The 576,716-nt window shown below is 43.8% G+C and overlaps 5 protein-coding genes, 1 long non-coding RNA gene and 1 other non-coding gene across 12 annotated transcripts; 3 read left to right on the top strand and 4 right to left on the bottom strand.

The window, feature by feature from the left end:
* Window positions 1-144,389: 144,389 nt before the first annotated feature.
* On the top strand, window positions 144,390-182,721 carry ST8SIA3 (ST8 alpha-N-acetyl-neuraminide alpha-2,8-sialyltransferase 3). The gene is given in 7 exon segments (XM_060121766.1): window positions 144,390-144,498; window positions 174,699-174,720; window positions 174,722-174,876; window positions 174,879-175,200; window positions 176,598-176,717; window positions 179,359-179,916; window positions 182,439-182,721. Coding segments are annotated over 7 exon segments (1,569 nt in total).
* A 61,062-nt stretch (window positions 182,722-243,783) lies between these two features.
* On the top strand, window positions 243,784-283,462 carry ONECUT2 (one cut homeobox 2). Its single transcript, XM_060121478.1, has 2 exons — window positions 243,784-245,023; window positions 283,176-283,462. The coding sequence occupies exons 1-2, from the start codon at window positions 243,784-243,786 to the stop codon at window positions 283,460-283,462; spliced, it is 1,527 nt and encodes a 508-aa protein (XP_059977461.1).
* Window positions 283,463-328,545: 45,083 nt separating this feature from the next.
* FECH (ferrochelatase) lies at window positions 328,546-363,692 on the bottom strand. Its single transcript, XM_060121173.1, has 11 exons — window positions 363,561-363,692; window positions 358,623-358,749; window positions 352,531-352,650; window positions 350,626-350,774; window positions 344,183-344,317; window positions 341,474-341,580; window positions 337,945-338,043; window positions 334,416-334,523; window positions 333,840-334,004; window positions 329,635-329,694; window positions 328,546-329,191 (listed from the first exon to the last, which is right to left on the bottom strand). Exons 1-11 carry the CDS (start codon window positions 363,625-363,627, stop codon window positions 329,057-329,059), a joined length of 1,272 nt encoding a protein of 423 aa, XP_059977156.1. The 5' UTR covers window positions 363,628-363,692; the 3' UTR covers window positions 328,546-329,056.
* A 10,400-nt stretch (window positions 363,693-374,092) lies between these two features.
* Window positions 374,093-389,780, bottom strand: NARS1 (asparaginyl-tRNA synthetase 1). 4 transcript variants are annotated; one of them, XM_060121191.1, is made up of 15 exons: window positions 389,568-389,767; window positions 388,442-388,524; window positions 385,980-386,045; window positions 385,787-385,879; window positions 385,612-385,701; window positions 384,613-384,691; window positions 383,689-383,759; window positions 382,205-382,291; window positions 380,587-380,808; window positions 380,281-380,480; window positions 379,714-379,849; window positions 379,014-379,127; window positions 376,798-376,929; window positions 376,356-376,487; window positions 374,093-375,547 (listed from the first exon to the last, which is right to left on the bottom strand). In XM_060121191.1, the coding sequence occupies exons 1-15, from the start codon at window positions 389,608-389,610 to the stop codon at window positions 375,416-375,418; spliced, it is 1,680 nt and encodes a 559-aa protein (XP_059977174.1). In that variant the 5' UTR covers window positions 389,611-389,767; the 3' UTR covers window positions 374,093-375,415. The 4 variants fall into 4 exon arrangements, with proteins under 4 accessions (XP_059977174.1, XP_059977175.1, XP_059977176.1 ...); XM_060121192.1 differs by having other exon boundaries at window positions 388,442-388,521; XM_060121193.1 differs by lacking the exon at window positions 388,442-388,524 and having other exon boundaries at window positions 389,568-389,710.
* Window positions 389,781-389,823: 43 nt separating this feature from the next.
* Window positions 389,824-444,118, top strand: LOC132504129 (uncharacterized). The gene is made up of 3 exons (XR_009534748.1): window positions 389,824-390,149; window positions 437,520-437,785; window positions 440,680-444,118. It is a non-coding gene; the product is annotated as an uncharacterized LOC132504129 (long non-coding RNA).
* Window positions 391,244-391,347, bottom strand: LOC132504597 (U6 spliceosomal RNA). Its single transcript, XR_009534982.1, has one exon. It is a non-coding gene; the product is annotated as a U6 spliceosomal RNA (small nuclear RNA).
* Window positions 436,054-549,456, bottom strand: ATP8B1 (ATPase phospholipid transporting 8B1). Of its 3 annotated transcripts, XM_060121187.1 has the most exons (29): window positions 549,299-549,456; window positions 497,823-498,025; window positions 478,978-479,075; window positions 477,139-477,252; window positions 475,454-475,552; window positions 475,279-475,340; window positions 472,292-472,364; window positions 472,107-472,177; window positions 470,390-470,472; window positions 470,111-470,269; window positions 469,853-469,941; window positions 467,579-467,769; window positions 464,770-464,978; window positions 463,272-463,315; window positions 462,468-462,624; window positions 456,401-456,589; window positions 454,567-454,679; window positions 454,359-454,449; window positions 452,776-452,930; window positions 451,917-452,028; window positions 450,850-450,925; window positions 448,652-448,784; window positions 447,553-447,841; window positions 443,425-443,648; window positions 442,167-442,250; window positions 441,154-441,399; window positions 440,691-440,829; window positions 438,853-438,983; window positions 436,054-437,763 (listed from the first exon to the last, which is right to left on the bottom strand). In XM_060121187.1, exons 2-29 carry the CDS (start codon window positions 498,001-498,003, stop codon window positions 437,539-437,541), a joined length of 3,837 nt encoding a protein of 1,278 aa, XP_059977170.1. In that variant the 5' UTR covers window positions 498,004-498,025; window positions 549,299-549,456; the 3' UTR covers window positions 436,054-437,538. The 3 variants fall into 3 exon arrangements, with proteins under 3 accessions (XP_059977170.1, XP_059977172.1, XP_059977173.1); XM_060121189.1 differs by lacking the exon at window positions 454,359-454,449 and having other exon boundaries at window positions 452,776-452,940; XM_060121190.1 differs by lacking the exons at window positions 497,823-498,025; window positions 549,299-549,456 and adding an exon at window positions 480,187-480,216.
* Between the last annotated feature and the right edge of the window lie 27,260 nt (window positions 549,457-576,716).

Here is a 576,716-nt window from a genome sequence, read left to right as displayed (position 1 = left end):
GTAGAGAAATAGGAGAGAGAGAAAGAGAGAGAGAGGGAGAGGGGGAGGGAGAGAGAGAGGTGCATTCCCTTTGTAAACCACAAGATGCTCCCTCCACCCCTCCCTCCTCCCTCTCCCCCTCCAGATCCAGGGCTGGGGTGCGTCTGGGGGTCTGGGCGGAGTCACTGTCTGTCACAGGCACGCCCCCTGGGGCACTATTTGGCCCTGAGTCTGAAATTGATTCTTTCTGGGTTTCAGGGTAGCAGCAGCAGGCAAGAGCTCCTGCTGTCACTTCCAAGACTTTTATAGACTCTGACAGCAGCAAAGGCTCCCTGTCTTTTGTCTTTTGTATTCTGTTTGCGTTCAGCCTCTAATGCACGTGGGGAATAACATGAAGGGGCCGGAAGGGGGGGGCCTGCTCCACAGGCTGTGCTCACTGGGAGGACGGTCCTAGGAGGAAACGGGTGAGGTCCCCCTGCCCCCAGGCCATCCTTTTTGATTTACACACTTGCTCTGGGATCTCTTTTGGAGGAAAAGCTTGCTGGGCCCACCACTTGGGATCACCCAGGGTGTGCAGGGGGTCATGGGGCGGGAGACGCAGGGAATTCCAGGGCAAGGGTGCCGTTCCCGAAGACACTTCTCTCCTGTTTGGGGAAATGGGTATTAAATAGACAGGCAGGTGCAGAACGAGAGGTGGAGATATTAGTGCATGTGGATTCCGAGCAGGGAGCAGTTCCCAAGGCTGAAATGGCGCAGGGGCCTTTGGAGGAAGAGACTTGAGTAAGCCTTTGAAAGAGAGCTGGGAAACACACAAGCTGGTATGATGCCCCGGTAGGCAGGGCAGGGAATGAACAGGCAGACGGGTGGGGATGGGCAAGAACATCTGGGGGCAGGGAGTGGATGTTTGGAGAGTCTTCCACTCCCATTTGAATGGCCCCCAATGCAGGAAACTGGGGTGGGGCTGTAGCTGAGAGCTTCTCAAACTTGAGCAGACGTCAGCATCACCTGGAGGGTGGATACTGTTGAAATATACATGACTGGGCCACCCCCAGAGTCTCTGACGCAGTGGGTCTGGGGTGGGGCCTGAGCATCTGCATTTCTAACAAGACCCCAGGGCTGCTGGGACTGCTGGTCTGCAGAACATCCTTTGAGATCTACAGTGTAGCTGGCTCTGCCCTGGAGGACCAGAACTGCTTCCCTTACTAATTCATTTTGTCTCTACTTCCTGAAAATGGCTAGTCTCTAAACTATTAAACATAAAAGATGATATTGGCTATTTGCCTATTTTTGTTTTGTTATGATTGGCAGGAGAGGCGGAGGAAGAAAGTTTTCCCAAGTTTCTTTTTTCCATTTACTCAATTTTTGTTTTTGCTTTTGTTTTTTTTTCTGCGGTACGCGGGCCTCTCACTGTTGTGGCCTCTCCCGTTGCGGAGCACAGGCTCCGGACGCGCAGGCTCAGCAGCCATGGCTCACGGGCCCAGCCGCTCCGCGGCATGTGGGATCTTCCCGGACCGGAGCACGAACCCGTGTGCCCCGCATCGGCAGGCGGACTCTCAACCACTGCGCCACCAGGGAAGCCCCATCTACTCAATTTTTGGAACTTCAGCTGTCATTTCTGGGGTGCTATTCCCACCCCACCCCAATTCACAGATGATTCCAAATATCCAGCAAGTCTGAAGTATTCACGCTAGCCTTTCCCCATCTTTGTGCCTCCAGCTAAGGTACCATTGGCAGGTGGGGATGCCAGATTTGGGCAGTGTTCTTAACGAAGCCTGAGGGTTAAACACATCCTTTGTGTCCTCCACCCTTAGAGCGCTAAAATCACCGGACTCCAGATAGAAAGAGCAAGAAAGTGGTTCAATGGGGTTTGGCGTTTTAGACCTGTCATCAGTTGTCCCGATGCAACAGGCAGATTCCAAGACTGAGAAAATGAAACTCATCCAATGGGGATCTTAACAAGTAGCAGGGGCCGTGGAGGGTGGTCCAGCTCGAAGCCATGGGAGGAGCCATGTCATTGCTGAGCACACAGTAAAGTGGGGCTTCTCACTGATGTTTCCAGTGCACGTTTCTCGCTGCTTCCTCTAATGTGTTTGTTTTTTTTTTCCCCTTTCTTTGTCGTGGTTGTTAAAACTATCATATCAAGTTATTACCTTGAAAACATTGAAAAAGGTACGAAGAGTGGGGAAAGAGATGCTGAATGGTCACATCTGTTCTGTTCTGGACAACATGGGAGAGGGATTTCCCCCACCTTCCAAAGCAAAACTTTTGAGCTAGAGCAACATCGCATGGTCTGGAAACCACACGCTGGGGCTGCGTATGGTCGTGGCTGATCTGGTGTCAGTAAGAAGAGACCGAAGAGAGGAAAGCAGTGTCATTTGTAGCAGTACTAGAAGAGAGGAAGCTCTCTGAGAGGTGTCAGGAGTGCCATCAGCCGAGGTGGCCCAGGCTACTTGGAAGGATTGGCAACCCATGGAGTCTAGACATGGGGGTCAATGAACTCATTCTCTCTACACTCAGGCCATTCACAGCCCTCCCCAGGGAAGACAGCTAAGCTGATCCCAGCCCCTCGACCCCGTCTACTGGGGAGAGAGAACCCCCTCCCACGAGGAGGTCCAGCCGTCCTCCCCCTCAGCTTCCACCAAGACTTTTCTCTTGCTTGTCCCCTCTTCTTCCTTGTTTTTCCCTTGCCCTTGATCTCGAAACGCAGGCAGCCTCCTGTCGTCCGGCTGCAAGGGAGTCCATGAGCGCACTCTTCGCTTTAGGACTAAAACTGATTATTTCTCGGTGTCTGGTCCGTGCTGCTACTGCACACTCTCTTTTTATATTCCCTTCATGGATTGTAGATGAAACATGGACTGAAAGCAAATGGCAGGGAGCCACTGCCTTTCTCAAAGTGGGAAGAGCCTTGGGTGGGGATTGGTGACCTGAGCTCAGTCAAGGCATCTACACAATCCCCTGTGTGACCTTAGGCAACCCATGTGGTCTCCCGGGGCCTCAGTTCCCTCATCTTCCTGAAATGCTCACCGGTGGCTCCACAGCCAACATGGAAGCTACATCAGGAAGGCTGCTTCTGAAATACTCCTTAGTGATCTGGAAGGGTTAGGTCAGGCCCTCTCTCAGGAGTACACATTGATTTTCTAAGTCAGTTCATTGTATCCCTGTACGGAAGAGATAAGATCATTGAAACCGATGGTTGGGTTTGAATGGCTGAGTTTTAAATCCAAGATTCCAGTGGTTGAGTCTGAATGGCTGGATATCCTTCTGGGAGAGCTGAGGGTGGAGGTCTGGGGTTGCGGGGAGCTGACGGGGCCAGGAAGCCCTGAGGCCAGGTTGGGGAAGTCCATGCTGAACGGTCAGTGGACTCAGGGCCCCTCCCTCTTCCCAATTCCCCCCCACCGCAGCACCCCACATGTGAAGTACGTTGTCTCCTCCACGAAATGCATCAATTCAGAAATATTTTATGTTCCTAGGTTTTTGTTTTTTGTTTTTTTGGGGTTTTTTTTGTGGTACGCGGGCCTCTCACTGCTGTGGCCTCTCCCGTCGCGGAGCACAGGCTCCGGACGCACAGCCTCAGTGGCCATGGCTCACGGGCCCAGCCGCTCTGCGGCATGTGGGATCTTCCCGGACCGGGGCACGAACCCGTGTTCCCTGCATTGGCAGGCGGACTCTCAACCACTGCGCCACCAGGGAAGCCCATGTTCCTAGTTTTTGTTAGTCAGCACTGAACAAAATTGGTAACTGAGTGTCTAGGCAACCATACTGAGTGGACAAATAATTCCAGGCAAAATTTTAAAATACTAATAACTATATATGTATATATAGATATATATATATGTATATATGTATGTATATATAGATACACACACACACACACACACACACACATACCTGTACAGCTTACTGTGCATAAGTGCATGCATGATTTCTTTTTCTCTCTTCAACAAGTGAAAATAGGTCATGAACTCTGGCTTTTGAGCACTTCCGGGATCTGGGAGACTCAGGCTGGGAGAATGAGTTTCTAGATTAGGGTCAGGAAGAGGGCTCCAGAGCAGAGGGTGGCAGACCCCTGTTTGGGCTGCATGGAGCCGGAGGTCCTGCACCCTCGAACCCCCTGCGTCCCCTCGGAGCCCCAGCTCCATCGTCAGCGCAGGGACCGACCCGGCCTCCCGTGCAGGGTCCGCTCGGCAGCCCGCTTCCAGGCGGCCCTCATGCTCTTGTACCCCAGCCTGTGTCTTGGCTCCCAGCTCGTCTCCCCAGATCGCTGACACAGGCTAATTGCTTGTAACAAAACTTGGCCTTAGAAATGTCAGGCATAATGGGAAGGTGGGGGAGGAAGAAGGGAATCAAAAACAACAAGAGAAATTCGGCAGAAGCCACCACGGAGGGTGCAGCCTCCGGGGCCCCCGGGGCCGGCCAGGTTCATTAACTGATCCAGATTTAGAAGGTCACCACCTTGCTCAGCAGTTGCTCCAGCCCCGCAGCCCCCAGGTAGCAGCTGTCATGAGAACACCTTGGAAAGGGCAGGGAAGTGTCAGCGGGCCCACAGCACTTCAGAGTGCTCTGACGCCTGGCCCGGCTCTGCCCTCCTCCAAATGCCAAAGTGAAAACATTTATTAAGTGCATTCCCTCCAGTCCGCTGGGCCCATCGCTGACAGGAGGCAGGCTCCTCTGAAGGCCCGGTCTTGACTCTTGGAGGCCACAGGGCACCTTCCTGACCACCCACCTCCTCCTGCAGCTGCTCTGGGTGGGGCAGAGCTGGAAGTGCATGCATGATTTTAGCTGATGATCCTAGCTGGAAGCTAAGAAATGGCAAGCATGACCTTGGGATTTCCCCCGCAGGAAACCCTGATTGCAGTCCATTACTGATCTCTGCTTTTAGAGCTCTTGATTTCACAGTCATTCAAAAACTGGTAACAATGAGGTTTGGCTTCTGGACTATTGCAGTTCTCAGCAGAAAGGTCTAGCCAAGGGTACTGCCCCCGGCAGAGAGGCTGGGATTCCCCTCCAGGCTGTGCGGCCTTCCTTGGCTTTTCTGCCCCATTACCCCAACCCCCTGAATCCCAGACCAATGCCACCCATGCACTGCGTGGGTCCCCAAGTGCCCGTGGGCGGGGAGGGCTCTGCTCCTCCCCAAATCCAAATGTCAAAATTAAACATTCATGAGGTCAGCTTCTCGCCTCTCCGCTGAGGTCCCCTTGCGTGTTCAGAGGCAGCTCTTGGGCACACAGCTAAACCCAGACAGCTGGTATTCTGGCGTCCCAAGCAGACAGTGTGGGTGTTAAAAGCCAGATTCCCTGGGTTCCCTTTCTCTGCACCTTCTAGCTGTGTGACCTTGGGCAATTCACTTCACTCAAATTCCCCACCTGTAAAACAGAGTATGATATCTCCGTCCATGGGGTTGTCGTGTGGATTAAATGAGTTAGTATGTGTAAAGTGCTCAGAACCATGCCTGGCACGTGGTAATTTGATATGAGTTTATTAGTGTCACACTTTGTTCATTTGCTGTTTGCAATCTTTGCACTCCTGTTATTAAGGGTGGCTCTCCTTTCCCTAAAACCCACTGTTAGGAGAGGATCTGACTGAACAGCGTCATCCAGCGGGAACTGATCACCTACTCTACTCCATAGTGTTAGGTGCTATGCAGACAAATACGGACGAGGCAGATGCCAGGCGGATGCCCGTCATTTACATCTCCCCAATGGAAGCAGTTTTTCGCACTTAGGATGTCAGCAAACCTGGGTAGAAAGGTCCGTGCCTGGCAGATGGTGCCAAGGGCCACAGGGCAGGAGTGGTGAAGGGCTCAGTCACTCCAGTCGGCCCGGGGGGCTGGAACCAAGCCCTCCTGACCACAAAGGTGGGTATTCGGTTGCTAATTCTTAAAAGAGTGAAAGAGACTTAATAGACATATCAATTAAATCTGATATGTGGACCTGGTTTGGATCTTGCTTTGAAAAACCGACTGTAAAACCACATTTTTGAGACAATCGGGAAAATTTGATCACGGACTGGTTGTTAGGAGTGATCGTGGTATGCGGTTATGTTTCAAAAAGTCTTTCTTGATTAGAAATATACACAGGTGTTTATAGATGAAATGTTACAATGTCTGGAACTTGCTTTATTCCCAGCTTTATTGAGGTACAATTTACAAATAAAAATTACATATATTTAGGTTTTACAACATGATTTCTTAAAGGTGTACAATGTGGTGATTTAATATATGCATGCATTGTGAAATGATTACCATAGTCAAATTAATTAACACGTCAATTACTTCACCTCTTGTGTACATGTGTATGTGTGGTGAGAACACTTCGTATCTACCCTTTAGCAACTTACAATGCAATATTATTAACTATAATAATCATGCTGTACGTTAGATCCCGAGAACTTATTCATCTTATAACTGGAAGTTTGGACCCTTTGACCAACATCTCCCCATTTCCCCATCTCCCCTCAGCCCCTGGTAACCAGCATTCTACTCTCTGCTTCTATGAGTTTGACTTTTTCAGATTTCCACACAGAAGTGAGATGATACAATATTTGTCTTTCTGTGACGGCTTGTTTTAGTTAGCATAATGTCCTCCAGGTTCATCTATATTCTACAAATGGCAGACTTTCCATCTTTTTATGGTTCAAATAATATTCCAGGGTGTATATATGCCACATTTTCTTTATCCATTCATCCATTGACAGACACTTTTGTTGTTTCCATATCTTGACTACTGTGAATAACGCTGCCATGAACATGGGAATGCAGGAAACTCTTCAAGATACTGATTTAATTTCCTCTGGGTATTTACCCAGGTAGGATAGTTGGATCATATGGTAGTTCTATTTTAAATTTTTAGAACTTCTGTACTGTTTTCACAGTGAGTGCACCAATTTACATTCCCACCAACAGTGCACGAAGGTTCCCTTTTCTCCACACCCTCTCCATTTGTTCTCTCGTTTCTTTTTTTGATAAGAGCTAGTCTAACAGTGTGAGGTGATGTCTTATTGTGGTTCTGATTTGTACTTCTTTGATGATGAGTGATGAGCACCTTTTCGTTAACTTGTTGGCTATTTATACGTCCTCTTTGGAGAAATGCCTGTTGAGGTCCGTTGCCCATATTTTAATCAGGTTATTTGGTTTTTTGCTATTGAGTTGTAGATGTTTCATCAGGAATTTTCTGTACAGTGTGGGGTGACAGGGAAAAGAATGAAGATAAAACAAGACTGACCAAATGGGATAATTGTTGAAGCTGGGTGACAGCTACAGGGGAACTTGTTTCACTATTCTCTCTATTTTTGCATATGTTTGAGAATGTCTGTAATAAAATGTTAAAATGAAAACACAGAGGACCCCATAAATATAGTTAACTGATCTTTGACAAAGGAGCAAAGGCAATACAATTAAATGAAAATTGTGTCTTCAACAAATGGTGCTGGATCAACTGGGTAGCCACATGAAATAAAGTTAATCTAGACACAGACCTTATACCCTCTACAAAAATTAACTCAAAATGGATCAGAGACCAAAATGGAAAATGCAAAAGTATAAAACTCCTGGAAGATAATATAGGAGAAAACCTAGAGGACCTTGGGTACGATGATGCTTTTTTAGATAGAACGTCAAAGACATGATCCATGAAAGAAATAATTGATAAGCTGGACTTCATTAAAATTAAAAATTTCTGCACTGTGAAAGACAATATCAAGAGAATTAGAAGACAAGCCATAGACTGGGAAAAAATATTTGCAAAAGACATACCTGATAGAGGACGGTTATCCAAAATATACTAAGAACTCTGAAAATTCTACAAGAAAATCTGATTTTAAAAGTGAGCCAAAGACCTTCACAGACACCTCGCCAAAGAAGATATACAGATGACAAATAAGCATATGAAAAGATGCTCCACATCCTACGCCATCAGGTAAACGCAAATTAAAACAACAACGAGATACCACTACACACCTATTAGAATGGCCAAAATCCGGAACACTAATAACACCAAATACTGGTGAGAATGTGGAGCAATAGGAACTCTCATACATTATTGGCCGGGAATGCAACATGGTACAGCCACTTTGGAAGACTGTCACTTTGTTATAAAACTAAACATACTCTTACCATATGATCCAGGAATCATTCCCCTTGGTATTTGCCCAAAGGAGTTGAAAACTTATGTCCACAAATATGTTTATAGCAGCTTTAATTATAACTGCCAAAACGTGGAAGCAACCAAGACGTCCTTCAGTAAGTCAATGGATAAACAGTGGTACATACAGACAATGGAATATTATTCAGCACTAAAAAGAAACAAACTATCAAGCCCTGAAAAAACACAGAGGAAACTTAAATGCATATTACTAAGTGAAAGAAGCCAACCTGAAAAGGCTGCATGCTTTATGATTCTAACTATATGACATTCTGAAAAGGGCAAAACAATGAAGACAGTAAGAAAGATCAGTGGCTGTCAGGGGTGAGTAGAAAGGGAGAGATGAATAGGCAGAGCATGGAGGACTTTTAGGGCAGTGAAAATACGCTATATAATACCATAATGATGGATACGTGCCATCACATACTTATCCAAACCCATAGAATGTACAACACCAAGAGCGAACCCTAAGGTAAACTATAGATTTGGATTATTATGATGCTAACAACTGTACCGATCTGGTGAGTGATGTTGGTAATGGGGGAGGCTGTGTGTGTGATGGGGCAGGGGGTATATGGGAAATCTCTACCTCCCTCTCAATTTTGTTGTAAATCTAAAACTGCTCAAAAAAAAAAAAAAAGAAAAAGAAAAATACCACACACAATGGAGAGGCAGCTGCTTTGGCTGGGACAAAACCTCCCACGACCTTACTCTTCACAGATGGGCATGGTCACCTGTTCCTTGTCCCAGTGGCCCCAGTCTGACCACATCCCCTGTGTCCTTACCGTGGGGTGAGCATACTTCGACAGTGAAACCAGTGGTTATATGGACCAAGAATTCATATTTTTGAAGGAGCCCTACAGATAAAACGTGGAAACCAAGAGAGTCCATTCCTTGGGTCGCAGTGCACCTGCTAAGCAGCCTGCCCTCTCCCCGCTCCGATCCGAGGGCTGCCAATGAATTGCTTTGCCCACCCTCAGGCATGCAAGAGGAAGAGATTTCCACTGCCTTAAAAGGCCCCTGTGTCCCGGGGCTCCTTTGCTCTGCCATTTCCAGAAAAGCCTATTTGTGGGAGAAAGCGGGCTGGTTGCAGCCCCATCAGTGTCTGAGCCTAGTGCTTGAAGGATCCATCCCTGAATGTCTGCGAGATCTCTGTCCCTTTCCAATTGTTTACATGCAGGTCCTAGATGCTCCATCACTCTCCCAAAACATCTCCGGAAAGTCACCAGAGGTTCCTTTCTTCTCTCTCCCTCCTTCGATGAGTCCACTCAGCACCCCCATTTTGGAGCTTGGGAGGGTGGGGTGTGCGCAGGGGACGAGGGGACTGCTCACCGTTGTGGAAAAGCAACACGGCCCCCACTGGACTGTGGGGAAGGTCCCAGATTAGAGGTCAGGAGCCCTGGGCTTCCCTCTTCTGTTATCTTGTCTGGGTCATAGAGGACAATGCCTTTTATCTTTTTTCAGTCCAACTGTTCTCCTTTAGAGGACTGGATTGAAAGGCGAGTCTAGCTCCAAAAGTCAAATATTTCCTTTTTTTTTAAAAGAACAACTGGCACATTTCCATTTTAGGGAGAGTCCCACAAGCCCATACGGATCCTATCTCTCCGTGCCGCGCCCCAGCGATGGTGGGAACGGGCTCCGTGCCTCCTGATGGTGCCAACTGGGCACTCACACAGGATCCTGCTCCGCTGCCCTGAGTGCTCACCATGCAGTCCTCCGGGAGGAGAGCTGAGTGGTACCCAGGTCAAAACTATCCCTTGTGCCTGTGATGGGAGGGGACGTGGTTTTGTCAGATCTGCCTGGGTCTGCATTCTAGAATCTTCTGAGCAATCCTGGGGGTGTCAGCACAATCAGCAAGGTTCTGTTAGCCTGTTGCTTTCTGATCGGCTAGATTTCTTGCCGTTTGGTAGCTTTTCCCAGCTGTCTATAATTCTGGTCTCTCAGGTCACACCAGCCCCACCTGGAGGAGCGGGTGGGATAGAATGCCCTCGAATGTTGTCTGGTTGGAGTCCTTCCTAAGTAGCTGCTTGCACTCTGCCCCAGGTCCCTCTGACCTTGGGTGTGGTGTCCCCCAGGTATAAAGCACCCAGAGCCAGTTCAGCGTGGCAGTTAAGAGGAAGGTTCAGGACCCTCCGGAGTCAGATGCCCGAGGCCCACTCCCAGCCCAGCCACGGACCAGTTCTATGTGCTAGGGCCGGTTATTTAACTTCTGTGGGCTTTAGTTTCCCCATTTGTGAAGCGGGGATAATGAGACTCCCTACCTCAAAGTATTTTTGGTGAGAGTTAAACGAGTCAAGCTCTCAGAAAAGCACCTGACACAAAAAAGGGCTCAATAACTATCAGTTACGTTATGATTATTCCACTTGCTGCCGCCCGTCACCACGTGATTTCCGGAGAGCCAGCTCTGGCAGGTGGGAGTGGGTGTGGAGTCACTGTGTAGTGGGAGCTGGGGAGAGACGAGAGTGTCAGTTATTTTATCGTCTCACAAGTGGGGGTCTATGCAGTTCCCTGGGAAGCAGCTCAGACCTTATTTATGTCTTTGGGGCTCACCCTGCAGCTCTTCTGGGCCAGGAGTCTTGGGGCTGAGTGACGGGAAGGTCAGCTCTTCCAGGACCTCAGGTCCCACACCCAGCAGCGGCCACCAGACTTTCCCTTAGAGAGAAACCTGGGAGACAAACCTGTTTCACCTGGGAGGTGAGTTAGTTCCCTTGGACGCCTTATTTCTTGAGTGCCTACTATGTGCTCCCACTTGACCAGGTGCTGCGGACCCCAGACTGCATAAGACAGGGGCTCAAATCTTTTCAACCTCAAGCCTCCTTCTCAACCTCCCACTGAATGAGCTCCACCCCAGGTCCACGCCCAGTGCCCTCTTGTCTCAGACCCTTCACCTTGCTGACCCCTTAGCTTGTGTGTATATATTGGGGAATGATATACACACATGACTCTCCCTGGCTTCCTGCAGGTCTGTGCTCAAATGACACCTTCTCAGGGAAGCCTTCTCTGATTTCACTGTTTAAATCAACCCACCACTCGCTATGCCTTTCCCCGGCCTTTTGGTCTTCAATGAGCCTATTACTACCTGACATTATCTTACATACTCATGTAATTTGTTTTGGGCCCGTCTCTCCCAGACTTGGATATATATCAGGTGTTCTTAAGCTTTTTCTTTGTGTCCCATGACCCCATGAGCAATCTGGTGAAGACTACAGATCCCATTTCAGAATAAAGTGTTATAAATGCAGACGATCCGATACAGCGGGCCCTCTGTATCTGCTGGATTGATTGAATCCACAGATGGGAAAACCCGCAGATACTGAGGGCTGTCTGTACGTAGTTTTACAAAGGCAACCAACCATATTGAAATACGGTTATCGAAATAAAGAAGAACCCACAAATTTATGACACTGGGATATATGCGCTTCTTTAATAACACATAAAATAATACTTTAATGATCTAAGGTGGTTTGCCAAATCCCGAGTTTTGAAGTAACGCTAATTCTAATAAATATTCCCAGGTATCTGCAAGAGCTCGTAGTGTGATATGGAAACATTTATTGCTTCTGGTGACAAGCCACAGGTACTGCTAACACTGTGATTTGTTGATCTGCAATAACTGTAGTGTGATATATATGAAAATATTTATTGCTTTTGGTGACAAACTACAGGTACTGCTAATATTGTGGTTTGTGGTCTATATTCATAATCGAAGGAATGCTAAAGTTTAGTTATTTTAGTGAAAATAAAGATATCTTTTTTTCCCCATCTGAGTTCACAGATTCCTTGAGTGCCTAACTTCTGCTCAAGCTCTTCAGGCCTACTAGGCCCGAATCCATGCCTGGCCTATCACAGGCACTCAGTAAATATTTCTTGAATAAATAAAAGCTTATGTTACAGTCTAATAGTTAAAGGGTTAAAGTTTTTCCCTACTCTTTCACATCCATTTTAATAATAAAATGACAGCAATAGGTAGTGTTCAATGATCATTTGCTACGTGCCAGGCATTGTTTTATAAGTATTATGTCATTTATTCCTTCCAACAACTCTGAGGAAGGTACTATTAATACTCCCTTTCTGCGGTGATGGAAACTGAGCCAGACAGAGTTTAAGCAGTCTGTTCAAGGCCACACAGCTGGTGTTCTAACAGCTGTGAGTCCAGAGCCTGTGTTCCTAGACTCTGAAGGTAAGCTTCCTCAGATGTCTCGGCCTTGGGAACTGGCCCTCAGTTCCAAAGGTGCAGCCCTGGTCTCCTCCTCTGGCTAAGGCTCAGACCAGCTCTCTCTCACCCTCATCTTCTGAGGTGCCACCTGAAGGGTCTCAGCCACATCCCAGCATCACACAACCACCTCAAAGCTAATGACCACCATCAGAACGGCCGTCATTAAAAAGTCTACAAGTAACAAATTCTGGAGAGGGTGTGGAGAAAAGGGAGCCCTCCTATTCTGTTGGTGGGAACGTAAGTTGGTGCAGCCACTGTGGAAAACAGTATGGAGGTTCCTCAGAAAACTAAAACTAGAATTACCATATGATCCAGCAATCCTACTCCTGGCCATATATCCGGACAAAACTATAATTCAAAAAGATACATATGCCCCTATGTTCATAGCAGCACTATTCACAATAGCCAAGACATGGAAACAACCTAAATGTCCATTGACAGATGAATGGATAAAGAAGATGTGGTGTATATATATATTCAATGGAATATTACCCAGCCATAAAAAAGAACAAAGTAATGCCATCTGCAGCAACATGATGCAACTAGAGATTATCATACTAAGTGAAGTCAGTCAGAAAGAGAAAGACAAATACCATATGCTACCACTTACATGTGAAATCTAAAATATGACACCTATCTACAAAACAGAAACAAACTCACGGACATAGAGAACAAACTTGTGGTTGCCAAGGGGGAGGGGGTTGGGGGAGGGATGGAGTGGGAGGCTGGGGTTAGCAGACGGAAGCTGTAATATATAGAATGGAGAAACAACAAGGTCCTACTGTCTAAGCACAGGGAACTACAGTCAATATATTGTAATAACTTATAACGGAAAAGAGTATGAAAAATAATATACATACATAACATTCACAGCGGCTTGTATTGGTTTGTTATATATGTACGTAGAGCTGAATCACCTTGCTGTACAACAGAAACTAGCACAACATTGTAAATCAACTATACTTCAATTTAAAAGAATAAAAAGCTAACGACCCCCGGGTCGGTATCTCCAGAACAGACTTTTCTTCTACTCTCCAAATATCAATGTCCACCTGCCCCCTGGACATCTTCCCCTGATGTTCTTCAAGCCCTGCTGTGCCAATGTAAGGGTCATCTTCTCTGTGAGGACTTTCCTGACCTTTCCCGGACAGATCTGCCCACCTGATATCTCCACTGTTCTCTGTACACAACTTATCACAAGCCCAGTGATATGGTGCTACCCAATTTGCTTACATGCCTGCCTCTCCTTACCATTCCGGCAGCTCCTTGGAGACAGGGACTGTTTCTAGTGTGTTTCTAAGTCCCTAGGACGCTGAGCAATGTCTGACACAGTAGGTGCCCTGTGGGTGCTTATTGAATGGGTGAACAGATGAATCAATGAATAACTGAGTAAATATATGGTCCAACTTTACTTACCACTTTGGCTATTGTGTTTATTATAATTCACAACCAAGCATCTAGTACCATTACATGACCCAAGGGAAATGAATTCCGAAAGTGCGAGGACAGCGTTCCTCTTTATTTCCAAGCTTGAAGTCAGTCTGAGCAGTAAAAATACAAAGAACTAGATCACAACAGGGTATGATAGTTATTTGTTTCAGTTCCTCGAATCAATTCAAACCCTGTTAATACTTAATTTAATTCCTTGGCTTCCCCCCCCCCCCCGACCAGAACATTAACAGATACGTTATTAAGCTGTGGGGTCATCTATAATTAGTCATCTCTCTGTGAATTAAATTTTAAAAAGGAAAAGTAAGATCAAAGAATAATCAGATTTCCTATTTATACAGGACAACTGAGTTAAATTATATTTACTTTCTAAAAATAGATGATTTTCTTAAGAATCAAACATTTATTTGTATCTCAAGCAATCTCCATACATCTTATGTAGAGTTAACAAATACATTCCAGGTAATAGTATTACACATTTAATAAATGTAGCATGTACTGGATGGTGTTTGAGTGCAAAGCATCGAGCAAGCTCTTGAAGGCAAACAAAGATGGATTGAACGGTCTCTTCCCTAAAAGGGAGCTTGTGAACCATAGAAGGGTGTGAGCCTTGAGGGAAAGGCTGAGCAAAGCTGGCCACAGAACTTATATTTCAAAACACCAAACTGAAGCTTTGAGGCATTTTGAAGTCTTGGTCTAGTGGCATGGTTAATGGTGGAGAGGTCTGTTGAGTCTGAAGATAAAGGAGCATGTGGGATAAAAGGCATCTTTACACCACACTTGCCTTATTAATTCCCCTCAGGCACCTGGAGTGTGTCCTTATTACCAGCGGCCACAAGCAACACTGTGCTGAGCATCCTTGCACCTGTTACTCTATGTGACATCACTGGCATATGTACCCAGGATTGCTAGATCACTAGAATGGCACTATCCACCCAGATAGCACAAAATGTATGAGATAGGACAATGGTTCTCAACAAGTTTTGCCCCCCAGGGAACATTTGGCAATGTCAGAAGACATTCTGATTGTCGTGCCTGGGAGGGGTGCTACCGGCCTCTAATGAGTAGAGGCCAAGGATGTTGCTAAACATCTTACAATGCACAAGACAGCCCTCACAACAGAGAATTATCCAGCCCAAAACGTCCATGTGCTGAGGTTGATACCCTAGTCAACGTATCTTAATCTTTGGTCCATATTCCTTTCTGATGATCTATTGATAGACTTGAGTGATTCCGTGAACCTCCTGAAAATGTATGCCCAATTTTATGCACGTGTGTTTATGAGGTATGGAGTGGTGTCAATCGTATCTTCCCTACCTCCTCAATTCATATCCACCCAGAACCTCAGAATGTGATCTTATTCAGAAATAGGGTCTTTGCAGATGAAATTAGTTAAGGATCTCGAGATAAAATCTTCCTGGATTTAGGGTGGGATCCAATGACGGGTGTCCTTAGAAGAAGCAGAGATGACACACAGATACACAGGTATGAAGGCCACACGAAGATGGAGACAGACAGAGACTGGAGTTACGCTGCCCCCATCAAGGAATGCCAGGAGCTGCCAAAAGCTGGAAGAGGCAAGAAAGGATTCTCCCCCAGAGCCTCCAGAGGGGGTGTAACCCTGCTGGCCCCTTGAGTTCACATTTCTGGCTGCCAGAACTCTGAGAGGAAAAATTTCTCCTGTTTTAAGCCACGAAGTTTGTGGGAATTTGTTGCAGCACTGCTAGGAAACGAACACAAAGTATGTGCATTTTTACTGGGCAAAGAGTTTATTTTTTGCTTGCCCAACACTCTTTTTCTTTTCTTTTGTAACAGTACCCCAGTTTTCCTCCGACTCGTTTCGTCCGAGAGGTTTGGGGTGGGGTTGACCCCATCCCCGGTCACGTGACCCAGTGATGTTTCAGGATTAGACGTGGGGCTCCTCCTTTCAGCTCAAACTGCCACGCAGCTACATAAGGCTGACTTTGTTGGTGGCCCTCTTACCACCGTGTAGAGAAAGCCTGCCGAGAATAAAGTCAACACACAGGACAACACAGCCAACAGAGAAAGACGATATCTATTGATTTCATTGGAGACCCTGGGTCAGTCTGTTCTTGAAGATTTCATCTCTTAAACTTTCCTGTAACTACCCTCAGTCCCATACTTTTTTGGTTTAATCCAGGATAAATTGGGTATTGGTCAACTGAAAGTAACTAAAAGGGTTCTGACAAATAGAATTCCCAGCTTTCATTGAAATTGCCATAGAGAGTCCCCTCAGATGTTTAGGAACCCCTAACCTTTTTTTATTATTGTTAGCAAAGTTTGTAATTCTGTGCTTAAAAGGACACTGTATGACCATAATATTAACTGGACATTCTCAAACCCAGGAATAGGGCCTCTTTGAATTATTGAATTTGGGATTCTAAAAAGTTTTCACAAGTTCCTAGGATCATGGAATATTAGAACTGAAAATGATATCAAAGATATCCTGATTTTTTCTAAAGATAAAAGCATGGGGGAAGAGATATTATACACCAACATTCCAGATCATTAGAAATATAATTTATCTCAGAGGTCCTTTAAATAAGCAATTTTCATTGCACATCTAAAATAAAATTTATTTAGAATGATATTTCTCCTTAGAACTTCTTTGGAATGCATCTATTATGTAAAGAAAGATGAGCTTGTAAATGGCACAATCAGATATTCAAATGAGAAGTGAAGAGGAATATTAAACACCTGCTTATTTTGGTCAACGTTCCCTTTCTGAGATGTCTGTCTGACTTCCCTGTGGTTTGTGACTCCGCCAGTGCGCTCAGAAGTTCCTTAATAAACAAGGTCAACACGTCTCCATTGCTTGCCCTTCCTCTCTCCCCTGAGCACCCCTCTCTGGAGGAGTGCCCTGAAAACATTCATTGGAAAAAATGAAAATGACGGTGCTTCGGTCTTTACCGCAGTTATGCACAGAACCAGTCTTGTGGATTCGGGAAGCACATCTCCAGGTTGAGCCACTTGTTCTTGGTGGCTTGGAAGGTGCAGCATTTCCACCCCTCACTCGCACACCTACATGAGGTCTTGGTAAGGGTCCCCATCGTGTGTTCCAGGTATTGGCATGATGGCGTGACCTCACTGATCCCCCTGACCCCTTTAACATTGTGAGGCGGAAGCAGCAGCATCTTCCTCTTCTGCTGGAATGAGGAAATAAGATGGTATTGGCTAAACCCATCCACCCCTTCTCCCCGACATTTCCCTAACTTGGGGGATATTTGATGCTCTCTTGAGCAGACCTCAGAGTTGACACTAAAGTAACACTGAAGCAGCTGTTCTTTTGTTCTGCTTTCTTCTGAAGAATGACCTTTAGATTCCGAGCAAGCTGCTGCACAATTGTGTCCTCATGTTGGGCAGGTCTGAGGGAGGAAATGGCGGGATAACTAGGCCTGTATCCCAATAGTTGAGTTCACCTCCACAGCCTTCTTAGGAACTCAGGGGGATTTCTGAAATTGACCTAAAACTGCAGCCAAGCTAAATAAGCCCCACAAGGACATGGATTTCAGGCGTGTGTGAAGGAATCTCAATACAATATTAACCATTGAAGAACTAAGATAAATCCTACAGAGGAGTTTCCCTGCACACACATTCTCTACCACTCCTACTGGTGATGTGTAGACATAGAATCAGAGGTCCTTAGATAGTAATAGTACCCAACCTATTCATCTTGCTTAAGACTGGACAAGTAAAGGGATCCTCCAATACGACAGAACTAATTGCAAAGGCGGGTTCATGCCAGGCATCCTGACTGTGATGGTTTTAAAACACGTCCCCCAAATTCTTTGACATTCCTACCATTGAGAGAGTGTCTATGTCCCCTCTCCTTGAATCTGGGCCCCGTGACTGACTGACTAATAGAACAGTGGCAGAAGTAAGTGATGCTGTAGTAGTTTTCCCAGCACAGGAATTTAAGAAACTGGCAGCGTCTGCCTTCTGTCTCTTGGAACTTGCATTCTTGGAATCTAGCCACCATGTTGTGAGGAAGCCCAAGCAGCCTGTGGAGAGGCCCATGTGGAGAGGAATGAGGTCCCTGGCTGTTAGCCCCAGCTGAGCTCCCAGCCGACAGAAATATTGACTTACCAGCCTTGTGAGTACGGTAACCTGGAAGTAGATTCTTCAGCCGCCCATCACAGATGGTGCCACATGGAGCAGAGATGGGCCTTCCCTGTAGATTGGTGGGTTAAATAAAGGTTTGTTTCTAGCATTTAATGGTTTTAAGCCACTATGTTCTGAGTGGTTTGTTATACGGCAATAAATGACACGAACACTCCCTGTCTGATACAGTCCCTATGACCCCATCAACCAGCATCTTTTCGGGCTTGGGAGCTGGGGCAAATGGGAAGGTGCTACATCGGTGGTTGTCACACTTAACCAGAGAGCAGAATGGCATGGGGAGCTTGTTCAAAATGCAAATCGCCTATTTCGGGAGCTCTGGTTTGGGTCCGAGTACCTGCATTTTGAACACACACCCCAGCTGTCCAAGAATATCGTACAGTCATCAGTTAATTAGATTATAGTTACTCTAACGAAAGAGCAAGCTGGCTGGACAAAAATGCTTTGGGAAAATTACAGCTGTCCTTCTGATCTACCCTCTCTCCCGCCTTCATTATCTTTCAGCTTGAAGAAGACTGGTAGTTGGCATTCTAGAAAGAGGGATAAGATATTACTTTAACCCACCTATTCACACTTGGTGAGGATTCATGGATTCGAATTCTTTCATTCAAACCCTGTATGTTCAGAGCTGCCAGCCCCCAGCTCTGCCCTGTGTCCTCCCAGCTGCCCATCCCTTACTTGGGGCAGGGTATTCTAGTGGTTAGAACACATGCCCTCAAATCAGACAAACCCAGCTTCAAAGCCTGGGGGGCTTATTAGGCACGTGACCTTTAGCCAATGACTTCCCCTTCTTACATCTCCAATCACTCATCTGTAAAATGATCATAATCATGTTGCCCGTCTCACAGGACCTCTGTGAGGAGCAAACGACTAATGCATGTTAGATGCTCAACACAATGCCTGGCTCAATACGTATTTGTCCTATGACTGGTGTGAACCAGGGTCAAATCCCTTGGGCACATCTTTAAAAACACAGATTCCCAGGCCCCAGTCTCACAGATTCTGATTCAGTGGATGTGCATGGGCCTCAGAATCTGTGCAAGTAATTCTGGGGTGCTGTCAGGTTTGGGATCCAGTGGAACACTCAGGGCCCATTGCTCTTGAACATGATGACTACCTTATACACTAAAATAATATGCAAGATGCTGTTCCATGCCAGGAGATTTGCGTGCATTTTATGCACCCTCTGCGAGAACGAGGCTACCGGGCTCCTTAACCAACCTGAAGGACACAGGCCTCTGTGGACCACTCCTGTTTCTGTCCTCCAAAGAGGCTGGACCTCCAGCATGTCCAGGGCGCAACCTCAGGGTGATAGATGTCCCTGGGCACCTCTGCTTCCCTAACCTTCCGGAAGCTTCACAGTAGCCACCTGCACACCTGACCCAGTTCTCGCCCACAGGATGGAAGTAAATGTCACTGCTGGAGATCTTAATTAATCATCTTTCTGTTTTTTTTTTTTTTTCCTTTTGGGTCAGACTCTTAAGTGTCTATCAAGTTGATGGTGCTCTAGGGAGTCTTTTGTTCTGAATAGGTGAAAAATTGTACCCACAAAAAGAGTTCCTCATCCAATCAATTCTCTCTAACAACTTTATTGATTAGCTGCAGGAACATTTTTCATTTATTAATTATGAAGAAGATGTCTCAGAGATTTTTTTAAAGTTAACTATTGTAAGATTTTTTTTAATACTGAGTTAACATTGACTTGCCTCAAACTGCTTACCAGGGCACAGAGTCCTAAAGCAGGTATTTGGGGGTCCTGGCAAAGGAAGATATTAAAGTGCCTGTGAGCGTACATAGTGGTCTGAATCTTCATTTGGGGCTGATTAATTGATTCCTTGAAAAAAAAAAAAACAAACACGGCTTGTCCTTTTCAATAATGTGTTAGCATCAAAATATCATCCCATTATGATGTCCAGGCTAGTGATGGTTAATTAATTAACTGCCGCCAGTTAAAAACACTGTTCAACCCAGGTAAATCTTTCATTTATTAAAATCAATTTTGATAATGGCTTTGCAGAGGGATTCAGGGGCAGAGTCAGGAGTCTTGACTGGCCCCTCCTTCCCTCCCTGCCGCTTCCCTTCCTTTCCCCTCTTCCTCCTCCCCCCATCCCTCCCCCTTCTTCCTCCAGGCCCCGCCCCCGCCGACCCGCCTGAGGCAGGTGTCTGTTACAGCCCCATTCCGCAGTGCAGTGCAGCGGCTCCCTGGGCTGTGAATACTCTGAAGTCTGCAAGCTGGCTTCCTCCCGCTGAGTTGTTCAGCTGAAAGCGTCTGATGGTGGGCAACCTTGCCAGCTCGATTCCCCAGGCTTCCTGAGGGGCCCGGCTGGGCTGCTAGGAAGTGAGGGAATTTGTACCTGGAAATAAAATTCTTGCTGCCCAGCAACCAGTAGCATCCCCAGCCCTTTCCCTCAACACACCAGTGCTGGACAAGGTTCATGTAAGTAACCCTCATCCTGGATGCAGGAAGGAAAGCATCCAGTTATCCAGTTTCATTCCACAGAGATCCTGCGTACATCAGGCTGGATGAACCAAGCGTTGTGGTGGCACAAACATGAATACAGGTCCACCCCTGCCCTCAGGGTGACTGCAGTCTACAGAGGGAGACTGAAACCTTCTCACAGTTCTAGCACAATGGAAGAACCCTCAAAGAATATATGTATGTATTGGGTTGGCCAAAAAGTTCGTTCGGGTTTTCCATACGAGGCTACCAAAAACCCAAACAAACTTTTTGGCCAACCTAAAAATATATATTTATATATATGAAGATATATGTATAGCTGAATCCCTTTGCTGTGCACCTGAAACTAACACAACATTGTAAATCAACTATATTTCAATAAAAATTTTTAAAAAATAAATGAAGGACCCTGAAGAAGATAGCTGGTGGCTGGTGGGCAAGATCAAAGACAGGAAGAGATGCCCACCTCACCTCAAGTACTTCGGAGGGAAAATGGGTTTGATCCCAAGGTAAAAGATTATAAAAGGTAGTATTTCTCATGGGGAATAGGAGTGGGTAAAAATGAATCGTATTCTTGAATGTGAATGATCCCAGCGAAAATGAAAAGAGAGTGAGAGGCGCCATAAAATAAAACAAAAAGCAGAACCCCGGGTGCTGATCAGGGAGCTCAAAGTGGAGTGTGAGGTTAGGGAGATCTGGTGAGAGTAGGTTGATCCACCATGGGATGGGGTGGGGTGGGGACTGAGGCAGAAGGAGCCTGGGTTCCCATAGGGCTAAAGAGAATCTCAAAAGCTCTAAACCATGTGTCTGGTGTAAGAAGAAAACTGGGGAAGGGAGGGAGCCAGGTTTGAGAAGGGTGATGGGGGATTATGGGGCTCTGGGGCCCCTCTGTGCTCTCAGGCAGGAACCAGCCTCCCTAGTGATGGGAAGCTCAGCAGTAAGGAGACAGTGAAGGATGTCGGGAGCGTGTGACCATTTGAAATGGATTGATGTCGCCAGATAAATCGCATGACAGGCTCCAAAAAGTACTTACGAATGTGACCTTAGTACTACTTTCCGTTGCTGAGAAATTAAGGAAGGAGGATAGGAAAATAGGGATTGGTAAAAGTCCTCATTTTCAAATAAAAAAGAAAGGGTAGATTCTAGAAACCTTAAACTTGAACCCTGGTAAAATTCCAGAACGGATTATTAAAAGGAAGATTGGGGGCTTTTAGAAATAAAGCCAGGGGTTCTCAGTAGTTAACATGAATTTGTGAGTAACAAGTCAAACTAACCGCATTTCCTTTTTGATAGGGTTCTAGACTTGTGTATCACAAGTACAGCATAACTGTGGACCATCTTGATTCTAGCAAGACAACCAAGCCGTTCATGCTCCACATTCTTATGGGCAAATCTGTACATTCTGGGTTCAATTCGGGCAGTTAGTTTGAATCACTATCAGCAGGGATTCTTAGGAAAAAGATCTTGATTATTCAACCCAAGGAGGAATTTAGTTTAGAATTCTGTTCCTAACCCTACCTTGTTCAACATTTTTCTAAAAGAAGTCAATGAAGGCACAAAAGACGTGCTTATCAGATTTACAAATATGACTCATGTCTGGGAGGGATAGTTAACACAGCCAAAGAACAAATCAATATTCAGAGTTATTCTGTGAGGTTGGAATATGGAAATAAACCAAGAGTATAACAGGACTGAACACAAAGTCTGAGTTTAGGTTAAAAAAATCAATAGGAAAAAAGGCACAGCATTAGGTAAGTATGACTTGGCAGCAGCCGACGTGAATACAAGGTTGGAGATTTATCCGACTGTAAAATCAGGACAAATCAGCAGCGCAATGTGGCTGCTAAGAGAGCTGATGCAGTATTAGGCGCTGCCTTAGTCTGGGGACCCCCAGAAGCAGAGCCCAAGGTAAGGATTCCAGTACAAGTAATTAACTGGGGAGGTGACCCCACGACACCTCGTCCTGTAGGGGGTGGACAGGGAAGGAGCCAATAAAGAGTGAGTATCAAGCCAGTAGCTATGCAGGTGACAGGGGCTTGACGCTGCTGGGACACTCGGTGAAGCATGGGGAACGTGCATCTCAGGGCCACCCCGGCTGAGAGGTGAGAGAGCTGTGGCATTTATACTCCAACTCCCATCGGTCGTTGATGGAAGGCCCCTGTGGGGAGTGCTCATTCCTTGGCACTTCCAGATGGGCACAGTCCAAGTGGACTCTGGTAGCCAGAGAAAGCCCTCAGGTGAAGACATACAGGTGCTGGCAGTGAGAAGTCAGACGGGCATGTACCAGCATGGTAAGACTCAAGGGGATGCGAGCTGTGCACCGGGAATACCTGCTACAGTCCCTAAGACTCATACAACAAACAAGTGTCTTCTTGTTGGTCAACCATTACCTGGAGCACTGTGTTTAATTCTGGTGCCGCATTAAAGAGGAATCTTGAAAAATGGAGTATTTCTCAGAGTAGGGTCCCAAGACAACAAGGGGTTTGAGGACCATGACATCTGAAATGGAGCTATGGAGTCCCAGTTTGGACTTGGGGGTGGAGGATATATGCTTGACAGCTCCTGTTGGCTGTCAAACAGACACGTCCAACTCCACATGTCCACGTGGGAATTCAATTCCTCCCCTGTCTCCCAAAAATCTAGAACACCATGTTTGAAATAATTGTGCACAAATACAGAAAATACAATATGACCTGTACTTCCCACCAAAAAAAGGTGGTGATACTCTTGCTCTAAAGGGGTGTTGAGGAAGGGGAACTGAATAGATATGGAAGGCCGAAAACCAAATACCAAAATGTCATATATATATATATATATATGTATGTATAATTTTAAAGAAGCACCACATTTTGATATTGAAGCAATTAGTTGAAAGAATATACAGAACTTGGACAAATTCTTAACCTGAGACCATAAAAGAACATGGGAATTCATTTACAAAAACTAAAACACCCCTATGGATGAACAAATAAAAGATTATTTACTATTTATGTGAGCAGACAGTATATGAATAAAGATCCCCACATACATACATATAGACGTACGTATAGATACAGTTAACTGTTAACTATTCACTCACACGTATACACATACAGTAAATTATAGCTGGGTATGACACTATGGTGGTTTTGATTTTAATACCAGTTTTCACCTGATTGGTGAAAATAAATTATGACACACCCATAAATGGAATATGAAGCTGGGGAAGTCTCTAGGTATTGATGGAGAATAATCTCCAAGATACAGTTTGCTCTGAACAAGCAGTCTCCCTGCCATGAACACTGGTCCCGTGTTTTATTTGGTTTCAGTCCTGAAGGGATCCTTCCCTTCCTTTCATTGCTCCTGGATCCTGGTCAGACTACTTACTAAGCATGTGGCCTTGAAAAACATCCTTTAACTTCTCAGGATTCTAGTTTCCCCAAAATACCTTTGTCATAGGCTTACCGTGGAGAACATTGGGAATAAGAATGAGCTTTTGGGATTGAGAATTTGATTTTTTTTTTTTTTTGAGTTGACCTGGGGAATAGAGAATCCAAAGCTGCCCCTAAAGCTTTTGTGGAAAGGAGCATTTATTCCTCTTTTCATTTACTGTTACTCTAGCCAAGGGACAAAATGTTTGTTCCTGGAATCCTTGCTTCCCCTGAGGAGGTTGTCAGGGATACAGTGACCTGGGCCAGTAGCAATGGACACGTAAAAATCAGAACAAAGGCAGGAGAACGGTACAGAGAAACAAAGAAAGCATCCAAGTCACCTGGGTTGGTACAGTTCAGGTCAGAAGCTGTGATAATAGCACTTTGGGAATCCCAAGGCAGCGTCAGGCGGGGAAGCTGTCAGCTCTCATCTAGGCTTGTTCCAAGACCTCCTGTGACAGTCAGGATGCCACTGCAAATTGAATGAACAGAAAGACACAGCGTGAAGACCAGACCCAGGAAACGTCTTCCAAGAACGAGGGAGAACTGAGCCCATGCCAAAAAGCACACTTAAATGTCTAGGATTCACAAGGACAAACTCAAGGAGACCATCTCCCTATAACCAGGAAGAATTTGTTACTGTGCAAATCTAAGAAATTGAAGTCAATGTCTGAGGCAAGATGAAAAAATTAGAGTTGACCCTGATGATGGAAAGATTTTCACAAGGCTTTCATTGTTTAATCTGTTGCTGTCTGTACTTTCTAGAGAATGAGGTGGAAACAATATAGAGCAATTTGGTCCTCCTTTCTTGCCAAGTGGCTGCCTCGCACAGGGCTGGCGTTCCTGGCGGCTCAGCACTCTGGACTTTGGGGGATGCTGGTGAAAGGGTAACAGTACCTTGTACCTTACAAAGTACTTCCACGTCAGTTATGTTAGTTGACCTCAACACCACTAAGAGAAATGTAATATGAGGAAACTTGGGCTCTGCAAAGTGACGTACATCACACAGTTCGAAATGGACCACACCATGGACCATGCTACCTCTACCAGCCACCCCTCCATTCCTCAAATCCTCCTTGACCTACTCCCGTCCTTGTAGTGCCATTCATTCAGCAAAGGGATCTCGGGAAGCCCCATCCCAAGATGAAAATACCTCTAGGAGGATTATCACATGGATGACATTATCTGCCAATGGGGATGAGTTTATCCAATAGGACCCTTAGGAGACGAAAGACAAGACAGACACGTTCTGAAATAAGGCTGGAGAGAGTAGAAGAAATCTGGAGCACACAGCGCTGTTAAATACAGTCAGCGAATCCAGGCAAGAAACCCAGAGGAAACTCTGGGCAGCTGGAGAGCATTTTGAAGGCATGGAGGGACCCAGAGAAAATGGACAGAAAGGTCCCAAGACAAGTGTCACCTACGCTGAGGTTATATCTGGAGATGGTCCAGATCCTGTGACTTGTGGTAGGTCTTCAGTTTCAACACGGCCGGCCAGCTAGAAGGAATGAAGAGTTGGGTTTGATTGAAGCAGACAAAAGGGAACCTGGATGCACAGAGATGACTACGGAAGAGGTCAGTTAGCACTGGAAAGAGCTCTCGGGAACTTTAAATCTAAACAGAGGCCATAATCCCAGGGTCTGGGGAACAAGCCCAGGCAGAGAGGAAGATGTCTGCAACCTTCTGTAATGTGGAAACCTGAGTCTCAGAGGCTCAGCTGGGTGCCTAGCAGGGAGCACACTGGGCAGGTGAGGGTGAGTGGGCCACCCAGACCCATTGAAATGCCCCTGGAAATCAGGGCCCCAGCGTAGAGACTTGGGACGTAAATGAGCAGAGGCCTGGGCTCTGTTACCCAGAGTGCCAGGGATTAGAAGCCTGACTCAAAGTGGATAGGAAACTGGAGTTAAGATGGACAATATACCCTCTGACTTACAATTCCACTCCCATGAATTTTACTCTACAGATATTCTCATACATGTGGGAAATGGCATACATACGAAAATATTCACTGTGGCGTTGTTAGTAATAGCCGGAGGTTGGAAACAACCTAAACATTGTCTATGCCATCAATAGAGGATGGCTAGAACAAACTATGGCCTACTCTTGTGAAGGAATTAAGCTGCAGAACTTCTATGCATGGATCTGGAATAATCTTCAAGGCACAGTTTCCTCAAAATTAGCAGAGCAAACCACAGCAGGCATACAGCGCTGTATTTCTTTTTTGTAAGGCATGACTGGGGGAACCCTCTGGGCGCGAGACCTGGATGCCTGGGTTATAGGGTAGGAAGGAGATATTTATCAATACGTCCTTTTGTAAATCAGGGGATTTGTACTGTGTGTATGTATTACCTATTAAGAAAATACAGGCTTGGAAGGATTCGATGACAGGGAGTAGAATATCAGAGCCAGAGAAAAGAGTTAGCAAAGATGGGAGCTCAGGCAGAGGCAGGGCCAGTGTGTTTGCTGTGGTGTGTTCCTAGCCAGGGTCAGAGGGAGCCAGAGAGGGCGAGGGTGAGGCAGCTCAGCCCAGGAAAGGGACACCTGACAGTAAGGAGTAAGGAGAGGGCCAGGTGACGAGGCAGCTCTCCAAATGCCCTCCTGCCCTGGAGATTTAGTTCTGGAAGGGAATTTTCAGATCACTCAGTCTAGTGGTTCCAAAATGTTAGTCTGCTATTTGACTGTGTCAGAACCAACCAAAGCCCTTGTTAACAAAATTCAGACAGGTGGCCCCATCACAGACCCCTGAGTCTAAAAGTTTTAGTTGTGAGTGGGAGCTGGGCCTTGGCATTCCTGCAGATTGTAAGTTCAGCCAGGTTGGGAACCACTGACTTTGACCATCCACCTCTCTCATAGCTCAAGGGGATTTCCAAGCAAGATAATGCTGGTGTAGTGACCACAGATCAGTCAGGAGGCTTCAGGTTAGTACCCACAAGCAGTGTAGTTCATCATCCATTGCAAAGAACACAGGTTCATGGTCACACAGACTATGTGGGAATCCCAGGCTTGCCACTTGATAGCTATGTCCTTGGAGATGACTTAATATTGTTATGCTTCAATCTCTTCTTCTCTACATGGATTTAATAATACTTAGCCCATAGGCTTAAAATTTAAATAGGATTGTATATAAATATACACGTATAACACCCACTTGTTATTACTATTGCTGTTATATTACTGCTGTTGCAACCTCACAGGAAGATAATAATGACCTTGCCGAAAGACAAAGGACTGTCATCACAGGAAGAGTCAGAAATGGACCAACCAACTTCTGCAGCATCATTGAAGCCCAGCATCAAACCATCAGAGGAACCAGAGTGAAAAGTGGGCCCGACATGACATCAGTTTTCTGTGAGGCTCATAATCCCATGACTGCCTGAGCCATTTACAACTCCATCCTGGCTAAAATTTAGTGCTTAATCACCCTCAAAATATACCATTCTATGCTGGTAGTGGGATTGTCTTGGGCTTATGCAGTGAGCCACACTAGAGGGAAAAACAGACGGGTTCTGGATCTCCAGAGTACTTAGAGCGCTCTGCACTTTTTGTTGTATTTAACTGGGCTCCTGATCAGATCACTTTCCTAGGATTACAGAACGGAAGCCTGAGGTATTCATCTGATCTCTTTCTCTCCGAGCACCTAATTCCATTAATGAGCACAGAAGCACCTTCCCGGAGCGTTTAATGGGTTTGGGCTCAGAGTCACTTCAATTTCGCATCACGCCTGGCTGGCAGAGGCCCCGACGTGCAGGGAACTTGGCAGTGTAGGGCTTTGAGAAGCTCATCTTGACCCCTCTTTCTCAGGCAGAACTAAATTTTACCCAGAGGCCAGGCTACGAGCAAATATTTCTTCAGATTTGGAACTTTCAGGAGAGACTTTATGTGAAGTGTGGTAGTTTGGTTGCAGTTGGGTTTTTTAAACTAATTCCTATTTTTTTAGGTACTGAAGAGGATGGAGAAATGGCTGAGGGGCTCCCTGAATCTGGCTCCGAGTGTAACTGGTGCATCGGGACGCCCTGTCAGGGTCCTCCTCAGGGCTCCTGTATTTTCACTTCATTTCTTTTCTCCAGAATCTGCACTTCATAAATATTGGAGCCTTTATATCTGAAGTGAGGGGAGAGAGAAAAATGAAGACTAAATGCAAGGAGACGAGGTGAAGAGCTCACCCCTGAGAGGTACAGAGAAGAGGTCCCTGGGAGCAAGTCTCTGGGGATTGTACCCCACCCCGTCTTCACAAAGGGGAGGCAACAGACGCCTAGAGAGGTAGGGGATTCTGTGGCCAAGCAGGGACCAGGACCCAGATGTTTGAGACTGACTAGTTTGGCAAAGTCAGGAAGAAAGCCCTGGGCTGGGGAAAGGGGAACCGAAGCTGAGGAGTTAGAGCTAAATTTGTTGGCAAACCTGTCCCTAGGACTTTTTACATACTTTTTACATATATCATTACATCAGTGTCTCACTTTCTATTGCTGTGTAACAAATTAACACAAAGCTAAACAGCTATAAATAACACACAGTTATTATCTCCCAGTTTTTGTGAGTCAGGAATCCTGGCACAGCTGAGCTAGATGCCTCGGGCTTAAGGTATCTCAGAAGACTGCAGTCAGGACTTCAGCTGGGGCCATGGTCTCATCTGCAAGTCCGCCTAGGGGAGGACCCACTTGCGTGTTCACTCATGTTCCTGGCGAGACTCAGTTCCTTGTGGATTATTGGACTGAGGGCCTTAGTTCCTTGCTGGCTGTTGGTCAGAGGCCCCCCACAGTTCCTTGCCGTGGGGACCTCTTCATAGGGCAACTCATAACATGGCAGCTGGCTTCCATTGAAGCAAGTGAGGAAACAAGAGAGCATGGGAGAGTGCCTAAGACAGACGCCTGTCTTCTTACACCCTATTTTGGAAATCACATCCCATCAACTCTACTGCATCCTATTGTCTAGAAGCAAGTCACTAAATCCAGCCCACATGCAAAAAGGAAGCAGTGGTTCAAGGACATGAATAACAGGAGATGGGGATCATTGGGGGCCATCTTGGAGACTACCTGCCAGTAACTTGTGTTTTTGGTAAAAAACCAGAAAATGCAGACATGCTATACTTCATAGGCAATTTTATCATGAAGATTTTAACTACTTACATATTCTTTCATGATGTTTTATCTACACATATATGCAGTTTAAAACATGTATCCAACAATATAGACTCTTTGGGAACATATTCTGTTAACTCAGGAATATATCATTAAATCTGTATCAATAAATATTGTTCTACGTCATTTTCAATGGTTGAACTTCTTTCATCACATATTCCATCATATGAGCTGTGATGGTTAATTTTCTGTGTCAGCCTGACTGGCCCATGGAGTGTGCAGATATTTGGTGAAGCATTCTTCTGCGTGTGTCTGTGATGGCATCTCTGGATGAGGTTAACATTTGAATTCACAGACTGAATAAAGCAGATTGCCTTCCTTGGTGTGGGTGGTCCTCATCCAATCCTTTGGAGGCCTGAATAGAACAAATGGCAGGGTAACAGAGAATGCCCTCTCTCTGCCTATTTTTGAGCTGGGGACCAGTCTTCTCCAACATATGGACTTGGACTGGAATTTACACTATTGGCCCTCCTGGTTCTCAGGTCTTTGGAATTGCAGACAGTTGATCATGGGACATCTCAGCCTCCGTAATTATCTGGGCCAATTCCTTATAATAAATCTTGAAAAACAATTCTAAAATTTGTATAGAACCACAGAAGACCCTAAATAGCCAAAGCCATCTTGAGAAAGAAGAACAAATCTGGAGATATAACACTTCCTGCTTTCAAATTATATTATAAAGTTATAGTAATCAAAATAGTATAATATTGACATAAACCATACCCAAAGATTGGCTACACAGACACACGGATAAATGGAACAGAATAGAGAGCCCGGAAAGAAACCTTGCATTTATGGTCAATTAATTTACGACAAAAGGAGCTGAGAATATGCAGTGGGGAAATGATAGTCTCTTCAATAAATGATATTGGGAAAACTGGACAGTGACATGCAAAAGAATGAAACTGGAGGCTTATACCATACACAAAAATCAACTCAAAATGGAGTAAAACGTTAAATATAAGACCTGAAACCATAAAACTCCTAGAAGAAAGCACAGCGGATAAGCTCTCTGACATCAGTCTTGGCAACGGAAGAAGGAAACCATGAACAAATTGAAAAGGCAACCTACGGAATGGGAGAAAATATTTGCAAATCTGATCAGGGGTTAATATTTTAAAAAATAGTCATTTCTTGGTATCTCCAGGGGAGTGGTTCCAGGACCCACAGCAGATACGAAAATCCACAGTTATTCAAGTCCCATGGTTAGGTCTCCATATCTGTGGGTTCTGCATCTGTGGAGTCAACCAACCACAGATTGTAAACACAGTACACAATGTTTACATCATGTAAACCTGATGTAACGCAGATATGAAGTGTTGACTACATATATAAAGAACTCACACAACTCAATAGAAAAAAAAATCTGATTTTAAAATGGACAGAAGAACTGAGTAGACATTTTTTCAAAGAAGACATACAAATGGCAGACAGGTACATGAAAAAGTGCTCAACATCACTGATCATCAGGGAATGCGAACCAAAACCGCAGTGAGATAGCACCTCTCATTGTTAGAATGGCTATCATCAAAAACTCAAGAGATAAGAAGGGTTGGTGAGGATGTGGAGAAAAGGGAACCTTTGTGCCCTGTTGGTGGGAATGTAAATTCATGCAGCCACTATGGAAAGCAATTTAGAGGTTCCTCAAGAAATTAAAAATAGAACTACCATATGGTCCAGCAATTCCACTTCTGAGTATATATCCTAAGGAAACTAAATCAGTATCAAAGACATCAGTATCAAAACTAAATCAAAGACATATCTACACCCCCATGTTCATTGAAGTATTGTTTACAATAGCCAAGACATGGAAACAGCCTAAGTGTCAATCAGTGGACAAATGGACAAAGAAATTGTAATATATATATACAATGAAATATTATTCAGCTATAGAAATAAGGAAATCCTACCATTTGCAACCACATGGATAGACTTTGAGGGCATTATGCTAAGTGAAATAAGCCAAACAGAGAAAGACAAATACTTCATGGTAACACTTATATGCAGAATCTAAAAAAAAGTCAAACTTATAGAAACAGAGAGGAAAGTGGTCGCCAGGGTCTGGGGGTTGGGGGAAATAGGGAGAGGTTGGTAAAAGGGTACAAATTTCCATTTATAAGAATAAGGATCTAATGTCTAACATGGTGACTATAGTTGATAACACTGTATTGTATAATTAAGAGAGTAAAACTTAAATGTTCTCACCAAAAAATAAAATAAAAATAAAACCATCAGTTGAATGGTAGAAAAATAGGAAGAAAGAGAGACAGACAATGAGATGGCTGGTTTTGCGGAGATTGTCCCCATTTGGGGCTTTGTAGGAATTCCCAGTTCACATGAGAAGTATCTATTGCAAATACGCACAATTAACTTCATGGCACACCCTGGAAAGTGCCACCTAAAGGCAATGGACCAAAGTCAGCAATTTCAGTTCAATTCCTGGTTCTGTTAACTAGTCTTGTGACTTCAGGCAAGTCACCTCATCTCTCTGGAAATGAAATTGTGGAACCAGATCAGAGTGAGTAAATATACAGCCCATAATTCCATCCTTGCATCTACAGAAGACACTGATAATTAATTGTTGCATTCTTGATGACCAGTCTACACAGCAGCCTCATGAACCTTAACCCAGGTCTCCAGGCAGACACTACCAGTGGCTAGAGTTGGCCTTCCAGAATGCCATCTTGGAACAAAATGATCCAGTGCCAATACTCCATGATCGGGGCTTCACCTCATTCACCTTCTCCACAAGAAGCTGGGATGATTTCATCTGCAGGGGAGGTAGCGGAGGCTAAGAGTGGAGAGGGCTCTTACATAGGACACAGGGTAGCTGTTCTCCTTCCCTCCTCAAAAGCCAAGCTGTTTTGGCCAAAATACTCTGACAAGGCACCAAACAGACCTGTGAAAAAGGAACCAAGAGTACTTTCAGGGGGCTAACTTCCTTCATGGGTTCCTGTCACATCCCAGGGGAACATGCTTTTGTTCTCTTTGCTTTTTGGGGTCTGAAGGAGCCATCAAGAGGAATAAATGATTGCCTCTTGGTCAACCATGTGGACCCATGACTAGGTGCTGGTCTCAGGGGGAATGGCTGAATCCCTTCAGTCTTGGGGTCTCCAAAATGGGACCCCTTTGAAGGTAGAACTTGGATTTGGATCTAGGTCAGAAGGACAAACATGACTACCTCGCTGGACAGATGGTAGAGAAAAGCAAAGTTCTGAGGTTGACCATGGGCTGAAGATAGCTCTTCCACACCAGGCATCTGAAGGTGGTGGCAGGCACTCAGGAAGCTGACCAGACAGCCAGGTTAGGAGACTCAAGGTGGAGCCAAGGGAGGCAGGCAGGACCCAGGCCCAGGGAAAGGAGGGGCTGGGATCTGAGGGCTTGTGGACAGGGTAGGAGTGGTGAACAGGGAGAGAAACCAGGCAGGAAGGTGGGGGGATGTGAGGCCAGGAAGTCAGAAACCAGGCCCAAGGGCAGGAGAGCAGGGAGGAGACCTCAGTGACAAGGACAGCGGCTCCACAGAGGGGCAGTTTCCCACTCAGACAGAAAACTTACTACATGCTTCCTCCCGGGATGGGACAGCTCCTGGTAGAGGGAGCCCTGAGCATGCGGTAGGCAGGGGCTGGGCAGGTAAGTGCCTGCCTTGCCTAAGTGGGGGAGCCAGGCTGGGGATGGGGGAGATTCTGACTGCAGTGATTAGGGGTGGTGATCACAACTGCTCTGCTGCTGCTCCTTTTTCAAACCTCTTCACAGGAGTACACTCAGTTTCAATCAGTGTGTATGACATAATTTTCGTGCCATTAACTAATGCTTCCTGGGTGTCTTTCAGATGGAAGCTGAGTGGCTCTAACACTATGGGGTACAACTGGGTAGAACTTGAGAGAAATGGGTTACTGGCATAGCCTAATGCCAGGTTGACGCTGGAAGAAGAAGGTGTGTTCACTGGAGCAAGTAAGAACTTGGCCTTGAGAGTATCTAAGAGGGTTCAGGCCAGGCCCAGGTTTTCTAACCCAGTGGAAAATGGCGACTCACGCAATAGCATATACAGCCGTTTATAGAGACACCGAAACAATCTGTCCTGTGCTAAGTACCAGCTGGTCGGTGTAACTTCAAGTCTTTGAATCACCACAGGTGGACTGCCAAAAATCTCAGAGTTGAGTGTGACACGAACACAGAAAGCTTGACAACCACTGAAGTGAAGTGACAGAGCCAGTGAGGGAAAGAAAAAGACCCAACAGGGGTCTTGACCCCACCAAGTTGGGTTGCTGGAAAATACAGATCAGCAAACGCAGCAGTTCTCAACTTGGCTGCACGCTGGAATGACCTGAGCAGTCTTATAACTTTTGCTGCGTGGGTCCCACCCTCAGAGGCTCTGCATTTAATTGGTCTGGGTGGGAGTTTTCAAAGCTCCCCAGATGATTATAATGCGCAGCCCAAGTTGAAAGCCAATGAGCCAGCTGCACAGCACTGACTTAATCAGGGGTGGGAGGAAGGAAGGGGAACAGCAATCAGTTTTACCTTAATTTCCCTTTGCAAACTACTAAAACTGAGCAGCATCGCTGAAAACCCCACTGCTCTGGGAAGAAGTCATTACCGACTGGAAACAAGCATAGGAGGATTTCAGCTAAGTGGAAGAACTGATTTTCCCATGCTGGTACCTCCAGGAAAGGCCTTCTATCTGCCCAGTTAGGGAGCAGGCATCCCATCACTTCATAATTTAAACTTAAAGCCATCCCAGGAAGATGTGTACCATTTGCCCTATGTTGGTGGGGCTTGGCTCAAGTCACCAAATGGGTCTTCCCCATCTCACTTTTATATTTTTTATGGAGAAACTCAGCATTATCCTCCAGCCAAATGGTACCAATGGAGCATGTCCATGCCCGTACCCTCTTAATTTCTCACCCTTCTGTCTCCTTCGCAGAGCTTCAAAGACCACTAACTGGCCCCCTCTGATGCCTCTCCCCATCCTGACCTCACCTTCCCAGGTGACATAGCAGACGGCAGTTTCCTTCTTGAGTCATCAAAGATTACTTGTCCCATTTCCCATTTCTTCAGAGTCCTGATAAATGATTTCAAGTTGATGGGCTGGGAAGTGATAGTAGCTTACTGAGTAAGATATGGCACAGAACCTTCTGGACCAGGTGTTTCCCAAGAGGTTGGTACTAATTGAGAGAGACCAGGCAGTGGGATGGGACAGGGTAGGGAGTGATGGGGGACAAACAAGACTTTTTAACATGCCTCAGATGTCACAAGTGGTTTAACCTGTCCATGAGCTGCAGGAAGAAACTAAAGAAGGAGAAATGGGGAAAAGTTGTATGCATGGGGAGGGGGTGGGCAAGGGAGAATATGGGAAAGAAAGAAAACTAGAAGGCCATTTTAGGCAGTGGTTGGAGCTTCTTGGTTTCTTCATGGAAAGAGAGTGAAACCATTTCCTCTAATGAGTGAGAATTATCCAATTAATCTACAAATCTAAGGGCTGCTGTGGGAAACAAAATCTGCAAAGAAATGCCAGGTTGGCATCTTGGGTGATGGGTGTAAATGTGTATGATGAAGCAGAAAATCTCTTCTACACTAAAATATCTGCAGAATAAATCAGGACAAGAATTGCCAAATTCTAATGGTACATTAGGAGCAATTTACTTTATCTTGATTCATTTCTTTGGAGGAAGAAAATTTAGATTTGGGGTTGAGTGCGAAAGTCTATGATCCTTAGTAGGCGTTGTTAATGAAGAAGAGAGAGGCTTTGAAAAGCAGATTTCTATACCTGAAGGAATTTATAAGAAGTTTCTTACTACGTCATGGAGGAAAAGGCTCAAGGAGATAAAGAACTATGGGGGAAAACAAGTGCCCTTTAAATAATCAGCTCAGGGGACTCAGGAAAAACACTGGAACGCAGAAAGGACAGGAAGCGTAGCAAAAACGGTGCTGTGTTCTGGGACCTAACAAGGGGGCAGGTGGGAGCCGATGGAGTGAGGAGAGGAGGAAAAGAGCAAGTCACTGAGGAACAAAAAAGTGGCCTAAGCACTAAGGCACAGAAGCAGAAAGGTTAGACAGGCTTCCATGAAATTTTACCAGAAGTAGTCTTCATTTACATTGCACAGAAGAAAACCCCAGGAAAATACCATTCCTGATGGGCAAAGAGGGCAAGCAGGTAACCGGAGGACTCAAAATAGCAGAGGTTTTAATGTGTATATTTACTTCTGTCTGTACCAAAAGATGCTACATTTTGATGTAAGGTCTGCGGGTTACACTCAGAAAGCAACAACAACCAGACATTTTGTCTCATGTGGAAACTGTTCCCAATAATTCTCAAGATTTCTGATCTCCTGTCAGCCCCACCGTGGCTGCTGAGTACAGTGGGTTTCTTCTTTGAGTCTTCCTTCTTTAACCCTGGGTTTGTTTTCCAGGCATGGAGTCCCACCCTACATGACATGGCTGGGACCAGTGTACCTGAAATAGAGTGGAGCATCCTTTGCAAAAAGCTATCTGAAACTAAAACCACAGAGACTCACAACACTCAATTGAATGGATATGGGGAATTGGCAGGGACCATTGGGGAGGGACCAGCAATTACTCTGAGTGTTTCCCAGGGAAGGGGCGTTACCTTGGGAGCTTCACAAAGAACAAACACGATGCCCATCATTTAGGAAGCAGAAAAAGATGACCACATTCCTTACAGCCTGATAAGCTTAACCTGGTTTCCAGGGAAGATGCTAGAACAAATCATCAAGCAATCAATGTGCAGTCAGCCAGAAGGGGGCAAGGCCTGGGGAGCTTATGGACACAGCCGTGTGAAGAGTAAATCAAGTCGGACCAATTTAATTTCCTTCTATGATAGAGTGACAGGCCATGTAGATAAGGTGAAGCAATAGATGTAATCGACCTGAGACCTCAGCAAGGCATTTGCTTCTGCCCCACGTGACAGGCTCAGTGACAAGCCCTCTTGCTACGGTTCAGGCCAGGGGTCAAGAACCCCAGAGCTCTCATACACGACGGTGGGAGAGCCAGCTCCTGCCAGGCTCGCCTGCTCTTCGCTCCGTTGCCTGAGTGGGTTGAGGTTCATTGTCACACAATTTTATTTGACGAGCATTTGTTTTGTGCCTCCTGGGTTTGCATACTCTGGCATTTAATAAACGTTTGTTGAATAAATGAATGAATGCATTCTTAGGCACATGAGCTACGACCTTAGGAGACTGGCACCAGGGAGCCTAACCGCAGTCCACCTCCTCCATGGCAAACAGACAAGCAGAAAATACTCAGCTAATTGCTCCTCCATCCATTCAAAATACCAGAACCCATTTTTATATTTATACCATATTGACATTGGGTGTGTGCAGAGTAGAAAGCAGGATCTTTCCTGCTGCCAATGGTTGCCATTTTTTTCAGAATTGAGAGAGATAGAGAAAGAGTTAGTTCCAGAATGGATTAGATGATCTTCAGATTACCCACCTTTGCCTGTAGGCGAGATGACAGAATTTTAATAATGCAAACTATCCATGGGTCATAACAAATCAGTCTAAGTTGAAAAGTTGAAGCAGGCACAGAAAACAGCCTACTGCAATGGGGGCCCATGAGACAAAATTCGGGAATGAAACTGAACACGGTTGGTCTTTGTCAAGATTGTAGGTCAGGCTAGAGCTAAATGGGACCTAAATGTAGTTTTCAACAGACCCCCGGATGGCAGGAGAAGCCATATGGCTTCAACCAATGGCATAAGGTGAATGCCATCCAGCCAGGAAGCAAACCTTCAGTGCCCCACAGAGCAGATCTCATGTGATTTCCAGCCCCATTTCTTTGGAGTGAGTGCAGAAAAAAATGGCTGAAAGAACTAAATGGTTGGGGAGATACCTGAGATACGAGAGAAAGGGCTAAAGCAGTTAACTAAAGAGAAGGCTATCAGGTTGTCAAGGGTCTAAAAGTGGTAAGTGAGGCACAAATAATTATTCTCTCCCTCCTCGTTGGGTTACGAAAAAGGAAATGGAATATTTTATTTTTAAAATTTATTATTTTAAAAAATATTTTATTTTTATACAATTTTAAAGGTTACACTCTATTTACAGTTATTAGTAAATATTGGCTATATTCCTCAGGTTGAATATAGATCCTTGTAGCCTATTTTACACCCAACAGTTTGTATCTCCCTTATATTGCCCCTCCTCCACCACTGGCAACCACTAGTTTGTTCTCTATATCTATGAGTTTGCTTCTTTTCTGTTATATTCACTAGTTTGTTGTATTTTTTAGATTCCACATCAAGTAATATCATACAGCATTTGTCTTTCTCTGTCTGACCTATTTCACTTAGCATAATGCCTTCCAAGTCCATCCCTGTTGTTGCAAATGGCAACATTTCACTCTTTTTATGGTTGAGTCGTATTCCATCGTGTGTGTGTGTGTGTGTGTGTGTGTGTGTGTGTGTGTGTGTATGCCACATCTTCTTTATCCATTCATCTGTTGATGGACACTTAGGTTGCTTCCATATCTTGGCAATTGTAAATGATGCTGCTGTGAACATTGGGATGCACATATCTTTTCAAATTAGTGGTTAAAAAAAAAATCTAACACCATAAACAAAGTAAACTCAAAATGACTTAAAGACCTAATTGTTAAGACCAGATACTATAAAACTCCTAGAGGAAAACATAGGCGGAACACTCTTTGACATAAATTGCAGCAATATTTTTGTGGATGTGTCTCTTAAAGTAAAGGAAATAAAAGAAAAAATAAACAAATGGGACCTAATTAAATTTAAAAGCTTTTGCACAGCAAAGGACACCATCAACAAAATGAAAAGACAACATATGGGAGAAAAGATATGACTGATAAGGGATTAATATCCAACAAATATAAACAGATATATAAACAGTTCTTCGAACTCAACATCAAAAAATAAACAACCTGATTACAAAATGGGCATAAAACTGAATAGACATTTTTCCAAAGAGGAAAGGCAGATGGCCAAGAGGCCCATGAAAAGATGCTCAACATCACTAATTATCAAGGAAATGCAAATCAAAACCACAGTGAGATATCGCCTCACACCTGTCAGAATGGCTATCATCAAAAATACAAGTAACAAGTGTTGGTGAGGAAAAGGGAAACCTTGTGCACTGTTGGTGGGATTGTAAATTGGTGCAGCCACCATGGAAAACAGTATAGAGCTTCCTCAAAAAATTAAAAATAGAATTGCCATATGATCAAGCAATTTTACTCTCCTCAAAAAACAAAAACACTAATTTGAAAACATATATGCACTCCAATGTTTACTGAGGCACTGTTTACAATAGCCAAAATATGGAAGTTAGCTAAGTGTCCATCAGTAGATGAATAGATAAACATGTGGTATATATATATATATATATATATATATATATATATATATACAGTGGAATATTACTCAACCATAAAAAAGAAAACTTGCCATGTGTGACAATATGGATAGATCTAGAAGATATTATGATAAGTGAAATAAGTCAGACACAGAGAGATACATACCACATGATTTCATTTATATGGGGAATCAAAAAAACAAACAAACAAAACAAAATGAAAAGAGACTCATAGATACAGAGAACAAATGGGAGGTTGCCAGAAGTGAGGGGGTAGGAGGTAGGTGAAATAAGTGAAGGGGATTAAGAGGTACAAACCTCCAGCTATATAATAAATAAGTCATGGGGATGTAATATACAACATAAGGAATAGGGTCAATAATATTGCAATAATTTTGCATGAGGACAGATGATTATTAAACTTATCAATGTGATTATTTCATAATGTATACAAGCGTAAAATTATGTAGTACCTGAAACTAACATAATATTGTATATCAACTATATTTCAATTCAAAAAATTAAAGAAAAAAACAAAGAAAGGAGAAAACTACTGACTCCAAAATACACACAAAAAGGAAATACGGTTATAGCACACTACTCGGCTTGGCAGTAATCATAATCATAACAATGTACACTTTGAATGTTGACTTAATCAAAAGTTGTGATGTAACTATACTGGGAGGATGGAAGAGGGGAAAGGGGGAGCAAATGAGAGCTAAACTGTCTTATCCCAAAATAAAAATCAACAGACAATATAAAAATCAGTCAAATCAAGAAGTGTAGTATAAGCATTTCATTTGAAGGTAAATAACTGAAAACAGCTAAAAGACTTTTAAAAAATGGTTGCCCGGGGAGCAGGACTTGAGGATAAGAAGGATCAGGGTCAGGGGCCTGCTGTTTTTTGGTACCAGTTTTTTAGCACTCTTTAAAGTGTATGCATGTCTTATTTTTAAATGTTAACTCTATTTTTAGTGTTTTGAGAAAACTCCATACCGTTTTCCACAGTGGCTGCACAAATTGACATTCCCACCAATAGTGTATGAGGGTTCCCTTTTCTCTGCATTCTCACCAACTCTTGCTATCTCTTGAGTTTTTTTGTTTTTGTTTTTTCTCTTGAGTTTTTGATGATAGCCATTCTGACACTCACTTCCAACACTCACTCACTTCCCACAAAGCTGGAGACATACCCTGGGAGAGGGCTGCTGTTAGAAACTTCCATAACCTGCTCGCCAGCAGGAAAACATCCCAAAGTATCAGGAAGATGACCTCTACCCACCTTCCATCTTCCCAAATTGTCCAAGTGCTTCTTATTGGTGGGACCAAATCTCTTCTCATACCCTAGCTACAAGGGAGTCTGGGAAATACAGGTTTTGACTTGCTGGGTTCCAGACAACACGAGGCAGAGACGGAGCTGAGTGCTGACCCATCACATCCAAGACTCTGGTGATCTTTGAAAGTGTGGCAGGAATAACAGATTATGTGGGAACCTTGCCTTTTTATTTGGGGGTAGCTCCCCAAATGTTATTAAAGATGGTCTTTTCTCTGGGCCTTTCAGTTTCTCCATAGAAGAAGCCCTCAATCTCCATCCTGGAAGGATAAGCCAGTTCCCAGCATCCTGGGGGCTGGAGGGGTCAATGCTCGGCGTGCCTCACCCCGTTCTCCCTCTACCTGAAGTCCCTGAGTTCAGAGTTTCAGTTTTTAACCTAAAAATTCATGTGGATGAATCTACTCCATAATAAATCTTAGTTTGTTTTAGTAAAAAATAATAATATTTGTTTTAATACAAAAATATTCTCTGCTGAATCTTTGGGTGAAATAATGCTCCAGAAAGCTATTCCATGTTTAACTTGTATTTTAAGAACTACTCCCTGATACATGGCCACATATCCCCCAGAGATACACATCACCCAGTTTGAGAAATACGGGCCTGGATTATTTCTCTAAGATTCGATGACTATTTTTCTCTTCTTAGTAGGTAAGTAAAAATGAAAAACAACAATAGAAAGGAAGGGAAGCTTGAGAAGGAATGACCTCCCTCCTGTTTTACAAATAAATCATAGAAGGACAAAGCTGGAATGGAAAATTCAGAACAGTGATCAATATTTGGAGAAAAGAAACCAAAAGGCCATGGTTTATTGCACGATCCATGCACGACGTGCAAGAAAGAAGCTAACTGTGAACACAGGTTTCCAGGGCTGGGAGGAGGTAGAGACAAATCCTTTTTTCAATGAAAGGAGCCAGTGAGAGCCTGCTGGAAGTAAATTCACTGCTTCTGGAAAAAGCCATAGATCTGCTTTGGGAAGCTCCCAGCATGCCTTTTTTTTTTTAACTTCCGGGGCACTGAACAGAGCAAATCATACATTGTTTTCTTCCAACCCTTAGACTGGCTGATGGGGACATGTCCAAGACACTACTCACTACCTTCTTTGGGTGTCAAGCTGGGCAAGATCAGTTGGTATAATTGGGTGAAAGAAAATGAAAATCAGAGCAGTGTGTAGTAAAGTGAAAAGAGAAAGATGTACAGTAACTCCTTTGAGTAGGAGAGAAAAGGACGGAAATGTGAACGACGATGCTTAGGTTTGTGGTACCCTCTGGGGGCAGAGCACTTGGACAGACATGAACTCATCCAATCCTTTCAATGCTGTCTGATAGTCCCATTTTATAGATGAGCAAATGAAATCCGAGCAAGGTCCAGAGATTTGCTCAACATTACAAAGATAGAAAATAGTAGACCCTGGATTCAAACCCAGGACTATGGGCTTCCCTGATGATGATCATTTAACTACACTCCTATGTCTGAAAGGGAGGGGCTAGGAGGCTGGGATACTGTCCCAGCTCTACCACTAACTGGCTGTGTAACACTGAGCATGTTACTTAAATGCTTAGTTTCTTCATCTGCACAATAGAGATAATTATAGCATCTGCCTCACTGGAGAGTCAAGGGGATTAGATGATATAACATATGTAAAGTACTTAGCACAGGGCTTGGTGCCTATCAAGCGCTCAGGAAATGCTAGCTACTGTTGCTGTGCAAACACCTGGGAACTGTACAAGAAAGGAGCATTCCAGGAAAGTACCAAGCAGAAGAATTCAGAATGTCACTCCAGGCAAGAGACTGCGCTAATCACATTTCCCTGCTTTGCATGGAATCACAGGGAGCTACATTTCTCAACCCAGCTGGCTTCTGTGTAGTTTGGGCCAATGCTATCAGTCAGAATCTCTAGAAAAACAGAACCAGTAGGAGGTAGATATATAGTAGATAGATAGATAGATAGATAGATAGATGATTGATAGATTTATCTCAAGGAACTAGTTCATGCAATTGTGGGGCGGGGCTGGAAGGTCTAAAACTTGTAAAGCGGGCTGGCAAGGCTGGCAACTCAGACTGGAGTTGATGCTGCAGTCTTAAGGCAGAATTTCTTCTCCTAGAAGTCTCAGGTTTTGCTTTTAAGGCCTTCAACTGATTGGATCAGGCCCACCCAATTAGTGAAAGATAATCTCCTTTACTGAAAGTCAACTGACTGTTAGCCACCGTTACTAGATGCTAGCCATGTCTACAAAATATTACCATAGCAACACCTAGATTAGTGTTTGATTAAATACCTGAGTACTCTAGCCCAGCAGTCCCCAACATTTTTGTCACCAGGGACCGGTTTCATGGAAGACAATTTTTCCACGGACCGGGGATGGTTGGGGGGAGGGGGTGGATGGTTCCAAGATGATTCAAGTGCATTTCCTTTATTGAGCACTTTACTTCTATTATTGTTACATTGTGATACATAATGAAATAATTGTACAACTCACCATAATGCAGAATAAGTGGGAGCCCTGAGCTTGTTTTCCTGCAACTAGACGGTCCCATCTGGGGGTGACGGGAGACAGTGACACCTGAAGCTCCACCTCAGATCATCAGCATTAGATTCTCATAAGGAGGGCGCAACCTAGGTCCCTCGCATGCGCAGTTCACAGTAGTGTCCCCACTCCTATGAGAATCGAATGTCTCCGCTGATCTGACAGGAGGCGGAGCTCAGGCTGTAATGTGAGTGACAGGGAGTGGCTGTAAATACAGATGAAGCTTCGCCCACCGCCCACCTCCTGCTGTGCGGCCCAGTTCCTAACAGGCCACAGGCCGGTACCGGTCCATGGCCTGGGGGGTTGGGGACCCCTGCTCTAGCCTAGCCAATGTGACCTAAAATTAACCATCATAGAGGCACAGCCAGTGTTGGGAGGTAGAGGAGGGGAGAAGCCAGGGCATGCCTCCCCATCTCCCCGTCTTGCTCTGTCTCGGGAGTGACTCCAGCAGCGATGGTGGGCTCAGCAGGCAGCCTTTCCATCTTGGACCCAGGTCCCTCTAAGCAGCCCCAGACAATGGTTCTAGCTCCCACCAGATGGCCTGGCTTCTGGTGACAAGTCTTCCTCCATTGCCTCCGTGGCCCTTGGTGGTAATGGCTTCCTGCTCTTACCACCCTCTGGGCTGTCTCCTTGTCTCTGCTTGGCTTACTTAGCCTCTCGTGTGTCACTGATGCCCTGTGTGGGATCTAGAGTGGCTTCTGCCTTGACCCTGACCGCATCAGAGGCCCTTCTTGTTAGTTGGGATGCTTGCCCAGCCTTTCAAGTTGCACTGGTTTCTTAGGACTCTGTAGATGAGTTGTGGGGATGAATTTAGAGAAGTGAAGAAGACAGAGACAAAAGAACTTGTCCCATGACCTCACTCACAGCTGCTCAGTCAGAGCAACGCCAGATGGTGAGAGAGGATAAAACCATGGCGCCAACTTCCTGAGGGCAGAGGGGGGGAGATGGCCCTGGTCCAAGGGATTCCACTTACTCGTGAGTGTTGGCATCTGCTTCTCTCACATCAAGAGGGTCATCACCAAAGCCCTGCATGTCTCAGAGGGCAGCCCCACATTGCGCGAGCACCGCCCCTCCACTGCTCAAGACCTGGGTTATTTTGGGAGTAGTCTCTAAATGGCTGAGGCAAGTAAGCAGCTGCTGATCATGGCGTCTCTGGGCACCTGGCTGTTTCATTCTAGAAGCATCTGTCTGAAGACGTTGGGGCTGCCAGTGAGGAAAGTCCAAGAGCCTATGTCCCCCCCACACAAACCCTGGCCCCTTTCCGTGCTTCAATGTTCTCCCAAACACTTAGCAATATCTGACGCATTGCACGTTATGATTATTTATTTGCTTATCATCTCTCTGCCTGCTCAAATATAAGCTCCACCAAGGCAGGCAGTTTTGTCCCTGTGCTCTCGGCTTTATTTCTAGCGCAAAGAGCAGTGCCCAGCTCAGAGCAGGCACTCAGTGGGTGCCAGATGGAGCGACATCATTGCCCTTTGATCCAAAGGACAGGACCCAGAGACCTGCATCCTCTATTAACCCTTAGCAGACATCCTGATAGAGTCCAGGGCACGGCCGTTCTTCCAGCGCGCCCCCCAAACACAGCAGCGCAGAATGGTAGGAAGTTGGGAAAACATCCCCAATTCCATGCTGGGCAGAGACAAGGAGTGCGTGGAGAGAAGGACAAGGAAGAAAAGTTGTTTCTGTGGCAAGAAACACATAAGTCAGGGACCAAAGGAGGTGGCTGTAGACTCCAAGTCCCCTGCCCAGTTCACACGCCTACAAAGGGCTCGTGACACCCCTTACCCCCCTTCCCACCAGATAGAGCTGAAGGATGTCTGATGGCAAATACCCATCGCCTCCCCTCCCTCCTTTCCCTCCCCTTCCCCCTTCCTTTCCCTCCCTTCCCTTCTCCCAGCTTTAACGCCATCTGAGCTCTGTTCCCTTTCTCCTCATGTCATCTCTCTCGTCATCTCTCTCTCTCAGGCACTGTCCTTTCTTCAGAGTTAGTAGAGAGCAGGGTGGAGGGAGGGACCGAAGCCAGTGGGGTGACCCACCCTTCCAAGCCCCTTGCTTCCCATACGTAGCAGGGCATTGCCCCTTGTGAACCACCAAGCCCGGAGATTTTCTAGTGACAGTTCCAGCAGTCACCGTGACCCCAGGAGCTCCGCCACTTCCAGCTGAATGGAGTCCTCTTTCCCCTCTCCAGTCCAGCACACCCCAGCTCCCCTGTTCAAGCCCATATCAGTGGCTCCAGGTCAGAGTGCTCGACTTTTCATGGCAATCTTTCCACTCTCCAAGGTCTAGATCAAGTCCCACTTCTCCACTGACTCCAGCCCCCGCAGATGGATCCCTTCTCTGAAAGGGTGAATGCCACACCACCATAGCTCTGGGGGTTTTGTTTGTTCGTTTGTCCTTGAAATATATTTGACCTATAACATTGTGTAACTTTAAAGTGTACATGTTGATATGCTACATTTATGTATTGTAATATGATTGCTAGTGTAGTGATAGCACCTCTGTCACCTCACATAATTATTTCTTTGTTCTGGTGGAAATAATAAAGATCTAGTCTCTTAGCAAGTTTGATGATTAAAATACAATATTGTATTCACTTTGTATTTATTGTATTTATACTCACTAGACTGGGCATGAGATCTCCAGGACTTGTCTATTAGTTGCAAGTTTGTACCTTAAACAGCATCTATTCCCCCTCCCTCAAGCCCCTGGTAACCACCAGTCTGCTCTCTGTTTTTACCCGTTCAGTTTTTTCGATTACACAGATAAGTGAGACCCTACAGTCCTTGTCTTTCTCTCTCTGATTTATCTCATTTAGCATAATGTTTTCGAGGTCCAGCCACGTTATCATAAAGGGCAGGATTTCCTTCTTTCTCATGGCTGAGGCTCTGTTTTTTTTCTTAGCTGCTTCTCCCTCTCTCCAGCCAACCCTAAAACCCTTTGCACACTGCCCGTCTGCCCCCAACCCATCACCTCACCCAGAGGAGGAAGCGCATTGGGCGCTCAACACATCATTGCTTCGTGCACCTCACCTCGGAGGAAAGAATTTCCTCCCGGTTCCCAGAGAGAAGGACAACAGAATAAAAGGCATGATAATACCAATAATATAGCCAAGGCTACCAGCCATCTGTACTCCTTTTAATCATTGTAAAAGTAACACATGTTTGTTTTAGAAAATTTGGAACATACAGAAAAGAATTTTTAAAAGCCACATCTATCCTGGTGTGTTTCCTGCCAGTGCAAATATGCACATGTTTTCAAGGAAATTGGAATCATAACACAGTTTTTTTTTAAATTGGAATATGAATATATTTCTATATTAGAATGCTCACAAGTGTAACATTATTTTTGATCCTTCTTTCCCTTTATTATCTTAGGGGGAAATTTTCCATGTTGTTAAATAGTTTTTATGTTGTTAAATATCTTTCAAAAATGTGATTTTTCACAGCTGCAAAATGTACCACCATATGGATGTGCCCTGCCCTATGGCCCTGTTGTTGGGTATCCCAGACATTGCCCGTTCCCTGTCGCCTCCAGGCCTGTGCTCCACCGTTCAGCCCCATGATGTGCCCACACAAAACAGACCCTTCCTGACGCTGACTAGCCCTTCCACCAGGCTCCCAAGCTCTCCCTCTTCCTCATTTATTCTGTCTTCCAAAAGAAGCAGCTAATCCTTAGGACGTCCTCTGTCACCACTCACCACCTGCCACTCTCCCCCCACCATGGTCAGACTCACCCATGATGCTTTAATCAGTCAGCCTTCTGGAAGGTTCCAAGTGCCCTAACACCCAGAACCGGGGCACATTTCTCAGTCTTGTCTTCCTGGCCCTCTTTGCCTCTCTGGGACCTTTGATCCCACCCTCCTTCCTGAATCCCTCCCCTCCCTGGGCCTCCAGGATGGGGCACTGCCTTTCTCCCATCTTTCTTTCTCTCCTGCGCTGCCATCTCCATGTCCCCCTCCAAATGCGGATGGACCCCAGGCCTTGTCCTCAACCCTCTTTTCTCACTCTCTTTTTTTTTTCTTCTTTTTTTTGGCTGCACTGAAATGCTTGAGGGATCTTAGTTTCCCAAACAGAAATCGAACCGGCCTCGATCACCCCATTGGTACGTGATAATGAGAGCCATTAAGCTGGGGGAATGGGAATTGCCTACTTGTCTATATGTGGCCCAGACTCAGCACCTGGGCGCTGTCCTCTCTAAGAGGCCTGAGCGGAGGCCCTCAGAGCGCCCTCTTCTGTTTTGGGAGGACTCACTCTGGACCTTGGCCGAGCTTGCTTTCGTTTATGGGAACTCTCTCATACATGAGTTCAGCTCTCTCCCTCGAGGGCTTTTAGGGGCTGAGCAGAACGAGCTGGCACAAGAGCAGACAGCCAGAGCACTGATTTCCACAAGGAGATGGTGTCTGGGCTCACCTGCTAGCTGGGTGACCTTGGCACTCGGCCAAGTCACTTATCTCTTGTGCCTCAGTTTTGTCGCCTGGAAAATGGAGACGGGATAAGGGTTACATGAGTCATGCACATACATGTTCTAACATGCTTAGAACAGAACCTCGTGTGTAGTAAGCATTTACTAAATGTTAGCTATTATCAGTGTTCAGATCCTTCTCTCAGGGAGATAAGGAGGTGAAAAAGGATCCTTGCCCCCTCTACTTCACCTCTGCCTCCAGAGTGGGGGACCTGGGGATCAGAGAGGGATGTTATAGTCCAGATACATCAGGGAAGAGGGGGTCGGGAAGGTTTCTTTCCAAATCTTAGTTATTATCCTCCTCTCTTACGTGCATATCTGGAGTTACAGATATACAACTATGTCCCTGGTTCAACTCTCTGGGCTTGTAGACCAGAACTTGCTATGCTCGTCTCTGTGTCTCCATGGCAACCTGCATACAATAGGTGCTCAACTTATGTGACAAATGGAATAAGTTAAGGAAGGTATTAGAAGAAAGAAAACTAAGGCCATAGAGGCTGAGGCTGAAGTCATCAATATTTGAAATTATTGACCAATCTAGGAAGTTAGCTTCTGGGTAATTATGAAGCTACAGCTGCTCAGACTGAAGAGAACAAAGAACTGTGCATTCTCAAACAATAGGCATTTTGGCTATTACCCCCCAGTGTTGATTATGAAGGAAGTAGAGAAAAAAAGAAAATAAAAGGGGAACATTTTGGTGGACATGATTTTAAGATGGTAAAAAGTGGGCACCACTGGCTACTCTTAAATTAAGAACAAGGTTCAAGGACTCATCGGGCAGTGAGTCGAATATTAGCTGGACAGAAAGCATCCGAACATGGTAACAGGCGAGATGGCGTTTGTGGAAACTCGTGTCCTGACTCAGGATTAGTGAGGTGGGAAAGAAGATATACCTTGTTATGGGCATCAGAGCAGGTGGCCGTCAGTGAGAGTCACCTCAGGGTCTTCTGGGGGGGGTGTCCCTTCCTTTGTGGGTCCCTCTCGCTTGAAGTTACCCCATCCCTCCAGTCCACTGGGGCCCTCGTGTTAAGCAAGCTTCCTACGTGGGGCTTCAGCTGGACAGTTAACTGTGCTGCAGATTCCCCCTCAACCTCCCTCACCCCATTCCTCAGCAACCTGGCCAAAAGATATATTGCCAGTGTAGTGGGTTAAAGCGTGCCCTTCCCTCAAAATTCATGCTCACCCAGAAACTCAGAATGTGACCTAATTTAGAAATGGGTTCTTTATAGATGTAATTAGCTAAGGACCTTAAGATAAAATCTTCCTGAATTTAGGGTGGGTCCTAAATCCTATGACTGGTACCCTTTTTAGAAGAGGAGAGGATACACAGACAGACACAAAGAAGAAGGCCATGTGAAGATGGAGGTAGGCAGAGATTGGAGTGATGCTCCCACAGCCAAGGAATGCCTGGGACTATCAGAGCTAGAAGAGCCAAGGGAGGATTCTTTCCTAGAACCTTCAGAGGGAGCACGGTCCTGCTGCTACCTTGATTTCAGACTTCTAACCTCCGGAACTAAAGAAAATAAATTCCTGTTGTTCTAAGCCATGAAGTTGGTGGTACTTTTTTATGACTGCCCTAGGAAACTAATACAGCCAGTGGGATGCTAGTGACTGAAAATGGGTAAATCTATTACCCCAGGAGTATTTACATTTTAAATCTAATTTAACTGGACAGCAGATGACTTTAAACACAAAGGAATGAATCTCAGCTGGTATAGTGTCCAGCAGTATGGTGGGCCATAGGGCTTTTAGGTAGAGGTCCTTTCCAAGTTCATCATAAATTACCCCATGAAAGTAACCAATGCTCCCATCTCTATGGCCCGAGCAAGTGGATGTGAACCCATTCAAAAGGTGGTAAAAAGTTAATGGACAATAATATTCTAGTTTCCCAAGTCATTGACTCATGTTTGCTTCAGATGAAAATTTAATTTCAAAGTGGAACAATTAAGGAAGTACGTAGAAATTGTACTAAAAATGGTTAGAATGATGTTAGGCAAGAAATCCGCTCTGTGATCTGCAAATATTGACTGATCTATTTTCAAAGCATTGAGGAGTAAGATATGAATACAAATGTGATGCAAAGCAGAGAGTTAACTCTACTTATGAAGTGTTCTTCCTCCCTTCCCCCCAAAATCAGCCCTAACTCTGATCAAACCTTTAGATCTAACTATGAATTACATTAACTATAGAGAAGAGAGGACCATATTCAGGGATATCTTGAGAATGCGATCAGCAATGCTTTTTCAACTTTAGCTGCATGGAAATCACCTGGAGGGCCTCGGGGGTGGGGTGGACAATTCTGATTCAGTAGGTTTTGGGGGGTGCCTGAGATTTTGTATTTCTAAAATCTCCCATGTAATTGATTGAGACCACACTTTGAGAACTACTGCTATGGAAGGTAGTTTTTCCTTCTTTTTTCTTTCCTTTCTTTTTTACTTGAGATATAATTGACCTATAACATTGTTTATTAGTTTTAAGTATACAACATAATGATATACATAAATATGGCTAACTGGTCACCACAATAAGTTTAGTTAACATCCATCACCACAGAGTTACAAATTTTTTTCCTCATTGAGAACTTTTAAGATCTACTCTCTTAGCATCCTTCAAGTATACCATACAGCATTATTAACTATAGTCACCATGCTGTAAATTAAATCCTAAGGGCATATTTACCTTATAACTGGAAGTTTGTACCCTTTGACCCCCTTAACACATTACACACACACATACACACACACACACCCCGCCCGCCGCCTGCCTCTGGCAACCACCAATCTGTTCTCTTATCTATGAGTTTGGTGTTTTGGTTTGTTTAGATTTCACATATAAGTTACATCATATAGTGTTTGATGCTGCTCTCTCGCTCTTTTAAAGAATTCTTACCTTTTAAAGATACTGCAATATTTATGGATGAAATAATAAGATGGCTGGGATATATTTAAGTACAACTCAGGGAGGGGGTAGGCAGAGGGTATAAATGACACAAAATCTATGACAAAGGAGGCAAGAATATACAGTGGAGAAAAGACAGTCTCTTCAATAAGTGGTGCTGGGAAAACTGGACAGCTACATGTAAAAGAATGAAATTAGGACACTCCCTGACACCATACACAAAAATAAACTCAAAATGGATTAAAGACCTAAATGTAAGCCCGCACACTATAAAACTCTGAGAGGAAAATATAGGCAGAACACTGTTTGACATAAATCGCAGCAAGATCTTTTTGACCCACCTCCTAGAGAAATGGAAATAAAAACAAAAATAAACAAATGGGACCTAATGAAACTTCAAAGCTTTTGCACAGCAAAGGGAACGATAAACAAGATGAAGAGACAACCCTCAGAATGGGAGAAAATATTTGCAAAGGAAGCAACTGACAAGGGATTAATCTCCAAAACATACAAATAGCTCATGCAGCTCAATATCAAAAAAAAAAAAAAACCACAACAAACCTCCCAATCAAAAAATGGGTGGAAGACCTAAACAGACATTTCTCCAAAGAAGACATACAGATGGCCAAGAGGCACATGAAAAGACGCTCAACTTCAGTAATTATTAGAGAAATACAAATCAAAACTACAATGAGGTATCACCTCACACTGGCCAGAATGACTATCATCAAAAAATCTACAAACAGTAAATGTTGGAGAAGGTATGAAGAAAAGGAAACCCTCTTACACTGTTGGTGGGAATGTAAATTGATACAGCCACTATGGAGAACAGTATGGAGCTTCCTCAGAAAACTAAAAATAGAACTACCATAAGACCCAGCAATCCCACTCCTGAGCATATACCTGGAGAAAACCATGATTCCAAAAGACACATGCACCCCAATGTTCATTGCAGCACTATTTACAGTAGCCAGGACAGTGGAAGCAGCCTAAATGTCCATCAGCAGAGGAATGGATAAAGAAGATGTGGCACATGTATACAATGGAATATTACTCAGCCATGAAAAGGAACGAAATTGTGCCACCTGCAGAGAGGTGGATGGACCTAGAGACTGTCACACAGAGTGAAGTAAGTCAGACAGAGAAAAAGAAATCATATATTAACGCATATATGTAGAATCTAGAAAAATGGTACAGATGAACCTATTTGCAAAGCAGAAATAGAGACACAGATGTAGAGAACAAACATATGGACACCAAGGGGGAAGGGTGGGTGAGATGTATTGGGAAATTAGGATTGACATACGTACACTACTATGTATAAAATAGATAACTAATGAGAACCTACTGTATAGCACAAAGAATTCTACTCAGTGCTCAGTGGTGACCTAAATGGGAAGGAAATCCAAAAAGGAGGGGGTATATGTATACATGTAACTGATTCACTTTGCTGTGCAACAGAGACTAACACAACATTGTAAAGCAACTGTACTCCAATTTTTAAAAAAATGGCCAAGAGTGGATCATTACTGAAACTGAGTAATGGGGACATAGGAATTCCTTATGCTATCCTCTCCACTTTTGTATATATTTGAGACTTTGCAAAATAAAAGGTTGAGAATAAATAAATCTAGCAGAGGGTCATCTTTAGATTCATCTATATGTATGCAGGGCCCATTGTGTGCAGCAGTTTTACACGTATTTTATTTAACTGTCGCAACACAGTTAGCCCCTTATTATGGAGGTTCAGATGGACAAAACAACTGGCTGGATGTCAGGCCGCTAGTGAGTGGCAGAGTCGGGAACTCACATTCAGGCTTTCGACTCCAAGTACGGTGCTCATTCCATTGCGTCAGTGGTCATCACCTAAGAAGGCAAAAGAATCACCTTGGGAGCTTATTTAGAATGCAGATTGCAGTACTCCCCTGAAAGTGTCTCCTATCCAGAAGATTTGGGGTGAGGCTCAAAAATTAGTGTTTTCATAACTCTTCCGGGTGACTGTAATGCAGGTGTTTTCATAACTCTTCCGGGTGACTGTAATGCAGGTGACTTAGAGGCTGCATCTAGAGAACACAGTCTTCAGGGTCGAGCCAAATGGAATGAAAGATGATAGGAGATGCGGCCTTCCCAGAAAGACAGCTGAGTTCTGAAGCCCCAAGAGAGGATTCTACCCATCCTTGCCTCCTGTAGGTATTGGGGTGATGAATCCCACTTTGGCTGGGTTTCTAGGCCCTTCCATAAGGGCTAAATGATTAAGGCTGTACTAAGGTAGAAAAGGCAGGATTCGAATCACCTAGAATAGTCTCCTCAAGGATGTAGAGCAGAAAGGCACGTTTAACTCAGAAACAAGCACCAAGTACCAGGCATCTCTTAAAGGAGCAGCTTCCCAAGGTGGTAAATACCAGCTGCTTTCCTCCTTTGCCACACAGAGGGATGAGTTCTTGCCTAATTCTAATCTTGTCCGCTGATGCCTGCCAAAGCCTCGAATGAACATTCTGGAGTTCTCTGTCTTCTCTTGGAAATGCTGATAGAGCATCTGGTGGGGCGAGTGCTGGGGGAGGATGTCACGAAGTTTCTTTTGAGACTTGGGGAGGCAAAGTTGACTCCCCTTCCAATACCCCACGTCCCAGTCAGAGAAGGCTCCTGGGACCCAGTCTCATTTTTGCTAATGAGAGGGGTTTAGAAGGCCCAATTACACCTTCTACCTCAGTGGTTCTGCCCGTTAGCTACATATTCGAACGATCTGGGGAAATCTAAAAAGCTCTGAAATAGATAACCAGCAAGGACCTATTGTATAACACAGGGAACTCTACTTGATACTCTGTAATAACCTGTATGGGTAAAGAATCTGAAAAAGAATAGATACATGTATATGTATAACTGGATCACTTTGCTGTACACCTGAAACTAACACAACATTGTAAATCAACCATACTGCAATATAAAATAGAAATTAAAAAAATAAATGCACTGGGAAACCAAAAAATAAAAATAAATAAAAAGGGGCATCCCTGGTGGCACAGTGGTTGAGAGTCCGCCTGCCGATGCAGGGGACACGGGTTCGTGCCCCGGTCTGGGAAGATCCCACATGCCGCGGAGCGGCTGGGCCCGTGAGCCATGGCCGCTGAGCCTGCGCGTCCGGAGCCTGTGCTCCGCAACGGGAGAGGCCACAACAGTGAGAGGCCCGCGTACCGCAAAAAACAAAAAACAGAAAACAAACAAACAAAAAAAGCTCTGAATGCCTAGACCCCGTCCCCACTCCAGACCACCATATCAGGATAGAGACAGGGGGACCCAGGTGTCTGTATTGTTTAGGACTTCCCAGGTGATTCCTACGTGCAGCCAAGGTTGAGAACCACTTCCAGTAATTTTAACGATGCCACTCGCTTTGAGACATGGCTTCCAGACTCTTGGTACCTAAGTTCCTTGAGGATGAGGACTACACATCCCTCCACTCCTGTATTTTCCTCAGCATCCAGAACCACTGGGTGTAGATGCTATCCTCAACAAACACTTCATTGATTCAAGAAGCATTCATTGGACCTACTGTGTGCCCAGATGTAGGGAATATAAAACCATTCATAATACACAGTCCTGGCTGAGCAGAAACTGGCAATAAAGTTGGGAAACAAGATATGCCAACATAAAAGTTAAAATAATAATGAAAGAATTAAAGAGCAATTCAAGATATTTTGCTGCAGTTGTTTGTGCCCTGGCTGAGGGGTTTCAGAAGAGAGAGCAGTTACTGGGGTGATCCCAGGAAGCTTTATCTACGAGGATATGAAAGGTTTGGGCAGTGGAAGGAGAGAAGAGAGGGAGAGAAGGCTTGAAGATAAAACTTCTCCAGGTAGGTGGAAAGGCCCACACTCAAGACTCCATGCCGAGCTTCATGAGGCCAAGTCCTCCACTTCTAGAACACACTGGCATTTTAGGAAATCTTGTTTTTACTTCCTAACTGAGAACCTAGAGCACGTATTGGAAAGTACACTGTACTGTGAGTCACGAAACCAAAGGTAGATGGTCACATGTCAACCTCTCTTGTCCTCCGTCTCTATTAAACAAGAGGTGGAAACTAAGAGAAGTTTAATGCCCTCTTTCCATCTGAAATTCTGTAATTCAGTTCCCAAGACCGTGAGGAATAGATTCTATTTTTATAATAAACCTTATTAAGATATAACTTATACACAGCAACTGCACCTAATTTGAGTGTATATTTTGATGAGTTTTCAAACATATATACCCAGGCAATCACCACCATAATCAAGATGGAGGACGTTTCCATCACTGCCAAAATTTCCTCTATGTCCCCTCCCAGTCAATTGCCACTCCACCCACTCCAGCCCCAAGTAACCACTGATCCACTTTCTGTCACTGTAGATTAGATTTGTTTTTTCCAAAGTTAAATGTAATCACATAGTCTTTTGCGTCTGGCTTCTTGAATTCAGCATAATGTTTTGAAATTCATCCATCAGTATGTATCAGTAGTTTCTTCCCTTTTAATGCTAAAGAGCATTCCATTGAATGGATATACCACAATTTGTTCACACATTCATCTATTAACAAAAATTTGACTTGCTCCCAGGTTTTGGCTGTTATAAATAAAACTGCTATGAACTTTCATGTATAGTTGAACCTTGAATAATGTGGGAGTTAGGGGCACTGACCCTCCATGGGGTCAAAAATCTGTGTATAACTTTATAGTTGGTCTCCCGTATCCACAGTTCTGCCTCCATGGAGTAAACCAACTGCAGACTGTATAGTACCATAGTACATATTTGTTGAAAAAAAGCTGTATACAAGTGGACCCATGCAGCTCAAACCCATGTTGTTCAGGGGTCAACTGTATAAGTCTGTGTGTGAACATATATTTTCATTTCTCTTGGGCAAATACCTAAGACTAGGATTGTTTGCATGGCTGCATGGTGAGTATATACTTAACTTTAAACTTTTCCAAAGTGGTTACACCATTTTGCATTCTCACCATTTATGTATGAGTGATCTACATGCTCTGCATTCTTGCCAAATTTGGTATTGTCAGTCTTTTTAATTTAGCTATACAGGATGTGCTTTTTTTTTTAACATCTTTATTGGAGAATAATTGCTTTACAGTGTTGTGTTAGTTTCTGCTTATAACAAAGTGTATCAGCTATATGCATATGTATATCCCCATAACCCCTCCTTCTTACATCTCCCTCCCACACCCCTGATCTCACCCCTCTAGGTAGTCGCAAAGCACTGACCTGATCTCTCTGTGATATGCAGCTTCTTCCCACTAGCTATCTATTTTACATTCGGTAGTGTATGCATGTCCATGCCACTCTCTCACTTCGTCCCAGCTTACCCTTCCCACTCCCCATGTCCTCAAGTCCATTCTCTACATCTGCGTCTTTATTTCTGTCCTGCCCCTAGGTCCATCAGAGCCTTTTTTTTTTTTTTAGATTCCATATATATGTGTTAATATACGGTATTTGTTTTGCTCTTCCTGACTTACTTCACTTTGCATGACAGTCTCTAGGTCCATCCACCTCACTATAAATAACTCAATTTTGTTTCTTTTTGTGGCTGAGTAATATTCCATTGTATATATGTGCCACATCTTCTTTATCCATTCATCTGTTGATGGACACATGTCCTGGCTATTGTAAATAGAGCTGCTATGAACATTGTGGTACATGACTCCTTTTGAATTATGTTTTTCTCAGGGTATATGCCCAGTAGTGGGATTGCTGGGTGGTATGGTAGTTCTATTTTTAGATTTTTAAGGAACCTCCATAGTGGCTGTATCAATTTACATTCCCACCAACAGTGCAAGAGGGTTCCCTTTTCTCCACACCCTCTCCAGCATTTATCGTTTGTAGATTTTTTGATGATGCCATTCTGACTGGTGTGAGGTGATACCTCATTGTATTTTTGATTTGCATTTCTCTGATGATTAGTGATGTTGAGCATCCTTTCATGTGTTTGTTGGCTGTCTGTGTATCTTCTTTGGAGAAATGTCTATTTAGGTCTTCTGCCCATTTTTGGATTGGGTTGTTTGTTTTTTTGATATTGAGCTGCATGAGCTGTTTTTATATTTTGGAGATTAATCCTTTGCCCATTGCTTCATTTGCAAATATTTTCACCCATTCTGAGGGCTGTCTTTTCATCTTGTTTATGGTTTCCTTTGCTGTGCAAAAGCTTTCAAGTTTCATTAGGTCCCATTTGTTTATTTTTATTTCCGTTTCTCTAGGAAGTGGGTCAAAAAGGATCTTGCTGTGATTTATGTCATGGAGTGTTCTGCCTATGTTTTCCTCTAAGAGTTTTATAGTGTCTGGCCTTATATTTAGGTCTTTAATTCATTTTGAGTTTATTTTTGTGTATGGTGTTAGGGAGTGTTCTAATTCCATTCTTTTCCATGTAGCTGTCCAGTTTTCCCAGTACCACTTATCGAAGAGGTCTCTTCTCCATTGTATACTCTTGCCTCCTTTATCAAAGATAAGGTGACCATATATGCGTGGGTTTACCTCTGGGCTTTCTATGCTGTTCCATTGATCTATATTTCTGTTTTGTGCCAGTACCTTACTGTCTTGATTTCTGTAGCTTCGTAGTATAGTCTGTAGTCAGGGAGCCTGATTCCTCCAGTTCCATTTTTCTTTCTCAAGATTGCTTTGGCTATTCAGGGCCTTTTGTGTTTCCATATAAGTTGTGCAAGTTTTTGTTCTAGTTCTGTGGAAAATGCCATTGGTAGATTGATAGTGATTGCATTGAATCTGTAGATTGCTTTTGGGTAGTACAGTCATTTTCACAATGTTGATTCTTCCAATCCAAGAACATGCTATATCTCTCCATCTGTTTGTATCATCTTTAATTTCTTTCTTCAGTGTCTTATAGTTTTCTGCATACAGGTCTTTTGTCTCCTTAGGTAGGTTTATTCCTATGTGTTTTATTCTTTTTGTTGCAATGGTAAATGGGAGTGTTTCCTTAATTTCTCTTCCAGATTTTTCATCATTAGTGTATAGGAATTCAAGAGATTTCTGTGCATTAATTTTGTATCCTGCTACTCGACCAAATTGATTGATTAGCTCTAGTAGTTTTCTGGAAGCATCTTTAGGATTCTCTATGTATAGTATCATGTCATTTGCAACCAACGACAGCTTTACTTCTTCTTTTCCAATTTGGATTCCTTTTATTTCTTTTTCATCTCTGATTGCTGTGGCTAAAACTTCCAAAACTATATTGAATAATAGTGGTGAGAGTGGGCAACATTGTCTTGTTCCTAATCTTAGAGGAAATGGTTTCAGTTTTTCACCATTCAGAACGATGTTGGCTATGGGTTTGTCATATTATTATGTTAACCCCTTTATTATGTTGATGTAGTTTCTCTCGATGCCTACTTTCTGGATAGTTTTTTATCATAAATGGGTGTTGAATTTTGTCAAAAGCTTTTTATGCATCTATTGAGATGATCATATAATTTTTCTCCTTCAATTTGTTATTATGGTGTATCACATTGATTGATTTGTGTATGTTGAAGAATCCTTGCATTCCTGGGATAAACCCCACTTGATCATGGTGTATGATCCTTTTAGTGTGCTGTTGGATTCCGTTTGCTAGTATTTTATTGAGGATTTTTGCATCTATGTTCATCAGAGATATTGGCCTGTAGTTTTCTTTTTTAGTGGCATCTTTGTCTGGTTTTGGTATCAGGGTGATGGTGACCTCGTAGAATGAGCTTGGGTGTGTTCCTCCCTCTGCTATATTTTGGATGAGTTTGAGAAGGATAGGTGTTAGCTCTTCTCTAAATGTTTGAAAGAATTCACCTGTGCAGCCATCTGGTCCTGGGCTTTTGTTTGTTGGAAGATTTTTAATCACAGTCTCAATTTCAGTGCTTGTGATTGGTCTGTTTATATTTTCGATTTCTTCCTGGTTCAGTCTTGGAAGGTTGTGCTTTTCTAAGAATTTGTCCATTTCTTCCAGGTTGTCCATTTTATTGGCATAGAGTTGCTTGTGCAATCTCTCATGATCCTTTGTATTTCTGCAGTGTCAGTTGTTACTTCTCCTATCTCATTTCTAATTCTGTTGATTTGAGTCTTCTTCCTTTTTTTCTTGATAAGTCTGACTAATGGTTTGTCAATTTTGTTTATCTTCTCAAAGAACCAGCTTTTAGTTTGATTGTTCTTTGCTATCGTTTCCTTCATTTCTTTTTCATTTATTTCCCATCTGATCTTTATGATTTCTTTCCTTCTACTCACTTTGGGGATTTTTTGTTCTTCTTTCTCTAATGCTTAGGTGTAAGGTTAGATTGTTTGTTTTAGATGTTTCTTGTTTCTTGAGGTAGGATTGTATTGCTATAAACTTCCCTCTTAGAACTGTTTTTGCTGCATCCCATAGGTTTTTGGCCACCCTGTTTTCACTGTCATTTGTTTCTAGGTATTTTTTGATTTCCTCTTTGATTTCTTCAGTGATCTCTTGGTTATTTAGTAGTGTATTGTTTAGCCTCCATGTGTTTGTATTTTTTACAGTTTTTTCCCTGTAATTGATATCTAGTCTCATAATGTTGTGGTCGGAAAAGATGCTTGATACGATTTCAGTTTTCTTAAATTTACCATCTTCATCTTCATTTATTTGGTCTTGTAGGTTTTTACCTTGCTCCTTCGTCTGTAACATATTTTTTTGGTCATTTCTTTTTTGTTGTTGTTTTTTTTTATGGGTGGTGCTATATTCCTTTCTTACTGGTTGTTTGGCCTGAGACGTCCAGCACTGGAGTTCGCAGGCAGTTGGACAGAGCCAGGAATTGGTACTGAGATGAGGACCTCCAGGAGGCCTCACTCTGATTAATATTCCCTGGGGTGTGAGGTTCTCTGTTAGTCCAGTGATTTGGACTCGGAACCCCCACCACAGGAGCTTGGGCCCGACCTCTGGTCTGGAACCATGATCTCGCAAGCTTTGTGGCATGGTAAAAAAGAAAAAAAAAAAGAAAGAAAGAAAGAAAGAAAAGAAAAAAGGAGCAGTACAATATCAAAGAATAAAAAACAAAATAAAATTAGGAAGATAAAAAATATATTAGGAAAAATAAAATTTTAATTGAAACAACCTGTTGCTGGGGGTTCCTCCCGTTCCCTTAGGGGTCCGTGGTCCCCCACCAGTGTCTGGTGTGTGTCCTAGTTGTGCAGAGACGCGAATTCCCTCTCCTCTTAGTACACCGTCTTGACTCCGTCCCCTCCAGGATGTGCTTTGATCTTAGATTTTAGGTTATCCCTACATAGCAAGGGACAGAAAGGCTTTTCAGCAGGAACCCTGTATTATGTTGCTTGGTCCTAGGATTAGTTTAGCCTTGCAAAATATAGGTGTCTCAGTGTTCTTCCGGGATCAGAGACACTGGTCAGTTTCACTGGAAGTTAAAGTGATCCTGTTGAGTTGACTCAATCTTCACCATCCATAGTGGATAATGCTTTAAGTTCCTCTGCATTCTGATTTCAGAGGCCCAGCACCCCAGCCAGGGCTTCCCTGGTCTCTCCCAGAGGGCTCCTGACACATTTTTAAGGAAGAGAGGCTGCCTTTAGCTACCAGGATGCTTTTCTTCCCATTTGTGCCAACATCTTCATTTTATGACATGTTTTAATGAGGGAGGATAAAGGGAGAAAATGACTGCCAAATGTTTCTGAAATGGGTCTGAACAATAATTACATTCTGCAGTGAAATGACAGAAATTCTCCACCCAATATGCTTTGGAAAGGCCTGGCAGGAGAAAAATATGTGTTCCAGAAAGCACAATTGAACGAGCACATTTTAAAGTTCTAACATAAAAAAAGATGTCTAAAACACCTAAAGAAAACCAAAGTTTAACACTCTGCTTCCACTTTTTAAAAGGCATGAATGTGGATTGAACCTCAGTAAAGAGTGTGAACAACCAGCCCTGTCGAGAAGTGGATTCCTCCCATGCTGGATTCTAAAACAGTAAGGGAAGATGACGTGGTCTATCCAACCTCCTCAACCCTGGGGGAATTTGACTGAGGGACTGTGGGTTGGATACTGTGGAACCCAAAGATAATGGTGCTCCATAGGGCAGCCCACTCCCCCACAGCCAGACCACAGCTTGTCTGCAACTAAAGGCAAGTGCTGGAGGAAATATGAGCTGTATCTCTGGTCTTGGAGAGTGGTCCCCAGGAGGGACAGTGCTGCTGACACTTTCATGGAGAGCTACTGCACACATCCAGGGGTCCAGATGCTCCCCTGAGAAGGCATGGCACCTGCCTTAAAAGTCCAGCATTGGGCTTCCCTGGTGGCGCAGTGGTTGAGAGTCCGCCTGCAAGTCCAGCATTTTCTCTTAAAAGTCCAGTATTTGAGTCCCCACCCCTTTGAGCCTTATGCAATTTGAAGCCAAGGCCTAGAAAGCACAGCCACCCACAGAGCCCATCTCATTTTGCTGACAGTAGCCATTCTCCCTTCATTTACTTATTTACCACCACACACACACCCCCAGTAAGATAAGGTAGTTCATGGAAAACACGCATTTTAAAATATAAACATCAGATATAGGCAAACCATTTTGTAATGGGAGGCCAAGTGTGAATGTGTTCACAACTACAGGTTGAACTTTCGTACCTTTCACTGAAGTTCAATTCATATTTTTTCTTTTGAAAAACTATAGAGGGTACATGGGATCCCTCTATAATATTTCATACAACTGCATTAGAATCTACAATTATCTTCAGATACAAAGTTTCATTTAAAAAATACCAAAAACAAATGGAAGGGGCAGGATCCTAAAGAGATTAGATGATGTACGGATTTGGTTTGAGATTCGGGAATGGCGAAGTGAAAAAGGAAATGGGATTATTATAAAGTCTTTGCTCACATGATTACGGAGGCCAAGAAGTCCCAAGAATTGAGAATCAGGAGAATTCATGGTGTAGGTCCCAGTCTGAGTCCTAAGGTAGGAGAAGGCCCCAGCTGAAAGTCAGGCAGAGAGCAAATTCTCTCTTGTTCAGCTTTTTGTTAGACTAAGGCCTTCAACGCATTGGATGAGACCCACTCACAATAGGGAGGGCAATCTGTTTTACTCCCTCTACTGATTCAATCTCATCCAGAAACACCCTCACGGACACACCCAGAATAATGTTTAGCCAAATATCTGGGCACCCCATGGCCCAGTCGAGTCGACACAAAAAATCAGTCATCGAAGTTACTTCACATCTCCGTGCCTCGGTTCCTCGTCTGTAACGTGGGCACGATGAGAGCACCTTCCTCACCTAGTTGGAGAGAAGTTCAAGAGAGAGAATATTCAAAGTCCTTAGTAGAATGCTTGGAATATAGTATGTGCCCCAGCTCCCAAGAGGGGAGAAGTTGGCAAGGAGCAAGGAGAAATTGGACACAGGCTTCCTGAGCTGACTCACCTCTAACTTGCCTCCAGGGCCCCTTCTCTCCTTCTTTCTCTTCCTCTTTTTGCAGCAGTTCTAATACCAACATTTGAAAAGGTTCTGATTGCTCAGAGTGACACTTCCTTTGCATCCCTTTGCCGGCAGCCTCTCTTCATAGAAAGTCTAATTGTTCCACCAAGGACTTCTGATCGAGACTCAGGCAGAGTGAGGGCTGGGCGGGTCTCAGGGACTTTATCAAATGTCTGCTACCCTGACATTTGATATTGTGGAAACGGATTAGCTGCCTCCCTCACCGTAATTGCTGTTGACAAAACACAAGAAGCCCGAAGGCATTCCCCCCATGCTGACCCAGCTCCCCGCACTGCTGCGCTTATTCAAATGACCACGGCATAAAATATCTCCGTGGAGACAGCGAGGCAGCAGCATTACAAGGGGGGATTACACCTTACAGCGCAAACGCAAGGAGGCAGAAGGCGGTGGCAATGGTTTATGTGAAAGAAGCCTCCCCTTTACACACAAATATCTAAAAACTATTAATTTGGGGGCAGCAGCAAGGAAGAAATACATGAAAGGAAAATTGATTTCTATTTAAATGGTATGTTTTCGTCACCTTTCTTCAGAGCCTAAGCATCCGTCTTTGAGGACCTGTGCTAATTGATTTCAAATGCAGTTCAACGCTATCGCTGTAGAATAATAAATCTCAGGGCAAAGAGGCTAAGGGGGAACTTGAGCGGAAGGGGAGGGGGATGTAACCTGTGGCCTTTAATAGGCATGTCTCTGTCATCCTGGGTGAGCTCGAAGCAGTCCCCTGACGGGTGCCGGCAGCAGGGGTTGCTCAGTTGTTTGTGTAATGGACAATCCCTCGAACTTGAAATCCTCCTACTGATCCAGGGAGTGTCCATTTCTGGGTTACACCTGGGGCCCGGGTGGCCACACCCAGGCACATGCCATCCCTCTTCTGAAGGACTGAGGCATTCTTGAAGCCACTATTCCACTCCTCCTTGCAATGCCTGATGCCTTCTTTCCCTGGGGCCCCCTCATGGGCCTGTTCTTCCTGGCAAGCCTCTTTCTTATGACCCTCTCCTTCCTAAACTGGTGTCCCTTCCTCCCCAGGGGGCTGTCACTTTGAGATGCAAGCAGCTGAGCTGGTCCCTGGAAGGTACAGAGACTTGCTAGAGACCCAGACGTCTACCCCGGGTGGAGGGATGAACCTCAGAAAGAGGTGGGTCCAGGCTCCATGGCTGGTCATAGAGGGCAAGTGGAGCGTTTGGGTTTCATCCTGGTGATTCCCTCCCTGCCTGTGCTGGAGCCTTGCCGTTGCTCATCCCTGGGAGAGGTGAGGACCGAGGGCACGAGGGCTGGGATGCAAGCCTGGATAGGAAGGACCAACAAGGGCTCTTGCTTACTCAGTGGCCACGCGGCAGCTTTAATGTTGTTTTCCTGAGCAAGAATCTAGCCAATAAGGAAGAGAACCACTAGTCTGTCAAAACGCCCTATACAAAGGAGCTGAACAATCACAAGAAAGTGATGCACCCATTCCAGAAAATAATTCATGGGGGACAGGCCAATCCCCAAGCCCTGTGTCAGCAGGTACCCTTACTAGGAAGGAAGGAGCAGGTAGTCTAGCGAATCTGCAGGGGCCAGAGAGGAGCTGGGGCTACAGACCTATGCCCACCTGTACAACGGTTGTGACCTGGTGGGGTTGTATAGGGGAGAGCAGTTAGATTTGTGCAGGGCATGATCCAACCTGCATCAGCATCAAATCCTTGTAACTCCCCACTTTGCATTCCAGGAACTCTGCTGGGGCAGAACTACTCCCAGGAAGAACTGAACTCTCTCCAAGGGTTTTTCTCCAAATGACTGAGATCAGGAGTTGATTTCTGAAAATGGACAGCCCTAGCCAGGATCTATGCACATAAACCAGAAGCAACATCTATGTAAGATCAAAATACAGCATCATTTCATTCAGTTTGGGCACAAAGGCAATTAATCCAAATTTCCACTGCATAGACAAATGATCCCAAGACAGACTAAATTATTGATGGACTTAATGGTATCTTTTTTGTACAGATATGACTTCATTCTTTATGATAAGCATTTCAGTAGTTATATAAGTACATTTAATCTGCCATGTTTTCATCCCACTGAATTCTCAGCCCACATAAATCACTTTTAAAATTTTTACATTTTTTTCTTCCAGTTTAATTGAGATATAATTGACACATAGCACATAGTAAAAGTGCAAGGGGCACAGCAAAATGATTTGACTTGCATACATCATGAAATGATTGTCACAAAAAGTTTAGTGATCATCCATTATCTCATAGAGAGACAAAATTAAAGAAATAGAAAAAAACTTGTTCTCCTTGTGGTGAGAACTTAGGTTTCCCTCTCTGAACAACTTTTATATGTAACATACAGCCTGCTCATTATATTTGTCATGTTGTACATTACATCCCTGGTACTTCTTTATCTTATAAGTAGAAGCTTGTATCTTTTGACTGCTTTCGTCCAACTCCCACAGTTGCTTCTGTTTACGGCATCAAACGAGCTAGGTCCTCATGTCCCACGTCTCTGTCTCTCCCCATTACTTTCACATTCATTCATTCATTCACTCATTCATTCAGTCTCAACCCTCACTTAGCTAGCTCACTGTTTGGTGGGTGAAGCCAGACATGAAACAGATGAACGTTTCTTCCTGTGTTGTGAGGATATGATAAGGGGGATTTAAAGCAAAAAGCCCTGGCGACTGGCTAAGCCGAGTCAAGCTCTCATTTCCCCTCAGTTTGCCCATCTCCCACCTGCCAACCCCCCATGGGGCCTATTGATTTCTGACACGCCTTGATGTAAAATTACACGTCGTGATATCATTCAGGATAATGCTGACAAAGGCAAAAGGGGCCCCTCTGGCTCCCACTGAGAGTTCCTTCCCTCAAACCCACCGCCAACCAGAGCCAGTTCCTGAATTACATTTACAGCTGGGAGGATGCAGCAGCAGCAAAGACACCCCACGGAGGGAGGAAGATAAATAAAATTGCAATCGGGCCCATTGATCTCCCCTCTGATGAATTTAATAGGGAAGTGGAGAAACGGCAGGAAAAGCCCTGCCATGCTGCTGTTTAACTCACTTCTGAGGGCAGGGGACGTCCCTAAGTAAATTGGCCACACTCCCGCTAACAGTCCCTGGGTGAGAAACTCCTGACTCTGCAGCCCCAAAACAGAAGAAAAGGAGGCGGGAAGTAATCTGGAAGAGGAAAGAGCAGGCATTAACAAGCCGGACTTAAAATACCCACTAGGTGATTAAGGGGCTTAGGCTGGTATTATTTGTGTGCTCTTCCTCTGAAAGCTACGAGGGAGGCTGAGACCCGGCAAGGCGCACTCCCTGCTGCCTGGGTAGAAATGCACAATGACTCATCTTTCTCCAGGCAAGAACTAGCTGGCACCGAGGGAAGGTCTGTCTGCCTTTCCTCTGTACTGGGTAAAGTACAGCTTCTCATCATGAGGACCAACCTTTTCCCGGCAGAGCACAAGCCCTGTTGCCTTTCTGCTCCCAGTTCTGTGCTATGACGGGGTGGCTGAAACTCTGGGTCTGTCTCAGGTGTCCCCAGTTCCAAATTCTATCCCACTATTGTCCTGGTGGGAAAATCCTCCATCTTGGTGTAGGCACCCCATGATAGACTAAACATGACAGCAAGTCTGGGGGTTCTCCATGATGAACTGAGGCAGGAAGGAACTTGGACCAGATGTCGCTGAGTTCATCAGAGGCAGCTCTTGGTCCCCACCCAGGACGACTCAGAGGAAGAGCCCACGGGTGTCTCCCGGTTGAGCAGCGTCCGCGAGTGGACAGGACTGGGCCTCGCAGAGAGAGAAGGAGAGGGCTTTGACCTTGCTTCCTAGGGTCTGCTGCTCCCCTAGCCTGGCCACCTGCACTCCTCACTCCCCCTGGCTGAGGCCCCCAGCGTCTTCCTGCAGTTTCCTGACACACGCTCCTGGAGCCCCACCTTGGACCGCTCACTCGCCCTCTACCAGGCACCCATCCAAAGGGCAGTCAGCATCGTAACCACAATCCAAGCCTTGAGCTAAAGGGAGGGAGCTCTAACCAAGGTGGACGGGGTGGGGCTTTCAGACATAAGAGGACATTTTTGGAGGCCTGGGCCTGCTGGTGCTGCAGAAACCACACCGCATGGCTAATCCCCTGTGTGAGGCCTGCCTGGGGGGACCTGATGTGCCCGGAGCTGCGCTGCGGTTGGACTCTGCCCAGTCGCCTAACCCTTGACCCCAGTGTGGCAAGGTGGCACTGACAGTACAGGCAGCCAATGGACACAAAACTCCAGAATGGTACAGCATTATAGGAGGCCCCCTCCTGGGTGCCCCGAACTTGTTTTGGGTTCAGGAAATCCCACACTGAACTGTCCCCAGTAGGTAAAACTGTAAATATCTGCACACAGCTCTCCTGCCACCCCTGGGCTCAGGCCCTCAGTCCTTCCACTGTCTTCATGGGCTCCAGACCTTTTTCACCCCAGACCTCAGGTTTGCTTCAGGTTGTCACATTCAGAGCCAAGTGTCCCTCCCCAACATGCTAGAGAGAGAGTTCTTTGGGATGAGAGTTAAGAGACTTATGGCGCTGGTCTCTGCAATTTGTTCATCTGGAGAGGAGATGCTTCCTATTTTTCAGGGATGGGCAGCCATCCAGGTGAGTGTTTTTTTCTGTATCTTCAATGTAATCCAACTCGATTATATCAACAGGTATTTACTGGGCATAATTAGATGCCAGGCGCTGGGATGACAGTAATAAACAAGCTGAATTAGTCTCCACCCTCACAGAACAAATAGTCCAGAGGATGAAAGGGGATACAGACAGGGTAACAGAACACTCTAGGACAGTGTGATAAGGACATTAGCAAGAGAAGCAGAGGCTGCAGCCAAGCTCCTGAGCTCTTGATGGAAGTCAGGAATGGAGATGAGCGGGAAAGAAGCAACGTCTGAGCTAAAACTTAGAGGATGAGCTGGGGTTAGCAGGCAAAGGGGATGGGGGTGGAGAGGGCCACAGGAGGGAGGAAGAACACGTGCAAACATGGATGCAAGGGGTTACTGGGCATAGTGGGGGCTTGGATGATGGATGATGGGGGAAATGGGGAGAGATGAGGCTGGAGGAATCAGGAAGGTACAATTCACAAGGGACTTAGCAGACTGACTAGGGGTTTGGGCTTCATCTCTCCTATGGGCACTGAGACGCCAGTGGGAAGTTTTAAAATGAGGAAGTGACAGACTCAGATCTGCGCTTGAGAAAGATCTTTCTGACCTGAGGGCGTGAGCAGAGGGTGGAATTGGAAGCAGGGAGATCAGGTTGAAGGCAACTGCAGAGCCCAGGCAAGAGAGGCGCCAGAGAGCATCGGTGGGAACAGAGACAAGGAGGGACACGGGAAAGTGACTGGGAAGGACAACTGATGCTCTGATTGAGAGCTGTGCTGCCATTCGCTGGAAGAGGGGACCCAAGAGCTGAGAAAGTCTCTCAACTGTAAGCCCAGATGCTGGCGTACCCGTGTGCCCTGTGCCACACCAGGCCCTAAGGGGAGTACACAGACCCTGAACTCCTCGTCACTGGTTGGCGCATCATGCTCTCCTTTGGGTCCCCAACATCTGGCACACAATTGGTGGTGAAAAGCATTTATTAAATGCATGCACGAATGAATGCATTGATACATGAATATAAGACAGAATCTCTAACTTCAAAGTTCTTTGAGTCTTATTGCAAGACAAGGTGATCCTACATCAAACAATTAAAGAACAGCACAAGATAGGACATAATTAAGTTCTAAATCATCTGGTTCAGGCTGTAAGTGCTGGAGTTTCAGAGAAGAGAAAGATCCATGTGGGCTGGAGGAGTTAAGGATGGCTTAAATATAATTCCCCAACATTACAGTACCCTGGAAACAGCAGTGCCGGTCTTAAAACTGAAGAGAGATGAAAGCCAACACAGACAGCCTTATTTACCCAGTGTTGTACAGCAGACCACCATGATATTGGGGGACTGAATTAATATCACTGGCCTTGGGAGGTTAACACTGTTCAAGTGGACTTATTCCTGCACGATTAATAATGGGCTCTGACGTAGTCCGTTCTCATTGTATTCTTTTTTTAAAGATGCTTTTTAATTGAGGTAAAATCCATGTGACATAAAATTAACCATTTGAAAGTGTACAATTCCGTGGCATTTAGTACATTCACATTATTACGCAACTACCTCCTCTCTCTGGATCCAAAATATTTTCATCACCCCCCAGAAACCCTGCTCATTTATACCTGAACCAGCAAAGCAATATGGCAGACTGGAAGGAGCCCTGACATGCAGGGCCTTGAGTTCCCACTGGGGTCTATGATTAAGTTACTCAAATCTGACCCAGGGCAAGTCACCAGTGATTTCTTTCTTTCTGACCCAGGGCAAGTCACCAGTGATTTCTTTCTTTCTTTTTTTGTAAAAAAATAAATTTATTTATTTTATTTATTATTCTTGGCTGCATTGGGTCTTCGTTGCTGCATGCAGGCTTTCTCTAGTTGTGGCGAGCGGGGGCTATTCTTCGTTGCAGTGAGCAGCCTTCTCATTTCAGTGGCTTCTCTCGTTGTGGAGCACGGGCTTTAGGCAGGAGGGCTTCAGTAGTTGTGGCTCGCAGGCTCTAGAGCGCAGGCTCAGTAGTTGTGCTGCAGGGGCTTAGTTGCAGCACGTGGGATCTTCCCGGACCAGGGCTTGAACCCATGTCCCCTGCATTGGCAAGCACATTCTTAACTACTGTGCCACCAAGGAAGCCCACCAGTGATTTCCGGACCTCAGTTCCATCATCTCTAAAATGGGGATATTTGATTAAGATGATATCCAAGGCCTCTTCTAAATTTACAGCACAGTTATTTTAAGTACAGTTGTCTTTCACATTTGAAGATAGTTGGCATAAAAACAGATTTGTTGGTTGACTGTATTATGCAAAAAAAAAAAAGAGAAGCATGGTGAATGTCTGTAAGTATGTGTGCATATTTTAAAGGGCAGAGATGGGAGGAGGGTGCACTAGCTGAGGCTAAGATGGAACCAGAGCCACGCATTGGTAAAGAGAGTGGAGTTTGGGGAGATTATCTAGCTGGCTCTTGCATTTTTTGTTCACTTGGGTACTTTAGTGTTTAACTCCTTGGTCGACTCTGAATTGAATTCAGCAATTGGGTTTGTTCTAGAGTTGCATTAGGTGCTACCACTGAGCTGTGTTTGTATCCTGAATAATTTTATATCTAATCCCAAGGCTAAAAATGTTTTTCTCTTTCTTCCTGCCCCAAACCTTTGATTACCACTTTTCTTTACCAGCCTCTCTGTGCACGCCTCATGGAAAGAACATGTTTCCAGTTTTCTAAGTCATTTCAAACTTATGCAGAGTCCAAGAAAATGCACAGAATCTCAAAACTAATGGCGCGAGAAAAGAATGATTATATGCTGAGTCTCCTGGGTTCATGGGGAGTCTTCTAAAATTCAGTAGCTATCTGGAGGTACTAGACCATTGCCAACATTTGAAGTTCAAGAATGGAGAGGTTCCCTGAGCATGGGATTGCTTCCACACGCTGCTTTGGGTAAAGATACTAAAGGTAAGTCTAATAAAGTGAGCCTAGAAGCCACAGGGTTGTTATTGCGAGGGTCCTCCAAATCATAAGAGCAGTAAGTACAGTCAAAGGCAGAAGAAATAAATACATCGGTGGTTAATAGGACAGATTTTGGTGCAAGGCTGACTGGGTTTGAATTCCACTTTATCTACTTACTAGCTGGGTGATTGGCAACTTACTTAACCTCTTTGGTGTCAGTCAGCCTATGCTAAATTATGCTGCAGTAACAAACAATTCCCAGATCCTAGTAGCATAAATAAACAAAAAAGTTTTACTTCTTTTTTCTTTCTTTTGGGTTCTTTTGGCTGCGCTGGGTCTTAGTTGCAGCATGTGGGGTCTTTGTTGAGGTGTGCGGGATCTTCACTGCAGTGCGTGGGCTTCTCTCTAGTTGTGGGGTGCAGGTTCTCTCTCTCTAGTTGAGGCATGTGAGCTCAGTAGTTGTGGTGCATGGGCTTAGTTGCCCCGCAGTATGTGGGATCTTAGTTCCCTGACCAGGGATTGAACCTGCGTCCCCTTCATTGCAAGGCAGATTCTTTACCACTGGACCACCAAGGAAGTCCCAAAAGTTTTATTTCTCATTCACTATGCCACTTCTCTACTCTGGTACCCAAGCTGAGGAACAAGCCTCTATCTGGGTGGGACATGCTAACTTTGCAGCAGAATGAAAAGGGAAATGGCGGAATCATGTAATGACTCAAAAGTTTCTCGTCAGAAGTGGTTTACATCACTCCTATCATATTTATTGGCCCAAGCAAATCACACACCAAACCAGCCTTCAACAAGGCAGGGAAGAGCAGCAAATACTTGAGAATCATACAATCTACTGTGAAGTTATCCTGTTTTCCCATGTGTAAAATTGGAATAATAATAGTATTTACTTCTTAAGTTTGTAATAAGATTCAATGGGATAATAGTTTTAAAGTGCCTAGCATGTCGTAAGTGCTAAGAAAATGTTAGCTATTGGTATGGCCTTGCTGATACATATCTGCAAGTGGTTTTCATTAAAAAAATTTTCTTATGAAAAAATAATCAGAGAAAAATACGGCATATCACACAAGCAAAGAGAAAAAGAATTAGAATCACTTTTAACCTGACTGTCGGTCAGGTAAGGAAAATATCATAAGTATTTTGGAGTATATCTTTAAGACTCTATACGCACAATCACATCACATCACACACACACACACACACACACACAGATGTATGTGACAAAAATGAATTATAACAAGTTGTATTATAATCTTTTTTTCCATCTAACTCTAATGTAACCACCTCCATGATAATAAAAATATATTCAATCCGTGATTTTAATCAGTTTCATAGTATTACATTCTTTGTATATAACATTTTCCTTCAAAAATACCATCCACTTACTATTCAGGATATGTAGATTTTTAAAATACTGTTTCCAAGTATTTGGAACTCACTCTGGTTAACAGTGGTTTGCTGCTCACTCTGTCCCATCTTTTCACAGTTCGGTCTTCTCCGGTTACATTTTTAGAAGTGGAATTACAGGTATCTTCCCAAGGCTTTTGACATGGATGGCCAAAAGGTCCTCCAGGAAAGCTCCAATTTGTAAATTTCACTAGCAGTGCAGCTCTCACTAAATAAGATTCCTTTTTTTTTTTTTTACACTTTTTGCTATCTTAGAATCTAAGGGTGGCAAATGTCATCCCAGTTGCTACTTTAATTTACATTCCTTTGATAACAAATAAGGAAGAAATTTTCCTACAGTTATTGGCTACTTATATTTCTTCTCATGTGAGTATAACTGTCTTTCAAATATACTCAAGAACTATTGTGATTTTCTTTTAAAAATTGCACTAAGTCAAAATGATCACAAATATTAAATTACACCTAGTAATTATTGTACATTTTGTCAGATTCAATAGTGGTATCGTAGTTCTGTAAGAAGTTGTCCATATTGTTAGAGATTCTTACTGAGGGACCAGCAGTGTATGGGTGTTCTCATTTTCCCACTACCTCACCAATGCTTGATACGGTCAGTCTTCAAGTTTTGCTTTCCTGGTTGGTGCATAGTGTATTACATATTACATTGTGGTTTTAATTTGCATTTCCCTTTTGGCTACTGAGTTTGAACACATTTTTATATATTTATTGACCATTTAATCTTTTGTGAAGTATCTGTTCAAGTATCTTGTTCATTTTACTATTGGAATATCTGCCTTTTTCTTGTTTTGTGAGAATATCTATATGTTTTCTACATATAAGCCCTTTGTCATTTATAAGTGTTGCATATATTGCAACGGTGGCTTGCCTTGCCACTCTGAAAACCGTCTTTTGATAAGTAGAACTTCTAAATTTTAACCCAGTCCAATTTATTAATCTTTTGTTTCACGGTATAGTACTCTGTGTATCCTGTTTAAGAAATCTTTGCCTACCGTAAAATCATGAAGTTATTTTTCTACGTTATCTTTTGGAAGGTTTTGGTTTCCCATTTAGGTCCCTGATCCATCTGGAATTGATTTTTTTGCTTAGTTGTCAAGGTTTCCTGCACCAGGTATTTAAAAAAACAAACAAACAAACAAACATCCTTTCCCCTGGTCTGCAGTGCCATCTTTGTAAAAACTGCAGTGTCGGCATATATGTGTTTGTTTCTAAGCTTCCTATCTTGTTGCTTGGCCTATTTGTCTGTCCTTTTGCCAATTCCACACTGTCTTAATTAGCCTAGCTTTATACATCTGGATATCCAGGAATAAAAGTTTCTCTGCCTCATTTTTCTTCTTTAAGTGTCCAATCCCTACAAGGGACTGTATATATATTACTTCTGGGGTTTAGCCCTTTGGGTCCTCACTGTAACATGTGGTGGTGTTTAGGAGCCCCGCCTCCTTGCTGTGCCCCCAAATTTTATCTCGCAGTCATACATGCTCTACTCAGCTTCGTGGCCGCTCTCTCTTGAAACAAGCAGGTGCTTCTGTGGACAAACTAGCCCTCCCAGTGCCAGGCTCAACACTCTAGGCTTCCTTCTTCTGCTGGTTCTTGGCATCATGATTCTTCAGTCATGTCCTGTGAGCCCTCCAATACCTCAAACTGGTATAGTTTAGGTTATGTCCGGCTTCTCTAAGTGAGAAGTTTAGTCTGAATTATCTAGTCTGCCATTACTGAAGACAAAACTTCTAACCCTTTTAACATTTAAGTATATTTGGAAATGTTCACAATACAATAATTTTTTAATGCAAAAAAAGAAAGGAATCTCAAATCCACAGGACTTTGGGTCATTACATAATTCCTGCGTCATTAGCTACCAGACATGACCGCACACCATTGAAGTGCTAACACAATGTCCTGATGCTGGCCGAGGTCCTCAGATCGGAAATGCCCGAGGCTCACAGATGCCACTGGAACAGAGGCAGGGTCTGCAGCCACACCTGGAGACGGCGCCACCTGCACCAGCACTTCTGACATTTGACCAGCCCAGAAGGTTAGGCAACTCGGTGCCAAGTACCTAGAACTAAGAGGGAAAAAACGCTTAACTGACTGAAGTTTTTCATTTTCAAAGGACTTCTCTGGGCTGTGTCAGAAGCACCTCATATAGATACCCATGTCACTGTGCGAGGTCTTTTGATATTCTCATAGGTGGATTTTTGTATGCAGAAAAGACTGTTTCAAGTTTTGTTTTAGAAATGAGATTTCCAATTTGTTACTAATGGATGCTAACATTTAATGGGTTCTTATCATATAGCAGGGACTATTCTAAGAGCTTACATCTACTATCTTATTTAATGCTCTATTAATATTCTGCTATTAATGTCAGCATGTCCATTTTATAGGTGAGAATACCGAGGCACAGTCAGGTGAATCTACCAGCCCAGGATCACACAGCAATTCAATGGCAGTGCCGGTTTTAAACCCTGGCAGCTTGGCTCCAGCAACAGTAGAGCTATGCTCTACTGTTTCTCCTTAAAGAGCCAAATTTGAAAACCTGCTTCTAAGTTATGCTTCTACAATTAGCTTATAAATCTCATTATTCTATGTGTAAGTCTAACACATTTTAACAACCACTTTAAGGGAGACTTTGATGCATGGTTGATTCAATTTATAAACTTGGTTAATTAAATTCCCTTAAACATTTTAAACTGCAGTTATAAATTTACTATGTTCTCTTTCCTTTTTAAGTACCTCATCTGACTGATTTAACAAACAAAACCCTCCCAGCTACTTACATTCTTATAAATCTAATAAATTAAACTTCTGAGTGTGGTGAACCCTAAGCTCTCCTAAATGTTTTAACCCTGTATGTTAATTTTATACAATTTCCATTTAAGAGCATAAGCCTCATGAATCGCTCAGTTCCCATTTTAAACTAAGATTACAAGGCTGAACTGTTTCTACAGAAGACAAATTCTCTTCAACTTTAGAAAATTAAAATACCAAATATGCAAAGAATTCCCTGATATGAAAATATCAATGCTACCAATTTGATTCTTTTAAACATTCCTATTTTTAATTTTAAAAACTTCTGAGTTAAAACATGCCTGTACTCTAAGGAAACAATTTTGTCCTAAACAAATTTGGGGGTTACCTTCCCTGGCTTTTTTTTTTTTTTCTCTTTCTCTCTACTGCAGAGGATTCTTAAGGGTGTTAACCAGAATTTGACCAGACTCTTGTTTGCAACTCCAATGTCCAGGATAAAGCCATGTTTGCAGGCACCACTCCTGGCTTTCAAAAGTCCAAGAATGGAGTGGGCATGTGGTCCCGATTCTCCCAGGGTTATGATTTTAGCTAATTTTTAAGCCATGCAGTGTCTATAACCTCTCCTCAGGTAACCTCATATTTGATTGGGTTCAATAATCTATTTGCTACTCCATTCCATTCTGATCCATTTTTTTTTCTTCTTCTCTGTTAGAACTATGCAACTTGTATGGATATTAATATAATAACTGATTGAATTCTGTGTGTCTCCAATGGCTATGTCTGACTCAAATTATAACTTCTGCAATATTCACGCATATATACGCAACACTCACCCACACGCCCCAAGATATTTTCAGGCCCACCTAGTATCCTAGACAAACTATTGACCAGTTTTGAATATCCAAAGAATCATAAGTCTAAGCATTTGCTTAGGTGAGTTCTAAGAGAAATGAATAAGAACATTTGCATAAATTAAATGTGAAGATACTTGCTAAAGAAACATGGGTTTGACTGAAGATTTGAAATGAAATTTCTCACTTAGCTTGGGAATTGCAAATCAGTTGGTCTCACAATCTCCACCCATACCCACACTCGACCAGGAAAATATTCCCTTTTTGCTTTAAGACTTTTGAAGACAATGTGAAGGATTCAGAAGTTCATTTTCTCTCCTCCAGACTCAACGCAGAAGCCCCCTGTACTTGCATTATCGTAAAGCCATGGTAATTGCTTGAACACGTTCATTTATCCTGCAACGTGCTGGTTTTATCTGCCTGTATTTAAAGGATTGAAGGGGTGACAGGGAACAGCTAGAGAGAGCAGTTTGGTCTGCGAATGCAGAGAGCCTGAGCTCAGAGATGGATGTGTTAGGACTCAAGTTTTCTTGAAATGGAGCAGCTCACTGCCTGGCTGGTACTGAGTCTACTCTGCCCTCTCCTTTCTCTCCTCCCTCCTGCTGGGGCTTCCCTCACTACTAGCTCTCACACACTCTCTCTCCCTTCCTCCTTACCTGCTCTCTGCTCTCTCACCTACCCTCCCTCAGTCCAGAGACTGTAACCCTGCAGAGAGTGGTAGATAGACAACCCCCGCTCCATCAAAAAAAAAAAATCTTATTACAATTGCTACAATCAGAGCCAGGAGCCGTTGGAACGCCCGTATTGATAATCACAGCTGGGACTGCATAAGCAAAATAAGAGCTAGTGGACAGTCAGAGACCATGGAAAACCCATCGATTGTTGCTGTGGCTTCTTTCCATAGCACAGAATGAGCGTGGAAGAGCTGAACTCTGGGTAATTTCGAGCAAACAATATGCTGTAGAGCATTATTTGTAGGCCCTGAAAATCGAAGTGGAACCCCCAGCTCCCCGTAGAACATGCTTCGTTAGTGTGGAACAAAGGGCTGGTGCTGGCTGGGGACTGCAGTGCAGTGGGGAGGGGGAATGCAGCAGGTACAATGGAAGCTCAGGGAGGCTGTGTGGACCAGTCCCTGCACCAGAGAGGACTCGGAGATACAGGAGAGCCACCCTCCTTTCTCAGTGTAGGGGCTGCCATTCATGAGGTCACAGATGGCAGCCCTGATGCTCACTAGCTGGGTGAGCTTCTGCGGCCTTCCATCCAAGGGTCCTGGGTTTCCCTTCTGCCTCCAATGCAGGGTTCTTATGAGGACCAAGTATGACTCAGCGAGGTAAAAGCATCTATTTCATATGCATTGATATGATTTTAGAGATCTGCCTAGCACCATGATGGGGCCTAAGTGTGCACCTGGGACCAGCATGGTCAGGCCCCAGAGGAAACAGATGGCACCGTCAGTCAGGGTATCTGGGGGAGAGCTGAGGAAGGGACTCTCGCAAAGAATGGACAGGGTTAAGGGAAAGCAGCAAAGGAGGGCAAAACACCAGGGGTTAAGCCCAGCAGAGGGAAGTTCCAGCCCTAGGTCCAGAGGAGGAGACAGGTTCCCGAGCTTGGAGAGAGCTGCAGTTGTAGCTGCAGGAGAGGGCTGCCCCACAGAAGCTGTCGCCTGTGTTAGGTGAACTCAGCTACTCCAAAGGATGACCCATGCAAGGAGGAAGTTGGGGTGGAGGGGTGAGTACCCTGACTTCACTCTCATCTCAGCCTCTGATCTCCCGGTAGAGACTTGTATTGGCCTGGCCCAGCCCAGCCGGAAGCCAGAGGACAAGGAAGACCATCAATGCAGACCTCCTGGGCCCGCCTCCCAGGACCAGAGCAGGTACAGAAGGGTGGAAGGTAGTTCTGGAAATGGCCGGTACAGCAGCCCTGTTCCATGTCCCTAGCCAACCCTAAGCATTACTCTGATACTTATCCACTCACAGGTCATTTGTCCACATTAGACTCCTTGGAAACAGGGCCTATACTGACTGCAGTGGATTCAACAAGTAAGAAGTAGTTGGAAGGTTCGGGGCTGCTGGAGTAGGTCCCACAGGAACAATGTCAGAGCAGGCTTCTCTGTGAGTCTCTTGGGCTTTCTTTTATGTTGTCACCTCATGGTGACGTGATCCAGGCATCTCAACATTCTAACCTCAGTACCTAACATGGTCCCTGGAACACAGAGGATGCTCAGTAAATTAGGAGTGAATGAAGGAACGATGGCCCGACCACCAGCTGGAGATGGTCAAGGGCAGAATGCTTCCTTGGCCTGTGAGCACAGTCCTCTTAGGAGACTTTCTGAGCAGAGTCTACACACTAGTAGAGCTCAGAGACCTTCAGGAGACTCAACCTGTGTTGGCGAAAGTCACCGCACCAGAGGCTCCCCTGCTGCTCCCCTTCTATCCTGAGCATACCGGCACCAGGACAGCTGAACTCCACGCGGTCTGCTCCCACTGTGTCCCCACTGTTACCCTGAGCTCCTGAGAGCAGACCCCACTCTCATCCATCCTTGTCACTCTCATGCTCAGCTGAGTAACAAGTAAGTCCAACCCCCGTTTTACAGGCGAGAAACTGTCTCAAGATCCTTGTTTTCTAGTGCAGCAGATTCTCCACAATCCTCCTACAGAGAAAACAACCATAGGCTTCAGGCCTCGGGGAGAAAGGAAAAAACAGTCTGCTCCCATGGTCTCCCCGCTCCCAACCTTTCCCACCATCCCACAGCCAGCTGCTTGGAAATACAGGCCTTTCCATGGGCTCTTGATTCTTAAAAGAAGAGGAAGAAGAAGGGATGGGTGAAGGAGAAGAACTAGAAGAAGAAATCATGCCCCAAACTCCTAGGTTGATTTAGAGGAGCCCAAATATGTGCCTCACATACCAGTTCCTTCAGCCACGGGCCACACTGACCAGATCACTCCTCGGGGCAGGAGGCAGGGTCAGAGGGGGACCAATGCCCCAACCCCTCTTCCAAGTTTTTCCAGGAAAATGTTAGTTCCAAAGAGTGGATACTGGACCTTCTCTTCAAACCATCAATTCACAGGATTCTCCCAGAGAGGAGAGCAATAGGGTAGAGCCAAATGCAACAAAATGACATTTGTCTTGAAGAACAAACCTGCTTCATTTGGACTGCAAAGCATTTTAAGCAATGAACTGGGTTACTATATTGATTAACTACAAGATCACCCATAAACAACAAACCCAACATAGAAATGCATTTCTATATCACATCAAATCTAGGCTGGTGCAGGGCCCCCATCTCCTGCGGTCCTGTTGGCTTGTCATTTCCAGGGTGTTTATTTTGTCCATATACTTCCGAGTGATTACCAGCATGTCTGTACAACTGCCAGCAGGAATGCTGGGGAGGGGAAGGCAAGGGCACACCCCTCCCTTTAAGGGCAAGACTTGGAAACGTACACACTGTTATTTCCACTCTCATTCTATTGGCCACATTTTAGTCACATGGCAACCCTTAGCTGCAGGGGAGGCTGGGAAATGTAGTCTTTATTCTCAGTGGCCTTGTTTCCCAACTAAAAATTATTTCACTCTTTAAGAAGAAGAAAAAATATTTTTAGGGACAATTACAGTCCCTACTGTAGTTGCAAACATAAAAACATGTATGTTTCACATACAAATATGGATTTTAAATTTCTCTTTAAAAAGTTGAAGGATCTGACAATATTGGGAGATACTGCTATGGGGTAAGAATCAGCAGGACTAAGTAAAAGCTGAGCCAATGGGGCAAGGTCTACACCAGTTCCTACCTGGAACTAAGGAGAGTCTGGAACTGAATGATGCCCTTAGGGGCAGGGTAAAGTAACAGTTTGGATTAATCCAGCTCCAAGAGATTAACCCTTTTCTAGTAGAGGGTTCTACTACACACCTCACTCTCACCACCATCTGCACATCAGTGCTGTAAGAACAACAGTGCTTCGAATCAATGTTAAACCAAAGAATTCATTCATTCATTTTCTTCAACAAACATTATGTGTGTACCTACTTTGTGCTAGTCCTGGTACTAGGCCCAGGGACACAAAGAAGAATATGACACAGACTTTGTCTTCCAAAGAGCTCTTATTTTTTTTGAAACATTTATTTTGGGGACCCTCAAGGTAATTTTAAAATTAAATGAGTTCCTATATTAAAATATGTGAATCAATCCTCCACTGTGAGCTCATCATAATAGGAGGTATCAGGGACATAGTTATGTAGTTTAAGATAAGACCCAGTACCTGATGACAAACTAGAGAATAAATAAATAGTCCTGAAGGGTTTCACTGTGGGGAGTTTTGAGGCATTTCCTCCTACCGTCCTTCTTCCCACTTTCCCAAGTGTATATTTTCAGTACGGAGGACGACATGTTTTATGGATTAAGAAACCATGTTTCCCTCCCAAACATGCAGCACATTTCTTCTCTTAAAGGTTAGCTGCTTCAAGACAGAAGACATTTCTCTGGCAGTTCCATTAGTTTCCACTGGTGGTTGAATCATCGCCATTGGGGTTGGGATGGTCATAGCACATCATTCTGTAGATCATCACATGACAAGTCTTTTGGGCTAGAACTTCAATTTTGACTGTATCATCAGGTAATCTACTTCTGACCCATAAGTGAACTTGGAGCAAGTATAAGAGGAATGACACAGGACCAGATTTGTTCTGATTCCCTTGGCACGGACTTGGCGAGATAGAAAAATGGCAGACTTCTTTGTCTCACCCCCTACCCCTACCTGGAGATCCTCCACAAGTTCTCTACTGTTCAGTCACTCTGAGGACTAGTTACAAGCACTGCTTTGGGATCACATAGCTCTGAGTTCAAATCTCAGCTTTACAGCAAACACGCTGGGAGATTTTGGAAACATTACTTAATCTTTCTAAAGTACAGCTGGCTTCTGTCTAAAATGAAGATAATTATGGTAACAATACAAGATTGTTGATAGGAATCATTCATTCATTCAACATATTTTGAACTCCTACTATGTTCTAAGGACAATGTTCTAGCACTGACAAATTCCTACTTTCATATAACTTATATACTAGAGAAATAAATGAGTTAATGCCTGAAAAGGGTTAAGTCTGGTGCCTGAAATGTGGTCAGAGCATTATTATAAGGGAAGTTAGCAAAAGTGTCCACTGTGTTCCAGGAGTTTGAATACCCCCAGGGTCCAGGGAAGAGACAAAAGAGAAAGTTCTACTGCCGGAGCCCTCAGAGGGAAAAACTTCTGCCCACTCATTCACGCTTAGAGTCTACGGACTCAATGTGTTGCCCACAAGAGGTCTTGCATCTTACAAGAAGATGCCTAGAAATTCTGAAGAACAGAGACCCCCGATATATATATATATATTTATATATATATATAAATATATATATTTTTTAAAGCAAACAAGGAATGCTTAACCTTATGCATAAAATACCATGGTTAAGCTTCAGACACTGAGATGTTTTGGTAAGTAAGATATTTGGTGGCAGGAGCTTCCTAGTGCCCTCGGATCACAGTCATAAAGGTAACGACCCCTCTGCTTCCACATAAAACTAAACCCTCCTTGACGCCTTATCCCAAACAGGATACAAGGCAGCTTCCCTCCCTCGGCCTTCAGGGAAGTTGGCCCAAACGTGGAAGCAAGCCTACTGGCATTGCAGCTTTTCAGTGCATTGGGGGCATCTGCATGCCAAGCTGGCTCAGAAGCTATTAAAAATGGAGAAGTACCGAGAAGCAATTCTTGGTGGGCGCAGGTGGGAGAGGGTAGGCAGAGGCTCGTTCCCAGCCCTCCTCTCTGCCATGGGAATCACAAGCACATGAATAAACAACATGGGCCTGGAACAGCAATGCAGGGAAAGGATGAACCCGCTTTTGCCTGAGGCCCCATGTACCAGCGGCCAAAGATTTCCAGGAACATCAAACCTGCCTGGCTGGCTTCCCTGGAAAAGAAGGGAGTCCCGAGAAGTGGGCAGAGGTGTCCTGGCCCCCAGCCCCTCGGTAATAATCAAGATCAACCCCAAGCAGAGGGTGTCAAGTGGGTCTCGTATTTATGACGATACCAGCAGGGGAAGAGCCGGGAGCAACTGGCCCTGTGGTTTATTAGTAGATCAGCCGCCCAGGTTGGCCAGAAAGAGGGTCCAGAAAATTAAATGACCAACACAACAGACCTAAGAAAGGGGAACAGAGTAGACCACAGCACCTCCCCTCAGAGCCTTGGGGTTCCTTCAAAGACCTCTCGCATTTTTGCTTGAAAAGAAAAGAAAAGAAAAGAAAAGAAAACTTAAATGTTTTCTTTAATACATTAGTTTAAACGGGTTTCATTGATTATCATAAGATAAATGATGTCACTTTGAAAAACATTTTCTCTCTTTCATCATTTTAAATAAAGGGGACAATACATCAAACGGCAAAAACTCTCCTCAGGTTGGGGTTCTTTCTGGGCCTATATATTTTGCAACATAAATTTTTCAACTCACTGGAAAGAGACACAGAATGGGAAAGAAAAATGTAAGGGGGGCTTCACTGATGGCGCAGTGGTTGAGAGTGCGCCTGCTGATGCAAGGGGACGCGGGTTCGTGCCCCGGTCCGGGAGGATTCCACGTGCCGCGGAGCGGCTGGGCCCGTGAGCCATGGCCGCTAAGCCTGCGCGTCCGGAGCCTGTGCTCCGCAACAAGAGAGGCCACAACAGTGAGAGGCCCGTGTACGGCAAAAAAAAAAAAAAAAAAAAAAAAGTAAGGGTTCCCTCTGCTCTTCTTGTCAATCTCCTTGAAGTTGAAAATCCATCTTGCCTGGCCTGATGCAGGCTGATTGCCAAATTGGGTTGCTGTCGCCTCACTTTCCTACTTATTTAGCTTCTTGAAGGGTCTCCAGGCCTGGCTCGAAAAGGGCCACAGAGGGGTTGAAATGGGCTTTTTCTTGGGTCGATGCAGGTGGGCCCGAGGTTACCTTGCCCACTGTATCCATGGCAATCATTTGCTCCCAGCAATGAACCCCGTCTCTGCCATCGGGCCCACTGGACAGGGGTGCTCCCGTCAGGGGTTGAATGGCCAACTGTCTGCTGGACTCTTGCACACCAGTCACCAGTCCCTCAGCCATCGGGGTTGGGGAGGAGTTGAAGCAACTTTTTCTTAGGTGCCTTGACTACCTTATCTTATATGAGTCATTTCCCAGATGCCTGTCAGCTATTCTGAAGACAAAATTGGGGAAATGGCTTCTATTCTGATGACATAAAATGCCCTTAAAGGCAAAGACTTCAGTTCATACCAGATTTTTGTATCCAACCTTCAGGAGCAGCTGTGGCTCCTGGAGCAGCTGTGCAGTAGGACGCAGTGCCCTGAACTTGGACCCAGGAAGCTGGAGTGTGAGTCCAGGAGCGCCCAGACCTGCCACTAACTTATCACATAAACCAGGCTAGTCACTCACACTGCTCACTCTGCAGGGAGCTGTTGTGAAGACCAAATGAAACCATGATTCTTTCTGGCCACAAAAGATTTGAGGAAACAGCTCCTGAGAAAACAGGACTTTGGGTTGAGGGAGCAGCAACCAGGCCCTAATGGTCTTGGAGGTACAGGAAGAGCCTCCAGGCTGGGACGCCCAGCTTCCTCCGAGTGTGGGTCTCACATTCACAGTACAAGTGTGAACACTCAGGAAAGTCTTCCGTAGAAGTTCTAGAAATGTCATACACGTGGAGTCACTTCCCTGCTCAAAAGCTACCCATGGTTCCAAATACACGCCAACCTGCCTGCCCAGGCCTCCTGCCTCCTTTCCAGTCAGACTGGTCTCCTCACCGCCCCCAGAAGACGACTTCCACTCCCCCACAGCTCCCCCAGAACACCTTCCTTCTTGGGGCCCAGATTCCCCTCAGCCTCTGTCTGGGGAGCCCGCTCTCAGCAGCCCACTCACCTGGACCCCTGCTTTGGAGCTGACACTCACCATCATGCTCACCAGGCAAAACTCATGTGCTGCCCTCATGGGAGGGTTTTTTGAGCTGTGATTTCAACTCTTGGATTAAGATTTAACTTTTTCTGAGTTTTTACCTTGTAGGTAAAAGCCAAGTAGGTTGGAAGCTTTTCAGGGGGGCGAGAACTGTATCTAATTCATCTTTGTATCCCCTGGCAGACAGTACGCATTTAATCAATGTGCCTGGAGAGATCAATATGGAAATCTTTCCATCTCTAGAACTTTGTTCAGACCCCAAAGAACAGAAGAGAGCAGAAGACAGTCTCCCTCAGTGACCTGGTGGACAGCTCTCATGGGCTGTGACTACAGGCCTGGAAAACAACCCTGTACCTCAATTTACACCCTCCTCCCCAAGGCCTGAAATGACTCTAAGTGATGTCCCACAGGTCACATAGCAGGTTTCACAGAACCAGTGAGGTAAAGCCCGGCCGAGAGCCTTAGCTCCCTCCCCCTCCTCCTTCTCTCTCTCTCTCTCTCTCTCTCTCTCCACTCCCCACCCCCATTTTCATCTACCCTGACACAGGCTGTTTACCTATACCTTGATGTAGCTTAGGAATATCGCTAATGTTTACGGAGCGCCAACCGTATGCTCGGCACTGTGCTCACGACTTCCCACGTGCTATTTCACGGAATCCTGACACCAGCCCTTTGAGACGGCTTCTAGTTCCCACTTTAAAGGTACTGCAAACAGCAGTGAAATCGTTGCCCAGAGTCACTTAGGTAGGAGATGCAGGACTTGGCCCCCTTCGGCCTTATTCTAAAAGCCTCTGTATTTAGATTCTTCCTCTTGGTGGGGGAGGGAGGCAAGGTGGGATGCGTGAACCTGCACTGTCTTCATCTTCATAAAGTCCAGGAGGCAGGATGCAACACTCCATTGTGGTTATCCCAGAGAAGACCAGGAAACCAAAGCCAACCCCGGCCGCTCAGGAATCGGGAGCACAGCGTATCCTTATCCACACCCGAAGGGATGAGTGACAAGAGCATGCAGTCTTATAGAAACTCTCTCTACTACTAACCCACAGAGCATGTACCACATCCATTCACTCACTCGTCTATACAGCAAGTGTTTCCTGAGCATCTACTATATTCCAGGCCCTGTGCTAGGATCAAGGGGTAAAAAGTAATCAATGCACGGCCTTGAGGAGCTCACTACCTAGTGAGAAAACAGATACGCAGACACACAATTACAGAGGCGAATCCAGGACTGAGTGGTGTTTGTGGGAGCCCGGAGTGGGGAGAGACCAGCTGGGCGGGGAGGTCGGGGGCCGGCGGGGGGGCTCCCGCACGGCCGCCGGGGTTCTGCTTTCTGTCCTCACAGAGCTTTATGCATGTTCACATCTGATCCCCCCTGCCTCTGCCCATTTCCCCACCCTCTTCCCTGACCCTGACAGATTCCACCCTGCTCTCCAAAGAAGGGAAGTGTGACTCACAGCTCAGATGAAGAGCTCTGGAAACCCCCACAGAGAGCAGCTCCGAGTCTCCTGGAGCAGCAGAGGTGTGGGAGGGATAAGATGAAAGGGAGAAGGGAAGAGTGGGGAGGGGAGAGATCCTGCAGCCAACCACGTACCTGGCTCTCTCTGGCTTTCTCTCTCTCTCTCTGTGAATCTCCAGAATGTGTAATCTCTGACCACTGCTGGAAACAAACAAAAACAACTGAATGCATTAAATATATATACACAAATATATGCACATATGTATATATACATACACACACATACACATATATGCACATACACATATCAGAGCCTCCGGCTTCCCCACCAAGCTCAGTGCCCCTTATTCTGTCCTCTCTATGCACACCCCAAAATGTTCAAAACCCCAGCTGGAGGTGGTTTGGGATCTTATTTGGCTTTAAGCCACCGGGAGCCCATCAGCAGGCTTGCCCAGTCCCTTGTCTGAGAAGCCATTATGGGAGAAGTTAATTCAGCACAGCCAAGTTCAGGATGATGGAGACAGATGAATCAATCAAAATATTCATTTATATTTGATGAACAAGAACTTTAAATGAATGAATGAATAAATGAAACTTTACCAAGGCCCTCCTATGTACCAGGGCCTGTGCCAGAAATGTTTGAGTACAACTTATTTTAATCCCCACACTAACTTTATGAGGTAAGGATTATTACCTTCATTTCAATGGCCAAGATTCTGAGGGTCAGAGTGGGTAAGTTTCTTTTCCAAGATAACATAAAAATGCTATTAAGTGGCCAAACTGGAATTTAGCGGATTCTCCATTGTTCCACAGCTGAAACCAAAATTGTGTGCTCTGTCAGATGGTAGGCACATGGTGGAAGTGTAAAAAATAGAAGATACAGACTTACATTTGAAGAGCTCACAGATTGGCAGAGAAGGAGAAAATGCCCTTCAGGTACAATGGGAATTGGAGGGCAAGCACAGAGCATATGATGATGCATGTCACGGGGATTCAGGAGGAGTGCTTACTTCCTGCCCAGGGTCTAGCAAATGCTATGTGGAAGCACAGAGCTCTGAGCTTAGAACTTGGTGGGTTCTTAACGAGTGCCAGGTTGGTTTGGTAGAGGTCTAGGTGGATCAGTGTAGGAGCAAAAGACAGCCCAGAAACAGGCCCATGGGTAAAAATAGTTTACATTAGCATTTCAAGTTAGTGGGCATAGGATGACTTTTAGTCAATAACTAGTTTGGGGACAACTGGCTAGCAATTTGCTAAAAAGAAAAGCTTTGTACAGTACCTAAAAATAAATTCCAAAAGAATTAAGGATTTACCCTGAAAGAACTAGGAGAAAATATAGGTGAATATCTCATCTTAGAGGAGAGAATTTTCTAATTATGTTTGCAAAGGAAGTTTTACAAGTAAAAGAACAGATAGTTTCAACTCCATAAAAATTTTAAACTCCAATGTAACAAATCAAGTACTGTTGAGGTTTAAATGATACACAACAAACTGGGAAAAACATGAAACAAATGTGAGAGATAGAGGTTAGTATTCTTAAGCTAGAGGATGCAATTATAATCAATAAGAAAAGAAACTTCAATTTTTTAAAAAAATCATCAAAGTATACCAACGGCATAATTCCCAAAGAAGAAATGCAAATGACCAATAGGTTTATGAAAAAATGTTCAAATTCACTAAATATTTAAAGGCAAATTAAAATTTTAAATTGTAAAAGTGAGTGGGTTTTACATTTTTTCATTTTATTTTTTTTTGTTAAAAAAAGTAAGTATATTTACATGGTCCCCAAATCAAAAAGCAAAGAATACAGTGAACCATTTTCCTCCCACCCTGTCCCCCCATCTGCCTGGGGCTCACCACACCCCAAACAGGCAACCACTGTTTGCAAACAAAAAGCAAAGAATACAGTGAACCGTCTTCCTCCCACCGTCCCCCCATCTGCCTGGGACTCACCACACCCCAAAAAGGCAAACACTGCTATGAATATTTGTGTACCCTTCCAGAGTTTATATACATATACACAAGCAAATATGCATTAGTATTTATTTTCCTCCCTTTTAAATAAAATACAGCATTATATATATACACATACATCCACAGTTTCACACCTAGCTTCTCCCTCTTAACAATATATGCTAGACAACGATTAATATGGGTATATTAAGGACTTCTCTATATAGCATTACATAGTTTTTTATTGTATAGATGTACAATAATTTATTTAGATGGTTTCCAGTCTCTTACTCTTGCAAACAATGCTGTAATGAATAACCTTGAACATATGTCATTTCCCAAATATGCCAGGGTGTCTGGAGAATGAATTCCAAGAAGTGAAATTACTGGGACCAAGGGTATATGTATTTTTAATTCAGGAAATGTTGCCAAATTGCCTTCTATAAGAGTTTTACCAATTTACCAATTCCTCCTGTTGTAAGTGAGTCTGGGCATCATCCCATATATTAAATAACCATTTTATCTCCTTTCCTATGAAATGTATGTTTATGTTCTTCAAATTGTTCCCAATATTTTTTTTATAGGATAATATCTAGGGAGTATCAGAGCACAAGGACTCAGACACAGACTATAAATAAGGGTCAAAATTGATTTTAAAAAAGTCTTATTCAGGGGTCATTTGGCACATATATCAAAATCCCTAAAATGTAAATATTCTTTGACATAAACTCCATTTGCAGAAAGTTATCATAAATAATCAGGGACTTCCCTGGTGACGCAGTGGTTAAGAATCCACCTGCCAAAAAAAAAAAGAATCCACCTGCTAATGCAAGGGACAGGGGTTTGAGCCCTGGTCCAGGAAGATCCCACATGCTGTGGAGCAACTAAGCCCGTGTGCCACAACTACTGAGCCCACGTGCCACAACTACTGAAGTCTGCGCACCTAGAGCCCGTGCTCTGCAACAAAGACAAGCCACCTCAATGAGAAGCCTGCGTACTGCAACAAAGAGTGGCCCCCGCTCGCTGCAACTAGAGAAAGCCATGCTCAGCAACAAAGACCCAACACACACAAAAATAAATAAATTTATTAAACAAAACAAAAAAAATAATCATAGGTGTGGAAAGATGTGCACGTGATCCTCCAAGCATTGTTTATGTCAGAAAACTATATAGAATCTGCCTCTCTCTGGATTCCCTTGGGGGCTCACTTATGTTTCTCTCTGCATCTTTCTGCTTTTTTCTTTAACCTGGTTTTTCTGATGCCTGTCAATGTCAATCACTGATGGTTGCCTCAAAATGGTTGCCCCTATATGGCAACCTCAATAGTCAAGACAATCTGCATTGGCTAACAGTGTTACATCAGGGCCAGTGCTGGCAACTAAGTGAGCCAGCCTCTCTGAATCTCAACTCCAAGTTCCTGGGAGAGGGAATATCATTGTTTCGGGAGGAGTCTGGGGCCAACTGTGGGTCTAGAAAATTGCAGTCTCTGGGGGAAGGGCTGCCATACTTCAATGGTGATGTTTGATGAAGAGATACTTGCCTAGCAGCTCTGAAAATAGAGCAGCGCCCTGGCAAGTAGAGCTTTGGGGCATCAGAAGCATGCATCCATTTACCACTTCCACCTGAACACGTGCCAGAAGCACGTGGACCCTTCTTACCCAGAGCAGGTAAGAAGGGTCCAGACCACAGATGTCTGAGGAAGCAAGATTGGTTCAGTGAGCAACAGTCGTTATTTAACTTATTATAATAATTATTTCTTCAGGGCTTCCCTGGTGGCGCAGTGGTTGAGAGTCCGCCTGCTGATGCAGGCGACACGGGTTCGTGCCCCGGTCCGGGAAGATCCCACATGCCGCGGAGCGGCTGGGCCCGTGAGCCATGGCCGCTGAGCCTGCGCATCCTCCGGAGCCTGTGCTCCGCAGCGGGAGGGGCCACAGCAGTGAGAGGCCCGCGTACCGCAAAAAAAAAAAAAAAAAAATTCTTCAATTGGTTGGCATTTCAAAAACAAAGTTCATCAAACTAAGCCACAGTTCCTGTGATTTCGTGACTGAACCAGCAGCCACTTCTTATGAAGAAGGAAGAACACATCTCAGCCACTGTATGCATACTTGTAGTGAAAACATACTCTTTCCAATGTCCCGAGAGCATTCTGAACATGCAAAACCTTCATGCCGCTTTCGTTTTGTGAATGCCAAGAGGAGGCTTGCACAATTTCTTTGTTGGAGGAGAAAGAGCCCCTGGTGAATTGATGATTTTCCCCCAATTTCTCCTCAGCCCGGGGGACAAATTTGAGAGACATTTCAAAGTTATAAGACTTGGTGAGTAATCCGATGTAGTAGACAAAATAAAAGAGAAAATTACTCTCTGGGATTTCTAGCTTGGGAACTTGAGTAGATCACGCTAACACGGAATAATCCAGAGTGCAGAGAGTATCAGAGGCAGAAATCAATGTAGGGACAGGAGCAGAAGTCAATGGAATGGGCTCAGTTTGGGTCATGCTGATCTTGAGATAGTATCCGTCTACAGATGCTACAGGTCTGGAGATCTGTAGTGAGTCTTGAACTGAAATTTCAGCCATGGAGTATTCTAGTTTGGGTCCCTCCCAAAGGAGAACCTGAGACACAGACTCGGGTGCAGGTAGTTTAGTTGGGAGGTGATGCCACAGAGCAAAGAAAAGTGCAGAGTGAGACGGGGCATGAAGAAAAGCCAGTAAAGTGTGCTATTGAGTGGCTTATGTCAGTGGGCAACTGGAGCTCAGTCTCACCGGAGATTCTCTGCAGTCACATGGTAGTAACCACTACAGAGCTATCCCTCTAAAGATGGGAAGCTGGAGGATTTACCCACTTACCACATACCCATTGGGTGAGGGCTGCACCCAGGAAGTGTTAACTCTTCCATGCTTCCTGCACTCAAATTTGGCCCTCTGCAGCTTCAGAAAAAGCCCTGAGGCAGGAGAGTAAAGTGACACCCAGAGCATTCTTATGTGTGCATGAGCTGTTCAGCACAGGTGCACTAAGATCCAGTGGGCTGAGGAGATGTGGTGCGTGTACATAGAGCATAGGCTACAGGAACCAAGAGGATGTGGGTCGTATTTGGCATCATAGAGTGGATAAGATTGGTGAGTCTAGAGAGAAGAGAAAAGGCACACAGACAGAACCTCAGGACCCAGAGGAAAGGAAAAGGAGTGCTCGGAAAAGGAGGGTGATCAGGACAGTGTCACATCAACCAAAGGAGACTCAGGAGGGAGAGATCAACAGCACCAAATGAGGGCTCGTTGAGATGGGTTGAGGTCATCGCTGATTTTGGTGGTAAGAGTGGAGACAAAAGCTTCATTTCCTCTGGAGACTAGATGTAATTTGAGGAAAGGGAGGTAGAGAGGTAAAAATGGTACAGATGAACCTATTTGTAGGGCAGGAATAGAGACGTAGACGTTGAGAACAGACATGTGGACACCGCGGGGGAAGGGGAGGGTGAGACAAATTGGGAGATTAGGTTTGACATAAATACACTAGCATATGTAAAATAGATAGCTAGTGGGAACCTGCTGTTTAGCACAGGGAGCTCATCTCAGTGCTCTGTGATGACCTAGATTGGGGTGGGGGGGAAGCAGGGAAGGAGGTCCAAGAGGGAGGAGATATATGTATACATATAGCTGATTCACTTCGTTGTACAGCAGAAACTAACACAACATTGTAAAGCAATTTTACTCCAATAAAAAAAAAGAAAAAAAAAAGAACTTTGGTTTTAAAGAGAAGGGGAGATATGCTGGTAGCTGGGAACGGGTGGGTGGGAGTAGTGACATGCTAGTAAGCTTTAACAACCAGTTCTCAGGACACCAAAAATAAAGCCCTGATTTGTAGCATTTGCTGATGTCCACAGTGTAAATGCTCATGGCTGATTTCAAGCTACCAACATGATGTCAACTGTCTTGCAAAATTCCTGGTATTTTAACAATCAGGTCTTGTGAGCTGGTAGGAGTTATCTCCAGCCCACCAATGCATGGGAGTTAAAAAGTGTTGTTGATCAGCATTGTTGTTAATAGAAGAAGAGCCCATGGAGCAAGCCATGGAGAGGGAGCTATGGAAGATACAGGAGCAAGAGTACAGTGAAAATTTTTGGAGCCAAGTTCTGAAGGGGATGAAATAAGCACAGTGACCTTGGAATGGAGTAGAAATATGATTGAAGGCCATGAAGAGTTTGGAGGTACAATGTAAAGTGCACGCCTTGCCTGGGGTCGGGGGGCGCTTCCATTTTTAATAAAATAAATAAATATTTTTATAAATTAAAAAAGATACACCTGGGAAACCACAGACCTGGGTGTGATTACCAGCTCCACAGCTTACCCCTGGGGAAATTGGGGTAAGTCACATAACCTCTCAAGCCTTAATTTCTTCACCAATGAAAATCAGACAAAATGCCTACTTCAGAGGATTCTCATAAGGGTTAAAGTGGTAAGTATGTGATCGTGAGTAGCTGAAAATAACAGCAGCTAGAGTTGGTTGAGCACTTAACCTCATGCCAGGCACAGACTTCCTGATAGTCTCATTACATCTCCCCAGTAACCCCATGAGAGATACTCTTTAATAGCCCAACTTAACAGGTGACAAAATGAGCTCAGAGAGGTCAAGGAACTTTTCTGAGTGCAGAGAGCTAGTACTTGATAGAGTCAGAATTTGAACTTGAGCAATTTGACAACTATATCAACCACGACGCAAACCTGCCTCCCCCAGTATCTGGCACACAGAAGCCAGAAAGTGACAATGTTGTCCCTTTCATGAGAAGGGAGAACAGGGCTTGGAAGAGCTCACAAGTGGCCAGGAACAGTGTTCAATTAGAGAGGAATGGAAGAATTGTTGCACAGTTTTCACAAGTGAGGTCAGAAATCACAAACTAGTCATGGTGCCGATCAACATGGCCCATAAATGCTTGTTGAACTGAATGAGAAGCTGGCTTCTTTCCCATGAGTCAGTTCTAACTGAGGTGCTGGAGGGATTAGGAGACCCTGAGACCCTAAGTTGGGGAGAGCAGGGGAGACACAGAGAGGCATCGTTGGCCAGAATGACAAGCAGAGGTGTACATGGAGATCCAGTGGGTGCAGCCCAACAGTGATTTTAACAACATTCACAATCAAACCTATTCCCACATCCATGTCAGTGTAGCCAAATTGTATTTCCAAAGACCCAATGGTCTCAGCACCTTTCCCCCAAAGTTTGGGATGAGAAAAGAAAGGCAATTCCTTGAGTGTTCTGGAAACTTGAAGCCAAGACACTGACCCTAGATGGCTGTCACCTGGTGTCAGAGAGATAACAATGGTGGCTGGGTTCTGGACACCTGGCTGTGCTTATCTCTAAGTCGACCCTGGTAACCTGACCAGATTGGCCACTCTGGGCAGCTTCTTGTAAGACTTGAAAATCAGAGAGATCCACAGCACAGAGTGTATGGCCTGGACTCTGTGCTTCCTGGAGAAGTTGTCTGCTTCCCACATGAGAGGACAGTCGAGGACTCAGAAAGCCATCTGGTTTTCTGTGCAGCTGTAGATGGTGTGAAGGCTGCAGTTTTATTTACTGCTCAGGCATCTGGTAAACCAAGGCCAGGTTTTCACCTAAGAGCAGCCATCAGGAAAAAATGTCAATAGGCCTCATCTTTGCCTCCTGGCAACAAAACCCTTCGCTGGCTCATCTTCCACGGGGAGTGGTTCAGGAGAGCTTCCAGCCCATGGGCTTTGAGTGGTAGGAGTCACCTCTCACATCCTGTAACAAGGAGATTGCAGGCAGGCCCAGCAGCTGTGAGTATGACAAACTGTCTCATATTTTTTAATGAAAAAATGATGCTTCATCTTTATAATGACAGAGAACGTGGAGGTGGCTTACAGTAATATATGCCCTTTTTAATACATGGATCGTCATCTCAGGGCAATGGCAGCATGAAGGATGGAGCCGCAGACAAAAGGTTAATAGAGCACTGGGCCTTTTTTAATTGAAAAAAATGACTGAGGGACCCCACAGCAGACCGAGTGGTAATAGTATTACAGACTGTAAGTACCGTTCCGGAAACTTACTATTCATCCGGGGGGAGAGCAACGGACACCAGCACATGTCACCAAGCCTCAGCATGAGGGGGAGTCCATTCCCCAGGAGGTTAATAAGCAACACAGTGTTTCTCAAAAAGATATATACTTTTAAAAATACACCTCTCCCTTTTTTATTGTTCTTAATTTACTATTACTTCTAAGAAATAAACACACCATGTGTTGGCACAATTTGAATCAATTCTTCTCTGTCAATGTATCTGACCCAGATTTAGTCAGGTTTTCCAAGGCTAGTCTCACTCTGGGCAAAATTTTATTTTGTCAAATATTTTAACTTCAAAGAGCACTTTATAAGAAGGATCCAGCGTGGAAGAGAAAACGAGTCATTTGTGATGGGCTAAGGAGGCACAGATGAGATAATGAGCGAGGAAGTGCTTTGAGGGCGTAAACACATAAACATGAACTTCTCTTTCAGCTTGATCTTCATGTAACTGCATTTGTTCACATTAAGATTTTCAAACTCTCCCAGGGTGACTGGAAATCTGCAGCCTTTTAAGTCATGTGGTACGTGGGGCTGAGTCCAGGAATGGGTCATGGGAATGACTCGGCCCAAAATAAACAAGGGGTTTCCAATTAACCTTGAGCTTCTCAAGTGCTTCACAACGAAACATGTCGAGCCTATTCAGCGGAGGACCTGGGATCTGACCAGGCAATGGAAGGGTTAGCCATGGAGCTGATGATGGGACACAAAGGGGCCTGTCACAAAACTGCCGCAACTCTGGAAGGACTGATCCCTTCAAGCCTACTATGCTTCTGCACCCCTCCTGGCTGACACCCTGTTATCCTTTACCCCCCTGAAGAGGAATGAAGTGATTAGATCAGCAAACATCAGGAATCTCCCCCCTGCATGAAATCCAGGCAAAGGCGTCACTGTAGCCGATGTAAGGTGGGAAACAGAGGTCTTCCCAGCAAAGAGCTTCCAATCCACACACAATCACTGTGACTCTTCTGGGTCTTCCCAAGCCCCAAAGAAGCAGTTTCCTGCCCTGAGTTACCAGAGCATGTACGCTCAACAATTCTCTTGCTCACAAACAGAAATGTTTCTAAGGGACAATCCTGCCTCTTAGCAGCTGAGTGAGAATTCATTTACACCCATGATAACTCAAAACGTGTCTGCTAAATACCAGCCTAGAAAGGTGACTTTCTCAAAGGTCTTTACCTTTCTGAAAGTGACGTGGGGCATCTAGTAAAGATCATTGCCACCAAGCGTAACCTTGCACAAGGCTCCTTTGCCATGGTCCAGCAGGTGTCATAGGACACACAGCTGCTCTGTGGCTGTCTCACCTTTATTTAATAGAAATATTAGGATTTTCAAAGGCAAAGTAAAATAAGTTTGCCTGTCTACGTTCAAACAATGATGCGTCTTTAAACTCCAGTCTTCTCTGGCTTTGTGTATCTCCAAAAGATAAATGGATGTGGGAGAAAGGCAGTTTAGTTCTTTAAGAGATTAAAATATCATGTTGTCCCCTGAAGCCCCCCACTGTCTGGAGCAGACAGGAATGGGGAACAGAAGGTTTGACAACATCTGCATGGACATTTTGGGGCTGGTTGATGAGGGGTTAATTGGGGCTAATTTGAAATGCACAAGCCAGAAACATTTTCCCTGGAGAACCTATGACAGCATCTTAGCTTCCCTGGCTGAGAGATGACGGCTCCCAGCTCCCTGTCAGTTCCTCCGGGGAGCTCAGAGAAATGATATGTACATGAACCCAACAGAAAACATAAAAATAATAAATGAAACTAATAATGCAAAAAGGGTTGGGGAAATAAGTAGTCCCTTCTGACACGAGCTGTGCCGGAAGCCTTGGGGAAAGAAGGCTGGAATATTAAATGAAAGATGTAAATTGTAAAAATTGGAGCTGTAAATTTTCCTTTAGAAGAAGAGGGAGCCAACAGTTCTGTTCAGAGTTAACTGAGCTCACAGGAGCTGGTTTCCAGTTCAGGTTCAATCCAAGGAGGTTCAGTCCCTTCCCTCCCCCAAAGAGGCAGGGGCTCGGGAGCAGGGAGGTGTGGGGAAGGAAATGAAGGGCGGCCAAACAGGATTTGCAACGTGCCCTTCTAGTTAAACAGAATGTGCTCTTTCCATGGGGGCTTCAGGGGCAGCAACTCCTTGTTAAACCCCTCCTTTCTCAGCAGAGGTCTCCTCGCCATTGCCCCCTGAGACGGCCAACCAAGGAAATAATGCCACAGTGGCCAGGTGGGAGATCTTGACAAGGATGAACAGAAAAACCTAATGAGGCGAACCAGCTCGAATCTGATCGAAATGTATTTCCAAGTGATTGCAGCGCCACAGGATGGAAACATGAAGATGCTCGGTTTTGCTCTAAAAAGAAGGAAAGAAGAGAGGGGGAATGCAAGGACCCACTCATAAAGAGAGGAGACTGTTCTCGCTATTTATTTGTTTGTGTTATGATTGTCTGATCTCAGTCACAGGGCTGACAATTTCAGCTGGTTGGTCATTTCCAGCTCAAAGCTCATTGGGAACACTCAGACATTCTCCACTCTGCAGCAATCCAGAGAAGCCAAATCCTACCTAATTCCATCCTTTCTTTGAGGCAACTTTGCCACACCACCTGCTTCTGAACCCAGCCTGGACTCGCCTCCCCCTTACCCACCATCCTTTCTCTTATTCTGAGTAGATGGAAAATGTAGGCCTTGGAGCTGTGGGGTCAATGACAGAGACGCATGGTCCCCTGGAGGCCTGGTCCCTCAGTACTGCTCCTTTGGCGTTGGTCCGAGATACAAAGGATGAAAGCAATCCAGAAGTGACAACACTCTGGTACATTATACCTTCCCGCACCTCCAAAGTGAGCATCAGTACGATGTGAGGGAGAGACCTGGGCACCACCAACTCAGTACAGGATCTTCATTTATGACTGTATTATTCATTCAGTAAATATCTACTGAGCCCCAGGCACTGGGTCTACAGCAGTAAGTGGAGCAGATGTGACTGACGATCTCAGGGTGCTTTGCGCCATCAACATCCAGTACCCCCTGAGCACCTTGAAGCGGAGGAGGAGATATGATTCCTGCCCTCCAAAGGTCTCCATCCAGCTGGGGAGATACACCCGGGACACACGAGTGAGGGGAAAATTCTGAGACAATGCATCCCCATTTTGCAGAGGAGAGGAGCAGGGCTTGACCAACATAAGTGGTGGTGCTGGGGCCAGAGCTCTGTCTCTGTTCCAACACCTTGGCGTCTGCAGAACCAGAGCAAGATCCCGCTAATGCTTTAGGGGCTGGTGGCTGCAGTGACTCCACCTTGGCCTGCACCTCCTCTGTGCACCCTGCCCCCCAGTCATAGTGCAGCCCAGTGAATCCTCACTGACCCACCGGTAGAGTCCCTGTGGGTATCACTACAACCATCCTGGCATAAACCAACCGTCTTAGTGTCCTAGGGCTGTTGTAACAAAGTACCACAAACTGCATGGGCTAAAACAACAGAAATTTATTCTCTCATAGTTATGGAGGCTGGAAGTTCAAAATTAAAGTGTTGGCAGGGGCTTCCCTGGTGGCGCAGTGGTTGAGAGTCCGCCTGCCGATGCAGGGGACGTGGGTTTGTGCCCCGGTCCGGGAAGATCCCACATGCAGCAGAGCGGCTGGGCCCGTGGGCCATGGCTGCTGAGCCTACGCGTCCGGAGCCTGTGCTCCGCAATGGGAGAGGCCACAACAGTGAGAGGCCCGCGTACCGCAAAAAAAAAAAAGTGTCGGCAGGGCTGTGCTCCCTCTGAGACTGGGGAGAAGAAGCCTTCCTGGCCTCTTCCTTGCTCCTGGTGGCCGTCAGTCCTCGACCTTCCTTGGCTTGTAGACGCAACACTCCTATCTCTGCCTCGTGGCATTTTCCCTGTGTGTCTCTGCCTCTGTGCCCAAATTCCCCTCTTCTTAGAAGGACACCAGTCCTACTGGATTAAGGGTGGATTAAGGGGCCACTCTACTCCAATACGCCTCATCTTAACTAATTATACTTGCAATGATCATACTTCCAAATAGGTCACATTCTGAGGTACTTGGGGTTAGGACTTCAACTGTTGGTGGGGGGGGACGCAATTCAATCCATAACACCAGACCATACCAATAAGCTTGTCAAAGTTCCCTCAAGGAAGCTTCCAGAACCACCGTGCTGTAAGGGAGAAAAGAAACAGCCCTCATGTTCCCTTTTCTACCATAATCACTGTGTACCAGAAGGTGCCCTCAATCAATATTTACTGAATGATTCTTTTCAGTCTCCTGATATCCTCACCCCAAACATCAACTGCGTCTCGTTTTTTGTTGCTTGTTTGTTTTGGCTGCATTGGGTCTTGGTTGTTGTGCACGGGCTTTCTCTAGTTGCAGCAAGCGGGAGCTACTCTTCGTTCTGGTGTGTTGGCTTCTCACTGCAGTGGTTTCTCTTGTTGCGGAGCACGGGCTCTAGGTGCGCAGGCTTCAGTAGTTGCAGCACGTGGGCTCAGTAGTTGTGGCTCACGGGCTTAGTTGCTCTGTGGCATGTGGGATCTTCCCGGACCAAGGCTCAAACCCGTGTCCCCTGCATTGGCAGACTTCTTTCCCACCAGGGAAGTCCCTGTATCTGTTTTTAAAAGCAGAGAATAACAGTGGCTGCTAGTCTTTCAAAAGCATAAAGTCCCCACTCATTTTCCCCTCCAATATTTATTATACACACACTCTTTGAAAGGCACTGTGTGGGCTACAGAAATTTGTTAATGTGCTTCCCTGAAGTAAGGATGGCGGAGATAAAACAAGAAAACGCTTCGTCTTTGGCATGCCAAGATTTTTAACTCCTGCTATCTCCTCCCTGAGAGATAAGTGGAAACTTAGCATGTTTTTGAATCATGCACTCTTCAAGGACCTGAGTGCAAAAGCGAGTTCCTTAACCAGCGAGCGAGCCCAGCCACCTACCTGTGTGATTCTCTTCCTGTCAGTTTCTATGACTGTACTGTCCCCAATGGGAACAACTAGCCCCATGTTTAATGTGGCTATTTAAATTTAGCATTAAATTAATTAAAATTAAATAAAATTACAAATTCAGTTCTTCAGTTGCACTAGCCACATTCCAAGCGCTCAATAACATAGGTCACTACCCTATTGGATGGTGTAGATATAGATTTCCATCACTGCAGAAAGTTCTATCGAACAGCACCAGTCAATGCAGTCACTGGAGCGAAGGGGTGAAAACATTGATGCTTTGTAAAAACAAAACAGCTTCCATAGGAAAGTAAGTGCTTGAAGAGATGGGGAAAGGGAAAAGGAAGTGAAGATAGCTCTTGAATAGAAAATCCAAGTTCTGTGGAAGCAATTATCCATAGTGATGAGTGGAAGTTATGATCTGGGCACCTGTGAAGGTCCCGGGCACATCCTTTGTGAATGTCACTGGCCCACTATGTATGCATTGGGCCCTGCAGAAAGTGGCAAGTACCACAAGAAAGGGAACCTCCAGCTGCAGCGGGCACGCCAAGCAGAGAGGCACCCTCTGGCTGTAAGAGCAGGGAAAAATTGATGGAGAAGTGGCATCCAAGATGGACCTGGAAGGTTCGGTGGGGTTCAGACCTGCAGAGATGAAGGAAGAGCATTGCAAGCAGAGGGAACTTGTGATGGGAGAGACCCTTGCTGTGTTCCCTAGACTCAGAGCAACAGGGAGAATAGTGTTTCCTTCCTTGGGCTTCCAGGAGGTACTCGAGCAGGTACATTTACATTAAAAAAGAAACTCATAAGACAAATGATTGATACTGACACATATGTAAGACACAAAAAGCCTACAAATGGTTAATAAGATGAGATAAGATGAAAGTTTGGACTCGGATCCCTGTCTCAGTGGCCCAGCCTTTTTTTTTTTTTTTTTTGTGGGGCCTCTCACTGTTGTGGCCTCTCCCGTTGTGGAGCACAGGCTCCGGACGCGCAGGCTCAGCGGCCATGGCTCACGGGCCCAGCCACTCCGCGGCATGTGGGATCCTCCAGGACCGGGGCACGAACCCGTGACCCCTGCATTGGCAGGCGGACTCTCAACCACTGCGCCACCAGGGAAGCCCGGCCCAGCCTTTTAATGCTCTTCACAGCCCTCAGTTCTCCAAGTTCCTTCTCAAAGGCTGTAGGAGTCTGAAAGCAGAAGTGGCTGCTTCTCCAGCCCTGGTCCACCTCGGGGATGGACTTGACATGTCAGCTCCTCCGGGCTAACAGGAAAATACTAACATTGACCAAAGCAAATGCTTACTGTGCATTTTACCAGAAGCCATGCTCTGTGCTAAGCTTGTCTGCTGGGGGACCCTGGCCCAGCCACACTCTGTGCTAAGCCTGTCTGCTGGGGGGCCCTGGCCCTTGCATTAAAGGTGACATTTCCTTGACACCCAGCCCCTTCTTTCAAAGCCCAAGTCCTGAGGATTTCTGTGACTTCCCTCTGCCCCTCACTGTCCCATCTCTGGGCCCTGGGCCACCTGGTCCCAAGGCTGCTACCCCTTCACCAACGTCCACTAGGGATCAGCCTCACCAATATATCTAGAATGTTCCCCAGAAGAGGCGGCTTCCCAGTCCTCTCCCTCTACTTTGCAGGACAGTTTCTGCCTCCTCTGAAATGTGACTGTCAGTATCCAGGCTCTGGCTGTTCAACCCCAAGTGAGCTAATCAGGGGATTCTTTCCACATCAGAGGGTTTCCCTGTACCAGCTCTGAAGAAAATAAAATGTTCTCCATCTCAATTCATATTCATCATACATAATCTTCCCCAGGGCACTCTGGAGAGAAATAATTATTGCTGTTATTTTGCAAATGAGTAAACTGAGATTCAGAGAAGTTAAGTGACACGATAAAGGTTACGGAGCAGAGAAGTGGTGGGACCCATTCATAAACACAGGTCTGCCTGGTCCCAAAGCCCCGAGCCTGACCCTCTCCCCCACTGCCTGAACTGACTCCATCAGAACCTTATCCCCTGGCTGCCTCAAGGGGAATGGAGACAAACCAATCAAAAGACAGTGGGGTTTACAAAAGCTCTTTCCAAGCCGTTTACAATGACTGGGAAAATAGAATTCTCTAGAAGACATATAAGATGCCGATTGGCAAGAATTCTAATGAGCCTACAGGCTCTGCCGTGCATATCTGGGCTGTATCTATTGCAGGTCAGGAATGAGGGAGTTATTCTATCCGTGAATCAGAGAATAATTATTGTTATTATTTAGCATTGATTAATTGTTCCTCCAGCCCTCTAGGCCTCTCCACACAGTTCTCAGAATATAATTAAGCTTCCAGGCTTGCCCAGGCCTTGACATTCTGGGTAAAGAGCTGCACTGAGAGCCCTGCAAGGATGAGGCAGATCTCAGAGCGGCTGGGAGAGGGACCACAGAAGGAGATGGCCCAGCCCACAGCGGCACGCTCATCACCCCTCACCCCTCCTGGCCGGTCTCACAGCAGCTCCAGGGGTCACGGCGGTGACTCAAGCACAAGGGCAGAAATCAAAGACCTCCCCTTCCTTACAGAGAAAACCAAGCAGGCTCTGAGAGTTTTCCACATTGAGAACTTCGGGAAATGCATAAATATTGCATAACTGCTAATAAGGAAGGGCTCGCTCTTCAGGGGTAAATACAGCAGCCAACATCGCAGCTTCACTCGCAAGGGCCTGATTAAATGTAACATTGTAAAGGGCTCCGAGCAGTGAATTTTCATCCTGATATCCAATAACACTCCCTGACCCTTTGGATATTGTCCTCCCCGGAGGTCAAAAATATGAATAAATTATGGTTCTGACAACCTTGACACTGAGTAGAGGTGGGATGAAAAGCTCTCTGGGAGAAAAAATCTGACATTACATTTGTGATCACAGAGAATAAAGGAAAATCCATATCCTAATTTTGCTAAATTTAGGCTTGTCGGGAAGAACAGAGACTAACCTTTGACGTGATGCTAATTCAGGAGGCAAGGGGCTCTCAGAGCTCACAGCCAAGATACATCCTCCGTCATTCGATGTGAGGTGGGAGTTACTCGTTCCCACGGACAATTTTTATCGATTAGAAATGATCAACCCAGGGAGAATGCCATCCAAAGGAGTTGGCTGCAAAGCAGTCTTGTTAAATAGTTAGAAGTGCCGCTTCCTGTTAGGTCAAATGTACGTCCAGAGCACGGGGCCATCCGTTACCTGTGAGGAGCCTCATTTACAGACAGCAGAGCCAGGACAATCAGCCTGAGATCTGCTAAGACAGGAATTTATAACAGTTGGGCAAAGGAAGGTTGTCTCCTATTTTAGCTTCTGTCAGTGGGTGGGAGAGGAGTGGAAATCAAGGCCTGAAAGGAGAGGAGTGAACTACTCAGGTGGCCTTGGGGAGATGGCCTTTGGGATGAAGGGTAGAGGTCAATGTATAAGACCCATCCATCCATTCCTCTGAGCCTAAAACCTACCTACCGGATTTGTCATTAAAGCAGCAGGGAATGTGCCAGGCAGAAGCCCTGCATCACTCCAAAGGCTCGATTGATGGCAAGAGAGGGATAAGCAGACGCCCTTGTCCTTGCACATCAAGACCTTGATTTGACCGTGTCGGCCGTGGCACGGTAACCTGTCCAGCAGCCGAGGTGGGCTCCCTTCTCTACTGAATCCAGAAGGGTCCAAGTGCTCATAGATGGAGAGCCCAGAGCACCGTAACCCAGCTATTCATGGCCCCGTTGGCATTTCCATTTCACAGAACAATGAATTGATTTGATTTTGTAACACAACGTACTTTACAACTTTATGGCTTCTATCATTCCTCTTGCTTGCTATACTTCCTCTAGATGCTTCTAAGCAGTAGAGGGCAGTGATTAAGCATCCAGGCTATGGAGTCTGACTACCTAGGACCTAAACCTGGCCTTACTTCCTGGGCGCAGTGGGCATTGTGGTTTGCCATCCAGAGGTCCCTTTCAGGACCAAGGCACTCTTTTCTGTAGCTGCAGGGAGCAGTGCCATGCCAAGCCATTCCGCAGCCCACGGCAAGAGGAAAAATCAATGCTACTGATTTAAAATTTAAACTTAAATTTTTGAGAGGTGTTTTTTCATCATGCATGGTTTCACTCATTGTAATTTTTGTATAATTTTGCATTAAAATATTGTTTATCTTGGTTGCTGAGGCGTGGCAGCCCCTGACATTTTGCACCCTGGGTGAAGGCGCCTCTCTTCTCTCCCCCGCGTCCTGGCTCTGGCAGGAGTGCTGGCTGCAGATGCCTCAGAGCTGAGCACCTCTGCAGGAATAACCCTGACTAGACGGAGCTGCCTCACCCAGTTTACACCCCTTGGATATGGGGAGCAAGCAGCCCACACCCAGGGCGTGGCTGATGAACAGCTTCGAACGCATGACCCCCAGAACCAGCTGTGACGACCCCGAAGAGCCGTGGGATCAGCTCTATTGGTTTCCTAGAGCTGTCGTTGCAAAATACCACAAACTGTGCAGGTTAGAACAACAGAAATGCACTGTCTCACAGGTCTGGAGGCCAGAAGGCAAAAACCAAGATGTCAGAAGGGCCAGCCTCCCTCTCAAGGTAACAGAGGCGGCTCTGTTCCAGGCTGCTCTCCTCGCTTCTGGTAGTTCCTTGCCCTGTGGCAGCATAACTCCAAGCTTCACATGGTGTCCTTTTTCTAAGAACACCGCTCACATTGCCACCAAGGGGCAGGCTACAGGCCACCCGCAGGGTTCTCCGAGTGTCAGTGCATGTGAGTAGGCCCGGCAAAGGGTGCCCTTTGGGTGTGAGGGATCGTTTTGTCATACATGTAAATTTCGGGGCACTGCTTGGATGTGCATACCTACTCTCACCTTTCATGAACCTGAAGAGTGGAAAGAAGGAAGAGAAAAACCAGAGACTGGATTAATATTTTTATCTCATTTATTCCTTAGGAACACCTTCCACAGAGATCAGGAAAATGAAGTTGCCCTTGAATTCAGCATCGAAACTCTTTCCACCTGATAGGTCCCAAAGTTGCCATCCTCCTACCCTGTGGCTTAATTCCTGTTGCCTGTTCCGGGTTTGGTGTGGGTTTTGTCATACCTTCTCCTCTACCACTTCCCCCTCTGCCTCGACTTCAAGCTAAGTTCTTGGTCCGCGGCTTTCCCTCCTTTGCACCATTCTGACAGCCCAAGATTAGAAATGTTGGGTTTTGTACGAACTTAGTCCTGGAGCTGATCTCTGGAGAAAATATTGCTCCCCAGAGCCCTTCACATAGGTGCCGTCTCTGCCTGTGGGAAGGGTGGTTCTCCCTGCCTTTCCTGCTAACTCTAAACCCTAAGACAGAAGGAAGCCAGGTATCAGTCCCAGGTTGGGCCTCAAGACACCCAGTTCTCTCTGGGAACAAAGCGAATTTGCATAAAGAACAAACATTCTCCCTTCTAGGGGAAAACGGATTCCTCCAAATCCCACCCCAGCCTCAACCCAGACCCCAGGAGCTCAGTCCTCGAGTTCGGGATAGGAGGGGACACACAGTCACTCCCTTGGTCCAGCTGTGCCACGTACTAGCTGAGTGACCTTGAGGAAGGAACTTAATCCCTCTGTGTTTCTGGGGCGCCATTTCTACCATGGAAACAATGCAGTGGTGTTTACAATTTTATCAGGGCTGGATTCTAAAGTCAGTGCCTAAGGAAGGACTCACTATTCATCGGAGCTTCCCTTGAAAACCCCTTAAATTGGCCACAGTTCAACAACAGAGTCTCCTTTCTCCTGGTGGAGATCAACACAGCATGTCTCACTACACAGATCGGGTTTCTTCAGGTCATCAAGAGAGTCTAGCTGGTTTGTCTTCAGAGGTCAGGTTATGTGGAAAATGGCTCTCCTAAAATATTATAATTACATTCTTGACAGCTCACACTTTGGAAGGCACTTAGGAACTTAATCTGATGGGGGAGAGAAGGAGGTTTATGTCTCCTGTCTCACCCTTGTTCCACACAGGCCATCTGCCAGTGGAAATATGATGGAATTAGTCAGCCCTCGGTACTTAGTATCTCTCTCTCTCTCTCCAATTTGTTATGGATGAAATTCTGTCCCTCCTAAAAATACATTGAAGTGCTAACCCCCAGCACCGCAGAATGTGGCCTTACTTTGTGCCACAATCTTTACAGAGGCGATCAAGGGAAATGAGGTCATTAAATGGGCCCTAACCCAGCATGACCATTGCCCTTATAAAATGGGGAGATTTGGATGCAAAGACACATACGCAGGGAAGGTGACGTGAAGACACAGGGCAAAGAGAGCCATCTACAAGCCACGGGATGCCTGAAGCGACAAGAAGCTAGGAGAGAAGGCTGGACCAGATTCTCCTTCACAGCTCTCAGGAGGAGACCAATCCTGCCAACACCTTGATTTCAGACTTCTAGCCTCCAGACTGAAGACAATAAATGTCTACTGTTTCAGCTACTCATTTTGTGGTACTTTGCTATGGCAGCTCCTAGGAAACTAATACACAGTTGGATCTGCCCCAGTTAAATGTGCCTTTGATGAGACTCCCCTGAAATACCTTCTTCAGAGGGTTTTTGTGAGAATCACATGAGCTAAGCTCTGAGTGCAAGGATTAGTTCTGCACCTAGAATCCTCAATGTTAGCTCTCGCTATATTACTCCTTTAATTCAGGTAAAGATACGGGACTAGGAACCCTGAGACCTCTGGTCTTAGTCCTAAGTAGGTGAGGAAGAAAGGCACGTCTGCCCGGGCCTCAGTTCTTGGCAAAATGAGGGCTTGAATGGATACATTTCCTTCCAGCCCTGACACTCTGGAGTTCCGTGACACTACAGGACACAAGTCAAGTTGCCATATTAGAACGTCAAGGTCTGCTTTGACCCTGAATGAGACAGCAGGCAAGCATGCCTGTAAATATTTCAGGGTCATTGTGTGCTGGTCCAGAGGCTGACACACATTGACCTCTTTGGGTTTGCTGTGCAGAAACCAAAAAATCAAAAGAACAACATTCTGTGTCTTGAAATTGAAACCTAATACCTACCCTTTCCCTTCTGGTAACTGCAATTGCTTTGCTTCTCTGGTTTGTGATGTTTGTAGGGAAATGTTGCTTTTCCTACTGACTTACATCTTTTTCTAAATAGAAAATGTAGAGCCTATTATATTCCCAGAAGTGTTCAGCTGGGTAAGGCCAAGGCATTGGAACCCCTTCTCCTGAGGTAGCCCTCACCCCATAGCCCCAAATCACCACCATGTTCTATTCATAATACTGCTGCTTCCATACACCTAAGGACCTCAGCAGAGCCAGCTACATCATCAGCTGGGCTAAGGCAAGAGGGAAATGCAGCATCCTGGCCAGGGGCAAGGCAGTCGGTCTCCCTGCCCCTGCGCAGATGGGCAACCCCCAAAGGTTTGCAACTTCCGCACTGGGATGTGCTCAGGACCTGGATCGGGGGTGAATGAGAGGCCCTGCCAGCCCAGCCCAGGGTGGGGATGGCCACCACCAACCCCAAGGTGCTGAAGGGCACACGCCTGACCCCCACCCTCCCTGCGTCCATACTCAGGCCCTGCCCGAGGGCAGCAGGAGTACCTGGGCCTCCCCTGTCAACACCCAGGCAGAGAGTGGCAGTGTTGGAGAGGGAGAGAGAGGAAGAGGGCTTGCTGAGCAGGGCCTTGGGTGCCAGGGTACCAGGAAACAGGCAGCTGAGAACCTTTTTGGGGCACAGAGAGGCCCCAGAGGTGTGTGGCGCTTACCTGAAGCTCCAAGTGCCCTGGCACATGTGCCACTGTCCCATCGGACTTCACTTATGAAACACAAATTCAAAGACAGAATGAGTAAGAATTTCAAGACTCAGCATCCAGAGATCATCAACCCCCAAGTGCAAGGCCTTTCTGGGCGTAGGGCCCTGGGTGGCTGTACAGCTACGTGCCCGAGAAGCCAACCCTAGACCTAAGGTGCCTGTTGTTCAAAATAAAAGTCAGGGGCTTCCCTGGCGGCGCAGTGGTTGAGAGTCCGCCTGCCGATGCAGGGGACACGGGTTCGTGCCCCGGTCCAGGAAGATCCCACATGCCGCGGAGCAGCTGGGCCCGTGAGCCATGGCCGCTGAGCCTGCGCGTCCGGAGCCTGTGCTCCGCAATGGGAGAAGCCACAGCGGTGAGAGGTCCTCGGACCACAAAAAATAATAATAGTAATAATAATTAAAAAATAAAGGTCATTCGAGCTCATCCCTTGTGAGCTTCAGAGCAGTGGCAGAAAGAGAGGAGTGGGCTTTGGAGGTGGGCCCGGCCGCAGTGCCCACTCTGGTTCTCCAACTGGTCCTCTCGTGCCCCGAGGGATCTGCAGATGGAGATCCAGTGCATCCGCGACGGCTGTCCTCAGCGAGGGCTGAGTAAGTGGTAGCCGTCCCTGACAGAGTGGGGGGTTTCCAGCAATAATGCTTTAAAGAGGCTGGATTCTACCTTATAAGGTGCCCCTGTGAACCCAGTAGGAATCCAAGAAAAGGAGAGGGGAGGAATCTAGACAGACACAGAGGAGAGACTGCCTGAGGTCAGCTTATAAGGGGCCGGGGTGGAGCAAGAGAATGCCATGTTTCTATTTAGGGAGTGGTGAAACCTTAAGGCAGGGCTTATCACATTGCTCTGGTCTCTAAAAATGAAAAAAGCTGGCATCCTGGTGGGGGTGGAGGGCGGGCCTGGGGGCTGGGACAGTGACCAAAACCCATCAGTCATGTGGGGAAAAGTTAAGCTTGTTGTCTGTGAGTTTAAATATCCATTTGAATATAGCCAAAATGCTTTGGAATCTCATGCTTGGAAGTAATTATGGTGATGGACTTTGCATTTTGTCGTACAATGCAATGTCGTACAATTAAGAGATAGGGTTTCGCCAACATCTTAAGTCTATTTAGAGCTCCGTATGGAAGCTGGCCATGTTTTCCATGACTCTGATGAGACTGCATCTCATTCGTGGTGCCCTCCTGCACCCGGCACACTGGCTCTGGCCACACACTCCAGGAAGCAGGTAAGAGCCGAGGGGCCAGAGGACCTGCCCAGCCCGCTCTCCCGTGACCCTGCAGCACTTTAATACATCACCATTGTGGCCCCTGTCACCTCTGACAGCAAATATGATTTTAGCTGTCAGGCAGCTGACAGAAAACAAAACATAATTTACAGCCAAATTCAGCCTGCAGAAGCACACACCTGGCTCTCAGAGGCTGGAGCTCAGGAAACACACCCGGGGGCAGGATTTTGCTGGCTTGGCTGAGTGGGTGAGACCCCCCGCCCGCCCCAGGCTCCTCAGTGTTGCTGTGAGAGGAAGGGGAGAACAGAGATGTAGTTACTGTTTCTGACAACTCTAAGTCTTACCAATAAAATACACTGAGAATTTTATGACTAATAACCATTCTGCCATAATTACACTGTTAGCAATAAATTCCCTACTGAAACAAGATCCCCCCAGCCTTCTTTTTTTTTTTTTTTGGTAATTCCAAAGGGAAATGATACTTTGTTTCTTTCACTACCTGCTCTGCAGACTGAGTCCTCTAAAATGACACTGGGGAATGTCCTTGTGCCCTTGGAGAAGGACACAATTTGAAAGTCCCAAATTCTCAGGCTGGTTGCTCGGGGTTGGCGGGGATGAGAAGGGGCTGGGACAAAAGATCTGGGAGATGATAGAAACCCAGAAATGTCGAGATCTGTTTTCAGGCTTGGCAATGAGCTCTCGGAACTGAACAGATGAATGTATGTACGTAGGAACACGTAGGCGTCCCAAAGGAGGCAAATTGAATCAGAAATACGTAGGATGAGCCAAACCGAGATTAGACAATAGGAAATCTAAGCTGTCTGTGAAAATGGAAGATGTTGCGCTGCGGATTATTTGAAAGGCTGCTCATCAGCTGTGCTGGGGCTCTGGACACTGATGCCCCAAGAGAGGGCTTCTAGTCTGGTTTGTCCTTAACTCCCTGTGCGACCACCATTCAGTGCAGAGCAGTGATAAAGCACAGCAGCCGGACCCGTCAAGTGTACCCAGGTTCAGATCCTGCTTTCATCACTTACTAGCTCCGTGACCTTGGCCAAATCATCTAACCTTGCTAAGCCTCAGCTTTCCCCTCTGTTAAACGGGGATGAAGATACACCTACTGCAGAGGGCTGCAGAATTCAATAAGATGGAGTACGTTAAGATGCAAAGCAGGACAGGATATAGTAGCTGCTCAAGAGATGGTACTAAGTATGCTACATAACAAGCAATGACTGAGCATCTACTGTGTGCGGGCACATAGAATCACGTAGGGGTTAAAGGTTTGAGCCCTACTTTCAGGAAGCTTGACAGAGGAACAGATAATGCAAGGTGAGAAGAAGTTAAGATCCATGCCAGTGACATCTGGACAAGTCACCCTGGAGTTGAGCAGAGGAAGGAAAACTTTAAGTCAGGGAAGTTGTGCATATCACATAATCGATCTGTTCATTCCTCTCCCCATCTAGAAAAGGGAATCGTCATCCTTTTTTCTCTTACCTCTCAGAGGTGGTATGAGGCCCCAAACAAATTATAGACATAAACCCATGTTGGAAAGTACAGCACACTCTATAAACACCAAATGAGGATGAGAAGGGTGGTGATGTAGGGACTTGGTAAGAGTGAGAAGGATTCTTGGAGACTTTGCAGCTTGGTGGTTTATGAAAACTATGATCAGCTCTCAGGGGCTCCAAAGGCACAGAAGACAGCCTGGGCCATAAGAACCGTACCAGGATTTCAAATTCCCCACTCCACTCTAGTTCAGACTTCTAACAGACACACATTCAACTGCTTAAACACTTTCAAAGGGGAAGGTGAAAAGTCATGCGGACGAAGTGGTACAAAACAAAAACTTGTCTTTCTGTGGAATCTTCTGCTATGGAACCTCCCAGGAACTCAAGAATGTAGGAAAATAAGAAACCCAAGTACCGTCTGTAGCAACCAAACCTTGTGATGGCTCTGGTCGGATCACAAGTTTGATCACCAGTAGCCTCAATTTTATTAAAAATATGTCCTCCTGTTTGTGTATTGCCCAGTAAAACGTCCACGCTTATTTATGTGTGTCTGGAAGAGGTAAGGAAGGAGAGTGTCCATTTGTAAAGACAGCATAGACACAGAGAGTTAATTCATTTACTCCTTGACAAACATTGAGGTGTTCCCGGCTTGTGACCCCCAAAATTCATACATTCAAGTCTTAAGCCCTAGTACTTTAGAATGTGACTGCATTTGGAAGTTAAAGTAAGGCCATTAGGGTGGGCTTTTATCCAATACCACTGTGTTCTTATAAGAAGAGGAAATTTGGACACAGACACACTCAGAGGGAAGATGATGTGAAGACACAGGGAGAAGATGGTCATCTATAAGCCAAGGAAAGGCCTCGGGAGAAAGCAAACCTTGATCTCAGACTTCCAGCCTTCAGAACTAAGAGACAGTGAATCTCTGTAAGTCACCCAATCTGTGGTCCTCTGTAGTCACAGGCCTTGGAGATGCAAGGAAGAAGACCGTGCCCACCTCGGAAGAGCTCACCATCTCGTCAGGGAAGCAAAGTCTTACAAACACAGCATGACTGAGGCTGGGCTAGATGACATAAAGAAGAACACGACTGCTTGGTACTGGGGGGTATCGGGGTGTGCACAAGGGCGGACTCACGCAGACGGCCTCTGCCAAGATGACACAGATTGAAAACCACAGTGTGACCTGGCTCATTCCTCAGTCCCAGTCTTGTGCTGGTCAATCTTTAATTAATGAATCACATATCTTGGTGTAGCAGGTAAGTTATTGACTTACTGGACTTGTCCTTTTGGGAAGTAAAGAGGCATAAATTCTTGGGGCTGCAAGGTCTCTTGGAGTTTTCTAATTCCATCAGGCAGCCTGGTGAGAGGTAAAGTCAGCTGCCATTCTAGACAGCCAGTCCAGGAGATCAGGAATATCCATATAGAGACAGCAGCGAGGCAAATGGAGGAAGGGAAGGAGGGAGGGAGGGAGAAGGAGGAGGGGGAGGGAGAAAGAAAGAACCTTTGCTCAAATTTCACACCGCTCTAGAAATAAAAGGCTACATCCATAGCTGCATCATGTGGATAAAGGTGATTCTTAGACCATCTTGGTCTACAAGGAGCCAAACAAACAGGGAGAGGGTGGCCTGGGGTCTCTGCAATCCTCCTGGACAGCAGCCTCACCCAGACTCACCCAGTAGGAGAAGGTGGTGTGTCTCAGGGAAGTGAAAATGGACGCAACCAGAGCTTTGAGTCCCACCCCTCCCTGACCACAGGCCAGGAGACTGTCCCCCTCTCTCCTGAAACTAACATCTGGTCCAGCTACCTGCTATCAGCCAAGGCCAGCCCCAGCCATCATACGTACACTTGTTTCAGCCACCCATACCTGTCCCAGCCAGCAGCACAGACTGCAAGCTCACAGGGAGCCTCACGGCTCATGTAGCCAGTGGTCCTAGATGGAGTGTGTGAGCAGCACGCGTGGGCTAGTTAAACACACAGATTCTCAGGCCCCATCCCAGCCATCAGAGGCTCTGCAGCAAGGGCCAGAAGCCACATTTTCATCAAGACTGAGCGATGCTGATGGGCCACACTTGGAGCAAGACCCATGCGCAGCATCCTTTGAAATACAGATGAGAAAGCTAAGGCTTCAAGAGGTGCTGTGACTTAACCCAAGACCACAGAGCCAGCCAGTGGTAAAATCCATCAGAACTCTCATTCTGACCTGTAGTAACAAGAATATCAACTCAAGACTGTTAATTCAATGTCCATGGGGCCGGCCTGTTCCCCACGCCCACTGCCTCTCCTCACTTCCCAAAGTCTTCTTTACAAAGACGGAACAAAACCAGAGATTAGAACTCAGGGCAAGAATTCTCTGAATGAACGTTGCAAGCACTCTAAACCTGAAAATATCTATGTCCATGTCCTTTCTCTGGCCCCCTCCCTTTCCATCTCCTGTCTGAGACAGTGAAAGACGTTCTCTAAGTGGTTGTTGGAAAGAGCAAAAGGCTGGTACAAGACAAATAGTCAGATAGCTAAATAAACTTTGAAATTCAAATGGAGACTTTTAGCTCAAATTAATACACTGTGTAATTAACACTTGTGCTTCTATCAACCTGTATTTATGACCGGGTAGTGCCATAAGCCTTACCTCACAAAAGACCATTTTATGCACATCCGTTTAGGGCTGAAAAAATAATCTTTCAAGATTATCAGAGGAATCCAAGGGGGAGGTGATTTCTCCCCTGGTGTGCTTGAACTTGGGAAGACTTTCAACATAATGGTTGACATATAAAAGACATTTGTAATAATTACTTAGGCACTAATGACAGTTTGGACAATAAGAAGCCTGGTTCCAAAGTTCTTTGACCAGCAGTGTTTGCTGTGACTAAGGCCCATGTAGACGGCAGGCGTCAACTTTGTCTAACCTTTGCACTTGTAATAAAAATGCAATAAAGTAATTGGTTAAAATAGAGACATGTCTGATAAAGAGTATTTGCTTTTTTTAATAACTGGTTAAAATAAGAACATATCTGATAAATGAGTTTATGGGGGGGCGGAAGGCCAGGCCTTACTAATTAGTTGAGATTCTGTTTCCTACATAGATTCCTTCTTTACCTCTTTGAAGAGAAATGGAGCAATGAAACAATGAAAATGCTCTACAGCCCTGACCAATAGCATGTGTGCTCCTCAACTAATAGAGAATTGTTTACATGCTGTAACACTTGTTTTAAAATTCCCTTGCTTCACAGCACTAGAAAATACAGACTTTGATGGCATATTTAATCACAAAACTGTGGTTCCCATCAGGACACCGATATACTTTGACCTTATTTGCCATAAAGAGGACACAGAAATGCAGGAAGGAGACTCTCTGTGTCCTCCGGTCTCTTAGTTCATTGCCATCTATACTTGAGTTGAAAATCCATGAATGTCTTGATCTTATTTCCCTTGAGAGTTTGCTCTCTATTAGGTCCCTATTTAAAATTTCCAACTTTTAAGTAAAATTTTATTTCTTAACAATTAAATATATAAAGGATGACATTTGGTATAATTATGAGCAGACCAGAATACAGTATACACAGCGATAGTAATAAGAATGACAAGGACAAGGGTACCATAAATAAGCATGCATTGACTGTGCACCCTTTTGTGCCCCCCTAATAACAGTTAATGAACCTGGAAGGCAGCCATACTGGCTCTGGGCACTATAACATGGAGGCCCCCGTTCCCAGGAATTGATGCTCCCTGAGCTGCTCTGGGCTTGGCCCTAATAACTGACTTTCATGGAAGTATTTGAGGTTAACATCTTTTCCTGCTGGCATAAACTATCTCTTCCTGAGAGGCTCCCAACCTTTGGCCAATTTGCGCGGAGCTACAGACAGTGAAACAATTTGGGAGGACTTGCTCTTTTGGTAAAGGACCCAGCAAAGGGAGAGAGAGAATTCCTGAGTTGTGGCACCACGTGCCCTGGCTCCCAAGCCTGGGAGCGTAAAATAAGGGCTGCAGACAAGATCAGGCCTCACCTTTGTAACCAACTGGTACTTACAGGGTGTCTGCATAGATAGAACGCTCTCCTGGGAGGAAGCATATCACCTAGGTATGCCTGATACTTCCTAATCCAACTGTATCATGCTCTACCTTCCCCTCACAGAAACAAAGACTTATTTTTTAAGACTTCCCTACCTACAGAGGAATATCAATTAACCAGAACCCACCTAATTTGAATCTTTGGTTAAGTGCATATTCCCCTGGAAAAAAAAATTTTAATAATTATAGTAGCAAACATTTGCATAGTACTTACCATGTGCCAGGCACTGTACTAAGCACTTTACATTTAAACTATTTGAAACAGGTCCTATTATGATCCCAAGGTTACAGATGACAAGTCCGGTCTCAGAGAAGTCACCACATCTAGGTCTGCAAGACCGCAGAGTGAGCACTGATGCTCAAAACAGAGTGCCTTAAGCCAGCACAACCCTCAGTTAGTAAAGATTTGATTCTGGCCACAAGACTGGACTTTTCAAAGCCCAAAGAAGACTTAAAGCCTTGGGAAAAATCTGAAAATCACGTGTTAAAACAATGTGAACTGAATGATGAAACTTCAATTGTCTCAGAAGTTAAATGAATTTGTGTCCTCCATGAATTCCCCAGTTCTCTCCATTCCCTCTACATCACCCTCCCTGGCCCTGTGATTCATCCCTCTGGGGATTAAAGTGTCCCCAGCATCCAAGGTGATTTCTACCAGAAACGCTCCCATTTTCAGGGACTGGAGGATTCAGGATACAGGTGTCAAAACAGAGCACCGCAGACCTCCACTCCGGCCGCTGGAGCTGTTTGAGCACCACCCTGCTGCCGAGCTGGCCTGAAAGGGGGGCTCAACGATTACTTTAGTTGACTCCCAAACGACTGGGTTCTATTGTCTCCACTGCTAAGTGTTAAAAGAAGTGGTCTGAGCACTGTGGGGCTTTTCAAGGCATTACCTGGCCCTGAAAGAGGTAATGGAACTGTTTTAGAACCAAGGAGAATAACTAGGGCTGTGAGGAGAGTTGGTGGTGTTGTGTTAAAAGAAGCACAGTCATTCTCTATTCCTTCCTCAGTGAACACAGAAACACACTAACGGTGTCCATCAATATTGGGTTATGTAATATTAAGGCACATTTACTGAGCATTTACCATGTTCCAGGCCCTATTCTAAGTCCTTTACCTGTATTATATCATTTGAGACAACAATCCCATGAGGTAAATTCTATTATTTCCCATTTTATAGACAGAGAAACTGAGGTACAAAGAGGTTAGGTAACTCACCTACAAATAGTAGTTGTTGGAGTCTTCAACCTCAGGCAGGCTGACTCCAGAGCCTAGGATGAAATTAGGGGCTTCTTTTTAACTGAGGGACAATTGTGCTGTGGTTAGTCACTCTTGTGTTAAAAGTAAATGTTAAGTCCATAAGAGACAAACATTCGACCAGCTTTCTGATAAGGCTGGAATGTCCAGTTGCAAATACACGAGGCCAGCCTCTTCTGGGGAAATGCAGGAAAATAAGAGGAAGGAGTTGCTGGAAGCTGGAGGGTAGAACGCAGATCCGTGATGATCTGGTCCGGGTGTCGCCCGTGGGTTGCCCAAAGCCCTCCTGAAATGCCTCTTCCTCCTACAGCATGGTGTGTGCCAACTCCTGAAGTTTCGGGCTCTATGGAACTAATCTAGGAATTTCCCTAGCTGATGTTCAGTGTTAACCACATTTTTCTGGTCTATAAATCTGACAGTGGAGGGAAGGGCTGCCCGGGGTCACTATCCCAGACTCAGGCCCTTGTGTTGGGCCTTCAAACTCTCCTTTCAATCCCAGTGCTTGGGGTGGGGTTCTGTGGCATAGCTCAGCAATGGCAGCTTGCTTGTGCTGCTAGGACTTTTTCACTTTTCTTGATTTGAGTCGTGATCAATCAAGGTAAGTTTTGGAGTCAACATCTTAAACCATTCAAGTCCATCTTAATCCATCTTAAGTCCATTTCCCAAACTGTAAGTTTGCACAAATGGTTAAAATCCAAAGGCAACACCTACATTAAAGATTGGCATACTCTACCCAAAGAATTAATTCCATGGGGGTTCCTTAAGAAAATGTTACTTCTAACAGCTGATGGAGCAAAAAGGACAGGGAATATATATCCTGGGTGACACACCCAATTCAACCATTTTCAACAGAGATTTCTCAGTCTCTGAACCCCAGACAATGCACACACCTCTATTGTACTTTTCTCTGTAGCCCTTGTTCCCCATTATGCCAATTCTCTGACTTCTGCGTCCGAGCATACCGTTAATAACTGCAGATAAAGATACAAAGGATAACAGGTGACCTCTACACAATTCTAACTCAACTTGGGGAAAAGCCAAGAATTGAGTCAGCCAGGTTCCTGATCTGCCCCCGGACGGAATTACCAATTTGGCTAATACTATTTCCTAAATTAAATTGTCCTCACACTGAATTGACCAGCTCCGGCATCAAGCAGGGCATGAAGAGTATATTAGGAGGAGTTCTTGTCAGCAACTGGGTTAGGTTCACATATAAATGTTCAGGCCTTCGAATGAAACAGTCCCAGCTGTAAAATGTTTAACTCAACCACTCAGAACCATGTCCCTCTGTGAATGCTCTGAGTTTGTGAGCCTTTCAACAGCACAACTGTTCCACTGACCTATTTATTTCCAGTGTTGGGCCCCTTCTGCAGCTAGGGAAGGAGGAGGCTGTTCTAGCCACAGTAGCCTCGTGATCCTAAATCCTCTTTTAGGAAATGGCAATAATCAAAACGCAGTTTCACTCATGTTAATCCGTTCACAGAAACAGGAATCAGCTCATTAGGGAGTCAGTGGCGAGCCACAAAGAAAGAAACGGCAGATCCTTCTTCCCTAGGCCTCTGCGTTTCTGGCTGGCCTCTCTGGGATTCTCCAGGATCTAAATGAGCCGCATGAGGGCTCCCAGAGGTTTCCTGGAATGCTGAAGCAGGTGGAGAATCGCAATTAGGTTCAGCTCAAGGCACAGACACAAAGACAGTTTAAGTTCAAAGTGCTTCCCCACCCAGGCAGTTGCTCAGGTGGCAGTAATTGAGGACAGGGAGAAAAGTGACAGGTGCTGGGGACACCAGCCTAACAAGAACAAGCTCACACTTTGGAGATCTGCAGGGCAGGTGAGCACTGCTCATCCTCTTTTCAGCAAAGTGCAAGGAGCTGCTGTAAAGTGAGCCGGTGACAAACCTGGATGTGGGGCTTCAGAGCGGAAAGGTGTAGGTCCAGACTCCTCTCCTCTGACCGGTCCGGGGCCCCTCACAAACTCTACGGGCTGGTTTGGATGAACAATTCCCTTCCTCCGTACCCAGCATCCCTAGACATCAAAGGACATCACCATGCCTTTGCATTTAGACAAGGTTGGGAGAGTAACACCAAGGCCATCCCTTTACACCTATAACCCATGTGGCCTGGGAATTTGCCTCTTAGGAATTGTGATCCTAATTTAACTGAGTCATGGAGAGGCCATGAAATTACCCTTTGCTCATCAAGGCAAAGCCAAAGCTGATTCGAGACCCAGAGCATGTGGGGCTGCAAAGCTACTCTTCACCTTCTTTTTTAAGGAGGAAAATAATTGCACTGCTCACATGGTTCCCACTCATCTCGAGCCGACAGAAGACCTTGAAGAGGAAGAGCCACAGAGCTCAGAACAATGGCGTGATCCCCTCCCTCCCTAACCTCTGCTCCCTGCCACCCCTTCCTTCACATTCTTTCCAACTAAGCAGATAGCGCTTTTGAACTATTAGGAGTCCTTGACTGGTTGATTCAGAAAAGTTAACTTCACTGAAATAAACTTTCCATCTAGAATCCAAACTGTTAGCAGACTTTTGTGAGATTTGATCCTTGGAAGCCAGTATCTGCTCTATCCCACGGAATCTCCATTGACATGCTATACGCAGACTGTCAGATATTCCCCTTCTATGTTGGGTAGACGATCGAATCAGATAATTATCTGTACCTTCCTTGATTTTCACAGCTTTAAAGCTCCCTGAAAGGGAGAAGAATCCAGAGAGTTCGTGGATAGGAGCTGGGCCTGTGGACATTGAATGGAAAGAGCCTATAAAGGAGGAAGGAACAAGAGGGATGATTTATAAAGCCCTTCCCTGTTCAGTGTTCCCTAATTCCACGATGTTTTTGAAAGGAATGGCCATCTGAAGTCTCCCAAGGATTTAGGATTTGGGCATTCAGATGCTTCTTAGGAACTGGATTTAGAACCAAGAACTAGGCTTCAAAAGCTGACCGGTGAGCAGAAGAATGAAGGTGAATTGACAGACAGCAACATCTTTAGAGTAATTGGAGGCAATTATCATGTAACTTCTGATTCATCAAGGACCCAGCCACCAGCATTAAGACTTTTAAAAGGAATTTTAGACTTTTTCTGTTTAACATGAAATTGTAGACAGAAATTGGTGTCATGGTCTACGTCCCTCTACTACAAATTAGCAGGTATCCTTTGCTCAAAATAGCCAAGGCTTTTGTTGTGGAACCAAAATTGATCAAAGGTTACTGCAATCTAAAAACAAAAGAAAGAAAGGGGGAGAGAATTCTCCAGTTGCCTGGTTGCTAAGCAACCAGTCTGTTCTGGTAACTGGGTCCGGGGGTCTTTGCTTTCATTTGCTGCTGACTTTCGCTCCGTATATAATATATACCAGCATGTTTATTCTCCTGTAAATGCCCAGCAAATAAAAAGCGATAAAGCCCTTTCACTGAAATTATTTCATGTGATAAAAGCTTTTATCCACATCACTGGTGTGACTGACAATACCATACCAGCAAGCTTCCCGAATTAGTTCTTGTTCCGCTATTGTACTCCTGGGCTTGCGTTCTTTAATAACAGAAAAAGAGCTACAGTTTTATGTAAGCGTTCTACAGTCAGGCATTACAGCTCCTCAGTACCAGTGATTAAGATGTCATGTCTATTCGAGGCACATCTTCCTTCTAGTTGCTGTCAACTTTCTAGAGAAACTACCTTTCACATGATTTTTCCCCCCTTAAAAACTTAGGTTTGCCTTTAGAATTAATCCACAGGAGAGAATTTGAATGAGTTATTTGTCCATTCTGAGTGCGTTTAAGGAAATCCAAATGGTATTCGATACCCTTAAGACTTTCTCAAAATGTGTACCAAAGATCACTTACATCAAAATCAAAATCCAGAGGCCAGGTCTGGGAATCTGCATTTTATCGAACACCATGCCCCTCTCCCCACCAGGTAACTTGGATGCACACTGAAATTTGAGCACCACTGCCTGAAAGGTTTTGAATGTTTTCATCTGTACAAATTAATCAATCCTGGGCAAACCTGCATTTTGAAATCAGAGCTGGGAGGTCTCTATTTGGGCAAAGGCTTAAAGAATCCTTCAGAAATGTCCGGTTCCTATAATTAGTGTCTGTGGGCTCTGGCAATCAGGCTGGTCAATCCCTCGCCTGGAATGGATGGCAGCTCACTAGACAGAAGCCTTAACAGCAAAGATGGTCATGCAAGCAGGGCTGGCCACGGTCCACAAGCACAGTAGGGGGTTGCTTGTTGGTGAGCTGTGCTGCTGGTCAACCCCATACGCCCTTTAATTAAAGATGTTACCTTTACCAAATCTTTACTGAATCTTTACTAAAGATTAGTACCCCAGAGTGTATGTAACAGGTACAAATTTCCTAAATCATAAACTCAAGGGTTCTTCCTCTAATAGGATTTATTTCTCAATGACTCATTTCCACCTGATGGTCAGAAACTCAGTCTTACTAATTTCAGGAGAATTCTCAAACTCAGTGATGTCACAACCATTTCAGGTCTAAGTCACATTCAGGATTTCCCACCCTCCCTCATGCCTTCTGCAGCCGTTCCTAAGCTTCAGGGGAGGGAGGCAACAGGGCTGTGCAATGTCGCTGCAGCCCAGTAGAGGTGGGAATGACTACCTCTCAGCCTTGACCCATCTCCATCCCCGTTCCTCTGTAGCCAAGTCATGGGTGGTCTGCTCATCCTTCCTGGTTCTGGCCACAAGAAGGCCCCTTACAGACTGGCCCACTCTCTCCCTCCCAAGGAAACCCAGGGATTGCTGGCCCTCTCCTGCCTGCACACACCTCATCTCACCATCAACTCCATTCCACCGCGACCCCACCCTGACAGCTGGGAGGACGAGTCTATCAGCCTTGCTGAGACCCTGGGCTTCTCCTAGAAGTGAGTCACACAAGTCCTCTCCACCCTCAGATTTCCAGATTTAAAAGGGAATTCCAAGCAAAAGGAAGGGTCATTTCCCTACTCTGAACCTAACACCCTGTCTTCTTTCTCATCAATTTCTCCAACCCTCCTCCTCCAACCTAGAAGGTTCTGCCTCCTTTAAGTGAAGATGGAAAACAGGGATGAAGATGAGTGAGGAGTAAGCAGAGGAACTGCAGGAATACAACAACCCACAGAAGATAATACTTCCTGTCTCATCACACCACATCTACGCTGGGTCCCTGGCACTATGTGGGTTTATGGGGCAAAAATAAAACATACACACAGTGTGAACGAAAACACCTCTGAGTTTACTATGACTTTTGGTTAAGACAGAGCCCCTTGGTTAAATATCCGGTAAAGTGCCTCTGCAGTAGATCTCAATCTTTCTTATTTTGCTTTCGAATTGTAGTAGTTGTTGAGACTTTGGAAATAGTCTCCTAATTGATTGTACTAGTCAGGACCACCATGGTTACAAGGGACAAAGCTCTACCTCCAAGTGAATTAAGCTAAAAAGGGGGACTATTGACTTGAATAATGTAGACTTGTGGAGGTTTCAGGCACAACTGGAACTGGAACCACAAATGATGTTGTCAGGGCTCAATTTCTCCATCTCTCGGCTCCGAGTATTGCCGCCTGACTGCAGTCTGCCTACTGTGCTAGGCAAGACAGTTGCTGGCAGCCCCAAATTCATATCCCCCTGGTTTAGCAATCCCAGTGGAAACAGACAGGAGTTGACATAGCTCTGGCAAGAAAAGTTCCGGAAAAGGTTCTCACTAGCTTCGCTTGAGGCATATTCCCCACTGTGAACTAATCACTGGGCCACTGGACAAGGAGGAACAGGTTCTGCTCAAGGAGGAGGAGCTCTGTGGCCAGCTGGGAAGGAGCCTTCTGGTAACTAATGACAAATGTCCACCACCCTGGAGACCTCGCCATGATTCTTTCATCCCTTTGCACCAACAGAATCACTGTCCTAAAGCATGAATAAATGCTCGTAATGCCTCACCTCAATAGTCACGCACCCCAGTGTTCACTGCAGCTCTATTTACAATAGCCAGGACATGGAAGCAACCTAAATGTCCATCAACAGATGAATGGATAAAGAAGATGTGGCACATATGTACAATGGAATATTACTCAGCCATTAAAAAGAACGAAATAATGCCATTTGCAGCAACATGGATGGACCTAGAGATTGTCATACTGAGTGAAGTAAGTCAGGTAGAGAAAGACAAATATCATATGATATCACCTATATGTAGAATCTAAAATAAAGGCTAACAATGTAGCTAATAAAGGCTAATTCGTACAAAGGCTAACTTGTAGCTAATAAAGGCTACAAATGAACTTATTTACAAGACAGAAATAGAGTTACAGATATAGAAAATAAACTTATGGTTACCAGGAGATAAGGGGGGTGGGAGGGATAAATTGGAAGATTGGGATTGACACATACACACTACTGCATATGAAATAGATAACTGATAAGGACCGCACAGGGAACTCTACTCAGTACTCTGTAGTGGCCTCTATGGGAAAAGAATCTAAAAAAAGAGTGGATACATGTATCTGTATAACTGATTCACTTTGCTGTACACCTGAAACTTACACAATGTTGTAAATCAACTATACCCCAATAAAAATTATAAAAAATAAATAGTCATTCCTACATTTAATAAAGTTTTTATTGAACACCAGCCATGTGCCAGTTGCTGGCTAGGTCTTAAAAATAGAGATGAACAAACAGACAAGGTCCTCCTTGGAGGGAGCTTACTTTTCTCGGGATGCCCTCACAAGCCTTGCCTCCTGCTGTCCCTCCAGCCCCATTTCCTCCTCCATCCCTCCAATCCTGCCACAGGTGGCTGGGCTCCTGTATCTGTCTCCAGGCCGGTTGTGTTACACCGTCAGTCTGGACCAGGTTTGCTCATCCATATATACATCTAAACATTTCTACCACCTGCTCTACCTTTCACATCTGACTCACCTGCAAGGCCAGCTCAAATGTCTCGTCTTCCTGAAGCCACCTCTGATCGCCCCACCTGAATTAACTGTTCCTCCCTCTGCACTTCCACATCACCGGCGTTCTTACCCAACTTTCGCACATCTTCCATCTTGTCCAGCATTCTGACTGTTTGCATGTCTGTTTTCTCCAATCAATTGCAATCACCAGCTCAGTGCTGCTGTCCACTAAATGCTACGTAAATGGGATAGCAGTGGCTAAGCAGAAAGATATTTCAGTGCTCTCTGCCCTTCAGTCTGCCCTCACCTTGGCGATTTTGCTGGTATCGAGCCAGGCCATTGTGCGACACACACATAATTACAATACACCCCTGAGGGTCTCTGGTTAAATAAATGTGAATGCCATCATCAGACTCCCCACTACTAAATATACTATCCCATACTTTGGTGGCAAAGCGACGTGATGACCCAATGTGAAGTCAGGTTTTCCCTGTTGTTTGGAATTCCTGCTAACATCCATGGCTGAGAAGGATGTTCTTAGTCTAGAAAACACACAGCAGTTGGGTCCTTCTTCCACAGGTCACTGAGGGGTACCATTTTAAAACCTGCCCTATCACCCCCATCACTGAAGAAAGGGTACTGCAGTATAAGAAGAGGTCAGAAAGGGGTGAAGGGGATCAAAGGAATAAACTTTCAGTTATAAAATAAGTCACGGGGATTAGGGTACTGCATGGCAACCACAGCTAATAATACTGTCTTGCATATGTGAAAGTTGCTAAAAGACTAGACCTTGAACGTTCTCATCACAATAAAAAAAAATCTGTAACTATGTATGGTGACAGATGTTAACTAGACTTATTGTGGTGATTATTTCTCAGTATATACAAATATTGAATGAGTATGTCGTATACCTGAAAGTAATATAATGTTGTATGTCGATTATACCTCAGTTTTTTAAAAAGGGTCAGCATTTGGGCAAGGGCATCCTTTCTAAGCTACTCATTGGGAAAGGAAAATGAAATGCTTCCCCTCCCTGATCCAAGGGAGGCAACTGCATGACACTTCCTTATGAAAACGGAGGTGTCTGTAGGAAGAAGAGAATGTCTTTACATAAGTCAGGTCTGAGAAACAATCTCTGCAAAACCTCCTGAAAATAAGGTCCCCCTGTCTCTCCAGACAATCCATGCGGTCCTCCCTCTCCTCTACTTCCTTGGCTGTGAACTTGAGTGCATTTGACCATGACCTGGCCTCCCTCAAGACTCTGTGAAGCCAAACTGGCAGTGATATTCTTCATAGCCAACACTTACATGGCATTTCACACTTTTCAAAGGCTTCCACGTACAGTTGCTCATTGAATTCTCAGAGGAAATGCAACTCACCCTAGACCAGACGGCCAGTTTGAGGTGGAACCAACTAGAAGCCAGTCATCCTGGCTCCTGGATCAGTGAGGGCTCTTCCATTGGAACACAGGCCTGGTACTCTCTTTGCCCAGGCAGCCAGCATGAACACACGACTGACACGTGGGCTTGCACACGACTGGTTGGTGCAGAACCACCATTTCCCATCATTACTCTTCCTTCAACCAAATCAGGAGAATTTTTATTTAAAAAATGGCATTTCCATAGGCAGGGTCAGGGGCCTACACAATCACAACAACTTACACTAACAGGCATCAACCTTGTTCCAGGCACTGGGCTGAGCCCATGATATCCGTTATCTCTAATCTTCTTCAACCCTGAGTAGTAGATATCACCATCTGTCCTTCATAAACAAAGAAACTGAGGCTCAGAGAGGTTAAGCCACAAGCCTGAGTACTCCCAGCTAGGATGCGGTAGGACCTCCCACCTGGAATCAAGATAGCTCTACTTTGAGGTCAACACACTTCCCCTAACACTGGATGTGCTGTGATTACACGGGACATACTTGTCAGGTGGTCTAAAACCTCTCCCTGCAGGCCACTCCTTCAGGCCACACCGTTACCTTCGGGAGGCTACTGTTCAAGTAAAACCTAGTTTACCTAGTTTACGGTAACATGACACAGACAAGTAGGGGTGAGGAAGGCCTTGAGGAGCTGGAACGTTGGGCAGATGCATCGTGACAGAGGAAGAGGGCTGCTGGAAGGTGTCGGGGTTTGGCCAGGTATACTAAGATTCCACTATGGGACCAGGATCCCAGGGGTTAGCGAGAGACATCTGGAAACAGAACATAGTATGGGCACTGGGAAGGAACAGATGCAGGCAGCTTCCACAGCTTCAGGTTTGCCTTCAGTCAGCCTTCTTTCTCAGTATCAACCTTTGGACAATTTCAAATCTATGGCTACAACATTGCTCCTCCCACTTCTAACAGGCTCTAAGAGCCGCTGGCTCAGAAGTAAAAGGAATCCTCTTCCTCAGTGGATCCATGACCAGCGTCCCAGAAGAATGTCCTGGATGCGTTGCAAGAAGCGAGTGGTTTAAACAGTCTTTGCATTCGTACACAGCCCTCTTCCATCATCATTTTTATGTGGCATTAATTATTTTTCCTTTTCTTTCATTGAAAAAGCTTTCAACCAGGGAGGATCCTAATTAATTTGAGGCAAGAATAATTTTTCCTACATCTTGTTGCTTCCAGTCCATGATTAAAAGGAGCAATTTCAAAGTGGGCATCTTCAAACCTCGCATGTGATATTGAGTGGTTCTGCTAAATAGCTTTTAGATGTACTGTTCATGTGTTATTTTGATGAGAGCTGGTGATGGTGTTAATTTCTGATAGAACACTATAGAATGCTGGCTTCTCTTTCTGACTAATAGATGTCTTTGTGCGGAGGGAAGAACTCCAGCACCTCATTCAGTCAGATTCAGTTATTTTTTTCCATAATATCGCTCATGGCCTCTCCTCTTCTGTAAATTCCTTCACAGCTTGCCTTGGGATGTATTGTTTCACATACACATAATTGATCTTTCCAACTGAATTGTAGCCTTCTTCAGAGTGAGGCCAAGCTTTTCCCTAACATTATACGTTGCATTATCTTGATCAAAAGTACCAAGTATTCTGCTTGCTTGAATAGAAAAAAGAGATGATTTGATTTTAAGCAGAATCATGTATGTTTCACAGCCTTCGTAGGGCCCTGGCACCCGAAATGGAAAGCCAGTCTGACCCCGAGGTGAGCATGCAGGATCGTGCCGTGATTCAAATTTGGGTATCAGTTGGCACTTAGAGGGTTATGAGAGCCGAGGGTATAAATGAAATTGCCTAGGGAGGGAACATAATGTGAGACAGGAAAGACAGCCTTGGATGGTTCTTGAACAATACCATTTAGTGGCTCGATGAGCGCCCGAAAGGACAAGGAGAAAGGCTAAGACAAGGAGGAAGAACACAATAGCCCACTGCATTGGAGAAAGTGTGATCCAGAACAACTCAACTCTGTTAAATGCTGCTGAGGAGCTAAGCGAAGGAGAGATGTCTGTTAGACCTAGCTGCACAGAGACCTTAGTGAGAAACGTTTCTGTGCAGTGATGGGGGTGGAAGCCAGGAGTGGGTGAGGTACGAGCACCAGGTGAAGAACCAAAGATAGCAAATATGATCGAGGAGAAGTTTGTCTGTGAAAGGGAGGAAAGAACAGGGTGACAGATGAAGGGGACACAGGATCTGGAGAGGTGTCTCTCCCAGTTTTAAAATGATTCCATCATAGAAATGGGAAAGTTCAAGACGTATGATTACAGAGAACATCCTCTTTAAATATGTACACTCCTCTCCCCAACCCCCCTACACACACACATACACGAGCAATAATGTAGCCATCAGTGTACGGTTTATCCGGCAGGAAAATTCTCCAGATGAAAAAGTAAAGTCCAAAGCTATTCCTTGACATTGATATACCACCCAGCTATCAAGGTTGGCCAACCAATCACATAATGATGTTTGAATCCCCTCTTCTATGAAGCATAGGGGTCTCCTTTCATGGGAAATGACGGCCCCAATCCCTGATGCAAGGATTCCTAGTGTTTATATGGCCTTTGCCCTATGAAATCTCAGAGGGCTAAGTTCCACCCGGCTTCTAAGCCATGTGCTTTTTGTCTCTTACAAAAGGACCACAGTATCCCTGTGCATTTTTAAACAGTAGTTTGCACCATCTATTCTAAGTCAGACAGACAGGCCTGGGGGCAGGGAATTGTGACTTGCCATTGACAATGGCAGAATTGGGCCTGGACCCCATATTCCCCCAAGCAGGCCAGGGCCTTTCCGCAAAACAGATGGGCTGCTCCATTCTCCCCCTCCCTAGGTGACACTGGCTTCCTCCTGGACTCACAGAGAACTTTAGCTCGCAAAATAGCTCAATAGGTTACTTTTCCATGCCGCTGCCAGGCCCACCATTTTACAGGTGAGGAAACCAAGGCCCAGAGAGGGTGAATGACTAAGCCAAGTGCGCCCAGTTACATCTAAAACCAAGTCCTCCCAACCTCAGGCCAGCGTGCTTGTGTCTGCAACATGAGTGCACATGTGTGACAGAGAGACCTGGGTGCATCCCAGCAATGCAGCAGGAGAAGCAAAGACCTCCTTTTCTTAGAAATCTGACCGACTCCCTTCAGACCCCTCCCTGCACCAAGGACTTGACGTCGCCCCACTCAGTCCCTCTGGGAAGACCCCTAGGTTTCCTGAGCCATAAATATTTAATCCTGAGAGATTTCCTCTCACACTGAGGTGCAGCTAATAACGTCTAACATCTGTGCTAAGTATGACCTGAAAGGAAAGAGTATGAACTTTCAGGCCCATCAGAGTGCAGAGCTTTTTCTTGCCCCCCACCTTAATGAGCCAGCAGGGCCTTTCATGACAGCAATCTCCACAAGTGGAAGATCTTGGGGCGTGAGTGGTGACTTCTGATCACCACGGAAACCCCCAAATCACCACACTTATTGCTGCCACAGTGGGGAGGGCTGCCTCCCCTTCTCAACCCGTTTCTCCAAAGGCGAGGCGGTCCCTGAGTCCACCAGCTTCTACCGGCCGCCCAGCGTGCAGAGTCTAGGCCCGCCACACTGGCCCCAGCTTGCTCCCTTCATCACCTTCCCTACTGCCCCTGAGACCCACTTTTCACCAGCCTAGAAGCTTCCAGTGGATTAATTTCTCCTTTAACCTCAACTTTGCAATGGCCCACAGCCCTCTGTTCCCTGCTGTGATCCCAGTGACCTCCAAATCTTGGAAGTCATTCTTGGTTTCCGTGGCACCCGGCAGGCTTACCTCCTAGCCTCTTCCAGCTCCTCGCTCCCCAGTGGCGCCCCGTTCCTCGGGTCTTTGTCTAAAGCTGTGGGCGAAATGAAAGGGAGCAGGTGGTTAGACAAGGTAACGTTACTTGTGCCCTTTAGGGCCATGGCCTCTCCTGCTTTGCTGCCTATTCTCCCTTCGTTTTGCCACTTGACTGTCACCACCACATTAGCTGAAACTGTATTCTTTAAGGCCAAACCTCAGGTGCTTCACCTCACCACCTTGCCCTCATTTCTCTACAGCATCTGACACTTTTGACAGCCCCTCCCACCTCCAGACACACTTCCTTGAAATTCCCTCTTCTGGTTTCTGTGGCTTTCTCTGCAGCCTTTCTACCACCTCTTTCTTCTACAGTCTGATGACTTCTGAACCTTTCCTCTTGGATGTTCTCAGCCTCAACATATCTATAGCTGAACTCATGGTCCCCCTTTCAAACCTACTTTCCTGTGTCTTGAACATCACTACCATCTCTAAGCTTGCCAGGCTGGGTACCAAGGTATCATCTTCGACTCTTCTCTATACTCAGCCTGCACATTCAATTAGAACCCAACTGCTATTGATTCTTCCTTCAGAACGTCTCCCAGGCTCACGCTACCCCTCATGCCCACCCCATTCTCGCCTTACTAACTCATGCTGCTCATCACTGAGGGATTTGCCACCTTAAACACTCCCTGAGCCTTTCCAACAGCGATTCCCACCTCCCATGTGAAACTACCGTCCTTGTTCTAAACTTAAAATCCCTAAACATGCCAGCCCTATCCTTCTTAATCACGTAGAGTTCCCATTACTCTAAAGCACGAATTATTTGCTGCAGTCAAACTCTACTTGTTATATTTCTACCTTCATGCAAATGAACATGATTGTTTGCTCTCAGGTTGCTCTCATCAACCTGCCTACAGGTTGATGGTGCTTCTTTCCACCTTAGAAACACTCTCCCTTCCCTTCCACTTGGCCTCATCTTAATCATCCCACAGGGCCTGTTCTAGCCTCACTTCCTCCTTCGTGCACCCGGTGACACCTGGTCACCCTGAACTCTAGTTCTTCTTGCTCTCACTGCTGATACTTCTTCTATTAGTATATAATGTTAATTATTTTATGATGGGTGTAACTATTCAATTCAACGATGTATTCTGACCAAGTCCCCAAGCTAGAGAATACAATAGGTGAGGAGGGGATACAAAGACAATTAAGTCTGTATCACTGGCAGGCTTGAGGGCAAGGAGAAGGATTTCGTCTTCCTATAATCTCCCTCAGCCACCCCCCTCCATTCTTTAGCTTGGATAATTTATGTTTCCTCAATTTTAGGTAAAATCTATGGAGCCTATGCAGATAGAGCTTTCTCTTCCACCCAGATGGAAATTCTGGAACCTCCCTTTTTCTATTATAGACCAAAAAGGAAAAACTGTCATCAAGTAGAGTATTTTCACTGACCACAATGCAACACAGTTAGAAATCAACAACAAAAAGTTAACTACAAAAAATATCTATACTTGCGTTAAAACAAAATAAGATAGAGACTAGACTTAACAATCCTCCAAGCACACAAAGCCATTTAAGCCATGTTAGTAAAACTAAATCTAGCTTATTTTTTATTAAATGAGTGAAACTTAACTTACATTATTTCTTGTAAATGTCTCTGATAAGCATAATAGAAATTTAAGTCATCTTCAAAAAAATGGCATAAGATAATCACTTTTAATCAATCCCCTGCCACCTGGAAATCCCCACTGTAATAAGCAATCATTGTAAAAGTTTAACTGCTTCCTCATTTACTTATACTTTATAAGCTGTCCTGTAATGTCATGCCCCTGAGTTTCACATCAATTTTGAATTTGGAAACTCCCAGTTCAAGAACTATTCTTTTATGCACAATAAACTCTTACTAAATACTATTTTACTGATCTGGTGGTTTCAATTTTGCTATTTCTGGATTTCTGACACTTAAAAATGTTAAAACATATTTTTAAGTAACTCCCAAGCTAGAGAGGAAATACAAGCAAATTACAAGCTATTTACAATTTGAAAACAAAAGCACTACTTGGCAAAATTTATGGGATGCAGCCAAAGCGGTACTGAGAAGCCAATGAATAGTAATAAACAAGTTTATCAATACAAAATATAGATTGAAGATAAAGGGACTTGACTTTCAAATCAGGAAGAAATAACAACAAAACAACAAAATAATCCAAGGGAAGTAGAAGGAAGGAAGTATAAAAGAAAAAAAGAAATTATAAATTAATCAATAAAATAAAACTGGTACATTGATGAGACCAACCTTTGGCAAGTTTGACTAAGAAAGAGAAAGTACTTGAACACATGGTAACTGAGGAAGGCACGAAGCTAAATTTCAGCCTGAATTTCAGACACAGAGCAAGGACTGTGCAGTCTCAGGAGAGTTCCTTAACTTCCTTCAGTACAGGCCCACCATCTATTAAGTGCAGATAACAAAAAATCCTGCCCCGGCAGTTGCTATCAGAAATAGATGAGACAGCATTTGCAAAGACTCAGCACATTGCCTGGCTCAGCGAAACCGAAAATAAACACTAGCTATTATGATGTCATTTTAACGTCATGGACTTAAACATATAGAGCAGTAACTCTCAGTCCTGGCTTTACATAAGGATTACTTGTGGTAATTTTAAAAAACTCTTGTTGAGTGACTATTTCTATTATTAGGGGCAATCTGATTTTCTCATTGAAGAAATAATTTTTATAATTCTCCAAAGTATATTGTCAACACAACTGTGCTTCGTGTCCTCAAACTTGGGGATGTCTGATTTTGTATTCTTTTATTCTTTTTTTCCCTGGATAGTCCTTTCCATGAAAAGCTTCAAGATTGGGAAAGTCTGAAACTGAAAATTTTTTCAACTTTTCCTTTCTTTTCCTTTTCCACTTCCAAGAGTCCATATTCAATGGTTAGTTTGAGCAACAAAAATTTTAAAAAGGAGAAGCTGTCTTAATTTGGGTTCCCCCAGAAGCAGACCCTGAGACAAGGATTTGAGTGCAAGTGGCTTATTTGGAAGGTGATCCCAAGAAGCATCAGTGGGAGTGCAGAAAACTGAGTGAAGGAAGGGAAGGAAGCCAATCAGGTAATGTTGCCACTGTGGCATGTATTTAGAAGTCAAACTCCTTTTCACTATTTGCAAGTCAGGGTAACTGTAATGTCCCCACCCATCTTTTTTTTTAAAGCTATTATTTTCTATTTATGACAATATACTAACCAAGAAGAGAGAGTCAATCAATCACAAAACCAGCAGAATACAAACTCCTAATGAGCATCTTGGGGTTGAGACTCTCACTTTCATTGAATAGAGCATCTCCTTGGATTCAGATAGGGGTTATCTCTGTTTTCTGAAATATAATAAGAAATGAAAGTAATAGTAATACTGTGATTTGTAGGATCCCTTTAACTTTCCAAAGGGTTGTCATATTCACTTATGCATTCATTCAACATGCTTTTACAGTGGCGTTACATTTCATAAGGAGCAGTAATCTCTAAGAGTGTGTAAGATAAATGTGAACCTTAAAAATTTCTTAAATAAGCTAGAAAGTACCATATACATGGTCTGTGCATTCACCAAGGAGTTGGTTTGCATTTGGACACTATATTGTGTTAAAAACATGCATCTTTGGGCTTCCTTGGCGGCGCAGTGGTTGAGAGTCCGCCTGCCGATACAGGGCACACGGGTTCGTGCCCCATTCTGGGAAAATCCCACATGCCACGGAGCGGCTGGGCCCGTGAGCCATGGATGCTGAGCCTGCGCGTCCGGAGCCTGTGCTCTGCAACGGGAGAGGCCACAGCAGTGAGAGGCCCACGTACCGCAAAAAAAAAAAAAAAAAACAAGAAAAAAAACATGCATCTTTAAACACTTGGCTGATAATCACATTTGGCACAATGAGATGCTCATTCTCATGTGCTCAAGGGGATGAAAACTAACAAGAGAACAGCAGGTTCAAGTCTGTCATCTCATACTCTCTCTCTAGAGCAGGAGTCCACAAACTTTTTCTGAAGAGGGCCAGATAGTAAATTTTTTAGGCTTGGCAGTCACTGTTACAAGTACCCAACCAACTCTGCCATTGTAGCAGGAAAGCAGCCACAGACAATATGTAAATGAATGACTGTGTTCCCATAAAATTTCATTTACAAGGACAGACAGCAAGCAGGGTATGACCCACAATCTGTAGTTGGCAGACCCATCTTCTAGTTGTCCACCCACTGCCTGGGATTGGTAAACAAAACCACAGGCACTATTTTGATGGTTTTCTCCCTCCCTTTCTGTGTGGCTAAATTTACAAAAATTAAATAAACAGATGATGCAAGTCTACTGGACTGAACATCTTGTCAGGAATGATGCAGGGTGCTAAGACTAGGAAAGACAGCCTCCTACCCTCACAGAGATCTCAGGTGTGGAAGAGACAGTTAACTGCCCACCAAAGACTAAGACTCACCCTTTCATTGAACAGAGTTGTCTCTGGTGCAGCTGCCCAGCCAAGGACTGTGGTTCCCAGCTTCCTTTGCATCTCGGTGGAACCATGTGATGATTCTCACCAATGAGATGTAAGCAGAAGTAACACGAGTCACTCATAAGCCAAAAGAGTTAAGAAGCAAGTATGCATTCTCCATACATTCATCCCATGTTTTCTGGCTGGGTGTACAAGACTCCAAGGATCCAGGGGATAACAGAGCCACAAGATAGAAGGAACCTGGGTCCCTGAATTCTTACATGAAAGTGCTCATCAATCAAGTAATTGATAAATATACAACTATTGGGCTAAGGCTCTCAAACTTGAGGGTTTTATTCATCATGGTCACTAACTTTACCCTAATTCACACAACAGTCCGGCAAAGAACAGAAACTATGAAAATTGTCATTACTCAGTGTGATAAGAGCTACATTAACAGTGTGCTACAAGAGTACCAAAGAGGGAATGACGGGAGGGAAAACTTCCATTAGAAATTCAAGGGATATTTTTATCACAGAGTCAGTGGGCACAGAAGGATTAGCCCATCTGATCTTCACCAACAACCCTGTCATCACAGTTTGACATATTAAGACTGAGATTCAGAGCTATTGGCTTGGGCAAAGTCACCGCACCAGACTCCTGGCTCAACTCCAGTTCTCTTCCAGTGTCTCTTTGTGACACTGTCTCAAACCTCTTTTTGGAGAAGCACAAACCCATAATCTGGACAACTGACTGGACCTCCCAGAATAGGGTTTAACCAGAGCTACTTTGCCGGCTCCTCTCCACACGACAGTTCATGCCCCACTTCCAGAAGTGATCCTGCCCAGGGATTCATTAATAAGCCAACTCCTTTCCTTCCTCAGGGGCCAAGCTAATCAGAACAAGTGACCTTGGGCAGTGTGAAGGGTCTTGTCCCCGGGCAGAGGTGCTCCCTGCTGCAAAGCCCACCACAGACACTAAGTGACCCTCTCACCATCCGACAGCAGCCTGGCAGCATGGGAGTCAAAAGGCAGACAACAGAAGGGAGCATGGCAGGGAAGAGAGAGGGGGAGATATTAACTGCTTCTATTTTTTACTTTGACATATTAAGTAAAAGAATTTTAATACATCTGCACACACTAAAAAGCCAGTTCCCAAATGCAGCTCTTCCCCGCACCTACATTCTTCCTGCCAAGATAAAACAGCTCACACATCACCTTGCTTTTTCTTTTCCTTGAGCATCTCAAAATAAGATTTCTTTTTTTTTTTTTTCCTTTTGAAGCAAACACCCCTTGACTTAGGGGCCGGAGGGGTGGTGCACTGTGAACTACAAGATGAATTCACACACCTTCCCACACAGTGCTCTCCAGATCACAGGGCTTGTGCCCATTTGAATTACGCTGAAAACAAACCCATCTCCTTTATACTCATGCAAAGGGATGATTTCAGATGTTTGGCATCAGACAAACCTAGAATCAGACAAAAACTGGATCTAAACCCATAAGTCTGTTCTAAAGAGCAGCAGAATTCAACCAGAGCAGATTGAATTAAGATAAACAGCTTTAAAAATACATTAACTTTAAATTCTTTCTCCCCATCCTACTTCTCCCCTGTTTGTATCCACATACACAAACCTATTTGACTGAATAAACTTAAAACTAGCTAGAATGCTGGCAGGAGGGTACATTGGTGTGACCTTTATGGCTACAGGTGTCAAACACCTTTAAAATCTACATTCCCTTTGACCTAGTAATTTCCACTTCTATGAATTTATCCTAAGCTTGCATGCTTACGAGAATGTCCATCAAAGAATTTATAATAGCAAAACAAAACAAACAAACAGAAAAACACTTAAACAATAGATAACAATAGTTTTCTGGACTACAGTGCATTTCTATAAAATGGAATAATATGAAGTCCTTTAAAATGGTACTGTTTGTGATAGAAAAATGTTAAGTAAAAACCAACTTATAAAACAGTATGTGTAGAGTATGTATATTAGAAATGTATATTTCCAGACCTTTTGGAAGGTCTGGAAAAGATGCACACCAAAATATTCAGAGTAAGTTATCTTTGACTCAGAGAAATTCACATGACATGAAAAACAATGTTTGTTTGCTTATCCATATTCTCTCATTTTTCATTAAACAAATATTACTTCTTCTACAAAAAGTAATGGAAAAAATAAATATATGAATGAAACTAAGTGTAGTGGCTCTAAAATATTTTTGATCACCATAATTCCAACTACCTGGGATGGCTGAATTCTCACTAACCTGTCAGCGGCTATAGCATTAGAGCAGAAATGGCTGGTGCGAGCTATGCTGCTAACCAGTATTCAAGCCCCTTGTTCTGGGTCTGAGCTTCCAAGACCCCTCATCATGACACTTCCATGAGACCTTATAACATAAATATATATTTTAAAATACAGGTACAGTAATTGGAAGATACTTCTAGTCCATTCTTCCCCAGATAGGTGGAGAAAGAGAAACAAGAGCCCTCGAGAGAGGGGTCTACTGTGGGTTGTTTGTTTTGCAGGAGGGTCAAAGAGAACAAAGAATAACCTTCACTCGACAGGTCACTGATGGATGCCCTGGCCATCTGAGAAAGGCCCGGAGTGCCTTGGATCCTGGGAAGTCAGCCAGGACCTGGCTGACAAGGAGGGCTCTGCAGCCTAGAGGCTCAGACATGGGGCTCCCCTGCAGCAAAGGCTGGGCTGGTGGCGTTAAAGAAAGGCTGCAAGATTCATCTGTTTAATCAGCGAGCTCCCAGATGATGCCTGGAGTTTGATATGGATCATTCCAGCCTCTCTCAGATCGATCAACAAGTATTGATTGAGTGCCTACTGTTTGCTGGGCTTGACGCTGGGCATTTTGGGAGATGCAGAATGAGTAGAGGACAAGATCTCTGTCCTCTTCAATTAGCGCTACAAGCCCATGTGTAACAAAGTGGGAACAGCCTGAGTGTGACAATGTAAGGTACAGAAATGCAGAGGACGGGGCCCACTGAGATCAGGGGGCCAGGAGGACCTGAAACAGAGGTGGACTTGAGCTGGAGTTAGGGATGGGAAACATCACAGGTTGAGGGAATATGAATATGTATTAGGGGAACACTAGCTACAGTAACAAAAGACTCTGAAATATCAGTGCCTTAACACAATAGGAGTTAATTTCTTGCTAACATAAAGGCCATTGGGCAGTGGGGATGGATATGGGACTCTTCTCCATACAGTCATTCAGGGTTCCAGGCTGTGAGGGGTTCCATTATCCCCAATACATGCCTTTCAAGGCTACTCAGAGCTTCAACATCCACCCAGCAAATGGGGAGAAGGTGGGCAAGGGTCACGTGGAAGGTTTATATAGTCCAGGGTCGAGAGGGGCTCACATCAATTCTCCCACATCCCATTGGCTTAAAGTCAGTTTACTGCCCCATCTAGACGGCAAGCGGATGAGAACTATGATGTCTGGTGGGTCAGCCACTTTCCAGCAACAACTCTCTGAAAAGGGAAACACAAAACATTAGTGGAAAGTTAGCCAAGGAGGACAAAGGTCAGAGGTCTGCCCAGCACAGCAGCATGTAAAACTCAGGAGACAGTCACAGTGGAAGAGCTAGAGTCTAATATGGACTACTGAGACCCAGGTCAGGAGGAAAGAAAGAGCAAGGTGCTTTAGGGCTATTTACACGGTGATGACAGATCGTAAGCCTGGAAATCTCCATCCAGGCAGAGACCAGCCTTGGTGACCAGCACTGTGGGGTTTGGGGACTGGAATGACTTCAGAGAGGGCCTGCACTCCTCTGATGCCACAGTGACAATCTCTTAAAGTATCTCAAACAGACCCAACACCCATCTTAGTTATATGCTTGGCCAGGAGGGCCAAGGAGTTAGCAACCCCTTCCTTAAACATTGTTTAGATCTTAGAGAATGTTCATATTCCTGAAGGAAATCAAAGAGAGGCCAGGAGGAGCTCAGCTGGAAGAGGGGGTTCTAGGGAGTCCTTAGCTAACCTGTGAGAACCTCGTGAGTGGATTTTCAGGAAAGCCCAGAGCACCCTACCCTGAGGCTGTTGGGGGTCTCTGCTCTAAAGGCTCACAGGGATTGAAGTCCCACCCCATCCCAGGGCAAGAGAGGGGATGAGGTGCTATCCTAAAACTCCATGAATTCATATAGTTACATTGTTTTCCAATGATGGCACCGTGGACAGTGGCCTTAGACAAGTCATGAACCTCTTCAGGCCTCAGCTCTCCAAGAGACAGATGAGTCTGACACCATGATCTCTATTTAAAGCCCTTCCAGCTATAACGTCCTGTGCACGTGAGTTCTTTCCACACAGGAAGTGACATATGCATTAAGATCTTAGGAAGTTTAGAATTCAAAATTAGAAATCAAAACAGGGGGAAAGGAAAAGAAGAGGACCTTAGAGATTGATAGACTAACATTTCCCAAAACATGTTTCAGGAATGTTAGCTCTTCAGACTCACAATAGGATGTGTGTATACATGTGTGTTTGTGTGTATATATTTATCTATCTATCTATCTATATCTATATATTACATATAGATTATATATTAAAATTATATATAACTTTTTATATAAATTATATATTAAGATATTTTAAATGATATATAAAATTTATACATAAATATATAATTATATATAATATACAGATACAGACCTATATAAAGATACATATATCTATATATATAGCACATAGATATCTTTACAGTATATATTCCTATCTCTTCACCTGTCCATCTATCTGTACGTCTATCTATCTATCTATAGTAAAGGCTGACAGCCATAAAATAAGCCAAGCACTCTGCAAAGAATTTTTCATGCATTGGTTTCTTTAATCCGCTCAGCAACCCTGTTATCAACATCATCCCCATGTTATAGATTTAATGATGTTTTGAAAGGCTGAGCACTGTCCAAGGTCACAACAGTTGTATAAGTGGAAGAGAAAGATGTAAACCCAGCCATGTCCGACTCTTGACTTTGCGCTTTCAGCCACCGCACTCTGATGCTTCCTGAGGGCTCTTTGGTCAAATCAGTTTGGGAATTGCTGGGTTAAACGAAGTTAAACTGGTTTGTTGCTGCAAAAGTTCTCAGAGCCCTGCCTCACTATTGCAGTGTGCATGGAGGGGGCATGATGGTGATGAGCACAGATTCGGAAGCTAGAGCCCAGCTTTGCCCCTTACCGGCTGTGTGACCTTGGGTACATCACTTAACCTCTCTGTACCTCATCTGTAAGATAAGAATAACAACAGCAGCTGCTTCACAAGGATTGAATGAGTTAATACGTTTTGATACCAAGCCAAGCACTATTTAAGTGTTGGCTATTGCTAGAATGAGCTGTGCTGTCAGCCACATTGATCCTGGAGCCCCATTTTCACAGAGCATCTCTCAGGACAGTGGCTCGGTCTGGACCATCCTCATCACTTAATGATAAGGAAGCTGAGGCGATAGGTCTGGCTTAAGGTTTGAGAGCTGGTGGGGTCAGAAGTCCAGTCCCCAGACTCAAAGCCCAGGCCAAGCTCCACAGATCCACCCAGCCTCTCTCTGGCAGACTGAGACATTTTCTGCAACTCTAGTTATAACACTGGAACTAAAGAGAAAATCACACAGCTCCAGCCTGCTTTCCCCGCTGTGGTGTCCATCCAATGCCCAGGGCAGGGACTTGTTATCACTCAGAATGAAAGGGGCCTCGCACTAAGTTTTCTGCAGCTCCTGCCTCCCAGGGGGCTGTCTCTCTTGCAGCCCCACTACTCTGGCCTTTGAGCGACCTGAGGCAGAATGGGACTGTCCACCAGGAGTGCTGGGTACTTGCAGCCAGCAGCACTGACATCGCATCAGCAGCTGGGGCCACTAGGGCAGCCCGCTCCTGTCCTAGCACCGCCCAGAGCACCCCTGGGAACTGGGAAAGGAGGATGGAGAGAAGTAATCCCTCTTGGGCTCTCAGAGGGAAGCATTTTAGAAAATAGAAAGGATTAAATGTGACAATGACCATAAATCGCAAATAAACTCAGACAGGGGTTAGGAGGAAAACCATCCTGTTTGGATGACGCCCCTTCCATTTGTGTGATTTCTTTGCGCATCTCCATGTGTGTGTATCTCACTGCTCTGGTCTGGCAAGTCTTCAGAGCGGTTGGGCTGTGTGTGTGTGTAAAGAGAGAGAGAGAGATTCAGAAGAGCAAGCAAGCAAGAAGGAGGGTGGGAGGGAGAGCCAGAGAGAAATCTAGGAGCTTCGGGGCCCCATCCTGTAGTTCTTCCTCAGCCCAAGGCCCTGTTTCATCTGCTCCCTGCTGTTGAGCTATGCCTGCCTGGTTTCAAGGTCTGAGATCAGCACCCAACCTGCTATCCTCTCCCATCCTGACTGTCCAGGAGACAGCTCATAATTTCAGGCACAGGGCCCTCTTTTTTGTGCTGAGAACACTGAGCAATTTCCTGGACCAAATGCTCAAGTGAGCACCATTTCCACTTAAAGAGGAGGATCCCATGGGCTCCCCGTCCACCGAGTGGCCTTGGGAAGGCTCTGCAGGCATTGGCTTGGTCAAGGGATGAGAGTTAATGGACTTCACGGAGTCTGTGGGTCCCCTCAGCTACTCTTGCCCACCTTCAGGGGCACACACGTTGAGAGGGGTCTGCGAGGTGCTGAGAAGGAAATCTCTCTCTCAGTTCCGCCAACCAAATTCAGCCTTCACGTGAGATGCTCCGTATATACAAACTGACACAATTCATTAGGCACTTGCTGGCTCCTTCTCTTGATTCCAAATCAGAGAGCATTTTTTATATACTAAACCAAAAAGTAACTAAATATGTACAGCTTGTCCATTGTCTTCAATACACTCAGGAGGTTTTGACTGAAGTAAATAGCTTTACTATTATCCCTCCTTTTACTATTTTATGCTCTGTGCAGATTCAGGCAGAGCATGAACATAGCATATGGACAAGAAAGATGAAAAATGGTAAGAACCGCTCAGCTTGCCCAAAGCGTCTCGTATATCTGTTAAGTCCCCTTATTACTCATCTCTCCCAAGAAATGTTTACGGATCAGCAGCGTCTACTGATGGCCACAGCTGCAACTGCTGAGGGTCATTTATTAAACAAGCACTTACTGAGTACTTACTAAATGCCAGATACTATGTGAGGCACGAGGGACCCAGCTACAAACAGAAGGATACCGTCAGTCTCTGCCTCTGGAGTCGCCATCAAGGGGCTCAGGAGCTGAGACCATAAGACCCAAACAGGACACCGAGACCCACAGAGGAAAAGAGATTTGCCCAAAGCCATCTTGCACCTGAGTGCAGGATCCAGAGCGGAGATCCAGGTCCGCTAGCCCTAGGCCGGGCTCCCCCTCAGCGTGTGCTGTAATGGAAGGAAGTGTCCTCGGTCAGCTCCTCTGTGTCTGTGACACATGGCTGCTCATAGGACCATGACAATGGAGAGCCAGAAGAAAGTCACATTTGACGTGGCTTCTGCCCTCTGTTTGCGACCTGCACATGCAAAGCAGGTCACCAGTTTCCAAAGGGCAGCTGCCCAGGCTCGCTAATTATACATAGATATTTAAAAGAAAGAAAAGTCCTCAAAATATTCATAGATAGAATTGCTTAAGAAAAAAATATCTTTCTAGACCAACAGATTGGCTCTCTTTAGATCTCAAGGAGTTTACAAGTGAATTGGCCTGAGGTGGAGGTCACAGTGGACCTCAGCACAGAAGTCACTCCTTTCGAATCCCTGGTCCCTGGTCCCCCAGGCCATCAGTCTCGCCCCCTCCTCCAGCAACTCAGAGCAGGAAATTAGAGAGGGAACCAGAGGTGAGCCAAGATGCAAAAGGGAAGAGATATGGGAACATAGGTATATGTATAACTGATTCACTTTGTTATAAAGCAGAAACTAACACACCATTGTAAAGCAATTATACCCCAATAAAGATGTTAAAAAAAAAAGAAAAGAACAAATAATGACACTAGCTAATACTTATTAGGACCTTCCCTATGCCTGCAGTTTTGTTACTTTCAACATGTCATTAGGATCCCGTTACAGCCTGGGAGGTGGGTGTTAGTTCCCCCTATCTTACAAGGGAGGAAACTAACTGGGATTTTCCTTCCACTTACTCAGCCAGTAAGTAGCAGGACTTGGCTCCAAACCTGAGTCCATCTGACTCTAACGAACATCCTTTGTCCATCACACAGCAATAAAGAGGAGGAGTTTTCCTGGGAAGAGGTGATAGGAACAAGGAAGGAGCATCATTAAAGTGAGGGGTAAGGGAGAAGGCTCAGGTGGTGAATCAACAAATGTTTAATGAGCACATGCTACACACAGGCGTTCTGCCAGGTGTCTGCTGGGAGGACACCAAGGAAATCGGTCCCTCCTGGCATCTCCCACCCCGGCACGGGTCCAACGTTCTCCTACTAGTCAAGCCAGGAACTGGGGCAACACTCATGACTACTCTCTGTCCCTTACCCCCCACTTCTTGTAACTTCCACCGTCTTGATCCTTCTGTGTGCCATCTGTTTACTCTGCTCATTTGCAAAATGGGGATAGTCAGGTGCCTACTTCATTAACGCAAAAGTAGGTAAAGTAATTAGTACAGCCCAAGGCACACAGCAAGTTCTCAGTGATAGAACATAGCCAGAATAGTCATAGAAGTTCCCAGCTCGATCATGTTAGCTGTCACTATCGTGCTTTCTTTCCCTGCACATTGAAATGATCGTGAAACTGACACTTGAGTCCTCAGAAAACAAGATCAAATACAGAGAAAACTAGGGGTGGGTTTGTGGCCAACAGGGCTATTCTCTTTTGCTAAATACACCTTGTGGTGTCAGGTATCTGCATTTTTCCCGTGCAAGATCTTATTTTCCTCTTATCTATTCAGAGTTTATAATTTCTTCCAGACCTAAATGAAATACAAGCTTTCTAGGAATGGGCTCCCTGACAAAGTATCTTTTAAAGCAGCAATGTACAATAGAAATATAATGTGAGCACATATTTAGAAATTTTTAATTTTATGTGGCCACATTTAAAAGATAATAATAGGGCTTCCCTGGTGGCACAGTGGTTGAGGGTCCACCTGCCGATGCAGGGGACATAGGTTCGTGCCCCGGTCTGGGAGGATCCCACATGCCGCAGAGCGGCTGGGCCCGTGAGCCATGGCTGCTGAGCCTGCGCGTCCGGAGCCTGTGCTCCGGGAGAGGCCACAGCAGTGAGAGGCCCGTGTACCGCAAAAAAAAATAATAAAATAAAATAAATAAAAGATAATAATAATTATTGTAATATAAAATTTTTATTTAATGCAGCATACTCAAAATATTATCATTTCATTGTCTACTCAATATAAAAATTACTAATGAGGGATTTTACACTCTTTTGTTTGTACTAAGCCTTAAATACCTGGTGGCTATTTTAAACTCACAGCACATCTAAATTTGGACTAGCCACATTTCCAGTGTTAATAGCCACATGTGGCTAGAGGTTACCATTTTGGACATTGCACCTTTGGAGCAAGCTAAGACTGTTGCTTTAAAGACCAAAACATCTCCTGCATTAATTGCAGACGTGTGTGTGTGTGTGTGTGTGTGTGTGTGTGTGTGTGTGTGTGTGTGTGTGTATCAGTAGAGTAGCAGGTGGTCTGGCTAGTCTCTCTGCCCCCAGGGATTGTGTGAAGAAGTAGCCTGCTTCTAGCCAAAGCAAATCACACAACCCATCTAAGGCCCTGGTGATAGTGCATTCATAGAGTTTCACACCCCAGCACACAAACAGGCTCTGGGTAAATAGGCTTTTAAAACTATCTTCAGGTGTGTAACCACCCCTGCCCAAAACCAGATTCATAGAGACAACACTTCTGCATCCCAATACTCCCTTTTAAATAAGCACTCAGATCTCTCACTTTCTCTAGCTCCCTGGCAAAGACACAGTTCTGAATAATTTATTCATCTTCTACAGGTTTCCTGAGCACCTACTGTATGCTGGGCACCATGCTAGATGAATAAGGTATGGCTCCTGGTCTCAAAACTGTCAATGAGGGACACAAGTAATATTAGGACCAGCCTCTTTTTCCTGATCTTTTTTGGAATTCCAATAGGAATTATCATGAATAGGTCCCAGAATGGGAACTTTCCTGACTGCCTGGCCTGGGAGCTGGCCTCTGTTCTTGGCTTGGGTTTCATTTGTTCATTTGCTATACATTCTCTCCCCTCAGGAGCACCTAAATTAGCTGCCTTGAACTACCTCCATTGCTTAGTTCAAGGTCACAGTATGTGTCAGTTCCCCAGGGCCATCCAGGTAACCTGGAGAAGGGATGCTTATCTAACTGTGTCTCTGACCCAGGCTGGTCTGGACCCTTGGAAGATGCAACTGCCCTGTGGAAGCTGAGATGGGGAAGCCTGTGAGAGGAGCAAGTTTGGAGGTGAAGGTCAGTAGTTCAGTTTCGAAGATGACAAGTGGAGGCGTTGAGATGGCTACGGAATATATGAGTCTGAAGTTCAGGGATGAGAACCTGGCTAGAAATAGAAATTTATGAGACATCAGCATATAGATGATATTTAAGCCCAGGAACTTAGATAAGATGACTGAGGGAGAGAGAAGACAGAAAAGATTAGAGGTCCAAGGACTGAGCCTTGGGGCATGCGAACATTTGGGGGCTGGAGGAATGATGAGACCAGCAAAGGACTGTGAGGAAGTGTAGTTCACAAAGTAAGAAGGAAGTCAGAAGAGTGAAGTGACAAAGACCCAAGTGAAGAAAACGTGCCACAGAGGAGAGAGGGATACACTGAGCAAAGGGGATACACTTTAGTTCTGTGGCAAATAAAATGAGGACTGAGAATTGCTCAATGGTTTTAGCAACATGGAAATCATCAGCAAACCTGATGAGAGCAATACCTTTGGATTGTTGGAGGCAAAAGCCATATTATAGTGGATTCAAGGCAGAATGGAGGATAGCTATTGAATACAGCAAGTATAGACAACCTTTCAGAGATATTGCCATGGATGGAAGCAAAAAGATGAGGCAATGGCTAGAGACGGACAAGAGTTTTGTGTTTTAGTAAGAATGTAAGAAATTACAGCTTGTTTACATGATGATGGGAATGACCCAGTAAGGAGGGGGAATTTTAATAATGCAGGAGAGAGAAGGCTAATTTCAGGAACTATGTCCTTGAATAGAAGAGAGACGATGGGATCTAGTGTAAAAGTTGAGATTTGGGACTAAAAGGAACACAGATTGCTCATCCATAGCAAAAGGAGGGAAAGCAGAACTTTCTGGTGTCAAAAATCAAGAAACAGCAAAATTAAAAGCACCAAATAAATAAAATAGTACTAAGAGTTTATTGTGCACGTAAGAACAGGGAGTTTCGCAACTCCCATTGTGAACTGGGAGTTTTCAAGTTCAAAACTGATATGAGGGACTTCCCTTGTGGCGCAGTGGTTGAGAATCTGCCTGCCAATGCCGGGGACACAGGTTCGAGCCCTGGTCCGGGAAGATCCCACATGCCGCGGAGCAACTAAGCCCGTGCACCACAACTACTGAGCCTGCGCTCTAGAGCCTGCAAGCAACAACTACTGAGTCCACGTGCCACAACTACTGAAGCTTGCGTGCCTAGAGCCCATGCTCCGCAACAAGAGAAGCCACGGCAATGAGAAACCCGCGCAGCGCAACAGAGAGTAGCCCCCCGCTCACTGCAACTAGAGAAAGCCCACGTGCAGCAACAAAGACCCAACACAGCCAGAAGTAAATAAATAAAATAAATAAATTTAAAATAAAAAAATAAATAAAAATATATAATGAGATGTCTTTAAAAAAAACTGATATGAAACTCAGTGGCATGATGTTAGAGGTTGAGGAAGTGGTTTCAGCTTTGCAATAATTGGTTATTACAACAGAGGTTTCAAGATGACAGGGGACTGGTTAAAAGTGATTACCTTATATCACTTTAGGAAGATGACTAAAGTTTCTCTTATGATCATCAGAGACATTTACAAAAATAATCTAAGTTATGTTCCACTTTTGTTCATTAAATAAGCTTGATTTAGTTTTGCTTAGGTGGCTTAAATGGTTTTGCATGCTAGGGAATTTTCAAGTCTGGTCTCCATTTTGTATTTAAATTTAATAATTCCCCCCTTTTGGCCATTCTCTGAGCAGGCTGAAAGTATGACCAACTAGCAGGGCATTACTCTCAGTTACCACTTCCAATATAGTCAGGCCGAAGAAAAACATAATCACTGTTTCCACTAGCTGAGTCATCTGGACAGAGGGTCACGTCATCACTGTTACCATCATTGGTACGGTCATTGTTGAGTTCTTCCAGTTGTCTGATCCTGGTGTGTGAGTGGCTGCCTAAAAAGGCATTTAAGACCCTTGAAAGAATACAACGTACTAGAGAGGTTAATATGACAACTATAAAGAGAATAATAGCCAGGGATTGAAAAGTTCCCTGGAACAGAGATTCCCAGGGGCCGGTATTTAACCAATTAAATAAACCAAATAGGTTACAATCAGATTCAGGCTTTATCTTTCTAAGTCAACCTACATTTTTTTGGGTAACGTGTAACTGGGTTTCTTTTTTTTTTCTGAGTTATTTAGAGAAGAACACATGATATACGAGTAGTCACTTGTCCTCATGATTACTTGGGACAGGATAAACATGAGGGGATATTTTATTTTAGGAGGTGATCTTACAGGTGAGCTTCCACATAAATAAGGCCACTATATGGTGTGGTCAATCAGGTAATTTAATAAAGGCATTTCTATGGAAATGAAAGAAAAACAAAGCTTAGTAGTTGGAACAAATTATAAACTCAGTTTCTGAGTTTGGAGAGCAGTCAGTTGAGAACATTCCTAGATTTGAGCTCGAAGCATCTTTAGATGGTGGAATGAGGAAAGCAGTTTCAATCTGATGGATTTTCCTTCTTTGCAGTTTGACTGTCTTTGATGTGTGTGCTGGTGAACTCTCTTGAGTGGCCCACACAGCAGCAGGCATGAAGCTTGTCCATATACGATCCATATACGATACCTGGTTTCTCTGAGGTTTACAGGTAGATGACAAAACCTCAAAGACAATGGACAGGACTAGAATCTGATAACAGGTACACTATAGTTTTTCTATTAAAACATAAATTTTTTCTATAGTCATCCCGTTTTTATCAAAGATAATTACAGTGAAACTAATTTGTCTGTAAAATAAGTCTCGATCTATTAAATGTGGCTTGATTATTTACATAAATTTAGCAATCATAATGATTCTACTCATATTCTCAAATATGACATTCCGGTCAAAGCTTTGGTACTATCCAAGGGGCTTTGTTGGTATAAAGTCAACCTCAGTCCCCTAAAATTGTCTGGTAATAGGGAATCTCAGATTAGATCTTAAAAAGTCTCTGTAGACTAAGAAGCCAAGTTAAGGATTTGTCTAATTGTGTCTTGTTACAAAGAGAACAGATTCTTATTGAACTTATATAAATACATATATTGCTCTTTTATAAGAAGAGAGAGCAAATCTTTTGAAATCTTCTGGAAAACCCAAGTTAGTTTGAAGTCAAAAAGAATTCAGAATTTGATTTGGGGAAGTTCGTCAAAAATGTCAAAAGATTTAAAACACTTGTTCAAATAGGATCACAGATAACTGAACTAATACTCAGTTATACATTCAACCAAAGTGACAAAAGATTCCAAAGGCAAATACAGAAAGTTACATAGTCGTAAAAAACAAAGAAACAAACAAACAAAAACACCTAGATGGTGTAAACTTGAAAAACATTTGGGTTAGTTTCTACATTTCTAAGAGTTTTAGGAATACTTAATTTATATAAGTACTTATTTGTATTCAAGCCAATTTAGTAGTGCTCTTTTAAAAACATCCCATATATGTAATATACATACATAAATATATATACACAAACATATAAACAGACACCTTATAACTTTCATTTAAAATTTTTTGCCATGTCTCAAGTACAATAATACGAAACTCAGAAGAATCACTGGATCCAAATCGTGTTTCTGGCAGAAGGACTAAGTTAAGATTAGCTGCTCAGATGCCAAAGATTTTTACTACAGATTTTTTACTTGTATGCTGTAAGGATTTTTTTTTTTTAATTAGAGAAGCTGTTTTTGGAGTCATTTTGTCTTTTAGAAGCTTCTGCACACCGATCCAAGAATGCATTTTCCAAAAAGCCAAAGGACCCTGTCCGTATTCAGTGTACAAACAGGAAGCAGGAGTTTTTAAGCGAGAAAGAGTTTGGATCCGGAGGAACCCATCTTTGTCTTTAGATTCCCTAAGATGTTTTAACTGTGAGAGACCCTATTTTTCAACAGCCACTCCAAAACACAGGGAATCAGTGTTTCTTGCCTTTTGAACAGAATAGGATGACTTACCAAGAAGCTACAGCAAACAAAACATAAGTACGCACAATAAAGTCGGGGCACTCAAAACGCAAAGGGAGCAGAGCTCGGATCCAAGAGAGACCTGCCCCCAACTTCAGGTCGGTGAGAAAGCAGTGACCTCAGGGGCTCCGTGGGAACCAGCACCTGGTGGCCCAACGGCCTTGGAGTCATTGGTGACATTTTTTGACTCCTACTTCTGATGTCAGAAATTGTCAAAAATCCAGAAGTAGCAAAATTAAAAACGCCAGTTCAAGAAAACCGTATGAGTAAGAGTTTATTATGCATATAAGAACAGTTCATGAACTAGGAGCTGTCAAATTCAAAACTGGCATGAAACTCAGGGCGTGATGTTACAGGGTGGCTTATAAAGTGAAAATGAGAGAGTTGCTTAACCTTTACAATATTTGGTTATTACAGTGGGGGTTTCCAGACAGCAGGGAATTGGTTAAAAGTGATTGTCTCATACCATTTTAGGAAAATGGCAAGTTTCTTTACAGCACGACTTATAAAGTAAAAATGAGGAAGTTGTTTAACCTTTACAATGATAGGCTATTACAACTGGGGTTGGGGACAGCAGGGAATTATTTAGAAGTGAGTATCTCATACCATTTTAAGAAAATGATCAGGTTTCTTTTATGATGATCAGAGGCATTTAAAGAAAGAACCTAAGTTAAGTTTTGCTTGTGTCCATAAGCTAGATTTAGTTTTGCTTCTGTGGCTGAAATGGTTTTGTTTGCTCAGGAAGTTTTCAAGTCTGGTCTCCATGTTGCATCTGATTTTCACGCTGGGCACAGATGCGTGTTGGTGGATGGATCTGATAGTGAGAATGCACGCAAGCTCTATTCTGATGGCTTCCACCTTCTCAGTGAAATAGCGAGCCAAGATCATCAACTGTAGTGTACATGGGGAAGGTTTGAGGAGAGAGAAAGTAGAAATTCATCAAATGTGAAAGTGTTAAGTGGACCCAAGAGATGTAGTAGAACTGCCCACTGGAAGTTAGTGGGCGTGAGTTCAAGGCCAGGGGCTTGTATCTCTCCCGTCCTGTTCAGCTGCATGAGTGCAATTACAGGGCAAGGGGACCGTCGGATTTAACCAGGGTTGGAATTTTGAGAGAGAAGCTAGCAAGGGGAGCACATACGTAAGGGTGTAAATATAATTATGGGGCCACAGAACTGAAGGTGGGTAAGGAGGGAGTGCGGCCATGATGGGAGGAGATGAGGGCCAGAGAGAGGATGGGAGAAGCTCAGTCAACTGCAGGGTCTGAGTCAGGGTTACTTCTTAGATTTGGGGAACAGACGGAGTGAAATGAGTAGATGAGATGTGAGGTCACAGAGTAAGATGACTGGAGACGAGGGGCTGGTGACTGGTAATGACAGTCAAGGGTATGACTTGGGAGGATGGTAGGGTGGGGTGAGATGGATTGGAAGCGGAGAGGTCAAGGAGCAGGTGGGCTAAGGTAGAAAGGATCCTCTACCAAGAATTATGGCAGGAAGATCGGCTAGGGTGATGGCCAGCAGGAGGTAAGGGCTTCAAGAACAAGGGGATGTGTGCAGGGTTGGTGAATGTCAGCAACGTGGAGGGGAAGCGGGTGGTAGAGGAAGACGGCGCAAGATCAATGCCAGGACTTTAGGGGGCAACAAGCCTAACAGCCAAGCACACAGGCCAGAGCCAGCCTGCTGGGGTTTGCATCCCAGCCCGGACGGTGATTCTCTGTGTGACTTGCCATAAGTCATGTGACGTCTCTGAGCTTCAGTCTCCTGGTCTGTAAATTGAGGATAGTAACCAAGCTGAAACACAACGGGGTTGTGAGGACTGAACAGACCCCAGTCCATGGCGAGTGCCACCCAGGTGTTTGTCATTGTCACTATGAGGGAGGCTGTGGATATGGACGCCAAAGCACAGAGCAGCATTTATGAAGCAGTACAAGGTCATTCAGCTTGTAAGTTGTTCCAGGACCGCAAACCCAGTCTGTCCAGCTCTGAAGCACTGGAGACACTACTCAGATGATAATGGAAGATAGTTACAGTCAGCACAGGTGACAGACGTGACGCTCCCCTGGCCCAACCAACTGTGAGCTGAGAGTCCTTTGCCCCCTTCTCCCCTCTCTGTGATCAGACACCCTTTCCACGCAGCAGACCTTCCCCTCAAGGCCCTGGTGCTCTCGGGAAAGCACCTGACGTTTACCCCTGCTGAGATGGGAAGGACTTGAAATAGGAAGCCTCGTTCCCTCAGACCTTGGCTTTGACACAAAAGGAATCAAGTACCAATGATGGATTTCCCTGATGAGAAGGGGGTCCACTGGGGATGCTGCCAGGCCTTCTATAGTCCCCTTAAATCCCCGCCCTGCCTTTCCTCACGGCTTCCTCTCATGGCCAACACTGGCCTTGCTGAGCAGCCTCGGTGGACAGCTGTGAAGCCCCTGATCCCAGGGTGGGTGGCAGCAGTGGGCAGTAGCCCCAGAAGGTCAAGAAATGGGGGTCGGCCATTGGAACAGAGATCCAGTGGCCTTACAGGAAGTCATATGGACCCAGAGACGTGAAGCCACTAGCCTGAGGTCACACAGCTGCTTGCTGGTAGGCAAGGGCTGTGACCAGGTCATCTGCTGCCCAGCCCTGAGGTCTTTCCACAGCCCCACACTCAGGGACAGACTCGGGAACTGACAGCCAGACAAGGACTAGGGGTGTCATTAACCATATTTAAAACACCTTTTTTAATGAAAAGTCGTGGCGATGAGCCTTCCCCCTCACTTTGCTACACTGAGAGTTTTGTCATTGCACCATATGCCGCAAGCACCAAGTATAGATTTTTGTGACAAAATTAGCAAGGCTACTAAAGACTGTTAAAGGAAATCATCAAAAAGCCAGAGTTAGAGGCAGGGCAGCTAAATTGTCCTCCTGTGCTCTGCAGCACGTCCAGACCACCCATCCAGGCCACCCATCCACCATCACTTTCCCACGCCATGCTCCCAGGTGGATGTGGCCTGGGACAGAAGAGCAGACAGAAGAGCATGATGGAGAAGGTGGGGGGAGAGGGGGAGGGATGATAACAAGCACGTGTCATATCCTGCTAACTATGTGCCAGGCGCACTCTGCTCTCCACAGCCCTTTGAAGCAGCTATTGTTATTATCCCCATTTCACAGATATGGAAACTGAGGCACAGACAAGTAACAAGATTGAAAATAAACCAGATCCTGGCCTAGGAAGATTGAAGAAGCTTTGTCCATCACTTTCCCATTTTTCCCTCCTAGCTGGTGCCGACTTCAGCGCATAAACATGCTCAAGTGCTCCATTTTAATAGAAAGAGTTCCTTCACCTTGTCCACAGCATGCTACTGCTTCAAGAATTTTCTCCTTCTGCCACCAACTTGCTTGAAAGAGAAACAAATCCTCCCCATTCCTGCTTTCTTGGCTCCTGATACCGTGTCACTTCACGCAGGCTTCCATCCCCCCATCACACCCTTACGATGACTCCAGTTGAACTCCTAAGGGTTGGAACCAGCGCTCCCTCCTCCCCAGTCGCCCTCGCTCTCTCCGTCTCTCTCCTGAGACATCACTGACCACCCCTGACCTTGGCACACCCTCCTCCATCATCGATCACACCTACATCCCCTTCTACCTCTCGGAAACTTAGCCTCAGTCGCCTTCACTAGCTCCTCTTCCTATGCCCACCTCCTAACTAGCTCTTCCCCAAAATCCCAAGAAGGTTTTTGGGCACAAACATTTGGGCAGTGGTTCTCAGCCCTGGTGAGACATTAGAATCATCCACCCCAATGCCAAAGGCTCTGAATTCATTGGTCTGGGATGCGCCCATCATATATATATATATATTTTTAAAGTCCTCCACACAATTCTAATGTGTAGCTGGGGTGGCAATTCACTGATGTAAGACACTCTCCACATCTTGGAGGAGGGGGTACTGGGGACACACTCAGGTAAGAGGAAAGGGCAGAGGAAGTCCCAAGAGGAAGGCAGAAGAGGCTGGGGAAACTTTACCCCCACTCGAAGGGGGTGCCTGATATCTGTCCTGCTTCTGGTTCCTTTAGCCACTTCTAAATCTTTCCACTTCTAACTCTTCCCTAGTAAATCCTAGGGAAGCACCAAGCTCAAAGCAGGCTGCTAGGAAGGAAACAGGGAGTAGAATAGCCCAATTTCTCCTTGTTAAGACAGCACCATAAGAATTGTTTTATTGCTTTATTTGGAGCTTGATTTTTTTATATAAGATCAGGCAAAAATGGTCGTTAGTATTCCACACAACCTCAGAGGTGACCCTTGGTATTCAAGGAAAAATAACATAAAGCAACAGACCGTTCACATTAGAATCATGTTCGATGCTACTTTTTTTCCTAACAGTCTTTTCATGATTCAAATCATTAAATGGGGAATTCCATTCCATGAGGAATCAGTGAGGCTTCATTCCAGGAGCACGGACCGGCCATCAGACCGACCTGAGTTTTAGTCCCAGCTTGACCGCTTTCCAGCTGAGCCACCTTGGACATGTAACTTATATAAAGGTCACTCAGTTTACTTGTCCGTAAAATGGGGATCATGACACCCACCTCCACCACACCACAGAGCGGTCGTGAAGAATAAATGAGTCAACAATAAATGTTAGTCCTCTTAGTTGAATTTTGAACCTTGAATGTGACTTTTGACCTCGAACCCTGACTACACACTAAACATTCTGTGAGAGCAGTTTGACACCATCAGTTTCTACCACTAGCACTTAGGGTGTCCTGTGGCATCAGCCTCATTTGTAGGCAGTCTACGGGGCCACCTGGCAGAAGACCCATCTGCCAAAATATCTTCTCCCAGCAGTTTGCCACAGTGCCGGGAAGCCCGTCGTTACTCACGTGGCGGGACTAGAAAGCAGCATTGTAAGGTGGGAGGGGACCCACACTGGGGTCTAAAGAATTAAACTGACCCCCGTTCTACAAATTTCTCGCTGCGTGACCTCAGGCAAACAACTTCACCTTTCTGAGCCTAAGGGTGCTCTGCCCACTTGCATATTATGGCGGGTCAGATGAAACTGCATATGGCGGTAGCTCTGTCAGTGTCATGAAGAGCCATGGAGAACATGGGGACGTTAACCTGACATCTGCATTCCGATTTTTCAAAGGCACCTCAGACCCAACAGGATTAATACCAAATGCATGCCATCCTGAATCCACTCCTTCTCCGTGGATCTCTGCATCTTCCAATGGCACCGCCATCCATCCGTCCACATGGTTGCTCAGGCCAGAAACCCAGAAGTCATTAACTCTTTCCTCTCGCTCACCTTTCTCATCCAGCTTATCACCAAATACAGCCAATTTTCCCTTAAAAATATCTGTGTCTATGGACTCCATCCACTCCTCTCCACCACCACCCTAGTCCCAGCCAATACCACTGAGATCTCATGATACCCCTCTCTCTGTCTCTCTCTCTCTCTCTTTCACACACACACACACGCACACGCACACGCACGCACACACACACACACACACACACACACACACATTAAAGCTGTTAACAAGGGCTCCAAATGCTTTTGAGATAAAGACCAAAGAGATCCTTACCGCAGCCTGGGCCCTGGCCTGACTCTCCAACTCCGTTTCTTACCATTTTTCCACCTTCAGCACTGGTCAGCCAGGTGGGGCTTCTTCCCATTCCTAGAAAGCACCGTGCCTCACGGCCTTCCCACATGCCTTCCTTTTTTTTCCTGGACACACTCCACTCCCTTCCCCTGATTAATTCCTGCTCTTCCTGCAGATTTTTGCTCCCAGCACCGAGTCACCACTTCCTCAGGGAGCTGTTTCCTGACCTCCCTGACCAAGTCAGTCCCCCGTTATCCTTCCTGTGGCCACCACCATCTCTCCCCTATAGCACCCAGCATACTGGAAGTTTTATATTTTCTTGTAAAAGAGAATGTTCTGATTTCTTGCTGACCATTGTATTCACAACATGAAGCACAGTGCCTGGCACTTAGCAGGGACTTTATAAATATCTGTTGCATGAGTGAACATGGTTCACAAAGGCAAATTTGTAGTCAACTCTTAAAAGGAACAACAAACCCTCAGGTTCATTTTTACTTTTTGTTACATAATTTTTTTTTTTTTTTTGCGGTACGTGAGCCTCTCACTGTTGTGGCCTCTCCCGTTGCGGAGCACAGGCTCCGGACACGCAGGCTCAGCGGCCATGGCTCACAGGCCTAGTCGCTCCGTGGCATGTGGGATCTTCCCGGACCGGGGCACGAACCCGCGTCCCCCGCATCGGCAGGCGGACTCTCAACCACTGCGCCACCAGGGAAGCCCTGTTAAATAATTTTTGAACCTCTTCTGGGCCAAGACTAGTTGGGTGCCTGTTGGAATATCTTTATGCTAGAATGTCTGAAATGCTCTCCCATTCCTCTGAGCACACTTAGGCAAGCATGTCTGGTACAGAGAGAGGGTATCAGATGATCTGCCTTCCCCAGCACCCGATCCTGTTTCCCGGGATCTTCCCGGTGGCTGCTGATGAATCTGCTGACAGCTCTTCCCTCTGGCTTAGGAGCCAGACTTGCCCTACGGAGGGACTCATTTCAGGAAGCTCTCCTGAAAATTATCTGGCTGACCTCTGCTCTTCCTATTTGTAAAATCCATAACCAGTAACAGAGCCAGGAACAAGGTTCTGCCCACCGAGGCCTGGGTGGCGGGTGGGGAGCCTGCCCCATCAGCTGGGAGATGATCCTTCCATCTCCTGTGAGTGGACCCCTGGGAGCCCTGAAGGGAGCCCAGGTACTTCTCCCTGCATCCTACCCCAGGGGGCAGTGCTCAGATATGGCAATGTTTGAGAGAGATATTTTTCCACAAGAAAATGAGCTTCTGACCCAATGAGATTTAAGCGGACAAAAGATGGAATGTGCTATTTTTTTTCTCCTAAGGTCCTCTATGTCACATCCAGCAAAAATAGGTTACTCGTACTGTGGTACCTATTGCCACAACGCTTATTTGTACAAAAGGAAATGCGGGGGTCGGGGCAGAGGCTAACTGGCAAGGAGGGGGTTGGAAAGGGAAGGAGAAATGAAGGAAGAAAGCAGAAAGAAGGGAAGAGTAGAGAGAAGACACAAAGAGAAAGAGAAATGATGGAGGGAAGGAAGCTCATTCAGGGGAATTTTTTTTATTAAATTCCAACCCAAGGAAGCTGTGTACACAGGCTCCCCGTTTTCTCCTCCTGAAGCCCGAAGGCAAACCAAGATGCTGTGTCAATTATAGAAAAAATCAATGAAGATACTGTTCAGGAGTCCTTTTCACCATTCAGCACGGATGGTATCCTTCACTTTCTAGCACTGATTCATTTACTTTCAGCCTCTCTGGGGGCTGCTGACATATTGCTGTCTCAGAAGAATCGGAAGCAAAATCACCTTTGTTTCTTCCTGCAACTCATTCCTCTGTACGCTTTGTTAGAGGAGTTATGTGACCTCGCTAGGCCTGTAGGGCTGAAGGGCGAGACCTCAACGGATGAAGCTGAGGACTTGGGTGCCTCCTTCCACCAACGTGGCATCCCCTCTGAGGTGTCCAGGGCCCCACAAGGCCTCCAGCCTCTAGGCTGAGAACCTCTCATAGTTTCACAGCCCGTTCCCTTCACTGTATCTGTCTGGATGCTAATAAATTAAAACCTACCCCAGTGCTAGGACCCTCCCAGCTCAATAGCATTAAGGAAGGAGCCTTCTTAGAGAAATAAAGCCATATTCCAAAGCAATGGCATTGATAAAGGAGGTGTAGGCATTACAACGCGTGAAGAACATCCCAGACGCAGGCCTTGTAGGTAAGGTATGGCGGCCACCTGTGTGGCTGAAACCCACCATTACAGAGTCATTCATTTGAATTAAGTAATACTCTTCTCCTTTGGGTCTCTTTAGATTTCAAACATTTCTAGGGAGGTCAAACCTTCTGTCCCTGTACCGGTTTCCTCTTGCTGCTGTAACAAATTACCAAAAACTTATGGCTTAAAACCACACAAACTTATTCTCACAGTTCTAGAGGTCAGAAGTCTAAAGTGGGTCAGCAGGGCTGCCTTCTTTCTGGGGGCTCTAGGAAAGGATTTGTTCCTTGCTATTTTTAGCTTCTAGAGCTGCCTGCATTCCTTGACTCATGGCCATCTTCCTCCATTTTGAAAACTGCATCGTAGCACCTTCCAATCTCTGTCTCTGTCTCTTTCTGTCTCTCTGTCTCTGCCTCTGTCTCTGTCTCTCTGCTTCCATCATCACATCGCCTTTTCTGACTCTGCTTCCTTTGTCTCCTTCTCTGCCTTTGACCATCTAACTTCCCTCTTATGAGGACTCCTGTCATTTCATTGGGCCCACCCCATAATCCAGGATAATCTTCCCATCTCAAAATCCTTAAATGAATTATATCTGCAAAGTTATTTCTGCCATATAAAGTAACAGATTCAAAGGGTCTGAAGATTAAGATATGGACATTTGGGGAGAGGCATTACTCTATCTACCACATTCCCCAATATTTCATATGAGTGAATGATGCAATCATATTTCTCCCCAGCTAGGTGACAGGGGAGATCAGGGGAGACACTCAAGAGCTGGGTAAGAGAAGAACATTAGGTACTAACAGGGGGTAGAGAGTGAGGAAATGAGAGGTGGAAGTGACACAGTGTTGACTTCAATAGCTTTTTTCCTGATTTTACATGACTAATATTCAAGGAAAAAAGTACTCAATAGAATGGACCCCATTCTCCCCAGATGATGCAAGAAAACAGATTTATCAAATTCTGGTATTTTTCTATGATGAAGTATTACTCTGACTAAAATAAATAAATAGATAGATAAATAAATAAGAATGAGCTACTGGTACATACAACATGATTGAATCTCAAAAATATTTTGAGTGAAAGAAACCACACACAAAAACTGTATTCTGCATGATTCCATTTATAAAGAGTTCAAGAACAGGAAAACTAATACATGGTGGAAAAAATCAGAACAAGTGTCTATGAGAGGTGGGAATTTCTTGATGGAGGCATAAGGGAATGTTCTTGGTGATGGAAATGTTCCAAGTCCTGATGCGGGTTGTGGTTATACAGGTGCATACATTTATCCAATTGTACACTTAATGTCTATGCATTTCTCTGTATATAAATTTTACCTCAATTAAACAATTTTTTTAAATAGTGAGGAAACTTAGAGAATAAATTGAAAGACTCAAGTATACATGTGCTCAAACTTCTAGAAGAAGGGAACTGAGGAACTGATGGCAAGGCAATATCCAAAGAAGACATGGCTAGGAATTGGTGAGAGATGATGAATCCTCAAATTGAGGGTATATACCAATTGCCAAGCAGAATAAACAAAGAGAAATCTCCACTTAGACACAGCATAGTGAAACTATAGGATATTAAAGACAAAATCATAAAAGCTGTAAGAGAGAGACGAAGGTAGAAAGAGAGAGAGAGAGAGAGATTAACTACAAAAATATGCTCACTAAACTGACCTCAATCTTTTCAACAGCAGCAATGGATGTCGTAAGACAGCAGGACAATATCTCTCAAAGTGCTGAAGGAAAATGTAACAAAAAATATGTACTCTGCTAAATGATCAAGAAAGAGCAAGGGCAAAATAAACACATCCTAAGTGTACAAAAAATGAATAATTAGTTTTTACCACCCACACCCCCTCTCTGCATAAATCACTTAACAGGTGTTTTTCAGCAAAAAGAAAAATCAAACTAGAGGTAAGATGTGGGCTACCCAATGAACTCAGAAATTATAGAACACATTGGCAACTTTCATTAAGTAGTAACGATAGTCAGTCAAAGAGACATCTCGCTTTTATTTTAAAAGGTAAAATAATTTGAAAGTAATATAATTAGTGTTCATTGCAGAAAACTTGAAAAATACAGAAAGTTCTAAAGAAAGTAGAAACCACCCACAGTCCAGCATCCAGAGGATCACATCACTGTTTCCACTGACCCTGTATTTATCACTGACGCCCTAAGCCAGTGCATATTCTTCCCCAAGAATATTTTGAATGACATAAATTATTACATTGCAAGGTTGTTACATAATGGATAAAACCAATCTGCCTTTTGATTTGTCTCTATTTTACTTTTCCCATAACATTGCTATAAAGATCCGTGCGCATATATTTTTCTATGAGTCACTTTTCATTATGACAAATCTCTAGCAAAGACTCTTCTAGGAAATTCTGACCACTGCCTTGTTGGAGCAGATGGACCCTTTAATTACTCTCAAATGAAAGGCCTTGGAGAAGTGCAAACAGCCCTGGAATGACGATGCCAAGAATACACAATGGGAAAAGATAGTCTCTTCAACAAATGATGTTGGGATATCTGGATATCCACATGGAAAATAATGAAATTGGACCCTTATCTAATACCATACACAAAACTCAACTCAAAATAGATTAAAGACTTAAATGTAAGATGTTAAACTACAAAACTCCTATAAGAAAATATAGGGGACGATCTTCACGACATTAATCTTAACAACAAATTCATGGATATGACACAAAGGGCACAAGCAACAAAAGCAAAAATAGACAAGTGGGATTACATCTAACTGAAAAACTTTTGCACAGCAAAGGAAATAATCAAAAGAGTGGAAAGGTAACATGCAGAATGGGAGAAAATGTTTGCAAACCATATATCTGAGAAAGAGTTAATTTCCGGAATATATAAAGAACTCCTATAACTCAACAGCAAAAAAACCTAATAACTTGATTTAAAAGTGGGCTAAGGGCCCGAACAGACATTTCTCCAAAAAAGGCACACAAATGGACAACAGGTATTGAAAAGATGTTCAATGTCACTAATCATCACAGAAATGTAAATAAAAACCACAGGAAGATATCACTCACATCTGTTAGGATGGCTATTATCAAAAAAAAAAAGACAAAAAGCACTGTGGAGGATACAGAGAGATTAGAACCCTTGTGCAGTGTGGGTGGGAAGGCAAAATTGTGTAGCCACTATGGAAAACTGCATGGAGGTTCCCCCCAAATTAAAAATAAAACTCCCATACGATCCAGCAATCCCACTTCTGGGTATGCATCCAAAAGAATTGAAATCAGGATCTCAAAGAGATATTAGCACTCCCATGTCCATAGCAGCGCTATTCACGATGTCAAGATATAGAAACAGCCTAACTGCCCATCATCAAATGAATAAAGAAACTGGGGCAAGTATATTCAATGGAATACTGTTCAGCCTTTAAAAAGAAGGAAATCCTGTAATAAGTAACAACATGGATGAACCTTGAGGACATTATGCTAAGTGAAATAAGCCAGTTACAGAAGGACAGATACTATATGATTCCATGTATATGAGGTATCTAAAATAGTCAAACTCATTGAAACAAAGAAAGGAATGCTGGTTGCCAGAGGCTGGAGGGAGAGACAACTGGGGAGTTGCTAACCCATGAGCATAAAATTTCGGTCATGCCAGATTAATAAGTTCTAGAGATCTACCGTACAATACTGTGCCTAAAGATAGCAATACTGTATTCGTACACTTAAAACTTTGCTAAGAGGATAGGTCTCATATTAAGTGTTCTTATCACAATACAATTTACATTTTTTAATTAAAAAAAAAAGATGTTATTGTGAATCTGCCTCTGCCACTAACCAGCCAACTGCTTCCCTAGGCTCCAGGAGGCTCCTACGTGACAATGGCGTTAGGCAGAGGATTTATCAGGTCCTCACTGCTCTGACCTTCAGTGATTCTACAGCCCAATGAGCAGCCCTGACCCTCTCTAGAAAGAACTCTTCCCTCCCCTAGAAAAGGCCCTGGCTCTGACACAGTGGAAACTTCTCCCTAGTTCCAGCTCCCTGGCCAAGTGACACCAAGAAGCAAGAGCTGCTTGCAGAGAGGTGAGACTGAAACCACACGCCTGGGTGGCATCGGGTTTCCCTGGCAAAGACTGACCCTGACGCCCAGGCTCTGCTCACGGCCTGGGCTGCTGTGTGGGAGGCCAGGGCAGCTCCTCTCGAGTTCACATCCTGGGGCAGAAGACGGCCTGTCTCCGCCTCTGGCCCTTCACACCAAACAGACCCACGGGCAGATGTTCTGGTGCAGTGCTTCCCACAAGCAGATGCCAGGGAGGCAAATCCTCTGGGGTCTGGGAAGAGGCATAAAAAGATCTGCAGGAAAAATCTGTTTTCACCTTTAAAATGCATGTGCTTTTTGTATTTTATTCCATACTCTTTCCATATTTATTTTAGTGTAAAAATCTTTCCCTCATTCTTCAAGTAAAATTGGTACCCCAGGAAAATGCATTTCTCTTGTGCTTTAAGTACCCCCAGCACATACGACACCTCCCATGGAGGGTACACATAGCTCAGTCAGCGAAGCAGGGGGTCCCTCAGGACCCCTCCCCCCACCCTCTGTGCTGGCTCTCAGCGCCTGCTTCTGGTCCCCAGTTGTCACTACTGCATTTATACTTGGTCGTCTCTCAGGCTCACAGCCTTGGCAGTTCCTTCAACCCAGACACACACGCCCCCTTAGTTCTAAAGGATGCCCTGTTGCTGTCCTTAGACCCACAGAACCCTACTTCCCAGCACCAGAGAGGAGGGGGCATTTCTGACACCACCTCCCAAAATTCAGTGCCCAGGGGACAATGTTGGATCAGGACACCCTGGCCAGACCCCTCCCCCCAACATTTGTATGTAGATAAATCTGGCCAAAGAGAACACCTAGGGCAGCTGGAGAGATGAAAAATGGGGTAGGGTGGGGCAGAGGGTTGAGCAGAGCAACAAAAGAACAACTTACGAACTGGGATGCTGCTGGGAGAGGTGTGGTGGCAAAACCGCGCGGCAGGCAGCCAGCAGCCCCGATACCTGTGCCGGTTGTCTCTCCAGGGGCACCAGGTGTTCAGTTCCGGTGGGGAAGGGCTGGCATCTCCCACTAATGTTGGTCCAGGCAGAAGCTGACCCACCTCTCCAGAGAGAAGCCAACCCAGCTATTTGGGCCCTTGGGAAAAACCAACTATCAGCATATTTTGCAAAAACATTTGCTCAAAGCACTGATGCCTTAGAATCATGTTTCCTTCCCCCTCTACTCCAGGAGGGACAGCCTGGAATTTTCCTGATGGTTTCAGCCAGGAATTTCCAAAAATCAGTGGTCTCCAAAGTTTTTTGATCATTCATCTCTGTTAGTAAATATGTTAGATGCACTCTTAATATATGTGTATCTAAAAACTTATAAATTATATACAATGGTACCTATATATTTGTACATTATAAAGCGTATTCAAAAATAGGCATCTTTGAAGGATGAGTTGAAAATTAAATACAAATAAAAGATCTAATGTTTCTTTCTCCAGCCAATTCTCTGGTACAATCCAGGTTGGAGGCCACAGCTATAAGCAACCTCGTTGTCTGTTACTCTTTTGTTCTTTAAATTTTGTTTGAGGTCTGTGCTTCTGTTCAGCCATTAATCTCAGACGGGAATGTCTTTGTCACCTGGATGAATGTGTCTGAGAGTGGGAAGAAGAGATGAGAGGATTAACTATCGCCCTCAACTCGAAGGACCAGCTACACGTTCTACAACAATTCCAAGTGCCTAAGTGACCGCTCTGCACTGGCCCTGTGCTGGGTATGGTGGGCCAGCCCGAGCACAGAGTCTGCTCTCTGGAGCACTCCATCTCCACTGCCCTCCGCTACCCAGAACTCAGATTTGGAGCAGCCAGGAAGCAAGAGAAGTGATGGACCACAGGGCGATGACAGAAGAGCGGAGAGGTCCTGGGGTCTGAGCCAGTCTCTGAAGGATGGGCAGGACACTGACATGTGGGATAGGGGGAAATAAGACTCCCAGCAGAGGGGCTAAATGTCTCCAAACATTTAATAAGATATGCCTTAAGGGGCGGCCCTAATGAATATCCTGTCCCAAAGTCTGCTGGAAACAGGAAAGCACAGGAAGAACATGCCGCCACTTTGAATCAGGCCTGGACTCCAGTGCTGGCTTTTCCACCTTCTGGCTGTGTGACCCAGAGAAAGCCACTTCACCCCCTGAGGCACAGCTATCTCGTCTGTTAAATTCAGATACTATAGCTCTCAGGGTTGCTGCGAAGTGCAGAGAAAATCACACGTATCAGTGTCCACTTCGGTGCACAGTGAATGTGAGGTCCCCGTAGAGAACAGTGCTGGGGGATGCCCACGGAAACAGGAGTCCCTCTGGACTGACCATTCATGAATGTGTGCCACACCTTCCTGACCAATTTGTATTTTCATTCTGGCCCATCTTAAGGCCCAGTGAGTGACCATCTGTGTTGCAGTTAAGAACACAAAGTCAGAAAGCAGACTCCCTCAGTCCAAACCCTGCTCTCCCATGCGCTGCTGCACGCCTGTGAACAAGCCCCAACTATCTCAGCCTGCTTCCTTGTTAAATGGGGATGGATGCGTTCATTCAGCAAGTATTCATTTTGCACCTGCTGTGCACCAGACACTATTCTGGCACATACAACAATGCTGAGGATACAGCAACGAACAAAACAGATAAAGATCCCAGGTCAGAATATGTACAAGATGAGCCTGGATCATCGTGTCACCCCAGAAAACAAGGCAGCCATCCGAAGTCCTGTCAAAAGATCTTGGGACCCAAACTGAAGGGGCTTCCACTAGCTGAGGAACAGCATCAATAAGACTAATGCTGGCAATGGATTGAAGCGCATCACATTTGTAAAGCTCCATCAGTTCATACTCATGGGTATTTCTAAATGGCCACATTATGATGATGCTAGATGTATTATTCTGAAAACTGAAAAAAATCAAGCATTTAATTCAACTTTCCTAAATGAGCTGTATCTCAAGGTAACTCAAGAGTTGATGCGGGGGGCTTCCCTGGTGGCGCAGTGGTTGACAGTCTGCCTGCTGATGCAGGGGACACGGGTTCGTGCCCCAGTCCGGGAAGATCTCACATGCCGCGGAGCGGCTGGGCCCATGAGCTATGGCCCTGAGCCTGCGCATTCGGAGCCTGTGCTCCGCAGCGGGAGAGGCCACGACAGTGAGAGGCCCACGTACCACAAAAAAAAAAACAGTTGATGCGGGATGTTTCACTCTACAGGAATGTTCTGGAAAGTAAAGAAAAGAAATGATAAAATATCACCATCTTACAATGCCCACTGAGTCCATAAATCTGGGCATGATCGTCAATGGCCACTCACACCCCACAAAAGAGATAACCGGACACCACGTGACTCCTGACACAGAGCACCAATGAAGTACTGCTGGCAAACAGCCAAAGACCAAACCTGAATCTGAAGAAGCCTCTGGGTCTAACTCCCAGCTTGCAAGAAATACAGGGGACAGAGGAACATGTTAAATGGCATGATGGGAATATAACCAGCAAGATCCAAGACAAACCACCCAGTTTCTTCAACAAAAATTACCAAGTGAGAGGGGTGAGAAAGAGGGAGGGGGAACCTATGAACTGAAAAGAAATAATCACATGCAATCTATGGATCTTACATGTTCTGATACAAACAAACACACTAGTAAAAAGTCACTTGTGTGTTTAATGGGTACAGAGTTTCAGATGAGAGTGATGACAAAGTTCTGGAGAAGGATGAGGGTGATGGCTGCACGATGTAAGTGTACTTAATACCACCAGGCTGCACACTTCAAAATTATTAAAATGGTCAATTTTATGTAATGTATATTTTTACCACAATTTAAAAAATCATTTGAGACTATTAGAGAAATTTGAACACTGACTGGATATTCAACAGTATTAAGGAATTGCTATAGTTGTATTTTATGTGTTCTTATATCTTAGAGATACATATGGAAGTATTTATAGATTAAATGGTATGATGGCTGTAATTTGCCTCAAATTAATCCAGTGGGGTTGGAGGGATGGTGTAAATGATACAAGATTCAGCAAGAGTTGGTGATTATCGTAGCTGGATGATGGATATAAGGGATTTATTGTATAATTGAAATGTTTCATAATACAAAGTTCTAAAAAATTATCCCTTCCCTCCCAGAGTTTACATGTGACTGTGGGAAAATAAACAAATAAGTAAAATACGTAGATGGTGATGAGTGTTACGGAGGAGAAATAAGCCAGGAATATAGGAGGAGGTGCAGGCTGGAAACGTAAATTTGAACATTGTCAGCACATGTAGGTATTGAAGGTCGTGAGACTGGTTTAGTCCATCCAGGGAATGAATGTAGATACAAGTTAGTAGTCTGAGTTCTGAGTTCTGGGGTTCCCCGCAGTTGAGAGATTAGGACGATGAGGAGAATCCAGCAAAGAACCGAGAAAGAAAAATCAGTGAGGAAGGAGGAAAACTCACAGGAGCATAAAGTCCCGGAATCCAGAGACAAAAGTGTTCCAAGCAGGGAGTGATTGTCCATGTCAAATGATGATAATGGCCCAGTAAGCTTAGGACTAAAGATGGACCATTCGATTTAGCAATAGGAAAGCCTGATTAGAGTGGGTTCTGGGGAGAATTGGAGACATCAAAGCATATAACTTTTTTCAAGTATACAACACCACTGTTAAGTGTAAGGTATTGTATACTTGAGAGTTGCTGAGAGTAGATCTGAAGCATTCTCACCACAAAGAGAGGGGAGAGGAAGTTGACTATGTTAACTATGTAGGCTGATAGGTATATCAATTATCTTGATCTTGGCAATCATTCCAAGCGTATATGTATGTCAAATCATCACGTTGTTTACCTTAAATATATACAATTATACTTGTCAATTATTCCTCAATAAAGTTTTCTAAGAAAAGGACAGACAACTCTTTTTAAGGAGTCTTGCTATAAAGGAGGACAGAAGGGCTTCCCTGGTGGCGCAGTGGTTAAGAATCCGCCTGCCAATGCAGCGGACACATGTTCGAGCCCTGGGCCGGGAAGATCCCACATGCCGCAGAAAAGCTAAGCCCATGCGCCACAACTACTGAGCCTGCGCTCTAGAGCCCGCGAGCCACAACTACTGAGCCTGCGTGCCACAACTACTGAAGCCTGCGTGCCTAGAGCACATGCTCTGCAACAAAAGAAGCCACCGCAGTAAGAAGCCCGCGCACCAAAACAAAGAGTAGCCCCCATTCGCCACAACTAGAGAAAGACTGCGCAGCTATGAAGACCCAAGCAGCCAAAAATAAATAAAAATAAATAAATGTATAATAAAAAAAAAGAGGACAGAAAATTGGGGTGGCAGCTGGACGAGTAAATGGAGTCAAGAGACGAATTTTTTTTTTACTTTTATTTAATTTTTGAATTTTATTTATTTTTTTATATAGCAGGTTCTTATTAGTTATCCATTTTGTACATGTTAGTGTATACATGTCAACCCCAATCTCCCAATTCATCCCACCACCACCACCACCCACCAGCCGCTTTCCCCCCTTGGGGTCCATACGTTTGTTCTCTACATCTGTGAAGAGACGAATTTTTTAAAGTAGGAGAAATTAAAGTGTGTTGGCAGGCTGCTGGGAGGGAACAAGCAGAGAGCAACATTTTGATGATGCAGGAGAGGAGCAGGGCTGAACCACTGCCCTGGAGTAGGCGAGGCCAGAGACAGTCTAGTGCACAAGTTCCAGGGCTGCAGCTCGTCCAGGGGAATGGATGAGAGGGAGGGTATGTGGTATCGTGTTGACGCAACACGGTGGTAGAAGATATGCAGGTGCGGAAGCTCTGCTCTGGTTGCTTTTAGTTTCTCAGAGAAGTCATCGGGTGAGAGCGAGAATGAGGAAGGTGGTGCAGAGGCTTAGGGAGAGAGGAGCAGGTGTGACAGGCATCCACAGGAGTGGAGCAGATGAAAGGACCTGGGAAATACAGATGGACCACCCAGATAATACCCATACCTCCGGCATAAAGTTGAAAAACTTCAGTTAGATGACACATGAAAAAGTGCTTAGAATAGTGCCTGACATAATCAACACAATAAATATTAGCCTGTCATTTGTTATTACTAGGCCACTCTCCTAAATGCTCTTAATTCTTAATTCAAGAATTGTCACTATTTCTAACAGACAGGGTTGAGTGAAGTCCCACATTGTCTCCATTTTACAGTTCTTAGGATGAAAGCCTAGAAAACAGCCCCTTCACCTCAAAACCAATGGAGCCACACCCGCTGAGGCCGACCCCCTGCACATGCCCGGGAGGAGTCTCTCCTGGAAGGCAGCCTTGGCCGGCAGCGGGCACAGCCACGGAACACCATGTCCCGCTTGCTGAGAGGAGAGACCATTCCGATCAGGTAGCTCCTTGGTCATTACCGTCCTTGCCTTGGAATTTCATTAGGACCTGGTGTGGCTCCTGGGCTCCCAGTTTCCAGGGGCTTAGAGTGGTGCTGCCTGTGGTACAAAGACAAAAGCGCAAATAGCTGCCTGGTGTGCAGACTCGGGGGACTCTGTAGTACAGGGTCCTCTGTGGTGACCTGCCAAGCAGGAGGTGGGTTAACTATGAAGATGAAGATGAGACATCCACGCGGCGACAAGAGCAGGATGGCTGGGGAAATGCTGGGTGCGGTGGTGGGAAGTTCTGAACCAGGAGTCCCAAGGCTTCCGATATTATCCTCGCTCTGTCTCGATGCATCGCATTACCTTGAACTGTTCAGGGTCCTTTTTGTGTAAATGGGAATGATGATGATGATGACGGCTTTACTCTGATTCTAACAAAACACAGTCCCTGCCGTTCTAAAGTCGGTGCTACAAAAGAAAGGGAGGTGGGAAGGGGCACGTTTCCTGTGTCAGCCGTCTTCTGTCTGCACCTCCACAGCCACTCTCCACTCTGATCCACTCTGCTTCGTGCCCAGGGATGCGGGCCTGGATCTGGACTGCATCTGTGGGCTCACTTGCCTTCTGGCTTTAGGTTCAGCTAAGGCAAGACCCCACTGGAGATCAGAGACTGGGCACAGCATGAAGTCAGGCAGTTGTTTGCCATGAGTTGGTCACTGGAGGCCACGGCTCCTGCAGGCTGGCTTCCTCATCACCCACCCTCCCTGGATTCTGGTGGCCCCTTGCTCTCCTGCCCTTCAGGAGGGGAGTAAGAGCTCCCCACGGCCGTTAGCCCTGTGGTGCTTCACATCCCTTACTGGTCTCCCTAATCCCTGCCCACACCTTTATGAAACTCTCTTCAAATGCCTCGTTTGGTTTTATCTGCTGTTTCCTCCTGGGACCTTGACTGAGTTCCTTTTCTAGTAAGGTCCAGACTCTCTTATCATCTCTCGACTGAGTGCAGGAATCACTGACAAACACTGACTAGTATTTATTGAACGGTTAACACATACCAGCTTCCACTTAGGTTACAAAAAGTAAAAAGCATCACTTACTGCAAAAGACCTAAAATCTCACTTGAAAGTCAAGTCATGTGCACATCAAAAAGCACAAAATGTGCCTCACACATGCTTGAAGAAGCTGAGTTCTTTCCCTCCCTACTAGAAGGAGAAACTTGCTTTCCAGTTGCTCAGCCCCTGGGCCTCTTGCCAAACTAGGTCCCCTACAAACCAGGTCCCCACAGAACCGGGAGGCGTAATAGAGGAACAACAGGATGCCGGGTTGTAAGCTTTCCTACTGCAGCACGGACTCTATCAGAATGTCCAGTTTGTTTCCCTATGTCCCCAACCAGACAATGAGCCCTGTGAACACAGGGACCCCAGTCCTCTCATCCACCATCCTCTTTTCCTCTGGACCACTGTGCTGGGCTCCCAACCGTTCTCCCTGCTTCAACCCCTGTCCCTGTCCTGTTAACTATTCCTCACGTGGTATCAGGAATGGCTTCCAAAATGACACATCTAATCCTGCGGCCCCACTGCTAAGACCACCCAAGGGCTTCCCCCTGCACCCAGGATAAAGTCCAGCTCCACGTGCTACAGGGGCCTACGGATCTGGTGCCAACCTCACCCTCACCACGTTCCCAACCACACCAGCCTTTCCGTTCCGCAAACAAGCCAAGCTAAGTCTGACCCCTGGCCCATTGCACTTGCTGTTCCTTATTCCTGGAACGCCTGGCTGGCTCTTTGCTCTACTCTAGGCATCAGCTTAAACTCACACCCTTTATCACATCTCCTCTTACAGTTTCTACATCGCACTTAGTACCATATGCTCCCACAGTATTAGCACCATGAGAGTGGGACCTTGTGCGTGTCATTCGCCACTAGATCCCCAGAGCATGGAACTTGGGCACAGAGTATGTTCTCATTACGTAAAGAGTGGGTAAAGGCCTGCTATTCAGATGAGCTCAAAGATGCTTTGGAGGAATGTATTAGGAGCATAAAATTCTTTAAGTGAAAGTAAGGGGGAAATTAACCTGATGCTTTATGTTATTTTGGCAGGTTACTGACAAGAGCTGGCTAGCCAGAAAGGAAGAGCTGAGTCCACATGTAGGGGAGGTGTCGGGCTATGCCCCGGGGGTCCTTATAAGAAACTTTGGGGGGCTTCCCTGGTGGCGCAGTGGTTGAGAGTCCACCTGCCGATGCAGGGGGCACAGGTTCGTGCCCCGGTCCGGGAAGATCCCACATGCCGCGGAGCGGCTGGGCCCGTGAGTCATGGCCGCTGAGCCTGCGTGTCCGGAGCCTGTGCTCCGCAATGGGAGAGGCCACAACAGTGAGAGGCCCGTGTACCACAAAAAAAAAAAAGAAAGAAACTTTGGGGAGCTTCTGTCCTTCACATAGGTTGGGTGGGGGCAGGGAGCTGTGCAGAGCCACTTCACTCTCTTCTCCCCACTCCCCTTTATTTTCCTTTCTCTCTTTCAGTCTTTCCTTCATCTCCTCCCATGGGTAATGAAACACTGGCCTCATCTAGCACTACTGCCTCTCTTTAAGACTTCAAAAGTCTCTCTTTAGGAGGTCCCAGGGACATCAGAGGAGGGACCAGATTTTTTAAAAAAAATAAACATCAGAGTTTAAACAATGTGGCATGGCATTATGTCAGTTAAGATGCCTTTGGTCAAATTAAGCCCAGACTCAACTGGCTTAAACAGTAAAGAAGATTTATTTTCACATACAGCTAGAGATCCTGGTAAAGGGAAGCTGCAAGATCAGTTAAATCAATTCCTTGCAATATCCTCAAGGACCCGGTTCCTTCTGACTTTCTACCTTATCATCCCCAGTGTTAGATTTGTCCTCAGCTATCTCCCCTCATGGTCACAAGGTGGCTGCCGCCATTCCAAACCTCATGACAAACATGACAATGTCCAGGGGAAGAAGAGTGACTGCTTTTCCCTCAGGTCTCATTTTAAAACAGAGGTAATCTTTCTCAGAAACTCTCCCAGACACTTCCTTTCATGTCCTATTGGCCAGAGCAAAGCCAAATGTGGCAAGAGAATGAAATCACCATAGTGAGATTAGCCTCATCGAGAATTGTTCTTGAGCAGGAGATGAGGGTTGGGGAGTTTGCCAAAGTGCCTATTCCAGGTACCAGCCAAGAATCTCACGCCATTCTGAGGTATTAGGTAGAAGGGGCACAGTTAGCCAAATTTCAATGTAATGACCATTGTGAAATGCAGAACGCAAAAGATTGCTAGCCTATAAAATAATGGGAAAATATATCATTGATGAGAACAGAGAAAACAAGTGCCCCCCTAAGAGTGGGGAATGAACAGGAAACTGGGGATGCTTTCTCAGAGGAGATGCCAATAACAAAGCCAAGATATCTTGATATTTACTGTATGCCCAGCACAGAGCTTGGTGCGTTACATAATTAACTCATTTAATCCCTTCAATAGCCCTATGACATATGTACCACTCTTTCCCATTTGAGTAAGGAGACTGAGGCATGGAGAAGTTAAATAGCTTTTCCCAGGTCACCAAGTTAGTTAACTGGCCTCTGGATTCAAGTCCGGGCAGGCTGATTCCAGACCCGTTCTTTTACTCAGTCCCTGGACTATTCGTTCTCCTTAATCTTGAGAAAGATTTCCAAAGGGACAAGCATAAGCTCCCCGTGTGTTTACACTGAAGTAGGAAGTCTAGGCAGAAGCGACAGCAAATAAGATGAGTTGAAGGAGACAAGAAGGTTCAAGTACACCTGCTAGAAAGTGATTACCTGGTTCAGGTAGGAGATGGTTAGGAATTTGGTTAGGTGGTACAAAAAGAAAGGAAGAGGCAAATTGAAAAAAATATACAATTTTCAAAGGAAGAAATACTACCACTAACACTGATATAATTGATTATGGGTATTACCAGAACAGAAGTTCATGCCAGCAGATCTTAAGAAAATGGAATGTCTATAAAGGATTCACAGGACATAGAACCAAACCTAGAAAGCAATTCAGTGTCCATGCAAGTTGGCTGCCAAAGTCACTCTGGTAGTGCCTCAGTCTCTTCCAGTCAATGTTCCCCATGTTCTCCCTCCACGTTCCAAGGGAACTGAGAGCCTTTCTCCTTGGTCACCGTAGGGGCAACCAGCCAGTGGATGGGTGGACCCACTTCTGCTCCAGTTAGTGCACAGAGCACAGCCTCGAACTGCTTCCCTACCAGAGCTGCAGGCAGGGCAGTGTCAGCCAAATGGGGTGATCATGATGTAAGCCTAGGTAAAGGAGGAAGAAGATTCAAGGCTGATTTACAGGATGAAAAGGATGAGGCCCTTGGGAGTGACGAAATGGTTGGGAAACATTTAAAAGAACTAGTTTGTAGGAGGAAAGAAGATGATGTGTTCAGTTTCGAACAAGTTAGGTTTAAGAAGATGGCACATCCAAGAGATGGCATTAGAGGGACGAGACTGGAATGCAGGTCAGGGCTGTATACGCAGATACGAGACTCAGTCAAGTAGCTGATCATCCAGTTATTGGGCATGTGTCTATCCTAGGTTCTAGAACTGTCCTAGGTTCTAGAGCTGCAGCAGTGATCAGAATGAGGCCTCTGCTCTTGTTTGGCTTGCTTCCTAATGTTTAAGCCCTTGAAAATAAGTGACCCTTTGCACAAACCCTCACACTGTTCCCTGTATCCTGTGTGACCACGCAGAGAAAAGAGAGAGGTTGAAGTCATGTAATTTGGGAAGACAAAATAAAGATGGTGAAGAAGAAATAAGACTGGGAGGGCACCCTCAGAGAAGAACAGGGAACCGAGAGAATGTCATTTATGGAAGGAGGAGTGAGTTTAAAGAAGAAATTAACATCCATTGGCTCCCGGCTAATAGTGAAGGAAAAGTCACTGAATTTGACAGGAGGGTTGCCACTGGTCAGCTTCTAGCAATGGTTTTTGGTCCTCACTGTGCATCAGAATCACCTGAGGCACCTTAAAACATACAGATGCCTGGGAGCTACTGCCAAGATCCAGTTGCATTAGCAACTGGTTTGGGATGTGGTCTGGGCATTGGTATTAATGGTTGCTCAGGTGACCTAAATGTGCAGGGCGAGTTGAGAAACACTGCTCTAAATAAAGTGATTTCAACCGTAGAGGCTAGACTGCAGAGAGTAGAAAAGGAGAGGGTTTTTGTAGTGGAGAGACTAGCAGTCTTAACATCAGACATGGATGTTTAGTCTCAGTCTCCTTCTGCCTTGCTGTGGGATTTAACCTCCTTGTGTCTTATCTATGAAATCAGGATAGAAAGACTTGCTGTGCCCAACTCACAGTTTCCTGGGGAGGTCAAGATGGGATAATAGATGTGAGAGTACTTTGAAAAAAGATTGAAGTGCTGTAAAAATGTAAGATTTATATGGTTGTCAGGTTTTTGCCCCAAAGATCGCGATTATCAATTGTAATGACCTACGTGGAACCAGCATCCCTTTCCACTCTGAGCTCACAAAGAGAGCATCCTTTGATAAGTGCTCACAGCCACTATCTAGAGGTCTAATGCTGTCTGCAACCCTCACTTTTTCACAGCTAGTCTTACACCAGATCTATGATAGATGAAGTTTCCACAGTTCTGCAAATCCTACCTAAAATTGCTAAATGCACAGCCATCCAACATAAAACTGAAGAGTTGAAGGATACTGCTGTAAAGATTAAAAAGTTTGATGTTACAAGGTCCCCATTTAGTTGTCAGTCCTAATTGTCATAGAGAATGGGGAAGGCAGAGAACAGACTGGGGGACATCTGGGAGTGCAGACAATGCTGCAGGGTCAGAAAAGCCTAATTCCCCTGGAAGATGGGGAAAGCATTGTCCAAAATCTAAGCCAAAACCAGCAGAATTCAGTAACCACCTTGGAGTCTACGTCATACCTGGATATGCCTACATACCTAATATATGTCATGCCAAGTCTCCAAGAAATGAAGCAACCTTCTCAGCGCTCCGCACTCTGATTGCCCTTGAGGTAGCACCTGTCCCCAGGTGAGCAGTGGTACCTGTTGATGGTGACTAAGGTCCAATTGGGAGGCTTTCTGTAATCCTAGATGATCACAGAGGAGAAAAATAGCATTACAACATGCTCTCTACTCACTTTTGTTGGACGTTTTCCTTTGGGAAAAATATAAGATCAATACAATTCTTTGTGAAGGACATGGCATACATAATGGTTGAGTTTCTTTTTTCTAATGAGCAGCTTGAACTCAGAGCAAGAGTAAAGCTCCTCCATGGGAATTCAGCCAGGTGTCAGGTAACAGGTGTAAGCATCGGAGAGATGCTGGGGAAGATCAGTTACCTCCCTCTCGCCTCTGAGCCTGCCCTGGCTCCTTCTACTCGGGTTGCTGTTAGGGAGAAGGTGGTAATTACATTCTCTATCTACCTGCAAGTCTCCACCCAACCTCTTCTACCTGCAAAAAAGGCTTACATCAAAATTGCCCTCCTCCAAACACAAGTACAGACACCCAAAGCTAGACACTCCCTCATCTTACACCACCTCCAACAGGACTTAGAGTCTTTGCATGTCAAACTACCAAGTAAAATAGAATTTTGAAATAAAGATATAAACGATTCTTCCCAAGTTTACATCGGTCATCTCATCCATTGAGAAGCCACTTTCCTCATGTTCAACCATCCTTGTAAAAAGCTGACCATGAGGAGAAAGAGATACAGAAGCCAAGGTGGATACTATATCCTTGACTCCTTTTTAAATGAGAAATATTCACTTTGAGGAAGCATCTTTCATGCCCCAGTGTATAGACCCTAAGCTTCTGGCATGGAAGGCAACGAGGATTGGTGAAAAGAGGAGTAACTATGCAGTCATTCAGTCCTATATTAAAATCCCATTTTTAAAATAGCTGCTGTGAACTTGGCCAAGTAATTTAATCCCCCTTAGTCTCTTTTTCCCTTATCTACAGCAAGGGATAAAATACTATCATATAGCATTATTGTGAACATGACACAGAACGTGGAGGTCCATAGTATATAACATGATGTAGCTCAGTCTCCCCACTGAGAGTTTTCAATATTGGTTTTCAATGACTGAGTTTTTCAATATTGGGAAGTCCAGTGACCACTTATTCCTGTGAATTTCCTGTGAACACAATATGAGAAATCTCAGCTAGAGGCATGCGCTTATAATCGGGAGAGGGGGGTCCACAGACAGGGGAGGGGATACTTAGCAGTCCATCCTTCAACAATTCCTACCATTTCCCCTTTGGAAGCTGTACTCATCAATAAATCAGCACGTGGTAGTGCATTTTTTTTTAATTACGTGGAAATTTTGTCGCTTTTTGTTATAATAATATACAAACAAAAGTGTTTTTCCCCCTGCTCTCAAAGATATGTTGTTGACAACTACAGTTTCAGAAGCACAAGGAACAAAAAACTGCCCAAAAACTCAAGATGAAGGCTAAAATGAGATTTTTTTTAAAAAACACCTCCCCTGATGGTACCTGGGAAATGTCACTGTGGCTGCTCTCACCATGGATGATTTCCTTACCCACAGTCAGTGCGATAAAGAGACACAATAGACATAAGAATAGCTTAAAGCTTAACTGTAAGATTATTTTTCAAGAAGCAGTAGCTTCTCCAAGTATAATACCTTAGCTTCTAGAAAAAGTAATCGCTGCAAACATTTGAAAAGTCGAAATTCTATACAAGGACACAGGAGATTAACACAATTGAACGTAATAGCTCTTCCCAATGATTTCCTAGGGATTGGACCGCAAAAAGCCTTAAGACGGCTTTCCAAATGTATTTTATTTATTCATTGAAGAAAAGGCTATTTGAAGTTCTTGTATTCCTTTCACATAGAGATGCTTCACTGAGCTTTATGAGAAGTCTGTAGGTGCAAAATGAGTAACTCCTCAGCTTCTGGAAAATGTAATCATTGCAAACATCTGAAGTGTTAAAATTTTATGCAAAATGTCTTTTGTAAAAGATACAGATAAATACCTTGAAACAAAAATCATTTCAAACTGGTCTCAGCATTTATGTTTTAGAAATTAATTCAGGGGACTTCCCTGGTGGCACAGTGGTTAAGAATCCGCCTGCCAATGCAGGGGACACGAGTTTGATCCCTGGTCCAGGAAGAGTCCACATGCTGCAGAGCAACTAAGCCCATGTGCCACAACTATTGAGCCTGAGCTCTAGAGCCCACGAGCCACAACTGCTGAGCCTGCAAGCCACAACTACTGAAGCCCGTGCACCTAGAGCCCGTGCTCCGCAATAAGAGAAGCCACCACAATGAGAAACCCGCACACCGCAATGAAGACCCAACGCAGCCAACGATAGATAGATAGATAAATGAATAAATAAATTTTAAAATATATATATTAAAAAGAATAAAACAAAATAAAAATTAATACATACTCAAATGCCTATGAATGCACAGAGCATCTCTGGATGGTAACAATAGCTGTCTCTAGGGAGATAAGGGTAGGAGGGCATTTCACTGTTCAGTGCATCCCTCCTGTGCTTTATATTTTGTATTTAATTAAACGTGTTCTCTTCAGTAAGCAAGGCAACTCGCGCATCCCATTCAAGGTGAGTGATCTTTCCCTACAATCAGTACTGGAAACTGACCTTCTCCCTAACCTGCACCTCAGGTATGCTACAGAGCAGAGAAGCTCCTTGCCTTCTTTCCACACTGGGCATCAGCTGTGTTGGGTGCTGTGCTGGCACTGAAGTATACAATGAAAATAAGATGCTGCCTCCTGACTGTCCCCACGGGATGGCTGGGCACCCCCCCACCCCTGTGCCCAGGCTCCAGCCCTACTCAGTTTTCTCCCAGCCACAGAGCAGGCCACCGCCTTTCAGATGTATCACTGTGGTCTTTTCCTTGTTGCCACGCACCCCCCCACAACCCTTGTGATTAAATGGCTTTTTTAAAGAGGCTAGTATGCATCCTCTTCCTCAGTAGCCCTGAGACACAATGACCAAGGGAGGAGGTTTAAAGCCCACTTCCTCTTGGCCCTGGAATACCAGTGGACACATTAAAGTCAGTAGCTGTGTGACCTTGGCAAGTTGCTTAACTTCTTTGAACCTCAGTTTCTCATTCTTGAAATGGCGGCAGTCATTATACCATCAGAGGGATGGAACGGAGATTGAATGAGATTAGTTATGTAAAATGCCTAGTATAATACCCAACACATAGCAGGTGTGCAATAAAAGTGAGATGACGAAATCATCATTATCTTCAATGGTAGTAGCATTAACTGGTTCTTACTGTCAAAGGATGATGCTTTCAAACTTCCCAGGCCTGCACATATTTCCAGCTGTCTGTCTCTGGACCTGCTTACAAGCAGTATGCAGCAGTAGAAAGGGTGGGCTTTAAAGTCAAAGAGGTTTCACCTTGAGCAAATCCTTAACATCAGTTTCTTCAGCTATAAAGTGAGGAGAACTATACCTTCCTCACCAGATTGGTGCAAAGATTACAGAAAATGTACAAAAAGCACCTGGCACTTAAGAAGTGCTCGATACACGTTGGCTGTTTTCACCTTACTCCAAGGGGGCTTATTTATTCACTAGCCCCAACACGCCTTTCTCTCTTCTGCCTCTGCATCTTTTTTCAGCCTCGTTGTCCCTGACTGCCTTGCCCCTGTTAGCATCTCCATCTCTGGAAACTTCCATGTATCTTTCTAGTTTCAGTTCCATCTGAGAGCTTTCATGAAGCTCTCTTTGACCACAATGGCTTTTCCCACCTCTGAACTCATAAAGTATTTATCTTCTGTGGGGAAATAGGAGGTAGAAATCCAGAGGACCCCAAGATCTTTCCTCTGTGGCCACTGTTAGACCTAGTAGAAATGAAGGAGTCAGGCAACAGTGTACAGAAAGAACTCCATCACATGTGGCTTGGGGACAGTCCACTGGGAAACTGCTCTTTGGGAGTTTCCCAGTGGACTGTCATCTGGAGGGGTCACTTGCCCTTCCAAAAGTCAACTCCATGATGCCTTATTCAGGAATGTTTCATAGGGCTTCCCTGGTGGCACAGTGGTTGAGAATCTGCCTGCCAATGCAGGGGACACGGGTTCGAGCCCTGGTCTGGGAAGATCCCACATGCCGCAGAGCAACTAGGCCCGTGAGCCACAATTACTGAGCCTGCGCGTCTGGAGCCTGTGCTCTGCAACAAGAGAGGCCGCGATAGTGAGAGGCCCGCGCACTGCGATGAAGAGTGGCCCCCCACTTGCCGCAACTAAAGAAAGCCCTCCCACAGAAACGAAGACCCAACACAGCCATAAATAAATAAATAAATAAAATTAAAAAAAAAAAAGAATGTTTCATAACAGAAAATGGTCAATTTTTTTCATTCATAAATTAAGACACAAAACAGGCTGGCGGGCCACTGGACACATCAGCTGACGTCCACATGAGCAGTCGCTGTTTCCATCTCTCCGTGGGCCTGACTCCAGCTGCTCCTACACCCATTCGGTTCAAATGCGATTGATTGGTTCCTCTCTACAAACTTTGGACAGTTCCGAACAGCACTGCTGAAGATACGGCATCTCATCAGGAGCCTTCGTGGGCTCTTCTTTGTGGCAGTCAACTCACACTCTTGCTGTTCCCCAAGCCCACCATAATCTTCCCTGCCTCCTGTTTTCCCTCTACTTGGGACATCCTTTCTAAAGTTCTTTACCTAATGAACCCCACTCATGATTTAAAATCCAGCTCAGAGGTTGCCCTCTATGAAGAACCCCACCACCAACCTCTCCAGACACAGTTTATAACCCAGTTACATAGTACTGCCAGAATGCTTACTCCTTTCTCCCCTCACAAGACCATGAGCATTATGAGGTCAAGAATAATTTTATAACCCCTGAGTCTGCATATCAGAGTGTCTGACAACCAACACATTTGATTTAATGAATTGATAAAAAAAAAACAGAAATAAATGAATGAGTGATGTCATTTCTAACAAAAGATACTATCCCTCCCAGCTTTCCCATCCAAGTGGTGCCTATAAGTTATTCTTGGTAGGTATGGGTTGGTGAGGAACTACACATGGGTTGGTGAGGAACTACACAGGGCAACGGAGCCATGTTTGCAAAATGTGGGTACTTTTTGCAAACAAAAAGTGGGAAAGTACTTGTATCCAAAAATAACAACTCCCCTAGGGCTTCCCTGGTGGCGCAGTGGTTGAGAGTTTGCCTGCCGATGCAGGGGACACGGGTTCGTGCTCCAGTCCGGGAGAGGCCACAACGGTGAGAGGCCCGCGTACCGCAAAAAAGAAAAAAAAAAAAACTCCCCTAGAAAATATTAAGTCAAAGGAGTCTTCCATTTCTGTATTTCTTGTATTTGCCCTCCTGAACTACTATAGAGGTCTGGTTTCCAATGAAATCTGAAAAAGTGATATTTTGTAAAAGTACCCTATTTTTTAATTTACTAAGTAGCTATAATCCCAGGCCTGAAAAATACCATATTCAGTAGCTGCCGTTACTCTGTGAAGCAGCATTCCCAAGATGTTTTCCTCTGGTAATTACTGAGCAATCCATTGTCACCCTTAGGCCTGGCATAGGATTCCTGCGTGCCTGTTTACTTTCTGGCTAATTTGGTTCCTTTACGTCACATGACCTTCAGTGATCCATATGCAATATGGGAATTATCCTAGCAGGACTTTCTTTAGAGGGTTCGCAGAGGTGTGCTGAGCATAAGTAATACATCAATTTTTAAATCCAGGCAGAATGAGTCCATATCATATGTTCCAGGAAAGCCTGTAACGCTGTAAGAGAACCAAAGAGCTTCTCGATCTTTGTCATTTTCCGTAGGAAAATGCCTCACCAAGTACATCCTTTTCTATGCATTCTGAAGCAGGATATTTATGGGGTCAGAGAAAGACACTAACAACTTGCCCAAGCTGTTTAGCTCGTATTTATTAACTGCTTAATACAAGCCAGGAGCTGTACCTAGGACTTTACATGCCTTGTTTAATTTTCCCCAAAATACTGGGAGGTTTTTATTTGTTATGTAGATAAGGAGCTTGAAGCACAGAGATGCTGACAACTTATCCAAGGTCACAGAGTCAGCGTTTGAGGTCTAGTCTGCTGACTTCAGAGCCTGGAGCTGTAACCAGTACTCTGGCCTCCACGGTGTGTCCCTCTACTTCTTGTTCAAGAAGAGTTTTTCCAATATGTGTAATTCCCAGACAGCTCTCATAAGATCTTATTCCCTTTGGCATTTTACACTATATTCATATGAGCTCTTTTAAAAAAAATAGTATTTATTCAAAAAATATGCTTCAAGTATTCATCATGCGTGGACATGTAAGACTTCTCTAAAATTTTTACTTAGTTAAAAAGTCCCATGGGGAAAAGATTGTGTCCTCTTAACCTACATTTTTAGATTTTGATATAAAATATCTTGAGTAGGTGCAAAATTACTAACTCTCTGTTCCAATGGAAAAAGACAGCTGCATTCTGTGCGCTGCTGTCCACAGCCAGACGTGTTTCACAGGGAGCTCATTAGGTCCTCAAACACTTATTGAGCATGTCTCCCCATAGACAGTATGCAGAAACAGGGCAGAAGAAGACATGGTCCTGGATCTGCAGGAGCGTACAGCCCAGGAGCTCACTGCTTTGAAGAATTCATAGCCCACAGACAGACCATAACATCAGGTCCACCAAAGCCCATAAAACCAGAAGTTCAAGAGAGAAAGAAATCATAGCCACCTTGGAAAACATCAACTTGCTTTATTGGAAAAGGCTCCTGAAGGCCGATTTCTCACCTCCAGCTTCTTTCTTTCCTTAGTGCTTACTGTCCTGGGAGGACCAGGCCAAGGGTAAAGCTAGGGGGAAGACGTCACAAGTTACTTGCAAAGGACAGAGCTAAAGAAACATGTAGATTGCCTTCTGAGCATCCAACAGCATGACCGAAAATGAATTAACTTTTATTTCCAATGTATATTAAAACAGATAACATGTGAATATGCTAAAACAAATTGAAACAGTAACACAAAGTGTTAGGCAGTGAGCTTTCCTTCCACCCTCGGAGGCAGCATCTCTTACTTGGTTCCTAAGTTCCTCCAAAAGAGAGTTCTGGGCATTTATAATGGACAGAGGTTTATGATGCCCCAGCTCCTGGTCTAAGCTAAGCTAAGCTTCAGGGCAAAGTTGAGTGGCCCATCCTGAAGGCCTGGCCACAGAGATGAGTCAGAAAAGTGGGCAATGGAGAGTTTAATCAGGGGGAACTGCTCCGTCCTGGTTACCTCTGGGGCATGCTGGTTGTCTACGTGCAGGGTGCTGGGAGTCAGACACTGGGAGGAAAGGGAGGGGAAGCCGGGCCCTCCACACTCACAGCTCACCTTACAACTCTGCTAGGCACCACCCATCTTTTAGAGAGAAGCGTAGCATGCACTGGGCATAGGAAGCAGATACAGGAGAGATTACGGAAGATTCCAAGGAGGTTTTAAGCGCTCACAAGGCCCAGCCGCTATTTAGGGCTTCCTTGCTGGGGTGCTGGGGCAGGTGCTGATCCGTGGGGCCCGGGGTTGTGCTCTGTGGTGAGGAGAGAAGCTTTTAAATCTCTACTCCTAAAACCACTCTCCCTGCATCTCATAAGCACCCAGCTGCTGCGATCCTCCAGGACAGCAACTCCAGTTATTTATCTCTATATTCCACGATTAACTTATAAAGTAATGAATTGTCCATTGAACTAAGTTTGGGCCTCTGTCTGGCCAGAGACACCTCCTCGCCCGCACCCTCAGCTGGGAAGGCCATTGACGTGGGCTGCAGCCTTCCAGCCTCAATTCCCCTCCCTCTGCCACCTCCCCTTCATCCCTCCCTCTTCCGCCCCTCCCCCGGTTATTTGGGAGATTAGAGTTCATTAATTAAATCCTGTGCTTAGATCGAACTGTAACGTTATTCCAATCACATTTATCTTGCAGGCTGCAGAGGAGACGGCAGCCTCGCTGGAAACGCGCTGGGGAGCCTGAGCCGGCGGTCGGAGACGCACGGCGCGCAGCTACATCGCCACGCCGCCGCGCAGACCCTCCATCTTCCTGTTCAGCCTCCTGGCCCGCTTGCGCCTGCCTTGGGGGCCTGGCTTCTCTCTGGGGCTCCTGCCCGCCCCTACGCCCTGGCCCTCCGCGGCTCCCCTGCTCGGTTCCCTCCCCACCCCACCCCACCCCCGGCACATACGCTGACACGCGCGCGCGAACACTCACACACACACACTCACACACACTGACACGCCAGCGAGCTGCTGGCCGCTCAATGGACCGCTTTCCCCGCTTTTCCTGATCCCAACACAGCCCGGGATGAGAAATTGCAAAATGGCCCGGGTCGCCAGTGTGCTGGGGTTGGTTATGCTCAGCGTCGCCCTGCTGATTTTATCGCTCATCAGCTACGTGTCCCTGAAAAAGGAGAACATCTTCACCACTCCCAAGTATGCCAACCCGGGGGCGCCCCGAATGTACATGTTCCACGCGGGATTCCGGTGAGTGCGGGCCTCTGAGTGCCCTCAGGTATCTGGTTTATGGGGGCGGGAGGTCAGAGGGGGGTGTTTTGCCTTCTCCGAGACACTTTGGGCAAGAAAACTGCGTGGTCCTTCCATTCGTCTCTCTGATTCTTACACCACCACCCCTCCCGTGCTTTTTTTTAACCCAGAGCCCCTAAAAGCCGTTGTCCTAATCAATGTGATTGCATTCTCGTATTCTTCTTCGGCATCCCTTCCCCCATTTCAAAAATGGGGGGAGGGTTTAAGGAGAATGATGGTGGAGGGAGAGGCCTTGTGTGTATTTGGGAAGGGGCATGGAGAGATGGACATGCGTTAGGTGAGTGCCTACCCCGCGCCCCTGTCCGCAGACTCCACGGCCGGGCTCCGGGCGGTCCGGGGCGATTTAATGGCGCAGGCGCCAGACTCCTCTTGCGCTCTCCTCCTTTCCTCTCCCCAACCCTTCACCCCGTCAGATGATGCGCGGGTCTGTTCTCCGGGAGCCCCTGGGGTATTCGACCTCCATCCTTCCCTCCCTCCCCCGCACACCGCGCCATCGCCCCCCCCCCGCCTTTCCGGGATTTCTGCAATTCCCCCGCCCTCTGCGGGAAGCGAGCCTCCTAAGGGCCGCCTACCCTCATCCCAGCTCCAAGTCACCAACGGGCGCAAGGCAGGACTGAGAAGGCTCCGGGCGAAGCTTGGCGCAGCTCGTCGAGAGCCTCTGCCCCAGTGTGCCCCCCTAGGAGCTCCCCCAGCAGAGCCTCTGAGGGGCGGGTAGGAAATACAGACTGCACCCTGTGGTCCAGGCCAGGCCAGAACGCGAAACCTAGAGAAACCCCACCTGGGCAGAGGAGTGGAGTTGGCCAGCGGCCTCCAGGGGGGTCCCCAGTCAGGGGACAGGGAGTGAAACCAGACCTAGGCTCGGGAAGGAAGAGGTTAAGGAAGGAGCCACCCCCAGCCTTCCCCTAGGTCTCCGGTTCATCCGTCCGTTCTACAAAAATCAATCCGGCCGGACCGCGGGGGCGGCGCGGGTAGGGCTAGCAGTGGTGCGGCCGCTGTCCGCGGTGCTGACTCCCTGGTCCTCTCCGCGCATCCGTTTCTAGCAGAGCGCCGGGCTCCCGCCCCTGCTCTCCGTAAGACGGCCATTTTATGGTCTTTCCCGCACCCGCAGGGATGGACAATGGAGACGGATTTCCCTCGTTTTCTTTCTTCCTCCCGGGTGTGTGTGGGGAGCAGAAGGTGGACCAGATGAGAAGGGGCTCTGGGGCGGGATGTAGCCAGTACGTGTTCCAGCCGCCCCCATCCCCGCCCCGCTCCCAACCGGCTGGACTTTAATGGCTACCTTGGCTTCCCCTAGCTGAGGCCAGCACGTTTGTTTGTGTACTCATACTCCTCTCCAGGTCACAGTTTGCGCTGAAGCTTCTAGATCCGTCATTTGTGCCCTTTCCGCATTCTCTGACTCATGAACTCCAAGCCAGACCTAAGTGGACATTTAATCGGACAGCGTTTTTACATCAAAGGTAGGATAGGGGGAAAAGATCCAAAAGGTGTTCTGAATTCTGGAGCTCAAAAACAAAACAAAACGAAATAATACAAAACAACAAAAATCTACACCTCCCCCAACCCGAGGTGTATTTGCATTGTCTTCTTGGACTGACTGAACAAAGGCTGATTAGCAATCTTTTTTAATTTAAATATGTGGTGCCCTCTCATAAAAAGAAAACTTCAAAAAGACCAATTTGAATGGAAGGGAAAAAAGATATTTCCAGTATCCTCCCTAACTTGAGCTTAATTGAGCACCATGATGTATAGTTAACATTATGGCTAATACTGCCAAAGTCATTTATTTAAAAAAAAAAAAAGTTAAGTACAAAAATACCACGCAATGCATTTTCATTCCCTGACTAGAAATAAAATTTTTTAAATAAAGTAAAAAAGTATTGTCCCACTGAAACACAGAAGACACTACACTTCATCCCTAACAAATTACTAGTGAAAATCTCTGCCCAAATATATGCAGGTATTTTATGGTTTTGGTTTTTTACGGGTTTCTTCTCATTAAATTTTTATAGCTTTTAACATATTGTAAAAGCTACCCAACATTGTTCTTAATTGTCTTGTAGCAGCTTCATTTATACATGAAGGAGTTTTTGTGTTATGTGTGTGGGTTTTTGTTTTGTTTTGTTTTTTGGAGGTGGGGGAAGAAGGATGAGATTTATACAAAAGTATTTATTCTCCTCAGTGATATCTGGTCAACTCTTAGCAATTCCAGATAAGTCATTTCTCCTTCCTCTTTGGTGGGATTATTATGCTGCTAAATGGAATGTGAGCCATCTAGTGTATTCATTAGGGGTATGAATACTTATTTTACAAATACTTATTTTACCACTCTATTTAGGGTGTTGTGTTTTAGTCATAGAATTTCTAGTTATTGCACTCTTTTATTTTAATCTAATGATGGAATTAAAACAAATTCAGTACCTATCCATGGTGTCATGAAAATATTTACTTGAAAGGTTGACACACAGTCACATGATTATGGTTAAAAATTTTTAAACATTAACTAGAAGTTAGTCCATGACAACAATTGATTAATTCTAAAACTCTGAAGTTTTTTTTAACTTTTGTGGTTTTAATCCAATATTAATTTTATAGACAGTCCAGAAATTTTTCATGGGTCGAATACAGTATATCTTTTCCCCAAACATATTTCTGACTCAATAAAAATATTCTTCCCACACTAGGCCATGTGACCCAAATAACCAGTTAGAACAATATTGCCTTCTCAAAACTTCCCTCCTTTTAATCCATTTAGGTAAGCTTTAATTAACTTTCCCAGTATCACTTTTTTTTTTTTTTTTTTTTTTTTTTTTTTTTTTTGCTGTACTTGGGCCTCTCACTGTTGTGGCCTGCTCCCGTTCCGGAGCACAAGCTCCGGACGCGCAGGCTCAGCGGCCATGGCTCACAGGCCCAGCCGCTCCACGGCATGTGGGATCTTCCCGGACCGGGGCACGAACCTGTGTCCCCTGCATCGGCAGGCGGACTCTCAACCACTGCACCACCAGGGAAGCCCCTCCCAGTATCACTTTAAACTTACTTTACCTTTGTAACAGTTTGTAATGAACACTGTTAGTAACTTTGGAAGTTCTGGCTTAAAGCTTTCAGTTTATGTTTCTCTGTATTTTGTCAAATGAAGTAATTTTTAAAAAATAGGATTCCAGGTAAAATGATGATATGCAAAGCATTTAGTTTCATTCCTGCTATTTTTTTTAGGCAAAAGACCCAGGAGGTTCAATGTGGTTTCTTAGAACTGAAGAACCTACTAGGAGAGTAACATATGACCGGTGTCTCTTAAATATTTTAAATAGCAGAGACTTTAAGAGGATACGCTTAATTACACTTAATGCTCAACATGAAAGCAACCAGAAATTAGTACTAAGTATCACCCTTGCCTTGTTTATCCTCTGAATTCTTAGAATATGCACACATTTTCAGGATTTACAATAGCTTCTTTTTCTAAGAATTAGGTTTCTCTAACTTAAATGGGTTTCTATATAATCAAGTAGAAAAATGTTCCTTTTTCATTATTTAAAGGACATTAATGAGATTATCATCTCATTTCTATTAAATATTCAACTACACCCACTGCTATTACCATTTTCATATCTTAATAATAGTACCATACTGACTCATATCTGTTTGGCTCTTATTTGGACACCAGTGATGTTTGATATTCGTTGAATGCTGCAGTCCAATAGCAAACAAGTAGTCCCTAGTTACAAACTCTTAGCCACCAATGTTTGTACATTAATGTGAGCTCTTTGGGGCCTGTGTAAATTGTCTCCCTGTATTTTCTGACACAGTTTAGCCTATGCCTCCCCCTTGATCAAGTAAACTTTTCAGGTAGAGCAGAAAACCAAAGAATTGGCAGCTAAAAACCATAAATTACAACATTTACAAGCTTCAAAGGACTATACCCAGAATTTGAGAGACTAGCACATGTTTGTAAATTCTGAAGCAGTTCTTCCTTCAATTATGAATGTATAATCTTTCTTGGGTTCAGTGCCTATGGTTCTTGTCTAAATGAAATAGCATAAGACATAAGATGGAAAATCAGTTCTTTTGAATGGGATATATTTAATGAATTTCTTTTTATTTTAGGCAAGAAATTCTTCAGCATGTCGATGTAATAAAAAATTTTTCTTTGACCAAGAATAGTGTTCGGATTGGACAACTGATGCACTATGATTATTCCAGCCATAAATATGTTTTCTCTATTAGCAATAACTTCCGATCGCTGCTTCCAGATGTGTCACCCATTGTGAATAAGCATTATAATATTTGTGCTGTGGTTGGAAATAGTGGGATCCTGACAGGGAGCCGGTGTGGACAACAAATAGATAAGTCAGATTTTGTTTTCCGTTGCAATTTTGCCCCTACGGAGGCTTTCCAAAGAGATGTTGGAAGGAAAACCAACCTTACCACCTTCAACCCCAGCATCCTGGAAAAATATTACAACAATCTTTTGACCATTCAGGACCGTAACAACTTTTTTCTCAGTTTAAAAAAGCTCGATGGGGCCATTCTTTGGATCCCTGCATTTTTCTTCCACACTTCAGCAACTGTTACCAGGACACTAGTTGACTTTTTTGTTGAACACAGAGGTCAGTTAAAGGTCCAACTGGCTTGGCCGGGAAATATAATGCAACATGTCAACAGGTGTGTATATTTTATTGCCTTTAACTCATACCCTACCAGATGGCAAATCAATATTGTAATCTCTTGGGGGTGGTAGCGAACTGATTAGTTAGTTGTTGCGGTTAGCTTAGTACCTTAGAATGAACGCTTATGTTTTGTAATGAATGAATGGATCACTCTAGGTAAGAAGTTCAGTCTCCTACCCCAGCTGGTAACCAAGTGTCAAATGGAGGGACTGGTGCTTCATCAGCTTCTCCTCTCCATTCCCTGTCCCCTTCCTTGGTGGTAAGCCTAACAAGCAGTCATGGAAATCACCACAAATCAATAATTTTCTTTGAATGGATAGCCATGTCCCAATAATGCCAATGACTAAAGTGGACAAATCAATTGGTTTTTTTTAAAGATGGAATCGACTTTAAATGTTCCTTTTTATTTGATAGTAGGGTGTTTGTCAGATGTCCAAGATTAGAAAACCACCTAGACAAATCAAAATTGTATAATCTGCTTTTATAATTCGAGATTTGAGTGCCAAAACATGTGAAAAGTATTTTGTCAGCTCATCGTTATCCCTTGTAATTTGAAAGACAGATTAACCAGGATGCAATATTTTCGTCTAGTCCAATGAGTCTTAACTCTGGCTGTACCTTAGAATCACTTGGAGAGATTTAAAAAATACTCTTGCCTGGGCTCTAATTCAAGAGATTCTAATATAATTTGTCTGGTGGGGGAGGAGAGAGGCTCAGGCACTTGGTATGTCTTAATAACTCCCCGGCTGATTCTAATAAGCAGCCAGAATTGGGAGCAGGCATTTGTAAAATGCAGGGCATTTTATAAAGGAAGACTAATTGCAGAATTTTTTTCTTTAAATAATCTGAGGAAATTGCCTCAACTCTAATTTCCCCTATGCGAATAGCCCCAGTGTCCTAACATACTGTCCAGATGTTACTGCAAGTTAGAGTGGGTTCTAGGAGGTCTGGTAAACAAGGACTGTAATATTTTTATCCCATGGTAGATGGGTACATAGTAGTGTATCCTGTAGTCCTCTAAAGTCTTCCAAATTTAAGATCTGTGTGGTTGACCTCTCATATAAGGAGGAATTATCGTGTAATCAGCTGGTATGTATCTAACAGGTAGGGTGATGCCACAATTTACAGTCCTCACTGGAACCTTTTCTTTGAAAGAAAAAGGGCACTATTAAGAATTACAACAAAGACAATAGGCAAAAACTGGGACTGTTCCAGTTTCGCAGGATGTATGGTTACCTTCTTTAGAGGTGATATAACCCAACTCCTAAGTTTAAAGATACATTAACTGAGGTACAAAGAACGAGTTATTTACCCAACATCACTGCCCAAAATGGGCAGAACCAGAATTAGAAGCCAGGCCTCCTGCCAACCTGCCCTGTGGTCTTTTGACCATCGTTTTACTCCCCTCTTGTTCTATTTAAGTACAGCTGTACCAAAAGAAACATCAGAAGCCATTCTAACTCCTTAGGTAAGAATATTAAAACAAAGACTGAACTTCCGAATTTCACCTGGAAGGGAAATGGCCACATGAAGCCTTCAGGTAGTGAAGAAGGAACTGCATGTGATAGAACCTTCAGGAAGCGGCCTGTGTGGCCCACCTGGCCCCCAGCCTTTCAACAGCTTGGGCTTGAACATGCCGGTTCAATGAAAACTTGGAGGAAGTACAGTCCGTGAAAACCTGATTCATGAACAGTTTGATTATGCCTGCACAGCCAGTCATAAAGGCACACGTGTGTGCGTGCACACACACGCACACACACACACACACACCCTCACTCCACGGCAGTCTCAGATATTTGGCAGTTTAGGTAGGAAGGCTTCAAATTACTATCTAAACGTGGAAGGAACAACCATAATTTAGCATTTTTTAAAATTCGGAAAGTGTGTGAATACTTTTCTTAGGCTCTGGCACGCCAAAGAAGGGCTTGGGAGCATTTGGTTAAGACAAAGGAACAGGGAATGTGATTTTTTTACGAGCGGGTAGAAAAAAAATAAGGCCCTACAATCTTTCCAAACCCAAGAAGACAGATTTAATCTCTAAGTTTAAGTAACAGAGGAGGTCCCCTTTGACTAAACAACCTCCTCCCTAGCCCAAGGGCCCTATGTGGGAAGCATAGTCATTCTCACTGGTGGGCTTTTATGGCATCACCACTGAGTCAGAGACACCACTCTTTAGGACAACCCAGAGCAGGGATGGCTTCAAACATGTGTGACTTCTATAGTAACACACGAGCCCATGCTTAGAAAGGCCGATGCTTGGTTTAATACTCTGCTGTTGCCCTCTTGAAATTCTCAATAATTTTTGAAGTAAGGGCCCACATTTTCATTTTGCACGGGGTCTCACAAATTATGTAGCCGGTCCTGCCCTGAGGTGTTCTGTGGTCTAAAAGACAGATTCAAAGCAAGTACTGGTTAAGTTACCTGGACAAATTCACTTCCCAAACCAGTCACAGTGACCTGTCTGACCAAAACCTTCAACACTGGCCTCTGAATCCACCTGTACTTATTGTTCCACAGGTACTGGAAAAACAAACATTTGTCACCCAAACGGCTGAGCACAGGTATTCTTATGTACACCCTTGCGTCAGCAATATGTGAAGAGATCCACTTGTATGGATTTTGGCCTTTTGGATTTGACCCCAACACAAGGGAAGATCTTCCATACCATTACTATGACAAAAAAGGAACCAAATTTACTACCAAGTGGCAGGAGTCCCACCAGCTGCCTGCTGAGTTTCAGCTGTTGTACCGAATGCACGGGGAAGGGCTCACCAAGCTGACTCTGTCACGCTGTGCCTAAGGACTGCGAACAGGAAGTGCCAAATGGCTGATTTAAAAGTGCCCCAACTCACACTGAATAGTCGACAGAATAGAACCCTAGAGAATGTCTTATAAGGATGGTCTGCCACTTAAAAGGAAAGATGTCTTCTCTCCCCCTTTTGCACTGCTCTTTTAAGGGTCTTAGCAGGACAGATGCTTGGAAGCCACCTGACTTAAACTTGATTGATAAAGGGAATGTTGCATTTGGAACTATGCTGCTAACGAAATGGTCTGAAGTATTTTCATGTTTGTATTTTAATAATAAACTGCCTCCCATTTTTTATGAGGATTAGGGCTGTAGTTTCTGCAGCTTTGCTCAGATACAGTCCTCGTAATCAGAGGCCTCTGGCCAACTTGAGCAGGATTTCAGTTTTGCCTGGGTGGGATCAGACTCTTTAAAATGATAACATAAAAGACTGGCTTGCGTATATTGTCTCTCTCTCTCTCTCTCTCTCTCTCTCTCTCTCTCTCTCTGTCCCCCCACCCCCCCAACCACTCCCCTGACCCGCCCCCCACCGTGGAGTTTAATATTTTTGCTAGGAATCCTATTGAAATAGCTTTGCTTGTATGTCTTGCATCTGTAATTGATATGTTCAAGGCTCTGGGTAACTTTGATATTTCATGACAAACTGAGCAAATCATGCTGGGGATCCCCTTATGATTACTTTTATAAGAAACACCTCTTATGACGTTCTCACTAGTCCGTGAAGTCATTCTGCAGCAGCGTGGTTCCTCTCTGGCGAGAGGTGTATAATACAGTGCATCTTTCACTACCACGAAGAAAGCCTAGGTCGTGGGCAGCATCTCATCTCTTGGCGTGAGGGCTGTTATGGCAGATCATTTTGTTGCCACGTCTGCAGGGCATTGCAGCCTGGGTTTAGTGCCTCCCACAGTCCCAACCCCAGCACTGGGCTGGGAATTCTCTCAGAATATAGAGGCAAGGAGTCAGCTTAAGAACCTGGAAGGAGAATACTTAGAAGTTGCTATGGATCCCATATCCCCTAAAGTGTTGTAACTATGATTAGGGCCTCTGAGAACCAGCAGGGCTAAAGCAGAGTAGATGCTCTGAGGCTGGCCAGGTCCCCATGTGAATAGCACTGAGGTGAGGTCATCTTGAGTATCACTGTGTCCGTCAGCACTGCTCCAGAACTTCAAGACAATCGTAGACACCACATGCTCCCTGTTGCCACGGAAATTGGATCTTTACACCTACAAATTAAGCCTTTCGAAAGGAAAAGCCACTGTGTGGTGGCACGATTGGCACTAAATAAACCCTTGGAATTGGAGGTGTATAGGCCTGCTGCAGAGGAATTCGCTCGCTGTTCTCTTTTCCATTATTTTAGCCTTAGGAGTAGAGATCCCATCACTCCTGTCCCTGGCTTTTCACCGAGCAGCACTTTGTTCTTCCGGTTCAGCCCAAAGCCTGGCCAAGTTGATGTTAAATTTTAATAAGAGTTTCTTTCTTCTTTCCAAACACCAGTCAAGCACATTTATAATACATTGAGGTGGGGTGGCTTGTTCTTTTCCAGAAATCTTCATCTAGATTTCTTGTCATGTTACAAATACCGTTTCAAATAATTACTATAGTTCAGTAATCAGCTCACTGCCCCTCCTTGAGAAGGTATCATCACACCTAAAATCAAACCAAATTCAGTAAGGAAAGACTCAGTCCTTATGCTCATGTTCTGCCTGGTCCTAAAGGGGGGCTGTTTTATTCTAATTTTTTTCCAGAAAGCTAATCAGAGCAGGTTACATAGATCCAGTACTAACCAGTGAAAGAAAAATCATACAGGTGCAAACGTGTTACAAATTGTGACACATCTCACAATGTTGTGTGAACGGCAATCATCCAAACAGACAGGAAAAAACAGGAATAGATGTTTTAAAATGGGAAACACTGAAACAGATCGATACTTGAAATAATTAGAAGGGGAGATATTTAAAACATTTTAAAGTTCAATGGTATAATTTGATGGGCACCGAAACCACGTGCTTATTCCCTATCACTTTAAAGAGGAAGGTACTACAGTTCTCATGCTGTTCTCTGTTAGGGTCACTGAGAGACGGATAACTGACAGGAGTGTTTAGCTGGCTCCTCCTAAGCACTTAGTTCATTTGGTTACAGCTAAGTGATATTAATGCCAATATTATATGAGCCAGCTTCTGCCTCTGGAGTTTTAATGCCAATGTGCCCATTAGATTTCACTAAATATAAATATGTAAACACTTTGAACCAGGAAAGTTAAAAGAGCAAAAGACCAAAATCCCTAAAACCAGTTAATTGTCTATTAGTGGACCATTTAAATTAGATATCAGAATGGCAAGTTTGGGGATTTTTTTTTTTTTAAGTTCAGGGAGATTTTGTAAATCTCACTTCACTCTTGGCTCCATTTTAACCTAGAGTGAGAGGACCTTGCCATCTCCCAACATCATTTCATCCATCACTTTCAAAAAACTTAAAATGTTGAAGAAACAGACCTGTATCCCAGAACTAGAAGAACTTAAGAGATCAGGCTCAACCCCTGTTTCCAGGTAGGACTTCCTGGAGCTGATCCAAAAAGACCATACTTCCCTTTTCTTGAAAACACTCTGAAGAAAATCCCAAGTCCTCCCATAGTGGTTAACCACAATTCTCATAATTATAAACTCTTTATATGCAGCCTATATCCTCCTTTTGCAAAAATTAGATTCAATATGTGAGTAAAGCATTTATCCCAGTTTTTGGCATGTAGTCAGCACTCAATAATATATGGCAGCTTTTACTGTTATTTTTATTGTTAGTTATGCCCTTGACCTACAGTTCCAGCATAGAGAAAAACAGCCTCTAGCTGATCATACAAAAACTCTTCTTGTTTTTAAAGACCGTTTCAAAGATTAAACCTATATAACCACTGTCACGACCAAAACAGTTGGTGGGTCCCATGAGTCCAGGTTAGAAAGGCAGTGGTGTAAGTAGGCAGAACTCCCGGGGCTGTGTGGTCAAGAGTAGGGAGTTGGGCAGACGGGCCTTTTGGGTCCTCCCTCCTGATTCAGCTACAGGTACAAACCCCTGGCATTTGCACTGCCCTTGCTTTATTGGTTCTAGGTTAAGCGCATCCTTTTGTCAGAATCTTTCCTCTTTTCAGATACTCACGGCAGAGCCCACCCCCAGCTATTGGAATAGATATCACCATAAAGCCCCCAAGTCTGTCTACACATGACACCAATACAAATGACCAATTCACTTGCAGAGGAAAAAACCCACAAACATTTAGCCACCTGTTTAATGCTAGTCCCTCAGTTTTCATCAGTTGTTCTGAGTGTCATGTGCAGACATGCAGATCCAGGTGAGGCAGAGTTAAGGTGTGGTATTATGAATCCCTCCCAAACCCAGAAAACATTCCCCATATTTGACGATTAAACATCTATGCTTCCTCCGCCTTTGCTCCTGTGTCTTAACTGTCCTTGATCATTGTACAAGTGCCGTGCGTTTAGTAGTGCGTATGCCTAGCAGTGCTGACTGTGACCGCTGTGCTGTCTGTGTGTAACTTTGATGTCAGGCACTGACCATGGGGTTACCAGCCAGGATGTGCAAAAGAAGAGGCTCCCCCAGCCTCCTTGTGCCCAGGCCTCCAGTTATCCATGAATGTGAGTGCCAGGAGTAACCTAACTTGGTGGGGAAGCTGAGGAATGGAAGAGCATTTCTTCTGACTTAGGGCAAATTACTAATTATTAGACACTCACAGACAGTAAAGAGGTGTTGACTTGAGGGCAAAGGTAGCAGGGACAGAATTCTAGAGCCCTAGGACGCTGGAAATGGAAGAGCCTTTGAGTAGCTCTAGTCCTAATTCTTGACTTTCCAAATGAGACATGAAGAAACAGAAAGGCTAAGTGATTTTCCCAAGATTGCACAGGAAATCAGTGGAGGGATTCTGACTCCTCATCTAGTACTTCTTGGCTTATCAGCATCAAATAAAAATGGGCTCAAAGGGAAAGTGATTATGGTCTTGGGTTCACAAGGCACAGAAAATAAGTTATAAAAGCTGTAAAAGAGGAAAAAAGATTCTCCCCCCACCAAAAAGAAAATTATTTCTCAATGGAAAAGGAGATGCTTGCCTAGGTATACAACAGTCCACTGGTAATAAGCTACATTCTCCCCTAAAACGAGGAAACCTACTTGGTAAATCATGATTCTGATAAATCTGGTAAATCACAATTCAGTTACTGACAGTTCCCAGTTGACAGATGGACTCTTATCTAATAATCTATCCGTCTTAATAAAATCGTGTTTTAGTAATATGTATACGTAATTTAAAAGTTGAATACTGAAGATGGTTATGTACTTCTCCATATGCATGATTTTCAGTTGAGGCCACTTGAGGTAAAAATACATTTTGTCAATGCCTCCCACATTATAAGTAATTTCAACAGCAGACTCCACGTTATTGCATTTAGTTCAATATGCTAAGAAGATGTGCAAATAATAATGAATAATTTGAGCTGGATCTTCATGTGCAAAATGAGAGACTTAGCAATTTTCTGTATAATTCTGGATCCTTAAGTCCTCTTCCCCTCAGTTGTCTGAATGTGCCAGGCAAAAGTTTCTGTTTAGCCTCTACTTCTCCCTGAATGTGTAGAACTATGCTTTTGCTTACAAAGAAAGTTGGGGTTATGTGTATGTGGCTGAAAAGCCCAGATGCAGGATCATAGGTGCTGGGGACTTAGAGCCCCTGGGCCACTTGATGGACCTATCTGGGCTCTGTGGCCCAATTAATCAAGGCCACAGGTGAGTTGATACCAAGGACCAAAATGACTAAGTATGCCTCTCTCACACTTTGAGTGCTTTGCCACATAGATATAACATTTGAAATGGGAAACATTTTAGAATGTCATCATTGTATTATGCAGTATTCCTTAAAATTTCTTTTTATTGTGATGACTTATTATTGAAGATATATGGGTTTGAACAGATGTTTTTATCCTCGGTGAAGCTCACTCTCTTGTTGTTAATTACAATGGACTCACAGTCTGGCAAGCAAAGCTGAATGACAGGAGAAGCTAATACAATCCCTGCTCCCCACCCCAGACCTCTGACTCAGAATGTCCTGGAATAAGCCCAGCTTACAAAGATTCCCGGGTGATTCTGTTGTGGCCACAATCTGAGAAACAAAAATATAGAGCAAAGTCATGTATGCCATGTTGACCAAAGTAGTTGAATGCTTATCACGCTTCAAGCAGTTAATATCAGATCTGTTCCCTGGAGTTATCATGGCAATATACACACAGTCTTAGTGACTTAACCATTCAACTATTTTGGCTAAACTGACCAGTCACTAATTCGTAAGTGAACAGTTACTGGTTAATTTAGTCAGAATGGATGCAAGCCTGAAGACAGAGCGGAGAACATAGCTTTAACATACTTTACCTCAAGGCCAGCTCTTTATGTTTCACTCTTTATATTTCAAACTAAGAGACAGATCTCAGGTCACTCATATTTATAAACAGATAGACTGAGAAACAGGGAACTTAAACGATTCATTCAGATTCTACTTAGATGTCATTCCCAGAGCCTAAAATATTCCTCAAGTGGTCTGATCTCTCAACCCCCAGGTAATACCCCAAATGCACACATCTTCAGGTTAAAATGAAACCAGTCAAAAAAGAAAAAAAAATCAAGAAGCTAAAGTTCTAAGACCAAGTGAGTATAAGAGAGATGGCCAGTTGGCACTGGCTGCCTTGTGCCAGGCTCTGTTGAATGAGGCGTCTCCATCCTAATGAGGCTGTGGCCTGGCTCCTTACTATAGCTGTGCACATGCAAAGCCTTTAATCATCAGAGATACTAAAGACCTCCTTTGAGTTCCCTTCTGTGGGGTTAAGAGACAGCTTTAGCTCTCTGGTGTGCTGCTAAATGTTTAACAACTGGCTATGAAGAATGATGAAGCCCTGATCTGTAGGACTTGCCAGTTTCCATGGTGTAAATACTCTCATCATAGCCAATTTCAAACTACTAACTTGATGTCAACCAGCTGAAAATGTCACAATATGTTCTCAGGAGACCCTATGAGCTGGCTCCAGCACAGCACTGCCTGAACAATTTCTGAGTCAGTGATACCAAATAGGACGACTAGCAGTGGCTTTGGAGGGACTCCCAAGGGCCCCCGCTCCGCACAGAGAGGCATTTCCACCTTGATCAGTTCTACTAATTTTTAGTATATTATTGGTCCTTGAGGCTAAGGACCCTAAGGTGTTCAAAATATTCCCTAGCCATATCACTCTTAGGAAGCACTCAACAAACCCCTCAGAACCTTAGGAAATTACTAGCCATGGCTTGTCTGATTTCTAAAGTTGACCTTCCAGGTAAACATTCTTTAACTGCCAGTTGAAACCACGTTTGGCTGATCTTTTTTTACATCCTGTAGTCCATCGCCTGTTCCCCCAGCTCTCTAATTTTCTCTGTCCTCTCCTCAACCTCCTGGCACAAGATTGACAGGCATCCAGAAATTAGTGCCTGCAAAGGAGCAGGGGAGAAAACACATCCAATATGCTTACCTGGACCCGTTACACCTGGAGAGGCTTCGTAGTTCAAATGTCTCTGCCTTACCAGGGGGACACTCAGCTAAGCATCATTGCCCATATCTGGAGCTTGAGTATGCACTCGGCTGGGCTTTATTTGCACTCAGAAAATTCCTAGTGGGCTAAAAACACCACTAAATAAGAATACTACTGGGAAAACTGTAAAGGAAGGCACCATATGATGCCTCGCCCTTAGCTAAGCTAGTGTAAGGCTGGACCCTGAGAAAACTCTACCAGAAAACATTTGGCCACTGCAGTCCCTGGGCATTGAGCACGACTTTCCTTCTTCCTCACCACTAGTTATAAGTGAAAGCCCTATTTCCTGAGTATCTAGAAATCAGATACCCTAGTGTGCCACAGAACAAGCTTTGTTTGCAAATTAAAGGTTTTCTGATGTAAGTCATTCTTAGGTGGGTTTAATTAAGTCCTTTGGAAGGTAATGCTGGAAAAAAATGTACTTAATTCCTTACATACAATAAGTGGCCATAGGTTTTTATTCTGCATGTAGTAAATCAAAAACAGATCATAAAGGACCAAATCTGCTTTCCTTGCCGTAGTAAAATATCCTATAGGTTCTGTAAAACCTTTCTAGACTGTGAATGTTTGAAGCTCAACTTGGACATTTTCTATATTATGTTCCAAAGGCCAGGGTATGCCTCTGTTTTCTGTTCTTCTTAACAGTTACAAAAATGAGCTTGTTTCTCTACACTTAACACACTACATTTTATTTTAAATGAGTCAGGTACATGTTAAAATGTTTTCTTCTGTATTCAGAACAATTTGCATGGAGCCTGGGCACAAAGTAGGGCTTCATCCTCTGGCTCTTTTCTGGACACCAAAGAGGTTAAGTCCATAGTTACAAACAGAAGGGATTTGACAGTAGCCCCCATTTTATTATGAATAAATCGACAGAAAAACCAGCATTGAGGAACCAGCCACCTCCATAACAGCTTTAGCTAGGGAGGGTAGGGAGAAAATCTGGTAGATAATGGGACAGAGGTTTGGTCAATGTACGTAGGTGAAATAAAGTCATTTAATTATTTTCAAAAAGGAAGGGGAGATTTCCCTCTGAAATCTAGAATCCAGACCATTTTGCAAGACTTAGTATAACTGGTATCCGTGAGAGAAATACTCTTTAACCTCATTTCAAGATCCACATCTAAGCCCTTACTAGGCAGAAAGCAGCCTTACAGCCAAGAACCCTGGCAGGGGTTTATTGACGGGTTGAGATCCAAACACGGGAACATCAGCAGTTAGCACTGAAATTCACCCAGGACACAGAACAAAAATACCATGGTTTACCAGATGCTGCTTCATTTACTCACATAGGACAGTCACCTAAGTCCATAGCAGAACTTCACAGATCTAGACATTCACTCAGGTCTAGATTCTAGGTGAACATGGACGTGAGACGACTGAGGTTCACAGTAGGAAGCTTATCTGCCCAGCTAGTTAACTGGAATTAGAGTCTGGGTCTCCCCACCACTGATTCTACGACACCACACCATACTGCCTCCGTTCTTTAGAAGGAAAGTTGACAATCCATCGTGAAAGCATAAATCAGAAAACAAGGCAAAAGAATGTTTACGGTATCTTCTCTCATTTAACCACTTGGTTCCACCATTTCATTTTAGCATCATTTTAAGGAATGTTATATCAGTGTAGGATGAGTTACAAAGTTCTTTATAGTGTAATGATGGAACCAAAAGGTAGGAGAACAGTGCATGTAAGTTATTAAAGAAATGGGGAGGCAGCATGTGTCAGGGAAAATAAGTGCTTCTTGTGCTGTCATAACCATGGAGCTCTCCCCCCACGCACCTAGTGCATTTGTTCTGGAAATGCTATTTTATGCTGAGAGACTGGCATTGAAGACTTCACTCCTTCCCAGCTAAATCAGAAGACCTCTTGCTCTTTGGAAGAAGCTTCAACCCTTAGGACCCAGGCTGACATCTCTTGTGAGAGGTGCTCTTAGAAGCAAGCTGCTCTTAGAAGCTGCTCTTAGAAGCAAGCTGCCAGACTGACAGGGCCATGGAGACCTAAAGGAAGCCAGCACGCTGGACTGAGGAACATGTAAATAACCTCCTGCCTTCCTGGTGAACAAGGACAATCATCTTTTTCTTTTGTAAAGGTAATCGCGTGTATATTGTGACTGTAGTTTATGGAGAAAATGCAATGATTTGCTTCAACAGCTCCCCAAATGTACCTGTTAAGTGTGAATGTGCCTGCCTCATTGCCTCGTGTGCCAAACACAGTACTGAATGCGTTGTTTTTAAATAAACTGTTTTATTGTGCACTGGAAAACAATGCTCGTTGTCTCTGTCCCATTCGGAAGACCCCACCACAGCCACACACACACACACACACACACACACACACTGCATCCAACAAAGACACTGAATGCATCCTCCTTTCTTAATTCCCTGTGTTTGAGGATTTCTCCTTGGAGATTTGTAGAACTCCAGGAAGGTTGAGCTTGGCTGTCTATGGCCATGAACTAGCCGCAAATACTAATACCTCCCCCATGCCCAATTTTTCCCTAGGTCCTTTAAATGCAAATCATGCAACAGGCCTTAATGTTGTTAATAATAATACATTACTCTTGAATATTACAGTCACATACATCATTTTATTTCATCACTAATCAGGTGAGAGAGGGATGCTTAAGGACTTGGTTCATGCTGCACTGTTAGTGGCAGAGTTAAAATGAGAAACTGATTCTCACTCCAGGGCTCTTTTCTTTGCATCTTCACACTATTCCAGTCACTCTTTAGACCATCTGCCCTGAATGCCCCCATCAGCCTCCATCCCCTTACCGTGTGTTATTTTTCTCAAAGTATTTTCTTTCCTCACTTGAAATGATAGCATTTATTTATTTATTCATAGTTTTTCTGTGTCTCCCACTATATTATAAACTCTACCTTCTCCAAAACAGATAAATTTGCCTGCTTTAATCAGCCTGTGCCCCCAGCGCCCATAACAGTGCTAGGAACTTAGTAGGCTATCAATTTATATTTGTTGGCTGGCTGGCTGGCTGGCAGGATGGATGGATGGATGGATACACCATAGAGTCTGAATATCACTTCTACTTATTTTTATCTCCCTTCCCATCTTTGTGCCTACACCACAGACACCAAAAGTCCTCACTCTGCTCTGACTCTGCTGCCTCAGATAGCACCATGAATAAGTATTTGTTGACTGAACGAATGAACAGTCCCAGAATTGTTTTTCTCAATATCTATGCTCCAACATTAAGAATGTCCCAGCATATTAATGCACCAAAGTGCACCCTGATTGTAATTTTAAGCAAAAGGAGAACTTATGTAGGGTAAAAAAAAATACAGTATGGTTGGAAAGACCCCACCTTCGGTAAACAGGGTTGCATCAGAGAGGGTTTGTTGCAGTACTCTCTGATTCAAATCAAAAGTCCTTAATGGTCACTTACGTATAACACCAGGCAGGATAGGAACAGGATACGAAATGAGCAAAATCACAATGCCCCTCCTGAAGGAACTTAAAAGTCTTACTGGGGAAATAGTTCAACACATTACAGGGGAATATCATTTACCCTACGCAGCTCCAGGGAATGTTGGGATGCAGGTGACAGAGAGAAAGGGAGAGGCAAACAGAGTAAAGGATGCCCCATTAAATTCGAGTGAAGGCAATAAAAACTTTAGACACCAGCTGTAATACTCACGGCTTATATTTTCTGAAAACTACTTGACAAGCTGATGATTCCCCCCATCACCTCTCACAGAGAAGGGGTTAAGTTATTCTAAAACAAAACAAAACACTTCACAAACTTCAGCAAAACATGAAATTGACACCAAGCTTATTGCAGGCTCTCTTTGCCTGGGGCCAATTGGTACAAATTAAATTTTAAAAGTAGAATTTTTTTTTCCCTAAGAAAATGCACCGCCACAGCTTGACCAAGACAGAAAATTAAAGAAACCCCACCTATAAAAGGGCCAACTGGGGCTTCCCTGGTGGCGCAGTGGTTGAGAGTCCGCCTGCCGATGCAGGGGACACGGGTTCGTGCCCCGGTCCGGGAAGATCCCACATGCTGCGGAGCAACTAAGCCCGTGAGCCATGGCCGCTGAGCCTGCGCGTCCGGAGCCTGTGCTCTGCAACGGGAGAGGCCACAGCAGTGAGCGGCCCACGTACCGCAAAAAAAAAAAAAAAAAGGGGCCAACTTGACCCAAGGCTCCCAGGTCAGTAAGGCAATCAGCTTTCTGCGTTAGTCTAAGCAAGAGTGTGGGCTCCTTCTCCAGCGGGCCTTCTACAGGGTCCAAAGGCCCGGGGTGGCCCATACCAGCCTCAATAGCTGAGGTATCTCCCATCTTGAGCACGCTATTCTCAGTGAGTAAGTTAGCTTGGTGAACAGGCTGCTCTGAACACTATCTCATACCACTCAGAATATCAACAGGTGACCAGGAACTTAGAGATTCAATGAATTCAATGCTCTGGTTTCCAAATGAAGAAACCAAGGCTTAGGAGTTAAAGTGACTTATCTAAATGTATTGTCCTAGCGAGCCACATTTTAAGTACTTTATCAGATAATTTTCTGGGACGCAAACGACAGTTATTTTTATATCAACTAACAATTCTCAATTCTAAATGAAAATATTTGAAAGGAAAATCTGCTGATTTTAACTCTTTTTTCTTATTGTTATAAAAATATTCTTTGAAAAAATATTAGAAAATAGAGATAAGCAAAAGACTATAAAAAAAAACCTAAAACTTTCACCTGTTTTTGAGTGTGTGTTTGTTCTAAACCATGCATACTGTTGCGTTCTTTTGATTTTTCTCCACTTAAAAATATATCAAGAACAGCTTTCCATGTTATTAAATATTCTTTGATAGGCTCACAGAATGGAAGCTGTATCTTATTTAACCAATTCTCCATTGTTGTTTCAAATTTAAGTTTGCGTTCTTTGCCATTTTTCTTTGCTGTAAACAGTGCTTTGATGAACGTCTTTGTAACTGAATGTTTGAACATCAATGACTGTTTCCCTGTATAAATCCCTTTAAGTGGATTTTCAAGAGGTATGACAAATTTTTGTAAGAGAAGTCTTTTTCAAAGCCAGTCAGAAATGTTCAAGTAGAAGTTCAATGATCAAATTTTTAAATCTTTGTTTCACAAGAAAAGTTTAAAAGGCTTTAAAAAAGCAAAAAGGTTAGCAGGAAAGCATGCTTCGTCAATGAGGATGACTCCCCAACAGAGAAGTAATGCCTATTTATATACGATGCTAAGGTAAGTAAATAAGCTATTGTTGTGTGCTACTTAATTCAGTTACTTTTTCTCTTGTTTGGGAGCTGGGAGAAACTTCACTCATCAAAGGAGAAAGCCCATCCAATCACATCCTCATTGCTAATCAAATAAGAAGCACCCAGGACCACATGGGAGAGATGGACCTTCAACACAATGATAGATGGCTCTTTTCATTATTCTGAGAGTATGTTTATTGCTTACTCAATCCTACCAACCTAACAGTGTTTCCAGTTCACAATAAGTCCAAGAAGTCAGAATGAGTAGGATGAGGTAAATAATCTACCTTGAGGCTACACAAATCCCACAGACCAGTTATTTTGTTGAACTTTCTAAAATCAATATCTCTACTTCTACAGGAGAGATGTGACTGTAAAAGCAAATTCAGAATTAGAACATACAGATTTTCAAAGCAGATTTATTAAGGGTGGCCAATGAAATAACTACAGAACGCCCTATTCCCTATTATTGCCCCTCTCTTAAGTAAATCTGTATTTGCACCCAAAATAAATGAGTAAGTATATTCATCACTGTGGGTCTCACAGTCTCTGTCACAACTACTCAACTCTGCTATTGTAGCACAAAAGCAGCTAGAGGTGATACATGAATGAGTACAGCTGTGTTCCAACAAATTTTATTTACAAAAACAGGCAGCAGCCAGATTTGGCCTGTGGGGCTATGGTTTGCCAAACCTTGCTTTAAGTAACATGCTCCTTCCTGTATGCAAAATATATCATTTGACAACCTTCATTGTATTAGTTTTCGAGGGCTGTCATAATAAATCACCACAAACTTGGTGGCTTAAAGCAACAGAAATTTATTCTGCCAGAAGTCTGAATTCAAGGCATCAGCAAGGTTGATTCCTTCTGGGAGTTCTGATGAAGAACTGTTTGATGTCTCTGTCCTTGCTTCTGGGGCTGTCAGCAGCCCTTGGCATTCCTTAGCTTTTAGATACATAACTCCAGTCTGGCTCCATCTTCACACGGCATTCTCTGTGTGCCTATATGTTTCCCATTCTCTTGTCTTATAAGGACTTGCCTTATAAGAAATTTGGAGCTCACTCTCATCCAGGATGATCTCATCTCAAGATCCTTACCTTATTACATCTGCAAAGATCCTTACTACAAATAAGGTCACATTCCAGGTGGACATATTTTTTAGGGGCCACAATTCAACCCACTACATCCTTTTACAATATTACCCCATCCACCAAGTAATTCAAGGACCCACATTCAAGGACCCATGGAACACAATTTAGTGATCACAGACTCACATGTGCTCCTGGTGACATTATTCCCCTTCAAAATTAACAAACCCATACCATCAGAGCCCAACAGCATTACTGGGTGGTGGAAATTATGTTCTTAAATTATATTTTATAAAGCTTTCTGAAACCTATAGACAATAAATGGATGTGTTTCCAACAGTGGATTCAGAAACAAATCAAACATCACCACCAAAATCAACATATTCTAAAAAAGCTCCTAGTATACAAAGAGCTCATTTCCCACACCAAGGAGATGCTCAGTGCCAGGGATACTGGTCTTGTATAAGTGAGTTTTCTGGCTGGGGTACACGCACCACATTGAAAGAAAAAAACATGTAGGAGAAAACATGAAAGTTGACCAACCCATGACATGAAGTATAAGTTCAGAAGAGATGTCTAAAATGTTCCAGTGGACATAGTTGTTCGACACTTAAAGATCAATTTAAAACTCATTCTCATCTTGCAGCAGACATCACAGATATACAGATATAGATCTCAACAACTTTAGCCACAAACACGAATACTTCTGATTTAGCTTCCAGAAACCTTTGTGACCTAATCAGTAAACAAAGCCTATTGGGAAGTAAGGTGGAAATTTAGTTGGAGATATTTTTCTCAGAAATGGAACACACTGAAACTATCTTTAATGAAGTGTAGATATAGTAAAGGAGGGTGCTTGAGTGACTTAAAGAAGAGAGAGGTCAGGGTTAAATAGAAAACCAGAAAATGAAATGGCTACATAGATTTGTTTTGTCCAGTTTGGAAGCATTACATCCTTCAAAATGGAACATATACAAGAAAGTTTTCTGCATTAAATTATGTCAAGACCAGAAAGGCTACTTGGAGCCTTCATTCTTAGGAGATAAGATTATTTACATGAAATGTGGAGGCTTAAATGGCCTAAATGGTCTTTCCTGTTGGTAGCTGAGGGTTCCCAGATGGAAGACATCCCCGCACCCTCACCTAGATGTTCTAGACCAGGAAACGATCCACTGGTGCCAGGGAACCTACATGATCTGTCCATTCTCACTCTTTGGATCCAGCCCTGACTAAGAGAGGGAATTTTCCAGGTGATGAATACAGCGAACACTAGAGCAGAAAGAAGGAACGATGGAAGAGGTAAGTTCAGTGAGTCTTTGGTATAAAAGGAGGAAGCCTGGGCTGATCTGGATACTATCTAAAGAAGAGAATCCTGAGCTACCAACCAGGGACAAGGGACCAAAGAACTTTGTCATCCTCTTTAATCTTTGTAATTCCCTGTGTTTCTTTTGCTGAATACCTAGACTGTTCCCCTGTTGTGTGTTGTGAACTGTCTGGCAGCTCCTTTAAACGGTCCCAGCATTCTGCTTCAGGGAAGTTGCTCGTTTCCTTTCCGTCTAACTGCGCTGACTTTCCTCACATATTATCTCCCCAGAGTGCCCCTCCCACTCAGCTCCCAGCTTGGTGTCCTCATCTGCCCCTGGCTGGATACAGTAATGCCAACTCCAGATTTCACCTTGTTCTGTAACCAGGGATTGCCCTTGAGATGCACACACCACAATAATCTCTGGCTTGTGATGGTGTCCCCCAAGCCAGGCCCTTGGAACATGACTCGGCAAGCCCACAGCACCCAAAACCCAGCCCATGTAAGTACAGAGTTATCAGGAGAACCCTGGGAGCTGGAACTAGGAGTGTGGCCTCCTCTGCTGCCAGTTTGGGGACACACAGAAGAAGTTCAAGGGTTAAAATAGGCGGCAGCACTGTGATGAAAAAAGACAAACAGTCCCTCTAGGGAGGGAGAAAGTGGCTATGGGAAGAGGGGCAGGAAGCTGGGGTGGGCAGATTCCCAACAGCCTCATAGAAAACTGGCATCTTCAGAAACCTATTCATGATTTTTGCATTTCCAGAGGTGTCCAAGTGAGCCAAGCCAAGCTGTTAAACCACTGAGATTTGGGGGTTAATGTATTACCAACATATAACCTAGATTAATACAATTCCTTAGACTTTAAACTTTCAAAAATGGGTATCACCAAAAGATGGTTTGCATATAGAAATTGTTCTAGTTTAAGCTCTTGGTATCCAGGTACAGGTCCCACCTCCCACAGGTAGGAGTGCATCCCCCACTCCCATTCCCCACTCCCATTTCCGCATCTTGAATGAGATCGCTCTCCCTCCAACTCTGCCCTCAAATCCCCACCATTGATGGCATTCCTTGTATTTGCTACTTCTTTGACCTTTAGCTCATCTTGCTTTGTATTTTATGCTTTGCACCTTGTAACCCAACTAATGTAAGCTACTTGAGGGCAAGGACCACGTTCCATACTTCTTTGTGTCCTTTACTCTGACTCTTTTTTACAAGAGATACTCGGTGTTTGTTAACTGCACAATTGCTCAGACTTGCCTGTGGCTCTCCTTAGAGTTGTATCTGTAAAGTTTATGCAGCAGCTAGTCCTGTCTCCTTGGCAGTATCATTTCTATCAACAGAAAATGCTTCATTCAGCTTCAGAGACAGGAAGACAGTGCGGCTCCGTGTATGGTCTTAGCACTGAACAGCCTCATGTAGGAGAGTTTACTCCTCTGTGGTCAGCCTGTCCCACCCAGCCAGAATATTCTACTGTGGTTGTCAATGCTTTTCTTCTAAAGTAAATAGCTCTGAGTCGTCAGCACACACTACTTAATTTCAGCATGAAGCTCTCGGAATAATAGAGATAGTTGTCATGAGTAGATATATTAAGAAATCCCTTCAGATATTTGATTACGGCATTTCCCTCATATCCCTACCTGAAGGAGAGACACCAGCATATTAATTAACAATGGCTCTCCCCGCATGGTGAAATTTTGGTGCCTTTCTGTAATTTTCTAAACTTTCTCCAATGAACATTTATTTTTATAATCAGGGAAAAAAATGTTTGATTATTTTGTTTCTTTCCTCTCCCACCCAGAAAATCCAATGATTCCATTCTGAACACAATTTAAAAATCTAAGATTTCCTCAGGGGATGTGGAGACCTGGCCTATGGCTCAGCCCTTTCCATAAGCAAACACCCTGACAGGATGAAGCACTGGGACCGCAGAGGGAGGCATCCTTATCCATCAGCTAATGTTCAACCAAACAATGGAAGCTGAACAGGAAAAACCAATAGGCCTGCACACTTTTATAACCACACACAGGAATATCAATCTCCACAGAGAATTGTCCCAAATAACTCACTTCAGCTAGATGCCAGTGGGGCCCCATTCATCCCCCACAGCATTCCCGGTGGGGAGCCTGCAGAACAGGAGCCAGCACCTCCATGAGCCATGACTAATGGCTCTCTGGACCTGGCTCAAAGTGGGGAGTGAGGAGGAAAATGTCTTGGTCAAAGCAACCCCAGCACACTTCCTGTCCTCCATCCAGAAACAGGACACCAAGGGATGATATGCTCCAGGTGAATGGCTTCTCAGATTGACAAGCAGAGGATATTAACATTGGAAGGAACTTCAGAGGCTCAGAGGAGTGGCTGACTTCTCCTAAGTCACACAGCTTGTAAATGACAGATGCAAGACCGGAATCTAAGTCCCTTGACCCTTACTCTCAGCCCCTTTGCACGATCGTGCTGAGAAAAGCACAAGGACATCAGAAACAAAGTGCATCTTCAGCTTCCTGCACCCCTGTCGGCACCCACCTCCTCCGCCCCGTGCCATAGTGGGCTGCGTGGCTTCTCTGTGCCCACCCCTAAGCTGTACTTGGCTTTCAGACTCCTCTAACCAAAAGGCAACTGCTTAGATTTGAAACGACCATTGTTATCTGTAATCAGTGATGCACGTGTCAGCATTCCAACAGCAACAATGAAAACACAATAGGATCTACTGAAAATTTAAAACAAAAAAGTTTTTTTTTTAATTAAAGCAAAGTAGATTTAGAGGAAATATATCATCGGATAAGTCTGGTCATTGAAGCTAATTTGAATTCCTCCTGATAGATGAAAAGGTAATAGTAGGGTAATATCTTTCCTTTAAGAAAGAAATTTACATCTTACTATGAAGCTCCTCCCAGAGCTTAACCTGGGGTCCAAGTGACCAACTGTCCCAGTTTGCATAGGACTATCCCCAAGAGTCCTGGGAAACAGTTGTTCTCCCTAAACAGAACTCAAGAGATCCCTGAATCTAGATGCAAAACAAATTACATCTTTATTTTGACTAATCTCTAATTGAAATTTACAAATTGCTTTCAATTATGAAAATAGGCAACAAATCACAGTGATATTAGCAATATCTGTGACTCTGCTACCAATAGAAGTCCCAGATATTTTAATACATTAAATTGCAGCAGATATTTTAAAATATGTTCATCACTACTTCGAAATAAATGGGTATTAAAGCCACCACTAGATCTCATTTAATGCATTAATTTAAGAAAATATATTACTATATCAAAATTTTTGTTTTCACTATTTTGATAGTTATATGCAATATAACTATTGCATTTTTTAAATTATGAGACATGGTCTACAGACTTCACCAGACTGTCAAAGAGATCCAACAGCACGAAAAAGGTTAAGGACTGAGGAGGCGCCATGCAGAACCTGAGAATCTAACTTTCTAGTATTGGAATTTACAGAACGATGTACCAGGGAGTATGCCAAAGGATTTTGAAACATCTCATTTTATCTCCTCTACCGTCCTCTCAGGTGGTTACCAACCTCCAAAGGTCATGCTAATGAAGCCCATGCACTTACCACCAGGCAATCTGACCTTCCCAGGGCAAACCCAGAATTAGAATCTCCCCTCCTGATTCTCAAAACAGGATCCACCGACTGGGGCATGTGTGGGGACAAAGAGGTCCTATTTAGCAGCATACAAATGAGACGGCTGCCTCCTGCTCTGACCATCTGAGAGACTAGATTTATTTACAAATACAGTTGTTTATTTATCTAAGCCCCACTCCCTTCCTAGGACCTGAGGGACGCTCACTGACTGTGGGAGCCTTTCCCAGTCACCTCCGAGATGTCTTCTAGTCCCTATCACTTCTATATACAAATGTAGAGTACCCACTGGATTCTTTCTAGGAATGGATTCTAGTGAGATGTCTCTTTTAGAGAACTGAAGTCCATCAAACTGACATTATTATTTTTCAGAGTGGCCAGAACCCTAGTCACTTAGAACCTTCTTCTCAGTCCCTTCAAAGCTTTGGCAGCACAGAGGTGACCCTAATAGCTTGTAATCTCTATGAGTTTTATAAATACAGGTTAATCGGTTGCCTCCAAAGAGTGAAAAAAATAAGGTGATGGTTGTAAAGGAGGCCCACTATTTTCATGTTATCAGAACAGGTGAAAGCAGGATCCATTTTTCATCCTACTGAGAATTAGCTTCATTTCAAAAACAGTTTTTAACCTAGAAATGTCAATGTCTTACTACTAGAAAGTCTTTATTATTCCATAGAAGTGGAAGGCAGCAGCCCATTGACTGGAAGAACTAGAGGCTTTTCTAAATAAAAACGTCTCTCACTGACCTGCAAGCAGCTATGCTGACAAATCCTGACACATCAACAGATCAAACAGAAGCCATGAGATCACACATAAGATACAACTCCTAGATCTAGACTGCTGCTGACACCGAGGCTGTCACCTCACAAAATGTCACTTTGCCATTTAAGAGACCTTATCTGATAGGATAATAACTCCTCCCCATCTGCCCAGGACAGGAGCAGTTTACCACTCTTCTCCTGGCTTCATGAGTATGAGAGCTTCACCTCCCTCTCAAGAATGCCATGATGTGGACAATATATAAGATCATGCTACTTACTGATCACCTGTTCTAGCCACTTCTTTCCATAGAGGAGGAAACTAAGACCCAGGGAAGTGAAGTGACTGATGCAAGCTCACGAAGTGAGTGGTGGGCACCAACTTCCCTCTCCCGAGCTATTCATCGAGGCTTGTGCTGGTTTCTCCGTTCATCAGGATCTCCATGACTACAGACACTTTGCTAACATTACTGTGTTTTTCCATATCTATAGGCAGGATTTTTCTTTTGAAGTATAATTTACATATAATAAAGTACACAAATATTAGGTGTTTAGTTCAATGACTTTTTTTTTTTTTCTTTTTTTGCGGTACGCGGGCCTCTCACTGCTATGGCCTCTCCCATTGCAGAGCACAGGCTCCGGACACGCAGGCTCAGCGGCCATGGCTCACAGGCCCAGCCGCTCCGCGGCATGTGGAATCCTCCTGGATCGGGGCACGAACCCATGTCCCCTGCATCAGCAGGCGGACTCTCAACCACTGCGCCACCAGGGAAGCCCTAGTTCAATGACTTTTGACACCTAAAACAACACATAAAATCTTTCAGTCAATCTTGAAATTTCCATTTATCACCTTTCAGTCAATTATCCTGCCCCAGAGACAAACACAATCTGGTTTCTATCCCCATGGATTACTTTCCCTGTTCTTAGACTTCATACAAAAGGAATCATACAGTTTATAGCTCTAGAAGGGGGAGAGGAAGAGTGATCATTTTGAATATACCCAACCAGAGCCTTATCCATAACAAAGGTCCACTCTCAGGAAAAAGATTTTGCCAGAGACTTACACAAGCTGATAAAAACTGTGGTATAGCCATACAAGGTAATACTACCCCACAATACAGAGGAATGAACTATTGACACAGTCAACAATATAGGTAAACCTCTAAATAATTATAATTAAACCTAAAAGAGTTCATACTGCTTAATTCCATTTACATAAAATTCTTGAAAATACAAGCTAATCTCATACTGACAAAAAGCAGATCATTGATTGCCTGGGGATGCAGGCAGGGTGAGGAGGGTGGGTTGAGAAGGAAGGATTACAAAGGAGACACAAAGAAACTTCATTATTTTGATTGTGGTGATAGTTTCATAGGTATATAATAATGCCAAAACATATCAAATTTTACACTTCAAATATTTGAAATGTATGTTAATTATAGATCAATAAAACACTTAATTTTTTTAGGTTATCTGAAGCTAAGCTGGCTTCTTATCCCTGCCTCTAGCATGTTTCTCTCCCTCCCACTGCCCTGCTCTTCCCTCCTAGAAACAGGTTATTACTTCTGAATTGTATTTCCCTTAAGTTTCTGTCTGTCCTCAGCTCTCTGAGGTTTTTTTGTGCTGTTTATGTATTTTGGATATTAACCCCTTATCCGTCATAACATTTGCAAATATTTTCTCCCATTCAGTAGGTTGTCTTTTCATTTTGTTTATGGTTTCTTTTGCTGTGAAAAAGCTTTTGATGACTGTAGCTTTGTAGCATAGTCTGAAGTCAGGGAGTATGTTACCTCCAAGCTTTGTTCTTTTTTCTCAAGATTGCTTTGGCTATTCGAGACCTTTAGTGGTTCCATATAAATTTTAGGATTATTTGTTCTAGTTCTGTGAAAAATGTCATGGATATTTTGATAGGGATTGCATTAAATCTGTAGACTGCTTTGGGTGGTATGGACATTTTAACAATACTTAACAATTCCTCCCATCCACGAACATGGGATATCTTTCCATTTCTTTGTATCATTTTCTTTCATCAGTGTTTTACAGTTTTCAGAGTACAGGTCTTTCACTTCCTTGGTTAAGTTTATTCTTAGGTATTTTTATTCTTTTTAATATGATTTTAAATAGGATTATTTTCTTCCTTCCTCTTTCATTATTAGTGTATAGAAAAGCAACAGATTTCTGTATATTAATCTTGTATCCTACAACTTTACTGAATTCATTTATTACTTCTCATAGTTTTTCGTGGAGCCTTGTGTCTGATGAGTTGTTAAAGTTATGATTCTATAGCTTACCTAACTTATTCACCTTTTGGGGTGGAGGCAGTGGTCTCTTGGAACTTCCTGCTCCCTAACAAGAATTAGAAGTCCTCTATGTATTGAGCTATAATCTCATTTTTTATCAACACAAAATCCTAGAATTGAGAGGAGGGTACCTATATTCTGTCAAACAATGGACAGTACATCATTAAAAGCCCCAGAAGTATTAAAACCTCAGATATGTAAAGGTATTTATGTTTTTCCATGTCTGAGATGAGAAAACTGCAGCATAAGTAGGCACATAGTTATAACTTGGCAGATACTAGAATTCACACACCTTGATTCTTAGTTTGGTTGTTTCCACGCTATACTCTGTATTGTTGCCTCCATAGTGGGAGATATACAAATTGAGAGATGTAACGTCATAAATTAGTCAATTTTCTCACAAATTAATAAATAAATTTAACACAGTTCCCATAAGAGTTCCAACCAGATTTTGGGAATAGAAGGCAGAGAGCAAGCAAAAAACAACTTAACTTGACAAAGTGACTATTAAATTCAGCCTAAAGACTATCTATGCAAAAAGCAACCAAAAAAATTATTGGAAAACAATTAGTAATGAATGACTAGCTTTGGCAGATATTAAAACATATAGAAAGTTACCATATAAAAGTGTATTATTAGTGAATGAGTAGACAGAAAACAGTCAGTATATTCTGTTCTAGAACAGAAATTCTGAGAGCAGATCCAAGAATTCAGTATGTGATTATAACGACATTTTAAATCAGTGATCAAATAAATGGTATTGAAAAAAAGGCCCAATGTCTGGGAGTGAATAGTTAAGAAAGTTAAAGTTACAGTCATTCATGTTCCCAGATGTGAAGAGGTATGGTGGTAGTGGTTTTTAACTAAATCGCTCATATTCTCATCCCATGATATTTATCTTTTGTTTCATTTACCAGGTCATTCAAATTAACCCATCACCTTGCACATAGTCACTTACCCAAAGCAAGCAACATTTTTTACTGGTCAATTTTTAAGAATTGGGATCTCTTTCATGTTACTGCAGTGGAGAAGCCTGGGAACTAGTCTTCAGATAGTTCCAAGCTAGACTATTATTTTCAAATATTCAATGAACAGTAATTAAGTCCCTTCTATGGGCCAAGCATTGTGCTAGGTGCTGAGCTAAAGTGAGTAAAGCTTAGCCCTACCTTCAAAATGCTGTTAACCTATCAGTAAGTCGATAGGCTGTCTGCAGTACATGTCATCTCTTCGCTTATTGTTTGGTTATGATTTGGGCACAGTAATAGAAGCATATTGTGTAAAAATAAGAAATATCCAGTAAAACGTGAAACACCAGAAAAATCATTCAGTATAGTTTCTGCTTATTAGATCTCTGCAGAGAGATTAGGCAGGACAGTCAGATTCTGATGCTTAGGTCTGACGATGCTCTCACTCCAGCAGACTTGCTGAACAAGATAGGTCCTCCGGGTTCTCCCCTTCACACCACAGAGCAGTCGCAGCTGGATGCTTTATCATGGCTCTACCCTCTCCCCGAACAAATCTGACAAGCTGGTCGCACTAGGCCATGACATACAAAATATGGCATAATTGTAGACTGTAATCATCATGATGATAGCTGACTTGATAAGAGAGGTCAAATCCCATTTTTATATCCGGAATTTCTAAAATATTGTTTCATCAAAAAAATCAATTTCTCATTTTTCTAGCGTTAACTTGAAAAGGGTATAATTGATCAAGCCTAAATCCCTTACATCACCCAGGACTGTGTGAAAGGCTCATACCCAACAAGCCACTTGAGTTAAGGCCAGGCAAACAGCAGTTGTCCTCAGCATCTAACACCCATGGGCCTGAACAGCTTCAAAACAAGAACATGTTTTACATCCTTTGGTTAAGACTGTGGGGAAAACACAGGCTCACAGAATACAGATGCTCAGCTGGCTCATTTGGGTTTTGTGGTCCAATTTGTGGATGAGATATTTATAAAATCCGGTGATTACAATCCCATCTCATTAACATTCGTTAAGTGAAAACCACAAAGTGCAGTATGGGAACCCCAGTCTGAGGGGAGAAGCAGGAAGAAGATGAAAGGGAGATGTGTTTACCTACCTCAGCACAGGCAAAAAGAGAGACCCAGGAAGAGGGGACCCCTCGCCACTTCCTTTAAGTTAGACTTCTCCTGACTGAAGGAAAAAGGGAGGGGAGAGGAAATGGGGTAGCTTTTCCATTCATCAGGTGCATTTGGTCCCTAAGCAAACCAAATCCAAGACAAGCCCAAGTTGATTTCCCCGTGAATTCGAGCTCTCTATTTCTTGTACGATTTAGCTGAGGAGACACCTCTTCCAGGATGTCTGCCTAGACTAAACCTACTCCACGAAATGTTTGCATGCTCAGTGAGGCTGAACTCAGTGTTTTCAGCACAAAATTGCTGTTTCCGCCTTGTGACTGGTTTCTGCTCCTGTCCCTGTGGTAAGGTGGTGTGGCTTCACGGAGAGAACCAAGGCTATGTGTCAGAAAAGCCTGGACTCCAGTCCCAGCTCTGGCATGGACTGCTCTTAGAACCTCTGATAATATCCACTTTGCAATGATGTTACAGGGAGGGGTGCTGGAGTGGGGGTTACGTGAATTACACAATATCTGTCTAATGAGTCGGCACTCACTAAACGAGCTAATATTATTATGATTTTACTAGTATCACTGACTTTTCTCTCAATCTCAAACTCACAGGTGGCTTAGATAACGCATTCCATGTAGAATCAGTGACAGGATTATCCATTCAGTGGACATGCAGTAAATACCAACTGAAAATACAAATGATGCTGTGTCCAGAGAGAGAGCATTTGAAAGCTGGACCCTCCCCTCCCCTCGATGATTAATCAAGTTTAGTGACTATGGCCATGTTATGTGCAATGACTTTACTTGAGGACTTTGCAACAACTTCAGAAGGGTCTTCCTTCTTTGTCAATTATAGAATAATCTAGATCTCTGGCGTTCTTCCTTCCTTGCTTACTTACCCCCACCCTACCACTCAACACACACACACACACACACACACACACACACACACACACACACACACACACACACAGAGCAGGGATTATTTCCATGGTGCTTAGAGTCATTGAACATAGAGCCAGAAACTCCAAATGAAGCTGCAGAGGCTCAGAGGCAGAGACTCGGCCACACAGTCCACAGAAAAACTGTGATCCACATTTGAATACTTTACCCACATTTATGTGTTTGGGGACGAGGGTCAGAGGACATGAGCTAGAAAGCACTGCTTCTGTGAGTTTAATTCAACACTGCCTTTTGTGCTTCTGAAGAGCTGCATGCATAACGAACTCTCTTGCAGGCTGAGCAAGGAAGTGAGACTGGGGAGCTGTGCCTGGCAGAGGCAGAGGACTGAATCTGTTCTCCTCCCCAGGGCCAAACACAGACTAAGGGGTGGCAGTCACAAGTAGGAAGAGGATTTACTAACCATTGGCTTGGGAGATTTTCAAGATGACATCAAAAACTATTGGAGAGATTCTTGCATTGGGAGGAGACAGGAGTGGCCACACAGCTTCTACACTTTTCTGATCCTGGGGCTGGTCTTCAGTAAGCAGACACCCCCGCGAGGCTGGGAGGTGGAGTGAAGTGGGCACCACTGGTGCGTGGTTTTGGAGCCTTTAAGTTGGGCATCAAAACTGCCCCTAAACCTCCCTGTTAATGATGGATAGGTTCTTCTGATGGGGTAGATTGATATCTACAGAGCCACATTTTCTTAAAGGGCTAGGATAACAAAATTCCCGTTCTATTCATTAAATTCTTTAAGGAAAGAAGTCGGGAGAAGAGATTTTGTTTTCATTCTTCTTCATTGGAAACTTAAAAGTCCTGGTCTGCCAGCTGTTGGTTCCTTCCTCAAAGCTGGAACACCCTTAAATCCCTTGTCCCATCTCCCAAACACACACTCTCCTTGCACCTCGGTTTCCCTCTCAGTTCTACTTCATTCAGCAGAAGGAGAACAAGCGGCAGACGGTCTAGGATGATTTGAAAGACATTTGCCTTCCCTCCCACCCAAAGTCTAGCTCCTCTACCTAACTGCAACTGCCCCTGAAATGACTGCCATCAGAGAAACACCTTGGTGTGAAAGCAGTTCTTCCAGGAGGGAGGTGAAGAGTGAGCACCGTGAACGTTGAGGCACACGTTATTTTGCCAACCTCCCAGCAAAGGTCCTAAAAAGAGGAAGAAGGTGACCAGAGGGTCTAGATGGGTGGGGAGCTGGGTGTGCAAGGTGAAAAATAGATCAGAGAGTTAAGAGAGTGACAGACTCACGGGGAGCACCCAAGTCCAGAAGGAGAGCCAAGCAGCCCAACAGTTCTGGAGTGGAGTGGAGAAGAGGCCATCAAAGTGGAAGTCACAAAGAAACCAAACCAAGCTTGGTCGGTATTCGTGCATTCACTCAGTGAAGACTCCCCAGTGCACCAGCACTGTTCTGGGCACTGCACAGTGTAGTGAAAAAAGCCATGGCCTCTGATGTCAGCCAGGTCTGTGCTGAGTCATTAGCTCCACCTATTCACTGGCAGGTATTTAAATCAAGGAGCACTGGTTTTCTCCTTTGTTTTGCTAGAGGATTACATGATACAACTGTGCATAACTCAGTCTCTGGTATGTATTCGTCATTCTCCCCACCCTCTCCTTGCCCTTGTTCTACAATTCAACTAAAATTGACATTTGTTTCCACCCTAGGTGTCCTAGCTCTTCTAGACAACCACCCTACCCAAAACACTCAATTTCAGAAACGTACTGAATTCCACTAGCCCTGGGCCTCAAGCAAGCATTTCTCTGCAGAGCTGCTTTATCTCCAGAATCTCGGCAGAGCAAGGTCTGCAGCCATCCTCAACGGTGAATGCTAGTTTCTTTGAAAATAATGAAGCGCTATACGAATGAGCTGACAATCTCCTGGGAGCCCATATAAACCAGACAGTGTAATGAACCAACCAGTGGCAGATGAAAAGGTATCAACAGGTAAATTATGGTTCCAGACTTGCTGTGAAAGGGAGAGAAGACTGGTCCAAAGAACTCATAAATTGAAACAAATCCTCAAACCCTCTCCACAGAGCTAGAGCCTCCAACACATATGGTTCCCAAAGCTGGGGCTATAAGAAGCCACTGCACAATATAAAGTCAAAAGGAACAAGGTGCTGCGGCAGCTCCCACCCTGGGACTTGCTGGCAATGAGGAAGCCCATTTACCCAGCCAACCTATGTGCAGTTCTGGGTGGGATCTGGGATGAACTCTTCTAGTGGTAAGAAGTCTGGCTACTAACAGTGCAAACATAATTGGACTGATCCAGTTTATGGACCTCATTCATTCACTGAACAAATATTTACAGGGCACCTACTATGCACCTGCTAGGCACTGTTATAGATGCTGGGACACAGCCACGAATAAAACATGGGCTCTGACCTCCTGCAGCTCACACTGTAGTGAGAAGAGACAGACAATAAACAAATAAACAAAGAAGGAAAGAAGGAAGGCAGGCAGGCAAGAGGGAGGAAGGCAATTCCTTCCTTGCACTTATTACTATCTAAAATTAAGAGCTGAAGTCATATGTTAAGTGACTAGGTGACCTGAATGACAAGAAGTCAGCCATGCAAAGAACTGATAACGTATGTGTTACTGCCTCATATTTCATAGAATCATGTACTTTTCTTACTGAAAAGGACCTTAGTGATCATACCCAATGCTCTCAATTTATGAAACTGAGGCTCAGGGAAGTAACATGTGTCTCCAAAGACACTCTGAAAATGAATCAGGATTCTCTACTCAGGGACTTCCCTGTTAATTTGCTGGAAGGTAAAAATAGACAAATGATAATTATCCAACAAATATGTATTGAGCCAGTACTCTTTTTTGAGCACTGTGATGGCTACTCTCCAGAAACTCTCCACAGAGAAATGAGGAATACATAAATGAGGTAAGCAGAGATCCATCCTGTGCTAACTGGGGTGGGGGTGGGGGGCGCCTGACTATTTGGTGCAAAGTAAGAAGGAGAGGGTTCACATGAGGGGGATTCACCCCAGAAGGCTGAATGGATGAAATGGAATAAGAAGGATTTTGTTGAACAGAAAAGGCATGAGGACCATCCAAATAGGAGAAACATATTGGGAAAGGTGCAGGAGAGAGGAGGAGTGAGGAGAAGAGCCTAGCAAACCAGGGAGTAGGCTGAGGAGGGGTGGGACATCGTGTTGACAAAGTCTAGATGGAGGGACCTCAAACGCAAGACACATTTTGGGAAAAGAGGAGTTTCAAGGAATATAAATATGTCACAAGGATCACCCCTTAAAATGGTCTTGCCCATCATTCTCCCCCCACCTCTGCACAAGCCTCCAGGTCTCCCTGTAATTTCTCAGTGATTTTAGGGTGATGATTCTAGATGGCTCAGAGCTCCTAAACATTCTCAGTACCTGCCACCTCCCAGCTTGCAGAGACTCTGACATCTGAGCCAACTCCAGCTCATCTGGAGTTGGCTCAAATGTCCTTTTTCCTCTTCCCCTTGATCTTTCCTTCACAACAGGTACTGCACTGGGTACTGCACACACACTAGCTCAAAATAACAATCATTTCTCCAATCATTTATTCAGCATGTAAATGGTACATCCTTTATGCCAGGCATGATTTTAAAGAATATCTCATTTAATCCTCTCCCTATGAGATATGTACTACTGATTACAATATTTAGCTAGCAAATTGAGTCTCAGACAGGAAGGAAGGAATAATTTGCCTGATGTCACACAGCTGGAAGGCACTGGAGCTAGTATTTTAATCCAAGTCTTTTGAAAACAAAAACCCAAGTACTTTCCAATTTTTACCATAAAAACATTCAAGTACAAAACCGTATAAAAAGAAAAAACCAACTCTGTCTCCTTCATAATTTAGTTTTGGCCAGCCGTGTCTGCTTAGACACTGGAGGGATTTTGGCACTCTCTGAAATTCTCTTTCTAGTGAGTGGCCGAACTTCCTAGATGCAGCTGAACTATGGGTAACTGATACCAACATTTTTTTTCTTACAAGCTACTATTCAACCTTTAGTCCAGGAAATACAGAATATATTAGGTCTTTGAACTTTCCCAGATGTCACGGTACCATCATATCTTTTTGAGACCAAAAAAACATTGTTAAAACATGGAAGTGATCCAACAGGGATCAGGCATGAGCAAGTTCAGAGAGTACGCGTAGGCTGCGTGAGCGAGTTGCACAGATCCACACGCCCTCCGGTACTGTGGCACCGGCACCTCTCCTATGGCTGCATGACGGACTCTCTGGACCCAATGATGTTGCTGTACTATAGGCCACTCAGTAGGCCCAGAAGATGGCAGTCTTCCCAGAGGGCAGAGCTTCAAGTGATACACCAGTCTTCCAGTTTGTGCAAAAAGACAAGCAGTCAGAGGCTAGAATTTACACTAGCTCATGGACAGTGGCCTAGCTGGTTAGTCAGGGGACTGCCAGGAGATAATTTGGAAGCTTGGGGTGAAAGAGGTTTGGGAAGAGGCATTTGGATGACCTATGGGAGAAGGCATGAACGATGAAGACCTTTGAATTACATGTTAATTCTCACCAGAGACCACCTCTGGTGGCAGACATTAAACAACCAGGTGGACAGAGTGAACTGACCATCTTTGTCATCAGCCACCCCAGTGCTGGGACAATGCATGAAACACAGCAGCCATGATCACTGAAGCCTAAGCACGAAACCAACAGCACAGGCTCCCACTTACCATGTGCCCGCAGCAGATATCACCAAACCTCCAACATGTGGCACCATCCCTCAAAGCAATCAGCCAGCCATTCACGGCAAGTCAAGTACACTGGGCCTCTGCTACCCTGGGGAAGGCAGCGATTCAACTTGGATAGGACAGACACTTATTCCAGGTATGTGTTTACCTTTCCTGTCCACAGGCGTAGACAGTATCACTATCCAAAGACCTACAAGAGTATCTGACCCACCGACAAGGGATTCTGCAAAACACTACCTCAGACCAAGGGACCCACTACACAACAGAGGTGCTGCGGCAGCGGGCGTGTGACCACGGGACTTGCTGCTCCTGTCACATACTGTTCCACTGAGAAGTCTCTGGCCTGAACGAGCGGTGCAACATCTTCTTAGTGACACAGCTGAGGGGCCGTCTTGGAGATGATATCCTGTGAGGATGGCACAGGATCCTCTAGGACTCAGTATATACCCTAAATGGCCAGTGCATGGTACTGTGTCCCCATCAGGTAGAGGACACGGGTCCAGGAACCAAGAGGTGGAACTATTTACCACCCCTGCCTCCATAACCCACATGCTATCCACACAAGTCTAGGCTCTGCAGAGGACGGAAGTTCCTATCTGGGGACACGGTAGGAGTCCCTTCAAACTTTAAGTTATAGCTGCCACCCGACTACTTTGGGATCCTCATGCCAAGAGACCAGCAAGCAAGCAAAGGAATCGACCACACTGGCAAGAGTAATTAACCGTGGCCCACAGGGGGAGCTTCGCTTCTGCTACACAGTGGAAGTACAGAAGAATGTGTCTGGCAATCAGGTGGTCCACTGGGGAGTCTCTTGCGTGTCCCACGCTTACCATTCAATGGTAAATGGATAAGAACAGAGGCCAAGAAGGGCACAGTAACCAGGGGCTCAGGACCCTCTGGGAGGTAAGCCACCTAGCCCAGCAGAAGGGTTAGCCAGAGTTGAGAGAAATCTAGAATGAATGATAAAAAAGGATAATAACAAGCATTAGTTACAGCCTTGAGATCAACTATAGCCACAAGAGCTGTAGTATTTCTTACTAAACTTCATTTGTAGGTTCCCAGGAAGCAAGACTAATCAAAATTTGATTAAAAAAAAAGTTTCCCAGGGTACTTCCCTGGCGATCCAGTGGTTGGGACTTTGCCTTCCAATGCAGGGGGTGCAGGTTCGATCTCTGGTTGGGGAGCTAGGATCCCACATGCCTCGCAGCCAAAAAAAACGAAACATAAAACAGAGGCAATAAGGACTTTAAAAATGGTCCACATCAAAAAAAAAAATCTTTAAAAAAAAAGTTTCCCAGATAGAGTAAATTTATTATAAAAATCAAGTGGATTTGAGTAGCACAAGGGATGGACAGTAGTGCACACTAAGGCACTCCACCCACATCCCCTCTTCAGGATGAACACACTCACACCCCAGCTGCTAAGAAGGCTAGGTGCTGGTGACTCACTGCTGAGTTCCTCCCTGGGAACTGCCCTCTGCTGCAGGGATCTGCCTCACCAAGGATCACAGCCCCTCCAAGGGGGTGACCTATGGTCAATGACTGGCTTATGAAGGGAAACAAAGGTCTGGTCCCCATGCCTCAATATGGGACAACATTAAAGGGCCATCCAAGCTCCAGAGCTCCCTGTGGCATCAGCTGGGGCCCCACTGCCACAGAAGTACAGGTCAGTTTCTTTTTTTTTTACTATTTCTAGGTTATTCCTTTATTATTGCCTTAATTGTAGGGTTTTTTTAACATCTTTATTAGAGTATAATTATTTTACAATGTTGTGTTAGTTTCTGCTGTATAACAAAGTGAATCAGCTATACGTATACATATACCCCCATATCTCCTCCCTCTTGTGTCTCCCTCCCACCCTCCCTATCCCACCCCTCTAGGTGGACACAAAGCACCGAGCTGATCTCCCTGTGCTATGCAGCTGCTTCCCACTAGCTATCTACCTTACATTTGGTAGTGTATATATGTCAATGCTACTCTTTCACTTCGTCCCAGCTTACCCTTCCCCCTCCCCCTGTCCTCAAGTCCATTCTCTACATCTGCGTCTTTATTCCTGTCCTGCCCCTAGGTTCTTCAGAACCATTTTGGTTTTTTTAGATTCCATATATATGTGTTAGTATACGGTATTTGTTTTTCTCTTTCTGACTTACTTCACTCTGTATGACAGACTCTACGTCCAACCACCTCACTACAAATAACTCAATTTCGTTTCTTTTTATGGCTGAGTAACATTCCATTGTATATATGTGCCACATCTTCTTTATCCATTCATCTGTCGATGGACACTTAGGTTGCTTCCATGTCCTGGCTATTGTAAATAGAGCTGCAGTGAACATTGTGGTACATGACTCTTTTTGAATTATGGTTTTCTCAGGGTATATGTGCAGTAGTGGGATTGCCAGGTCGTATGGTAGTTCTATTTTCAGTTTTTTAAGGAACCTCCATACTGTTCTCCATAATGGCTGTATCAATTTTACAGGTAGGTTTCTCCCTCAGCCCAGTCCTGCCTTCCCCACTGCCTTACAAATGTCTCTCCTGAATACATTTGCAATAAACTTTCTGCATGAAACTCTGTCTCAAAGTTTATTTCCAAGTACCGAATCTAAGATAGCTATACTCACACACATCATCGCATGGCCTAAACAGACTGCACTGGAACAGATAACAGGAGAAGTTTCTTATCTTGGGTCCGTCTCATTAAGAAAGTTCTCCACTTAATCAAATCTACCTGCCCTCTTAAAATCTGGAGGAGTAATTCTCCCTCCATGTCTCATTCTGAATCTATGAGGCTACACAGATTATTGAATAAATCCACTGCATAGTATCTGACTTCTTCTAACATAAAATGTTGGACTTAGATATAAAGATATAAACCAAGTGTTGGTTTAAAAATAGTACATTAAAGACATTTAGTGTCAGAAAGTTCACATGCTGGTATCATTGTAGACTAGCCTATGAGAAAAGGTTAAGAAAGACTAGGTCACTAAGGTCAAATAACCCTAAGGAAGTCATTTAACCTCCATGAGCCTGTCTCCTAAGCTATGTTAAAAGGTTGTTTGGACTACCATCAGAACTGCCATGAAGATCTTATCTGTAAAGATAACAGTACCTGCCTAATTCTTAGAATGAGGATTCTTAGAAAGATTAAATGAGATAATATTTTATGGTACCTGGCACATAGTAAACACTCCATATATGGATAGTATCAAACGAAAAGAAGCTTGCAAAACTACTTTGAAACCGTGACATGGTACAAAAATGCCAGCAATTATGATTACAGCACAATATATTTAATATGTAATATTTCATATATTTTCAGAGGTTTGGCCTTGTCTCCTTAACAAGAACAGGGTCCTTCTCTTCCATTTCTTTTAACTTCAAAGCAACTAGTGCAGTGTTTGCTGCTGGGTGGATGCTTAAAATCTTTTCCCTGACTTTCAAGACAGGAATCCATAATACCGGGCCTTGGCACCCTATAAATATTGGCGAGTATAAATGCTTCTATAATACTCTGTCAAAGAGAGATATTTTTTTTGGTATCAGAGTACAAAAGGAAAGGAGAAACTACATTTCTCCAATCCACATGAAAAGTCACCCAAAGATTTCAAATGTATTTCTATTTGTCTGAAAGTATTCCAGTCAAGTTATTTCTAATCATCTGCTATCTCAGGGTTCTGGTGTGTGCACCCATTTCCCTTTATATTTTATTAAATGAGGAATCGAGGATTATGTCTAGCCTATGCTCAGAATTTTTAATGGAACCAAAATCCTTTGAGGATTATCTTAAATCTGGGTAATATTCTTAAGTGGGACCTGAATGTAGCCAAATAGCTGCGAGGCTGGAAACCCATCTATCTGTCTCCTTAAAGTGAGTCCATGAATTTGGATCCCTGAGTCACTGAACCCCTTCAGTATCGGCATATGTGTTATAAGGAAACACACAGATGAAAGTTCAAGAACGCTCAAACAAATGCCAGATCAGGATGATCAGTCTGACTCCATCAATCCGATCCATTCCACTTAATCTCACCTTTAAACAGCCCTGATCTCTGTATTCCCTTCCTATGAGTAAGGCTAACTTTTGTCCTTACCCCTCCTCTCCTTCTCCTTATCTTAGTACCCCCAATCTACGAATCAGCTTTCTCTCCCAGAGCCACTTCACATCTTACTTCCTATTTATGCCTTTGTAATACACATTAATTTCTAGCACCCCCTTTGTGAACCCCATTTGTGAAACTTGGAATTTCCACACCCCGCCCCCATGTAAATGACCACTCCAGAGGCCAGGCCAGGAACTTCGTTCAGCAACAACTCCTCTCCACGGGACTGAGCCCATGGCATGAGCAGCCACTGGCTATCATGGAAACGACTGTTACAGTTCTCTAAGAATTCCCTAACACACCGAGTTGCATTTGATGTTTGAGTGACAGGTCTCCATTTCACAGAGGAAATATACTGCAGAATTTAAAAACTCATTCTAATTATAAAATGTTGTTTCTTCACATTAATGATCTACATTGACAGCACACCAAAAGACTCGTAAAATTCACTCATGCTTGACCAAGCTGGGACACTGACTCCCATAAATCTCAGAAGCCATGCCTTAACTCGGCTTTTGTTCAGTACCTGAAAACAGCCTTGGTGGGCTCCGTTCACTCAGTTGCCGCTCCACGCCGGAATGAAACTATCGAAGCGCTAGTGCTGAAGTCTCGGTGGTGGGTTAGGCACATGTGTGCCTTTTCAGTGTGGCACCGCGTTTTTCACAAGGTCGTTGGTGGCATAACCTAAAGAAATGAGAAGAGATGGAAATTTCAGATGCCATGGCGAGCCAAGAAAAGAATAATTGTTGAGCAAAAAGTTCAGAAACTATCAGTCCTTCAGATAATACCATGTAGATGGTCACTTTTCTGTCAAGCATATTCTACATTAATTTAAAAATGTTTAGATGTTGACTGTTCCCAGTCCTGTCCCTGACCAATGAACTGTATGCCCTTAGACAACTGAGTTAGCTTCTTTGTAACCTATACACTCATTTGTAAGATGGGGATAATTAAATTTTCCTTCTTAGTTTAGAAAGCTAGGAGGGAGTGTAATCTTCTTATTTTCTAGCTGAAAACAGACACTGAGGATAAGTGACTTAATGGCATAAAGCTGGTAAAAGGGGCAGGGCTAGAACCTATGATTCTAGGCTCAAATCTCTACCTAGTCTTCTGATTTATTCCAATACAACAAGATCTAAAATGCTACGAAATAAGTTGGGTATTATAATCCTATTTGACAAAAAGATACAAGCAAGGCATGAAGAGGTCATGTGGTTCAATGGCAGAACTTTGATTATAACCCAGGCATGCTAATGTCTAAGCCAGTCTTTCTATACCATCAAGCCAAAGTGCTATAACTTGACTTCATTTATCTGACTGAAAAAATAAATGTAAACTTGCCCCCAAATAGGTATATCTTGGTGTAGCAAATATCCTAGAAGGCCAAATCTGAAACCTATTTCAATGATTTCTTCTTGTATTGTTTTAGTCCTTCCCCTTTATTTGAGATTAATTTCCTGTCATTTTTGTACTATCTTGAGATGGATATTTATTATTTTAATTAAAGTATAGTTGGTTTAAAATATTATATTAGTTTCAGGCGTACAACATAGTATTCCATATTTTTATAGATTATACTCCATTTAAAGTTATTATCAAATATTGGCCATATTCATTATGCTGTACAATATATACTTGTAGCTTATTTATTTTATATATAATAGTTTGTACCTCTGAATCCTCTACCCCTGTCTTGCCCCTCCCTCATCCCTCTTCCCACTGGTAACCACTAGTTTGTTCTCTATATCTGTGCGTCTGTTTCTGTTTTTGCAATATTCACTGGTTTTATTTTTTAGATTCCACATATAAGTGATAACATACACTATTTGTCTTTCTCTGACTTATTTCACTAAACATAATACCCTGCAGGTCCATCCATGTTGTTGCAAATGGCAAAATGCATTCTTTTTTATAGCTGAGTAATATTTCAGTGTATATATATATATATATATATATATATAATTTTTTCTTTATCCATTCATCTTCTGATGGATACTTAGTTTGCTTCCATACCTTGGCTATTTTACATAATGCTGCTATGAAGGTAAGAGTGCATATATCTTTTTGAATTAGTGTTTTTCTTCATATATAGTGGAATTGCTAGATCATATGGTAGTTCTATTTTTAGTTTTTTGAGGAACCTCCATACTACTTTTCATAATGGCTGCACCAATTTACATTCCCACCAGCAGTGTACTAGGGTTCCCTTTTCTCCACATCCTCACCAACATTTGTTATTTGTAGACTATTTGATGATAGCCATTCTGGCAGGTGTGAGGTGATATCTCATTGTAGTCATTGTGATTCTGATTTGTATTTCCTTGGTGATCAGCAACAATGTTGAGCATCTTTTCATGTGCCTATTGGCCATTTGTATGTCTTCTTTGGAAAAAATGTCTATTCGGGTCTTCTGTCCACTTTTTAATCAGGTTGCTTGGGGTTTTTTTGATATTGAGCGTATGAGCTGTTTATATATTGATAGTTTGGATATTAACCCCTTATTGGTCATATCATTTGCAAATATTTCCTCCCACTCAGTAGGTTGTCTTTTTGTTTTGTCAATGGTTTCTTTGCTATGCAAAGCTTTTAAGTTTAATTAGGTCCCATTTGTTTACTTTTGCTTTTGTTTCCTTTGCCTGAGGGGACTGATCCAAAAAACTATTGCTAAACTATGTCAAAGAATGTTCTGCCTATGTTTTCTCCTAGGAGTTTTATGGTTTCTGGACTTACATTTAGGTCTTTAATCCATTTGGAGTTTATTTTTGTATGTGTTATGAGAAAATGTTCTAATTTCATTCTCTCATATCTAGCTGTCCAGTTTTCCCAGCACCACTTATTGAATAGGCTTGCCTTTTCCCCACTGTATATTTTTGCCTCTTTTGTCATATATTAATTGAACATAGGTGCCTGGGTTCATTTCTGGTCTCTCTATTCTGTTCCATTGATCTATGTGTCTGTTTTTGTACCAGTACCATACTGTTTTGATGACTATAGCTCTGTAGTATAGTCTGAAGTCAGAAAGCGTGGTACCTCCAAACTTTGTCCTTTTTCCTCAAGATTGCTTTTGCTATTCAGGGTCATTTATGGTTCCATATAAATTTTAGGATTATTTGTTCTAGTTATTTGAAAAATATCATGGGTTATTTTGATAGGATTGCATTAAATCTGTAGATTGCTTTGGGAGATAGGAATTTTTTAACAATATTAATTCTTCCAATCCATGAACACAGGATATCTTTCCATTTCTTTGTATCATCTTCAATTTCCTTCATCAGTGTTTTATAGTTTTCAGAGTACAGGTCTTTCACCTCCTTTGTTTATTCTTAGTTGTTCCATTCTTTTTGATACAATTTTGAACAGGATCATTTTCTTGCTTTCTCTTTCTGATAGTTCATTATTAGTGTATAGGAAAGCAACAGATTTCTGTATATTAATCTTTTTTTTCTAAAACTTTACTGAATTCATTTATTACTTCTAATAGTTTTTTGGTGGAGACTTTAGGGTTTCCTATATATAGTATCATGTCACCTGAGAATAGTGATGGTTTTACTTCTTCCCTTCTAATCTGGATGCCTTTTATTTCTTTTTCCTGCCTGGTTGCTGTGCCTAGGACTCCCGATAACTGTGTTAAATAGAAGTGGCAAGACTGGGCATCCTTGTCTTGTTCCTGATTTTAGAGAAAAACTTTTCAGCTTCTCACCATTGAGTATGATGTTAGCTGCGGGTGTGTCATAAATGGCTTTTATTATGTTGAGCTATATTCCCTCTGTACCAACTTTGATAAGAGTTTTTATCATGAATGGATGGTGAATTTTGTCAAAAGCTTTTCCTGCATCTTTTGAGATGATCATATGATTTTTATCCTTCATTTTGTTAATGTGGTTTTTCACATTGATTTATTTGCAGATACTGAACCATCTTTGCATTCTTAGAATAAACCCCACTTTATCATGGTGTATAATATACACCATATATGGTGTATATCATATATGGTTGAATTTCATTTGCTAGTATTTTGTTGATTATTTTTGCATCTATATTCATCAGAGATATTAGCCTGTAGTTTTGTTTTGTAGTGTCTTTGTCCAGTTTTGGCAACAGAGTAATGGTGGCCTCATAGAATGAATTTGGGAGGGCTCCCTCCTCTTCAAATTTTTGGACTAGCTTGAGAAGGACAGGTATTAGGTCTACTTTATATTTTTGGTAGAATTCCTTTGTGAAACCATCCAGTCCTGGACTTAGGTTTGCTGGGAATTTTTTGATTGCTGATTCAATTTAACTACTAGTGATCAGTCTATTCAGATTACCTATTTCTTCCTGATTCAGTCTTAGAAGATTGTATGTTTCTAGAAATTTATCCATTTCTTCTAAGTTGCCCAATTTGTTGGCATATAACTATTCACATAATTCTCTTATGATTTTTTGTATCTCTGTGATATTGGTTGTAATTTCTCCTCTTTCATTTCTTATTTTGTATATTTAGGTCCTCCCTCTCTTTTTCTTAATGAACCTGGCTAAAGGCTTATCAATTTTGTTTGTCCTTTCAAAAAAACAGCTCTTCAGTTCATTGATATTTTCTTTTCTGTGTGTGTGGGGGGGCGATCGATTTTTTATTTCCTTTCTCTTTTTATATTTATTTATTTATGGCTGTGTTGGGTCTTCATTGCTGAGCGCAGGCTTTCTCTAGTTGCAGTGAGCAGGGGCTACTCTTCATTGCATTGCATGGGCTTCTCATTGCAGTGGCTTCTCTTTGTTGCAGAGCACAGGCTCTAGGTGTGTGGACTTCAGTAGTTGTGGCATGTGGGCTCTAGAGCACAGGCTCAGTAGTTGTGGTGCACAGGCTTAGTTGCTCCGTGGCATGTGGGATCTTCCTGGACCAGGGATTGAACCCGTGTCCTCTGCATTGGCAGGCAGATTCTTAACCACTGCGCCACCAGGCAAGTCCCTATTTCCCTCTGATCTTCATTATTTTCTTCCTTCTGCTGACTTTGGGCTTTGTTGTTCTTCTTTTTCTGGTTCCTTTGGATGGTATGTTATGTTGTTTGAGATTTTTCTTGTTTCTTGAAGTAGTCCTGTATCTCTATAAACTTCCTTCTTAGAACTGCTTTTGCTGCACTTTACAGATTTTGGAAGTTGTGTTTTTATGTTTACTTGTCTAGAGGTGTTTTCTGATTTCTTCCTTGAACCACTGATTTTTTTTTTAGTAGCATATTATTTAGTCTCCATGTGTTTGGTTTTTATCCCCATTTTTCTTCCTGTAATTGATTTTCAGTTTCATACCATTGTGTTTGGAAAAAATGTTTCGTATAATTTCTATCCCCTTAAATTTGTTGAGACTTTTGTGGACTAGCATGTGACCTATCTTGGAGAATGTTCCATGTGCACTTGAAAAGAATGTGTATTCTGCTATTTGGGGATGGAATGTAGATATCTTTATTAAGTCTAACTGGTCTAATGTGTCACTTAAGGTCACTGTTTCCTTATTGATTTTCTGTCAGGATGATCTGTCCATTGACTTAAGTGGGGTATTAAAGTCCCCTACTATTACTGTATTGTTGTCAATTTCTCCCTTTATGTCTGTTAATATTTTCTTTTTTAAATTTATAAAAATGTTTTACAGTAGGTCCTTCTTAGTTATTTTATTTATTTATTTATTTTTGGCTGCGTTGGGTCTGCATTGCCGCGCATCGGCTTTCTCTAGTTGCGGCGAGTGAGGGCTACTCTTCATTGTGGTGTGTGGGCTTCTCATTGCATTGGTTTCTCTTGTTGTGGAGCATGGGCTTTAGGCACACGGGATTCAGTAGTTGTGGCATGCAGGCTCAGTAGTTGTGGTTCATGGGCTCTAGAGTGCAGGCTCAGTAGTTGTGGTGCACGGGCTTAGTTGCTTTGCAGCATGTGGGATCTTCCCAGACCAGAGCTCAAACCTGTGTCCCCTGCATTGGCAGGCAGATTCCCAACCACTGCGCCACCAGGGAAGTCCTGGTTATCTATTTTAAATATAGCAGTGTGTATATGTCAATCCCAAACTCCCAATCTATTTTCTTTATATACTTAGGTTCTCCCATATTAGGTGAATATGTGTTTATGTTATATCCTCTTGTATTGATCCCTTTATCACTGTAAAATGCCCTTCTTTGTCTTTTGTCACAGACTTGTTTTAAAGTCTACTTTGCCTGATGTGTTATTGCTACCCCAGCTTTCTTTTAATTTCCATTTGCATGAAATATCTTTTTTCCATCCCCTCATTTTCAGTCTGTGTCTTTTGCTCTGAAGTGGGTCTCTTGTAGGCAGCAAATAGATGGGTCTTTTAAAAATCCAATCCCTATGTCTTTGATTTGAGCATTTAGTCCATTGACATTTAAAGTGATTATTGATAGGTATGTACTTATTCCCATTTTGTTATTTGTTTTCTGATTGCTTTTGTAGTTCTCTGTTCTTTTCTTCTTCATTTAGTTTCTTCCCTTGTGGTTTGATGATTTTCTTTAGTGGTATGCTTGTGTTCTTTTCTCTATAGTTTTTGTGTATATTGTAGGGTTTTGATTTGTGGTTACCATGGAGTTCACATATGTTGATCTACAACTACTCTACTTATTTTAAACTGATAGTCATTTAACAAACACACTCTAAAAGATCTACATTTTTTGCTCCCCTCCCCCACATTTTGTGCTTTTGATGTCATATTTTATATCTTCACGTCTATCCCTTAACTATTTACTGTAATTATAGTTGATTTTACAATTTTTGTCTTTTAGTCTTTGTACTCACTTATGTAAGTGGTTGATCCACAGCTTTTATTACACATTTGCCTTTACTAGAGGAATTTTTCCTTTCCTATAGATTCTTACTTCTTATTGTTGCTTTTAATTCCACTTAGAGAAGACCCTTTAACAGTTCTTGTTGGGTCAGTTTAGTATTGATGAACTCTTAGTTTTTGTTTGTCTAAGAAGTTTTTATCTCTCCTTCAATTCTGAATGATAATGCTGCTGAGTTGAATATCCTAGGTGTAGGTTTTTCCCTTTCAGAACTTTAAATATATCATGCCACTCCCTTCTGGCCTGCAAAGTCTGCTGAAAAATTAGCTGATAGCCTTATGGGGGTTCCATAATATGCGACACCTTTTTTCTTGCTGCCTTTAAAATTCTCTCTTTAAACTCTGGCCATTTTAATTATGATATGTCTTGGTGTGGACCTCTTGGGTTCATCTTGTCTGGGACTCTCTTTGATTCCTGTACCTGGAAGTCTGTTCCCTTCTTCAGCTTTGGGAAGTTTTCAGCCATAACTTCATCAAATTCATTTTCTACCCCCCTTTTCTCTCTCTCTTCTCCTTCTGGGACCCCTATAAGGCAAATGTTCATATGCTTGATATTGTCCAAGAGGTCCCTTAAACAGTCCTCATTTTAAATTTTAAATTTAAATTTAAAACAGTCCTCATTTTAAAATTTGTTTTTCTTTTTTCTGTTCTGATTGGGTGATTGCCATTATTCTACCTTGCAGATTGCTTATACATTCTTCTGTATCACATAGTTCCTTCTAGTTCATTTTTCATTTCAGTTACTGTATTCTTCAGTGCTGATGGGTTCTTTTTATATTTTCTAGTTCCTTGTTAAATATATACCAACATAAACCATATCCTGAGCCATAAAGCAAACCTCAACGAATTTAAAATAATTGAAATTATAGAATGTGTTGTTTGTCCACAATGGAATCAAACTAGAAATCAATAACAGAATGATAACCAAAAATCTCAAAAATCTTGGAAACTAAACAACATACTTAAAAATACTCCATCAGAAAGTTTCATAGGAAATTTTTTAACACATAGAACTGAATGAAAATGAAAACCCAGCATATCAAAACACGTAGGATGCAGCTAAAGCAGTGTTGAAAGGGAAATTCGTAGCATTAAATACATTAGAAAAGAGGAAAAGTTTCAAATCAATGATCTAAGCTCCTACCTCAAGAACCCAGAAAAAGATCAAAAATAAACTCAGAACAAGGAGAAGGAAGGAAATAAAGAGCAGAAATCAATGAAATTGAAAACAGAAATGCAACAGAGAAAATCACTGAAACAAAAGCTAGTTCTTCAACAACAGATCAATAGGGACTTCCCTGGTGGCACAGTGGTTAAGAATCTGCCTGCCAATGCAGGGGACATGAGTTCGATCCCTGGTCCGGGAAGATCCCACATGCCACAGAGCAACTAAGCCTGTGTGCCCCGACTACTGAGCCTGCACTCTATAGTCCATGAGCCACAACTACTGAGCCTGTGCAACTAGAGCCCATGCTCCACAACAAGAGAAGCCACCACAATGAGAAGCCCGTGCACCACAATGAAGAGTAGCCCCTGCTCGCCGCAACTAGAGAAAGCCTGCACACAGTAACGAAAACCTGATGCAGCCAAAAATAAAATAAAATTAATTAATTTTTAAAAAAAAGATCAGTAAAATTGACAAGTGCCTAACAGACTGAAGAGAGAGGGAGAGAGAGAGAAGACACAAATTACTGATATCATGAATAAAATAAGGGACCCTGCAGATATCAAAAGGATAATAAGTGAATACTACGAAAAATTCTACATATATAAATTTGACAACCTAAATGAAATGTACCAATTCCCCAAAAAGCACAACCTAACACCCAACATGAAATAGATAGAGCAGTGTTATAACTATTAAGGAGATTGAATTTGCAATTTAAAAACTCCCAAAAGAGAACTCCCCAGGTCCAGATGGATTAATTACAGAATTCTACCACAATTAACACAAGTCTACACAATCTCTTCCAGAATGAGGGAAAGCTTCCCAATTCATTTTATGAGGCAAGTATTATCCTGATACCAAAACCAGACAAAGACAATATGAAGAAAGAACTATGAACCAATACCCCTCATGAATATAGATGCAAAATTCCCTAGCAAAATATTAGTAAATAAAATTCAACAGTCTATGCAAAGAATTATACACATGACTGTACTAGTAAGAGTTCTCCAGAGTAAAAGAACCAATAAGATATATATATGGAGATCTTTTATAGGAACTGGCTCACGTGGTTATGGTGGTTGAAATGTCCCACAATCTACTATCTGTAAGCTGGAGAAACAGGAAAGCTGTAATTCAGTCTGAATTCAAAGGCCTGAGAATTACAATGGGGAGACTGATGGTGTAAGTCCCAATATGAGCGTGAAAGCCCAAGAACCAGAAGCACCAACGTCTGAAAGCAGGAGAAGATGGATATCTCAGCTCAAACACAGAGAGACAGCACATTTGCTATTCCTCTGCTTTTTTGTTCTATATGGGCCCTCAGTGGATTGGATGATACCTACTGACATTGGGGAGAACTATCTACTTTATTCAGTTCATCAATTCAAATGCTAATATCTTCCAGAAACACTCTTACAGACACACCCAGAAATAGTGTTTTATCAGCTGTCTGGACATCCCTTAGCCCAGTCAAGTTGACACATACAACTAATCACCACAATGACTAAATGATGTTTATTCCAGGGACTCACAGTAAGTCCAGTATTAGAAAATCAATCAATATAACCCACCACATTAAAAAGAGAAGAAAAATTATATGATCATATATATCAATCAAAGCATAGAAATTATTTGACAAAATTCAATACCCATTCATGATAAAACTCATAAAATTAGGAAGATAGGAAACTTCCTCAACTTTATAAAGAGCATCTATGACTAACATTATACTAAATGGTGAAAGACTGAATGTGTCCCCCATTAAGGTCAGGAACAAGGCAAGGATATCTACTCTCACCACTCTTATTCAACACAATACTAGAAGTTTTCTAGGCAGTGCCATAAGGCAAGAAGAGAAATAAAATTTATACAGATAATAAAGGAAGACATAAAACTGTTCCTATTTGCAGATGACAATGAATGTCTACATAGAAGAATCCCAAGAACCTCACCAAAAAAAAAAAAAACTAATAAGTGAGTTCAGCAAGGTTGCAAGTGGCAAGATAAACATAAAAATTAACTGTATTTCTATATATAGCAATGAACACATGGATACCAATATTTTTAATAAAATATTTAAAATCAAAATGAAACTCTTAGGGAAAGCATAACAAAATGTGTATAGGATTTGTATGCTGAAAACTACACATCAGGATAAAATAAATGAAAGAAGACATAAATGAATTGAGTGACATACCATGTTCATGGACTAGAAGACACAACACAGTAAAGATGTCAATTATTCCCAAATGTATATTCAAGTTTAACACAATTCTTATCAAAATCCAATCAAGATTTTTTGTAGATATAGATAAAATTATCCTAAAATGTATAAAGAACTAAAATATTGTTTAAAAGAAAAAATATGTGTTAAAAAAAAAAGGAGAAGGAATTAGTCTGATTTCCAGACTTATTATATAGTTACAGTAACCAAACTATGTGATATTAGTGGAAAGACAGACACACAACTCAATGGAATAGAATAGAGAACTCAGAAGTAGACCCACATGTTTATGCCCAACTGATTTTTGACAAAGGTACAAACATAATTCAATGGAGGAAAAATAGCATTTTCAATGAATGAAGCTGAAGTGACTGGATATACACAGGCAAATAAATAAATAAATAACTTTGTTCTAAACCTCACCCTTTTACAAAAATTAACACAAAATGGATCTTGGATTTAAATGTTAAATGTAAAACTATAAAACTTTAGAAAAAATAAGTATGTGAGACAATAGATCTAGATTCAAAGCATTCTTAGCCTTGAAATCAAAAGCATGGTCCACAAAAAGAAAAATTTACAAATTGGACTTCACCAAAATTAATATTTGCTCTGTGAAAGGTCCTACTTAAGAGAGGGAAAAGGTAAGGTCCAGACTGGGAGAAACTATCTGCAAACTACCTATCTGACAAAGGACTACTATCTGGAATAGAAAAAGAACTCTCAAAACTCAACAGTAAAAGACAAACAATCCAATTTAAAAATGGGCAAAACATATGAACAGACATTTCATTGAAGTGTATATACAGATGGCAAATGACACATGAAAAGATCTTCTACATCACTAGCCACTAAGGAAACACAAACTAAAACTGTAATGAAACATTACTACACAAATATTGACAATACTTAAGCTGGTGAAGATGTAAAGAAATTCAATCACTCACACATTGCTAGTGCGAAATCAAAATGGTACAGACACTATGGGAAAAAGTTTGCAGTTTCTTAAAAAAAAAAAAAAGGAAACATGCAACTACCAGACAACCCAGCAACTGCACTGTTGGACATCTATTCCAGAAAAATGAAGACATATGTTCACACAAAACCTGTGCATTAATGTTCATGACAGTTTTATTCATAAAATAACCAAAAACTGGAAAAAAAATCCTTCAACAGCTGCATAGTTAAATAAACTGTGGTACAACCATACCATGGAATACTATACAGCAATAAAAAGGAGTAAATTATTAATATACACAACAACCTAGATGGATCTCCAGAGAATTAAGCTGAGTGAACAGCCAATTCTCAAAAGGTTGCCTACCATATGATTCCACTTACATAACATTCTTGAGATGACAAAATTAGAGAAATAGAGACTAGATTAGTGGTTTCCAGGGGTTAAGAAGGTGACTAGGACTTTTTTAAAATGGAGGGCAGCAAGATGGCAGAATAGGACACCTCCAGCCCTCATTCTCCCACAGAAACAGATTGTCCAGAACAGATCACATGCTAGGTCACAAAACAAACCTTAACAAATTTAAGAATACTGAGATAATTCTATGTATCTTTTCCAATCACAATGGAATGAAACTAGATATCAATAATTTAAAAATGGAAAAATTAACAAATACATGGAAATTAAACAACACACTCTAAAAAAAACTATTGGGTCTAAGAAGAAATCAAAAGAAAATTAGAAAATATCTCAAAGCAAATGAAAATAAAAATACAACAATACAATATAACAAAATTAATGAGATGCCAAAGAAAACAGTACAGAAAGGGAATTTTATAGCAATGAATACCTACATTGAAAAAAAAAGAAAGATCTCAAATAAACCACCTAAATTTATACTCCAAGGAACTAGAAAAAGAGAAGAAACTAAGCCCAAAATTAGCAGCAAGAGGGAACTAATAAATATTAGAGCATAAATAAATGAAATGGAGAATAGAAAAACATTTTTTAAATTGATGAAACTAGAAGTTGGTTTTTGAAAAGTGAAACAAAATCAACAAACCCTTAGCTAGACAAGGGAAAAAAAGAGAGAGGACTCAATAAAAATCAGAAATGAAAGAGGAGACATTACAACTAATCTCACAGAAATAAAGAGGATCATAAGAGACTATTATAAACAAGCATATGTCAACAAATTGGACAAGGTAGAGGAATTTTTTAGACACACATAACCTACCAAGACTGAATCAAGAAGAAACAGAAACTCTGCACATACCAAATAAAAAGACTGAAGGGGTAATTTTAAAACTTCCAACATATAAAAGCCCAGGACCAGACGGCTTCATGTGTGGATTTTACCAAACATTTAAAAAGAATACCAATCCTTCTTAAACTCTTCTAAAAATTAGAAGAAGAAACACTTTCAAACTAATTCTATGAGGTCAGTCTGAAACCAAAGCAGACAAAGATACCACAAGAAAAAAACTACAGGTCAATATCCTGCTGAACATAGATGCAAAAATCCTAAAAAAAATACCAGCAAACCAAATACAACAGCATATTTTAAAAATCATACACCATGACTAAGTAGAATTTATCCCTGTGATACAAGGATGGTTCAACACATATAAATCAATTAACACGATACACCACATTAACAGGATGAAGGATTAAAATCACATGATCATCACAATGGATGCATAAAAAGCATTTCACAATATTCATATCTTTTCATGATTAAAAACTCTCAACAAATTAGGTATAGAAGGAATTTACTTCAATACAATAAAAGCCATTTATGAAAAGCCCACAGCAAACATTATGCTCAACAATGAAAAGCCAAAAGCTTTCCTTCTAAGATCCAGAACAAGGCAAGGATGCCCACCCTTACCTCTCCTGTTCAACATAGCACTGGAAGTCCTAGCCAGAAAAATTAGGCAAGAAAAAGAAATAAAAGCCATTCAAATCAGAAAGGAAGAAGTAGAATTACCTCTATTTGAAGATGACATGATCTTCATATGTAGAAAACTCTAAAGGCTCTACAAAAACTGTGGCACTAACAACCAAATTCAGTAAAGCCACAAGATGCAAAATCAACATACAAAAGTCAATTGTGTTTCTAAACACTAACAACAACCTACCTGAAAAGCAAATTAAAATAATTCCACTTACAATAGCATCAAAAATAAGAAGAAACTTAGGAATAAGCTTAACAAAAGAAGTGAAAGACTTGTAGGCTGAAAACTACAAAACAATGACAAAAGAAAATTTAAAGGACACAAACAAATGGAAGGACATCTCAGGTTCATGCACTGGAAGAATTAACATTGTCAAAATGTCCACATTTTCCAAAGTGATCTGAGGATTCAGCACAGTTTCTATCAAAATCTCAATGGCATTTTTTACCAAAATAGAAAAAACAATCCTAAAGTTTATTTAGAACCACAAAAGACCCCAAATGTCCAAAGCAATTTTGAGCAAGAATGACAAAGCTGGAGGTATCACACTCCCTGACTTCAAAACATATTATAAGGCTACATCTCTAGCTGATCTATCTCAACCAGTCCCATGGCTTTACACACCAGGTACACACATACAACTCTTAAATTTATATCTTTAGGGACTTCCCTGACGGTCCAGTGGTTAAGACTCCATGCTTCCACTGCAGAAGGCATAGGTTCGATCCCTGGTCAGGGAGCTAAGATCCCACATGCCGCACGGTGTGTCCAATAAAATAATCAAAACTATAGAAAAAAGTACAAGAATATTTTTTTAATTTATATCTTTAGCCTCAACTTCTCACCTGAACACCTGACTCATAACCCAATTGCCTACCCACTATCTCTTCTTGATTGCCTAAGAGACATCTACACTTAACAAGTCCAAACACATGATATCCCCCCTCAACTTTTTCCTCTCCCAGTCTTCCCCACCTTCCTTAGAGTTCCCTAATAAATGTTTCAAAACATGGGTCCACATTCTTTGTTGTTCCAGAGTCCCCTCGTCTTTGAATCTGGATGAGCCTGTGAATAATTCTAGCCATAGAATATGGGGGTAAGTGACACAATGTGAGTTCTGAGACTAGGTCTCTTGGAATGTCCAGGTTCTCTTGGAATGTCCATCCTCAGGGACTGCTCCCTCTCAAAACTCAGCCATTATGCTGTAAGAGGCCCAAGTCAACGGAGAGATAATAAAAATGGTTGCTGTTTTAGTCCACTATTTGGGGGGCGATTTGCGGTAATAGAGAACTGGAACTGATGGTAGCTTTATTCTTTCATTATTCAGAACAAAAATTTTGAAGGCATCCTTGACTTCTTTCTCTCACATTCCATATCCAATGCTGTCAGGTCTCTCTTCAAAATATGTCCACAATCTGACCAATTCTCACTACCTAGTCTATAAAATGGTTCTCTGAAGTTCCTGCTTGAAAACAACAGAAACTGACTCAGGCTGACTTTTGCAACAAATTTAGTGAAAGGAAATCAGATGGCTCACAGAATAGCCCAAAAGGGATGAGAACCAAGTCCAGCAAATGGTCTGAAATCAATGAAGTTTAGGCATAAGGAATCATAGCCAAAGAACCAGCTGACATTGCTGGACGCAGAGTACACCAGCTTCACCAGCATGAATTCTAGGCTGTTCCCACTCCTTTGTTCTTTGCTGTTCAACCTTGAGGGAGGCATATCTTATTGACTGAGCTTGGTTGATGTTCCTGAGTCCCAACTGCCAGGGGATGGAAAAGGGAGAGTTTGGGCATTTGGGCTTTCATAGTAAGAAGTTGGAAGCCAATCTCCCGTAAAAACTCATTTCACAATGCCTTCTCCAAACATAAAAAGTGGCTACAAATTCTGAGCAGCCAAGTAAAAGTAAAGTTGATGATAAATTTTGGGTGAGGAGAAGATACAATTTGTATCGTGAACAACAGGTCCTTAATATATGTTAATATGATGGAAAAATAAGTAGATTCTGAACTAAGGCCTTGGATTCAAGTCCTGTTCTACCACTTACTGGATGTGTGACCCTAAGAAAGTCACTTAATTTCCCTGAGACTCCATTTTTTCATCTTTAATGGGAACAATAATGTCTGCCTTGCTTACCTTACAGGTTGTTTTGAGGATCAAATTAGTATGTGGGCATATTAAGGATACTATTTTCATCTCATTCATCTTGTCTGTTGCCTAGTTGAGGGCCAGCCTGGAGTAGGTGTTCCATAAATGTCTACAGAATGAGTAATAGTTACAGAAATGATTGGTAAAATAAAAGCCATTAATTAAGTGATCCTACTAAATCCTCCACCTAGGCCAGAAAAGTGTGATATTGTCACCCAGAGCCAGCCTTAAGGAATATCAGATATGCTTGGGAGAAGACCTTTGACATTGATCATTTTTGCCACTAACCTCTTCATAAAATAAATATGGAAACAGCAGAGCAACTTATCGTTTCATTATCTAGTATAAATTTGGCTTATAAAGCAAATTCCTTCTGTGACAAGGTTTAGGGACTCAGTAATAGTTCTTGAGAATCATTCTAGCACAGGTTCGTAATGTAGCTTATCGTCTAGATTTCTGGCCAATGGATTCAAGTTACTCTGAAAAAAAAAGAACTATCTAATTATAAGGTAAGTATGGATAATAATAACGATCCTTTAACCAAATCCTTTGGAGATAGATGGTTTAGAATTGAGAATTTTTCAGATATTTGAAACGTGTTAGCAGCAAAAAATCACATACTACATACCCCCAACAGGGTCTGGGAAAGCACCTTGTAATTAACCACAATAATATTTCTGCAGAGGTATGTACAAATGTTCATTCTAAGTGGGATAAAGACTGAAATAGTCTCACATCAGTTCAGTTAAGGCTATTTCAACATGAGATTAGAAAAACTTTTGATTTTCTGAGCTTTTTTTGGATTTTAAAAATGCAGACAAGAAATAATGAAGTTGTGTTTTTCATAAATAAGGGATTGGTTTTACAGCACTTTGAGACAGAAAATGCTCTACCATGTACATTTAAAGTTCCTACAAGCGTATTAACATTAATTTATCTCTTAAAATCATCTATATAAAATCACTTGCACAATATTTTTAAATAATTAATTCAGAAAATTCTGGAATTCAACCAGAAAGATCACTTATTTCAACCTGCTGCCTAATTCAGCTGATCCCTATTAATCGCATCCTAGCCAGATGTTCGCTCAGCCTGTGCAGAATACTCCTGTGGATGAAGAACGCACTTTTCATGTGGTAACTTGCTGTACTCTTGGACAACCTTAATTATTAGAATCAAAGTCAACTCCCCTGTCACTTTTACCCTTTGGTCCTAACTCTGCCCCGAGGATCAGGAAAAAATACTCTACCCCCTCTGCCACATGACAGCTAGGCAAATATTTGAAGTGGCAATCATGTACCACACCATTTGCCTCTTCCCCAGCTTAAACATGTGCTCTAACTCTTCCACATAAAGCATGGTTTCCTCTTCCCTCACACCCTGAGAGCCCACGGTAATCTTTAGCTTATCAATAGCTATATTAAAATGAGGTAGCTAGAGCTAGATAAGCCTCCAGCCCAGAATACAGGGAACCTGTTACCTTCCTTGTAAGCTATATGCCACATTTCTAGTAGTTTAGCCTAAAATTACATTAGCTTTTTATGCAACATAATACTTTTGTATCATTTTGCATTTAGAGTACACTAATACCTCCATTTTTGCACATGCATTGTTGTGACAATCCAGGAACCTCCTTTGATTTATATTTTCAGCCTCAATAAAGGGCTTTCATACTGGTCTTTGTTCGATTAAATCATGTTGGTTTTCTTTCCAACATTCATGTTTCATTTTGAATCTTGATTTTCTCTTTCAGTATATTAGCTATGACTGCTAGCTCTATGTCACCTAAAAATTTGATGAGTAGACCTTCTAACCTTCAGTAAAGACTTCAAAAAAAATATTGAACAAGATAGGGTCAAGGGCCCTGTAGCATACCACTAGAGACTTACCTCCAGGAAGGCATCCTCAAGTGCTCACTATCTAAAACAGCCAATGAACTTCATACACAAGTAACAATACCAAGCTTTAGATGATATGTACTGAATGAGCAGCAAGAAAAGCACATGGTATACAGAGAAGAAAATGACACCTCTCAGAACAATCAGACAAGGTTCTAAAATTTAGTAATTAATTTCAAATACAAGTTTGGCTACAAAAGGGCACTTTAAAAGATGTCTCTGCTCCCTGAAATGTGCATATATATGTACTAGGGTTGCAATGTAAAATCCATTTCCTACTGTGGATATCACCCAGAAAGTTTACAAACACAGTATTAAAGGTTGGTAGGATTTGAAGGGTCATAAAGGGGAGAATAAACCATGGGGATAAATTTTACCCCGTTATGGATAAACTCCTATAGATGTAACTTCTTCCACTGCCTGCTTCACCCCACCCACCCCACCCTAACTACTCACTACTGTAAGCAACCCCAACTTACAGAAATCTATATTTTAAGCATATATATGTATATATAATTATAAATAATTGGTTGCCAAGGGATTATTCACTTTTAAAATGGGTACATCCAGAAGGTTCATTTACAAGGTAAGTGACCTTATATGTTCATTTGATTGACACCCAATTTTTTTTCAGAATATCAAGAATACAAAATATCCAGGGTTGCTACTGTTTGCTTATATTGTGTAACAAACCTGATGTTAAACATGACCCTTGAAACTTCCCACATCTCTCCAGCCAGGACACTTTGATGATATAGTAAATATTGCTATGGTTCCCCTTTGAAAAAACAGGACTTAAACAAGCAATTTTTCCACATAAAACTTAAAATTCCCTTCAGAAGAAATCCCTTAATCAAAAATTTGTAACACTTTCCAAAAAAATGACATAACTCTGAAGCAATTCTGGTCTCATGAATCACTTTAAATCATGACAGTTTCTGTTCTCTCATTCTGTTTTCCGTTCCTTCTGTCTTTCTTGGTCTGTAAATTAGTTACAGATAGGAACCAAAAAACCCAGAACCCACTCACTGAATTACGTCACTTGGAATTAGAACTAAAAGAAAATTCATTTTTGAAAAGGAGAAGCCTTAAAGCTTTTGGAATATGAAGCTAATCATTACAAAGTTATCCCCATTTATGTCCCAATATCTAAATTACAATATTTGACAAAGGCAAGTTCTTCTTGATGAAAGAGTCAAGTAAAAAAAAAAAATTTAACTAAACTAGGGTTAGTCATCATTCCCCCAAGTATGCCATGATATCTCATAGCATTAGTTACCACTATGAGTGGTATCACTTAAGTAATGAGTAATTTAATTAAGTAATAACTCTAAAAAGAGAAGTTTAGAATAACAGGGAGAAAAACTAAAGTATGAGAAAAAAAGAAAGTAAAAACAATTCCAAAGAAAATCAGATATGCAAATAGCTTCAAAAAAGAAGTATAAAAATGGCAACTGAAGCTTCAGATATGAGCTGATATTAGCCAAGTTCACTGGGGATGAACATAGTTCGTCACTGGGAACAGCAAAGGCAAAAACTGCAGAGGCAAAAGGCAAAAACTCTGTCCTCCCAAAACACAAAATCCTTGCCTTAATCATATGAATCTAGGTAACCTTAGTTGGTTTGTGAATTCCTAAAAATATTTCCACTCACCCCACCTCTATTTTACTGGAGGTTGAAATTCACCCTAATTCACTCCCTCCCCGACAAAGTCTCCTACTTAAAAAAAAAAAAAAGTGGGAAGGGAGAGACCTACTAAAAACTGCAACCAGATCAAACATCATAGTTTTGTAGCAGATATATATAGAATATTATTGAAAGGATTTCCAGAACTTTCACCAAGCCCAGGATCAACTTAATGGAAAATTTTAAGGATTTTCCACATTTAAAATTACAAAGCATGTTTGAAACCTGGTGTTTCAAAACATGATATTTCAAAATTATCCCAGAAAATTCCATTATCTTGTCACCGATTTATATTGATAAGGTAAAGAATTTGACAAATGCACTGCATTTGGTTGATGTGAAAACAATGCCCACAAACCAGGTTTCCCCAGTCTGATAGTTGGAAAACCATTACAAAATCCATTAAACCATCTCAGTAAGCAAGAGAGGAAAGGCCATTTTGTGTTCAGTGACCTATACTCAGCCCATGGATTATGAAGCAGGCAATGCAGTGAGAGGGCCCTTTTTGACTCTATATCTGATCTCCAGGGAGCCAGTGCTCAACTCTTTCCAGGAGAAAGTCTGAAGCACACATTCCTCCAACAAAGGAAGACAGTAAAATATTTAAGGGCCGTTTTAGAAGGAAATAGAAAAGTGAGACATCGGGAATGAGGAGTTTTACACCTGTAATACTTTTGCTCTACATAGCCTACATATTTCTTGTATAATTTGATTCTTATAAAATGTCGTATAAGAAAATAATTTCAAATTGTAATGGAAAACCACATGGTTTTAAGACGCCCAACGAAGCGGACATAAAATGTATACGTCAAAGGACTACTCTCTGGCTGCCAGTGCTTTTCTGATATAGATACAAGGGCGAGGCGGGGAGAGGGGGTGATTCTCGTACGCTATGTATATACACCAAATCTTTCTACCTTTTTGAGTCAGTTAGAACCAGAACGGCTTCTTTAGCATGTATTCTCCACACAGTTGTGTCAACTCCTGGTTCTGAGGACACACAGACACTCCTCCTCAGGACACACATCTCTCACCAGTTTGGTACAAAGGAGAGGGAAATGGCATCCACTGCCTGCCCTCGGGGTGCCGCCGCCTCGAGCCCGCCTGGACTTGTTGCTCTGGCGGCGGCGGCGCGAAGTCTCCACTATCCGCCGAACGTGGCCCGCCCTGCCCACGAGGAGGGCGGCCTCTGCGGGGAGCCGGTGTTCCGGGGCATCCTGGAGCCGGGCGGCGGCGGCTGCCGCACGAGGCCCCCCAGCCGGGCGTGCGGGGACCGGAAGCGCCGCCGGTGCGCCCTTCCGCCTGCAGGACGCGGGGCCGGCCCGGGAGCCGCGCCGAGTCTGAGACCCGCGCCGAGCCTGAGGCGCCCGCCGCCCCCAAGGCCGTCCCCCGCGAGCCCTGAGGGAGCGTCCCTCCCCTGGTCCTGCCCTTTGTCTTCAGTTCTCCTCCTTCTCCTCCGCAGGAGGCCAGCGCAGGCCTGAGGGGGGGTGGACCAGGCCTGTCGGCCCCGCGCACACACAGGCGGGCCCCGGCGGGCTTCGCGCGAGGAGAGGAGCCCGAGGCTTGGAGGCCCTACGAAGCCGCGTGCTCGGCGGGGGGCCGGGGGGCCCGGCGAGGACCCCGGTCGAGGGCACCCGAGGGCCGGAGCCGACTCCCCGCCCTCGCTCTGCGCCCCGCGGCCTCCCCACCCCCTACTCGTTCCGGGAATCAATAGTGGCCGCTGATTTTTCACAATTGCAGCTGTCTAATTCACCAGTGAATCATTAAATCGGAAGTAGCCAGGCCGGCCTGAGCAGGGCCGGGTTTGGTGTCGGAGACTAGGGGTCTCCCCTTCCGGATCCCGTCAAATTGGGGGTCCAGTTAGGATATAGAAGGGCGGTCGGGGGCAGGCCTCGCCACGTGCCACCGCTGGGAGAGCGGCCCGAGCCGGGGCGCCATTCAGGGTGGGCGAAGGAAGCAGGAGCTCAGGTGTAGGAATCAATGCGGGAGGGGGGAGCAGCCTGAGGAAAAAAGGAGGATGAGGAGGGACGAGCGGCTCCCAGGCCCGCAGTTTCCCTCCATGTGGGTGCTTATTGCTAGATCCCCCCCACCTCTCAGGGACCTCGCGTGGCGCTGAGGTTTCTGTTAAGTGCGGACGCTCTCCTCTCCCCGACTTCGCGAGGGGAGAAGAAATCCACCCTTGGGAGGCGATCTGCCTTTGAGAAAGACGAAGAGAAGTAGAGAGAAGCGCCTAGAAACGGCATTGATTTAGACATCAATCCTGGCCGGCTCCCTCCGCCTCCTGAGCCGCGGGGCCGCGCAGCCCCTCCCGGAGAAGCGGCTCGGCGCGGGCCCCGGGGCCTCCGAGCTCCGCGGGGCCGGGAGGGCAGGACCCGGGCAGCTGGAGGGCACGGTGCGACAGGGGAGCCGCTCGCAGCCTCCCGCGCCCACGGCCTCGACGCCGGTCTCCGCGCCGAGCCGGCCGGTCGGTGCAAACACCGCTTCCTCGAGGCCAACAGGTCTCCCCGGAGTCAGGAGCGCCGCGGGCATCGCTCTCCCAACCCCGGCGGCAGGACGCCCTCGGAGCCCGGCATCTTTAGAAGCAGCCAAACCACCTGTGCCCGGCCAGGCCCGGCGCGGCGCTGGATGAAGTGGCCCGCGGGGACCGTGGCCCGCTCCTCGAACGACCACGGCCGCCCCTGAACCCTACGGTTGGCCAGAGTTGCTTTTTCTTTACACATTTGGAAGCGAAACAATTCAGAATTTCTCAAAAGTGGCATCGAAGCGATTTTCCAAAGATTAAATGCTCCTAAAATAATCCGAGTGTGTTTTCTGTTATACTTTTGATTGTATCACCTTGAAAAATCAGCTCGAACTCCTTGGTTATTTAATATCCTTGGAAGCTGATATCCCAGGAATCTAATATATATATATATATATCATGCGATTTTTTAAAAAAAAGAAATGGTCTGATTCGCATAAATATTTTATACCACTGGGTTGGGTTTTAGTTTTCCAACAGAAATATTATCTTTGAAATCGGAAATAATATTTTCAAGTTTAAAATCTGATCAACTCTTTTTTTAATACTCTGTACTTTAAAGAAAAAATCAACTGTAGCTAGACGATTGAAATTATACGAAAAAAATTTTAAACCCCCCATTTTCATAGAGAGGGGAAGTGCTAGGTATCTGTATTAATGTCTAAACAATATTGAATCCTCAATCAAAAATTGTTATGTCCAGAGCAAATAAATGATCGTTTTAAGAAGGTAATAAATAAAAGCGACGCCCGTGCTTAGCGTCTCAGAGCAACTTGAAAACAGCTCCACTTTCAGAGAGTTAAATTCGTCCTTTTTAAAATCAACTGCAACTTTTGCCTTCCTTTGAAAGGAGAACAAAAAGATTTCACGCACAAGTTGACCTGAACAAAAGGACCTCAAGCCAGTTATTCTTTTGTGGGGTGACAACTGGAGGAGAGGAAAACTTTAAGTATACTTGGATGGTACTTTTGGAAACCCACTGTAAAAAGAAAATGCGACCGCAGCTCCACACGGTTTAAAACCAAGACTTCGGGGCTGTGGGGGTAGAGAAATCATGGGACAGGAACTGAAGGCCTGTGAGGAGAAAATTCGTCGTGGTTTTCAGATTAACAAGTTGCTTTCTTAAAGCTCAACGTTCTTTCAGGGGGAAAAAAAAGCCTACGTAGTTGTGAGAGTCAGGCTTCCGGCTCCCCGCGCCCACCCTCCTCCCACTAAATAAATAAATAAATCAGCCTTCTGATCTTCGGAGCTTTGAATCCTCAAATTCCCCTTCACTTTTTAAATTTCCTCCAAGAGTCAAATTATTTCTCCCACCAGCTTCCCGAGTGGTAGCAGCCTCTAAAACAGAACCGGAAGGGGGGCCCCCAGAGGAGAGTCTGTCGTGAGCACTGAATTCGAAGGAAATCCCCTGGCAGGGACTGCAGTCCCGCCACCCAGCCCTGGCGACAGTCATCTCGGGTCCAGTTCAGAGGCCCGGGCACACAGCCCGGGCAAACTCCTCCTGAGAGGGGGCCGGGGAACCCAGAGAGGGCAGGGAGGAAGGAGGACAGAAACGTGTGTGTGTGTGTGTGTGTGTGTGTGTGTGTCCTTGAGGACACAAAACTCCAGCAGTCCCCTCTCTGAGGGAGTGGAGGGAGGCGATCAAGGTCGGCCGACCTAGTCCCAAGCCTTCTTTAAAACTAGGCAGGCGGACGCGCTAGAAGCTTCGCTCTGCGGAGGTCTGGATTCGGGCTGCCGCTGACTGTCCAGACCCGCTGCGCCAGAGCAGGTGCCAAAGCTTCTTGGGGTGGGGTCTCCTCCGCCCCTCCCCTCCCCCAAGCTCGCCCACTCCCCGCGCCTGGACTACTGAGGCTAGGTGGGTTAAGCCCAGGCTCCGACACCCCGCTGGGTTCGCCCCGCGACCCTACTCCCCACCTTCGAATCCAGGCACCAGGGCTTAGGGCTCCGAGAGAACGCTCCCCCGGCAGGGAGGGCTCCGGGAGCTTCGTTTTTCTTTTCCTAAGAGGCTAGCTGAGGGTCGGAAGAACACTAACAAACGCCAACTCTCCCCCGACCCTGGCGCAAAATGTCTGTCTGTCCACCCAAAAGTTCAGGGCAGTCCCCCGCCAGCTCTTCTAACTTGGCCTTTTCGATATTAACAACATCCACGCAGAGCCAGCAGCAGACGAAAAAGGACCGGTTCGGCCTCAACACCTAGAAAACTTTGTTTCAGACTTTCCTAGATTCACCTGGAAACTCAGAAGTATCAGTGAATTTCTGAGCTCAGAGGCCAAAGGGAGTTAGTGGGGCTAGGCATCGGTTTTGGTTTTCTTCTCCCTATGCTCAACCAGCCCGAGCTTTCAGGCAGAAGAAAACTGCAGCTAATGGAGATATCAAACAGAGCCACAATTCCGAAGACGCCTTTTCCGCCACTAGCACTCACCGTCCATCTGCAAGTGTAATCACAGACTTGCGGCATCTTCATCACCAGGGGCTTCGAGAAAAGGGGAGAAAATCCTCTGTCATTAAAAGGAACCCTCTATTATCACTATTATTGTTTGTGTATAGCAACATAAGAATGTCCCCCTCCTCTTAAAATTCCCCCACAATATTAAAACAGTATTTGTCGTCAGATTCCTACAAACGCTTGAGGCCTTTCTGGAAAACCATTACCATTCAATGGCTAGAAAATTGCTCTCCTTCCTTTAAAAAAAAAAAAAAAAAAGGCACAGCAGCAGATACAACAGACAACAAAAACTTTCTCCTGCATAATCCCTGCTCATGGAATGACAAAGAAATGACATTGACTTACCCCTGAACGGATGATGTGTTTGATAAGTGGGGGACTTTTTCGAAGATTTCTGTTCAGGAGCTGCACAGACAGCTGCAATTCATGGGCGACGCTGATTGCCAGAAACGCTATGGATTGGCATGGGGTCTGCAGCTCACAGATCCTGATCAATACCCCTACACTCACACGCCAGATGGTTTGGGGAAGGACAAAAATAAAATAGTCCAAGTCAGCCCACCATTATGTTTCTTTGTATTGCTCTGATAAACCTAGTTGTAGCGCAAATCCGTTCTGCCCAACACAAAACCTTCTTCAGGATTTTGAACATTTGGGTGGAAATAAGCAGCCCCCGTTCTACCCAGGGTTTGGGCTGTGGTTACAGTTGTTTAGTAAAAACAGAGCTGTTGGACCCCTTATCCAGATTGGGTTTACTTGTGGTGTGTTTATTTTTTTCGTGAATAATTTATAGGGTCTCTGTTTTAATTGAATGTTCATGTCTCTCTCCCTCTCAGACCCTTAAAATTTTTTTAATGTGAAAAAACATATGAAAAGTCCAGTAAAATTTTCCAGTCTTTTTCTGCACTTGCTCAACTTCAATTTTTTTTTCTTTTACAGTACAATAGCTTATATTTGTTGTCAAAGCTGCATTTTATTTACAGGCTTCTTTTGAATCATTTAAGTGTTTGGTCTTGAAGAAAATCGGCCCTGCAAATGGGGTATTCTAAGTAATGGATATCCTGCTCCTGATATAATGGCTGGTGCAACTGTTTGTCCAGATTCTAACAGTCGTGAAGTAGCACTTCTGCTGCCACATTTCTATACGGTCAGGGGGAACAGGAGTGTAACTTCAAATTAAAAGAAAAAAATTTGAGTCGTAGAACTTCCGAAGGTTACAGCATGTGTGCTTAACAAGGGGTGGTTAGAAAGCAACTCTTCCTTTTTATTTTCTCGAAGAACTATAGAGAAAAAAATCAAAGATATTTCAAAACATATTTGAAAATTGTATTAGTACTGATATTCTTAAAATTATCTTCAAGTAGATACTATTTTTCCGGTTTAAAAAGAAAGGGAGAAAACATGCAAACTTAATTCAGTAAAAATTAGGATGCTGAGTAAACAAGCACATTAATTTTTCTTTTCAGTGGGTTTTGGGTTGAAATATAAAACCTCAAACCGCTATCAGAAAAACAACGTGAAAAGTCTGCTTTAATCTAGCCCAATGAAATTATACACAAAGAAGCCAATGCGATTTCATGATTTCCCTGAGATCGCCAATATTGATCGAGGGAAGGGGAGGGGAGGAGGGAGGGAGGAAGGAGCGAGGCAGTGAGAATATGCAACTCACCTTTCAACTCCCCAGCACGTGACTGCTCCCAGGCACACCGAGGTGGAATACCCAGGAGCAGATTTATCCTGGTAGCCTGGGAAATGAGTTTATAATTTTGAAATTTTATTTAAATGGCAATTTATATGCCTAGGTTTCTGAACGGAGGCAGTGCCTACCAGATGTCCCAGCCTGGGGTCACTGGCCACTGCTTGAGCCTGAAGCCAGGGCAGAGGAGGCTGCCTTCGGCACTGGGGCACATCAAACAGATTTTTCCCCTGTCTTGCTCCTCTCCTGCCTTATTTCAGTGTCTGAGCACTCCTGGACCAACGGGATTGCACTCTTGTGAACTTTTGTTCAACTCGGTGTGTATTTCAAACATTAACTTTCAAATTATCCCAAATGTCCAGCTGCCATATACAAGGTGGGGAGGGTGAAGAGAGATGGTAGGAGAGGTGAGGAAGAGAGGAAAGTCAGAGAAACAGAAAACTGAGTGATTTTACCTGTCTAGTACTGTGACATTAAAAGATGTGAGCATCTAGAAAAGTATGTCTAGCAAAGCAGGGGATCATCCACTTTCTTACTCAGGCTTTGATATCACAAGAAGAGGCTATTTGAAAGAATAATTGGCAAGGTATTGGCCAGAATTCAATAAAGTTGATCTAGAAATAGTGTCACTGTACGTTCATGTGACAGCATGATGTGGGAGGGGGTGGATTTTTTTGCTCTGTAGCTAGAAGAGAGAGGAGGGCAGCCGTAAAAGGTCACCAAGACTAAGAACTGTTTTCCAAATGAATAAAACCTTTCTCTAGCGCCAGGGAGGCACATACAGTATTCCAGACTGTGTCCTTGTTTTCTTATCAAGTTTTCTCTAACAGCTGGAAGTTGTTGGAGGGGGCTGTCTTAAGGAGACCCCCTGCTCTTCTTTTGACAGCTGATCAAAAGAAAATAGGTCACGCTTCTCCAACTTACGTCCACCCTGTCCTTAATTACTGTCTCTTTAAACAAAGGCAACATCTGCGCAACCTCAGCTAGCTTGAATCTTCGCAGGCAAACAGAACGCAACCTGCTTCGGAAGAATCTGTTTCTTGTAAGATTTTCAATGCCGAGTGGCTCTCTGCCTTCAACTACCCCCTCCACCCCAATCCGGGCCGCAGAAATCTCCACCTTCTCTCTACAACCCCGCTCCACTCCCAGTCGCCGACCAGGGGTTACTAAACAACGGCAATCCTGGGTAGATGAAGGTACACTTTTCAAAGCTGCGGCTTGCGAGCGTTCTAGAACTCACCAGGGCTCTGGTCTTTTCAGAAACAAGGTTTGAATATACAGATATGGGCTCCATGTCATCTATCCACAGCCGTAACCCAGGGCGTTCCTCTCCCGGGATTCGAGAGACGTGTGTGTGTGTGTGTGTGTGTGTGTGTGTGTGTGTGTGTGTGTGTGTGTGTGTGTGTGTGTGTGGGATTCGAGAGACGTGTGTGTGTGTGTGTGTGTGTGTGTGTGTGTGTGTGTGTGTGTGTGTTAGGGGGAAGATCCGCGAGTAACGTCCCGGACGTTTACATACTCCCTACCCCCAGGAGAAGTTTGCTAACTAAGGCATCGGCAACAACCCTGCTGTACACTACCCCCCTCCAGCCCCCGCCCCCTCCCACCACTCCTTTCCAACTCGCTCGCGCTGCAAGCATTTGGTCACCTTGAAACCGTAGCTCCTGGTGTTCTAGTTTTGTTTTGCAATCTAGCAGGGGCCCTTCTGAAGGCTCATAACTGAGAGATTTATGGCTCGCCGGGTAATTAAATGATGTTATTGTGTTAACTTTGCAGGCATTACTGCGGCCCGCGCCGCGGGTGGGCTTGCGTCCGCCGGCCGCAGCTAGCAGGCAGCGAGGGCGCTTGAGTTCCTTCGCCCCGTAGATTCCGCACTCCCCAGTCTCGGGAATTTACCCTACATTAGAATACATTAGCGCCCGCATTTTTAAAGGCTAAACTACTGGCTCCCAGCTAGGGACGCTTGGGAAGTGGCTTGTTAGGAGACGTGGGATTGTTTTTACATCAGCACGTAGCAGGAGTTTTCCCTCCTGGCTTGCCTCGATAAAAGCTTTGGGGTGAAGCAAGGGGAACTGAAGCAAAGCCCTTTAGCCCAGGTCGCAGCAGCTCCGGAGAGACACAGAGCGGCATCTTTAACGTAATTTCTCTCCCTCACTCGCTCTCTCGCCTCTCTCCCCACTACCCTCTCTTCCCCTCCCTCTCTTCCTCTCCTTGACGTTTGATTCCAGTGGCGAAGGAGGAAAAAAAAAAAAAAAAAAAGCACAGAGCCGTCAGCCAAACGTGAAACGCGCGGCCCCGCCCGCTCCTCAGCCATTGGCAGCTGTGCGCAGGAGGCCCGCCTCCCGGGGCAGTCGCGGCCACGCAGTGGCTGCTCGCGGCGCCCATCGGGCACTGCCCCGCCCCGGGTCCGGGAAGGTAGGTTGGCTGCCCCGGCGAGCGGCAGAGCCCTTCTGGACAGCTCCCGCTCACCCAAACAGAAGACGTCGGCACCGGAGCGGGCTCGGACATGGCTAGGCAGCGCGCCGCCCCGAGCGGCGGGACTCGGTGATCCCTCCCTCCTTCCCCGCCCCCTCCCGTCTCCCGCACACACGCCCCGTCCGCCCCCACCCCACCCCACCCCCACCCCGGGCGCGCCCGCCCGCCCGCCCGCCCGCAGCCCGGGGCGCACACCCGCACGCACGCTCCCCTCCACACGCTCACGCACTCCCGCGCCCTCCCTTGCTCCCGCGGCAGAGCTCCGCCACGCGCGCCTTGCCAGCCCGCCGGCCACCCCCGCCGCCCCCGCCGCCCCCGGGCCCCGATGGACTGAATGAAGGCTGCCTACACCGCCTATCGATGCCTCACCAAAGACCTAGAAGGCTGCGCCATGAACCCGGAGCTGACAATGGAAAGTCTGGGCACTTTGCACGGGCCGGCCGGCGGCGGCAGCGGTGGGGGCGGCGGCGGGGGCGGCGGGGGCGGCGGCGGGGGCCCGGGCCATGAGCAGGAGCTGCTGGCCAGCACCAGCCCTCACCACGCGGGCCGCGGCGCCGCTGGCTCGCTGCGGGGCCCGCCGCCGCCGCCGCCGCCGCCAACGGCGCACCAGGAGCTGGGCACGGCGGCAGCGGCGGCAGCAGCGGCGTCGCGCTCGGCCATGGTCACTAGCATGGCCTCGATCCTGGACGGCGGCGACTACCGGCCCGAGCTCTCCATCCCGCTCCATCATGCCATGAGCATGTCCTGCGACTCGTCCCCGCCCGGCATGGGCATGAGCAACACCTACACCACGCTGACGCCTCTCCAGCCGCTGCCGCCCATCTCCACTGTGTCGGACAAGTTCCACCACCCGCACCCGCACCCTCACCACCACCACCACCACCACCACCACCACCACCAGCGCCTGTCGGGCAACGTCAGCGGCAGCTTCACCCTCATGCGCGACGAGCGAGGGCTCCCGACCATGAACAACCTCTACAGCCCCTACAAGGAGATGCCCGGCATGAGCCAGAGCCTGTCCCCGCTGGCCGCCACGCCGCTGGGCAACGGGCTGGGCGGCCTCCACAACGCGCAGCAGAGCCTGCCCAGCTACGGGCCCCCGGGCCACGACAAAATGCTCAGCCCCAACTTCGACGCGCACCACACTGCCATGCTGACCCGCGGTGAGCAACACCTGTCCCGCGGTCTGGGCACCCCGCCCGCGGCCATGATGTCTCACCTCAACGGCCTACACCACCCGGGCCACGCTCAGTCCCATGGGCCGGTGCTGGCGCCTAGCCGTGAGAGGCCACCCTCGTCCTCTTCGGGATCGCAGGTGGCCACATCAGGCCAGCTGGAGGAGATCAACACCAAAGAGGTGGCCCAGCGCATCACCGCCGAGCTGAAGCGCTACAGCATCCCACAGGCGATCTTCGCGCAGAGGGTGTTGTGCCGGTCTCAGGGGACTCTCTCCGACCTGCTCCGGAACCCCAAACCGTGGAGTAAACTCAAATCTGGCAGGGAGACCTTCCGCAGGATGTGGAAGTGGCTGCAGGAGCCCGAGTTCCAGCGCATGTCTGCCTTACGCCTGGCAGGTAAGCCCAGAGGGTCTCCTGGAGCCAGGGTGCTGGGAGAGGGCTCCGGGGTGCCTGTGGCCCCGGGTGAGGGCGCTTAGCCACATCTCTGGTTCTCGCCTCCTTTCCACACTTCCTATTTCTTCTCTACTTTATTTCTTCTTCTGTTTCCTCTTTCTCCTCTCTTCTTTCTGTTCTCCCTTTCTCTTCTCTTCCTTCCTCCCTCCTTGTCTCCTGGGCTTCCTGACCGACCCCCACCCGCATTTTATTCGCGCTTTGGTCAACGTGCCAACTCTGCCCTCTCCTTCCGACCTTACCCAGTTGTGGGAGTCGCGATGGGGGTGCACCGTGTCCGCTAGGAGCCCTGTCTTTCCAGGACTCACAGGAAAGGGGGATTGCCTTTATTGGAAACCCTGTGCACTTGAACTCTTGCTTAGACAATACATTTCCAAGCTTGTTTAGGCAATACGTTTCAGTTTTCCAAGCTGCCTGGTCTCCCTGTATGGAGGCAGTTGGTGGGCTGGGGTGGGGGAGCGGGAGGCAAACTTGTTTGGTCACTGACAAGAGTCACAGCCTTGCCCACGCGGAGAACGGGTGACCAGGGTACAACAGCGCTTCCCGAGCCCGTTTCCAGCCTTGACATTGGCACGGGGACTTTATGATCGAAAGAGCAGGCTGGGGCCAGGTCCCTTGTCACTGCCCACAGTGAGGGGAAGGTACAAGGACGAAGGTTGGGACTGCCACATCCACCTCTCTGGGAGAACGGGAGAGGAGCAACTAAGAGTAGAGAGCGTCCTGCTTCACTCGCCGGCCGCCCTTGCCCGGCTCCCAGCGTCTGCCAGGATTTGCCGAGGTTTGGGGCCTCCGGGAGAGACTGGGAGCTCGCGGGAAGAGGTGCAGAAAAAATTAAGATGCAGGTTAGTTAACGCATCTTGGCCGCGGGCTACAGGCCCCGCCTTTGCATTAAGCGGACGCTGATTGTGCGCGTAGGTCGGCGACGGGAGAGGACGGGTCGACGCATTGGTTACATTGTTCTGTAGCCGGCTTGGCTCTTTGTGCCTCCTCTAGCGGCAGAGCCGCGAGGTACAGCCCTCTATTGTTCTAGGAGCGCAGAAACCTCCTGCGTGGGCGGCGGGAACCAGAGAGAAAGGCGCAGCCGTGGCTGCGACTGGCACACAGTTGCGCGCTTTAGTGCGCACAGACCCAGCGCGGTGCGCGTGGCAATTGCGCTGCCCCCAGGACCCTGCCACGGGCCAAGAGGGGCAAAGTGTCCAGGCGCCCCACTGGGGAGGGCGCACGGTACCCGGACGCAGGCCGAGATGGGCAGCGTCTTTTGGATTGAAGCTGTCTCTCCCGATCGTCGGATTATCTGGCGGACAATTCGTGGTGGCAGTGATTTACATAGGTACGGGTAGTGGGTAGCGCGCGGTTCCGAGCCGCACACAACGCGCTTCCGGAGCTGTGAGCTCAGGCTTCCTCTCCGGCTCCCCGGGGCTATCCTCGCACCGCTGAGTCTGGCTTGTACGGTGCACTCTACTTACGCCGGACAGGGCTGGGGGGTGTGACAGGCAACGTGTTCGCCCAGGCTTGGGGAGGGGGCGTTTCCACTCTGACAGCCTCCGCCTTTGCCCGCTGTTGGAGGATTCGGATCTCCAGCCAGTAATCTCCCAGCAGTGTTGATCTGAAAAGGTAAAGAAACTAGACCCGCCGCCAAGGGCTTCCCCACATCGGTGGACTCCAAATAGTTCTGCATGGATTTAGAAACCTACTTTATCTTTCTCCTCATTTAGCTTTTTACTCTTCATCCTCTCCTACAATTTTCTCTGATTGCTCTTGGTTCCTCTCAAAGATTAAGCAGTGAATAGAGATTATCCGTGAAAAACTGGAAGCTTACTGACAATTCCAAACAGTGTGGTACCCCTTTATCTTAGGCCCCTGAAAAGGCCTCTAGTCCCTCACGGGTGAGCTTCAGCAAGGGCTGGCTTCTTGGGCACAGGCAGCCGGAAGAAACTTGGCAGCCGGTCTTGGGGAGGGGGGACCAGGGTAAGGTAAAGGCAGGATGACAGCTATTCTAGTCAGGCTGATCTCAGAGCGCTGCCGCCCCCTCACGCCTGTCCCGAAAAAGACAGAGATTTTTAAAACACGTGCCCTCTGCCAATGTATGTCTGAAAGTGATTTGGAAAGTAATGCTTTCCTGGCTAGCCGGTCTCAAGCATTTTTGCAACAGCATTGCTGGGATGGGGGAGAGTGTGGCATCCCTGGGGGACCCCAGTCCCACCACCCACCACGGGAGAGTCCCGGGGCCACTCCTCAGGGGCTGGCCTCAGGCAGCATCGGGGATTTTCAGAGCAGGAGCAAGAAAGCCCCCTCAGTGGGAGTCTGAAAGCCTCCTTCAGCGACTGGGAATTTCCTGCGAGGGACCCCGCTTTGCTCAGGCATTCAAATGTGTGTCTGTTTTATTACCCAGAGTTGAAAAGGGACAAAAGCTTTAGCCTTTTTATCTGGCCATTCGATCAGCAACTACAAGTGTGTTGAGTGGTTATTATTACATAGGAAGCTTTTCAGTTTGGGGTCAGTAGATCAGTCTCTTCAGACACTGATGCAGAAGCTGGGACTGGTATTATGTACTTGGAGCGCTAGGGGACAGGAGCAAATGGAGAAGAAAAGCTGAGCCCTTCTCCTCCAGGAGTATGGATCGGAATCTCGCCAGGACGCTGCCGAGGGCCCACACCGTTGAGCTCTGGGGGTTAAACAATCCCAGTGATTGTACAGGGCGGCTCTGCCTGACTCCCAGGCCCGAACCTCGCCGAGACCGACCAGCCCCCCATCTCATCGAGACCAGCTCTTTCTCTCTCTCTCTCTCTTTTAATTTCGCTTTCTCTTTCTCATTTTGGGTCTTGCCAGAGGTAAGCAGATAGGGGTTTGAGGAACCGCAGAGTTAAGATGCCTGATTTGGGCCAGTGTCGGCAACCTCACCCTTAGGTGAAGTACACCCCCATCACAACAGAAGCGCCGACCGCCTCGGTGTATCCACAGCCCGGGATAGCATTGCAAAAGGGAAGGGAGAAGATGGGGGAGCTCAGATTGCCTCAACAGTAGATTTCAGAGAAATGGGCTCCAAGTGCACGACTTCGTTCATAAAAGGTGGCGAGGGCCGAAACTGTTTGCAACCATGCGGGCTTCGGTCTCTTCCGTGGTCCCCGGATATGGCTCCGGCAGAGCAGTTTTTATTAACCCGGCAAGAGGCGGCGAGGACAAACTCCAGCGTGTTCAAGCACAAATCCTCAAGAGGCCTCTGAACTAAGCACACACGAACCAGGAGGGACCGAGAGAACCCAGGCAAGAAAGTGGATGGGCGCCTCGCGGAGGACGACCGAGGCCCCAGTGGCGGGAGTGGTTTCCTCCAACAACTGGAAGACAGAGCAGAGACCCTCCGACGACACACCCTGCCCAGGTTTCCGCCTTCTGTGAGCCGGGCTCCCGGGGCGGCCCGCCCCGAGCCTGCCTCGCGTCCCCGCGGCGAACAGACGCCCGGCCCTCCCCAGGCAGCAGCTCCCAGCGACCAGTCCGGAGCCACCTCTTGTTGAGGCAGCGGAGGGCCCTTAACCAACCCAACGGGATGTCGCCTGGGCCACCTGACGCCCGCGGCAGCGGAGCGTGGCCAGGGCACAACGCTGCGGCGCCTGCCAGGGGCACCACGTGCGTGCGCGGCTCCTTTTGGCGCCAGGGGACGTCCTCAGGCCACCCTAAGCCTAGGGACGGGGGCGGGGACCTCATCCGCAGAGACCCGCACCCCGACTCCCACCCCTCCCTCTGGTCAGCCTCTCGGCCGGGCTCAGCCGGTCTCTCCCGAAGGTTTAGTTCGGGATCCGAGCCGGAGAGGCCGGATGTACCACGTCGGTACGGAACACAAGATGTTTTCTCTTGCTGGCTGGTCGGATTAATAATTGAAAAGCTCACTACCATCCTTGCTTGGTCAAGTCCCCGGTGCCTCGAGAACACCTTCCCAACTCACATTAGGGTGGGCGGGAGCTGGGCCGAGCCGGCGGGACGCGAGGGAGGTTAGTGAACGCGCGGGCGAGAAGTAGCCTGAGTCCACGGGCGCCCTCGATGCGAGAGGCTGCGCATTAATTTTTATTCCAGGCTTTCCAGCATGTGGTTATGTCACTTTCTCAAACAAATGTGTATATGGAGGGAGATCGATGCTGATAATGTTTAGAAGATTAAAAGAGCATTAATGCTGGCAACAATAATGTTAACGTGTAGACCCAGATTTCATTGATCTGGAACTTGATCCGGCGCGTTTCCAGTAAGCCCGACGGCGCCCTCTTCCCAGCAGAGCGCTCGCCAGCGGCCTGGCTCCCCGGCGCTCCCGCCGCGCTGCTTCCGCAGCTGCAGGCGGGTTCTCGGGTCTGGCCGCTGCTTCACCCCGCGCGGCTCCAGCCCGCCGCTTCCTACTCGAGGTTTCCTGCTGTCGCCAGGCTGCCTGCCCTCTCCCCCGGTCCCCGCGCGCGCAACGCCGCTTTCTGCGCTCGCTGCTGCGGGCTCTGTGGGTGGTTCGGCGCCCGAGTCCTCTCGTGCTTAGCGTGCCTTCGCCTCTGCCCCGCGCGGCCCGCATCTGGTCCAGCAGGGCCGGGAGCAACTTCTTTCCTCCACGGAAACCATCCGGGAAAGTTGGTCTCCTCTCCATATGCGGGAACGTCCAAGCCGAACTTTAGAAACGACGTCTCTAAAGAGAAAAACAAATATCAAATATTAACGCATATATGTGGGAACCGAGAAAAAATGGTACAGATGAACTTCCTTGCAAAGCAGAGCTAGAGACACAGACGTATAGAAACGACGTCTTTAAAGCTGCCTGCTAACCTCGCAGATTCCTGTTCCGCGGATCGCTCCATCCTTGTTTTCGTTAAGAAAGAACATTCTCATTAAATGTTCCCATTCGCAGACTTTCTACGCTGGTGCATTAGTTGGACAGTTAAACGAGGCCCCAGTGACAATGGCCTGGGCTTCACCCCTCAGAATGGTCTGCTCTGGGCTAATTGGGTCACAACCAGAGAAGAATCTTGTTTCTTGCCCCGGCTGGTAAGAAACACCAGCCTGGGGAACTGCCCCGCCCCAGCTCCCCTTCCCAGCAGCTGGAGAGATCTTCCCCTCTGAGACGCGGGACTCAGACCTGGCCCTAGTAGAGAGGTTTTCTCTGAGACACCTGCCTTGACGGGAAAAGAAAGAACTTCAGAGCTGTCCCTTCCCTCTGGCAGGAAGACCTCCACATCCTGCCAATGGCTCCTTTCGCCAAATGGCTTATTCTTCCAGAAGGAACACTAAGGTGGATGAAGAAAAGAAAGAGCTGGGACGGTAGTGGGGGTGAGATAAGAACTAAATTGTTCGGGTTTTTTGAAATTATAAATTCTCCAGTTTTAGAAATACTAAGCTTTTCCTTCAAGAGAAGGTTTCAACCTGGACGAAAAGGAGTGTTTTCCTTCCTTCTCCAACAACGAAATGAGAAAAAGGAGGAAGGAAAGGAGAGAGAAAAACCCCCAAATCTTGCGTTATTCTGCTTTGCCATGTGGCAAAGGGGAAGCAGTCATTTCTTTCTGTCCTCCCCAGAGATAGGGGTCGTCTTCCTTCCAGTGGGTTTCCTTAGAGAAGAGAGCTCTGATACAGCTCCTTGATTCCTAGTCCGAATGAGCCCTACCCCTCTTCTGAAAACCTACATTGAACTAGGTCCGGTGATCAGATACAGAAACCAAAAAGGGTGGCGAGGTTTCCTTTTGGTGAGGAAGACAGCGGGCCCCTCCCCTCCAGCTCCCGGTGAAGGGCTCTTAGGTTCTGGGAGGGGCAGGTGGGGTTTTGGAGGGTGGAATCTTAGAGTCTCCTCCAACCCCATCTTAGAATCCTAAAACAGGGCTGGATTCCTGGTGAATGGTGGGGGTGGGGCAGAGGGGAAACGGAGCCGCCCAGATTCTCTGTGTCTCTGAAAGCGGCCCCACTTCTCTCCAGAGACACGTGTCTGCCCAGAGGTAACAGGGGACCCTGGGCAGGGTTTACCTTCTAGAGCTCCAGGCCTGAACCCTGAGGGGGAAAGAGGCTGCCTCTCCAGCTTTCTTCAATCCAGAATTTCACTTCAGGGTCGCCTCTTGGTTTTCTGGGCTCTAGAACCTGTTTCTAAAGGAAGATCAGACGAAGGGGGTTGAAGAGTTCTCAGGAAGAAGGTACTGGACGCCACCACACTATTGCTGGTGGCTGGTGTGGGTAGAAACTGTCTTGAGGGAAAGTGGTATCCTGTCGGGGGTATCTCTGGAGGAATGAAAACCTCAGAGGAGAAGCAGAGGGATTTAGTTTCTGGGCTCTTGCCAAAGGAAGGAAAATGAGGAGGGAATAAATAGAAATAATTGTCTGGATAAAGGGCCCTGGGGAAAAGGGTGAATATTGAGGAACCCTGGGCCTTAAACTTCATCTACAGATTCTGGATTATCCTTGTCCCCAACCCTCTCAGAGATCCTTGTTTTTCCTGACCTGGGGACAATTGCTTCCTCTGAGGGGATACTTTTCTTGGTGGGGAGAGACCAGTATGAGGGAACCCAACAGGGACATTTATACTGTCAGGTATAGAGCCTGCTCAAGGTGGGCTGGGGGCCCATCAGCACCCCCTTTCATCACCCAGTCTGTCCCCCTAATGCACTTCAGTGCCTTTGGGAAAAGCTTGACTTTTGATTTCCAAGTTTCACTCCAGGTGAAGACCCTGAGAAGTATACACAGGTTTTTGCAGGGGCAGGGCGGTAGCCTGGGTAGCTCAGCCCGTCTGAGGCATGGCAAGGCATGGAAGCAGGCTGCGGGCTGTGCACGCAGAGCTAGTCTCACTGGGGGAGAAGTGGACATTGTGGACATTGTTGTGAAAAACTGTCCAACACAAATTGTCCCAGAGGGAAGGGAGGCTCTGCGTTCCACCTTGGCGCCTCTCTCGCCATTTGAAGATCCATTACTCTTCTGTAGAAAGCAGACTTTGTTTGGGTTGGAAGCACACCTCCAATGTAATTTAATCAGCATTGGACTTTGGCTCATGTAATCAAATATACATATACTTTCTCCTGCAGGAAGAAAAATAATTTCTCTGTAACTGGTATTGACTTGAAGTCATGTAATCTCTGGAAAGCATCACGTTTTTAAAGGGAAAGGTAAATTAAGGGGGAAAGAACCCACAGTTTCAGTGGTTTGCCTTGTAATAGCTAAGAGAGCCAGTTACCACCTAAGAAAGGACAGAAGGAGAATTCTAGAGCTGAAATGCATGGGCCGCTCCAATTGTAGGTATCCCACTCCAGCTTCCTCTGTGTAGTCAACCTCCCAGATCTATACTGGTAGGAAACAAGGTTGACTGGCTCACCAGATCCTAGGAATTTGGGCTTTATGTTTATGATGGGTTGAGGCATCTTTGGAAGAGTCTGGAGCTCCATTGCTCCATTTTTTTCTGTCCTCTTTGGAGAGACCACAGGCGGCAGCAGCAGGATCCCAGTGGGCAGCAAGCCCACTCCACCCCCAGGGCCTTGAGCCTTAAGCTCTGCCCTAGAGCATCCCCCTAGAGCAAGCTTGGACTCCCCACCCCCAGGGCGAGGCTCTGGGCTTTACCCAGGTTGGGTCTGTTAGGGAATCTGTTGTAAACACAGATCCATTGATTTGCATTTGTCAGAGAGTAAAGTTAAACCAGTGAAAAGAGAAGCCCTTACCCTTTTATGCAGGGCCAGGGAAACCTTTCCTATTGATCCTATTGATCTAACCTTTCCCTTTAAGGAAACCACATAGTTAAAGACCCTCATTCAATAGATTTACCCTTTGCGCTTGCGATATTCCTTTAAGTGTTCTCATCTAGGATAGCTGGGCATTAAGCCCACACTCCAAACCAAACAAAAATGAAAAGGGGGAAGGAGGGGAGGAGTCAAGAGGCAGAATTGTGGGAAGTGAAACTGAATCAGACTGAAATGTGTAATGACTTGGTTGGGGAATGTTTTTCTCATTCTTCTAAGATGACATGCAGGGATAAGGACAAAATAGATGCATTTAGCGATCTCCTCTTTTCTCTCCTCTTCTCTCTCTTTCCCTCCCCCCAAAACAAAATCTGTTTAGATGCTAGAGTAACAACATCACAGGAACATCAGCTACTGTAAAATTATTTCAATCAAGCCACTAGCTTGGTTCATTTACAGTGGTTCACTTAAAGGCAGTGATACTTCCACAAAAATTATTTTGGTTCATTTGTAGCAATTTGGGAATAAAATTGTCCCCAGAAATGCAATATTTTGGACTCTGTATATGAGCATGAACACTGAAGTCACTTTCAAAGAGAAGGGCTTGGAGTTGTGTGTCCTGATGGAAGTAGGTAGAAACCAGACCAGGAGTAGGGTACAACTTTTTCTTATTGAGCAGTGTAGATGGAACAGGAATTGCTAAATATTGCTCAGTACCCTTTGTGTTTGCAGAAATGAAAATGAAAGTCGCCTTTGTTTCCAGAACTGTTGGCATGATCCGTTTTATTTCTTCCTTGACCCTTTTGGTTCTGTAAATAACATCCATTTGTGATTTTTTTTTTCAACATGTTCCATGTGCTATTCCTAATTGGCTATCTCTTGGGTTGTGTTCAGACATTCATGTTTGTTTTATGTGATTGAAAAATATTAATGATTCCTTAGGTGAGCTAATGTATTTATCTGCAGAGTGAGTTCAAAGGGCAGAGTTCAGCTATGGTTCAGGTTAATTGAACAGGAAGCAGCGAGCTTTCCAGTCTGTGTTGAACAAGGGACCAGTTCCTTAAAATATCACACTCAGCAAACACACAATTTCAGTGTCTTCATCCTGGAGTCTGATGTAAGAGGCTCAGATCAACCTGGATTGCTTGATTAAAAACCCAAAGCAAAGCACGGCAACTGCAACAAAGCCTCGAGTCCCCCTCAGGGAAGAAGAGTTTTCTCATTGGCTAATTGCTTTATTGGTAGCACTGACCTGCAGAGCAGCTGCAGGGGCCTGGATGAAGGCTTAGGCCTCAGAATAATGTGCTCCATTAGAACAGGGCAAGGCATTTTTTGTTTACTCAATTGGAGCTCCCTGCAAAGTGCCATTAACGCCGGCCCAACCGCATGTGTGTTGCAAAAGGCAAAGGTCACGCCAGTCAGGCTGTAGGCACAGCCAGCTCTGCCCTGGTGGGAGGGAGGGCATCCTGTTGGCACTGCCCTCTTCAAGCTTGGCCCAGCCCCATGGGCCCCTCCAGGGCTTTGACCAAAGCAAGCCCTTGCACAACTTGTTTGCATTTCCCAGTTGCTGAATCATGTTATTGATGATTACACAGTTTTGATCTGAGCACCGTCAATCACACATGAGAAAAAAATCCTCCCACTGACCCTCTCTTTCTTATTTATGTTCCCTTCATCATTGTGTATTATAGTAAATAGAATTGTGCGAACGGTGCTTTTTAGCAGAGTGCTTGGATCAAGAGGAAGACAGACCTCCAAACCTGGCTAGGGGGTTGTTTAGCAGAAAGGAAGTTTGAGGTGGAACCAGGAGCACAGTCAAGGCTTCTACCCAAAGCACCTTGAGCTAGAGTGCCACCTGCCAGGAGTCTTCTAACTGCAACAAGCCTTGCACCTCGAAGGCCCAGGCTCTTTTCTTCACTTTGTTCCTAGTGTCTCCATTCCCCACCCTACTGACCACTACCCGTATTTTCCTAGAAATTTCTTAGGGGACTTTCTTCTGGTCCTTTGGAACTCTAACCTCTGCCTCTCCGAATTCGTTGCCAGGGAGAAATCAGCGGTTTTGCTGTGGTGGGTAAAGGTGTTTCGCCCACCCTGCACAGAGGTAATAGTCTCCTGCTTGAGAGATGAGGGGCAGAGAAGGCAAAAAATATCTGTGGGAGAGAAGAGGAGTGGTTATGTATGTAAGAGAAACGGCTCAGTTGATGGTGCCAGTGAGGGTGGTACCAACTGTAAGGTGCTCTGCAAAGGCAAAGTATTGTACGAAGGAGAGGGGGTGAGAGAATTACTATGGGCAGGGAGGACATCAGGAAAGGGATATGCCAGATTGGTGAGCCAGAGGTGGGCTCTGTGAAACCCCCTGGGAAGAGAAAAAGTGAACCAGCCATTTTGTAGTTCCAAAGAAGTAAACCAGTGAGCTACACTTGGAGCCAAACTGTGGCGCTGGCTGTAGCTCTGTGGGCGGCAGCTGTTTCCAGACTTGCCTCACGTGGATCTGGGTCCGGAGCCCCTGACAGCTGGTCGCCTGTGCGTGGGTTGCTGCCTCCACGCCTCGATGCAGGCTTCAGCACCACGAACAGCGCCACGGAGGGCCCTGGCAGCCAGCGCGCCCAGTCCGGGTTCTGAGCAAGTTGGCATCTCACCCCAGAGAAGGGAGGTGGGTCCTCTACCGGGTTAAATCCGGGCAGGACCCCGATCAGTAGCTCCAGCTCTCTAGATCTCGGAGCCCCAGACAGAACAGGGCCTCAGATTTTCCTCCCTCGGCCCGTGGCTTCGTTTCTCTGTGGGAGGTCAGCGATAATAAAGGGAGAGGAGGCGATGGCGGTGAGAGGACAAAAGATGCTAAAGGACCCTTTCCTTTCCAAGAGGAAGAACATTACCTCTGTCGGGGGCGGAGGGATTGAAATGTTTTTCTCCATGTTCCTGGCTTCTGCAGGCGCTGACTGCTACTCTCAGCACGGTATTTCAGATTGAGTGTTTCCTTTCAAGGTTTATGGTCTGGCTGCCCTTCACACAAATATACAAAAACGGATTTCCCCTCCCCCCCCACCCTTGCCTCCACGTGAGTTTTGCAAACATGGTTTTCATTAGATGAAGCAAGATTCTCACATTATATCAGCAGTAGTGTTGCCAGGCTACCTCCAATAAATCTAGAAAGTGGGTTTGATTTCTTTAGTTTTCCTTGATGGGGCTGTCTTTAAGAGGAACCTCTCCACCGCTTCTGTGGGCCAAGGGTTGTGTCACTTCCACGAGGCCACACAACGGAGTCACATGGCCCTGGCCACGGTGAGAGCTGACATTAGGCACTGACCCCTGACTCTGGCTGTTTTCATTCAGTAGCTCTGCTTTATTTGTGTTTTTATTACAGAGAAAGGAGGCAGGTGGGTCCTTTTGGTCTGTGATTAAGCACAACTCGCATCTCTTTAGGTTTCTAGTAAAATGGCCCTTGACTTCCCAAAGCTAATTAAAATGTAAACCTTTTGCTTTATATCAAGAAACTTTCGTTCAAGCCTAATTTATTGTTAAAGTGGTTCTCGGGGAGGTGGAGCATAGGAACAGACAAGTGTATCCCGTTTAAACAGAAAGTCAAGGGCATGATAGATGAGATTTTCTTCCCTGTGACAATTCATCTTTAAATTCCAAGTGGCTCTTGGATGAAAGGAAGAAAATCCAGCCCCAAACAAAACAAATCTGGTAGAGCATTCACTCTCAATGTTGGAAAAAATCATTTTCTGTGTCTAAATACCTAGACTCTTGCTCTATAAATGAGCAGGAACATATTTGAATTAGATCTAAGAACTGGTTTTAAATCTATTTGATAAACTCTGATTAAAGCAGTCTCTTCAAGTCCTATGATCTTTGAATTTGCAGGCGTGCATTTCCTAGTAGTTGTTGGGTTACACTATCAAAACCTTTTCCGGTAAAACATGGATTTGACAGTAAGCAAAGCCTTTTTTTTCAAGTCTATTTTATATGCATCACTGCATCTCATTAAAATAAGGCTGTGTACTCTGCAAGGCCTTATACTAAATGCATTTCCTTTCTAGTGAACTCAATGTGGTTTTTAAAAGATATTTTGAGAAGACTGCAGTGTAAACAGTACCTCCCCAATAGTCTTCTTTGACTCCAAATACTAAAAAAAAAAAAAAAAAGTGTGGATTCAAAGAGCTTTTTGTGTTTCTGAAACAGAGTGACAGATTTCCAAATCTAAAGGTTTTTTTTGTTTTTAAGTCTTGTATTCAGATGCCTCCTAACGTATACCAGAGTTTGTATCAGTTCATGTTCAAGGCATGAGAGTGAATTCCTTAGTCACTCTTGATGGTTAACCCCTCTCATCCTTTTCTTTTTATTATTGTTCTGAAAAGGAAGAGACACTCTTCCTGTTGAAAACCAATTCCTTGACCTCATTGTGGGCCCCTGCCTCTCCTACCTTCTCAGAACCCAATCCCTTCCTGTGTTTATAACCTCTTCTTAGCATTTTCCCATCTGAATTTTTGTGCTCCAGACACTCCTATATTTTTTTAATGCTCCCCCAACACCTGTTCCAACTTTAGCTCTTCCCTCCCTTCACTTCTAGAAAGAGTTGCTATAACTCAGTCTCCGTTTTTCACCTCCCCTTTCAGTCCCAGGCCTTTGCTGTCTCATTCTGGCCACTCCTGTTTGCTAAATCTGCTCTTACCAATGTCACTGTTGAGGTCTTTGTAGCTAAATCCAATGGATGCTTCTCAGTTCTCACCTTAGCTTGGCCCCTCCACGGCGTGTGACACACTCCTGAGCACGCTTTCTGAAATACCGTACTCTCTAATTTTCCTTTTTGGAATCCTGGCTATTGCCTCTCTGTCTTCTTTCTGGGCTCCCTCCATTTAGCTCAGCGTTCAGGCCTAGGCTATTCTATTTATTCACTCATCATACTCACCCTGGAAGATTGCATCTGTTTGCTTGTCATCCTGCTACGCTGAGGACTTCCAGGTCTCTCTCCAGCTCTGATATCTCTCCTGAGTTCCAGGTCCCTGTTTCCTTCTGCATCTGGACATCTTTGCCTGGGTGTCCTCAAACTCAGTCCATCTCAAAGTGAACTCATTCTTCTTAACCCCCAGCCCCCATCACCGCCACCACCAAATATGAGTCTCTTCTTTTATTCTCTCTCTCTCTCAGTAATAGCATCTTGTACACAGAATCTCAAGCCAAAAACCAAGAAGTCAACTCAAACGCTTTCCTTTTCCCCCAGGTCAGCCATACTAGCCGTGTGGACTATACCTCCCAAACATCTGTCTCTAGCCCCTCCACTGCTGCCCTCGTTGGAGGCATCACCAATTTCAACAGCCTCCTGACTGGTCTCCCTACCTCCAGTCTTGCCTTGTCCCATCCATTTCCATGATTTTTCTGGAACCCAAATCTGACCACAGTACACTGTTGTTTAAAACTCTTTGTTAGCTCCCTTTGACCATTGGTGAAGGTACAGATCCCTGAGCAGGATAGACTAACCCCTGCTCACCTCCAGCCTCATCTCCTGTCACTCCACCCATTTACTCTGCGCGCAAGACATGCTGTCCTCCTAGCTCCTCAAACACACCAGGCCATTCCTTTAGCCTAGACCACTTTTCCCCTCACTCAGCTAACCTCACCTCAAAATCGTGGCTTAAAGTTCCTTGTCTTTAAGAGAAGTCTTGGCTTAAAGGTCTAGGAAGTTTTCTCTGGTCTCCTAAATTGGGGTCTCCCTGGACTACCTATCCCATTTCACATAGAACACAGATAGGTATCACCTGCTTACTTGTCAGTGTCCTTCCCCCGCCCCAGATTGTAGGTTCTGTGAGACCAAAGATTGGATAGAGCATGTGATAGGCAGCCAGTAAATATCCATGAATAAATTAATGAATACCTTTATATGACGTTGTTTCTGCCCATTTTACTGCCCTAAGTTAGTGGATGGCATTCGAAAAAGAATCATCAGTGTTGGCGCATCATTTGGAGATAGTATTTCATATTTCATGATATCGAGTTCTCACTGATGTCGTTTGCCTCCTAAGCTAAGATACTACATGTATGTATGAGTTTTAAAGGGAATCTTGAAGTGGGGTTAAATCTCCCATCCAAAGTTTCAGACTAGTATCTCCAGTGAGGTGCGGGATGTGAAACGATCACTAAACACTAGACTAGGGTGTTACCCGTTGACTCTAGTCTGCCAAGGTAACCTGCTCGAACAGGTAGTTCTTGCTGTCCTGCTCATACATTGCCCTCTTCGCCACATCGATGTCCCTGCACGCTCTCTTCCTGCTGCCCGAAATGCCTTATCTCATCTGTCCCTCTCCAGATCGTCCCCGGCCACCACCTTAGGTCCTCCATCTCTGAACATTCCCAGCAAACTCTAGCCCATTCTTTTTTCTCCCTTTGCTCAACTCTGGTTGCAGTCATCTGTTCCAAACTGCATAGCAGCTTCTTAGCTGGGGTCTTACACCCCTCTCTAGATCTCTCCTGTATCCCTTCCCTGTGGCTCTGGAGGGCAGATGCCATATCCTTGTGCCTCCCACAGCTGCTGGTCCATGGCTGAGCACAGAATAGGCATTTTTTTTCAACTGAGTCATTTGATGCATTCCTGCCATTTTTATGGACTCCCCTAATTTCAGTCACTGGGTTGGGGAGGTGTGGGTGTTAGGGTTTTTTTGTTTTGTTTTGTTTTGCGGTACACGGGCCCCTCACTGCTGTGGCCTCTCCCGCCGCGGAGCACAGGCTCCGGACACGCAGGCCCAGCGGCCATGGCTCACAGGCACAGCCGCTCCGCGGCATGCGGGATCCTCCCGGACCGGGGCACGAACCCGCGTCCCCTGCATCGGCAGGCAGACTCTCAACCACTGCGCCACCAGGGAAGCCCGGGAGTTAGGTTTTGTATGTCTACTTATAGCTGGCATTCTTTTCTAGACTCTACTCTTTTTCTTTTGTTTTTTTTTTTTTTTTACATCTTTAGCCTCTACTCTTCAAATGGGAGTATTCTTTTTTGTAAATATTTTGATCGTTGACAGAAATACTTGCTTACACAGTCAAAAATAGATTCCTGAGTTAACCTGAAATGACACCTAAGCTTAATATGGGGAAAACAGTGCTCATGATGGCTTGGTAAATAACAAAGGTGGTTCTGCTTCCACACACAGCTGAAAATGTTACCATTTTAGAATATTTGAGGCTGCAAACACGTCAGCAAATCAGAGGGACTATTTTCCTCTTTTAAGTCATTTTAATTATCAGTAAACCAAATTTGTATTTAAATGGCAGTAACTTGATACGGTACAAATTCCTAGATTTTTATTGACTTAAATTTACCTGTAAAGAAAAAAGCCAGAGGTCAACATTTTTGTAAGTTTACCCTTTTTCTTTCTCATTTCCTTTTATTTTGGCAAATGAGTACGTAAAGTTATTTGAGGTCTTTGAAACCCAGTAGTTCAAAGGTTTTCAGGGATATACACAGTTCTGCCTACATAGTACTGATCTAAGTAATTACACATGGACAAAAATTAACTAGCGTTTTTCACCTTTGATTTTATTGGAATTTTAAGATTTGAGTGAATAAATCTCACTTATCTTCATAATATCCATACACGATTGAGTGAAAAGAGGTTTTACCATTATCTCAACTTTAGTGAGAAACTGAAACTAAGATAATTTGCTGTACCTCTTAGATGGAAATTATACGTTGCCTGGAGATTTTTTTTTTACAGTTACGTTTTGACATTCATATTACATGAGTAACAAACTATGAAGACCAGGCATATATGAACAGAATGTTTAAATTAAGACATTCCAGACCTTTTTTTTAAAATGCCTTTAACTGAGTGCTTTGCTGCGCTGCATGATAATTAGGTATGCTTGGTAAGCAGTTGGCTTCAGTGACTGTCATCTGTGCGCCTTGTGTAGCCAAAACAAGTTTCCACTGACACAGAGGCAGAGACAGGCAGGGGTGGGCAGAGCAAGAGTCAGCTCTGAGGCCTCTCTGAAGAGCCTTGAGCCCTTATTCAGAGGCCGCCCTCTTCTCTGGCTAGGGTACCATGGCCTGGACATGCCATGTCCAGAAAGACCACACACTCCTGTTTTCCCTTCTTCCTGGTGCCTCATCTTCCATCCTCTGCCATCGTCCAAAGGAATTAGGTGGGACCTGGAGGAGAACTGCTGAGTTCACCCTCCCTGACCACTTCTCCACCTAGAGCCTCGGACTTGGGCTTCCCTAGACAGATTCTGGAAAGTCAGTTAAAAGGGCAGAGTTGGGGGTAGGTAGGGATTGGATTGGAGGGGAGAGGGAGGAAAATCTACAGTAGAGATAGGTGGGCTTTTCTACTGGAAGCCACACCAACTCAGGAGCCCAAGTATTCTGCCTCCTTAGAGCTCCAGAAGTCCCTAGGGTATGAGCATCCCTATCTGAGATGGGGAAGGAGCCCCAAGCTAAGAAGAGAGGGAGTGTATGACAGGTCCTGGGAATAGTGTCTGTAGGACCCAGATCCTTCTATCCTAGGCTATTGGGAAGGGATTGGAGGCACCAAGCATTCCTTTCTCCCTGCCTCTTTCAGAGCTGATCTTATAGAAGTAGCAGCAGAGTAGCACAGCAGAACAAACGATCTTTGGCTTTGGAGTCAGACAGGCTTGGATATTAATTATAACTCTTCCATTTACTAGCTCTGATTTAACCTCTCGGGGTCTCAGTTTCCTCCTTTATAAAATGGGAATAGTATGTCCATCTCGGAGAACGATGTAAGTATGAGAGATGATCTGTATAAGATCATTGTTAGGTAACGGGCTGATCAGCTGTCGTCAGGACTTTTCCACAGAATTCCTTGCCTAGAGTGATGATCTGAGGGATAAGACGGCCTTGGATGTTGGGGAGGAGGAGAGAAAGGATATAAGATACAGATTTTATTGAACATCTATTATGTGCTATGTATCAGTCACCTATTGCCATAATAATACTAAGTAGCAAACCACCCCAAAACTCATGGTGTTTAACAATAAGCATTTTCCCTACCCGCCTTCCCCCTTGGTAACCATAAGTTTGTTTTCTACATCTGTGACTCTGTTTTGTAAATAAGTTCATTTGTACCATTTTTTAAGATTCCTTATATAAGCGATATCAAGTGATATTTGGGGAGGAAGAATAAATTGGGACATTGGGATTGACATATACACACCACTATATATAAAATAGGTAACTAACAAGAACCTACTGTATAGCACAGGGAACTCTACTCAATATTGTTTAATGACCTGTATGGGAAAAGAATCTAAAAAAGAGTGGCTATTTGTATATGTATAACTGATTCACTTTGCTGTACAGCAGAAACTACCACAACATTGTAAATCAACTATACTCCAATAAAAATTAATTTACAAAAACAATAAACATTTTTTTCTCAGATATCTGCAGGATTCAGCTGATCTAGGCTGATCCCAGCTGGGTTTCCCTTTGTGGTCTGGCTGGCTTGATCATGCATCTGTGGGTGGCTTTGTTCCATGTTTCCTATCCTGGGACCACTGGAGTAGCCTGGGTATGTCCTCACGACAATGACAAAGGGGAAAGCACAAGCAATAACATTCCATTGGTGAAAGCAAGTCACATGGCTGAGCCTAGAGACAGAGTAGGGGGGCACTACCAGATTCCATGGCAAGGAGCCTCGTACAGGAAAGGGTGAATTGGAGTTTGAGGGGTTTGGTATTTTTTGCCATCTACCTCTTACCACATATTTTAGCTCACTTCCATTCTTGCAGGAAGTCATTCCTATGGTTGGGATAGGATAAGGACAGCAGATTTGGCAACAAATAGGAAATAAGTGTGGAAGTATTTCAAAACCCTTTATTACTTTATACTTTATACAAGTAACAAACTATGCCCAGCTTGTTAGAAGCCATGTTTCTTCGTACTAGGCTGATCTGTGGCCATGCCTGACCTTCCCCCTAGATGGTAGCAGGCAGAGAGCCCGGCTTTGCTCTCCTTCATCTTCCCTCTAGTGCTGGCCATAGTTGGCACTCAGTAAGTGCAGGTGATCCCCAGGGTCACACAGCTCTGGTGTCCTAACAGGAGGTCCCTTCTAGCCCCACCAGCTGACCACATGTACCTCTACATGTATTTTAAAATAAGACTTCATTTTAAACTTTTTTGGTTTTTTTTCCACTGAAATAACCACCAACCATCTGAGGAACAAAAGTCTAAATCTGGGCTTCCCTGGTGGCGCAGTGGTTGAGAGTCCGCCTGCCAACGCAGGGGACGCGGGTTCGTGCCCTGGTCCGGGAAGATCCCACATGTCGCGGAGCGGCCGGGCCCGTGAGCCATGGCCGCTGAGCCTGCGCGTCCGGAGCTTGCGCTCCGCAACGCGAGAGGCCACAACAGTGAGAGGCCCGCGTACCGCAAAAAAAAAAAAAAAAAAAAAAAAAAAAAAAAAAAAAATCTGTTGCCTATAGAAGTTAAGCCATCCAATCCAGATCTCCATTATTCTGTGCAGACAACATCCAAACGATGCCAGCACTTTATTCATTTTACCAGTGAATACAGAAGCAATTTGGAGGTGATATCAAAAAGATCAAGAGATTTACTCATTTGTGACTCTAACAATGTCTAAGGTTTGTTGAGGGTTGTTGTGGGTTTTTTGTTTTTTTAACCTTAGTTTCTATTTCTGGCATGCTTTTATTTTTTTAAATCATAAACAGTGTTAAAAATACTGGACGGGTTTTGTCTTGATTCTTAATGTGGGTGTTAAGAGATGCCTTCCATTAGTGAGTATGCCTCAGATAATGTGTTTATTTGCATCCTCCTTCCTCTCTGCCTGTCCCCTAATGGTCTGGTACACAGAGGGCTACTTGAGCTGATTTACGTGGACCTCAGTTGCTCTCATTTGCGCATACTTAATTCAGAGAGGTGATCATATTGATTTCCCAAGCCCACTTTTCAAGACACTGTACTAACATAGATATCTTAGCAGCTCTAACTACATTGTCTGAAAAGGGAAACATTTTAAACCTTTGGAAGCAATTTTGATGGACATTTCATTGTGTTCTATATTACTTACCTAATTAAATTTCCTTCACATCGAGGTCTGTTTAAAATTCAATTGAGAAATATTTTCGAGTTCCATTGGGCAGATAACTTGGTTTAGCTGGATTTGTTCTGCATGCATATGAAATGGCACCCTATGAATCAATGCCCAGTGCTTATACTTCCCATGGATGTGAAGAAATGACACCCTTGTAGGCAAGTGTAGTCTCCTGTTATTCATAACAAGCTGTCCCTGGTTACTGAACTTGTTCACCCTGTAATTCCAAAACGTCCTTGTGTTTTTGTGCCTGTGGTTTGGCAGGCTGATTTATTCGAATTCTGAGCATTGTGAACGAAACCTGTAACTTCTTTCATGGATTAGCTGGAGTCCCGGAATTCCTGTTTGCAAGTTCAGAGTCCAGCTCAAGGCCACTTGCCCCCTTTAGGGCATACAGAAGTCTTATTTGCATAGCGGAGGTGGGTAGAATTCCAGATTGAGTTTGAAAGCAAATAAGGTTGTCGGTCTGAGGAGTCATCCCCAGTGGAAGAGGTGTGATTCCTGATGTTTTGTATCTTTGGAAGCAAAACCCAGGAGAAAGGCCTTATTTCTCAGTTCCACCCACCTGCCACCGAAGACAAGAAAAACAGACCCTGCTCATCTTTTATCCTGACTAGCCATCCCATTCAGTTCTGTGGCAAAGGACCCTGCGGTAACAGAGCTGTAATTGGAGAGTTGGCATTCCATAAGCACTGCTTTAATACTAAAAAAAAAAAAAAAAAGTTCCAAAGATGTACTTTTTGTTGCATTGTTAATTAGCCTTTAAACATTTCAGAATTGAGTAGAATCTTCAAAGTCTTCAAGGTTTATCTTGTTTATATCTGTCTTAGTCTACTGTACCAAAATACCACAGACAACTTACTAACAACAGAAATTTATTGCTCATGGTCTGGAGGCTGGAAGAGCTAGATCAGGGTGCCAGCCTGGTTGGGTGAAGGCCCTCTTCAAGGCTGCAGACTTCTCATTGTATCTTCACATGGTGGAAGGGGTTAGGGAGCTCTTTGGAACCTCTTTTATAAGGGCACTAATCATATTCAGAAGGGTTTTCTACCCTCATGACTTAAGCACCTCCCAAAGGCCCCACCTACTACTGTCATCATCTCTGGAAGTTAGAATTTCAACATATGAATTTGGGCGTGACAAATATTCAGTCTATAGCAATCTCTGTGCCTCAGATAATAGTGGGTATATCATAAGGTTATTGTGAGCCTTAAATAAGCTAATGCATATAGATGCTCAGAACAACTGGTCAATTGTGAATACTTGCTAATTTAGTTGAATCATTATTATTACTATTAATTGATTAATATTACCTTTGTAATTTCTCTGTACATAAGCAGGAGACTTGGCCTGAGTCACCAACTCTTCCGTATTTTTTATATATCAAGAGTATTGCTTGGGGCTTCCCTGGTGGTGCAGTGGTTAAGACTCCAAGCTCCCAATGCAGGGGGCCCGGGTTCAATCCCTGGTCGGGGAACTAGATCCCACATGCATGCCACAACTAAATTAACATGCTGCAACTAAGGAGCCCGCCTGCTGCAACTAAGACCCGGCACAACCAAATAAATAAAATACTTTTTTTAAAAAAAGAGTATTGCTTGGCATTGTCATCAAGAGCGTGAGCTTCGGGGTTAGACAGATCCAGTTTAGGTCCCAGCTACACCACTTACTAGCTATGTGACCTCATGCAAGTCATTAACCTCAGAGAGCCTCAGTTGCTTCCTCTGTAGAATGGGGATCATGTTGGTGCTGACTAGATAGTTGGTGTGCGGGTTAAATGAGATACCATAGTGTTTAGCGCTGCACCTGGCACTTTTACATCTTATTTCCTTCATACCCAGGATAATCCCCTATTTCACGTGGACAGGTCTATCCTTCAGCATAATTTTTGTCACTTTCACCAGTGGCATTTGTGACGAGAGAGATTGCCAGACACAACATTGGTCTTTGGATGCTCTCCTTGCAAACTGGTCAAACATGCAGCAGTGTTATTCACTCCTGCCACCACTCCCTCTCCCCCCCACCCCCATGTCCTTTTAAGACTCTTAACAATTACAGGCATTTCGCTAAGCTCGTGCTTAGAACACGGAAGTCTGCTGTGCTCACAGTAGGTTCTGACTGCATGCTTACTGACTTATGCTGGGGTAAGGTCCATTTGGAGAGTGTGGTATGTGGTGAGCACAAACTCTACATTTGCTAGAATTGTACAGTTGTACATAGAAAAATTACAGCTCCGCCAGCAAGGCTCAGCTTATCTTATATCTGCATCATGATTGCCGGTTTGGGAGTCATTTCAGAAAGCTGTTTTCTCCCACGTCCAGGTAACGATGAGGCAAAAAGTGCTGAGTACTGTTCCCTCTTTTCTGGTTTCAGTATGGCTGGACCCTGCCTCTTTCTCCTGTTCCCCAGATCCACCACTCACTGTGCGTTCATTTGGTTCTCATCTCACTCCCTGAAGGTTCCTGTTTTGGTTCATGCTATCATCTTTATTCCCAAAACCAGGAGGCTTAATATGCAAAGGAAGGAAGGAAAGAAGGGAGGAAGGAAAGAAGGGAGGGAGGAAAGAAAACCCACAGACACCTCGCTGTTGCTTTTCCTGAAGTAGCAACTTACCTGCTAATAGAAGATTTTGAAGCCGTGGGCTTCCTCTGAATTCTCAACACACGATTGTTGAGACTATTTAAACAGTCTCTAGAATCCTTTTCTGACCCCAAATTACTCTGAAGCGTTAATTGTCTTAGTGGTTTCATGGCCACATTATTTCATATTCATTAGTGTTTTCATGAAAAATGATAAAACTAATTAGAGCGGCTAGCGGTTAATTCACTTGGTGATTCGTTACTCTTTCCCCTCTTGGTGTTCTGCATGTGGTCATCTTGGAGAAGGCGTCCAAGGAGTAATTGCAGCTCTATTCCCTGAGTGATCGCCTAATGCCATTAGTTCTGATCCACAGGCACATCTTCAGCGGCTCTGATGGGGTCTGGTTACAGCTGCACCCTCGCCCCCGCCCTTTGGATGCAGGGAGAGAGGGGAGCCTGCACTCAGGACTGGTCCTCTGGAGGGGGTCCAGGGCAGCAGAGGGGGCCGAGTTCCCGGTGGGAGGTGAGCATCGCTTTAGCCTCTTCTGGACCGTGAGGTAAGGACAGGACAGTGCTCAGAGAAATCTGCCCTGAGAACTTGTACTCGGGAAGGAATAGGGAAAACAAATTTTCTTCGGTTTTAGCAGACGTGTGGCTAGGCACGGGCTAGACTCTGGAAGTCTGGTTCTCTCTCAGACCTCTGCTGGCCAGTTCTCTTCTTAAAATGTTTATTTGTCCCCACATCCATTGGGATGGCAGCTATCAAAAAGCCCAGGGAGTGTGCCAGCCTATGGTAGCATCTGCAGCGACGCAGTCTATCTAGGAGCAGAATTTCTGGGTCATAGCGCCTGCATATATTCAACTATATCAGATACTGCCAAACCGTCTTCTAACCTGTTAGGCGAATTTACCCTCCCACTGGCAGCCTGGGAGAGTTCCCATATCTTTGCCAGCAGTTGGTATTGAGAGATTTTTACATTTAAGCCATTTAGGTGGATGTATAATGTTGTTGTTTTAAGTTTATAATTCCTGGATTACTAGTAACTTTGAGGGTCTTTTTATGTAATTGTTGGAAATTTGGATTTCTTCTCCTGTAAAGTGCCTGTTCAAGTCTTTGCCTGTTTTCCTGTTGGGATGTCTTGACTTCTTGTTGATTTCCAAAAGATTTTATATATTCTGAGTTCAGGCCCTTTATCAAACATATGTGCTGCAGATATCCATGGCTGTGCTCTCTCTCTCTCTCCCTCGCTCCACTCTCTTATTTGTGTCCTTTGATATACAGAAATTCTTAATTGTAATGTGCACTAATATTTCAGTCTTTTTCCTTTGAGTTAGTTTTTTTCTTTTTTTTTTTTTTGGTGGTGTGCGGGCCTGTCACTGCTGTGGCCTCTCCCGTTGCGGAGCACAGGCTCCGGACGCGCAGGCTCAGCGGTCATGGCTCACGGGCCCAGCCGCTCCGCGGCACGTGGGATCCTCCCGGACCGGGACACGAACCCGCGTCCCCTGCATCAGCAGGCGGACTCTCAACCACTGCGCCACCAGGGAAGCCCCTGAGTTAGTACTTTTTTTAGTCTTGTTTAAAAAACCTTTCTTGAGATTATGAAGATATTACCGTATATTATTTTCTAAAAGCTTTTGTTTTGCCATTTACACTAAGGTCTGTTATCCATACAGAACTTATTTTTTATGTATGACATGAAGTAGGGGGCCAAGAATTAAGCCCTGCCCCAATGCCTATCTAATTCCCCTAGCTCCGTTATTAGAAAGAATACCTTTCCTCGTGTTCTGACGTGCGAATCTTCTCATTAAATCCCATATCTATAGGTGTGTGGATCTGTTTGTAGGCTTTCTCTTCTGTTACACTGGTCTAGTTGTATGTATATCCTTGTCCCAATACTACACAATTAGAGTCTGATTAGAGGTCTTGATAGTTAAGACAGCAAGTCCTTCCATCTGCTCTTCTTCATCAAGAATAGCTTGACTAGGGCTTCCCTGGTGGCACAGTGGTTGAGAGTCTGCCTACCGATGCAGGGGACGCGGGTTTGTGCCCCGATCCGGGAATATCCCACATGCCGCAGAGCGGCTGGGCCCGTAAGCCATGGCTGCTGAGCCTGCGCATCCGGAGCCTGTGCTCCACAACAGGAGAGGCCACAACAGTGAGAGGCCCACGTACCGCAAAAAAAAAAAAAAAAAAAAAAAGAATAGCTTGACTAGGGAATTCCCTGGCGGTCCAGGGGTCAGGACTCTGCACTTCCACTGCAGGAAACCCAGGTTCCATCCCTGGTTGGGGAACTAGGATCCCACAAGCCATGCGGCGTGGCCAAAACAAACAAACAAAACCCCAAAAAGAATAGCTTGAACGTTCTTTGATTTTTCGCATCCTCACATTGATTGTATTTTTTTGTTTTTAATTTACTTTTGGCTGCTTTGGGTCTCTGTTGCTGTGCGAGGGCTTTCTCTAGTTGTGGCGAGCGGGGGCTACTCTTCATTGCGGTGCGTGGGCTTCTCACTGCGGTGGCTTCTCTTGTTGTGGAGCACGGGCTCTTAACTCACAGGCTTCAGTAGTTGTGGCACATGGGCTCAGTAGTTGTGGCTTGCAGGCTCTAGAGCACAGGCTCAGTAGTTGTGGCGCACGGGCTTAGTTGCTCTGTGGCATGTGGAGTCTTCCCGGACCAGGGCTCGAACCTGTGTCCTCTGCATTGGCAGGCAGATTCTTAACCACTGTGCCACCAGGGAAGTCCTCACATAGATTTTAGAATCAGCTTGTCAAATCCCAAAAACTGAAAGGAAAGAAAGAAGAAAGAAAGGGAAGGAGAGAAATCTGCTGAGATTTTTATTAAAGATTTGGTTGGATCTATAGATCAACATGGAGAGAATTAAACTTTTTACAATATTGAGTCTTCCAATCCATTTATTTAGTACTTTTTAATTTCTCTAACAAAGTTTATAGTTCTCTTTGTCAAAGTTTTACATACCTATTGTTAGATTTATTTCTATGTACTTGATATTTTAATCCTATTATAAATGGTATTGTCTTCGTTTTCTGTTTGTTGTGTTATATAGAAATACAGTTGATTTTTGTCTATGGATCTGGAGTCTAGGAACCTTGCTAAATTCTCATATTCTTATCTGTGTATAATCTTGGATTTTCTATGGATGTTAATCAATATTGATGTTCGTATGTTCATCTTAAAACTGACCACCTTATTGAGCTTTCTTATTAGTTCTAATAATTTGAGTATTGAAGCTTTTGGGTTTTCTAGGTTAAAATATCATATTAACTTATTTTTATGAGGGTTCTGTTTCTGCCTAGAGAAGCAAGATAGGGTAGCTGTTAGGTACAAGGAGTTTAGAATCTGACTACCTGAGTTTGAAACCCAACTCTATTACTTTCTATGTAATCTTAAGTAATTTGCTTAATCCTCTGTGACTCAGGATAATTAATTGTAAACCACCTCATAGGTTGATTTTAAAAATTGAATGAGTTAGTACAACTTCAAAAATGCCCATCAAATCATGAGCACTCAGTTTATGTAAATTTTGTCATTTTATCAATTAGTTTCATTCCTTTTAAAATTCCCACTTCTTATTGTTTTTTCTTATTTTATTGCATTGGCTACTTTTACAGCATAATACTGAATGATACTGGTGCTTTCAGGCCTCACCTGAAACTTAACACATTGAAATGTTCCTTCTAGGTTTTTTTTTTTTAGTTGTTTTGTTTTTCATAATTTGACATATATTTAATCATCTTTAACTGCACTTATGAATCCGGTATTAGATTCTGCAAGGGGGAGATAATTTTACAGTAGAATTTCCTTTTTTCAAACTATGCTGTTTACATAATGATGAAAATCATTAATAATGGAATGATTTCTTTTTAAATACCATTGAAATCCTGTTGCAAAAGGAGGCACCAAACCTTCTACCTTCCTGAAGATTCATTGGTGTAGCCTTTCCAAAAACGTGCTGATTGTTAATGTAATGATACCCCTTTGGATGTTTGGGATATGTTCAGGAGTATTCATAGCCACACAGAGCTGTTGACCAGTCCTTTTTTAGGACAGTATCACATTCTTGAGCTTTTAATTTTGCTATGTTCCAAGGAAGCTGGAGTATGTCTTCAGTTTGCTTTTCATAAAGAGTACACAGATATACTTTTTGAGTCATTATATAACTAAGAGTGCTTCCCTGCAGGAAAGACCACCTGAACTGCATAAATTCTAACATTACAACTATGGTATCAGTTTTGCTCTTAATTTCCTCCAATGCTATGTATTTCTCATTTTCCTGCAAGAATTTTTTTTGTCTTTCCCATCTCTTATCCTGTGTTTTCTTTATTACCTACTATTATTTATAGAGTTCTCTCTTGTTTTCTTCTTAATCATTTTCTGTTCCTGTTTCATAGAAGCCATCTCTTTTTGCATTATCTTGAGATACCAAATGACTCTCTAAAATGTTCTTTAAGTGTCTATAAGATATTTTCAGATGAATTTTCTCTGATTTCAGATGGTGGTCTGTTTTTCTGTTTTCCAGTATTTTCCATCTCTTTCCTTTTGTCCTATGTATTCATACTCAAATGAGAAAAACCCAGTCAGGCCTGATATAATTAATAGGAAGGGTATGTGTTGTCCTCACAGCCTCCTTTCTGGATGTTGGTGCACTCACCCTTGTAGACCTACACTAAATTGTCAATTGATATACCCAACCCAGCTCCTACAGTCTAACCAGTTTTCTTGTAATTTGGCCCTGCTGGACTGACATGGATCTCCTGCGTCCATTCCTCAGCTGCTGACAAGCTGGTCAAATGGTGTATGTGCATGAGTCCCCAAGATACCAAGTGCCAAACCTTCCTCTTGTCCTTAACACTCACCTGGAGCACTCTTTGGAAACTATACCTCCCAGGGTTCGATCTACCACTGGAGTCCCTCTTCTACCCACCCCACCGTCCATTTTTTTGCCCAACTGTTGATTGAGAGTTGCGGTTCTCAATTAGTAGGTAGAAGGGAGTGGACAGCACTCTGGCTATTTCAAAAGGCATCACCTATCAAGTTGAGTGATGGCTGCTTAATTTGAATTTCTGAACAGCTGGAGGACTCAGGTGTTATTTTTTCAATCCAATTCCATTGGCCTTGTGTTTAGGTGAGAATTCCTCAGAAATGCCCCCGTGCAGGTTGACGGCAGTCCTAGTGTTCAGTTTGGTGAGTTTTACCTTTTATTCCAGGTCTTTGAGATCATTTTAGTGGGAAGTTAGGAGAGGCTGTACTGGGTTCTCCTAACCGCTTTTAGTGAGATGTTCTATCCAGCATTAAATATTTGTTTTAGCAACTCACAACCTCCTGGATAGCTTGCCGAGTAGAGATATGCAGCAGATCTAAAGGTCTGTCTTTGCCAGGCTTCTTCGTAGGCAGAATAGATGACCAGGAATCGTGATTTCAAAGGCTGAGTGCTCCCTAAAGATTTATTCTAATAGCCAAGGGGGAAATAAAAACACCACTGAACTAGTAATAAGGGAATCTGGGTTCTCAGGGCTCAGTCACTGACTCCTTGTGGTCAGCGTTGGGCAAATCATGACGCCCCTAAGAGCCCCAGACTCCTTATATCTAAAATAAAGGATAGGACCAAATGGTCTCTAACGTCCTGCCCTTCTAGGACTCGGTGGTTTTACCAGCTGTCCTGGAACATCTGCTGTTAGAAACCTGTTCCTTGGGGCTCCCCTTTTACTCCCAGAGTTTCTGCTGAAAGGGAAGCCGAGGAGGAGAATGCACATCCACGCTGGGTGAGCGAGCCCCAGCTACAGGCAGAACCTGCTGGGAGGGACAGTAGGAGGAGTGGGCAAGTCGGGTGCAGAGGACTGGCGACCCTCTTCTGGAGATCCGCCCTCTGGGGCCACACTGGGCCTCTATATAAGCAAGTTTCAGGCATCAAAGGACCCCATTTGCTGAGTCCCCTTCAGTGACTTTGTATTGAAGGGAAAATAGGGATAGGAAATTAAACTTGTTTTCTTCAGAGGATGTCTTTGAGGCAAGGGAACTGCGAATGGTGACCGGATGGCTGCCTCTCATGCGACAATAAATAGACCTGGGAGGTGCTGGTTTGTCACAACCAACGTGTTTATAACCCAACCCAAGTGAAGTCATGGGCAGCAGGGTTTTGAGGGAGCGGAGAGAGTTAGCACTTACCACCCGTGATTTCCAAATGGGAGGAAGAGGACACCACAGGGATACCCAGATGGGCAGAGACGTGCCCCAGGTCAGAAGTGAAGCTTCAGGTGGGGCTCAAGCGTTCCGGGCAATGCCAGGCTTCCTGGGGTTCCTGACTTTTCTGCACTTTGGATGCGACCCCTTCCAGAGGCTCCAGAATGAGGGGTGTGTGCTCACGCATGCGTGGTCCCCTGCTCTCTTGTTTTTTCTCCCTCCTCTCTCCCTCCTGCTCTGGCATCCCCCCCCGTGACATTTGCTCTAATAGGCCGGGCAGCAGCTACCTCACTGGCACATGGGTTGTTCAGCCCGGATCCTGTTGCCTTGTCTGTCCAGGATAATTTGCTAAATGGTTTAGAGGTTTTTCTCGCCACGGAAGGCCAGTTAGAAGGGAGTGAAAGGAGGGCTAAAACCCCAGGGACCGGGAATGACTCCAAATCCATTTGCGCAGGCAACTTCCCTGTCTCTGCTCTTGGCCACCCAAATGGACGCTGGTCTGGATGTCACTGGCTCTGCTGCCTGAGCGGATGGGCATCTGGTCTGTGAGAAAAGCCAGCTCCAACCTGGAGACAAAGCCATTAAGTTTCCCGTTTGACTCAGGCCAGGGATGTTTGGAGAAACAAGAGGGAAGTTGGAGTTTAGCTCTCAGGGGCCAAGTTCACCCTACCGGCTCTGTGACCATCTGGACCAAGGTGGCGCTCAGTAATAAGGTCAGGAATCAAAGAGAAGCAGGGAAAACTGTAAAGCATCTAACTGCAAACTACTTACAGTTTCCAAGTTTTAAAGAGCACAAGATAATCAAATGATGATGAAAAGATCTTGTCCTCTGCAGCCCCTCCCCCTTCATCAAGCCCTCCCGCCTCCCCGGTGAGTGATTGGTGCGCCATCTTCTGGCCTTAGTGGCCAATGCTCAGAGCCTGAGCCCCAAGTCCTGTGTGTCACACCCCTCCTCTCCAGGTCCCTGTAGCAGTGTGCTAGCACCTCTCCCTCTGCTGGCCCGAGGAGCCTGCATTGATGGCATTGTTCAGCACTGATGGCTTCCTGAACATTAAATATGTACTATCAGAGTATGTAACTCTTCTATTCTTGCTTCCCTATTTGAATGCAAGGGATGCTGTTATTATTTTAAAAGCTCTTGAATATGCAAATTAGTTCCAGAGGAAGGGAGCCTTCCTGGACGCCATCACTCCTTCCCATCCTGACAGTAACAAAGGGAAGTAAAAGGAGTTGATTTCCCTCTTCTTACCTCAAAACCCCACAGAATTCTCCGAACAAGGCTGGAGGTACAAATACGACCTTACTTTTGTAATTGATTTTTCCAGCATAACCCAGTTGGTTGCCTCAGTTGATCTTTCCAACCCGACTCCAGCCCCTGTGGGTGTGCCCTTGTTGCTGGAGAAGGTCACTCTCCCGCTCTGCACAGCCCTTGGAAGACGGCAGCTTCAGGCTTTCCAGCTGAAAGCTGGAAACGATTCTCCTTCGGCATCGTTTTCAAACCCATATACTCGGAGGTTAAGTGACCACGCTGAAAAAGGCACACCCCGATGACTTCCTTCCCCACCCCACCCGGTGCCCTGGCAGGATCACATTGAACAATTCAGGGAAAGTATTCACTGAATGCAAGGAGAGTAGAGCACGTCTGCATTATTTATTAGGGGCTAACAATACCCATCATATGTAGAATGTATTTGGACATAAATTAGTGATGTTAGGAAACACCAGGGGTCCAAAACCTATTAGGATCTCTGACACGTATGTAAAAACACATCACAGTCTTACCTTTTCTACGAGGCTGGGAATTGGCTCTGAGACTGCTTCACAAAGAAAACAAAAATCTTTAACCTTTTGTTTGCTATAAGCCCTCTGGACACTTCATCTACCGTTGAGTAAGTCTTGGCAAATCATTTCAGACTATGAATTCTTAACCTCACTTCCTCACCCCCCTTCCTCTTTCTTCTTTCTCTATGATGGAAGGAAGGATATTTACATTTACTGAGCACCTACTGTGCACACCAACATTACCGCTAGCCCCTTGATGTAAGAGGGGTTTGCAATTAGTATCCCCACTTTATAGATGAGGAAACTGAGGCTCAAGGTCATGTAGCTGATAAGTGGGCAACGTGGGATTTGAAACCAGGTCGTGACTTCAAGCTGAGACTTCTTACCCTACATGTGACTCCCTGCCTGGACAGGAAGGCAACAGCTGTTCTTTGCTTCTTTGTCAGCTGTATATCACCACAGGAATGCCACGTAACACAGAACCACAAAACCGGTGGCATAAAGCCATGAACGTTTATTTTTGCCCAGGAGTCTACGGGTCAGCTGGGCAGTTATGCTGGTCCAGGCCACGCTTGAGGGGTCTCAGCTGGGCTCACTGCAGTCAGCTGCTGGGGCAGCTGGGATGGGCTGACCCAGGCTGGCCTGGGCTTGTCATGTGGCGGCCAGAGCTCCAAGAGCGTGAACAAAGCCCTCGGCTTCTCGAGGCCTGGGCTGTTCCTTCTGCCACATTCAGTTGGCCAAAGCAAATCACCAGACCAGCCCAGATCCGGGAAAGACAGACGAACTCCATCCCGTGCTGGAGGGGAGCTGCAGAGTGACATTGCAGGAGATGGGGATGGTGGGACGAGAAGGATTGGGGCCAGTTTTGCAATTAGCCTCCCTTCCCACTGTGGGGCTGCCTTGCTTCCTTGGGGGCACCTGCTTCCTGGAAGCCTCAGCTCCCCCATCTCCAAGCCTGCGCTCAGAGCCGTGTCTCATTTGTACTGAGGACGTTGCACAGAATGACTGCGGAGGGGGATTTAAACGGCCCTCTTCCAAAGGGGAAGGGGTGCAGTCAGTCTGGCAGGGGTTAAGCCTTCCACTGGCTGGATTAGGCTGAAGCAGGAGGCTTTCAGCATCAGCCAGCACAGGGGGGGAGCCTGGGGGCGGGGCCGCCAGCCTGGGGGCGCGGCAGCCAGCCTGGGGACAGAAACCACACTGAGAAAGATTCTTCTAGGCCTACACCTGAGACTTTGGCGCTTCTTCCAGGTACCTCTTGGAGGGTGGCTTTCCGTTGCCCATCCTCGAGCATCTCTGGACATGGTATCATGTTCGTGGAGCCAGAGTTCCCCTCCTCTGCGGGGGCTCGGCCCCTCACCTCCCCAGGGCCTCTGCAAGGACCTCTCTTCGGCCTGTGTGTTTGTGGTTTCCAGGGAGGAGGGTTGGAAGGAAAGGTCCATTTCCACAGGACACCAGGGCTAACCGGTCGACACGGGAGGTGATGCTGGGCTGTGAGGGAGGAGAAGCATGGAGCTGGGGGGCAGGAGGGGGCAGGAAGGGGAGCACGGGGGCAGAAGAGGGAAGGGCTGCTGGATTCCTGGAGGACTGGGACAGGCCAGAAAGCTCATGAGAAGGAGACAACCAGCGGAGAGCAAACAAATCGGCAAGATCAGAGATGAGAGGACAAGCCAAAGGGGGCCGACGATTCCAGACCTCGACACCACCTTGTACCACGACTGCCCCGCTGCTGACTCACGCTCGGCACCTACTCAGACCACCTTCACCAGCAGGTCATTCATGACCCCTGCGAGGCGGTCCTGGAGGTTAAAGACACAGAAGCTTCAAGTCCAGAAGGAAAGAAAAGCCCCGATTCCATTTCTCACTAAGGCAGGTGGGGCAAGTATCCCCCAAAGAGGCCCCTGCCCAACATGGGACTTGAGAGGCAGAGTGGATTGTGTCTAACAGCTCGCAGATTAACAGCCAACGATGTCCTTCATTCTTCTGACCCCTCCAGGAGATGTCACTGAGGAAGACGGCATTTGTGCGGTACCAGGCAGAGGGAGAGGACCGTGGAGGGCAAATCCATCCGAAGGATGGAATGGACCCGTCAATCATTTCTGGCCCAGTCACCCCAAGGGAGAGGGAGGCCCGGTAATCATACCCAGGTCACACGGCTAGTGAATGGCCGAGCCGAATTTGAACTTAGGTTGGATGGAAACTGCCCTGCCCTCGTCCATTTTAGTCTTCTCCCCCCATCAGTTGCCTCAAGAAAAATAAAACTATAAAGGCTTTTGTTTCAAGTCTCTAGTTCATTTCCATGAGACATTTTCCTTTCCTGTCAGCTTGTTGAAGGAGCCCGAGGGGCCCTTCCGGTACTCGTAACTCTGTAGCAAATCATGAGATGGGGCCGGATTCTCCAAAAACAAATGGGAGCGTTTCAGCCCAATACAGCAGAAGTTGTTCAACAGGGACCTGAATTCTTGGGGCAAAATCCCAGTAGCGTGGGTAGTTTCAGCTCCAGAGCAGGGAGGACCGAGGATTCGGGCCGGTGTTGGGTGCCTCTTACTTCCTCGGCCCCTCAGGACCGAGGTGGGGGCTGGGAAGGGGTTTCCAGGCCAACGTCTCAGCCCTGACGCTAGTTGTGTCACCCTAAACAAGTCACTGAACCTTCACCACGTGCAGAATGGGAATCCACAGCTCTGCCCCACGTTCCCGTCAAAGAGCCTGCGGAAAGTGCTGGGACTTCCCCGGCGGTCCAGTGGTTAAGACGCGCCAATGCAGGGGGCATGGGTTCGATCCCTGGTCAGGGAACTAAGATCCCGCATGCCACGGGGTACGGCCAAAAATTTAAAAATAAAATAAAAATAAAGAGAGAAAGTGCTCATGGGGGTCCAGACCTTGCCTGCCTCTCAGGCTCACCTCGCTGACCTCTAGCTCCCCACGTGAAACCGACAGCCCCAGACCCGACAGGAGCGCCGACGTTCTGTGACTCAGGCGTGAGGATGGAGTTACGGGCGGAGGGAGACGCGCAGGGGCCTTGAAGAGCTGAAGCCCCTGCGGCTGTGGGACCAGGTGTTAAAGCGAAGCGCGGTTCCGATGACCCCCGGCCTGGATCTGCCTCGTAGAACTAGCTCCTTACCACCCCCCTTACCCTGCAGACACTTACAGCCGAGGTCGCTCCGCCCGCCCGCGTCTAGGCACGGGCCCTCCCAGAGGAGACCACAGCGAAAACCAGGCGGGCGGCGCAGAGGTGGCGGCCCTCCCCAGCTTTGCTTCTCCCTCTTAGCCTGCCTCCCTTCCCTCCCCGAGGCTCGGGCCCTAGCTTCCCACAGCTCTCCGCCCCTAGCAGGCAAATACCAAAGACCTTTGTCCCAAGAAGGAAAATTAGGGGTGGGTGAAAATGAGGCTTTTCCATCAGAGAAACGACACAGTCACTGCCCTCTGGGGTCGGCGCCAGGGCCCTCCCCGGGGTGACGCACTGCTTTCCGTGGCCTCCTTAATATTATTTCTTGAGTCTCTGGTACCGCCCCTCACCCTGCCTCACCTGCCTGTGAGCCGCCTCCTGATGGGAATGACTTCTGGCTTTACAGCCTTGCCACGTGCCTGACGGGGCGCGCCTTCGTGCTGCCCCTGTGCGGGCACTGGACAGCGCTGTGGCCAGTTCCCCTGGGCGCCTGCGGACAGCTGGGCTCCTGAGAATGCCTGGAGCAGCCTGACCGTGTGCGGGGCAGAGACAAAGGGCCAGTGGGAGAGAGAAGTTCTTCTTTCTCTCCTGGTTTAGGAAGATCAGCTCCAGGGAAGTGACGCATGCTTGGAGATGCACCTTCGTCTCTGACCCTCTGAGGGTGGCCACCTGGGAAAAGGTGAATTGGCATCTCACGGTCTCGGGGAGGGCTTGTGCCTTGAACCAGGGCTTCCCTTCTTATTATTTCACCCTGGGAACCCAGTGGTTTGAAAAATTTGTCTACCCAGGACCCTACTTAGGCAGTAGCTGTCACCTCTGTTACTAATCACAGATACCTCTGTCTGTATATATCTGCGAGTCCCAGGTCCTGGTCCACGGGGGACAGGCAGCCTTCTCCATCTGAGCTGATATCGTTCCTGCCCCCAAAAGGAGGGAAAAGGCACTGTAGCCCCAGTAGGTAGCCTCATTGTGGGCAAAAACAAATAATTTCTCCCTGTCTTTGATAGAAATAGAAATGAGCCCTCAAACCTCCATGACCCACACAGGGACCACTTCCCCAGAAGAGGAAGGAAGATGGAGAATGAGGGATTTCTCTCTCTTCCCGTCAGGCAACATACACATCACCCCATGGTGTGCCCTCCCTGCTTCCTTCCTAGAAGAGGGAGGAGAAGCAGATCCCAGTGCCTGCGGGAGTCTGGGCTAACCTCTCACCCTCCTGGAGCAGAGTTTATCGTGAGTGGCAGGAACTCACTCCATCCACACCACTGATGAACACCATCTGTTGGGTTTCTAACACACATTCCTGGGCCGTAGGGAGCTACTTGACATTTCCCTAGCTGTTTTGAAATGGGCATTTGTAGCGTGTAATGTTCTAACACCAAAACCATTTACACTCTGACTGTGCCTCTGGGCAAAGCTAGCTCCACACCTTGTCTGAGAAATTCTGAGGTTCCCACCTTCCTGCCAGCTTCCAGACATCATTCAATCTGTCTACTTTTTCTTAGACTTTCAAAGCAGGTGTTTGCCCTCTTGTTTGTATTTTCCTTCAGCTCCTGACCAACTGCTTTTGTAAGAATCGTGAGGTGGCAACTGTCAGCTCTGAGGACTTGGGGCAGGTTATGTACCTGCAGCCTCATTATTTTGGGCTTTTGGACTTGCCGTACGTTGGCAGACCACAGGCTGCAGCTTTGCGTTTGTTGGTGTTGAGTCTGTTGTCTTTGGAGAGCTGTTGGGAAGGCATACACAGGATCTGATGATCTGTTCTCTCTCTGCAGGTTGCTGAACGTTAAACTTTTAACATTTGTTTCTTAAATCATATGTAGATATATCTTCAAATATAACCTGACAGGCCAACGTGGACCTGAATCAATACTGTCTAAACTCCCTATTAAAGTGCAAATACACCACCACACCAGTCAGAAGGACCATCATTAAAAAGTCTACAAATAATAAATGCTGGAGAGGGTGTGGAGAAAAGGGAACCCTCCTACACTGTTGCCGGGAATGTAAGTTGGTGGAGCCACTATGGAGAACAGTATGGAGGTTCCTGAGAAAACTAAAAATAGGACTTCCTGGCAGTCCAGTGGTTAAGACTCCACACTTCCAATGCAGGGGGTATGGGTTTGATCCCTGGTCGGGGACCTAGGATCCCCCGTGCCAAAAACTTAAAAAAAAAACTAAACTAAAAATAGAGCTACCATATGACCCTGAAACCCCACTCCTGGGCATATATCCAGAGAAAACTCTTAATTTGAAAAGATATATGCACCCCAATGTTCATAGCAGCACTATTTACCATAGCCAAGACGTGGAAGCAACATAAATATCCATTGACAGATTAATGGATAAAAAAGATGTGGTACGCACACACACACACACACACACACACACACACACACACAATGGAATACTACTCAGCCATAAAAAGAATGAAATAATGCCATCTGCAGCAACATGGATGGACCTAGAGATTATTATATTAAGTGAAGTAAGTCAGACAGAGAAAGACAAATATATGATATCACTTGTATGTGGAATCTAAAAAGTGATACAGATAAACTTATTTACAAACAAAAAATGGACTCACAGACGTAGAAAACAAACTTATGGTTACCAAAGGGGATAGCAGGGGATGGGGAGGGAGAAAGAAATTAGGAGTTTGGGATTAACATATGCACACTACTGTATATAAAATAAAGAACAAGGACCTACTGTACAGCACAGGGAACTATATTCAATATCTCCCCAGATTCCAGAACACTGCCCCTCCAGGTAAAATTCAGAATCTCGGGGGGGGGGTAGAACCTCCGAGGCTGCCGTGCAGATAGAGTCCCTCTAAGGTGCCAATGGCGTGGGATGCCATTTCTGTAGGGGAGAAAGATGGACAGACCCAAGGGCTGGATTCTTGCCCTGGGTCTGCAGCCAACTTGGAATGTGACCTCAGGTCAATCGCTTACACCCTCAGGTCTCCATTTATTTCATTTTAAAATGAGAATAATTCTGCTGTTTATCTTCCTCAGGATTACTGGGGTTATGCAGCCAGAGGGAAGGTGGGGAGGGAGCATTCACACACTTTGCCTCACGGAAGCCTCTACAGAGGTGAGCACCTTATTTCCATTATGCAGGTGACGAAGACGGACACTGAAAGGTTAAGTCATCTACCGAGGTCCCAAGTCTTGTAGGTGAAGGAGCGCAGGTGAGAGAATCCAGGCATCTGGTTCCAGAACATTCCATTCCATCAGGGTGCTCCTCTGAGATTTTAGAAATCAGGTAAATGCTCGCTAGTCAAACCGAGGCATAGGGGCTAGCAGCAGCAGCATGACCTGGGAGCTCGTTAGAAATGCAGGTTCTCGGGCCCCGCCTGGGTTGACTGCCTCAGAATCTGCATTTGAGCAAGCTTCCCAATGATCCCTGTGCACCTTGAACTTTAGAAGCACTGTTGTAGAGGATTGCACTAGAGAGAGGAAGTCTACAGATGAGGTTATGGTAACTATCCAAACATCCAACAGAAGTGTAAGATCCTCCCAGGGATAATCAAAGAAGAAATCATTACCGGGAAATTCCTGTGGGAGAAGGGTGACTGTAAGACGTTTCAGCCCTTTCTCTCTGAGTTCCCATTTCGGGGGAAATGCCCCTTATCTGAAAACGTCCAAACCTCCCAAGAGAATGGGGTTTGGGATGGAAACATACTGTTTTTATAGGTGTGTATGTGTGTGTTGTGTTTAATTTACAAAGGTAATATGTTTACTTTTAGAAATGAGAGAAGGAAAAGTCAGGAAGAGAGGGTTCCGCAAAGCTGACGTAGCCCAACAGTGTTCCTTTTTGAGGGTTCTCCTGTTCCTGCCCTTTTTATCATGGCTCTTCACTTATTTCAGGAGTGATCCTTCATGGCGGATAGCATCCACCAGGGAGGATGGCCAGTTGGGTAGGGGGACGTTCAGCTTCCAGAATATCTTTGCTATGAGTGTTGGTCCTTAGGTTAAATCCGAAGACCCATCCGTTTGAAGGATGTTCCCCTGATGCTCAAACTGCAGCCAGCGGCCCCACTATACCAAATGCTCCCTGCAGAATGCAAAGAGTAGAAAATGGCCTGACCCAAAGCTCAGAAGCGAAACTCACAAATCAGGGCTTTGAGAAGTATGGAAAGGCTTCCAGACAGCACTCCAGACGACTGCTAGCCTTAGGGGAACGTCAGTTGAGTACAAAGAAATTCTCAACCTGGAGCCAGAATGTCCAGTAGGATTTGATCCAGGGAAGGATGCTCAAAGCCGGCCCTCTGCTCCCTCCTCGCCTTTCCTGGATTAGCTCTGTTGAGGCGGCACAAAACCCCTGGATGAGCTGTGGTTTCTGTCCAGTGATTTTAACACATGTTCCCATGTTTAAATTTGTGATTTGTATGCACAATATTATTTAGCCCTTAAAAGTTACTTTTCTGGGCTTCCCTGGTGGCGCAGTGGTTGGGAGTCCGCCTGCCGATGCAGGGGACACGGGTTCGTGCCCGGGTCCAGAAAGATCCCACATGCCGCGGAGCGGCTGGGCCCGTGAGCCATGGCCGCTGGGCCTGCGCGTCCGGAGCCTGTGCTCCGCAACGGCAGAGGCCACAACAGTGAGAGGCCCGCGTACCGCAAAAAAAAAAAAAAAAAAAAAAAGTTACTTTTCTGAGACCCAATCTGTCTGTGAAGTGTGCAAATTCCTGAAAGAGTCAAGACACCACTTGTCATCAGCATCCCAAGCATTCATTTATGTCCGTGGCTCCAGAAAGAGCCAGTCGGAAATATCACACAGACCTGATCCCTGCCTTCTAGAAACTTGCAGGGTGAGGCAGAGGTAGTGACACATAAATTAATGTCCTGGCTGCACGTGGCACCCCAGATGTGGATGCCCATCTGCTGAATCAGAGACTGCATCTACTAATTGACACATCTCGGGCCCTAAAATAATCCACTGTAAATTTGGGTTCTTTTGCCAACCTCAGCCCTGGTCTTCTTGTACTGGCTTTACTTCCAACCGGCCAAATTAAAACTGGTTAAACCAATTTTTTCACAGTCTTTCCCTCCCTGTTTGATTTTATTTTTTTTATTTTTCAAAAGTCTAGAAGAAGGGGATTTGGGGTCGGGATGATACCATCACTCTGTCACTTCTAATTTCATTCTGTTAACAATTCTTTGAGTCACGAGGGTGGAAGCTTTGATTCTGAGAAATTACGCACTTTTAAGCGTTGACTCCGGAAAGTCACTGTGGCTCATCTGTAAACAATTCCAGAGGGTGACCGTGAAAGAGGAACGTAGTAACCAGGCTTCCCCCTGGGGAAGTCACTGATCCCTTCAGAGCACCTGATTGCACAGGTAAAGAGTTTTAAGGGGGTGGCAGTGGTGGGTAGGGAGTGAAAGAGAAAGCATTTGGTTCAAAACCAGACCGTGTAAACAGCCCTGCTCTTTTCTCCTTTCTCCCTTCCCCCACTAACCGATGCTTTCCATCACCCATAGATGAACTGGGAAGGCTGGTTATTGACAGCTGGGCAATTTGCACAATAAAGTTTAACGGTTTACATCCCCTTTGACTTTCCATCCCCATTGACTTTGTCAATGTTCTCAATGGATCACGTTCTCAGGCTCGCACTGACTCTCTCCTTCTTCTCTTCCCCTTCAAGCGTGCAAACGCAAAGAGCAAGAACCAAACAAAGACAGGAACAATTCCCAGAAGAAATCCCGCCTGGTGTTCACCGACCTCCAACGCCGAACGCTCTTCGCCATCTTCAAGGAGAACAAACGCCCATCCAAGGAGATGCAGATCACCATTTCCCAGCAGCTGGGCCTGGAGCTTACGACCGTCAGCAACTTCTTCATGAATGCCCGGCGCCGCAGCCTGGAGAAGTGGCAGGACGATCTGAGCACAGGGGGCCCCTCGTCCGCCTCCGGCACCTGTACCAAAGCGTGATGGAAGGGCTCTCAGTTGGGCACAAGTCACCTCCAAATGAGGACAAAAGATACCAGAAGAAAATGCAAAGGAAAAAGACGCTGGATTCTTAGCTGGGGCCCTTCACTGGTGATTTGAAAGCACAATTCTCTTGAAAAGAAAATTCTATTCTAGCTGTAATCATAGGCCAGGTGTTCTTTTTGTTCGTTGGTTTTTAGTGGCTATGGAGTCCAAGTGCAAGCTGAAAACTAATCTCTTTGAACCGGACATTGTCCTCTGAGCGAGTGTGCTGAGCACCTCAGAAACCCAAATGGGGCCTTTCTGCAGCAAGTCAGTTTCAGTGTGGTGTCAGTCAAGCTCAGGATTGCTTAGAATGTCAACGGTCCCACTCTGAGTCCTGTCAACCTCTTGCAGTCGAAGTTCCCATGAGTAATAGTGGGACTTTGGCCTGTGTAAGGACTCTGAGTTCGGGTTCCCAAGATGCTACAATAAGAGAAGAATCTAGCAACAAGAATGACCTCATTTGCTTTCCAAGTGCTTAGCCTCATCATACCATAGTTCACCAACGTTCACAGCCATAACATAAAAAAAAACATCAGAATGACAATTACTGAGCACAAGTTTTAAATATGGAAGTTAAAAAAAAGAATCCGAGGACCTGTTTTTCCAACTCAGGCATCTTTTTCATTGAATGGTTTAGAAAGCTTTAAGTTGATCCAGTTTACAATTTTCTTTTCCTTACCTCCTGGAAATCTCACGTGGTCTTGGATCCATCAAAAAAAAAAACCAGATCAGTTCACTTGAGCTCAAAGTATCAAGCACAACGAAGATAAACAGAGAAGTCAGGAAGGTTCTGGATTCACCGCATCTCGATTTTCAAGACACCAGTTAGGAAGTCATGAGGGAATCATTGGGAATATGGCTTCAAGCACATTTTGCAGTTTGCTACAAATTCTGTTTGTACATAATGCAGACGCACACTCAGGAGGCCAATTTAACTGTTACAGTACACGGAGCAAATGCAGCATTTTAAAAGATCTAGATTTTTTTAGATCATAAATGTATCCTTCTTGGTTATCTGTCACCTGGTTCCTCCTATTGTGCATTATGACCACATGATACATTCTCGCTCCTTCAGATTTGGGTTGTTCCCTTGTCCATCCCATCGGTAGGGACGTTTTCAGTGTTTCATAGCAAGGAAAAAATAAATAATTCAAACCACCGTACGTGTTACTCATAACCGTCATCTAGTCCTGAATCTCTTCCATTGTTGAATCATCTAGCAAAACAGCTGAATAAATCTGGAGAAAACACAGCACACCAAAGAAGCAGAATACTGCAAACCAAAGACATTTATTACTTGCCATTTTCTAGCCTGAAAAATACTGTGATTACTTCTTAGAAGTCAGAAAACCTCTGCAACTCCGAATGGCATTCAGCTCTTGCATTTGGTTCATCGTCGGGCTGAGTGGACCGGCTACACCAAGGATGTTAGCCAAGCCACCCAGCGAGTGGCTTTCTGGTTCCTGGCTGTCACCTTCCCACGGCAAATGGAAGAGCGCCCACAGAACCCTGGGAGATTGCAAAGGTCACCATGTGCATATTTACCAGTGAATGGCCCCAGGTGGGCACCACGGGGGGTGTTCAAAGCAAGCCAAACACTGCAATGATTCTTTACAGACACTTGAGACTGACTTTTTTTATGAATTACTTAATCGAAACCAAAGAAACTTTTTCTGCACCTACTTCTGCAACAAACAAAACTGTCCCATTAAAATGAATAAATAAATAAAAACGTAAATCACCGAACATCACCACCAACGAGAAGGAAGCTCGCCAGAAAAGAAAAAGAAAAAACAAAAACCAGAAACAGAAAAACAGCGAGACACACTGTGTTCAAACAGACGTCTTGGGACATTTTTTGGAAGCAGATTTTAAAGAAAGGGTTGAGACAGGAAGAGAAAGAAGGAAAAGCCTCCGTGGTTGCTGCTTCATTTGACAACTCATGCGGTAATCTAAAAGTTGAAGATTGTCTTTAATTTGTGCCTATGCAGTTTTTCAAAAGAACACGGAACAGAGCAACAGAAACCTCAACAGCTACAATACCAAAGATGAGGATTTCTCACACCTTTGTTTCCGTTCATTATCTCCTCTTGCCTGGCTTAAATACTAATAGCGCCATTGATCTGTGTAAAGGTAATCAATTTTGTTTCTGAGCCACGAAAGGAAAGGGTCATTTGTTTGATTTTATTGTTTCCCTATCATTTTGTTTTATGGCTTTTTCTACCCGACATGGAATCTCTCAAAGGGTTCCATGGAGTCCAAGTTTAAGATGTTGGGATACTGAACAGTTCTCCTCTCTGCTCGGCGGAGCGTGGGGAATAATATTGTCACTTGAATGTTACGCTTAATCCTTAGTCTTGGTTCCTTCTATGTTCAGAGTCTCATCATCAGGGGAGGGAAGGGGAGTGAGGGTCAAGGGTAGGGGTCTCGGTGACACATCCTCTCCCAAGCCACAGAACCAAAGAATTTATAGAGGAATTGACAAGCCTCGTCTTCACGTGATTGCTACATCCTAACAGGGCTTCATTGGGGGTGGGGGAAAGTGTGTAAAAATAATTGTCAGTTTCTACTTTTCTATTAGCTTTTTAAAAATCAGCTGTAAAGGTTGCATTTCTAAAGAAAGAGATATATATAATATATGAATACATATATAGATTCAACTTGACACTGGTGATAACCCAAAGTTATTGCTGTTCAAATTCACATCTTGTTTTTGTCAAGTGCTTCATTTCTTAAGTATTCAGTTCAGAACTTTGCTCATTTCTCATGCCATCCCAGAGTATATTTGCTGCTGTGGATGATTTAGAGTATTCAGATTTCTGTGAAAATTCCTGGGAAAGGTTGAAAGTCAAGTGTAAGCATTTCAACAGTTAACCTGTTGCTAAGTGGATCATGGGACGAATGAGTTTTGTTTGTATTTTGAGTCTTCTCTAGTCTATGTCTCAACCATGATCAGGGTGGCGAGTGAGGTCCATCCACCAGTTCTGGGCCGCGGCCAGGGAGTGTTCATCTTCTCTAACTGCTGGGAAAGATCAGTGGTCCATTCCCACCAGTTACAGAGATGAGGCCAGCCCAGAGGTCTGTTCTCCAGGAACTGCCCTGTCCCATCAGGGTGTTCCAGATGCCCCTCAGTAAGTAAATCCACCAAAGGGACTTCTCACAGGGGAAGTCCAACTCCTGCTGCAATGGGTTGATCAGGTTTCCTCAGGGTGGTAATGACCAATTAGTTTAGACAAGCCTGTGTGCAGCCACGGCCGGCACTGGGGTGAGGCAGCGGTGTTGGGGGGTGCGGGTGTCTCAGTCCTAGAGAGAAAACACGAGGCAGGGTTTGGGGAGAACCCCAGAGTCCTGCCCTTGGGAACCCCATTGTCTATTATGCCACCTCCTTCCTCCCACTGTGTGGGTCTCCCTTTGCAGGGGCAGCAGCCATGTAGCCACTAAAGAAGGCGACTTTCCATGGCTTCTATAATTCATCCTACCTGGGGATGTTCCTTGACTTTGCCCTGTGTCACTTTGTCTCTTGCCCATTCTCCATGTCTCCTTTGTCAAATGACCAAGAAAAGAGCATATTTCAGCAGGGGAACTCTCCTATGGGTGGATCAAAATGAATTTCACCTTGGGTATCTCTAAATGAATCCTTGTGACTCATGGCCAATGGAAATGCTTGTTCTTCTAGAGATTGGACTGAGGAACCGAGCCTGCTTGCTTTGGTTAGTGATCCTTCGGCATGCTCATGTCAGCATTTGGGTCTCTGGCATCCTATGAAGATGTCTAAACTGAAAAAGGCTGCCTTTGTGGCCTGAGATTTCAACCCTGATCAAACCAGGTGTAGTCACATACACCCTCAGCGCTCCTGGTGACCAGAGGAAGATGTCATAATGTAAAAAAAGGCAAGAACTTCCCGCTAGGGACTTTTGATAAATGTCTCGTACCAGATAATGCCATACCAGAGAGAAGTGCTTGCTTCTAAAAAATGATTTACGTACATATATAAATACATGTGTGTATCTATATATCTGTGTATTGAAAAATTAAGCCCTACAGAATTTCAATTTGTTAAAAAGCTGAAAGAAAAAAAAAAAAACCCTGCAAACTGGAAGGTAATGGAATTTGACCCAGTAAGTTTCCTCAAACATTTTTAAACCTTATTTTAAGTCAATAATTTCAGAAAAAAATAACTCTTTGGACTTCACCGTTTAACCTGTTGGATTGAGGATCCATTTCCTCAATCCAAGAAAAATTCCAGGCATGCCTCAGCCACCAGCAATGAAAGGGGCAGTGTGAAGGGACAGCTCTGAACCAAAATTCACATTCTCGAAGCAACAGAAATCCAAAGGCTATTGAGTGGAAAATTCTTTATTTCTTTAGGGAAATAGGCTTGCTTACTTTTGTTTTCAATGTGATTTTGGTCCTGGGGATACAATTCTTTCATTCCAAGAAATTTTTATTAAAAAAAAGAACCAATATATTTCTTTTTAAAAAGAAAACAGCAACAACAATAAAAACTCGTCCACAATATTTAAAGGCTTTTCTAAAATGTAAAGTAGTGTGTAGGTTGTACCACTTAACAGTACAGGCGGGAATGAGGCATGAAGGTACCAACATGACACTTTGAAGAAATCAAGGCATCACCTCTGCAGTGTCTCTTTTCCTGCAGGCTCTTGGCAATTATGGGCTTTGGAAATTCAAGCTAATTTTTATTACTAGCTAAAATTAAATCAAAATTAGGAATAAATCTGATACACATACATACATTTTTGTAAATCAAACAATGTATTTCAAAGCCAAATATAAGTACCTTTTATTTTTTATTTATTTATTTTTTTACATCTTTATTGGAGTATAACTGCTTCACAGTGTTGTCATAAATACCTTTTAGATGATCACCCATTTTACTTTATCTGTGCTGGGTGCCCACCTAGTCATGCCAGTAAATTAAAGTTGAACATATTTTTTTTAAATATCATTACTGGGTGCAGGGGGAACACTTTCCCACTTCTAAAAATGCTGGTAGAATTATAGAAGCGTCTTTTTGATTACCGTTACCGAAATGTCATGACAGTATACCTTTGTGGTGAACTCTGTTTTTCAGGAGGTTGTATAGTAGGAATTTTTAAACATAGAAGAAGAACAGGCTGGGTTCCAGTGTTGTTGAAGAATAATGGAGTATATGAAAAGTAGAGAAAAAGAGGTGATACGTGTGGTCAAGGTTGACCCCAAAGCCCAGACACAGGTACTGTGATGATAACTGTCCCGAATCCTAACAGATCAGAGCTGATTTTTTGTTGCTGTTGCTGCTGATGCCTTGTGATTCAGACTTGTTAGCCTAACCAGGAAGAGAGAGTGAAAGACGGTAGACAGAAAAGGGATAGAGCTGTTATGCCTGTAACGTTCGGATGTTTACCTGTAAGACTGGAGAACTTAATACTTTTGTACGTTTAGTTAAGACCAAGTCACCTCTAAAACAACAGGAGATTCTAGTTTTCAGATAAGGCCACAAAATCCTTACTAAAGGCAGAAGGTGCACCCAAGTTTGCTGTATAAATCTCCTAAGTTAATGACATTGGCTTTAAATATGGATGTCCCAGTGCCTATTTTCTACCTTTGATTTGTTTCTTTCCAAGGGTAGGGGGAAGGGAGGGTTTGTTTGTTTTAGAAAGTCTCAGAATGGGTTATAAAATTATATATGTGTGTGTGTGTGTGTGTGTGTGTGTGTGTGTGTGTATATATACATATACATATATATATTAAAATAACATAGGGCTTCACATAGGTAGACACAGAACTTACAGTTGAAGCTGATGGGGTATTCCATGAATCCCATGGGGACCGGAAGTATTCATTGTTCTCAGATACCAAAAAGGTTCTGACAGTCTGAGGCAAGTTGAAGCTTGAGCGTAAGCTTTCCTTACCAGTTTTGAGTTTGGTTGCCTGGGATTAACCAGCTAATTCCCTTTTAGTGGAGAAAATGTGTATAGGAAAAAAAAAGACACATTGCTACAGGTCTGTTCATTCCATGGAAGTCTCCCACTCTCTTCCATCTTTAGCAGAGGCATTTCTCACAGCGTAAACCTTGGTAGATAAGTTTGCCTAAACCTTATACAGTCTGTCAGCTTGGGTGTATACAGATTTAGATGCACCTTTCAACATGTATTCTCATAGACATCTTCACAGCGACACACATTGCCTCTGAGTGTTCAGACTGCACAGACACGTGTGCACAGACACCTTCATATGTACATAAATAGTCATCTGTTACAATAAATACATTTTAAATGATCATTTGACATGTATGTGGTACTTCTACAATGTACATTGTTTTTTATTATTTATTGTAACATTGAAAACTAAAGTGCAGGAAAAAAAAAAAAGTATCCCAGCATCTTCATTCTGTACACTTGGAATCACCTTCATTTGGGCACATCCAAGATAAACTCAACTTTCAAGAAAACTTGGATATTATTTAATCATCTGTGTAAGAATGACACATGTGCTTGATAACTTCGGTTGAATAGCTTTATTCTGGATCTCTCATAACTAAAGCTAAATCCAAAGACCTGAAAAAGGACACACACCAAAAAAAAAGAGAAAAAAAAAGAAAAAGAAGGAAAAAATAGCAAAGTAAAGCATGAACTAATAAGGAGAAAGTGAGTTCTGGTTTCCAGGGTGGAGAAAATGGTGACATGGTCTTGGGGGTGCTGCACTAGCTAGAGCAGGGAACGTGGTGATTTTTTTTTTCATGCTTGTCACACTTAAATGGTCTTTTTGAAAGTGAGAAAGTGTAGACGTTAGAATTTCCTGCTTTATTTTCATTTAGACTATGGAAAGAAGCTATACATTTTGTCCATCGAAAAATGAAGACAGTCAAAAGAAACCTTTTTTTTTTCCCTTCATTTCTTTGGGTTATGACCAACCAGCTAAGTACCATTAATGTAATTAATTTATTTAAATTAGTTTTTAGCACACAAGTGTATAGGATTTTCGTAATTATTTAATCATCTTTCTTTACTTTGGTTTTACTCTTTGTGCTTATTTATGAAAACCTAGACCAATTGTGCGTCAGAGATGCACAATCCCTTTTAGAATTCCCTTGAAGTTTTGCTTTATAAAGCAGAGAAGTTCTGTTACAGACAGGGAAGAAATACAGGTTACAAAAAAAATATCGAGGTATTTTTCCTTCTTGAATTAACTTTGAAAATAGTTTAAGTAACAGTGATTAAATTATTTAATTTAAGTTCACAGCCCCACCTGGTACCAGGCGAACTTCACCTTTTAATTATTGGGGCCCTCAGAGCCTTCATATTGTAACTTATTTATTTAACTTATTCAGCATCTGCAAAAGGTGCACGATATAGTTTATATTTTTTATTTAAAACAATAGAGAGCACTGCAGTTTGTTTGCTGTCAGAACAACAGAGCAAAGTTTGTGGACAAGCAATGACTATTCAACCCGAACCTGTGCATTCAGAAAACGTAAGCCAAGACCCTGCTTCACCAGCCTGGATTTTGGGGCTTCTGTACAGAAACTGGAAAAAATAAATTAAAAAAAAATCAGAACAGCAAAAAGAGGGAAACCCTTAAACTAGCTGCTTCCAAGAATGAACTCTGTGTGCGTGTAAAACAACAAAACAAAAAAGGAAAAAAAAAAAAAAGCAGAAAAAAGAAAAAAAAAAAAGGAAAAACTTTCTATTTCTAGTGAGAACCAAAGAAGGCTACCTCACTGACTTTTTCCATTTGTAATTTTAATCGTGTTGATGACACCAAAGATACCAAAGATTTCTTTCTCTGTGCGGTCTGCATTTTGCTTGTGCTCTTTTATAATTTTAACTATTCTCTCTGACATATGGTATGTACAGCCACAGCTCAGATACCCCAAAGAAATAGTTATGTATGCGACAGTGGCTGCTAATTTGGAAAGGGATATTTTCTGTGTTTCTCTCATTTGTTCGCTGTCCCCTCCACATGTTCAGGATGCAAGTTCAGATGCTGCTGTAATTGGATTCCTGAAATTCAAACTCCAAATTGGTGAAGAAGACTGGTTGGAAGTGGCCTTCAGTCCCAGCTTTGTTCCCTGCTTTGGAGCTATCGCAGTTTAGATTTCCAATGATTGGACCATAGAAATTCTAATCACTGAATAGTAGAGCTGGAAGGGACCTTAGGAATCTTTTAGTCCAGCCCCTGGAGGCCCGGGGGAGTGAAATAGTTATCCAACACAAGTATCTATGTAGAGGCAAAGCCCAGACAAGCCTCCCGCCTTCTCCTCCAGTCTGTGCCCATTGCTCAGTGCTGCCTCTGCCTGAGATGGGCCACACGTTGGCAAAGAGGAAGGGGGCCTGGGGCTTGTCACTGAACATTTTTACTCTGTAAAAATAGTCACAGGCATTTCAGTATCTGTCTAGTTAGAATCTCAACGTAAAGTCACATATGATCAATTGCTTGTAAAGATGGCCAGCCTTAATTTATTAGAGCTCATAGAGGGGTTTACAGCCTGGAAGCACACACTGATCCAGTGAGATCACTGTACAACCTCCCCATTCCAGAGTGTTGTATATATAAACTTCTAATTAAGGGAGAAGAGAAAGTGCATTCTTGGTCTGTTGAGTTGAATTATTACGCATATTTTTAGGTCAGTATTTATCAGAGAAAGGGAATTTGATCACTGTTTGCACACGTGACATTTAAGCTGCTCAGCTTTTTCCCTTTCCCCTTGACTTGATACATCATTTCTAGGGCAACTTTTTGTATTTATGAGAGAACTTCTTTAAGCCTTATCTCATTGGATGCTGAAAAATTACTCACTGGAAACAAAAGATGACCTCAAAATTTCAGAGAAATCAATATGCCAGTTTAAGACATGATTACTTAAAATTGATTCTCTTTTCCCTTCTTACTCATGAAATGAATTGGTCTTGTTTAAGTTTCTTCCGATTCCATTAAATGATTAAGTTACTACTAAGATTCAGTCGTCACTGTGATTTGTATGTTAGCCAATGAATCATTCTCAGCTTTTGACCAAATGGGTTTCAGACATATGCAAAGACCGGCCTCTAGCCTGTATGGTTCCTTATTGAGTACTAGTATTTTGCATTTCACATAACGTAGTTCTCTTTTAGCTTTTTAAGAGACAATTTAGACAAAGAAGCTAAGAAGGGAGAAGACCAGTCAACTCATCCGATCCCTGCATCCATCCAGAGTGCAGCCAGTGGAAGAAATCAGAGGTTAGGTTGACAGATGTTAAGAAACCCTCACTTACCCCCTTCCTGTAGTTTGCAAGCACCATACTGACACATGTGAGAGTTCTCTCCTGTCCAAACAGGCTCAAAGCTCCATCACCCCTCCATACCAGGCAGAGATGTAAGGCCTGCCTTCCAAACAGCAAATTGCTTTGGTTTTCTTCCCAAATTCCTATTGGAAGTAGAATTCTCCAAATACCTGGGAGACACAACAAAGATCTTTTCATTGAGCAGCGAAGTGCTCCTCTATAAGTCAACACCGCCCTCCCCAGCCTTCCGACCACCGAGCCCCTAGAAGAGGGAACCTAGGCAGACCGGTGGCAGCCTGAACACAGAAAACATCCCTGATTGGCAGACCTCTCCTCAGCAATCCCCCCTCAGCCTCATGCTTCACTTGCAAAGTGTGACGTAACCACGGGACGAGTGCCTTGCTTGAACCAAAGCAACGATTTAGCCAGTCTGGACTTCTCTGTGCTTTTTTTAATCCTTCCTGTGAATACCTCAGCTTCCACTGGGCCTCCATACAGTACATTGGTGGGCTTATTGTACTGTGGTGCTTTGCAATGCAACCCTGCAAAGAACGAGATTTGTACTAATACCAAAGGTTTTTTCTCTCTCTCTCCTCCTCTGCCTTCCCTGTCCTTCTCCCTTTTCTAGTTCTTCACGGTTCCAAAGCTTTAATATGAACCTGGGCATGTTGGCAATGCAGACCGCGCAATTCCTTACCGAATTTTCTCAGATATACCTCATAGATAATAGTGTTTAGAGTAATGTTATTATAGCGTATGTAATAAATTATTCACTGTTTCTTTTGGTAACTGTGATTTAAGAAAAAAAAGCTTTATACGTTTTAGGTTGTGCTTTTGTAATAGACGAAAAGGTGCGCTTAAAAAAAAATGTATGTTCTTTTTTTTCCCCTTTGGATTTTATTTATTCTGGATTGGGGAAAGTTGCAGAATGAGCCCAAAGTTTACAGTTTCATATTTTGCTGAAGAAACAATCTGTGTTCATTTGCTCTGTTGAAAAAGAAAATTATTATTTTCTACATTTGTGCTACTTGGTCTGAACAATTAATTGTCCTGTGTTAACAGTGTAGTATTATAATTAGCAACTGCCAATCAGTGCTATAATTTTATGCATGAGGCTAAAAATTTAGCAGTGTGATGCATTGTGGTCTTAATAGCAACATTTTTCATTTTGAACTAGATCTTCCCCTTTGGTTCAATGGACTTTATTTATGCATGGGCGCCAGTTGTTCGTTAGCGGTTGTGGAACAGTTGTGTATACATTAAACTGTGAAAATGTACACAGTTCAGCCTCAGACAGTGGTAATATTGGTTTTATTGGGAGATGTCTCACCTCGAAAATACCTTGACCTCTGTTGGGATTTCAAAATGAGTCAGAGTAAATCGAGTTCAAACGTTATAAGAAGGGTCATTCCAAGTTTGAGTTCGCCGACTCACATTCTGCGGTTAGATCCTCAGAACCCAGCTGTCTCACTTCCATGCGAGAGGGGTTTGGAAACAAGCATTGCAAAACAACTCTGCATCTTAAGTTTCCGTGAAAAGGAGTCATTTTGGCTTTATGTTCATGACCTCAGACGTAACTGGCCACGTGTATGGAGATGCGAATTCATCCAGCTCTAGCTTCTCCTGGATCTTTGTGCTTGGTTTCTTGGAAGAATACTAGAGTATTTTGCTGTCAGGTCAATTCAAATGGCATCAATATCAATAATTATTCTCTGGCTTTTTGTCCATTCTCCTGGACAGCTCCACAAGCTGTTTCAGTCTTTGGGGCAAAAATAGATGGCCATTCCCCAAAACATAACCTGTGCAGCCGTATCATGATATTTCCTCCCTAGAGTGAGAGATGATTCTAATTTACTCTTTTCTGCCCAACCATGTTACATCTATCCTAAAGGGGGTATAAGAAGGTTTGAAATCTCGTTTAGGAAAACCGTCTTTGTTTAAACTCCCTAATTATCTGACCCCCCTATATCTCAAAAAAGTATCTTTCATTTGCAGTGGATTGGGCAAACTCATTCTTTCTTATATTTGGGTTCTGAGACCCATTCTCAGGTTTCATACCTATTCCCCAAATCAGTGTGCTTGACATAAAGCCAAATCAATTGCCAAGCACACTTTATTCTCCGTAGGAGGGCAGCTTAGGAAAGTGGTGGGAAGGCAGCAGCCTGCTCTGCAAAATATTGGAAATCATCAACGGTAGAGCGTTCATATGACCTGTCAATGGGAATATATGGAGAATGCGCTTTCTTTAATAATACAAAGAAACATATTTTATTTGGCCTTATAAAGTAGATTGTGATAATGAAAGCTTTGTAAGATACAGTCTTTTTTATTTCTCCCCTTATTAATCTGCCAAAGATGGGAATGGATACAAGAATTTTAAGTTGGCTTTTGTAAGACAGTTAATGATTGTAGTAGTGCTTAATCTTCCGGAAAGCTTTACGTGTTCTTCTGCAATAAACCAAATCGATGTTTGTTTCAGTCAAGTTCTGTTCACACTCACAAACCTACACACGATGCAGATGTTGTAGAATCTATGAAGTTCAAATGTATTTTCGATCCAAAGTAAACAGAGGAGTGTCTGAGACGTGAGTGTGCCCAACAATTTTTATTACGAGAGATGCATGGGTCTGGCTCACTAGGTTTGCCAAGAAGACTTGTCCTATGAAACTCGAGGTATATTTTGTTATGCCATTTTATGTCCTTTTTTTTTTCAAACTTTGTGGAAAGTGATATGTTGAATCAAGTGTAAGCTGAGTTTTCCAGACAACTGAAGTAGCTACGTCGTGAATGTTATTTTGTTATTAAAGGGTTTTTACTCAATGCTTTGTGCCGGTGGATGTCCTTTTCCTTGGAGACACAGAACTATGGAATTACCTCAGCTTGGCCTGGATTTCACTCCTGCTCTCACGGGGACACATGGGCCTGGCCTGGGAAATGAAAGGTCATGGGCTAGAAGGTAGAGTCTGGCTCTAGGAGGAGATCTCCGTAACTATCAGCTTTGAAGAGAGCTGGGTCCAAACTTTCTAACCTCACTTTCTTGACCCCAGCACTTCTCTGAGATACCTTGGCCTTAAGCACATGCCAGCATGAAGGCAGACCCCGATTCTTACAGGAAAGACAAGGAAGAGAACATAGCCATCCTGAATCGTCTGTCACCCACCAGGCACTCACCTATCCTCAAGCTGGGCTCCACCAGTCAAAGTTGTGGGCGGTCCATCTGGTTGGCTTGACCTGCGCCATCACTTTACTGCAAAGGCTCCACGTGCCCACAATGCAGTGGGGCTCTTCTAAGTCAGAATCTCCCTCATCACTCTTCCTCTGCATCCTGGTTTAGTGAGTCCATCTATAGCTTTGGCAAATAAGTATTTGGAAAACCAAGAAAGGTGTGAATGGGTTTTTCTGTCATTTTGTTTCTAGTTTATATTTTGGCTCTTCCTAGTTCTTTGATCTGGAAAATAGACAAGAGAAAAGGAGACCCCAGTGCCTCTCTGTGCCTGGCTCCTCTCTCAGGGGGCCGTGCACACTGCCCACATTACTGGTCTTTCTTAGAGGACAGGCTGAACCATAGCTGTTGAGCCAATCAAGAACATGGCCCACCAATGCCTCCTTTATCTCTGCTTGAAAATCCTAGTCGAAAAGCTATACAGCTTGGGGGTTTCCCGTCTCCCTTACTTTGACCCAATTTGGCATTTAGCTTCAGAGTCTGGTTACTGTCTAGGAAAGTTATTTTCAAATTATGACAGGAAACCTGCTACCTGGGAAGCAGGGTTAACTCTTCAATGACTACCTAGTCATACCATTAACAGATACTTCCTTGAAGCTAGAATATTACTTCCTTTCTTTACTATGTCGTTTTGTGTTACACAAGTCTAAATGGGGCCAGCAAACTTCTTACCATGAAAGGTTATAAGACACCTGGCAAGTTGGAATTCCGGAAGCAAGAAGACCTTCACGCTGACAAAATGATAAAGAACGTCTGAGTTTGGCAGGCAAGGGCTGAGGTGATACGGACATAATCTTGGTGCTGGTGTCTCTTTTAATCCATATTTCCAATCACCAACTCTTATTTTTTCCCCCTCAATCCTAGAACCATTCAGTCTCTCCTCTCCTGGTCTCAGATGCCAAAGAATTTTATGGGCAAAGATGATTCGGGATTGACCAGCATTCCCATTAGTTCTCTTCTTCATCCTTTGCTTTTCTCCAAGAAGGTGTTTTCCTGGACTGCAGGGAAAGAGCCTGGCCAATTTTTGCATCCTTCCTATTCTAATACTTCTACCCAAATTAATATTTTATTGATACAGGTGCTGTAGATTCTCTCTTGGTCAGTGAATTCTTACTAGAGAAACTATCTTCCCACCAAAAGTGAGTGAGAACAAGTTCCAATATCTTTTCTTTCATTGGTTTTTGTTCTCAGGATTGAGTCAGTTTGGGCTATTTTCTCACTTTAGACCCTGATGACCTCAGATGTATTAATTTGGGGTATTAAAAACACCTTTTAATTTCACATGCTGGCCTATGGGGCTTGAATCCTTTCCAACCTGTTGGTTGCTTTATGGTTTTGAAAGTGACTAAAATTAGGGAAGGAAGATGGAAAGTGAGAAGAATTTGCCCCAGCTCTATTTAAAGTTTTAAAAGGGAAAGAAAAGACTCAATAAGCCATGGGAAAATGGCTATACCATGGTTAACCATCCCTGTCGGAGCCCATGCGCAACCATGGGGCTTCTCAGTAAGCTTTTCCAGAAACCCAGCCCTTTAGTAGAAGTCCAGGCACCTTTCATAGGTCTCTATCCAGATTCCAAGATAAGAGACCAAAGAGTCACATGCATACCTCTTGTTCTATTTCCTTGCTTTTGCAGATATTATCTCCAAGAAAATCATAGGGGAAAACTTCAAACTTTTATTTTTAGTCAATCCCTTTGACATCACCTCTCCTACTTAAAATCAGGAAAACACACCCCTAAAATTTGTACTCCCGTCTGTTTTGAAAAAGAAAAACCCCACACACTAGTTAATTCACATTCTTATTTTCTTTTTACCCTAAGCTATATTTCCAAACATATAACTCAGATTTTGCCCCACCTCAGACATGTTAAGTCAGACTGTGCTGAAAGATTTTCCAGGGATGGTCAACAGGGTAAATGTTCAGTGGCTGCCCTGAAATCCTGGCGAGGAAGAGGATCACACACCATTCTCGGGGGGCTGCTCACCCCTTGCTAAGCTCCCAGTCCTTTGGAAGATTTCTTTGAATGTTAATTGCATTTTCAATTTCGCTCATTTCCCACCCGGATGTTTTGTCTGCAACATTGCTCACACTGGATTCTTTCTGTTTTTATTCCTCTCATTAAATGGTAGTGCTGTAAATTCTGCAATTAATGTCAAATAAACTGCTTTCATTCATTGACCATGTCTCAGCTGGCTTCTTTCTCTTTCCATGGAAAGGATTAAGCATGCTTCTCCCTACTGCATCCCACTGTGGTTTCATAAAGAACAGCAGTAAAGTTGCTCTGCTTAGCAAGACTGTAACTGCTTACCTCTGACAGGATGCAAGGCACATTTTATCATCACCAGATCTGTCATCCATGCCATCGGTTACAAAAGCTTAGGGATGCCCCTGTAAAGAAAGATTACCTTATTCTTAACCCATTAAAACTTTAGAGATAACGCATCCTGACCTTATCCTTATACAGATTCCGTATGAGCATCAGACAACAGGCAACCTCCTAAACCAAAGATGGAACACAGGGTCCTTTAGGGATCAGACCTCCCTTGCATTCCCGAAGGGTTCTGGCAAAAGGTTTCAGAGATTCTTACATTCTGCGCAGACAAGGGAGTGCAGGAGGTATTCTCTCTCCAACCCACCTATCTTAACACCTTTAATCTTACCGTCACCAAAGTCCATTGGTCACATTTCTCATGGTAATTGATAGGCTACTATTTTCACCATTAAGATGCCACTTCTGGTATTCAGTGTGCTAATTAGCAGAGCCTGGCATTGACTGAGACGTAGATGGCTGAAGCACTAGTGTGAGCGGTGGCTGCCCCGGAGTGAGACCCTTCAGAAACGATGTTCCCTGACCACCCAGGGCTGCACACCCTTGATGAGGGCACCTTACTTCCCCCAGATCGAAGCTTGAACAGACCAGCACACACATTCCACCACACTCTCTGTGCTCTAGCCTGTTACAGTAAGTCACGGTCATTACAACAGCAGTTCAGGCTTTATCCACATCCTATGTTAGAAATGATCGGAGAGCATGTGTTAATTTCAATATAAATAATGACACTTTACACTGGGATTTAAAAACTACTTTCCTATTCCTTTATTTATTCATCTCACTTTTCCTGCAACCAGTAGTGCAGGTATTATTATTCCCATGGAATAATTAAGTGCGAAGGGTTTCATAGTCACCTGATAATAACAGCTCACATGGATGGATATTTACCACGTGTGCGGTTTAGCTCATCTTGTTCTACCAACTACTGTATGAGGCAGGTACTATAATTATCTCCACATTACAGATGAAAACACATGTTGAGAGATTGGGTAACTTGCTGCAGGTCACGCAGGAGGCAGCCTGACTCCAGGGCTAAGCTCTTACTTGTGTAGCGTTTCCTTGGGTTAATGGCAGAGCTTAGACTATCGTGCTCACAGCTGGGACTCCTACTCCTGGGTTCTTCCAACAGGAGGTCCTGATCACTAAGCAGTAGAGGTGGGTGGAAGCGAAGACAAACAGTTCAAATGTCCCTCCAACATCTCCGCCAGATGTGTTCGCAGCTGGGATGCTGTAGGTTATGGCTCAGAATTTGCTCACAGCTCCAAGTCTTCATTTCGCCCTTGGGGAACTCCATCCAGGACATGTGCATGGAACTCCACGGAGCTGACAAGCAATGATTTGGGACTTCCCAGACCACCGAGAAGTACACAGAAGTGCAGGTAAGATCTCACTGTTGGCTGTGGGTACTCAAAGTGCCCACAAAAATGAATTTTTAAAGGACACTAAGAGCTGCAAAATTGAAACCACAAAGAAAGTAGCTGGTGTTGGTATGAACCAGTGGCTACAAATACATCTAACAGGATTATTTTTGAGTAACCTCATTTGAGCTTTACGTGGTCCTCAATATCATCATTATCATGTTATTGTCATTATTACCTTCACCTTCAGCACTCCGGCTGGATTTTAAGGAGACCAATAAATAACTCTCTTGTCTTCCCCTTCGAGTGCAGAACTAATTAAGAAACAAGACAATAATTAAACATTAAAAATTTTTTAATCTGTTTTATTGGTAGAGCTGAATTGGAGACGTTGGATTGGATTTGTGACCAAAGGCACTGCCTAATATAATCCTCCTGAGTTGAACTTACCCCCGAGACTGCAGGCCAGCATTTCCCTCTGTTCCGTCCTGCTCTCCTGCCCCCTCACAGGGGTTGCTCCCAAGAGCGCTTCCCAATACCTCCTGTGTGTGGATCTTGGGGTCTGCCTCCCAGGGAACCTAACCTATGACACCCACTTATAGGCCTTCTTCCCCTTCACTCTCCCCTCCCATGAAAATGCCAGACACTCACTTGGAGGAGGAAGAAGGAAAGGGGAGGAAATCTATAAGATTCAGCTCTTTCCTAAAAAGATTGTTTCAACAGCAAGAGACTGAGATATTGTGACATAGTAAGACTTGGTTTCTACCCTCTTCCCCCAAACAGCTAGATAGGACTCTCGAAGATCAGAAATAGAAAATTAAGAGGCTCGGGCTTCCCTGGTGGCGCAGTGGTTGAGAGTCCACCTGCCAATGCAAGGGACACGGGTTCGTGCCCCGGTCCGGGAAGATCCCACATGCCGCAGAGCGGCTGGGCCCGTGAGCCATGGCCGCTGAGCCTGCGCGTCCGGAGCCTGTGCTCCGTAACGGGAGAGGCCACAACAGCGAGAGGCCCGCGTACCGAAAAAAAAAAAAGAAAAAGTTGTACCTGGGTTTCCCTGGTGGCGCAGTGGTTGAGAGTCCGCCTGCCGGTGCAGGGGACACGGATTCGTGCCCCGGTCCAGGAAGATCCCACATGCCGCAGAGCGGCTGGGCCCGTGAGCCATGGCCGCTGAGTCTGCGCGTCCGAAGCCTGTGCTCCGCAACAGGAGAGGCCACAACAGTGAAAGGCCTGCGTACAGCAAAAAAAAAAAAAAAAAAGCCCCTAGTGTTCTGTCTTCTCTAAAGAGTCTTCCTGACTGATCTCACCCATATGCTATTTGAGGACTCTCAAAACTCTCAAAATTTTATTTATAGCCCAAATCTTTCTCCTGGGCTTCTTATAAATATATCTAATTGCATATTATATAGATATTCCATAGCTATCTGAAACTCAGAAAACCAACTTAAAACTCAACTCCTCATTTTCCTCCAAATTCAGCCCTGTGTTCTCCATCATAGTGAACGGCCACTCCATCGCCCAATCCAGAAACTGGGAGTCATCCTTGGATCCTTTTTCTCCCTTACCTAATTGGTGACAATCCCACTTGCTCATTATCTCTCAGATCTGCCCCTTTCCCTGTCTCACTGCCCTGGTTCAAGGTTTCACACCCATCATTTCATTGTTGGATCGTTACAAAGTGTCTTGAATAATCTTCTTGCCTCCAGGACTGTCTCCCTCAAATTCATTGTCTACACTGCAGCCAGATCTTTTTCTAAATCATAAATCTGATTTTGTCCCTTCCTTACTTAAATAATTTCCGTGGTTCTCCAGTGTTCTAGGATAAAGTCCCAAGTCTTTAGCATGTCTTTCAAGGCTTTTCTCGATCTGAAATCTGCCCACATCTCCAGCCTCGCCTGTTACTGAAAACGTGGGTAATTAGTCAAATCTATTTCACCTGCCTTCACTAATCAAGGTCATTTTAAGACTGGCATATCCTCCAAGCAGTATGTAGCCTAAACAATAAGAGTTGTTTTCCAGGAACTTGAAATCAGCTGTGTCTAGTTGAAGCTGAGCTGGTGGAGATTGGATAGGACCACCGTCGCTTCAACCGGGCATGCGCGAGTGTCCGCTCAGTGACCTTTTGACGTCAGAGGCCTGTAACTTAGTTACACCTGCGCAGAACGTTGACTATCACACGTTTTTCCAATCACCTTTCCCCACGTTCCCCATTCCCATGCTCCCCACGCCTCTGACAGCCCTGCCTCTTTATTCGTTATCCTATAAATACCCCCAGCCCGTTGCCCTGGGGGGGTGGATTTGCGGTTTGTTCTTCTGTTTCTTTGTTCGGCTACCTTTGCTCAGAAAGGCCTCTGCAGCAGACCTCTGTGTCTCAGCATTTGGGCTTGCTGTGCATCAGGCAAAATGAACTTGGTTCGGCAGCGTTGCCATCCAGCCTCCCACCTTAGATGCTAATTTTAGAGTGCCAGTCATAGGTACCTAAAAGGCTCCGTCTACTTCTTGCCCCTTGCCCTCTCTTCCCTCTTTCTAGAACACCTTTTTTTGGGCTGATGAACTCCTATTTAGCTTTTAAGGCACATATCTGGATTAGGGGTCTCTGCCGTGCACGTCCCTGCAGCCCTGTGTTTCTACCAGCCTGAGACTCGCCACTCATGACTCGCCATCAGGCGCCACCTTCCTTACCGCCCTGTGAGCTGCTTGGAAGCAGGGCTGAACTTTACTCATTTTTGCGTCACCGGTCTCTTATCTTCACAAAGGGGGATGGGAGATTTAGAGGCAAGTGGGCAACAATGAAAATGGGAAGGGTCAGTCCCGGGGGAGAGGAGCCAGGAGCCACCGAACAAAGCAAGAGAAGTGCAGTCAGGAACGGGCCAAGTGTTAGCAGCCCTTTCCTCGGCAGAGAACTGACGAAAGCAGAGAGCAGGGGTAAGCAGAGCTCTGTTGGGAAGAGGGGTCCTGAGCCCCAGGTTGGAGCCGGGGAGAGATGGCATCCGGTGGAGGCTACCATTCCCTGGCTGGGGCAAGTCCTGGTGTCAGCTGGAGTAGAATGGCGGGGGCTTTACTTTCCGTGGGAAGGCTCTGAAAAGTGCCCAGACACTGTGTTCTCTGGGTGACCGTGCAGCTGACAACACGCAGGGGCTGCAAACCAAATGGAAGAAACAGATTAACGTACTTGGGGCCAGGAGATGAGCCCTGAGCAGTTTAGAAAGCCCTTGGCTTTTCTCCGTTCCTGAGGAAATGTATAAAGACACTAAGTTTCTCCATCCGGTTTTCCAAAACCTCAGTGAAAATGTTTCCTTTTTGTGTGCATCTCTTTGACAAATATACACACAATGGCCCTGATAAGAAAAGTCCGTGTCTCATGAGCTCCCACCTCTTTTCATACCATCTCCTGCGAATGTTGATACAATATTTATTAAGGCTGAAATAGCACTGTTAAGTGCACGTGTTGATTTAGAATGATGGAGTGTGTCAACACAAAGAACAAGAACTTAGCCACAGAGCAGCGACCCCCCAAAGGACAAGTAGATGCATCATTAGCTGAAGACCGAAGCTAGCAAATGTCACCAGCAGGGAAGAATTACTCTTTAATTAGGGCTTTCTTTATACCTATCAACACCAATTTTTTATAAATGTATTTTCAAAAACATTTTAAAATGTGTGCACAGTTTCAAAATTCAAACAGCATGTACTGTACTGTTATTAAATAAAAACTCCATATCACTCGCCTACCGAAGTCCCACACTTCATTGGAAGCACCGTCAAACATTTTGTTTTTAATTCTTCTGATAAGTTACCACCATAATTCTAAATGATATGCTAAGATCTCAGTTTCTTAATTTACCAGCAGTAGAAATCAAGTCATTTCCATCCTCTTTGATAGACAAGAAATTCAGCTTACATCTCCACTTGTCCCTCTCTCTCCCCTGAGTTTTGCTAGTTATATTAGTGTGTGTGGTTTTTCTATCAGTTGTCTTTATACTTTTAAGTGATGTATACATAATCCTGTATTTTCGTTCCGTCTTCTTTACACAGTATCTCTTGTATCATCCCAAAGTAAAATGAGGAAAGTTGCGCCCCCTACACTTGCCCTTCCTTCTCCCTGCTCTCAACTTGACTTCTACCAGCTGGAGCGTTACCTTAACAATATCTTTTATGACATGCACATTCTATTCTATAACTAAAATTAGGTCTTATGTTTTGATTATAAAAATTGAAACTAGTAACCATCTAATTATAATTATGTAAATGTGATCATTCAAATATTGGTCACTGCAGAAGTAGTGTGATTAGGTCCACTGAAAATGAAATATGATTTGTCACCAATTCTCTCAAAGGAGAAAGTCCCAAGGGTTAAAGTCAAATGACCTCTCTTATATTCCATCAGTGATCAGGCCACAGTTTTGCTCGTCTTGTATTTGAATCAACACTTTCTTCTCTAATTTTTCAATTCTCTTCTTGGCATTTCTGATTTCTTGGGCTTCTGTTTTCTTGTTGAGAGGAAGATAAACCTGTCTTCTTCCCCACTGGGCTAAGAGCTCCCAGCTTCTTAATTGTCCTGCCTGTTAAATCTTCCTCTTTCTATTCTTGAAGGAATTCCTTTTAGGGTCTTTTGATCTGGTGTTTTAATCTGAGCTGTGTTTTTCGGGCTGCTGCAGAGGTGTCATCCTTTCCATTTCACACCTAGAATTCCACCACTGTTTCCTGGGCCATAAGCTGCTTCTCTCCCTCCTGTACTCTCGATAGAGTACATCCTCAAATATTGTAAATTTTTTAAAAAGAAAGTTTGCTTGGTAGATAAGGATTCTGAAATCATTCTGAATCGAACATGGCTGGAAAAGTGTTTATTTTACCTTCATATTTTTTTTTAAATATTTATTTATTTGGCTGACCCGGGTCTTAATTGTGGCATATAGGCTCTTAGTTGCAGAATGCAGGATCTAGTTCCCTGACTAGGGATCGAACCTGGGCTCCCTGCATTGGGAGCACAGAGTCTTAACCACTGGACCACCAGGGAAATCCCTTTCCCTTCATATTTAATTGATAAGTTTGGCTGGATATTAAATTCTAGATTTAAGATCTTTATTTTCCCCTCAGAAATTTAAAGACCATTATTTCTGTCCTCCAGTGTTTTGCTAAGAAGTCTTATGCCTGTAATACTCATTCTTTTATTAGTAACCCCTCCCTCTCTCTCTCTTTCTCTAGATGCTTCTAGAACAGCAATGTACAACAGAAATATAATGTGAGCCATACATGTAATTTAACATTTTTCCAGCAGCCACTTAAAAGTAAAAAGAAACAGGTGAAATTAATTTTATAGCATATTTTCACTTAATCCAATATATCCAAAGTAGAATCTCAACATGTAGTGAATAATTTACATGTTATTATTTAGATACTTCACATTATTTTTCTCACACTAAACCTTTGAAATCCAGTGTATATTTTACACTGGTAGCACATCTCGGTCTGGACTAGCTACATGTCACAGGTTTAACAGCCACGTGTGACAGCTGGCTCTGTTGGACAGTGCAGGTCTAAAATCTTCTTATTTTTGTGGTGTATCGCTTCACCTAAAAATATGGGTCGTTTTTCATTTTCCTGCTCAGAAATCGGTGTGCCTGTTGACTTTTAAAATGTGTGTTTTTCTTTTCTTGTTAGACAAATGCTACTACAATTTGTGTCGTCATTTTCTCTCCCTTACATCCATTCTTTCCAGACCTCTCATTACTTGAACGCTGGATCTTCTGGACTAAGGATTTATGTCTCTTAATTCTCCTCTCATATTTTTCATCTTTTCATTATTTTGCTCTGTGCTCTGAGAGATTTCATCAAATGTATCTTCAGCCATTTTATTACTTTTATGTTAGCAGTCATGTTTTTAATTTCCAGTGATTCTTTTGGTTTTCCTGGAGATTTTTTTCATAGCCGCCTGTTCCCGCTTTATGGGTATAAGATCTTGGATCTCTCTGAGGACTCTAATCAGATGTATTAAAATTCTCTCCATTCCTGAGGTACCTTTTTCCTTTGGGTTTTGTTTATGTTAGTCTTCTCCTGTGTTGTTGTTTTCTTTATTGTCTGCTGATCTCGGACTACCCATTCATAGTTACGAATGAAAAGCTCAGGTGACTGGTATAGGAAGCCATGATGGGTTTCCTCTAAGAAGATGTGCATTTCCACACATCACCTGGCTCTTACCTGAATCAGGGCAGTAGTGGTGGCTGATGGGGAACTCAGTTCTTGAGAGCTGGCGCCTCCTTATACCCCCTCCCTAACTCATTGCCAAAAATTTAAAAGAGTTTTACTGTACGGCACCAGCACACACAGGAGAAGCCCTAGCCTTCTCCGGACAGCGTGCTTCCTTCCTGTAGATAACTCTGTTTGGGTTTATTAACTGAATCTCTTACAGAAATCAGAATCTCTGGGCTTCAGAGGGCCTCCCCGGTTCCATGCTTGCTCTGTAATAGATTTATTCTTCACTGTCATTTCACTGGGATTTTGTGTTCATCTGCCATCTTGAACCAAAAGACCACTTGTCTTTAAGGGAAGTATTCCTCCTCTCCTAAAGCCATTGTTTCCCATAAAAAAATGAACAAGGCTATGACTTTTGAATTTGACTTTCATGGCAGAACTTCTATTGGCCATAGTTTTCTTTCACTGTTAAATAATGATCTGTCTCAATGGAAGTTTAAACAGAGCCCAGTTTTCATCTCCAACAATTTAAGTTGAAACATTTTTAAGGGGTGTATAGAGACTCTGCCAATCATTTCCCCTCTCCTTCTCCCCTAACAGTGAGTGCTTTGGTAGAAGGATAAGGGTTTGTCTGTGCTTTGCCATCTGCGATATAGGGGAAAGCACTGACCTAATGGTGAGGGGACATGGATTTTAGTCTCTGTGTACTTGCTCTCGGTTCTGGCGATGGTTCCCTAACACTTCTGAGCCTCAGCTGTCTCAGCCGTAAAGAGGACATAAATACTCTCCCTGCATTTCTCACGGGGCCGTATAGGAGGAGAAGAGCTAATGCACTGACACATATTCACTCCAATTTTTTGGTTGATCCAAGGAAGAGTTTAAGGCACGTGTCTCGTTTTAAGAGCCTGCCTGCTCTGTGGCTAAAGGCCAACAGGGCCCATCAGCCTCCCTGCCAGCATCCAGGTGGGCGTGCAGAGTGGCCCAGGCTCTGCCATCTCTCCCAGAGGACTTTCCAGAACGACTTTGGGGATCACCACAAAAGCAGAGGAAGCACAGATAGCTCTGCTCGCGGCCTTCCCTGGTTCACTGACTGCTGGCCTTCCCAAGCCAACAGTTTCTCGTGAGCCGGAAGAGGAATCACAGCCTGTGTCTAAGATACTCATTCACCCCCAGGAAGGCTGGGGAGATGACGGGGGGTCCACAGGAAAGGGTTGTGAACTATGAAAGGGCCTGTGGTCATTTAGTCTCACACTCTCCTTTTAGAAATGAGGGCCCAAGTGGCCCTGAGAGGGAAAGAGACTTGCCCAGTTAGCGACAGAGCCAAGACTAGAGTTTCTCAGGCTTGCGTGTGATTGTCACATACGACATCCCCCAACAATGAAAGTCTCACTGCGAAGCATTTCCCAGAGATGAGTGTCTTCTTTAATATTGCCAAGATGGGTTTGCGGACAGTGACCTTAACTTCAAGCCCAGGAAGGCTTTGGACCCCAAATCTGTGCAAACACCTGCTGGAACTCACAGCTTGTAAGAGACCTCTTGGGGGGACATTTCCACTTGCCCCGTCCCCAGGCCACCTCCCTTCCCGGTGACCTCTGAGTCCCCACCTGGCAGCAGCACGCGTGCCCACACTTTGCACCAAAGTGCCTGGCACGTTGCAGGACCCCACTGTCTCCAAGGGGCCCCAGGGCCCTGCCACAGAAGGGTAATGGCAGGAAGCCGTAATATATTAAAAGGGTAGATTAAAACAAACAACAGCATTTTGGATCACATTACACATCACTTTCCTCACGTCTGACAACAGAAAAAAAATCAAAGGCAGTAAAAGACAATCGTAGACCATAATGGTCTAATAACTTGGTGATAAAAGTGCTCGTGGGAGCAGCGTGGGAGCCGTCAGCTCTGGGTACAGGGATCAGAGCTCTGCTCCAGACCCCCAGCGGTATACTCAGAGGCATTACTGCTTAAGGGCTCATTTAAGGCTTTCTCCAAAATGCAGCACACTTGCTGGAAAATCGTAATTAGGCCTCAGTTGTGGGCCATCTTCACACATTGTGCATCATCCTTAAAGATGACAGAAAAGGGCTTCCCTGGTGGCGCAGTGGTTGAGCGTCCGCCTGCCGAGGCAGGGCACACGGGTTCGTGCCCCGGTCCGCGAGGATCCCACATGCCGCGGGGCGGCTGGGCCCGTGAGCCATGGCCGCTGAGCCTGCGCGTCGGGAGCCTGTGCTCCGCAACGGGAGGGGCTGCAGCGGTGAGGGGCCTGCGTGCCGCAAGAAAAAAAAAAAAAAAAGAAGGATGACAGAAAAATTTACCGAAGGCCATGTGGAGTGGATAGTAGATCTTTCACCATTGTCCTCCATGAAAAAAAAAAAAACAACCCTGTCCAGACTCTCAGCTTTCTGAATATGGAACAATATGACTCTGTCTGGTTTTGAAATAGAAGAAGCAAAGTCCGCAATGCAGGAAGGCTGTGAGTACTAGAACACTGGGATCTGCGTGACTGGGATGGGCCTGGTCAGATCCATAGGAAAGCACGAGTGAGGGTCTTCTGTTCATGGCACGCTGTCAAATCCCGATGAGACAAACGTTCCAGCAAAGTCACAGATCAAGTCTACCAGGAGTATACCAGCCCAGAGCTGACTAAACACATGGAGTATGTAATCTTTTGAAAACCACTGTCGTCTAATAGTTTGTATGGTGAAATAAAACGCCACAAAAATGTTCAGCTGTTTCTCCATTACTCCTTTTTCCCCCAGACGTCTCCTCTTAAACCCATTCCCACCCCTAAGTTTCTGCTATGGGAAATAGCTTTCTAGCAGCGGACAAACAAATCTGACCATCTCTCACACTCTTCACACTGACATCATTCTCCCCTTTGGTGCCTATTCTCCATCAGAAGAAGAACTCCTTTCAGGTCGGCTCCCCAACGGAGCAGACCTAAACTTGATTTCAGGTCATCTTTGTGTGTATAGTACTCTGAACTTGCCCACTGCTGTCATGTCTTCATCTTCTTTTCTAAACTGGTCAGACACACAAAATGGCATCGATTTATTGGTGGTTGGTTGGTTGTTTGTTTTTTCTATTTCCCATCACCAGGAGCATTTATGAGTCGCTGGCTCTTCTGTGATCCCATTTGGCCCTTGCCTATATAGGGCCTTAGTTCGGTTGGCTTTTTCATGGGTGACAGTCTTCTCTCCTTGAGCACAAAATAGTCCATTACATTTCAGTGTATTTCTCCAAGACCCAGTGCAGTGCTCATGGCAGAGCCTCAATAAATCCTTGTTTGGTTGACTGAGCTGTTGAATCCAGCCAGCTCTCATCTGGAGACCTGGGGAATAAGGATAGCAAGAGAGAATGGAAACCTCTAAACAGTGCCCAAATGTCATTTCTGTTGTTAATTTCTCTTGTCCTGTAACCTCCCACTCCCCCCCCAAATAATTTCCTTCCCATCTTCATAAGACTTGGCTGGAAAACAGTCTATCTTTTCTTCTCTCCTGGCTTTGCAAAATGTGATTACAAGCAAAGAGAGACATAATTACGAAAGAGAAAGATTGAAAAGTCCAATAACCCTCATGGTGGTTCAAACCCAAGGTAATCAACAGTGACTGGATGTTATCACATACGTTTGCTTTAGGAAAATGGTAAACACTTTGGCATCGATGTTCTCTTTCCTTTCTCTTTCTTAAGTTTCATTAGCCACCAAAGCATTTGTAGAATGTTTCAGGATTTGAGAAACCATGTCACATAGATTTATCTCATTCTATTTTCATGACAGCTCTGGGTGCTGAATAACAGATGATTATTTCCACCTTACAGATTTTAAAATCTGCACTTTGATAAGAGCCTCTTAGCTAATAAAGGAGGTATTACAAGTCAGGGAAAAAGGAATTAATTATTCAAACGTGATTTTAGAAAAATTGGCTGTCTTGGTGGTGGGAAATATCTACATCCTCATTTCACATCATAAAATAAAATAAATTGCAGACGTGTTGAAATTATATTACGCTCCCATTATAAAAAAGCTATAAGAAAATGTAGGTAAATATTTATTTCTGATCCCCAAATTGGAAGAATTCTTCAAACATCAAACAATGTGGAAAATCACAAAGGAAAATACTAACAGAGTATACCACACAAAGATGTTGATGTCTAGTTTTAAAAAATTAAAAGCAAAGCAAACAAACTGGAAAAATATTAGCCATATACATGACAGGCAAAAGGTTAATATTCTTACTATTTAAAAGATCTATACAAATCAATAAGGAAAAGAAATAGAAAAATGGGCAAAGGTTATGAATAGACAATTTACAAAAGAGAAAATACATATGTCTGCCTAATACACATAAGAAACGCTATTCAGCCACAAAAAGTAATCAAAGAAATTAAATACAAAGTCACCAAATAACAGCTTCTTGCTTATCAAATTAGTAAAATATGGAAAGATTTATAGTACTAGACACTACAGAGGTGAAGTGAGAGGAATATAAATTGTATGACCTTTCTGGAAGGCAGTTTGGCAATGAGTATCAAGAACCTTGAAAATAATCATGTTCTCTGACTTGGTAATTCCTCTATAATATCCTAAAAAGTGATCAGAAATGTAGGCTGAGATGTATGTAAAAGCCATTCTTTCAAGAGTAATTTATACCAATAAAATATGGAAACAGTGTCCCCCCAACAGGAGAGTGGTTTGAATTATGGCATAGCTACAGAATGGAATGATATAAAGACATTAATCTTCTAATAATTTTAGTGGCAAGGGAAAATATTTATGAGATAGTGTTAAGTGAAAAAATGCTGGCTGCAAATGGTCTATAGTATAAGATCTTAAATATATAAACATAAGCCTAAGAAAAAACACTGGAAAGCAATGTCCACCGTGGTTACCAGTGAGTTGAAAAATGATTACACACTTTCAAAAATATATTTCTAATTTTCTACAATGAAAGGCATTTATTTTTCTAGCCAGGAAAAAAATAATTGAGAAAAGCACCCATGTTTTTCGTGAAAAACTCTTAAAAAGGTAAACAGCATAATGGAACTTAACGTCCAGTCACATGATTCCACATCCCCTGTTCTTTCCACCTTATCACACGTTTTCATTTCACAGGAGGAAAAAAGATCCCTAAGAGCTAAAAAGCTCACAATACTCTCAAATCACTTCCCAGTTGGTGAATCTGCATAGTTGCAATTATATATTTACTAGTAATTAGTCCTAATTGGTGCTTCTGTGTTCTGCTTTTTCTGTTTAATATTATTTAATATTTAAATTTCCACATGTCAGCATAGTCAACATGCACATCATTTTAAGATGTGGCAGTCGTTGCTGTGTTCACCCAACCCTGTCGCCCTTCCACCCTGGGCACGTAACGATGTAACTTCCTTGCAGTTAAGTGCAGCCAGATGACTGAGTTCTGGCTATGGGAAGAAGTAAGGTTGCCTCCAGACCTCCAGATCCGGTTCATGAAAGCTCCCCTTCTGTCCTCTGTTGCCCTTGTTCCCTCATCCACCTATGCTATGCAGAGAGGAAACAGTGGAGCCATTAATGGCAGGAGCGTGGGTCCCTGAGTGACTATATGGTGTAGAGAAACTCCTTCCTCCAACCAAGCCCCCCGTTGGCTTGTGCTGTGGCAAGAAATAAACTTCTACTGTGATAAGCCAGCAAGGCTTGGTACTGTTTGTTAGAGCAGTTACATCTCAACAGATCATAGTCTGCTGCCCCCTCCTGTCTTGGGTGTTTTCATTGTTGCAAAATAACGCCACGACTATCTTTGAACAAATTACAGTTTCCTTTGTTCCTTCTGGCTTATACTCATTGAGTATATTCTCCAGATGGGATGACCAGGGGCAATACCAATGCATCACCAGGGGTTTAACTATTTCATAGCTCTTGTTTGTTATACTTTTGTCAGTCTGCTCTCTAGAAATCCTGGTGCAAACGAGTGCAGCATCAGCAATGTATTGTGTTTCCGCAGATTCCCAGCAACCCTGGGTTTTACTGTTTCTCGTTTGTTTGTTAATTCCTTAGCACCCATTAGAAAGTGCCTTTCAAGAGGTTTTCCTGAGGTCATTTGCACTTGGAACGCTTAGTGGGAGTTCCTCTACTATAGAGTACGTGGCAGATAATATTTTGCTCTACCAACCCTGCCTTATTCCTTACCCTTTGGCCTGCCCTCTGATACAGGCAGCCACAGGGACGTTCACAAGACCTGCATTAGGAAAGTGATGACATTGCAAAATGCAGTAAAAGGAATCAGCTTTTGCTTCTGTGTTACAAAATAGGCTTTTGGAAACAGCAGAGACTAGAGTTTTAAGGAGGGAAGAAAGCTTTCTGTGTTTCAAAGCCTGGCTTTTGAGCCTAAGAAGCCTCGGGCCTGAAGGACTCAGGGCATACGGTTGAGGCATAAATAATAGATTTGGAAGAACACTGTGATCAGTCAGAGGCAGACAGCTCTGCCCCAGGCAAGATAAAGTTTCTCTGGGCTGAGGGGGCTGAAAAGTAGAGAAGGAAGAGAGGGCTTAAATGGTGGGTCCCAAAGGCAGAGGTCTGTGACAGAACCCCTGAGGTGCAGGTTGAAGCCCAGTCCCCTGTGCTCCTTGCACGCCCGAGCCGTAGAGAAGGCACCGTTCTGTCCGAGCACCGTAGATACAAAGAGATGGAGTCCTTGCTGTCACGGAGCTGACATCCTAACAGGGGGAAAGAGACAATAAACAAACAAATAAATATATATATGGGGGAGGTGTATACATACAATGTCAGTGGTGATGAGGGCTCTGCAGACAAAACATAAATAAATAAAAAAAGAGGACTAAGCAGGATGGATGGTGGTATTATTTTAAATAAGGTTTCAGGGAAGGCCTATCTGAAAATGTGACATTTAAACAGTGAAGTAGGAAGGGCATCCTGAGCACATTTGGGCATAGAATGTTCTAGGAAGTGAGAACGGCAAGTGCAAAGGCCCTGAGACAGAAGTGTGTCTTGGCATAGACAGATCTGCAAGGAGTCCAGTGTGGCTAGAGTGGAGAGAGAGAGGGAGATGGTGGGAGAGACGAAGTCAGAGAGGTTGCGAGGAGGAAGGGCACAATCAGGCTATCTGGGCAGGCAGGACGGAAGCAGCCATACTTAATACAAGGCCTCTCTCCTCCTTTCCCGGGATAGTGTCTAAGTACCAGACTACGAAGGGCCAAGGCAATGAAGGTGGGTGTCACAGGGAGAATGTCTGGGCTGCAGTCACATCAGATGTGACCGATGGTCCCCCAGGTCTCCACGGCATCTTCCTGGCTCCCCACTGCCGGGCCTCTGAGCCCACTGTCCTCTCCCCACCCCTGGGCCTCTCCTAAGCACACAGAAGACAGTGGGCCTCCCCATACCTTGTGGAGGGGTGCCTGAAGGTTGCTAAGCAAAGTCCAGAGGAGAAGCTGCTCTTTGGGCCCTGGTGCCCCCTTGTCCCCTGCTGTTCATGCTGCCGCGGGCCTGGCCTGTCGTGTATACACCCTGGTTTTGAAATCCCCACCCCTTCCTTGAGCTCAGGAATCTAGACTAAAGCAATCAGATTATGTGGAGAAATACCATGAACGTCAAAATATGGATTAACCTTCCGTGGAAAGTAGTTGCTAAATAACATAAATAAGTCTCTAATTAGGTGAACGGGATGGAAGAGGAGTTTCGTTTTGGTTTTTTTTAGCAGTTTCTTCCCTATTTTTCCACTGGGGCCGGTGAACACACACACACACACACACACACACACACACACACACACATCTGCATGCTCTAGGAAAACAGGGATCAGGAATCTGGCACCAGCTATCAACAGATTGCCACTCCTGTCCTAAATGAACTGCCCGCCTGGGCCTCCTCTTCATCTCAAAGGCCGCTTGGCATCCCCCCCATTCATCTGCACAGACTGTCAACTTCTCTCTCGCAGACTTCTCCTGTGACCTTCAGTTTATTCTCCGCTCTTGCCTGAGTGTGACGGCTGAACTGGATTGATTAAAGTTTTAGCCCTGTCTTGTTTTAATTCAAGAGCTAAACGGAGCATTTAAATGAACTCGTGGCAGGACCAACTGTCAGAATCCTGAAATCCGGTTAACGTTTCTCCTCAGCAGCGCCACCCCCCATTATCACTGCTCTGGCTCCAGGTTGGTTTCTGGGTGATGTTCACAGCTGGTTCAAAATGACATCATAGGAGCAAGTGAGAGTAGATTAATGTTCATTTCCATCCATCCATCCATCACTGGAGGTCCTGGGTTCATTAACTGTGCTCCGGTCACGATTGCCCTCCACTTCCCATAATTCACCCAGGGCTCTAATGAAGCAGAATTGAGTTTGTCAGTTTCCCCAGTTTTGACCGGAAGGGAAAACAGTCCTCTGGTGCCAAGCACCTCTTATCCAGGAGAGAGAATGTGAGGAGAAGGGGACAGAAAGCCCGGCACAGTGACATAAATGTCAGAACCTGCTCATTCATCATTTCTATTTACAAACACCGAGAAGGGCTCCCACAAGATCACGGCCACTGAACTCACGTCTTTTCTTCTGCCCTGGGTCTTCAGTCTGATTGCTGTTTTCCAGGGAGTCACGTGGTCCCTCCATTCTGTTTTTCCACTGTAATTACCTATGGCTCCTCTTATGACAGAGGAAGGGAGCTTGCGAGAAGAAGCGCGGGCATCCATCTCCCGGGCTGGATCAAGCATATCGCGTCACAGCCATGCCCCCGCTAGATTCTCAAGGGTCTGCTCATCCATCCATGCATTCATCCAAGTCAACCCATTCAATTCAACAAATATTTATCACTCACCTTCTCTGTGACAGGCACTGTGCCAGGTGCTGGGGTGTTTTAAAATGTACCAAGGATTTTGGTTTTAATTCGGGTTCAGTGAGGCTAACAGATCAGGAGATAACTGCCCCTAAAAGACAGTTTCTGACACCCATCAGCAAGTCCCATAGATTCCATTCTTGATGCAGTGGAATACTACACAGCAATAAAAAGAGAACAAGCTACAAATACATGCGATGACGTGAATGAATCTTGGAGATAATGATGAATGTCAGAAGACAGATGCAAAAGAGTTCCATTGACATGAGGTTCAAGAACATCTAAAACTTACAGAAGTCAGAATAGGGGTTACCTCCGGGTGGGTGGGTGTTGACTTTCAAGGGGTATGAAGGAAATTTCTGGGATGCTAAAAGTGTTACATAAGATGCTCTGCGTGGCTGTTATGTGGATGAATACAAACATGAAAAAGAAAAGATAGTTTGATCCTTATAATTCCCAAGAGGAGGGTGTGCGCCATGCCACACCGCACCATGCCATAGCAGGGCCACACAGGGAAGCGCCAGGGTCAGTCAGGAGGCAGAAGAAGCAAGGAGAAAGCAAGGGCAAGTGTCTTTATGGTGGTTTTCTTTTTTCCTTTTTTTTAATAAACTTATTTATTTTATTTATTTATTTTTGGCTGCGTTGGGTCTTCGTTGCTGTGCGCAGGCTTTCTCTAGTTGCGGCGAGCAGGGGCTACTCTTTGTTGCGGAGCACGGGCTCTAGGCGTGTGCAGGCTTCAGTAGTTGTGGCACGCAGGCTCAGTAGTTGTGGCGCACGGGCTTAGTTGTTCCGTGGCATGTGGGATCTTCCCGACCAGGGCTCGAACCCGTGTCCCCTGCATTGACAGGTGGATTCTTCACCGCCGCGCCACCAGGGAAGTCCTTTATGGTGGTTTTCATGGGGAGGAATGGGTGAGGCAGGGTGAGCAGCGGAGCAAGCTTGGCATTGGATAGTTTGAAGAACTTCCACAGGCCCTGAGCTATGGAGAGGTGGTCCCCACTTCTCTGGTACCCAGCCCTGGGGTGATTTAGGACCAGAGGATAATGTCCTAGACTGTGGAGCCTGATGAAAGGAGGTGAGTGTGGTGTATGGACTTGGGGATTGGCCGGTTTGCATATCAAAGGCATGCTTGCAGACAGTTGTTTGCTAGCTCTAGGAATTAGCTAACACTGGGAGGGCCAATTTCTTCCTGGTCTTCAAGGCCCCAAGATGTCAAAGCATCACACCATGTAGAAAATAAAAACGATGATTAATACATGGGGTTTCCCCAAATGACAGGCTCTGTCTTTGAAGAGCTCACAGACCTCAAAACAATTTGATACTGTAATGGCACAGGGAGTACCGGTCATCTCTGGGGATGTCTTCCCAGCTCACAACCTCCCACTCTTGGGAAACAGACTCCAAATTTAAAGTAGTAGCAATTGCCTGGTTGGTAATTCATGACTTTACTGCTACCACTGCCACCCCAGCCATGGCTAATTGGACCAAAGTGGACCCCTGATCCCAAGCTCAGCCAATCAAATGTCCTCTTCCACTGATTTGGAATTGAGAGAGACTGCAGACCTGTGTGGGTGCAAACTGTAACAGGTAAACACAGGAGCCAGGAGCCAGTCTTACTTCACCATATGGACCAGTGATCCCCAACCCTGATTACACATTAGAACTATCTGGGGAGCTTGCCAGAAATACTTACACCAAGGTCGCAACTCAGACCACTTACATCAGAATCTCTGAGGGTGGGGTCCAGGTGTCAGAGCCCCAGTTTCTGGCCTGATTCACCCTGTACAGCCACCAAAACTGAATTCTCTTATGCCCTGGACCTTCCAAGAGCACCACTGTGTGGAAGTGACATGGGACGGTGCTGTCATTTGAGTGGATATTCTACGCATCCATTGACTCACGGAGTGTTGAAGTAGGGAAGCTGGGGAGGATTTGCACTCATTGTTCTGCTAAGCTTCTAATAAAATCAATGTCCACCCAAGGAAGATGTGTGGTGCATGTGATGTCAATATATCAATTAACCAATAAATATTTTTAGAGAGGGGGATGAATGAGAGGAAAGACACATGTCCTGCTCTGGAGGAACCTTTAATTAAGCTGCAGAAGGATTTAGTTGTTGATGTAGATAAATACACATAAAAATGTCCCTGTGCCGTCTATTTAATTGTCCCTGTGCCGTCTATTTAATTGTCCCTGTGCCGTCTATTTAATTGACAGTAGGAAACCAAGCATAACACACGCTGAATGAATGGTACTCTACACGATCAGAAATGAAAGCTCACTCTGGTCTGGCTGGCCCAGGAGGACTTTCTGGAGGTGGGGGGGGGTATTTAACCAGGTCTTTTGAGGAAAGGTGGGCTTCAAACAGTGGTGTGCAGGCAGCACACCGCAGGCCCACAGACCAAGGTAACCAGCTGTGTGGGCGCTTGAAGGAGCATCTTCCCCACCCCACTGTGAAAGAGAAGCTGTTCTCTGCCCTCTCTCCAACCTGCTCCAGCAGCCAGTCTAAATCATCCTCCATTCATTACTCTCCTACAGCCTTGGGGTTTACCCCCTTCCCCGACAGGGTGACTTCTCTCTCTAGCAGGCCAACCAGGGAAACTCGGGGTATTTAAACCGCCACCGGTCTAAATCCAACAAAGCACAAGGATCCAGATGGGGCCCTCTGACCTCCGATGGAGCAGATGTCAAGAGACGACGCAGGTGATCAGAGACAACAGGAGACCCGGTCTCATCCCTGGGCGGACGCCACCTTTCAAAGACATTGGTGCATCAGATACTCCAACCTCAGTCAATTCTCAGTGGAACCAGGCCCCACCTTCAAAAAAGCTGCTCTAAGAGGTAGAGACAGGTAAGAGCTTTGCTGCGGCAGCTCGGCTCTTCCTGGGAGCTAATCCCTAAATGCCCAGGGCCTGCAGCAAGTATAAAACCTGGCCGTTCCAGAGAAAATGTCCTTCCTGCATTCTGTCTCACATTTGCAAATCCCTCCCCAGCTTGAGAAGAACCCACCGTCCTAGTGAGCGCCCTCTTCCCTCTGAGGCTCTTCTCGTGCCTACTGGCTGCCCCCAGGCCCCCCATTCTCCCTCTAGCATCCCTTCGTGGACCCTCATTCCTTAGCTTCAGCTGACTCTTCAAGTATTTAGCTTAAAATTCTCAAATATCTGCCTGGCCCTCTAAGGTCCTCAAACCCACAGCCCCCTGGTCAGAGTTTCAGGCCAGGAGCGTCCCTTTCTGTGCCCCTGAGGCGGGACCTCAGATTTCCACACACCTCTGCTCCTTTGAAAACGTCCCAGGGCTTCCCTGGTGGCGCAGTGGTTGAGAGTCCGCCTGCCGATGCAGGGGACACGGGTTCGTGCCCCGGTCCGGGAGGATCCCACATGCCGCGGAGCGGCTGGGCCCGTGAGCCATGGCCGCTGAGCCTGCGCGTCCGGAGCCTGTGCTCCGCAACGGGAGAGGCCACAACAGTGAGAGGCCCGCGTACCGCAAAAAAAAACGGCCCTTCCCTCCACTCGGTTTGGGCGTGAGAACAACATCTGGGGACAGATATCTCGGGGTCACCTTCGTCATGGGGCTCAGTGTCCCACTCTGTGCAATCCAGAGTGGACCCTGACCTCTCTCCAAGGACACCCCTCACCCACTTCTGATCCCGTTTACTGGCTTTTTCCCACCTCGGCATCTTATTTGCAGCTGCAGGTCTTGAGCCGGGCTGGGCTCCGGTCCTTCCTGCTGCCGTGGAGCATTTCCCAGGCCGCTGCGGAGTAGAAACGCTCCTCACATGCATTTTTGAAAGATCTTGGAAACCTCAGCATAAATCAGTAGCAGCCCATTTATGATTTTAGAATATTCTGGATAATTTATTTGGTGTCAGGGAGCCTGAACCCTCACTTTCCACCTGGGCCCCGCAGGGCTCCACTGCGTTTCCCTTGCATGTTTGTTTTGGTTTGCCCTGAAATGCTAGCCAGCCACAAGGAGACCTTTATCATTATTCCAAATAGATTTCTCCCCTTTGTAATGACAGACTCTGGGGAGGTTGGACACTGAGCCCGTGCTTCTTCCCCTTTTAAAAAAAAACAGCGGCTAATATAGAAGTCTTCTTTCCATGCCGGGCAGGCAGCAGCTCTCAGATTTCAGCCTTGGTTTGCTGTCCTTCCTGAGAGCTTGAACACTGAATGTCAGCACAGAGACCCTCTCCTGATAACTTCCTGCCGCCTTCCTGCTGGCCAAGGCAGGCAGCACACAGAAAAGTGAGCCTGGTTAAGATGAATTAAAAAATAACATCTTCCACCCAGCAGGCTCAGATTGGGGACGCTGCATACTCTTGGGACTGTCCTTCCAGAAATGGCTGAGAAAGATGCAGCTGACATTTTTAGCAATTGGCGTAATGTCCCTCCCCTGAGGCTCTCTCACATCCTTCCTGGCCATGGATTGAGATTCAGATGTGCAGTGCTCCCTGCTTTTTTGCTCTCTCAGTATTTCCTCCACCCGGAATCATGTGATCCAGCCCTAAACTCCTGTCCTCGGAGGTCAATCAGAATGACACCTTTAGTGTTTGTGCCTGATTTTATGGCCTCATGATCTTGTGCCCTTTGGAGTTTAAAGGTCACATCAGGCAGCAGGCAGGGAGGTTTTTGATGTAACCTCTGAACCCCAGAAAACAAAAGGACAGAGGCCCACAGCGACAATCCATCTAAAAACGGTCACATGAAGGATGCAACTCAATCAGCCCAGAGCATGCGAGTTACTTATGGAGTATCTTGCTAAACCCAAACTTAGGCCAGAAGAAGGGACACAAATCCCATGATCCCAGCACATAAACCAAAGCTTGAGAAGAGCAAAGAAATGAGTTTACAACCTGCTCAAAATGGAAGGATTTGTAAGATGTGATTTATAAAGTGGTTTCCTCCCCTCCTCCCCCATCCACGTGTGTGCGCGCGCGCGCACGCGCACACACACACACACACACACACACACACACACACACACACGCTGGTCAATACGCCACCACCATTCGAAAATCAAGCATTTTCCTTTCCGAAGTTTTGCCCAGCGGCGAAGCCTGACGTGGACAGATGTGTGAGGCCCATCAAAGGCCAAGGGCTTTCTCCTTGGCCACCAGAACCATCCTCAGAAACAGGCTGAGAGGCAGTGGATCAAACAGCCAATAAGAAAGACAAGGACGTGTCAGATAGGTGAAAGGTTAGCCCCACAAAGCAGGTCATGTTCTGCAGAACAGATGTCACCTCCCATACCACACAGATTGTCCCTCATCAGCCCTTAATACCTGGCACACATGCCCCTGGGCAAAGGTCAGACTAATTTCTGAAATGATGAGAAATACAATTCAAATAGTTCGGGAGCTGAACAGGCGGTGCTCTCATTGTTTATTACTATAGCAGTTTCATTTCTTTAAAAAATATACATCAAAGTATATCTAGCTTAGCCAGAGAAGATGCTGGTGCTGAGAAACCGATGAATAGATCTTGAGAACATTGCCCAATAACCTTGTATGAGCAGAAGTTCTGTTCAGAGACTAGACCACGGGGAGAAAAACATAGATGTGCCTTATCATTTTAAATAAAGATTTGGTTTGCAAATAAAATGTGTCTTCTATTGTGAAATGGAAACATTATATAGGATCATCCAGGCCCTCATCGCAGACCCTCCATTTGGAAGAATTTTCTCTCTGCTCTATCTCATACAGCCTCCTCCTTTCCTTTTAACTTCACATCAGATGGTCATTTCCCTGGGAGGGGTGACTAAATTTTTAATGATATCTGAACAGGAGCACAACTGCGTTGAATAACAATGTGTCCTGAACAGTGGGACCTAAAATCATTGTGGATGAAATGAGAACCCTAGAAAGAAAGAATGCTGGTCTGAGAGTCGGAAGACCAGCTCTGTGTGACCTTGGCCAGGTCACCTCACCTCTCTGAGCTTCGATTTCTTCATCTAAATTCAAATCGCACTTGTGCCTTCCTAGGGCCCGCTCAGCACAGGCTCTGCTCAGGTGCCAGGACAGCCTCTAATCTGTCACGATTCCTCTGTTTCTGGACAATCGTACCTCGACATGGGAGAATGGACGAAGGAGCTGGCTCTCTAACACCGTTCTTTAACTCAGGAATCCCATAACCTGCTTCCTTCTCAGGAAGTGAAGTACAACCCACCAAAACCATTTTCCGAAGGATAACTGAGCAGCAAACATTATTTTTAAATGGGCTGCAAAATTCCCCACACTATTTTGGAAGCCCAGTCTAAGAGTATATAGGAGCTCTACTAAAGCTGGTCAAAACTGAGAGCTGCCAGAGCCTCGGAGCACTCGTGGGTAGTTTCTGCCTGGTTGAGGGTTCAAGGCCACTGTGGCTGGAAAAGGCCGGGCATCACTTTGCCTCTTTATCTGTTTCATTGATACTCAGAGAGGGCAGGACCCACCAGAGGTCTTGTGGCTAACTGGGACCAGGCAAGATGGAAGCACCCAGGTTCCTCCATTCCCAGCCCATAATAATGGCTGCCATAGTGAGGGACCACTCTGGTCCACAGCATTTGCTTTTTACCTGTCATCTCGGTTTTTCTTTACAACAAGCTGCTAGTAGATATTACTCTTATCCTAGAGATGAGGAACCAGCATCCTGAGAGGTTTGGTTACTCAGGTCTCATGTCTGGTACATGGGGAGCCAGGGCTGGGTTCCAGGTCCTGTTGGAATCCAGGCTTGTGCTTGTAACCACCCACCTCAGCCCTGGGACCCCATTTCTATGCTCTGACCATAAAGCAGGAGATGGGAGCATCCCCGATCCTGAGGCATGTGTGGGAGTGGCTTCTGGGAAAGGCAAGACGGGGGCTCCAGGGGGTTGAAAGGGATCTCCCTAAAACACATGTCTGTGGCTTAACCCACAGGACCTAGGATGTGACCCATTTTGGAAAAAGAGTCCCTGCAGATGTAATGAAGGATCTTAAGGTGAGATCACCCTGGACTATCTTGGTGGGCTCTAAATCCAACGACACATCCCCTTGTCCGAGATGACAGCGAAGATGCAGACACTGAGGAGAAGCCATGGGAAGATGGAGGCAGAGATTGAAGTGATGCAGCCACAAGCCAGGGAACACCTGGCGCCACCAGAAGCTGGAAAAGCCAAGGAAAGGTCCTCCCTAGAGCCTCTGTGGGGAGCACAGCCATGCCAGCACCTTGGACTTGCTTTCCAAACAGAGACAGAATAAATTTCTGGGATTTTTAAGCCACTGAGTTTAAGGTACATTGTTACAGCAGCCCTCGCGAACTGAGATGAGATGGAATAAGGATTTCCTCTCGGAAGAGTTGTGTGCATTTTTAGGACTTGTGGATCCAGAGGGGGCCGACCCTATCTGTGTGCTGCAGCAGCAGGTCCTGTCAAACTGAAATTTCTATTCTTGCAGGAGGGATGAGAACGAAAAGGCCACCTGGAAAATTAACACCACCCCCCAGCCCAGACACCAACGTGCCGTCCTCATGCCCTTTACCATTATACAGCTTCTAATAATAGTTTTTTGGACTATTATTCCATCTACTTTTTGCCTAATGGAGCCCAGTTTCTTTCTCAGGAAGACTTGGCAACTGACCCCAGACATGTTCTAGCCTGAGTCCAAAACCCAGATTTACAAATTAGCCGAGGTGAGAGTGTGTTAGAGAAACATTCTTTACTTTGTTGATGCTTCCCTTTAGATTCCTTTGCCTCCCAAAATACATGTTAAATGTAATTAGATTTAGGAAATTCCCTGGCGGTCCAGTGGTCAGGACTCCACGATTCTATGGCAGGGGGCACAGATTCCATCCCTGGTCGGGGAACTAAGATCCCACAAGCCACACAGCATGGCCACAAAAAAAAAAAAGGAAAGAAAAGAAAAATGTAATTAGATTTACAAAACCCGCTTCCATAGAAATCTTAGGGACACGCTTCTTACTTAAAGTATGGTCCACGGTACAGATTGCTTGTTTATTCACGATGAACCCTCGGGTTGTGAGATGAAGGGAGCTGGACTTCCTTCTAAGATGACAGGCAAAGCAGCAGGGAGGGCTGACGGACTGGATCATCTGTCCCTGTACCTATTCTTCTCATCTATAGATCGGAAGGACCATCTACCCCAAATGAGGGCAGCTTAGAAAAAGAACAACACAGTTTACTTCTTACACGGTACTGTGGACACAGAGGTGCATTTGATTGTCATCCTTGACACTTCTTTCCAGCGTTTCCCAACCTTTTTCAGGTAGAACACAGGTCAGATCCTGCTTTGTATGTGCTGCTCCGAGGAGCCTGGAACAATACTGTTCTGATGGCCAGAGATGAACATCCTAGGAGGTCAGGCCAGTGTAGGCCACCCCTGTCCACCGCAAGGGCCGAGAGACCAGCAAGCAGCCAGACCACGAGAAACCTTCCCGAGCACAGGAGTCAGCAGGTTCTCCCTTACAGATATCTCTGAGTACCTATTTAATACTTAATAAACCCAACTTAAAATAATAGAGTCCCAGTCATCAGACGCAAATCTTAGAAAGACAGAAAGATTTGAAGATGCCTCCAAAAGCAAATAAAAGGAGAGTCGAGGTTTTTAAAAATGAGAGCTTATGCTAAGATTGTTTGATAAAATGAAATCAGCATAATAACAGATTCTCTGGGACTCTGCCCGTACCTGTGAATCATGCTGAGAATTAATCCTTGGACGCTGGAAAATCCTTGTGGATGTGTAGTTTGGGGAATGTATACAAGCCCAGAACAAAGAGTCCTTTCCTCCAGCTCTCCCAACCTTCAGGTGCATGCACGCACACACACACACACACACACACACACACACACACACACACACACAAAATGAACCAAGAAAGAAGGAACGAGATCAGTAATGAGAGAGCCCACTAATGGATTGGTTTATGTATAGAACAACAGCCCATCGCTGTTACATAAAATAATCAATCAAGCACTTAATTTTAAACATAAAAGTAAGCTGTCAGGAGATTGTTAATAGATAACCAAATAAATTAACAGTTGTAGGTGGGATTTGAAACCAGGTCAGATTTCCTTCTTCCCCGAGCTCTGAGCCCACGAGTATAAAGGGTCTCCCCAGCTGGGCACTTGATGTCACACTGTTTCCAAGTGGGAAATCCCCCTTTATCCAATATCCCCTCTCAGCAGGCTGGTCACTTCAGGGAATTGTCTTTTGTGCGTCTTCCATAAATTTTATAACGCTGCTACTTTACAATATTGATGGGCAACTTGGCCTTGGCCCAGACCCGCAGTGGGTTAGCGTGGACATGAAAACCTTCAGAAGCGCAGAAACAGGAAGGAACACATTCCCCACTGACGTTTCTTAAAGGGAGAATTGTGTAAGTGCAGTGGTTACCTGAGTTGGAGGCCGGCCCGGCATTGATGGACGGCTCTGCCCTCTGAGAGCCACACGGCGACAGGCTGGCAGGCGGGACACACACAGGCAACTCTCAGGTACCTGCAGACCCGTAAAGGGTAAGTGAAATCCACACATAATCCCCCAAGTTGTTTAAACCTGAAACTCAACTTTCTCCCGACATTCAAACTCTTTGCAAAGTTACTGATGAAGAAGGATCGACAGCTTTAAAGTCTGTCTCTTCTCTCTCTACCTGTGACCTTCTCAGGGCAAGTGACCCAAAGTAAATGCAACAAGGAACATAAAAGGCAGGACTAGAGAATTGATCCCTGATTCCTAGAGGCTCTGTGAGTGCTCTGAACTTTGAGGATAACATTCGTTCTGCCATCACATCTTCATGAAAAAAACAACACAGTAAAATTCCACCTCCTAGAATAAAGTCACACTGAGAACAAGACAGCCATCGTTTGCTAACCAAGTGAGTAACACAAGTCAATAATAGCTACCATTTATTGGGCCTTTAACACACACACACACACACACACACACACACACACACACACACACACCACCCAAACACTGCACCTTACTAAATACATTAGGCATGTGATCTCATTTAATCCTCTTTTTAAAATCTGCATAAATATCCTTTGATCCAGAAAACCCACTTCTAAGGGATATTTCCTGTGGAACTGACTGAGAATATGTCCAAAGATTCTGTCTATAAGGATGTTTATCAGATATAAGCAAACCTTCGCCTGTCAGGGCCCCTGTTAGTACAACAGGCCCGTGGGATTTTGTTGGACACAACTGGCATCTTACTAAAAAGATTAAAATGTCTAGTAACCATGGGGTAGCTTCCACTCTAAAGAGACAGCGATCTACAGAGCGAGCTACCTCTCTATATATAATGAATCTGGGAACAACGCAAGCATGCGATCCACACAGACCACGTCCATCATCCCAGAAAAGTTCCGTCTGAGGCAGTAGTGTTTTGGTAAATGGTCACCAACCAGCTCTCTGAAAAAACAATCTATACATACACGTGTGTATGTTTATTATAACTTTCACCAGTATAAAAGATATAGGATGCACAATTTACAAGTAATAATAAAATACATAATTCTCTTTACTGTAAATTCCATATAATCAATTAATTCTCAAAGAATGCTTGTGTTGACTTTTATCAAGCTCTCGCATCTGTAGCCGCCCTATATAGTTCTGACATGAATGCTGGCGTTTTCATTTACATTAATGAGTAATGCAAATGTAAAACAACTTTGTATATCAAAACTTCACTTGGATAAATCGGCTATTAGTTTTCACATAATGGGAGGATATTTCCTCAAATTTTTGTGCTATTCACAATGTAATGGCTAGAGACATGACAACTTTTAATACGTATGAACATTTTTTCCACCACTTTAAGTCTAGGTAATCAACAAAACAATCAAGGAAGCCCTAAGTTGTAGTATTTGCTGATTTCCAAACGTAAATAGCCCTACTGTAGCCAATTTCAAGCTGCCAACACGGTCACTGAACAAAGCTGGAGACGTACAGTAGCTCATCATCATTATATAGTATTTTCATCATATAGGTATCATAAATATAAATAACCTCTAGAATAAAGATGATAAAATATAGTAAAATAATAGGGAAATGATTTTTGACTATTTGTTACTTTTTAAAATATAATTAAACTGTAAGATATAACACTTTTAATAATTGTTATGTGTAACAACCTGAAATTTTAACGATTGGCCAGCAAGCCCCTGCTTGTATGCCTGTGCAGTTAATCCCATCTCATGTATATAATTTTTTTTTAAATAAGGAAAAGGTAAAAATACCTCATGAATTCTCAGGGTAAAAATCTATTACTTCTTAATATGTCAGGAAAGTAAAGCTTCAACCCCTTGGGGAGAGTGGAAGGAAAAAGCCGGCCTGTGCGATTTCATTTCAGGAGCAGGCTGCTGAGAGAGCACCTGGAACATCAGAGTGACAGCTGTCAAACAACCAGAAACAGGACCCAGCGACTCCTGCCCAAGGGCTTATAACACAGGTTCAAACCAGGCTTTTTTCCAAAGATGTTTTTAATTCCAACATCCCTCCTAATGGCTTACCGTAGACTAATTTAGCCAGGAGCTGTTAATGCTAAAAATGGAAGCTAATGATTTCTGCTAAAAACGATTAAGCGGACACTATCAGAGTATATTGTAAGAAACTGATTATCACGGGTGCATTTGTTTTCCACTTCCTCTTCCCTGTAGAAAGGCTTAATAAGATTCCCACAGCAAAAGCAGAAGCACTTCTTCCTCTCCTGGGAGCCTAGATTGTGAATGTGTTCTCTGGAGGTCACCCACTCCCCAGAGCCCTCCTAAGACTCATCTCACGCTGGGAGCCATGGTTCCACTAAAGGGCGCCCACTGCTGTTGCTTGTCATGTTGGTGCTATTCAGCGAATACTGGCAGCATCAGCTTCTTTCTCTGGGCTGCCCACCGGTACCCACCACTCACCTCGGTGCCTTATGGCTTGGCACACTTTATACTTCCCAAAATAAGTGTATTAAGAAAAGAAGCATGCCTTTTAAAGCAAAGATTAGATAATAGTCATACCACACAACTGTCCAGCTGGAAGAAATCTAGCAAAAAAAAAAAGATCAAGTTTTCAGGTGCCACTGTTTGAATTAACCAGGAATGTTAGAAAGCAAGCACATAAAACTTCAGTATAATTATGACATGATTAAATATTTCAACTGGCAATGATTTAAGCAGAATTCAGGTTTCCTGAGCCATCCGATATTCAGGCTTAATTCATTTGATGTACATTCCCTGAAACCTTATGATGTTAGCTTCTATAAAAAGAAAGCTGAATGTCACAGAAGGCCATCTGGACTGGGAGAAGTTATTGAAGGGTTTTTTTTTACAATGGAATCTCAATTATTAGGCAATTAGAACAACACTCCTAGGAATGATATTTACAAAGTCTGGGGTACAACCTTGATGAAATGTTTTTAATTTTATAATTTTTAGAAATAAGGAAAGAAAAGATTAGCTTTTGTCTTTCTCTGAGGATTTCCATATTAAGACGGAGAAACTGAACCACCTTAATTTAGGACACTAGTTTTGGGGTCAACTCAGAATTTTCTTTTTCCAGCTTGCAACATCTCAATGAATTTCCCATTTCCACCCAATGTTGGGAAGCACGTTCCTGGGCCATCTTCAGGATCCGACAGAAGGGGTTTTATAGGCTGGGTTGAGAGCTTAGAGATGCAGTACCAAGGGTGCGGTCAAGGGCTCAAGGCTTACATACCAGCGCACGTGTACACACACAAATGTTAGTTCCTTCTTATGGCCACCAGCTTTAAACTCTGCCCTCTGGCTAACACACGAGTTGCTCCTTACGCCATCCCGCCAAGGTCACTCAAAGCCTACCTTGAACCTAGTCCCCCCAAAGTGCGTGGAAACAGAAGAGGAAAATTCTAAACAACTGTCTATGCCTTGTACCCTCTTCTGGAAACACAATCTACTAAAAGGAAAGACAATTTGGAAAAAAAAAAAGTGTAGATGCTACTCAAATTTCAGAGCGGTTATCAGTGTGGGAAAACTATTAACTAACGTGGATGGCATGTTACTTTTCTTGTACTACAAAGTAACTTCCTCTTATTTAATAATTTTGATTAGTAATGAATTTGGATTACTTTTGATTTAACAGAGAGAATGAATCAGACTGGTTAAAACCTTAATGATGTCATATTTATTAATATAGTAAATACTGAATATAGAAGATCTATGACTCCACTAATACTTTCACTGGCTTAAATAAAAAAAAAAAGAAAGGCACTTTCAAAGAACAAAGTTGTAAGGCTTAAAGGAAAGAGAAAGTAATTCTTACAAATTCACTATGGATCCATCAGAGATTTTTAAAATCCATATAAATCCAGGTATAGAAGATCTGACTCTGATCCTACATTATTTCTACATTTTAGGACAACTTTTCACTCACAAATTCAAGGTTACAATGGCATCTAAGATATCCACAGGAAAAGACTAACATGAAATACAACAATATGAATCAGATTTGTTGCATTAGAGTGGTTATTTTCCTTTTCTCTATTTTTTAAATTTCCTATAGCACGGTTATATAATTTTTATAATAAAAATTGTAAATTAAGAATTTGAGGTTACCAAACGTCCTTGACTTTATAAAATAAATCTTCAAACAAATATGCGGAAACGGGACATTCAACCAAGATGAAGAAGATGCTCAATGGAAATGTCCACAAGGTCCTGAGAGGAGCTCTGGACATGAAGCCCTTCATTAGCATTTCCAGCCCCCCTCTCCTGTGGCACCAACGATTCCCACCAAGGCGGGGATGACAAATGCGGGATTGCTACACGTTTATCAGCCCTGTGTGCCTGGGGAATCTCAAGGCACTTTTGGAACCTACACTTGATTCGGTTTCATGGTGAGGAAAGTGAGGTTCACATACAAGGACCACTGTAGGAACCACATCACCGGACCAGCATCCTGTAACCCAGGGGCTGACGGAAAGATCAGGTACCCTTTCTTTTTTCAAATTATATTTCATTTACTCAACTATGTTCACTTTCAAAAACAAGTATGAGATTGTAAACAGACCTCACTCACTCTGACAGCCCCACAGAGGGCACTCTCCGTACCCCTGCAGGGGTTTTGGGGCGCAATAAAACCAAAATCGGTATTGAAAATACGTGTGCATCTCATAAGATAAATTTTTAAAATAGCCTAGTGGACATTCCAAACTAGTAACTTAACCCAGAGAGGGGAACTATAAATGCTTACTGTATTGGTCTATAAAAATACCCCTCAATAAGGATTTCAGAGTCCATTCCTCAAGAAGGTACACAATTAGTGGCCAAAGGCTACGCCCACATCAGTGTGACTCCCTCCCTAATGCTAAATACATCCTCCTCCACCTCAGAGGTGTCTGGAGGCTGGGCACCGGCCAAATCCCCGCGGCGCTCTGGCTGGGTCACAGCTGCTGGCTGCTGAAGAAGGACTTGGTCTCCCTGCAGACGGGATTCACGCACAGCGGGCAGCTCAGGGTCAGCTGCGTGGAGCAGCGCTCGTTGGACTGGATGTGTGAGTGCACCAAGTCGGCCAGGGCCTGGAGACAGACAACAAGCAGGAGAGACCCATCAGCAGCAGAGCGGCCGCAGCTTCCCACACCTCCCCTCGCCCATCTCCCCATTCAAAACCTATGAACCCTTTGAACCCAATTCTATGATGTCTTCCTTGCTTAAGAATTCTCAGCTTAGAGAAAAGTTTCAAATACAGGTTTTAGAGAAGGAAATCCTCTCACCCCACCTGCTGAACCTTGTCTCTGAAAGGCAGATTTTTAATTAGACATAGCGATAGGTGGGTAGAAATAAGAAAACGGGGGCTCTGCAAAGGAGAAAAGAGCGAGAGCATAAGGGATTCGATTTTATTTTTGTAATTAATTGGAACTCAAAATGTTCTAATATGTGAGAAAACCAATATTCTGTAAGAGTTTCTCAGAGGACTGCTCTCCGACATGTTCTACTAAAATGGTTGTAACACTAGAGATACCTTCGAGAACAGTGGATTTCCATTAAGAGACTCTGCTCTTCTGATGTTTTCAACCCCACACTGAAATCAAATGAGAAAAGGGAGGAAAAACACATACACGTTTTATTTTCCTTTTTTTTTTTTAAAGAAACTGCTACAAAAAATAAAATAAATAAATAAACACACATACACAAACACAACTCGAAGTCTTAGTACCAAAGTGTTCCCAGACTACCCAGAAATGAAAAACAGTCCCGGGACCAGACATAGATGCTGATTTTCACCCCTTTATCATAAAATTGCTCTTCAATTTCTATTCCTTCCCTCATCCCATTACCTTCCCATGGGTGCTTTGTTTCCAAACCATTTTTGAGGTTTGTATCTGATAGAATACTCAAGTAATTTAAATCTGCTTACCATTCTTTTTTTAGTCTACCTTTCTAATGCATACTTTTACAGACTCTACCTAAGCAGAATGTTGCTATAATGACTTAAATTTTTACACGTTTTGATTCCAAGTGCCAAAAGAGGTAAATTAATTTAATGTATATTGAAACTAGATTGGATCCAATACGCAGAGTTGGATTTTTAAATATATTCTTACATAGAAAAATCTAAATTAAAAACCTAAGGACTGTTTACAACCATCCCTGCTCCCCTCTCCAAAAATATCCCGTTGATTCCAGCTAATTATCCCCCAAATAACTGAGAAGTATCTAATTCTTATTTACTCAGGTAGCTAGGATCTTCTCTTTCCCTTTCTGAAATGCTGATGGCCTTTTTGTTGCTTTATCTTTTAAGTTAGAAGACTGGGAAGGGGAAAATGGTGAGATTCAGCAAACACATAGTTCTCAATTTAAAAAGAGATTGATCATATTCCAAAACTTCATGTAGAAGTAACAGCAGGATAACCAGTTGGTCAGTGTTCTCAAACACTGTTTTTTTCTTTCTGGCCACACTGCACGGCATGCAGGATCTTAGTTCCCCGAGCAGGGATCGAACCCGCGCCCCCTGCAGTGGAAGTGAGGAGTCTTAACCACTGGACCACCAGGGGAGTCCCAAGTGTTCTCCAACACTGTTCGTGGGAGACTTAAAGGCTGTATTTCTGTAGGACAATCCAATAAAATATGTATCAACATTTACATTCCATTGCTAGGAATTATTTCTAAGAAAATAATTGGAAAATGATGTTTATTACAGAGCAGTTTATGAAAGCAAAAAATTAGAAACATCTTAAATGTATACCTCCTAGAGAAATGGAAATAAAAACAAAAATAAACAAATGGGACCTAATGAAACTTCAAAGCTTTTGCACAGCAAAGGAAACCATAAACAAGACAAAAAGACAGCCCTCAGAATGGGAGATAATATTTGCAAATGGAGCAACTGACAAAGGATTAATCTCCAAAATTTAAAAGCAGCTCATGCAGCTCAATAACAAAAAAACAGACAACCCAATCCAAAAATGGGCAGAAGACCTAAATAGACATTTCTCCAAAGAAGATATACAGATTGCCAACAAATACATGAAAGAATGCTCAACATCACTAATCATTAGAGAAATGCAAATCAAAACTACAATGAGATATCATCTCACACCAGTCAGAACGGCCATCATCAAAAAATCTAGAAACAATAAATGCTGGAGAGGGTGTGGAGAAAAGGGAACCCTCTTGCACTGCTGGTGGGAATGTGAATTGGTACAGCCACTATGGAGAACAGTATGGAGGTTCCTTAAAAAACTACAACTAGAACTACCATACAACCCAGCAATCCCACTACTGGGCATATACCCTGAGAAAACCATAATTCAAAAAGAGTCATGTACCAAAATGTTCATTGCAGCTCTGTTTACAATAGCCAGGAGATGGAAACAACCTAAGTGTCCATCATCGGATGAATGGATAAAGAAGATGTGGCACATATATACAATGGAATATTACTCAGCCATAAAAAAAACGAAATTGAGATATTTGTAATGAGGTGGATGGACCTAGAATCTGTCATACAGAGTGAAGTCAGTCAGAAAGAGAAAGACAAATACCGTATGCTAACACACATATATGGAATTTAAGAAAAAAAATGTCATGAAGAACCTAGGGGTAAGACAGGAATAAAGACACAGACCTACTAGAGAATGGACTTGAGGATATGGGGAGGGGGAAGGGTAAGCTGTGACAAAGTGAGAGAGTGGCATGGACATACATACACTATCAAACGTAATATAGATCGCTAGTGGGAAGCAGCTGCATAGCACGGGGAGATCAGCTCGGTGCTTTGTGACCACCTAGAGGGGTGGGATAGGGAGGGTGGGAGGGAGGGAGACGCTAGAGGGAAGAGATATGGGAACATATGTATATGTATAACTGATTCACTTTGTTATAAAGCAGAAACTAACACACCATTGTAAAGCGATTATACTCCAATAAAGATGTAAAAAAAAAGTATACTAATACATTTTTAATGTATACATAATACATTTTTAAGAGGAAAAAAGTTACAAAAACAGTGTGAATAAAATACCATTTTTACTAAATGTGTAGAAGAATACCACTTTCATTAAGATACACGCACATTTAGAGGGAAAAGGGGACTTATTTTTAACAAAATATTAACATATCTCTCAGGGGTAAGAGTCTGAGTGAGTTCTACTCTCTATGTCACACTTCTCTGAAATGAGTTCTTTATTATTTTTATTATCAAAAAGCAATAATTTCTATTTTGGGCAAAAATTTCAAACTACTTTTTAGAGAAAGTTAACAATTTTAAATGTAGTGTATTCTCCCTTCAAAATAAGGAAATTAATTGTAGTAGATGGTTTTCTTTATTCTCTATGTAGACTAATATATTAGTCACTAATAATCCATTTGGTTACTAAGGGATGACCTCAGTTTGGTTATATGAATGAATGTGAATTAGCATGCAATACAAACAAAAATTTGTTTTCCAAATACACTGGTATGAACTACCATTGCACTTCAGTTTTCTAGCAAGGTCATCATTAGCCAAGGTCATTGCTGGGATATAGAAGGCATCATTTTTTTGTTTTGTTTTGGCTGTGCCACATGGCATGTGGGATCTTAGTTCCCCAACCAGAGATCGCCTGTATCTGTAGTGGAAGTGCAGGGTCTTAACCACTGGACTGCTGGGGAAGTCCCTAGAAGGCATCGGCAAATGAAGTCCATAGACAACCCTACAACCTCATGTTAGCCAACTACAACTTCCCCATAAATTCCTTATCAGAACTACTGACAAGTAACTTAGGCACCCTCTACCTTCATCAACGTGTGATTGATGACCAGTACATCCGTACAAAAACCTGTGGGGTCGGGTGCTGCTGAAGCTCTCCCCCAGTCCACTCTCCACCCTTCCTTGCACCTGCCACCTGGTCCCAGAGAGGGTGAAGTATCCTTCGAGGCCAGGGCCCCGTCCATCACACGTGGGGTGACCAGGGCCAAGAGGTCTGGTGGAAGATGAGAGGGAAGGGCTCCTTGGGTCCCAAGGGTTCCACGATTCCCATAGAAACAATGCTAAGGAGTGGACTCGGGTTTCAGACCGGCCCTCAGAAGCCCCGAGATGGGTCAACAATAGCTTTTCTCCATGTGAATGACAATCACATCCACCTTACATTACAAGACAACTCGGAATGGTATTTGTTATTTCAATAATCAGACTGATCACAACATAGTAGCAAAGAGCTAATTCAGTGAGTGCATACAAAGGTCAAGGAAGTTACACATACTGTACCAGCGTTCATTCCACGCCCTTCTCTTAAATGGCGACGACTCCTATGTGCCTCGAAACCCAACCAGAGGCAGCGTAACAGCCCAAGTAAAGGGCACTCTTAGGTGAAGAAGAGGAATTATAGAACAAGAAAGTTCTTTTCCTCCAAACTGGTGAGAAGTACAATTATTTTTTTCTTAAGGAAATGTAGTTTTTATTACTTTCAAGGGGTATAGTAACTCAAACGAAACAAAATGATATCGCCTGCAGTGATCCCTGGGCTGCCTAGTTTTACAAAGGCACAAGAGTGCTTTCCCACTGCAAACATGCAATTAAGTTGATGTGTTCAGATCAGTTCTCAGATGAAGTATTATTCAGAACAATGAGGCCACAGTACCTGCAAACATATATACTGAACAATAGTTTTGAATGACACAATTAGATCACTGCAGAGAGAGTTTCCTTTTAAAACAAATCAAAACGGGATTGATAACCACGCTTACCTCACTGGCTAGAACTTGAGAGTATTCGATGTCCAGTTCATACAGCGTTTCAATGTGATCGCTGGTAAATGCTATCGGAACCAAAAGGATGTTCTTCCTCCCCCTCTCACAAAGCCCTCTAATGGCCTCGTTTGTCAGAGGACCCAGCCAGGGCATCGGGCCAACCTGTGAGAAAGGAGGATGAATGCACACAGGGACCCACGTCTCACCACAGCCCACTGCCCTGGACATACACACACCTCCCTGTAAGAGTGAGGGCCACGTTTTACACCTTCTCTAATGGGTTCTGGTATTTAAATTAAGCTTGAATCCTTCTCGAAACTGGCAAAATATAACAATTCCTATGATTACAATTAAAAATAATCTATTGTTTCAATGGAATCGAGGAATTTCAGTAGTCACTTGATTTTCCCTCCTTCTTATTTGCTTGCAGAGTTCTTTCTGCTCATGGGAGCAGTCAGGTTACAGAACATTCTGCCTACGTGAAAGGGCCAAATCTAATCATTTTATAACTATGTCCTAAAATACACATCCTCAAGAGAGCTGACTGCCTGCAGATGTGTGGAAGCCACCTACCTTGGACTGCCAAACCAGTCTGTAGGGATTGGAGTAACCCAGCTTATCCATGACTCTCTGGACAGTGGCGCCCACCTCCTGAGGATAGGGGTCCCCTCTGTTGACCACCTGCAACAGAGACACGGGTGTTCAGTCACCAACACCGTGAAGGGTTCTGAGAGCCCTGGACTATGCGGTGAGTTGGCGTGAGCCCTGGACCTGAGGCCGCCCCTTGTCTTCTGCGCTAACGACCATGCCATCTGAGCTCAACGCCCAACTTCCTCGGATCGATTTCATCAGCCAAAGGAGAACACTGTACTCAATCATCTCTAAGGTCCTTAGGAACATGTCAAATTCTGTGTCCATGTTATTCATGGGAGACTGACAACGTATGACGATGGAGGATGGGTTTCTTCAATCCCCCACCTGAAATAGGGAAAATGAGACAGAAAAGCTGGGAAGGAAGAGGCAACAAGGGATGGGCCTTCACTCTTGGTAGTCACCTGAGGGGCTGATTTTATTTCATTTAATTTAATTTTTATTTTTGGCTGCGCTGCACACCTTGTGGGATCTCAGTTCCCCAACCAGGGATTGAACCCGGGCCACGACAGTGAAAGCCTGGAATCCTAACCACTAGGCCACCAGGGAACTCCCTGATTTTAGAAATGAAATTGAAAGAGTGCTGTACGGGGCTTCCTGGTGGCGCAGTGGTTGAGAGTCCGCCTGCCGATGCAGGGGACACGGGTTCGTGCCCCGGTCTGGGAGGATCCCACATGCTGCGGAGCGGCTGGGCCCATGAGCCATGGCCGCTGGGCCTGCGCGTCCGGAGCCTGTGCTGCGCAACGGGAGAGGCCACAACAGTGAGAGGCCCGCGTACCGCAAAAAAGAAAAACAAAAAAGAAAAGAAAGAGTGCTGTACGGACAGTGTACAGAACTACTGAGTCTATGGAGACCAGGTGGACACAGAGTAAACACTAGTGGAATAAGAGAAAGAAGCGGCACGCGGGCTCAGACTCCAGGCTCCTCAAGAGCATGGCCTGTGTCTTCTAATCCCTTTTCCCCACTCTTCCCACAACAGCGGACCGTGGCAATGCTTTGTGCACAGTGTCTGTAAATGCTACTCGCAGCCAGAACAGCTTGCTAATACCTCTGAAAATGTTCAGTAGAAGTGTTACTTTTACTTCTTTAATATTTAGTTGTGTACTAACTCCCTAACCCCCTTACCCTGCTTTATTTCTTCCCATAGCCCTTATGACCTCCTAATGTTCCAGATTATTTTCTTATGTATTATGTTTATCATCCGTCCCCCTTCCCCCATTCTCTGGAGGCAAAGATTTTTGTCTATTTTGTTCATTCCCATATCTTATGATAGAGGATAGATGACTGCCTGGAATATAGTAGGTGTTCAACAAACATTGTCGAAATAAAATGATGAACCTTTTCATGATATTACTAAAAGTTAGTTTGCCATTAGAAACATAAATGTAGAAGGAATGAGGGAAATACAAAGTCACCATTAGAACAGCACAGAAATATCCACTGATGGAGGCTAAAATTAGTGGGCAAAAGTCTGAGGAACGACAAGATATTTGCACCGTCTCAAAGTAGCTTGCCTAAGATATTTGTAATTACAGAGAGAAAAATAGTGACTTTATAATGGACAAATCCAGAAGATACCACCTTAGACAAATGACCAGGGATCACGTCACGAGTAGTAAAACATACTGCCAGCATGTTCCCCTGATATGCTACACTGAGGACAGACCACCCCAGGGTTTTTTTTTCCTGATAATACACGACCTCAGTCTAATCATGAGAAAATACCAGACAAATCCAAATGGAGGAGCATGCTACAAAATAACTAACATTCTACTAAAATCACTCTTCAAAAATATCAAGGTCATGAAAGACAAGGAAAGTATGAGGAACTGTCACAGACTGGAGGATCCTGAGGAGACGTGACAAGTAAATGCCATGTAAGATCCTGGATTGGATCCTGGAACAGAAAAGAGACAACTGAGGAAGAAGTGGAGACATCTGAGTAAGGCCTTCAGGTAACAGCACTGTACCGCCGTTCGGTCCTTAGTTTTGATCACTGGACTCTGGTTATGTGAGATGTCAACATTAGGAGAAGCTAAGGGAACACTGTACTATTTTTGCAACTTTTCTGTAAGTCTAAAATGACTTCAACATAATACGTTTTTAAAAAGTCATACGGGGAAAAAGTCATTAGAAGCGAATGCAGGGGAAAAAGAAGAGCTTGTGAGAACAGTTTTCTTGCTCGACAATCCCTCTGCCTTCCCTACCCCATCCTTATCCTCCTGACTTCATGGTATTTCTCAGTCTCACCCAAGACCCTGGGCAGCAAAAAAAAACCCAAATAAGCAAACCTGGAAGCAGCATCTTCAGTCCTTGAGGGGAAGAACGGGAAGTGAAGTGAGAGACGAGAGGAGAGAAGGCAGCACCTGGAATCGTGCACGTATAAAAACGTGCTTCCTCCTTTCCTGGCTAGAGAGCTTCCCTTCCGGCACTTCAGACACGGCCTCATCACACACAGGACGGTTATAAAAAGGAGAAGGACAGAGCAAGAGGATGGACATGTGAAGAGAATTTGCATGGGACCAGAAAAGAGAACAGGTAGGCTTCCAGAAGAGAGAAATTTCTCTCCAGAGCTGCCTACTGCTGAACCTGGCACCGCTTAGGTGACATGCAGGACAGAGAAGCTGCAACGGGCTTGCCCCTGGTGACCACCAGGTGGCAGCACAGACCAATTAGAAGAGTGGCCCCAGACACGACACTTGTATTAACTCCATTATCCCTGGAGTTAAAACCTTAATAACACCTGAGAAAATGTAATTCTCTACCTGTCCAGCTTTGAAAGCAATGTTTTTAGGTACAATGCTGGTTCTAAGCTGATGAAACTGGCTGCTTATCCCAAGCACTTCTGTATATCATACATACACCAGCTCCATCATTCTTGTCTCCACAAATGCAACAGTGATGGCACAGATGCGGTATCTTAATGAACACCCAGTGTAATATGAGAAACTCAGGAGCAACCAGATCATAACTTGACACACTCTATATTCACTGGCCAAAATATGTTCCCTAGCCTTGGCAAATTAAAAACTAATCACTTCCGGGAATTCAAACAGCCCAAGTCTTGAGGACAAAAGAATGGGGTTGAGGGCTTCCCTGGTGGCTCAGTCTACAATCCAACACCCTGAAACGTCAGGCTGAGTTCCTTCAACAGGGCAGGCAAAAAGCAGTCTCCTTTTAACTGTCCCACTTATTAAAAATTCTTAGGTAGGAATATATCTTCAAGTTACCATTTTAAAGGGACTTATTAAGACAATGTCTATTCACAATAGTATAGTCTGAATGAATTGTTATTAGGCTTCAAGAAACGAGTCTAAAATTAGCACCAAGTTCAGTTTGAGATTTTAGAGTTCCTCCTTGCACTGGGCTTAGGCCAAACGGAAGCTGAGTCCATGTCACACATTTCGAAATCCTCTACCACTGGGTCATCCAACAGAATGTTCTTACTTACAGACATCGGCAGCGAGTGAGCAGAAAAAAGAATGACCACCTCGCGTCTCTTCTCAAGTGGAAAATGGTCCAGTTCTTTCAGAATGTGGTCGGCAAAGCACTGTGGGAACACCAAGAAAGGGGGATAAGGAGGGAGTGGGAAGAAAGACATGGAAGGAAAAGAAAATATTTTTTAAATGAGAGCGACACCAAAACTCTCAGAGAAGCCCTCAAACATCAGAACTGTCTTTGTAAAAAAAAACTGCAAACTGTACAGTCTCTCTTGCTTTGGTTCATCATCAAAATGGCTCATAACGGTTTCAGGGGCCTGGGGAATTTGATGGGAAACTTCTAAAGCTCGCTAATGGCTCACTGAAAACGAACGCTCTGGACGCTTCCCCTTGGGAGGCACAGGGCACACTTCCAGATGGAAAGGAAACACAGATGGGAAGGAGAAGTTGTTTTAAGACCTCTCATTTGCTCGGCTAGCAGGAAAACAGCTTACAGGGTCTTACTAAATCTCCCTTAGCTTGGCTTTCAGGCCTATCACATTAAAATACATTAGACAGAAATAACAGAGGAATAAGAAAATGATTCTATTTTTACGACCTTTTCCTCACTGAGTCAATCTTCATGACAGCCTTCATAACAACAGATGAGAGGTCGTACAACTCTTGTTAAATCCACAGAGTGGGGAGCTGAGGCTGACTGGGGGGCCCGTTCAGCCCGCTCAGCCGCATGGCATCTGCGGAAGCTGGGCTAGAACGCAGCCCCCCTTCCTCGTCACATATCTCTCCACCAGACCAGTTAATTCCCTTCCTTAGTTGGCACGTCCCCCAGTCACAACAATAGGTGCTGAAATACCAGATCTGAAGAGGCTTTCTTTGATCTCACTCTTTAATCACTCTGTCATTTAACTTATAAAGCAAATGCTACAAAGGACATTAATGAGTCAACGGACAAAATTGGAATATGAATGTAGCTTAGATAGATTTAAGTATCAATGTTAAATTTGCTGAAGTTGATTATTGTATCATTGTTATGGAAAAGAATATGCCTGCTGTTTAGGTGTAAAGGGTGGTTTTATAAGTCTGTATGTATGTGTGTGTGTGTGTGTGTGTGTGTGTGTGTGTGTATATATATAAAAAACTTATTTTCAAAAGGTTCAGGAAAAAAATTATGTATACATAGACACACATACATACGCATACACACACAGAGCATGCAAATGATAAAGCAAGTGGGATAAATGTTATTAATATGTGAATCTAAACAAAGAGATGAGAGTTCCTTATATACTATTCTCAGTCTTGTAACTTTTCCAATGCTTGAAATTATTTCCAAATAAAAAGGTGTTTAAAGCATTATTAAAAAAAATTATAAAGGACAATTTACCAGAACCATGTAAATTTGTACTTGTTGGCATTTTGATATATCAGTGGTTAATACTATAGGATGAGCAAATTATTACCTAATAAATATTGGGATATTATTAATCTTTCCAGAACCCGCAAAATTTGACAAATTAATGCTCTAAGGCACAAAGCGGTACCTAGAGAGTTAGTTCCCTTTTCAAAATTTATAATTTACCTATAGAGTCAATGTGATAGGATTAGATACAGATAAAAGCAATATTTTCTGGTGGTCTCTGCAGTGTTTGGAGACTAAGGTTGCTCAGAAAAGACTGTACAAAAGCCTAGATAAGGAGGCCCAATGCAAAGTTTAAGTAGGAGCCTGGAACATACATTTACACCAAATATCCCAACAGCTAGATACAGTAGTAAAATGACTATTTTGAGTAATTACTACCTATAATACGTATTGATAGAAATGTAGACTAAACGCACAATTTTTAGTTTCAGTTTTTACTTTTAGTTTTTGTTTAGTTGGGGTTTTTTTCTATTTCCACTAGATATCAAATCTCGTCACGTAATCGTCATGATACTAATAAAATCTAACCATAAATTTTTGTTTCCTCAAAATTTGAGTAGTATTTTTTCCTTTTATCATCTTGCATAACTGCAAGTAGAAACACAATTTGTTACAGCTTACAACAGACTCAGCCTTTATCAAAATAGAGGAGTCGTGGGCGAGCAGAAGTGTTCCTGAAATCATCTAAAATCCATCTGCGGTATTTTCTATGCTCAATCCCTCTGCAGAATGAAAGAAGCAGGCGGCTCTCAGAGCCTTCAATCACACCATATAGGAGGGCAGATAAATGCCTCTAAAATTCCCTTTCATTTTATGAAGGGAGACTTCCTCAGTGAAGAGACCTTTCCATCTTTCTGCTTTCCCCCTTTTCAAAGGACTGAATATTAATGCAAATCTAATTACTCCCTCAATTAGGGCAGGCAGATGCTGTGCAGATCCCTCGGTTCTCTGCGACCACATGTCAGTGCTAACCTGAAACCCCCCTTGTTTCCAGTCACAGGCCTCCAAGAGCAGAACAGGCAGGCCAGGCTGGGGCTCAGGCGGTCCGGACTGGACCCAGCAAAGAGCAAACTGGGAGGGAGGTTGGGGGGGAGGACACCACACTGAGACCAAAACTACACCCATCCCTGAGGGAAGGTGCCTCCTTTTCACTTCGCACTTTTTACCTAAAACTGGATTTCAACCTAAGCGTTAACCCTTGACAGCACCTACGGGCCTAAGGAAAACACCGTCTGCTCAGGGGCGAGCCGGCCTGCTTTCAACGATGTCTACCACCATCTAGTGGTTATCGATTTTAAGTTACTCCAGGCTTCAAAAAAGTGTTAAGCTGGTATTTTGCCAGAGACGGTCCGAGGAATGAAAAATAAACGGATGAAATCCACATCACTTAGTATTTCTTCTACCTAAACTAACTCGAAGGTAGAAACTTCCACCAACAGAACAAAATAATATTTGTTTGATCAAGGACAATAGCCAGTAGTACTCCCCTATTCAAAGGGCAAAAAGGTACATAATAACACCAATTCAAAGCGTTAGAATTGTAGCTTTAACCGATTCTCCTAAAATCAAACATCTATTACTATAAATATTACAAATGTAAACTATGTAGGAGAAATTTGAAAATTCTTTTAATATATGAAACTTTCTCAATTGAAATGTTAAATTTATTCTGTCTCAGAACATGTAGATATATTACCTTTAAAATTTTTAAATCTTTCGATATTTTAAAGGATTTAGAAAATAGAGGATCTGTTTGTCAGCTGTTCAGTCTATGAATGGAGATTAAATGAAACAACTTGCATAATCTTTTTTTTTTTTTCCTCGCATAATCTTTAACGTTCTTTTGGTCACTGTGAAACACAAAACTCAAAACATAATTCTGCCATGGTCTGTAACTAATACTATTAATCTGAAGAAAGAAAAGAGTTTACCCTTTAATCTTTAAATTTATTTCCTCCTGTCATAATAAATCAAGACTCTAATACCTTTTGTTAATCCCCAGCACACAATTTAAGTAAGAGAACAGTAAGACTCGGGACACCCACAGACCAGGCAGGGACAAGAACCTGACTCACACCAGAAGCTGGGGTGACAGACGCAGCTGGCAGTGGCTGGCTTACCTGAATGAGGAGGGGGTGTGTGGGCCACCTGTCAATCGTGCTCCACTTCATCGTGGGCTTCTTGCCCACTTCGTTATAGTATCTGTAAATGGCATTTAAGCTGCTGCCTGAAATATACAGGGGCCACTTAGTACACGCATGTGGGCTATGGTGAAAATAAAAAACAGACTAGTAAAGGCAGGAATAAGTTCAAAGCAGGTAAGTCTTCTGCACTGAATCAGTCTAATTACAATCACTTCAATGCTCTAAAATGCATATAGATTTAACTACCCTGCAAATGAAGATCACTAAAAAGCAATCAATTTCAATGGCCTTTCAAAGAGCATTGAGACCACTTCTCTAGAGAAGCACAATGGCAGCGGATTTATGAAATACAAGCAGTCATTATCTGCAAGGACCAAGTCTTACAATTGAAAGCATGTTAAATTTTTTTCCCATTATGAAGGTAATCAACCCCATTTACAGAAAATGTAGGGGTGGGAAAGAAAGCAAAAAAGAAGCTGGCCATGACCCCAGAATGCTAATACAGTCATTGTTTTCTTCTAAGGTAGTTCTTTCCAATTATTTTTCTTTACAGCTGTTTTGTTTTACAAAGTTATACTTTTTAGGACATGTGCAGTTTTGTATCCTGAGTATTTAGGGCATTTTTACTTAGTATTATGAGATGAATATTTTCCACATTACAATAAAAGCTTTATAACCATCCTTTTTAATGGCTTGTTTGATAAGAAGAGCAGCTTATTAAGGTTTCTAAGCGCATTCTCTGTTTTTGCCTGCTTTATAAAATTATCATCACTCCCTAGAATAAGTTAAATGAATACCAAATCCTTACAGGTAATCTAACAAAACTTGTATTTCTAAACAAGAGACGGAAACCATGAAAATTCGAAGACTAAGGGAAAGCAGATGGTGACAACACAGGGCGATTTTTTTCCTGGCCTAGAGGAGCTGGCACTGGAGCCAAGCCTTAATCCTAGGAAACTAACCCTAACATGGGGCCTCCTCTTCAATCTTCACGTGGGGCAAATGCTCCAAAACATTGCCACGCTTCCCAACACCACCGGTCTCTCCATGAGAACTATTAATCAGTTAGGTCTCCAAATTAAAATGCTAGCCAGGACAAAGCCATATTTAAATCACATGTACCCTCAGGCTAAGACTCAATTTTCAAAAAAATAAATGGAGTTCCATTTTTCTGAGAATACAATGGGTCAGATAAATCCAAATTGAGTCCATTCCAGGCTCAACAACCATCCCTCCAGAAATCACAAAGTAGTCACCACCATCGTCACATTGCAAACCACATTTCACAGGTGAACAGCATCTTCAGATGTACAGAAGGACTTCGAGAAGCCACAGCAGGTCTTCTGAATCACTCAGAAACATGCAATGAACTATCAAAGGTAGTAATTAAGGGAAAAGCGTAACTAAAAAAATTGCATGATTAAAAAAAGTGATTGATACATAGAATATACTGGTGCTGCCACAATATGTGTCTAAATAAAACAACAGATAAATGACACTCTAGTGGCCTCAAAGAATGAACATGCTTCCCAAAGGCTTTCACATCTCTGAAGTAGGGGTGTACCTGCCCTTACACCAGAGGTAGTAGGGAAAAGCTACAGACACTACTGTTTTAAACACACTGCTAGAGCCAGCTATGAAATGAAACCCTAGTCAATCCTTTGTCATATAAATAACCATCTTCTGAACTTGTTTAATTTTGAGAGCGGACATTTACATGTTGAGTTATATTTCTGAAAGCCTGGCCAAAGTATAGTTTAGAAATTTATAAAATCTGATTTATTCTCCAATAACGTTACCAGACATTTTAAAGTTATTGAGGTACATGTCCAAAAGAAATCACAATTCAAACTCTTGAGGGTGTCTGAGAACTCAGACATTTCCACAGGTGCTCTGAATAAATATTTAAGGCACACACCAGGCTTCCAAGATTTCTTCCAGTAGCCTTTTGTTTTCTCCTTATAGTGATAGAAATAATATGCACTAATGTCCAAAAGCAATTTGGGAGTAAAAATGTGCTGACTGCAAGCCTTGAGAAAGGATGTAAACAAATGTATTTGTGGGTGACAGCAGAAGATTTACCTATACCTCATGATACAGAGATTGGCAAAACAGATTATTCTCCAGCTCCAATTAAGTATATAGGAAACAACACCTAGTAACATTTCCCAAAATCTAGAACACTGAGAGAAGTTTGCAAAGGAAACCCTAAACTGGGTTTTGGTTTAACCAGGAACCGACCCATAACCAAAGCATAACCAAAATACATACCAATATTTCCAATGTTATATGGACATCTCTGCTGGCAAAATGGAAACAGCTATCAACTTTGCTACATTAATAAGAATATTAGGGTAGCCATAAAAATAAGGGTTATTACACAAACATAGAAAGTGGCTTAAGGTTCATTACTGATCCATTATACAGCTGCATTAAAGCACTGAGCACTGGAAGCCACTGCCTTTCACCCACCATTTGTAATTCTCAGTCAACTGGCTAATAACTCAAGGGACAGATGAACCATGAGATTTCCAACGGACTGACCTGAACTCTCATGTTTAAAGCAGACAGACTGGATTTGCCATTCAAATCGAAAATGATTTATCGTTTCCTTCCGCGCTCAGCTTCCCTGGTTACTTTTGCCAGGGCCAGATCTACCCTCCCACTGTCAGAGAGAAGCCTTACCTGTGGTAGAGCAGCTGTACTGTGGATACTGTGTGAAAGCAATCGCCCTTTCCAGCCCATCTCTCTCCATCTCCTCAACTGCTTCTTCTGTTAACGGGTGGACATACCGGAATCCAATATAGTATTTGTGAGGGGCTATTAGGAAGCATGTGTGGAAAGGAGAAAGCATTCATCTTGATATAGATTCCAAACAGAATGCAGTGTCCAGAACAAAGACAGTTACCCTAATTTCCTATGGTGCTGATAAAGTGAGCAGGTTTAGAACAGTCCTTGGATTTTAGCCAGGCTTCTGCTGGTATATGGATTTTTAACCACTGTTTTCTGTGTTCAACCATTTAGCATATGGTTTTTAAAACTCAAGCTTCTGGGCCTTATTCTCTGCTCTTGGCTGAGATAAGAGAGACTCAAGAGCAGAGAGCATTTATCCTTAAAGTATAACCTCCTCTCATGTACCAGATACCATGGGAGACATTGTGCTTTTTTTTTTTTTCTCATCTAAACCCCATTTTTCAGATAAGGAAACAGACTCTCAAAGGTTAATGAACCTGCCCAAAGTCACAACTAGCCGATGGTTGAGATGAGATTGCAACGTGGGTCTCCCCACCCCAAAGCCTGTGCTCCTTCCATGGCTCACCCCCAGCCTCTTCCAACACCCGGGTCCCCTCCTTCTGTTCCCTCAGACCCCAGGCCACCTAGTTTATATAAAAGCTCTGGGATGCTCGATAAAAGTGCACGAATAACAAATGATTCAAATGATTCTCCTCACTTATATGAAAAACAAATCAACGAACAAACCAACAACAATGCTTAAGTTGGAGGCGCTAAGTGGGATTTAAAAATCATTGTTCTGGGGGCTTCCCTGGTGGCGCAGTGGTTGAGAGTCCGCCTGCCGATGCAGGGGATGCGGGTTCGTGCCCCAGTCCGGGAGGATCCCGCATGCCGCGGAGCGGCTGCGCCCGTGAGCCATGGCCGCTGAGCCTGCGCGTCCGGAGCCTGTGCTCCGCAACGGGAGTGGCCACAGCAGTGAGAGGCCCGCGTACCGCAATAAAAACAAAAAAAACAACAAAAAAAATCATTGTTCTGGCACCTAAACGGCCCAAGTCAGGGCACAGCTTTGCGGTCCTTCTCCTATCACTTTACCAATTCCCTCTCCTATCTCCTCCTGTATTTTTAAAGCATCTTCAACCAATTTCTTAGGCATTTATAAAATCATAAAACTGAAAGTTTCCTAAAGTTACCCAGTTTTATTTCCTTGTCTTTTCATAGGATGACACTCAACTTATACTCAGGGATGAAGTTGAAAATACACTACATAAACATTAAGTAATAGTAAACCTGAGATGACGTTACTGTCCAGGCGTAAGCCAGGGCTTCAACTAAGAACATGACACTAAATTGCCACAAGAAACATTTAGGTTGAAGTGAAGAAAAAGATGATACATTTATTGCGTGTGTGTGTGTGTGTGTGTCTCTCTCTGAGTGTGTATATACATACGTGTGTATATTTTATACATATGTATATATGTGTGTGCTACATATAGATATAGATATAGAAAACATTCCTCAGAAACTTGACCCAGGGGACTGAATCAATGGAGCATGTTGCCAAGAACAGAAGCAGAATATCGATAGGGGAATAGAAGCATGTCTGTGCAGGGGAAGGACAGTCTGATTCAATATTCTCCGGTTGGGAACTACAAAAAGAGGAAGGAAGGGATACAAATGAAATCATTCTCAGCTGCCTGTCCCTTCTAGGCTACCAATTTTTTGGTCTCTTGCATAAAATATGGTGACCTGCAGTTAAAACACCCCAGAGGGCATGGCCCTGTAAGCAAACTCCAAATGACCGATTGTTCAAAGATTACGTGGTTCGTGCTAAAACTGCCAACTATCACAGTATCATCAAGTCCACTTTTCAGGAGCTCTTGGTGCTCTGAGCTGAGGCTGAAGTGGAATTTGCTTTCTAATCTATCTTGAGACAATCCAATGATCAGATTGACACAGTAAGATCCCCTGAATGCCGGGGGTCAACCAGCTTCTCCTGTTTTTTCTTTCCAGCTGCCCGGTAGTTGAAAGTTGTAGCCTAAATGCCTGGGGTCTGGGAGTTCTTCAAATGTTACAGATTAAGAGAGGTGGAGAGGCCTCCCTCACAGATAAAAGCAGGGCGGTGACCATATCTGGAAGTGAGACAGAGTAAAATACTCTGGAAAGAACAGATAATGGTTTCTAAACGGTCCAATTCAAGACGGCCTGCAAAAACATATCTTAGAAAAAGTGACAACGCACTGTCTCCAACTGGGTCTATCCTGAGGAGCTAACAAGCACGCATGGAGGTTCCTGGCTCCCCCTGCAGGAGCGCGGGGAGAGGAAGGAGTCTCCTGGATGTCATCTAGCACCACATCTGGTGGGCAGCACATCTGGCCAGAGTGAGCGCCAAACACAGGACTCGCTGGCCCAGCCTCGTCCACCCTCAGAGCAGCTGCTCAGTGAACACTCCTGGGTGAGAACTACAAAGAAGTAAAACAAGGAACAAATAGAAAAGCCATTTTTTAAACAGTAAAACTTCATTAATCTCCAGTCCATTCATTTAGCACGTGCAATAGTTCAAATGTCTGATTTGTACATGATTCTTTGAGAGAATGGTGTGAAGTTATTATAATGCTTTGTCATTTGTATCAGATCATGAACCCTATGCCAACGGTGAATAATAAAAGCTCACATTTCCTGAATTTTTATCATGTACGCTGCACTGTGCTAATGCCTTTCAGGATTATCTTATTTCATTTTCACAGTGGTCCTACGAGTTGGGTTCTGTTATCACCCCCATTTTCAAGATGAGGTTTAGTCGGGTAAGTTATTTGCCTGACGTCATACAACCAGGGATGGGGAAGCCAGCTCCATCTGAAATGAACCCATTTTGCATCCAATAAAGAACGAAATTATTTTACTGAGTAGCACTTACTTAGAGCTTCATTAAAAGCAGCCATGTATAACTAAACTATAATTTTTAAAATGTATTTTAGATTTAGACTTTTCATGAAGTGAAATGATTGCACTTCTCATCTATTTCCTTCTGTGTCCACTAAATGACCGCAATGCAGTATTACTACATGAAACCAATTCCAAGTCACATTCCCTCATGTCACGCACTGTACTTAATCAATAGTAATTCTATGCAGAGCCTGTGCAAGTCTCAAAATATCTATACCGGCCACCAAGCAACAACTACTTGCCCCAAAAATGAGAGTCTGAAACATTTTTATCTGGTTGTAATCATCACTTTTTTTTTTTTTGACTAAAGAGAACTTTTCCAAATACATGTAAACAAATAGACACAGTTCAAAAGTAAATTTTATAATTTTGTAGGAAAAAAAGTATAAGAATGGAGGAGGAATGAGAAAGAGATGAATAGAAAGGAAACCCGATGATGGCCATTCTGACCGGTGTGAGGGGATACCTCGGTGTAGTTTTTTTTGTTTTTAAATGGAGAAGGTGACATGTCCTTCACCTCCTTTTTTTTTTTAATTAATTAATTTATTTATTTTTGCTGTGTTAGGTCTTTGTTTCTGTGCGAGGGCTTTCTCTAGTTGTGGCAAGCGGGGGCCACTCTTCATCACGGTGCGCGGGTCTCTCGCTATCGCGGCCTCTCTTGTTGCGGAGCACAGGCTCCAGACGCGCAGGCTCAGTAGTTGTGGCTCACGGGCCTAGTTGCTCCGCGGCATGTGAGATTCTCCCAGACCAGGGCTCGAACCTGTGTCCCCTGCATTACCAGGCAGATTCTCAACCACTGCGCCACCAGGGAAGCCCCCTCGGTGTAGTTTTGATTTGCATTTCTCTAATGATTAGTGATGTTGAGCATCCTTTCATGTGTTTGTTGGCAATCTGTATATCTTCTTTGGAGAAATATCTATTTAGGTCTTCTGTCCATTTTTCGATTGGGTTGTTTGCTTTTTCATATTGAGCTGTTTGTAAATTTTGGAGATTAATCCTTCATCAGTTTCTTCATTTGCAAATATTTGCTCCCATTCTGAGGGTTGTCTTTTCGTCTTGTTTATGTTTTCCTTTGCTGTGCAAAAGCTTTTAAGTTTCATTAGGTCCCATTTGTTTATTTTTGTTTTTATTTCTCTAGGAGGTGGGTCAGAAAGGATCTTGCTGTGATTTATGTCATAGAGTGTTCTGTATAGCTGATTCACTTTTTTATACAGCAGAAACTAACACACAATTGTAAAGCAATTATACTCCAATAAAGATGTTTAAAAAAAGAAAGAAAGAAAGAAAGGAAACCTGAAAGCAGGAAGGAGAAGCAGCAGGAAGGGGTGAGGGAGGGAGGGAACCCAGTGCTAGCCCCACCCAGTGGCAGCTGGGGCTTCACTGCCAAGCTTCAGGTCCACTCAGCAAAGCATGAACAGCAGGACAAGAAGCTTCTTTCTGGGTAACCTGGGCGAGCCCTGAGGGAGCCACAGGGCCACATCTGGTAATCTTCTTGCTCTTCAATGCAAAGTTCCCGCAAAGAACCTGCTAAACTCTGAGACTGTTTCCTGTTTCCTATATCCACACTCTGTGTGATCATCAGCTGCTATACTCGTTTTGTAGGGTATCCCTCCAGCAAGTCTTCAAAGGATTTTTCTCTCTGCCCCTGGAGCAGCCTGGCCTGCGGCAGCAAGGCTCCACTAGACTAGAAGCTTCTTGTAAGTAGAAACCATGTTTTTCAACCGTGAGTAGCAGTACTGACCAGCGCAGGGCACTCAGTAGGCCACTGATGAACGAACGCGTGGGTGGTCTTGGGCTGCATTAAACACCCCCAAAGCAGGCTTGCTTAAATGATGAGGTGGTCATCTACCACGCAGCAGAAAGGCAGAATTGAACTTGCCTGCCTCGGGGGTCCCAGCGTGGGCCACAGAGGCTGGTGATATGCCCTAGGGTCATCAACACCAGGTATCTGATAGCGAGTGGGACACTGCTATACATCCAGGTCATTCCATGGGACTCTTTCCAGACCAACCAGGGAGGCAGAGGCCACTGCTGGCCTGTCTGGTCTGGACAAGCCAGCAGTCTCACCACAGAGAAAGAAGGAAGTGGGAAGGACGCACGTATACTCCTTTTTCAAGGCTGACAGCTCTACTAGGGTTGTTATGGTGATGGGTGCTAGACTAAGACATCACCAGGAAAAATGGCATCTTTCCGCTGCCTTCGTCCACCGAAGACAGCATAGCAATTGCAGATCTGGTTCACGCTAAACATTTTATCGTGATAAGCAGGTCATGACTAGAGAGTTTGTTCTCCATCGGGTAGGTATGAGGTGAGGTCAGCCAAGTTTCCCTCACCCCACATTTTAAAAGATACACTGTGTCACATGTGGCTGAGCTGTATAAGAAATGCCCTGAAGCCACAAGTGAAGGCAGGGAGAAAACCTAACATTCAAAAGCACAAGTGAACAATTTTCCAAGTGAGATGCTCTGCTGAGGGCTGGAGCCCTTTGTCCCATGTGTGACACAAACAGTGGATTCTGAGAGCAACTCGAGCTGCTGCTCAATGAAACGCTTTTGGTCCTGCCTAGCGGGGCTGCTCTCCGTGAGGGTCCACACTGTGTCACACTGTCCTGATCCTGAGCCCTAAACTGTCTGCAATGAACACATTTCATGTGTCCTAAGATGCACAGTATTTGTTTTAACACCTTATATTGGTCTACAACAGACACCATCTTAAAATTAACTGACAGAGGTCTTGTGTCTTCATATTATATAAAAACCATGGTGTGTCCAGCAATCAATGGTGTCTTGAATGCAATTAAATACGGCACTTAGAGTTCCTTCGTGTAGTTAATGTTTCATTCTGCACATTATAATTTGCGTTAGAGGCTCTCAGAGAACAGTCACCAGATGTGTGCAATCCTCTTTTCAGTGCCATGCCCAACGAGGCACTTAAATGACTCACGATCATGGTATTGCCAAGAGCTGAAAGCGGTTGCTGAAAGTTGCTTAGAGCCTCATGGCTGCAGTAGCAGCTAGCTAATTCTGCTCTAAATGCTGATCTAATTAGTCATCCACACAGAAAGAAACAACAATAGCAGCAGCCTCAACCTATTTCCCAAAGATTTCTTTCCAGGACGATGATGTATGCATCTGTTTTTTCATGGTAGGTAGCCTCTTCCTTATAATCCAGCTCAACTTAACACACACCTCCAACTTCCTTTTGAGACTAACGTTCTGAAACTTTAGCTTTTTTATTTGTAACATAAGGAAGTAATAGAAAAGGCATACATCAGGGAACAAAGGAAAATGCCACAAGAACTGAGTTCAGTGGCCAGGCATCATGTAGGACCCCCTGCAAATTGAGAGCTGCTGGTACCCAGAATTGCATTTGGCTTCCAACAGTGTTGTGAGTTTCATAACTATACTTTGAAAGAACAAACCTAGTGAGATGTGAGTTGAGAAACACCATACCTGTGTGCGGGGACAACTCATCCAGCAGCTTCACCATGCCTTCCCCTTGCTTAGTCGTCCACATCTTGATGGGGGATCCGCCTCCAATCCTGCGGTACTGCTCCTGAATTTTGGGGGTTCGGCGTTTGGCAATGAATGGTCCCAGCTTACTAAATCATTGAACATTGAAACCATTTTATTCCAGCTAAGTAACCTCAGAAACATTTTCTACTCAATTAAAAAAAAAAAGATAAGCAAAATTTTAAGAGCCTATTAAGATCAAGCCTTTAAAAACAGAAGCTCGAGGTCAGTGACAACAGCCTGCTCTTTCGGCCCAGATTAGAGAGAGAGAACCAGACAGTCTCTGAGGAGTATCCACCCTGCCCTAGAAGCTGTTCTAGCAGCAGGCCCTGAAGATTCAGGAGCTCAGACACCTGTGCAGAGCACCTGGCTGTGTGCTAGCTACTAACTTACCACCTCTGGATCCTGTACCTAATAGGAACTAGGACGTACAAGACATTAGGCAGCGTGCAGCCCTCTTATTTAAGAAAATGCATGTTAATCCTATGATATACTTGCCCACGTGAGCAAAGACGTATGCACACAAATGTTCATTGTAACACTGAAAACAATCTAAGTGTCCGTCAGTGAGGCACTGGTTAGATAAATTAAGGTATGACCATACAATGCAATTCCATACAGTCATGAAAACAGAATGAGCCAGATCTATATAATCTGTTATGGAATAATCTCCAAGAAAAATTAAGTTTCAAAAACAAAAAATAGCAAAGTGCCAAATGATGTACATAAGTACATTCACGTTTGTGTAAAAAAGGTGTGTGTGTGTGTGTGTGTGTGTGTGTGTGTGTGCATGTATATATACACCTGGATGTGCCTGGACTATTTCTGGACCTAACAGTGCTTACCTCTGGGGTGGGTAGGTGGGAGGCTGGAGTCCAAGGGGAAAGAAACACCTGCTTTTTACTATAAACACTTATTAACTATTTGCAATTTTTTATCGTATGCATATATAAATTTTTTTATTAAAAAACCCTATGCTTGGGCTTCCCTGGTGGCGCAGTGGTTGAGAGTCCGACTGCCGATGCAGGGGACGCGGATTCGTGCCCCGGTCCGGGAAGATCCCACATGCGCGGAGCGGCTAGGCCCGTGAGCCATGGCCGCTGAGCCTGCGCGTCCGGAGCCTGTGCTCCGCAACGGGAGAGGCCACAGCAGTGAGAGGCCCGCGGACCGCAAAAAAAACCCCAAAAAACCCTATGCTGGGTGCTCTGTGATGACCTAGATGGGTGGGATAGGGGAGAGGGGTGGGAGGGAGGGAGGTCCAAGAGGGAGGGGATAAGTGTATGCATATAGCTGACTCACTTCACTGTGCAGCAGAAACTAACACAACATTGTAAAGCAATTGTGCTCCAATTTTTAAAAAAAGATATTGTGAAACTCAGTCATACACATCAAAATAGACAGCAAATATCAATCATACCTCAAAAAAAAATAAAGAAAGAAAAGAGGGAGGAAAGAATGAAAGGAAGGGAAGAAGGACGGCAAGAACTCAATTCCACAGCACCAATGAATAATACTCATGGCTTCCCTGAGTGTTAGTTAAGTACAAAGTACAAATACATCTTTATAGCTCTTTCAGCTGTGTCCAGACCGCTGCAATTTCCAGAGCTCTGGGAAGGAAACGGCCCAAGGGGAATCCTCGCTAACTTGCTTTCTCTATCCCCTACAATTCTTCTTACATCATAGCCTTCTCATAACTAATAGAAAATAAGAATGCTGCTCTAGCACTACCAGATGTGCACTAAAACCGTTTATTTATTTATTTTTTAACTACAGAACTGAGATACATGGAAGGCAAAATGCACTGCACAGGTTATGGATAAGTATAGGCATTTACAAGTATCTTACTTTTGAACAGGAAGTGTCATGAGGTCTCGATCCGAGAAGAGCCTCAGAAGGAAGTCGTGAACTTCTCCGACGGTTTCAGGGCCTCCCATGTTCAGCATTAATATTCCAGTTTTCGGCTTCCTACATAAATCAAAAGGCAACAATGGATTTGTAACACTTCTAGGGTAGAATTTTGTTTCTGCTAGCAAACTCTCATCTAATCTGTTCAATGCAAAGATGAAAAGCTACAGATCTCTTCACTGCCATCACAGTGAACACATGAGGCCTCCAGCTTGCACAGGCCAAGGTCCCAGCTCAGACTCTGACCTTCACCGTCTAGCTCCATCCCTGTCCCTGGACTTTCCCTGGGCTCCAAATATTCCTCTATTAAACTGTCAGCCCTGAACAAAGATCCCATTCTTTGGGGACTGAGGGTCAAGGTGTAAACCTAAAATTGTCCTGAGGCTGAAACACTTGTTCATATGACTGCCTCGTGCCTACACAGGTTACCTGATCTCTCCAAGCTTAAGTTTCCTCATCTGTAAAATAGCGAGTCCACCAATTACCTCAAAAAGTTATTTTGAGAATTAAGTGCATAATGTACTTACTCAGCATAAGCTGCCACAAACAGTAGGTTCTATTCTACACAGAGGAGCCGTGGGTTTCCCTATAATTTTAAACCTCCCCAGTAAACGATCAGCCCTTATTTACTCCCTTCTCTTTAGTTAATTATTAAATTATTAATGGCTTAAATTATTTCTTGCTACTCTGCTTCCTTCTCCAGAGCCTGCCTTTACTCCTGCTCAGTGTCCCCTGCTGTGATAAACTACGTTTCTCACTTTACACTCACCTCGCCATCCTTCATCTAAAACCCACTACTTAGGTAATTCCTGTAAAACACTGTTCTGAATTGTTCAAATTAGTCCCAGGCTAAAGAATCAACCACTGGATGAGCAAAAGGAAACAAAAAGAAAGTCATGCAGCTTCTGGGAAATTTTTTTTAAAAAGGACTATGCAAAAATGTAAACTTATAAAATCCACAGCTGCTCTGAGGCCTGCACCGCCGAAGTGAGCCAGGCCAGGATGAGTTCTCTATTCCTAAACCAGCCAGGGGGCAAGATGGAGCCAGAGCAGGACCAAGTGTCTCCCCTGAGCTTCGGGGAGCCACCAGAAGACCATGACTCTGGTCGGAGCCACAAGGTCAAAGCCTGAGATGGGAGCGTGGAGAACTGCGGGCCTGTCTTTCCTCCTGTGACAGGAGTGAAAGAGGCTGCCGGTGGGGAAAAGAAAGGACAAGGAGTGTTTCTTCCACTCATCCTTTTGTTTCTTTTTGTGCACTGTAAACATTTAGATATAATTCACATACCATAACACCTGCTATTTTAAACCGTACAATTTGGTGTTTTTTAATATATGCTCAAGGTTAGGCAACCATTACAGCTATCTAATTCCTAAACATTTTCCTCAGCCCCCAAAACCCCACTTATCCATTACAGCCATTCCCCATTCTCCCTCTCCCTCACCCCTGGCAACCACTAATCTACTTTCTGGGCCCATGGATTTGCCTATCAACAGAAATAGAGTCATAATATGTGGCCTTCTGTGTCTGGTTTCTTTCACTTAGCATAAAATTTGCAAGGTTCATCCATATTGTAGCATGAATCAGTACGTCCTTCCCTTTCGTGGCTGAATAATATTCCAACGTATGGGTATCCTCTCCACTCACTCTTGATAAAGCAGCCGAGGAACAAGCAGCCTGATGTTGATTTAAAACACCATTGTTACAAATGCCGAGGGGTCTACTTTCTAAATCTCCTACGGCAAGACCACCTCTAGCTAATGCAGTGACTGCAGCAATCCTGCTGAGATGGGTCTCGTTTGGAAGATTGCTCTTAAAGTGTTCTAGAGCTAATGATATCATGATGACATTTTAATTGTAATTTTTAAAAAAATGTTAATAATGTTTGGCAATAATTTTAGGCAACAGAGTGTGTCAAATTTATACAAGTAGAAACCATTTTCTTGATCAAACACAGTATAGGTGGATGAAGTAGAAATCTGAATTCTCAGCCTAAGTTTTCAAAATAAGAACCAATTTCTGGGGAAAGGGAAGTGCTGCATTACAATGAACTCAGGGACTTTCTAATTTAGACCCCATTATATAGATTAAGCAAATTCACTTTTTTCGCATCATTGTCTTAGGCCAGGGTTTCTTGACCTCAGCACTGCTGACATTGGGGGCTGGATAATCCTTTGTTGTGGGACTGTCTTGTGCTTTGTAGGAGGTTTAGTGGCAACCTTGCCTCTACTTACTAGATGGCAATAGCACACACACTACCCCAGCTGTGACAACCAAAAATGTCTCCAGACATTGCCAAATATGTCCCAGGGACAAAAATGATCCCCCATCCCACCCTCTGCTCAGAACTACTGTGTTAGAGGAAAGGGGTTTAATCTCTTTTTACTAAACCAAGCAACCACACTGAAGTTGTTGTTCCATAACTTTTCTACCCCCTCGGGCCAGAAGTCCTATCAATGAATTAACAAACTGGTGTTTTGTTTTCTTGATACCTGAAAATTCCAGATTCATTATATTGTGAAATTGTAATATTCCCTTAATCTTTCTACTTAGGCCACTGGTGTTCTGGGATTCTGTCTCTCACCCTCAAAAGCTGTGACTCACAATAAATTAAGTGCATTTTTCCATGGATTGCTGCCAGTTAACAGATTACTGGTTAAGAAACCCCACGCTAAGAGACTTACCTAAGCCACAGAGGGCATCAATGTGCAAACAGGATTTAGAACTGTTTTTCATCTATAACACCTGAGCTCAGAACAAGAGTGGCTTTAAATGGGATGTTACTCTACCCTGCAAACCCATGTTTTGCAAACCATGTTGATCTTATACATGAAAATACCTAAATACACTTGCACTTAATTCAAAACTGTGTTGCGCATGACGAATGGCGCATTAGGAAGCCCTAGTCCAACATCCCTCTGTTCCCGAATGTGAACTGCAAAGCTTTAGTCAGGGTTGCTGTCTCTTCTCCCCTCCAGACACAGAACATCTGACACCAAAGTCTGAATGGTCAAGTTCCCCTTGTTTGAATGTAAAAGCGTGTAAGGCAAACATATTGAAAGCTTCTCATTTGAAAAGGTTGCCACATTTTGCCATTTATATTCTTGCACTCTCAAAATATGAGGTTTTTCCTTTGAACTATTAACTGGACAAACCAAAACTTAAGCTCATCAATTAACAAAGGAACAGATTAATTCTATTCTACTATATATAGTCATCATCAAGATAAAAAACAAATCCCAGCTCTTCATTAAATCTCCAAGATGTAATTGGCCAGAGGATCTATACTGCCTCTAGAACAGGGCTTGGCAAACTCCAGTCCATGGGTCAAATTTGCCCACACACCCCCTGCCTACTTTTGTAAATAAAGTTTTATTGGAACAGGGCTTCCCTGGTGGCTCAGTGGTTAAGAATCTGCCTGCCAATGCAGGGGACACGGGCTCGAGCCCTGGTCCGGGAAGATCCCACGTGCCACGGGGCAACTAAGCCCGTGCTCCACAACTACTGAGCCTGCGCTCTAGAGCCCATGAGCCACAACTGCTGAAGCCCGTGCACCTAGAGCCCGTGCTCTGCAGCAAGAGAAGCCACTGCAATGAGAAGCGCACACATCGCAACGAAGAGTAGCCTCTGCTCGCTGCAACGAGAGAAAGCCCACACGCAGCAACAAAGACCCAACACAAACACAGCCAAAAATAAATAAAATAAATTAATTTTTTAAAAAAACGTTTTATTGGAACAGAGTTCCAGTCATTTGTTTACGTATCACCTGTGCCTGCTCTCACATTATGATGGGGGAGGTGAATAGCAGCAAACAAGACCAAATGGCCCACGAAGCCTGAAAACATGTACCACTCAGCCCTTTGAGGACAAATTTGTAGTGTAGCATTGTCTAGAGTAGTCTGAGCACTAAGCAGCACGAGGCCTTCATCATATCTGGCATCAGAATGACTCACAAAGACACTCACCACTTCAGCATCTCTAATTTTTGTTTGTTTGTTTGTTTTTGTTTTTGCGGTATGCAGGCCTCTCACTGTTGTGGCCTCTCCCGTTGCGGAGCACAGGCTCCGGACGCGCAGGCTCAGCAGCCATGGCTCACGGGCCCAGCCGCTCCGCGGCATGTGGGATCTTCCCGGACCGGGGCACGAACCCGTGTCCCCTGCACCGGCAGGCAGAATCCCAACCACTGCGCCACCAGGGAAGCCCCATCATCTCTAATATTTAAAACCCAGAAATAACCTATGTGCCCCATAACATGAGATTGGATAAATAAATTAAGATTTAATAAAATACTCTTAGGCTATAAAAATTATGTAGACTTTTTACAGTTATGTGGTAGACATTAAATAAAAAGAGGAAGTTATAAAAATAATATATGTAGTATTATCACATTATGATAAATATATACTGAGTAAATATTAATAGATACAGGTATAGAGACAAAATACTGGGTGGTGAGATTATCAGTGATTGTTTTTTTTCCTGTCTGTATTTTCTAAAATGAACCGATTTCTTTTGTATAAATATGATATAAAGTTACTTACTAGAATTTGGGAGTCTTTTTAGATTTTTATTCAATTTTAATAATTTAATCTTAAGACGATTTATTTATTTATTTATTTTTGCGGTACGCGGGCTTCTCACTGTTGTGGCCTCTCCCGTTGCGGAGCACAGGCTCTGGACGCGCAGGCTCAGCGGCCATGGCTCACGGGCCCAGCCACTCCACGGCATGCGGGATCTTCCCAGATCAGGGCATGAACCCGTGTCCCGTGCATCGGCAGGCGGACTCTCAACCACTGCGCCACCAGGGAAGCCCTTAAGGCAATTTATGTTGTTGACTTTTGCCACCAGGATAACATAGTAATGAAATAATTTTTCTCCCAGGGTTTTACGTCCAATCAGTTCTTCAGTTTACACCAAATACTTACCCCAAACCCTAAATACTTAAAGCACTTTGTACTATGGCTGAGGTGAGAAAAGAGGGGCCGTGGGGGGCAAGGAGGAGTGGCGTCCTGCTGGGCATGCCCCCAGGATGGAGACAGTGTCTGTGCTTCCTGTCTCCCTTCCCACGTGTGGTTTTTCAGGAGGCCAGAGAGTCGAAAGGAGATGATTTGGGACCCCACCTTACTGCCCTATCCCCAACAAACCTCAGTTCACTAAGTGCTCCATCATCATACCCAGGATCACACAATTAAAAATAACAAACACAAAATATGACTATTTTCAAAGCTGTAAAGCTCTCGTGGAACATCTGGTCTACCAGAAAGGTCAAGGCGTTAATAGTTCACGGCTACTTTCTCTCTGCCCAGTGTTAAAGTGCATTACTCCTATCTGTGTACTCATCTAAAAAGCGACCTTTGCAGTTTTCTGTTGCCTCTGTACCAGAGGAAGACTTGAAAACAGCTGTGGCCTCTGATATTGAAGAGGACACCCAGTAGCAATGCCATGCCTGCTGACGTCCACCCACAAACAGCAGAGGTGAGGTAGGGAACGTACTTTGTTTCTTTAATAAACTGTAAATCACATTATGGCATTTACAATAATATTCACTGCCTTAACAGTTTACTACAGAAATTCTTGGTGGATTCGTGATTCCTTTTCCTGCACAGGAGATGTATTTCATAAGTATAATCATGTTAGGTTCATAAACATATTTCCGGCATACACATAATTTCTGTTATGGGACATATTCCAAAACTAAATTCCCACACGATTTGCAGATTGTTTGTACTCACTCTGTGTCCTTTAACAAAAGCCCTGTGGGATTTTTATTTGTCAACCAGACCTCAATAAAGCTGGGGAAAAAAATTTTAACAGAAAATGTAAAAAATCTATCAAAATTCAAAAACACTTTTAAAGCCTTAATTGGGGGTGCAATCTATAAGTTTAACAGCTATTGAAAGCAAGCCAGGAAAATAACATACCACTCCTTACATAGTGGGTTCTCCCAACACCTCTTCTCCTAGGTAGCTGGTATGCACCGGTGTTTGCGTCAAGAAAGAGAAATCCTTATTAGGGCCTAAAATTAGACTCGTACCTGTTCCCCGGCTGGACTTGAGGTCTGGGGCTTCCGGCGCGTTGGGCTGTCTCTGTGGCGGCTGCCGCCGTGGCTGCACTCGACTGGCACCTCCGTGGCCGACAGGCCCTTGAGCCACCATATACCACTGTGACAAGAGTAAAGTGGCAGCATGAAATCTAGCTGGAAAGTGATTGCTTTTGAAGAGGTCCTCAGAGCATAATTCCTGGATCTAAAAGTTCATAGAGATGCTACAGCAGAGGTGATTTCCCCAGCATTTCACTGCAGGCGGGTGAAGGCTCTTAAGACCTCTCTGAGGGGGTGGGATGGCGTCCCCTAGGATGGCTTACAGGACTTGCATGGAGGCTTTTTAGAAGCCACACACACCTCCTCTCACTGCCTTGGCCGCCGCTTTTGACATGATCCCTCATGAGATCATGCATGTTATGACGGCAGCATACTGCTCATATGAAAGGTGAGGAGCCTGCAGAAAAGGTTAAGAAACACTGATTTAAGGAGTGGAAACTGGGCCAGTTTTCCACCACTTGCACAGATCTCATGTCTGCCTCCTAGCCTTCTCCAATATAGTACCAGAACTAAGAACCCCAGAATTGCCCTTGGACTCTGACAAGGGCCGGGGGACGGAGGTGCTCTGCTTTCAAGGGCCGATTCTGGTCCGCCTCCTTCTGCATCCTGCCCCATGGGGTATGCCATCTGCATGGCCAAGGATTCATGGACCCCCAGAGTCCATGCCCCCCATTCCTGACCAGGCTCCCAGGACCCAGGACCTCAGAATTCCCTGCCCCAAAAGCTCCACTTCCAGGGTCTGGCGCAGGCCTCTTTCCTGCATCCATCCTCCTGACGGCAGATCGCACCATCAGTATAAGCAATTCTTGATCTGAAGGGTAGCCAACTGGTGGCTGTTCATAGGGTCAAGAATGGAGCTTGAACATACATACACACTGGAGTATGCACAAGACTCTTCACCATGCCGGGCAGGCCAGGAGTGGGAAGAGAAGCAGGGAAGTCTGCCCGCCCGAGGCAACTTTCTCAAGGCCGCGGCATTTCTGCAGGAACTGTGAAGAGTTCAAGAGTTCACCCTTCCAGGCCGTTAGCAAGGTCTACTTGTCAGCACAGCAGAACAGAACATAATTCACAGTCTGTTAGCTTGCTGTATACGGGTCTTGTCCTGGGCACCACAAAGTTAGTTGTGGGCCTGGAGAGCCTATCTGGATCGAGGAGTCCATGGGCCATACCCAGTTATAGCATGAAGGGTACTCATCCTTAAACAACACAGAGTGAAATTAAACTGAAACCACACAGTAGGTACTCAAGATGGCAAAATGCAGGACAGTAGTTACTACCATGCCCCGCAGTATACACACAACCTCCCTTCCCCAGTCTCAAACCAGCGGGTCTGAAACCAGCCTGAGATCAGTCTCCTTCTACCCACCTCCTACTTACGAGTCAAAGGTGTTCTGGTGAGGAACCCGGGCTGTGGACCAACGGACCCGACTCTGAATCCAGTTCTGCCACTTACTAGTAATGTAACTGGGGCTGGGTTATAATCTTTCTGAGCCTTAGTTTCCCCAGCTGTAAAATGGTGAAACCCTGTTATCTGCATCCGTGTAAAGATTACAGCAGATAAGGCCAGTGCAGCACTCTTCACAGGGCCTGCCTCATATGTTAGTACCAGTATTCTTTTCCTTGGTAAGTGTCTAGAGCATAGGGACTACACCGTCTCTGATTTTTTTTCTTTTTTGTTTTTTATCACCTAGCAGGTCTATAAAATATAGGAGAATGATATTTCCAGGCCACTTAGATTTCCAACTATCCAGATTGTGCACATTCCCAACAGAGCCAATTACGTGAGCTTGAGCTGAAAAATCCTTATTACATCAAAGCAGAAGTGCAAAGATTGACATAAAGAACTTCAATTCCGCTCACATGAAGTCTCAAACCAACTCACATCTCCTTATTTCAGACAAGTTCAATTCTGAACTGCACGATGAGATTTAACCAGGTTCTCAATCAAGCTGCGATGTCTGCAATTCCTTATATAAATGAGGTTATATCAGATTCCATGGAGTATCAGAATAGAACTTTGGCATTACATAATTTGACTGCTGGTAATATAATAAGATTTCCTCCTGCAAACTTTAAAAGGGGGTGGGGTAGGGGTGGGGAATAAGGATGAGACTAGAGTCTCCAACCAGTACATTAGCATTGCTTAGTACAGTTTGGGAGCTGGTAGGTTTTCAAGCTGCCAAAAACTATTGCCATGCCCCCTACTTACAAAATTCTCTTCTCTGAGGTTAAATAAATTCTCAAAGAAGGTGATGCTAATGATGGATCCTTTCTGCTCAGGACATAGGGTTAACACACCCACCTCTCAAGGACTTCTCTAAAACACTCCTCTCCCTTGATGATCTGAAGACTCCAGAAAAACAGAGTATCTCCTACCAAATGATTAGTGCTAATCTAGCTAAAGAAGTTTAAAGTAATTATTCAAAGAACCAAATGAGACTCCTGAATGCACTCAGCTCACAGCTTAAGAGAAATTCGAAGGCACAGGCAGCATCGTGTGGTGTAGTGTGTGTTCTGGAGCTAGAGAGATCTGAGCAGAAATTCCAGATAGGACCAAACAAGCTGTGTGACAGTAATTGGGCAACTCACTGAGCTACTCCAAGCCTCACTTTTCTCATCTGTAAAACAGTGATAAGGCCAAACTTGCAGGGCTGTTGTAAAGATTAGGAAAATTTTTAAAAATCTATGTCCAGCCCCAAGAACAGTGTCTGGCACAATGCATGAAGTAAGAACACTCAATACTAAGGATCTGCCCACTTATGAACTAAGACCAGGTAACTCTAACCCTACTCTTGGCATGGACAACTGGTCTACCTTTGGAAGGCCTACAAACAATAAAAGCTATAAAACCAAGGGATATGCAGAAAAGATGATGTAAGAAAACAAAACTTCATTAATTCCTGGACACACCCAATAGGTGAATCATTCAAAAGTATACCTGTGACTTAAGAAGTTCATGGGTATCAAGTGATTCTCCAAAACTATTATTTAATATTTTGGATGCTTGGGGGTGGTACGTGGGAGGGTAGAAAACAAGATACACAAGTACCTAATGCAGCCCTTTTCTATCACACAGCAGATGAAGATTATTTCAAAAGGTCCTTATAAACATGAGTATCATTTTAAAAATTAACAGAAATAAGGTTCTGTATTGTAACTATTAATAAACACTTGGCGAGGGGAGGCTTTAAGAAAAAAATTGTTATTTTTCTAGTATGGAGCCAGAATGTTTTCATGTATTAATTTAAACATTGATATTCTTTTTTATTATTCTAGATTTGATTTTTCCAATTACAAAAGACATATATGCCTAACGTAAAAAATCTGGAAAGAAAACGTTACAAAGAAACAATAATTCTTTATTCTATTAACTTTCTAAAATATACGTATATACTGTATACATATATACTAGGGAGTTTCTTATTAATTCTGTACTATGCTAAAAACATAGAGTGTAAAACTTTGCTTTTCTACTTTGAGAATTCATTTTGAGAAATACTACTCAATTTTTTCTAACCCAGATGTTAATCCCTTCATATAAAACAAGATAAAGTATTATAACTACATCTAAAATCAGAGTCTGTAATTCAATTGAACTTCAAATCTACTTCTGCTGTGGTTTCTGAATCCTTCCACTTGGTTACTTATAACCTGGACAACAAAGCATTTAAAGTTTCTCATATTGTTCTATGACCTCAACTCTAGAGCCTGTCAGACTTTCTTTGCCACAGGAAGGGTCAGTGAAAGAAAAGACTAATTTGATACTTCTTTCAGCCCCGTTACTGGCACTGTGCTTCCTTTTCTTAAAAGATAATGTCTTTCGTCTCCCACTGCCCTTAGTGACCTGATTGTCATTGGACACTGGGTCCTTATTATTTTTCCAACAAAGGCACCTGTAATAAGATATGGAGGTTCAGAGTGGACTCTCCACTCCTTTTCAGTAGGTGACAGATTGATGAATTAGGGAACTTCTTAGAAAAATAAGTCAGGTCTGTGTCCAGTCATCATTCAAATATACAAATTAAGCATCTTAGTAGGTGGCAGCCTTTTACATAATAATAACTGAACATTTTGAGGTTATCTATGCATCTACTGTGTGCCAGGGACTGTGCTACAGGCTTTACCTCTATCCTGCTAATCTTCACGGCAAGCCTATGAGGTAGCCTCACTCAGGGGGGTCACAGGAATGCTGCAGAGCTAGTGACCCAGCCAGGTGTGTCTGAACCAGAGTCCCGTCCGCTCCTCCTGTGGACACAACCTACATTCACGTCTGTATCAGAAAAGTGTGAGGTTGTCCATGGGTCTTATTTCTTCTCCAAATATCTCTAGAAAATACTAGCCTGAGCTGCCCCGCGGTGGGTCCTGCTGCCAAGGACAAGTGGGCACCGGGTGACGCCAGGGGCCAGGGCAGCAGTGGACACAGTGTGACCTCCACCACCAGAGAGGGAACCCCAGGGTAGATGCCCATGGTGATAATGAGGATAATGATGCCAACGGCACTGTCTGTGGCAGGCCCTTAACACACTCTGCCTCCCGAAATCACAACAATCCTGCGACTATCATTATTCTTATTTTACAGATAAGAACTAAGGCTCTTAGAAATGCAGCCACTGCTCACGGCCACCCAGCTGACCGATGTGACTCCGGGACCCCTCCCCGCGGCCTCTCAGGGTCCTCGGGGGACCCACGTAACCCACTCTCGCCCCTCCCAGTGGAGTGCCCCTTTCCGGATCCTTTCTCCGCCCCTCGCCCCGCCGCGGGCAGCTTCCTGCGCAGCCCGCCGCCGCTCCTTGGAAGTTCCCAGGCCCGGGGACCCCAGCGCCAGCTGCCCGCTGTCCCCGCCTCGGCGGCGGCCGCGACAGCCCCACTTACGCCGATCGCGGAGCAGGACGCCCGCAGATCGCAGGGCCGCAGCCATGTTTGTGCTGACTAAAACCATTCCCGGGGCAGCCTCGGCCCGGGACCTGGGTTCCTCCCGCTGCAGCACACCCAGGCGCGGGCCCCACCAACAGCTAGCAGCAGACCTCAGCACCCACCACCCACGCCTCCTTATCAGGCGCGGCCACTCCCTGCGCCCGGGCTGTGCGCCCGCTCATTGGTGCCGGGCAGGGGCGGGGCTTCAGGGGCGGGGCCAGGTGGAGACACGCCCCTCCCCGGGAGCCCGCCCTGCAGCAGCGAGGTGCCCCGGGTAGAGAAAGGGTCCCAGGCTGTGCAATTGGCACCTTCCACCCAAACCACCAAAAATCCGTGCGGGTCGCCCTGAACGAACGCCCTGGTTGCATGCGCCCACCTGACCAAGGCAGGAACTGCAGCCATGACAACGCAAAGAACTTTCTTCACATTTCCACTACTATCACTTACATATGACAATGCTTTTGCCTCAATTCTCCAGTTTTGTGGCCTAGTTACAGCACAACTGTACCGACCCTGTTTTATTTTGCTTTGTTTTCAGAATGAGAAAAGGAATTATTTTATATCAGACACTCATGACATACTTGTTAAGTTCCTCTGTAGTATCTCTATGCAGCAGAGTTTCACAGCTGGAACCAGAAAGCAAACATTAGGCTGCTAACGTGATAGCATTAGGAAAAGTGAAGGCCAGTCCGGCAAACACATTTTTTGGTGGGCTGGTACGGTGAGCTCTGTCAGTATCATGTCTGTGCACCTTCGCAGGGTGACTGCCTGGCCCCAATCCCGCGCACAGAACAGGTGCCCCCCGCATTTCTAGCCCTTGCTACATTCCCACACCTCTGCCCGCCCATCTGGCCCTAATGCTCAGTGCGTCTCGAAATACAAGACCAACCTTTGGAATAGAAAGGTGTCAGGCACCATTCTTTCATTCACTGAACAAGTATTGAGCACCTACTGTGTGCACTGGGGAAACAGCAGTGAACAGAGCAGACAAGGGGCTTACATAGGGATTAGGGGAGAGACAGAAAATAATCACAATATGTAGTATTTAGGGTGATGATGAGCGTTAGAAAGAATGAAGCTATGTAAGGGAGATGAGGGAGGGTAGGCTAGTGCAAGTTGAAATAGATGGGTCAGAGAAGACCTCACTGACATTTGGGCAAAGACCTGAGGAAGTAAGGGGGCAAGCCACGTGGAACATTCCAGGAAAATGGAGTCTAGATTGAGTGCAAAACCAGTTTTCTGTAGCTAAAATGTATGCTCTTGATTGAATTCGTTTATTTATTATTAAAGTGGGTCCTCTTTCTGGTTTTCAGCTTGGTGTAAAATGTCAACTTAAGTGGATTGCCTTTCATATTATCTACACGATCTTCAAATCAGGCAAGAGATGTCTCTCGAGAAACAGACAGTAAAACTTGCTCCTCGTATCAACTGCTTTCCTATACATTTTGCTAGCTCTCCATTCTCAGAATGAAAATTACATTAGTTTAATTTGCCCTTTGAAGAGGTGATCTTTATAGATAATATACTCCTCTACCTAAAGCCTAAACCCATTGCTTTTAAATCAACTACACAAAACGTCTTTACAGTTTGAAATGCTGTGCTGGAAAAAGTGTCGACAAGGCCAGAGAAGTAGAAAAAGCCCAGGGTTTTTAATGACTGAGCTATGTGGGCTCTTCTCGGCCCAGGAGGCTCAGGGTAAGTCACCCTTCCATCCCGGGTGCTGTACCGCTCCTGCTAAGTGGAGATAGCAGGGGTCTTCTGGTCCCTCCCAGGGAAATGCTGATGATTAGTGACAAGGCATAAAGGTACCAAATCTCATGTAATCAACATTGGGGCAAGTTAAATTTGTATCTGGCCAGAAAAAAAAAGGAACTAACAAACCATGTTTTATTAACTATATCAACATAATAACATTTTAAAACATGAATCAGCACCATTTCATTCATTTTCCTTTTACTGACTCTTAAAAAACTCATTCAAAAGTATACTCATGTATAAAACCTCCCGACACACATATTAAGACTCATAGGTTACAAATGGAAACAGAACTTCATTATTTTTCCCCAAAGAGCTCTTCAGGACATTTGTTATTTCTAATCTATGGCTTATTTCTTACAAAAAGCATCAAATACAACAGCTTTTCAGTGAGTAAATTTTTATGTTCTTCTGAAGTGAAAACAGATAAAATATGCTTTATATGGGTCCTTTTCAAAACTGATAGGAAAACACAGCCCTTAAATCAGAAGATGTGAATTCTAAATACGGGTTTTACTAAGAAATCCAGAGAGCCCTTGAAAGGCTAAAGAAATTTATAAAACTATATGAGATTTATATATATAGGTATATATACACATATGTATGTGTATATAAATGCATTTTTTTCTGGCTTAAATATCTGTACCAAAATTATAACCACTTCCCTTAACAAACAGAAAGCACATTCTCTGGGCCAACTCAGATAAGCAGCACCCCCACCACCCGGGAGAGGGTTTGCCTGAGCTCTGGTGACTTAATTAGTGAAGAAAGCATTCTCTTCTCACAGACAGCACTCAGAATCCAGCCTGTGATCCTAAATAAAATGAATTTGTTGGTTTCAGCTCAATGCTTCAGGAAAGGGGTGGGGGGAGATCCCCTAATTCATTATTTGCCATGATTGGCACCTCTGAGCTACACAAACTAAATTTAGATTACTCAATTCTGTCTCCTTAATCAGAACAACAGGGCGAGGATGGGGGCTTTCAGTGCAAGAGACACAGTGGCTGGGTGAAGCAGACAAATGGTGAGCTCTGATGATTACTCAGAGAAACCTGACGGATTGTCCCCACAACTGTTTTAAGCAAAGAGGCCACCAAATGCAGGCCAATGCGATGTGCATTTTGACTGCCACTCTTAACCACGCAGACCCTTAAGCCCACTAGTGATGATGGGTTTATTCGTTCATGTGCACATATTTTCTGAGAGTCTACTATGAGCAAAGCGTTATATCGGATACTGGGAAGGATAAAAAAAATAAACTGTATTCTCAAGTAGCTCATTCATTTATGAAACAAATATGTTAGTGACAAGGCACGTGGTGGGCACTGAGCATTACAGCAATGAATTGGACTATCTCTACTTTCATGCAACTTACATTCTAGAAGGCAAGGCAGACAATAAACAAAAGATCCATACCATAAGGTTAGCTGTGACTAGGAACCATGAAGAAAAATAATAACTGAGGCAAAGGAATGGAGAGAGGCAGGAAATGTTAGTTTCGGGGGTGCAGTGGGACAGGGCCTCTCCGCAAAGGTGCCAGTTGAACGGGCCTGTGGGGAGTGAGGGAGGTTCTCTGTGGAAGGGCTTTGCAAGCAGAGGGATCAGAAAGTGCTGGAACACATTTGAGGCTTGTATTAGTTCCCTGGGGCTGCTGGAACAAAATACCACAAACCAGGCTGCTTAAAACAACAGAAATGGGGGCTTTCCTGGTGGCGCAGTGGTTGAGAGTCCACCTGCCGATGCAGGGGACACGGGTTCGTGCCCCGGTCCGGGAAGATCCCACATGCCACGGAGCGGCTGGGCCCGTGAGCCATGGCCGCTGAGCCTGCGCGTCCGGAGCCTGTGCTCTGCAATGGGAGAGGACACAACAGTGAGAGGCCCGCATACTGAAAAAAATAAGAAATGTATTGTCTTCCAGTTCTGAGGCTGGAAGTCCACGTCAGTGTCAACAGGGCCACGCTCCCTCAGCAGTCTGTCGGGGAGAATCCTTTCCTGCCTCTTCCTAGCTTCTGGCAGTGGCCAGCAACCCTTGGCTTTCCTTGCCTTGTAGCATCACTCGGATCTCTGCCTCTGTGGTCATGTAGCCTTCTCCCTGTGTGTCTCTTTTCCCATAACCATCTTCCCTTCTAGAAGGACACCAGTCGTATTGGATTAAGAGCTCACCCTATTGACCTCATCAGAACTTGGTTACATCTGCAAAGACCCTACTGGTAAATAAGATAACGTTTCCAAGTACCAGAGGGGAGGATTTCAACATATCGGGTTTTTTTTTGAGGGAGAGGGACACAGTTCACCCCATAACAAGGCCTTGAGGGACAGTAAAGAGACTGCGTGTCTTGAGCAGAGTGTGTGGGGTGGAGGGGAAGGAGTTTCGGCCTATTAGGTGATGAAAGACTTCATCTTATCAAGTGATCTCCCTCTAACAGAACGATCCATGCTTACGGTTCAAAAGGTTCACTTTGCCTGCGGTGTAGAGAGAAAACTGGAGCTCTTGCGCCAGTATTAAGACACGTACCACATGACTAAATAATTTCATTTTCTCCTAAGGGTTCTAATTCTTTTTGAGATCATATTGGGCAAGAGTGTTTTTCTCCAGCGAGGTCTCTGCCCCCGGGGTGGTGGGAGGGTCCCTCCAGAGCATTTCTGGTCTGCCTCTGCCAGGATTGCAGGGTCCCACCAGGCTTAGATGGGGTTTCTGTACACTTCTTGGCTTCGTAGTGCTGCCCCTTGCAGATACATTCAAACCAGGAAAGCTGACTTTTTCCAGGAAGCTTTCATTCCCTGTCCAGAGCCCTGGGCAGGTGGCAGTCTTCCATGTCCTTCTCTGGCTACAGGGCCAGTTTTCTAGATTTCACAGAAGGGCCAGCCCCCCAAGTCTCTTTCATGCAGAGAGGGGTCTAGCCCTTGGTCCACTTTCCTGTCTGGGTGTAGGGTGGGCACTGTAGGAGCTGCGTACATGATGTGCTCACTTTGTGAAAATTCGTAGTGTTGCACACTTATGGTGTGTGCCCTTTTTTGTACGAATAGTATACTTTAGTATAACTTTTTTTTTTTTTTTGCAGTACGCGGGCCTCTCACTGCTGTGGCCTCTCCCATTGCGGAGCACAGGCTCCGGACGCACAGGCTCAGCGGCCATGGCTCACAGGCCCAGCTGCTCCGCAGCAAGTGGGATCTTCCCGGACCGGGGCACAAACCCATGTTCCCTGCATCGGCAGGCGGACTCTCAACCACTGTGCCACCAGGGAATCCCTAGTATAACTTTTAAAAATACCCCCGAGTGCCTTTATCTGGGTTCAATTCTCCCTCTAACTCCCATACCCAACCTAACAGCTCTGGTTTAGAGACCCTCTCTACTCCCTCCTCTCCAATTCTGATGCCTAGAGGTGTTCCTTTCACTCAGCTAAGAGGAGGGTCTGTGTGGAATTATTATATTTATCCGGTAGAGTTACCTGTTTATAGTGGGAGAGGAAGAGGTGAGCAGAAGCTTCCCTGATAAAAATGAGTGGTGATTTCAGGCTGAGAGGATGCAGGGATGCTTTTTCATCGGGGTGGTATAGAATTTACAAGAAAAGTAGGCTTGTTGTATACTGAATGTGAGGGGACACTCTGAAGGCAGAAGAGCACACGATTACCAAGAGCAAGACGTTCACTTGGCCACCGCACAGCATCTGGAAAGGATTCAGAGCTAAGCGTGGTGAGAGAAGGCTGAGGACTGAGCCTGAACGTGCTGAGAAATTGGACCTTTGTTGGTAGGTGAACGGGAGTCATGCATGGTCATGACAGTCATGGAGAAGAGTAGCCTGTGCTCTGAGGAAAAGGATTGAGCAAGCAGGGTCCAGGCTATAAGAGAGGAGAGACAGGGAGAACAAATAGAAGACAGTGGCCACCGTTCACAAAAGAGGTGTTGAGGGGCGTGGCCAAGGAAAGTGAAGACAGAAATAGGCAAGTAATGGCACACTGGAGATTAGAGGGAGGGCAGAATCGGGTAATTCAAGGTCTTCAGCAGTAGTGAGACCAAAAAAGAGAAATACATTAGTCAGCAGGACAGCTGGTTTGAGGCAAAGATGAATGCACTTTTTTATATTTGTTGTTTTCATGTTGTCTTTGTTTTTGCCTGAGTATGTTTTACATTGCAAGAAGGACAAACAGGTACAGCCATCCAACAGAAAGTTGTAGTGGTCACCTACATAGAAATAAGGATTGAAACCAACCATTCATTCAACCATTCATTTTTTAAAAATAAATTTATTTATTTGTTTATTTATTTATTTATTTTTGGCTGCGTTGGGTCTTCGTTGCTGCACACAGGCTTTCTCTAGTTGCAGCGAGTGGGGGCTACTCTTCGTTGTGGTATGCGGGCTTCTCATTGCGGTGGCTTCTCTTGTTGCAGAGCATGGGCTCTAGGCACATGGGCTTCAGTAGTTGTGGCTCGCGGGCTCAGTAGTTGTGGCTTGTGGGCTCTAGAGTGCAGGCTCAGTAGTTGTGGTGCACAGGCTCAGCTGCTCCACAGCATGTGGGATCTTCCAGGACCAGGGCTCAAACCCGTGTCCCCTGCATTGGCAGGCCGATTCTTAACCACTGCACCACGAGGGAAGCCCTAATCATTAATTCGTTTTACAAAACAATTTACGGAGAATTCATCACTCTCCTTGCTAATTTGTCCTTCTTAATAGCTAACAATAATTGAATGTTTATTCTCTTTCACCTATGTCCACTCCCTTTTGATTTATCTTCAAATACAGAGGGAAGATCTCTGGGTAAAAATGGGGGCTTGAACACATGGATGTACTTTCACTCCGACCCCCAAACCCCACTAAAATGTCAAGAGAGGTTTTGTTGTTGCTGACAGTGATGGTGTGTTTTGTTTGTTTTCAAGCACAAACCTAAAATGATGGGGAAAAAAGAAAAAGGAATGACAGCAACAAATTTGGGGAGCTGGAAGGCAGATGGATAAATGTTTCATGATTTAGCAAACTCAAAAAACCCTGAATCTTAAAATGGCCATCCTAAGACAAGAACCATACGGATTTACATGACAGAATCCCTAGGAGGTTTCAGACTGGCAGCAGTGGGTAGCCCTGGAAGTGGGGATGAAAGGGAGAGATGCTACATTGAGATAGATTTGGGGAACTAGACTTACCGAAGTTGTGGACACATAGCCCTCTTCACCCCTTTTCCCCCACAGGAGGTGGGAAGAGTCTGGAATCCAACTGGCCCAAGAGGAAAGATCTAAGGGTGTTGACATCTGGAATCCAACCGGCCCAAGAGGAAAGATCTAAGGATGATGACATCAGGGACTCCCATACTCAACATACTCAACAGTTCAGGCAGCTCACCCTACAGGAGGGCTCACATCTCCTCCCACACACTTCAAAAGCATTTTATCTGCTATTTGGAATTCTCAGCAGAAAACCAAGTATCACCTCACATCTGAAAAAAGCCTCTAAGAAGAAAGACAGAGACCCAAGCAAACAGAAGAAAACATACAGGAAGAAGAAAGCTTGAGTAAAAGACCATAAAGATGGAACTTTCTGAGGTCAGAATAAAAAAATTTTAAAATTTTACTATGCTAACAGAGATGAAAAATCCAATAGAAGGACTGGGGAAAAGTTGAGGAAAGCTCTCAGAAAATAGCAAGCAAAAAAAAAAAAGATAAAAGGAGGTCTACTATCTGAATAATAGCAGTTGTAGAAAGAAAGAAAAACAAACAAAAGAGGGGACACACAAAAAAAACAGTTTAAGAAAGTTTTCAAAACTGAAGGCCCTGACTTTCTGAATTTAAAGAGCCTACCAATTGCCCAGCAGAATGATGAACAGTCCCAAGGAATATCATATTTCAGAACATGGGGACAAGCTTCTAGAATAGACAGGTCATATGTAAAGGACCATGTATGAGAATGTTTGGGAATTCTCCATAGCAACATTGGAAGCTAGAATGGTAACACTGGAGGCCAGGGTTTCAAAATTCTGAGGGAAAAATGCTTTTTAACCCACAATTTTATATAGAGACTATGGTTTAAATGTGAAGATAGATTAAAAACATTTTTTAGATAGGCAAGTTCTCAGTGAATTGACATTCCATATACCCTTTCTCAGGAAATTACTGGAGGATGTGCTCCACCAAAAAGAGGAAGTAAACCAAGAAACAGGGAAACATGGGATACAGAAAACAGGCTGTCCATAGAGGAGAACGGTGAAGGGGATACCTGGAATGACAGCGAAAGAAGATCCCAGGACGACAACTATATTTCAAGATTGGAGTGTGGCTGGTTCACACTACAGCAGACAAGCTCTCAGAGAAGCTTCTATGGGAAGATATAACTGATGAGCACCTGATGTGTCTGAGCATCTTTGGAAAGTGAATTAATGATAAAGAAAAAAATAAGATGACTGTTAATTATGGGCAAAATGAAAAGGTGGCCAGAAAAGGAAAAGCAGTCATAGTATACAACATGGTCAACCAAAGTAATGATTTAACTAAGCTGGAAAGAGGGGGAGAAGAGAAGCATGCACATGAATGGTGGGACAGGGAGAGGAAGAAGCACAATCTTCTGCAGAAGAACAGGAGAGAGTGTCTAAAACCGAAAAATCGATAAAGTAATAGAAGCATGTTTTTCTTCATGACATGGAAGTAAATGCCTAAAGAATAAGTTAAAATTTTGAGCACCAACCATTTCTGTGAGCCAGGGTGCTACACTGTATTAAATTTTGACGCCAGAAACCAGCATCTTTGAACTGCAGAGTACACCAATGTTTTTTCGAAGATAATATTCTTCATCTTATCAAGTTAGTAGTAATCTATGAGGTAGAAGGAAACTTTTCAGCATAAGAAACGGAATCATTGAATTGACCAGCAATTAGCAAATACTATGAATGACAGCATTTGTACATCATAATATCTTTTTTCCTTAGAAGGACTGAATGAGATAATAGGATTCTAAGTTTAAAGGAATTCAAGCTTTGGTGTTTCAAACTTCATTCTGTCACTTTTAACAGCGCATCTTCAGGCATGTTTTTTAACTTTTCTCAACCATTACCTCAGGGGTAATAGGGCTATTATCCATATATAGGGATTATAGGGCTATAATTATAACATATATTGTATAAATTTATAATTTATATAATTATCACAAGAGGTTATTGTGGGGATTAAAGCACGTGACAGTACATGGCTGACACAAACCAGTACTCCATTATTGGCAGCTACCATCATTTTGAGAATTTCCCAGTATGACTTGAAAGCTAACGAGTGCACAGGTGTAGCGTTTTTGTGGCCACTGGCAATATTGGACAGTCTCAACCTTGCCCCAGTGTTCCCATTTTAACATAGAGATTGGGAACAATTTCAAGAGATTAATGTGAGATGAATGAGGACCTACAGTCATGATGATGAGAGGCTTAAGGCTGGCTTAGAAGAGGGAGGTAGCTACTCAGTGACAGTCACACTAAGTCTCCCACAGCCTCAGCTGGGCGGGCTTTTAAAAAGCATCCTGAGGGCTTCCCTGGTGGCGCAGTGGTTGAGAGTCTGCCTGCCGATGCAGGGGACGCGGGTTCGTGCCCCGGTCCGGGAAGATCCCACGTGCCGCGGAGCGGCTGGGCCCGTGAGCCATGGCCGCTGAGCCCGTGAGCCATGGCCGCTGAGCCTGTGCGTCCGGAGCCTGTGCTCCGCAACAGGAGAGCCCACAACAGTGAGAGGGCCGTGAACCACACACACACAAAAAGGCATCCTGGGCCCAGCCCTGAAATCCTGATTCTGTTGGTCTGGGATGAGGCCCAGGTGACTCCAATGCGTAGGAAGGTTGCTTATGACAGAATCTCATTGCTCTATACACTAAACAAGAAATTTTTAGGAAATGCTAGAGGCAGCCATGTGTGGGGAGCTGGGTGGGTGGAAACGGCTGTAGGACATTGACAAAGTCAGTATTGAAGTCATTTGAATTGCTACAGTGTCAGCCTCCCATCTGTCTCCAAAGCAGGTCAGCTACACAAGTACCAAAGGCGAAGGGGGCTGCTGGCGTGAGGATCACGTATTAGGAAGAAGTTTCAGGCAGGAAAGGGCTGTGAGATGAGTCCCACGAGAGCAGAAACTCAGAACCGGGTGTCTGTGAGGTGGACACTTGGCAGGGATATGGGATGGGCTTGCGACGCTTAGATTACAGGGACAACCAGAGAAAAGGGAATGTGAGTCCACGTGCGTGAGGTGCGCTGCTCGGGTTCTTGGTTTGACGTCACCACAATCTTGACTCCGTTATCCCCACCTAATCCCACAGCTCTCCCTCAGTATTTAAAACTTTTAGCCCATTTACACAATTAAAATCTAATTGAGCCTAACCTCGTCACCTAAATTATGATCAAATGAACTGCCTAGTTGCATCCAGTTAGAGCTCATTCCCATTCTTACATGTATTTTTCATTTAAAGATAGAGGCCAAATATACTACAAATGCCCCATTTCCATCTGTCATTTTACTTAACTGCAAAATAAGATATAATCTAATGTGTCCAAAATTAATACAAAAAGGATGATAAAAATGATGTAACTAGGACCCACATCTAATTTTTAAAAACCATTCCTTTTCATTACCATGTACTTTTACTAATACCTACCAAATTCAGGAATATCTAGTTTCACATATACAAATCATGAAAAATAAAGATTTATAAAATGCAAAAGGCATGAACTAATTAATGTGAAACAGCGACAATCAGCTTAAAAAAAATTAAGTCAGAAAAGAGTTTTTACGTGTATCCATTTATTGATTGCTGGGAATACAGCTCATTGAGGATACATGACATGCATTTTGGGGGAAAATTAACCAAATCTGAAATGAAGCCATTCAATAAGCCTGCAAGTTAATAAGTTAGCACAGATTAGACCTAAAGACACAGTGTGGGGTGACTCCAACAGCCATGCAGGGCTGTCATGAAGATTCCAGCTGCAAATACTTTTGGAACTTATTTACTTTTAAAAAATAAATTTATTTATTTTTGACTGCGTTGGGTCTTCGTTGTTGCGCGTGGGCTTTCTCTGGTTGCGGGGCGCGGGCTTCTCATTGCAGTGGCTTCTCTTGCTGCAGAGCACGGGCTCTAGGCACGAGGGCTTCAGTAGTTGTGGCTCACGGGCTCCAGAGTGCAGGCTCAGTAGTTGTGGCACATGGGCTTAGTTGCTCTACGGCACGTGGGATCTTCCTGGACCAGGGGTCGAACCCGTGTCCCCTGCATTGGCAGGCAGATACTCAACCACTGTGCCACCAGGGAAGCCCTGGAACTTATTTATTCTTAATTACTTAGGAGCTGCCAGGGAAGAGTGAAGATCACCCTGCCTCTTTAGTTTGAACTAATGCTAGGAAGAATGCTGTTCACTGAGGTGCCAAAAAACAAAAACAAAAAACTTGCTCTTACTTCAAACTGTTTAAGGCCACTCCACTTTTACAAATTCTTCCAAATAAATTCGTATGCTTTAGAATTATATAAGCAGCTATCAGATTTAGAAAAGATTAACAACTGAGGCAAAAGACTATTCATTTCATTCCTGTATCTACTGCTGATTTATACTCTGTTCTAATACTAGCAGATTTTTACAGCATATTGTCAATTTTTCCCCACGGTGTGTGTTTTCACTCACTGATACAATAAAATGATATAAATTAAAGAATTCCAGTTACAATTAAAAGGACAGAAAGATTAAGTTACTGGAATGTCTCAGACTATAAGTTAAAACTAATCATATATGTGGTATATATGACACAAAGGTTATAACCTAAAATTGGATAAAATGCTGAAATATACTCATGACGGCAGTTACATGCCACATATTTTCCCCCAAACTTTGTAATGGGTTTTTTTTCTTAAAATGACACCATCAATGTCACTTGATATTCAAATGATTTGGATTGCTTTTCACGGTAGCAGAAATAAAAAACAAAAAGAGAAAACAGAAATGGATATACCCCAGTGGAATAAAAAAGGGAAGATTTTGGCTGTTTTATTTTTTTTTAAAGAGGCAGCCTGTTCCTTCCATGAACCGTGTTCTTTGCTTAAATCTCCAGGAGGAATCGGTTATGGCTTGCAGCGCTGGACAAATCGAGGGTATAAGCATACATCTCGGATGTGGTATCTATCCAGAATCCAGGTTAAGAATCGTTCCAAGCCCAGGCCATAGCCTCCATGTGGACATGTGCCGTATTTTCTCTGTTTAAAAAAGGAGAGAGAGAGAGAGGGAGAGCGATAGAGAGGAATAAATGCTCAGTTTAAAATTTTGTCCAGAGTCTCCCTGGCGGTCCAGTGGTTAGGACTCTGCGCATTCACTGCCATGGCCCCAGGTTCAGTCCCTGGTCGGGGAACTAAGATCCCGCAAGCTGCACAGCATGGCCAAAAAAGAAAATTAAAAAAATAAATTTTGTCTGAAATAGTTAAAATTTTCTACTGTAAAATGAGTCAGCTTATTGTGGTTAAGAATTCAACCCCTTATAGCTGATTCACTTTGCTGTACAGCAGAAACTAACACAACATTGTAAAGTGACTATACGCCAATAAAAATTAATTGAAAACAACAACAAACAAAACAACAAAAAGAATTCAACCCTTAATCTATACTCCTTCATGGACGACATGTGAAAAAATAATTTGGTATGAAAAATAAACCAAGGATTTGCCACCCTGGAAAGAAGAGATTTCAAACTTTTAAATTAAGTTAATGTCTCTGTTTATCAGAAGAAAATGAAAGACTAGATACTGGTAGCATCTAATGACATTTTAAAAAATTCAGGAGCTACAAGCAAGGCCAGGAGTTAATAGGTTTTCAAATTAAGTTAACATATTATTGGCCAAAGACAAAACTAGCAGTATTCCCATGCCACATTATTATAACCATGAAACTGAATATAGCTCATTCAAATTTCAAAGTATCACCCTGAATACTTCCCTTTTAAAAGTTTCAATTTATACAGAACTATTACAGTGAAGAAAATTTAAAGTGATTAACAAAATTTCTTTTTACCTGATCTGTGTACCAGTAATAGGGAGTGGGGTCAATTCCTTCTCTTTTATAACCTGCCAGTATCTCTTCATTATCCCAGATACGCATCGAGCCTCCCACAATCTCACCGACATTGGGCATCAACACGTCGACCTTTCAAAAATGAGTAAATAAAATGCGGTTACTACTAGGCTCTCAGTCACGGCTTTGCTCTAGAGTTTAAGTGAAAATCATAATTAAGCTCCTATAACTAAAGGAGCACAATGATCATGCATAATTCAGATATTATTCAAATTCTATAATTTAACAAGATAGGTTAAACCCAATCAGAGGACAAAAAGCACTTCTTTAAGTACTGTAGATTTATAATGAAATATTTGCTGTGAGCTGTATCTTATTCCAGTGGCAGTGCCCGCCCCTTTAAAAAGCAAAATCTCTAATACTATTTGAATCCCAAACTGACAGATTCGGTAAGGCGGGAATCCTCGGGACATCGCTGCATATAGAAGGACTTGATCTCCACAGGAAATCGACACAGCAAGATGGGCTCATTAATGGTGTCTGTCATCAGTCTCTCAGGAGCTTCTGGGATATCCTGAGGTTAAACAAGACTTCATTAACATTTACAACTCGAAAGGCAACGAGACAGAAGCAGCTCTTTGACCCAGTAGCAGCCCTTCATCTTATGCATGCAACGGAGTCCAGAATACACACCCACCCATAACCCATAACCACGTGGGTGTTAGGGACAATTTCTGCAAAATGAACTGTAAATAGATCTGTCTCCTCCTGCAGTATATCTGTGCCATATTGCTTGAGGAACGAAAACACACACACAAAACAAACAACCTCCCAGATACTGCTCAGTTTTTTTTTTTTCCCCAGTGGCCAGTTTTATCTAGGTCTGAAGCAAACGCAGTCCACTCAGTCCCACAAGGCATAAGATCATCAGTGAATGCTCCACAACTTCAGTGATCTACACAGAGTACGTTATTAATAACACCAATCTTTAAACGCTCCTGTTCTCTCTGCTTCTTTCCTGTTACAATAAATCTGCATGCCTTCAGTGGCAGTAAGGCACAGTCATAAGACAAATAACCAGTGTCAAGTTTGTAAGTGTAACCACACCTGGAGCAGTTAGCCAAGACAGGTTAGATGATGATGAATCAAGTTAATCTGCTTCCCTCTCAAATATCCTTCAGTAAACCACACATAAATTCAAGTTAAAACTGAAAACTCTTGTCCCAGTAAAAACAGATTGAGAGAATTGGCCAAGACTCATTGATTTGTTTAATGTGAGAAACTGAGAGGGAGCTTAGCCATCACCTGGCACAGCTGTTTTCAAGCTCTCATCCCTGGGGCCCTGCGTCGTCTAAAGTCTAGAGAGGAAACGGGAGGGGAGTGGGAGAGCTCTGGTCTCTCCGCCTGTGACCGCTTTACATACTAGAGTCCTGCATACAATTGAACTGGGGGAAAGGGGTCCTACTGCACATTCCGAAAAGTTTGCAGACCTCTTCTCTACTCTAGCGCCCTCGTGTGTACGGGGTGATACTGACGCAAAGAGGAAACGCTGGTACACATGGAGGACTTCCTGCACCTCGGCCCTGCGAAGCATTCAGCTCGTTAAGTTCTCGTAACTTTGCAAGGTGGACGTTACCTCCAAGGCAGAGAGAGGGAACCAGAGAGCGGGGTCGCTGGCCTTAAGTTAACCAGCAATAAGGACAGAGGTGGGAGCAAAGCCCACCTGGGGGGCTTCTTACTCCAAAGCTTGTGCTCTTTCCGCTCAATCACACTACTCTGCTGAGTGCTGGGCGATAACAGTTCTCAGGTTTTCAGCACAGAATTTGGTTATTATACATCATCAACTGAATTCATGATACAATAAAAGTAGTTTACATAGACCCAGTACACTGTCTGTCCTCTGTAAATTCTTTCTAAAAACGAAAGAAAACTCTAGTTAGCAGCTATTACTCACATTTCATCTGTAAAACAGATTTGCAAATACTATGTAAAGAGTGGTTAAATGCACAGGGAAGAGGGCTTAGAATAATGTTAACAATCTATACCCCCAAAACATGCTGGGAGGGTGGTCCTGGGCAAGACAGACATGCTCAGTGTATCTGGGGCACCGGGCCGCCTTCCCCAACAAAGCCTCCTCTCTTGGTTTTGCATTTTAATCAGTGGTGATTTTCTTCTTTGAATTGCCTCCAGGTGAAGGAGTTATAATTCACTGTTTTGGGGGGAGGAATCCTTTTTGAAAGAGCCAGATGGTTTCTCTAGAAAACCAAAACAAATGTATACACATACCAACACTCTGCATGTGATTTCAAAGTTTATAACTTTCTTAAGCATCCTGCCAGTCTAGAGAATTATAGCTAGAGCTGGTAAGTCAAGACCACAGAGTGATCATGGAAGAGGAAAGAGATAAAGGATGGGATGTGAAGGAAGGCTACAAACTTGCTAATATTTACTGAACACTACAGAAAAGGCACTGCTCTAAGGTCTACTCTACCTCTACTAAGCCATGGATCCTCAGACAACCCCAAGAAGGAGGGTCCGTCGTTAACATTTATTTGACAACAGCAGATGCCGTCTGCATTACTCGTTAATTAACCGGAAGTAGCAATCCACTTAAGCACAAGGCTACCTTTGAAACAACGACTAGAAAGGAATACATACCTCTCCAAATTCATAGAAAGTTCCATCTTCTTTCTTTATATTGTGTTCTTTTAGCCACACAATAGCATCTGAATAGTTCATCCGTTTGAAAGGCCGTTTGGGGGGCTTGAAGTTCTACAGCAGAAAGGAGAAATACAGTGTACATAAAGAAACTATTCACACTAACGTTTCCATTTTAAGAAACACTATTTATCATTATTATAAAATGTTATTTCAGACTTAAAAACAATGTGGTGAATTCCCTGGCGGTCTAGTGGTTAAGACTCCACACTTTCACTGCTGAGGGCCTGGGTTCCATCCCTGGTTGGGGAACTAAGACACGCAAGCCACGTGGCACGGCCAAAAAAAAAAAAAAAAAAATTAGTCTGGAAATGAGTGAAGGGAGTCCAAAAGTATAAACTTCCAGTTATAAAATAGGTAAGTTCCATTAACAAGATGTAATGTACAGCATGGTAACTAGAGTTAATAACTCTGTATTGTTTTAGATATATATAATTACTATGCTGTACACCTAAAACTAATATAACGTTATATATCAATTATACCTATATATATATATTAATCATTTATTTCAAAGCTATTAAATCTATAAAAACCTAAAAAAAATCTATTGAAAAAAACCTAAAAATCTAAAAAAAAGACTTCACTGCCTTCCGAAGCAGGATCCTAGTTTCGTGTTTCCACACAATGGCAGACCTACCGGGTTGAGGTCATGCACCACGCTTGCTACGGGTGATTTCAAGACTCTGTCGACCACGTCACAGACCAAGTCCTCCAATCGGTTCAGGAGCTCCTCAAAGGTCAGGAAAGGGCACTCTGCTTCCACGTGAGTGTATCTGAGGAACAAGAGAGTAGCTCAGAGCCTCTCTTCTTTTCACAAAGTTTCTCTTAAGCAAGGGTTTTAATGCTGGGAAACTGTCCAGAAAGGGAAAACTCCCGCCCTGCTAATCAACTCCCAACTCTCCAGAGTAGTTTTAGCCCACCCGCCTTCCTTTCCACCTTAACAGTCATTTCTTGTTTATTCCTCAACACATAAAGGATCAAGACAAAGTGAATGAACAGAACTTAGAGAGTTATGGCCTAAGAGGCAAAACTTCTTAGACAGTTTCCATTAATTTATTCAACTGCCCTTCATATAGCCTCTTAATACATCAGAGGTTTTTACACAGACATCATTTACCTACATCAAGATTGCTTCTCTAAACATATTTTCTTAAAAAAAAGAAAAATTTTTTTTTAAAATAAAAACAAAATGACAATTATGTACTCAGCCAGGTGCCTTCGTGTTCTGGATTGTTCTGCCCTGTATGACTGTGCGATACAAAAAACATCTCCCAGAGCTGGAATGCACGTCTCCAGGTACAGCTGAGAGGACTGAGTCAGATACGCCTCTTCCCCAAAATAGTCCAGCTTGAAGAGTGTGGCACCGCCTTCCACTTGTGTTTGCACTAACGTTGGAGGACTGATCTATTCAGGCGGAAAGGAGTAAATAAAGGCCTTCTGTGAGCACCACTGTTTAAGTTCAAAAATGCCAAGAGGCACTGTTTGCAAAGGATGATGAACGCGTACTTACTTCGCAGTACCCCCTGTCGAAGAAGTGATCTCTAAAGCACCTGGTGACCACAGAACGCGCTTTTAGGATTTTGGACATGTTTTCTCCCCGGATCATCATGTGTCTGTTGTTGAGCTGGACGTCAACGTCAGATTCCTCGTTGATTAAGTTATCAGCGCCTCCAGCGGGGGCCAACCCGATCAATTCCCAGAAGTCGCAATTCAGCTCGTGGCCCCCTGGAGCCTGCATTTTTTAATGAGGGGTCGGGAGGGAGAAGGAAACAGAAAATTCACAGTAGGAAAGATTCTAATTTATATAAAAGTTTTTAGTAAGCTCGTATTTCTAAGAACCTTATCATTATTAGCCTACCCTTCTAAAAACGAAGACCCGATAATTGAATTTTATATTTATTTAATATTTCTTTCAGACTAAACACACGTACACAATTTTTAAAAAATAGAAAAGCACAAACCAGAAAATAAGATAAACTATAATCCCACGACTTGGAGTAACCACTAACTATTTTCAACATTTTGGTATATCTTTCTAGCCTTTGCCCAATAATTTAAAAGTAACATAATACACACATTGAAAAACTCCTTAAATACAAAGGTTTTACTAAAAGGTGTTTCTCTTTGGAACATATATATATATATATATATATATAGTAAAAATTCAAATTCTCCCTAATAATTCCATTGAAAGCATTACATTTTAGAAGCCACACAGTATGAAATATATAGCTATCTTGGTACCAAACACTGGACAGCAAGTAATATCACAAAAACCATTCTATTTTGCAATTACATTACTTTCAAGGAAAATTCAGTAAACTTGAACCAGATATTCACTCTTAACATAGGTTCCTCACATAGACTCTGGGAGACTCTCTTTTATCAGTATTTCTAGTCTAACAGGAGGACACTATGGGCTCCCTCTGGTGGTTGATAATGTCACGTTTGTTTGTTTTCTTTCCCAACAAACAAATATAACCACAACTGCTACTTGGTCAATAATTACCAACAAGTAACTCTAACTGGTATAGGTTACATGCCTGTTGGCTGGGGAACAAACAACTCTCTGACTATCAAGCCTAGCTTTAAGCTTTTTAAAAAGAGGCTTTCAAATTCTATTTTAAAAGTTTCAGATTTATTTTATTTATTAAATATTTATTCGGCTGCGCCGGGTCTTCATTGCAGCATGCGGGATCTAGTTCCCTAACCAGAGATCGAACCTGGGCCTCCTGAATTGGGAGCGAGGAGTCCTGACCACTGGACCACCAGGGAAATCCCCAAAGTTTCAGATTTAGATCACTGTTCTTTCCTGAAAAACTTTTGGTAGACTAAATTTTCATTTCCACTTAGCTGAAAAATTATTCACACACACACAGCAAATTGTTCTCACCCATGAAGTTTATTCAGGAATTCCTTAGGTTGAAAATCCCTGAGATCGTTCCAAGAGCACACAAGCTGTACAGTATACATATCTCACCAGGAAAGGAAAAGGCATTCTAAATTTAGCAAGGGCGTCACATTTGTCTAGTTATATGCCAAATACCAAAAGTATCAATACAAATAAAGACACTGGAAAACAATCAAGTACACAACTCTTCTCTTAGTGAGGAACTCAACGCACTCACCTGCTTGCCCTTTGGGGTAAGATTTAGCATTCCATACACTGCGACACTACTCTCAGTGGACAAGACTACTCCATTGTAACACTGACACTGTAAGAAGATCAAGTTCAAATTCAGTTACTCACATTTACATTTAAAATAGTCTACCATATAGAAAGCAAAGGGAATTAGTTACAAACAAGTTCTCTCGTCCAAAACTAGTAAAATAAGACAGCCATCAAACACTCATCTATATACAGATACACACATATATATGTAAATACATACATGCACATGCATAAATAACACTAGTCCATATCTCTCAAAAGTATCTGGAAAGTTTGTTTCTCTTTTTCTTTAAAATTTAGACTATTAAAATAATACAGGGAGTTCACTTAGACTATGATAATCAATACTGGCTAAAATCATTAGGAGGAAAGTGATGGAAAACTTTATAAAGGAGGGATCAGGCCATCAACATCTGAACGCACTAATCATAAAGACAATCAGAATTATGTGCTTCATGATGTGATGTCATTGGAAGAATACAGCTTTGTCCATGAAGTAGTTATATCAAGAAGCAGCAGCAGCAGAACCTGAATCTGACCAGAGCTAACCTCCAGCTTGTAAGAAATACAAAGGATAGAGAAACATGTTAAAATACACCTTATGATGCAATCAACCAAATCCAGAATGTGAGAAGTCCCACAGGACCAATGACCAGACTTTTTCCAATAAATGGCAAGGGGGAGTGGGGTGGAGAAAAGAGAATGAAAAGGGAGATCTGTTATAGATTAAGAGTGATTTCAGAGACATATCAACTAAATGCAACATGTAGATCTTGTCTGGATCCTCATTCAAACCAACCAACTGTAAAAAAGACATCATGAATCAATTGGGAGAATTTGGCTGGATATTTAGGAGTTGTGCTAATTTTGGGGGTGTGTGATAATGGTAGTGTGGTTATATTAAAAATATTTCTTCTTAGTGATGCATATGCAAGTATGTTTATATGAAATATGATGTCTGGGAGGTAAAAGGGGGGAGCAGTAAACCAGAACTGGCCAAATATTAATCATTACTCGTTACGGACTTAACGTGTATCTGCTGCAAATTCATATGTCGAAACCCTTCTCTGCTCTCTGCTATGTGAGGATGAGCACACAACGGGAAGTGGGTAGTCTGCAGCCCAGAAAAGGGCCCTCACCAGAACTTGACCATGCCGGCACCCTGATATGGACTTCCAGCCACTAGAACCATGAGGAATAAACTTCTGTTGTTCACAAGCCACCCAGTTTATGGTACTTGGTTAAAGCAGCTCAACTAAGATGTTACTGAAGCTGAGTGATGAGCATGTGAGGTTTCTTCCTACTGTTGCATTTTTGAGATGTTGGAAATTTCCCACAATAACAGTTAAAATAAGTATAGACCCTAAGATTCCCAAAACTAACAATAAAGTAACCTATTGAAAAAAACTGACTTTTCATCGTAAATATGAAAATATTTACCAAATCATCTGACAAGACACACTGGAGATAACCCGTACCATCCCGCAACACCAGAAACATTAAATTCTTTCCTAAAAAACAGGAAAGAGAAGTTTAGCTAGATTGTTCCAGAGGCACTTGGAAGCACTTTCTCATAAGTTATTCTTATGTAAAGGAACCTCCAAGGTTAAATGTTGAAAGTTCAAACCTCCCACACGGCCCCATTCCTCTGAAGGTTCACCAGTAATATCACTACTCAGTATCTGGAAAGTATTTTGCCTTCTTCATGTTTCAAACCCTTCATACTTTTAAACCCTATGTGAGCCTCCTGACCCACACGATCACGGGAAAGCAAGACAGTAAGCATGTGAGTCGAGGGATTAAGTCTTATTCACCGTTGAGTCCCCTGCAATACCTAGCAAAGCGCATTCAGCAGGGGGTGATGCATACTGCCGCACAGAAGCACTCTTGGTTTTTTATGCCCCCTTTCTTTTTGCGAAGGACTTGACAACCACTTACAATAAAAGCCATGTAGTAAAATAATAAAAGCAGAAAGAGAAAGCAAAACATCACGACCAAGTACAAATATACTAATTATAAAAATCAACATCACTGCCATCAGTAAGTTTCAGATTTGGTTCTGCACTTCCAGTAATATACCCCCTGCTTTCCTTAAAGAATTCAATTCAATTAGACAAATATTTCCTGGATACCTCCTGATCACTGTGACTGCTTACAGTTAAGTACCATTTAAATAATTTTTAAACTTTCAATTGTCATATTAAATAAGAACCAAGTTAGGATACAAATTAGTACTTCCTTTAAAAAGCTAGCACTCTCAAACAAAAATATCCCCAAATAAATGGGTTTTTTTTAATGTTCTTCATCATCTAAGAGCAGGGATATTGAAAATTAAAGAGAGAAAAGGACAGCTATGCCAGTTACCTTGCCTACGCAGCCTGTGGACCCAGCCAAATACCTTTACTCTTTGGCCTCTATATCCTTCTAATTCACGAATCTTCACCTGTCAAGTTAAAATAAAAAACATTTGACCCAGCATGTCATTTATCACATACCGACTTTGTCACGAATATTAGATAGATGGCAGAAAAGTGTTAAAAATTCACAAGTGGTGTAAAACTTCTGACAGTCACTCTACTACAGGTCAGAGCCAAAAAATTTCACCACACTGGAGGGGTTAAAAAAAAAAAAATCCAAGTCTTCTTTCTCTTAGTGCAAAACTGTCAGTGAAACAATCAGAACTTCAGATACTGTTACATAAAATCAATGAATTCACAATAGCAACAAGCCTAGTCCACGCAGAGCCCTCTCCCTGACCTCACCATCCCTCCCACCACCCTGGGTGGTGGAAGCTACTGAGGCTGGCTTTTCCTCTGAGGGATGGAGGAGAGAGGGGAGGGGAGGAAGGGGTTGCAGGGTGTGGCCAAGAAAACAGCTTCCTCACTAAGGAAGCAAGAAAACAATGGCAATCCAGCAGCAGTAAGAACCTTTCGAATTCTAACCATGTCCATTTACAGTCCAGCATTCTGGTCTAGAAAGAACATAGACATAATCAAATTTCAAAAACTTTTTCTTTATTTAAGAAATCATGAAAATCTTGGATTTCAACCTCTTCTTTTTACTGTGAGGAAACTGACACCCAGGGGAGGGTAAAATCACTGTCTGAGCCCACACAGCCCGCCCCGCCTGGATGCCAGGGCTGCCAGCTTTTAGTCGGGACAGAATTCGTTCAACACGCAATTACTAAATTCTATCAAAAAAGGAGCCCCGCAAGGACCAGCCTCGTAACTCTCAAACATTATTGCGCGCTCTCCCTTTTGAAAAGTGCAAAGGAACAAAGCACGTGGCATGCCCCTCAGACACAGAAATAATAGGTTGACCCCGTGAGTCCATGATATTTGAAACGATACACATCACACTTACGCAACTTGGCTCTGGAAGACTTGGGTCGTTTTTAATGGTAATCTTCTTTGCTTCTTCCAGGTTCTTCTCTCTTCGTAAACTGTCTTCTGCCTAGTTTTAATAACCAGGCAATTTGTTAACATGGCTTCTGGTGTCCCAACTTGAAAAACGTTCACAGAGCAAATCTACTGCTCACCTCTTTCTTTTCCCGGGATTCACTCTTCATCTGTTCTCTGTGCCACAGTTTTCTAATGTTCTTCATCTGTGATTTAGAAATGACATCCCACCTCTGGAGGGATAAACAGATATTTAATGTTTTCAAGACCACTGTATTCTAATGACGGTTTCTTCACAAAATCTAATTCTGCAAAGCTTTGGGTTCACCCTACCTCGTTTTCTTTTTGTGAATCTACGTAGATGGTAGGAAAGGGTTCTTTTCCAACTGTCATCAAAGCCTTGGGGAGGGAGGGACAAGGAAAAAGGACATTTCTTTAACATTGTACAATGTTTAAAATCAAAATAACACCTGAATTATGAGGTAACTTTGATCACCTAGAAAATAATCGAGAGCCCAGAAGAAAGCATAAGACCCCACCAGCCAAAGGTCAATGTCGACAGAAGGAATGGTGGAACATTCAAAGAACATTCTGCTTAAGGTAGAACGTCCTTTCCCAAACAATTCTAGCAAGTCCGGTTACATAGTATATAGTTTCCCATGTGGACTAGAAACAACAGATTTTAAGTGGCCCTGGGGACCGACAGGAGGTACGCTGACAACAACAGAAGAGACAGCTAATGGCAAAGGCCAACTGCAGGGCACATCCAGACGATTAATCCTCGCGAAGAAACCAGGGAAGTCATTTCTGAAACTCTCTCAAGAGCATAGTGGTTAGGTACACAGAAGGCTAAGTTTCATTTAATTGGAAAAATTCCTGTGTGTAGAATGTATGTACCTCTTTTCACCAATACTGGGACATATCAGACATCAATATTATCATTTAATATTTTATAGTTTGTATTTGTTTTTAAAAAAATAGATAGTTGAAAGTACGTAAAAGATAAGTGTTTTATTAACTGCTTCAAATATTCCTTCAAATTTTCTCCTAAGTTATCAACCAAGAAATGCAATGAATGACTGTCTCTCGTGTAAGATCTGAAGCTTATGAAAACTGACTTTTTCTTAAGATCTAGTTTCCAAACCTGGAAAAATACTTTTCATCTTGATTTAACACTAGTCTCAACTCAATTATTGCTACAGAGGAGGAGGGAACCTGGATCTTTTGGAAACATCCAGGAGAGTTCAGTTCCTCCTTTTAACAATTAGACTTTGTAAGGATGTTTGTAAATCACTAAGAATTCATTTACTACCTGACAGTCTGTACCGATCCCTCCTTTGTTAATCAGTGATATTGAAAGAGTCAAACTGTGATTCTCCAAATCAGAATGGCACACTTCTGCTAACAGCAACATTTTGCAAACATTCATCTAAACACTACTGTCAGTTCTGGGCAGCCACAGGAATCACCCCAACAATCCAAAATGAGAAAGATTTCCCTCTAAGAGTTAAAAAATTAAGATCCATGGTTGACACACCAAAACATAACCAGAGTATGAGCTAAAAGAGGAGAGAATGGTCCCAGGACAGAAACACTTGATAATAACCTAAATGAATACTGTAACAAAGCTCACAAGAAGGGGGACTGGCCAGACACAGATACACAGAAAGAAGTGTCAGGGCAGTGCGCTTCCTGGTGCTGTCCTGGGAGAGGGCTTTAATCAACTTCCTTATGTAGCAGCTGTAGCCATTCCAGTCTACAGGCAAGCCCACGGCTACTTGCAGAGGGATGTCTTCTTGGCCCACACCGTAACCCAATGCCATCGGGTACCTACTCAATCCTGAGTTGAAGCTCTTGAAGAACCCATATGAACTGTATTTGGCTTTCCATGTAAGTCTGCTTAAAGAGAATATGCTAAACTAATAGGAGGATTCTACACCCTGAGAAACAATAATATATTGTTAAATTAGCATCCTGGCTTTAGGCTCCAGACTCATGAGTTCATGAGTGTCTGCTCTGTTCTTGGTACTGATATAAATCAGGTCTTTGAGTCTCAAGGCTCAAGATCACATTTGGATTCGAGTGGTAAATTCACAGTGAGAACTCTTAGGAGTCAGTTTGGAAGAAATGTGAGCATAAACTCAGATGACTACGGGAAGATGATTTTTAGTTCTACAAGAATTAAAAAACTGGCCAACGGACTCACTGGAGAGAAAAATTCCGAGATGCGATGCCGTATGGTAAGAAAAGAAGATACCTATTAAAAATGTTCAAGGGGAGGGCTTCCCTGGTGGCACAGTGTTGAGAGTCCGCCTGCCGATGCAGGGGACACGGGTTCGTGCCCCGGTCCAAGAGGATCCCACATGCCGCGGAGCGGCTGGGGCCGTGAGCCATGGCCGCTGAGCCTGCGTGTCAGGAGCCTGTGCTCCGCAACGGGAAAGGCCACAGCAGTGAGAGGACCGCGTACCGCAAAAAAAAAAAAAAAAAAGTTCAAGAGGAATTCCCTGACGGTCCAGTGGTTAGGACTCGGCGCTTTTGCTGACAAGGGCCCAGGTTCAATCCCTGGTCGGAGAACTAAAGATCCCACAAGCCTTGAGGCGCGGCCAAAAAAAGTTTAGACGTAGATCATCTAATACCCTTAAAGCTACATATCTGTATATACCCCTTACTTGCCCTTTTCAGAAAGTTCTCTTCAAACCTAGTGCTTTAAATAAAACTCCTGACAAGTCACAGAATAACTGACATGAGTCATTAATAAATGCAAAGTCGTTTTCCTAATGACAAAGAGGCACTACCTTAAGGCCTGTTTTAAAAGGTTTCTCCTTGGTTCCATCACCAGTAGCATCACTTCCCTCTCGGTCTGAGACATACAGCTCTGCTGTTTCACAAAAAGAGAATAAGTTACTCACTTGGCCAATAATTATCAGTCACCTCATACTGCAGCTACTTTATCCATTCTTTATCTTTGTAAACAGAACAAGCATCTGATTGGTAAAAATTATCAAGGTCCGAAAGAAATTATATCATAATTATTTTCCCACTCCCTATCCAAGGACATCCATCCCATAAAAAGGGATTAGTTAAATTTAGCTTTCAAAAGGAACTTTGATCATTTTCATTTGTGGTACTGCTTCTATCTACTCGAATCCCCAACAACAAAGCAATGGCTTTTCAGTTGGCCAGACCAAACTGGAAGCTTGGATGTTGCACCTTAAAAGCCAGAGTGATCCTGGAGAATTCACTTAACCTTTCTGGCTTGTTTCTGAGCCTATAAAATGAGGAAAACAATACCCATCTTGAAGTACTGAGGATGAAATATATAAATCAGATATGCTGGTGCTAGAGCACAGAAATCAAATAAATACCGGTTTTCTCTGGTCTGTAAAGGAAACCAAAGCCCTGAGGTTAAACAAACTGAAGGTCTCACAAGGAGTAAGCGAGCAGAGACATCAATCCAGGTCTCCTAAATCTCTTCCTTTTCCTACTGCACCAGATGGTCTCCCAGGAAATCTCAATATAAGTGAGGATATGTGAAAAAGAATTCGCATTCTTAAGTCCTTTCCTGCCAGTCACTTGGAAGAGTCACATTTGGGGTCTGCCCTGAGGTCTGGCCATGCCTCGCTCTGCCTACGTCTCAGCTGAATCACGGGATTTCTCGCAGTGGGGCCGGGCCGGGAGCGGCCGCCACCCCAGCCGGGGCACCCAGAGCTCTAGGGAAGCCGGGCCTGCTCGGCGAGCGCGGACCCAGGGTGGGTCCTAGCCCCTCCTCTCTCCCACCATTCACGTAAACAGCGGCGGGGCGCCCAGTCTGCGCCAGGCACCAGGGTAAGAGCTGTATTTGGCCGGAACAAGGCTGCTGCCCCAAGCAGGAGCGCTGCGCCGCGCCACTTACACACCCCGGGGTCCCCGAGCCTCACTCACCTAGCACCATCCCCGCGGTCGCCCTGGTCACCTCCAAGGACATCACCTCCAACACGCCGCCGCCTTATCACCCGCAAAGTGCACCTGCGGCTTCCTCAATTCGGAGGTTGGTTGCATCAGATAATGTCGTGCAGGAGTCGTCGCAGTAAGTCACCCAAGCGTCGCGGCTCCATTGGTTACAGGAGGTTACGGAGCGTGGGCGAGCGGCGCCGCAGCCGCCATCTTTGGTCCGGGCCTAAGCAACTTCCGGGTGTGGCTCCGCCCCGCTCCCCTCGCTCCCTCTCGGTGAGCTGGGGGCTCCCGGGGGCACCACCGGGGGCTCCCGGGGGCACCACCTGGGACTCCTTGGCTCCCTGAAATCCGGGTGGCGCTGCAGTCCTGATCCCCCCGGCCTGCGTCTCCCCAACTTTCCCGCTGAATCTTCCAGTTCCGCGCCACCCTCCACCTCCCGTAGTGGGCACAGTAGGGCCCTTCCGGCAACCGGATCCTGGATTGCGTTCCACATCCCCAGATAGTGGAATACTTGTGGAATTAACGTCGTCATCAAATACATTGAGCTCCAGCCACAAGCTGGGGTTGGAGGTAAGGGTCAGGGACAGAGCTAAGGGTTGTCCTGTCTCCCATTCACTAATTGCTTTGAAATATGAAGATGTTTTAATTTTCTAACTTCAAGGAACGAATGAATGTATTTCTGTATTTGTCACTCGGACTATAGGGTGTGTTTTTATTTTAAGTTACAAGAGTCACTATTACGGAGGCCGTGATAACGTTGTGAAAAGAACTAGGGCTTCAAACCTGGTTGGAATTCTGGTTCTGCCTTTTGCTGTGTGCCGTGGGATAAATGAGCTAACCCGTCTGAGCTTCAATTTCCCTATTTGTGAAGGTTGATTAAGTTCACTGCCCAGCAGTCGTAGGTACTAAGTAAAGGGTAGGTAACGTCATCATTCTCAACTTAGTGGAATACCAGAGTTTGTCCCTGAATCAAAGGAAAACAAACTATTGTTATGAAAGAAACTCTAAAAATAACTCTGTGCATAGGTTCCGAGTCTATCAAAAATATGAACCAGATACTTTTCTTGAAGAATATTTCCCCCAGTTTCATGGACTTTCCCCTTTTCCTCTTTGCTGAATGGTTTCTCTTTGCTCATGTGTTAGTTATCTATTGCTGCAAGGCAAATTCATTACCTCACATAGTTTCTGAGGGTCAGGCATTCGGGAGTAGCGGAGCCAGGGGTTCTGACACAGGGTCTCTCCAGAATCAAGCTGTGGGCAGGGGCTGCAGTCAGCTGATGCCTTGACTAGGTGAGGATCTGCTGCCAGGCACACACATGGCTCTTGGCAGAAGGCTGTGGTTTCACGTCAGGTGGGCTCTCCAGAGGGCTGCCAGTGACGGGGCAGCTGAGTTCCCACAGAAGCAAGTTCTGTATGAGAGAGAGAGAGAGAGAGAGAGAGAGAGAGAGAGAGAGAGAGAGAGACTGTATTGGTTGCCTATGTTGTATAATAGATTACCCCCAAACTCCAAGGAACAGTCGTTTTCTCACCAGGAATCTGGGCAAGGCCTAGGTGGGACCTCAGGTTCTGCGTCTCTCAAAAGACTGCAATCGAGGTGTCAGCTGGGGCTAATTTAAGATTTTTTTTAGCAGTTTGTTTTGAAAGTTGTATATGTAAGATTACTCAAAAATACAGAATGCTTCACGTATTTGTGTGCCATCTTTGCATGGGGGCCATGCTAATCTCTGTATCCTTCCACTTTTAGTATATGAGCTGCTGAAGTGAGCACAGGCTAAGATTTGTAAATCTCACCTGGGTGATGCTTTCCCACACACTCCTGTGGGTGTCGGCAGGATTCAGTTCCTCACAGGCTGTTGGACTGAGGGCCTCAGTTCTTCGCTGGCTCTTGGCCAGAGGTCTCCCTCAGCTCCTTGCCACGTGGGCCTTTCCGGTGGGCCGCTTGCTTCATCAGAGCAAGCGAGCAGGAAGGAGAGCATGCAGGCAAGATGGAAGCCATGGTCCTTTGTATCCCATCACTTTTGCCATATTCTGTTCATTAGATTCGAGTCACTTGGTCCAGCCTACACTCAAAGAAAGGGTTTTATACCAGGGCACGAATACCAGGCGGCAGGGATCATGGGGCCATCTTAGGAAGCTCTCTGCCACAACAACTAAACCCCGAGCTGCAGTGCCTTTTCATAACCTAACCAATGAATGACATTTCGTCATTTCCGCTATATGTTACTGGTCACACAGACCATCTCTAGTATAATATGGGAGAGGACTACATGGGGGGTGAATTCCAGGGGGTGGAGGTCACTGGGGGCCATACTAGAGGCTGACACCACAGCCCAACCAATGAATTTCTCCCCTTCATCCTGCTTTGAGCCCCCAGAGGCTGGCTTATGTGGACACATCAGTGGGCTCTCTGGCTTCTGGTCAGATGCAGCCAATGGGGAGCACCGGCAAGGATGGAGTGAAGTAGGGGTACATATTCCCCTAGCTCCCTCATTGCAGGCTGGCTGCACCTTCAACTGAAGGCCACAGGACCTGTCAGGTGGCACTAACAGTCATCTGAACTACCCTTCATGAATTTAGTTTCACCTGATCCATAAAATTGGATGTACACAGAAACATTCCACTGTAAAGAGGAAAGTGGGTCTACAGGACTGGGCCTGAAAATGACAGATTCCCGTAACACCTGCTTCGACCACTCCTCAACCCACACGTACAGACTCGGGGGATTTCCCCGTGTCCGGTCCGTGATACCTGCATAATATGCTGGCATGAGCCAGACGTGAGCAGCTATTGTATTACAGCCTCACTTGGGTGCAGCTCTGAAAAGACAGTGGCGGAGGGAAATCATCTCAGATGCTAGAACGTTGAGTGGATGACTGGTTTTCCACCTCTTACATGAGTGGAGATGGCCTGAGGGACTGATGGACACTGGCTAAAGGGTTGACCAGTTGATCAGAGAGTTGGAAAGAACAAGATTAGAGATTAGGTATGGCAGTCTGGTGGGGAAGTATGTGGATGAATTTTTCTGCATGGGCCTAGAATGTGACGATATCTTGCCCTGTGTGAATACCCAGGAGAAGGCATTCAGTATAGAGGAAGTCTTTGTAAACTGTGGATGTTGGCTTTTCCCACTCAGACCCCCACCCCCAGCCCAAGACCCCCAGTGCTTGTTCAAAGAAACCATATACAAAGTCGCTGTAATAACAGGATGGAGGCTATGCATGGGTTCAACGGCATGGGCTGCCCTTCATCAAGGCTGATCTGGCTGCCTGACTACCACTGCGGAGGACCCAGCCTGACAACAGCAGAAGCCAACTGTGAGGACCTGATAGGACACTAATCTTTGGGGGGACCAGGTGTCCAGCTGGTGGCTGGTGGGTTACATTCAACTCCTGGAGGAGGCAGCAATATGCCTGTCAACTGTAGAGTGGTTGTCCACATGCGGCTGTACCCTCCCTGCCTGCCGCCCTGGCATCTGCGGACTTAGAGAATGCTATGTCCATCTCCGCAGTACACAGCATCTTCTCTAACCAGGGAACACATTTTCAATGAAGGAAGTGTGACAGTGGGCGCATAACTGTGGAGTTCACTGTGTAATCATGTGCTTTGTGTCAAATTAGATTATTGCTTAAAATATTCACACATGCTTCCCTTTTCTATGTGAGAGAAATGTACTTTGCTGCTTCATTCATGTTGGGCTTGGCCATGTGGATTTTCTCTGACCATGGGAGGTGGGCAGATGTGATGCAAGCAAAGGTTTAAACTGTACTTGTACAGTTGAGTTTGTTTTCTTGCTCCTACCATCATGAGAAGAGTGAACCCCAAGTGGCCCACTGGTCCAAGGAAGGTGATAGAAATGTGACCTGGACCCAGTCTGCAGCTTGGAGCCAAGCCCATCGGAACCCAGCCCACACCAGCTTGACTCCTAGATGCATGAGTGAGAATAAATGATTGTGTTTTGCCTCTGAGTTTTGGAGCAGTTACACAGCTTTATTGTGGCAATAGTAGACTGATACATGCCCCATTACCCAGAAGCATCTGGCTTAAAAGAGAGCTGTATAGCCTACTGGGAGGCAGTTACGACACCCTGCGAGGTGTGATAGACAGTGTTGGGTGCAATCTCCCCCATAGTGGAATGCATATTATTGTTTTTTTGTATGTTTGTTGGTTTCAAACAATTCTCCAGGTATTTTCGTTTCTGTGAAGGAGTTGAAATGTGTGACCCACACTGAGGCCAGTAGGCAGAAATCTTTACTGTTCTTTGCGCAAGGGAAGGACAACCTCTCCTAACACCAGTGAGGACCACAGGAAATGGAAGTGGGAGAAGGGAACACAGCTCCAGGGCTACTGCAGGCCAGCCCCTCTGCCCACTACCCTCAGCCTCTACCCCCAGTAATAAAAACAAAGTGGTCGGGTCGCACCTCCTCTTTCCCAGGGCGGTTCTCTCCTCATTTACCCACAGCCGGCATTGAACTTGCCTCTGCTCTGTGTCTGGTAGGTGGCCCATACATGTCACCACCGGATAGTAGGTAAGAGGCCATCCTGGCATCCTTCCAGAGCACTTAGCACAGAGCCTTGCTCTCAGTAAGTGATTGGTGTATCATTCTGTTTGGGGGGACAATCTCGTTTAGTCCAGCCTCCCTCCGGAAGCAGAACTTCCCTTACAGCATCGCGGAAGGGGTCACTTCCAAGAACAAACTGAAGTTTGACGGTGCTCATGAGTGCATGAATAAATGAATGAATTCAGTGAATGGCATTGCTCTTTTCTCCTCATCTGACTGTGGCCTGCTGGGAGCACCCTCGTCTAGCGGTCCTCGATGTTTCGGCCCCACGCCCAGTCAGGGTTGTTCTAGTCTCTCGGCGGACGTCCCCTTCGCTCAAGCGAAGTCGCGGTCCTAACACTGTAATGGCCCCCGAGGGCCACCGTAGCTGGCCGCCGACTTGCGCTTAAAGCCCGCGCTGGCGGCGGCGCCATTTTGTCTCCGGGCACTTCCGCGTGTGCGCACCTGGTCCTGCTTTTCCGGCTGCGGGCGCAACTCTCAGTTGTGGGCAGGCCGGACCTCGAGCGATGCTTTCAGCGTTTCATCTCCGAGCAAACTCACAGGCGTCTTTAGAGCTTTCTCAGGCACTCAGTTATTTGCTCCTCAAAACAGTTTCGGAGAGAGAAGAAATCACTGTAAGCGCCTCTCAGGCACCTTTCCCCATCCCGGGACCGGGAACGGGGGTGGGGGGGGTGGGTGCTGGGAGGAGAGGCCTAGTGTTTGCTTCATTAGCAAATTGGTCAAGCAATCAAAAAAAGAAAATCTCAGTAATATTTAAAACCGGTTTGAAATTGCAGACAAAAAGTGGGTTATCATTACGGTGAAACTATTAATTTAAGGAACTGAAAACGTAACTTGTAGAGTGAAATGTAAACACTTAGGTTTGCTTGTTAATTCAGTGATTCTCAGGCTCCTTCACGTTCGTCAACTGCTACCTTTATCTATAATTTCTCCCTTAAAAAGTGAGTGAAATTGTTTTAAAGTCCTGCTGTCCTTTAAGGAGGGTAAATAATGGGGCTCTGAAGCCAGATACCCTAGGACACAGGGCTCTTACGTTCTGCCTCGGCGACCCTGGTCGGGTTCCTTAACCTCTCTGAGCCACGGGATTTTCGACTGTAAAATGCTAATCATCCTCTGGAAAGGTTGCCTTTGTGAGGTTGGTATGAGGTTAAGTTATACAGAAATGCTTAGTGTGTGCTTGGTATCTAGGGAGCCTTCTGAATTAGGGCACAAATGATATCGATAGTTAATTATGGTTCTTTTGTTCCACGATCCTGCATAATCACACTTTCAAGCCTTCAAGCTGCTGAGGGCTTCTGGTGGGCCCGCCCCATCCCCTGCCCCGCCCTCCTTCGCCCCCAGTGAATTCAAAGTATCTCAGACCCTGGAGATCCTTTCCACTGCCCCACTTCTCAGGAAATGACCCATCTCTTGCTTCAGGCCATTAAATAGGAGCCTTCTGAAGGTCTTTCCTCAAAACTCAAACTTTTCAGCCTCAACACCCATCCTTACCTTCTAGTACCATGTAAGTACAGTTGACCCTTGAACAACACGAGTTTGAACTGATAGCTGGATTTTGTTCAATTAATAGATACTGCAGTACTACACACCTGAGGTTAGTTGAATCTGCAGATGGTTGATTATAAGGTTGTATTTGGATTTTCTGCCGAGTGGGTGCTCCTGACACACCTCCCCCTCCCCAACCAATGTGTTCAGGGCTCAGCTGTGATATCCCTCCTGTGTTCTGGATCCTCCTTAGTTCTGCATTCTAATTTCTACACTTCAACCAGGGCCAACACTTAGAAACATAAATCCCATCATTTCATTCTCCAGCTCCCCCTGCAGGTTCACCGGGCTGCGTGTGCTCTGGCTGCTTGTTGCTTTCTGAAAGCACAATTCACAGTAGCCAGGGGTAGTTTCTTTGAATTGTCCTGGGTACAGTGTGGGATTTGGGGTAGCCTTAAAGAAAGGTGAAGGCAGAGTTAAATGAAAGGAGCTGGGGAAGCTTTCAAAGCAGAGTGAATTGTGTTCGCTGAAAGCAGTGAGGGAGACCTCCTCCAGGTGATTTTGAAGAGCAATCATGGTATCAGTTTAGCAGGAGTTGAGGCTTCTAGAGGCCCAGCTAATGATATCTTGGTTTATGGGGTGTTTTGTTGTTGTTTGCTGTTGGAGCAGATCAAAGTGAAGGTATTTTCACCCAAAGCCACAAAATCCTAAGAAATCCTAGTCTTGGATAAACCCAGTAAACTGAAAAGAGCTCTTCTGGTCCACATTTACTCAAGGTGTTTACAGTGGTGAAATTCTGATGCAAATTTTCCCAAAACTTGAACCGTAACTCTACTTTTATAAATAGTCCTTAGTGTTATCTCTGTTAAACTCTTCAATAAGCATGCACTTTTATGTCAGTCACACAAAATTTAAATGAGGAAGCTGAAGGTAGGTGAGCATTCCAAAGTGAATGGTAACAGGAAGCCTCGTGTAGGATTTCCATAGACTGGCTTACTCATTATGCAGCAGGGCTCAGCATCCATTTTGTAACGAACCTGCAAGATGACTCCCATTTGGCAAATTGACCTCTAATCTAAGGTTGATTCTTATCACTTGGGAGAATTGATTCCTGATGAGAAATGCTAGACAATGGAACCGTCCCTCGTTGGCCTCACAGTCCAGATCCAATATCTTTAATCCCTTGGTGGAAAAAAACAGAAACATTCCCTGGCTTGTGACAGCACCTCAGGAATGATTGCTGTTGTTGAACAGCATCAGGGGCCAAAGGAACCTTGATCGTCTCTCCAACTGGAGATCATAGGCAGGTTATCTGGAGTGAGTAACATATCTTGAATTTGGCAGGAGCACCCTGGGTTTTTAACCACCATAGTTGGTTGGGAGGTTTGGATTTCTCTCCATGGTAGAATTTCCCTTCCTCTTATGTTTATTGTAAACAGCTGCATTATAATTTGATTCAAGTTTGTTTTTTGTTGTTGTTTTTGCGGTACGCGGGCCTCTCACTGTTGTGGCCTCTCCCGTTGCCGACGTAGCACAGGCTCCGGACGCGCAGGCTCAGCGGCCATGGCTCACGGGCCCAGCCGCTCCGCGGCATGTGGGATCCTCCCGGACCAGGGCACGAACCTGTGTCCCCTGCATCGGCAGGCGGACTCTCAACCACTACGCCACCAGGGAAGCCCAATTCAAGTTTTGAGGCCAGGGAATTCCCTGGTGGTCCAGTGGTTAGGACTTTGCGCTTCCACTGCAGGGGACACGGGTTCCGTCCCAGGTCAGGGAACTAAGATACTGCAAGCCGCGCAGCCAAAAAAAGGGAAAAAAAAACGGGAGTTTTGAGGCCAAATTTCCTTTCTGTTTTTTTTTTTTTGCCATGCTGCTCGGCTTGTGGGATCTTAGTTCCCCAACCAGGGATTGAAACCCGGGCCCTTGGCAGTGAGAGTGTGCAGTCCTAACCACTGGACCGCCAGGGAATTCCCGAGGCCAAATTTCTGATAATTTAAAAACTATGAGAGTTATTTCTTCCTATGCATCTTACTGCTGAGCTCATCTTAGCTGATACTGGGTGGCACAGAAGCAAATCTATACTGGTCTTTGAATCTGGAACATTCTCTCAGATTTTATTGGTGCTACCCCATATTTGACATGACCTTAAGATGTTAGTCAGATTCTTCTGAGGTCAGAGAAAACATATGTACATATACATGGCCTAACAGAACACTGCTCTCAGTCTATAACCATGAACAGGAAGCCACCATGTCTTTGGATTCCCAGTCACCCAAGGGAGCAGGGTAAACAGCTGAGGGTTGCTGGTCTAGTGAGGAATTTGTGGGCTAGGGAAATCCTTTGAGAAGATTTGTAACTTAAGCAGGAAAAATATCAACTCAAACTACCCTTTTTTGGCTTAAATGTCATTTCTATTGTTATTTAATTTTTGGAGTAGATAATATATATTCATATGGTTTAAAACTTCTAAAAAATGTTAAAAACGTGAAAAAATAATTCACTTTTAAAAGTCTCCCCACTTCTTTGCTTTTTTTTCTTTCTTTAAAACAGCTTCTTTTGAGGTACACATACAGTAAGCCCCCTACATACCAACGACTTCCGTTCTGAGAGCGTGTTCATAAGTCCAGTTCGTAAGTCCAACAAAGTTAGCCTAGGTACACAACACAATCGGCTATATATTAATACTAGTTTACTGTAATAGGTTTATAATACTTTTCACAGAAATAATACATAAAAAACAAACACAAAAAATAAAAACATTTTGAGTCTTACAGTACAGTACCTTGAAAAGTATAGTAGTACAGTACAACAGCTGGCATACAGGGGCTGGCATCGAGTGAGCAGGCAAGAAGAGTTACTGACTGGAGGAGGGAGAGGAGGTGGGAGGTGGTAGAGCTGAAGTATCATCAGCAGTAGGAGAAAGCTGCAGTTTCACTCACGCCTGACTGATGGGCCGCACGTTCACATTTTTGAAAGGTCACAACTTGAAGGTTCGTATGTAGAGGACTTACTATATTTAAAGTGTGCAATTTTATATTTTTTAACATGTCATATACCTATTAAACCATCACCACAATCAAGATAGTAAACAGATTCGTCACCCCCAAAAGTTTTCTCGTGCCTCTTTTAATCCTTCCTCATGCATTTCCCTAAGGACTAATGATGTTGAGCATCTGTTCTTGTGCTGTTTTGCCATATGTGTTATCTCCCCCCGCCCCTGGTATTATTGAGGTGTAATTGACATACAGAACTGTGTAAGTTTAAGGTGTACAGCATGATGATTTGACTTACATATATAGTGAAATGATTACCACATTAAGTTTAGTTAACATCCATCATCTCATATCAATATAAAATAAAGGAAAAATTTTTTTCCTTGTGATGAGAACCCTTAGGATTTATGCTCTTAACAACTTATGTATATATATTTATCATACAACTTACATATATATTTATCAAGCATATAGTCATCATGCATCCCTAGTACTTATTTATCTTATAAGTGGAAGTTTGTGCCTTTTGACCGCCTTCATCCAGTTTCTCCCACCCTTCTCCACCTCTGATAACCACAGATCTGATCACTTTTTCCATGATTTTGGCTATTTTTTTAGATTCCACGTATAAGTAAGATCATCTAATATTTGTCTTCCTCTCCCTGATTTATTTCACTTAGCATAATGCCCTCAAGGGCCATCTATGTTGTCACAAATAGCAGGATTTCCTCGTTTCTTACACTAATATTCCATTGTGTGTATATAGCACAGCTTCTTTATCCATTCATCCATTGATGGATACTTAGGTTGTTTCCATGTCTTGGTTATTGTAAATAATGCTGTTGTGAACATGGAGATGCAGATATCACTTTCACATGTTTTTGTTTTCTTCAGGTATATTCCCAGAAGTGGGATGTCTGGATCATATGGTAGTTCTGTTTTTAATGGTTTGAGGAACTCCATATTGTTTAACATAGTGGCTGAAACAATTTATAATCCCACCAATGTGCACAAGGGTTCCCTTTTCTTTGTATCCTGGCAACATTTGTTATCTTTTGTCTTTTTTTTTTTTTTTTTTTTGCTGTACGTGGGCCTCTAACTGTTGTGGCCTCTCAGGAGCACAGGCTCTGGACACGCAGGCTCAGCGGCCATGGCTCACGGGCCCAGCCGCTCCGCGGCATGTGGGATCTTCCCGGACCAGGGCACGAACCCGTGTCCCCTGCATCGGCAGGCGGACTCTCAACCACTGCGCCACCAGGGAAGCCCATCTTTTGTCTTTTTGATGCTAGCCATCCTGACAGGAGTGAGGTGATATCTCATTGTGGTTTTGATTTGGATTTCTCTAATGTTTAGTGATATTGAGCGTCGTCATGTACCTGTTGGCCATTCGTGTATCTTCTTTGGACAAGTATGTATTCAAGTTCTTTGCCCATTTTTAAATTGGATTCTTATTTTTTGTGCATATGAGTTCCCTGTGTATTTTGGATATTAGCCCCTTTTCAGGTAAATGGTTTGCAAATGCTTCTTCCCATTCCAAAGGTTATCTTTTAATTTTGTTGACTTTTTTCTTTTGCTGTGCAGCTTTCTGGTTTGATGTAGTTCCATTTGTTTATCTTTTATTTTGTTGCTTGTGCTTTAGGTGTCATATTTTAAAAAATCATTGCCAAGATCCATGTCGAGGAGCTTTTTTTCTGTGTTCTGCTAGGAGGTTTATGGTTTCAGGTCTTACATTTAGGTCTTTGATCCATTTGGAATTAATTTTTGTGAGTGGTGTAAGATAAGGGTGGAATTTCATTCTCCTCCATGTGGATATCCAATTTTTACCATTTATTGCAGAGACACTATTTTCTCCATTGAGTATTATTGGCTTCCTTGTCAAATATTATCTGACCATATATACTTGGGTTTATTTCTGGGCTCTTGATTCTGTTCCATTAGTCTATTTATCTGTTTTTATGCCAGTACCATACTGTTGATTCCTGTAGTTTTGTAAGTATAGCTTGAAATCAGGAAAGTGATACCAGCCGCTTTGTCCTTTTTTCTCAGGATTGCTTTGGCTATTCAGAGTCTTTTGTGCTTCCATATAAATTTTAGCATTGGTTTTTCTACTTCTGTAAAAAATGCCATTGGAATCTTGATAGGAATTGCATCAAATCTCTAGATGGCTTTTGGTAGTGTTGACACTGCAGCAATATTCTTCACATCCATGAACACAGGATACCTTTCCATTTATTTGTGTTGTCTTTGATTTCTTTCTTTCATCAGTGTCTTGTAGTTTTCAGAGTAGAGATCTTTCACCTCCTTGGTTAAATTCACTGCTAAATATGCTATTGTTTTTGATGCTCCTGTAAATGGAATAATTTTCTTTCTTTTTCAGATAATTTATTATAATAGAGATGCTACTGATTTTTCAATGTTAATGTTGTATTCTACAACTTTACTAGATTCATTGATTAGATTTAACAGGTTATTTTTGATAGTCTTTAGGATTTTCTTCTTTTTTTGAATTTCTGAATTTTATTTTATATATTTTTTTATACAACAGGTTCTTATTAGTCATCAGTTTTATACACATCAGTGTATACATGTCAATCCCAATCGCCCAATTCAGCACACCACCACCCCCACTCCACCACGGTTTTCCCCCTTTGGTGTGCACATGTTTGTTCTCTACATCTGTGGCTCAATTTCTGCCCTGCAAACCAGTTCGTCTGTACCATTTTTCTAGGTTCCACATACATGCGTTAACATACGATATTTGTTTTTCTCTTTCTGACTTCACTCTGTATGGCAGTCTCTAGATCCATCCACGTCTCAACAAATGACTCAATTTTGTTCCTTTTTATGGCTGAGTAATATTCCATTCTATATATGTACCACAACTTCTTTATCCATTTGTCTGTCGATGGGCATTTAGGTTACTTCCATGACCTGGCTATTGTAAATAGTGCTGCAATGAACATTGGGGTGCATGTGTCTTTTGGAATTATGGTTTTCTCTGGGTATATGCCCAGTAGTGGGATTGCTGGATCACATGGTAATTCTATTTTTAGTTTTTTAAGGAACTTCCATACTGTTCTCCATAGTGGCTATATCAATTTACATTCCCACCAACAGTGCAAGAGGGTTCCCTTTTCTCCACACCCTCTCCAGCATTTGTTGTTTGCAGATTTTCTGATGTTGCCCATTCTAACTGGTGTGGGGTGATACCTCATTGTAGTTTTGAGTTGCATTTCTCTAATAATTAGTGATGTTGAACAGCTTTTCATGTGCTTCTTGGCCATCTGTATGTCTTTGGAGAGAGATCTATTTAGGTCTTCTGCCCATTTTTGATTGGGTTGTTTGTTTCTTTAATATTGAGCTGCATGAGCTGTTTATATATTTTGGAGATTAATCTTTTGTCCGTTGATTCATTTGCAAATATTTTCTCCCATTCTGAGGGTTGTCTTTTGATCTTGTTTATGGTTTCCTTTGCTGTGCAAAAGCTTTGAAGTTTCATTAGGTCCCATTTGTTTATTTTTATTTCCATTACTCCAGGAGGTGGATCAAAAAAGATCTTGCTGTGGTTTATGTGAGAGTGTTCTTCCTGTGTTTTCCTCTAAGAGTTTTATAGTGTCCGCTCTTACATTTAGGTCTCAAATCCATTTTGAATTTATTTTTGTGTATGGTGTTAGGGAGTGTTCCAATTTCATTCTTTTACATGTAGCTGTCCAGTTTTCCTAGTACCACTTATTGAAGAGGCTGTCTTTTCTCCATTGTATATCTTTGCCTCCTTTGTCATAGATTAGTTGACCATAGGTGTGTGGGTTTATCTCTGGACTTTCTATCTTGTTCCATTGATCTATGTTTCTGTTTTTGTGCCAGTACCGTATTGCCTCGATTACTGTAGCTTTGTAGTATAGTCTGAAGTCAGGGAGTCTGATTCCTCCAGCTCTGTTTTTTCCCTCAAGACTGCTTTGGCTGTTCGGGGTTTTTTGTGTCTCCATACAAATTTTAAGATGATTTGTTCTAGTTCTGTAAAAAATGCTATTGGTAATTTGATAGGGATTGCTTTGAATCTGTAGATTGCTTTGGGTAGTATAGTCATTTTCACAGTATTAATTCTTCCAATCCAAGAACATGGTATATCTCTCCATCTGTTGGTATCATCTTTAATTTCTTTCACCAGTGTCTTACGGTTTTCGGCATACAGGTTTTTTATCTCCCTAGGTAGGTTTATTCCTAGGTATTTTATTCTTTTTGTTGCAATGGTAAATGGGAATGTTTCCATAATTTCTGTTTCAGATTTTTCATCATTAGTGTATAGGAATGCAAGAGATTTCTGTGCATTAATTTTGTATCTTGCAACTTTACCAAATTCATTGATTAGCTCTAGTAATTTTCTGGTGGCATTTTTAGGATTCTCTATATATAGTATCATGTCATCTGCACACAGTGACAGTTTTACTTCTTCTTTCCCAATTTGTGTTCCTTGTATTTCTTTTTCTTCTCTGATTGCTGTGGCTAGGACTTCCAAAGCTATGTTGAATAATAGCGGTGCGAGTGGACATCCTTGTCTCGTTCCTGATCTTAGAGGAAATGCTTTCAGTTTTTCTTGATTGAGAATGATGTTTGCTGTGGGTTTGTCGTGTATTGCCTTTATTATGTTGAGGTAGGTTCCCTCTGTGCCTACTTTCTGGAGAGTCTTTATCATAAATGGGTGTTGAATATTGTCAAAAGCTTTTCCTGCATCTATTGAGATGATCATGTGGTTTTTATTTTTCAGTTTGTTAATATGGTGTATCACATTGATTGATTTGTGTATACTGAAGAATCCTTGCATCCCTGGGATAAATCCCACTTGATCGTGGTGTATGATCCTTTTAATGTGTTGTTGGATTCTGTTTCCTTGTATTTTTTTTCGGTACACGGCCCTCTCCCGCCGCGGAGCACAGGCTCCGGACGCGCAGGCTCAGTGGCCATGGCTCACGGGCCCAGCCGCTCTGCAGCATGTGGGATCCTCCCATACTGGGGCATGAACCCACGTCCCTTGCATCATCAGGTGGACTCTCAACCACTGCGCCACCAGGGAAGCCCTGTTTGCTAGTATTTTGTTGAGGATTTTTGCATCTATATTCATCATTGATATTGGTCTGTAATTTTCTTTTTTTGTAGTATCTTTGTCTGGTTTTGGTATCAGGCTGATGCTGGCCTCATAGAATGAGTTTGGGAGTGTTCCTTCCTCTGCAATTTTGTGGAAGAGTTTGAGAGGGCTGGGTGTTAGCTCTTCTCTAAATGTTTGATAGAATTCACCTGTGAAGCCATCTGGTCCTGCCCTTTTGTTTGTTGGGAGATTTTTAATCACAGTTTCAATTGCATTACTTGTGATTGGTCTGTTCATATTTTGTTTCTTCCTGGTTCAGTCTTGGAAGGTTATACCTTTCTAATAATTTGTCCATTTCTTCCACATTGTCCGTTTTATTGGCACAGAGTTGCTTGTAGTAGTCTCTGAGGATGCTTTGTATTTCTGTGGTGTCTGTTGTAACTTCTCCTTTTTCATGTCTGATTTTTTTTTTTTTTTTTTGCGGTACACGGGCCTCTCACTGTTGCGGCCTCTCCCATTGCGGAGCGCAGGCTCAGCGGCCATGGCTCCCGGGCCCAGCCGCTCCGCGGCACATGGGATCCTCCCAGACTGGGGCATGAATCCATGTCCCCTGCATCGGCAGGTGGACTCTCAACCACTGCGCCACCAGGGAAGCCCTTGATGTCTAATTTTATTGAGTCCTCTTCCTCTTTTTCTTGATGAGTCTGGCTAATGGTTTATCAATTCTGTTTATCTTCTCAAAGAATCAGGTTTTAGTTTTATTGATCTTTGCTATTGTTTTCTTTGTTTCTATTTCATTTATTTCTGCTCTGATCTTTATGATTTCTTTCCTTCTGCTAACTTTGGGTTTTGTTTGTTCTTCTTTCTCTAGTTCCTTTAGGTATAAGGTTAGATTGTTTACTTGATATTTTTCTTGTTTCTTGAGGTAGGCTTGTATAGCTATAAATTTTTTTCTAGGAACTGCTTTTGCTGCATCCCATATGTTTTCGGACGTTGTGTTTTCATTGTCATTTGTGTCTAGGTATTTTTTGATTTCCTCCTTGATCTCTTTAGTGATCTCTTGGTTATTTAGTAACATATTGTTTAGCTTCCATGTGTTTGTGTTTTTTACCTTTTTTTCCCTGTAATTCATTTCTAATCTCATAGCGTTGTGGTCAGAAAGGATGCTTGATATGATTTAAATTTTCTTTAATTTACTGAGGCTTGATTGTGACCCAAGATGTGATCTATCCTAGAGGATGTTCCGTGCACACTTGAGAAGAAAGTGTAATCTGCTGGTTTTGGATGGAATGTCCTATAAATATCAATTAAATATCTGGCCTATTGTGTCATGTAAAGCTTCTGTTTCCGTATTTATATTTTCATTTTGGATGATCTGTCCATTGGTGTAAGTGAGGTGTTAAAGTCCCCCACTATTATTGTGTTACTGTTGATTTCCTCTTTTATAGCTGTTAGCAGTTGCCTTATGTATTGAGGTGCTCCTATGTTGGGTGCATATATATTTATAATTGTTATATATTCTTCTTGGATTGATCCCTTGCTCATTATGTAGTGTCCTTCCTTGTCTCTTGTAACATTCTTTATTTTGAAGTCTGTTTTATCGGATGTGAGTATTGCTACTCCAGCTTTCTTTTGATTTCCATTTGCATTGAATATTTTTTTCCATCCCTTCACTTTTGGTCTGTATGTGTCTCTAGGTCTGATGTGGGTCTCTTGTAGACAGCATATATACAGGTCTTGTTTTTGTATCCATTCAGTGAGCCTGTGTCTTTCGGTTGGAGCATTTAATCTATTCACTTTTTTTTTTTTTTTTTTGGACTACGCAGGCCTCTCACTGTTGTGGCCTCTCCTGTTGTGGAGCACAGGCTCCGGACGCACAGGCTCAGCGGCCATGGCTCCCGGGCCCAGCCGCTCTGCGTCATGTGGGATCCTCCCAGACCGGGGCACGAACCTGCGTCCCCTGCATCGGCAGGCGGACTCTCAACCACTGCGCCACCAGGGAAGCCCAAAAGTAATTATTGATATGTATGTTCCTATGACCATTTTCTTAATTGTTTTGGGTTTGTTTTTATAGGTCCTTTTCTTCTCTTGTGTTTCCCACTTAGAGAAGTTCCTTTAGCATTTGTTGTGGAGCTGGTTGGGTGGTGCTGAATTCTCTTAGCTTTTGCTTGTCTGTAAAGGATTTGATTTCTCCATCGAATCTGAATGAGATCCTTGGCAGGTACAGTAATCTTGGTTGTAGTTTCTTCCCTTTCATCACTTTAAATATATTATGCCACTCCCTTCTGGCTTGTAGAGTTTCTGCTGAGAAATCAGCTGTTAACCTTATGGGAGTTCCTTTCTATGTTATTTGTCATTTTTCCGTTGCTGCTTTCAATAAGTTTTCTTTGTTGTTAATTTTTGCCAATTTGATAACTCTGTGTCTCAGCGTGTTTCTTCTTGGGTTTATCCTGTATGGAACTCTATGTGTTTCCTGGACTTGGCTGGCTATTTCCTTTCCCATGTTAGGGAAGTTTTTGACTATAATGTCTTCAAATATTTTCTCTGGTCCTTTCTCTCTCTCTTCTCCTTCTGGAACCCCTATAATGCGAATGTTGTTGCGTTTAATGTTGTCCCAGAGGTCTCTTAGGCTGTTTTTTCATTTCTTTTCATTCTTTTTTCTTTATAGTCTGTTCCACGGCAATGAATTCCACCATTCTGTCTTCCAGGTCACTTTTCTGTTCTTTTGCCTCAGTTATTGATTCCTTCTTATGTAGGAAGGAATTCCTACACTATTGATTCCTTCTAGTGTAGTTTTCATTTTAGTTATTGTATTGTTCATATCTGTTTGTTGTTTAATTCTTCTCGGTCTTTGTTAAACATTTCTTGCATCTTGATCTTTGCCTCCATCCTTTTTCCGAGGTCCTGGATCATCTTCACTATCATTATTCTGAATCCTTTTTCTGGAAGGTTGCCCATCTCCACTTCATTTAGTTGTTTTTCTGGGGCTTTATCTTCTTCTTTCACCTGGTACATAGTCCACTGTCTTTTCATCTTGTCTATCTTTCTGTGAATGTGGTTTTTGTTCCACAGGCTGCAGGATTTTAGTTTTTATTGCTTTTGCTGTCTGTTCTCTCGTGGATGAGGCTATCTAAGAGGCTTGATGGGAAGGACTGGTGGTGGGTAGAGCTGACTGTTGCTCTGGTGGGCAGAGCTCAGTAAAACTTTAATCCACTTGACTGTTGATGGTGGTGCTGGGTTTCCTCCCTGTTGGTTGTTTGGCCTGAGGCAACCTAACACTGGAGCTTACCTGGGCACTTTGGTGGGGTAATGAGGGACCCTGGGAGGGCTTACGCCAGGGAGTACTTCCCAGCACTTCTGCTGCCGGTGTCCTTGTCCCCATGGTGAGCCACAGCCACCCCCCCCCCACCTCTGCAGGAGACCCTCCAACACTAGCAGGTAGGTCTGGTTCAGTCTCCTATCGGGAGACTGCTCCTTCCTCTTGGTCTCGATGTGCATACTCCTTTTGTGTGCCCTCCAAGAATGGAGTCCCTGTTTCCCGCAGTCCTGTCGAAGTCATGCAGTCAAATCCCGCTAGCCTTCAAAGTCTGGTTCTCTAGGAATTCCTCTTCCCGTTGCTGGACCCCTAGGTTGGGAAGCCTGACGTGGGGCTCAGAACTTTCACTGCAGCGGGTGGACTTCTGTGGTATAAGTGTTCTCCAGTTTGTGAGTCACCCACCCAGCAGTTATGGGGTTTGCTTTTATTGTGATTGCATTGCTCCTGCCATCTCATTGTGGCTCCCCCTTTGTCTTTGGTTGTGGGGTATTTTTTTTGGTGAGTTCCAGTGTCTTCCTGTTGATGATTGTTCAGCAGTTATGATTCCGGTGCTCTAGCAAGAGGGAGTGAGCGCATGTCCTCCTACTCTGCCATCTTGAACCAGTCTCCAGGATTTTCTATATATAAAAGCATTTCATCTGCAAATAGAAAATTTTACTTCGTCATTTCCAGTTCTGATGCCTCTTATTTCTTTTTCTTGCTGATTGCTCTGGCTGAAACTTCCAGTAATATGTTGAATAGGAGTGCTGAGAGGGGCATCCTTGTTCCTTATCTTAGAGGAAAATCTTTTAATCTTTCACTATTGAGTATGGTAATGTGGGCCTGATATAAATGGCCTTTATTATGTGGAGGGGTGTTCCTTCTGTACCTACTTTGTCGAGTTTTTATCATGAACAGATGTTGAATTTTGTCAAGTCCTTTCTCTGCATCTATGAAGATGATCACGTGTTTTTTCTTTCATTCTATTAATGTGTTGTATGGCATTGATTGATTTGCATATGTTGAACTGTCCTTGATCACAGGGATAAATGCTCCTTGATCAGGGTGAATGATCTTTTAATGTGCAGCTGAATTTGGTTTGGTATTATTGAAAAATTTTGCATCTGTGTATGTCAGGGATACTGGCCTGTAGTTTTCTCTTCTTGTAGTCCTTTTCTGGCTTTGGTATCAGGGTACTGCTGGCCTCATAAAATGTGTTTGTGGTATTCCGTCCTCCTCTAGCTTTTGGAAAAGTCTGAGAAGGATTGGCATTAATTCTAATTTAAATGTTTGGTAAAATTCACCACTGAAGCCATCTGTCTGGTCTTGAGCTTTTTTCATTGGGAGATTTTTGATTACTGATTCAGTCTCCTTGCTAGTAATTGGTATGTTCAGATTTGCTATTTCTTTTTGATCCAGGCTTGGTAGGTTGTATGCATCTAAGAATTTTTCCATTTCTTTTAGGTTGCCCAGTTTTTCTACATACAGTTGTTCATAGTAGGCTCTTATGATCCTTTGTATCTCTGGGGTATCAGTTGTAATATTTCCTTTTCATTTATAATTTTGTTTATTTGGGCCCTCTTTTTTTCTTCATTAGAATAGCTAAAGGTTTGTCAAGTTTATTGTTTCAAAGAACCAGCTATTTGTTCTTTTAATCTTTAAACATTTTTTTCTGCTGTTTTATTTATTTCTGATCTAATCATTATTTCTTCTGCTAAGTGTGATCTCAGTTTGTTCTCCTTTTTATAGATCCTTAAGTCATACAGTTGATTATTTAAATCTTTATTGATGATTAATAAAGACATTTATTACTATGAATTTTCCTCTTAGAACTGCTTATGCTGCATCCTGTGAGTTTTGGTGTGTTGTTTCCATTTTCATTTGTCTAAAGATACTTTTTAAATTTTCCCTTTAATTTTTTCTTTGATCCATTGGTTGTTGAGGAGAGTGTTATTTAATTTCCATTGTATTTGTGAATTTTTCAGTTTTCCTCCTATTGTTAATTTCTTGTCTCATACCATTGTGGCCAGAGAAGTTGGTGCGGTTGTAACTTTTGGAATTTGCCAAGGATTGCTTTGTGGCCTAACATATGGTCTATCCTAGAAAATGTTCCATATGAGTTTGAAAAGAATGTGTGTTCTTTTGTTGGATAGAATGTTTATGTCCATGGGGTTCATTTGATTGATAGTGTTGTTCAGATCTGCTTTTTTTTTTTACATAAATTTATTTATTTTATTTCTTTATTTTTGGCTGTGTTGGGTCTTTGTTGCTGTGCACAGGCTTTCTCTAGTTGTGGTGAGCAGGGGCTACTCTTCGTTGTGGTGTACGGGCTTCTCATTGCAGTAGCTTCTTACTGTGGAGCATGGGCTCTAGGCGCGTGGGCTTCAGTAGTTGTGGTGCGGGGGCTCAACAGCGTGGTCTCACTAGTTGTGGCACACGGGCTTAGTTATTCTGTGGCTTGTCTTCTCCCAGACCAGGGCTGAAACCCGTGTCCCCTGCAATGGCAGGCGGATTCTTAACCGCTGTACCATCAGGGAAGCCCTGGATCTGCTTTTTTAAAATTGATTCTCTGGATGATCTACCTATTGTTGAGAGTATTAAAATCTCCAACTATATTGGATTGCTGTTTATTTGTCCTTTTTCTGTTAGTTTTTGCTTTATATATTTAGGTGCCCTGATGTTGGGTTATATAAATATTTACACTTGCTATATCTGCTTGATGGAGTGACACATTTATCATTGTACAATGACCTTCTTTGTTTCTTTTTACCATTTTTAGTTTAAAATTTACTTTGTCTGATATAAGTATCGCTATCCCTGCCTTTTTAAAAATAAATTTTGGGGGGTTTTTTGTTTTGTTTTTGTTTGTTACCATTCTCTTGAAATACCTTTTTCTATTCCATCACACTCAGTCTATGCATGTCTCTAAGGCTAAAGTATTTGTATTGTAGGCAGCATATAATTGGGTCTTGGGTTTTTTGGTTTATTTGTTTTTTAAGCCATTCATTCATTCTGTGTCTTTGTTGGAGAATTTAATCAATTTATATGTAAGGCAATTATTTATAGGTAAAGACTTACTATTACCATTTTGTTTATTTTCTGGCTGTTTTGTATATCCATCATTTCTAATTCTGCCTTTTTTGTGTGTGTTTTGGTAACTTTTAGTATCAATATGCTTTAATTTTTTTTTTTACATCTATATTGGAGTATGATTGCTTTACAATGGTGTGTTAGTTTCTGCTTTATAACAAAGTGAGTCATTTATACATATACATATGTTCCTGTATCTCTTCCCTCTTGCATCTCCCTCCCTCCCACCCTCCCTATCCCACCCCTCTAGGTGGTCACAAAGCACCGAGCTGATCTCCCTGTGCTATGCGGCTGCTTCCCACTAGCTATCTATTTTACGTTTGGTAGTGTATATATGTCCATGCCACTCTCTTGCTTTGTCACAGCTTACCCTTCCCCCTCCCCATATCCTCAAGTCCATTCTCTAGTAGGTCTGTGGCTTTATTCCTATCTTACCCCTAGGTTCTTCATGACATTTTTTTTCTTAAATTCCATATATATGTGTTAGCATACGGTATTTGTCTTTCTCTTTCTGACTTACTTCACTCTGTATGACAGACTCTAGGTCCATCCACCTCATTACAAATAGCTCAATTTCGTTTCTTTTTATGGCTGAGTAATAGTCCATTGTATATATGTGCCACATCTTCTTTATCCATTCATCCGATGATGGACACTTAGGTTGTTTCTATCTCCTGGCTATTGTAAATAGAGCTGCAATGAACATTTTGGTACATGACTCTTTGAATTATGGTTTTCTCAGGATATATGCTCAGTAGTGGGATTGCTGGTCGTATGGTAGTTCTAGTTGTAGTTTTTTAAGGAAACTCTATACTGTTCTCCATAGTGGCTGTACCAATTCACATTCCCACCAGCAGTGCAAGAGTGTTCCCTTTTCTCCACACCCTCTCCAGCATTTATTGTTTCTAGATTTTTTGATGATGGCCATTCTGACTGGTGTGAGATGATACCTCATTGTAGTTTAGATTTGCATTTCTCTAATGATTAATGATGTTGAGCATTCTTTTATGTGTTTCTTGGAACTCTGTATATCTTCTTTGGAGAAATGTCTATTTAGGTCTTCTGCCCATTTTTGGATTGGGTTGTTTGTTTTTTTGTTATTGAGCTGCATGAGCTGCTTATAAATTTTGGAAATTAATCCTTTGTCAGTTGCTTCATTTGCAAATATTTTCTCCCATTCTGAGGTTGTCTTTTGGTCTTGTTTATGGTTTCCTTTGCTGTGCAAAAGCTTTGAAGTTTCATTAGGTCCCATTTGTTTATTTTTGTTTTTATTTCCATTTCTCTAGGAGGTGGATCAAAAAGGATCTTGCTGTGATTTATGTCACAGAGTGTTCTGCCTATGTTTTCCTCTAAGCGTTTGATAGTTTCTGGCCTTACATTTAGGTCTTTAATCCATTTTGAGCTTATTTTTGTGTGTGGTGTTAGGGAGTGATCTAATCTCATACTTCTACATGTACCTGTCCAGTTTTCCCAGCACCATTTATTGAAGAGGCTGTCCTTTCTCCACTGTACTTTGCTGCCTCCTTTATCAAAGATAAGGTGACCATATGTGCGTGGGATTATCTCTGGGCTTTCTATCCTGTTCCATTGATCTATCTTTCTGTTTTTGTGCCAGGACCATACTGTCTTGATTACTGTAGCTTTGTAGTATAGTCTGAGGTCAGGGAGCCTGATTCCTCCAGCTCCATTTTTTGTTCTCAAGATTGCTTTGGCTATTCTGGGTCTTTTATGTTTCCATACAAATTGTGAAATTTTTTGTTCTAGTTCTGTGAAAAATGCTAGTGGTAGTTTGATAGGGATTGCATTGAATCTGTAGATTGCTTTGGGTAGTAGAGTCATTTCACAATATTGATTCTTCCAATCCAAGAACATGGTGTATCTCTCCATCTATTTGTGTCATCTTTAATTTCTCTCATCAGTGTCTTATAATTTTCTGCATACAGGTCTTTTGTCTCCTTAGGTAGGTTTATTCCTAGATATTTTAATCTTTTTGTTGAAATGGTAAATGGGAGTGTTTTCTTGATTTCACTTTCAGATTTTTCATCATTAGTGTATAGGAATGCCAGAGATTTCTGTGCATTAATTTTGTATCCTGCAGCTTTACCAGATTCATTGATTAGCTCTAGTAGTTTTCTGGTAGCATCTTTAGGATTCTCTATGTAGAGTATCATGTCATCTGCAAACAGTGACAGCTTTACTTCTTCTTTTCTGATTTGGATTCCTTTTATTTCCTTTTCTTCTCTGATTGCTGTGGCTAAAATTTCCAAAACTATGTTGAATAAGAGCGGTGAGAGTGGGCAATCTTGTCTTGTTCCTGATCTTAGTGGAAATGCTTTCAGTTTTTCACCATTGAGGATGATGTTGGCTGTGGGTTTGTCATATATGGCCTTTATTATGTTGAGGAAAGTTCCCTCTATGCCTACTTTCTGCAGGGTTTTTATCATAAATGGGTGTTGAATTTTGTCAAAAGCTTTCTCTGCATCTATTGAGATGATCATATGGTTTTTCTCTTTCGGTTTGTTAATATGGTTTATCACATTGCTTGATTTGCGTATACTGAAGAATCTTTGCATTCCTGGAATAAACCCCACTTGATCATGGTGTATGATCCTTTTAATGTGCTGTTGGATTCTGTTTGCTAGTATTTTGTTGAGGATTTCTGCATCTATGTTTATCAGTGATATTGGCCTGTAGTTTTCTTTCTTTGTGACATCCTTGTCTGGTTTTGGTATCAAGGTGATGGTGGCCTCGTAGAACGAATTTGGGAGTGTTCCTCCCTCTGCTATATTTTGGAAGAGTTTGAGAAGGATAGGTGTTAGCTCTTCTCTAAATGTTTGATAGAATTCACCTGTGAAGCCATCTGGTCCTGGGCTTTTGTTGGAAGATTTTTAATCACAGTTTCAATTTCAGTGCTTGTGATTGGTCTGTTCATATTTTCTATTTCTTCCTGATTCAGTCTTGGCATGTTGTGCATTTCTAAGAATTTGTCTGTTTCTTCCAGGTTGTCCATTTTATTGGCATAGAGTTGCTTGTAGGAATCTCTCATGATCTTTTGTATTTCTGCAGTGTCAGGTGTTACTTCTCCTTTTTCATTTCTAATTCTATTGATTTGAGTCTTCTCCCTTTTTTTTTGATGAGTCTGGCTAATGGTTTATCAATTTTGTTTATCTTCTCAAAGAACCAGCTTTTAGTTTTATTGATCTTTGCTATCGTTTCCTTCATTTCTTTTTCATTTATTGCTGATCTGATTTTTATGATTTCTTTCCTTCTGCTAACTTCGGGGTTTTTTTGTTCTTCTTTCTCTAATTGCTTTAGGTGCAAGGTTAGGTTGTTTATTCAAGATGTTTCCTGTTTCTTAAGGTGGGCTTGTATTGCTATAAACTTCTCTCTTAGAACTGCTTTTGCTGCATACCATAGGTTTTGGGTTGTCGTGTCTCTATTGTCATTTGTTTCTAGGTATTTTTTGATTTCCTCTTTGATTTCTAAAGTGATCACTTCATTATTAAGTAGTGTATTGTTTAGCCTCCATGTGTTTGTATTTTTTACAGATCTGTTCCTGTAATTGATATCTAGTTTCATAGCATTGTGGTCGGAAAAGATACTTGATACAATTTCAATTTTCTTAAATTTACCAAGACTTGATATGTGACCTAAGATATGATCTATCCTGGAGAATGTTCCATGAGCACTTGGGAAGAAAGTGTATTCTGTTGTTTTTGGATGGAGTGTCCTATAAATATCAATTAAGTCCATCTTGCTTAATGTATCATTTAAAGCTTGTGTTTCCTTATTTATTTTCATTTTGGATGATCTGTCCATTGGTGAAAGTGGGGTGTTAAACTCCCCTACTATGAATGTGTTACTGTCGATTTCCCCTTTTATGGCTGTTAGTATTTGCCTTATGTATTGAGGTGCTCCTATGTTGGGTGCATAAATATTTACAATTGTTATATCTTCTTCTTGGATCGATCCCTTTATCATTATGTAGTGTCCTTCTTTGTCTCTTGTAATAGTCTTTATTTTAAAGTCTATTTTGTCTGATACGAGAATTGCTACTCCAGCTTTCTTTTGGTTTCCATTTGCATGGAATATCTTTTTCCATCCCCTTACTGTCAGTCTGTGTGTGTCTCTAGGTCTGAAGTGGGTCTCTTGTAGACAGCACATATATGGGTCTTGTTTTTGTATCCGTTCAGCCAATCTGTGTCTTTTCGTGGGAGCATTTAGTCCATTTACATTTAAGGTAATTATCGATATGTATGTTCCTCTTCCCATTTTCTAAATTGTTTTGGGTTCGTTATTGTAGGTCTTTTCCGTCTCTTGTGTTTCTTGCCTAGAGAAGTTCCTTTAGCATTTGTTGTAAAGCTGGTTTGGTGGTGCTGAACTCTCTCAACTTATACTTGTCTGTAAAGGTTTTAATTTCTCCATCAAATCTGAATGAGATCCTTGCTGGGTAGAGTAATCTTGGTTGCAGGTTTTTCCCCTTCATCACTTTAAATATGTCCTGCCACTCCCTTTTGGCTTGCAGAGTTTCTGCTGAAAGATCAGCTGTTAACCTTATGGGGATTCCCTTGTATGTTATTTGTTGTTTTTCCCTTGCTGCTTTTAATATGCTTTCTTTGTATTTATTTTTTTTTAGGGTTTTTTTGTGTGTGTGTGTGGTATGCGGGCCTCTCACTGTTGTGGCCTCTCCCATTGTGGAGCACAGGCTCCGGACGCGCAGGCTCAGCGGCCATGGCTCACGGGCCCAGCCGCTCCGGCGCATGTGGGATCTTCTCGGACCGGGGCACGAGCCCGTGTCCCCTGCATCAGCAGGTGGACTCCCAACCACTGCGCCACCAGGGAAGCCCTTGTATTTAATTTTTGACAGTTTGATTAATATGTGTCTTGCAGTATTTCTCCTTGGATTTATCCTGTATGGGACTCTCTGTGCTTCCTGGACTTGATTAACTATTTCCTTTCCCATACTAGGAAAGTTTTCAACTATAATCTCTTCAAATATTTTCTCAGTCCCTTTCTTTTTCTCTTCTTCTTCTGGAACCCCTATAATTTGAATGTTGGTGCGTTTAATGTTGTCCCAGAGGTCTCTGAGACTGTCCTCAGTTCTTTTCATTCTTTTTTCTTTATTCTGCTCTGTAGTAGTTATTTCCACTATTTTATCTTCCAGGTCACTGATCCGTTTTTCTGTCTCAGTTATTCTGCTATTGATCCCAGCTAGAGTATTTTTAATTTTATTTATTGTATTGTTCATCGTTGTTTGTTTCATCTTTAGTTCTTCTAGGTCCGTGTTAAATGTTTATTGGATTTTGTCTATTCTGTTTCCAAGATTTTGGATCATCTTTACTATCATTATTCTGAATTCTTTTTCAGGTAGACTGCCTAGTTCCTCTTCGTTTGTTAGGTCTGGTGGGTTTTTATCTTGCTCCTTCATCTTTGGTGTGTATTTCTGTCTTCTCATTTTGCTTATCTTACTGTGTTTGGGGTCTCCTTTTTGCAGGCTGCAGGTTCGTAGTTCCCGTTGATTTTGGTGTCTGTCCCCAGTGGTAAGGTTGGTTCAGTGGGTTGTGTAGGCTTCCTGGTGGAGGGGACTAGTGCTTGTGTTCTGGTGGATGAGGCTGAATCTTGTCTTTCTGGTGGGCAGGTCCACGTCTGGTTGTATGTTTTAGGGTGTCTGTAGACTTATTATGATTTTAGGCAGCCTCTCTGCTAATGGGTGGGGTTGTGTTCCTGTTTTGCTAGTTGGTTTGGCATAGGGTGTCCAGCACTGTAGCTCGCTGGTCGTTGAGTGAGGTTGGGTGCTGGCGTTGAGGTGGAGATCTCTGGGAGATTTTCGCCGTTTGATATTATGTGGAGCTGGGAGGTCTCTTGTGGACCAGTGTCCTGAAGTTGGCTCTCCCACCTCAGAGGCACAGCACTGACTCCTGGCTGCAGCACCAAGAGCCTTTCATCCACATGGCTCAGAATAAAAGGGAGTAGAGGGAGGGGGAGGGGGAGGGAGAAAGAAAGAACATAAGATAAAATAAAGTAAGATAAAATAAAGTTATTAAAATAAAAAATAATTATTAAGAAAAAAAATTTTTTTAAAGAAAAAAACGGATGGATAGAACCCTAAGACAAATGGTGGAAGCAAAGCTACACAGACAAAATTTCACACAGAAGCATACACATACACACTCACAAAAAGAGGAAAAGGGGAATAAATAATAAATCTTGCTCTCAAAGTCCACCTCCTCAATTTGGGATGATTCGTTGTCTCTTCGTTCCACAGATGCAGGGTACATCAAGTTGATTGTGGAGATTTAATCCACTGCTCCTGAGGCTGCTGGGAGAGATTTCCCTTCTCTTCTTTGTTCTCGCAGCTCCCGGGGCTCAGCTTTGGATTTGGCCCTGCCTCTGCGTGGTCGCCGGAGGGCGTCTGTTCTTCGCTCAGACAGGACGGGGTTAAATTTAGGAACTGCTGATTCAGGGGCTCTGGCTCACTCAGGCTGCGGGGGAGGGAGGGGCACGGAGTGCGGGGCGAGCCTTCGGCGGCAGAGGCCAGAGTGACGTTGCACAAGCCTGAGGCGTGCCGTGCGTTCTTCCGGGGGAGTTGTCCCTAGATTCCAGGCACCCGGCAGTGGCGGGCTGCACAGGCTCTCTGGAAGGGGGTGTGGATAGTGACCTGTGCTCGCACACAGGCTTCTTGGTGGCAGCAGCAGCAGCCTTGGCGTGTCATGCCTGTCTCCGGGGTCCGCGCTTTTAGCCGCGGCTCACGCCCGTCTCTGGAGCTCCTTTAAGCGGCGCTCTTAATCCCCTCTCCTCGTGCACCAGGAAACAGAGGGAAGAAAAAGTCTCTTGCCTCTTCGGCAGGTCCAGGCTTTTTTCCGGACTCCCATCCGGCTAGCCGTGGTGCACTAACCCCCTGCAGGCTGTGTTCACGCCGCCAGCCCCAGTCCTCTCCCTGCCATCCGACGGAAGCCCGAGCCTCGGCTCCCAGCCCCACAAGCCCTGGTGGGTGAGCCGACAAGCCTCTCGGGCTGGTGAGTGCTGGTTGGCACCGACCCTCTGTGCGGGAATCTCTCCACTTTTCCCGCTGCACCCCTGTGGCTGTGCTCTCCTCCGCAGCTCCGAAGCTTCCCCCTTCCGCCACCCGCAGTCTCCGCCCACGAAGGGACTTCCTAGTGTGTGGAAACCTTTCCTCCTTCCCGGCTCCCTCCCACTGGTGCAGGTCCTGTCCTTATCCTGTTGTCTCTGTTTATTCATTTTTCTTTTGCCCTACCCAGGTACATGGGGACTTACTTGCCTTTTGGGAGGTCTGAGGTCTTCTGCCAGCGTTCAGTAGGTGTTCTGTAGGAGTTGTTCCTTGTGTAGATGATTTCTGGTGTATCTGTGGGTTGGAAGGTGACCTCCGCGTCTTACTCTTCCGCCATCTTCCGCTCATCACCTGCTTTGACTTCTTTATCATGTTCTTTTGTTTAATACTACAGGATTTTTGCTTGTGATTACTATGAAGCTTACATAAAATATCATTTTTTTTCTTTTTTGTTGCATTGGGTCTTCATTGCTGCGCATGGGCTTTCTCTAGTTGCAGTGCGTAGGTTTATCATTGGTGACTTATCTTGTTGCGGAGCACGGGCTCTGGTCACGCAGACTTGATAGCTGTGGCTCTTGGGCTTTAGAGCGCAGGCTCAGTAGTTGCGGCGCACGGGCCTAGTTGCTCCACAGCATGTGGAATCTTCCCACACCAGGCCTCGAACCCATGTCCCCTGCATTGGTAGGCAGATTCTTAATCACTGTGCCACCAGCGAAGTCCCATAAAATATCTTAAAGTTATAACACCCATTTTAAAGTTGATAACAACTTAGCTTCAATAGCATTCCTAAACTTCACAATTTTTACTTCTCGCCCCCTCACAATTTAGGTTATTGATGTTACATTTTACATATTTTTTATATTGTGTGACCAACAGCATATTATTGTAGCTATGGTTATTTTTACTATTTGTTTAATGTATTTATTTATTTATGGCTGTGTTGGGTCTTCATTTCTGTGCATGGGCTTTCTCTAGTTGAGGCGAGCGGGGGCCACTCTTCATCACGGTGCGCAAGCCTCTCACTGTCGCGGCCTCTGTTGTTGTGGAGCACAGGCTCCAGATGCGCAGGCTCAGTAATTGTGGCTCACGGGCCCAGTTGCTCCGCAGCATGTAGGATCTTCCCAGACCAGGGCTCGAACCCATGTCCCCTGCATTGGCAGGCAGATTCTCAACCACTGCGCCACCAGGGAAGCCCACTATATTTGTTTTTTAACTTTTAAACTAGAGTTGTAAGTGAATTTTGCACCACCGTTACCATATTACAGACTCTTTTTGTATGTATATGTATATACATATATATATATATATACCATTACCGGTGAGTTTTATGCTGCCTTATTATGTTTTTGTGATGTTAATTTGTGTCCTTTTACTTTAGCATTTCTTGTAAGACAGGTCTAGTGGTGAATGCCTTCACCTTTTGTTTGGAAAAGTCTTTCATCTCCTTTATTTCTTTTTTCTAAATCTTTGTTTTAAATGGAAGGATAGTTAATTTACAATGTTGTGTTAGTTTCTGGTGTACAGAAAAGTGATTCAGTTTTTTGTATATATATATGAATATATATTTTTATGTATGTAAAACTATATATATAGTCTTTTTCATGTACTTTTCCTTTATAGTCTATTCCAAGATATTGAATATAGTTCCCTGTGCTATACAGTAGGACCTTGTTTTATCTACTTTATATGTAGTATTGTGTATCTGTTAATCTCAACCTCCTAATTTATCCCTCTCCCCCCTCCCTCCTCCCCTTTGGTAACCAAAAGTTTGTTTTCTATGTCTGTGCTTCTGTTTTGTAAATAAGTTCATTTGTATCTATTTTAGATTCCACACATAAGTGATATCATATGATATTTGTCTTTCTTTGACTTACTTCACATAGTATGATAATCTCTAGGTCCATCCATGTTGCTGCAAATGGCATTATTTCATTCTTTTTTATGGCTGAGTAGTATTCCAGTGTGTGTGTGTGTGTGTGTGTGTGTGTGTGTACATGTATAAATGTGCATATGTTATACACATATACACATACATACCATGTCTTCTTTATCCATTCATCTGTTGATGGATGTTTAGGTTGCTTCCATGTCTTGGTTATTGTAAATAGTGCTGCCATGAACATTGGGGTGCATGTGTCTTTTCAAATTAGTGTTCTCCAGGTATAGATCCAGGAGTGGGATCGCCAAATCATATGGTAACTCAATTTTTAGTTTTTAAGGAACCTCATACAGTTTTCCATAGTGACAGCACCAATTTACATTCCCACCAACAATGTAGGAGGGTTCCCTATTTTCCACACTCTCTCCAGCATTTATTATTTGTAGACTTTTTAAAAATTTTAATTAATGAATTTATTTATTTTTGCTGTGTTGGGTCTTTGTTTCTGTGCGAGGGCTTTCTCTAGTTGCGGCAAGTGGGGGCCACACTTCATTGCGGTGCGCGGGCCTCTCACTATCGCGGCCTCTCTTGTTGCAGAGCACAAGCTCCAGACACGTAGGCTCAGTAGTTGTGGCTCACGGGCCTAGTTGCTCCATGGCACGTGGGATCCTCCCAGACCAGGGCTCGAACCTGTGTCCCCTGCATTGCCAGGCAGATTCTCAACGACTGTGCCACCAGAGAAGCCCTATTTGTAGACTTTTTAATGATGGCCATTCACACTGGTGTGAGGTGATACCTCATTGTAGTTTTGATTTGTATTTCTCTAATAATTACCAGTGTTGAGCATCTTTTCATGTGCTTATTTGCCATCTGTAAATCTTCTTTGGAGAAATGTCTATTTAGGTCTTCTGCCCATTTTTTGATTGGGTTGTTTTTTTGTTTGTTTGTTTTGTTATTGAATTATTCTCCTTCATTTCTGAAGGACAGCTTTGCCAGGTATATAGAATTTTTGGTTAACAGGTTTTTTTCTTTCAATATTTTGAATATATCATTCCATTCTCTCCTGGCCTGAAAAAATTCTGTTGAGAGATCCACCTATAGTCTTACGGAGCTTCCCTTTTATATAACTTCTCTTTTTTCTCTCGCTGCTTTTAGAATTCATTCTTAGTCTTTGACTGTTTTTTTTTTCTTTCGCGATACGCGGGCCTCTCACCGTTGTGGCCTCTCCCTTTGCGGAACACAGGCTCCAGATGCGCAGGCCCAGCAGCCATGGCTCACAGGCCCAGCCGCTTCGCGGCATGTGGGATCTTCCCGGACCGGGGCACGAACCCGTGTCCCCTGCATCGGCAGGTGGACTCTCAACCACTGCGCCAGCAGGGAAGCCCCGTCTTTGACTTTTGATGGTTTAATTATAGTGTGCCTTGGCGTAGCCCTATTTGCGTTCAACATATTTGGTTCCTTTGGGCCTCATGGATCTGGATATCCATTTCTTTCCCCAGGTTTGGGAAGTTTTCAGCCATTTTTGTGTTAAATATACTTTCTTACCCTTTCTATTTCTCTTTTCCTTCTGGAATTCCCACGATGCAGTTATTGTTTTGATTGTGTCCCTTAAGTCCCACATACCTTCTTCACTTTTTAAAATTCTTTTTTCTTTTGGTCCTGTGACGGGATTTCAAATGTCCTGTTTTCTAGAACATTGATTCTTTCTTCTGCATGGTTAAGTCTACTTTTGAAGCTCTTTATTGAATTCTTCAGTTCAGTCATTGTATTTTTCAGCTCTAGGATTTCTTGGTATCTGTTTGTTGAGGGTTTCTGTTACTTTGTTGAACTTCTTGTTTTGCTCATGCAATGTTCTCCTAATTTCATTTGGTTGCCTGTGTGTTCTTGTAGTTTACTAAGCTACTTTAAGAGGACTATTCTGAATTCTTTATCTTACAGCTGGTAAATCTCCATTTCTTCAGGATCAGTTATCAGAGCTTTATTAGTTTCCTGTGGTGATGTCATGTTTACCTGATTTTTCATGGCCCATGATTCCTTATGTTGTTATCTCCTCACTTGAGTTAGCAGGTTCCTCTTCCAGACTTTATTCACTTTGGCTGAGACATTTCTTCACCAGTCAGCTCAGTTTGGGCTTCTGGATGTGTCTGCTGGTAATAAACAGGTGGGGTTTACCATCAGGGTTTATTTTTCTGTGAGGACGCTGCCTGAGCTTTGGGGTTGGGAAATGGGGGAATGCCCCTGGCTGAGAACAGTTAGATAGGACTGCTGGCTTGGTTCCCTGCCCAAGCAAGGGTGTGAGATGGGTACTCTGGCCAGGCTTACTAGATGATTGGAACTAGGTACTGTACTCAGCAGTAGATGGCACTATGAAATAGCTTTCTTGCCCTGATGGGGCAGCAGGACAGGCTCCAGGGGGTGCACAGCCTTTTGTTTGGGAACCTGAATCAGGCAAGACTGTGCACTGAATTCTGGCAAGATGGGGCTACTGCTTTTGCTTTGTAGATGGGGAAAGCCAGAGGCTGTGCTCTTTGTTCAGGTACCACTGTAAGCAGGGCTATTGGGCGGGTTACACAGGTTCCTGAGTGCTGTGGTTAGATTCCCTGGTCGAGTGGACCGAAGGCTCTATTCAGCAGTGGGTGGGGCTATAACTTAGTTCCCCTGCCCAGGCTAGTTCCAAGCAGCCTCACAGTGGAACCAGGTCAGACTTTCTGGTCTAGAGGGACTGGGAGCTACAATCAGCATGCTGGCTGTGACACAGCTCCCCTGCCCCTGTGGGGAAAGCCAGGTTGCAGGACTGCAAAGCTCTTTGTTTGAAGACTGAAGTCAGACAGATCTGTACCCCACTGAATTCCCTGGTCAAGGTGTGCTATGTTCTTGGCTCTGCAGATGAGCACAGCCGCCGCTTGGGGCTGTCACTTGTGTGCTACAGGTAGGAACTCATTCTGCCAAGATCTGAGCACTGGCTGTTGCAAGCCCCTGTCCCCTCTCCATCACAGTCAGATTTCCAGTGGTCAAGCACTGCAGATCTACCCACAGTCCCTGTGGGGCAAGACCAGAGTGTAAGCTCCCAAGAAACAACCCAGAATGCTGGAGGAGCTGGGTGTGCACCCTGGGCTCTTTTTCCACGGCAGGAACTTTAGGCTCAGGGAGACCCCTCAGAGTGGGGCCATGCTGCCTTGGGGAGGGGCAATGTGATCAGTGTGTAACCACTCCTCTTACCCTTCTAAGGAGGTCTGTCTTGGTCTGTGTTGCAGGGGGGTGCTTTAGCCTCTCTCCAGCCTCCTAGGATCCTCTCAGTGGAGTCTTGTCAATGAATGGTTGTTAGTTGATCTCCTTATGAGGGGGAGTGAAGTCAGGAACAACCGATGTTGCCATCTTGGTAACATCACTCCTGAATATCTTCTTTGTTGAAGCATCTATTCAAATCTTTTGCTACTCTTGAGGTATGGATCCAAGCTCATTGTTTTGGTTTTTTTACGTGTGAATATCCAAATGTTCCAGCACCATTTTTTGACAAGGCTATCCTCTCTCTATTTCATTTCCTTTGTACCTTTGTCAAAAATTGGTTGTTCATACATACGTGGATTCATTTCTGGACTTTTTACTCTGTTCACTGACCTATTTTCTGTCTTTAGGCCAATATCATGCTGTTTTGATTACTATATAGCTTTATAATAATTCTCCAGATCAAGTAATGTTAGCTTCTCCGACTTTATTTTTCTTTCTCATTTTGGCTATTTTAGGTTCTTTGCATTTCCATTTAAATTTTAGAATCAGTTTGTCAATTTTTACCCGAAAAATCCTATGAAATTTTGATTGGGATTGTGTTGAATCTATAGATCAATTTAATCTCCTTCCCCTCTTTTGTTTTATACATAAAAGGTAGCCACCACAAACACAGTTCTGTACCTGGCTTTTCTCACGTCATAATGAATCATGGAGATCTTATTCTCTGATAGTCTCCATTACAGTGTCATTGTGTTCTGTCGCGGGGATGTACTTTACTTCATTTAACCAGTCCCTTGTGATGGATTTCTAGTTCATTGCCAGTGTTTTGCTATTATGAACAGTACTGCAGTACAATAGTACATGTCATTTCCCTTGTGGGCAAATATAGCTGCAGGATAAATTTGAGAAATGTGATTGCTAGGTCAAAAGATATACACATTTAAAATTTTAACAGACGTTGCTAAGTTGCTAAGAGTTTTCATCAATTTATATTCCTACCAGTACTATTATAAAATAGAGGGTTTGTTTGCCATAGTCTCAGTGTTGCATTGCCAGCCTTTTTCTTTTTTGCCAAGTTGATAGGTGAACGTGGTCCACTGAATCATTTTGATTTGCCTTTATTACAGATAAGGTTAAACATCTTTGTGTGTAGGAGTCTTTTGTATTTTTTTTTCGTGATTTCTTTGTGTGCTTTGCCCATTTTTTTTCTGCTGGATTGTTGGAGTCTTTCAGATCCAAGGAAGTCTTTATTTATTAGGGAAATTAGCTCTTTGTCTCACAAGTTGCAAATGTATTTTTATCCACTTTACCATTTATTATTATTAATTAATTAATTTATTTGTTTTTTGGCGGTGTTGGGTCTTTGTTGCTGCATGCGGGCTTTCTCTAGTCGTGGTGAGCAAGGGCTACTCTTCATTGTGGTGTGCGGGCTTCTTGTTGCAGTGCCTGCTCTTGTTGCAGAGCATGGGCTCTAGGCATGCGGGCTCAGTAGTTGTGGCTCTCAGGCTCTAGAGCGCAGGCTCAATAGTTGCGACATGCAGGCTTAGTTGCTCTGCGGTGTGTGAGATCTTCCTGGACCAGGGCTTGAACGTGTGTCCCCTGCATTGGCAGGTGGATTCTTAACCACTGTGCCACCAGGGAAGTCTCTACCATTTATCTTTGTTTTTTTTGTTTTTTGTTTAAGGAAGGCTTTTACATTTATCTATTTGAACTTATTAGCCTTTCCTTTGAAGCTTTGTGTTTTTAGCCCCAGTGCCCTTTTTTTTCCTGGCTGTGCTGTGCGGCATGTGGGATTTTAGTTCCCTCAGCAGGGGTTGAACCGGGCCCTTGGCAGTGAAAGCACTGAGTCCTAACCACTGAACCGCCAGGTAATTCCCTAGTCTTAATTAGAAATGCTTTCTTTACTCCAAGTCTGTATTTGAATTTTCTGATGTTTTTCTTCTAGTACTTTTATGAATATTTTTACTTTCAAATCTTTTATTTATTAGCAGTTTATTCTACTACAGTGTAAGGTATTCAGTTTGTTTTCCTGTTGTTCCAACACCATTAATTAAAAAGCCTGTCTTTCCCCCACTGATTTTTTTTTTTTTCGGCTGCATTGGGTCTTCGTAGCTGCGCACAGGCTTTCTCTAATTGTGGCGAGCAGGGGCAACTCTTCATTGCAGTGTGCGGACTTCTCATTGTGGTGGCCTCTCTTGTTGAGGAGCATGGGCTCTAGGTGCATGGGCTTCAGTAGTTGTGGCTCATGGGCTCTAGAACACAGGCTCAGTAGTTGTGGCACACGGGCTTAGTTGCTCTGCAGCATGTGGGATCTTCCCGGACCAGGGCTTGAACCCGTGTCCCCTGCATTGGCAGGCAGATTCTTAACCACTGTGCTACCAGTGAAGCACCCCCCCCCCCCCCACTGATCTTTGATACCACCTTTATGTGTAGTAAATCTCTACATATGTTTGGGGCTATTTCTGGATCTTCTGATCTGTTCCATGGAATGTGTAATCAAGCATCAGAATCACACTGTTTAAATCAGTTTTAAAATTATATTTAATGTCTGGTAGCGGTAGTCTCCCCTCATTGCTTTCTCTGTTAGTTTTCTGGCTCTTATTAATCTTTTCACATGAACTTTAGAATCAGTCTGTGTATTAAAGAAAACTGTTAGCATTTTTATAGGGATCATATGCCATTTATATATTAGTGAGACTCAACTCTTTATGGTATTATGTCTTATCCAGGAACATGACATGCCTTTTATTTGCTTAACTATTCTTTTGAATTCACTACTGTTTTAAAGCTTTGTTCGTAGAGGTCTTAGTTGTAAAGTTTATTCCTCAGTATTTTATCATTTTTGTTGCAATTGTAAACATAGTTGACCCTTGAACAACACAGATTTGAACTACACAGGGCCACTTTATATGTGGATTTTTTTTTCCAATAAGTACTACAGTACTACACAGTCCATGGTTAGTTGAATCCATGGATGTAGAACTGCAGATATGGATGCCCAACTGTAAAGTTATGTGCAGATTTTCAACTGTGCAGGGAGTCAGCCCCCCTAACCCCGACCTTGTTCGAGGGTCAACTGTACCATCTTTTCCCCATTATATCTTCTGTTTGTTTTTGGTATAAATGAAAGTTATCTTTATATTTGTTTTGTTCCCATTATCTTGCTGAATTCTAACTATCATAGTTTTTTAGTTGACTCTACTGTGTTTTCCAAGAATACCACCATATTACCTTCAAAAGTAATACATTTTTCCTTTCTCACAATTTTTATGTATCTAATTTATTATTATTTTTTTGTCTAGTTGTATTCAAATTATTCTCCCCCTTCTTCCTTTTTTGGATTTGCTCTTATTTCTTCCGTTGTATCATTTAGAATTGCTTTCAGCCATAAGTAGCAGAAAACCTAACACAGCTTAAGCAAGGATTTATTTTTCTCATATGGAAGTAGTCTGGAGGTACTACTAGCAAGCAGTTCAACTATGTCAGTAACCTAATTTTCTCTCTGCCATCTGTCAACCCAAGTTGACACATTAAAATTAACCATCACAATGGGTATGGGCTTTTCTTTTGTGGTAATGAAAATGTTTTGGAACTTGATAGATGTGGTGGTTACACAACATTGTTTTTTATTTATTTATTTTTTGCTGTACACGGGCCTCTCACTGTTGTGGCCTCTCCCGTTGCGGAGCACAGGCTCCCGACGCGCAGGCTCAGTGGCCATGGCTCAACGGGCCCAGCCGCTCCACGGCATGTGGGTTCTTCCCGGACCGGGGCACAAACCCGTGTCCCCTGCATCGGCAGGCGGACTCCCAACCACTGCGCCACCAGGGAAGCCCAACATTGTTTTTTAATTTAATTTTTTAAAATTTTTATTGGAGTGTAGCTATACATATACATATATCCCCTTACACAATATTATGAGTGTACACTTTAAAGTGGTTACTTTTATGTACATGAATTTCACATCAACTGAAAGAATACTAGAAAAACTGGTTTTCTTTTTATACAAAACAATAACAAAGCTAAAACCACCTTAGCCTTCAAGGTTGTAGTGCTTACTTAGGATCAGTTTAAAGGTCTTCTCGCCATATAAATATGAAGAAGTAATGATGCCTCTGATAGATGCTGCTGATGGGCTAATTCACTGCCCATTCCCATTGTGATGGTTAATTTTATGTGTCAACTTGGGTAGGCTGTGGTGCCCAACTGTTTGGTCACACACAAATCTAGATGTTGCTATGAAGGTGTTATTAACATTTAAATCAGTAGACTGTGAATAAAGCAGAATACTCTTTGTAATGTGAGTGGGTCTCATCTAATTAGTTGAAGGCCTTAAGATAAAAGTCTGAGGTTCCCCAAGGAAGAAGGAATTTGGCCTCCAGTCTGCAGCATAAAAACTCAGCTCAGTTTCCAGCCTTTGGACTCAAAACCACAACATCAACCCTTATTGGAATTTCAGCCTGCCAACCTCTTACTTCGCACATTTTAAACTTGCCAACCCTCACAATGGTGTCAGCCAATTCCTTAAACACCAGTTAGTACTATTTCTCTGGAGAACCCTGACTAATACACCCATTTAGCATTTGTTCCCTATACCCTCCTGTTCCCAGCCCCTGGCAGTCACCAATCAGCTGTCTCTATGGATTTACCTATTCTGGGTATTTCACATAAAAGGAATCATAAATATGTAACCTTGTGAATCTGGCTTCTTTTACTTAGCATGTTTTCAGGGTTCACCCACTATGTAGCGTGTATTATCATTTCATCCCTTTCTAAATTTTTTAAAAATTTAATTGATATAATTGACATGTAATATTCAAACATAATGAGTTGATATTTGTATATATTGTGAAATGATCACCACAGTAAGTCTAGTTAACATCCTTCAGCATACATAGTTACAATTTTATTTTCTTGGGTTGAGAACTTTTAAAACTTAGTCTCAGGACTTCCCTGGTGGTCCAGTGGTTAAGAGTCCATTATCCCAATGCAGGGGGCATGGGTTCGATCCCTGGTCAGGGAACTAAGATCCTGTATGCCTCACGGGCGAGATTGAGAGAGAGAGAGAGAGAGAAAAGAAAATTAAATTTTAAAAAAAAGACTCTCTTAGCAACTTTCAAATGTACAGTACAGTGTTATTAGCTAGAGTCACCATGCTGCACATTACATTCTCATGACTTATTTATTTTATAACTGGAAGTTTGTGTTTTTTTACCCCCTTGACCTATTTTTCCCACCTCCCAATCTGCCACCACTTTTTTTGTATCCATGAGCAAAGGAGTTTTTTGGTTTTGTTTTTGTTTGTTTGTTTTTTATTGTTTTGTTTTTTAGATTCCACATATAAAGTGAGACCATATAGTATTTGTGTTTCTTTGGCTTATTTCACTTAGTATGCCCTCAAGGTCCATCCATGTTGTTGCAATGATGAAATTTTATTTATTTTTTTCATGGCTGAATAATGTACAACAGTTATATATATATTCCACATTTTCTTCATCCTTTCATCCATTGATGGATACTTAGTTTGTTTCCATATCTTGGCTATTGTAAATAATGCTGCTGTGAACATGGGGGTGCAGATATCATTTTGACACAGTATTTTCATTTACTTTGGATGAATACACAGAAGTAGCATTGCTGGATTATGTGGTAGTTCTATTTTTATTTTTGAGGAACCTCCATAGTTTTCCATCGTGGCTGCACCAATTTATATTCCCACCAGCAGTGCACAGGTGATCATTTTCTCCACATCCTCACCAACACTTGTTATTTGTTGTCTTTTTTGGTTTGTTTTTTTTGTTTTTGTTTTCGTTTTTGCGGTACGCAGGCCTCTCACTGCTGTGGTCTCTCCCGCTGCGGAGCACAGGCTCCGGACGCGCAGGCTCAGCGGCCATGGCTTACGGGCCCAGCCTCTCTGCGGCATGTGGGATCTTCCCGGACCGGGGCACGAACCCGTGTCCCCTGCATCGGCAGGCGGACTGTCAACCACTGCGCCACCAGGGAAGCCCTGTTGTCTTTTTGATAATAGCCATTCTGACAGGTGTGAGGTGATATCTCATTGTGGCTTTGACTTACATTTTCCTGATAATTAGTGATGTGAGTACCTTTTCATGTGTCTGTTGGCCATCTATATGTCTTCTTTGGAAAAATGTTTATTTTTTAGTTGTACTGTTTGTTATTTTGCTATTAAGTTGTATGCATTCTTTATATATTTTGTATATTAACCCCATATAAGAAAAATGATTTGCAAATATTTTCTCCCATTCAGTGATGTCCTTTGCTGTGCAGCTTTTTAATTTGACATAGTCCCACTTGTTTATTTCTGCTTTTATTGCCTTTGCTTTTCATGTCAAATGCAAAAAATTATCGCCAAGACTGATATCAAGGAACTTACCACTTATTTCACGTCTTATGTTCAAACATTTGGTCCATTTTGAGTTAATTTTTGTGTATGGTGTAAGAGAATGGTCCAGTTTCATTCTTTTGCATGCAGCACCATTTATTGAAGAGACTGTCCTTTCTGCATTGTATATTCTTGGCTCATTTGTTGTAAATTAATTGACTATATATGCATGGGCTTATTTCTGGGCTCTCTATTCTGTTCCATTGATTGATGTGTCTCTTTAATGCCAATACTGTGCTGTTTTGATTACTATAACTTGGAATATTGTTTGAAATAAGGGATTGTGATGAGTCCAGATTTGTTCTTCCTTCTCAAGATGGCTTTGGCTACTCAGAGTCTTTTGTGGGTCTTTACAAATTTTAGGATTATTTATTGTATTTCTGTGAAAAATGCTATTGGAATTTTGATAGGGATTGCATTGAATCTGTAGATTGCTTTTGGTAGTATTGACATTTTTAAAACATTAATTTTTGCAGTACATGAGCATGGAATATCTATGCATTTATTTGTGTCATCTTCAGTTTCTTTCATCAGTGTCTTACAGTTTTCATTGTACAGGCCTTTCACCTCCTTTTTTTTTTTTGCTCTTGTGTTATTAGTGTATAGAAACCCAATAGGTTTTTATATATAATTGACCCTTGAACATCATGGGGTTTGGGGCATTGACCTCCCCACCCCCCACACACACAGTCAAAAATCTGCATATAACTTTATAGCTGGCACTCCGCATCCACAGATTCAACCACCAAGATTGTGTGGTACTGTAGTGTGTATTTATTGAGAAAAAGTAATGTGTAAGTGGATCCATGCAGTTCAAACTTCTGTTGTTCAAGTGTCAACTGTATTGATATTGTATGCTGCAACTGTACTGTTTTGTTTATTAGTTTTAACAGTTTTTTGGTGGAGTCTAGAGTTTTCTATAATATCATGTCGTTGGCAAATATTGAGTTTCACTTCTTTCTTTCTGATTTGGTTGCCTTTTCTTTTTCTTACCTGATTACTCTGGCTAGGACTTCTAAATGCATGTTTAATAAAAATGGTAAGAGTAGCATCCTTAGCTTGTTCCTGATACTAGAAGAAAAAAAGCTTTCAGCTTTTCACCATTGAGTATGTTAGCTGTGGGCTTATCATATAAGGCCCTTATTATGTTGAGGTATGTATACCTCAACATAATATTTCTATACCCACTATACCCAGTTTTTATCATAAATGGATGTTGAATTTTGTCAGGTGCTTTTTCTGCATCTATTGAGATGATCATGTGATTTTCATCCTTCATTTTGTTACTGTACTGTATCACAGTGATTGATTTGTGGATGTTGAACCATCCTTGCATCCCTAGAATAAATCCCACTTGATCATGGTGCATGATCCTTTTAATGTATTGTTGAATTCTGTTTGCCTATATTTTATTGAGGTTTTTTTCATATATGTTCATCAGGGATATTGGCCTGTAATTTCCTTTTCTTGTGGCATCCTTTTCTGGTTTGGTATCAGGGTAATACAGGCCTCATAAAATGAGTTTGGAAGTGTTCCTTCCTCTTCTGGTTTTTGGAAGAGTTTGAGAAGGATTGGTATTAATTCTTTTAATGTTTTGTAGAATTCACCCATGAAGCCATCTGGCCCTAGACTTTTTTTCTTGGGAGGTTTTTAATTACTAATTTAATCTCCTTACTAGTATTTGGTCTGTTCAGATTTTCTGTTTCTTTCATGATTCATCCTGTTAGGTTATATGTTTCTAGGACATTTTCCATTTCTTCTGGGTTGTCCAATTTGTTGATATATAATTGTTCATAGTAATCTCTTAGGATCCTTTGTATTTCTATGGTATCAGTTGTAATTTCTCCTCTTTCATTTCAGATTTTATTTATTTGAGCTCTCTCTCTCTCTCTCTGGTGAGTTTCACTAACAGTTTGTCAATTTTGTTAAGTTTTTGAAAAACCAGTTTTTAGTTTCATTGATCTTTTCTAAATTTTTTTTTTTTTTTTTTTTTTTTGGTCTTTAGAGCAGTTATTTCCATTCTGCTCATTGTTATTTTCTTCCTTCTACTAACTTTGGGCTTTATTCTTCTTTTTCTAGTTCCTTGAGGTGGTGTAAAATCCTTGGGATTTTTCTTGTTTCTTGAAGTAGGCATTTATTGCTATGAACTTCCCTCTTCAAACTGCTTTTGGCACATCTTATGGGTTTTGGTGTGTTGTATTCCATTTTCGTTTGTTTCAAGGTATTTTAAAATTTCTCTTTTGATTATTTCTTTGATTCATTGGTTGTTCAGTAGTATGTTATTTAATATTCATATATTTGTGATTTTTCCAGTTTTATTCTTCTGACTGATTTCTAGTTTTATACCATTGTGGTCAGACAAGATGCTTGGTATGACTTCAGTCTTAAAGTTATTAAGACTTGTTTTGTGGCCTAACAAATGATCAACCCTGGAGAATGTTTCATGTGCACTTGAGAAGAATGTGTATTCTGTTACTTTTGGATGGAATGTTCTGTATATATCTGTTATGTCCATTTGCTTTAACATGTTTAAAACCAGTGTTTCCTTATTGATTTCCTGTCTGGATGATCTATCCATTCGTGAAACTGTGGTATTACAGTCACCTAATGTTATTGTATTGCTTTTTATTTCTCTCATCAGGTCTGTTGATATTTGCTGTATACACTTAGGTGCTCTTATGTTGTGTTCATAAATATTTACAAATGTTATATCCTCTTGTTAGATTGACCCCATTGTACCTATGTAATGATCTTCTTTATCTCTTATTACAGACTGTTTTAAACTCTATATTATCTGATAGAAGTATAGCCACCCCAGCTTGTTTTGGTTTTCATTTGCATGGAATATATTTTTCCTATCCTTTCACTTTCAGTCTGTGTGCCTTTACATCTGAAGTGAGTCTCTTGTAGGCAGCATAGATGGATCTTTTTTTTTTTAATCCATTCAGCCACTCTATGTCTTTTGATTGGAGAATTTAGTTCTTTTACATTTAAAGTAATTATATATAGGTATGTACTTATTGCCATCTTGTTACTTGTTTCCTGGCTGTTTTATTGTTCTTCTGTTCCTTTCTTCTCTTGCTTCCTTTCTGATTTGATGCTTTCCTGTAGTGGTATGCTTAGATTCCTTTATTTCTGTCTTTTGTGTATCTACTATGGGTTTTTTTCTGTGACTTACCTGTAACAACTTATATTTATAGCAGTTTATTTTAAGGTGCTAACAACTTAAAAATTTGAATGCATCCTACAGCTCTATATTTTTATTTTCTGCTTCCTCTTGTTTTATGGTTTTTTTGTTTTGTTTTGTTTTTTTTTTGTTTGTTTTATGTTTTTGACATCACAATTTACATCTTTTTATTTTGTGTATGCCTTAGCAAATTATTATAGTTACATTTTTTACTACTTTTGTCCTTTAACTTGTAAGGAACAGCACCAAGAAACGGAGGAGAGCTTAAACAAGCTTTATTTGGGAACGCTCCCAGGCGAGGTTCACTGGTCCGAGAGAAAGGGGCCAGAGAAGTCGCACCCGGGTGAGGGTTTGGGCAGAATTTATAGGGGAAGAAGGGAAAGGGGTGTGGTGAATCTGGGAGGGAGCAGGTTATTCCTTATTTGGTGGTCTCTTCGGGTATCGTGGCAATATCCGGTGCTGGTTGCATCAGTCTTGGGACCGTTAGTCCCGCCCCTCAAAAGGCGGGAAGGCTGGGCCGGGTGGAAAGTCCCCAGGTCAGTTCCTGGAACTGGGTGGTCCGGAAAGTCTCCAGGTCAGTTCCTGGAACTGGGTGGTCCGGAATGTCTCCAGGTCAGTTTCTGGAACTGGGTGGTCCGGAAAGTTTCAGTCTGATGCAACCTGTGAGTCTGATTGCGTTCCCCTGCCTCGGGCTAGTTGGCTTTTACATAACTTTCATACGAGCTTTATAAGTGATTTTAATGTACCACCTTTATAACATTAGATTATTCTGAATTTTACTATATATTTACCTTTACCAGTGAGACTTTCATGTTTTCCTGTTACTGATTAGCACAGTTTCCTTTCAGCTTATAGAAGTCCTTTTAACATTTCTTGTAAGGCTGGTCTAGTGTTGATGAACTCCTTTAGTTTTAGCTTGTCTGGAAAACTCTTTATCTCTTCAGTTCTGAATGACAACTTTGCCAGATACAGTATTCTTTTGTTCAAAGTTTTTTTTCTTTAATCACTTTGAATATATCATGCCACTCCCTATATTGCCTGCAGAACTTCTGCTCAAAAATCTGATGATAGTCTTAGGGGGGATTCTTTGTACATAAAAAGTTGTTTTCCTCTTCATGCTTTTAAGATTCTCTCCTTGTCTTTAACTTTTGACATTTTAATTATAATATGTCTTGGTGTGGGTCTCTTTGAGTTCTTATTTGAAACTATCTGTTCCTCTTGCACCTAGGTGTCTGTTTCCTTCCCCAGGTTAGGGAAGTTTTCAGCTGTTGTTTCTTCAAATGAGTCTTCTCCTCTCTCCTATTTCTGTGACCCCTTTAATGCAAATGTTGGTCCATTTGATGTTGTCCCGTAAGTCCTTTAAGCTATCTTCACTTTTTTTCATTTTTCTTTTTGTTTCTCTGATTAGGTGAAGTCCACTGCCCACTTGTCCTTTCTTCTGCTTCGTCTAGTTTACTGTTGAACCCCAGTAGTGTACTTTTCAGTTTGATCATTGTTTCTTCAGCTCTGTGACTTTTTTTTTTAATTGGAGTATAGTTGATTTTACTATGTTGTGTTAGTTCTTTCTGTACAGCAAAGTGAATCAGTTATACACATACACATATCCACTCTTTTTTAGATTTCCTTCCCATTTAGGTCACCACAGAGCATTGAGTAAAGTTCCCTGTTCTCATTAGTTATCTGTTTTCTATATAGTAGTGTCTGTATGTCAATCCCAGTCTCCCAGTTCATCCCACTCCCCAACCACCAGCTCTGTGACTTCTATTTGATACTTTCTTATACCTTCTATCTCTTTGTCAAAGATTTCACTGTGTTCATCCATTCCCCTCCTGAGCTTGGTAAGCATCTTTATGATCTTTGTTTTGAGCCCTTTATGAGGTAAATTACTTATCTGCATTACATTAATTCTTTTTCCGAGATTTTATCTTATTTCATTTGGAACATACTCCTCTATTTCTTCATTTTCCTTGACTCTCTGTGTTGGTGTCTATGTGGAGGTAAAACAGCCACCTCTCCTTAATCTTGAGGGGGTGGCCTCATGTAGGAGAACCTTGTCATCCAGCCCTGCCCTAGCTCTTGCTTGTCTCTCATACCTTTGTGATTGTCCAGGCTGCCCATTTTAATTTTAGAGGCTCTCAGTTGTTGAGCGTGTGCAAGACCTGTCAGTATCCCATAGAGGAGGGTCTCAGTTAGCAGGCTTATTGGAAGCTAGACTCTCAGGTAGCAGCATATACAAATATATACAGTACTGAAGGACTGCAAGCATAAGCCCTGCTGGCTGCAAAAGCTGGATACCCTAAACGTGTCCCCCTGGGTATCAGTCACAAAAATTGGGGCTCCAGACAACTGTACAAACTCCTTTCTGAGAGATACTGGTGGGCAGGTGGAGAGCACAAAAATGGTGTCCTCTGGCTTTTGTCCAAGGAGAGCATCTCAGTAGGTCCCTACATCCAACCAGAAGCCTGCCCCTCAGGCCAAAGCTCCAGGACAAGCAAATATTCCTTTATCACAGAATGACTGGGGTTTGTTTCAGTCTGCTGTCTCACTGTGCCCTGGGGGTGGTAGCAGGCCAAGAACTGTCTCCCCATTTATAACAACACCATGGGATCCAGGAACACAAGCCCTGCTGGCTCCCAGAAGCAGGTGATTAAGGGGCATCCCCTAGGTGGCAGCCACAAAAACTGAGGCACCAGATGTAAAACCTGGGACCAGACACATGTATGAGCTCCTCCCTGGGAGACAGTAGTGCTCCGATGGCTGTAGGCTGAAAGCGCAAAGAGAGTGCTCACGCTCTGAGGCTGCTGGAGAGCATTACAGTGGACACTTAGATGTGTGCTTCCTTGGAAATCTCAGGCCACAGTTATGAAGATAAGTTAGTGGGCCTCTCATAGTAAGACTCCTCGGACTGTTGCCTCTTGCTGTGCCCTGGAGATGGTAGCCGGTTAAGAACTCTTTTGCTTTTGGTTACAGTCCTGCTGGACCCATGAGCATAAGCCCCACTGGCCGCCAGAGCCAGGCAATCAGGGGTGTCCCCTGAGTTGTAGTCACAAAAACCAGGGTACCAGACATAAAAAAAAGGGTACCAGATGCATGTAAAAGCTCCCCTCTGGAGATACTGGTGCTCTACATTGCAGCATAGGGAGGGCGTAAAGATGGTGCTGACTGGGGGGAAAAAAGAATGTAGATTAAAATACTAAAAAGATGGCGCCCTGCCGGCAGGAGTGAGACAAAGATGGCATCCACCAGCCTTTGTCCTTGGAGGGTACCCCAGCAGGCATGTGTGTTAAATCTGACCCCTGCCCCTCGGACCAACACTCTAAGGTAAGCAATAAAGCCTCTTACATAAAGTCTGGGTGCATTTCAGTTGGCTCCTTCTGTGCTGGGCCCTGGTGCAGGTGGGTCTGAGAGTATGAGCCTTTTTTTTATATATAAATTTATTTATTTATTTTTTGGCTGAGTTGGGTCTTTGTTGCCATGTGCGGGCTCTGTCTAGTTGCAGCGAGCGGAGGCTACTCTTTGTTGCGGTGTGTGGGCTTCTCATTGCGGTGGCTTCTCTTTGTTGTGGAGCACAGGCTCTAGGCGTGCGGGCTGCAGTAGTTGTGGCTCGCAGGCTCTAGAGCGCAGGCTCAGTAGTTGTGGCACACGGACTTAGTTGCTCCGCGGCACGTGGGATCTTCCCGGACCAGGGCTCGAACCCGTGTCCCCTGCATTGGCAGGCAGATTCTTAGCCACTGTACCACCAGGGAAGTCCCGTGCACCAGAAGTTTTATTACAGCTATAACTTAGAAGCAGATTCTGACAAGACTTTTAGAAGCTGTCTTAAAATTTTCCTAAGCTTCATTCACATCACATGAAGGCAGCACTCACTTCCCAGCCCCTACTTTTGGTCAAGGCTTACCTTTGCTTTTATTCTGGCTCCAAAGAGTTGAGGTCACTTGGAAAAACTGTTCCCTAATATCCTAAGATGCACCCTCCCGGGATACAGTTGGTCTTGCCAACCATAAATCCATACCCTCTACCTCTGTAGTCTGATCCTTTTCTCAGCCACTTTGACCCTAACACTTAGTACCCTGCCAGTAACTTACTTCTTACCACCTATGTTCCTTTAAAAACCAGGCAGGCCTAGATTCTTCCATCATCTGCCCCAGTCTAAAATAAAAAACCCAGCTTAAAAAATATTTTAAAAGATTGTACTTCCAAAGATTTTACTAAAGCATTTATTTTTTAAACAAAAATATACATTAATCTCAGATTTACAGAATATAGAAATAATTTATCCAAAGCAATTTGCATTTTAAAATTGTTAATATTGCACCCAACCATGTAAGTCTTTGACACATTTGCATTGTCGACCTTTCCCACAATTTGCAAAACGGGAGAGAAATCTGAAACTGACAGAATTACACAAAAAAACTTACAATTTTTAAATTTACAAGATAAAGAAAAGTTGTAAACTTCCGGAAATTTACTTCCGTAGACTAAAGAGCTATATTCTTTTCATATCTAGACAATGAACTATATACATGCTGTGATTTCCTCATAAGGAATTCAAAGGAACAGGTATTGTGAACATTCACAACCTAATGGTAAAGAACAGAATTATTGAAGACACTTCTCTGTCTTCACTGAAACATGGAAACTAGTGTGTGAAACACACAGAGTGAGAAAAGCCCCTGGATAAATAACTTTTACCTCTTTGAGGATAGTCTCCATAATTGCCTAAAGTTATGTTCAGTTTTAAAATGATACACTGTTAGTCTTAGAAATATGGCTACCAACAGCCTTTTCTCTCAAGACATAAGACAAGTAGAAAAGAGTGAGGTCTCTGTTCAAATCCCTTATAAAATACTTTACATATAGGCAGGCACAAAAGTTTGCTTTTCAAAAGAAAGCTTTGCAAAATATTCTGCAATTTATCACTGATACCCTCAGTTTTTAAAAGCTTTTTTTTAAAAAGCCCATAAATATTTAAGTATCTTTTTTTAATGACAGTAGAAAATAAATGCACTTGGTACTACAGGAAGTGTCTGAAATAATATATAATAGTAAGAGTAAACGTATGTAATGTGCTCTTTTAACCTGGTAGTAAACTGAAACAGATCAAAACCTTGTACTTATGAAACGTGAAGTAATTTTCGTTGATTGAGCTGAATTAGTAAACCAGTATGAGAACATGAAACCAGGCAGCCCCATTATCGACTCTGAAAAAGTCATCAGACCACTTAGCTTCTAGGGGATGAACATTCATGAATCTTTCGTTACTACCATTGTAAATAAAAGATCTTTGTTAGTAGGGTGGACTCCCGGAAAAAAGGAGCGTCTGAGAAATTTGTGCTGAAGATCCCAGACAGGAAAATCTAATTGTAATTTTACAGTACAATACCATTTGAACTGAAATAAGACGTTTTCTAATTCTCTTGTCCTAGATTGAGATGGGGTTAAAAACGTTCACTTTGAATCAAAACAAAACATCAACAGTTGAAGAATACGACTTTTCAAAAGGTCTCCTTGGCTTTGCTATTGCAGTAGTCCAACCCAAGTATTGTAGCTTGTTAAAAAGGTTATTGCCTTCAACATCCTCGTGACAAATTTTTTTTTTTTTTCCCCAAAAAGTCGAGTCTCTCATAAAAAAAGAAGACATTTTACTTTGTGTGATTGTTTTGCTACAGGTCACCTGAAGCAAACGCCTCAGCTCTCCACGGTTCGCCTGTATTCTGCCGTTCCATCGGCGATGACCGCATCCAGGGGATAGCGCTTCTTGCGGATGCTGCGCCCGGAGGAGATGAGGTCGGCATAGCCACGCTGGTGGGAGAAAGCGTAGGCCGAGCGCCGTGCGGACACGCCCCGGCGGAACACATTCTGCCGCCGCTTCCACTGCTCTTCGGCTTTTAACCGCTTTCGGTGCTTCTGAATCTACGAAAGCAGGAGAGATGGGGTAAGGTTAAAAAGAACTGGCTGCACACCTGCCTCATTTGGGGGCGGGCATAACCATACTCGCTTTAAAGTGGAGGAAATGGAGGGAGGCAGGTTACATGACGTTTCTAAGCTCTCAGAGCTAGAAAATGGGGTGCCAGGATTCCCACTCCTAAACTAGTGCTCTTTCCATTTCATAAAGGTACAGGTTTAGAAAAGACTGTTAGCCTCCTTCTGGGTTGCTACTGCACACCCTTGTCAGTGGAGGAGGGAAAGCTGGAGGATAGTGAAGGCTACCTACCTAGCAGCTGTTCTCTCCTCCTTTCTGATGGAAATGGAGTTTACTCAGGTACCATCCTCCTGCTTACAGCCACATTCCTCCATGTGGACGCCACCCCCAGGGGTAGGACTGATAGACTTGACTTGCCCTCTACTAGTCCAGGAATGGGCATGTGATCTAATTCTGGCTAATGAGGCCTGAGAAAAGTGTGCTGGGCCCTTCCATAAAAAGTTCCCAGGCAAAACAGAAAAAAGTTGCCAGGCTCCTAAGGGAAAGCAACAGCATAATCAGTCTTTAATCTTCCCCTGGATATTGACATGTCAGGACGCAATGCCGGGAACTCCTGTAGCCATCTTTCAGCAGAGGGGGGAGATGGAAAAAACCCCAGTTCTTTTTTGATAACATTAAGTTGCCCATCAGCTGAGCCTGAAACCTAATTATGATGTGAGTGGAGGTGATACATCATCATTGAACCATTTTGAGCCATATCTCCCTGTTACTTGTAGCTCAAAGGATCCTGCTACAAGACTTTTCATTTTCCTTTAAATGAAGAAAAACCCCAACCTGTATGCAGGGCAAAATATTAATAGTATAATTGCTAAATTGAGAGGATAGATATATGGGGGTTCATTATACTATTTTCCTTTTGATATTTGGTAATTTTTGTAATAAAAAAAAGAGTAGTCCTAAAAAATTTTCAGACCAAACTTCCCAAGAGCTTAGAATTTTGCAGGAAAGCTGCTTTGGAGAAATGCTTTGATTTCTGTGAGAGGCACTCAGAGTTAGGAGAAGACTTTCTTTTTCTATACCTTATCACTTTCTGATGGCCAAATGGTCATTGACAAGAATCGTGTGGCAACAACAGGCAGCAAGCACACAGCAACAGTCAGGATGATGGTCAACCAAATATATGGCTGTCTCAGAGCATTTGAAGCTGTGCCTGGAAGAAGCACAGAGAATGAATCACAATGGTTTTCATCCCAAGGGGGGCATAGCTGATATTCCACAGTCCACAAGTGGATTCTCTGTGATGAGCTTTTACAACCAGATTGCCCTCCCAAGAACCTCCCACCACTGCTCAAGGAATGAACATTTTAAAACCAGACTAAGCAAAGCAGAATTCGGCACGTATATTCTTTGGAACAAGGCAAATGTATATAAGTGAACATATAAATAGCGAAAAAAGAAAGTACATTTGTTGACATTGCATTAATTAAAAATGGAAAAGTAGGCAATTTATACTTTTGGATTTTTTCAGGAACTTAAAAAAGCACTTCCAATTTATAGTTTTGGTTTGAAACGCCATGTATTAACAATGGGCACTGCCATTTGTGGGATAAGCCTTATGCTGGGTGTTTTAGGTCATGCCACTTAATCATTTCTGAGAGAGGAGTATTGCCCTCTATCACATGAAGAAACTGAGTTTGTGGAGAGTAAAACAGTTTGCCCAAGGTAACAGAACTAGCTATGGCAACTCCTGAATTAAAACCCATGTCCATCTGACTAGAGCTAGGCTTTTACCACTGAATTAGGCTACTAGTTTTTATGTCAGAGGAAGTAACAATTCAATTCTGTAATACAACCAGGTGACCATATACTACTCAATTTTAAAACTAGAACCAAATTTCTCACAATATTTTCTGTACTTACACTGTGAGTTTATAAAAATAATAGCATAAATGTGTATGGGTTTAAAACACATTCCCTATGGGAATATTCTAAGTAAGTGGGCACTAAAATTTTAAAACACAGAGTCAGTAAGCAAGAACACAGTCATAAAAAAAATGAGCTCAATCCCAATAAGAAAAGGGTTACCACAGCAATTGTCTTTTATAACCCAACAACTGATCATTAAAACAAAGAAAAACCTAATCTTTTACAGGGAAATGAGTTTATGGGGAATTTTTTTCCACTGTGAATCCAAACTACTCTATCCATAATAAGATGTTCATAAATTCTAATTCACGCTATTTATAATATTTTGATATTTATCATTTCATTCTAGCATTTGTCCATTTGTCATATAGTTTATATAGCTGTAAACTGTTTTGTTTTCCATAAGTTTACTTATTGCTCTGTATATGTATTTCCAATGATGCAGTCCACTTTTAAGTTCTAGAATTCCATCATCTGGGATTCATAGTTTGTTTAGCTAATTTGATATTCTTAGGTCTTAGGGAGGGTTATTTCCAATTTTTAAAAGACAATTAGAAATGTTGTAGTGATACAGTCTTTGTACAGATTATCTTTCCAAAATTTGGTGTGTTTCATCTTAGGGTATTTTCCCCATGTGGAAATACTGGATCAAAATGTACACAAAAATCCATTACATATTTCTAGGTAGTGCTTTAGAAAGATTAAATTATAGTGCTACCAGCAATACATGTATTCCCAGTTTCCCAATAACCTACTAATACTAGGTTTTATGGAAGAAAAAAAGCACAATTATAGCTTAGTTATTTTAATTTGCTTTCCTCCCATCACGTTACCACCCTTCCAACCCACCACCCCCAATTCTAGTCAGGACATTAATTTTCACTAGCAGTAATTTACAGTTTATGTTTTTACTTACCCTGAAGTCTATGTCAGAATCTAAATTAATGACATTTTTCTATTTATTTATTTTTGGAATTTAGAAAATACCAACCTGTAAATTGAAATGCAGATGGAAAGAGAACATGTATTCCGGCACTATGAAGGTCAAACATGATGCCAAAATAAATTGCAATGCTTCCAAAAATTGAAAAAGCATTCACAAAAGTCCAATAAGAAGTATCCAAGCCAATCTGTTGGGAAACCAGAGAAAAACAGAGCACTCATTTTGGGGAGTTAGCAAGAAATAAAGGATCTAAGGATTCTGAAAATAGAATTCAGCAATTTAAGCATGGTATGGCTCGAATACTGAACAATCAGAAGCTATCTTTGACTCAGGCAAGAAATAGGAAATATGTTTGGTATAAGGGATGAGAATAGCATCCATTCATATTTGCAAAGCAGCAGAGCCTCAGTTGGAGGAAGAATGGGAGCCAGGCGGATGTGCACGCTGGTCTACATACAGAAATGCATACAGTACCAACAGGTACTGAAAACAGTTGACTAAAGCCACATACCTGGAAATTGACTGTTATTACAAGAGCAGAGGCAATTGTGACAGCAAAAGATTGGTAGTCTGAGGGCGCCTCTCCATCCTGTCCCACAGTTTGCAGATAAGCTCCAAGAGGTATGAAGAAGAGGACCAAAGATGTTAAAACCCCGTGCAACAAGCTTACGAAGAATCTCCGGTAGTTGAATAGTAAGTCTCTTTGTCCCACCATGTATAACTCGGGGAAGCGGAGGCTCAGTTTGTCGCTCACATCCTTAAGGGGAAAACACAATTACAGTTGAGTGCTGTCCATCAGGATCAAAGAACTCAAGAGATACGTCACAACCTCCATCTCGAAAGGAGTTGCAACTTGTTAAGTTCTAGGAAGGCAAAAACTAAACAAGATGATAAATCCTGAATAATTTCATTGTGCAGAGAGCAACCTCGTTACTGTAGTCCACCATCATTTGATATTTAATTCTGAGACTAGGTAAAGTATTACTATTTTGCTACTTAAGAAAGCAGATCAGTAATGTTTAAAGAAGTGTAGGAAGCCGATTTTTACTTTCTGAGAATACATTTTTTCTAATACTTTGGGAAAGCATTTTCACATACACATCGATGAGTTAATTCCAAATTATTCTTTTTATTTTTGAAAGCAGTTTCTGTAAAAGTTGCTACTAGATAAAATGCGGACTAATTTGGAAATTAAACCTGTAAGTTTGGGGAGGTATTAAAATAATTTACTTTAAAGATGTGTAAGTTGTTATTGTAGAGACATACTGTTAGGTATCTAACAAGAAAATCTTAGTGTCCGAAATGAAGGTAATAAACTCTTTTGTCAATGAATTCAACCCAAGCACAGAAATCCTCTTTTCTTACTATAAAACAAGCATAGCAGTTGCTCTGATTGCCTGACAGCAGAAATATAATAGGGTTTACTCAGAAAGAAGTGAAACCCAAAAGAATGCATTGAAATATTTGCTTTGAAACAGTCACTCAGTCTGTCCAGAAGCGACCCTGTCAGCGCCAGGCTCCTACCTGGTCGAGCAGCCCCATGAGGAGGACGGGCAGGCTGGTGTAGATCACATTGTAGAGGGTGATGAACCAGTCTTCGTACGCGGTCTGTGAGGAGATGACAGAGTCTGTGTCACCGACGAAGAAATGTCGCCCACCTAGTTAATACGTGCGCATCTGCCCTCAAAGCAGGGGTGTCCCCAGGGAAAGTAAACACCCCTCCCCCCACCAGCTATGCCAGTAGCAGGCACGAGTTTGTTTTGATGGAATGGACAGAATCAAAGGGCTTTCCACAGGCAATTATCTTCCCCGTAAAATAAGTGGGGAAATAGACTCTGAAAAGTTTTTGGAAGAGGAGTCTGGTCTATTTGAAGAATGCTGGAAAACAAATCAGTGTTCATCGTCTTTTAATATCCCTTTTATTAATGAATTAGATTACATACAACTGGTTCAAAAGCACGTAAGTACCGTTCAAATATACTTTTCTCTTGCCAGTCCAGCATTTCCATTTAAACATTTTATGAACCAGAATTTGAATATAAGAAAGATGCTTCTGAAAAGGATAAGCAAGGCTGTGCCCACCCCAGTCCTCAGTGGGGGAATAGAGGAAATGGGCTTACTCAGCACCAACAGTGATACACCGTCCTGCACAGAAACAGGAAGAAGGCCCCAACCTTGCTCAAAACCCCAAGACATCCTGGCCTCCAGTTTCTACACCTGGCCTCCTCTCATGCCAGTTGTCTGTAGCATAGCATCAAAGAAGTTTGGACAACCACAGGCACACTAATGGTGTGTTTCTGCCATATCAACAATTTAACATTGTAGATATGCCCCCACTCCCATTTCAGCAAAATGTTAAAATTTAAAAACCAACAGTGGAGACGTGATGTTAGATCTATGATCATCCCCAATTTATATAATCCCTTCAGCCCCAATGTAATTTTATACTTAAATTTGAACAATTTTTTCAAAGTTGAACAATTTGTTATCACTATTCTTAATGGCAAGGTGACTTGGGAAAAAAAAAATCTATGGTGAAGGCAAAGAAACATAAACAAAAGTCAACAGACCAGGAACAAATCCTACTTTTTTAAAGGCAAAATAAAATAGGTTTAAAGCACCAGAAACATTTTAGAAGATTCATAAACTTAATCTGTACCTCAGCTGTTAAGAGAGAGCACCAAAACTGCAAATATGGAGGGGGAAGAAAATTTCAGACGTAGTTTTATTCATGTAAGAGAAGAGCTCTACTCATTTAATAATAATGATGATGGTATATTACCTGTGCAGAGTACCCGTTGAAGAAGGAGTACCAGAAATGAACCAAAGTAAATGAAAAGTTTTTATAAAAGAAGTATCGTAGGAACTTGCACATCCTTATGTAAGACCACCTGCCGTGCACCAACAGCAGTCTCTGCAAGTATCTGAACTGTGCAAAGGAATAGTCACTTGACATGACAGCTTGCATGCCTTCTTGTCCACTTATTCCAACACCAATGTGGGCAGCTGTGGGGGTGGGGAGAAGATAACTGAATCATAAGCTTATTTTAAGGCAAAACATTGAGATGATAAAAATGTTTCCGTAGCAATACAAAAAAAACCCCTCAAATTTATGAAACAATAAATGTGAAAACTGTTGCTCACCATCCCCCACCCCCAGCTTCTGAACTCAGAAGTACGAGTTGCTAAACATAGCACGTGGTTGGGCTTCCATAAATATTTGTGAAAGGATCTCAAGTGGGTAATGAATTCCATTTGGATTATCTGCCCAGCTCATAAGCCATCCTTCTCATCCAAAGGGTGAGCCCCAGGCATCCATGTGTACCGTGTGTCCCTGCCTCCCTTGCCACAGCTGAGTCAGCCATGGGCAGATACATAATCTATGGTAGATACTACGAATTGGCTCTCCTTCATTCTAGAACTTTTGTTCTAATTGGAGAGGTGGGAAAGCAAATAAAAACCCTACATTGCTTCGACTACCTTGCAGTTAGGTTCTCTTTGTGAATTAAGTTCCACTTGTTTGGACCTGCTTGTGACTTGGAAGCAGAAGCAAATTGGAGCCCAGCATCCCTTCCCTTTTTGGCATTTCTGCAGCAGAATTCATATCCATTCTCCAGCTGCCCAGATGTTGATAAACAACTGCAAGGGCTTCTCAATTGGAAAGCTCTTCAGAGGAGCCTCAAAGCTAGAAGCTCCTCTGGTGAGTGACCCAGACGTGCAGACACAGCCTAGAACCTACTTCTTCAGTTCATCCAGAATTTTCATGAGCACCTGGTCCCCTCTATTAATCACTTCCTGCTTAAAGTACCCAAAGGAATCTGTTTCCCTCAGTCTCTTGGTATTTTGGAGTTAGGATTTGGGTGTGTTTGTGTTTGGAATTTTAACGTAAATTTTTGAGTTGTGGGATGGATATACTTCTGAGGGGCAGAGAAATAAAGTAGTCTAGAGAAAGGATGAGAGAGAAGGGCAGACACTGAGTTCCTGGTGCAGCTTCAGGTCCTGGTTCTAGCATATTCCTGAGGCCTGGCTTCTTGAGCAGCATGAGACATATTTGTAACTTTTAAAATAGGTTTCTTTTTGTCTTAAGCTAACTTGAATTGTTCTCCAATACTTGCAACCAAAAGTGTTTAAACTTAGATACTGTTAAACTTTCAAAGGCTTATGCATGGCCCACTGAGACCCCAAGACACACAGTTGTTTTGAGGAGGGGAGGTTTCCAGAATGGGTAAAAATGAAAGTCCCAATTTTATCCATCCTCCCAATAGTCATTAAACCACATGTTCCACTTAGAGAATTATGAGTTTTATCTAGGTCTTAAAAGTCATGGAAGTGAGATCATTTTTAGAACATGTGTTGCAGAATACAACCTATTACTACTCAGACCCTGAGAAGTGCCTGCCAGCTCAGCAGAGTCTCCAACTAAAAGAAGCTCCACAACTCCTGCCCCACTTGCAGAATACAAGGTCTGGCATTAACACAGTGACTTGTCCAAAACCTAAGTTTTTAATAACACTTTGCAATTCTATAAAATAGAATTAACTGCATCTCAATCAATACTTACAACCTCTTTATACACATAAATAGTTCTTAATGACCAGTTGTGGTTGCCAAACTGTTCTTTCCTACCAAACCATGGCCTTCTTTTCTGAACAAATAACAGGGAAATGTTGAGATTCTGTCAGAGACAAGGAAGAGGAGCCACCGCCCCAGGCCCTGACATCCAGTCCAGCCACTGCCGAGCAGACCAAGGGACCGTATGTGAAGTGTACACTGCCACAGTTAAAGCGGCAACTGAACAGATGTACTTTATCAGGCCACACTGCTTTTTGTTTGTATTTTCCTAAAACCTAAACATAGGCACCTAGACTTCCCTGAAGTTGCCGATGTGGTTTCAAATGCCTGCCCGGTAGGCCACTTCATAATTCCCTGACAAGCTGGTCGCTTCCTTTTGCCTCTCTAATGCTGCCTGTTCATTCTCAGGATTTAGGCCAAGGAAAATAACACCCACCAGCCATCTTCAGGCCCAAGCGGGAGAGAGGGCAGTATCCGAGGGTCCTTGGATCCTTGCTAGGGGCAAACCATGGTGGACTGCAGTTCCCTCCACTTCTCCTAGACTACACCACTAACCATGAAACATGTTAGCAAATGGTCAGATTTTTTGGACACTTAAATTTCACTGTACTTCTTTATAAACAACAAACAGTTTCTTTTGGTTCATTGTTCTTGATGTAGGTAAAAGAGATGACAGTTTTCACAGAGTTCAAAAAGGCACTTAATACTTGGGTTAAGCTACTGACTTCCAAGGAGACCTGAGTTTCTTTGATTTTCATCCCAAGTGGATGTCTCCTACATTATATATAAAAGTGTGTATCACATAACAGAGCTTAATAAAATTCTGAAAACAAGAAAAAACAGTCTCTAGGAGGTTATCTATGCCAACTTTGTGTGATCCCTTTTGCTATCAGTTGGTGAACTCAGAGGAACAAGAGTTTTCAAGTCTCAGTCACGTAATCGGGAAATCTGAAACGGAGTCCCCCTTTCCCAGCATCTAGAAGTCTTCATTATAACTGAAGAAAAATGTTTGAGTCACTTGCCCTTTTGGCACAGTCATTTATGTTAAAAGGTACATAATGGAAAATAAACTAGAGCTGGCTACAGAGGAAAGAAATAGATCTAACTCGGAGCAAGAAATGCCATTCGCATGGCAGGATGAATATGTGCAAAACACGGTGGAAAGAAATTAAACTGGCCGTGGCCACAGACATACACGAAGAAGCGAGAAAACGTACATTATATAGCTGACTCCTTTTGAGGAAGATAAAGTTGGAACATTCTTAGTATATATCAAGGAGGAGAAGGAAGAGACTCTAAGGAAAGAAAGAGAAGAGTTACGAAACAGGCTGAAGTAAAAGTCTAGTTAAACATACGATGCATTTAAGCTACCCGGCACCACAGGACGTGTGTATACATGCCATGGATAGTTCATCTTAAGAGAAATACTACAAAGCTAGAGGTGACATCAGAGATAATTTTCTTGTTCTCACATGAGAAAACAGGCCTGAGCATGAGCCCAGGGTGACACAGCATGCTGGCTGGCATCAGGATGAGGACAAGTATTCAGGTCTCATTAGTTTGGGCATTTTCATTACAAGATACTCCTGTATAAGTAATACAGGGAGAAAAAGGACCAGGATTCAGACATATTGATGAGGGTTTGGTTCCGTATGCTTTTAATACCAGCAAAATTGTATTTCTGCAGTGACAGAACTCAATCTGTCAATTTGTGGGTACCTAGGGTCCTCCAACCAGCAGAATGACCTTGGGAGGTCAGGAGAATTTTGAGGCGATGTCAGAGCTGTGCTTCATTCAATGTTACACTGAGCTCACACTAGGTCACCTAAGGGTGAAGTTCAACAGATTTACCAAAGGCAAGAAGAAAGCCCCAGAAAACAATGCTTAGGTGTGGGAAAATAATATTGCCAAAACAAATAACAAAGAGAGTTCAATAATTTATGCCAAGCTCAGCAGGAATTTTTGCAAAACATTAAATAGCAGGGTTCTTAATAAGCCCTGAAGAAATATGGGAGGAGAAGCAGCAGGAGAAAACACAAAACCAAATCCAAACATATGTAAAAGAAGGAAACAAATAAGGATAAGTTCACCCACACAGAGCTCATCTTCGACTTGGCACTCTTTGTATAGAATAATCATGCCTGCGCTCTCCTACTGAGTGGACTGTAAGCTTCCTGAGGGCAGGGTCACAGGTGTAGTTACCACAGTTAAGTGCCTTTATTAAAGGTCTGCTTCATGAAAGCCCAAGCAATGAAATCAGAAAAAAACTACCCCCAAAAATGTTCCTGCCATTTCCTCTCTACCGATTCAGGTGGCACTGGCCATGTGCGAGACTCACTTTTGATCATGTTGACATCATTGGCCCCGTCTCCAATGGCGAGCGTGATGGCTTTCTTGTACCTCTTCACCAGGTCCACCACCATGGCCTTCTGCTTGGGGGTGACCCGGCAGCAGATGACCGCACTGCACTCACAGGCCAGGTCGACAAAGTTCTGCTGCTGCTGCTCTTTTTTAGCTTCCAGCCTCCTCTTACTTTGTGTCCTCATTCGTCTTTCTTCTTCTGTCCTGGGGAACTTCAGTTTCAAAATCTTACTTCTCTTGGTCTTTTTCTCGAGAAGAATTTCATTCTGTGAAAACCAGAAAGGGAAAGGATTCTAACCATTTGGGGTTTAATAACAAGAGTACCATTCCGGGCTTCCCTGGTGGCACAGTGGTTAAGAATCCACCTGCCAATGCAGAGGACACGGGTTTGAGCCCTGGTCCGGGAAGGTCCCACATGCCCACGGAGCAACTAAGCCTGTGAGCCACAACTACTGAGCCTGCGCTCTAGAGCCCGTGAGCCACAACTACTGAGCCTGCGGGCCATGACTACTGAAGACTGCGCACCTAGAGCCCGTGCTCTGCGACAAGAGAAGCCACGGCAATAAGAAGCCTACACACGGCAACGAAGAGTAGCCCCTGCTTGCCGCAGCTAGAGAAAGCCCACACACGGCAACGAAGAGTAGCCCCTGCTTGCCGCAGCTAGAGAAAGCCCACACGCAGTGACAAAGACCCAACGCAGCCCAAGATAAATAATTTTTTAAAAAAGTACCATTCCCAAGACTTTAATCATCTGAAGGATAATTCTTGGGTTATATCATTGATGATATTCCGATTATAAAATATTTACTATAAAAATATAGAAAAATTAAAAATATACAAAGAAGAAAATTTAAATTAATGATCAACTAGTTAGTTGATAAACTAGCAATAACCACTGCCACCAGTTTGTATCATATAATATTATATGTATCATATAAACTCTCAGACTTGGGAAATTGCACTTTATTTATAGGCTAAGAGATTTTTAGGTTGGTAATTAATATGACAAACCATCTAAAATTGGTCCAGAACGACCTGCTTCAGTTTGAGCCAAAGGGAGAGACACTAATACTTACCAACCAAGAACCAGTGATTATTAAGGCACGGTTTCCACCAGATGGAAAAAAAGGTTCGTGTACTTGGGGTACAAATTTTGCATAGACTCCACTTCTGTTCCTCTGGTTTCCCATCCTTGTATGAAGAAGAGCACTGGGGGAAAATTTAAGTGTTTAAAGTACAAGACCATGAACAGGCCCTTGACTGTGAGACAATTTTGACATATAATCTTTTAAAAATTGTGGTAAAAAACACAACATAAAACTTATCATCTTAACTGTTTCTGAGTATACAGTTCAGTTGTATTAAGTATATTCATATCACCAATCTCCAGAACTTTTTCATCTTTTAAAATGAAACTCTATACCTATTAAATAACAACTCCCCACTTCTCCCCTCCCCCCTGCTCCTGGTAATCACCACTCTGCTTCATATAATGGAATCGTATGTGTCTTTTTGTGATTGGCTTATTTCACTTAATACTATCTTATTTCACTGTTCTCAAGGTTTATTCATGTAGCATATGTCAGAATTTTATTCCTTTTTAAGGGTGAATAATATTCCATTGTATGGATATACCACATTTTTGTTTATCCATTCATCTGTCAGTGGACACTTAGGTTGCTTCCACTTCTTGGCTATTGTGAATAATGCCGCTGTGGACATGGGTGGACAAATATCTATTCAAGTCCCTGCTTTTAATTCTTTTGGGTATATATCCAGAAGTGGGATTGCTGGATCATATGGTAATTCTATTTTTAATTTTTTTGAGGTACCACCATACTGTTTTCCATAGTGGCTGCACCATTTTATATTCCCACCAACAGTGCACAGGGTTCAAATTTTTCCACATACTGGCCCAGGCTTGTTACTTTCTGTGTTTTTTAAATAGTAGCCATCCGTGTGAGGTGAAATTGTGGTTTTAATTTGTATTTCTCTAATGCTAAGTGATGTCGAGCATTATTTCATATGTTTATTGACCATTTGTATGTCCTCTTTGGAGAAATGTCTATTCAAGTCCTTTGGCCATTTTTTAATTAAGTGGCATATAATCTTACTAAGTCTTGATTCCTCCACCACGGAGGCACCATGTTCACGGTACTTCATTATTTGCCAAAGGCAGCTAAAGGAAGATACAGTTGAAAATGTGTTCACAAGCAACAGAAGGAGGGCAATCTTGATCTGAATTATAATACACAGGGGTGAACCGTAGTGTATTACTAACAGTGACCACTGTTGGGCAGAAAAAAACTTATTTCCACACAAAGTTATGTCTGCTTTTGAGATGTTCTCAGTGCTTTATATCAACAAATTATTGAGAAGACCACATACGGACTCACTCATGGGATAGAAAAATGAGTCGTGGAATTTTGGAGTAAAAGGGACTGTAAATATCCAATTTCTTCATGTTACAAATAAGGAAATCAAGCCCGAGAGAGAGAACGTGATTTGCCTGCAGCAAGTTGATGGGAAAACTGCAATGAGGACTCAGGACTCCGAAATCTCAGCCAGAGTTTTCCTCGTTACACACATAGAGCCTTTATTCTTCACCTTTAAGAACAGGTTTCTCAACCTTGGCACTACTGACGTCTTGGGCCACTTAATTCCGTGTTGCGTGTGGCTGTCTATTGTACTGTAGGGTGTTCAGCAGCATCCCTGGCCTCTACCCCCTGGAAGCCAGGAGCACCCCCCTCCTTCCCCACCGTGACAGTCAAAGATGTCTCCAGACATTGCCAAATGTTCCCCAGAAGGCAAAGTCCCCACCTCCCCTACCCCAGTTGAAAACCACTGCACTAGAAGATTAGGTATTTATTATTCACTTTCCACATTAATTCTCATTTTCAAGTTGAAAATAAGGAGTGATCAAGACAAGTCACTAAAGGCTGGAAGAGAAAAAATATGTATATAATTCATACTAAATAGTGGTGTCTCAAGCCCACTTCCTTTTTCAGCAGACAAGCACTGAGTGCTTCCAAGGAATACAGAAAAACGGCCCCTGAAAAGGCAAACGAGGCCCCAGGTTTTCCTACAACATAAGGTCGAAACATGGTGAATTGGAGCTGCCTGTTGTTTCCTTGCTTCATTTAAACTTGAGGAAACTGTGCCAACTGACACGTTCTAGCTCCCATTTCTCTGTTATCTGCTGTGTCTACTGGGTCTAGTCTTGCTTTTATAAAAATGAGACGAGACATTCTCATACTGCAGGCCCTTTACCCACCTGATATCTTCCCCATAGCAGATAGTGGTATCTTCAGTAAGAAGTTCACAGGCAAATCCTATATTTTCAGCAGTTTCTGCAACAGAAAAAAGTTAAGTCAAATGTCATTCCTACTGATGAATTTAATAATGGACTTTAGTAATGATATTTTTTCAATTAATGAGCCAGATTCAATCAGATATGTTGTTTTTCTGTAGCAATGTCTAGAAATCACATAAAAAAAATCCCTTTCTCTGTAATAAAGTAAATGTAATAAGTCAAAGTCTGGTTGAGATGTTTTCAATAATAAAATGTGCTATATATCAAATACATAAACCGGTTATTTAATAAATCAATGTTGATTGAAATACTGAACACATTTAGTTCATGTGGTTTAATCATTCTGTTATGGGGGAGAAGGATAACCATTTCCATAAGCCCTCACATGGGGTTCCTACTGGAGGTTTTTTCCCCCTCTTCCACCACCATTATTTGTTTAAGGTCAGGACTTAATCCCTTAGCTTATCAAAGTGTGTAACCCATCAACTATGTCAATCAGAGTAAGAGAAGTGATCTAGTTTCCCATGGGAGGCTTCTGAAGTAAAGAATCAATACAAACAACTTGTTGAGCTCTAAATTTAAAAATGAAAATCTTCCCTTGGGTATAAAATTTTCATTATAATTTTCAAGCAGTAAAAGGGGCAAGAAAACAAAAGTTCAGTATTTTGTACTGTTCTACTCTGTGCCCAACAGGTGGCAAAGTGCTGGGAAGGACAGAAGGGACCAGAGTATAGCAGCCCAGTATAGCAGCCCACATCTGGTGGGAGAGAGAAGACTAAACACAATCAGGAAGACACGACAAAGAGCTCAATTTTAAGGAGTAAACTCTGCTACTGAGGGAGCTTCGGGAAGGATGCGGTCAGGATGGGCTGGAATAACAGAAGGATTTCTTAGGGAAAGAGTCTCTGTCCCAAAGAAACAGACAGTGTTTGTAGAGGATGGAAAGTTTGAGGTCACCTTGAGCAAGGGAAACAGGAGCTATGAATATTTGTGAATTGACAGATATGCTTCCGTGCAAACTAAATTACCCTTTTTGTCACCAGTAAGCACCCAGATCTTAATGTCAGCTTTTGCAAGTTTTGAAATGGTTTCTGGGACTCCATCTTGTAGCTTGTCTTCAATAGCTGTTGCTCCCAATAGCTGAAATGTACATTAAAAGAAAGGAATTAGCAAATAAGCCAAAAATGTTCTTAATTGCAGTTTGCCAAACTGTAAAAAGGACTAAATACACCCCAGTTGGTGCTCTATTGGGGCCAGTGGCCAGCATTAACTGGGAAGGCTGTCGTGTGTCATACTCATCAAAAACTAAACAGCCAAAAAGTTTTTCTTAAAGTAATTCACCAAGACAAAAATATAAGTACAAATCAAAGACAATAAAAATATACTTTCATTGTGTGTATACTACTTTACACGGACACAAGCCAATTTCTCTTGCTAAAAGTCAATACTAACTATTCACTGAACATTTCCTTTTAATATAAACACTAAAAGCAGTAAGTCTTAAACTTTAAAAAGTCTCTTTAACGAATGGTATATTTTCTCATTTCAAGATTTTGCAAAATATAAATCATCTCAGTAATTCTCACAATGTAATAAGTATATGCGGGCTTGTTACTGCATACAAATCACAGTGAATTTAGTAAGTGATATAAAAATAACAGAATCAGAATCTCATCGTGTTTTCTGTCATTTGGTTTCTCCTAATGGCAACTCCTATTTTGCTTGCTGAACAAAAGAAATTCAGGTGACCTAGATCCACTGCACCAATTTCAAATACTGAAGTTGGAATTCTCTTTCAAGCATGAGATCAAAACTGTAATAAAACTTAATAAAATTCCCAATTCTGTTTGGAATATCAAGGAGAAAGTTACAAAGGTTAAAACTCACAATTAAGTCTTTTTCAATCTCCTCATATACTTTATCCAGAGCTTCATCCCGGTTGGTTGAGGCTATACTTGCAGCCATAAACTTTTTATTCCATTCCTCAAATTCTTTTTCTTCAATTTCCTTATAGCAAAGGCACAGGGTTCTAAGAGTCTCACCTGCAAAGATCTGTTTAATTTAAAAGACAATCCATTCACCCAAAGAATAGTTAATTTTATGTAATTCAAGATCAAGTTTGAAATCTTACTTTGAAATAATACAATAAGAGAATTTTAAAAGACTGTGAAAGATGGATTCTGTACACATACATTCCATAGAGGAGATTAAACAAATACTTTATTTTTCTAAGTATTCTCAATATCTTAGGAATATATTCATCGTTCCGAAATTAGTTCAAGGGAAAAGCATATCTTTCTTCTAAATCAAGTCATGAGAATTTAAAAAAAACCCTTTTTCTCTTAACCAAGAAAATAACAGACCAAGGAAGCTGCCTTGGGGTATAATGATTTTGTAAACCAGACCTGACACCTTTATAATTTGTTTCTACAAACTGTTACAAGTCCAATCAACTATGAACTCTCAACCAAGCATTATTCCCTCAAACCAATTCTGAAATACATGAGTCACTGTTAAAGCTGAGATAAAACATTTTAATGAAAGAGTCTGGAAGATTTAATCATGGTGAACAGATTTAAGCCAATTTAAATAGCTTAAATATGAACCAGTAAAAATGTTCCATTACTTCACAATCACATCTTGTCTAGCCCAAAATGGCAGAACTGCTTCACCCAACTGAGGGTCTGTTGTCAAAGACTCTGCAAGGTTCTGCATGTATTTGATTAGACTGCCCTTGTTCATCTCCTCATGAGAAATTATCCAGTGTAACTGCTTCAGTAACATATATAACCTTAAAATGTGACCCCACTTACTAAACATCATATTCATCAGGCTTCTTTCTGAAGGACCTTTGGCCCCCAAACTCTGACCCGTCAAGTGAAGGGAAGGAAAAAACCCTTTATTAAGCACCTACTAAGTGCTAGGGGCTGTGCAAGATGGTTTTCATCCAAGAGGCTTTGCACCAACCCTCCATGGTAGGAATTATCCCCTTCCTCTTCCACACAGGCAATTAATGATTCATCTGAGACATCAACCATTTCCCCCCAGAGGGCACAAAACAAGTAAAGGGGCAGAACTGGGACACCAGATCTGACAGATATGCTCCATACTTCATTGCCATCATTATATAAGCAAAACAATATAAGGGTTGGTAGGCGATTCTAAAAGAGAGATTTCCAGAAGCATTCTGAATAATTGCAGTATCACTGGACCAAGTACATAGTCCCCTAAAATAGCAAGTTTGAAGTAATGAAGACCAAAGTGATTCTCTAACAAAGATATCAGAACTTGATTATCCAGTGCACTGCTTTGTCATGCCCTATCATACATGAATGCTTTCTTTCCTTCACTGTACACTAGGACGTTGGAATTCTTGGAGACTACGGCACAGCATGGTTATGTAGCTTGCTCGAGTTCACCAGAAGAAAGACCAGTCTTTCTCCTGGATCAGTCCTGTAGATACTGCTGACCTGGATGCTGGGAAGAGGTGGCAAGGTCATTTCCTAGGAAGTCAGCGTCAGGGACAGAACATATTCCTACTTTGGTGCTCTTTCCACTCAACTACACCAAGACAATAGAAAGGTCAACGGTTAACACAGAGCTTTCATTCCAGCTTAAGGGATAGTACCAGAAAATAAGTTTGGAATCTGTGGCATAAAGAGTGGAAGTGAGACTTACATCCAGGGCATCCTGTGTCTCTTGTTTCGTAGGATTCATTCGATGTAACCGTTCATAAATTACAGTGTCAGCACCTTTACAATAAAGCCTGATATTGCCTTCTAGGGTTCTTACTAGTAGCAAGGGAAGGAAAAGCAAATAAAAAAGTTAATGTTTGATTTCTTAAAAGAAAAGTACATTCATAAAGTTAATTTGAAGTGTTACAGCGCTAAACATTCATAATTAGTTTAAAATCAGCAATGTACTGAGAAAAATGTTGCTCTCAACAACGTTGGTAAGCCACTGTCTACATAGAATGTAATAGTGAAATAAATATGAAAAGATTCCTTCAGTCAGCTCAGTTTTCCATAGCCTTGCTTATTCTTTCAGCAAATATTCACTGACTCCCTACTATGTGCTAGCTTCTTCCATAGACCCTTTTTTGTCCATGCCAGCCAGTGGGAATCTTTCTTACCTATAAACCCACAACACTTAACTGCCTTTAATACTGGGACCAAAACACGCTCCTTGTGACCATTTTCTTGGCTTTTTTGATCTCTGCAGTAATTTAATTGTATTACGTGTCTCATCAGTAACTAGATTTTAAGTTCTCTAAGGTAGATGCCAGGCATGATATCAGCCCAGATCAGTGCTGGGTACACAGAAAGCACTCAGTAAAATGAGCCTAATCCGAGTTCAGGAGGCAGTTAAACCTATATATCTTTTTGGTTAAAAAGTCAATCTCATGGTGGAAAAGCTTATAGATATCACTTAACCCAGTGATCCAAGCTGATGTGACCAGCAGTCACACGCCTTCTGATGTGATATGCTGGGAAAGACACGGCACCGATCTACGTACCCTTCCTGCCAACAGTGCGTCATCTGAATCTAATTATGAGGGAACATTAGACAAACCCAAACTGAGGGACCCTCGACAAAATAACAGGCCTGGGCTTTTCAAAAATGTCAGCATGTGAAAGATCAAAAACAGGTTGTGGAACTCTTCTAGAATAAAGGAGACTAGAGTAACAATCACCGAACGCAATGTGGAATATTAGGTGGGGTCCTGAATCAGAAAGAGAATTCCTGGTAAAATTCGAAAACGTTCTGTACAGATAATAATACTGTAATGTTAAATTTTCTGAGTCTGATCAGTGTACTGTATATAAAAATAGGTGAAGGTTCCCGATCTTAGGGAATACCTACTTAAGTATTTGGGGGAAAGGGGCATGAGATCTGCAACTGACTTTCAAATGGCTGAGAAAACAAGAACTTGTAAATGATAATGACAAAGACTTTGTGACCAGTGCTAACAATGGTGGATGTGGAAGAAAATACAGGAGTTCTTTCAAGTGTTCTTGCAATTTTTCTGTAAGTTTGAAATTATTTCAGTATTATGAAGTGATCACTGTCTCCACTTGGCTGCCTGGGCTAGAGGTATGATTTTGATTCCTAAGCACAGCCTCGCTTTTCTCAGAGCTCCTCTCCTGCTACACTCTCCCTTCCCTGGTGTCCCTCAAGCCTCCAGCAGAAGTCCTCAGAGTGACTCACGATATAAAAGCTCATGTGGGTCTACCACCCACGGTGCTGCCACCCAGATTCCACAGCTGGCAGCCCACATCTTTGAAGATACACCAACATCTGCAAGATTCAGATCTACTGCATTTGTCCCTTCGAGTGATGGACATGGTGTAGAATGAAGAAAGAAAACACTAGTTTGGACAAGCCTGCGGAAATCCTCCGGGAGCCAAGGGGTTCATTCACTGCCTATTTTATCCTGGTGTCGCTAAATAAAATGTGTGAAAGGCAGCATCTCAATGAGCCGTTCACAGACATACCCTGAGGGGAGACCTACCAATTATAGACATTCGCTTCCGGTCACTGTTGAAGTCTAAAATGGCGAGAACACTGTAGGTCCTCTCAGTGCCCAACTCACTGATGGTGATCGTGTTCTGGGTCCTGGTGAGGAAGACAAAACCGAAGTTCCTGGCGGCGCTTACCAGAGCACCTTCGTCAGGAGAGGCCGCCTGGTAGTTGAGCTGACCTAGCAAGCGAGGCAGGAGAGAAAACGAGAAAAGCTGAGCTCACCACCAAGGGTTCACCAGTGCAGTTCACGTGCTGGGTGAGGATGTATGGTTACCCCTCGGTACCCGCAGGGGACTGATTCCAGGAGCACCCCCAGGCAAATTGTATGGATGCTCTAGTCCCTTATAAAATGGCAGACTACCGCAGATACAGCTGGTGTTCCGCATCTGCAAGCACAGAGGACCAACTGTATTGCAAAGCCCAAATCAGCCTCAGGAAAACAAGTCACTGATTTTTAAGGAGTATGCCAACATTAATTTTAAAGTTTTTAAAAGGTAAACTTTTATTTCTAATCATAAACAGTGATATAAGCTAGAAGTAAAAAAAAAAAAAAAGAAAAATCTAGCCAAGAATAGGGGGAAAAAAATCTCATAATCCCACCATCTAGAGGAAAAACAACACTATTGACATTCTGTTATCATTTCTTCCAGTCCTTTTGGAAATGCCTATTTCTGTAATAGTTTCCATCATGCTAAATATACATTTACATCCTGATTATTTTAACATTGTATTTTGAGCATGTTATCATAGCTTTAAAAAAGTCTTTCTATGTGTTATTTTAAAGGAATGTAACCTGTGAATGTAACATGTGACCATTTTCCTATTACAGGCACTTAGTTCCTTCCCCCAATTTTTTTACTCTAAAAAATAACATTGTGAACTTCCCTGGTGGTGCAGTGGTTGGGAATCTGCCTGCCAATGCAGGGGACATGGGTTCGATCTCTGGTCCGGGAAGATCCCACATGTCACGGAGCAACTAAGCCCGCGTGCCACAACTACTGAGTCTGCGTGCCACAACTGCTGAAGCCCGCGCACCTAGAGCCCGTGCTCCGCAACAAGAGAAACCACCGCAATGAGAAGCCCGTGCACTGCTGCGAGGAGTGACCGCCGCTCACCACAACTAGAGAAAGCCCGCGTGCAGCAACCAAGACTCAACACAGCCATAAATAAACAAACAAACAAAATTGCCTTCTTTCAAACCACTAAAAAAAAGTTTAAAAAATAATTTAAAAACACTGTAATAAGCATTTTGTATGTGTATAAAGGTTTTGCTGACTCTATTTTCTCAGGATAGCTTCCTAGTCATGAAAATACTGGGGTAAAGAATATTGGTAATTTTTAAACCTGTTGGCATATATTTTACTCACTTCTTTTCTAAAAGGGTTGTACCAGGTTATCTTCCCTCTAGAAGAGTGTGCTTTCTTCAACTTAGCTATATTCTCATAATTTTAAAAAGTCTCAAAATGTATCAATCTGTTCAATATCTTGATATTTGAAAGTTATATAATGGGAAACTGCCTTTATTTCACAACTAAATTGCAACAATAGGAGTAAATCTCACAATGTTGAGTGGAGAAGCCAGACACCAAGTACATACCACATAATTCCATTTACACAAACTGCAAAACAGACAAAGCCTACCCACACTGTTCGAAGTCAGGACAGTGGTCACCCCTGGAGGGGCAGTGACTGAAAGGGAACATAAAAGGGATGTCTAGGGGATGGAACATGTTCTGTTTGTAAAAATCTGTGTACTCACGACAAGGGAGTATTCAACCTGTGAAAACGAGCTCTATGCTTGTCTCTGTATACATGTTGTACCTCAGTAAAAAATTAAAAGAAAAAAAAAGCTCCGCCTATCCAAGAGTTTCTATTTTTCTACTCTGAGTTCTTCCATCTCAAAGTAGAATGAAAAGTATTTCTATAGTCAGATGAATCTCCACAGGAAAAGGCATTTCGATTTCCACCATGGTATGATCAGGATGCACCCATAGATGGATGGGCAGTTCTTTACCCCATCCGTCTATGGGGAGGGGGCGGATGCCCCAGGGTGCACAGCTGTAGGTAGAGCTCAACGCCCCGTCCCTACCCTACTCCCTTCACATACATGCGCAGGTGGTTCACTCTAAGTCAATATTAATCACTCCCAAATAGTAATTAAAGATGACAGTTAGGTTGGTCTCTCTCCATCTGTTCACCCAGAAAGTCATACACCAGAAGTTATGAATGCACTTGCTAAATCCAGCCATTCTACAAACACACACACATGCCAGAGGGTAAAATATTTAACCACAGCTAAACAAGCAGCAGTGAGAACACAGTCCCCTCCCTTCAGCAAGTTTCGCTGGCAGGGATATATTGCATCATACTGAAGGCAAACTTATTTCCAACAGAAAGAAAAGGAACAAAATGATAAAAGGTGGTAAAGTTCCCATGAGTAAGACAATCATATCTGGAGAGAACACTGATATTTTTATCATTAAAAGAAAATCCTTCCATTTTGTTCTAGTAATGGAATCACAGAATTGCAGACTAATAGAGACAGGAGGAACTTCAGAGACCTGGTCCAAACTCCAACTTTATGTTTGCAGGAGGAAACCTGGACTAAAAATTAACCTCCTGAAACCTCTTCTGAAGAAAACTCTTTATTTACCACACGCTCAGACACAACCAAAGAGACTTTCTTTTCTTTTACAGACTAATTTGTGGATCACAGAACTGATGCAAATAAAATAGATGCTGAAACAACAAACCCCACCTCTCATTATCCTGATTCCATAGCTTCCTCTGGCTGATAATCTTCTAGTCACCAGTCTTGAAACAAGTTACGTCTCAGATTGACTATCCCCCCACCCCCACCATTTGTTACTTTCTCATCCTTCCCAAAGACTCCACGCTAACCCAGGTCCTCAGTTTCCTCACCCATCTCGTGTGTCCTGGCTCCAAACTCCTAAAACTCAGCTCTCTAATCATAATCTCATGGTTCATCCCAACTTAAAGGGCTTCAGGCAAAAAAATTGCCTCCAAGCCTTTCGAACTCTTCTCTCCCATGGCCTCTGCAGGAGGCAGGAGGCTACATGGCCCCAAGGTGTGTCTCCCCACCCTGTGTACACATACACTTTCTCCCAGTGACTCAAGCAAACTCTAACCAAGGTACTGCTGGGAAGGGATTTTATTGATATAATTCAGGTCCAGATCGGGGTTGACCTTAAGATAAGGAGATTATCTGGGTGTTCCCAACCTAACTGGGTCAGTCCTCAAAAGGGACGGGGCTCTTCCTGGAGAGAGAGATTTGAAGCATGAAAGGGGTTTGATGGAAGGGAGATTCTCCACTGCTGGTTTGAAGACAGGGGAAACCATGTGGCAAGGAAGGAGGGAGGCCCTGGGAGCAGAAAGCAGCCCCAGCTGACAGCCAGCAAGGAAATGGAGACCTCAGTCCTACAACCACAGAGAACTGAATCCTGCTCTCAGCTTGCAAGAGGATGCTGATCTCCAGTTGACAACGTGGCCTGACCTTGATTCTAGGGAGATTCTTAGCAGAGAACCCAGTCACGCCGTGTGCCCAGACTTCTGACCTAAAGAACTGTGAGCTGATGAATGGGTGATTTAAGCCACTGACTTGGGGTGATCCACTACAGAGCAACAGAAAACCAATGCAGCTCCTCCACACTCAGCCTCCATGTGCCCTACATGTACTCAACACTTGGGCCACACAAACCTTCTGCTGAGCATGCGTGACAAGATTCTCACCTCTCACTCTTGATGTTATGCATAATAAAAGATGAGCCAATCTCTACTCTTCTTGTAAAAGAGGGAAAGTGAGAGTGCAAGAGCAGAGGCACACCAGCATGGTGGAGTGGAAGGACTCAGCTAAAATGGGTCCTAACATGCTGTCTGAGATCAGGCAGGTCTTGGGGCTTCTGGTCTGAATTTCCTCATCTATAACATTTGGAGGAGTTACTCCCAAGGTCCCTTCTAATGGACCCTTTCAAGGTGCTTTTATGTATCAAAGCCAAAATCATTTTTTCTTTTACCTCCAATAGCTTCTACACATTTAGTTTTTATGTCTATTTCTCCTCTGGAGATTTCATCCACTACCTGTGAAGCCTCAGCATCAGGAAACAGAAAAGGACATTCGTTTGTATGCTGGGCTGATTAAAGTGGAGAATGCATATGACAAAAGGGCACCTTTTGCTCTCTCCAGAATGCACATGTGTATCTATATAATGTATCATTGTGTCCATAGGTGACAAGATACCTAGCTTTCATTAATACTCGACAAATTTGCTCTAACAAAGCTAGCACAAGCTGCATTTAAGAATGCTGCAGACTTGGAAACAACCTTAATGTCCATCGACAGATGAATAGAAGATGTGGTATAGATACACAATGGAATATTACTCAGCCATAAAAAAACAATGAAATAATGCCATTTGCAGCAACATGGATGGACCCAGAGATTGTCATACTGAGTGAAGTCAGAAAGAGAAAGACAAATATCGTATGATATCACTTATCTGTGGAATCTAAAATATGACATAAATGAACTTAAACAGAAACTGACCCACAAACAGAGAGAACAGACTTGTGGTTGCCGAGGGAGAGGGAGGGTGGGGGAGGAATGCAGTGGGAGTTTGGGATTAGCAGATGCAAACTACTGTATAGAATGGATAAACAACAAGGTCCTACTGTATAGCATAGGAAACTGTATTTAATATCCTATGATAAACCATAATGGAAAATAATACAAAAAAGAATGTACCTACATGTATAACTGAATCACTTTGCTGTACAGCAGAAATTAACACAACACTGTAAATCAACTATACTTCAATTTTTTTAAAAAAGGTTAATTAAAAAAAAATAGAATTCTTCAGAGGAATCTACAAGTCAACTTGCTTGTTCCCATGCAAATACACATGAATTATGTTCCTTCAAAAGAAAAAGGCACCTTCAGGAGGCCTAGGCTTTTGGCTGCTACTATTTCAAACCCCAAACATATCTGAATGTAAAAAATAAGTTCTCTCTGAAATTATTTTGTAGTAAAGACTGTCCAAGTTTAAAGTCCCCTTATCATCCAGATAAGGTGTGACTCTTCATAAATATTAAGTATTCAGATAGTGAGAAGATTTTGATTCTTCTGTTATAATGCAAGAGTCGATCATTTTTCTTACTGATAAGATTTCAATTCCAAAGTGATAAACACAGCTGGCGCTAGAACTGTGAAGGAGATGTATATTTCCGGAGGCCAGGAGCCTGTTTCATGGGTTGCTGCCTCGTATACCATCTAGTGGAAGGGGCCCACAGACAGTCATCGTTTGGGTGGAGATTCGACAAACTTGTCACGCACACAACTCTTTTTTTATTTTTCCTTTGGACAGTAATATGTGTTATTATAGGAAATATGTATACACCTTGTTATATTTGTACTTTGAATCAATTTAGTGATGATTTGCAATACGCTATGTGGATTCAGACTGCAATCATTTGAAACTTGACATGATAGATACCATCATAATTCATACGATCCTGTGATTCTAAAGTTTAAATCTCACCAGGTTGAGATGGGAATTTTCAGAAGTCATTTACTTTGAGGGTATTTGGGTTCTCTGAAATATGTGACAGGATCCCTGGGAGAAGGACTTTAAGACAGTTGCACTGCTATCCATTCACTTCTTTTCCCCAGAGGGGGTAAAAAAAAAAAAAAGGACTCAGGCGACCTGGTCTAACTGTGTTGTCAGCTGCCCCTCTGGGTAAACAGACCGATCACATTTTTTAGGAAGAAGAAAGCTTATATCAGAAACGCCTTTTGCAGGATATCTCTGGCAAAGAATTACCTATGGGAAATAGAACCCAGGATCTAGAAGGCAAGGCTCCCTGGAGTATGCCATGTAAGCCATGCACTTCTCTGGGGTATAAAATATCATAATTGAAACCTAACTGAAACACCTCTAGTTCATACAACTCTTTATATGTGCATTCGAGTCCCAAGCACGAGTTCCCCGTAAACTAAAAAAACTGGTCCCCAGTGTCCGAGATGCGAGAGCCACACTCACCGTCGAGCCTGTCCACCATGACCGTGTGGCACACCGCCAGCAGGAAGAAGAACTGTCGCACTTCCGGCTCCTTCCCCGACTGGATTTGCTCGACGAGATAATGGTCATAAAATACAAGCTTCCCATCGGAATACGTATTCCAGCTAAAATCCACTGGCTGAAAGAAGCAGAGGAGGAAAAGTCAGTGTGATTTAAAAGAAACAACTTGGGCTTCACAAATGACAGGAACTTTTCTCTGAAGCCGTGTCTTCATGCAAGCATCACCTTAGGATTTTAACACGTTCTGAAGTGTCAAGAGGCTCACATCTGTCTTAACACAGCCTGTTGTGAGTTGAATTGTGTCCACTCAAAAAGATATGCTGTCCTAACCCCTGGTACCTGGGAATAGGACCTTCTTTGGATATAAGGTCTTGGTCGAGGTAATCAAAATTAGGGTATACTGGATTGGGGGGGGCCCTAATCCAATGACTGGTATCTTTATAAAAGGAGGGAAATCTGGACACAGACACACAGGCAGAAGGCCATGTGACGACACAGGCAGACTTCTGAGTGCTGAGTCCACAAGCCAAGGAATGTCAAGGATTGCAGGCAACCACCAGAACCTAGGAAAAGCCAAGCAAGGATTCTGCCCTAGAGCCTCCAGAGGGAGCGTGGCCCTGCTGACACCTTAATTTCAAACTTTTAGCCTCCAGAGCTGTGAGGGAATACGTTATTGTTGCTCTAAGCCACCCATTTTATGGTGGTTTGTTACAGCCCAGGAAACTCATACACAACCCAAGAGATTTCCTAAGTGAAAGGACTCACCTCTATTTTGCTATGACTGTTCTGAGAAGCATCCCGATGGTCTCCTGTGAACAAACAGGACAAAACAAATTGAGTCAACGGGTCTCAAAGCCTGTTTCTGGACAGCCCTCGAGTTAAGAATGGTTTTTCAAGAGTTTTAAAAAACAAACAAAGCATAACAAAGAAGATATTTGATACCGACCATATGTGGCCGGCAAAGGCTAAAATATTTCCTATCTGGCTCTTTACAGAAAAAGTGTGCTGGTTTCTGGTCTAGAGGTTCAAATACTGGCAAATTGTGTCCGTCTACACTGCCATCTCCTCTGGGGCCAGAATCACGTCCTATGAAGTGCTTTACTGCCGCCCTCCCTCAGCTCAGAAGGAACCACCACCCACGCAGAGGAGAACCCCTTCCTCAAGCCCTCAGCATCCCACCTTCCTCACTGATGTTCTGGGAAAGTACCATACACAGCACAAAGTTTCCTCCAAGTGGAAAGCATGTGATGTTATGCTTACAGCTTTTAAAAGAATTATATCGTTTTTCTTTAAAAGTTAGAGCACCCTATTTGAATACAGCATTAGCCTTGAATCTATAGCACATTTCAGAATATCAAATGGAAATCAATTTTTAAAATATAATTGTAGTGAAATACACGTTAATATACAATTTACCATCTCAACTATTTTTTTTTATTTGGTGGTACGCGGGCCTCTCACTGCTGTGGCCTCTCCCGTTGCGGAGCACAGGCTCCGGACGCGCAGGCTCAGCGGCCATGGCTCACGGGCCCAGCCGCTCCGCGGCATGTGGGATCCTCCCAGACCGGGGCACAAACCCGCGTCCCCTGCATAGGCAGGCGGACTCTCAACCACTGCACCACCAGGGAAGCCCCATCTCAACTATTTTTGAGTGAACAGTTCAGCCGCACTAAGTCCAATCACACAGCTGTGCAGCCATCAACACCATCCATGTCCACGGCTCTTTCGTCTGGTAAAATTGAAACTCTGTGCTCATTACACACTAACTCCTCAGCCCCTGGCAACCACCATTCTACTCTCTGTCTCTATGAATTTGACTCCTCCACGTACCTCAAATAAGTGGAATCATACAATATGTGTCCTTCTGTGCCTGGCTTATTTCACTTAGCAGAATGACCTCAAGGTTCATCCATGTCGTAGCAAGTTTCAGAATCGCCTTCATTTTTAAGGCTGAAGAAAATCCCATTGTGTGTATATACCACATTTTCCTTACCCATTCATCCACTGATGGACACTCAGGTTCCTTCTAAACCTTCACCACTGTGAATAATGCTGCTACGAACATGGGTGTGCACATATTGCTCGAGTCCCTGCTTTCCGTTCATTTGGGGTGTGCACCCAGGAGCAGAATTGCTGGGTCACATGACAAGTTACATTTTTGCGGAATGTGTACCTATTTCTGACTCCTGACCTCCCCGAGCCACTCTGGGAAGGCAGCCTCTGGTCACACATGCCCAGGGACTGAGTCACAGCTTCCACTCACCGTAAATTTGCCCGTTGATGCAGCATTTTTTAAAGGTCATGATGTTCTGTGTGAGCGTCCCTGTCTTGTCAGAGAAGATGTAATGGATCTGCCCGAGCTGCTCATTCAGCGTGGTGGTTCTTGCCTTCGCGGGCGTGTCTTTCTCAGGATAGTACATCTGCAGGTCCCAGTTGATGAAGTAACTCTGTCCAAGACGAATCACTTCCACGCTAGGAAGACAAAAGATTACTTTTGACCGAGCTCTCAGATATGAGTGGCAGGCAGTGGATCTTGTCCTAACTTTGCGCCAGGAGCGAGCTGCTTATCTATTGATACAAAGAGACAAGCCCTGCGGTGACCCATGTGCCCAGTCTCTGGGTTCTCCTGACCAAACACATCTTTCTCCAGCTTCAGGGTCAAAGTGTCCTCTCAGTGTGATTTCCTACTCACTCCTGAGCACATCTGGCCACGGCACCCCACATTCAGAACACGCCACCCACACGGGTGACATGGTAACACTGCAGGGGGCACCCCACGATGTGACAGCTTCTACTCTTTTCTCTCATTCCCCATCGCACTCAGAGACAACTGGAAAGGCATGTTCACCTTTGCCCTCAACTGGAGGACAAAGGGAGTGAGGGTCCACTAGGTTATACACCCGTGTGTACTCTCAAGTGGGACAAAGGGCTTTTGGCAAATAACCCCTAAAGCATGTTTTTTTCCTAAATTGTTTTTTTAACCATTTTTTAATTGAAGTATATTGTGTTAGTTTCAGGTATACAGCGAAGTGATTCAGTGATATATATATATTTTTTGAGGAATGTGTACCTATATTTACATATTCTTTTTCAGATTCTTTTCCATTATAGGTTATTACAAGATACTGAATATAGTTCCCTGTGCTAAACAGTAGGTCCTTGTCATTTATCCATTTTGTGTACAGTCCTAAATTCTTATAAGGTTACAGAATGTCCAAAATACGATATTCTAAAAGGATAATTTCCATTTAAAAACTATAACTGATTAAATCTATCTCAACTATGTAAGAAAGGTGCTTACACATCCAGCAACTAACTGTTCAGTGGGCAAAGGATGTGTCCATAATAAGCTAAACAAATGGAAAAGTAACTCCCTCCTTCTCTCCTCCCTTCTGTATTTCCTGAGTGCCTACTGTGTACCAGACACCATCCTAGGTACAGGGGACACATCAGTAAACAAAAGAGACAAAAACCCTGCTCTCAAGGAGGTTACCTTCTAATGGAGATGGACAAATAAATAAACTGGTAAACACACAGTATATCAGGTGATGAAAATTCTCTGCAGAAAATCAAGGCAGGGTGAGGGGAGCTGGAGACCGACAGGCAGAGGAAGTGATGTTTAAGAAAGAGAGGGTCAGGAAAAGCCAGGGGGATAAGGTGACTTTTGAGCAGAGATCTGAAGGAAATGAAAGAGCAACCATGTAGATACGGAGGGGAAAAGCATGTTACAGGTGGAGGTCAGAGCAGGTGCAAAGGCCCTGTGGCAGGCACTGGTATGGCTGAGGAATTCAAGGAGGCTAGAGATGAGGGAGTCCAGGGAGTGGGTAGAGATGCTGGAGGTTATGGTTGGGTGTGGAGGGCAGAGCAGCAGATCACATGGGCCTTGTGGGTATAGTGTGGCTTCAGTGAGTCTTTTCTGAATGAATAGACTGTAGGGTTAAAAACAAAGCAGAGATACTATCTGAAATGACCTGATCGATTTGTAGTTTGAAAGGACCTTTACTTCCAAGAGAAACAAAGAAAATCATATTAGTCACATGATGTGGCTTTTTAAACCTAAAAGTACATATACGGTTTATTTCATAACATACATTTATAGATAGAGACAAAATCATCTGTATAATAGTTCCCCTAACAAAGGTAAAACTCATCTCAGTTTTTTTTTTTAAATAACTGCAAACACATGGCTCCCCAGGGCTTTACTTCATGTTAAAAGAACAATAGTAACTACCTGTAATAAAATTAAAAATAAAACAAATGCACATGTAATAAAATTAAAATAAAATAAATGCTTCTAATTACAGGTGTGCATGTGGCCCTATATGCCTCTGGGCTATTACTTCTCGGAACTAAGAGAAGCTCTGAATGCTGGGAATATCTCAAGGCACCATTTCTCTCCCAACGGTCTGAAGTTCAATTGACCAGGGATAGTGAACTTTGATATTAAAAAACGAAAAAGTAAAAAAAAGTCCAAAATATCACAAAACAAGGTGATGACCATTTGCCAGAGATACGATCCTGACTCTTATCGCGGTTGAGGTTGAGATGAGAAACACAGAACATTTTGAGAGGTTGACGGTGGGCAGGGAGAGTGGTATTCCCATTAGAAGGCAGCATTCAGGAAACCCAGTGAGTTTTCCAAGCAATAGGTATAGCAGGTGGTAATAAGGAAGACACAGAAAAGAGGTTAGGAAGGCTCCTGAAAAGGAAAACAACCAAGTTATTCCACGACGTTGTAACTCTTCACACAGCTCTTTCTGATACTTGGGCTTTGGAGCCCACCAAGAAGGAATCTTGCCAAGCAAGTGACTAAGGAGTAGAGTTTGATCTCTGAATCTGGTAGCCGTATCTGTCAAGAGGTCGAGATAAAAGATGCTGTGTCTGGCACAGAGCAGACACACCAACGTTAATTTCCTTTCCCCGTATCACCCTCAAATCTGAAATGAAAGCTATTTTCTTACTTGTTCCTTATGACCTTTGAAACAAGAATTGCTAGAGCTGAAGGTGTTACGTTGGGAAGATGTACTGTGTTCTTCCATTAAAGCAAAAGGCCAAAGAGAAGACAGCCTTACCTGACGTAGAGAGAGATGGGCACCAGGGTATTCAGAACAATGATGTAGCCCCAGAAATTTAGGAATCCACGGTAGGAGGGTGTAGTGTCTTCTCCATCATAGAGGTACCAAGAATAATTGCCAACTTGAGCTTCCCAGTAAGCATGGCCGATGGCAAGACCCGCAGAAAGCAAGATAAGAACAACAAAGATCTAAAAGACATTCAACAGTTAAGTTTATTCGAAAGATGCATTATCGACCCCACGCATTTTATAGATGCTAGTTTATCTTATCAATACTTTCCTTATGTATGATAATTTAGTAGTCTGTGAAAACAACACACTTAAAATAGAAACAGTGTCCTAAGAATGCTTTGAAAGTCTATTTATTTCCATGGTTGATTGATTTATCCTACATACCACATATAAGGTGAGGTTTTGTTCCCAAAATTATCTTTCAGAAGAGAAGGTGGTATCTTACATTCAAATCTTTAAATATTCTCATATTATTGGACATCCTCTCAATTACTTTTCCTTTGAACAATAGCACGCTGTTTGGGAAAGACACCTTACCTTAGCATGAAACAATTTCAAAGAATGCTAAATTGGGATACGTATAGAAGATGTTGGAAGGAAATGATTTTTTTTTAAAGAAGAAGGCAAGAAAATTTTACCCAGATTTGGGTAATTATTCCTGAAGCTTTAATGACCACTTAACGTTTACGATCCTTTAAGAAGTCATATAGTAAGTATTCTGTTGTGGAAACTGAGCATATACTTAAGGGATGAATAAAAAAGTCAACAGCCCTAGTGCTAGTTGGTTATTTGTGGGTAAGAATAAAATTTCCAGGGGCAAATTTAATTTTCTGGACACAGATTCCGAAAGTGCTCTATTTCAAAAGAACTTGGCACAGAGGAGAGATGATGAGCCTCTTGTGAAGACTCACGCCATAACCAAGACAATGACATGGAAGATGCATCAGAAAAGTTCAAATGAAGTTTTCATGAAATGCGAGAGCAGGGAAAAACGAATTGTCCTTAAATTAATATATTACTTCTATGTAATTTTGAATATGTATATGCAATTGAAGTACTGTAAGTATCATAAGTCTCTAAAAGTTTACGTATTCAAATTAAACTAGATCAGATTGATCAAAATGGTGGACTAGAAGGACCTGGAATTCACCTCCCCTGTGAACATACCAAACTAAACTAAATACCTGAAAAAACTTCTCATTGGCAAACTGGAGGACTGCCTGATATTTAGGGCCACCCTACATGCAGAACAGTTAACACAGCAGTCCTGAGACTGCTATCCTTAGAAGGCCTGTTTGCAAGGTTGACTGTTGGCTGGCTTCTGGGAACTTAAGATTTTGGAAGGGTTTCCTGATTCCTTATTTCTTATTCTCTGACAAGAACGGCTCACTGTGCCTAACTATTTGTGTAAAATAATATGTTTTATGCTGAATACCCACATTCCTTTAGGGAGTCTGAAATTTTGGTACATGCCAGGCAGATAAGTGCCTACACGACCAGACCCCAATAAAACCCAGGCACTGAGTCTCTAATGAGCTTCTCTGGTATAACCAACATTTCACATGGGCTGACACAAGTTGTCACTGGGGAGGATTAAGTGTGTCTGGTGTGTATGACCCCACTGGGTGTGTATGACCCCACTGGGAGAGGACTCTTGGAAGCTTGCGCCTGGTTTCCTCTGAACTTTGCCCCATGAGCCTTCTCCCTTTGCTGATCTTGCTTTGTAATAAGCAAGAATTATCATAATAAATTCTAACTATAAGGACAACTATACACTGAATTCTATAAGTCCTCCTAGTGAATCATCAAAACTGGGGGTGGTCCTGGGGACCCTTGAGAGAACTTATACCTAAATTTGCCTTATATCTGGACTCATACAGTACATGTTGGGGGGCAAAAAAAAAAGGTTGGCTTTTAAGAGAACTATCCCTATGGGAAACTAACAGCAGTAAAATCAACCCTACATTGACTTTAGGAGTCCAGTCCCACTAACTTATCTAAGGCTCCCTGGTTTCCCAACTGATCACTTCACTCATCAACTCAGGATACCCAACAACTGAAATTTACATTCCCAGGGAGATTCTCCAATTAGAAATGTAGCATTTCTGAGAAAAGGTGAGGGAACCTCCTCTCCCACCCACCCCCTCCCAACTCTGGTGCACCTTGTGAACTTTCCTACTTGGCCTACAGAGATAAGACTTCTCTGTGTCAACAAATCTAGACCAAAAGACAGCAATCTACCAAAACAGAAAATAAATACCGTATACACCATGTAGTTCATCAAGTAATCAATTTTAGTTCTTTTAAATCTGGTTTTCCCACTATTCTTCATTATTTTAGTGTCAGCACCTAAAAATGGAAAATTCAATATGATCAACAATGGGGAAAATCAATTCACTGGCATGTCAATAAAATAACTCTTTCTTTGGTTTCAACGGAGAAAGGACATAAAATCAATTTCCTCCTTTAAATTTTTAATGAGCCTACAGATCAATTTCCCAAGAGACTCAGAAAGTACCTGCAAAAATGACCAATCCATGGCAGAAATCAGTGTTCCTGATTACACAGCCGCGTAACAAAATTTTATCAGCATCCAAAGGAAAACTTGTATTTCTCCAAAACAGTGTTCCTGTAAACTTATCTAGTCGGTTATTCGGTTCCTCACATTCAATAAAACCTTTTAAAGGAGATATGATCTACATAAGTACTCACATATGAAAGATTTTCTGGTTTTAATGAATACGGACTGAATCAAGCAATGAAAATTTGAAACAAAGGAAGACATGTTTGCACAAACCATCAAATGTTGCCAATGAATTTTCTTTCTGGAGATGCTGGTGTGTGATTTCAAGTGCCATTTTGAACTTTAAATTGGTTTCTCTAAAGGAAGAGAAAAAAAAATTAAATGAACAAATGTCAGAGTTCGAACAGGAAGTTAAAGAAAATTGTACAAAGTAACATTAGGCATACCTGGAAGTGAAAGGTAAATAATTAGTTTTTTTCTATTTTCAAACTCTCTGTTCACTTCGGAACTTCAGGTTTGGATGAAGTTATCCCCTGAACTAGATTAAAATCCCTGACCCGGGAAATGTTGGCCCCCTTTGCTGTTTGTTACAGTGAGGCAATCTGGGTTGGACAGAGGTACCCAGAAGCTTCCTTTCCCACTTCTTACTAACTTAATTCTTACCACCAACCTGAACTATCAAACTGCTGTTTAAAAACTTAGCTTCTAATACTTAATCACACTAAGATAATTCTACAAAACACATTTGTGTTTGAAAGGGTCAAGACTCTATCAATTTAATATTTTCTAGAGTGATAACTGGATCCTATGTCTTTGAAAGATTAATTCTATCTAAAAAAGGACATGGTCACCTTACCCCCAATACTTGGCATGTTCCCACCGCAGTGGAAGGCTAGGCACATGCAAGAGGACACGCGGGGCCAGGCTGCGCACACATGCTCTGGAAAGCAAGCCTTTCTTACTACGATGAATGACTTTTTTCAAGTTCCACAAATACTGACTGGGGATTTCCATGCACAAAGAAGTGGACCAGTGGTTCTCAACCTTCCATTCTGTTTGCTCTGACAGAGCATGCTAGCATTTTATATCTTTGTAAAACTTTAGAATCTCTCACTCACGGGAATAAGAGCTGTTGTACAGTTAAGGTTGAACAATCAACAGACTGATGTATAGAGCAAAGAAAGCCCTCGTTTTTACTCAGATGATCTCAGCTCTCCATAACGAAGCTTACACACATCTAGGGTGTGGGGAAAGGGGTTCATGCCAGAATGGAAAGCACAGGCACTGGCCTTGGGAGCGAGCACAGGGGAGTAGCACTCCAACTCTGCCACCCACTGTGTGACCTTGGGCAGGCGGCCTCCCTCCAGTGCCTCAGTTTCCTCATGGGTAACTTCGAGGTAATAATAATATTGCCTCATAGGGTTGTTGAAAAGATTAAATGAGCTACTACACAAAACTAATGCAATCTAGTCGGCACTCCATAAATATACTGAAAACTGGTCAAAATGGTCAAAAATGGCAGTTTATCTTTTCAAGTGGTAGCATAATAACCAAAACCTACAAAGGGGGAAAATAGTCCACTGGCAAAGACTTTAGAAATCTATTCTTTTTATCCAAAACAGATACTAATAGTCATTCATCTGTGTCTGAGCACTGATCAGCAGCTTACAAAGGGCTCAGGCATACATTGTGTCATCAAACCTTCTACTTTCCCTGAAAATGGACTTTCAAATATGGCGATGGAATAGGCAAAGAGAAGCTGGTATACTAGGGAGTCAGACCACTGTTGTCTTACTGTTGGTCCTTCTAGGTACTAACGAGGCAAAGACAAAGAGAGGCTGGTCTCCTACAGAGGTTGCTGGGCAGCCAGCAGGGGGTAGAGGTAAGGCCAGACCTCAGGGCTTCTCATCCAAGTGCACAGCTTTCAATGTAACAAAGGTTAGCCTTCCAAAGGTTAGCTTTCCAACAGGCCCAGCTAAGACCCACTCACCCATCCAGTTCAGCCGTTTCCACGTAGCAGAGGCTGTTAGGTTCAGAGCTGGACAGCAGCAGGATGTCAGCCTGTTTGAAACAAAACACACCGATAACACAGAGAGACCCCGACCCCCCAGGCAAAACTGAGCACCAGGTCAGATGTGAGGGCAAGGAATGAGACAGCAGAGCTTGTCCACTTACTGGGATGAAATCATTTTTTTTCAGACGAATGACATCTCCGACTTGAATCTCTTTCCACTTGGCAATTTTGAACCTAAATATTAAAAAAAAAAAAATGATAGTCTAGTGGCTTTTTAAAGTTACTGGCAAGGGATTTGGAATTATTCTGTCTGGAAGCCAAAGATTCTGGGAAAACATATACATCACAGGGAAAAGGTGTGTCAAAAGTTCAGCCATGTGATGATTAAGGGGTCACAGGACCGTCATCTCCTCTGAAGGAAGGAACAATGGCGGTGCTGACTTCGATGTGTCCTTCCCATTCTATGTTGTATAACTGAGGTCAATGGGGGCTCCTTAAATGTGTGGGAAGGAGACACATGCCACCCCTCTGTTTCTGCTCATGTCCCGTACTCCCAGCCCTTCTCCTTCCTTTCCTCTCAGTTATCCATCACCTGCTGGTCCCAGGACAGGGATGCACTATGGCTCCCACATGGGCCACCTGGAATCATCATGGAGCTCTAGTGCTGGCCTCCTCTCTACTGTTTAAAGTTATCTCTTTGATGAGTGTGTGCCACTTTCCTAATGAATCTCCTAAGGATATTGATAAAATAAAAAGATTGCTTCCTTCAGTATTAAATTCTACTGGAAACACCCATTTAAATGCTTAACAAGTCAACATTTTTTAAAAGTTTTAAAATATAGTATAGGCAGACCTTGGAGATACTGCAGGTTCAGTTCTAGACCACCACAACAAAGCAAATATTGCAATAAAGCGAGTCATATGAAATTTTTGGTTTCCAGTGCATATAAATGTTATGTTTACACTATACTGTAGTCTATTAGGTGTGCAATAGCATTATATCTAAAAAAAATGTACATTCTTTAAAAATACTCTATTGCTAAAAAACTCTGTCATCTGAGCCTTCAGTGAGTTGCAATCTTTTTGCAAAAGCAACATCAAAGATCACTGATCACAGATCACCATAACAAAAAAAATAATAATGATTAAGTTTGAAATATTTCAAGAATTACCAAAATGTGACAGAGACACGAAATGAGCAAATGCTGTTGGAAATACGGCAGCTTGCTTGATGCAGGGTTGCCACACACCTTCAATTTGTTAAAAAAATGCAGTATTTGTGAAGCGCAATAATGCAAAATGCAATAAAGTAAGGTCTGCCTGTTGTCTGTTTTAAAGGTTTTCATTATAGAAAAGATATCCCTAACAGATATTATGAACCTACCACAACTAATATCCTTAATTGTTTTGGAGACAGAAATCCAATTACTATGTTGGTCCTCCCGTTAATTTATGGATAAAAGAGACCTGGAGATTTAAGGTACATTTAAAATATACGCTTATACCTCAGTCTCCCCAGTTTTACAAGAATTTAATACACAATTTTTAATCTCAAGATTTTTCTTAACCTGGCTTATCTTTCACTAAGAGGAATGGTAGTTAGTTTATATTTTAATATTTCTGAAATGGTCAATTAGCAATTTGCGTGTGGGTCTCAATTATAAATGAATAAGTTAAGCACCTTCTTGCCACGGCTCTTCAGGGGTATTAGAAGCAATTCCGTTTGACTCTTCCACTGTGATGTCCAGTTTCCCCTTGGGAGGCCCCTGTCATTTTGCCCCACGGATGCCCAAGTCCCCATACATGGGCTGTCGGGGCCACAGTCATGCCTATATGCAGTCCTAACCCCAGTTCAAGGCTACTCAGAGCTACTCTTTACCAGTGTAGTCGGCCGGGCTGTGGGCTACATGGGGGTCTGGCTATGAATCTCACCACCATCCACGACAGTGATTCTAACTGACTTGAAAGGTAACCTTTGGAACAGAATCTATTTATTTGGAAGGGCAAAAAAGCATCTAAACATATTTATAGATTAAAATCGTCTATATTCAAAGTAGACACCACTGAAGTGTGGCTATAACTCGGGTTATTTTCCTCAGTGTTGACACACGAAACGCCTTTGAATTGGGCCTTAGTCGCTATTTTTAGCACTTGAATTTGTAGTTCTGCCTGGAAGCTCTTGCTCAGAAAACGACTCACCACTGGTCCCTGAGTTGGCACGTCGGTCACCACTGACTACATTACTTTAGCAAACACTGAGGAGCACGTTCTGTGCGCTAGATGCTCAGGCGGACACAAAAACAAATACCACCAGGTGCAGTCTCCCCAAGAAACTCAGAGTCCCAGAGAGATGAGACTTCCACACAAATAATTCTAATGTAATTCAGATCATAATAAGAAAGATGACTACAAAACGCTCCGAAAACACAGTGAGGGACTTCCCCGGTGGCGCAGTGGTTAAGAATCCGCCTGCCAATGCAGGGGACACAGGTTCGAGCCCTGGTCCGGGAAGATCCCACATGCTGCGGAGCAACTATGCCCGTGTGCCACAACTACTGAGCCTGCACTCTAGAGCCCGTGAGTAACAACTACTGAGCCCGCGTGCCACAACTATTGAGCCCGCGTGCCACAACTACTGAAGCCCGCGCACCTAGAGCCCGTGCTCCGCAACAAAGACAAGCCAACGCAATGAGAAGCCTGTGCACCGCAACGAAGAGTAGCCCCCGCTCACCTCAACTAGAGAAAGCCCATGCGCAGCAACGAAATAAATAAATATCTAAATAAATAAATTTATTAAAAAAAAAACAGTGAAGGAAGAAATCACTGTAGCTGGGGAGTCAGGAAGGGTGTCAGGTCATCTGGGCAAAGCCCTGGGCATCATAAGTTTGGGAAGAGCAGAGATGAAGCGGCACACTCCAGGATGAGTGTAAACACAGGAGTGCCGAGGACACAGAGCCCCATCGGGCAACCGCCTGGACCCCAACTTGGGTATAGCTTTGTCTTAGGAAGTGAAGAGAGGCCTTTATAAGGAAAAGGTTCATGCACTGATAGACTTTCAAGTTCAAATAGTTATCTCTAAGGATGTTTCCAGATGTATTTGTACAACACATCCTTGGAAGAAAGTCACACATTGAGAAAAGCATGGTACCTGCCATCCTTAATGACTTCACACGTCCTATTGTTGATTTCGTTGTCCATTTTATGGCGAGCCTTGAGAGGAGGGATGGGAAAGGTTATTTTAATAATCTCAAAATGCCAAGTATTAATGCCACTTGAAAATACGCTTGCAGCAGTGAGGAGGAAGCTGAGGAAAAAATCCTTACCACATCGTCCACGAGGTCTTTGATGGCCGTGATGCCCAGCACCACCAGCAAGGGCACCAGGGTGGTATACCACGCCAGGGTCGTGATTTGAGGGATTGCCTGAAAGAGATAAAAAAGAAGGCGTACGTGTGTGCCCAGGAAGGCACAGCTAACCTACAGGCAACTGCTAACTCTAAGCTTGTTGATTCTAAGGCTAATCTCCATTATCATGCAGGTCTGCATCCTGCCAAGCAGGCATGAAAAGGTGCTGAAGCATCCAGCTACCCTTTCTCGTGCCTCTCTCTCTCTCTCTCTCTCTCTCTCTCTCTCTGTCTCTCTCTCACTTCTGGTCTCCTGGGACACAGCCCAGAGGACAGTGGCTCCTGGTCTCATTATGGCTTTCACTGGACACCAAGGAAGCTTTGTAACATGATATCTAAGAGAGAAATGCTCCAAACCTTTTGTGAAGGTCATAATTAACTACGGGCAGGCACTGTAGGGTCCCAGGGAGAAGCAGTCCCTTAACTTTTAGGGACTGCATACAGCAGGCTCTACGCTGCTGGTTGTTCAGCAGTGGTCTCTGAGGGTCCCATGATGGAGGCAAAAACGGCAGTAGATAGTGGCTGGCTCTGGATTGGGTGGGGCATCTATGGGACCATTAGAAGAAAGTGCTTCCTTCATGGTCCTTGCTATCGGTCTAGCCAAGAAAGAGGGTGGCCTTGCAGGAAGCCTCGCATCCATCAAGATGGCCATCAAGTTGGAATAAAAGATTGGGAAGCAAGTAAAGACCTCTTGCAACCATCCTATTGATCGTCAGGCCATATCATGTAGTGGTTAAAATGACAAGCTTTGGAGTCAAACTCCTGGATCCAAGTCCTACCCAGCCTCGCCACGTAGGGTGATAGGACCTGAAGCAAGTTCCTCTACCTCACCAGCCTTCAGTTCTCTGCAAATTGAAGGTTATGATAGTACTTAACGAGCACAAGAATTAAGTGAAGAAACAGTGCGAGGAAAGGGCTGTCTAGGGCTATTACTAGTTCCCTAATCTGGATCACCGTACCTTCAGAAAAGATAATTAGGGGATGGTTAGAAGAGAGAAAGCTCATTTCCCACATTATTGTCAATAGGCGGAACTCCCCTTTTCCATCTAGAAGGAAGTAAAGGGAAGGTAGCACTTTGCTATCCAGATACGTGAATTCCTTGCCACGATTAAGATAAAAAACAACAACAACAAAAAACCTCAGGAAAAAATTAGGCCTTTCCAGTAGTGTAAAACTAGTTCACAAAAATAATTTGAGAATTATGACCAAAATACTAATAAAAATCAATATTTTGGCATCTAAATAAAAAAATAAAGGCCAACCATGAAAAAATGGATTTAATTTTAAGGTACGATTATTTTACAAAGTGAAGATTTTAACTTTACTCACTTCAGGGAAACCAGTTTTACCACTGACATCAGTAGGAAATTGAATTTTTTAAAATACAGAATTAAAATAACATTTCCATTTACTCCCATTCCCTGTTCATTTAACACTGTTGAGCTCGTTGTCTATAAGGCACTTTCCCTTACGTGCAGAACGCAGATGTCCATATAGAAAACTTTCAAGATTATTCACATTTTATATGCAACTTAAACAATAACAACCTGAATGTTATTAAGTCACCATAATTCAAAACAGATTTAAGATATCAAAGGGCATTACCTGTAAGATAAGAAGGACCAGGAAATAGAAATTGGCTGCTCTCTTAAACTGCTCAAACAAATTCATTGGTAGAAAGGTAAACACATTATACTTGTATGTTTTAATTGCATTAGTCTGTTGGAAAAAATGAGAAAGTCATTCTAAACAATGCCACACACTTATCACAGCGTCACAATGTATATACACCTGCAAAAATCACTAAGCCCTGTGGCCTACAGGGACCAAGGACGTAAGTCGTCAGAAAGATACTGAGATTTCCTTTAAGCTTTTACTTCTAACTGGGTCTCAGAATGACCCCTTGGAGGCTTATGTCAGAGACAGTAACAAGATGCAGACATTTCACCTCAAAGGTCTCTGTGGCAAATCTGGCTGTGACCAAATGGATCCTGCTGTTGGGTCCCTTGACCCCTTAGAAGCCTCCTTGAAAATGGGGCAAAGATGGGAAGAAAATAGGAGACATCAACATGGGGGGAAAAGGAACGTTCTTTTACTTAAGAGGGATGGAGGCTGTGTGAGTAAGAGGGATGGAGGCTGTGTGAGAAAAAGAGACGGGTGTGGCTGAGTTGTGTGCCCCAAAAGATATGCTCAAGTCCTCACCCCGATACCTGCGATGGTCATCTTATTTGGAAATATAGTGTTTGCAGATGTAATCAGGTTACAGTGAAGTCATGCTGGATTAAGGTGGCCCTAATCCAATGACTGCTGGCCTTAGTAGAGAAAAATTGGGCAAAGACACAGAAACACACAGGGAGGCCCTGTGGAGACAGAGGCAGAAAGATTGCAGTGCTGCGTCTACAGGCCAAGGAACACCACGGAGTGTCAGCCAGAAGCCACAGGAGACGTTTGGAACAGATTCTCCCTCAGATGCTCCAGAAGGAACCAACCTTGCTGACACCTTGATGTTAGACTCCTGGCCCCTTGAATCGTAAGAGAATAAATTTCTGTTGACTTAAACCACCCGAGTGGTAGCACTTCATTAGAGCAGTCCTAGGGATCTAACAGACAAACATTTCAGCCCAGACGTAGTGGGGGTTCTTTATATTTCAATGACAATAAGCATTTTTGAGGTGAAAATATCTTCAAAGTCTCTAAATCCATCACAGGCAGAGGAGGGGGAAATAAGTTACTAAGATTCCTTTCAAATTCTTATTACTGTCAAAAACAAGGCTTCTGTGATATTACTGTAGATTCTTTTATAAAATATTTTTAAAAGAGCTTTGTACACACAGAGGGGAAATTTCAATCTACACAATTTTGTTTTGTTTTAACCCACTCCCACACATCCTTAAGGTAGTTAATCTTAGTGGGATGAATAAAAATGACATTCTAGGAATCTAAAATATGATACAAATGAACCTGTCTATGAAACAGAAACAGACTCACAGACCTAGAGAACAGACTTGTGGTTGCCAAGGGGAATGGAGTGAGAGTTTGGGGTTAGCAGATTCAAACTATTGTATATAGGATGGATAAACAACAAGGTCCTACTGTACAGCACAGGGAACTATAGTCAATATCCTGTGATAAACCACAATGGAAAAGAACTTTTAAAAGAATGTGTGTGTGTCTGTATATATATATATATATATATATATATATATATATATATATATATATAAACTGAATCACTTCGCTGTTCAGCAGAAATTAACGCAACATTGTAAATCAACTAGACTTCAATTTCAAAAATGACATTCTAGAGAACTAATGATGATTATCAGTAGCCCCAGGCCAGGGGTTACCTGGAAGGCAGGTACCACACAAAGCCAGTAAGCATGATGGCTACTGGGGAAAACTGGCTTTTACTAAAATTAATTTAGGAAGTTAAAATCAACTTACCGCATACTTGCTCTCCTTAATACAAAAGAACTTTGTGTTCATAAAATGAGGTTGTTCATGGAAGCTTCGATCATTTGCTTTGACTTGCCATGTACAATCTTTAAAAAAGAAAGAGAAAAAAAGTCCATCAAGTAGAAAATTCATAGGTTGCTATGGGTTGAATTATGTCCTTCCTAGATTCACACATTGAAGCCCTAACCCCCATCCTGTACCTCAGAATACAACCTTATTTGGAAATAGTCACTGCAGATACAATTAAGTTAAAGTGGGGTCATTAGAGTGGACCCTAATCCAATAGGACTTTAGGACAAAAGAAAATTGGGACAGAGATACCCATAGAGGGAAGACAGTGTGAAGCCACAGGGAGAAGACAGCCACTTACAAGCCAAGGAGAAAGAGGCCTGGAACAGATCCTTCCCTCACAGCCCTCAAAAGGAATCAACACCACAACACTTTGATCACAGACTTCTAGCCTCCAGAACTGTGAGACAAAAAATATCTGCTGTTCAAGCCACCCAGTTTATGGTACTTTGTTAGGGCAGCCTGAGCAAACCAATGACCATGTTGTAACTTGACCCACTGTCCATAGAACATTCAATTCTAAAAGAGAAATCCTCATTTAAACATGGCCCAAACAAAAATCCCAGAGCTCTACAAAGTGACAGCTAAATTATTACTTCAAACTCATTTACTTGGTCTGTAAAATGTATAACCCATTACATACTTAGTGAATGAATAAATCAAAGAAAAAGGGTATCGCCGACGAATTCAACACTTTTGAGTCGTGATCATAGATCGGGGCTGTGCATGGCTTTATCCTGATGGCCAGCATCTGCTGCTGTCTTTCTAAGTTCATTCCATGCACTTAATGTCACACCTACCACTCAAACGCCAGTTCTAAATTCCAGGGAAATTTAGAAAGCCCTCGGCTTCTCTGTTGCTAAAGGGAACAACTCTCAGGCAATAGGTTCCCATAAAACCTCTGACAGGCTGGGAGGACCCTCCGAGGACATGCTTGCCGACCTTCTGAATGGACAGGAAAGGTAAAGTTCACAAACAGTGAGCTACAGTTTATCTCTAGCCTGATTCCTTTCCATCTCAATGGTGGAGTCCAGCTCCTAATGGAAATTTCAGCCAAAGGGACCTTCAACCTAGAGCTGAGTAGCCTGGCAGTCAGGCTACAGTTGTAGGGAAGAAATTTCCACCCACCTGTTCTGTCTTTGCCCATCCGCTCTTGACTTCTACTGTTGCATGATATATGGCTCTAAAGGGAACATTTGTTCAGTGCTTAGTAGGTGCCAGGCATCATGCCAAGTAGTTAGTTAATATGTCAGTTTTACAGCTGAGGAAACGGAGGCAGAGACAGGATTCAGGGGGAGAATCAGAATTCAAAGTCTGGCAGTCTGACCCCCAAGCCAACCTCTGCATCCACCTTGCTCTACTGACTGGACTTTCTTTTGTGATTTATGCTACAAACCACCATGAGAACTGCCTTGTTAGTGAGCAGACCTGGCGGGGGGGGCGGTCACTTATCAGTATAGGGCCAACCTTTCCACTGTTACCTAATATCAGGCTGTGCTTCTTCTCCTAACAGGAAGGCATGAGTTGTCACCGCTATGAAAGCTCAAGACAAGGATATTATAACTTAGGAAGAAAAGTTCAGGAAGCACCTTTTTGGCATAAGGTCCCCCACTGACTGTGTGTTTGAACATGCACATGAGATGAACTTCCCTTGTGTGACACACACGAGAGTGGGTGAACCAGGTGGTTTTTTTTATTTTCCCCACATTACTCTTTTTTTAATTAAAAAAATTTTTTTTTGTATTTTGGCCACACTGTGTGGCACGTGGGATGGTTGCCGGACCAGGGGGCGAACCCAGGCCTCCGCAGTGAAAGCGCCAAATCCTAACCACTAGGCCACCAGGGCCTCCATGAACCAGGTCTTGATGAGCTCCTTCTTCTGCAAACTGACACAGAAGGGGGATCAACAACTCGTGAGACACTCTTTTTGGAGATGGGATTATATTAAAGAACATTTACAAGTAAAGGATTATAAGATTATCAATCTTATGAATACAATTATAAAAACTTAAATATGCTTTAGAAAAAAACGTATTTCTTTTTTTTTTTTTTTTTTTTTTGCAGTACACGGGCCTCTCACTGTTGTGGCCTCTCCCGCTGCGGAGCACAGGCTCCGGACGCGCAGGCTCAGTGGCCATGGCTCACAGGCCCAGTCGTTCCGCAGCACGTGGGATCCTCCCGGACTGGGGCACGAACCTGCGTCCCCTGAATCGGCAGGCAGACTCTCAACCACTGCACCACCAGGGAAGCCCCATATTTCATTTTTTAATGATTCACTTTCTAGACTTTTACTTCCAAGAAAGTACGTATAATACTGCAAAAGGAACAATTGCGGACTACTGAAGAAAGCAAATAATTAACCTTATGACTTTTTAAAAACCACTATACCATTATTGAAAATTTCTCTTGCATCATTTGGACTGCCATTCATTGGGTAATCATAACTGTTATGTCATGACAAATGGAAATGTTCTAAGCATCTTTTTAGCTTACATGCGATATTATCAAAAGGGAAAATTTAAATGGAACTACACGACAGCTCCTGAGGGCTGTTAGAATGTGTGCAATCAGAACATTTCTTTTCGACTGAAAAAGGAGATCGAAATGAAAGTAGGTTAAAAAAAGATATTTTATAGGGTAATCTTGAATCCATTCTATTTTATGGTAACTTGCAAATTTTTAAAGGTTTAATTTGGCTCCCAGATGACTTGTAACACATCCCTGGTCACGAGTGTTCTAGAATACCTCTGAGAACTGCCGTTCAAAAATTCAGGAAGGTTGAGAAGAAAAACAGACAAGATTCCTCGAGAAGGGAGAAAAGACCAATGAGAAGGGATAAAAATCAATCTCAGAAATACTCAAGAGGAAAGAATAAGCTGCCTGTTAATGAGTTGGATTCTTCGTCCCCCTTGTGGCCCTTTAAATTTGCTTCATAATTAAGTCCTCCAGCCAGTGGTTCCTGTCTCAGCACAACCCCCTCATTCCCCAGCCCAGTTTGAATTGGATGCCTCAGATAGAGGGTAGTATCTGACCTCAAGTAGGGGCAGTGAAGGGTCTGCTAGAAATGACCTTGGTCTCTTAATTTTACAGTTTGAATAACACGTTGGGGAGCTTGGAGAAAGTAACTAGTGTCTTTGTCTACAATATACTGAGCTTAACCACAGAAGCATTTGTAGTTAATTTCAGAAACCTGATTGCAGTCAAGTAATCAATAACCCTATTTCTAACAAGGTTCCTTGTTTGGCCTAATTCAGACAAATCAGCAGGCAAAGAAATTGGTTCCTTTTCCTGATAATTTCCTGAGTTTGACGCTAATTGCTTGAGGAATATTTCAATCAGAGACCATAAAGTAAGTGAAACGTGTTCTGTGGTCAAATACACAGCAGCCTACACAGCAAAACACAGCAGCCTACATCCCTCCCTTGGATATGCAATAGACCCACTGGTGTATTAAAGGCTCTGAGAAGTCCTGTAGTAAAGAAACATTTAATTTTATTTAATTTAAGCTTTTCAAAATTAATGTGACCACAGGCACATTTTTAACATCACAGAACGCCTATTAATATGGATTGAGAAATGCTGTGCTAAAGCACATGCCTTTAGGAAAGGTAGCAAAATGACACTTGGAAATCTGTGGTTTTGATCAAACATTTACTAGGTACCCAATTAAAACAGAGAACCTTACCGGACACTTGGACCACAAGGCTAATTTATAGAAAAAGTAGGAACCTTGACCCATTTTCTAGAATGGAAATATTGACCAAGAAAAGAGAAGAAGTAATACACTAACCAGCAAAAAATTCACCTTCACCATATGACCCTTTGGTTAAAAGATAGAGAGAAATCAGCTAACAAAGGTTGTGCCTGATAAAATCATCAATGCATGTTGCATTTACCATCAGCCAGCTGTGGCTCAAAAATCATCTGGTAAACGTGTATTTAATGTATGCAAATATGGCTACATGATGTTGGGTGCTCCCAGGGTCACCAAGTCCTTTGATCATCACCATCCAGCAAAGAAAGTCAGCTTCGCCTGGCCTCTCATCCTCTCACAGCTGATTCTGAACTCTTGATTTATAGACAACTCTGCAACCAAAAAGTTGCATTGGTTGGTACAAGCTGCAGCAAACTAGCAGAGTTAAACAATCAAAAGTTTAGTGTCAGAAAAGAAAAAGACAAACAACCCAAGTGAGAAATGGGTAAGGGACAAATAGACCATTCATACACAGGGAAATTCAATGGCTCTTAAATACATGAAAAGATACTCAAGTTCATCAAAAAAGAAGTACAATTCTTCAGTTACGTGCCCATTTTTATCCTATAATGGCAAAATAAACAGGCCCTCTTAGGTGGTCTCTGCGGAGAGCAATTTGGCCATATCTATCAAACTTTAACACAGACACACGCACTGAGTGAGTGTATATACACTCTTGGATAAAGAAACAACATATCTCAGGGCTATTCAATGCATCCCGGTTTATCAGAAAGATTAGAAACAACCTAAATACCACCAAGAGCAGCTGGCTAAACCCCCACACAGTGACAGCCTACGTGGTCTGCAAAAAAGAATGAGGTACCTTGATGTGTACTGATATCTTCAAATTACACTAAGTGATAAAAGCAGGGAGTATCTACCATGCTTTGAGTGATGTGACATACAGGATGAAGGCACACTAGGAACGCATGCATGCACACACACTTGCACACATGTGATCACGTGTATGCGTATCTGTGGGTATATAAGGGCTTATGTTTGTAAGTGTTCTTTGCGCAAGGAGTGTGTGTTTATCTCCGGAAGGACATACGAGGAATTGGTAACAGCAGCTTCTTTCTGGGAAAGGAAACTGCACGGCTGAGACACAGAAGAGGCAGGGAGGGAGACTTCATTTTCATCCTGTACCCTTTTATCATCAGCTCTATGTGCATGTGTTACCTTTGGAAAAAAATAGGTTTGCAGTTCAATTCCCTCCCTTTATAGGTTTACATATAAATCAAATACGTAAGTTGCTTGACTTTCTTATGGTCATTATGCCATTATGTTTAATATTTTTAAAAAATATTATTCTAAAGGCAGTGGGATGGTGGGTGGGAATAAATCAAGAGAAGACAGGAAAAGAAGGAAACCTATGCAGTCACAGGTAAAAACCACATCTACATTCAACAATGAGTAAATATTAAAAATATCTCAGAATAAAGCCACACACACACACACACACACACACACACAAATACATACTGTATTCCATTCCAAATCATTCCAAGTGTCTGATTCCATTTATACACAAAGTTTGAAAACATGTAAAACTAAACTGCAGTGTTTAGGGATATATATGTAGGTGGTAAAACCATAAAGGAAATCAAGGGAGTTATTACGATAAAAATGAGGATGGAGGTTACCTCTGAGGAGGGAGCAGGAAGGGGTGGGCAGGACAGACTCGGGTGGGGCTTCAGGGGCCCCAGCAAGTTCCTGTGCTGGACCTGGGTGGTACTTACACATGTGCTCACTTAATAATGATCTGTTAAACTATGTATTTGTTTTCTATGCACTTTTCAGTATTTCAAAATACAGGAAAAGTAGATCAAAAAAGAGGCAAGAATAAAAGTAGTAACAGGGCTTCCCTGGTGGCGCAGTGGTTGGGAGTTCGCCTGCCGATGCAGGGGACACGGGTTCGTGCCCCGGTCCGGGAGGATCCCCCGTGCCGCGGAGCGGCTGGGCCCGTGAGCCATGGCCGCTGAGCCTGCGCATCTGGAGCCTGTGCTCCACAACGGGAGAGGCCACAACAGTGAGAGGCCCGCGTACCGCAAAAAAAAAAAAAAAAAGTAGTGACAGAAGGGAACTAGCCCAGGATGCTGACAACGGCCAGAACTGAGAACAGGTGAATGAGAGGAACAATGACCCAACAGCGAGCCAGGCCAAGTTCTCCTGGGGGCTCTGGTTGGACATGACCTGGAGGGAGTCAAGTTGGAGGTGGAAGCAGATGGTATTGAGAAAAGTGTGTCCTGTCCACACCCAGCCCTGCTGCCAGGAGGGGCTCTACCTCTCTCAGGTCACGAATGCATATCGGTCACTGAGCTATATATGCGCTGGGTCCTTCCATTCTAAACTGGGTCCAGAACCATCAACAGGCCACAAGGGGTAGAACAGAAGGTGAGATTTAACAAATCATGAGATCAACCCTGCCTGGGAAAGTAAAGTTCCTCCCCCTGGTCTCTTGGGATTCTGGTCTTCCTAGATTAGGCTCTACCGCTATGTACACTCACAGTCTCTAGAACATAGAGATGGAGAAAACACAGGTCAGCTGTAACCATGACTTGTAGCAGTGGTTCACAGAGTGAGGGTTCCAGACCAGTGGCAGCAGCATCACCTGAGAACTTGTGAAAAATGCCAGTTCTCAGGCACTACCGCAGAACTGTCATATCAGAACTTCCAGGCATGGGCCCAACAAAGTGTTTTCACAAGCCTCCCCCGGTGATCCGCACACACACTCAAGTTTGAGAACCACTAATTTAAAATAAGGTAGAACTAGGGGTGAGCAGATGCAAACTATTACATATAGAAGGGATAAACAACAGGGTCCTACTGTATAGCACAGGGAACTATATTCAGTATCCTGAGATAAGCCATCATGGAAAAGAATACAAAAAAGTATATATATACATACACACACACACATACACACACGTATGTATGTGTAACCGAGTCACTGTTGTACAGCAGAAATTAACACAACACTGTAAATCAACTATACTTCAATTAAAAAAAAAAGAAAAAGCAAAATAAGGTAGAACTAGAGCTCATTTCAATGGAAACCATCTCTCCATCAGACACAATCCCTACCTTGAGGAGCCCACTGTCTCTCCATGGTAGGCGGGAGAGATACCTAAACACATACAGGAGTGAAGACAATGTATAATGTGGAAGAAAATGTAAGGAAAGAGGAAGCCCTTGGCAGGACAGGAATTCTAAGCAGCAGCAGTGAATCCGGCCAGGCTATGGTAGCGTCAAGAGGTACCTTTTTGGAAGAGGTACCTCTTGAGTGGACTCTTAAAAGCTACCCCCAAATCATGCCTGTACAGCGAGAGGAGAGGGGCGAAGGGCATTCCAGGCATAAATACAACCGCAGTGGCCAAAGCACAAAGGCAGAAAACAGCCGGGCCTGGGTTCATATGTGAAGAGCTGGTGTCAGGGGACCACAGGAAGGACAGGAGATGAGCTGAGAGCCAGTGGATTGAGTGGGCCTGGTATGGCAAGCAGAGGGCAGGGGACATCCACCGGGGGCTTCAGGATGGGAGTGGCACGGCCAGACCGTGGTTTGCCCGGGTCACAGTAGGAGCAGTGCACAGGATACCTTTGAAGGGAAGAAGTCTAAAGGCAGAAGACAACTTCAGTCATGGAAGGGAGAGTTGATGAGAGCCTGACCCAGGGCTAAGGGGACAGAAATGGGGAGAAGACAGATTCAAGAGCTATAGGACAGCTGACTGAATGGGGGCAAGAAAGAACGGGGAATAAAAATGAAATCAGGAGAAAGACAAACAGCATATGATATCACTTCAATGTGGAATCTAAAAAAATGATACAAATGAACTTATTTACTAGACAGAAGTAGACTCATAGACATAGAGACAAACCTGTGGTTATCAAAGGGGAAATGTGAGGGAGGGATAAATTGGGAATTTGGGATTAGCAGATACACACTACTATATATAAAATAGATAACCAACAAGGACCAACTGTATAGCACAGGGAACCATATTCAATACCTTGTATTATAATAACTTATAATGGAAAAGAATCTGAAAAATAATATGTATACATATATATCGGAATCACTTTGCTGTATGGCTGAAACACTGTAGATCAACTATATACTTCAATAAAAATATATATAAATTAAAAAAAAAATAAGAAAAAAGTGACCCCAGGATCCTACTTTGGGTGACTGGATGAACAGAGGTGCCACAGATGAGCTAGAGAACTTAAGAGGTATCCATCTAGTTGGGGAGACAATGCATTTTCAGATCTGGTGAACTGAAGACCCCCATAGGACACAAGGGTGGAAACGTCCATCCAGGAGCTGTAGAAACCAAGCTGGAACTCCAGGCTGAGGTTCAGGTCAAAGACACAGATTTGAAGGTCCTCAACACTCAGACGTTAGTTGAAATCATGAGAGTGAATGGATTACACAGGAAGGGAGTATGGAGGCAGAACAGGAGGGGCAAGTGGCGAGCTGCCCGGTAAGAAAGGGCATAGATGCCCAATGATTTGGTGATCACAAAACCACACTGGTGACCTGACTGAAATACATTTCTTCTGGATGAGAGACTAAAGGGGAGTTGGGCTCATCAGGAGGTGTTTTTTAGGAGGGGGAGACTGAAGGGGCCAGGAGAGAGGGCGTTAGGAAACAGGAAGAGAGGGGATGGCTGATGGTAGGGGAGCATAGAGCAGGCGGGATGGCTTCAAGGTGAGGGGCAGAGAAGGATAAGCGAGGGTTTGAACAGCTTTGAGTTTCTTGACTTACGAAGCACCCTCCGGAGAGCGGTGACAGTTTGAAAAGCTTTTGAGAAAATGGGAAAGGCACGAAGTATGGGCAGGTAAGAGGCTAGAGTCGAGATTTTATCGAGTTTATCTGCTTGACTGTGTGGTGTTTGTAGCATTCAGCTCTGTTGCTCCCCATTCCCACCACCAAGTAAAAGAAAAAAAGAAACTCAAAAACTGATAGACTGAAGGCAAAGCAAAAGGCCAAATGCTGCTGTTTGCTTGTGGAAAGAAAAGAAAAAACACACAACTTCACTCTTGTTCACACTTGCTACTCAAGGTGTGGACCAGGTGTATCACCTGACATCCAGTTAGAAATGCACAATTTCAGGCCATGCTCCAGACCTGGCACCAGAAGGGCATTTTCACAAGATCCCCAATGAATTCCTATGCACCTTGAAATGGGATGAGCTGCTCTTGATTCTACTGGAATCCGGGCTTTTATCCAGATGCTCAGGGCTCCACCCCCAGGGATTTTTGCATTAGCCTGGGGTGAACCCAGCAAAGGTCTCAGGTGACCCTAATCTGCAGGCAAGGCTGCTATCCACTGTTCAAGAGCAGCACTTCCCAGCCTTTCTCCTGCCTCCATCACGTCCATCTGAGGGTGACAAACCCTCCTTACAGCACACCTTGTCACTGAAGCAATACACTGCAGGGTATGAGCAAGGTAGGACTTTAGATTTTAAAATAAATGCCCCTCTCCTCATTGAAATCTTTATTCTCATGGTGCTTTCCAAACTTGAATGTGCCTACTAATCACCTGGGGTCTTTGTTAATAGATTCTGATTGGCTGATCTGGGAAGAGCCCAAGGTTCTACATTTAATCAGAACCCTCGTGAGGCCAACTGGTAGACCTTGCTTGAAGAGCAGGTGCACTAGTGGATTAGATGGACTATTCTGTAATGTGAGGTTGAACCTGGTGGAATTCTCCCCTTGCCTCACTCCAGACCTACTGTATCAGCGCCTCCAGGGGCTGGGTCCAGGCACCTATGGAGTTTTAAAAGCTCCCCATGTGATTCTAATGCATCAGCAGGATTAAAACCCCCTAGAGTTAGGGACTTCCCTGGTGGCACAGTGGTTAAGAATCCGCCTGCCAATGCAGGGGACGTGGGTTCAATCCCTGGTCCGGGAAGATCCCACATGACGCGGAGCAACTAAGCCCGTGTGCCACAGTTACTGAGCCTGTGCTCTAGAGCCCGCGAGCCACAACTACTGAGCCCACGTGCCACAACTACTGAAGCCCGCGTGCCTAGAGCCCGTGCTCCGCAACAAGAGAAGCCACCGCAATGAGAAGCCCGCGCACCGCAACAAAGAGGAGCCCCCACTCGCCACAACTAGAGAAAGCCCATGCGTAGCAACGAAGACCCAACGCAGCCAAAAATAATAAATAAATTTATATATATGTTTTAAAAAACCCTAGTTAGTGTCCTCCTAAGGTGACTTCTATCATTAAACACCTACTTTAGAGACTCAGGTTCCAAAGTGGCACCAGGAAAGCAATAGCTGAGTTGGGTGTCCATGAGCAAAAGAGCTTCTCACTTGAGGTTCAGTCATAAATGACATTGCTCAAAGCAAGTTCTATGAAGTGAGACAACGCAGTCTCAACACCCGCTCCGTCATTACAAATCACTCAGCCAGGAACACCCCACACAGCCTTTCGTTTACAAGCCACCAGTTCCTGTGGTGTTCTTAAGGCTGCTGTAGTGGAAGGAAGTTTATGGCTGATTAGAGAAAGAAAATAAGCAGCCAAGGTAGAATCTCCACATGGGGTGTGGGTCAAAAATTCCAAATGCGTCAAATTAAGTGGAAAACAGAGCTCCTCAGCATGTTTCCTGGATTCCCTAGGATTTCCGTATTTTAATGGACTAGCTTAATCTGTTTTTTGATTCCAGATAAAAATTCACGGATGCTCTAAAGATCAACACCCTTAATTCTGTATTTTTATCTGAAGATATCACTTGCACCAGCGATCTAGCTGCCCTTGTTTTGTTGATGCCACATCTGGTCCGAATGTATGCTCTAAGAGAGAACCTCCTCTCTGTGTTCTGATGCTCTTGTGGTGATATCTTTAAGCCTTAACGATTAAACATTCCACCTTAAATACTGTCGACCAATGATCATTTCGCCCCTGAACAGGATTTTGATCAATGAAACTCTGAGTTGGAGAAGATTTTTTAAACAAATGCAGTTTTATATTTTCAAGCACAGAGAGCCACCCAACCCCGTCAAGAAGACAGGTCTTTGCGGGTGGGCTCTCAAGGAGAGAGAGGTGCGTGCCTAGCCTGCCAGCTGCTTGCAGGCATGTGCTTCAGAGGTGCCTAGAAGTGGTCCTGCAAGTGGTTCAGCATCTCCTGCACAATCTTCCTCACAGTATTATTTGGCTTTCAACAAAAAACAAAAAGATAAATGACACTAAAGCCTCTGTCTGAATCATCTCCAATTCCAAAGCTGTAGAATCAGAATTATTCAGTTCTCCTGGACATCAGTCGCATGTCTTTGCTAACTTCACAAGCACAGACGGTATGCAAACTGGGCAAATGTGTACTCCAGGAGCCCAGGGTCGGGGGCGGGGGGTGCCTGTATGCTTATGGAGGGGCTCCTCTCCTAAAACTGAACTCACCTCTCCCTAAGAATAACCAGTCTGGGAACTAAAGTTCAGCGCTATTACCGCACGCTTAGGAATTTAAAATTCTAACGGTTCCCAGGGACGATGCTGCACCATTCTTGGTCATTTCTTACTTCATCCTATATTTCTAAGCTGCCAGCTACCCAGCAACACAAGTGGAATTCCTACAAATATCCAAAACTGGTCAAGTTCAAAACAACCACCCTCTCCTTGACCTACAAGGGGCTCCCCCCACCACTACTTATCCCCACAAACAGCTCTGTTATTCACTGAGGCAGAAGGCACCTTCTAAAGGCAGCTGCAACAGTATCTCCAATCCTGCAACGTGACCTTGTTACCCCTCCATCAAGAAGACGTGTCTCATTTCCTTTCTTGAATCAAGGCTGGCCTCAGTGACTCTTCCGTAACCAAGAGCAGGTAGCACAAGGGATGCTGCATGAATTCTGTGACCAGCTTCTACTCTGATGTCTTGGGACACTGGTTCTCCAGATGGTCCCTCTAGAATGCTCCCATGGTAGCCCAGCGTTATGCTGGGAGAAGCCCAGGCACGTGGAGGTGCTCCCACTGAAAGACCCAGTTGAGCCTTTGAGTTACCAGCTCAGATGCCAGACATAGGAGTAAAGAAGCTTCCAGATGATTCCAGGCCCCAGTCACCTCAGCTGTTCATCTCCATAGCTGAGGGCCCAGATATCTTAGAGCAGAAACAAGTCGTCTCTGCTGTGTCCTATCTGAATTCCTGACTCACAGAATCTGTGAACATTGTGAAATGGTCATTTTATGCCAGTAAGTTGAGATTGTGTTTTATGTAGCAATAGATAACTGGAATATCCACTGGGTGTAGGGCGGGGTGGTGGGCAGCTAAGCCAGAAATTATTCCTCAGGCATCCTTTGCCCTTGACCCTCCCATCTAATGGGATTTGTGAATGTCAAATCCCTAACATATGTCATGATCTGTTCCCTTCTCTGCATCCTGGCCATCTTGGTTTTGATCCTCACTTAGATTATTATCTACTCCCTTCTCCCCACTGCTGCCAATGTAGGATTTCTAAACAAATGTATGTACCCAGTGTATATTTATTGAGTGTCTATTACGTGCTCTGATGGAACAGATATGGCCTCAATTCTCATGAAGCCAACCGTCTACTGGGGAAGCTTCATCCCTACTTCACACAGTCATCCAAGGACATAATCATTAATGCCCGCAGGGTGTGAAGGAAAGTGCAAGGGGCTCTGAGACCAGACAACAGGGGTCTGCTCCAGGCTGGGGGTCAGAGAAGGCTTCTTTAAGGAAGTGATGCCTATATCAAGCCCTGAAGGGTGAGAAGGAGATGGCCACAGAGAAGGGGGCTGCTCTGGTCGTGGGGAAGAGTGGATGGAAAGTCGTGGAGGAGGCAAAGACTTGCTTGAACCAGGGACTGAGCGTAGAACAGGGTGAATGGGACGTGTGAATAAGCCTGCAAGTTGCAGGCAGCCAGCCAGCTAGCTCGGCCGGGAGAGGAAGATGGGGCCCAATCACATGGGCCTGAGCCGCCAAGGAAAGGAGATGGAATCAGATCCCAGTGCAGTGCCGTATTTTGCCACCATGGAGATCGGACTGAGAGGAGGAAACACAGCTACGGAGCAGCTGTGGTGGGAGGAGACCGCTGCTACACTCTCAGCTGTGTTCCTTTCAGCCTGAACTGCTGGCATGGCTCCCTGAGGCCCTCAGGAAAGAGGCCAAACTCTTCAGCACGGCCACTGCCCCACTCCATCACTGAGCTCCAAGAATCACTCGAAGTTCCCTGAACTCTCAGCCCCTTGGAGCTTTCCTTCATGCTGCGTCGGCCTGGTAGGCCCTGCCCCTGAGACCACAGGGACCAATTTGCCTCTCACACTTATTCAGGACTCAGCGCAGGTGTCCTCACCTCCAGGAAGCCTTCCTTGACCAGGGAAGGCCTCTGAAGCGCTCACCTGGTTCCCTATTCATATCTCTGTTGAAGCCTCCGATGCTGTCAGTCACCAACGCCCGCCAAGCCTCTATGACAAATGCCCCCCACGCCTGCTGCCCTGACACCAGCTCAGAATAAGACAGATTGGACCTTGGGTCCTTGGAGCACTTACAGCTTTAGCTGGAAGATGGGTAATGTACAATCAGCATAAAATAGAAACCAGTCGTTTCTAAGTTACAATGTGATGGGTGCTGAAATGGACGGGAGTGAGATTACTAGTCCTCTGCTCAGAACATCTTCGTTCCCCCAGGCTGCAGTCCAGCTCCTCCCCGTGCCACAGGCATGCCACCCTCCCTCCTGCCACAGAGCCTCTGGATGCGGTCCCCTACTCGAGAGGCTCCTTCCTCTCCCCGCCCCTAATTAACTCTTCTTCATCTGTCACTTGACAGCATGGGCATGCCTTTCCACAAGGAAGCTTTCCCTGACCCCCATCCAGGGCAGACTCTTTCGTCACAGCTCTTGGAGCTGAACCACAGGTCAATCCATTAAAAGACCAAGTCACTGCATGAGCGAGACATTTTTTGCAAACTTTAGCTTTGTTCCTGTCGCTCTGTGTGTGCGTGGGTGGACTTTTCCATAACTACAGCTCTCTGTCTTCTCTGTATGAAGACTCTTATGCCTTGCCCCCGCCCCCCCGCAGGTGTGCTGAACTATCGGAGACCCAGTCTAAGGTTTTATCTGAGAACCCACTGGAGCCTAGGAAAGCCTGAGGGTGGGGTCAGCATAACTGCCCACAGATTTGCAAAAAAAAAGAGAAGGCTGGAGAAGCCTGTACTAACAGGAAAGGTTTATAAGACGGCAGAGGCAGGGATGACACTGAATCACCAGAACTCTCCTTAAATATGTGGGCAAACTCATTGCTGGGAAATTAACTGTTCTTCAGCCCATCCATCTCTCCTCTCCATCCATCCACCCATTCACTCTGCGTAGATGTGGGGATGGAAGGATCCAACAAAATGAGTGACTCAGCAGCTTCAGCCTGGGAGGTGGTCCAGGGGAATCTGAATATCCCAAAAGGAAGTGGAAGGGTCAAGAAGAAGATTTGACGATGCAAAGATGAGAGAGGAGATGACGGGTGGGGGTGATAACAGCTAATATTTATAGAGTATTTACTGCATGCCTGAAACTGTTCTCATTCCTTTACATTTGTTTTCTGACTTAATCCTCACAACCACCCAATGAAGTAGGTACTCATATCATGTCCATTTTACAGATGGGGACACTGAGGTAGAGAGAGAGGAAGTCCTTTCCTCAAGGTTACACAGCTAGAAAGTGGTGACGCCAAGGCTGAAATCCACACAGCCCGTGCCCAGCATCCTCCCTCTTCACCACCGTGCACACTGCCTCTCGGGGTCATGTACAGAGATGCGGTACATGAAGTGGAGTAAAGGGGATTCGCTTGCCAAAGGCAGGCCTGTAGACAGAGAACAAAGGATGACCTGGAATGGGAACATTTTAAGGGTGGAAGGAAGAGTAGCCAGAGGAAGGAGAAACAGGAGGAGTACTGAGACGAGAAGGTGTCATCACCTGCCAGGGAGGCCAGCGTATACTGAAGGAGAGACTTTCAAAAAGGTCAAGCGCTTCAGAGCAAACAGAGGTAGGAAGAGAATGGTTGACAAAAAGCTCACTGGACTTGGCACTGGGGTTCTTGGTGATCTTTAAGACAATGTGTCCCACAGGGAGGTGGGGCAGCCCACAGAGGGGAAGGACCGGGGGAACGGGTGGATGTGATGGTAGAGAAATGGGTTTTCAGAAGCTTGGGCATGAGAACAGGAGACAGGACAGCAGCCAGAGGCAGAAAGCAGGATTCAGGTAAGAGTTTGCTGTAGGACAAGCGGTGAGTGTATTTGTAAACCAGCCAGCGCGGAAAGAGGGGAGAGTTAACTGACAGAGCAACGCTGCCAACAAGGTAGGACACAGCTTTCTCATTCCATCCGCAGGCTCCCAAGAGCGAGCCAGGGCGCACTAACGCAGAGCACTTATTGACTCCCAGGGACTTCGTCTCTAAGCTGGTTCCCGACTGGCACAGAACTACCCAGGGAGTTGACCCGGGGACACCAGGACGGTGGAGGGCTAAGCTGCACAAACAAACCAGAAAAGCACCTAGAGTCAAGGAATTCTAGAGTCAAGGAGTTTTAGGAACCTGTGGCTAAATAAAATTAAACTGGCTTCTTTAAAGCCTAAACTTCCTTGCATCATTTTCTGCTAATGGACAACCTTAAACTCCAATTAAAGGATCAAGAATTCTGAGTTTCTGGTCTCAGGGACCACAGAACCTTTGTGTCTGGGAACGTCTGGCAGAACTACTGTTTCTCAGAACACATTCTGGGATATACCGTTCTTGTGTGTTCAGGAAATGAGAATGTTCATTCCATCAGATGGAAACATCCCCACTCGTTTTTGTCACCAGTTGCTCAAAGGAAACCAAGGGTAAAGGGACTTTAGTAAAATCTGTGGGCTTCTTTCTTCCTTCACGGCACATTCTAACAGCAGGCTTACACCCGCTCTCGATTCTCACAGCACACAAGAAACGTCCTTCCACTGAAAAGCACTTGCAATGGTCTCTCAAAACACTGGCTTACTAAAGCTCAGTGGGGCTAAATCATCTTTAAAAAAAAAGAAAACCAATTTTCTGCACTAAGATATGGTTAAAGGACTTCCCTGGTGGTGCAGTGGTTAAGAATCGGCTTGCCAATGTAGAAGATGCGGGTTCGAGCCCTGGTCTGGGGAGATACCACATGCCGTGGAGCAACTAAGCCTGCGCGCCGCAACTACTGAAGCCCGGGCGCCTAGAGCCCATGCTCCGCAACAAGAGAAGCCACCGCAATGAGAAGTCCGTGCACTGTAACGAAGACCCAATGCAGCGCCCCCCGCCAAAAAAAAAAGATACGGCTAAAAAAATGAACATGGTTCACACATTTTTAGACATTGCTCTGCTGTAATAGGCCTGGGTCCCCAGTGTCACTCAACTGGATGGTACTTCGCAGAGTGACTCACGCTCCAGTGCTCTAAAGAAGTGAATTCTTTGAAGAAAACTGTCCTTCACGTAAAATGTCAAGACAGACAGATTATAGTTAAAAAGGAAAGTCAGAGTGACACTGACCTTCACTGGGAAAATGCCCAAGTTAGAATATGGGAGAAAAATTAAAAGAGGGGAAGACGGATGCAGAGAAAGAAGGGAGGAAGGGGTGAGGGGGGGAGAGGAAGCAGAGCGGCCGTAAGGGACACAGGGCAGACGAGGGAACGGAAGTAAAGAGGACTAGCACTTAATAAATGCCCCCTCTGTGTTTGGAAAGGGCACACAGAGGTGTTAGAACAATAATATGTTTTTGGAATTCCCGGGCAATCCAGGGGTTACGACTCGGCACTTTCACTGCTGGGGCCTGGGTTCAATTCCTGGCCGGAGAACTAAGATTCCGCAAGCCGCGCAGCAAGGCCAAAAAGAAGTTAATAATAATGATAATAATTTTTTTTTTTTTCCAGTACGCGGGCCTCTCACTGTCGTGGCCTCTCTCGTTGCGGAGCACAGGCTCTGGATGCGCAGGCTCAGTGGCCATGGCTCACGGGCCCAGCCGCTCCGCGGCACGTGGGATCTTCCCGGACTGGGGCACGAACCCGTGTCCCCTGCATTGGCAAGCGGACTCTCAACCGCTGTGCCACCAGGGAAGCCCGATAATAATGTTTTTTAAAGTCACAGGCAAAGTCACTTGACAAGGGTTTTTGAAAACCACCAAATTCCCCTAGAAATATAAACCACCACTGGAAAAGACTGAAGAAGTCCGAGCTCCCTCAATGCCTGTGCTCTGGGGGTAGAAATCTACAAGAAACATGACCTGTGAACTGAACAATCAGAAAGTGCCCAGGGCAGCAGCATGTGAAGGCAGAGGTGGAAAAAAACAGAGGTGAGAGTTCCCGCCCACTACGTGCCCCTCTGACATTTCTGAAGGCATCCAACCCCATCCCTTGGCCTTGTCCCGGACCACACATCTGATAACATGGACGCAAGCACCAACAGCAAAGTTCACCCCTAGAGAACTGCAGTGTCAGCTCATCAGATACCCACACGTGGTAGAGATATGAAACTCAGAAGCACGGTGGGAGAAGGAATGAGGAAGAAACACATTATTACTATTTCGGCGATCAGCTAGAACTCCCCGTGCTAACTCATCAGGCTACTTCAGCCTGAACAATATCCAGTCTGGACATGTTATGACAGACGCCACATTCCTGTTCAGATTGGCAGTGATGCCATTGCACGGTAGCTCCATTATCGTGACTGTAGTGCCTTCTGCGTCAAGGCAGAAAGCACTTATACTCAATAGCTGAAAATTACAGCCAGAAATCCACAGTAAGATCTGATAATTCTAAATGTTTGATATGGAAAGCTGAGGATGGGAAAACAATAGACTTGAGACAGTGGCCTTCCCAGGTTTTGAAGCCTGCGGTGGCAGGGGGCCCTTGTGGTACATGCACGTCGCCACACAGAAGAGCAGAAGACAGGCACCATCTGACCAGAGAGCAGGAAGAATCATTACATAAGTAGGATTTCGTGCTTTGTCACTTTTTCTACAGGTGAAACCTGTTGGGGGAAAAAAAAACCAGCTTAACAGGCAGCAGAATCCTGGAGGGAGAGACGGGCAGGGAGTGACATAAGGAAAGCAGGCTTCTGGCAGGCCTGGAAGGGCAGATCGGCAATGACAGAGGCTCTGGGGAAACCAGATAAAACCAGAGGTTATTCTGATTGAGGCTGGGGAGAGGTGTATGTGGAGAGTCAGAAATAGAACAATTTCCTGGAGATTTCTGTGAATGGGAAACTGAAGTTATTTAGCTGGAATGCAAGGGACCGTGGAGGAAAACATTTTCAACCTGAAATCTGAAGCAGATCTGGGGTCTAAGGAGAAAAGGATCAGCTTCCTCATGGAGCAAAGGAAAAAAGAACACCCATGTTTGCCGGGGTGGGAGAACCAGCAGGGAATGAAACAGAAAAGCCACAAGGGAAAAAGGAAAATCATGCAAGTCAGCTACGTTCTATTACCCTAAATGACAGACTGTCTATGGCCATTTTCAAGAAACATCAGTAATGCTGAGTAGTTTTGACAGAGACTGTATGACTCACGAAGCCTGAAATATTTACTACCTGGCCCCTGACAGAAAACGTTTGCCAATCCGTGGTCTAGAACCTGCCTTGAAGCTGCCCTGATTCTAGGCAGGGAGCACAGTCTGCTGCATCACAGGCTACTTGTGGCGAGCGGAGACCCATATTTTTTTTTTTTTAACTGGAGAGTCAAAACCCTTTTATATTCACAAATGACTGAACCAAAGGTATGGTGACTCCAAGGTTCTTGGGTGTGGTAACAAGCAAATTCTTCCACACTCAGCTTCCTTCTAAATGTATAGGCACGAAGCAAGACCTTCTATTTTCTCTGCAGAACTTGTCAGCTACGGTCCACCAGCCCTACCACCCCGAGGACAATGTGTACTTTTCCAAGCGCTTCAAGTTTCATCTGAAGCTAAGAGAAGGAAGATGCCTCCTGGACCATCTGTCCTTTGCACCTGTTGCCACTGCCCTTGTGAGGACGGACAAGTACCTCATTGCCAGGTCCCGGCGTGTTACCTTTTTTGAATGGCTCCCGGTTTTCCTCTGCTTCTCTGTTAACTCGATTCTGCTCTGGTTCCACCGCAGGCCCCTGGTCTTCAAGTTCATCTTCTGTTTCATCATCACTGTAAGGGACCACTTCGTCATTAGGCTGAGAATCCTCCTCAAATGTCGTTTCTGAGTCTCTTTCTGTATTCATTCTGCTGGCAAATTGGAACTACCTGGTTTAAAAGAAAGGGAAACCAGAGTGAAACATGGCTCATACCCAGTTTTTGGTTGAATTCTGCCTGCATTCGGTTACAACGCTTTTTTTTTTTTTTTTTTTTTTGCGGTATGCGGGCCTCTCAGTGTCGTGGCCTCTCCCGTTGCGGACCACAGGCTCCGGACACGCAGGCTCAGCGGCATGGCTCACGGGCCCAGCCGCTCCGCAGCACGTGGGATCCTCCCGGACCGGGACACGAACCTGTGTCCCCTGCATCGGCAGGCGGACTCTCAACCACTGTGCCACCAGGGAAGCCCCGGTTACAACGCTTTTAACAGAACCTGACTTACTAACATGGAAATATGCCTGAATAATGATCCCAAAGTTCAAATTATCATGCAAATAACAACAAAACCATTCATTATTGATTAAATGCTTGGGTGAGAATTTACAACTGTAATGTAGCTGCAAACTTTCTTTTTTTAAGGGTATACAGGCTTTAAGGTTGTGTTTCAAATCGTGGGTCTCTACCCAGCAAAATTAATTTAATTGGTTCACAACCAACATTAAAATAAAGTGAAACAGATTTTAAAATATCAGAGTACAGCACGCATAAAAAGAGTTAGTACTGTTTGGGGGACAGTTTTACAAAACAGACACACATATACATTTATTTGCATTGTGGGTCTTAATGGAAATGAATTTCTTTTGGAAATTGTGGATTGCTGGCAAAGTTTGAAAACCACTGTCCTAAGATATCTGGTTTCTGCTAATGCTAATATTCTGAGCTTTTCCTCTGTGATGCATTTAAATACAAGCTTAGGTCCTCAAACTTTACTAATGACTTCTTGAAAGCACATCCTAGCCTCCTGCCTAACTGCCACCACCCACTCCCTATATTTAAAATTTGTTGTTTGTGTATACACCACTGTATAAAGTGACACTTTATAAGTGCCAAGTACAACCTCAGTTATATTTATATTAGGAAAATATTTACACTAATACCCCAGGCTTTGTGAGGACAGACATACAGCCTGGCATTATTTACATAAGCTTCATACCGACATGTACTCATTATCATTAATAAAGGCAGCTCACATTTATTTAGTGTTAACTGTGTGCGGGGCTCCGCATGAAATGCTTTATAAACATTGGCTCCTTCAAATGCCCTATACCACCCTAGTGAAGGTGGTATTGTTATTTGTACTCTATAGAGGAGAAAACCAAACCTTTGCAACGCTGGATAACTTGTACGATAATTACTGAAATTTTGAAGCAAGAGCAATTGCTTTCCAAGGAGACATCTTTTATATTCTACGTTTATGTTACAGTTCGTTAGATATTTTCATCAAGTGTTAGTTGCCTTGAGTGGAACCATTTCACTGGCTGCATGCTTTATACCCAATCTAGCATCATGAACATCTAAATTTTTATAACCATAGGTGTACATCCAGGAAATGTTCAAATACTTATGTGAGGAATTTGTCCAATATTATTTAAAACAAAACCCAGAAGCAACGTAGATATCCAGTGATTAGCAACTGTGTAAATAAATTGTGGCATCTTCACACAATGGGACAGCGCAAAACAATTTAGATCACGGTGGGACAAGTTTTTAATGACACTGCAAAAACCCAAACACATTTAGTAGAAAGGCAAGTTAACAATCCACATGTACAGAATAGTCCCAGTTCTTCGCAGACATTTATTCATTTCCCCAGATTTCAACAACTGCCGTGCGTGACTCTCAGTGAGATGATGCATGGAAAGGGCTCGATTTGGTATTTAGCCTAGAAAGTACTCAAACGTCAGTCGCTGTTATTGTTAACAATTATTTCCGTAATTAGAAAAACTGTGTTTTATAATAACAAATGGAACAGTGTGGGGAATCCATCCCTGTTGCCTTTTCCATCTCCAAAAATCACTTCTAAAATGCATCTGCCCCTCACTGGGAAGTAAAATATTAGACTATTACAAAACATGGTTATACTTAAGCACAGGCGTATTCACAGTTAAAACCTTTAGTTGCCAAGTAAAACATTTTTCCTCTCTCCCAATTTTCTGCGGGTTAGTAAATGACTATTTCTTGGGATTTTACATGTGTTTAATTGGCCCTACTTGTGGTTTTATGCTTTAGCTAATATTTTAATATAATCCTTAAAAAATTCCCAAACTCTCAAAGGCAGACTTTCACCAGAAATTTTTCAGAACAAACATAATAAAAGTGGTGACCATTTATTGAGCACCAACTATCTGTCAAGCAGGAAAACCCTGTGAGGGAGATGTTATCTACCCATCTTTCAGATAAGGAGACTGCGGCTCAGCTAGTAAGTGGCACAGTTAGTATCTAATCTCTTCATTACAGGGGCATAGAAAATATTGAAAAGTCTGAAAGCATCATAGAGAAAGTTTCTTTATTGTAGTACATATACACAACTAAATTTACCATTTTAACCATTTTTAAGTATCCAGGTCAGTGGCATTATGATCATTTTGTTATCATTATTGCCAAGCGTCTCCGTGCTTATTTCCCATGTTAAAGTTGGACACAGGGGGACTTCTCTGGTGGCAGTGGTTAAGAATCCACCTGCCAATGCAGGGGACATGGGTTCGAGCCCTGGTCCGGGAAGATCCCACATACCGTGGAGCAACTAAGCCCATGCGCCACAACTACTGAGCCTGCGCTCTAGAGCCCGTGAGCCACAACTACTGAGCCCACGCACCTAGAGCCCGTGCTCCGCAACAAGAGAAGCCACCGCAATGAGAAGCCCGCACACCACAACGAAGAGTAGCCCCTGCTCACTGCAGCTAGAGAAAGCCCACATGCAGCAACGAAGACCCAATGCACCCAAAAATAAATAAATAAAAATTTAAAAAATTGGATCCAGGGAATTCCCTGGTGGTCCAGTGGTTAGGACTCCATGCTCTCACTGCGGAGGGCCTGGGTTCAATCTCTGGTCAGGGAACTAAAATCCCACAAGCCACATGGTGCGGCCAAAACAAACAAACAAACAAATAAAAGATTAAAGATGGAATCCAGTCCGAATCCAGTCCTTCGAGGTTGAAGGAGGAGACAAACAAAAAGGAAGAGATTTACAACCACAAGCATGGGATTCAAAGAAAGCAAACCACTGCACAACCAAGCAACTCACCAGCCGAACACCTGCCACAGGCCAGATCTGGGCGGCTGACTTGGAAGGCTGGGTGGGGACCTCTAAGCTGAGCAGGAAGTTCTTTGCTGTAGGTACGTGAGTGTAATGCAGACACTCATGGAATAGTTTAGCTCTGCCATCTTAGGCTACCAAAGAAAAGTTAGCTAGAAATCATTTCTTGGAAGCCCTAGGTGACATAAAGCAGTTTTCCAGGTCTAAACCATGATCTCTGTAAAGCAGGCACTACACACATGGATTTGGAAACTTTGTAATGTCTCTTCCCATCACTCCAGCACGTCACAGACACCTGTGCATTTATTCAACCTCCACTGAGCACCTGCTCGGTGCAGACTGCTACCGGAGGCACTGGGAACCAAACCATCGTCCAAGTTATTGAGGGATACAGGTAAGTAAATTATGTGTGACAGCCCCAGGACACAGCAAGGCCTGTCATTTCTCCCCAGACACATTCCTCCAACCCATGTCTTCCTCACCGTCTCCACGGCCACCACCCTAATGCAGGCACCACCATCTCTCTCCTGAAATGCTGCAGGTGGAGTCTAACAGGACTTCCCACCGTCCACTTCCACCCGGCCACCAGAGTCATGCCACTCTCCTGCTTAGACCCTTCCTATGGGTTATGGACTGAACTGCCTCCCCCTAAAATTCAAAGATTGAAGCCCTAACCCTCAACGTGACTGTGTTTGAAGATAGGGCCTTTCAAGAGGTGACTGAGGTTAAATAATGTTATACGGGTGGGGTCCCAATCCGACGGGTCTCACGTCCTTATAAGAAGAGGATAAACCACCCAGGAGCTCTCTCTTTCTGCACGTGCACAGAGGAAAGGCCATATGCGGATGCTGCAAGATGGCGGCCAAGGAGAGAGGCCTCTCCAGAAACCACACAGGAGGCACTTTGGACTCTGTCCTTTGGAGACTTACAGTCTAGACAGGAGTCAGCAAATTGCAGCCTGAGGGCCAGATTTGGCCAACCGTCTGTTTTTGTAACTAAAGTTTTATTAGGACACATCCTTGCTCTTTCCTTTATGTACTGTTTATGGCTGATTTTGCACAACAGAAGAGTTGAATAGCTGTGATAGACACCGGATGGCTTCAGAGGCTAAAATATTTACCATCTGGCCCTTCACAGAAAAAAAGTCTGTTGACCCCTGAACTAAAAGAAAAGATAATAAGAGACAGCAACAAAAGAAGTGGTCAATATCAAATGCCCATGGTCACATAAAATCATCATTGACCCGGATAAATCATGCATGCTTTGGGAATGTGAAATAAACCACCAGGTGTAGTGGTGGGGAAATGGCCCTAAATCGTACAGTTGCCCTATTGATTGGGAATGGTACTATTTCAACTGCTGCATAGCTGTTTAACTAGAAAAGACACGCAATTCCAAACGCCTGAGGTAACAACACACCCGTTTCCTGTGAGGAAGCTGTGGTCACGCACCTGCCAATATCCAGTTCAATGCAGTATTTCATCATTAATCCATGTGCTTATAATCTCGACATTGGATATAAATGTGAATAAATATTAGAGCAAGGAAGCAAAAGATTTATCAGGATTTTTAAAAAGTCATCCATGTGATTTAGCATTCAAGGATTCTTCTGGTCACATGATCTTAGGAAAATGCCCTCAGCTCCTGGTCAGGCTGAAAAGCAGCGTGATTAATTGGAAAGAACATAGGTCTGGATTCAAACCACGGCTCTACCGTTCACCACTTTATTACCATTTTGGAAGCTCATTTTACTCATCTGTTAAAAAAAAGGGCGGAGGAGGAAGATGCCTTATTTCCCATCCTGCCTTCTGCAGTATTCAGCCCTCTTGGTCATAAACCACAGAAGACAGGAGGGGTAAACGGCAGGATTTCCAAATCTGAACCGCTAACGTCTATCACTTGCCATCTTTAGATAATTGGCTCTGAAATGCTTGTGAAGTGAATGAATTCATGAAATTCTCTGTTCCCTTTGTGGAGTAGGGGGTCTGAAGGAGAGAGAGGGAAACCCAGGCACAAAGAAATACCTTTCTGCCTTTGCAAGAAAACTCTGAAGTCAGAAGTAATGAAAGCACAAACTTTTGTTGCTATCACAAGGTTGCTAGATTCAAATGAAGGGAAAGGAGGAACGAAAACAGTTGAGTTCTGCCACTGCTAGGGTCTGATCTGTACACATAACACAACTCAGAGGCTGGGGAAGGCCAAGAGTCCCCGATCAATGATATCCCTGGGGTATAAACTGATTCATGTCCGGGATGACTCCAGCCTAAGCAGGAAGTAAGATTCACAATATTCATTTGTGTTCATTCTTCATCATCTTTTTTATGGCTCTTTAAAGTCCTCAGCAAGAAAGGGTATTTCTGAAATGGAATTTTCCTCATTTCATTTGCCTATTTTTATTATTATTATAGATAATACAAAGTATTTAACATATCTCACGATATAATAAATTTGTGTATTATATTTCTATATGCTCTATGCTATCTATGCATGTTTTAGTTATATGTTTCATACTAAATATAATAAATTACAACTCTGAGGGACTTCCCTAGTGGTCCAGTGGGTAAGAACCTGCCTTCCAATACAGGGGATGCAGGTTCAATCCCTGGTTGGGGAACTAAGATCCCACATGCCGCAGGGCAACGAAGCCCGCGTGCCACAACTAGAGAGCCCCCATGCTGCAACTACTGAGCCCATGCACTCTGGAGCCCACACACCACAATTAGAGAAGCCCACGTGCCACAACTACAGAGAAGCCTGAGTGCCGTGACAAAGACCCAGCACAGCCAAAAAATAAAAATAGATAAATAAATAAATTACAACTCTGGCAGGCAGAATCTAAGATGCCTCCAATGATCCCACCACCTGGTGTTCATGCTCTTGTATAATCCCCTCCTTGTGAGAATGGACTGGACATAATGCCTTGCTTTTTTTTTTTTTTAAACATCTTTATTGGAGTATAATTGCTTTACAATGGTGTGCTACTTTCTGCTTTATAACAAAGTGAATCAGCTATACATATATAATGCCTTGCTTTTAACCAACAGAATGGGGTGTCTTGTGCGTGATTGGATTATAAGAGGCTGTGACTTCCTTGTTGCCAGCCAGCTCTCGTCCCCTCACCCCTTCCTGGCTTTGATGAAGCAGCTATCCTACGGAGAGGCTCATATGGAAAGAAACTGAGTGCGCATCTGGCCAATAGCCAGCAAGCAACTGGGGTCCTCAGTCCAACAACCCTTAAGGAAATGAATTTTGTACACGTACAGCATCGTGACTATAGCTAACAATACTGTATTGTATAGTTGAAAGTTGCTAAGAGAGTAGATCTTAGAAGCTCTTATCACATGAAAAAAAAACTGTAACCATGTGAGATGATGGATATTAACTAAACTTACTGTAGTAATCATTTCACAATATATACATACATCAAATCATTCCGTTGTATACCTTAAACTAATGCAATGTTATAGGTCAATTATATCTCAAAAAACCAGAACAAATAAGCACATTTTTTGAATTTAAAAAAAAAGGAAAGGAATTTTGGCAACAACCACAGGAACCGGGAAGTGGATCCTTTCTCAGTCCAGCCTTCAGATGAGACCCCAGCCTGTGCTGACACCTTAACTGCAGGCTTGTGAGAGACCCTGAAGCAGAGGAATCAGTTAGGCAGTGGTCAGATTCCTGATCCACAGAAACTGTAAGACAACATACGTGTTGTTCTACGTTTTGGAGTAATTTGTTGTGCAGCAATAAATAACTAATACACGTATCATTAATCACAAATAATAAGAATTCTATGGTAAGGCACCTAATATGGCTGGTATTATTTCCAAGTAATTCCAAAGAAGAGTCCCATCCAAGAGGCAGCAGACATCTCTATTATCCTAGTCAGTCCAGACACACGCCACACACTGTTTGGAATCTGCTCAACACTCTTTTTTTTTTAATTAATTTTTTTATTGGAGTATAGTTGATTTACAATGTTGTGTTAGTTGCTCAATACTCTTGAGAGTAAAATCTGATAAGCTGGACAACCGTTGTAATTAGACCAAAAAAACTCATGAACCAACAGTAATAAAACCTACCTAAAGCAGCCGCATAGCACAGGGAGATCAGCTCGGTGCTTTGTGACCACCTAGAAGGGTGGGATAGGGAGGGTGGGAGGGAGGGAGACGCAAGAGGGAAGAGATATGGGAAGGGAGTATAACTGATTCACTTTGTTATAAAGCAGAAACTAACACACCATTGTAAAGCAATTATACTCCAATAAAGATGTAAAAAAAAAAAACCTACCTAAGATCTAGATTAAATTCAAACTTCATACTGTTCTAGAAACAATACAATTACTGTTCCTAGGACAAATGGGGTTCTAATTTTTATTTCCTCCCAAACTGAAGCCTAGAAAACCTAGAAGCCTGGGATAATTAACACAAAACTGAGGGACCATTAATATCACCGTTGTAGGGACAATTCAGCCAGGGCCTTTACTCATGATAGAAAAGCCTTCTCTGGGTCCACAGCTTTATCCTCTGTTCCTCTGAAAGTCCACCCAGAGCCCTTTGCCACAAAGGAAGACCGACCTCCAGTTCACATCACACACCTCTGACGGCTACCATTTAAAAAGGTGCAGGGGAAACCTCAAAACTTTGACCTCTCGAGAAGGGCGGTTTTTTTCATTCTCCTGATAAAACTTAAAGGATTTCTTCGTGATACTGTCATCCCAACTCTGTCATGGGCTCCCCAGCATATCCTAGTAATGATGACTGCTTCCTGTTACCACGAGGTTGCCCCTTACCGTTCACTCCTAAGTATTTTCACATACATCCTCTCTCACAATTGTCGTGGAATTATTCTGAGACAGGTGGCCAGGTGCTATCATTGCCATTTACCAATGAGAAAACTAAGGTGGTTAAGGAACCCTCCCAAGGTTATTTAGCTCCTAAGCGGTAACATAGATTGGATGCAGGCCCCCTTACCGCATCCCCGGCTCTGTGCTAGGTGTGGTGCAGTACACGCACTGGGGCTTCAGAGTGGATTCAGGCTCCACCCAGGAAGCATCAGAGCTCACTCCCCGACTGCAAGTGGCAAGTGCTGTCCTTGTCTACAGACCAACTTAGAGCCTCCTAGGTCACAAGAAAAACGTAAGCAAAGGAAATGGAGAACGTGACAAACTAAAGCCAACTCTGGGGTCTACAGACAGGTCTCTCCTTCACGGATGAGTTGTAAAATTTTAAAAGCTTCTCCCTTGGGCTTCCCTGGTGGCGCAGTGGTTGAGAGTCTGCCTGCCGATGCAGGGGACACGGGTTCGTGTCCCGGTCCGGGAGGATCCCACATGCCGCGGAGCGGCTGGTCCCGTGAGCCATGGCCGCTGAGCCTGTGCGTCCGGAGCCTGTGCTCCGCAACGGAAGAGGCCACAACAGTGAGAGGCCCGCGTATCGCAAAAAAAAAAAAAAAAGCTTCTCCCTTTATGTCACATTAGAGTGTATGGAAATTAATAATCATTTCCTAGCTGTTAGGAGCTGGGCAATGTGTGTGGGAATCACAGAGGGGAGCAAGAACTCTGCATGGATGGGAGAGACATTTTCAGGAATGAGGAACAGGTAGAGTGAAAACAGCGGCAGGAAAGTAAATATAAGGCACCTGCCCGGCTGAAAGATTTAGGGGGGATTGGGGCAGAGCTCATGAGAGGCTGGTTGGAGTCATCTTCCCCCGCCTACGAGGACCTGACAAGGCTTTATTCCAGGCAGTGGACAGAGCACTGAACGTATCTGCAAGGAGAGACATCCGATCTGCCCGCTGCTGCAGCAGGATGAATCTGATAGCGGAGGGAGTGTGGGTGGCCAGGAAGGTGAGAGCCAGGCAGGGAGACCATCCAGGGGTCACAGTGGACACTGAGAATCTCCCAGGCATGCCTGTCACCGGTAAAGCCAAGCAGTTCGGCCCTATTACCTTTGTGGCCACATTCAGCAACAGCGCTCAGCGTGTGAACGTAGCCGCTGCCAGAAGGAACACAGGCCCGAAACAGGGTGGTGGCAGCTAGAAAAATGTGTTTCAAATTAAGATTGGGTGGGGCTGCCATTCTTTTGTCTGGAAAACTAAGAAAAATAAACAGAAGACTAGAATGGATTCCTGTAGGATAATAATGCCAGAATTCCCCACAGGTTGACTTTGGAGCAGAGCTTCAATCCACCGTGTGTTTTGATCATAAATACTGCAAGTTACCAGGAGAAAAACATTGTTATTTTTACATTCAGGCGTCATCCTTACTTGTTAGGGACAAAGGTCCCATTTTACCTCATTACTATTGCCTCTGTGATTAGGTTTTTCACTTCTATTCGTGCTTAAATAATATAAAATCATTGGGGCTTTATATTTGACAGTTGCCTGGAAGCCAAACCTCCAAGGGAAATAAAAAGTTAGTCTGTCGAGTTGAATTCATTTTAATGTTTGAAGAGTCACCGGCCTATTGATGGATGGATGCAATTAACAGAAAGGTTACACTACAGGGTATAGGAATCAGCAGAATCTTGCAGAACTGAATATAAATCTTAAACTTTTCATTCTACAAAGAGACAATGTGTATTCCCCATTCAGATTCAATAGGAACTGCTTGTTTGAATAAAAGGATAGAAAAAGGTCTGATGTAACAAGTAAATGGGAACAAACACACAGGAAAAGATTACTCTTGCTAGCAATCAAAGAGGGGCAAACTGATGAAAACGTAAGACACCATTTTATGCCTATTAAGTTAACAATATTCAATGACTACATCTAGTGCTGGGCAGTTGTAAAGCTGAGTGAATTCCCTCTCTCTCTCTCTCTCTCACACACACACACACACACACACACACACACTCACACACACACACACAGGCCTCCTGCTGCTGACATTGAAATTGGTACATTCCAATGGAAAACAATATAGCAACACTTTATGTCCCAATAACACTAAAGATATTTATAACATGTGACCCAATAATCTCATTTATAGAAACATTTCCAACAGAAACAATTCAACAAGTAAAAGAACTCTATTCACAGAAAAATTCTGGATTGTTGTCGTCAGCTATATAAAGCAGGAATAGAAACCATCTGAAAGTCCATCAGGATAATGGTTTTATAAATTATTATCTTAGAGGATCCATTAAAAATGACAGTACTAGAAACATAGGAAATGCTTTAAATACAACATTAAATTGGGGGAAACACAGAAATCATAATTGTGTCCTATTACTGCAGCTTTGTAAATAACACATACATGTGTATTTTGGAAAAGGATTTTTGCTCTGGAAGAAGAAACCCACTGTATGTTTTTCTTCTAAAGTAATCAACAATTGATAATACCTACCCACCCCTTATATCTGAAGACTGTTCAGCAGTCACTTATGTGCTGGGCTCATTTCATGAAATCCTCACAACATACCTAAAAAGCAGGTATTATCCTCATTTTGCAGGCTTTATAGAGGTTAGGTGACTCCTCCAGGGTCACAGAATGAGATTTCAACCAGGTGTGTTTGCCCCCAAATCTCTTAAGATTTGTCACAGAGCTGTTTAAAGGGAGAGAAAAGATGTGTCAGGGTATCAGGACCATGCCCACCCAAGCTCTCTTACTATCAATCCTATCTCTTTGCAAATGATTACAAAACCAAAAGCAAGAGCGAAAGCAGGTTGCTTTCATCCCGAGGTGGTCTGAGCCCTGAAAAGGGATGGTTTGCATGTCAAGGCAGGAGAGATGAAACCTACCTTTTTATCCTTCGTATCAACACACCTTCCCGGTGCATTAGTCAATATAAGATCCCAATTTTCTCCTAAGGATCATGAAATGCCATGAAATCTAGTCTGGGCCCATTTTTTCCCTTACAGCCCCCTGTGCCAATGGAGACCCCAAACTATCGACCTTCACTAAACTTCCGGGCTTCACGCAATAAAAACAACAGACCTCAAGAGCCCTGGACAGAGGTCCAGTGACAAAATGATTTAAAATGTTAGTTGTTCCTCATCCCATCATAATAGACATCCGAAAGGTCTGTGGCCTCAACTGAAAATACAAACTCCCTTGTGGTACCTTTTTATATGTAAAAATGTTTTATATTTTCCAAATATTCATCTGTAAATACGTTTCAAGGTTTAAATAGACAGTATGTATGACTGATACATCAAGGATGATCAGGGCACCTACTTGGTATCTTTTCAAGACACTGTCATGGGGACTTGGTTAAGAATCTGCCTGCCAATGCAGAGGACACGGGTTCGACCCCTGGTCCAGGAAGATCCCACATGCTGCGGAGCAGCTAAGCCCGTGCACCGCAACTATTGAGGCTGCGCTCTAGACCCCACGAGCCACAAGTACTGAAGCCCGCGTGCCTAGAGCCCGTGCTCTGCAACAAGAGAAGCCACCGCAATGAGAAGCCCGCACATGGCAACGAAGCGTAGCCCCTGCTCGCCACAACTAGAGAAAGCCCAAGTGCAGCAACAAATACCCAAAGCAGCCAAAAAAAAAAAAAAAAAGACACTGTCATGGTTTCATGAATGTCTATGCCTGGTCACAGAGTCTTACTTCTCGGTCCATTTGAACATTAACATCTTCACAAATTCTGGGTCCCAGAAATTGAAGGGATGAAGGGCACAGCTGATATTTCATTACTGTCTCCCCTGCTGTATTTAAAGTCAGCTTAGAGGACACAACTTAGATTACAAACTCTTCCCAGACAGCTGACTTCACACCCAAAGTTTTGCACCAAGATCATACTGCAAACACATGGTTAATATTTTATATGTCCCTTGGAAACACGTTTGGTTTGAACGATCTCCAGGGTTTCCTACAGATGGCCAGTGATTCTAACTATCTGTTCTGGCTTTCAGATTTTTGGACAGGTCAATTAACAGAAGTGTCTAAGTTTCTACAGATCTGATAGGTTTAAGGATTTATGAGAATACTTATAGAGCTTCCAAAGCTTCCAGTGTTTTCCTGGGATGATGGTGGTAAGTGTTTAAAGGTAGCTGACTTCACATTCTGTGTATCAGTCACTGAGCTGAGAGCTTGGCATGTACTATTTTATTTCATTTGCTGAGGGTCAAACTGTTATCCCCATTTTACAGATGAGGAAACTGACATTGAGAGGTTAAGTTCTCTGCCCAAGGGCATATAGGAGGTACATGGGATAAAATTCCTTATTGAAAGTCTATGCTTAGTCGCAACACTCAGTGCCTTAATTGTACCTAAGAGCATCACCATGGGGTAAGTTGGAGAAGAGATAATTAATCCAATTTATAGCTGAGGAGACGTATAACTAAGAGACACACAGTTAACTTTGTGTTGGAGCTAGTATGGGTGTGTGCCCAGCCAGGATGCCCTCGACGTCCTCGGATGTCTCCACTCAAGGTGACCTCTGAGGAAACTGAGCAAGGGGGAGGGGCATAAAATGGAGGTCACTACTGGTAAGCGTGGGTTCACCCTTACAAGAGAATTCCTCGCTGTCACCTAGAATCCGGGTCTCTGACTTTATATGAAATGCCTTTTGCCCTCTGTTTACCTGGGAGGAAGAAGGTCCTTGGAGCTGCCTGGCTCCTGCCCTCTACCCCATCCAGCCCCCTACGCTGACAGGTCATGTGGTGTCCCAAAGGTGCCCCTTGGCAGTGTCCTTAGAAGAGCCCCTGGGGCAGAGGGGCTCAGTAGTTCAGCCGCCGTCTCTTTTTTTAAAAAAATAAATTTATTTATTTTATTTTTGTATGCACTGAGTCTTTGTTGCTGCACGCGGGCTTTCTCTCGTTGCAGCAAGCAGGGCTACTCTTTGTTGCGGTGCACGGGCTTCTCACTGCAGTGGCTTCTCTTGTTGTGGAGCACAGGTTCTAGGGGTGCGAGCTTCAGTAGTTGTGGTGCACAGGCTCAGTAGTTGTGGTGCAAGGGCTTAGCTGCTCCGCGGCATGTGGGGGTCTTCCTGGACCAGGGCTCGAATCCATGTCCTCTGCACTGGCAGGTGGATTCTCAACCACTGCACCACCAGGGAAGCCAGCCATCTCTTTTAAATCTATGGTGTACTGTACAATTTTTATTTGAAGAACTATGGCTTTCAAAAAAAAGATAAAATGACCACTGCCTTGGCCCATTCTCCCAGGAACTAAGAATGAGAGATGTGTGTGATATCATGATTTATAGTAAGAAATACGTATTTGGTGTTTGTCCTGTTCCTGGGACAGATCTAAAAACTTGGATTCTCCTAAGTGGTGAGAGTTACAAAAGTGTCTTCTGCTATTTAATGAGGTGACTTTAGGAAAGCACCTAGGGATTGGGAAATGGGCTACAGGTTGAATCAGTCACCAATAGCAATGATTTAACCCATCACATCGATGCAATGAAGTCCCATTAAAGCCCTAAAGGAGAGGTCTGAAGAGCTTCTGGGTTGGCAAACAGGCAGAGATTTGGGAAGAGGGTGAACCTTTCCCCATACCTTGTACAATGCACCTCTTCCATCTGCCTATTCCTGAGTTATAGTCTTTTATGATAAACCAGTGATCTAGAACAAGCAAAATATTTCAGTTCTGTGAGCTGCTTTAGCAAATTAATTGAACCCCAAAAGGGGGTCATTGGAACCTCCCATCTATAGCTGGTAGGTCAGAAGCACAGGTGACAACCTGGACATGCCACTGGTGTCTGAAGTTGGGGGGAGAGCAGTCTTGTAGGACTGAGCCCTTAACCTGTGGGGTCTGAGGTTATCTTCAGGTACGATGGATAGTGTCAGAATTATGTCGAATTGTAGGACAGCCAGCTGGTGTTAGAGAATTCCTTAGGGGTGTGGGGAAAGCACACACACATTAGAACTGGGTGCAGAATCGTTTAATGTGACTCATCCAAGTTCCCACAGCTAGTCAGGGTCAGGCTGCCACTGCAGGGACCTACAAGGAGTAGGGAGTTTGGTTAGCCCAGCTTGCAGGTAACGAGGAAGTGCATTCCCTGTAGAAGATTCAAAAACAGTAGCAAAACCAACTAAAAAGTCATAGTTTTTCTTACATTATTATCGCCATGAATGGATGTCAGTGATAAAACACTCCTCCTCTCAAAAATCTTTTTGTTGTAGTTCCTGCTCAATTTCAATAATATATAGGTAAACTTAAAAAAAAATACTACTTAGCTACAATAAATGTGGGAGTCTACGGAAGCTAATTCTGAGAACTCCTGGTTACACAGCCCACCCGTCACACCGAAGTTCAGGTGCATGTGTTGTTGCAACAGGAGCTTTGAGGCTGGCTTCCAGCAGTAAGTGTCTTCCAGCCTCTGGTATTACATATGCCTGAGCTTCTGCAGCAGATGTGAGACAAGAGACAGAAGAGTGACATGAAATTTAAAACAACCAATCACAAAACAGAATGCTTCCTTCAATTCCAACACCCTCTGTAGCCACTTGGAGTTTATATTTGCATTCAAAATTTAAAACAGTGAAACATACAGTGAGTTCTGACTTATCTCCAAAAATTGAAAATGAATTCTAGATTAATAAAAGAAAACATCACTGCCTAGGTTTCTTTTCCAGAAATGAAAATTATTCATTTCATTTCCTGATTGCTAACTGAAAATAATTTTGTCCTATAGAGAAGGAGGTTTCAAAAAATCATCTGCATTGCATGTCAAATACTTGGGGTACACCACGGCTGGCTGGTCTCCAACTCCTGGGCTTTAGCTCTGTTCCCCATATCATGCTGTCCGCTACGAATGTCACCCCAAATTCATATGTTGAAGTCCTAACACTCCAGTACCTCAGAATGTGACCTTATTTCGAAATAAGGTCGTTGCAGATGTAATTAGTTAAGGTGAGGTCATGAGGATGAGCCCCAATCCAGTATGAATGGTGTCATTATAAAATCTGGACATTTGGACACAGAGACAGACACACACAGAGAGACTGCCATGTGAAGATCGGAGTTACGCTGCCACAAGGAACTAGCAGAAGCTGGGAAAGAAACCAGAAACAGACCCTTCCCTAGTACCTTCAGAGGGAGCATGGCCTTGATCTTGGACTTCTATGGCCTCTAGAACTGGGAGACGACAGATTTCCATTGTTTAAGCCTCTCAGTTTATGGTACTTTGTTACAGTAGCCATAGTAAATACATACATTGTTTCAATGTGTGGTTTTAAATTTTTAAGTTCCTTAATTCCTAGGAACAGAAGATGTTACAGTTAGATACTGCTTATTGTGTGTCTACAAATTCAGAATTCACCTCCCACATGACTGTGAACCTAAAAGGGAAAGAGGTGGCTAGCTTTCATAACAAATTATACACTTAAGATGTAAATGACCATGTTCTGTTTTCTCTCTCCTAATTACCCAAAGATAAGACATGCTACTTTTTTGCCACTTAACTAGGTTACAAGTTATTTGAAGTGAACAACGGGAAGAAACAACTGGTATTTAATGCAAATAAGGGTAGGCTGCTCAAACAGGAACGACTGATGAAGGCCTCCTACAAACATCTATTCTGATGTGCATTTTAAGAGAAAACATAAAACCTATAGAGGTGTCCAACATTTATTAAAACAGCTGCAAAATGTTTTGAGCTTTTAAAAAATGCCAATTAAAAAAGCTTTTTATTCCATCTCTTAAAAAACATGGCCCCAGGGCTTCCCTGGTGGCGCAGTGGTTGAGAGTCCGCCTGCCGATGCAGGGGACACGGGTTCGTGCCCCGGTCCGGGAAGATCCCACATGTCGCGGAGCGGCTGGGCCCGTGAGCCATGGCCGCTGAGCCTGCGCGTCCGGAGCCTGTGCTCCGCAACGGGAGAGGCCACAACAGTGAGAGGCCCGCGTACCGCAAAAAAAAAAAAAAACAAAACATGGCCCCAGGAAAAAATGCCAATTCATTCTAAACTTTCTTCTCCCCTTGGTCAATATTTGCTTCCCTTTACAATCTCCGTGTACCTTTCTGGGAGCACTAGCACATGGTGGGGAGGCCTGCGTTGGATTTAGCAATACCTACCCCTCTCCCACATCTACTCCACCCTGAACACAAAGGCATGTAATACCGAGAGAACATTTTGTTTAAAGGCTGAAGTGAAATAAAATGTAAAACCACCAACCAAAATACATTTGAGTATTTTTTGCTCTTTCACATGCCAACCTTCTCCAAAGACCCAGACTTCAGCCCTCACCTCCTGCAAGCACTTGCTCTATGGACACAGGAAAATTACTTCCTCAGCCCAATTGTTATCATCATACTATTCATAACTTTTATCATACCGTTACTAAGGCTAATAAACTTTTGTAATAGTTAACGTGTGACCTCACCTGGTTTAGGTGCAGGCATGCTGTGGAACTCTGAGTTGAGTTGGGAAGATGGGCTGGGGAGGAAGCAGGCCCCGGGGGAGGTGTTCAGAGGACTCTCCCCAACACCTTCCACCCCACCTCTACTCTCCAGAGCGAACTCTCAACTGTCCATCATCAATCAATGCCAGGGATAAACTCCCAACAAGTAGCAAATCTCACTGTCCTGAACTTAATATCTCAACACAATAATCCTCCTGACTGCCCAGAGCTCTTTCCAAAAAAAAAAAGGAAAAAAAGGTAGTGTAAGGATAAAGAGAAGAGCATCAATAAGTTGATCAATAAATGAGGGGCTTAAATAATCATTCAATCTTCATAGCCAGGCCAGGAATGAATATGTGCACACGGTACACAATCCAAGAAAAAACTACTTAAAAGCCTTTAACTACTACATGGATTTGAACAGTAGATATCTGGAACAAATTAAAATCTTTTTAAAGCCCATTTTGAAAGCACTCTGAAAAGACCATGCTCTGGATTTACGATGGGCCATTCCTCGATATCTGAGTTGTGACACACATACTCCGTCATCCTATAGTCAGTGAAAAGCCAAGCTACACTCAAGACCTAAAGTTGGTGTTTTGGCCACAAAACAGGCCACCTCCGAACACTCGTCAGCCAGACCTGCCTAGCAGGTCAGCCCCTGGGCTCAGGGCTGCCTACACTCAACCCAGACTCAGAGGCCACACCCTCTCCTTTGCTTTTTCACCTCAGAAATCTGGCGATGGTGACTTCGCGTCTTAGCTTTCCAAAGTCTAAATGCCATGCAGAGAAAACAACATCGCCCAACCCTGATGCTGCTAATTCCGTGCGTGTTTGTGCATATCACATGAGGATTTATCTTTACGAACGCTTGTCACACTTGTCACGGTTTAGACACGCTATCAGTAAGAGAGGAATCATTCAAAAGAGATTTAAATTTTGCCATTAAGACCAAATACAAAATACAACTAACATTCAACACATTCTGAAAACGGAATCAATGACCTAGGCTGTCCTAGGTCAGATGTGGAAATCTGGGAGATTATTCAGGTTGTCTTCAAAAGCTACAGACAGATGGTTTCTGTCTGTTCCATTAGGGAAATGATTAGTTTTACATCTGCGTTAGCATTAGAAAGGCTATGGCTCTCAGCTCTGGCCCCGCTCACCGCCCCACTCCAGCCACCTCCTGCCCACACACAGGGACACACTCACAAAGGCAGCAAGTCACTTTCATCCCTTTTCCAGATCCTCAAATCCTGATGCACTGGCTTTTTCATTTGCGAACAACTTACTGTCTGCCTGACCCGTTCTTTGTATTCTGCCTTGTACTAGGGTTGCTTTTGTTTCTTAAAAAGAAGTAAATTCTAAAGCTCAGGACCAAGCCCTATTCCTCTTATTTCCCAACTGAGGCAGGATGAAGGGATGGTTAAGGGCTTCAGTCTGAAGACAAAGAGACAGGGCTAAAATCCCAGCTCTACCTTTTACCCCTCATGGGACCTTGGGGAAGATAGCCTCACTAAGTCTCCTCATTTGTAAAATGAAGGTAATGCCTATCTTACAGATCCTTGTGAAGCTCAATCTTGGTCTCAGGTAAAACCCCTAGCAGGGTGCACAGCACCTGGGACCCAAGTATCCACGGAGTGAACCACTTCATCAGAAATTCAGCAAGACAGCACAGCTCTGAGACGATGAATAATATACTTCTCAATAAAACTTAAATAGTTTCTTATAAACTATTATAAGCCTAGAATACTTGTGAGCTGAAGTTTTCAAGTGAAAAGCAGAGTAAGAAAATAAAGGTAATAGGAACCTTTGTATTTTACTTGAGAGTTTGCAAACAGTTTTCACATGCCATTAATGCACTTGAGCTATACAATGTCATTGAAAAGTAAATTATTTTTGTTTTATTCTCTGGGATATCTCCATGGCTCAGAACAGTGGCTGACAAACAGCTGACCTTTGAATAAAGAACTACCAAATGAATGAACTTTATAGATAAAGAATCAAGCTCAGAGGTCACTGTTGTATCCACATTCTCAGAGCTCATAACAAGCAGGGGACCAGAACCAGATCTTATCATCTGAATACAAATCCTGCATCCTTTTCCCTCATCACCTTGTCTCTGGCCACTGGGGTAAGGTTCCAGAGAACTTTGATCATTTAAGGCACTATATACTTTCTAGAGGATAACTCCAAGACCTCCTAAAAGTGGACCCAAATTAAACAAACAAAACTATCACTCTTGTACAGCTAGGAAACAGTTATAGTTAGTAATCTAACTACTTAAATGCATATTTTTGCTGTCCTCAAGTCTGCATAGCAAACAATCATGGAATGAAAAAAGTGAAACAAACAACTTTCAAAACCGGGTTTGACGGAAAGATCACTGGCTGAGTCTGCTTTGAAATAATACGGGGGAGGGAAGAAATAGAGGTATAGATGAAAGACTGTTGGCCATGGCCATGAACAAGGGGGCTTGATTATATGATTATTTCTATTTTTATATGTGTCTGAAATCTTCCTCAATTAGAAGCAAAGAAACAAACAACGAGCCTTAAAATTCATGTATTACCATTGGGTCAGCATCATATGCAGCGTATATGTCCTAATTCATAACACAGGCTCCGAAGGGACCACATGCTTTGTGCGGTCATTAGCCCATCTTGTGAACTCATATTAAATAACTCACATGAAATAAGTCTTCTCATGGTCAAAAGGAGAGTATTGTTAAGTGAAACTGAATATTTCATATTTTCTAAAGTGAAAAGTAGATTTCACTGAATATTTCATAAAGTGAAATGTCACAGAAAACTGCAGCATTTTCTAGGTTTGGGGCTGCCCCATTTGTATGATACCTGAGGAGGCATATGTGCTCTGGATCACTAAGAACATTTAGTATTTATCTTGCTTTTGTGCATTACAACTTTCAAAAAGAAAAGTTTTATTGGAGTAGAGTTGATTTACAATGTTGTGTTAGTTTCTGCTGTACAGCAAAGTGTATCAGTTATACACATACATATATCCACTCTTTTTTAGATTCTTTTCCCACATAGGTCATTACAGAGTTTTGAGAAGAGTCCCCTGTGCTCTACAGTAGGTCCTTATTCGGTATCTATTTTATATAGAGTAGTGTGTATTTGTCAATCCCAGTCTCCCAATTTATCCCTCCCTCCCTCCCCACCCCCAACATAATAACTTTTTTTTAAGAATCACTTTTAACTCAAATACTGTCCCATCCTTAGTTTTCTTCTCCTCTACATGTGAGTAAAATATAATTATCTGCATTTCAAGGATGCACAAACCGAGGCTGAGAAAAGTTACAGGGAGTGCTCAAGGCCCACAGCTGGTTGCCACAGGGCTGAAACCGGAACCAAGTCCAAATTCTCCAGTTGCCAAGGCTATGTCCCTGTGTCATGACCCAGCAGCATGCTTAACATGCCCACAGCTCTTCCTAGTGCAGCACTGGTGAAGAGCATGGGCTCCAGAGCCACACTTCCCGCCAGCTGTGAGACCTCAGGAAAGCTCATTAAGTCACACTGCTGTTCCTCAGTTTTCTTATCTGTCAAATGGGTACGATAATAGTGCCTGCCTCTTAGGGTTGCTGTGAGGATGAAATGAGCGCATATATAGAAAGTTCCTGGAATACAGCCAGGCCCAAAGGGAGGGTGCAGTAAATACTAGCCATCCTAATTCTTACCGTGAGAGGAGTAAACACTAGAAGAAACGTGTGACCAAAGAAACGCTTCAGGAACAGCTAAGAAATTACTACAGCCCATGCAGGGCTCAAATTTACCTTCATTTGTTGAATTATTCATAGGGAGGGGAATACCTAGCTCGTAACCTGCCATGCTCGGGCCGCAGGAAAATGTCACCCTAGTAGTGAGGGAGACATTAAATATTTTACTCTCCCAGCTGCTCACAACAAAGCAGACTGGGGTGTATCCATTACCAGCTTTTTCAACTCTCCTGAGTAAAGGAAAAACATGTCACAAAACCCAAACTCTGGAATGCAAAATATAATCTAGACCACACTTCTTTTGGTCCGTATCTTTGCATAATGAATAAAAGTAGGATTTTTCAGAATGAGAAAGTGTTGTTTTCAGACACAGAAACTGTCTTTACATCTGACACCTCTGCCACCATGCACAGTGTGTCTCTTGCCAGCAAGAGACACACTATACCAGGCAGCCCAAAATAGTCCCAGGTTGTTTATCAACAATGTGTAATCGTACATTGGAGAACCCCAAGCTGAATGTATTCTTATATTCACATATTACACTCCCACTGGAATTGGTTTATTAAACTGTTCCTATGACAGCATCCTATTTCAATAGTAAAACTCATGCATTATATAACCATGTCAACTTTTGGGAAGGGAAAAATTAGAACACAGACCGATTCTTCTCATTTTTTTCCTACCAAAATAAAAAAACCTTGATAACATTTCCTATGGTTTAGGCAATTTCACATCAACTGCTTCATCAAGTTAATCCTTGATTATTTGAGTGTTTAATGATTGATTTCTTCACTGTCTATGGATCCCTGGCCGGGCTCCCTCCCTGGTCAGCTGCATGGCCTCCCCTGTTTACACAGGCAAGCTCCCAGAGGGACTTTCTAACTTTTAACTGTTTGAAGAGTGGGCAGAAGGGATCGATACCATTACGCTAATAATTTCCAGGCCTTAAATGCAGAGAATCCCTCCATATTCTCTTACGTTCTCTATAGAGTCATAGAACCGTTATCCAGTGATTTCCTTAGGATAGATTCTAAGGATAGAATAGTTGTTAAAAAAAAAAAATCTTCTCTAAAGATGGAGTCTGTTTCTACAGGTTGTATGAGGAACATGTTGGAGTACTACGTGTAGAACATGAACACTACTACATGTATAGCAGTAACATGCTGGCATTTAAGGTTTCATATGCCTTTTTCTTTCTGCCAAATTCTAACAAACATTTTCAAGGACCAACTGGAATAAATTCTACTGATTTTATTTCTTTTAATACAATTTATCATACAATAGGTACTCAGTGTATAGGTTTTAATTGATCAAAGAAGTACATTTAAGAAAGTTAAGGAAGGGCCCTTTCTCTGACATTATCCTTAAGTTAACTTTTCTTTTTCAAGTACTCAGGTGTCAAAAAATAAAAGTATTGATATGGGGGAGGGATGGATTGGGAGCTTGGCATTAGTAGATGCAAACTATTTTATATAAGGAATGGATAAACAACAAGATCCTACTGTATAGCACATGGAACTACATTCAATATCCTGTGAACAACCATAATGGAAAAGAATATGAAAAAAATATATATGTATATAGACATATATATATAACTGAATCACACTGCTGTACAGTAGAAATTAACACAACATTGCAGATCAACTATACTTCAATAAATTTAAAAATAAGTGTTGGTGAGGACAAGTTGGAACTCTTGTGCATTGCTGATGGAAATACAAAGTGAGGCAGCCACTGTGGAAAAAAGTATGGCTGGTGGTTCCTCAAAAAATTAAACATAGGGCTTCCCTGGTGGCGCAGTGGTTGAGAGTCCACCTGCCGATGCAGGGGACATGGGTTCGTGCCCCGGTCCGGGAAGATCCCACATGCCGTGGAGCGGCTGGGCCCGTGAGCCATGGCCGCTGAGCCTGTGCGTCCAGAGCCTGTGCTCCGCAATGGGAGAGGCCACAACAGTGAGAGGCCCACGTACCGCAAAACAAAACAAAACAAAACAAAAATTAAACATAGAATTACCAGACAATCCAGCAATTCCATTTTTGGGTATATACCCAAGAGTTGAAGCAGGGATTCAAGCAGATATACATACACCCATGTCATAGCAGCATTATTCATAATAGCCAAAAGGTGGAAATAACCTAAGTGTCCATCAATGGATGAATGAATACATTCTGGCATATCATATAATGGAATATTATTCTACCTTAAAAGGAAAGACTGATACACGCTACAACATGGATGAACCTCAAGGACATTATGCTAAGTGCAATAACCCAGCCACAAAAGGACAAATACTTTATGGTTCCACTTATACGAAGTACCTAGAGTAGTCAAATTCATAGAGAAAGACAGTAGAATAGAAAGGAGAATGGTGGTTTCAGGGGCTGGGGGGAGGGGAAATGGGGAGTTAGTGTTCAAAGGGTACAGAGTTTCAGTTTGGGAAGATGGAGAAGTTCTGGAGATGGGTGGTGATGACGGTTGTACAACCATGTGAAGGTACTTACTGCCGCTGAGCTGTATGGTTATTAAAATGGCAAATTTTATGTATACTTTACCCTAATTTTTAAAAAGGTACTCAGTGGTTCTTTATCTCCTCTGGAGAAAGGAGAAGAGATTAAAATTGGTTTCAGCTAAAAATTTTCCGACAGGACAAGCTGCCTAAAGCATAACCAAAGTATCATCTTTGGAGGTGTTTCTTGAGAATCTACTCCTCTGAGCCATGAGGTACGCTAAAGGCTGGGGACACAGTGTCAAATGGGAAGTCGCAGGTTCCTACCTTCATGGAGCTTATGGCTTAGCTCAGTGGTTCCCAAACTTTAGCTGGCATCAGACTCCCGTGGAGGGCTTGCTAGGCCCAACCTTCGGAATTTTTGATTCAGGAGGTCTAGGCTGGGACCTGAGAATTTGCATTTCTAGCCAACTCCCAGGTGATGCAGATACGGCTGGTCCAGGGACCACACTTTGTGAAGCTCTAGTGTAAGGGGAGAGACTTATAGGTAAATAAGCAATTTCAAACAAGTGTGGTAGGTGCTATGATGGGGATACACCTAGGATACACAGCAGCAGGGGCACAAAGCTTTCCCCAGAGGAGATGCTACAGGAATTGACATCTAGTCTGAGACCCATAGGACATGTAGGAGTGAACCAGGTGAAGGGAAGGGAAAGGGCATTCCAGGCAGAGGGCACAGTGTTTGCAAAGGTCTAGAGGTGAGAATGCACACAGCCTGATCTTGGAATGCAAGTCTGTCCACACGATGAGAAGTCAGAGGACGATGGGGAAAGTGATGAGAGGGAAAGTGAGGAGCAAGAAATTGAGAAGTGACAGATAGTAAAAGCCATTAGGAGCCTAGAGTTTATCCTCAGGGCAATGTGGAGCCTTAGGAAGGGCTTTCAGCATTAAAGTTCTAAGGACTAAGGTTAGATCATCACATCCCAGGGAGGGCTTACTTCCAGCAGAGACACTGCCTGAGGGGTTGCAGACGGGGCGGTGGCACCTGTCCCTCTGATTCTTAGTTCATCCAACCCCACTGAAGCTCTAGCTCCTCAGACGGCCAACTGCTGCCTGAGTTACAGGCTATTTCAGGTGAGAATAGTCCAAGTCCACTGTGACTACCTACTAGCAAGCCACCAGCCGTGTGAGGCTATTTTCATGTAATTAACTCAAATTGAATTGAAAGCCAGTTCCTCAGTCAGTTGCACTATAGCCACATTTCAAGTGCTGGATAGCCACGTGCGTCTAGACTAGATGTGACTAGTGTGACTAGATACAGGACACTTTTATCCTCATAGAAAGCTCTACTGGACACACTGGTCTGGAAGATTTAGGCAGGACTGGATCTAAAACTTGCCAGGCATCTTGATTTTATTATAGGAAACCAGCCCACAACTGTTTTGAGACTTCACTCATGAAGACACACACACATACAGTTCTAAATTGACTTTTTAAATTACAGAGTAAAAAATTAGACCACTGGTCGCCCTTCACAATAAGTATTCAAGCTACAAATACCCTAGATAGCATTTACATAAGGAGATACAAGGAATACTTTTTCCAAGCCGATAAGAAGAACCCTAAAATCACACTTATTCTCCAAAGCCATTTTGAAATCCTCAAAATAACTGGCCAAGGGAATTGCGGGAGGATAAGACACCCTAGATTAAAGTTCTAAAAGGCCGTTTTTACTGCTTAGGTGCCAAAACAGTCAAGCGTTTACAGCTTCTTCTCTATTGTGTATTTTACCTACCTAATTCGATTCACAGGATTCTTAATATTACATTGCTAATCCTCACTCTAAGTTCTAAAAATAAAAGGCAAACGGTATCGTCTGCCAAGTTGGTAACAAACCCCAAGCCAAGGACAGAACTGGAAATTGATGGACGGAGGGAATGAGTTATGCTGTAAAATGAAACACACGCCCGGAGAAAGGTTTAACCCTTGAACTGACCACAACAGCCATCAGTTTTAGCCACTTAAAAAGCGCAAGAAGCCAGAGGTGGGTGATAATTTCTGCAAATAATAATACAGAGATGGGACTTCCCTGGTGGCCCAGTGGGTAAGACTCCACGCTGCCAATGCAGGGGGCCTGGGTTTGATCCCTGGGTGGGGAACTAGATCCCGCACGCACCACAACTAAGAGTCTGCACGCTGCAACTAAGAAGTCCGCATGCTGCAACTAAGACCCGGCACGGCCAAAATAAATAAATAAATACAGAAATTAAAAAAAACAAAAAACGGAGATGTTTTTATTTTCTCAGCTGGGAAACTGATGAGGATGTAACTGACCTCCCACTCTCCAAACCCCCCGGAAGAATCTGGTGGGCGAGTTCCCAGTGAAGAACTGGGTCCTTCCAGGTTGCCTGAGTGTTCTGGTCCTGATGCCAAGGGACGGGGGCTTTGAGGAGTGTACCCAGGCAGCCCACATGTAGCCCCTTTGTTCCCCATTCTCCGGGACCAGGCATGTCACAAAGAAACAGGAGCTGGTGTCTGCGTTGCTCAAAACCACTCAATAGCCCAGGAGAGCCCAGCCAACCCCTAACCCCACCCCCAGCCCTCTTTTCCACCAGCCTGCATGCAACTCCCTCCCGCTCAGTGCTCTGTCTCTGCCTGGATCTGCCCTGTGGGGAGATGGAGAAGATCTAATCAGCTCCTTCCTCCATACTCCGTGATTAGAATCCTTCCTCAGGTTAAAACCAGTTTCTCTAGAGCCCTTCCAGGAATGCCCATGAGACTTTCTCCAACAAGCCACCATGAATGGAAGGCCATTTATTTACCAATTCCTGGCTTAGTTAAAATCAGGAACAACCAGCAAGAAACGGTGTAAGGCTCCTTGAGGGTGCTGGGGTAAAGCAAAAGGCAGTTAGTATGTGGATTATCTCAAGTGGCAAGAAAAAGCCAGAGAGGATCCCGGAACAGACGGTCCGGATGGGAGTTGGAGAAGAAAACTAACTCATAAGGAGCCCTGTGCTTACAGCATTCCAGATGCACAGCAAACGGCATATATTCTCCAAGAATTGTTTATTTGTAATTCTGATTGAATAATGTATTAATGATAACACTAGCCAGCATTTATTGAACCTTTGTGCCAGGTACCGTTCCAACCACTCACACGCATACATGCATATAAAGCTCATACAAAGACCCAATGAGGTTGGTCCTGTCATCCCCATTTTACAGATGAACACACTGAGGTCAAGACACTCACCCAGGATCTCACAACCAATACACAGTAGAACCTAGATGCAAATCTAGTCAGTGTGGTTCCAGCATCCTGCTCGGAAAACCATCATGCCGAGAACTCCTTTCCCTTGTTCTCAGGCGGAATTGCCTTAGCCCAGCAGTCCTCCCCAAGTACCCTACCCACCCGTGCTGCCTACATGCTAAGATTTTAGTTTATTGTCTGGAAATAAGGTGGGATCTTCCCAGAGCAGTCCTCAAAATGCACATTTGCCTCCAGAGGCCTGTGTTCTACATAAAATGATACCAAGGAACTTGGTCACCTTGCGCATTCATGTTTCTGTTCAGTTTGGAAGGCCAGAGGCCCTCTCTCCACTCCCCGTCTTCCTTGGTCCATGACCTGCGTGCGACACAATACCGCTTCCACTATGTCCAGCCAGCCCACTGTGAGAACAAGGGGCCCTCGGAGTCAAACCACTGAGACAAGAGCTTCAGGGGTGGGAAGGGGCTAGAGGAGAAGGAGAGGCTGGGACGGGGACTTGAGATTAACCAGCCAGAGGGGCAAACCATGTGTGAAGGACCGGTGTGTGGAGCCTGTCTCCTGCAGCAGACCTCAAGTGCATGGCAATATACCCACATGGGACAACATCTGGACATGTTAAAGAGAGACAGAAAAGGGACAGGGGACAGTCAGACGTGGGTTATTTAGCATCTCCTCTCTACTAAGAAATGGACTTTCATTTTTATCAGAAGGAAATGTGGACTTAGTGTTGATACAACTGATGGGAGAATTAAGATAGTAAAACATTTTTCACAACTACCTCATCAAATCAAAACAGAGCTATTTCTGTTGGCGAAAAACTCCCTCCTTTAGAGGATATGTTAGTCACCCTTCACACGCTCAGATGGCTTCACTGAGCATGATACAGCCCACCCCCAGCAGTGGACTCTGTACATCTCATATTTTGAGATAATTCCCTTCTGCGCCTTACTCTGACCCTTCAATCTGCCTTCTTCATAATTCCTAAGTGATCTGAGATTACAGGTTCTCCTTACTTAAGCTTCCAAGAATCAGGCTGAGAAGTCCTTTACAGGCATTTGCACTTTAAAAGTCCAATGTTGAATTTCCTTTTTAACAAGTGATGAGCTGTCAATGCCTCAAGAGTCTCTCAGGGGCTTCCCTGGTGGCGCAGTGGTTGAGAGTCCGCCTGCCGATGCAGGGGACACGGGTTCGTGCCCCGGTCCGGGAAGATCCCACATGCCGCGGAGCGGCTGGGCCCGTGAGCCATGGCCGCTGAGCCTGCGCGTCCGGAGCCTGTGCTCCGCAAGGGGAGAGGCCACAACAGTGAGAGGCCTGCGTACCGCACACACACAAAAAAAGTCTCTCAGGCCACACACAGAGGGGTGTGCCCTGGGGTACTGGCCTCAAGACTGAATTTTACTGTAATCCCTGACAATGGAAACCAATGAGCTGATCAGAATACATCCAGTTTCCAAAGATTTGAGTGGTATCAAACAAGATAAATCAGTTTTCCAGTAACGTCAAGAGGCACACTCTGTATTTTGCTTGGAACAACCAGAAAAACCACATTCAGAAGGGAGCACAGCCCGAGGCCCAGAAATTCGTGATTACCTGCGAGGAAAGAGGCCTTTAGCTTTGAGACAAATGAACCAAATCCTAGACCTCCAAGTTCAGAAAGAACCTTCCTGCCATCTCCAATGTCACACTTGTAATTTCCTTACCTACATCAGTGCTTTACAAAAAGAGTAAAGATTAATCATAAGGAACAACACTCACACAATGTAAAATTTCACCATTTCCTCTGTTAACCCCAAATTAATGCAAGAAATTATTAGTTATATATAAAGTATATAAAGATACAGAGAGATATATGAAGATGTAAAGTACACATAGCATATGAAGCATATCTAAGTGTATAAAGTATAGAGAGATATAAAATACGGTCCTCGTCCTCATAGGCTTGCAGCCCACGCAGCAACAGTGACAAAAACGCACCTCACCGTAATATAATTTCCTGTGACAGGTGCTAGGAGGGGAACCCACAGGAAGAGCAGTCAATTACACCTGAAGAGCTGGGACTTCAGGGAAGGACAGAGAGGAAGGAAGTTGATTGAATTGGGTCTTGAAGGGCAGGTGGGTCTGTGATCAGGCTGGGAGATGAGAAGAGAAGCAAGACATTTCAGGAGAGGAAACCATGGGTGCGAAGGTTCCAGAGCGTGGAAGGACACAGGGTTGGTTTAGTTACTGAAGTGAAGGCAGGCGTAGGAAGACGATGGTTGGAGGGGATGGCTGGAGAGGGGGACTCAGGTGAGACTGTGAAGGCCTTGCAGGTCAGAGGCATTTGTATATTTGCTGATTGGATGAAAGGTCACCTTGTTAATGAGGCCTCTGCAGTCATCTATGTAAAACCATAGCCCTCACCTCTTTCATCCTTACTCTTTACCCTCCTGGTGCCAATTTATTTTTTGCTTTGCATTTATCAGATAAATGACATTCCACTTCTTAATGTCCTTAATGACCAAGGTCTCTCTACACAAGAATGTAAGCTCCATGAGGCCAGGGGACTGTGTCTCATTTTTCTCCCTGTGGTATCCAGAACGTCTAGCTAGCAGCTTGCACATAGTAGGTATTCAAATATTTGGTGAAAGACAGAGAAAGAGACAGAATGAAAGAACAGAGAGAAAGAGCGAGAGAGAGAAAGAGAGAAGGAAGGAAGGAAGGAAGGAAGGGGAGGGAGGGAGGGAGAGAGAGAGAGAGAGAAAGAGAAAGAGAGAAAGAGAGAAAGAGAGAAAGAGAGAGAGAGAGAGAGAGAGAGAGAGAGAGAGAGAGAAGAAAGAAAGAAAGAAAGAAAGAAAGAAAGAAAGAAAGAAAGAAAGAAAGAAAGAAAGAAAGAAAGAAAGAAAGAAAGAAAAAGAAAGGGAAAGAAAAGGAAGGAAGGAAAGGAAGACAGAAAGGAAGGAAGAAAACAGAGGCAGAGAGGGAGGGAGGGAGGGATTCTCACTCCATATCATCAGGGTCACAGATGAAGGGCCTAAAACAAACATTAACTGGTTCTTCTACCTATAGAAAGAGATTCTATCAGGGAGCAGTGAAATAATTAAGCATTGATTTAAAATGAGTAATTACACTACCAAATGTGAAATAGATAGCTAGTAGGAAGCAGCCGCATGGCACAGGGAGATCAGCTCGGTGCTTTGTGACCACCTGGAGGGGTGGGATAGGGAGGGTGGGAGGGAGATGCAAGAGGGAGGGGATATGGGGATAAATGTATACATATAGCTGATTCACTTTGTTATACAGCAGAAACTAACACACTATTGTAATGTAATTATACTCCAATAAAGATGTTAAAAAAAAATTTTTTTAATGAGTATCTAGTAAAAATGCCAGGACAAAAACTACACAATACATTGGATCCCAATGAAAGGGATCGCGAGGCACCAAACAACAATCATCATCATTTGTAAGCCACCTTCTTCTACGGTTCTTTGAACAATTATTGCAAAGGATTGGCCAAGCTTGTGAGTCGGCATAACAAACCAGCCTACTTCATGATTTAATTCCATTTAAAGCCAATACTACACATTAAGGAAACAAAACGAACCATCCGTGTTCAGCTGAACTCTGCCCAATTGTTCTCTCGCCTCCATTGCAACTTGCTCGGCAGGCCATCTAGAATTTTAAAGGTAATGACTGTAATGATAGTACCACCTCAATTCATAAGGCCCCCTTCTTCTAAGGCATTTATTAGTCTTCAAATACCATGTTAATTAGGCTTCTGCCATTCTTGAAAGTTATGATTGAATCACCTTCACCTTGCAGAAGGTTGATGGAGACATGAACAGGTTAAGATGTGTGGCAAAGGTCTCAGGGCCAGCTGGGAAGGAGCAAACTCTTGTCCTGGGACACCATCCACGCGATTAACAACAGCTACTACCGGGGTCTCCACCACGGGGGTGATAAAAAGAAACAGGCATAAAGCAAGCCCGTCACTTTTTCTTTCATATCTGTTCTCAGGACTCATTCCACACCTAACCCAGGGTCATCTTAGTTCCCTAAGGCGACCAGAAGCAAGTCACACACACACACACACACACACACACACACACACACACACACAATCTAAGTTTTCACAACAAAAAGGGTTCTTAGGGAGAAGTTGGCTGGAAGATGAGAGGAGAAAAGTCTGGAACAACCAATTTTTTTTTTCTGATCTTTATTTTGTTTATTTTATCTTTTATTTATATTTATTTTTATTGATTGATATTTATTTTCTGATATGGACAGTTATTTTCACCACCCCTTTCCCCAAAGATCAACATGATGCTTCATTGTGGGCGCCTCTCAAGCGCAGCTCCCCTGGATGTCTTAACTACTCTCCTGCCCACAGGCAAGAAGACAGACCAGTTGGCCCCTCTGGGTCCTATCATTCTGCCCTATCATTATGCAATATGTTACCTTCCTTTCAAAGGTTCTTCAACTGCTTCCTCAAGTTAATGTCTTATCTATTAAGAGCAGGATCCGTTGGCAGAAACTATTGAAGGTTTCAATCTATTGCGTATCAACCATGCTCCCGATTCCAAGCGGAAGTTGAGTCAAATCCCACTGCCATTTGTTAGGGGAAGGAAAGAAATATGCATGTTCGCATTTGTAAATGCAAAGACTGTCTCTAGAAGGTTAACCATAAACTCACAATGGCTGTTGCCTTGGGGGAGGGGGACTAGGGTAAAAGGGGGCAGGAAGATTTATTTTACACTTTACATCTCTCATACCTTTTGAAGGGTAATTAAACTGAAAAACAATACGTGCAACAAAAACTGAAGCTTGGAAACTATTTCCGCTGGAGCCCTTCATCAGAAAAATAACGATGATGACTTGGCATCTTGGCTTACCTACAGTGCTTGGCAACCGAAGAGCTTACTAGATAGATGGTGAGCTCCCTGAAGGCAGGGGACATTTTAATTGTACCTTAAATCTTCTTCCTTGTATTAGCTACTGATTGCTACATAACAACCCCACACCCCCAAATTTAGCAGTTAAAACACAAGTATTAGCTCAGTTTCAGTGGCCCAGGAACTCGGGCACGGCTCAGGGCCTCTCAAAGGCTACAGTCAAGGTGTCACCCAGGGTGCAGTCCTCTAAAAGTTCACCTGGGAAAGCTCCCAGCTCACTCACAGGGCTGTTGGCGGGATTTGGTTCCTCATGGGCTATTGGCTACCTTAAGTTCTTTGCCATGTGCGTCTCTCCATAGGGCAGCTTACAATATGGCAGCCGGCTTTGCTCAGAGCAAGTCCAAGGATGCAACAGACAAGGGCTTAATCTCCAAAATATACAAACAGCTCATACAACTCAACAACAAAAAAACAAACAACCCAATGGAAAAATGGGCAGAAGACCTTAAGTGCAAGTCCAAGGAGTCTTTTTGCACCCTAGCCTCGGACGTGACATGCCACCCCTTTTGCCACATTCTATGCGTTAGAAGCGCATCACCAGGTCAAGCCCAAACATGAGGAGAGTGAATACCCAGAAACAGAAGCCACAAACTACACTTAATGAGAACCCTGAGACATTGTAGCAGGGTCCCAACTTTGGTCAAAAGTCATTTGAGACAGCTCTTACGGAACAAGCGTGTCTCTCAGTAAAATGAAACCAGAGAGACACAACTTCACTCAGACCAGCTTCGGCAGATAAGAGGCATTATAAGCACTCACAGATGGAGCTGGGGGGGAGGGGTCCCAGAAGAGGCAAAAATAAAATTCACAATTAACTTTCAACAGCAAAGTTGGTATCAGCTATGGTCTGATGTTCATTTTTTTTTATGTTCACAATACCGTACGTGGTGTCGATATCCTATTCTTTTTGGAATGATTAATTATCAATTCTTAACTTGTGCAATGAAAGAGAAATAAAATACTCAGGTGTAATGTCAAACATTAGCTTTCTGTGAAGCCCATTGTAAAGCACTGTGGCATTTAAATGCTAGAGTTCAAAAGCTGAAGAAATCAACTGACCTTGAAGTTCACATATCTGATCCTCGTCTTTGAGTATGATGACTCTCAAATTCACGAGCTTATCAGTATATGTAAAATAGGTTAAAAAAAAAAGCAAACAAGATTTTTTCTTTTCCTCACTTAAGTAAATCCTTGAAAGGGTTAACAAATATTCAACTTGTCAATATCTTTAACAAGTCCTTTTAAAATGAAAATGCATAAGTTCGCCTTGGCTCTAAACATAGCTGAAGGTTTTAACAGGATTCACTCTGTAAATGCCTGGCTCCCAAGTTACTATGTGCAGCTGTAAGGAACATCCTGTTGTGTGTTTACATATATGAACAGCTTCGGGAATATAACAATTAAAAGAGTCAGATCTTATATCCTGCTCAACTATGGTAGGCTGGCTTCCAATTCAGGGCGGGGTTGGGGGGAAGACCAAGAAAACTCGGAAGATGTGTGGGTGGGCGGAAGAGTCACAATGACACTGGCAACAGGGCTTTATAAGAGTTTGCCAGCGATACCCCAGGCCAGAGAAATTACTTCGTTTAAACTCTCAGATACACTTGCCTACTCCTCCCATTTTACAGCCCTGAAAGTCTGTTCATTGGCTTTAGCCAAAGGGGTTGCCTGATGGCAATAATACTGCACACAAGATGTGAGAAACTTATTTTTCCTGTGAACGGTTTTATCCTAAGAGAAAGATGTGGCTTCACATTTCCTTTTCCAGCTCACCTGCCCCTCCCCCTCCCCCTGATTAGGAGATGATTTCTAAGTGGTCAAGAGTCCAGTTTCAGCAGCCACGTCCCTGATTCCATCATGATTTGGACAGAAGACAACTTCCTTGTCTCAGCAATGCAATCATGATTTATGTGGCCTGGCCAACGCTGGCTGTGCAAACAGTCAGCCAGGTGGTTAAAATTCATTAAACAGACTTACAGACCATTCACATAACCACTGCTGGTCAGATGTGAGCGACCTCCTGAACCGCAAAAGGCAGGCCTTCAGTTCAGACTGATCTGTTTCCAAATCACTTGGGGACCGTCAGAAAAAGAAAAGGGCGAGGACCCATGAGTGTCTACTTTCTCAAACTCCTGGGAAAGTAGATTGTATTGATGTACAGAGTTAGGACCAGGTTCCTGGTCTAGGCTAAAATGTAAATAATGAATTTCCGTTCTTGCCAACAGATGAGTTATTTTGATCATATTCTTTACTCTTTTATTCTCAAGGCTTTCATACCCATCTGAAGAGCTCTGTTGAGTTTTTATAACACTATCAAGTAGTTAAGATCTTAAAACAGAACCACCTATTTTAGAGCCATAAGGGTTATTAGAGAGAATGTCCAAACTCTTCATTTTTACAAGAGGAATTTGGAGCTCAGAAAGGTTAGGGGAGGTGACAGTGCTGGACCTGTATTGAGTCTCCCCCCTGCCCCAGTGTCTCCATCTGTACAGTGGTGATTAATGGATTACCTAAATCTTCAAACAGTTATTGAATGCCTAGTAGGCTATGGACACTGGGATGAATAAGATATGATGACAGTCTCCTCAAGAGGAGAGAAACCATCACAGAGATCATTATGGTTCAATATGGTAAGGGGAGGAGAGGGTTGCAAGCCTCAGATGCAGTGGGAGCTTGAAGAAGTCATACCTGACCCAGCCTGGTACCTGACCGAGCCTGGGAAGTACCCGGGAGGGGCTCCAGGCCAGAAGAACACTGAAGCTGAACCTTAAGCAATAAAGAATTGTGTTCCTTCAAGAAAGTGCAAAGGGGAAAAAAGTGCCCTGCCCTCCCTTTAGAATTCCTGTGAAACTAATGTCCAGCATGTGAAGGTACTTGGTAATCAGCAAATCACTACACAGACCTTAGCTATGAGGTTAAGTGACTGAATCAAGGTCACTCACAAGCTGATGCTTTTCAGAATCCAGTCCGATGTCTTGGAGTTATTCCACTCAGTTATTTCAATCACTTCCCCCAATGTTTATATCTAGACATTTCCATAAACTTGAGTGAGTTTTTGATACACTAAAAGATACCCCATAGACAGCAGACTCTTAGAGCATCCAAGCAGTTCTCTGCCTCGACATCGGGTTAGAATGACGCCAGGTGCACCCCGGTTGGGTGACCAGTATCTCAGCATCAATATAGTTGATGCTCCACAAGTGATTCTAATCTGTAGCCAAGTTTGACCACCTCATGTATTAGCACAGCCAAGAATGGGCTGCAGGCTCCCACCCACAGACAACTCCTCAGTCACCTCTGGTTTATGCATCTCAAGGAAGGCTCCAGAGAACATGAAATCCACTTGTTTCAGTCTGGACTGTAACGTGGTCCTTTAAGGAAAACAGATTTAGCCTCTGAATGATGACTGGCCTAGATTAATACTAGTTTGTCTTTTCTGAAGGTACACAGGTTGACAGGGCAGGGGGGTGATGCCCAGAAGCATGACAGGTGGCGGAGAACAGACTGTCTGGGCTAAAAATGCCCTACAGAGAAGGAATAAAATAGATAATGGTCAGATTACAGCGGGAAGAGTGCACCTGGAGGAATGAAGGCATGGAGACAATAATATTTAAGTGAATTCCTGTCTTAGAGAAGTACTACTGTATTTATTGTGGTTCTTTGAAAAGGATAACAGTCATAAAACAGGATGGATGCATCTGTCTCAAAACAACAACTTTTTTATGTTTCTATTTCTTTTAATCATACAGGCAGGCCCATGTAAAATAAGAACTTTAAAGGTATCAAATACAGCTGGTAGATGCTGAAAATGAAGCCATAAAATACTTCTTGACACGATTCACAGGAAAATCTAAAAGAAAATTAAGTATTGGAGAAAACACAGAAGTCATCTTTTCTACCATTTATCAAAGGTCCCTGGTTGTTGTTCTTTCATCAACGTACCTGGTCCTCCCCATCCTTGGTGTCCTTGCTACTCAACGTGAGGTCTGCAACCAGCCGCATCTCCATGACCAAGAGCTCATGAGGATTACAGAATTTCACCAACCCAGAATCCACTTTTTTGTTTTTTTGCGGTACGTGGACCTCTCACTGCCGTGGCCTCTCCCGTTGCGTAGCACAGGCTCCGGACGCGCAGGCTCAACGGCCATGGCTCACAGGCCCAGCCGCTCCACGGTATGTGGGATCTTCCCGGACTGGGGCACGAACCCACGTCCCCTGCATCGGCAGGTGGACTCTCAACCACTGCGCCACCAAGGAAGCCCTTTTTTTAAAATATTTATTTATTTATTTTTGGTTGTTGTTGGGTCTTTGTTGCTGCGCGCGGGCTTTCTCTAGTTGCAGCGAGCGGGCGCTACTCTTCGTTGCAGTGCGCAGGCTTCTCATTGTCGCGGCTTCTCTTGTTGTGGAGCACGGGCTCTAGGCATGCAGGCTTCAGTAGTTTGTGGCACACGGGTTCAGTAGTTGTGGCTTGCGGGCTCTAGAGCTCAGGCTCAGTAGTTGTGGTGCACGGGCTTAGCTGCTCCGCGGCATGTGGGATCTTCCCAGGCCAGGGCTCGAACCTGTGTCCCTTGCATTGGCAGGCGGATTCTTAACCACTGCGCCACCAGGGAAGCCCCAGAATCCACTTTTTAACAAGAACCCCCAGGAGATTCACTTGTGCATTCATGTTTGAGAAGCCATTGGTCTACACTATACCGCTGGTCTACACTGTAGAAGTAGCCACTTTCTGGAAGGTCCATCCCAGCCATGGGTGGGCACAATCAGGCACCGGATTTTCTTTAAGATCCACTTAATTTCCAGTATTACCCCCACCCCAATCGGAACTTTTTATTATTTCCCAAGTCATTCTTCTGAGGAACCCAAATCATTCCTCAAGGTGGCCCTCCAATGTAACCCCTTGTTGGGAACCTTCCTGAACACCCCTAAACTGAGCTAGTAACTCCCTCCTCTGTGCCCCCATAGCCTCAAGTTTCACGCACCCCTCCCTCACCCCTCCAGGCTGGTCTCCATTCACTCCCCACCCACTAACATTCCACTGATAGTCATCAAACCACAAGCTTCGGCCACTCTGTCAGCCACTGAGCTACAGTGAGCAGGACAGAAGCTTCCAGGCTCATAGGGCAGCACACCAGTCATCCCACAGATAAATAAAGGGTTACGCTCGTGAGTACAAGAGAAAAAGAGCAGAGGGCATACATTGGGAGAGACCTATTTCATTAGGGTGGTCAGAGAACGCTCTGAGGAAACGACACTTGAGCCGAAAAGCAAGAGATGAGGATTCATTCAGGGGAAGAGTTTTTCAGGTGAGAAAGCCACAAATGTGTAGGTGCTGAGACAGGAAAGGGCTCCTCACAGAAACTGAAGTAGGATGAGAACAGACCTAGCGGGGAGGAAGCAGGGCCGGGCCTGGCGAGCCATGGAAACGAGGTAAATGCTCTTGTAACTGCAATGCTGAGCTACAAAAGGGTTTTTGCAGGCGGGTGTGGACGTGCTTCGGGGTGAATGGCTGCTCTGGGCTGGAAGGTGGAAAATGGAGAAAGGCATCAGTCAGGAGACTCGTGGGATGGTCCAGGAGAGGGAGCGGGTGGCAGGTGGAGAGAACCAGGTGGATTCAAGATCTTCTGGAGGTAGAAGCAACAGATCTTGGAGATGGAATGGAAATGAAGGTCAAGGTGCTGTCGTGTGGGAGAGAAAGGGGTCACAGCTCAAGTCCAGCTAGAGAGGAGTCGTCTTCTAAACTGGTTGGGGTTCAGTGCTGGATGTGTTGTGTCTGGGGTGGGTGCTCTCAAGAGATACTCAAGTGGAGGGAACAGGCTGGCAGGGAGAAAAAGCTGGCTGTAATGGAAAGTCAGCAGAAATCGGCACATTAATAGTATTTAAAGCCATAGAAATAGAGGCGATTGGGCTTCCCTGGTGGCGCAGTGGTTGAGAATCTGCCTGCCTTTGGGAGTGATGAAAATGCTCTCAAATTGATTGTTGTGATGGTCTTACAACTTTCAAATATATTAAAAAGTATTGTATACACTCAAAAAAAAAAAAGAATTCGCCTGCCAATGCAGGGGACATGGGTTCGAGCCCTGGTCTGGGAAGATCCCTCATGCCGCAGAGTAACTAAGCCCGTGTGCCACAACTACTGAGCCCACGTGCCACAACTACTGAAGCCCGCGCGACTAGAGCCCGTGCTCCGCAACAAGAGAAGCCACCACAGTGAGAAGCCCGCGCACCGCAACAAAGACCCAAAGCAGCCAAAAATAAATACATAAAAATTTATTAAAAAAAAGAAATTAAAAACAAAAGAAATAGAGGTGATTACCTCGTAGAGGGGGAAGCAAGCCTGGGACTGAGTCCTGCAGAACCCCAGCATTTTATGATCATGCCTGTCCATCATTTACAGCAGGATTTCTCAGCCCTGGCACTACTGACACTCTGGGTGGGAGACTTCTTCACGGTGGAGGCTGTCCTGTGCATCATCTGTTTAGCAACATTCCCAGCCTCAACCCCTAGATGCTAGTAGCATCCCCTACGTTGTGATAACCAAAAATGCCCCCTGGGGGCCCAAATCACCTCTGGTTGAGTAGGTCAGGGATATTTTTGCAAAGTTTTTAATAAACCTGGTGCCTGTTTCTGTCTCAACATATTCACAGCCAACCCAGGATAAGTGTCCCACAAATCATGTCAACTTTCTCATGTCCTGGCTTTGTGGACAAGCACATAAAATTGATTGAATAAAAGCAGCCCGAGTATTAAGCTTCACTTTGCTCCATCTCATGGAAAACAATTGTTATACTAACCCCAAAAGACTTTCCAGGTCCTGAAAACTCATTATCTTTTGACAATAACGTAAACCCAAACCAGAACAGTGAGTGGATGTAGGCATTCGCTGTTTTCCCTTGGATGCAACTATTTTCTAGTTCAGAGTTATAGAATGATCTAGAAGTTTCCAAGTATCATTAGTAAAAAGATCTCTCACCCGGACCAAGATGTCACAAGAGTCCATTTTTCCCAAATAGGAGCCAACTAACAATCAGCCCCGGTATTATGTGGCATTTGCAAAAGAATGGCAGTAAGTTACAAAAGGCGGGGCCAAAATCTTAAAATATCTATTTTTGTGTGTGACTACTTTGCTAAGTAATAAGGTCCAAGATCTTGGTTAGCCTCATCTGGCATCTTTCTAAAAGAACGAAAGCCATAAAATTCATGTGATCAGGCTATAGTGGGTTCTTTTTATCCCAGGGTCACTGCAAAAACAACCAACTTAATATACTTAAGATGTAATTGTATTTAGAACAGCTCCTACAATTTAAGCACTGTGCTGGGGGCCGGGCTACAACATGAGTGAACCTTAAAAAGGGGCTCTGCTCACCGAGGTGACAACCTCATGCAAGAGACAAACAGACCAGCAATCACCATGGAGTTTGGCGGATGACACACCCCTGGGCCGCATCCTTCCTGCTTCTCGCCTGCTTGAGGTGTCGTCACCAAGGAATCCTAACACACTCCTCCCTGCCATGGCTGGACATTGCCTTGGAATCCTACTCATCCAATACCTCTAGGCCAGTGAGTCTCAACCTGGAGCGTCATCAGAACCATCTGGAAGTTCTGTTGAGCCACAGAATGCTGGGTCCCACTTCCTGAGTTTCTGATTCAGTAAGTCTGGGTGGGACCCTCAGCTGTGTTCATGCTGCTGCTGCTTCTGGGACCATACTTCGAAAACCAGTATCTAGGCAACTACTACACATCAAGCCAAGTTGGCATGTGAAATAAAAGCTAGCCACCGTCTCTGAGATGGCGTGATCCAAGCTGGGAGAGGAACGTACGGAGAGGGACTGGAGCAAAAGAGGGGCCCCTCACTTTGACCTGGGAGCGTGAAGCAGCAGGAAGTCTTCCAGGAGGAAGTAGCACCTGGTCAGCAGGTGGAAGGGGGGAGGGGAAAGAGGGTCGCAGGTGAAGAACACAGCATATGCAGAGACCCTGAGACAGAGGGATTGTGCTCTGTCCCAGTAGAATTCTGGGTAAAAAGGGAAATGACATTTGTTATCAGGTAAAGTTAGCAGCAGCAACTGCACTATTAACTGCAGGAATGAAAACGTTCCTTTTCTACGGAAAGCATTTTAATGATCAAATATTTCACTGTCATCCTTTTTCCTTTTGCGCTGAGTGCTTTCCTCCTTAAACAATAGCCCCTGCTTTAAAAGAGTCTACCACAATACCAGGGTTATTAAATACTAATAACCCTGCTATTTGAATATCACTAAGGACGTGTGCAAACATGGCAGGCTCAGAGTTAGTCTAAAGATGGTGCCTGCAACAGACCAGAAAACAAGCAAAGACATAAAGTAAAAACCTCAGGATCACATTTAAGTGGAGACCAACTGAGGCAGAGGTAGAGGAGGGAAGGATCTAGGTGTATTTTGTCATACACCCTATACACATATTAAAAAGCATGATTTGGGGTGGTTTTTTGGGCTGTGTTTGGTCTTGGTTGCTGCGGGCAGGCTTTCTCTACTTGCGGCGAGCAGGGGCTCCTCTTCGTTGCGGTGTGCAGGCCTCTCATCACGGTGGCTTCTCTTTTTGCGGAGCACGGGCTCCAGGCGCCCGGGCTTCAGTAGTTGCGGCGCACGGGCTTAGTTGCTCCGCGGCATGTAGAGTCTTCCCAGACCAGGGCTCGAACCCAGGTCCCCTGCACTGGCAGGCGGATTCTTAACCACTGCGCCACCAGGGGAGCCCCATGACTTGGTTTTTAGACGAGGCCACACAAGCCATGTTAAATACCCTACTGTCCATGAGAAGTTCCCTGACTTTAGCGAGTTCCCATTAAATATACAACTGGCCCCTTCCCGCGTCTGCTACAAACATTTTGTGTGTTGGTCCTGCCAACTAGGCAATACTGTATCAGGCTTCCACTGCCATTCTTGTCCGTAAAGCAGGGCTAGAGCATTTGCACAGCTGCTTTCTTTCCTCAAATTTCACTGCTTTATTGGCACTAAAAAATAGTCGAATGTATGATTTCACAAAAAAAGGCCAAAATTAAAAGGCTGACCCCGAGGATGGCAAGCACTGGTTTCATAAGGTTTCCAACGTCCCTGTAGAAATCGTCATACCCAACTCTGCGCTTCTGGTTCCCAAGGTTACGTGTCTCCAGCCAAGATTTCTGAATCTATCAGAGCTCGACCTCTGGCCCCTCCTGGGTGTCCCAGCAACTGGAAGTTAACACGACCAAAGCTGAATTCTTAATCGTCCAGCCTGCTCCTCTGTCTCTGACATCATTATCTCCCATCCCTTATGTTAGAAACCTGAGAATCACCTGCTCCTTCCCTTCCGTGAGGTCCTCGAATCTGATCTATCACCAAGACCGAGACTCCACTTCTAAAATGCAGCTCCCGCCCTCTGCGTCTCACCTCCGCTCTGTCATCCTGGCCCAAGCCCCCGTGACCTCTCTCTTTCGGCCACTGCAGCAGCCTCCTAACTGGTCTCCTCCCTGCTTCTGGTCTTGTCCCCCCCCCCCCCCACCCATTCTCCACATCAGCTGAGTTTTCAGCTGAAATCAGAAATCAAATCATGGCACTCCACTGCATACAAATACATCAATGACTTCCTATCAGCTTGGTCTCTGCCTACCTCACCCCATGCTTCTTAGCCCCACTGTCACTTCTCCCCAGCTCTCCTGGCCTTCTCACAGTTCCCAGGACACAGCACTAAGCTCTCACCACAGGGTCTTTGCACATGCCGCTCCTACGGGCTGGACCAGGAAAAGCCTCGGCTGGTCTCAACTTAATGTTCTCCTCCAAGAGATCTTCCTGGGCTAAATCTTTTATTGTGGCAAAATATATACAACATAAAATTTACCATCTTAGCCATTTTTAAGAGTACGGTTCAGTGATATCAAGTACATTCACACGGTTGTGTAGCCACCACCACCATCCACCTCGGGAACTCTTTCATCCTTCCAAACTGAAACTCTGTACTCATTAAGCAACAATTCCCATTCCCCCTCCCTCCGCCCCTGGTAACCACTGTTCTACTTTTTGCCTCTATGAATTTGACTATTCTGTGTACCTCATATGAGTGGAATCGTACAAGTAGTTGTCCTTTTGTGTCTGCCTTATGTCAGGCAGCATAACGTCTTCAAGGTTCATTCATGTTGTGGTGTGTGTCAGAATTTCCTTCTGTTTTAAGACTGAATGGTATTCCGTTGTATGGATGGACCACTTTGTGTTTATCCATCCATCCTTCCACGACCATTTGGGCTCCTCTGGGGACATTTTAGAGTCAGCCCTCGTTATTCTCAGTCATGTCTTATTTCCCTTTAAGTGCTTATTACAGATTCTAATTCTAATATCAGTCTGTTTCATATCTCTTTTGTTCAATATTTTGTTCAATATCGACTCCTGCCACCTCTCCCGCAACAAGCCCGTAAGTGTCACAAGGGGGCAGCCCCTGTCTGTTTTGTTCGTCCTAGAATTAACCACTAGGACCTAGCACGGGAGCTGGAGTGTAGTGGGCATTTAATAAGCAAATGTTGACGTTTTAAATGAAAGAAAATCATTAGGTCACTAGAAAGCCACTAGTCTTCAGATTCACTCACAAATCCCACGTACTTTGTATTCAGCTATGAAAGATAACAAATTAATGCACATGCGCGTGTGCACGCACACATGCACACACACACACACTCACACACACCCCTTCACAGAGACATATTTAGCTCTCTGGGCACAAACAATTCCCTTTCTAACATTAGTCAATCTATTTGTAACTAACATACATTTCCATTTCCTGTATTCTTTTCAAGAATGCCTCATGTGCAAAAGTAACTTGTATACTCAGCAATTAAGTAAGAACTTAAATACTGATAAATGCTACAACGTGGACAATTACACTAAGCAAAGCACCAAGGAAACATTATGCTAAGTGAAATAAGTCAATCACAAAAGAACATATGTTTTATGCTTCCTTTTATATAAAATGTCCAGGTAGGCAAATACAGAGAGTCAGAAAGGAGAGTAGAGGTTGCCAGGAGCTAAGGGGAGAAGGAATATGAGTGACAGCTAAAGGGTACGGGTCTTCTTTTTCGGGGTGATGAAAAGCTTCTAAAATAGACTGTGGTGATGGCGGTACAACTCCATCAATATACTAAAAACCATGGAATTGTACACTGTAAAAGGATGAACTGTACGGTACATGAATTATATCTCGATAAAACTGTTTGAAAAAAGATAACCTGTGTGTCTGGAGATGGGGGTGGCCTGCCTGAGTTTGCAGGCTGGAAAACGCTTGCCTTCCCAATTAGACAATGCATGGCAAGGTTGGGAGGAGTGGGGCAGGGATCACAGCCTTGCCTGCAATTTGGCCGCTGGCCTGCAGGGGCAGCCTGTTTTTCTCTTACAGAGGAGGCCTCCTGGCCCCGCGTACCCCGTTGGTTACAGACCATCTTCCTTCCAATACAAGCAAAAGCCTCTGCTTCCTGGAAATCATCATTTTCCACCACCTCCTCTCTCCCTCCAGCAAGGTAGAACATGCTCTAATGATAAACAAAGTTCTCTGTTGAAGTTCTCTGAACCAACACCTTATATAAATGTGTACCTCTGAAGAGCCTCTTTATAACCTAGTATGAGTGATCTGAGCACACTGAATTTACAGCGTTTTGAAATTCAGATTTCCATTTGCAGCCCAAGCTCTGCCAGGAAAGTTATCTTTGCCTCCTCTTTCTCTTACACCCCATATCCAATCTGTCCGGAAATCCTGTTGGCACTACCTTTAAAAAAACATCCACAACCTTCTCTCTCTCAGACGTCTCACGCTGGTCCCAGGCTCCAACATAGCTCACCTGGTTTAGCCTCCTAACTAGTCTCCCAACCCAAGAGCCCTCCCTGGCCTGGTCTCCACACAGCAACCAGAAGGACTATTTAAAATACAAGTCAAATGAAAGACCACAACCCTCCAATGGGCGACAGCCTGCACCGACTCCCCCCCACCCCTCAAACCATCTTGCACAGTCATAGCCAAAATCCTTCTGCTGCTAGGAAGCCCTGCACGATGGGGCTCCCCACCTCTCTGCTCTGTCTTCCCCATGCCCCGCCCTCCCCCACTCACAGGTTGGAGGAATAGCCAACTACTGCCTGCATCACACCAGCCAGGCACCGAGTCATCTGTCCCCTCTGCCTGGGACACTCTCCCCACCCCCAGATCTTTGTGATTCACCCTCTCCCTGCTGAGCCTTCACCCAGATACCACCTTCTCCACTCTCCAACTGCATCTTGCCCCCTTGCACACCCTCCCAATTCCTTTACCCTGTCCAGCTTTCTCTCTTTATCCTCTGCAGCACCAATCTTCAAAAATACCATGTAATTTACCTATTTATTATCCACAGTCTCCCTTCCCTCTCTAGAACGTGAGCTCGTTGAGGGCAGGCTCTTTAGCTCCTTGATTGACTAACAGATGCCAAGTGCCAGGCGCACAGGATGTGCTTCGTAAGTATCTGTTGGCCAGCTAGCTGTTTGTTTTGGACTTTAAAGGCTAAGGAGGAGGGTCCACTCTGTGAATTGACTAAGGAGACAGGAAATTCCCTGGGAGAAGCCATGAGTTTACTTCTCTAGCCACTCAAGACGCTAGAACTCAGGAAATGAGACCAGCAGTTACTAAGAGTACAGGGTCTGAGCAAACTTTCTTCAGCTTTAAAAAAGAGTGTTGGTCCGAGTGATCTCAAGGATCCAGGACACACTGGATGCTACTATGTCACCACTCAAGAGTCTGAGGTTCTCAAATGGACCTTTGAGAATTTTCACCATGTTTCTCTAGGTAAGGGGGAAAGGCTAAGAGTGATTTAAAAAAACATTCTAAACAATCTCAAATTGAGCTAGACGAAGTATCAAACCACCAAGAGATTAATACCTTTTTGTGGCTGGGATTGGCACAGGATAGGAAGATGGAATGATACCCAAGAATGGTGATATTTGGGGTTAGTTTGAAGTCTGTCTGTGTGTGTGTGTGTGTGTGTGTGTGTGTGTGTGTGTGTTTACTTAAAAAAAAAAAGCCTTGCTTTTTAAATATCCTTATCTTGGCTAATTTTCAGGGCACCGTATGAGCAAAAACTCACATAAAGAGTCTACTGTTCTCGGGTTTCCCTGGTGGCGCAGTGGTTGAGAGTCCGCCTGCCAATGCAGGGGACACAGGTTCGTGCCCCGATCTGGGAAGATCCCACATGCCGCGGAGCGGCTGGGCCCGTGAGCCATGGCCACTGAGCCTGCGCGTCCAGAGCCTGTGCTCCGCAACGGGAGAGGCCACAACAGTGAGAGGCCCGCATACTGCAAACAAACAAAAGAGTCTACTGTTCTCTAGAAAATACAGATTAAGATGTCTTTAGCCTAATAGACTGACATCTAATCATGATCGAAAGGGTTCTGGTTTTATCCTGCTCCACAAAGAAGCACATTAGTACACAGATGCAACACCTGATGATTCTGTCATCCTACAGTCTATTAGTGATCTCTTGCCTTTCTTCAAAGCCTATCTTGAAAACCATGGATTGTGGGGCTTCCCTGGTGGCGCAGTGGTTGAGAGTCCGCCTGCCGATGCAGGGGACACGGGTTCATGCCCCGGTCCGGGAAGATCCCACATGCCGCGGAGCGGCTGGGCCCGTGAGCCTTGGCCGCTGAGCCTGTGCGTCGGAGCCTGTGCTCTGCAACGGGAGAGGCCACAACAGTGAGAGGCCTGCATACCACAAAATAAATAAATAAATAAATAAACCATGGATTGTACCCTAAGGTAGAAAACAATCTGATTTTTAAGTATTGCATTTTTCAGACATTAAATATCAATTTTTCTCTCATTCTAACCCTGCTTCCTCCAAAATCAATTTTTTTTATCTTTCATTCAAGTCAGTTCTGGGGGAAAGTTAAGGACTTTTGCCTCCACTAGAGAATATCCTCCCTGGAAGGCAGCTGTGGTCTGCATGGGTCTCCAGACGGTGCAGCCAGGTCTCATGAGCTTTTACGCCCACCCCAGCACACAGCACAGTATCACCCACACTGCAGGCCAGCACGTGATGATACGCTAAAGGACCACCAGCTTCGTCAGAGCAGCTGCAGGTGAAAATGAGAAATGAGGCCGCCCTTCACGTGTCTTCCAGGTAACCAGCCTCCCTGCAGTTCCTCCTGTTCTTATCTCCAAGATGTTTTGGAGGAAAGTGTGATATTAAATACTACATGTCCCTGCCCATCTTAACCATGTTCTATGAACAATGAATCTCACAAAACTGAATCAGATCTCAACAGCTCCCGTGAAGAAACAGATACTCATAGGCCCATGCCTGCAACAGCATTATTCACAATAGCCAAAGATGGACACAACCCAAATGCCCCTCAACCAATGAATGGATCAACAAAATGTGGGATACAGACCCACGGTGGAATATTATTCAGCCTTGAAAAGGAAGTGGAAGGAAATTCTGACTCATGCTGTGACAAGGATGAACCTTGAGGACATTATGCTGAGTGAAATCAGCATCACAAAAAGACACATATTGTATGATTCCACGTACATGAGGTACCTCAGAACAGCCAAATTCACGGCGACAAACAGACGCTATGAGCGGCCACAGGGAGGGAGAAATGGGGAGTTACAGTTGAATGGATACAGAGTTTCCAAATGGGACGACGAAAAAGTTCTGGACATGGATAGCGGCAGAGCTGCAAGATACTGTGAATACGCTTAACGCCACTGAATTCACCTTAAATATGGCTAAAATGGCAAATTTTATAAATATTTTACCATGATTAAAACAAAAGGCCCATGAAATAAACTTCTGCACTAGAACGAGATCATGAGGAACCTCCTCACCTCCCAGTGTTGTTCTGGTACCAAAAACAGAGCATAGATTTTCATTTAATTCTCACCATCTCAGCAGCTGAAGAAGGCTACACTCTTAGTTTCATTGTTTTAACAAAACTTCTGAGCTTATAGAGCATCTGCCCGTGCCTGGCTTAGAGGCCCACACATGTGTTTCCAATATGGTGGTAGGGCCACTCTTTCCCAGTGTGAAATATATAAACCCCGACCTGCCTCCCCACAGGAGTGACTATTTCAACCACCAAAGTCAAATGGCTGTTTTCTTACAGAGAGTGTTAAATGTTTCTCCTGGATGCACAGATCTCTGATCTTAGAGAATAGTCTCAATAGTTCACTGTGTCCCAAGAAGACACAGTCAAGATTTGTCCACAAATCATATCACACTTTATAAAATAAGTAATGCATCCAACTCATGGCAACTTCCCCAAACAGCAAGAACGGGCGATCAGAGACTGTAAGCGGATAATGCTTGGTGCCCGAGTTGTTCCGATGAGGCTATTCCAGCTCAATTCAATTTGAGTAAAGGTTAGAAAACTGGTTTCAAATGCTGCCTTGCTCTAAATCAAGCAAACCTCAACTCTGGTGAACAAAAGCCACACAGCAAAGAGACAAAGCCATAAATGACAGCCCTGTAAATAAAGACCAGAGCTGCTAGCCAAAGGTCAGGCTACACGCGTACTCAGTGAGGAGTGCCAGGCTTCTCGGTCACGCTAGGGGGAGGTGTCATCACCACAGAAGGATGGCCCCAGAACCGGGGTGACCTGACACCCCCCAACCCCAGGAGTCCTTTCCCCAAGACTGAGAGCCAGCTTCCTACCACTGATCTGTCATAGCCTCCAGGCCCAGCTCTCCTTTATTAAATGCAAATTCACTGGACTTGCAGACTGATAATGAACACAGAGCTTCAGAACTGGGAGCGGCCAGGGCCACCCTCCATGGTCTAAGACAACCACCTCTCCAGGCAGAGAGGGACAAAGTCCAGATCAGGAAGAAAGGCAACACCAGATCTACTTGCTTACCAAAGAGGAAAAGAGAAAAAAACACGACTCAGGCCCTCTGTGAATCCCGCAGGCTTCCGTGAAGCAAGTGGGTAATCCCCAGCACAGTGCCTGGAGAAGATTTCAAGCCATTGTTTTAAATGAATGAATGGATGGATGGATGGATGGATGGATGGATGGATAGATGGATGGATGGATGGATGGATGGATGGATGGATGGATGGATGGATGGGTGGATGGATGGATGGGTGGATGGGTGGATGGGTGGATGGGTGGATGGGTGGGTGGGTGGGACTGTAGCAAAGGTCTCTGTCATTAGCGATGCTTACCAGGTGCCACAACTCAGAAACCATGCAGAAAGTACCGATCCTTTAAAAAGACTCAAGGTTCAGAAACTCCCAAGTTTGGAACAGGGAAGAGTAATTTTTTTTTTTTTTTTTGGCCGTATGCAGGCCTCTCACTGTTGTGGCCTCTCCTGTTGCGGAGCACAGGCTCCGGACATGCAGGCTCAGCGGCCATGGCTCACGGGCCCAGCCGCTCCGCGGCATGTGGGATCTTCCCAGACCGGGGCCCGAACCCGCGTCCCCTGCATCGGCAGGCAGATTCTCAACCACTGCGCCACTAGGGAAGCCCTAATTTTTTTTTTTTAATACAAGAGTACAGAGGGGAGGAAGATGAAAGGCAGACGGGAAGTGGGGGGAAAGGAGACCCAGCAGTGCTCAGTATGTCCCAAGGGCCTCCCTCCACTCTGCAGGAGGATAGAATGCCCGTTGGGAGCAGCCTCCCCTCGTGGCTGTGACTGAGTGAGCACATCCCTAGGTCACTAAGCGCCCTGGTCCTTCGTGCCACTCCCCAGACACTTGGGTTCCAGAACCCAAGCCCTGGATCTGAAAGTTCAGAACCTCGCCCCTGCTCCAGGGGACTCTTTCTTACCAATGCCTGGTGCAAACAGACACCTATGTTTGCTAAATGAATACTAACATACAGAGTGATTCCCATTTCCCGCATAGTCTAGGAGAAAGGCAATGGCTGCATGAGCCATAAATATTTGCTGAGAGATATCAACAACACAACAGTAATAATACTGACTACTTTTAATTGAGCTCTGTGCTAAGCCCTTTTAGATAAATTCTCTCATTTGGAACTCAGCACACAACGCTCTGAGATAGTACTATTACTATTCCATCTTACAGATGAGGAAACTAAAGCTAGATCAGTTAAGTACTAATAACTTGCCCTGGGTTATACAGCTAGGGAGCAGTGAGGCCTGGATTCCAAGCCAGGTCACAGGACTCCAAAGCACCTGCTACTAACCCCTCACTGCTGCCTCAGGGTTCAGTCTCCATGGGACCAGTTATCAAACATAGTTCCCATTGTGCATGGTTTTGGTGACAATTTATTTTAACATGCAACACATTTAGAAGAATTAGGAAAAGTATTAATATGTTCCTAAATAATCAGATGATAAAAAATCCTTTGTTTTCTAATAAAAATGAGAAACAAGACTTTTATACACACATACACACACACACACACACACACACTGATGTGCATGTGTGTGTGTATACCTTCCAGACTCTTCTTCCATAACGCCAGCTCTTCGGTGACACAGGACCTCAAAAGATCTTGGACTGGATATTATTTATAGCTGGGCCCAGGGATGGGGATCTGGGAGTAAACTGCTTAACAGAATAAACCTGTCTTCTTTTCGTGTTATTAAAACTCTTCTGGTAGCAAATGAATTTTTACTTATCTTAATAAGTAACAAAACAACACCTACAGGCATGAATGCAATTAATCTAATTGAACAATGCCAACAAACAGACCCGAAAACTCACAAGATACCTAAAGACACCAAAAAAAAACACATCCCAGGAGACTAATCTAGAAGCAGATATAGAAGCAAATTCTAAAATTAAGTGCCTAAGAAATTGTAAAGGCACCTCTCTTTACAGACATGGGACACGAACAGACCCCATAAAACTTGTTCTGGTATCTAAAAAGCAAGTTCCTCTGCATTCGTAAGAGTGCAGGCTTCTTTTACAATGATTGAAACTAAAGAGCAAAGGTAACTAGTAGATTAAAATCTCTCCCAGGTGAGTTATAAGGATCACCCGGATTCCATGAATGTTTAGGAAACACTAAAATTGAATTCAAACTTCAGTAAGGCAATAAAATATTTAAAATACACCAACTATCTGGGCATCATACTAATTTTTTTTAAATATCCATTTAATAAAGAAAATAAGAAAGCAACATTCGAACACCTATTATGTGTAAGGAAGGTTCGCCTGTTCTCTCATTTAATCCTCAGCAACCCAAGGAGGCTGAAAAATATTTTTTCCAGCAAATGAGTGAATTCAGAAAATTTAGGAATTCGTCTAAGGTTATACAGTTTTTAAAGTAAATAAATAAGAATAAATTGCAAGCATTAAATACAATTTAAAGTAAAAGAACTGAAACCTGTGGGGATCTAAATCCATATGTTTTCCACGACTCCTTGCTTTAGAAAACAGAGAAAGAAGGAAGGAAAAAGAAAAAAGGAGGAGGGAAAGGGCAACAGATAGGGCAAGAAACATTCCACAGCTGCATGTGGTCAGTGCTGTTGCTGCCAAGACCACAGAAAAATACAGGTGAAACAGAGCCAGTCCTCAACTCGCTTTACACCTGCAGACAACTTACACATGCACGTTTTCACATTATTTTAAAGGCTCAATTCCAAAAACATGCAAACAGAAAACCCCTCCTATTTCTATCACTAACAAGTAATAAGTGCATACCGATATGCATTTTCCTTAAAATAAAAAACAGAGAACCTGAAAGTGGCCAAGGCCGCTTTCACGCAGATGGCATTTCCGTTCACTAGTATTAAGCTGTCTGAGTCTTGTTTGGCCCCCAATAACAGACCAAAGAAATCCTAAAAATTATGAATGTACGGTCACCATAAAATGGCAAAGGAACAGAGGTTAAGATTTCTCACCTAACATTAGAACATGGAAGCCTCCACTACCTAATGAATACCATTAAGAGGATTCCGAGGAATAACTGCAGGCAGGCAGATTTCTCCCCCAGAAAGTAACAAGCGACAGCTAATAACCGTTCATCACCTTTTGCACAGTATATGCATTTATAATAGGTTTTAATAAGGGCTTCAAAAACAGGCCTGGAATTAATGAATGGCATTTTAGGTCCAATACAAAAGTACTCCCCAGACATGAAATAGAACTTCTACTTCATATTTTGTGCTGTTTTCTCTTTTAATCTGCCCTTGTGTTGACCATCACTGGAGATTTTATCACACATCATTTTTGGCTTTTGTTTTTAAAAGCAGTTAACCTTCCTCTGGAGCCTACCGCGTGCTGGGTGGTCTTTCAGTACTCCGCCTGTGTTGTCTCATTTCATTCTCGAGGAATGAAGGCAGAGATGTGAAGGCAATGCAACCAGGAAGATGGGAGAGAAACTTTTCTTAAGCCAACAGGGCGGGCCGTTTCCGGGAGGGGAAACTGGCGGCGTCCGGAGCTACCCAAGGACTTCGAGCGCGCCAGGGGCTTCGCGGGCAGGACGAAGGGTTCGGGCGGGGCTGAGGGGGTCACTAAGCAGAAATGGAGCTCGGGTTCCCTTTCCCCGCGCGTATCGAACCTCCTCCGCCGTTCTGCATCCCCTCAGCACCCTCGTCCTCCCCTACAGCTGTTACTGATCAGTGTTCCAAGCCTCCCCTCCCCACCCTCGTCGGGGACCAGGCGCTTACACTCCCCGGAGAAGCTGGGCGGACAATTACAAGCTCTTCCCTCACCTGGGGAGGAGTGGGGAAGTGGGGGGGTTAAAACACTCGCCATTCCCTGCAACACCCCTCCCCCAACAAGCTGCCACTCCGCACGCCCAGAGCGAGGTGACAGCGCCAGGCATCAAACTGGGGAGGGAAGGAGATGGCCTGTTGGCAGTGCCATGGGAGCTGGCGGATACGACCCTACAATCACCGGGGAAAAATGTACCCCTCTTCCGCATCACCTCCCAACCTGCACTCAGGCCCTCGGAAGATGTCTGGAGGGTTCCTGGTCCCGCAGTAGGCTTGGTGGGGGCGACCTCACCCTCCATCCCTCCCTGAAGGTGCTGCCGGTGCATTCGGCCCAAAGGTCTTTTTTCGGACGCGTTTGCATCGGCTCCCAAAGGGGCCACCAGCAGAACCCTGTCAAGAGGGACTTCCAGAGGGGCGACAGATATTGCAGGGAAACCAGCGGCGCTCCTCAAGTACCCACAGGCCCTGCCAGGCTTGCCCCTCGGAACTTAAGCCCGGACCTGAGCGTAGCAAACGAAAGAAGAACCCAAACACCTCCCGCAAGTTCCCTCTCCTCCCGCAGGTGAAAAGCCCATGGCCTTCTCCACAGTGCTGCCTGCCCCACCAGCTGCGTCTCCCCATCCCCAAGGCAGCGAAGGCTCCCGGCACCGCCACCCAAATCCCACCCTTACGGGCTCAGGAGCCCGAGGGCGCGGACAGCTGCTGCCACTGCATCCCTGTTCTCCGGAGTCCGCCGCCCCCGGGCGGCCAGGGGACCTGCGGGGCCCGCGGGGTGCGGCAGATCAGGGGTCCCGGCGCCGCGCCCCTCCTTACCTGGCGCTCGCTGGGCCCCGACTGGGGCATCCGCCGGGTGCGCGCCTATCCGCGCGCTCGCTTGCGCACCTGCCCGCAGCCGCCGCCCGCCAGCCCGGCCCCAGCGCTGGCCGCAGCGCTAGCGCTTCATGGCGCACGGGGCTGGCCCGGGGCCCCGGGAAGCGTGTCCAGTTGGCGGAGGCTCCTCCGGCTCTCGCAGCTCTCCAGTGGCTCCCCGCCTGCCCCCGCCCCGCGTACGCGCCCCCTTCCTCTGCGGCCGCCCTTTTCCCTCCGCTCCGCGAGACCAGCCAAACTGGTTTCTCCGCTCCCGGGTGTTGCCTCTAGTCTCCTACTGGCAGCCGCAGCTGGGGCTGGGGGCGGGCCCGGCCGTCGGCCCTCCTTCTGTTCCTCCCCTGGGCGGAGAAGAGCTGGACGGCGAGCCCCGGCACGGGCAGACGCAACCCAGGTCGAGCCCCGTGCCCTCGTGCGCCCCGGCGTTAGGGGGTCACCCAGGCCGTGCCCCGAGCGCGTCTCCCGCCTCGCCTGGCCCGCTCTCGGCTCCCCGGACGCTCCCGCCTCCCTGGGGACGCGATTGCCACCCCGCCCCGCCAGCCCCGCGTCACTTCGCCGCCACCCTCGGCCAGTCTGACCGCCGCTTGAGGTCGGTGACCGCGCCAGCCCGGAAAGCTGGCGAGGCCGCGGCTCGCCCGGGACCTGAGCTCCCTCGGTAAGGGGAGCTGTACCCTCTCGATGCCAAGTCACGTTCGGGGACCGGTCACCGAATGCGCGTCGCGGTTCGCCGCACGGAGGGCGGGGGAAGAGACAGCGCCAAAAGACTTCGAGAAACTTATCCTGTAATTGCAGCAAGCAGGCTTTCGGCTGAAACCAAACGCCCTCACCTTTACGGGTTTGGAGTCAAAAGGAGCCAGGGCGCGGCGTGCGAATGGTGCGGTGTAATTGGAACTTTTGGACTCACGTGCCTGGTTGCTAGCTGGTGTCTGGGCGCTTTGAAGCACCGTCCCTTACACCAGAAACTCTGTTCCGCAGAATTTTACTGCTCACTTGCTATGGAAAAGTCTCTGCGATAAGAATGGAGGAAAGTCAAAGATGAAGCAAAGAGTTTGCTGAAAATGTACTAGGGGAGATAGGACTCACAGACAAATAGCAAGTTATCTGCAGATCAGAGAGGCCAAGAGTTCAGACTCCAAACTGGGGGCTTAAGGAAGACTTCATTCCAGAGGCCATGCTTGAGGTGAAACTCAAAGATCCACACTTTCCGGGATCCGGGTTGCATGAGGAGGATATTCAAAGAGTGGTCCACCAATTTGATCTTCAGTATATGAAAGATTCAACCGATATTGTTAAACACAGGTGGTGCTGGTCAGTCGTTTAATCTCTCTGAGCCTCAGTTTCCTCATCCATAAAATGAGTCTGGACCAGATGATCTCAAATAGTTCCTTCCAGCGCTTATTTTCTGAGCCCAACAACAGAGCAAATGTCCAGAAGCCAGAAAACACAGGGCCTGTTTAGTGACAATGGGGTAGACCAGATGGCTGGCAGTGCATCGGTAAACAAGACTAGTGAGGGAATTGGGGGCTGGAAACAGGTCCCAATTGAAGGCAGGCTACAGCGTTGGGGGGGCTTGCTTTTGGCAGCACCTGCAAACGATTCAAAGTTCATGACCACAGCAGGGACATGATCAGGTTGTGTTTTGGGGAAAGTAAAGGGGAGAGTTTGGAAAAGGATAAGGCTAAGATTGGGATACCACTTGGTACAGTAGCATAAGGTGGGCCTGAAGGAGTTGCCGGTGGAAATGAAAAGGAAGAGGAGCTTCCAGGGACACCACGGAGAAGAAATGACCAGGGCGCAGAGTGGCCAGAACCTGCACCCGACTGGCAGGTGGAAGTGTGGAAGATGAGCCAAGTTCTCCAGACTGGGTGACGGTGTTAGGAGGAACAAGAGAGGTGGAGGGGAGAGAGGCTGCTGAGAAGGGCAAATGCCAGTAAACCTAGGAATCAAGAGATGACTCCAGACTAAAGGAGGGATCCCTTCCTCCTTGCAGACATCCCAGCAAGAGCTCAATCTGTCCAAGAAAACATTGCATAGAAGAGAAACTATATTCAAACACATCCAATCCACGCCCATGCCCGGCTCTGATAAATACCATCCCCACGGCTGCATTTAACATCCCTGTGTAGACACTGAAGATTACAAGCTAGGTTGCTTCTCTTACAGACTATGAGGGAGGGGGGGAGGGGGGGAGGGGTACATGGGGAGGGCGAGGTGTGGACAGTGAGACATGATGGGTGTTGTTTGAAAGATTTGTTCGTTTAACGAATGTTTATTGAGTCCCTGCTATGTGCTAGGCACTGTTCTAGTGACTTGGATACATCAATGAACCAATCAGGCAAATTGTATCTTAAAAGGCGACAAATGCTTTGAAAAAATAGAACAGGACTGGCTGGGAGGGCGCCACTGAGGAAGCCTTCTAGGGCACCGTAAAAGTTCTATATCTCGAACTGGGTGGTGGTTATACTAGTGTGTACATACATAAAAGTTAATCGACCTGTGCACATAAGATTTGCACACTAAAAAATTAAATAATAAAAAAGAGCAAAACCAGACACCATAAAACTTGAAGAAAACATAGAACACTCTTTGACATAAATTGTGGCAATATTTTTTTGATCTGTCTACTAAGACAAAGGAAACAAAAGGGAAAATAAACAAATGGGACCTAATTAAATGAAAAAGCTTTTGCACAGCAAAAGGAAACCATGGACAAAACGAAAAGGCAACCCACTGAATGGGAGAAAACGTTTGCAAATGATATGACCAAAAAGGGGTTAATATCCAAAATATATAAAGAGCTCATACAACTCAACATCAGAAAAACAAACAACGTGATTAAAAAATGGGCAGAAGACCTGAATAAACATTTTTCCAAAGAAGACATACAGATGGCCAACAGACACAAGAAAAGATACTCAACATCACTAATCATCAGGGAAATGCAAATTAAAACCGCAATGAGATATCACCTCACACCTGTCAGATGGGCTATCATCAAAAGACCACAGATAACAAATGCTGGCAAGGATGTGAAGAAAAGGGAACACTTGTACACTGTTGGTGGAAATATAAATGGGTGCAGCTCCTGTGGAAAACAGTATGGAGGTTCCTCAAAAAACTAAAAATAGAACTACCATATGATCCAGCAACTCTAGTCCTGGGTATTTACCTGAAAAAAAAAACAAACTAATTTAAAAAGATACATGCACCCCAATGTTCATAGCAGCATTAATTATAATAGCCAAGGTATGGAAGCAACCTGAGTGTCTATCAACAGATGACTAAAGGAGAAATGGTATATATATATATATATATATATATACACACACACACACACGCACATACACACACACACACACACACACACACACAATGGAATACTACTCAGCCATAAAAAAGAGTGAAATCCTACCATTTGCAACAATATGGATGGACCTAGAAGGTATTATACTAAATTAAATAAGTCAGACAAAGACAAATATTGTATGTTATCACTTATATGTGGAATCCAAAAAATAAAACAAAGGAATTAATACAACAAACAGAAACTGACTCACAGATACAGAAAAACTAGTGGAGAAGGAAGGGGGGAGAGGCAAGATAAGAGAAGGTGATTAATAGGTACAAACTAGTACATATAAAATAAGCTATAAGGATATATTGTATTGCACAAGCACAAGCAAACATTTTATAATAACTTTAAATGAAGTTTATAAAAATTTTGAATCACTATGTACCCCTGAAACTAATATAATATTGTAAATCAACTATACTTCAATTTAAAAAAAAAAAAGAAAGGACATCACCTAGGGGAAAAAAGAGCAGGGTTAAGAGACTAGAAGTGGGAAAATGAGGTGCAATTTTAAATAATATGGTCAGGGTAGGATTTGAAGAAAGGTTTCTTATATTTGAAGAAACCTTGCAGGAAGGTAAAGGAGTTTCATCCTAGGTGAGAGAAATTCTTTGAAAACTTATCTTACCTGGAACCCACAAGAAACGGGCATGGTCAAACCTTGCCCTGTTGCGTTTCCCACATGTAAGTCTTTTGCATCTTCCTGGTTTGGGGGAATGAGACTCTCAGTGCATGTCAGCTGATGTTGCTGATAAAGGAAGTCATTCACCTGGAAGCCCTGACCCTTGACATCTCTGAAAGAACTGTGCCATATTTCAGGCTGCCTCATCAGGGCAATGACTGAAAGTGTCTCATGCATGCAACAGGGATTGATTTTGAAATGTGTCTTTCTTGAGTCATTTGAGTGATGGCTTCGTTGTCCAGGCGGCAGCCCTGCTCCCACGAGCCTCAGGCATACTTGCTCAGCGTTCCAAGATGGGATTGAATAAGCGGTCCGGTTTTGTATAGAAGCCACTGCCAATCAATAAACAACACCTTTACCTTGCAAGCCGCTGGGGGAAATTATTAAACAGTCATTTCTATAAGAGGGTGACAATGCTTTTCAGCTTTTGTAGCTCATAGTTTCCTCTGTTTCTTTCTTTCATTTTTTTTTTTCCCTTGGCAACATTCCTGTGCATTTCCATGATGTAGGTAGGAAGGCTGGGGAGGTTGCCAAGAGAACTAGCTCAATTTTACTAAAAATTCTTTTCCTAGAATTTTTTTTTCTAAGAGCTAAGGGATAAAAGATACGTTTAAAGGGAGGAGATACTGCCTGTATTCAGTTCTTTGCTAAGCTCTGTGGTCATTTAAGCTAAAGCATTTAATGCCAATGGAAAGGTATTCATGCCACGCTAGGTGCTGTTGTAACCCGCACTTGGCAGTCAAGATGAACTCAGCTGGAAGGCACATTCTTCACAGCCAGGACCAGCTCCAGAATTTTAAACATGATAAGAAGGTACGTCTTATGTGATCCTGTCTTTGTAATAAGTGACACTAGAAGCTTCAAATAGTCTGTTTTAAATGGTGTTTAAAACAACAGATACAGATGATATATTGTTGTTCCTGCACAAATTTTCCAAATTCCTTCTGACTTATATGCGTTCCACCTCCTTTACTACTAAGTGACATTTTTTTCCTGACCAACATTTTAAATTAGATTTGCAAAAGGAATGTTAAGCATCAGGTAACAAAATGTGTCTCAGTTAATTTGTTATCACCTGTGCTTCACATGCAAGAGATGTTATTCCTGGCCCTATTATTAAAATTCACTTGTCTTTCTTCCATATTCATGAGTTTGTAAATGTATAGGATTAGGATTAGGCTACAATTCTTTCTTTTCTACAAGGCAGAGATTTTAATAACCTGTTATCTACATGGAATGTAATGATAATATGATTTATTAATATTTAGTATAATATATTTATAATATGACACATTAAATTTAATTATATAATTAATTTAGACATTTAATCAATGCTTTTTTGTGGCTTAAGCATTTTAAAAAAATTTTAAATTAATTTTTATTGGAGTGTAGTTAATTAACAATGTTGTGTAATCAACAATTTTTGAAAATACCTTGGGGTCATTGTTAGAATACGTAGCCATGTTTTTATGTGATTGTAAGAAGTTTGTATGTATTACCTTATGCTCTCTTTTCATCATTTACCATTGTGACATGAAAACACGTTTACCTTTCCAACTTCATCCCCCATCCTTGGAGACCTAAGCTCCCCCCATCCCAAGCTGCTTGCAATTCACTGAATTCTGAATAGCACTTGTTCCCTCTGCTTGAAATGTCCTCATCTGCCAGATCTCCAGTTCCAAAGTGACTTCCTCTGGGAAAGCCTTGCCCCAATCTCCCCCAGAGAGTAGTACCCAAAGCATTTTGCACCTAAGGTCTAGAGAAGCCTTTATTCCATTGTATTTTAATCGTTGAGCTGTCTCATTCCCCACTGTACTGTGAGCCCCTTTGAGACCCCAAAACTGGGTCTTATTCTACTTGGTCTCTCTTGGTCTAGAACATTGTTCTAGTACCCCAAGTGCCTGTTTGTTCTTGTAGAATGAATGAATGGTCTGCAGAGTCATATTCTCAATATTTGTATAGTATTTTCTCCTGCTGATGATTTATCTTATCATTTGCTGTCATTGAATATTTATGCATTTATCAGATTAGCTTCCAGAAATATCTGATCAATCACAACCCACCAACTATTTTAATGGCTTCTAAATGTCTTATTTCTCTCTGGTTCCTATTTTTTAGTGAGTGTGACTTGTCTTTCTTTACTTCAGTCTAGAAATGGTGTGCCTCCCATACAAGAAAAGTTTTTGTTCTGTTAGAAATAGGACATGAGCAAGTCTTTGATGCTGTTATTGGAACAATAGAAAGAATGGTATTCAAGATTTCCATAAAGTTATAGCAACCTATGCTTTGTATGAGTACTTCCTTTTTTATTTTCCTAAACTGCCAGCCAGCATGAGTGGTTATTATTCCTCCAAATTAAAGAAAAGCAAATTAAATGCAAAAACAAACAAAAAACAGTGTGGTATTGCACTGCATTGGCAGTGTTCACAAGGACATGGGCTTTCACACACGGTTGGTGGGTGTGCAAATTATACAACTTCTTTGGAAGGAACTTCAGAAACACATATCAAAATTTTAAACATACATGCCCTAAGAATTCATGTCTAGGAATTTATCCTAGAAATGTATTTGAGCATTTACACAAAGGTAAATGTACGTAGATATTTATTGCCCCATGTTTTTCATTGCAAAGATGGGAGGTGACCTCAGTGTCCATTAACAGAGGTTGCATCCACACAATGAGATAATTATCAGCCAGTTTTTAAAATTAGGGAGATCTGGTTGGGCTGTTGTTAGGAACATCTCCAAGATACATTGTTACATGAAAATGCAAAGTACAAAAAGGGGTATGTGTGTGTAAATAAAAAATATGTGTGCTCCTTAATTTCAAACTATGTTATCAAAGCTATAGTAATTAAAACAGTGTAGCATTGGCATAAAAACAGACACATAGACCAACAGAACAGAATAGACAGCCCAGAAATAAACCCACCCGTATACCACAAAGGAGCCAAGAATATACGATGGGGAAAGGACAGTCTCTTCCATAAATGGTATTGGGAAAATTGGATAGCCACATGCGAGAGAATGAAACCGGATCACTATCTTACACCATAAACAAAAATTAACTCAAAGTGGATTAAAGACTTGAACGTAAGACCTGAAAGCATAAAACTCCTAGAAGAAAACATAGGCAGTAAGCTCCTTAACATAGGCCTTGGTGATGATTTTTAGATTCTGACAACAGAGGCAAAAGCAACAAAAGCAAAAATAAACAAGTGGGACTACATCAAACTAAAAAGCTTCTGCACAGGAAAGGAAACCATCAACAAAATGAAAAGCCAACTTACTGAATGGGAAAAAATAATTGCAAGTCGTATATCTGATAAGGGGCTAATATCCAAAATACATAAAGAACTCATACAACTCAATAGCAAAACAAACAAACAGTCTGATTTTTTAAATGGCAGAAGATCTGAATAGACATTTTTCTACAGAAGACATACAGATGGCCAACAGGTACATAAAAAGATGTTCAACATCATTAATCATTGGGGAAATGCAAGTCAAAACCACAATGAGGAATTCCCTGGCGGTCCAGTGGTTAAGAACCCACACTTCCACTGCAGGGGCCACAGGTTTGACCCCTGATCAGGGAACTAAGATCCCACATCCCTAGCCGTGTGGCCAAAAGGAAAAAAAATATCAAAAAACAAACCACAATGAGATATCACTTCACACGTGTCAGAATGGCTATTATCAAAAAGACAAGAAATATCAAATTTTGGTGGGGGTGTGGAGAATAGGGAACCCTTGTGCACTGTTGGTAGGAATATACATTGGTGCAACCACTATGGAAAACACTATGGAGGTTCCTCAAAAAGTTAAAAATAGAACTATCATATGATCCAGCAATTCTACGTCTGAGTATTTATCCAAAGAAAACAGAAACACTAATTTGAAAAGATACAGGCACCCCCATCTTCATTGCAGCATTGTTTTCAATAGCCAAGATATGGAAACAACTCGTGCCCATTGATGGATGAGTTGATAAAGAATTGTGAATATAACCTTCAAATTGAATATAACCTTTAAAATTGTGAATCACTATATTGTACACCTATAACTTATATTAATATTATACAGCAACTATACTTCAATTTAAAAAAATCATATTTCCTAATCAGCTTCTAACTTCTCTTTCTTTCTTTCTTTTCTCCCTTTCTCGCTCTCTCTTTCTTTTTTTACATTTAGATCCCTTATCCATTTGGATTTTATGTCTTGTGTATGGTGTAGAGTATTAATCTAATTTTATTTCTTCAAAATGGCTAACAAAATGTCCCAGATTCATTTATTTAAAAGCCCACATTTGCTTCAGTGATTTGAGATGACGTTTTTATCATGTACTCATCAGACAATTGCATCTGTGTCTATTCCACTGGACTGTTTGCCTCTGTGTGTACCAGTACCACACTGTGTTAACTAGAAGGGCTTTCTAATTTTATTTAACACCTATTGGAGCTGATCCCTTCTCATAGCTTTTCTTTTTATTTTCCAACCTTATTAAGATGTAATTGACATATAACATTGTGTAAGTTTTGGGTATACAATGTGATGATTTGATACACATATATATTGTGAAATGTTTATCACAATAAAGTTAGTTAACACATCCTTCCCCTCTTTTTCTTATAAATTAGAATTGGGTATCAAAGATTGAAATGTATTACATACCTTTATTCAACGATACTACAAATGGGAATAATACAAAACACATCTTCTTTTTCTTACTGTACAAAGAGTTGCCAGGATGTCTTTGCTGTACATTTAACACGTATTTGTACCATGATACCTCCAATTCATCCTGTAACATAGCAAGACACTATGGAGCCCTCCCGGGACAGACCCCTCTCCCATATCCTCTGCTTTAGCTTCTCTCTGAAGTACCTAGATAACACTATCTGATGTACATTTCCTGAGTTGTTCTACAGATGCTAAAACCTCCACCAAATGGAAGATGTTAAATACTTAATGACCATGAACACATAGCCCTCAGGGCTACTGGAGCCTAAGGGTTGATAATGTTAAACCCTGTGACTCCACCCTGTTACCTCACCATCAACCAATCAGAGAACTGTGCACAAGCTGATCACACACCCTGCAACTCCTTTCACCTGGCCTTTAACAATGCTTTCCTAAAACCCATCGGGGGAGCTGGCGTTTTTTTGCAGTGCTAGCTGCCCTGGACTCCTTGCTTGGCATCTGCAATAAATGCTGCACTTTCCTTCACCACAACCTGGTGTCAGGAGATTGGCTTTACTGCACCCAGGCTAGCAGACCCAAGTTTTGGTTCAGGAACGATCCTGTAGCTTTAGAATACCTGATCTATTGGGAGTTACCAGGACCTGCTTATTGGAAGGCACTTTGGCGGGGCTCTGTCTCCTGATTAGAACAAGACAAATGCTGGTAGCGCGGGGTGTAGTTTGTTTTTGGGGATTGTTTGGTTGGTTTTTGGTTTTGTTTTTTTTGGGGGGTTGTGTGTGTGTTTGTGGGGTTTTTTTTGGGGGGGGGTGGTTCAGGCGCAGTGTTTCCTTTCATGTTTCTCTCTGGAACAGGGTTTGAATAGTACTGTGGAATTTGAATCTGAGATGAGAGAAAAATCACCTCTCTTATGGTTCGCAGTCTGACCCTCACCTGCTAGCAGAGAGTTCCACAAATTCCTCAGATACGTCAGGCAGTCCCCAGAGGCTAGCTCAGGAGAACTCACAGACAGATCTGGTTAAGTTCTGGGAGCAATCTCCTCCTTTCCTGCGGCCAAGAACCATCGTCTTCTATCAGGCACTGTCGACCTCAGTCCCCTGGAGCTTCAAAGCAAAGAAACCTGTCCCTGGGTCTGTGGGAGAAAGGAGAGAAATGTCATTACAGAGGCAATGCCTCTCCCCACTTTTTCTTGTTACCCTCTCAGTAGGGTCCAGAGCACTGATGGGTGGACCCCAATATCTTACAGCATTTTTAGAACCCAAGAACAACCCACAGACCCTGGAGCTAACCCAGAAAAATCCACACTCCACTCAGGACAACTCTCTCCTCTAGATTATCAAGGATTTGAAGGTGCATAAAGCTCATTGCTCTAATCTCCCTCTTTCCATAGTATGAGGATGGTTCCAAGACGTGCCTCACATTTTCATGCACTGAGAATTCTAGCAGATGTGCCTTCACCCATCCACTAATGGAAATAAATGCCATTATTTAAAACACACACGAAAAAAATTTTTGGCTTTTTAAGGTACATTTCATTTGGAAGTAATTTTTAAACCTACAGGTATTAAAATCTAAACAATCTAGACATCTTATTGTGGGGCACCTGATCAAGGGTTACTCAAATTCCATCTTGTGAGTCAAAGGTTACTGTGCTTCCCTGAGTCCCAGCCTGTACGTCCTGTACAAGCATATGTCCTATGACTCACTTAAAATAATTTAATTTCTCAAAAATGTTGACAATGAAATGCTGGCAGGTGACGATGTTTGCTACTGTGTCTGGTCCTAAGCAATGCTGAATGACAGCCAGTGCAGAGCACTGATTTTCAAACTTTTTTACCAACTTTTTTTTTTTTAATTTAAATTTTAACTGTAACACCTTAAAGCAGGCGTATGGTGTAAAACAGAGGTGGGAGGAACTGACGTGCTTGAATCCATGGGGGGACCCCAGTGGCAGGCTCACCAAGAAGCTAATGGTACTGAAACTTCAGGCACCCTCCAAGGCCTTTTGCCTGATTTTGTATTTATAATTTTGTAGTTGTGTGGGGTTTTTTTGCGGTACGCGGGCCTCTCACTGTTGCGGCCTCTCCCGTTGCGGAGCACAGGCTCCGGACGCGCAGGCTCAGCGGCCGTGGCTCACGGGCCCAGACGCTCCGCGGCATGTGGGATCTTCCCGGACCGGGGCACGAACCCACGTCCCCTGCATCAGCAGGCGGACTCCCAACCACTGCACCACCAGGGAAGCCCCTGTAGTTGTGTTTTTTTTTAAGGAGCTCACCCTTCCACCAGTTGTATAAACTTCAGGCCCCATGGAACCTGGTTCCACCCCAGTAAAGCTCCCCAGAGCCTCACCCCTTCCCCTCTCTTCTTCAGCCCTTCTCCAGGGGACCTTAATCCCCTGTGGAATAAAATAAACGACTGGTAAGGTGGTACCATTCCTGGACTAGGAATCAGCAGATAGGGTCTGAGGTCTGTGCCTGCTACTAGCCATCTGCGTGCTTCCTTCACGCCATGTGATCCTTCTCAGGCTTGGTTTCATCGTCTGTAAAATGGGTATGTGACTAGATGATCACCAAGGTCCCTTTCAAAACTCAAAGTCTTGGGAATTCCCTGGAGGTCCAGTGGTTAGGACTCCACGCTTCCACTGCAGGGGGCATGGTTTCGACACCTGGTTGGGGAACTAAGATCCTGCATGCCAAGTGGTGCAGCAAAATAAAATAAAATAAAATAAAATGTGAAGGGCAGCAAATGACAGAGGTCAGGATCAATAAGAATTAACTCAAAAAAACCCCAAAACACCTCAAAGTCTTTGATCTGAAGTCCACTGGGGCTACTTCCTATATTATCTCCCAGGAGCTCCCACTCCCAGGCTTATTCTTCCTCTCTTGGTGCTGGAAAACTTCAGGCCCCCCTCTGATGGCCCACCGGCTTCAAGAGAGGACTTTGGTGATTGTGATGGGACAGCTCTGTCTTCTCCCCACAATTCAATGCATCCTCTCCTGCTAGGTGTCAGCTGAAAGAGAGAAATGACAGGTTGTAGCCACATGTGTTAACCCTTTCAAGGGTATCTTCATTTTAAATAGAAGTTAATGTTTTATCTCAATGGCATAACTCTTCAGTGGTGAAATTTTAGGCAGTGGCTCCAATCAAGTTTGAGAAGAGATCCTTCCTGAATTCTTGGAGCAGGTGTTCTCTCAGAGACCCAGAAATCCCCAGGGGCCACTGCCCAGTGTTCCGGAAGCAAGAGACCAACCGAGGTTGAAGGACACAAGAGTCCTGTCACCCTGGGCACAAGAGGAACTTTATCTCACTTGGACTGTCATTCACACTCACAGCTGTTTAGGTTAAAGACTAGTGTGGTGGAGACTTTAGGTGCCCAGCCCGACGTCTACTCTCTACTTCCTCCCTACAGAGGAGGTACTGACAATACTTGGGGCAGCAATGTGCCCAGTGAAAGGACCACATGTCCCAGTCTCCCTCCAGCTATAGGCGGCCATTGGACTAAGTTCTGGACCGTGAGGTATAGGCAGAATATTGGATGTGTCGACTGAAAAAAATGTACAACCTAAAAGTTGAGAATTCTGTTTTATTTGGTGGACAAAACTGAGGACTTAAGCCCAGGAGGCAGCCTCTAAGATAGCTCTGAGGGACTGCTCCAAAGAGATAAGGGGGGCCAGGCTACATAGGAGTTTTTGCAACAAAGGTAGTAGGAACTTCAAAAGATTACTATTAATTAAAGAAAACCAGATACCTCAAGTTAATGAATTTAGCACTTTTCTATGTATGGTAAGATGCAAGTGTCTGGGCTCACTGAAATCATCCCTTTGATATGCACCTTACCTATCGAGGACCAGTATCCTGCTTTTCTCCATCCTAATCCCCTCAGGGTGCACTCTCCTGGGCAGCCGTAGTGGCTTGATGGCTACAACATCCCTTGTTTACTAATATGACAGCAGCATTTTCCATTCACAGATGGAACTTCCAACAAGGCTCTAAAAGTAAACATGTCCTCTTTCTTAGTCTTCTCATCGGCAAGGTGGCCGTGATGACTGCTGAGCTGGTCACCTTCTTGGATCTCAGGGGATGCTGAAGATGGAAGCCATGTGTTGAGAAGGATGGACCAGAAAGATAAGAAAAGCCTGGGTCCCTGATGGCATCACGGTGCCACACCGCAAACCCAGACTGCCTCCCAGACTTTGTGTATTTAAGTCACTGTTACTCAGTTCTCTGTGGCTCATAGCTAAATACAGTTTCTCACTGTAGTAAGGGGAGACTAAATGGCACGACTAACATTTCCACCTTTTTAAGAAAGGAGTCAGCAAGCAAAAATAGAATGTGATCTTGGAGAAAGAGAAACAACCTTAAAACACTCAACCAACCCCCCATTTTACGCAGAAGAAAAGGGAGGCCCCGAGCAGAGGGTATGGCAGACCCAAGCAAAATAGGCAGTTTCAACGGCCCCAGCACAGTCCGCTTGGCCTTTCCAAAGTAGAGGTGAGTGCAAGGTGTTTCAATTAAATGCAAGTACTTTTTAGCTATTAATAATGCCGAATGAGGGAATTCTCTGGTGGTCTAGTGGTTAGGACTCTGCACTTTCACTGCCTAGAGCCTGGGTTCAATCCCTGGTCAGGGAACTAAGATCCCCGCAAGCCACACGGTCAAAAAAAAAAAGCCAAATGACACTGTGTTGCGGATGTTGGGGGTTTTGAACATTTGTAGCTTTAAAGAAGCCAAAATAGGGTAGTATGTGTCCATTTTCCTAGAAAATGTTTTATTGGGACCCACCCAAGGAGACATTCGTTTAAACCCTAAGTCCCAGAAATTCAGATGTATAGAAAGGGAAAAGAAAAAAAAAAAGGAAATACCTTGGTATTAGCATTGGTGGATTATTGTTTCTCCCCCAGAGGGTAGAAGATAAGAAGGTGGTAGGTCAAGCGTCATGGCTGTTACAACCTGAAGTTGTTTGCGAAGGGACATTCCCAAAGCATGAGCAATTGGAAAGCCATCCTTGCTTTAGGGAAGCATGAAGTCATTTGCATGTGCTGATTCCTGTTCTGTTTGCTCTATGAAAGGTCTGGCTCCCCAGCACCGCCCTCAGACCAATCTCTATTTTGGCCACTGCAACTGCAAACTCTTTTCTTGTCTAAGACTTCATGAGCCATCTTTGGAAAGCTGGGATATCTACCTTGTGAACAGATTCAGGGCTGTGTTTGTCTCATTTATTCACTAAAGAGTCACTGAACGCATCCTATGCACAAGCCCGTAGAGCTGGGGAACACAACTAGTGACCCAGCGTCCATGCTTGTCCTGAAGGAGGTGACAGTTCAGTGGGATCATAGGTAAGGAAACAAGCAATTCTGACTCAGGAGGGTCAGTGCCGTCAAGGCAGAAGGCAGGTAGGAAGGCGGAGGGGGGGGGGGGCGGGCCCTGACTCAGAAGTCACAGAAGGCTTCTCGGTGAAGGTGACATCTAAATAGAGACCTGGAGGATGAGTAGGAGTTTCTGTCCTCTCGGAGCCACTCGCTGTCCAGTGACAGCTGCCGTCATGTGACAGTTCTTCACTCCAGATCCACAGAGTGAAGAAGGTGGCAACAAGGTGGTTAAAAAAAATTAAATGCCCTCTCTCTTCCGTCCCTTGAAGTCGGCAGACAGTACCGTTTCATTTGCTCTCGAAGGAGTCAGAAGCCAGGGTCAAGAGTGGGGCTAAGGATGCTTTCCTCCCCTGAGGATGCTGGGTCAGGAAATGCCAACCTGGGCACCTTGGAGGTCATGCCCACTGGAATCTTCTGGTCATGGGTGGCAGTGTTTATGACTGTGGGCTTCTCGCCCCTGTAAGTATAAATATAAACATATATAAACATAAATATGTTTTGGTAACAGGTTTACTGAGATATAATTTGAAAATTATATATATGTAATTTTATATAATTCACTCATTTAAAGTGTACAACTTAATGCTTTTTCGTACATTCATAGAGATGTTCAACCACCTCCACATTCGATTTTACATTTTCATCGCATCAAAAATAAGCCCCATACCTTTTAGCTGTCACCCCTAATTCCCCCATTTTCCCCAGTCCCCAGCAGCCACTAATTTACTTTGTCCCTATAGCTTCTGCCTATTCTTAACATTTCATATAAATGGAATCATACAATATGTGGTCTTAGCGACTGGCTTCTTCACTTAGCGTAATGTGTTCAAGGTACGTCTGTGTTGGAGCGTGTACTTTGTTCTTTTTTCTGGCCAAATTATACACACATATCATTTTGCGTGTGCTTCAGGTTGGCATCTGGGTCGACCATCAGTCCTATACATTAGAAAGGCCACTGATTCATTGTTCTATAAACATGTAGAAAATGTGATGCCTAGGGTTTTATGTTCCCCCAAACTTTCCAGTTCATCTCCATGTTTCCATCTCCATCACCACCATCCCATTCTACCATCATCTGTCTCCTGGACCAGGGAGCTTTCTAAAAATGAAATATTAGCCTTCAGAAGTGACCCTCCCACACACACACCAAGGCTTCCCTTGGCCTCAGAATAAAGACAAAACTCCTGGGTGTGGCCAACAGCACTCCCCCTAGTCTGGTGTCTCCCCCACCACTGTCTCAGGGTATCCCTTTGCCTCCAGACGTCCTACTGTTCTCTAAGTCCTCTCACTTGCCATGGTCCACCCTTCTCCCCCATCTGGAAGCTTCTGCCTGGAACAGTCTTCCATCTCTATCTGACTAACGCCTGTTCATGCTTCAGATCCCAGGGCCAGTCATCCCTTCCAAGAGAAATCCTTCCTGAGATTCGTATCCACACCTCTCATGACCCTCATAGCGTTCTGCCCCTTTCCTTTGTCACAGAGCTTGACCCAAGATCAACTGGACATTTGCGACTGATTAAGATCTGTCTCCCCTCTAGACTGTAAGTTCTTTGAGGGTTGTTGTCTAGTTTTGTTCACCCCTGGATCCTTCTACCTAACTGTGCCTGGATTATAAATACAGAGAGGACGCGGGTACCAGTATTCATAGAGTGCCCCCTATAATCAGACACTTTTACAAACACCGTCTCACGTAATCCTCATAATAATCCGATGTGGCGGGTATTGTTAGCTTCCTTTTACCAATGAGATCAGTGACGCTGAGACGGTATATATAAATAACTTGCCCAAAGCTGGTAAGTGGCAGAGGAGGATTATAGTGTAGGCCTCTTGAATCTAAGGCTACCAAGATCATGCCACTAATACCGAGCTGTTTCTGGAATCGAGAACACAAATCCCTTCCATTCAAGAGTTACTAGATAAGCCCCTTTTCACAAATGAGAATTAAACACAGAAAAAGAGCGATAGGTCAAAAGTTTATGCTCCAAGGAAGGCATAAACCAAGGGCTGCAGAGATCCCAGCGAGATTATATCAGGATTGGGCCTTCGGGGAAAGCTTCCTGATACTTGAGACTCATGAAAAGAACCTCCCCCCTCCCCCCGTTTGTCAGTTTGGTTCTTATTGGTTTGCTGGAAGTAAGGTCTCCCATTTCTAAACAGAGACAGAGTATTTCCTTTGGAATTTTTTTACATTGTTTTATTCTTGGGTGTCAACCTTTCATTTCAGTCCAGCAAAGAAGTCACTGTTCATTTCCTTTTGGTTTTTTTCTTTTTTCTTTTCTTTTCTTTCTTTAATCCTTCTTTAGAAAGGCAGTACCTCTACCAGGAAAAAATGGTCGCCAGAGCTGGCCCTAGACGTCAGCTGCTTTTGTGTAGTTGTCACTGAGGCGTTTCCACCTAAAGCTTCTCCGTCATTTTGAGGCAGCCTCAGCGCCTGGGAGCCAAGGCTCATGGGTGACCTCATCCTCCTGGACCTGGTCCAGCAGCTGTTCCTGATCCAGAAGATTTGTCATCACCGTGTGGGTGGCTGACTTCTTGCTACCATAGTTAGGTCATTAATAATTCCTTCTCACACCAGGAATTTCCCAACTAACGTTAAATGGGAAAAGAATGGTCAGTCAGGGCCCCTGGCCCTATGAAACCAGGTCATTTTCATATTACAAAGGACAGCCTATTCAGGGCAGTGACTTTTGCCCTACCTAACAGATTCCTTATGCACGGAAGCTCTCTGGCCATGTTCTTCTGCAGTCAAAACGGATGATCCTATCCATTTCCTACAGAGATAAATTTACTGAAACATGATGTCTCTATGAGCACTATAGAATAGTATTCAGCCCTAAAAAGGAAGGAAATTCTGATACACTCCTCAACATGGATGAACCTTGAGGACATTATATCAAGTGAAATAAGCCAGCCACAAGAAGACAAATATATGATTCCACTCATAGAGGTTCCCAGAGTCAAATTCATAGAGACAGAATGTAGCAGGGTGGTTGCCAGAGGCCGAGGGGAGGAGGAGGGATGAGAAGTTAGTGTCTCATGGGTACAGAGTTTCAGGTGGGGAAGATGAAAACGTTCTGGAGATGGATGGTAGTGATAGTTGCAAAACAATCTACTTGATGCCGCTGAACTGAACATTAAAAATGGTTAAGACGATACATTTTAAATTCGATATATTTTATCACAATATGAAAATAATGTGTCTGAAGATTTTTCTCTAAAGTCTTGCCTATTGTCCTTGTAATTGTTCATTAATTGCACCTTCCTGTAGCATTGCCACTTATTATCTTGAGGCTTGTTACTCAAAGTGTGGTCCCTGGGCCAGCAGCAGCAGCATCCCCTGGGAGCTTGCTAGAACTGGAGAATCTCAGGCTCGCCCCAGACCTACTGAATTGGAATTTGCATTTAACAAGACCCCCAGGTGATGACATGCATGTTAAAGTTCGAGAAGCATTGCTCCAGACTAGTGTCACACAAGCTTGAACGCACGTTAGGATCACCTGGGGAATTTTTAAAATACTGATTTAATTGTTGGCTGTGGCCAGGCACCAAGATTTGCAACTACTCACCAGGTAGTTCTAATTGCAGCCAAGGCTGGCTCTACCAATATGAAAATAGACTGTAATACCTCCCCCACCAGCATACGTAACCACATTTTCAAAGTTCATTTCATAGATTCTGGGGTTAGAACAATGGACATCTTCGGGGGACCATGATTCTATCCACCACAGTGTAACTATGAATACAAACCAGCCTCTACATGATCATTTCCATATACAACAGTCAACACACATAAACGAAATTTCCCCGCACTTCTGACCTAGAGTTGAAACAATTAGAAATTGTTGAGTTTAGGGAACCAGAGACCTCCAACAATTTGAGGATTTTTCTTCCAAATGCCTCTTTATCTCGTGTCGATATTGATATGTAACATGTTCCCGAGGCAGGAAAAGATGGAAGGAGGTTTGCAAATCTAACTCAAGGTGATCTTTACCAGATTTGCCTATATTTTATCAAATTTCTATAGTACATCAAGATGTTTCAATAATCTTTTAGAACGTTAAAAATGTAAAAATATACCAAACTTGATTTTTCATCTGTTTAGAACAAGAATTATTCACACTTCCAGTGTCATATTAGAAGAGAACTATTTACAGAGAGTATCCTGTGAAGGCCTCTTTTAATTTGGCAGTTAGTAACAACTCACAGAGATTATTTAAGAACAAAATTTAAATGCCTAAGCATGAAAAAAATAATAAATATGGACTTCCCTGGTGGCGCAGTGGTTGAGAGTCTGCCTGCTGATGCAGGGGACACGGGTTCGTGCCCCGGTCCGGGAAGATCCCACATGCCGCGGAGCGGCTGGGCCCATGAGCCATGGCCACTGAGACTGTGCGTCCGGAGCCTGTGCTCCGCAGCGGGAGAGGCCACAACAGTGAGAGGCCCACGTATCCACCCCCCCACCAAAAAAAAAGATCATGTAATATGTTATTAAAAAATTAATGCATGCTTACATTTTCTATAAATTTTTTAATATTTTGGGTTACAGTTGACACACTAACAAAATATCACACGGTATGACGATGTCCTACTAGCATTTAGTTCACACCATAAGTGACTCAGCACCTGAATTCAGCCACACATGAACTCCTCTAAAACCCCCATTCTGGGGAAACACCCTCAAAACTTCTGTACTTATAGCAAACTGGTAACAAACAATTCACAGACTAACTCCAGTGTGTTACCCTACTTTGAGTAGCACCGTTTTAAAGAGAGCAGTCAGGGATTGCCTCTTGAAAAAGGTGACATTTGAGCACAGACTTGAAAGGGGTGGGGGAGAGCCAGCTTTGTACATATTTGGGGGAAGAACAATCCAGACTGAGGGAACAGCGAGTGCAAAGTCCCTGAGGCAGAAACATGCTCTGTGTCCTTTAGGAATCGCCAGGAGAGCCGTGCGGTTGTCACGCAGTAAAGAACGGATGAGACGATGGGAGATGGAGTTGGAGGATGCGAGTGGGGGCCAGATGACAACGGGCTTTGTGACCAAGGTAAGAACTTTTGACTTTGCTTAGAGTGTGGAATTTGAGCTGGCGAGTGGCATGTTTTGACAAAACGATGTAATTAATTTACTCCCAATGTAAATTTCTCAGGGCCTCCCAGGATCCTCCTGCACATGGTAAATCTTGCAAATGGTCAGGAAGTTCTGGGTTGATAGAAGAAAGGGAACACCACAAGCCCCCTCTTGGAAAAATCCCCTAATTTCTCTCCTTTACTTATGATTTCTCCTCTCCCGGCCAGAGGGTCACTTCCTGTCACCACTGAGTCTGTCAGCATCTTCTTGGTGCACTCAGGTCTCTGGCTCTCCTCCATAGCGCAGCCTTGAGTTAGTCACCAACGTATCACATAGGAACAGATGTAACCTTTTCTAAATTACTCAGCCCTTCATTTTGAATCCAAATCACTGTTCAGTGCTTTTTAAAAAATATTGATTTATTTATTTTTGGCTGTGTTGGGTCTTCGTTTCTGTGTGAGGGCTTTCTCTAGTTGTGGCAAGCGGGGGCCACTCTTCATCGCGGTGCGTGGGCCTCTCACTGTCGCGGCCTCTCTTGTTGCGGAGCACAGGCTCCAGACACGCAGGCTCAGTAGCTGTGGCTCATGGGCCCAGCCGCTCTGCGGCATGTGGGATCCTCCCAGACCAGGGCTCGAACCTGTGTTCCCTGCATTGGCAGGCAGGCAGGTTCTCAACCACTGCGCCACCAGGGAAGCCCCCTGTTCAGTGCTTTAAATCAACCCTCCCACCCCCTTGCCACTTAGTGTGGACATAGGACTAGATTCTGGCCAATGGGGCTTGAGCAGAAGTGCTGTGTTTAATTTTCAGGTCACGCCCTTGACTGATCGAGTTAGCAGGGCAAGGAGCAGCCCGGCTGGATCACGAGAAGTTTAAAAAACCACAAGCTGAAGACTGCAAAGTAACTAGGCAAGCGTTGAGGCCCTAAAGGAATCTCTGGTATGGCTGGTATTGTCATACTAGCTCGGACTTTCATGTGTCAGAGAAGTAAACCTGCAACCTAAGAGTATACTAAGGCAGTATGATTCTGGGCCCTCTCTGTTCTAGCAGATGACCTGGTATCCTAACTGATTTCACCATCTAAAGAAAAATAATAAGGCAAGGGGAGGGAACCACGAATGAAGGAACAAAAGTCAAATTTTACTCACTTCATATTTTGGTTCGAAAGCATTTTTTTTTTTTTTTTTTGCCCATGATGCAGCTTGTGGGATCTTAGTTCCCCAACCAGGGATTGAATCCTGGCCCTTGGCGGTGAGAGCATGGAGTCCTAACCACTGGACCACCAGGGAATTCCCTTGAAAGCAATGTTGAGTATGTGGAAGAATGCAATAAATAACTGTAATTCATCCAGAAAAATTAAAAATTTCCACACGTGACAAATGCTTTTGCCCTCATTTCCTCTCTTGTGAATTGATAGAATAAAATTTAAATCCACATATTGATATCCAGCTCCTGTCAGTGACCTCAACTGTCAGGGTAGACAGCGGCAATCTTATCCTTTGGTCTCTATCTAAGGATAGACTCGTGGCCAGTATATTCCACAGGCTCAAGGGCCACAGTTACTTCTCATCTTAGAATGAATGATCCAAGTCTGTGATGTTTGGCCATCTTATGAAGCAGATAAGCCTTGTGGTTACAGTAGACTTTTCCATAAGGGATCCCTCAACATTCACGTCAGGACTGAGTTGAAGGTGAATGTCATGCCTAAGACCTAATCAGGTTGGAGTTTGTGTTCCACATGGCAGGCTAGGGAACAACGGAGGCTGGGTAATCAGACCTGGTTTTTGACAAGGTGGTTTGATGACCTGTCTTTTATCTCAGGGAACCATCTAGCCTCCCTTTCTCTGCTGTCTGCTGTCAGGGGTGGAGAAGATGACATCAGTTGCCTACACTCTCTACTCCACCTCTCATAAGTGAAGGATTCTTGAAAGTGTCAGCCCTTTCTTAGCTGATGGGTAGAAAGAGCTGCAAGTTCAAGTCTGGCTTTTAAACACTTGAGGGACCTACAGATTTGACTATTTTCGTGTACGGTATCCGATCTCTACCCTTCTTTTATCTCCTAAAGATTTTCTTCTCAAGTAGAGTCAGCTTACTCAGAGTTGTAAGCTATTACCAAAATAATAACACTAATAATAATGATAATAGTAATATCAAGATAAGATGTAGTTGTTTTTAATTCCCTGGACATTTTGGCCATGAATTAATTAAGACAATTTTAAAGGTAAAGGGCACCATAACACATCTCCATGCACTCACCACCCAGCGGAAGGAATAAAATATTACTTCTATATTACCACTATAGGAGCCCCCTCTGTATTCCTTTCTTTCTCTTTGAATTTAAGGCTTATACTTAATTTGGAATTTATCATTCCCAGGCATTTCTTTATATTATATTTTAACACATATGCATGTATTTCTAAATGATATATTATTTAATTTTGCATATTTTGAAACATTTTATAAATAGAATAATACTACCTGCATTCTACTGCAACTGCCCTTCCTATTCAACATTGAGTAACCCATTGGCTTGGTATGTATAACTCTGGTTCATTAATTTTCACTGCTATATAATATATGAGTATTATATATTATACACTACATATATACTACAATTTGTTTAGCCATTCTCCTGTGAATATGCATATAAAATGTCTTTCAAAAATAAAATAAGTCTCTGTATACCATGTAAATTGTGGCACATAGAACTGTGTTTTCTAGAGCTGCACAGTCTCAGACAGTAGCTGTGAGCCGTGTGTAGCTACTGAACACTTGAAACCTGCCAGGTCCAAACTGAGGCATGCAATAGCTGGAATATCCGCACCAGGTACTGAAGACTTAGTGTAGGAGAAGGAAAGGAAAATATCTCCTTACTAATCTCTTGGATATATTGGGTTAAATAAAATATATTATTATAATCAATTTCTCCTGTTTCTTTTTGCTGTTTAACTGTGGCTACTAGAAGATTCAAAATTCCACATGTGTCTCGCATGTGGCTCACATTGTATTTCTACTGGTCAGCTCTCCTCTAGACTGTAAGTTTTTGGTGGCCTGGGACCCAGTCTGTCCTATTAATCTTTGTAAACCCAGTGCTCAGAACAGCAATGGTACAAAGAGCTGCATGGGATATACCTACTGAAATGGATGAATCCATGACCACAGGAATAATTAAAGATGATTCTTTTATAATTCCACTTAGTTCAACCCTTCACCCTCAAGAAGGCTGCACGAAGTCGTCTCAGCATGAAATTTTTTTATGAATCACACTTGAACCTGATTTTGTCTGTTGACTCCTAGGCTGACCACAGGTGGACATAAGACCCTCCCCGCACCCAGGTGAGTGGAGGTTGACCCTTGTCCCTGGGGAAGGCCCACCAGCCATAGCAGCCTAGTGCAGCTGTGTCTGTGCTCAAGCCTGTCACTGTTGTTATATGGTGTCACTGAGCCCAATAGTGTGTGTGTGTGTGTGTGTGTGTGTGTGTGTGTGTTTTGAGGTGGGTGGGGAATGGGGAGATCTTCTTCCAACCAGTAAACCAACACAGGACCATCCTCTGGACTCTGGCATCATCATTTTTGTTCTTGAGAACTTTTCAGTCTAAAATAATCAACCTCCTTTTGCCTAGCCTCAAGTCACACTCTTTATCTGAAGCAGCTATTGGCAAGAAGATCAGTTCTTTCTGCTGCCCTCTCGTAATTCCAGTGTATTACATATAGATGGGGTTCCTGAGCCACAGGTGGTGTGATTGAAGGTATAAGCACTTGAAAACATGGAGGGTAATGTAGACACAAAGATAACCATGAAAACAGCTTATGCCTAAACATAGCTGTATACTTTAGAGAAACCCAGTAGACAAAAAAAACAAAAGTTACCAAACAAATAAATCAAGGGATTTTGTTTTATTATATACAACTCAGTTTATGCATAATTTAAAAAGTGCATACTCCTTGGGCATTTTAAACATGATTGCACTACTTTAAATGCTGCTTCAGATTTCTTCAGGGACATTTGGCTGCACGGGATAAGGGGGACCTCTCTCCCTGTTTGACAGGGTGAATGATGTGGGTAGCTTCTTTTACCAGGGTAAGTGATAAAGAAACATGTTGACTTGTGTTCTTTTATCTAGGTCCAAGGAGCATCTTTTGTGTTCTTTTATCTAAGTCCAAGGAGCATCTTCTGTGTTCTTTTATCTAAGTCCAAGGAGCACCTTTGTGGGTGTGGGATAGGAAAGGAAGCAGATGTACCTTCCCCTCCTCCCTGAATCCACAAGGAAGAAGAGGGGAGCCACATTTTTGGAGACTTGCCCAAAACCCAGGAAAAAATGTCTCCCTGAGAAAAATCACAGGTTCAAAGGCAGGGACATTTCTCAAGGTGACCAACAGTGTTTTACTCCATTTCTTTTACTTCAATGAACTCAATCATGAAAGTACTTAAGGCATAAAATGTTTCATGTTGATGACCATTTAAAAAATTCAGGGGGCTTCCCTGGTGGCGCAGTGGTTGAGAGTCCGCCTGCCGATGCAGGGGACACGGGTTCGTGCCCCGGTCCGGGAAGATCCCACATGCCGCGGAGCGGCTGGGCCCGTGAGCCATGGCCGCTGAGCCTGCGCGTCCGGAGCCTGTGCTCCGCAACGGGAGAGGCCACAGCAGTGAGAGGTCCGCGTACCACAAAAAAAACTTTTAAAAATAAAATAAGGAATAACATGCGTAAAGGCAGAGGAAACGGAGTAAGGATCCCTCACAGAGTCTGGATACTGACGCTCAAGTATCCCGTCCTCGCTTCCCCACGCCACAGGTATAACACATCTTTGAGGTCTAAAATGTTAGTTTTTAAGTGCTTGTGGATATGACATTATACTCTATAATATTGCTGCGCTTATTTTAAATTACTTATACTTTAAATACTTACTTCTCTAGAAAGAGATGCTTCATGTTTATCCTATGGCTATACAGCCTGGGGTATTAATATCAATTACCTAGCAAAGAGGCTTATATTTTCTTGGGGGAGGATTGGAATTTCATTTTTTTGGGTTGATAATAGGGGAGATGTTTGCCTCATTCTCTATCATTCTTTTATTTTGCAAGGTCTACCACTACAAGTGCCCTTGCAAGGGGAGCAAATTCAAAACTAAAAACTCTATCAGTGAACACTGGGCAGATTCTCTCATGTTTAGAACTTCGAAATAATGACTATTCATCTCAAGCTACTTTTAACTCCTTAAGCAAACAGACATCCTCCGCCTCACGAGCCAGCAGTACTCTGCACACCTGCCCCTTTGTTCCACAGATGGCAGTGGCTCAGTACCATGGATAAAGGGTGTGTGGCTAGAGACGTGGCTGGCTGGAAAGTGGTGGGCTTTGCATATGGTACTAAAGGGTTTGAACCTAAATGTACAATGCAAAACTAAAAACTTTTAGGAAAAATAAAACATAAGAGGAAATCTATGAAACCCAAGACTGAGTGAAGAGGTTTTAGACTTGACATCCAAAAGCACAATCCCTCGAAAAGCTGATTAATTGGACCTCATCAAAATTTGGAACTTTTGCTTTGTGAAAGAGGATGAAAAGACAAGGGATAGATAAGGAGAAAATATTTGCAAAGCACATATCTAATAAAGGACTTGTATCTAGAATGTATTTTTTAAACTTTCAAAACTCAACAGAAAAAAAAAAAAACCTCCCAAATAATCCAATCAGAAAATAAACAGGCAATAAACAAGTGGGACCAAGCTTTCTCATAGCAAAGGAAACCACTGGCAAAACAAGAGGAAAACCTACTGAATGGGAGAAAATATTTGCAAATGGTACGATCGATAAGAGGTTAATATCCAAAATATATAAGCAGCTCATACAACTCAGTATTAAAAAAACAAACCCAACTAAAAAAGGGCAGAAGACCTGAATTAGACATTTTTCCAAAGAAGATATACAGATGGCTAACAGGCACATGGAAAGATGATCAACATTGCTAGTCATCAGAGAAATGCAAATCAAAACCGCAACGGGATATCACTTCATACCTGTCAGAATGGCTGTCATCAAAAAGTCTAGAAATAACAAATCATGGCGAGGATGTGGAGAGAAGGGAACACTTGTACATTGTTGGTGGGAATGTAAACTGGTGCAGCCACTGTGGAAAATAGTATGGAGGTTCCTCAAAAAACTAAAAATAGAATTACTGTATGATCCAGAAATTCTACTCCTAGGTATATAGCCGAAGAAAACAAAAACACTAATTCAAAAAGATACATGCACCCCAATGTTTATAGCAGCATTTTTTAAAGCATTATTGATAATGGCCAAGATAAGGATCAACCTAAGTGTACATCAACAGATGAATGGATAAAGAAGATGTGGTACATATATCCAATGGAATATTACTTAGCCACAAAAAGAATGAAATTTTGCCATTTGTAACAACATAGATGGACCTTGAGTGTATTATGCTTAGTGAAATAAGTCAGATAAATACTGTATGTTATCACTTACACGTGGAATCTAAAAAACAAACAAATGAATATAACAAAACAGAAACAGACTCACAGATATAAAGAAGAAACTAGTGGTTACTAGTGGTGGGGGAGTGAAGAGGAGAGGGGCAAGATAGGGGTAGGAGACTACGAGGTACATTCTGGGACTTCCCTGGTTGTCCACTGGTTAAGAGTTTGTGCTTCTACTGCAGGGGGCATGGGCTTGTTCTCTGGTCGGGGAGCTAAGATTCCCACATGCTCTGTGGCCAAAAATAAATAAATTAAAAAAAAATCAAACCAAGCAACTGGCTAGTTTGAGGATTAAAAAAAAGAGAAGTACAAACTACTATGTATAAAATAAGGTACAAGGATATACTGTATAGAGCAGGGGATATAGTCAATATTTTATAATAACTTTAAACAGAGTACAAGCTATAAGAATATTGAATCACTATGTTGCATACCTGAAACTAATATAATATTGTAAATGAACTACACTTCAATTTTAAAAAAAAAGAAAAGAAAGAAAATTAACAGACATTTCATTGCAAAGCATATACAAATGACAAAGCACACAAAGAAATGTTCAACATCATTAGCCATTATGGAAATGCAAATTAAAACCACAGTGAGAGGACTTCCCTGGTGGCACAGTGGTTAAAGAATCCACCTGCCAATGCAGGGCACATGGGTTTGAGCCCTGGTCTGGGAAGATCCCACATGCCACGGAGCAACTAAACCCGTGCACCACAACTACTGAGCCTGCACTCTAGTGCCCACAGGCCACAACTACTCACCCCACGTGCCACAACTACTGAAGCCTGTGCTCCGCAACAAAAGAAGCCACCGTAGTGAGAAGCCCGCGCACCTCAATGAAGAGTAGCCCCTGTTCGCTGCAACTAGAGAAAGCCTGTGCACAGAAATGAAGACCCAACACAGCCAAAAATAATTAAATAAAATCAATAAATTAAAAAAAATGCTTTATAAAAAAAATGAGATATCACAACACACCTATCAGAATGGCTAAAATAAAAAGTAGTGATAACACAAAATGCTGGAAGGATATGGAATCATTGGATCTCTCACACATTGCTGGTGGTAATATAAAATCGTGCAGCCTCTCTATAAAATCGTTTTTCAGTTTCTTAAAAAAACAAGCACTTACCATATGACTCAGCAGTTGCACTCTTTGGCATTTATTCCAAGAAATAAAAACTTATGTTCATGCAAAACCAGTACACCAATGTTGACAGCAGCTTTATTCACCATAACCTCAAACTGGAAACAACCCAGATGTCTTTCAATAGGTGACTCGTTAAACAACCTGCAGTACATCCATGTCATGCAGCACTACACAGCAATAACAAAGAATGAACTCTTGACACACACCACAACTTGGATGGATCTCAAGGGAAAAAAGCCAATCTCAAAGGTAACATACTGTACGATTTCATTTATATAACATTCTTAACGTAACAAAATTATAGGTAGGGAGAACAGATTAGTGATTTCGGCGGGTGGGGACGGGAGCTGGAGGGGATATGAAAAGGCAACATGAGGCAGCCTCGTGGTGATGGAACAGTTCTGTATCTTAATTATGTTGGTGGTTACGTGAAGGTACACATGTAATAAAACTGCATGAGACCCATCCCCCCACACACACAGACACATACACACCATACACATGAGTGCTTGTAAAATTAGTGAAATCTGAATAAGCTCTCTGGATC

Source organism: Lagenorhynchus albirostris, chromosome 14, assembly GCF_949774975.1.
Source record: "Lagenorhynchus albirostris chromosome 14, mLagAlb1.1, whole genome shotgun sequence".
Lineage (NCBI taxonomy): Eukaryota > Metazoa > Chordata > Mammalia > Artiodactyla > Delphinidae > Lagenorhynchus > Lagenorhynchus albirostris.
This window is presented reverse-complemented; position numbering and strand designations above follow the sequence as displayed.

Excerpts from the sequence above, each read along its gene's own strand:
- NARS1 (XM_060121191.1), bottom strand. The coding sequence starts at position 389,610 with ATGTCCTTGGAGGTGACCAGGGCGACCGCGGGGATGGTGCTAG. Across the intron at positions 379,850-380,280 it reads ACACGAAGGCACCTGGCTGA|ATACACTCACGTGGAAGCAG; the intron begins GTACATAATTGT and ends CTTGTTCCTCAG. Across the intron at positions 379,128-379,713 it reads TGGTGCATGACCTCAACCCG|AACTTCAAGCCCCCCAAACG; the intron begins GTAGGTCTGCCA and ends TTTCTGCTGTAG.
- FECH (XM_060121173.1), bottom strand. The coding sequence starts at position 363,627 with ATGGTTTTAGTCAGCACAAACATGGCTGCGGCCCTGCGATCTGCGGGC. Across the intron at positions 350,775-352,530 it reads ATGACACTTCCTGTTCAAAA|TAAGCTGGGACCATTCATTG; the intron begins GTAAGATACTTG and ends TCAATGATTTAG. Across the intron at positions 329,695-333,839 it reads CTCAAGTTCTAGCCAGTGAG|TGTGGGGTTGAAAACATCAG; the intron begins GTAAGCGTGGTT and ends ATTTGATTTCAG.
- ATP8B1 (XM_060121187.1), bottom strand. The coding sequence starts at position 498,003 with ATGAATACAGAAAGAGACTCAGAAACGACATTTGAGGAGGATTCTCAG. Across the intron at positions 454,680-456,400 it reads GAAGCGAATGTCTATAATTG|TAAGAACCCTAGAAGGCAAT; the intron begins GTAGGTCTCCCC and ends CCTTGCTACTAG. Across the intron at positions 440,830-441,153 it reads TAATAACAGTCAATTTCCAG|ATTGGCTTGGATACTTCTTA; the intron begins GTATGTGGCTTT and ends GTTTCCCAACAG.
- ONECUT2 (XM_060121478.1), top strand. The coding sequence starts at position 243,784 with ATGAAGGCTGCCTACACCGCCTATCGATGCCTCACCAAAGACCTAGAA. Across the intron at positions 245,024-283,175 it reads GTCTGCCTTACGCCTGGCAG|CGTGCAAACGCAAAGAGCAA; the intron begins GTAAGCCCAGAG and ends TTCCCCTTCAAG.